This window comes from Geotrypetes seraphini, chromosome 16 (genome assembly GCF_902459505.1).
Source record: "Geotrypetes seraphini chromosome 16, aGeoSer1.1, whole genome shotgun sequence".
In the NCBI taxonomy this organism is placed as follows: Eukaryota; Metazoa; Chordata; class Amphibia; order Gymnophiona; family Dermophiidae; genus Geotrypetes; species Geotrypetes seraphini.
The window spans coordinates 21,309,347-21,797,693 of NC_047099.1; the positions used below are offsets into that span (position 1 = coordinate 21,309,347).

At 43.7% G+C, this 488,347-nt stretch overlaps 2 protein-coding genes across 3 annotated transcripts; both read left to right on the top strand.

Moving 5' to 3' along the window:
• Positions 1-75,194: 75,194 nt before the first annotated feature.
• Positions 75,195-321,536, top strand: LOC117349552 (NXPE family member 3-like). Of its 2 annotated transcripts, XM_033923110.1 has the most exons (5): positions 235,240-235,455; positions 247,637-248,361; positions 271,166-271,236; positions 305,432-305,644; positions 320,910-321,536. In XM_033923110.1, the coding sequence occupies exons 1-5, from the start codon at positions 235,387-235,389 to the stop codon at positions 321,443-321,445; spliced, it is 1,614 nt and encodes a 537-aa protein (XP_033779001.1). In that variant the 5' UTR covers positions 235,240-235,386; the 3' UTR covers positions 321,446-321,536. The 2 variants fall into 2 exon arrangements, with proteins under 2 accessions (XP_033779002.1, XP_033779001.1); XM_033923111.1 differs by lacking the exons at positions 235,240-235,455; positions 247,637-248,361; positions 271,166-271,236; positions 305,432-305,644 and adding exons at positions 75,195-75,911; positions 123,272-123,342; positions 149,798-150,010.
• A 108,925-nt stretch (positions 321,537-430,461) lies between these two features.
• LOC117349764 (NXPE family member 3-like) lies at positions 430,462-472,912 on the top strand. Its single transcript, XM_033923355.1, is given in 6 exon segments — positions 430,462-430,664; positions 450,833-451,360; positions 451,362-451,457; positions 455,899-455,969; positions 468,313-468,525; positions 472,383-472,912. Coding segments are annotated over 6 exon segments (1,641 nt in total).
• Positions 472,913-488,347: the final 15,435 nt, after the last annotated feature.

Here is a 488,347-nt window from a genome sequence, read left to right on the forward strand (position 1 = left end):
TATCATTCCCAAAGCTCAAAGCACTTCAGCAAGAACTGTTTTGGCGTTCAAACAAGCAGCCTTTCTCTAGCTGTTGCCGTGCCAACCACTCCTCAGCTGGTTCAGCCCAAACGTAATGCAGTGCAATCACAGGAAAAAATATACCTCATCCTCATCATGTTTGTCTGTCTTGCCTGTTTAGATTGTAAGCTCTTTCGAGCAGGGACTGTTTTCTTACACTTTGTGACTCTGTGCAGCCCTGCGTGCGTCTGGTAGCGCTATAGAAATAATTAATAGTAGTAATAGGGTTTTTTTCTTGTGCCGTTTAAACAGCCTCCAAGTTCCAGTACTTGTTTTAACTTAGGGCTCCTTTTACGAAGGTGCGTTAGGGTCTTAACGCGCGGAATAGCGTGTGCTAAATTGCCCCATGCGCTAGCCGCTACAGCCTCCTTTTAAGCAGGCGGTAGATTTTCGGCTAGCGTGTGCTGTAGCGCACCTTCGTAAAAGGAGCCCTTAGTCACTCTCCTAAAAGGCAATTTTCCCTAGCAGCCAATTTCAAACACAGAAATTCAAAACCCAAATTAGCACAAACACTGGCAGTTTCAAAATCCCCATAACTCACATTTGCAGCAACTTATGTCCATGGCTTCTGCATAAGTTCCTGACTGGAGTATTCACAAACTCCATTTTCTCAGGCTGTTTCCTTCACTGGAAAGGAAGGGATTTCCTGCTTGCCTCTTTCCTCACTCACGGTCTGCTCTTTATGGAGCTCATAGCCTCACCCCCCATAGCCTTGATGAGGGGGGGGGGGTCTCTATCTCCTCAGCAGTGTGTGTTCTCTGTCTCTGCCTTACTATCAGCAATTACATTGGTTACCTCAGGGGTAGGGAACTCCGGTCCTCGAGAACCGTATTCCAGTCGGGTTTTCAGGATTTCCCCAATGAATATGCATTGAAAGCAGTGCATGCAAATAGATCTCATGCATATTCATTGGGGAAATCCTGAAAACCCAACTGGATTGCAGCCCTCAAGGAGGGACTTTGAGACCACTGCTGGAATACGGCTCTCGAGGACCGGAGTTCCCTACCCCTGGGTTACCTATAGACCAGGGTTTTCAGGATTTCCCCAATGAATATGCATTAAAAGCAGTGCATACACATAGATCTCATGCATAATCATTGGGGAAATCCTGAAAACCCAACTGGAATACGGCTCTCGAGGACCGGAGTTCCCTACCCCTGGGTTACCTATAGACCAGGGATCTCAAAGTCCCTCCTTGAGGGCCGCAATCCAGTCGGGTTTTCAGGATTTCCCCAACAAATATGCATCGAAAGCAGCGCATGCACATAGATCTCATGCATATTCATTGGGGAAATCCTGAAAACCCAACTGGATTGCAGCCCTCAAGGAGGGACTTTGAGACCCCTGCTGTAGACGCAAGAATACTATTTAAATTTGCCTGTATCTGCTTTAAATTGGCATTTGGACTGTCTCCAATTTACCTTTCCTCTGATTTTGAATTGCACAGATCTGCAAAGGCTACTCAGAATTTTCTGTTATTTGCTTAACCTAATTAAAAAAATTGTCACTATAAAACATTCTTTGATAGAACACTTGCCTTTCAGGCAGGTAAATCGCAATCTTGGTTAGGCAAAATTATTTCTCAAGCCTCATCCTATTGCTCATTTAGGAAATTAAGTAAGACCTATCTGTTTGCCAATTTTATTACCTGATTTATGACTATATTGCTGTATCTGTGTATTTTTTATACAATTGTTACTTTTCATTGATTGTCCAGTCCTTTTTTATGTTTACTGCCTAGAACTGCTGGTGTTGGGGGTATAAAAGAATAAAGTTATTATTATTATCTGGGTTCTAACCCTTTAACAGGTTTAGCAAAGGCCTTCCTGCATGTCACTTACTGCTCTGGTGGTAGTCAGCGATACCAGGTTCTAGCTTGCTGATCTGGTCAGCTCTTCTGCACAGGGGCAAGATGTTCCTATACAGTCTGGATTTTATGCAAGTAAAATCGGTAACCCTAGGTTAGGGGCCAGCATTCTGAATACTGTTAAGGTAGGAGAGCTGGCAAGCAGACAGTGCAGGTAAGCAGTAACCTTATTTATCCTGAAGTTCCTTGTTGTGCTCAGTCACTGCGCAAAGGACGTGCAACTCTGGGAGGGACGTTGGAGGTGGAGTGCACCTCCCACACCAGCCTGACACTCTGCTCCTCCTGTGGCCTGATGATCTGTCTTAAGGGCAGCTCCTGGTGACAATGGAGCTGCCCTTTAACTTTTTTCAAAGTGGCGCCGCTATGGGAAGGATGTCGGGGGGATGGAGTGCACCTCCTATGCCGGCCTGATACTCTGCTCCTTCTGCGACCCAATGATTTCTCGGGGCAGCTCCCAGTGGAAGTGGAGCTAACCTTTAACTTTTTCAAAATGGCCTCAACACAAGGCCACGTGGTGTTCCACTCTGGTCGGGAGAGGAGGGATGTTCTGCCAGCTCCCTTCCTTCTCTCCCTGCTGGGGCTTGAGATCACATTCTTTGCCTGAAGTTCATGAGGCAAATTTCACTGTGAGGCATTGTATTGCTTTAAATCAGCAGGTTTGAGAAAACAGACCTATTTTTTTTTAATTATTATTTTTAAATTCTTTATTGATTTTCCATACTTCAATAGTGCAATACATGAATATATAACACATAATACATCAATATAAGCACATTCAACTTACAATTATATATAACCAATTATTTTATAACCCCCCCACTCTATGATTATTCAATAAAATACAGCGACATAGATTTTCCCAATAACCTTACCCTATTCAGATTAATAATATCCTCCCACCCTTCCTCCCAGCTCGTGTAAATACTCTAGGCTCAAATTAGGACAGAAATATTCCCCCCCCACCCTACCTTGGATGTGTATGAAAATACACAAAAACTGACTTATAATCAGAGACCTGCTATAGTGAAATAATATAAGATGCCAACGGGCCCCAAACCAATTTAAAAAGATTACTGTGCCCCAAACTTTCTGCTTTCATTTTCCCATATCTATAGCTGGAGCATAGATTGGCCCACCAGAAAGGGAAATTTAGATGATCATAAATTTTCCAGTTTCGGGTTATCATCTGTATGGCTATCCCAGTCATTATAATGAAAAGACGGCATTTATATTGATTTACGGGGGGGGAGGGGGGAACATGTAATAATGTTCTGCATAAGACCGCTTCATAGGTCAGTGGAATTGATGATTGTAATATGTTGTTAATTTTACCCCATATTGATCTCCAAAAGTTTTTGGCCATAAGCCTAAAGGAAATAGGGCGTTGTGTAGGAAAATGAGTCTCTTGGCTAGAAAATGTATACTTCAATATTGGACGATCCCTGATCCTCCGAGGTTTTGGCATTGACGGAATCAATATCAGTTGGCCATTTGGGAAGCTATAGATGCTGGAATTAAAAGAAAGCGAAAGATGTTATTTATACAAATCTGGGATTCATATTTGCAGGATTTACATCCTAAAGGCTGTAGTGTCATTTTAAGTTGGATCTCTTAATTGGGGTTTATATTTAGTTAAATGAAGAGAGTATCATTGGGTAGAAAGTACTATTGGGTGGGGAGGGGTGGGTGTGGAGAGGGATGGTGCGGGTTTAAACACATATAGATAAAATGGGGGTTTATTGAAATTGGAATTAGATTTTATTATAAAATTATAAAATTATAAAATTGATGTATTATTGATGAGCTTTGATGTTGTATTGTATTTGATAATGTTTGCATTAATAAAACTGTTTGAATCTAAAAGTATCAAAGGACAATAGAACAACAGATGATCCTGTGTCCCAATGCCAACATCTATTAGATTTAGAACTGTCTAACCCAAGAGTGACCAACCTTTTGGCTTCCCTGGGCCGCACTGGACGAAAAAACTTTTTCTGGGGCCGCACTATGCTGCAGCAAGACAGAGGAGGGAGCCAGCAAAACGGTAAATACCTGGGGGCAGCAAAAGAAAGCACTGCATCGCCCTCGACCGGGGCCGCACAAAATACTTCACGGGGCCGCAGGTTGGACAGCCCTGGTCTAACCTGTGTAACCTGACCGGGGTCCAAAAACATCTATGTAACAGAAAAAAACTTGTTTGTCTCATAGATGCTGACGCTGTACATCTCATCCTCCAAGTCCAAATTCAGACCAGGCCTGTGAGATCAAAACCTTCCAAGTAATTGAGAAACAAATGACTGTACTTTGCACTTATGTGTAAATTTATTTGGAGACTTGGGCCCAGATTCACTAAAGATAGCGACTCAATCGGTTGATTCTCTGGTCAATTTTTAAACAGCAATTGATTCACTATCTTGTTTGCATGCAAATGAGTTGCATGGAGGTGCAAATCATTTGCATGCAAACTCCCCAACTCAATCGCTCAGTGAGCGATTGAGTCGATGTAGAGCCCTGACAGGACTGACAGGAGAAGCAGCCTCCTGTCACTTTTGTCAGGGCTTCTGTTGGGAGGCTTTTTTTTTTTTATGGCACAAATATTTTGCGTGTATTACACATGCAAAATATCTGTCCAATAAAAAAAAAAAAAAAAAAAGTCTCCCAACAACGCCCCCCCTCTTCCCCCAATCCAAAAAAAAAAAATGGCAGGAGGGATGCCCACTCCCTTCTGCCACCAGACATTCCCTACCACTCTTAAATATGGCAGGAGAGATACCCACTCCCTCCTGCCATCTGCTCATCACACCCCCCCTGCCTGTCAGCCGAACTTATGGCAGGAGGAATGCCAGCTCCCTCCTGCTGTTGGGCTCTCTGCGGTCGGGTCATTCCCTCCTCTTCCTCCTGCCCCCCCACCGCCGCAGCCATTGTTCCCCCTCCTCCCCCTGTACCTTTAAGTTGGGAGCAGGATGGGTGCTCAGTCCCTCCTGCTCCTTTGGCCTCCTCCAGCACAATGCGGGCCTTAGGCCTCACCCTGGTGCATCATGTGATGCATGGGGAGGAGCCTAAGGCTCTGATTGGCTCAGGTGCCTCAGGCTCCTCCCTTGGAAAAGGCCTGAGACACCTGAGCCAATCAGGGACTTCCTTATGGAGGAGCCTAAGGAATTCCCTGATTGGCCAAGTAAGGAGACCGAGGTGCCTGAGCCAATCAGGGCCTAAGGCCCTTCCCCATGCCTCACGGGAGAGGGGGAGAGGGCATCTATTGGCAGGAGGAAGTGAGTATCCTTCCTGCCATTTGTGGGTACCATTTGTGGTGTGTTGGGGGAGGGTGGTTTTTTGACAGGTCTGCCTGGTTTTTTTTCTTTTTTTTTTATGGGGCAAATATTTTGTGTGTGTAATACAGCAGTCAGGTTTTAGGATCATAAAACCCGATGCAAAATAGCCAACCAAATGTTAATGAATCAATCACTTGGCTATTTTGCATGAGGTTTTCCTCATTTGCATGGGTTGGATTGTATTGTATCGGAAAATACGCAGTGGGCTGTTTAGTGAATCGGGTGGATAGCAGCGATTGTCGCTAAACCTGTGAAAACAGGTTTAACGACAGTCGCTGACCTTAGTGAATTGGGGCCTTGATGCAGAGAGTTGGTAGGCCTTAGTTTGTTTTTTTAAATTCTTTATTTATATTTTCAACAATTTACAAGAAAATAAACTTCTTGTCAGAGAAATACAGCATAAACATTTGTTATACATTCAAAAGAAAAAAAAACCCAGTAGTATATTTAGTTATCCTTCCTTAGACCACCACAGAAGGGGAGATAAGCTCAAATTTATAAGAGGCTTATTTAAATAAGAACAAAAATAATTATAAGGAAAGGCTATAACGCAGGGGTCCCCAAAGTCCCTCCTTGAGGGCCGAATCCAGTCCAGGATTTCCCCAATGAATATGCATGAGATCTATGTGCATGCACTGCTTTCAATGCATATTCATTGAGGAAATCTTGAAAACCCGACTGGATTTGGCCCTCAAGGAGGGACTTTGGGGACCCCTGCTATAACGCAACTTAACTTGCCATTCTAAATATACTGGGTCAGAACTTCAACCATCTTTTTCAGCTCCAGGAAGGACTTTTTTTAGCTGGTCAGGAAATAAAAATACATATTTAACTTGTGCATACTTTACAACACACTTGCAGGGGTATGCCAACAGGAAAGAGGCTCCCAAAGCAATTGTTTCCTGTCTTAAAGATAAGAACTGCTTCCGTCTTTCCTGTGTGATCTTTGAAACATCCATATATGTCCATATTTTTTGTCATAAAACAGATTTTGAAAACCTAAAATACTGCTTCATAAATGAGTCCGTCCAAGTCCTGTTGAAAAACAAAGGAAATCAGTAATGTAGCTCTCTCCGCCACCTCAGAAATAGATTCTTCCAAAAAAGCAGATATATTTCCCATATCAATTTGTGGAGCCTGTTTATTTTCCCCCTTTCCTTCCTTGAGTTCCTGGGAAGTTTTAATGGACGGTGGAAGATAATAAATTTTGTTCAATGGGGGTATATGCTGAGAGGAATATTTCAAAATTTCCAACAGATATTTTTTTGAACATTTCATATGAGGAAATCCCAGGAGTTATCGGAAAGTTTAGAATTCTTACATTTAACCGGCGATTAAAGTTCTCTATATTTTCTATTTTTCGCGACGGTAGGCCTTAGTTTTAACAGAATTAGAATCTTAAAAATAGTTATGTAGTTAAATAAAATCTCAACTTACAAATAGCAGTTGTGCACTTTGTAGACAGTTCCTGGTTCTGATATGCTTCGATGATCCAATTAAATCAGGTTGCTTTAGGTTTTCTTTTCTTGTCCAGGGGGTGGGTTGAATGTAAATATAGACCCCGCTCCGATTACAGGACGTGAAGAGTGTTGCTTGTAATATGAAGGAAATTTAAAAGTTTCCTTTCTCCAGACAAATAAATGAAAGAAGTTTGAAGTTTGAGGATTGTTTCCTCAACACAGACTGAACAGAAACCTGTAAAAAACTTAAGTTGTAGTTAAGCAAAAAGTATACTGTATTATTTAAAGTTGCAGGCACGTGTTTGAACACAGCCTGCCAATTTGAGGAAAAGGATGAGCTCATTTGAGTAAAGATATCTCCAGTGTTGCGCCCAGTGGCGTACTTAGCATATGTGATACCCGGGGCCCATCATTTTTTGACACCCCCCCATCTATATGAAAAATATGATTTTTAGTAACAATCTACATATCGCACAACAAGAGTGTACCTAGGAAAAGGCAGCATCTTAAACACTACAGTGAGCACTAGAACACCAACACATACATTGTAAAACTAAACAAACCAGATCCTGCACAGTCAATTGATCCAGTACAGTCGATGCTATCAGAAAGCCATGTCCCTTTCATACACACAGACAGATACACCTTTGCCCAATATGGAATAATCACAAACTAAAAATAGAAATATGTAGACAAAAGCTAAACTGAACTGCCAAGAAACCAGACTCTGCATACAATGCAACACCACAACACCACAAAAACAGTAATACATGTCCTCTAATACTGTGCAAAATATAAAGACAGTAGATGTAAATTTGAAAAACTGATACATAACAATCACCACTTTACAAATTAACAAATAAAAATAAAACAAATAATGAGAAATATGAAAATACCATTTTATTGGACTAATCCCCGTAAGCTCGGTCCTCATCCCCACAAACCACCTGATTCCATCCACACAAGCCTTGAATTGTTTTATATTGAACTTATTATATTAAAGTATAAAAAGAAACAATATTCTGTACAATTGTCAATTTATAAATCAGCATCTTCTCCCCACTCTCTCTTCCCCATTTCCCTTCAGCGTCCTCAGCCCACTCTCTCTCCACTTTCCTTCAGTGCACACACATAAAAACAAGCAAGTAATTTTATATCATTTTCATTCTATTCATTCATAGAAATTAAAGTCTAAATAATGCCAGTCACATAACAACCATATCCACTCAAAATTCACTCTTATAATATACTTGAAGAAAAACGATATCAAAAATCTCAGAGTCTCACAAAACCAAAAGAGTTTGATATAAGAGGACCGAAAGGGGTATCAGACAACCCTGCACACAACGATTGAGTGCTGGGAGAAATTCCTCATTTACCCCACGGAACCTCCACCACCTCTTAGTGTGTTGCTTATTTCAATTTATAGCAGCTTTGTTTTAAAGTTACTCATGTTTGTTACTCTATATTGAATTTTGCTTTATATTGCATTTCTAGTAAGTGTAGAGAAGTTACTTAGCTTTCAGCTTTCAGTTTAAAAATCAATCCCCTGAACGCCAACGCGTTTTGATATCCTTTGTCAAGGCGACATGGGGAGATTTAACATTTAACATGCTCAGTATACCACCCACCGGCTGCAAACGCAAAATTCAATATAGAGTAACAAACATGAGTAACTTTAAAACAAAGCTGCTATAAATTGAAATAAGCAACACACTAAGAGGTGGTGGAGGTTCCGTGGGGTAAATGAGGAATTTCTCCCAGCACTCAATCGTTGTGTGCAGGGTTGTCTGATACCCCTTTCGGTCCTCTTATATCAAACTCTTTTGGTTTTGTGAGACTCTGAGATTTTTGATATCGTTTTTCAGTCACATAACAAAACATGATTTTACAAAAATAATTCCCTGCAGTCAAGCCTGCAAGGATTACTAGATGTCTTTCAGCAGTTCCCCTCCCTCCCTCCCCGTTACCTTCGTGGCCAAGTCAAAATGATTTACCAACAATAAAATTTAAAAAACACAAAGCACATTGTACGCAGAGAAAATGTTAATTATCATTTATATTCCGCGGGTTTTCAAAGAGATCAAGGCAGATGACTTTATGCAATGTCACCTCAGTAACAACTATACAATAATAGACAAATATACCCCCTCCCTTTTTATTAAACAGCGATAGCGTTTTTTAGCACAGGGAGCTGCGCTGAATGCCCCACGCTGCTCTAGACGCTCCCTGCGCTAAAAACTGCTATTGCAGTTTAGTAAAAGGGGTCCATAGTGCAAAATATAGACAGCATATATAAATTCTCAAAACTGACACATTTTGATCACTAAATTGAAAATAAAATCATTTTTCCTATCTTTGTTTGATAATTTCATCAGTCTCTGGTTGCACTTTATTCTTCTGACTGTGCATCCAATATTTCTTCCCTTCTTTTAGCCTCCTGTATGCTTCCTCTCCTCCAAACCTCATTCCCTCCCCTAACTTTTTCTTTGTTTCATTCTGTCCCCTTCTTTCTTTCTCTCTCCATGCCCCCTTTCTTTCTGTATGTCTGTCTTTCTCTCTCTCTCTCTCCGTGCCCCATTTCTTTCTTTCACCCTGCCCCCTTCTTTCTTCTCTCTACATGCCCCCTTTCTTTCTCTGTCTGTCTTTCTCTCTCTTTCCCCATGCCCCATTTTTTTTTTCTTTCACCCTGTCTGTCTTTCTCTCTCTCTCCGTGCCCCATTTCTTTCTTTCACCCTGCCCCCTTCTTCTTCTCTCTACATGCCCCCTTTCTTTCTCTGTCTGTCTTTCTCTGTCTGTCTTTCTCTCTCTTTCCCCATGCCCCATTTTTTTTTTTCTTTCACCCTGCCCCCTTGCTTTCTTTCTGGCTCCCCCCCTTTCTTTCTTTCTCCCTTCCCTCCCCCATGCCACTGCCGCTACCACCACCATGCTGCCACCACTGCCGGGGAAAGGCTGCCACTGGCCATCAGAAACAGGCCGGCGCCAAATTCGTCCTCCTTCTTTTCCCGCGGGCCGACCAACTCTGGCTGCCTGACATCAATTCTAACGTCGGAGAGGACGTTCCGGGCCAGCCAGGCAGTGATTGGCTGGCCCAGAATGTTCTCTCCGACGTCAGAATTGACATCGGATGGCTAGAGTTGCTCGGCTCGGGGAAGAGAAGCAGGGAGGGAGAATTCGGCGCCGGCTTCTTTCTGATGATGGCAATGGCAGCCTTTCCCCGGTGGCAGCCTATTCCCTGGTAAGTGGCCAGCTGTACATCCCCTCGGGCCTTGCACCTGGGGCGGACCTCCCCCCCCCCTTGGTACGCCACTGGTTGTGCCTCAATGTTCAGTTCTTGGACCTGCTCTTTTAACATTTTTGTAAGTGATATTACTGAAAGGCTGTTTGATAAGGCTTGCCTCTTTGTGGATTTATTTATTCAGTTTTCTATACCATTCTCCCAGGGGAGCTCAGAATGGTTTACATTAATTTATTCAGGTACTGAAGCATTTTTCCCTGTCTGTCCTGATTAGCTCACAATGGGCTAGATTCACTAAGCAAACCGATCGTATACGAATCGGTTTGCGAGCCCTTTGCGACCAGATTTCCCTCCGACCCGATTCACTAACCTCTCCTCCGATCTGATTCTGAGCTGTGCATCCAAATGAGGGGAAACAGCATGCAAAGCAGAAAGAATGCGATTCACTAATTTTTATCTGACACACTGACTGGCTGGCCGATCCAAAAACAAGCGACTGATGAGGACCAGTCGCTTGTGCAAAACCCTGCTCTCAGCCCTGATCTCCTGCTCTCTGCCCCATCTCCTGCTCTCTACCCTGACTCTCCTGTCCTTCCCCGTGGAGCAGGAAGGATGCTCAATCCTTCCTGCTCCAATGCCTCCCGACTCCCCACCCACCCACCAACCAAAAAACAAATGGCAGGAGGGATGCCAACTCCCTCCTGCCACCCACCGGATACCCCCTCCCCGTTCCCGGTTTCCTCCCCATGCCTTTAATGCAGCAGTATGCTGTGTATATCCTCTTCGATAAATTTATTTATTTATTTATTCAATTTTTTAGCCCATCCTCCCAAAAGAGCCCAGAACGGGTTACAAAGAATATATTGGTGCATTAAAATTATAAGTAAGATAGGTACTTAGAAATTCCCTTACTGTCCCGAAGGCTCACAATCTAACTAAAGTACCAGGAAAAATGACAATTAGAAGAGTAATAAAGAAAGAAAATAGAGATAGAGGAGAAAAATAAGAAAATAAACATACTAATAAGATTACAATGATCTAAAGGAATTTGAAAGGTTAAAAAGAGGGGAGATAAGAATAGATGCAGACAAAAAAAACATGTTCAGTCTGTTGGTGATTGCCTTGTCCTCCTTTATCGCTCCCTTTATGTCTTGGTCATCCAACGGTCCCACCGCGTCCTTTGCGGGTCGTTTCTCCTTAATATATTGAAAGAACGTCTTGAAGTTTTTTATCTCCTTGGCTATTATTTCCTCGTAGTCTCTTTTGGCCCCTTTTACTGCCTTATGGCACCTGCGTTGATGTTGTTTGTGCTTATTTCAGTTTTTGTCTGTTTTTTATCTTTTCCATTCCTTAAACAAGGTTTTTTTTTGTCTCTGATCGCTTCCTTAACCTCTACAGTGAGCCACGTCGGTTCTTTATTCTTTTTCCTCTTTGATCCCTTGTTGATACTTGGTATATATAGGTTTTGTGCCTCGGTGACTGTATCCTTAAAAAGAGACCAAGCTTGCTCAAGCTTGCAGCTGATGCAAACTCTTTATGGTTAGACCAGTGTACAAGGCATTGCAGTAGTCTAGTTGTGATATTATCATGGCATGGACCACTGTGGTCAGACTGTCTTTTCATTATATGGAGAGAGATTTTGTAGCTTCCAAATATGATAGTGACAAATTTTAAAGGCTGTTTGAAACTACAGGATCAAAGAGTGAAGAGTTTAACAGTATCCTGACCTGTGATTATAGGAGGATCTCTATTGAGAGTTGTTTCTGGATCCAGCAGCAATCACTGTCCACTTTTATTGTATGCTTTATCTATTTATTCAATTTTCTACATACCATTCTCCCAGGGGAGCTCAGAATGGTTTACATGAATTTATTCAGGCACTCAAGTATTTTTCCCTCTCTGTCCTTGCAGGGATTAAGTGACTTGCCCAGGGTCACAAGGATCCCCATGGGTTTGAGCCCACAACCTTTGGGTGCTGAGGCTGTAGCTTTAACCAGTACACCAGTCTAGAAATCAAAATGTAGTAAAAGTGAGCCAAGTATAGGACAATCAAGCCATTGTGACATCACTGATGAGGTTGGCTCTTAGACATTGGTTGAATGATGCATTATGACATCACAATACCAGCTGTACTTATTGGAGGCTGAAATGTCACACTATTTATTTATTCAATTTTCTATATACCATTCTCCCAGGGGAGCTCAGAATGGTTTACATGAATTTATTCAGGTACTCAAATATTTTTCCCTGTCTGTTTTGATTGACTTACAGTCTATCTAATGTACCTGGGGCAATGGGGGGATTAAGGGCTAGATTCACTAAGCAAACCAATCATGTACCGATCGGTTTGCAAGCCCTTTGCGACCCGATTTCCCTCTGACCCAATTCACTAACCTGTGTACCGATCCGATCCTGATTCACACATGCAAATGAGGGGGAACGGCATTCATATATAGGCAGGCAGCAATTCACTAAACAAAATGAGGGACACTGACTAGGCTGACTTATCCAAAAATAAGCAACTGCTGAGGACTAGTCATTCAAATCCTTTCCAACTGCCCTGCCTTCTTCTGCCTTGCTTCTCTGCTCTCTGCCCTGATCGCCTGCTCTCAGCCCCCGACTTTCCAGCTCTGTCTCACCGCCCTGCTCAGTTCCAATCTCTTGCTCTCAGCTCCTGACTTTCCAGCTCTGTCTCATCGCCCTGCACAGCCCCGATCTCCTGCTCACAGCCCCCGACTTTCCAGCTGTCTCGCCGCCCTGCTCAGCCCCGATCTCCTGCCCTGTTCAGCCCCGACTCACCTGCCCTTCCCTGCAGTGCGAGCCCGTAGTTTTAACCTGCGGGTTAAAACCACGGGCTCATGAAGTAGAAAAAACAGTCAGCTAAATAAAAAGTTAAAAAAACAGTCAGCTAGTAAAAAAAAGTAAAAAAGCTCTGCCTGGCACGAAGGGCCAGCGCATGCTCAGACCATCTACAGTTAAGGAAGATGGTCTGCGCATGCTCAAGGATCGCTCTCCAGCGATCCGTGCAGTTGGTAGGGGTCGTGCCAACGATCATCCCCATTTGCAGGCAGGCCTTTAGTGAATCTAGCACGGTGTCAGGTCAAAACCGCAGAAGACAAAGGCGCGCGCGGACAACTGAGCGCAGTGCGGAGGCGCGCGCCAAAGAAAATAACTGTTTTTAGGGGCTCCGACGGGGGTGTTTGGGGGGAACCCCCCCACTTTACTTTATACAGATCACACCGCGTTGTGGGGGGTTTGGGGGGTTGTAACCCCCCACATTTTACTGAAAACTTCACTTTTTCCCTAAAAACAGGGAAAAAGTTAAGTTTACAGTATAATGAGGGGGTTACAACCCCCCAAACCACCCACAACGCCGCCGCGATCTGTATTAAGTAAAGTGTGGGGGGGCTCCCCAACAAAACCCCCGTCGGAGCCCCTAAAAACTGTCATTTTCTTTGGCGTGCGCCTCCATCTTGCGCTCAGTTGTCAGCGCGCGCCTTTGTCTTCCGCAGTTTTGTCTATAAACCATCTAGCACGAATTGGGCACGGAGAGGCAGGTTAGTGAATCTAGCCTTTAGTGACTTGCCCAGGATCACAAGATGTGGCATGGGTTTGACCCCACAACCTCAGGGTGCTAAGGCTGTAACTTTAAACACTGCACCACATACCTAGGCTACCTTTTCCTTTTTCAGAAATGTGTATCATAAAAGCAGAGAAAAAAAAATCCATTTATCTTTTCATTGTGATGCATCAGCTTATCTAATATAATAAAACGCTAGGCCGCGCATGCGCACTTCCTATGCGTGCGCCGGTTTTCCGTGAGCTGTAGCGACCCATAGGAAGTGCGCATGCGCGGCTTACGGTCTGGCCTGCTCCCTGTTGAAAGACGCAGCGGTGGCTACTCTCACCATCCCCGCCTGCGTTCCCTCCCTTCCTGTAAGTTGGCCGTCCCCGCCGCCGTCGTTCCCTTGCGCACCGTACTCTCTCCGCTCTCTCTCTTCCTCCCCCCCGAGCTGGATGTCGACTGCGGCGGCCCGAGTCGGATGTCGGCCGCGGCGGCCCGAGTTGGATGTCGGCCGTGGCGGCTGCTGGCTGCGGCGGCTGTCAGCGGTTGCAAGCCGTGGCAGCCAAACCTGGAAAGCATTTTAACATGGAGTTCAGGAGGAAGGTATGGGGGGGAGGAAAATACTGCACAGGGAAGTGGGGTGGGAGGGAAATGCTGCAACACACGGATATAGAGGGGCAGAAAAGGGGTTGATGGACAGGGGAAGAGGTGCTGATGAACAGGGAGGGGGGGGTCAGAAAAATGAAGACAGGCCTACTGCTGGACAGGGGGAGCAGGAAGGAGGTGATGATGGACAGGGGGAGGTAAAACAAAGGGAGAAGGGCGTCTGCTGGATAAGGTGAGCAGTGATGGGGTGGTGGAGGACACAGGGGAGGTAAAAGAAAGGGAGAATGGACAGGGGGAGCAGGCAAGGGGTGGTAGTGGACAGCCAAGGGAAAAAAAAAAAAAAAGAAAGACAGACAGAAATACAGAAAGCGGCTAAGGAGAGAGAGAAAAAAATAAAGACAGACACACACACATATATTCTAGCACCCGTTAATGTAACGGGCTATAAGACTAGTCAATCATATATTACTGTATTTTTATCAGTGATTTTGAAGCTCCCACAGCAACTAGCCTAAACTTTGATAAGCAGTCGCATGTCTTTCTTTAAAAAAAAAAAAAAAATTTTTTATTAATTTTCACATCACATTCAAAAGTGCATTAAATTATACACAACAAATTATCATAGACAGCACTTATATTCAATCAATATCAATACAAAACATATTCCCCCCACCCTTTTTCATTATAGCCAATCAAGAAGAATACCCAATGTATTCCCCCTTCCCAGGGCCGCCATCAGGGCAGTACCACCAGTCCTGCATTCAGGGGCCCGGAGCTGACAGGGGGCCCGGGCTCCCCAGGGTTCTAGGCCACAGTCTAGGGGGATGGGCGGTCTGCCCCACGTGGACAGGAGAGAGCTGGAAGGGGGACCCGCGGAGTTCAATACATCTCGAGCCGCGAGGCTCGTCTTCTGTTCCTGCCTGCCCTGCCGCTCACATATAGCCGATCGCAAGTGTTCCCCGATATCAGCGCTGATGTCGGAGGGAGGGCTTAAGCAAAGTTTGCCCTCCGACGTCAGCGCTGACGTCTGAGAATACTTCCGGTCGGCTATTTGTGCTCGGTAGGGCAGGCAGGAAACAGAAGACAAGCCTCGCGGCTTGAGCTTCGTTTTGCTGAGAAAGTTGCAAAGATGGGCTGGGAGGCAAACGCGGAACACAAAAGGGGGGAGGGAGTGCGTTTTGGACACAAGGCATGAACTTGGGAGAGAGGAAGGGAGGGAAAGAGATGCTGAGGTGGGGGAGGGAATGGGTTTTTGGACACAGAAGGCATGGACTTGGGAGAGAGGAAGGGAGGGAAAGAGATGCTGAGGTGGGGGAGGGAATGGGTTTTTGGACACAGAAGGCATGGACTTGAGAGAGAGGAAGGGAGGGAAAGAGATGCTGAGGTGGGGGAGAGAATGGGTTTTTGGACACAGAAGGCATGGACTTGGGAGAGAGGAAGGGAGGGAAAGAGATGCTGAGGTGGGGGAGGGAATGAGTTTTTGGACACAAGGCATGGACTTGGGAGAGAGGAAGGGAGGGAAAGAGATGGTTGTGTACACGGGGAATAGAAGAAAGGAGAATTTTTGGTCATAGAGAGGGAGTGAGGTACAGATAGTGGCATACCAGGGTGGGGGGGGGGCGGTCCGCCCCGCCACAGGTTTACGTCCCAAGGGGGTGCACAGCTGGCCACCCTCCAGTGTTCTTCCTAGGCCGACAAACTGCGGCTCTTTAGCCACTTGAGTGCCACCGCCGCCATCGGGAACAGGCCGGCACCAAGTTTTCCCTGTGGGGCTGGCCAACTCTCGCCACTCTCGTCAATTCTGACATCGGAGAGGATGTTCTGGGCCAGCCAATCGCTGCCTGGCTGGCCTAGAACGTCCTCTCCGAAGTTAAAATTGACGTCGGGTGGCGAGAGTTGGTCGGCCCCGCGGGGAAGAGAAGCAGGGCGAACTCGGCGCCGACCTGTTCCTGATGGCGGCAGTGGCAGCCTATTCCCCAGTGGCGATGGCAGCATTTTCCCAATGGTGGTGGCATAGGGGAGGGCAGGGAGAAAGAAAGAAAGGAGGGACAGGAAGCCAGAAAGAAAGAAAGGGGGCAGGGTGAAACAAAGAAAAATGGGGCTCGGAAAGAGAGAGAGAGAAAGACAGACATACAGAACAAAGAGGGTGTGGAGAGAGAAAGAAGGGGGCAGGATGAGAGAGAGAAAAACAGACATACAGAAAGAAAGGAGGTATGGAGAGCGAGAAAAAGAAGGGGCAGGGTGAAACAAAGAAAAAGTTTGGGGAGGGAATGAGGTCTGGAGGAGAGGAAGCATACAGGAGGCTGAAAGAAGGGAAGAAATATAAGAAATATTGGATGCACAGTCAGAAGAATAAAGTGCAACCAGAGACTGATGAAATTACCAAAGGTAGAAAAAATGGTTTTATTTTCAATTTAGTGATCAAAATGTGTCTGCTTTGAGAATTTATATATGCTGTCTATATTTTGCACTATGGCCCCCTTTTACTAAACTGCAATAGCGTTTTTTAACGCAGGGAGCCTATGAGCATTGAGAGCAGCGTGGGGCATTCAGCGCAGCTCCCTGCGCTAAAAACCGCTATCGCGTTTTAGTAAAAAGGGAGGGGGAATATTTGTCTATTTTTGTATAGTTGTTACTGAGGTGACATTGCATAAAGTCATCTGCCTTGTCCTCTTTGAAAACCCGCGGAATATAAATGATAATTAACATTTTCTCTGCGTACAGCGTGCTTTGTGTTTTTAAAATTTTATTGTTGGTAGATCATTTTGACTTGGCCACAAAGGTAAGGGGGAGGGAGGGAGGGGAACTGCTGAAAGACATCTAGTAATCCTTGAAGGCTTGACTGTGCAGGGAATTATTTTTGTAAAATCATGTTTTGTTATGTGACTGGCATTATTTAGACTTTAATTTCTTTGAATGAATAGAATGAAAATGATACAAATTACTTGCTTGTTTTTATGTGCGTGTGCTGAAGGAAAGTGGAGAGAGAGTGGGCTGAGGACGCTGAAGGAAAATGGGGAAGAGAGAATGGGGAGAAGACGCTGATTTATAAATTGACAATTGTACAGAATATTGTTTCTTTTTTATATTCATCCATAGCTGCATGTTAATGATGTGCTCATATGCACTTATTTATCATCATAACATATACATCATCATTAACATGCAGCTGTGGATGTGTAAGGACAGGCTGAGGAGGATGGATGGGAAGGAAGGAAGGTGCACATATCAACATATCATACATTTTTAACATGCATGATGCAGCTATAGGCAAGCAGAGGAGGATGGGATCATACAGATGTGTATGTTCAGATATGCGCTCAGATGTGTAGTTTTTTCTGATATATTTATTAAGCTTACAGTATTTATAAAAACACATTTAATACTTGTTACAAAAAATATTGTGCAATTGTGATCTACTTCTGGCCTACAAAGGTCAAAAGAAATCCTTAACTGAGATTTTACATTCAAAAGTGAATTATAGCTACTAGCACTATTATTTATTAGTTATTTATTATGCAGATGTTTGTTAGTTTGTTATTAGTTCAGTATTAGACATATGTTAGTTTAGAATATATAGGTATAGATTAGTTTAGTTTAGGTTAGGTTAGGGCCCTGCTGAAAGAGTCTACCTTGACGTGGTTGCAGGCTTACAAATCTTTTGGTCAAAGAGTGCGGCAACAGAGAAAAGTATGTGTGTATTCGGCCCATGGAAGAAGGGGGGGATCGGGGGGGGGGGGGGGAAGGGGTGCGTGGGGGGCTCAATAGGATTGCTCAGTAAGGGGCCCAGTAATTTCTGATGGCGGCCCTGCCCTTTCCCTTCCTCCCTCCCTCCTACCCTCCCTGGATGTGTGTGCAAATCAGGAAAACAATAAAAAGAATACACAACTACTCGGAGTTAACAAGATTCATTAATGGGCCCCAAACTAATTAAAAAAAATTATAATGACCTAATATAACAATTCATTTTTTCAAATTTTATAACATAAACATAAAGACTCCCACCAAAAGGAAAAGTTAAGCCTGTCCCAAGTTTTGGTAATCATCTGCATGGCAATTCCTGTCATAATAATTAGGAGCCTGCTTTTATATTTGTCTAATGAAGGAGTAGTTTTCAATAATGTCTCACAGACGACGGAATCGAAGATTCCTTTTTTTTCCCCTTTATTTTTATACACTTGTTATAATTTAAATAACAAACAAAAAGGAATATCCATTACATTATCAGCATAGAAATGCTGCAAAAAAATAACAGTAGAAAGAAATTTAAACCAGTGATCTAGTCCTCATTATTTGGCCAGCTAGTTCTGCCGCTAGAGAAAAAGTAACTAAAACAAATATATAACATGTTGCAGACAGAAAAACATGTGGCATACTTTACAATGTTAACTAATCTTCCTCCCAGACTTGTAAAAGTAAATTAAGAAATTCCTTGTATTGGTTTATCTTTTAGAAAATCTTCCAGCTGGACTGGGTCTAGAAACACATTTCTATCACTTGCATCTGATATAAGGCATTGTCAAGGAAATTTTAGAAAAAAGGTTGCACCCACCGCTAAAACCCTAGGCTTAAGCAGCAGGAATTGCGTCCTTTTTAACTGGGTCTGCTTTGATACCTCAGGAAAACTAGAAACTCGTTGACCCCAAGACAGAACTTGTTTCTTCATAAAATACATCTTTAAAATAGCTTGCTTTTCTAGTTCTGATTTAAACACTACTAACAAAGTAGGACGTTTTGTTATTGTGCCCTTAGATGACTCAAGGAACTGAGCTAGATCCAAACTATCTGGGGAAGATTCCAATATCCAATCAATTTGTTCCCATATTAAGAACATAAGAACATAAGAAGTTGCCTCCGCTGAGGTAGACCAGAGGTCCATCCCGACCAGCGGTCCGCTCTCGCGGTGGCCCATCAGGCCTAATTGCCTGAACAGTGTCCCTGACTAATTTTGTAACTGCCTCTAATCCTCTAATCCTATCCTTATTTCCTACCTCTACTCCTATCTGTACCCCTCAATCCCTTTGTCCTCCAGGTACCTGTCCACAGGGCCGCCATCAGAAATTTCTGGGCCCCTTACTGAGCAATCCTATTGGGCCCCCCCACGCACCCCTTCCCCCCCTTTTGTCCGGGGGGGGGGGTGCTATCAGGAAATCGGCAAGGGACAAAAAAAAAGTATGACAGCAGTGTTTATTGTTTATTGTTGTGCACAGCAGAAGCATAATACAGGAATTTGTGCTATGGTGGCCTAGGACCAATGTTTCCTCTAAGGATTGATGAGGTGTGTGCAAAAAAAAATATGCATGAGCGACAAGTTACATACTCCACAAATTTATGAGCATTTTTAAACAAATGTAGTTTATCCTTGTACTCCTTATGTATTTTTAATCATCTATGGATATGTTTGTATGTTTATTGTTCAAATGGTTTTATTTATTTCCCCAAATTTATTTTTGTTATACGCATTGAAAATATTTGATATTGCGTTTAAATCAAAATCTCAATAAACTTGAAACTTGAAACGAGTGCCCGTGAGATTGTGGGAGGGTTAAATACTCAAAACTTAGAAGAATAACAATTTTCTTAAAGTTTTTGCTACGCCAACTTTCTGGTATCTTTACATACAGTGGCGTACCTAGCATATGTAACACCCAGGGCCCATCATTTTTTTGGCACCCCCCCCCCTTCTGTAAGAAAAACATGATTTTTAGTAACAAACCACATGTCACACATGAGTACCTAGGAAAAGGCAGCATCTTATATATTGCAGTGAGCAGTACATCAATACACCCATTGTAAAACTAAACAAGCCAGACCAGCACAGATCAATCCTACATCGTCAATCCTAACAGAAAACCATGTCTTTCAAACACACAGAACACAGAAAACACCTTCGCCTAGTATGGAATATGTCATCACAAACGAACCCCTCCCCCTTTTACAAAACTGTAGTGTGGATTTTAGCCACGGTGGTAACAGCCCTGACCCTCATAGAATTCTGAGCATCAGAGCTGCTAAAAAAAATGCTCCACAGTTTTGTAAAAGGGGGGATAAAATAGAAATACAGAGCTGCAACACTCTAGCTCAGGGGTGCCCAAACATTTTGAGCTTGTGAGCCACTTTAAAATGACCAAGTCAAAATGATCTACCAACAATAAAATTAAAAAACACAAAGCACACTATACGCTGAGAAAATGTTAATTATCATTCCTATTCTGGGTTTTTTTCAAAGAGGTCAAGGCAGATGACTCTATGCATTGTCACCTCAGTAACAACCATACAAAAATAGACAAATATACCCCCTTCCCTTTTTACTAAACCACAATAGCAGTTTTTAGCGCAGGGAGCTGCACTGAATGCCCAGGGCTGCTCTCGACGCTCATAGGCCCCCTGCACTAAAAAACACTATTGCGATTTAGTAAAAGGGGGCCATAGTGCAAAATATAGACAGCATATATAAATTCAGACACATTTTGATCACTAAATTGAAAATAAAATCATTTTCCTACCTTTGTTTGGTAATTTTATTTGGTTGCACTTTATTCTTCTGACTGTGCATCCAATATTTCTTCCCTTCTTTCAGCCTCCTATATGCTTCCTCTCCTCCAGACCTAATTCCCTCCCCCAACTTTTTCTTTCTTTCTCTATGTCTGTCTTTCTCTGATTCTGTGCCCCATTTTTTTGCTTTGTTTCTGGTTCCCTGTCCCCCCCCCTTCTTTCTTCCTTCCTCCGTGCCCCATTTTTTGCTTTTTTTTCTGGCTCCCTGTCCTCCCCACACACACACCTCTTTTCTTTCTTTCTTCCTTCCTGCCTCCCCCATGCCACCACAGCCGCGGAATAGGCTGCTGCCGCTGCCGCAATCGGGAAAAGGCCGAAATCTCCCTGCTTCTCTTCTGCACGGAGCCGATCAACTCTCGCCGCCCGACGTCAATTCTAACGTCGGAAAGGACGTTCCGGGCAGCCAGGCAGTGATTGGCTAGCCAGAACGTCCTCTCGACACCTGGCCGCCGCGAGAGTTGGTCGGCCCAGCAGGGAAGAGAAGCAGGGGGATCAAAGACACGGTGCTGGCCTGATCCCCGATGGCAACAGTGAGAAGGGAAGGGAAGCAGGTTGGCCACCACTGCTCTAGACGAGCCGCGAGCCGCACGCTAAGGAGAACAGTTGACCGCCCCCCCCCCTTGGTACGCCACTGGAGCAGCAGCGTGTCTGGCCGGCTCGTTTGTTCAAAGCCGCGGGTGGCGGCTCCTTGCGAGATCCGTGCCTGCGTCTGAAGCCTCTCTGATGTTGTGACATCAGAGAGGCTTCCGATGCAGGAGTGGATAGCGCAAGGAGCCGCCAACCCGCGGCTTTGAACGAACGAGCCGGCTGCTGCTCCAAAAGGAAGAGAATGATGCCTCCAGACTGCGGGCCGCAAATAAAACCTGGAGAGCCACACGCGGGCCGCGTATTTGAGACCGCTGCCTTAGAGGGAACACTGCCTAGAACCCTGGGGGAGCCCGGGCCCCCTGTCACCTCCGGGCCCCTGAATGCAGGACTGGAAGTACTGCCCCGATGGCGGCCCTGCCTGTCCAGACCTTCTTTGAAGCTCTGTAGCGTGCTCCTGCTTATCACATCCTCCGGTAGCGCGTTCCATGTATCCACCACCCTCTGAGTGAAAAAGAACTTCCTGGCGTTTGTTCTAAACCTTCCCCCTTTCAATTTCTCTGAGTGTCCCCTTGTACTTGTGGTTCCCCGTAATTTGAAAAATCTGTCCCTGTCTACTCATGATCTTGAAGGTTTCTATCATATCTCCTCTAAGTCTCCGCTTTTCCAGGGAGAAAAGCCCCAGCTTCTTCAGTCTGTCAGTATATGAGAGGTCTTCCATACCCTTTATTAGCTTAGTTGCTCTTCTCTGGACTCTCTCAAGTACCACCATGTCCTTCTTGAGGTACCAGTATTGATCTCCAAAAGTTGAGTATCAAGGGCCAATGGAACAACAAATGATCCAGTGTCCCTATTTCAAGATGACAGTGCCAGCATCTATTAGACTTTGAACTATCTAACTTTTGCAAACGAACTGGGTTTCAAAAAATTCTATGTTACAAAAAAGAACCAAGTGTGTCTCCTCTATGACATAGATGCTGACGCTGTACATCTCATCCTCCAAGTCCAAATCTGTGGCCATTGAGTAGCAGATTTACTTCTTTTGACAGTCTGTGACAGGCTGTCACTCTTGTAAAGTTTTGTCATTGTAATTAGAAAAACTCTTTCGGCAAAGGGATTGAGACTTGTATGCCACCTTTTTGTAGTTATATAACCATATTCAATCACTTCAAGCATTTCCCCTATCTGTCCCAGTGGGCTCACAATCTATTTAATGTACCTGGGGCAGTGGAGGATTAAGTGAGTTGCCTAGGGAGCAGTGCAGGTTTTGAACCCACAACCTCAGAGTGCTGAGGCTATAACTCTAACCACCACACCACACCACACCACACTCTCCTCCTGCTGTTCTTTTTGGTTGTTTTGTTGTTCAAGACCTGTTTCTTGTATTGCACAAAGTGCTTCATTTAACAGAACACAAAGTAGATCACCAGTTGACCCAGTTTCAAGAGAGGGATTTTAGGTCCCTCTTGGTTGTTGCCTAAGGAAACCGTATAATGTGAATGAATCCCATAACAAAGGAGAAACAAGAGAAAGCTCCAGATCAAATCTGGGTTTCATGTGACAGCACTGGCTCAGTTTTATTAAAACATTTGTTGTGTAAAAAGACAACTTGATCATGTGTCTAAATGAGGCCTGTAAGAAAGACTTGTAATGTTAATTTATAATTTTTGTGTACAGGTACATAATAATTCCTTATGTCGATTTATTCAACATCTGGACAGATTATGAATTATCTTTTCAGCTACAGTGGCAAAATAACACTCAGAAACACTGAAGACCCATCTCTTCAATTGAACAGTGCTAATAGACTACCTCCTCCTAGCTCCCCTTCCTTTCTCCTTTCTCCTCTCTCCTCCCTCTCCTGTCCCCTGCTCCCCTTCCTCTAACTCCTTGCTACCCTACTGCTCCCCCATCTCTGCCCTCCTCTTCCCTCGCTCTCCCTCCCCTTCTCTCTCTACGTCCCTCTCACCTGCCTCTTCTTCGAATGCCTATACACTTCCCCCTCCCCATTCGCGGTTCCTGCACTCGCGGTTTCATATAATCGCGATTTTTTTCTGGGGAAGGGGAAAATTTAAAAAACAGTCTTTTTTCCTCCCTGCCGCCTTCCCGGCCTTACCTGGTGGTCTAGAGGGTTTTCGGGGCAGGAGCGATCTTCCTACGCTCCTGCCCCGTGCAGATCGCCATGAGGAAATGGCTGCTGGGAGTTCACGTAGTCTCTCGAGACTACGTCGGGAACTCCCTACAGCCATTTCCTGATGGCGATCTGCACGGGGCAGGAGCGTAGGAAGATCACTCCTGCCCCGAAAACCCTCTAGACCACCAGGTAAGGTTGGGAAGACGGCAGGGAGGTGGGGGTGGGTCAGAGCCGGATAATCGTGGTTTTTCAGCATTCGCAGTCCGGCTCTGCCCGTATCCCCCGCAAATGACGAGGGAGAAGTGTAATTTTTTTGTCCTGTAACTGTACTGTGAATGTCAATTATAAACCATTCTGAGTTCCCAGGAGTACGGGATAGAAATCTAAATAAAGAAAGAAAGAATTTAGGAAGTTGGTTGGTTGGGCTGAGAACTTTTCAGCAGCCCCTCATATGTTCTAAAAGTGAGCCAAGTATAGGACAATCAAGCCATTGTGACATAACTGATGAGGTTAACTCTTATTGGTGGAATGAGGTATTAAGACGTCACAATCTCAGCTCTGGTTACTAGTCGTCACACTACGAGGGGGTGCTGAAAAGTTCTCAGCCCAACCAAGAAGAGAATGACATAGTGACATACATAGTAACATAGTAGATGACGGCAGATAAAGACCCGAATGGTCCATCCAGTCTGCCCAACCTGATTCAATTTAAATTTTTTTTTAAATTTTTTCTTCTTAGCTATTTCTTGAAACAATGTCAAAACATAGAATTTCATTGGCACTTAAGGAAATAAAATAACACTCTTCAGCTACTGTGGCAAAATAATGCTCAGAATTCTGATATGAAAAAGTGAATAAATAATCTCTCAGAATATTATAGAAAAAAGATATAGCTTTTCCTTTTGATAGAGACCATAAAGACCAATGGTAGATAGTGTTTTTGGAAGACATGAAGTCATACCGTATATGCACAGAAGACAGCACTTCAATAAGTGAGATCCACTGTGAATAGGCAGAGGAAGGCAACAGGTATGTGGAGCAGAGTATATCAAAAGGAATTGACGTAGTGAGAGTAGACAATTGATGAGCAAACCATATACCTGCTCACTGCCACCGTTTCCATGAAAGGGATTTGCCATGGTTTTGGATTTTGGGATTATTCCAAAGAGACATGAGTGGGCTTACACTAATTGAGATCTCAGCTATATTATCTAAATCAGGGGTGCCCAACGCGTCGATCGCGATCGACCAGTAGCTCAGGAAGGAAACTCGAGTCGATCGCACTCGTGTTGCCGTCCTGATCTACGATTTTAGCCCCTAGCGAACTTATGCTCCGGGCTCTAACGTGTGCGTGCAGGCTTCTCTTCTCTTCCCTCCGAAACCGGAAGTTATGCCCGGGGAGGGGGAGGGGGGGAGAAGGGAAGCCTGCACGCACATGTTGAGAGCCCTGAAGCAAGCGTTCGCTACGGGCTAATGCGGGAGACATGTTAGTGAAGCATTTCCTCTTCTTGCTGCCGGGTCCTGCCTACTTTCTGTTTCCGCGAAGGCAGGACCCGGCAGCATTTCCCCCAACAGTTCCTCGCGATGCTGGTCGGCCGAAGCAGGGAGAGGTTGGGGCGGCGTCGGCTTTTGGGCGTGTTATTGGCTTCGGCTTTCGGGCCTGTTATTGGTGGCGGTTTGGGTCCTGGTCCCCGATGGCAGTTTGGGTCCCCGATGGCAGTGGCAGTGTCTTGGGGGAGGGCAGGGAGAAAGAAAGAAAGAAAAAGGGCAGGCAGGGAGACAGAAGGAAAGAAGAGAAACAGAAAAAAAGGAAAGGGAGGCAGAGAGAAAGAAAGGGCAGGGAGAGAGGAAGGAAAAGTTGGGGGAGGGAATGAGGTGTGGAGGAGAGGAAGCATACAGGCTGAAAGAAGGGAAGAAAGACTGGATGCACAGTCAGAAGAAGAAAGTGCAACCAGAGACTCATGAAATCACCAGACAAGGTAGGAAAAATGATTTTATTTTAAATTTAGTGATCGAAATGTGTCTCAATTTATATCTGCTGTCTATATTTTACACTAAGATCCCTTTTACTAAACCACAATAGAGTTTTTTAGCGCAGGGAGCCTATGAGTGTCGAGAGCAGCGCTGGGCATTCAGCGCAGCTCCCTGCGCTCTAAAAACTGCTATCGTGGTTTAGTAAAAAGGGAGGGGGGTATATTTGTCTATTTTTGTATGGTTGTTACTGAGGTGATAGTGCATAGAGTCATCTGCTTTGACCTCTTTGAAAAACCCTGGAATAGGAATGATAATTAACATTTTCTATGCGTACAGTGTGCATTGTGTTTTTTTTTAAATTTTATTGTTGGTAGATCATTTTGACTTGGTCATTTTAAAAGTAGCTCGCAAGCCCAAAAAGTGTGGGCACCCCTGATCTAAATGATGGAGAGCATGCTGCGTTGAATTCAACAGAGAATACTTTCTCAAATGTCTAGGTATTGATATCGTTAGTAAGCAGGAGATGTGTAGAGGTTTGCATAGAAAACATTCCATTTCAAACCAAGTAGGAGGGTCTTGAGAAAAGGAGTCATTAACCCAGTAGGCTCCATATTTAGCTAATGAAGCAATATAATAATGATAGAAATCCGGGAAGTTAAGACCACCGTTAATTTTAGAGGCCTTCAGCTTGGCTAGAGCAATTCGAGGTTTTTTCTTGTTCCATATAAATTCAGATAGCTTCCTATTTAGCCAATGGAAAAATGATTTCTGGCATAAAAGAGGAAGCATAGAGAGAAAGTAATTAATTTGAGGTGCTAGGGTCATTTTGATGGATGCTATTCTACCCCACCAAGACAAATAAAGTGGAGACCACTGAGATGTAGTGTTAAGAATTAAATTTTTGATTTTAGATGTATTAAGATCTTGAGCGAGGACCGGATCCTTGTGTATTAAAATCCCCAAGTATTTCACAGCTTCATTAGACCATGTGAATGGAAAATTAGCCAAATCTGATTGAAGAATGTTATTATTCAGAGGAAAGATTTCTGATTTCTCCCAATTGACAGAATATCCGGAAAGTCGGGAGTATTGTTTGAGGAAGAGAAGATTGAGGGTTCCTAAGAAAAATTAAGACATCATCAGCATAGGCTGCTAATTTAAAGTTTCAATCAGAGGAGGGAATACCATTAATTAAGGGATTTTGTCGAATAGCAGAGAGAAGAGGCTCCAACACTAAATTGAACAGTAGTGGTGAGAGAGGACATCCCTGTCTAGTGCCTCTGTGAAGGGGAAATTTATTGGATAGAGAATTGTTAATTAGAATACGAGCGGTGGGACAGTGATATAATGTTTCTATCCATTTCGTGAAAAATGAGCCAAAGTTATACCATTTCAAGACACAGAAAAGAAAAGGCCACTCCACTCGATCAAAGGCTTTTTCAGCGTCTATAGCTAGGCCTATTATTGGGTCTGTCAAAGTTTTAGTGTGAGCATTAATATGGTGAAAGAGGCGCAGGTTATCTCCTATATATCTTTGTTTGATAAACCCTGTTTGATCCTTATGTATAAGATGTGGAATCACTTTGGTAAGTCTTAATGCAAGTAATTTTGCCATTATTTTGTAATCTAAATTAAGGAGAGAGATAGGACGGAAGTTTTTGACCAAAGTGGCGTCTCTGTCAGGCTTAGGAATTACTACAATGGTGGCTTCAGTGAAATTAAATTGTTTATCTGGAGTGGAATGGAGGAAATCATAGTATGTAAGGAGATGAGGAGCTAAAATGTTTCGGAATTGTTTAAAAAATTTGTTAGTGAAACCGTCCGGACCAGGGGCTTTCCCAGTCTGTAGGGAAGATATGGCAGCTTCTATTTCTGTTATGGTTATCGGAGAATCTAGTTCCAATTTAAGAGAGTCCGATATGGTCGGATGAGATAAGGAGGAAAGAAAGGAGTCTATATTTGATTCAGAAGCCGCAAATTCAGATTGGTATAATGAAGCATAAAAATTTTCAAATTGAGAAGAAATTAAAGATCTGGTTTTGACTAATTGTCCTAATGAATTTTGGATAGATGTGATATGTAGTCTTTTGGATTTAATTTTAAGGTATCTGGCCAAGGGGCGACCCATAAGATTATCTCCCATATAATGGCCAGATTTGGAGATGAAGATATCCCGTCTGGCTGTGCATGAAACTAAGGTATTATATTCATATTTAAGTTTTTGGATATTTTGGAGAATATTTGGGTCATGTAAGTGATTAGACATATGTTGTATTTCTAATGTTTTAATAGAGTTTTCTAATTCTTTTTCCTTTATCATGGACTGTTTTTTTTTCCAAGAGGCAATTTTTATCAATTCACCTCTAAGGGTTGCTTTGTAAGCTTCCCAGACTATGGAAGGACAAACTTCAGGGTCTTTAGAGTTATTTTCACAAAATTCTACTGTGAACGAATTAATTTTTTCAACAGTTTCTTCATCTAAAAGAAGGGCGTTGTTCAGTCTCCAAGAAGGAGATTCTTTACGTGGAGCCGAGACAGAAATATATAAAGAAATGGCAGCATGATCCGTAATAGAGATTGGATATATAATAGCATTGGTAAGATCCTGGATGAGAGAAGATTGTCTTTGATCAGCCAGTCTTTGATTAATTCTGCCTTTGGGCTGATGGATCTGATGTTCATATATGCGCAAGCTATTGCAGTGAATTTTGTGGTGGGGGTAGAGGTTGTGTTGATGATAGTTCTTGGTGAAGTTTGGTGTTTTTGTGTGCTTGAGTTAGGCTTTGGTGGGGGTCTTTTTCCCCAGATAGTGGGAATGCTGGCTTGGCTGGATAGTGGACATGGAATTAGCGTTCTTGTGGTATGCAGTTTTCTGGTGTGTTGAACAGGTCTGTGCGTTGTTGTTAGGATAGGGATGGTGTGTGTTTGATAGCCGGTAGTTTTCCATTTTGCTATAAATGTGGCAATTAGTATGAGGATAAGGATGAGGTTGAGTGTACGCAGTGCCATTTTTTTTTTTTTTAATTATTTTTTAAGTCTGCGGTTTAGTAAGCTATTTGAGTTGATTGTTAGAGTGGATGTATGGGTTGAGCTTAGAGTTCTGGCTGCTTCCAGTTCAAGGTAGGGGGTTCAGAATTGCTTTACTCACCACTTTGTTGACTTTGTTGTTGGTGAAGTTCGGTCAGGGTCTTTGGTGCCTGAGCTGTGAGCGTTTTTGGTTGTTCTGTGGCTTCCTGCAGGCGCTTCTCAAAGGTGCGTTCTAAGGCACATGCGCCTTTGTCGGTGCGCCGAACGGTTTGCGCCGTTGGCGCTGTGTTTGTGTGTTAGGTCCGCTGCTGGAAGGGGAGAGGGGCGGAGCAGGGCTCCCACGCGACCTCTCCGCTGGACTCCTGCTGGTGCTGGAGGGAGGCCCGAAAGTGGTCTTGCGCCGTTGGCGCTGTGTTTGTGTGCTGGGTCCGCTGTTGGTCGGGGAGAGGGGCGGAGCAGGGCTCCCACGCGACCTCTCCGCTGGAACTCCTGCTGGTGCTGGAGGGGGGCCCGAAAGTGGTCTTGCGCCGTTGGCGCTGTGTTTGTGTGCTGGGTCCGCCGCTGGTCGGGGAGAGGGGCGGAGCAGGGCTCCCACGCGACCTCTCCGCTGGAACTCCTGCTGGTGCTGGAGGGGGGCCCGAAAGTGGTCTTGCCAGATCCACATTCAACAATTCAAGAACCAACATAGAAGAAATATGAATCAATCCCACAAAAGATGAAGCAATCCCAGCAGACAGGATCTGGACAAACTTCCCAAAGATACAATGGTCAGACTTGGACAGGCTTTATAAAAAATACAGCAAATCCTCATGTGACTTGAACAATTGTCCCTCATACTTACTAGCTACAGCTTCCACCAAATTTAAAGCTAGCCTCACACTATGGCTTCAAACTACACTAAGTGAAGGTCATTTCCCACCGGAATTAGGAGAAATCATAATTACACCTATCCTGAAAGATCCCAAAGGTCCTATAGACAATCCTGCAAACTATAGACCAATCGCTTCAATCCCACTATACATCAAACTAACAGAAGGTCTTGTCGCACAACACCTCTCCAACTACCTTGAAGACCATCACATACTACATCCATCACAATCTGGATTCAGATCTAACCATAGCACAGAAACTCTACTGGTATCACTATTAGACACTGTCAGACAACACCTCAGCAAAGGAAACAAGCTGCTTCTCATTCAACTCGATCTTTCTGCGGCATTTGACCTAGTTGACCATCACACACTACTCCAGATATTAGACGCAATAGGAATCTCAGGTAATGTTCACAACTGGTTCCAAAGCTTCCTAAAAACTCGAACATACAGAGTCAAGTCAAAAGAACACATATCCGATCCATGGTCAAACCCATGTGGAGTACCACAAGGATCACCATTATCACCCATATTATTCAACCTCTTCATAGCATCCCTCGGCATAACCCTAGACGCCCTAAACACAGTATCATTCAGCTACGCGGATGATATAACTATCCTCCTCCCCTTTAACATTCAAGACCCCTTATCCACAAACCACTTGAAAATAATAATGGAAACGGTAGAAAAATGGATGTCAAGTCATAAACTAAAACTGAACTCGGAAAAAACTAAATTCCTACTACTAGAGAAGGAAAAAAAAACATCTTTCACAGAACTAGAATTAAATACAATCAAGTACCCAATGCAAAGCACACTCAAGATCCTGGGAATACAACTAGACAGAAACTGCACAATGCAGACTCAAATCCACAAAATCATCCAAAGAGCATTCTTCACAATGTGTAACCTAAGAAAAATAAGAAAATTATTCAACAAAGATCAATACAAGTTATTAGTACAATCCCTAGTACTAAGTATTGTAGATTACTGCAACAGCCTCTACCTATCATGCCCAAACTACATAATAAAACAACTACAGTCTGTTCAGAACACGACCCTCAGACTCATCTACTCCCTTGGCAAATATGACCACATCACCAATGCATATCTAGACTCACACTGGTTACCAATAAAAGCAAGATCCCAGTTCAAATTCTACTGTCTACTATACAAAGTAACACACGGAACAGCACCCAGCTACCTAAACAACAGACTACACCGTAACCTCTCACACAGATTAAAGAGAACTCAGAGCCTATTCATTTACCCCCCTCTTAATGCAACAAGACGAAAGAAAATATACGACAGCCTTTTAACGACACAGGCAGCAAAGATTGATGCCACCATCTCCAATCTACTGATCAATTCAACAGACATTAAAGTATTCCGAAAAGAAATCAAAACTCATCTCTTCAAAAAACACTTCCCATCATCATAACCGCACAACAGCACTAGAAAATACTCTCATGACCACCACCATCACCACCATAGCAATACTTCAGAATCCTGACTTTACTATTTCTATTCATCACAACAACCTATCACTATCTACTATTTGCTTTCAATTTCTTCTGGAAATGCCCAGACTAACAATTGTAACTTGACACTTTCCTGATTCTATATACTGCAACGCTACTGGAAATGTCCAGTCTTCTAATTTGTAATCCGCTTAGAACCGCAAGGCACAAGCGGAATAGAAATCACTAATGTAATGTAATTAAAATTTATTATAATCAGCAACGCTTTGTGAACTACTCTAGGGACGCCTTGCAAGGAGTATTACTGATCAATTAGGCTCCACTTCTCAGATGGTTTTCAAAATCATATGGCCCTAGCTATGATTCTAGCTGAAAAATTCTTCCCAGTATTTTAAGCTGTTGTACTTTTCTTTCTGACAATACAGGTCCTACTATGGCCATTCAGAAATTAGCAGACCTCTTTGCTGAGCTCAAATGTAACTCTGATTTATCTAATTCTTGGGATCAGCACTTTAGTTGAATGCAGGGCTGGGTAAAAGACCTTTTTATTGTTATAATCTCTATTATTATCTGCACTCTTGTTTTTGACTGCTCATGTACTGTGTTATTTGTATTACAGCTCCTAAAAAACCCCTCCTCGAGAGACATATCTAGAGTATCACTCCCTTCCAGCTCATGCTGTGTATTTATGATGTCATTTTCATGACGTAAGAGGGGATTGAAGGGACACGTATCAAGTCCTTAGGCCATGTTTTCCAGCTGTAAGAAAGCCAGACCCTGTTTGTCTTTCCCTTTTTGAAAATACTACAAGGACAAACTTGAACAGAGATGTTGTGAAGTGAATTCAATTGTTTTGTTAAGCCGTATTTACAGACAGATTTAGATTAGAAGCTCTGTTGGTTAAGGCTTTTTCTGACCTTTTGGACTCCAGCCAGAGATAGAGGAAAATGCTGATGTCTTTAAAGTTTCATGTGACCTGTGTCCATATATGGTTTGTGTTTACGTCACATGCTGACACATGCTGACAACACTGATTTATGTAAAAGATATAAAAGGAATGTGAAGCTGATATTAAAGCGGACATGTTTGGAGATCATTTCTTGCCTCTACAATATGTCCCCAGATGCATCTGACTTTCAAATGACAGAGACTCAGAAAGTATGGGGCAGGAATTGGGACCTAATCCTTTTCACCATCCAGTTGCAGCACATCTATGAGATAGCTCAGCCAGCTAAAAACTACCAAAACCTCTCCTCCTGCATACCTTTAAAGGGCCAATCATCACTGGCAGCAAGCAACATGACTGATGCATGCTGCTGAACCAGCCACACAGCTTTCCTTCTGATGCAACTTCCTGTTACTACAGAGGTGGAGTACATCAGAAAGAAGGCTGGGGGCCAATGCGAATAGCATGTATCAGTCATGTTGCTTGCTGCTGACAGTTCTATGAAAGGTAGACAGCGTCAGAGGGGGGAATGGGGGAGAGGGATTGGAATGGATCAAATCAGATGAGAACACCTCACCTGGGTGGGAGAGGGGATCTTCTGCCCACCCAACTAGGTGTCTGCCCATCCAAAATTAGGTGTCTGGTTATGCCCTTCATCCAGATAGAGGCAATTCAGACAGGCTCGTCTAATTGAAGGGGTTACATGGAACATTGCTTCACTACCACAGTGTGTCACACCCGCGCACTGGCGCTGTGTTGCAAGCCCCAGGATCGTGACAAAATACTCTGGCCCGGCGTGTCCCTTACTACCAAGGGACCCTTCAGGACTTTGCTTGGCTTATGAACAGCCTAATAAGGGCATGCAAGGCAAGAGACTGAGGCAGAATATAAACAATCAAAGGTTTTATTATGGTCACCAGTTGCAATGAACAAAAGAAATATGCTTCAGCTCAGCAGACTTCAAAAACAAGCACTCAATACTATGAGGCAAAACACAAGCTGTTCAAACAGGGCAAAACTTCCAAAATCCAGTGTCCAGGTTTTTGGGTGTCCCACTTTAACATACAGTTCCACTGCCTCTGGACTTTGTTAGCAAATCTCTAAACCAGGGGTGCCCACACTTTTTTGACTCGCGAGCTACTTTTAAAATGACCAAGTCAAAATGATCTACCAACAATAAAATTAAAAAAAAAACACAACGCACACTGTACGCATAGAATTGTTAATTATCATTCCTATTCCGGGGTTTTTTCAAAGAGGTCAAAGCAGATGACTCTATGCACTGTCACCTCAGTAACAACCATACAAAAATAGACAAATACCCACCCCCTCCCTTTTTATTAAACCACAATAGCAGTTTTTAGCGCAGGGAGCTGCGCTGAATGCCCAGCACTGCTCTTGACGCTCATAGGCTCCTTGCGCTAAAAACCACTATTGCGGTTTAGTAAAAGGGGACCATATTGTAAAATATAGACAGCAGATATAAATTCAGACACATTTTGATCACTAAATTTAAAATAAAATTATTTTTCCTACCTTGTCTGGTGATTTCATGAGTCTCTGGTTGCACTTTCTTCTTCTGACTGTGCATCCAATCTTTTTTTCAGCCTGTATGCTTCCTCTTCTCCAAATCTCATTCCCCCCCAACTTTTTCTTCCTCTCTCCCTGCCCTTTCTTTCTTTCTCTCTTCATGCCCCCTTTCTTATTTTCCTGTTTCTCTTCTTTCCTTCTGTCTCCCTGCCTGCGCCCCTTTCTTTCTTTCTCCCTGCCCTTCCCCAAGCCACTGCCACTGACCCAAATGCTACCAATGAATAATGCCGCCACCGCCCAATGCTCTCTCTGCTTCGGGCCGATCAACTTTCCTCTCCCCAACATCAATTCTGCTGTCGGAGAGGAAGTTTCGCCCAGCCAGGCAGCGATTGGCTGGCCCGAACTTCCTCTCCGACGGCAGAATTGACGTCGGGGAGAGGAAGATTGATCGGTCCGATAGATCGCCGAGGCAAAGGGAGTCCTGGATGATCGACTCACTTTGCCTTGGCGAGCTACCGGTCGATCGCGATCGACCTATTGGGCACCCCTGCTCTAAACAGTCCTCTTCACCAGGGCAGTTGGGTTTAGTAACTTTCACTGAGCTGCTTCAGCTCCAGCAGCTGTGTCATTTCAAAAGTATGAAAAACCAGAACAGAAAACAAACTTTAACAAAACTGTGCAACAAGAAACCTGGCCAGCATGTCACCTGGTTTCCACAGCCTAACTTGGCTTCTCACATACTGCAGTTCTGTAAAACATATTTTTTTCTTTAGCACAGAATTCAAAAGGTACACTCAGCTCTGGGAATGTGCAGGCTCTCAGCACAGCTCCCTGCTGTGCCGTTCAAGTAATCAATTATGCACAGCTGTGAGGAAGAATGCTCTGGGCTCAGCTTGGCTGCTAGCAGAGAAAAAAAAATGCCAAAATGTTTGCTAGCTTTACAACTAAGTCACAAAAAATATTATTTTTGGACAACAGTAATTTTTTGCAAAAATGGAATGCTATTTTAAACAAATGTTCATATGACTTGATGCTTCTCATTGAAACTACGAAGGTGTAAATAGATCAATATAAAATTGATTTGCAATCCTACACTGACTTCTTAAAGACTACCGTACAACCAGTAGTTTATGACACACAATTTCAGGATTTGCAAAAGAAACTTGGTGAATTGAGGGCAGATTTGAAGGTTTCAAAAATCAAGAAACTGCGACGTGACGAACTAGATTATCAAAGAGGCTTCATGTACAGTTGGATGGATAAATCCTGGCGAAGACCAGCGAAGCGTCAAACATACGCACAAACATCCAGTGACACTTCTGAAGAAGACTCTCATTCAACTTCCAAAAGTGTTTCTCTAGCCACGGGTTCCACTGGAGCAGTGCCCAAGAAGCCTTTTTTGTCCACAAATCCGAAAGCAGTTAATTCAAGATCGACAAGGCAAAAAAATCCCAGACAATAGCCGTCCAATCCAGTGTGTTTAATTTATCAAGTAAAATCCTTACAACTTCTGAATTAGATCTTTTAAATAAAGGTTTATCTTATGTACCAACTGTTAAGTATAACTCACTGGATACCCGAATAGGACTATACAAATTCATGCGTAAATTAAAATTGAAACACTTTTTTAACAGCAAACATGAGGAACATGTTGAACATGACAGTGAGGATAGTGAGGAATGCCAAAAGTTAACAACTCAAAGATTTAGGTCAAAATGGTGTCCTCCTGGGCCTGTCGACCCTCACATCAAAGTTTTTGAACAGTTGGTGGAACGAGATGTTGCTGCTTTAGAAATGCAACCAACTTTAGTAAAGGATAATTTAACTTCTGCACAGAGAATGGCATTACGTGCCTTGACATCTGATAGCAACATAATAATTCGGCCTGCAGACAAAGGCGGGGGCATAGTAGTTATGGATGCCAGTGCATATACACGTGAAGCATGGAAACAGTTGTTAGATGTAACTTATTACCAACCAATTGATTATGATCCTATAGAAGAGCTACAGGAGGTTATTTCTTACATATTAGTACAAGCTTTAGAGACAGGGATCCTCACAGAGGGTAAATATAAGTTTCTTAAATGTCAAAATCCTATTACACCAGTCATATATTTTGTGCCAAAAGTTCACAAATCCCTGACAGACCCTCCGGGACGTCCTATAGTAGCGGGCATTGGTTCCATTTTGGAACCGTTATCAGAGTTTTTGGACCTACAGCTTTAAGACCAAGTCCCTCTAAGCGTCTCCTATGTAAAAGACACTGGCTCCATGATAAAAGTGTTGAATACTTATCAAAATATTCTGGACCATGCAATTTTAATAACTCTTGATACTGCTGCTCTATATACAAACATCCCACAAGAGGCAGCCGTTCTGATCATACAACAACATCTGGCACTTAAGGGGCTTTCTTCTAAACGTATTGATTTTCTAGTTACAATTGCCCGTATAGCATTAAGCAAAAATTATTTTGAATTTGATGGACGTTTCTTTTTTCAAATCCGCGGTACTGCGATGGGAGCCAAGATGGCACCAACGATTGCATGTCTTTATGTGGCAGCATTTGAAAATGAACATCTATATCCTTCACAGTATTTTTCAAAATTTCTTTTGTGGAAAAGATATATAGATGACGTGTTTGCTGTTTGGTTGGGCACAGAAATAGAACTAGAAAGTTTTTTAGCGTGGCTCAACCAACAAGACTCTACTCTACAATTCACCACCCAATCTAATATCCAGTCCTTGCCACTTCTAGACATCAACATTTCTATAGAAAATGGGAGATTTAACACCTCTATATACAGGAAACCAACAGATCGCAATAATCTTCTAAGGTACGAAAGTTATCATCCAAGACATCTACGTAAAAACATCCCTATGGGCCAATTTTTAAGGCTAAGGAGGTTATGTTCGTCCAGAAATGAATTTGAACACAAAGCGGAAGAAATGAAGGAGCGGTTTAGAGAAAGGGGTTATCCTACCTCTGTCATCAAGAGAGCCTATAAAAGAGCTTTTTGGTCAAATAGAGAAGTTTTGCTGTCCTCAGCCGCTAAGCACAGTGAAGCTGATATAGTTTGTGTCCTTCCATACTCCCAGCATGCGTTCAAGATTAAGCACATCATACAACAGCATTGGAGTATCCTACAATACCATGAGGTTTTTGATACTTTTCCTAAATTTGCTTACTCACGGGGGGTGGAATTTGAAACAACATCTCACTAAAGCACTTTACCGCTCTGAGATAGTAAGCCATAGTGAGATAGGAGTTCACTCACCATGTTCTGTGTGCACTATGTGTCAGTATAGTGCAAGGCTAAATGATTTAAAAGTCCCTGAATGGGTAACTAAACGAAAATCTTTGAAGTCAACCAATTATAACACCAAAAGTGTGGTATATGTCATCCAATGCCCTTGTCAGATGCTGTATGTAGGGCACACTGTTAGAAGCATACGTGTGAGAATTGGAGAACACGTCAGCAGGATAGTGAAGGAAGTTTTAGAAGCTCCTCTTAAACCTCATTGGCTTATGGCCAAACATCCTGTGTCCTCTTTACGTTTTTCTATCTTGGATGTTCCCACGCTCCCTAGGGGAGGAGATATGAAAGCCAAACTGTATGCTCTAGAGCAAAAATGGATTTACAATCTAGGCACCTTGTCCCCTCAAGGGCTAAATAGCGAGGTAGAGTGGAGGGCCTTTTTGTGACAATTTTGAGCTTTTCTGTTCGTTCAGCTCTATTCTTTCCCCTTTATGTTTCTCATTTCCTTTTTTGAATGTATGGGTTCATGATGCAGTGTGTATGGTCACATGCAATGAAGACAACAATGAAATCAGCGTTGTCTTCTTTATATCTGTTAGTTGTAATGTATGCTTGTGAGTAAGTGAAGTTCATTACCTGTATTTGACACTTCATATTATAGTAGGTTTATTTAAATAACGTAATATGATGACGCAAGTCCAGTCAATTAATGGGACGGGACAGTGACGTCCTACGTCCTGACGTAAGAGTCTCACCGGTACATTATTAGCTTTAAATAGCGTCTGTACTGTGCTTGCCTGGTTCGAGACATTTAAGAAGAAATATATGCTAAATGAACCAGCGTTTTCAATCTTATGGTGAGTGTGCTCATCCAGACTATAGCCATAAGTAGTTTATTCAGTATTTTATTGAACTTTTAGAAGTTTGTAAAATAAACTTTGTGGATTTTAATATTAATATATATTATCTCTTGCTTTCAGTGACTTCACCTCCAGCTTTAAGTCTAGCTGTTTTGTTTTCCCTGATGCAGCAACGAAACGTGGCACGTCGGAACCAGTCACTATTTTCAAGTTAAGTTATTTCTTAAAGATACTAAACTCATTGAAGAAATGACAGTGTTAGCATAGCTGTTCGGGCTAGCACTTTATTTATTGAAAGCTTATATCCTCAGAGTCAATTCAATTCCTGACCACTGCAATGATTGGGTGGTGAGGCGGAGTAATCAGCCTTCATGTCTCTGAGCAGAGTTCTAAGAAAAGAATTGTAAATAAGTTATTTTTGAATTTACATTGTTTGATGGTGCTGCAGTGACTTTTTCAAGTCTCAGCTTTACAACTAAAGCTTTCAAGCAGCAACTTAAAGGGAGAGACATACAACTCCCCTTCAAAATATCACTGGCATAACTAGTAGCTTAACTACTGTGGACACAGGTAATACACAAATCCCCTTACTGCTCATCAATGTCCATGGGCACAACCTTCGGTCCTACCAGACTCTCCTGGGTTTCCATGGGTTCTCCTGGGGTTCCTTCCTCACTCAACAAGTGTATGAAGATGAAAGTGAGGTCAATCAACTCTTAACAAATCCAAAACTTCACCTCACTCTTGAGTGAGGTGAAGTTTTGGATTTGTTAAGAGTTCCTTCCTCACTCCCTGGGTCAGCAGTAAGCTCCTCTGTGTCTAACACTGGCCAGTCTCCAGACTCCTTGGGGTGTGGAGAGAGTGGATGATTCTCTCCTGTTTGCCTCCAGGCTGCTTCCCCCCCCTGTGTTCTCAACTGTCCCGTTTTAAGCTGGGAAGGGACACTCCCACTCAGCCTAGGTGGGGGAGGGGCCTTCCACACACAGGCTTGTTCCATCTGCCTAAGTATAGGAACCTTTCCAGCCTTAACCCTTGCCTGGACAGGCTGCTGGAAAGGAAGTAATCCCCTAGCAGACTTGGGCACAGGTCTAACCTGTATGTAGCTTTTCTGTTTAAGCCTTTCCTACTCTGACTCGTCTGACTCTACTTCTACTGAGCAGTAGTCAGCTAAGTCCAAAGTCAGGGACACTACCTGATCAGCCCTTTTACAAAGGGGTATATTGTATTTCTTCCTAATCCCTGTGGCAAAACCGGGACCGGACTTGGGTTTGTCATAGAAAAATCCCGAAACGGACTTCGGTTTGTCACAAGTGACATATTGATGTCATCACTGTTGTCATTGGTAATACAGCAATTATTTTGTGGGGTATTTTTGACACGTGGTGACATTTATCAGTGAACAGTGAAACCATCTGTAGACACTGATTTCCCAGATGTTTATCTTAGCAATTTTTGCAACACTAGGGTAACCAGATTTTACGTCAGTAAAATCCATACCCTAGACCTGCCCCCAGGCTCGCCCAATTCTACCCATCCCCTCCCCATTATACCCGAGCTCCGCCCTCAGCCCCGTCCCAGCCCCACCCCCGTTACCTGTTCATTGGGCAGGAAGGCATACGCAAAGATTTCTTTTCAAAACCTGGACAAAGTGCTAGGTTTTGAAAAGCTGTCCAGACCCCCGGACGTCTTCAAAAGGAGGACATGTCTGGAAAACTCTGGACATCTTGTAACCCTGTGAAACACACTATATGTCAAGCCTGTCTTGCCAGGACCTGCTTTAGAGCCTCCCGTGGGGTTAGTGATAGCCAGTGGTTCTGGCTAGTGCAAGAAGGGTGGGGATAGCCAAACTGAGAGGAGTATAAAAGCTACTATTGTTGAAGAGGGCTAGCCAGTAACCAGTGGCTTAGCGAGTGTAGGCGGTGCCCCCCGTGCCCTCCTCTGCAGTCCCACACTCCTTCCATGCCATACTCAAGCTGGCCCCGCAACGCCCTGTACCTCTTTACAATCTTCGCCTGCTGCTCACACTGGCTTTCTCTCTGATGTCACTTCCTGGTCCCGCAACCCAGAAGTTATTTCATAGGGAGCCAGGTCAGCCTGAACAGCTGCAACGTTTCGTGAGACTTTCTTAGACTAACACTGTGTGCTCACAAATTGACTGCAGTAGATTTTATTTATGCAAATGACATACCTCCGATTGGAATATTTAAAGTAGCTGTGGTATATTTACCTCCCACCATTGCCCCCCTCCCCCTTGGAAACACCAGGAAGACTTTAGCTTTGTGATCTAGCAGGTTGGTTTATGAGCAGCATACCTGAACAACTTGCTCGGTGCCTCTTCTCTGGGAGCGGTTGGTTTATGAGCAGCATACCGGAACAACTGTCCTGTTCTCTGGGAACGGTTGGTTTGGTGAGCTGTGAAGAGGTATCAGCACGTTGCAAGAGAAACCCTGACCCCAAGTCCTAGAGAATCCAGAGGAGATACTAACCATCGGCCATGGGGCTGACTTCCAAGAAACAATGCCTGGGTTTCACTTTGCTTCTCACCTTCTGTCTTCTGGCTGGGGTGAGTCCAGTGTTTCTTTTCTCTCAGGTTTGATCCCATCCTCTCAGCTCCTGTCGTACAGACCTTGCACACCGAGCTTTCTATTCCAGACGAGGTTGTTTTGAAAATGTTAGAAGTCTGAAGGCTCTTGAGAGAAAGTTTCTATTAGAAACATAATATTTATAAATATTTACAAAACATTTTTTTTGCCCATAAAGTGTTTGTTTTTTTCAACATTCACCAATATGTTTCCTGCAACAGGCATATGAGAGATTAATATTTTTATCAGATGGAATTTATTTATATCGCCTTCTTCAGAATTGAAGAAGGTTACCTTTGAAAGCTAATCAAAAATGCATTGTTAGTCCAATAAAAAAGGTATAACTTTCTTTCCTTTATGTTTTGTTTCATTTCTATACAAATCTTAACAGTAACTTGGGGCTTTTGACAAATTAGCTGTCAGAACACAATTTGATCTTGAATAATCTTGGATATCACACAGAGATAGTCTTATCTAATCTAATCTTCCATTTGTGAGTCGCAACATACCTATACAGGCTCAAAGATAGGTCTTTATCTGTTCCTTCATCTGTTGGCAATCTTCAAATTCCTCTCAGTGAAGAAATTCTAACTTTAGGTTTTCAGTGTGACTATGCTTTAAAGTTTGATCAACCATTAAATCATATTGTCAAAACTTATTTCCAACTGCGATTAATACGGCAGCTGAGGCCCCTTCTGACTAATGAAAATTTGATTAAGTTGGTACATGCTTTGGTAACAAGTCGTATCATCTATTGTAATTCTTTATACATAAGAACATAAGAATTGCCGCTGCTGGGTCCATCATGCTCAGCAGTCCACTCATGTGGCGGCCCTCTGGTCAAAGACCAGCACCCTAACTGAGACTAGCCCTTACCAGCATACATTCTTGTTCAGCAGGAACTTGTCTGACTTTGTCTTGAATCCCTGGAGTGTGTTTTCCCCTATAGCTTTTGACGTTGTCCACCACGACATTCTAATTTTCCAACTCTCCGAGATAGGCATTAGCTCCATAGTTCTTGATTGGTTCTCCAAATTCTTGCGCTCCCGTTCTTACATGGTTAACATGAGCGGCACCTCATCCTCCCCCTGGACCCCGACTTGTGGTGTCCCATAAGGCTCACCCCTCTCCCCAATCCTCTTTAACATTTACATGTCCTCCCTGAAACTACTCCAACTATCCCCCCTTGAAACTCTTTACACTTACGCTGATGACATCCTCGTCCTCCTTGAGACCGACTCGAACCTCACTAACCTCTCCATGAACATATCCTCATGCATAAAGAACCTCCAATCCTGGGCATTCACAATGCATATGAAACTAAACGAGTCCAAAACAAAACTCCTTTGGCTCGGCCAAAAATTAGACCATCTACCTTCCTCCATCCCATTGTCCACCGGCCCCCCATTACAGCTCGAGTTCTCAAGCAAAGTTCTGGGTGTCACCTTAGACTCTTCTCTATCCTTCAACGAACATCTCCAATCCCTGGTGAAGAAATGCTTCTTCAGCCTTCACATGCTAAGGAAAGTCAGACCCTATTTTTACCAAAAACACTTCGCAGTCCTAGTACAATCCATCATCCTCTCCAGATTGGATTATTGCAATTCTATCTACCTCAGCCTAACCAAGAAAAGCCTCCACAGACTTCAGCGGATTCAGAACACCGCAGCTAAGCTTGTTTTCGCAAAAAGCAAATTTGATCACGTCTCACCACTCCTGTCTAAGCTCCATTGGCTCCCAGTAATCCCCAGGATCCACTTCAAATGTGCGTGTCTGGCCTACAAGATCCTACATGGCATCCTTCCTGCCGTTATCCCTCTATCCTGGAACTCCCCAACCCCTACTTCCTCCAGATCCTCCCAAATTTTTAAACTATCCTTCCCTTCCATAAAAGGTATTTCCCATGTAGGCAAACTTGGGTCATCCCTCCCCTTTAGAATCACTGAGATCTGGAATAACCTCACTTCCCCTCTCCGAACCTCAAGCTCCTTCCAACTCTTCCGCAAACACCTAAAAACCTGGCTATTCTCAAAACTGTAACACTTCCCCCCTCTTAGGCCTCTCACCTTCCCCCTTTACACCTAACTCTTTAATCTCTCCACTGTAGTTCCTCTCTCATCTTTCTTCCTGTAAACCGTGCCGAGCTCCGCATTCGTGGAGATGGTGCGGTATATAAACTCAAGGTTTAGTTTAGTTTAGTTTAGTTTAGTTTATAACAGCCTCCGGAAGAGCGTTCCAGTTTTCTTCCACTCTCTGGGTGAAGAACTTCCTTACGTTTGTAGGGAATCTATCCCCTTTTAACTTTACAGAGTGCCCTCTCATTCCCCCTACATTGGAGAGGGTGAACAACCTGTCCTTAGCTACTAAGTCTATCCCTTTCAGTACCTTGAATGTTTTGATCATGTCCCCTCTCAATCTCCTCTGTTCTTCTCTAGACCCTTTCGAGTACTACCGTGTCGAAAGGGTCCAGAAAAGAGCGACTAAGATGGCCTTATAATTAACAGTCTGAACAGATTTCAGATTGCATAGAACAGGGCAGCACATCCATATTGTTCATGGGAAGAAATTAGATCATGTTACTCCCATATTGAAAGAGTTACATTGCCAGTTTCTGCTTGTATTACCTTTAAAGTTTTATATCTGATCTTGAAGAATTTCCATTTAAAAGTGCCTGAATATCTTTCAAATATACCCTGCCACTCAGGTGGAACGTCAAACAAGAGATTTTCTCTGCACAGCAACTCTCTGGGTCTCAGAGACACCACTGTTGCAGATTTTTGTTCCACCGTGCCACTCAGGTGGAGTGTCGGGTGGGAATCGTCGGAGGTGGAGAAATAGAAATATTATTCAACTAGATTGTAAGCTCTTTTGAGCCTGGACTGTTTTCTTATTCTTTGTGACTCTGGGCACTGCTATAGAAATTATTAATAGTAGTAATAATAATAGTAGCAGTTGTCAAACCAGATCAATAATGTTCTCTCAGGGTTTCTGCAGCTGGCGTCATGCTTGTTGCAGGTTTACAGGATTCTTTGTGTCTTGTCTGGAAGAACCCACTTTTCAGCCATCATGCTGTGGTTGTGATGTCTGCAGTTTGTTTTTATACAGTAGGTCCTCAAACCCGATTGGTTGGGGCTTGTAATGAATGAGCAGGAAAATCTGTTGGTCACCAATATGAATTTTGGTGGAAAAATCAGTTGATCTTTTCCCATAGAATGAAAACGTCTCTGGTGAGTTTAAAGATGTTTTCCCAGTGAAGCTGGGTTATATGTAATCTCAAGATTTCCACAGCTTCCATTATGCTTGCTGAGGTTTCCAGGTCTCACTGCATCTTGTCGGGCAGAACTTATGTTTCAGCCATCATGCTCAGACCAACTGATTTCACCACCAAAATTCAAATTTGTGACCAACAGACTTTCCTGCCTCATTCACTTCAAGTCCCAACCAATCAGGTTTGAGTACCTACTATATTAAGACAAACTGCAGACCTCACAGCATACCCTGAAGAAAGCCACAGCATGATGGCTGAAATGTTGGTTCTATCTGACAAGACACAGCGAGACTTGGAAACCTACAACAAGCATAATGCCAGCTGTGGAAACCCTGAAAGAACATATAAACCTTCTCCTGTATTTCCTCCAAAGTAAACATAATGAGATCTGTCCCCATATCCTATGATGAAGACCATGCACCATTTTAGTAGCCTTTCCCTGGATCAACTCCATCCTTTTTATATTTTTTTGAAGGTACGGTCTCCAGAATTATACAACTATTCAAAATGAGGTCTCACCAGAGTCTTATTCAAGGGCATCAATACCTCCTTTTTACTACTAGTCATGCCTCTCCCTATGTATCCTAGCATCCTTCTATCTTTCACCGTCACCTTTTCAACCTATTTGGCCACCTTAAGATCATCACACTCAATGATACAAATAAATAAAATATTTCTTCACTAAATGTGAAATTAAAATCTGGAATTCATTGCTGGAGAATGTGGTGATTGCAGTTAGCTTAGCAGAGTTTTAAAAAGGTTTGGATAACATCCTAAAAAAGAAGTCCATAAGCCATTATTATCGATGTGTGGAAACCTGCTGCTTATTTCTAGAATAAGCAATATAAAATGGGTTTTTACTCTTTGGGATCTTGCCAGGTACTTGCGACCTAGGTTAATCATTGTTGGAAACAAGATACTGGGCTTGATTGACCTTCGGTCTGTCCCAGTATGGCAGTTCTTATGTCAACCGGTGTGAACCGGGTGTGGGAAGTTTGTCGGCTCTTGAACTTGAGCTAAGTACCACATGGTTATAGCATAACTATAAGAATAACAACTTGAGTAAACACAAATTTATTATAATTCAAACTACAGTGTTAACTTTATACAACAAACAAAAAGAGAAAATAAGACATTATTCGATGATAGCCCTGTCATCGGTTCAACAGCCATGATTTGCTCTGGCTGCTGACCTTGGGCACTTGAGAAATTAAGTCTTCATCTCTGTTTGTGAGCCGTTTTTACTACTTAGTTCCATTGTTGGCCTAGAGCAGGAGTTTGAGTACGGTTACTATTTTTTCATTGAGAGTTCTTATGTGAGCCAAGTATAGGATAATCAAGCCATTGTGACATCATTGATGAGGTTGGCTCTTAGGCATTGGTGGAATGAGACATTATGACATCACAATCTGAGCTCTGGAATGTTGCCACTCTTTGGGCTTCTGCCAGGTACTTGTGACCTGAATTGGTCATTGTTGGAAACAGGATGTTGGGCTTGATGGACCTGCGCTCTGTCCCAGTATGGCAGCTCTGGATGGACCATTCGGGTCTTTATCTGCCGTCATCTACTATGTTACTATCTACTATAAACCACATCTAACTTTAGGCCCTGTTTATAGAATAGGGCTTAGGCATTTTTTTTTTTTTGCACCAATATTTTAGGGGCAATATATAGATTTCAATCTTATATGTCCTTAAAAGGTTTATTAATTCCTACAAAGAAAAACGGAATGCTTCCACTCATCTACAAATGTTCATGACAGAAAATGGACTCAACAAGGCTGTGTTTCGGTGGTGATGCCTCCGTCAGGGATCACTCGTTCTAAAAAGAAGATATTTACCTTTTAAATACTTTTGCACAAATAAATAGATAAACATTTTCACTGAGTTTTGCTAAATGATGATAGAAGTTTCTACCGCAGACTGGTGAGGTAAATGCTCCGACGCTCATAGAATTCCTATGAGCGTCGGAGCATTTACCTCACTGACCCATGGTAGAAACCTCGACCGTTGCTTAGTAAAAGGAGCACTTAAATAGTAAAAATACGTACGGCCCCGTTTATCAAGCTGCGCTAGAGGTTTCTAGTGCGGGGCTAGCAATGTAAATGCTATGATGCTCATAAAATTTCTCTGAGTGTCATAGAAACATAGAAACACGATGGCAGATAAAGGCCAAATGGCCCATCCAGTCTGCCCATCCTCAGTAACCATTATCTCTTTCCCCTCTAGGATTATTGCAAACTGTGCGCCGTGGCACACCAGTATGCCTCCTGAGATTTCAGGTGTGCCGTGACACACTGGCGAGGAGGAGAGTCGTCCACATGGCGAGAGCCACATCTTGTAGGAAGTCAGTTGGCACATATGACTCTGCTCCTGGCGGCGTCTATCCTCCTCTACTCGCACCTCCTGGATCCCTCCACCAGGGCGGGTCATGGCGAGATGGGTCTCCGCCCATGTGCAGACGTCGATGCACTTTCAGATGGGGCACTAAATTTAGTGTGCCGCCGGCTGGAAAGTTTGCAAGACACTCCTCTTAACTTCATCCTATGCCCTCTCATTCAAATGAAAGAGACTCGACTCGTGCACATTTTATGCCACGTAGGTATTCAAATATCTATATCATATCTCCCCTCTCCCGTCTTTCCTCCAAAAGTATAGATATTGAGATCTTTAAGTCTGTCCCCATACGTCTTATGATGAAGACCACACCATTTTAGTAGCCTTCCTCTGGACCGACTCCATCCTTTTTATATCTTTTTGAAGGTGTGGTCTCCAGAATTGTACACAATATTCTAAATGAGGTCTCACCAAAGTCTTATACAGGGGTATCAATACTCCTTTTTCCTACTGCCTATACCTCTCCCTATGCAACCTAGCATCCATCTAGCTTTCGCTGTCACATTTTCAACCTGTTTGGCCACCTTAAGATCATCACATACAATCACACCCAAGTCCCGCTCTTCCGTCGTGCACATAAGTTCTTCACCCCCTAAACTGTATCATTCTCTCGGGTTTTTGCAGCCCAAATACATGACCTTGCATTTCTTAGCATTAAATTTTAGATGCCAAATTTCAGGCCATTTTTCAAGCTTCACCAGGTTTTTCTTCATGTTATTCACACTTGGGTGTCTACTCTATTGCATAAGAACATAAGAAACGCCTTCACCGGATCAGACCTTGGTCCATCTGTTGGAGACTGGATTTCCTGTATTCCTCGATATGATTTGCACGGAGGTGTGCATCCAACTTGCGCTTAAAACCCAAAACAGTAGTCTCTGTCACAACCTCCTCTGGAAGAGCATTCCAAGCGTCCACCACTCTCTGTGCGAAACAGAACTTCCTGACATTTGTCCTGAACCTGCTGCCACTCAGTTTCAGGCTATGACCTCTTGTCTGTGTCACATCTGAAAAAGTCAGTAGTTCTGCTTCCTGGCCTATTTTGTCAAATCCTTTTAATATTTTAATATTTAATGGCTTGGACACGCATGAGGAAGGTCGGCTAACAGAAGAGCTCCGTGAAAAAAGTCCTTGAAAGAAAAAAAAAAAGTTACTAAAAGTGGAGATTTAAGAATTATTTAATGATAAATAAAGAAAAAAACGCGATGGCTTCAGGAAAACAAAATAAAAATGATTTTGCGATCTCGGGAAGCAGCAAGAGAGCAAAGCCTGAACAAGAAATAGGATCAAAAACAGGAGATCCAGAAGTAATGAAAAAATTGAAAGAAATCAAAGAAATGCTTTTACTTCTTACTAAAAAAGTTAACAATTTAACTGAAGATGTATCCACGTTAAATAAAAAAATGGATTTAATGGAGTTAAAGTGCAATGACATGGAAGAAAGATTAATAACAGCTGAAAAAGAAATTTCTAACAACATAAATGAAAAAAAGAAAATTGATTTGCTTACTAAAGAGTTGGAGGATCAATCGAATCGTGAAAGAAGGAGTAATATTCGTCTGATTGGTCTCCCGGAAGGAGCAGAGAAAGGAAATCCGGTGGCATTTATAGAAAATTTACTACCTAAATTTACTACTTCCTCTAAAAACCAAGTACCCCATAGAGATTGAAAGAGCACATAGAGTGCCTACAAAAAGATCAGGAAGGTATCAAGGACCGAGGCCACTGATCTTTAAACTGTTGCGCCACCAGCAGGTTATAGAAATTTTTCAACTTGCAAAACAAAATAAAGGATTACAATTTCAAGATGCCCGCATTCATTTTGTTCCAGACTTTGCAAAAAGTACGGCGATCAAAAGAAAAAAGCTCCTGGACTTGAGACCACAACTAAGAGAAATGGGAGCAAAGTTTGGTATAGTACACAGTTCTTCAACCGCCGGTCCGCGGACCGGTGCCGGTCCGCAAAAAAATCTTGCCGGTCCGCGAAGGACTCGGGTCCCCGCCGCAACGAAAAGTGCCGACGTCAGCTGACTTGCAACTTCCTGTTGCCGTCGCTGTGCCGGGACTTCTGCCTTCGCCGGGACTCCTGCAGCGTATGCTTCCTGCCTTGTCTTCGCACCTCCCGACCAGCAGCAGCAGCTCTGTATGCTTTTAACTTCGGTACAGAGCTGCCCCTAAGCAGTAGTTTAGCGCGGTTTCATGAGGCAGCCTCGGGGCCTTTGCTAGGCCGGCCCGCTTCGATGATGCGATGTGGGCCGGCCTAGCAGAGGCCCCGAGGCTGCCTCATGAAACCGCGCTAAACTACTGCTTAGGGGCAGCTCTGTGCCGAAGTTAAAAGCACACAGAGCTGCCGCTTGCCTAAAGACTCTTGGGCTGCTGAAGGAGGGCAAAGAGCAGCTGTCCTGGAGGTTTCCCTTCCTCTCACCTTTGGAGGTCCCTTTTTTTTTTTTTTTCTTCAAACGGCAACGGGCCCCAGCATGACATCAAGTAAGTTCCACTGTTCCTTGCAAGCAGTTATGCTCGGCCAAAGCTTCCCCTCTGACATGAACCACCCTCAGGGGAAAGAAAGTGACCCGCAAAGGTGAGGGGAAGGGGGGGCAGATGATGGAAGTTGGGGGGGGGGGAAGAGAGAGAAGGGGCAGATGATGGAATGGAGGAGATGAGAGAGAGAAGGAGACAGATGATGGAAGTGAGAAGAAGGGAGAGAGAGCAGAAGGCAGATGGATGTCAGTTGAGAGGGGAGAGCAGATGTTGAATTGGAAGTGGGGAAAGAACACATACTGGATGGAAGGAGGAGCTAAATAAAGGGGGAAGAAAATAGTAAGATAATGGAGGGGTGAGGGAAAGGGGTGACAAGCTGTGGGTAGACACAGTGAAAAGAGAGAAACGGAACTAAATAGTAAAAAAGAATTTAATTTAGATGGAGGCAGAAAATAGAGAAGGAAGACCAGAGAAGAAAAGGGAAGAGAGAACAGAGAACAATATCAGATCTGAGTGGAGGAAATGAGAAGAGAGAGATGCTAAAAACCACAGGGGGGAGGGAAGGACAGAAATGCCAGACCATGAGGGGAACAGAAGGAAGATGATGTATGCCAGACCAAATTGGGGGGGGGGAAGAGAAATGGCAGGGAAAGACAGACAGTGAATGGAAGGGGCAGATGCTGGACTGAAGAGACAGAGAAGGTTATCATGACGCTGTACGCCCTCACCTGGAGTACTGCGTCCAGCACTGGTCACCGTACATGAAGGAGGACATGGTACTACTACTCGAAAGGGTCCAGAGAAGAGCGACTAAGATGGTTAAGGTGTTGGAGGAGCTGCCATACAGCGAAAGATTAGAGAAATTTGGCTTATTCAGTTTTCTTGATAGTAGAGGGGATATATGTGAAGGGGAGGGGAGACAGGGGGTTTGTTGATCCTTGCTCTGTATTATTTGTATTTATAAAATGACAATTGTATAGAATATTGTTTCTTTTTATACTTTAATAAAATATGTACAATATAAAATCATAACTATTTGAGGCTTGTGCGGATGGGATCAGATGGTTTGTGGGACCGGGCTCGCGGGGACGGGGCGGCGATGGTTTTTAAAAAAAAATTTCAGTCTTAGTAGTTTGCCGGTCCACAAAATAATTATTTTATTTCCGCCGGTCCACAGGTGTAAAAAGGTTGAAGAACACTGGTATAGTATACCCGGCTAATATGAAAGTAACTATTGCAGATAAAACTTTAACTTTTGACAATGCAGAAGAGCTACAAAAATTTATACAAAGCCAAGAATTACCAATGTCACCTTAATTTCTCTTTATTATAGTTATATTATTTTAACTGGAAAAACTTTTATATTATTTTATGATATACACTTATTAAAATAATATTGTTTACCCATAGTAACGATTTAGAATGTTTTTAACCTTATTCAAAATTACACTTCAACGATCTTTATGCTAATGATATGGTCTGGCTAAGTATTCCATAATGGAATGAAACAGTTAAGGTATCAGCTGAATTCTATTGATCTCAATTATAATTTTTAATATTAGGAAAAACTGTATGCAAATTGATTGTAGGATGGAGCTTCCTTCCTTTAAAATAGCAGTAAGACTATTTGAACTATATGCATGTGACTAATTTAACCCCTCAAGCAAATTGAAAAGATAATCAGTATTTCAACATCTTTACTATTCTTTAATACTACAAATACTACAAATCCCAGACATCAATGCGAAAGAATCTGCGAATAAGAAGACTTCACGAAACCGGAAAGAGGAATTATAAATAGGAGGTGTTATTTCTCGAATGGATATTAAAGAATTACTTCGGTGTATAATAAATTATTAAAATAAAATATGAATGGAACAGAAACAAAGACCAACTTATATCTTAAAATTGAACGACGATGAAAAACAGAAATCACCTGGAATACAACAAAATGTGATAAGAATATTGAAATGGATATAAAAATACAAAGAGGCGGTGAAAGAAGAAGGAATGATTTTCTACGAAGAAGGAAGTACTGAACATTAAATATTAGTAAATAAAGAGCACGATATAAGAATAAAAGAGACTTCTGCGTTTGAAGGGGGGGAGCTCTGGAATATAATTTTTTTTTTGTCGCATACTTAACCTATACCTTTATATCTTTTAATCTTTTCATGTTTTTAAAGATTAATATTATAGAAAACAGTATATGAATGGGTTTGACATAATGAAAGATTATTTCATTTTAATATATATAAGTATAATATGATTATACAATGTGATATTTTTAAATTTATAAAATTAAATATATTTACATAAGACTTAAATTAAGGTCAAAAATAGTAATGGAACATATAATTTGATATACAGGAACCATAGAAGGGAACTTAAAATATAATCTATACTATATGATTTATTAGATTTAGATTAAAATAAGGGTGTATTGAATAATAGGATAATAAATTAATTTAAAGTCTATATTAACATAAAATCTCAACCGGATTTATAGAAATATGAAATGTCAAGGAAGATATTAATTATCTTTAAAACTACTATAATATATATGACTTATTTGTGAATCTTAACAGATTTGGACTTTCAGGGAGTGTTTTTTGATACCGATCTAATATGTGTGTTGCCAAGTGTGCACTGCTATTAATTAGGGGGGAGGGAGGGTGGGATGGGAGGAGAGGGGAAATGGGAATGGGAAATTATATTGTTACAATGTATGGATATCTGATCGTAAAACTTATATTACATTCAAATCAAAATAGTTCTAAAATTTTAAATGGATATTAAAATATATACAATTAATGTCAATGGTTTAAATCATCCTATCAAAAGAAACAAATTATTAGGATTTCTCCATAAGCAAAACGCCGATATATACTTTATACAAGAGACTCATCTCTCAGATAATGAATCTAGGAAGTTAACAAGGGGTTGGATATCAAAATGTTTCTATTCACCTGCTTTAGGAAAAAAGGCTGGGGTAGCGATCCTGATAAATAAGAAATGCACTGCAAACTTTAAATTAATAAATTTTGATCCTTCAGGAAGATGGGTACATATTAAAATGGATTTGGGAAGTACAACCCTTGATTTATTTAATCTTTATGCTCCTAATTCAAATCAAAAGGAGTTTTTCAATCAAATTCAACAATTATTATTACCACTGGCTGCTTCTAATTTAGTAGTAGCTGGAGATTTCAATGCTGTAATGGATCCAATTATAGACAAAAAACCAAGTAAAATCATAAAATCTTTAGGACTAGATAATTTAATACAATCTTGTAATTTAATAGATATATGGCGTATCCTTCATTTTAATGATCGGGAATATTCTTTTTGTTCTCAAGTCCATAAATCTTTTTCAAGAATTGATTATATATTTGTAAATAATAACATAGCGCAGCATGTATCAAAAGCAGTAATTGATCCCATTATAATTTCAGACCTTGCTGGTGTGTGGATTAACCTTCAGAATTACAATAATGATCAATTTAATTCAATATGGAGATTTAATAATGATTTATTAGCAGATTCGAAATTCTTAGAAGATCTTAAAGCAAAAATGCAAGAATTCTTTCAACTTAATACTTCTGATGACATTAATATAGAAATTTTATGGGATGCTTTTAAAGCAACAATGAGAGGAAATATAATTTCATATTCAGCTTTTATTAAAAAACAACTTAAAAAACAATATGAAGATATGGAAAAACAAATAAAAATTTTAGAAAATAAATTAATTACAAAATGGGAAAACAATACATTACAAGAGTTGTTAAAAGTAAAAGTTAAATATAATGAGATTTCTTCTCAAATTGTGAGGAAAGATATTTTCAATAAACAAGTACAATATTATGGCAATTCAAATAAAGCAGGAAAATTATTAGCAAATTTTCTTAAAGCAAAGAAAAGAAAATCTAAGATTATTGCAATTAAAGATATACAAGGTAACACACATACCAACACAAAAGATATTATAACACAATTTCTTGATTTTTACAAGGAATTATACACTTCTAATTCTTATAAAAATAAAGAACAAGACGGATTAACTTTCTTAAATTCTTTTATTGGACCGAATATTCCGGATCATATAAAAGGAAGTTTAGAAGAACCTATATCTTTAAAAGAAATAGAAACAGCATTGAAGTCTCTTAGAGTTGGATCCGCTCCAGGTGGAGATGGTTATACTGTTGAATTTTATAAATCATTCCAAAATATCATATTACCATATCTGTTAAATTTGTTTCAATATCAAATAAAGAATGAAAATATATCTGGTACTATGGCAGAATCGATAATTATAGTCTTACCAAAACCAAACAAAGATCCTACTCTGGTTTCAAATTACAGGCCTATTTCATTATTAAATGTGGATAATAAATTAATGGCTAAAGTATTAGCATTAAGATTGGCAAAAGCTCTTCCTTTCATTATTGATGTACATCAAACAGGATTTATTGCTAAAAGACATTCATCAGACAATACTAGACTTGCATTCCACTCATTAAATTTAGCAAAAAATATAAATGATCCAGCTTTTTTAATTTCTTTAGATGCAGAAAAAGCTTTTGATGGAGTGGAATGGAATTTTATATATCAAGCTTTACATTGGTTTGGTATAGGATCCGGTTTTATTAAAATGATTCAGACATTGTATAGCTCTCCTGGAGCAAGATTATATATTAACAATAATTTATCAACTAGATTCAACTTGCATAGGGGAGTTAGACAAGGATGCCCTTTGTCTCCATTACTTTTTGATGTTGTCCTAGAACCTTTATTAATTGCAATAAACAAAACTAGGGAAATAAAGGGAATCTCATTTACCAGTTTTGAATTTAAATTATCTGCATATGCAGATGATATATTATTATATTTAAGAGAACCGGAAATTACTATTCCATGTATGCTTAATTTAATAGAAAAATACGGTACATTTTCTGGATATAAAATTAATTGGAATAAATCTGAAATCCTCCCAATTAATGTTCATTGTACCAAAGGATTATTTGATCCATATTCATTTATTTGGAAAGAGGATGGAATAAAATACTTAGGAATTATGATCAAAAATACAATTGAAGACACAGTCAAAGAGAATGAAAAACTTTTATTGAAAAAAATAACAGAAATGTGTGAGCAATGGAATCCATTACATCTTTCTTGGTGGGGAAGAATTCAAACAATTAAAATGATGATATTGCCTGTGGTTTGTTACCAAATGAGTATGATTCCAATATTTTTTCAGGGGTCATTTTATAAAAAACTTAACAATATTCTTACAAAATTTGTTTGGTGTGGGAAAAGACCAAGAATCGCTTTAGTATCATTACAAAGACCAATTATGGAAGGGGGGGGTAAATTTTCCAAATTTTTATAGATATCATCAAGCCTATATTTTAAGACAGGGTATGTATTGGATCCTCCCAGATCTCTTAGAAAATGTACCAGATTGGCTGTATTTAGAATGGCGGCTCCTGTTCCCTTTAAATCCAGAACATTTAATTTCTATATCAATGCCTATAAGATACAAAGAACACAGAATCTTATTAGATACTTGGAAAACATTAAGATACATAAATAATCTGACACCAGAACCAATTGCTAAATCCCTAAATCAATCAATATGGGTAAACTCCAGGATCAGAATTGGCGGATTTAAAATCGTCTGGAAACAATGGATAAATGCAGGAATAAGAACATTGAATGATGTCATATCAGAAGGTTCCTTGCTTAGTTTTTCACAATTGCAAAATAAATTTAGACTAAATAAAACACAATTTTTTAAATGGATGCAATTGAAGCAAGCCATTCAGGTAGGGTTCCCTGAATGGAAAGTTCTCAATACTCAATATAGTTTGCAAGTTTTATGTTTCCAGACGGATTTCTTGGGTCACCAAGCCGCAAAATGGTATAAATTAATAAATGGATTTCTAAATAAAAAAAAGAAAACTGGACTTAGGGATATTTGGAGCATTGAGATTGGACAGACAATTTCTGCATCTCAATGGCCAAAATTCTGGTCCTGGAGATTAAGATTAACAAAGTCAGCATCTATGAGTCAAACATGGTTATTTTTATTACATAGAGTGTTATGAACCCCGACGCGCTTGCAAAAGATAGATAATACTAGATCTAATAGATGTTGGCATTGTAAAATAGAAGTAGGGACATTAGATCACTTAATTTTTTTTTGTCCCTGTATAAAAGCTTTTTGGAATTTAATTTGGCCCCAAATAAATATATTACTAGAAAATCACGTAGGACTCTCATATGATACCATATTATTCGGTACTGCAATGAGAACACAGAGTCCAATATCAGCAAATAATAATAAATTACTTTTAATATTGACAGGAGTTGCCATGCAGCAAATCACACAAAATTGGAAAGATTTTACCAAACTAAATTATACATTCTGGTGGAACTCGGTATGCCACATTTACAAAATGGAGAAAATTTTGGCTTTACAACAAGGAAATATTAAAAATTTTAAGAAAATATGGGATCCATTGACTAATTATTCTAGAGATCAGATATCTTAACACATTGATAATAGTAATATAGGGTTAGGGTGGGAAATATAGATATTAATATGAAAGAAAAATGGAAAAACAATTAATAGGGGAAAGGGATGAATATTTATGATATGAATTTGTACATACATATATATTTTATTATACATTTTATAATATGTGATTCATGTATTGAAAGAATGAAAATTCTATAAATAAAAATTAAAAAAAAAAAAAAAAAAAAAAATTTCAATCATATCCCCTTGCAGTCTTCTCTTTTCGAGAGTGAACAGTCCCAGTTTTCCGAGGCGTTCTTTGTAGCTCAAATTCTCCATACCTTTGACTAGTTTCATGGCTCGCCTCTGCACCCTCTCCAGTAGGGTTATATCTTTCTTGAGGTATGGAGACCAGTGTTGGACACAGTATTCTAGGTGTGGTCTGACCATTGTTTTGTAAAGTGGCGTTATGACGTCCTCCGATCTACTTGTGATCCCCTTCTTAATCATGCCCAACATCCTGTTTGCTTTCTTAGCTGCCGCCGCACATTGAGCCAATGGCTTTAGGGTCCTGTCTATCAGTACCCCCAAGTCCCTTTCTTGTTCGCATTTTCCTAATGTCACACCCAATATCCTATATTCATGTTCCTTGTTTTTCTTGCAATTGTCTATGTTAAAGTTCATCTGCCATTTTTTCGCCCACTTCTCCAGCTGGTTCAGATCCCTCTGAAGATCCTCGCAGTCCCTTTGAAAGCCAACCGCCTGACATAGTTTTGTATCATCTGCAAATTTGATTATATTGCTTGTTGTTTGCTCTTCCATGTCATTTATAAAAACATTGAACAAGATGGGCCCATGAACTGAACCCTGGGGCACGCCGCTAGTCACTTTCTCCCAGTCCGAGAATTTCCCATTTATGCTCACCCTCTGTATTCTGTTGTCAAACCAATTGCCGATCCATCTGTGTACATCACCTCCTATTCCATGACTTAGTAGTTTCCTCATAAGTCTTGTGTGCGGGACCTTGTCAAACGCTTTCTGAAAGTCCAAGTAAATTATGTCCACAAGTAAATTTGTTTATTCACCTTTTGGTATCTTCTGCAAAGAGGCAAATCTTACCCAACAGCCTTACAGCAATATCGTTTATAAACATGTTAAAAAGGACAGACCTAAGAACAGATCATTGAGGTGTATCATTGGTAACATGCTTTTTCTCAAAGTGATCTCCATTGACTACTACCCTCTCTTGTCTTCCACTACCCTCTGTTGTCTTCCACTTAACCAGTGGATTAAAAACTGGTTGGATCATAGGAAACGGAGCGTAGGGGGTATATGGACAATACTCGGACTGGAATAGAGTCACCAGTGGGGTGCCACAGGGCTCGGTGCTTGGACTCGTGTTCTTCAACATCTTTATAAATGATCTGGACATTGGTACAATGAGTGAGGTGATTAAATTTGCGGACGATATGAAGTTGTTCAGAGTAGTGAAGACACACGGGGATGCGAAGATCTACAACGTGACATGATCAAGCTCGAGAAATGGGAATCGACATAGCAAATGAGGATCAACGTGGATATGTGTACAGTGATGCATGTCGGTAACAAAAATCTCATGCACGAATACAGGATGTCCGGGGCGGTACTTGGAGAGACCTCTCAGGAAAGAGACTTGGGAGTTCTGATTGACAAATCGATGAAGCAGTCTGCGCAATGCACGGTGGCAGTGAAAAGGGCAAACAGAATGCTAGGAATGATAAAGGGGATCACGAACAGATCGTAGAAGGTTATCATACCACTGAATCAGGCCATGGTGCGCCCTCACCTGGAGTACTGCATCCAGCACTGAAGAAGGACATGGTACTACTCGAAAGGGTCCAAAGAAGAGCGACTAAAATGGTTATATGGCTGGAGGAGTGGCCGTACAGTGAGAGATTGGAGAAACTGGTCCTCTTCTCCCTTGAAAAGAGGAGACTGAGAGGGGACATGATCGAAACATTCAAAATACGGAAGGGAATAGACTTAGTAGATTAAGACAGGTATTCACCCTCTCCAAGGTAGGGGGAACGAGAGGGCACTCTCTAAAGTTAAAAGGGGATAGATTCTGTACAAATGTAAGGAAGTTCTTTTTCACCCAGAGAGTGGTGGAAAACTGAAACGCTCTTCCGAAGGCTGTCGTAGGGGAAAACACCCTCCAGGGATTCAAGACAAAGTTAGACAAGTTCCTGCTAGACCAGAACGTATGCAGGAAAGGCTAGACACATTTAGGGCTCAGGTCCTTGATATAGGGGCTGCCGCAGGAGCGGACTGCTGGGCACGATGGACCACTGGTCTGACCCAGCAGCAGCAATTCTTATATTCTTAAGGGGACAGACTTAAAGATCTCAATATGTATACATTGGAGGAAAGGCAGGAGAGGGGATATATGTTAAAGAAGTTTAAATCAAATAAGTGCAAAAAATGCTGATCTCTACATACACACCACTGTCTTCCAAAGTCCATATTAAATGGGCCGCATTTACAGAGTATTTGAATTCTATGTAATTCATTACTCACACTACATTTTTCATCTCTCTATTACTTACTTATCAGTGTTTCCTCTCTTTTTCTTTCTCTCTCTCTTGGCCTCTGAGGGGTTCTTTCTTTCTTATTCCTTCCTATATTCCCCTCTCTTTCCTTTGATTGTTTTCCTTTTCCTTTCTATTGACGTTATATTGCTCCTTACCTTTTTTCTTTTCTTCCCTCCCCTTTATTTCTGTCCTCCTTTTTTCGCCCATACATACATTTTGATTGAACAGTAATGTGTATTATATATTGTACCTTTCCCTCATCTTCAGTGTTGTAATCTCCATTTGTCACCAATCACTCTGAATGCTCTTTATTGGCTATTGTATTACTTGTGTACCACATTCCCTTTTGTATTTTGTATTAAGCAAAATCTTAATAAATTTTCAAGATTAAAAAAAATAATAAAAGGGGATAGATTCCGTACAAACGTAAGGAAGTTCTTCTTCACCCAGAGAATGGTAGAAAACTGGAACGCTCTTCCAGAGTCTGTTTTAGGGGAAAACACCCTCCAGGGATTCAAGGCAAAGTTGAACAAGTCCCTGCTAAAATGGAACGTGTGCAGGTGAGGCTGGACTCATTTATAGCACTGGTCTTTGACCAAAGGGCCGCTGCGTGAGCGGACTGCTGGTCATGATGGACCACTGATCTGACCCAGCAGCGGCAATTCTTATGTTCTTATGTTCCAAGGTAGGAAGAACAAGAGGGCAGTCTCTAAAGCTGATAGGGGATAGATTCTGTACAAACATAAGGAAGTTCTTCTTCACCCAGAGTGGTAGAAAACTGGAATGCTCTTCCAGAGTCTGTTTTAGGGTAAAACACCCTCCAGGGATTCAAGGCAAGTTGAACAAGTCCCTGCTAAACTGGAATGTACGCAGGTGAGGCTGGAGTCATTTAGAGCACTGGTCTTTGACCTAAGGGCTGCGGTGTGAGCGGACTGCTGGTCATGATGGACCACTGATCTGACCCAGCAGCGGCAATTCTTATGTTCTTATGACCCAGTCCGTCACTTTGGGACCCATCCCAAGAGCACTCAGTTTATTTATAAGATGTCAGAGCCAACGCACGCTAAAAACCTCTAGCACAAGTTGATAAAATAGAGAGTTAGAGGTTCTAACCTAAAAGCTACAATGAGAAAAGCCCCATATCATTTAAATAGACAATATAAACTTTAAAAAGGTAAGAGAAACCTGAACATTAAAAGACTGTTATTACTATTTCATAAGAAAGGAAAACTTTACCAAAATAATAGTGATACAAAATAAATTGAACAAATAATAATAATAATAGGTAAAATGAGCAGACACCTTCTTAATACATAAAACATAAACATATTAAGTGCAAACCTAGCTCCTAAGGAGAACATACAATCATCACATTTTCCGCCAAGGACTCTCTGCCACGTCATCAGTAACTAACCCAATATTAGTTCTTCGGTATATGGTGATTGGGAGAAAAGGTTCCACATCAGATCTACTCATATAACAATGGAAATAAAATTTTTAAAGTTTTTCTAAAGTTTTTTTTTTAAGACCTCAGTGTGGAGTTTTACGCTTGTACATGCAACGCTGAACTGTCTCGTTCCGCTGCCCAGTTCATTGTTTCCTATACAGCCGTAAAACTCTCTTTGTCTTTTTTCAAGTTATTTTTGAGAAATTTATGTTTGCAGCGTGACAAAGGGTTCAATAGAACCGAGGCTGCTTCTCAAATTCAGGTGGATGAACATATTGAAGATAGCAAAAAAGCTGTAAAAGTGGCGGCGTCTGCCGTCTTTTCAGCACAAGATAAGTCCTTACATTGCCTTAATTATTTACAGGGCTGTACAGTGAGATTGGGTTTCATTTTCATTTATATTTAATTTTTAATGTGTTTGCACTTATTCACTTTATGAAGATCCTATGATGGTGTGCTGCACTGAGATTTATGCTCATGCACGGGTTGAAGTATTGAATGCTTGGTGTTTATCTGACTTAGGCAATCCACACTGAGGTTTTCTAAAATTAAAAAATTTAATTTAGATTGTTATATGAGTAAATTTGAGTTGTGGCAGGGTCTTCCACTTTTGCTATTGGGCTGGGTGAGCCTTTATAATATGCTTGTTGTTCCACGTGGGTTATACGTATTCCAGGTTCTTCCTCTTTTTCTGTATCCAAAGGATGAAAAGAGGCTTGAACGACTGGTGCAATGGTTTCTTTGGGTGGGCAAACGTGCCCGTATACCGTATCGGCGAGCGGCTTCCCCGTGGTATAAAGGGGGTTTAGGATTGTTAAATCTCTGTTTCCTGACGATTGGCTGTGGAATGCGTCATATTAATGACCTTTTTTGTGGTACCTCTACTTCTACTAATACCTCCTTAGAACTTTCCTGTTTCACTACTACTCACTTTAGTGCTTTTCTCCATTCTGCTCTATTCTCTAAATGGGGGCCTCTCTCTAGTGACCTATTATATGGCCCCCTGCAACGGGTCTGGCACTGGGTCTGTAAATTTCATTTGCTAAGTCCTACTATTTCTCCTTTTTGCCTTTCCACCTTAATGAGAACTTTCAGCCTGGGGTGGATGGGGCCAGCTTTGTGCGGTGAGAAGCAGGGGGGATTCACTACCTGTTTCATTTAGTGGATGATGAGGGATGGATTAAATCCTTTGCCCAATTGCGCGAAGAATATTCTCTGCCTCCTACGGATGGTTTTGCTTATATGTAGATCCATCACTATATTTCCTCTTTACCCCGTTGCAACCTGTAAGGAGCTGTTGTCTACTGCTTTTACCTTTGGCTCACAGTTGACTGTGCCTTTGAAATTTCACCATAGGCACTTAAAAGATGAGTCCCCCCTGCTTGACTCTGTCTGCTTACATGATGCTTGGGCCTGTGACCTTAATGTGGCTCTGCCTGATGATGTAATATTGAAAGCGATTAAACAGCTGCCTGTGTTTGGTAAATACACTGTATTGTGGGAACAACACTATAAATTGGTACTCCGCCTGTATATCTCTCCCAAGAGAGCCCATCTGGCAGGGCTTCGTCCCTCTGCTTCTTGTCTCATTGCAACGCTCCTAAAGCTACATTGGGACAAATGTTCTGGACTTGTCTTTCTATTCAATCTTTTTGGGACTCTATTTTTCATTTCGTTGATTGTACCTGGAACATTACTGTGCAGCGTTCTCCCCTCCTGCTGTTTGGTGTATCTCCTCATTTTCACCCTTGTCGACCAGGAGCAGCAGCTTTGATCTGCTGGACTGGACTGATGGCTATTAAGTGCATCTTGCTTAAGTGGATGGACGTGGAGGCCCCCGATTACTCCCTCTAGCGTTGTAGGCTGATCACGCTCATGACGTGGGAACGCAGAGGAGTACTGGATATTTCTTCTTTGATTGTAAAACATGGTCTAAGTCACAAAAACCCACCTAAAGTGACCAGATAAGAGCTGCAAACACATAAAACATATCCCTACACACTACCCCAGTGATCACCAACCCCTCCATAAAAATTTTAATCATAACTTTAAAATTCTGCCTCCAGACCATCATCACATGGCCGCCTGGCATAGGAAAGCCTTGTCGTCTTGGGGGTGGGTTAGGGACCCATAGAGAGGAGGACCTATGCCCATAAGCTCCTGTAATCACTGCATTGATACTGAAACATGTGCACTGCCCTATACACCCCAAAAACCCTTTTTTACTGGCATATAATTGGCTCCACCTATATGCCAGTAAAAAAGGGCTATTGGGGTGGTAGATAAGTGGCTATTGGGGTGATAGATAGGGCTATTGGGGTGGTAGATAAGTGGGTCTGAATGTGTTTTGGGGGGCTCACCGTGACCTATAAGGGAGCTGTAGGGAGGAGAAGACATGGCACCCTTTTTGGAAGTTCACAGCAGTGCCATGTAAGGTACCCCACTATTTAGGTGGCATGTCTGGGTTGCAGTCTATCACTTTGAAGACCCCTCCCACGTCCAACAGGGTTTGTTCTAGGCATTTTGGACTTGGACGGAAAGTTGGACGGAAATGTGGTATAAAGATGGACGATTTAGTGACTTGTATGATCAGATCGGCAGGACATATAATTAGACGATTTTTGAAACGAAAAAAAAATTGGATGTATCTTTCGAAAATGTGTCTTAAGCTGTTTTTTACTTTGGACGACTTGTGAGATGGATGTAAATGGACTTAGACGTCCCTTTCGATTATGCCCCTCCACTTTTCTAAATTGGATTGTAAAGGTCATATTAGAGAATGACATGGGGAAAAAATCTGTCCCATCACTGCCCCATCCCCACCATCCCCTTCACAGCCCCGTCCCCACCGTCCCCTTCACTGCTCCGTCCCTGCCATCTCCTTCACCACCCCGTCCCCGCAACATTCACCCTTCCCTCTTGCCACCTCACCACCCTTCAGCGGCCCGAAAATTTCCCTCCCCCTTACCTTCACAGCGTAAAGAAACTTAAGGGAGGGAAGGCACTCTGTCATCGATCGCACGCGCGGCCCCTTCCGTCCCTCTGACAAAATCTATCTATCTCCCTCCCTCCCCCTTACCTATGCGGCGCTTTAGAAAAGAAAATGATGCTCGCAAAGCATGCCTGTGCCGCCCTGCAGTCGCGTGTGTATGGGCAGAAGTTTCTCCTATGACAATTGTCATTTTATAAACACAAATAAAACAAGAGCAAGGTTCAACAAAACCCAAATCCCCTCCCTTTCACAAATATCCCCTTCACTATTGTGAAAACTGAACAAATCAAATTACTACATAATGCTACATAGAAAAATCAAGCTAAGAGAATACTTTAGTCACACATGGCAAGAATAATGTTAGGGGAGTGCAACTAGAGCAACTGCCCCCTGGTCAGGGAGAGAGCCCTAAGCCAGCTGGAAGCTAAAGCCTAGACTTTGCGGTCCCCAGTTATGTCTAATAACAGCTCTAGCAGGATACATATTTCAAATCTGAAATATTCTAATCACAAAATATAAAATAAATTTATTTTTTTCCTTTTGTTGTCTGGTAATTTTATTCTTCAAATCACATTGGTCTCAGGCTTTGGTTTAAGGTTCCTTCTGTCTTCATCATGGCATGGCTGGCTCCTGAAGGTAAAATAGGCACAAGAGGAGCTGGGGAGAAGATGTCAAGTCTGACACGGACGTCATTTTTTTTTACCACAGGAGTAAGACTTTTCACCGCTCCCACGGGGCGGTAAAAGGTCTTGTCCCCATTCCCACGGGATGGTGAAAGGTCTTTTCCCCATTCCTGTGGTAAACCAGTTGCAAATGTCTCCATTCCTGCGGATTTACTGATTCAAACAGCAGTGGAAGCCATTGAAAAGTTAGAGGTAGGCACTGTAAGAGTATATTCTTTATAAGTTTATTTTGCTATGCAAGAAATCACACAAAAACATTGTCTCTTTTTGCTACCTGTAACTATGAATACTCCCTCCCCCCTCCCTGTTTACATGAGTGAGAAATGAAACTTATCTTTCCTTATAAGCTACACCCATTATTAGCTTGTGACTGAGCATGTGCAAAGGGGGGACTATAAATATGTGTTGTTGTTCTAAATAAACGGTCACATCTGTTTGCCTATTTGCATGTGTGTGTGTGTGTGTGTGTGTGTGTGTGTGTGTGTTTTCTTTCTAAAGAGGTGTCCCCAGATGCATCTGTAGTCAGGCCAGCAGAACAAGGCTACTACACATTGGGACCTGGTCATTTCAGCTGGAGGCTCTGTCCGGGATGGAGATGGTGCCGTGACTCTAAGTGAGTATCTGTTTTCTATTGCTCACTGGTCTCTGCCCTCTTCCAAGCCCTTAATTGATTATTGAGGCTTTTGGCAAGTCTCTTGAGGTTTTTGACCATAGTGGTGGTTTTGGCCACCCAACAGATATCTTATCCTTTTGGGAAGGACTGATTTAACTAATTACCCATCCTTTTGGGAAGGACTGATCAAACTAATTCAAATCTGTACAGACTCGCCTGTTCTGCTGTTCTGGGAAAATTTTCTTGCATGTTCTTTTTCTTTCTATTGCATTGTATATTACGGTGTCTTGTGTATAAGGTAAGTAAGATTTGTGTATTGTCACGCTGTGTTTTGTACTAGACAGTGTACATTTGTATATATACTGTATATATATATATATATAAGGGGAAAAATAGGGTTGAGTCAAGCTCTGAATTGAGTTTTTTCTGTGAGACGTGCAAGGGCATGAAGCGAGAGGGAGTCCTTATTTGTGTTTCCATTGTCCTGTGAAGGGCATGGCCAGAGACGGACAAAACAACAGATTTCTGTTGAATGCAAGCTAGAAATGTTTCCTCTAACAAAAAAAACCAAACAAACAACGAAAGGGAATTGGAAAGAGATAAAAAAAATCTGCCCATGAGACCCCTTAAACTATTTATCTCTTCCCTGTAAATCCCTCGGGGGAGAGGGGGCGTTAGGAGAAAATATTTTGAGACAGTACCTTACATAGAGTTGAACCGAGCTGAACCAGTCAGGGGGAGAGAAAACATTTCTTCATGACTAGAGTTGAAACTTGAATTCAATCATTTTTACCAGTGCTTAGGAGATTGTCAATTTTGTTTGTTTGTGTTGTGCCTAGCAAAAAGATATTCCTTCACATATATTCCTTGTAAGTAAGTTTTTCTATTCCTGCTTGTGCTGAAAACAGAAACAGTTTTCATTCTACTAAGAAAAAACTACAAGGTCATTTTCTCTTTGTGTTATGTTCTAGCTGAGCGATTCTGCTTCTCATTTAGATAAGAAACTTTTGCTAAGAAAGAAACATTTGCTCAGACTTTAGACAGAAGGACAGTATTATATGCCCCACTTATGCTATTAGTTTTCTGATCTACATAAACAATTTATGAATTAATAGTTTCAGGATATCTTTTGGCTTTAGGAGACATTAGAATTCTTTTATAAAGCTCTGGGTGTGTAACTTTTGCTAGCACCACTTTAAGGTGGCAGAAATACTGTGCACCGTAATGTATGTTTTTATTTAGATTAGATTTTGATGTGACAGGAAAAACAAACACTATCGCCTGAATATATATATATATATATATAAACCACCACAGTCAAAGGCTTAGTATTTGGAATTTAATCGAGTTTTTAACTTGGAAACTTTTACAAGACAAGAAACAGTGAAAGAGAAATTGGTGCTGTTGAGAACCAGGGGAGATGGTGGAGATGGAAAAGGAAAAAAAAATAATTTGGGTTAGAGGTTTGCTTTGTGGCTAATGTAGATTTGGTGATGTTGCAGACAGGATAGAGTACATTGATAAACAGGGATGTGTCATGTGTTTGAAAGTATGTGCATGTATTTTGTCCTTCTTATAAGGGACATTCTAGTTGGAATAGGCAGATGTGAGTAAAGTTCCAAGTTATTTTTGTTTAGGTAAGCTCTTTGGGGTAGGAACTGTATAAAGCAATTATGAATTGACACAAACTCATATGTTCTGGTGGAAAGTGCAATTTACTACTTTAATCTGTTAAGCATTGTAGTGTTTTACAGGTCTGGGAGATGCAGCTTGTTGGCAACTGATTTACCACCGGTATCTGGCAAGGGCGTTGCCCCTATAACTTTTCTTTTTTCTTAACAGTGGATATGTGTTTCCTTATGATGATGATGTGAAGTGTTTCTTCTTCTTTCTCTTAGCAGGCAGTTGGAATACATATCTTGGATCAGTTTTGGCACAAATCTTTTGCTGAACTGAAACAAAAGACACAGGAAGAACAAGTTGTGCTTCAAGTAACCTTGAAATGACCTTGCACTTTAAGATTTAAAATGTTTCTTTTTCCTCTTAGCATTGACACTACAATACTTCATACTACCTCTGTACCTAACCCTGGACACTGTATCTTGCTTTACCTAGTAAGATCTGCCTATTTCTGTAGATTGAAGCCAGTTCTCTTATCTCTTATGACTGTGTTCTCAGGAAATTTACTTTGCTCATGTGTGCACACAAATATGCCTGGTTCTATGATGCTGTTTTTCTTCTTCCTTTTGTATAATTGTGTTTATTTGCAGATTTAAGTTCAGCCCTGACTCCTTGACGGATGAAAGCAAGTTTAAGGCCTACTGGAGCTCTATGTTTGTTTGTGCCATATAATCTCTGTGTTGTCTGTCTGTTTGGTTTATGGGGTACCCCGGGAGACATATAATTGGCCATTTTTGGAGTTTTTTATCCCCTTTTTTGCATTTTTGTTTTTTCCTATCTCCATTGCACAATATCTTTTTTAGTTCTTGTTTTCATGGCCTGAGCGTTGCTTAGTTAGGGGTTATCTTATTAAGACAAAGGTTCTATATAGTGTTTATTCCATGGTGCCCACTGGATCTGCTCAATTCACACATTTCTTGCATAATGGGTTTTTTTGTGCCCTACACTGAGTATATCCTTGTGGTCTCTCTTGAATTGTTTACTAGTTGTGCGCAACCCACACCAACTTATCACCCTGTCCTCTTATGAACATTGTGTATCTGCCTATTGTCTCTCATTTCCATACTTATACCAAGTAAATGTCCTCCTTTGACTCACCTCCCTGGACTTCAGCTGCTGGATGATACCTGGATACATATTCCTTTGAATTTATCCTTTTTTGTCTAAGCCCTTATAATATGATACCTGAATTCCTTTCAAGCTGGTGTGTCCCTCCCTGTCTGTGCAGACACCTTTCTCTCCGAGTATGCACCTTACCAGTTTCAAGAGACTGATACCCCTGCAACACCACATCCTAACCTTTTAATTTCTTGGACAGGAATTGTTTACAAGTGTTTGAGTGTAACTGGCAGCTTGTGGTCTATCGCAACCCCCACCTAGTGCCTTTAGCAGGTGCTGAGGGCCCCCTCATTACCCTCCTCGCCCAGTGCCTTTGTATTTTGATGCATGCATGTTATGTGATGATGCTTACGGTCATGGTACTGCCCCTCATACTGTTCCTCGATTGGCAGCATTATTATCTCAAATGTGTTCTATAGCTTAATGCCTTGCAAGCAATGTCCCTATGAAGACACCTTCACTCTTGGAGGTGCCTGTCCTGTTATGTTTCACCGATTTTTCTGCACATATGAAAGTAGATTTTGTTTTTCCTATCACAACTAGGACAGTTTGCTGACTCTATAGACCAGACTCTTAATGTCAGCAATTGTTTTGTCTGTGGTGGGACCGGTATAGGAGAATAGTGGCCATGAACACAGCTGGATATGCTAGCCCTGCCTTCACAGAACCTCTCTTTCACGTCAGCCCACGACTTCCACTGTGGGCCTTGTGGACTTCCATTATTACATCTTCACTTTACCAGGACCTCCTTTTCAGCTCCTGCTCCATGGACGCCTGATGGCCAGCTCCTGATGGTTGATATTGGCTCTGTGGCCTGTTTGCTTACCCTTGGCTGCCTGCTCACCGGACTGGTACATGTGTACTTGGATCCGTCCCAGCTCCTTCCTGCTACTGCTGGCCAACGGCGAATGCCTGGGAGCCCCTGTGTTCGACACTAGGGTCGCCAAAAGCAGTTAGCACTCTCCACCCCATACAGATTGGAAAAATGGGGTGACAACTGGCTTGCTGAACGGATCATTGCTGCTTATGGACCTGCTACGTGGGCCAATGATGCCTCCTGGGGTTGTCGGCCCCCAATCTACATGCTCAACTGCATACTTCGTACTACCATGTACCAGAATCGCCTATCTTTAGATTACTTGCTGGCTGCGGAAGACGGTGTCTGTGGCAAGTTCCACCTCTCTAAATGCTGCCTTGCCCTTGATGTTGACCGCATCATCAAACTGGCTCATGTTCCTCTCCGAACCTGGCGTGGCCTCCTTGCTGACTGACTCTTTCACTCTTGGTTGCCTGCCTTGCCTGGTTTCTGTGATTAAATAGTACAGTCAACTCTGCTGTTCATCGCTCTACTGCAGCCCTCCCACAGACCCCTACTGTACCCTCCCATAGACCCCCCAACCTTCCTGGCAACTCTGCCCCCATGTTTATATTGCTGCTCTTGGTGGTTTGCATGATATGTGAAGGAATTATTTATTATTTATATTTCTTTTCCAATGTTTTATCCTATATAATAAAACGCTAGCCGCGCATGTGCACGCCTGCCTGCGTGCTTCCGTGATCCGTAGGTCCGTGGCAGGCAGGAGAGCGGATGGCAGTTAGGGCCCACACTGGAGCGCCGTGGCCGACCCAGGATCGTGGGAGGATGCACCGCGCAAAGTGCTGCACACGTACTGGAGGGGGAGGGACATACCAGTTCTGCACATACTGGCACAAACCTCCCTCCAGCGTTGGCAGCCGCAGCACGCTAAACAGGCTGCTTCGGGCTTTCTCCTGCAGTTGAGTCCCTCTGTTGCGTCACTGATGACATCATCAATGATGCAACAGAGAGACTCAACGGCAGAAGAAAGCCGAAGCAGCCTGTTTATCGTGCTGCGGCTGCCAACGCTGGAGGGAGGTTTGATATTAAAGTCATCTTGCTGGAAGGGTCGCAGAGTCAGCGGGGGTTGGGCTGGGAGGGGAGAGAAGCGTCTGCCTCGGGTGCTTCAGGCAGCAGCAGCGTTTACAATTCGCTGCTGTTGCTGGCTTCAGGCCTTCCTCTCTGGCCGGTCCTGCCTACTTCCTGTTTTCATGAAGACAGGACCGGCCAGAGAGAAAGACCTGAAGCCAGCAACAGCAATGAATTGTGAATACTGGTGCTGCCCAATGAAGTAGTTAAATGAGGAAAGGGAGCAGAGGGGGAGAGAATGGCTTGGAGGGAAGGAGGAAAGTATGCCAGACCAAGGGAAAAGGAAGGAGGAGATGGAGAGAGGCCATATGGAACAGAGAGAGAGAGGGCGGACACTGGATGGAAAGAGAAGAGAGGGGCAAGACAGAGGGTGAACAGTAGATGGATAGATGGAAGGGGTAGAGAGAGGGAGACACACCGAATGGAAGTGTGGAGGACAGGGGGAGTAGACATTGGAAGGAAGTGGGGAGGAGAAAGAAAAAAGGCCACATGCAGGATTGAGGGAAGAGGATAGAGTTAGAAATAAAGATAGACAGACAGGGGGCCAGAGAAAGACACAGACAGAAAGAATGACAGCGTCCAAGGAGAGAGAGACAAATTAAAAAAAACAAAACAGACAGACAGACATCTACTCTAGCACCCGTTAATGTAACGGGCTAAAACACTAGTATATATATATGATTGCAAACACCTTAGCGGAGTACCTTTCCCTCCACCCTCCTACTGTTCGCTTATGACATCATCTTCATGACGTAATTGGGGATTGTAAGGGTATATTCTTTATAAGTTTATTTTGCTATGCAAGAAATCACACAAAAACATTCTCTTTTTGTTATCTGTAACTATGACTACTGGCTGTAGAATTTCCCTCCCCCCTCCCTGTTTACATGAGTGAGAAATGAAACTTATCTTTCCTTATAAGCTACACCCATTATTAGCTTGTGACTGGGCATGTACAAAGGGGGGACTATAAATATGTATTGTTGTTCTAAATAAACGGTCACATCTGTTTGCCTATTTACATGTGCGTTTGTGTGTGTGTGTGTGTGTTTTCTTTCTAAAGAGGTGTCCCCAGATGCATCTGTAGTCAGGCCAGCAGAACGAGGTTACTACACATTGGGACCTGGTCGTTTCAGGCACGGATGTTGAGAATATGTTTAACAATGCAATGCAAGGAAAAAGGTGCAGCAAGCTGGGCTTTATGTCTGTGTAATTAGGATAAATGTGATTACAGTCACCTTCACTGTCCATATGTTTAAATAATATGCCTTTTTTTAGTTGAAAATTAAGCCCATAATGCATATTTCCGGTGCTTTTTGTAATTTATGTGGGGGTTTCCATGTATCTTTACAAATGCTATCTGCTCTACTTTCCTGCCTATTATCGATGGGGGATGCAGTAGCCTAGTAAGGGTGAGCAGGGCCCGGGGCAGTGGTACCCCCCTCCCCCACCCTCTTCCCTATCTCCCCCACCGCACACACCTTTTTAACTTCTCCAGCGTTCTCAGGGCACACCTAGCTGTCAGTTTGAAAGTGGCCCCCACAATATTAGGTGGTAGGGGTTAAGTGAAAGGTGTACTGACAAACGGCAGGTCCCAGGTTCAGTTCCCTCACAGATGACTCACCAGGAAGTAGAATAATAGACACAACCAGAGGTGATTGCATAAAGAATATATTATAGAAATAGGCTTACAGAAAAGTAATATTCATAAGCATTACAATTAAGCATTACAATTAAATAGAGAGCAGAGCAGTTTCCCTGCCATACAGTGTCCAGAAGGAAGCGTGAAGTTTAAGGGAAAGGCAGAGAGGGAGAGACAAGGGGGATGGTCTAAGCTTCGTTGTTCCATAGATAAAGAGAAGGATAGACAGAGGGAGAGCCAAGACCCCTCTCCTGATAGCTTGATAGAAAAAGAGAGCGATAGCTTGATAGAAAAAGAGAGCTAACTTGATAGAGCAGAGAGCAGGCTTTTATACCTTGGAATCTTATTCTGAATAGAGAAAATATTGTATCTCCCAGTATCTTTCTGTTTAGAATTTGTAAACTGTTTGAGACAATGGTTAATTTAATTAACAAAGGAGGGTGAGAAACCTGATGGGATTAAGTCTCTGGCTTGATCTGTGCACCCTTGTCCTAAGCACCCTCTTAATCAGGCATTAACACCTTTTAGCTAGCCATGATTCAAGCAGGGCTACTTGAAACTTAAAATATATCAATCAGGGCTACTTAAAACAGTTTCCCTGCACTAAGGGTCTATCTGCCTTCCCATGCCAGGGTCAGATTGATATAATCTCCCAGAGGCCTCTAGGCTGACACTAGCCAGTCAGGTTTTCAGGATTACCCCCAATGAATATGCATCCGATTGATTGACCTATGATGGAGCTCCAACACATGCAAATCTCATGTAAATTCATTGGGGTAATCCTAAAAACATCACTGGCTAGGTGTACCTCAAGGACTGGGCATAACTGGCTAGATATACTCATATGCACTTAAGCAGGAATGCTTACACTGCCATAGAGTGCTCACACTTAAAATGCAGATGAAATGCACTTATAGTTTTCTATATATTTCATGCATAAATGTGTGCTCACCAATGCTCTGCCCAGATTTTGCCCTTGCGTATGTTTACCTTGCAATGACACACTATTAGAGATATACATGCAGTTATAGAAAAGGACTAAAGTGGAATGTTAGCATGTATGCACATATTGATTGATTTATTCATTAGATTCTTTCTATACCGCCTTTATGTGGTACAATCAAAGCCCTTTGATGTATTATATTCCATGCTGGTATTCTATGAGCTATAAAGCAAGAGCAACAGCCAAAAAAAAGGGGGAAGGTCCAACTCTATCTGCAGTGGGAAAACCAACCAGGAACAAACAAACAGAACTGCAGACGTGTACAACAACGTAGGCAAAATTTATTGTGACAAACAAAAAAATATATTTAAAACCTTTTTAACAAACAACCTGCATGCAATATTGATGAATTGCATGCACCAGAAAGACCAAACAAGTAACGATATTGGGTTAAGATAGACTAACTATGGCGGTATAGAAGAATAAAGTTATTATTATTATTATTATTATATAGAAACCTAAGTGCTCTATAGAAGTGAGAGAGGGATATAAGATAATAGTGATAGAATCAGATATTGGCATGATGGGAACTGGGGAAGCGGAAAAAAGATGGAGAATATAAACAAAGAAAAAGCATACAGGATACATACCATGGTAGAAAGGGAAAAAAACAAATGTCACAAAAAATAGCAATGGACAAAATTCAGTAGAAAAAAACTATCAAGGAACATAAAAAAGGAGAATTAATATATGAACCCAAAGATATGTACAAGTTGAAATGAAATTTTATACATAATTTTGATTAAAGTAGATTTAAAAATAGATAAGTAATATATATATATATAAAACATATATCATGAACATATGAAACAATCACATCTAAAAGACATTAACATATCATATAAAAATATATACCTTGTATTACCCGATATAATTTATAAGCCTGGGCTATAATTGTAATCGTGAAATTAAAAATTAGCGATAAAAATATAGTGTATCTAAAAAATTTTGTCATAAAACATAATCAATCAACTCATAAGTAAAAAATAATTAATATGACATAAATAGGTATATATAAAAAAACTTTTGTATTATCTAGTGCAGGGGTGCCCACACTTTTTGGGCTTGCGAGCTACTTTTAAAATGACCAAGTCAAAATGATCTACCAACAATAAAATTTTTAAAAAACACAACGCACACTGTACGCATAGAATTGTTAATTATCATCCCTATTCCAGGATTTTTCAAAGAGGTCAAAGCAGATGACTCTATGCACTATCACCTCAGTAACAACCATACAAAAATAGACAAATATACCCCCCTCCCTTTTTACTAAACCACGATAACAGTTTTTAGAGCGCAGGGAGCTGCGCTGAATGCCCAGCGCTGCTCTCGACGCTTATAGGCTCCCTGCGCTAAAAAACTCTATTGCGGTTTAGTAAAAGGGGACCTTAGTGTAAAATATAGACAGCAGATATAAATTCAGACACATTTTGATCACTAAATTTAAAATAAAATCATTTTTCCTACCTTGTCTGGTGATTTCATGAGTCTCTGGTTGCACTTTCTTCTTCTGACTGTGCATCCAATCTTTCTTCCCTTTTAGCCTGTATGCTTCCTCTCCTCCACACCTCATTCCCTCCCCCAACTTTTCCTTCCTCTCTTCCTGCCCTTTCTTTCTCTCTGCCTCCCTTTCCTTTTTTTTCTGTTTCTCTTCTTTCCTTCTGTCTCCCTGCCTGCCCTTTTTCTTTCTTTCTTTCTCCCTCCCCTCCCCCAAGACACTGCCACTGCCATCGGGGACCAGGACCCAAACTGCCATCGGGGACCAGGACCCAAATCGCCACCAATAACAGGCCCAAAAGCCGACGCCAATAACACGCCGAAAAGCCGCCGCCGCCCCAACCTCTCCCTGCTTCGGCCGACCAGCATCGCGAGGAGCTGTTGGGGGAAATGCTGCCGGGTCCGGATTCGCGGAAACAGAAAGTAGGCAGGACTCGGCAGCAAGAAGAGGAAATGCTTCACTAACATGTCTCCCGCCTTAGCCCGTAGCGAACGCTTGCTTCAGGGCTCTCAACATGTGAGTGCCGGCTTCCCTTCTCCCCCTCCCCCCCCCCCGGACATAACTTCCGGTTTCGGAGGGAAGAGAAGGGAAGCCGGCACGCACACGTTAGAGCCACGGAGCATAAGTTTGCTACGGGCTGAAATCTCCAAGCCGTTTTTTTTTTGTGTTTTTTTAATGTTCAGCAGCGGTGGCAGCAGCAGATGACAGCTGGGCGGACTGCCCAGCTAAAAGGCCCTAGAGAGAACACTGGAGAGGAAGGCTGATCGGCCCGGTAGATCAGGACGGCAACACGAGTCTATCACGGAGCCCGGAGCCCGGAGCTACTGGTCGATCGCGATTGACGTGTTGGGCACCCCTGATCTAGTGTGATGATAAGAGCAAAAAGCAAAAAATTAATGTCATAAAAGGACTTGCCATAAGGAATAAATAAACAGACAGATCACCTTATATCTAAGGACACCATGCACAATCAGAAGTAAAAAATGACCAAAGTATGGCTCAAAAACATAACAATATAAGACAATAAAGCATGTAGCCAAGGGAAATATTTGGTCTTAACTCTAAAGTGAGAATAATAACGCTGCCTTTTTCTTAAAGAGAAAAAAAAATGATATTGGCATTACTACTGACTATGTATACCCATGAATGGCCTATGAAAGAGCTCACTAATTAACCTTACAGTCAAAATATAATCACTTACAAAGTGTGATATTAGTGGGTCACTGATGAAAAAAAAAAAAAAATAATAAACGTTTGTTATCTAATTGGATGTTGGGAGAATCTTTGAAAAAATATATATAAAGACATATACAAATCAGACCCAGGTATTGTGCGCCACAATAGTTATAATAACTTAAAAAACAGGTCTGCTGGATCAAAATATGTAATTAAACTGAAAGCCAAAAATACAGATACAATCAAACTGGCGTGGTTAAATGGGAGTTAAAAATAAAAAATTAAATTAAAAACTCAAACCCGCTCTCTTCTAGACCCTCCCAAAAACTGAAACTATCTTTCCCATCTATAAAAGGTATATCCCGCGCAGGAAAACTTGGAACATCCCTCCCCTTTAGAACCACAGAACTCTGGAACAACCTCTCATCCCCGCTCAGAAATTCTAGCTCCTTCCAATCCTTCCGCAAACCCTTGAAAACTTGGCTCTTCTCAAAAATCTAATCACCTCCCGTTCTCTAGTACTCTGTCCCTCTCTATCTTCTCAGTCCCTCTCCTATATCCCTTCTTTGTAGTTCCTTTCCTCTCAACCTCTGTAAACCGTGCCGAGCTCTGCACATGCGGAGATGGTGCGGTATACAAACCTAAGGTTTAGTTTAGTTTAGTTTAGTTTAAATCGAAATGCAGGCTAAGCTGAAAATGGTGAAACACAGAGAGATGCAGGTAAATATATTTAAAAAACGCCGGAGAAACAAGAATCAATAGAATCGGATGCAAGAGTGACAAGAAATCAAAACTTACCGGACTGTATGTGTCGCCGAACGTCGTAAATAATCGTGAAATCTCACTAAAGTAAAGTTGCTGAAGAGATGCCAAGGAATATGAATGATTCAGAAACGTAAAGAGACCTTTTGAAAATCGTAAAGCAGTAGTGGCAAAATGGCGAAAAAGATCCAAGGGGAAACAAACTGTGATTGAAGGACAACTGATCCAATCAACGGAGGGGTGGGCGTGTCCCTACAGCGTCGGTAAAAATAAAATGAGTTATGATGTTAAAAAACAAAAGATGATAAATAATATCAAAAAGAAAAATTGTGACCCAAACCGAACCTCATGTAAAGGATCTGAAAACATAGTATGTATCTGTTAATAAATATGACCTGATCTTGATGGGGGAACATAACTAATGACTGCATGAAAGGTAAATCCTTATATGAACAAATATCATAATAATGAGCCATATACATATATGCACGATATAAATAGCCATAAATGATATAAGTCATAAAAATTTAAGAGATATTAAACAATATGTATGCAAAAGATAAAATAATATATCATAAAAATTTTAAGAGATATTAAACAATATGTATGCAAGGGATAAAATAATGATAAGTAAGATTTTACAAGGTCTTGTTAAAGGCTAAATCATAAGTAGACATTGAGGATTGATAATAATAACAGTGAACAATACTTAATAAAACTTAATATGTATAAAATTTCATTTCAACTTGTACATATCTTTGGGTTCATATATTAATTCTCCTTTTTTATCTAATCTAATCTAATCTAAACCTTAGGTTTGTATACCGCATCATTTCTACATTCGTAAAGCTCGACACGGTTAACAAGAGTTAGGGTAGAAAGGAACTCCAGTGGAGGGAAGAGGCAAAATGAAGAGAAAATTTAGAGGACTAGAATAACCAGAGAGGGAGGAGGAGTTACATTTTTGAGAATAACCAGGTTTTCAGATGTTTACGGAAGAGTTGGAGGGAGCTCAGATATTATTAGATCATAACAATTTAATTTTAAGGTCACATAAGATCATCTCGTCTTTTTATTCCACCATTATTGTTTTATTATATTTTTATATTTTTATTATTGTTTCTTATATGATTTTAATATTTGTATCTTGTGTTACATTTTGTACTTAAATAGGACCCCTGATGATGGTTGTCCGAAACACGGACCGTGTTGGGTCCCTTGTTTCTTAAAAAGGTTTTAAATATATTTTTTTGTTTGTCACAATAAATTTTGCCTACTTTGTTGTACATGTCTGCAGTTCTGTTTGTTTATTCTATGAGCTATACCATATTTGACACTAAAGTACAAGCAATTTCTAAAGAATTGCCCTCAAAATGCATGGGCTAGAATAAGAGCATGTGGGGCTTTTCCCTTCCAACCTTAACCTGTATTTTCATTGTGTTCCTTCTAGATCATTTTTCAAAAAAGTGGGAATATTTTTAGTCCTTGTAGAAAAAGTATCGTAGAAAGTATCTTTTCCACCACTCAGCTCCCATCCACAACAACTGTTTGGCAGGACTCTGAGGAAGTGAAGATGCTGAAGAAGCTGATAGCATGGCCAGAACCCCGAGGGACACCAAGTTTTAGCTCATCCACAAGTCCTCAGATGTGTGAATATCAGATCCTGAATCCCAGGGTCAACTATTCAGTTGGAGAGACCCTGGAGCTGCTGTTAATTGCGAGAGATCACCTGAATAGACCAAAGAGTTATGGAGGAGATTTCTTCCAGGCCAAACTTCATTCTCCCAAATTGAAAGCTGGTGTGACAGGGTCTGTGAAGGACCACCAGAACGGGACATACACTATCACCTTCCTGCTGCTGTGGTCTGGGGATGTGGAGGTCTCTATTCGGCTCATACATTCCAGTGAGGCTGTCCAGATCCTCAAGAGACTCAGGGAAACCAGGCCAGACAAAGTCTACTTTTTGGGATTTTTCCAGAACAAGGGGAAGCAAGAGATCACAGAATGTAACATGTATAAGTTGAATGGGTCAGTGTGTGAGTTCACAGATCCTGGTACTGGTGAAAAGTGGTACTGCATAAAACCCAAAGAACTTGCTTGCAGCCACCTGGTCTACCAGGATCCGGCAAATCCGAGAACAGTCACAAGCAAAGAGGAAAATGTTTTTTTTGACAGGTAAATTATTAAAAATATCATGTATGTATGTGCGGAGAGGGGAGTGTTTAAGGGGAGATCTTGGTTGTTAAACTTGCAACAGTGTTAGGATTCTTTTAACTTGTGGTTGATCTGTTAGTAAAACAACAAAAAGATTGTGGCACAAAATTACAAACTGGTACATTTGATAAGCATGCAAATAACTTAAAACAATCTTAAAAACAATCCACAAAGGGTGTATACAATTACAAGTGACCCACAGGATAGAAACCAAATATTGTATACAGCCGAGGACCCTATAAGACCCCTGAGGAAGGCATTTTTATTTTGCTGAAACACTACCCGTGTTGGGCCATTTTTATTGTATACATTATTTGTTTTCTATTCTATGGGTCACTTGAGTTTGTATACACCCTTTGTGGGTTAATTTTAAGATTATTGTTTTTAAGTTATTACACGCTTATTAAACTATGAACTGGTACATCCGATCTGTTCCACAATCATTTTGTTGTTTTGCTGCTTCATTTCCTTTGTGGAACCTTTTGGTGCTATTTGGATTTTGTTGTGTTGATCTGTTAGTGTTATGGACTGTATCTGAAATCGCTGAAAATAGTGAGTGACCAAATCAGGACCAATGCAAGGATATTAGGCAATTTACGTCAACTTTTGCCACTGTCGCTCACTTTTTCCCCTCACTGTCAGGTCTATAGATTCAAACAAAAACAAAAAAATAAAACAAAAACCAAAATGAAAATGCCTTTAAACCTCAAAGGTGCTCAGAACCAATGTATGGTAAGAAAGTGACCAAACCGGGGCAATAACCCCTGTAAGGGCTTTCAAAGAGTCTATCATTGCACCATCCACAAACGGTAGAAAGGTATTTAAATTTTGATAAATATCTTTTTTACTTTTTTTCTTCAAGTGTTCATTTAAAGTGTCCAATACTTAAGTGAAAGCTATTATCATCAGAATGGGTAAAACTTAACTGTGAGTATGTAGGAAGCAGACTTGTAAATATTCAGTGTACAAACACCCACCACTCCACCTCCCAATTTAATCCAGTAGGGGTCACTGTTTGCCAGTGAAATATCCATGACTGCTCTCTCTTTCATAGCCAAGCCTGCTATGGCTATGCTGTTTTTTGTAGACACATAAAGGGTTTGATCAATTTCCTATGTTTGCTTACTCCAGGGGGAAGAACCTGAGAGATTGGATAACCTCCTCTCAATTTTTGAGTGTGGTCCCTAGCCCTTCAGTGTCTCCCAGTGGCCACTTCAAGTGTATGTTCTCATGCCATGAAGACGCAGCAAGTTTCTCACCCTCATCTGTCAAAGACACATATTTTGAAACAGCATACAGATTGTGAGACTCAAGGGGTCGTGTATATGATCTCTTGTCCATGTAATTTATTATATATTGGACACACAATCAGGAGCGTTCGAGTAAGGATTACAGAACATCTCAGTAAGATTCGCAGGGGAGACATTGGGACTCCACTGGTTCAACACTGGCAGACTAAATCTCACAGGTTGGAAGATCTTAAATTTATGATTTTGGCAGTTCCAAGTCTAAAGAGAGGTGGGAACAAGCAGGCTTGGCTATGGAAGAGAGAGCAGTCATGGATATTTCACTGGCAGACAGTGACCCCTACTGGATTAAATCAGGAGGTGAGTGGTGGGCGTTTCTACACTGATGATTGACACCCAGGCATAGTATTTAAACCGGAGGATCAGCTGCTTCTGATGTGAATAGGAAATACAAACGGTTTAGAAGTGAAGATTGAGGTATCCAGCCAGCAGTGTCGTGAGTTTGTGAGAGTGAGTTGGGTTTGAATATTTACAATGGTTTGTCTCTATCTTTTTTCGCTAGGAAGTTGTTGAACTTGATGTTTCATCCAGCATGGGGGTTCTCTGAAGAAGCATGTTGGCGAAACACGTTAGGACCTACCTGTACCTACTGTAGCAAGTTTGCTTCCTAAATACTCACAGTTAAGTTTTACCCATTCTGATGATAATAGCTTTCACTTAAGTATTGGACACTTTAAATGGATACTTGAAGAAAAAAAGTAAAAAAGATATTTATCAAAATTTAAATACCTTTCTATCGTTTGTGGATGGTGCAATGATAGACTCTTTGAAAGCCCTTATAGGGGTTATTGCCCCAGTTTGGTCACTTTCTTACCTTACATTGGTTCTGAGTACTTTCGAGGTTTAAAGGCATTTTCATTTTGTTTTTTGTTTCCTTTTTTGTTTTTGTTTGTTCATAGCCCTTTGGGAACTTCTTTTGTTTGAATTTTACCCAGTTGTTATATTGGAGATCCATAGATTCACCATTTTTGGAATCAGTTCCATGCTTGCTTCTCTGGACCTCAGTTCACGGTATAAACTCAGACTGATTCTTCAAATCTAGTCTTGAGATCTGTGGCATCTTTGCAGTTGGCAACCAGAAAAATCCTGAATAGGAAAAATGGACCATTCTCTTTTACAGGTTGGAACCAAACTAGTGGGGTTGTCAAGAGTTGGAATAGTTGAGGGAGGAAGTGATGTCAGCTTGAAAGATAGCTGCTTGAGCTCTGAGCTCTGTAGGGGCTCGTTATAAAATTGTATCGGCAGAACTATCTCGGGGAGAGTTGGATCCTCTGCACGAGCTCAGAGCTGAGGGAGTGCATGACGAGCAGGAAGAATCTCAAGAAGTTTCAGTTTCCTGGGACAGTGAGTGTAAAAACTCACTCTCAACAAAGTGGATTGCCGACACGATCGGTCAAAATGGCGCAGCAGTCTGAAAAGGCTGCGGAGGGTTCCCCTGCTGGTTTCCAACAGACCGTGGAGCACCTGGGCTCGGAAACAGTGGATTGGATGTTCCTCGAACTTAAAGAGGAAATGCTGGGAGTGTGGGCCGATGTAAAGGCAGCGATGTTGGAACTCCATGCTGAAGTGGGGGAGTTGGGAATACGTGTGGCGGCCTCTGAAGAGAGGATGGGTCATGTGGAGGCCGCAGTGATTGAAACTAAAACACTGGCAGAGGCTGCACATTCCCAAATGGAGGACTTGCGGAACCAGATTGAGGACCTTGAAAATCGGTCCCGTCACTCCAATCTAAGATTTAAAGGGGTCCCTGAAACCGAGCGCTATAAAGACTCCAGGCAGGTTGTGCAGCAATTCTGTAGTCAATTGTTGGGGGAAGAAGATCCGGTGGAAGCTTCAAATATTATTCTACATAGAGCACATCGCAGCTTGGAGCCAGCGTGAGCAGTGGGTAACCGGGATATCGTTGCGTGCTTTGGTGATTACCTACTGAAGGAAAGGATCTTACAAGTGGCGAGACGGACTCCCTCTTTTACCTGGCAGGGATTATCTATCGGAGTGTATCAAGACCTGGCATTCTTGACCCTTCAGAAAAGTAGAGCATTTAGGGAGGTTACCCAGGTGCTCCGTTCAGCAAGGCACCGATACAGATGGCTGTTCCCCTTTGGTCTGTTGCTCACGATAAATGGAAAGACCCGAAGAGTAAATAAAGTGGAGGAAGCTTGGAAGGTGATAAAGGACCTTGGCTGTGGATCGGGGATGGATCAGAAACTGCGCAGATCACCGATTCGGGGCACAGAAGTAATCGATTTGGGGTCCCAAGATCCCTGTGAGAAGACCTGCCTACCATCTGCAAGTGCTGTGACAGGCTGACCAGTGACTGTTGACATTGGTTTAATATTGGGTCTTTGGACCTTTTGCTTGGGAACTCATGACTGAGTTCATCAGGGGTAATTCAGTATGGATCTGTGGGATTCTGGATTGTTAGGTCTGTTGGGAGTTGGTGTGGTGTTGTGTGCTTGAGTTTAGTGGGCTGGGGAGTGTGTGGCAGAGGGGGTGAGGTATGTGGGTTTTGAGGGGTTGTTAATGAGTTAATTGGCAAAGTGTGAGTTTGTTGTTGGGGGAGTAGGTATGAAGTGATTTATCATAACCTAGACTCTTAGAAAATTATATAACAGTTTATTTATCTATTATTTATTTAGTATTATTTTTATATTTCTTTTTCTTTTTCCCCCAGATGTTGACTTGAGAGTTGTCTTAAAGGGCGTTGGTTGTCCCCTTTTCTGGTTATTAGAATTGTTTTGAGGTGTGTTTGCATTTAGAAGTATGTGTTGAGCTGTGAGTGTGAGGCTTGGGGAAGTTGTGAGATGGGAGGATGGTATGGATGGAATGTGAGAGGGGAAGGCAAATTTGATTTGGTTGAGCCTCTTCGACTTGGCTTCATTTTCCTACTCTGGCTGATTCAAAATTTTCGGGTTCAGCTTCTTAGAGGGGGTGGGGGGAGGAGGACAGGGATCTCTTGAGTAGGCAGCGGAGAAATGGGTTGGGGGGAACGAAGGTTGAGGCACCAGAGGTGATCATTGGATCTTGGAATGTTAATGGGCTCAATAGTCCTGGCAAGAGGAGCATAGTTTTTCGAGAATTACAGCATATGCAATGGGATATTTGTCTCCTACAAGAGACCCATTTGGGACCCAGGGATGTGGGTTTGCTTCAAAAACCACGGTTTGATTTAATACGGACGCATCAGAGTGCAGGTACCACAAAACGGGCCGGAGAGTTGGCGATATTAGTTCACAAAGGGTTGGATTTGGAAATTGAGCAGGAGTACCGAGATACAATGGGTAGATGTCTCGCTATTCATGGTACTCTACAGGGTCGACCTATCTCCATTCTTAATATTTATAGACCCAATACAGCTCAAAGGATCTTCTATCAGGGCCTTAAGGAGGACTTATGTCCTTTTGTACAGGGTGCAGTCTATCTGGGGGTGGGGGGGGTGATTTTAATGTTCTCCCTGATCCTTCTCTGGATCATTCTGGAGGGGGGAGGAAGGCTATCCAGAGTCATAGCAAGGCCTTGAGAGATCTAATGTCTACATTGGGATTGATATATAGCTGGCAGTTGCTCCATGGTTCTCAGAGGAACTATACATTTTACTCTCATTCTCAACAAACTTATACTAGATTGGATGGGATCTGGGTACATCGGAATCAGGGGGGTGGGATGAAAAGAGCGGAAATTGAGGCAATGCATATATCAGATCATGCTCCAGTATGGGTAGCTTGTCAGGGACTGCTTGACCGGGGGGGGAGAAGATATTGGAGGCTTAACAAATCGCTTTTGAATGCTCCTCCGGTGGTGGAAGTGGTGGAAAAAACTATACAGGAATATTTGGTTTGGAATGATAATGGGGAAGTCTCAGATGCCACCTTATGGGATGCTTTGAAAATAGTAGTGCGGGGGGAACTCATTAAGTGGGGGGCTAGATATAAGTGCCAGAGAACCCAATGCCATCTTTAGTTGTGTGAAGAATTGTTGAAACTGGAGATGACTCATAAATCCAGCCCGGACCCCAGGCTTTTGGTCAGATAGATTACAGAGAGTGAGAGATAAGCTATATCAACTTCAAGTGGAGGAGACAGATCGGATCAGAGCTCGTTTTAATTTACAGGTTTATGAACATAGCAATAAAGCTGGTTCTTATTTGGCTAGCTATATTAGGATTAAGCAGGCACGGGCTACTATTGCTAGGGTGCGCAATGACAAAGGTGGGGTGCAGGTAACAGATTTGACTATTCGACAGGCTTTTTTGAGTTTTTATACCAAGTTATATGGTGCCCCAGCTCTGGTTGATTTGGTGGAACAAACCCGGTTTTTAGATAAATTACCTATTCCGGTATTGTCTGATAGTGATAACGCGTATTTACAAGAACCAATTAAGCTCTCTGAGGTACTAGGAGTGATTAAGTTGTTGAAAAATGGAAAATCCCCAGGTTTGGATGGATATACTAGTCGGTATTACAAACAATTTTCTGATCAATTGGGGCCTTTGTTGGTAAGGGTGGCTAATGGCGTACATTGCTGGTTTCCATGGGAGAGGCTGGACTGGCGATTCATTTGAAACCGGGGAGAGATTCTTTGAATTGTGGGTCTTATCGACCAATTTCTCTATTGAATCTGGATGCTAAGATCTTGGCTAAAGTTTTGGCACTTCGGCTGGGAAGAGCGCTTCCTTCTTTGGTCCATCTGGACCAGTCTGGATTTATTCAGAGAAGGCAAGTGAGTGATAATATTAGACGTACCTTACACTTACTGTGGGAGGCACAGAAGCGCCCTGATAAGGCTGTTTTGATGGCGGTTGATGCTGAGAAAGCTTTCGACTGGGTTTTATGGGGTTTTCTTTGAGATGTTATGGAGCGCATGGGTCTGGGGGGTTCATTTAGTAGGTGGGTGCAGGCCCTATATGAATTGCCACGAACATGTCTTCGAGTCAATCAATCTTATACCGATTTTTTTTCTTATCTATTGAGGGATGCGACAGGGATGTCCCCTTTCCCCATTACATTACATTACATTACAGATTTCTATTCCGCTTGTGCCTTGCGGTTCTAAGTGGATTACAAATTAAGAGACTGGACAATTTCAGGAATAAATTATTGTTTGCAGTTTCGGTTGAGCCTTTAGCAATTTGTATTCGTACACATCCTGAATTGTTAGGGATTTCAGGGAATGGGATTGAACATTGTATAGCGTTATTCACAGATGATATCTTATTGTATGTAGGGGAGCCTGTGAATACTATTTCGAGGCTTTTACAGATTTTTGAGGAATATGGGAGGGTGTCCGGTTTTCAAATCAATCTAGATAAAACAGAACTTATGAACTTGACATTGAGTGACTCGGAGGTGATGGGGCTTGAGAGGAGTTTTCCTTTTCATTGGGCATCGCAGGGGATTAAATACTTGGGTATTTATATTCCTAGAGATTTATCTCAGATTTATGCTAAGAACTATCCTCTATTATATCGGAATATTAGCCGTGATTTACAGAGATGGCATGGATTATGGGTTTCTTGGTGGGATAGGCTCTCTATAGTCAAGATGAATATATTTCCTCAGTTGCTTTTCTTGTTTCAAACCTTGCCAGTACCTGTGCCCCCTTTCAAATTAGCGAGATTGAGTGTGGAATTGAGGTTTATATGGCAGCACAGGCCGCCCCGATTGTCTCAAAAACAAATGTGGGCAGCTAGAGAGGTGGGAGGTAGAGGTGTGCCGAATCTATGGTGGTACTATCAGTCTGCCCAGATTAGACTGATATTGGACTGGGACATAGGAGAATTTAAAAGTGCGGTACAGCTGGAGCAGGAGAGTGGGGGTCTGGGGCTGTTAAAACAATGGCTTTGGGCTTCTGGTGCACAAAGAACTAGGATTCAGGGTATTGCTAATCCTTTTCTTCAGCATCTGGGGCAATTGTGGCTTAGAGTTAGGGCTAAATTGGGGAATGGGGCGGTGGTTTCTACCATGGCGGGAATACAAGTGGAGCCACTTTTTCCAGCGGGACAGGATAATCCTGTTTTCCGTCGTTGGGCTCGGATAGGGTTGGTCACATTCCGGGATTTACTAGGGCCAACAGGGATATTATCGTTTGAAATGCTCCAGAGGAAATATGAGTTGCCAGAGGTGGACTATTTGGCCTATTACCAGGTCCGACATTTTATGCAAGCTCAAGGATGGGGATCTAGTTCACCAGTAGGGCATGAGTATTTAGAGAACATGTGGTTATTATTACGAAGGGTTCCTTGACCGCTTTCAGTATTGTATCAATGTTGGAGAGAATCAATCTAATATCTCTTTTCCTTTTAAAACACAATGGGAAAGTGATCTGGGAATGCGGTTTACCACTAAGGACTGGGAGAATATGTGTGGGGAGGTATATCAGGCATCCTCCTGTGCATTGGTTCAGGAGAATGCTTATAAGGTACTTACACGCTGGTATTACACCCCAGAACGATTGCATAGAATATTTCCTCAAGTGTCTGATCAATGTTGGAGGTGTGGTATGGGATGGGGTCCTTCTTGCATATCTGGTGAGATTGTCCAGCACTTCGCCTCTTTTGGAAGAGAGTGGTTCAAGCCTTGACCGCCTTCACGGGAGGACCAGTGGGAGTTACACCTCAGGGATGTTTGTTGGGCATTGATAACCATAGGGAACATAATTGGCAAACTAAACTTCTTCGCATGGGGTTTGCGGCTGCAAAATGTTTGATAGCAAACCATTGGAAAAGTAATTTCGCTCCCACTTATGATGAATGGCTCACTCGTCTGTTGTCCCTGGGTAAGATGGAGAGGGCCGTGACTCGGCGACGTGCTCCTAGTGGGTCTCAGGATATTACTTGGAAAAAACTGGGGGATATATTGGCTGATATCTCATTGTTATAAGTTGTTATTCGGTTGGGCTCCCTGACCCAGGTAGGGGGTGATGGGGGAGGGGGAAGGTGGTCGCTGGGACCTATGGGACTTGACTCTGCTGTCTGGGGGGGAGGGGGTTTTGGGCAGTGGATTATCTGCATGTTATTATTTAGATTGTTTTTTCTGACAAATGCTGTAGAATGTTTGTGTTTTCGTGTAGTTCAATGTCAGTAGTTGTGTTGCTGTATGTTTTTCATTGACAATTAATAAAAATTTAAATATAAAAAAAAAAAGAGTCAGAATACTCCCTCTGCTTCCTTACAGTAAATAGTCCTCAATGTCTCAGGAACCAAAGACAAATATACTAGAGAGCCTCAAGCACAATTGCTAAAAATCATTCATATTAATGAGGATCTAGTTTTTCCATAATCTTCCCCAGTAGATCATTTTCTGGTATCATCTTGAAAATTTTATTACACTCTCTTCACAGAGCTTCTTCTGTCTAGATCCTGAATGGCTAATAGCTCTTCCAGTCTTACAAAAAAAAAAAACAACCCAGGATGATCTATGGGCTCATATCAATAGTAAGGATCCAGCATCAGCCTATTCAGTTATTTCTTTGATTCAGTCAAACCTAGTTCTCTTCCATGATTTCCATCAGTAAGATTATCTCCTCTTCTGTCAATCCAGTGTCCACCTCTCTCTTCACTTGACTTTATTAACTCTTGCTTATAAGGCCCTCCTGCCTGCAGTCAGAGAGCTTCCTCCAAGACTTCTTCCAGTCTCTTTGCAACTGGTTCCCAGTCTTCTGCTTGTAAGCAATTATTTCCAGCAAAAGCTACAGTAGTCATATGAATATGTGGAGGGGCATAATCATAAAAAACATTTAAATCCCCTTTTGGCCTAAGGCCCTAGGTGTCCAAAGTAGACAGCAGGGAAATGTCCATTCTCGAAAAAAACATCCAAAATGTGGTTTTTTTTGTGAATGGCCTACCTGTACGTTCAGGAGTTTAATCGCCCAGACCGCCACTACGCATTTAAGCCCTATTCTTAAAAAAAAAAATCACCCAAGTCCCAAACGCCCAAAACAAGATCTTTTAGACATGGGAAGGACCACTTTTTCACTTAAAACCATGATTCTCTAACCCGCGTCTGTCATTAGTGCCAGTTAGAGAATCGCGGAACCATTCCCCAACAACCCTCGCAACGATTGTGGCAGGAGGGATGCCCAGTCCCTCCTCCCCAACACTCACCATGACCCCCCAGCAACGATCGCGGCAGGAGAGATAGCACAGTTACTTACCGTAACAGGTGTTATCCAGGGACAGCAGGCAGATATTCTCACGTATGGATGATGTCACCAACAGAGCCCCGGTATGGGCCACTTCAAAAGTGCATTTTCACTTTAAGTCTATAGAAAGTTTGCGATAGCCCATACTGCCTTCCCGCCCGATGTAGGTGCGCGATCCCTCAGTTAAGATAAGCCAGCTAAGAAGCCAACTTGGGGAGGTGGGTGAGTTGTGAGAATATCTCTCTGCTGTTATGGTAAGTAACTATGCTTTATCTCAGGAGAAGAAGGCTGCATATTCTCACATATGGGTTTCCCTTCTTTTGATATATTAAAGGGAAACAACCCGCGAAGGAAGTGGTGGGACCGTTGGATGACCTAGGAATAAAGGGAGCGCTAAAGGAGGACAAAGCAATCGCTGACAGATTGAACATGTTTTTTGCATCTGTATTTACCGGAGAGGATATACACAGCATACTAGAACCCATCAGGCTATATGCTGGAAGTGAAAACGGGAAACTGACAGGGTTAACGTTCAGTCTAGAAGAGGTATGCAGGCAGATTGACAGGCTTAAGAGCGATAAATCCCCGGGACCACATGGCATCCATCTGAGGGTCATCAAGGAACTGAAAGGGATCATAGCTGAATTGCTTCAACTAATAGCCAATCTGTTGATTAAAACGGGAAAGCTTCCAGAGGACTGGAAGGAGGGGAATGTTTTACTGATCTTTAAAAAAGGTTCAAGGGGAGACTCGGGAAACTACAAACCAGTGAGTCTGATCTTGGTACCGGGAAAGATGGTAGAGGCGCTGATAATGGACCACATCATTGATCACCTTGATGGACACGGTCTGATGAGGACCAGGCAGCACGGTTTCAACAAAGGGAGATCTTGTTTAAAAAACCTGCTGAACTTCTTCGAGGGAGTAAACAGGCAGATAGACAAGGGCGACCCAGTCAACATTGTATATCTTGACTTTCAGAAGATGTTCGGCAAGGTTCCACATGAACGACTACTTTGGAAAATTGCAAGCCATGGAATCGAGGGTGAAATACTCATGTGGATTAAAAACTGGCTGGAGCATAGGAAACAGAAAGTGGGGGTAAATGGACAATACTTGGACTGGAAGAGCGTCATTAGTGGGGTGCCACAGGGTTTGGTGCTTGGTCCCGTGCTCTTCAACATCTTTATAAATGATCTGGACATAGGTACGACGAGCAAGGTGATAAAATTTGCGGACAATATGAAGTTATTCAGAGTAGTGAAGACGCAGGGGGATTGCGAAGATCTGCAACGTGACATAATCAGGCTCGAGGAATGGGCATCAACATGGCAGATGAGGTTCAACATGGACAAGTGTAAAGTGATGCATGTCGGTAATAAAAATCTCATGCACGAATACAGGATGTCTGGGGCGGTACTTGGAGAGACCTCCGAGGAAAGGGACTTGGGAGTTCTGATCGACAAGTCGATGAAGCTGTCCGCGCAATGTGCGGCGGCGAAAAGGGCGAATAGAATGCTAGGAATGATAAAGAAGGGGATCATGAACAGATCGGAGAAGGTTATCATACCACTGTACTGGGCCATGGTGCGCCCTCACCTGGAAATCTACGTACAGCACTGGTCGCCATATATGAAGAAGGACACGGTACTACTCAAAAGGGTCCAGAGAAGAGCGACTAAAATGGTTAAGGGGTTGGAGGAGCTGTCGTACAGCAAAAGATTAGAGAAACTGGGCCTCTTCTCCCTCGAACAGAGGAGATTGAGAGGGGACATGATCGAAACATTCAAGGTACTGAAGGGGATAGACTTAGTAGATAAGGACCCTCTCCAAGGTAGGGAGAACGAGAGGGCACTCTCTAAAGTTGAAAGGGGATAGATTCTGTACAAATGTAAGGAAGTTCTTCTTCACCCGGAGAGTAGTAGAAAACTGGAATGCTCTTCTGGAGTCTGTCATAGGGGAAAACACCCTCCAGAGGTTCAAGACAAAGTTAGACAAGTTCTTGCTGAACAAGGACGTACGCTGGTAGGGCTAGTCTCAGTTAGGGTGCTGGTCTTTGACCAGAGGGCCGCTGCGTGAGCGGACTGCTGGGCATGATGGACCACTGGTCTGACCCAGCAGCTGCAATTCTTATGTTCTCTAAGCTAACAAGAATGGGATGGTGGGAGTGTTGGCCTTAGGAAAATAAATTTTGTGATACAGATTGGCCAAAGTGCCCATCTCAACTGGAGAAGGACTCCAGACAATAGTGAGAAGTGGGAGACTCGATCCTGAGGCATGTGGACAGCCACATAGCAGGAGGGAGAGAGGATCAACTAGTTATCTGCCTCCCAGGAGTAAGAACCAAGGACTTCGTGGACAAAATTGGAAAGATCCTGGAAGGAGCGGAGACGGATGAGACCACAGTAATGATCCACATCGGGATGAATGATGTCAGCAGGAGAGACTACAGAAGAAGCACGCTGATAGAAGAGTTCAAGATTCTGGGAAGGAAGCTGAAGATGAGGACTCAGAATTTAGCATTCTCAGAGATCCTACGAGTACCGAGGGCAGATGTGTAAAGGCAGGAGGAACTACAATCAATAAATGCGTGGATGAGGAGATGGTGTGAGGAAGAAGGGTTCCACTTTGTGAGGAACTGGACAATGTTCTGGGGGCAAGAGCAAGCTCTACAGGAGAGATGGACTGCACTTGAGCACGGAGGGAACTAGACTTCTAGAAAACAACGTCAGGAGAGGAATAGAACAGGCTTTAAACTAAGAAGAAGGGGAAAGCCGACAGTCGACCAAGCGTCAATGATTCAGAAGAAGGTATCCTGTGAAGATACTAAGGGGAAAAAAGGGTGGTAAGAAACAATGGGCAAATTACAGGAGTTGACTAATCTAAAAGAGGAGGTTAGAAGGATTGTAGCACAAGAGAAGAAGCTAAAGACCAAAGCACAGGAAAAGGAAATGAAGGCAAGAATGCAAGGAGCCTAAGAACAAAATGGGGGAATTAGAAGCCATAGCCAATGCAGAGGACATAGACATCATTGGAGTCTCTGAAGCATGGTGGAATGAAGATAACAAATGGGATACAGCACTGTCGGGGTACAAGCTCTTTCACCAGGACAGGTCAGGATAGAAAGGAGGTGGAATAGCCCTATACATAAAAGACAGCATACAATCGACAAGAATGGACACAACAGAGACGACCAACAAGCTGGAATCGTTATGGGTTAAAATACCGGGAAGGAAAGGGCCTGAAATAAAGATGGGCCTATACTATCGTCCACCCGGGCAAACCAGAGATATCGATGAAGAAATGGAAGCTGAGATGAAGCGAGAATGCAAAAGCGGTAACACGGTTATTATGGGAGACTTCAACTATCCCGGGATAGACTGGAGTCTTGGAAGCTCAAAATGTGATAGGGAGACAGAATTCCTGGAGGCTACACAATATTGCTTCATGGAGCAGCTTGTTAGAGAACCGAGAGGCTGCAAATTACAGTCTCGCATCCATAGTGAGTAAACTAATGGACACACTAATTAAACGTAAACTAGATACGGTCCTGGACGAGGAGAATCTACGTGATCCCCACCAACATGGATTAACCAAGGGTAGGTCCTGCCAATCCAATCTAATTAGCTTCTTTGACTGGGTAACAAGGAAGCTGGATGTGGGGGAGTCCCTAGACGTCGTGTACTTGGACTTCAGTAAAGCTTTTGATAGTGTCCCACACCGCAGGTTATTGAGCAAGATGAAATCAATGGGACTGGGAGAAACTTTAACTGCATGGGTCAATGATTGGCTAAGCGGTAGACTTCAGAGGGTAGTGGTAAACGGTACCCTCTCCAAACGTCGGAGGTGACCAGTGGAGTGACACAGGGCTCGGTATTAGGTCCGATCCTATTCAACATATTTGTAAGTGACCTGACTCAGGGGCTTAAAGGTAAAATAACATTGTTCGCCGATGACACCAAACTCTGCAACATAGTAGGTAAAAGCACATTGCCCGACAGTATGAAGCAAGACCTACTTCTATTGGAACATTGGTCCTTAACTTGGCAGCTTGGCTTCAATGCAAAAAAATGTAAATTCATGCACCTTGGCAGCAGAAATCCGTGCAGAACTTACACACTAAATGGTGAGACCTTAGCCAAGACTGTAGCAGAACAGGATTTAGGAGTGATAATCAGTGAAGACAAGAAAACTGCCAATCAGGTGGAGAAGGCTTCATCCAAGACTAGACAAATGATGGTTGTATCCGCAGAAGCTTTGTCAGCCAGAAGCTCGAAGTCATCATGCTGTTGTATAGATCAATGGTGAGACCTCACCTGGAATATTGTGTACAATTCTGGAGGCCACATTACCAAAAAGATGTTCTGAGAGTCGAGTCGGTTCAAAGAATGGCCACCAGGATGGTCTCGGGGCTTAGGGATCTCCCATATGAGGAAAGGCTGAATAAATTGCAGCTGTACTCACTCGAGGAACATAGAGAGAGAGGAGATATGATTGAGACATTTAAATATGTCACAGGCCGTATCGAGGTGGAAGATGATATCTTCTTTCTTTAAGGACCGTCGGCCACAATAGGGCATCCGCTAAAAATCAGAGGAGGGAAATTTCATGGCGACACCAGGAAGTATTTCTTCACCGAAAGGGTGGTTGATCATTGGAACGAACTTCCACTGGAGGTGATTGTGGTCAGCAGCGTGCCAGATTTTAAAAGTAAATGGGATACACATGTGGGATCTCTAGGGGGGTAAAGTCGAGGGGGTAGGTCATTAGAGTGGGTAGACTTGATGGGCTATGGCCCTTTTCTGCCGTCATTTTCTATGTTTCTATGTTTCTATGAAATGCCACTCTGGATCTAATCCTAAATGGGTTAAGGGGACCTGCAAAGGAAGTGGAAGTAGTGGGACAGTTGGGAAACAGCAATCCTAATATGATCAAGTTCAAGGTTGAAGTAGGAATACCGAAAGGAAAGAGAACCATAGCGACAACTTTCAACTTCAGGAAAGGAAACTACGAAGCAATGAGGGAAATGATAAGGAAGAAACTTAGGAACACTTCCAAGAAATGGCAAGCAGTAGAACATGCCTGGTCTTTTTTCAAGGACACGGTGAGCAAGGCACAAAATCTGAATATCCCCAGATTCAGAAAGGGGTGCAAAAAGAGTCGAACAAAAGACCCGGCGTGGATAACTAAAATAGTGAAAAAAGCGATAGGAAATAAGAAAAATTCATTCAGGAAATGGAAAAAGGACAAAACTGAGGGGAAATGGAAAGAGCACAGGAAGTATCAAAAAGAATGTCACTGTGTGGTTCGAAAAGCCAGAGAGTATGAAGAGAGGCTAGCCAGGGAAGCATGAAATTTCAAACCGTTCTTTAAATATGTTAAAGGGAAGCAGCCGGCTAGGGAGGAGGTGGGACTGCTGGACGACGGAGACAGGAAGGGAGTGGTGAAGGAGGAGAAAGAAGTAGCAGAAAGACTTAACGTGTTCTTTTTGTCTGTATTTACAAATGAAGACAAAGACACACCCAACATACCGGAAGCTGAGCAAATCTTCGATGAAATGGAAGTGAGCCTTGAAGACATACGTAGGCAGCTAGAAAAATTAAAAACTGACAAATCCCCGGGTCCGGATGGAATCCATCCAAGGGTTCTGAAGGAACTAAAGGAGGAGATAGCGGAACTACTGCAGCAAATTTGCAATCTATCCCTGAAAACAGGCGTGATCCCGGAGGATTGGAAGATAGCTAATGTTACGCCCATCTTTAAAAAGGGATCAAGAGGTGACCCGGGAAACTACAGACCTCGGTCCGGGGAAAATGGCGGAAGCACTGATAAAAGACAACATTGATGAACATTTTGAAAGAAACAAACTTCTGATAACCAGCCAACATGGTTTCTGCAAGGGGAGATCGTGCCTAACAAACTTATTGCACTTCTTTGAAGAAATTAACAAACGGATGGACAGAGGAGACCCCATAAGAACATAAGAACATAAGAAGTTGCCTCCACCGGGATCAGACCAGAGGTCCATTGCACCCAGCGGTCCGCACCCGCGGCGGCCCATCAGGTCCATGACCTGTCAAGTGTTCCCTGCCCTAAAAAAACCTATCCTTACTTCTATCTGTATCCCTCAATCCCCTTTTCCTTCAAGAATTTATCCAAACCTTCTTTGAATCCCTGTAGTGTCTTCTGCCCCACCACTACCTCCGGGAGTGCGTTCCATGTGTCCACCACTCTCTGGGTGAAGAAGAACTTCCTGGCATTGGTTCTAAACCTATCCCCTTTCAGTTTCTCCGAGTGCCCCCTTGTACTTGTTGTTCCCCACAGTCTGAAGAATCTGTCCCTGTCTACCTTATCTATGCCTTTCAGGATCTTGAAAGTTTGTATCATGTCTCCTCTAAGTCTCCTCTTTTCCAGGGAGAACAGCCCCAGCTGTTCTAGCCTGTCGGAATATGAAAGGTTTTCCATACCTCTTACCATTTTCGTCGCTCTTCTCTGGACCCCCTCAAGCAATGCTATGTCCTTCTTGAGGTACGGCGACCAATACTGGACACAGTACTCCAAATGCGGGCGCACCATTGCACGGTACAGTGGCATGATGACTTCCTTTGTCCTGGTCGTGATACCCTTCTTGATGATACCCAGCATTCTGTTTGCTTTCTTTGAGGCTGTCGCGCATTGTGCTGATGCTTTCATTGTTGTATCCACCAGCACACCCAGGTCTCTTTCAAGGGTACTCACATCTAGCAATGTTCCCCCCATTGTATAGCTGAACATCGGGTTCTTTTTCCCAACATGCATGACCTTGCATTTCTCTATATTAAAACGCATCTGCCACTTTTTGGCCCACTCTTCCAGCTTCGTTAGGTCCCTTTGCAGGTTTTCACAGTCTTCCATGGTTCTAACCCTGCTGCAGAGTTTGGTGTCATCTGCAAATTTGATAACCTCACATTTCGTCCCTGTCTCCAGATCGTCTATAAATATATTGAACAGGAGCGGTCCCAACACCGACCCCTGCGGAACTCCGCTCGTGACCCGTTGCCAGTCTGAGTATTGGCCCTTCACTCCAACCCTCTGTTTTCTGCCCGCCAACCAGTGTTTAATCCATCGGTATACATCCCCCTCCACTCCGTGGTTCCACAGCTTCCTAAGCAGCCGTTCGTGGGGTACCTTGTCGAAAGCTTTTTGGAAGTCGAGGTAAATTATGTCTATGGGTTCCCCTTTGTCTATCTGGCTGTTTATTCCCTCAAAGAAATGTAGTAAGTTTGTGAGGCAAGACCTTCCCTTGCAGAAGCCATGTTGGCTCTCCCTCAGCTGCCCATTTTTTTCCATGTGCTCGCAGATGCTGTCCTTAATAAGTGCTTCCATCATCTTACCCGGAACCGAAGTCAAGCTCACCGGCCTGTAGTTTCCCGGGTCTCCTCTTGATCCTTTCTTAAAGATAGGCGTGACATTTGCTATTTTCCAGTCCTCCGGGATCTCCCCAGTTTTCAATGATAGATTACATATTTGCTGGAGTGTTTCCGCTATTTCCTTTCTCAGTTCTTTTAGTACCCTTGGGTGGATTCCATCCGGGCCCGGTGATTTGTCGCTTTTTAATCTATCTATCTGTTGTAGGACGTCCTCATGGCTTACTTCTATTTGCTCCAGCTTTTCATCTAGATCCCCACTTATAATCATATATCTAGATTTCCAAAAAGCCTTTGACAAGGTGCCCCATGAACGTTTACTCCAGAAACTGAAGAACCATGGGGTGGAAGGAGACGCACATAGATGGATCAGAAACTGGTTGGCGGGTAGGAAACAGAGGGTAGGAGTGAAGGGCCACTACTCGGACTGGAGGAGAGTCACGAGTGGTGTCCCTCAGGGCTTGGTGCTCGGGCCGCTGCTATTTAATATATTTATAAATGATCTAGAAACAGGGATGAAGTGTGAGATAATAAAATTTGCGGACGACACCAAACTATTTAGTGGAGCTCGGATTAAAGAGGACTGCAAAGAATTGCAAAGGGACCTGAACAAACTAGGGGAATGGGCAACGAGATGGTAGATGAAGTTCAACGTTGAGAAATGTAAAGTACTACATGTGGGAAGCAGAAACCCGAGGTACAGCTATACGATGGGAGGGATGTTATTGAAGGAGAGTACCCAAGAAAGGGACTTGGGGGTAATGGTGGACATGACAATGAAGCCGACGGCACAGTGCGCAGTGGCCACTAAGAGAGCGAATAGAATGCTAGGTATAATCAAGAAGGGTATTACTACCAGAACGAAAGAAGTTATCCTGCCGTTGTATTGGGCGATGGTGCGTCCGCATCTGGAGTACTGCATCCAATATTGGTTGCCGTACCTTAAGAAGGATATGGCGTTACTTGAGAGGGTACAAAGGAGAGCAACACGTCTGATAAAAGGTATGGAAAACCTTTCATATGCTGAGAGATTGGAGAAACTGGGACTCTTTTCCCTGGAGAAGAGGAGACTTAGAGGGGATATGATAGAGACTTATAAGATCATGAAGGGCATAGAGAGAGTGGAGAGGGACAGATTCTTCAAACTTTCAAAAAATAAAAGAACAAAAGGGCATTCGGAAAAGTTGAAAGGGGACAGATTCAAAATGAATGCTAGGAGGTTCTTCGTTACCCAACGTGTGGTGGACACCTGGAATGAGCTTCCAGAGGACGTAATAAGGCATAGTACGGTACTGGGGTTCAAGAAAGGATTGGACAATTTCCTGCTGGAAAAGGGGATAGAGGGGTATAGATAGAGAATTACTACATAGGTCCTGGACCTGTTGGGCTGCCGCGTGAGTGGACTGCAGGGCACGATGGACCTCAGGTCTTACCCAGCGGAGGCATTGCTTATATTCTTATGTTCTTATGAATGTATGAACTGAGGACCAGGTGGCAGCTTTACAGATTTCCTCAATAGGAGTAGATCTGAGGAAAACAACAGAAGCTGCCATAGCTCTAATTTTGTGGGCTGTGACACGACTCTCTAGTGCCAGTCCAGTCTGAGCATAACAGAACGAGATACAGGCAGCAAGCCAGTTGGAAATCGTTCTCTTGGAAACAAGATGCCCCAGTTTGTTTGGATCAAAACAGATGAACAGTTGGGGAAAAGTATGATGAGGCTTTGTCCTGTCGATGTAATAGGTCAAAGCACGTTTACAGTCCAAAGTGTAAATAAGTGAAAATAAGGCTTAGGAAAAACACTGGTAGAACAATTGACTGATTGAGATGAAATTCAGTGACAACTTTCGTAAGAAACTTTGGATGCGTGCGCAGAACCACTTTGTCATGATGAAAAACTGTGAAGGGTAGATCTGTCACCAATGCTTGTAACTCACTGACCCTCCTGGCAGAGGTGAGAGCAATAAAGAAGACAACTTTTCAGGTGAGAAACTTGAGATGAGCTGTGGCCAGTGGTTCAAATGGTGGCTTCATCAACCTGGAAAGTATCACATTAAGGTCCCAGATGACAGGCAGAGGCTTGAGAGATGGTTTAACATTGAAAACCCATTCATGAATCTGGAGACCAGAGGATGAGCAGTAAGAGGTTTTCCTTCGACTGGCCTGTGAAAAGCTGTAATAGCACTGAGATGGACTCTGCTAGATGTGGACTTGAGACCAGAGTCAGACAGATGGAGTAGATAATCCAACACCAATTCCACTGCCAAGGAAGTTGGATCGTGATAATGAAGAAGATACCAGGAAGAGAACCTAGTCCACTTTTGTTGATAACATTGCTGAGTGGCTGGTTTCCTGGAGGCATCAATAATATGTCGAACAGGCTGAGAGAGATGTAACTCAGATGGATTCAGCCCGAAAGAAACCAAGCTGTCAGGTGCAATGATTGCAGGTTGGAATGTAGAAGTTACTCCTGTCGCTGCATAAGTAGAGTAGGGAAAACTGGAAGAGGTATTGGTTCCCTGGAGCTGAGCTGAAGTAGAAGGGAGAACCAATGTTGTCTGGGCCACCGGGGAGCAATGAGAATCATGGTGGCTGCCTCTCATTTGAATTTGAACAGAGTTCTCACCATGAGAGGGATTGGAGGGAATGCATAGAGAAACATGTACGTCCAGTCCAGGAGAAAGGCATCGGCTTCCAGACGGAGAGGAGAGTAAAGTCTGGAGCAAAACTGGGGCAATTGGTGATTGCGAGGAGCCACAAACAAGTCCACTCTGGAGTGCCCCAGAGAGCAAAGATGGACTGGAGAGTTGGAGAGTTGAGGGTCCATTCGTGAGGCTGAAGAATTCTGCTGAGGTCGTCTGCTAGGGAATTCTTCTCCCCTTGAATGTAGACAGCCTTTAAGAAGAGATTGTGAGCTGTCACCCAAATCCAGATTTTTCTGGGCCTCCTGGCACAATAGAAGAGAGCCTGTGCCTCCTTACTTGTTTATGTAGTACATTTCTACTTGATTGTCCGTGTGAAGGAGGAGGACTTGAGGGCAGAGAAGATGATGTAAGGTCTTGAAGACATTATACATTGCTCTGACCTCCAGGAAATTGATGTGAAATTTCCTCTCTGTGGCGGTCCAAAGACCTTGAGTCTGAAAATCGTCCATATGTGCCCCCCAAGCATAAGTAGAGGCATCCGTCGTGATGACCATGTGATGAGGGGGTAAGTGAAAAAGGAGATAGATTGGAGGAGGTCAACTACCATTGAAGTAACTGCAGAAGAGATGATGTTACAGATATATGCTGTGAGAAACGATCCATCACTTGAGACCACTGAGATGCAAGGGTCCACTGAGGGGTGCGAAGATGTAGTCTTGCCAGTGGTGTCACATGCACAGTGGAAGCCATGTGGTCTAGAAGAGCCATCATGTGTCTTGCAGAGATGGATTGAAGAGGAATCAGTTGCTGACAAAGACGGATGAGCATCTGAAGATGATTCTGAGGAAAGAAGGCTCCCATGAGATTGGTGTCTAGGATTTCCCCAATGAACTGCAGACGTTGAGTCAGAATAAGATGTGATTTGGGGAAGTTGACTTTGAATCCTAGAACCTGAAGAAAAGAAATGGTCAGAGATGTTGCTTGGACCACTTCTTGAAAGGATACAGCTTTGATCAACCAGTCGTCCAGGTAAGGAAAACTTGGAAGCCATGTGATCGGAGAAAAGCGGCCACTATAATCAGGCACTTTTTGAAGACTCTGGGAGAAGATGCCAGGCCGAAGGGAAGAACCTTATACTGGTAAAAAGCACAAAAAAATAAACCCTTCTCTTTCCTCTGTTAAAACTTATTTTCTCTTCCTTTTCATAGGAATAAAGGTAAGACTTTATTAACTCTAATTAAATCCTGGTGCCTGTGGCACAGGGTGACTAAAGTAGAGAAAATCCTGATTTGGTATAGAGCCTGCATTTTTGTTTAAAATACTGTGTTTTAGGGTAGACACTGATTTGGTATAGAGCTTGCATTTCTGTTTAAAATCCTATGTTTTAGGGTGGTATAGACCCTTTCTGTTTAAAATCCTGTGTTTTAGGGTAGTATAGAGCCTGCATTTTTGTTTAAAACCCTGTGTTTTAGGGTGGTATAGAGCCTGTATTTCTGACCTACTAGTTTTCAACCACTGTGTCTGCTGATTAGGTGGAGAAGGGAGGGGCTCTGATTTACTACTAAGGTTAACTGCATTATCTTTGGGACAGTGCTGTGAACAAGGCTGCCCTATGAACTTCTGAAAGCTAAGTTATTCAGCATTTCATATTCTGCTCTTTTCACTGGTTTTCAGCATTATATCTGCTTAATTTCTCTTCTCCTCCCTGTTTCTTACTTAAAAAAACAAAAAAATAAACCCTTGTCTTTCCTTTGTTAAATCGTATATCCTCTTTTCCTTCATAGGAATAAGGGTAAGACTTATAGTCCCACCAACCCCAGTGACCTCTTTTCATATATAGAGACCCAAATAATCTGGACTACTCAAATCAAGTCACTTCACAACCAATCAAGATGACCTTTATTCTATGCAATCACTTTGGTGCTTTAATTCCAAGACACACTATTTGGAGGCTTAAGGCTTGCCCCATCTGTCTTCAACTTGCTAGTATTAAGGAGGAGCTCTGCAAACTTAAACAGGAATTGAATACAATTAAAGCAGCTTCCATCACTCCACAAAATCATACCACCTTACAACCTCTATCTCAAAGAATAAAACAGCCCAGGAATAAATGGGTCACAGTAGGCTCAGGAAGACTGCGACATGTAACACAGAAACATCCACCTTCACTAATATTACCTCTACAGAATTCCTTCGCTCCACTAGTGCACTGCGACACTCAAGAAAACAGAAGGGAGGTGGGACTGGAACCAATGAAGGTAACTCAAGAGAACAAGTGCACCCTAAGCACAATTAAAAAAGCCCAAAACAGAAAACTATTACTGTTGGGGGATTCCATCATCAGAGGAAAACAAGGCGAGGAGACCAAAATAGTGAAATGTCTTCCAGGATCCTCAGCTACCAGGAGTTCCAGGCAAATACTGACTATAATTAGAGAAGAAACTAAGGATTTTAACATTGATATTGTTATTCATCTGGGAACAAATGACCTGGCCAACAACTCCACGCTTGCAGCACAGAAAGCTTTTCGAGAGCTTGGTGAGGGCTTGAAACCTTTTGTAAAGACTTTAGCTTTTTCTGAAATACTGCCTGCATATGGATAGGGAGAGCAAAGAGTGAAAAACACAGAGGACTTAATAGATGGCTCAAAGCCTGGTGTCATCAAGAAGGCTTCAGGTACATAGGAGGATGGGGAAATACACGGAAGGACAAGAAGCTATATTGCACTGATGGGCTACATATTACTACAGAAGGAAAAAGAAACCTTGCAGAGAAATTTAGACAATATATTTCTAGGCATTTCAACTAGAATGTGGGGGTGGTGTATGTATGAAGGACAATTATAGAGACCACCCCTGGCAAAAGAAAAGATGTGATAGTATTAAAGATTGCAACATAAACAATCTCAGCAACTCATTTCTTAGTATTGCAACAGAAAGTGAAACAAAACAAAAATCCATACGAAAAAGATTATCGCTAAAAAATAGCTGTAAAGCAATGACCACAAATGCTCGCAGTCTAAGCAACAAAGTTCATGATCTGCAAGCCCTGATGTTAGAGGCAGATCTAGATATTGTTGCTATCACAGAGACATGGTTCAGTGAATCACATGGATGGGATGCAAACATACCGGGATATAATCTTTTTAGGAAGGATAGAGATGGTCAAAAAGGTGGAGAAGTAGCTCTTTATGTAAAGATCAATATCCAAGCGACCGAAATGCACGGGACCTGGGGAGATGAAGAAGCGATATGGATCGCTCTGAAAAGAGAAGATGGAACTTCTATCTACGTGGGTGTAGTCTACAGACCTTTGACTCAATTGCAGCAAATTGATAAGGATCTGATTGTGGATATCCAAAAGTTTGGAAGGAAAGAGGAGGTTCTGCTGTTGGGAGATTTCAACCTGCTGGATGCGGACTGGAATGTTCCGTCTGCGGAATCGGAAAGAAGTAGGGAGATTGTGGATGCCTTTCAAGAGGCTCTGCTCAGATAAATAGTGATGGAATCCACAAGGGAAAAAGCGATATTGGATCTGGTCCTCACAAATGGAGAGAGTATCTCTAATGTTCGAGTGGGTGCTCACCTGGGAAGTAGCGATCATCAAACGGTTTGGTTTGATATAACAGCTAAAGTGGAGAGCGGCCGCACGATACTTAAAGTCCTAGATTTCAAACGTACGGACTTTAATGCAATGGGAGAATACCTGAAGAAAGAGCTGTTAGGATCGGAGGACATAAGAGAAGTGGAAAGATAGTGGTCTAAGCTTAAAGGAGCGATAAAAATGGCTACGGACCTTTATGTGAAGAAAATCAATAAAAACAAGAGAAAAAGGAAGCCGATATAGTTCTCCAAACTAGTGGCGTTCCAAAGAGTTGGCGTTCGTTAAATATAAAAAAAAACAAGAAGAGGAGTGCAGAAAGGACTACAGGGTGAAACTGAAAGAAGCCAAGAGAGAGATACGTCTGGCGAAAGCACAGGCGGAAGAACAAATGGCTAAAAATGTAAAAAAGGGAGAGAAAATTTTTTTCAGATATATTAGTGAAAGAATAAAGATGAAAAATGGAATTCCTAGGCTAAAAGATGCTGGGAACCAATATGTGGAGAGTGATGAGGAGAAAGCAAATGTGCTAAACAAATACTTCTGCTCTGTGTTCACAGAAGAAAATCCTGGAGAAGGACTGAGATTGTCTGGCAAAGTTACACAAGAAAATGGAGTAGATTCTGCGCTGTTCACGGAGGAGAGTGTTTATGAGCAACTTGAAAAACTGAAGGTGGATAAAGCGATGGGACTAGACGGGATCCATCCCAGGATACTAAGGGAGTTCAGAGAGGTTCTGGCGAGTCCTATTAAAGACTTGTTCAACAAATCTCTGGAGACGGGAGTGATTCCTGGGGATTGGAGGAGAGCGGATGTAGTCCCTATTCATAAAAGTGGTCACAGGGATGAAGCAGGAAACTACAGGCCGGTGAGCCTCACTTCAGTTGTTGGAAAAATAATGGAAGTGTTGCTGAAAGAAAGGACAGTGTACTTCCTTGAATCTAATGGGTTACAGGATTCGAGGCAACATGGCTTTACAAAAGGTAAATCGTGCCAAACGAACCTGATTGAATTTTTTGATTGGGTGACCAGAGAGCTGGATCGAGGACATATGCTAGATGTAATTTACTTAGATTTCAGCAAAGCCTTTGATATAGTTCCTCATAGGAGGCTGTTGAGCAAACTTGAAGGGCTGAAGTTAGGACCCAAAGTGGTGAACTGGGTTAGAAACTGGCTGTTGGACAGATGCCAGAGGGTGGTGGTTAATGGAAGTCGCTCGAAGGAAGGAAAGGTGAGTAGTGGAGTCCCTCAGGGTTCGGTGCTGGGGCCAATCCTGTTCAATATGTTTGTGAGTGACATTGCTGAAGGGTTAGAAGGAAAAGTGTGCCTTTTTGCAGATGATACCAAGATTAGTAACAGAGTAGACACCGAAGAGGGAGTGGAAAATATGAAAAAGGATCTGCAAAAGTTAGAGGAATGGTCTAATGCCTGGCAACTAAAATTCAATGCAAAGAAATGCAGAGTAATGCATTTGGGGATTAATAATCGGAAGGAACCATATATGCTGGGAGGAGAGAAGCTGATATGCACGGATGGGGAGAGGGACCTTGGGGTGATAGTGTCTGAAGATCTAAAGGCGAAAAAAACAGCGCAGGGAGCCTATGAGCGTCGAGAACAGCGCTGGGCATTCAGCGCAGCTCCCTGCGCTCTAAAAACTGCTATCGTGGTTTAGTAAAAAGGGAGGGGGGTATATTTGTCTATTTTTGTATGGTTGTTACTGAGGTGATAGTGCATAGAGTCATCTGCCTTGACCTCTTTGAAAAACCCTGGAATAGGAATGATAATTAACATTTTCTATGCGTACAGTGTTTTTTTAAAATTTTATTGTTGGTAGATCATTTTGACTTGGTCATTTTAAAAGTAGCTCACAAGCCCAAAAAATGTGGGCACCCCTGCCTTAGAGAAAAGAAAAGACAGGGGAGATATGATTCAGACGTTCAGATACTTGAAGGGTATTAACGTAGAACAAAATCTTTTCTAGAGAAAGTTAAATGGTAAAACCAGAGGACATAATTTGAGGTTGAGGGGTGATAGATTCAAGGGCAATGTTAGAAAATTCTACTTTACGGAGAGGGTGGTGGATGCCTGGAATGCGCTCCCGAGAGAGGTGGTGGAGAGTAAAACTGTGACTGAGTTCAAAGAAGCGTGGGATGAACAGAGAGGATTTAGAATCAGAAAATAATATTAAATATTGAACTAAGGCCAGTACTGGGCAGACTTGCACAGTCTGTGTCTGTATATGGCCGTTTGGTGGAGGATGAGCTGGGGAGGACTTCAATGGCTGGGAGGGTGTAGATGGGCTGGAGTAAGTCTTAACAGATTTCGGCAGTTGGAACCCAAGCACAGTACCGGGTAAAGCTTTGGATTCTTGCCCAGAAATAGCTAAGAAGAAAAAATTTAAAAATGTAAATTGAATCAGGTTGGGCAGACTGGATGGACCATTTGGGTCTTTATCTGCCGTCATCTACTATGTTACTATATTACTATGGTAGTGACGTTGATTTATCTGAAAATGGAGATATTTCCTGGAAGCTGGATGAATTGGGATATGTGTGTAGGCTTCCTTGAGATCCAGAGAGCATAGCCAGTTGTTCTGATTGAGGAGAGGATAAAGCAGGGCGAGAGTTAGCATCCAGAATTTCTCCTTGACCAAAAATTTGATGAGAGCTTTGAGATCTAGAATGGGTCTCAGTCCTCCCATCTTCTTTGGAACTAAGAAGTAATGGGAATAGAATCCCTGGTTCTGCTGAGAGAGAGGAACTTCATCAATGGCATTCAGCAGGAGAAGGGATTGAAGCTCCTTGAGAAGAAGAGAGGACTGTGCAGGGTCCAAAGCAGACTCTCTTGGAGGATGGTTTGGAGGCAGGATGTGAAAATGGAGGTCTGATGTGATGAGCTCCCAGCGAGTGATGAAAAACTGGAGACGTCCTCCGATGGGCTGTGGCGTAGACGTTGTAACAGTTCAGACCTTGCAGTCAGCCCTGACACCCAGGAAAGGAGAGAACATAAGAACATAAGAATTGCCGCTGCTGGGTCAGACCAGTGGTCCATCATGCCCAGCAGTCCGCTCCCGCGGCGGCCTTCTGGTCAAAGACCAGCGCCCTAACTGAGACTAACCATATCTGAGTACGTTCCAGTTCAGCAGAAACTTGTCTAACTTTGCCTTGAATCCCTGGAGGGTGCTTCCACGCAGTAAGGAAAAACAGTCATACATTAGAAAGCAGTTCAATACACCCAGAGTTGTCTATCCCCAGCTTAAGCTTAGGCAGAGCCCTTCTATGAGTGAACAGGAAATTCTCATTGGTGACCACCGGGGAGCTGAAGCCTGCTTCCCTCTCAGCCAGGTTAGGATGTGGCCCTGCTAAACTTAAGCCTAGTTTACAGAAGCTGAGCAGTACAGTGCAGGAGCAGTGACTGCAGAAAGTTCTCCAAGCCAAGCAGCAGTCAGAGGAAGAAGACCGGATGGAATGGCAGGGTCCTGAGGAACCACACATCCCAGAACCATGCTTAGACATTGAAAGCATGGAAGTTGCTGAGCCGGAGCCAGAGCCTGTGCATTCAGAGGAAATGGAAGTTAACCTCTCTGTGGTTGGCAAGTAACCATTTTAGTATTTTTTTCTCTTTTGAATTTGAGAAAGACTGAGGCCTGTTTTTTTGCATTGTGAAAACCTTTACAGTTTAAAGACCTGGGCTGCTGGCAGAGTTTCAACCAGTTGTTAGCAATGGATTGCTGGGACAGTTTCTTTTGGGTTTTTGCCTTTTGTTTCTAAAAGCTTAAAGTCTCTTTGGTCAGCCACAAAACTTAGAGACTTGAAGAAAGCACAGGTGTTTTATTCAGCATATGCGGACTCCTAAGCCCCAAGCTGGCAGCTTCAGAAGTGCCAAAACCAGGAAATTACAGTGATATTTATGCATTTTCTGGCTAAACAAATGGATGCTAGATATAACTTCTCATTTGTTAGTTTTGCTACATTTTCTTAACAATCATTGGTCCTAAGCTTGCACTTATTATTGGTTCAGGGGCTAACCTTATAGTCCTATAGGGAGTAGGTCACTTATCTAAGCCCTGCAGTCTTTCTGTTACATGTCCAGGAAGGCGAAATACAATGTGGTTATCTCAGTATACACAGTAAGAAGCTAACACCCAAGCTACAACACCCAGTGTAGGCAGGCTAGAACATGAGATAAGTCAAGTTTGGAATTAAACTTAATTCAGCATTTTTATTAAGGAGAAAACTTAGTTCAAGACTCAGGAAAACCAGTCCCAGACTCCTTCAAAAGTATATGGCATTGCTGGGGATTATAAGAAGTTGTGGGGTGTATGCTGTGACATCTGGGTGGGAAATTATTTTTTGAGGGATAATTTTTATGCCATCAAAGAAAAAGTAATTTAAAGCAAACACAGCAACTTTAGGCCATGCAATTAGCTCTGTGGAGCAAGCAACTGCCAATGCTGATGAGAGGCAGGTAAAGAACTGAGTTATGTGACTAACCCTGATAAAAGATAGACTTGTATTGCATGCAAGGGTCGGGTGAAGAGGACTTTGGAAGGACTGCTGAAGTCCGGGTACCTTGCTGGGCTGAGGCCTGTTGCCAGCCCCAAAGTACTGTTGTAGTATTTTACTTTCCTTGGAGAAATGTTTGTTTTTTTTCATGGGCCTGCTTGGAGTACAGCAGCCCAGCAGGAGTTGGACTCTTGGGTAAGGTGACCATACGTCCCATTTTCAATGGGACAGTCCTGTTATTAGACCCACCATCCAGTTGTCCCAAGCCATCACTTCGGGACGCCTAAATGTCCCATTTTCTGCCACTGCTATCATTCGCGATCCTGCTGCCCTGATCCTGGTTCATAAGAACATAAGAAATGCCCTCACCGGATCAGACCGAGGTCCATCTAGTCCGGTGCTCCGCACACGCGGCGGCCAAATTAAGTACTCCTTTGTGGAGACCTGACTTTACCGTATCCCTCAATATGATATGCAAGAAGGTGTGCATCCAACTTGCGCTTGAATCCCAGTATCGTAGTCTCCGCCACAACATCCTCCGGAAGTGCATTCCAAGCACCCACCACTTTCAGAGTGAAACAGAACTTCCTGAGATTTGTCCTAAACTTGCTACCACTCAGTTTCAGGCTATGACCTCTTGTCCGTGTCACATCTGAAAATGTTAGCATTTCTGCTTCTTGGTCTATCTTATCAAATCCTTTTAATATTTTAAAAGTCTCTATCAAATCCCCTCTCAGTCTTCTCTTCTCGAGGGTAAACAGTCCCAGTTTCCCGAGTCGTTCTTTGTAGCTCAAATGCTCCATTCCTTTGACGAGTTTCGTGGCTCGCCTCTGCACTTTCTCCAACAGAATTATATCCCTCTTGAGGTATGGACACCAGTGTTGGACAGAATATTCCAAGTGCGGTCTGACCATTGATTTATAAAGTGGCATTATGACATCTTCCGATCTACTCGTGATCCCCTTCCTAATTATGCCTAACATCCTGTTTGCTTTCTTCACCGCCGCCGCACATTGTACCGATGGCTTTAGGGTATTGTCAATCAGTACCCCTAAATCTCTTTCTTGTTCGCATTTTGCTAATGTCACACCCAATATCCTATATTCATGTTCCTTGTTTTTCTTACCCAGATGCATCACCTTGCAATTGTCTATGTTAAAGTTCATCTGCCATTTTTTCGCCCACTTCTCCAGCTGGTTCAGATCCCTCTGAAGATCCTCGCAGTCCCTTTGAGAGCCAACCGCCCAACATAGTTTTGTATCATCTGCAAATTTGATTATATTGCTTGTTGTTTGCTCTTCCATGTCATTTATAAAAACATTGAACAAGATGGGCCCATGAACTGAACCCTGGGGCACGCCGCTAGTCACTTTCTCCCAGTCCGAGAATTTCCCATTTATGCTCACCCTCTGTATTCTGTTGTCAAGCCAATTGCCGATCCATCTGTGTACGTCACCTCCTATTCCATGACTTAGTAGTTTCCTCATAAGTCTTGTGTGCGGGACCTTGTCAAACGCTTTCTGAAAGTCCAAGTAAATTATGTCCACTGGATCTCCATTGTCAATTTGTTTATTCACCTTTTGGTATCTTCTGCAAAGAGGCAAATCTTACCCAACAGCCCTGCAGCAATATCGTTTATAAACATGTTAAAAAGGACAGACCCAAGAACAGAACATTGAGGTGTATCATTGGTAACATGCTTTTTCTCAAAGTGATCTCCATTGACTACTACCCTCTGTTGTCTTCCACTACCCTCTGTTGTCTTCCACTTAACCAGTGGATTAAAAACTGGTTGGATCATAGGAAACAGAGCGTGGGGGGTATATGGACAATACTCGGACTGGAATAGAGTCACCAGTGGGGTGCCACAGGGCTCGGTGCTTGGACTCGTGCTCTTCAACATCTTTATAAATGATCTGGACATTGGTACAATGAGTGAGGTGATTAAATTTGTGGACGATATGAAGTTGTTCAGAGTAGTGAAGACACACGGGGATGCGAAGATCTACAATGTGACATGATCAAGCTCGAGAAATGGGCATCGACATAGCAAATGAGGATCAACGTGGATATGTGTACAGTGATGCATGTCGGTAACAAAAATCTCATGCACGAATACAGGATGTCCGGGGCGGTACTTGGAGAGACCTCTCAGGAAAGAGACTTGGGAGTTCTGGTGTGGTGTGAGTGGACTGCTGGGCAAGATGGGCCACTGGCCTGACCCAGCAGCGGCAATTCTTATGTTCTTATGTTCCAAGGTAGGGAGAACAAGAGGGCACTCTCTAAAGCTGATAAGGGATAGATTTTGTACAAACGTAAGGAAGTTCTTCTTCACCCAGAGAGTGGTAGAAAACTGGAATGTTCTTCCAGAGTCTGTAGAAAGTTTCCCTTAAGATGTCATGAAGGGGAAGCTTGAGGAGTTCCTTAGGCGGTTGATCATAATCTAAGGCCTCTAGGAATTGCTTAGATCTTTTAGAGACAGCTTCAAGAGGGATGGACAAAGTTTTGGACATCTCTCAGAGAAATTTGGAGAGATTTGGAGAAAGAAGATTTTGTAGAGAAAACAGGAGCCTTTTGAGAAGAATGATGAGGGGAGTCATCTGAAGAGCCCCCATCTTCAGAAAGGATAGGATCCTGTTCAGAGTCCCCCCATAGGTCCAAATCCTAAACCGAATAGGGACGGTGCTGAGCACTCGGTGTCGAATACTCAAGATGTTTTAACTTCTGCAGTGCCTTTCCAGACCGTACCAGTGTCGACTCAGGTGACATCTGTGTTGAGGACGATCGATGCCGAGTCTTAGGTGCCGATTCCTTGACAAGAAGCGTCCACACCAATGGAGACTCCACTGCGGGTGCAACCGGTGTCGAAGGCTCAGACCAGACTGGCACTGGGGGAATCAGTGTCGACATGGGTAGAAGCTGGATCGGCACCAGCATTTGAAAATGCTCACCTAGTTCCTCTCTTAGCAAATTGTCTCTTTTTTTGTTTGAGAGTAAGCACCGGTACCACTGGCTTTTTTGCCGGTACCTTCGATGTGGCTCTACGCTCCGGCATTGAGGAGGCCGATGTTGAAGCACTCACTGAGATCGGAGCGCTTTTTGAGCCTCTTCGAGATCAGCAGGTCTTGGCTCACTGATACTTTGACCTGAGGCCCAGACTGGGTGGGGGAAGGCTTCTTAGCCAGTTTACCCACAGAAGGAAGCAACACTGAAGATGTTTCAGTCAGTGTTGAAAGTTGCGGTGCTGATTTAGGTGGCGCCATCGACGTCAGCAGTGGTGTTGAGTCTCCTTCCATTGTGGCACCGAAAAAGAGACGCTGCTGAATGAGGCGGTTCTTGAGTTCTTTTTTGCAAAGAACAGCGGGTACAGGTCTCGGGACGGTGCTCAGGCCCCAAACACTGGAGAAACCAGTGATGCGGGTCAGTCATGGATATGGGGCGAGCACAACATCCACACTTTTTAAAACCCGTCTGCAGGTGGGACATCAATGGGAAAACGGCCCCGGTTAAATCAAAAGCCAAGGTGGTCGAATAGGCCCCGCCAGGCCGAACCCGCGAGAGGGAAAAAACAAAAATTTTAACGCTGACATGTTGGGGGCGTAATAAGATATTCAAATTAGTTTGGGGGTCCATTGACATCTTTTGTGGCTTCTTTATAATTTATTTTCCATTGTTTTAACATGCATCTAGGAGAGGGTGGGAGGAAAGGGGATATCACTTTTATATTTTCTGTTTGAAAATATTTGATGGGGGGGCTTATTCGTTCTGTATTATAATTGATTGATTATAAGTGCTGATTGTGATTATTACTATTGAAGAAACCCCCTGTTTGGGGTCTTCAAGAAACTGACCTCACGACACTCATTATGCTGGTATAAGTAATATAATTTTATTAATAAATCAGTAACAGCTTACAAGAACAAATCTTACAGCATATAGAGTAACAGAACATATACTGATACACCAGGCCTGGAAACAGCGGATCTGTTCTGAAATCTTAGCCCAAGGAGCTATCTTTTATATGCTTCTGATAACTCAAGGCCACGTTGGTGCATATTACATTTTGCATTTTTATTGTTTAATCACATTCGTCATTACACTTATTAATTCATTGATTGGATAGTATTTTGAGTGATACTGTGCGTCACGCCCTTTTCACTAGAACTACTCTGTTTTCCCGTAAATGTCCTGTTAATATATCAAGATCCTCAATTCTGAACACCTGGCCCAATTGTGGTTAGTCTTCTAAGTTTCATATCCCTATTCTTATGAAACTTCTAACAGCTGGCCATGTTGACTTGGATGGAGGGCTGTTTTTCACAAGAATTGTTATTTTCAGAATTGCTTTCTGCATGACTTGCTCTTCTCGGAAAAGCAGAAGTATGCTTTTCTTAGGAACACAGAAATCTAATCTAATCTAATCTAAACCTTAAATTTATATACCGTATCATCTCCATGAGAATGGAGCTCAACACAGATTGTGTATAAAGCTGACAGCTTTAGTCAAAATGTATCTTCAGCCATTTCAGGCTTTTCAGCAGCCATTTTAGGCCTTTAACTGCATTGGCCTGTTTTCTGCTATGTTGGGGGTTCTAGGGGGTCTGCCTTCACCTCTAGTGTCATAGAGGATTTCTCTTCACCTGCACATTCCTGCACAGGTCTTCCTCTTCTCCCTTTCCTCTCTCATTATATGTATATTGTTTGCACTTATGTTAGTTTGAAAACTTAATAAAGATTTTAAAAAATATTTTTTTTTCCTGAATTCAACTAAATAAAGAAAACAAAAAAGAAAATGACTAAAAAGTCAAAAGTCCGTGAGAGCAGGAAGGCAGCGGAAGAAAAAAGTTCAACGGCCATTGAATAAAAATGCATCTTAGCTTCGCATAAACTATGAAACGGAGGGACCGCGCCTATGTCAGGTGGGAAGGCACTCATGCATGTGCAGTGTGGGCTATCATGAACTTTCTAAAGACTTAAAGTGGGGATGCACATAAGCTGAGAATTTCACTTCAGCCGCACCACACTGAGCACTCTTAATGTGAACGTTGTTCCTTATGACAGTGGTTCCCAACCCTGTCCTGGAGGAACACCAGGCCAATTGGGTTTTCAGGCTAGCCCTAATGAATATGCATGAAGCAAATTTGCATGCCTATCACTTCCATCATATGCAAATCTCTCTCATGCATAATCATTAGGGCTAGCCTGAAAACCCGATTGGCCTGGTGTTCCTCCAGGACAGGGTTGGGAATCACTGCCTTATGGAATGGAGAAGCAGTTCCAGTGCAAGGTTGAAAAGAAGTGGTAATAGCGGACAGCCTTGCCTTGTACCATGTGTGGGATGAAATGAAGTAGATGTGCCATTAATCCTGACATTAGTAGTGGGAGATGTGTATAAAACTTTAATTAGAACCATAGAGGAGTCATCAAACCCAAACCAATTTAGAGCTTTGAATAGATAGTGCCATTCTACATGATCAAACACTTTTTCAGCGTCTAGAGCCAACGCCAGCAGAGGAGAGTTGATATTGTTTGCATGTTGAATTATGTTTGTAAAGATTCATAGTAACATAGTAGATGACGACAGATAAAGACCCAAATGGTCCATCCAGTCTGCCCAACCTGATTCAATTTAAATTTTTTAATTTTTTCTTCATAGCTATTTCTGGGCAAGAATCCAATTATCACTAGATAAGCGTCCCACCATGAATCTATCTGCTCCATACCAATCAATTTAGGAAGAATAAACTGAAGTTGGTTGGCAACAATTTTTGCGTAAATTTTTGCATCCACATTGAAAAGTGATAAGGGTCTATAACTGGAAATGAAAAGCAGATCCTTGCCCGGTTTAGGTAAAACTATGATACTAGCTTCTGTGAAGGTACCACTAATGAGGCTGGAATGAATGAAATGATTGTAAAGGGCCATAAGACGTGGGATCAGTAGATCTTGAAAAGTGTAATAAAATTCAGAGGTGAATCCATCCGGTCCTGGTATTTTCCTCTTGGCCATCTTCTGAAATACTTTCGGAATGTCAACAATTTCAATTTCTGCTGACAGTATTTCATTATCTTCTTTAGAAAGTCTTGGATGTGGCACATCTGAGAGAAATGCCGATGAATCCAAATTAGTTACTTCCGACATATATAGTTGTTCATAAAACTGTTGGAAAGACTGGGACATTTTTTGAGGGTATAAAGTTGTTTGACCATCAGATGTCTTAATCGAGGATATTGCAAGTCTTCCTTCCTGAATCTTCAGGTATCTCGCCAAAGCACTGCCCGCTTTATTGTTGTCACAATAATAGTTAGCCTCTTGCATAAAAATAGTGTTACCTGCTTTTCTGCTGACAACAAATTGTAATCCAATCGTGCCTAGTGTAATTTCATTAATGTCAGCATGCCAGCTGGATTTGATTGATGGCAGGTCTCCAATTCTTTTATTATTTCTTCCCCTTCTAACAGCAACTTGTTTAATTCTTTCTTTTTACGAGATTGATAGGAGATGATCACACCTCTAAGGAAAGCCTTGAAAGCATCCCACAAGGTCGGCCAACCAGTATCTTCAATTTTATTAAACTCGAAATATTCATTAATCGCTGTACGCAGGGTAGCTACAAAAGTTGTATCTTGTAGTAGTGAGTTGTTGAACCTCCATGTCGTGCCTTTTTTAGTCAGCATGGACCCTTCTAAGATGAGCTCAATAGAGGCGTGATCCGACACTGATATTTCATTTATTGTAGAATGCGATAAACTATTAATGAGGTTGTTACTCACTAAGAAAAAGTCTATTCTAGAATAGGAGTTGTGTGGAGCAGAATAGAAGGAGCATTTTTTATCATTATTATTATTATGTTCTTGTATACCGCCATACCCAATGAGTTCTAGGCGGTTCACATCAATTAATTAAGATCCGATCTGAACACGGATTTACAACATTTTATCCGAGTTAAAGCAACGAGGAAGGATATGTTGGAACATTTTTGCCGAAATGCATCAGAGTTACATGCAGCGACAAGGTTGGGTGGGAAGGAAAGAGGGCGGGGAAGCTAAGGGAGGGGAGGGGGGGGGGAGGGGATTATTGCGGGGGAAAGGGGGTTAGGGGTCCTGTTCGCGAAATAGGTATGTTTTAAGAAGTTTTCTGAAGTCGAGGTAGGTCGGGGCCTCGAGCATCATTGGGGCTAGCCAAGGGTTCAACTTTGCCGCCTGGAAGGCGAAGGTTTTGTCGAGGAATCTTTTGAGTTGACATAGTTTTAGGGAGGGGAAGGCGAACAGCTGGATTCTGCGGGATTTCTTATTGGTGCAATTCCTAGTGAAGTGGGGAGAGAGGTATCTTGGTGATAGAGCAAATACTTGAAGAAGACTCTAGATTCGAAAGGCAGCCAATGCATTAGTCTCCAAACATTGACCAATTTTAGTTGAGCGATCATATTGTGTAGACTCCTCCAAGCCTTAGAGGGTTTGTGTGCCACCTGTTATTTTCTATCAATGACTGGATCCAGCACTAGGTTAAAGTCTCCCACCAGAATATGAGCTTGTGATTTATCTAATTCTCAGCTTATGTGGACGACATGCTTATATATACAACTCCTGATTCATTACCTGCATTGATGTCCACTATAGAGGCCTATTCCTCCATTTTAGGATACAAACTTAATAATACTAAGACCGAACTTATGCCCTTGAATCCATGGGTTCACCATATTGAACTCAAACAATATAACTTTCAATGGGCTAGTACTAAGCTTAAATATTTACATGTTAACTTTGGTAATAATATTGACTCAACTATAGAGCATTGTTCGAATCACATTATGAAGTTAATCAAAGACCAGGTTGATCGCTGGACTCCATTAAGACTGTCGTGGTGGGGTCGGCTTGAATCAATTAAGATGGTTCTTTCTCCTAAGATTACTTATGCATTCAGTATGTTACCTGTATTATTACATCCATCAGTCTATAAAAATATTGACACAGCCTTGATGCCGTACCTTTGGAATAACAGCACACCCAGGATTGCACTTAAAAAACTGAAATGCTGTAAAAAAGATGGGGGTGTTAACTTTCCTGACTACTTTGATTACAACTGCGCCTTCATTATGAGACACTGTTCTCGTTGGCTTCTTGAGGATCCTCCTTCTCTGTCCAGCAACATTTGGATACCTTTCGAACAAAATCGCTATTATCCTTACTCTTTGCAATATCTACCATATATGAACCCACCTAGTAATAGTCCTGACAAGGATCATATTTTGCTATCTATGAAAATGGTACTCAAATAATTGGAAAATTCACTTGTGTGTCTCTGGCTGAACATGTTTCATTCACCAATATGGAAAAATGAGAGGATAAAAATTAAAAATCAAATGGTTGATTGGAAACACTGGCAAAAAGCTGGTATCTGGCAAATAAAACAGCTGCATGATGGTGATGGATGGATTGCATTCAATAGTTTATGTAACAGCACGGGCCTGTCATCAACAAGTCATTATCAATGGTTGCAACTTAAACATGTCATTCACGACCTGATCCTTTCCAAATTGACAACCAATAAAACACCAGATATTCTTACACTATGCCATGCCATCACTTTCAATCGGAAAGAAGCATCACAATGTTATAAGATTTTGAGGGGAAAAAATCAATTAGATCACAAGAGACAGAAATGAGATGGAATGTTGAATTACAAAAAAATTTGATGGAAGATGAATGGCAAATGCTATGGGTTCGCATATCCTCAGCATGCAAAGCTGCAGTCTTCCTTCAAACATCCTTTTTCCTACTCCATAGAGCATATTGTACTCCTAGTAGACTAGCTAAACTTAATTCCAACAAAAGTGACAGTTGCTGGTCTTGTGACTCATCACCTGGCACCCTGCGACACATGCTTTTTGATTGCCCGCTACTACAGGTATTCAGGAAAAAGGTGTGGGACGATATATGTTGTTTACTGAAAACATCTATTCCGTTATCTTACTCCACCATTATTACAGGAAGTTCAGCATCCTCTATACAGCTATCAAAAGATTCTGATAATCTACTACACTTATTGACTATCATAGCGATTAAATTAATCCTTACAAATTGGAAAAACTTAGAAGCAGTGGATTACAATACATGGTGGAACATGGTATGCCTGACCGTTAAATTTGAGCGCATTGCTGCAGAACGGTCTCACTCCCTAACTAAGTTTGAAAAAATTGTGGGTACCGCTGTTATTATTCGCTAAATCACCTTACTCTGATTACAACTGAACATTTCTAATTATAGGTTTCTCCTATTCAAATTATTTGATACTATTCAATTTCTGCTTGGACAAGAGTAATCTTGTCGACTAATATGTGATCCTTAACAGGTAGCGATAACACGAGGTTACCAGTATTCTTTCTTGATAATACACTCAGTTCTTCAAATTAATTCAAATGTAATTCAAAGTAATTCAAATGTAATTCAAATGTTTTTATTTCTTCCTATAATTACTGTCTTTTCCTTTATGTATCATTTCTGTTGTTATTATTTCCTCTAATAGTGAGGCATTGTGATGAACATTATTTGTACCTTCATTTATATTGTTAAATTGATGCCTAGGTGATTTCATGGTCTGTTTTTGAAACTTAATAAAAATTTTTCATGAACTTAAAAAAAAAAAAAGTGGCGATGCACTTTTGAAGTGATTAGTACCGGGGCTCCATCGGTGAAGTCACCCATACGTGAGAGTTTGCTGCCTGCTTGCCCTGGGATAAGCCCAATCTCTTCTGTCGACACCCATGAACCCCTCTCCCAAAAGTTCACCAGCAGGATGGATGCCCAGTCCCTCCTGATGATACCCCCCACCCCCCTGAAAGTTCACACCCACCCTTAAGATTCCGATTGGCCAGATCTTAGGCCACTCCCAGTGCATCCTAGAATGCACTGGGAGATGAGCCTAAGATTCCAGTTGGCCCAGGTGCCTAAGGCCCCTCCTACAGGAGAGGCCTTAAGCACCTGGGCCAATCAGGCCCTTAAGCCCCTCCCTGGTGCATCTCCGGTGCAACCCAAGAAGGGGCAGGCCTGCCAGCTGGATGCAGACAGGAGCTGTCCTTCCGGCCAACTAAACCAGGTTAGGGGGGTCTTTGTTCTGTTCTTCTGGCACATGGCTAGTGTACCTGGATGGTAGAACAGACACTACCTATATACCTGCCCACTTGAATGGTACGTTTCCTTTATGGTTTTGCTTAGACAGCACATTACATAAATTACTTGGAGAAGGGTTTTATCTAAGACAGGGGTAGGGAACTCTGGTCCTCGAGAGCCGTATTCCAATCAGGTTTTCAGGATTTCCCCAATGAATATACATGAGATCTATTTACATGCCCTGCTTTCAATGCATATTCGTTAGCCAGAAGCCCGAAGTCATAATGCTGTTGTACAGATCCATGGTGAGACCTCATCTGGAATATTGTGTACAATTCTGGAGGCCACACTGAGTTGAGTCGGTTCAGCAAATGGCCACCAGGATGGTCTCGGGACTCAAGGATCTCCCGTATGAGGAATGGCTGGGTAAGTTGCAGCTATACTCACTCGAGGAGCGCAGAGGGGGAACATGGTTAAGACGTTCAAATATGTCACGGGCCGTATCGAGGTGGAAGAAGATATCTTTTTTCTTAAGGGACTAATGGCAACAAGAGGGCATCCACTGAAAATCAAGGGTGGGAATCTTCATGGCGATACCAGGAAGTATTTCTTCACCGAAAGAGTAGTTGATCATTGGAATAATCTTCCACTGCAGGTAATCGAGGCCAGCAGCGTGCAAGATTTTAAGAAAAAGTGAGATAGGCATGTGGGATCTCTTCATGGCGGGGATTAGGGAGGTGGGTCATTATAGTGGGCAGACTTGATGGGCCGTGGCCCTTTTCTGCCATCATTTTCTATATTTCTATGTTACTATGACACAGCAGGCGCAGAGGACAACCACAGCAGACACAGAAGGCATCCACAGCAGACTGGCAAGCAGAAAGCAATGGAAGCAGCAGACTGGCAAGATGTTGAGCTACCCAGTTTTCTGTACCATCTGTCATATGTATGACTACCTCCCCTCTGGGAGGCGGTCTTACGTATGCGCTCGATGCGGAGAACTGGAGAACCTGAAGAGACAAGTCAGACTCCTGGAGGGTTGAATACTGGAACTTCAAGCAGCGGAGGAGAGAGACAGAGATGCAGAAAATGTCAAGATAGGGGAAGCAGGGGAAGGGGAAGCAGAGAACTTAGCCTAATGTAGTTCTTGCTTTTTACCTTTTGCTCTTGTTTGTCTTTGTTTTTAAAAGTTTTTATAGTTATAGTTTGGTGACGTATTGTCACCTCAAACTTGTATTTTAGTTAAAGTTTGTTCTCAGTTTTTACAAATTTGTACACCGCCTAGAAGGCTGAATGGGCGGTATAAGAAATTTTAAATAAACTTGAAGAAGTCCAAGAGCTGGAGTTCACAGAGAAGGCATACAGGGAGGCCGTGGAAAATCACCAGCAACAGTGGAACTGCCGAAAGACACCTACAGAGAGTATGGACTACCCAACGGACAACCACCATAAAGAAATGGATGACACAGCAGCGAGAATGAAGGATACGAACCTGCGGCAAGAGAGATGGACATACACCAGGGACAGGAACCTGCAGCTGAAGAATCAAGAGAAGATAGAGAGGACAGCAATCATTCTTGGGGACTCCATCATCAGATAAGTCAACAGCCACATAGCGGGAGGAAGACTGGATCATCTGGTGACCTGCCTACCAGTTGCCAAGGTAGAAGACATAGTGAGCCTCATCGACAGAATCGTCAACAGTGTGAAAGAAGAAGATACGGCAGTGGTGATCCATGTGGGGACGAACAACGTGAGCAACAGGAACTACAACAGGGAAGTACTGAAGGACCAGTTCCGGATTCTAGGAAGGAAGCTGAAGACTAGAACGCAGAGGATAGCATTCTCGGAAATCCTGCCGGTACTCAGGGCAGACAAGAAGAGACCGATGGAGCTGCAAGCAGTCAATGTGTGGATGCGGTGCTGGTGTGAGGAAGAAGGATTCCATTTCATGTGCAACTGGACGACGTTCTGGGGGAAGAGCAAGCTATACAGGAAAGACAGACTCCACCTCAGCAGAGACGGAACAAGGTTTCTTGCAAGCAACATCAAGAGAGAAGTTGAGAAGTTTTTAAACTAGGAAGAAGGGGAAAGCCGATGGTCAACCAACAGAGTCAATGGTTCGGGAACCGGTATATCCGGAAGATACCGTGCAAGAAGATAGAGGGAAAGACTCACCGGATTACAGGCAAGACAGATCGAAAAGGACACAAGAGGGAAAGAAATGCAAGAAAGGAACAGGCCGCAAACTCAAGTGTATGTACACAAAACGCAAGGAGCTTTAGAAATAAGATGGGTGAATTTGAAGCTATGGCACAAAAAGATAACGTTGACATATAGGCATCACGGAAACATGGTGGACTGAGGAAAACGTCTGGGACACTGTGCTACCAGGATACAAATTATACCGCAGAGACAGGATGAATCAAAAAGGTGGGGGCATTGCCATAAACGTCAAAGAGGGAATTGAATCTACTGGAGAGAACACGCCACAACTGACGGATAAGTTAGAGTCTCTATGGGTAAAAATTCCAGGAACAAATGGCCTGGAAACAAAGAACAGCATCTACTACCGACCCCCTAGGCAGTCCGAAGAAACTGACGGAGAAATGACGGACGAGATTAAACGCAACTTCAAGGGAGGCAACTATCCGGGAATAGACTGGAACCTAGGCACCTCCGGCTGCATTAGAGAGACCAAGTTCTTGAATGCTGTAGGCAATTGCTTTCTGGAACAACTTGTCAAGGAAAACACTAGAGGAAATGCAATTCTGTACTTAATTTTAAATGGCCCACGAGGACCAGCACAAGATGTAGAAGATTAAGGGATGCTGGGAAACAGTGATCACAATATGATCCGCTTCGATCTAGATGCAGGGGAGAAACATTAGTCCAAAATGACAGCCACAGCATTGAACTTCCAAAAAGGGAATTCCGAAAGGATGAGAGTCATGGTAGGGAAGAAGATTAAGAAGAGGATAAGCACTGTAAAAATGCTAGAGCAAGCTTGGTCCATTTTTAAGGACACCGTCACCGAGGCGCAAAATCTATATATACTGCGTATCAACAAGGGATCAAAGAGTAAACAAAGAACCGGTGTGGCTCACTGTTAGAGGTGAAGAAAGTGATAAGAGACAAGAAAACTTCGTTTAAGGAATGGAAAAGTTCAAAAATGGATGAAAACTAGAACAAGCACAAACAACATCAACACAAATGCCATAAGGCGGTAAAAGGGGCCAAAAGAGACTATGAGGAAAAAATAGCCAAGGAGGCGAAGAACTTCATGCTGTTCTTTCGATATATTAAGGGGAAACGACCCGCGGAGGAAGCTGTGGGACCGTTGGATGACCATGGAATAAAGGGAGTGCTAAAGGAGCACAAAGCAATAGCTGACAAACTGAACACATTTTTTGCGTCTGTATTTACCAATGAAGATTTACACAGCATACCGGAACCCTTCAGGCTATATGCTGGAAATGAAGATGAAAAGCTGACAGTATTGACGGTCAGTCTAGAGGAGGCATTTAGGCAGATTGATAGGCTTAAGAGCGATAAATCCCTGGGACTGGATGGCATCCATCCGAGGATCATCAAGGAACTGAAAGGGACCAAAGCTGAACTGCTTCAACTAATAGCCAACCTGTCGATCAAATCGGGAAAGATTCCAGAAGACTGGAAGGTGGCAAATGTTACGCCGATCTTCAAGAAAGGTTCGAGGGGAAGATCCAGGAAACTACAGAACAGTGAGTCTGACCTTGGTACCGGGAAAGATAGTAGAGTCACTGATAAAGGACCGCATCATTGATCACCTTGACGGGACACGGGCTGATGAGGACCAGTCAGCACAGTTTTAGCAAAGGCCGATCGTGTTTGACGAACTCGCTGCACTTCTTTGGGGGAGTAAACAGACAGACAAGGGCAACATGGTCGACGTTGTATATCTGGATTTTCAGAAGGCGTTTGACAAGGTACCACATGAACAACTACTTCGGAAAATTGCGAGCCATGGAATCAAGGGTGAACTCACATGGATTAAAAATTGGCTGGATCATAGGAAACAGAGAGTGGGGGTAAATGGACAATACTCGGACTGGAAGAGCGTCACCAGTGGGGTGCAGCAGGGCTCAGTGCTTGGACCTGTACTCTTCAACATCTTTATAAATGATCTAGACATTGGTACGATGAGTGAGGTGATTAAATTTGCGGACGATACGAAGTTATTCACAGTAGTGAAGACACAGGGGGATTGCGAAGATCTGCAACGTGACATAATCAGGCTCAAGGAATGGGCATCAATATGGCAGATGAAGTTCAACGTGGGTAAGTATAAAGTGATGCATATAGGTAACAAAAATCTCATGCACTAATACAGGATGCCCGGGTCGGTACTTGGAAAAACCTCCCAGGAGAGAGACTTGGGAGTTATGATCGACAAGTTGATGAAGCCGTCCATGCAATGTGCAAACAGAATGCTAGGAATGATAAAGAAGGGGATCACAAACAGATCAGAGAAGGTTATCATGCCGCTGTACCGGGCCATGGTGCGCCCTCACCTGGAGTACTGCGTCCAGCACTGGTCGCCTTACATGAAGAAGGACACAGTACTACTCGAAAGGGTCCAGAGAAGAGAGACTAAGATGGTTAAGGGGCTGGAGGAGTTGCCATACAGTGAAAGATTAGAGAAATTCCCTCAAACAGAGGAGATTGAGAGGGGACATGATCGAAACATTCAAGGTACTGAAGGGAATAGACTTAGTAGATAAAGACAGGTTGTTCACCCTCTCCAAGATAGGGAGAATGAGAGAGCACTCTCTAAAATTGAAAGGGGATAGATTCTGTACGAACGTAAGGAAGTTCTTCTGCACTCAGAGAATGGTAGAAAACTGGAACGCTCTTCTGGAGGCTGTCATAGGGGAAAACACCCTCCAGGGATTCAAGACAAAGTTAGACAAGTTCCTGCTGAACCAGAACGTATGCAGGTAGGGCTAGTCTCAGGGCGCTGGTCTTTGACCAAGGGCCGCCGCGTAGAGCAGACTGCTGGGCATGATGGACCACTGGTCTGACCCAACAGCAGCAATTCTTATGTTCTTATAATTAACAAAAGACCAGGAAATCGATGTGTAGCGTAAGAAAAAGGGAATTTTATATTTATGTGAATTGCTAGGTGAAACAAATCTTAAGGGAAATCAGGTAATGCATAACAGACTTCTAGAGATATTAATGACTCCATTTTGTATTAATCTTCCTCCATGTTGATTTCTGTCTTTCTTTATTTTCTTCTTGGTGTAAAACATACTGCAGTTTTTCCCGCTTATAAAAGGCCTGTGATTCTAGTGTTGTGTAGACGGCTATGCCTAGGGGGAATAGGAGAGACCTCATGGCTTAAGTATTAACAGATGGTCCTGGCATTCCAATGCTGGGTATAGAAGAAAATCTTTCTCGAATAGGTTTTGAAAGCAGTATTGATTAAGAATGAAAAATGAGTGTTGCATGTGGCATGTATGAATGATGGGATCCCATATGTATGTGTGATTGGATGGATGAGAATTGTATGAATATTTAAATATGAAAATGGTTTTGCACACTTTATTTAAACCTGAAGAAAATCTGGAAATGTACCACATCTGTAGTCTGACCTGTCTGACCTTTCAGCTAGCCTACCATAGAAACATGTGAAGGGAGGGGGTCTTATGGCCCACTTAGGAATGTGGTTCAGTGAAACTTGAAGCTGTTAGTTTTCCAAGCATGGGTTCTGCAAACACAGAAAAGCTGTTTGATTTAAACTTTTTGAGAATGACAAAGTGTTCATTGGGTATATTATAATGTGTTGTGCATTCAGAAATTGATGTAAACAAAAATATGATTTTTAGACTTGTCTTTGAGTTTGTAACTATGTAAAAGGAATTTCTTTGTTCAAACATAAGGACAGCCTCTGTTGGCTGATTGGTTGACCAGAGTGATGTCATACTGGTCAGTGTGAAGGTATAAAGGAATGCACCAGTATATACTTCTTTGAGATCATATTTGCCAGGAGAGATATATTTTGACATGCCTGACTTTATATGATGTCCTGTACACATTACCTATCGAAAATTGTTTATGCCAAAACGAATACAAAATTAACTGATTGGAAAAGATGTGTGCACTTGTCATTGTTCCCGGGCAACTAAGGGCAGGGTTTGGTAAGTTACCCTGATCAATAAGAACATAAGAATTCCCACTGCTTGGTCAGACCAGTGGTCCATCATGCCCAGCAATCCACTCCTGCGGCGGTCCTTAGGTCAAAGACTAGTGCCCTAACTGAGACTAGCCTTACCTGCATATGTTCTGGTTCAGCAGGAACTTGTCTAACTTTGTCTTGAATCCCTGGAGGGTGTTTTCCCCTATAACAGCCTCCAGAAGAGTGTTACAGTTTTCCACCACTCTCTGGGTGAAGAAGAATTTCCTTATGTTTATACGGAATCTATCCCCTTTTAACTTTAGAGAGTGCCCTCTCGTTCTCTCTATCTTGGAGAGGGTGAACAACCTGTCTTTATCTACTAAGTCTATTCCCTTCATTATTTTGAATGTTTTGATCATGTCCCCTCTGTCTCCTCTTTTCAAGGGAGGAGAGGCCCAGTTTCTCGAATCTCTTACTGTACAGCAACTCCTCCAGCACCTTAACCATGTTAGTCGCTCTTCTCTGGACCCTTTCGAGTAGTACCGTGTCCTTCTTCATGTACGGCGACCAGTGCTGGACGCAGTATTCCAGGTGGGGGTGTACCATGGCCCAGTACAGTGGCATGATAACCTTCTCCGATCTGTTCGTGATCCCCTTCATAATCATTTCTTGCATTCTCTTTGCCCTTTTTGCCAACGCCGCACATTGCGCAGATGGCTTCATCTACTTGTTGACCAGAACTCCCAAGTCTCTTTCCTGGGAGGTCTTTCCGAGTACTGCACCGGACATCCTGTATTCATGTATAAGATTTTTCTTACCAACAGGCATCACTTATCCACGTTAAACCTCTTTTGCCATGTCGCAGGCCATTTCTTGAGCATGTTTATGTTACGTTGCAGGTCTTCGCAATCCTTCTGTGTCTTCACTACTATGATTAATTTCATATCATCTGCAAATTTAATCACATCGCTCATCGTACCAATTTCCAGGTCATTTATAAATATGTTGAAGAGCACGGGTCCAAGCACTGAACCCTGTGGCATTCCACTTGTGATGCTTTTCCAGTCTGAGTATTGTCCATTTACCCCCACTCTCTGTTTCCTATCCGCCAGCCAGTTTTTAATCCATGTGAGTATTTCACCCTTGATTCCATGGCTCACAATTTTTCAAAGTAGTCGTTCATGGAGGACTTTGTCGAACACCTTCTGAAAATCCAGATATACAATGTCGACCGGGTCACCCTTGTCTATCTGCTTGTTTACTCCCTCGAAAAAGTGCAGCAAGTTCGTTAATCATGATCTTCCTTTGCTGAAACCGTGTTGGCTGGATACAAATAAATAAATTATAAACATAAAAATTGCCATACTGGGACAGACTGAAGGTCCATCAAGGCCAGTGGCCAACCCAGGTCCCAAGTACCTGGCAGAAACCCAAAGAGTAGCAACATTCTAGAGCTGAGACTGTGATGTCATAATGCTTCATTTTAGCCTAAGAGCCAACCTGATCAGTGATGTCACAACGTAAGAATTAAATAACTAACTAGAAGGAGTCTTTCACCTTAAGACATTTAATAGTTGTTCAGGTTAACAGACCTCAGAAGTACCATACTGTATGTCTATAAGCTTTTAAGATCATACAGACTCAATTGGCACCCATGGTCGTCATAGGCCTCTATAATACTTTTTTCCAATGTTTATATATATGAATATAAATACTTTAAATATCAAAATATACTCATCTTCATCTATGCGGGTGGGGGTAGGCACTCCGACATAGACTATGTTTCGCCCCGAACTGGCTGTATCAAGGAAAATCCCCCTGCAATAGTAGAATAGTATTATAATTTATCACCCTTAAGTCGGTTATAATCGGTATAGACAGATAAATATATAAGAAACTTTCAGCAGTACCTTACATCCAACGGCTCATGCTTCCCGCGTTAGACTTTCAATCCAGGAAACATGGCCGCGGCGTTCAAGGTTATAAATAGCCAAAACTTTTTTTTGAAAAGCGGGATGACATCAGACTCCACGTGAGACACCCCCCCCTACCTGATTGGCCTGCCAAGAGCCCATTTAAATTAAAGTGGACCACTCGATTTCAGCGTTCAAACCCAGAGGTGTAACAGTATTCAACATATATATCCATTTTTGTTCCTTAAAATCTAGCTTTTCTTTAATATCTCCACCCTCCCACCCACCCATAACCTGATCTATAACCCGCCATCTCAGATCATTAATTTTGTGCTTTTTCTCCCTCCAGTGTTGAACAAGGGGAGCCTCTAAATTCCCCGTATTAATTCTAGATTTGTGTTCAGTTAGGCGAACATTGATCTTTCTACTTGTCCGCCCTATATAAAGCAATTGGCAAGGGCACTGGATCATGTAGATGACTGAAGAACTCTGACAGGACGTGTTCGAGAATGTGAGTTTAAACAGTTCTGTTCCCACCAATAAATGCACCAGCCGGGCCTCTCTTACTCTCATTGACTAACAAAATTATGACATGGTGACATCACTCCTTATTGAGCTGCTCCATGAGGATTTTGCTCTTTGAAATATGCTCACAGATCTAAGAAGGATTCTGAAATTTCACCCTTTCATAAATAACTGCCAATAATTCCCCAGATATTAGTCAAAATATTCTCATGGATGTATTTGCACAAGTTAACAATTCTGTGGTATTAATATTTAAATGTGTCATTAAAAGGAATAGTAAAAAAAAATTGTAAATAATTACCCTAAATATTTATCAAATAAACCAAAAGATGAAACAATGTGATTGTGCTCAGGTTTAAAACCCCATCCAAAGGTAAATAAAACAGGTGATGGGAAGGATTGGGACTGGTATATGAGTACAGCCTTTTTGTAGTTATACAACCATACTAAAAGTAGTTTACATATATGCAAATACTTATTTTGTACCTGGGGCAAAGGAGGATTGGGTGACTTGTGCAGGGTAACAAGGAGCAGCCCTGGGATTTAATCCTACAACCTCTGGGTGCAGAGGCATCAGTCCTACCACTAGGCCACAGCACAGTCAATACATACCTGTTGGCATTATGCTCAGATAAGAATGTTGAAAGGATCTTGAAAATCAGCATCATGATTATCTTGTGCTGCTATTGCTGTTATAATCCAAATGCTGATAAAGTCCAGAAGGTTGACCAGAAATCTCTAGTTCAGTAATGTGAATCAAAAAGATAATGGTAAAACAAAAACATTTATCAAAAGTCAATCTGCTGCCCTCAACACAAATCTGCGTTTCACTCCTTGCTTTTTTAGGAGGGAGTCAAAATGCAGATTGGAGACTATTTGGGGTTGATTGCAATCTGCATTTCGACTCCTTCCTGAAGTAGCAAGGAGTGAAACTAACTGAGGAGATCCCAGAGGACAACAGCATTGTAACCCTTTGAGTCATCTCTCTCTCTCTCTCTCTTTTCTATATTAGGAAAGTAACAGCTCAAGTACTCACAGGTGGAATTTCAGCAATTCATGTCCTCACTGGCAACAGCAGCAAAGGTAAGAATCTCAAAAATCCATAGGCCTGTTCCAACCCTATGCTATACCCTTATCCCCTATTGACAAATATTGAGTCAAATCACCTGGACTAGATGGTATATATCCCAGGGTACTGAAACAATTGTCGATCTGCCGTTAGTGATCTGTAACTTGTCACTAAAATTGTCCATAGTACCTGAAGATTGGAGTGTGGCCAGTGTTATACTGATTTTTTAAAAAGGTTCCAGGGGTGATCTGGGAAATTACAGACTGGTGAATCAGACTTCGGTGCCAAGCAAAATGGTGGAAGCTATTATAAAAGAATAAAATTACAGAACACATAGACAAATGTGGTTTACTGGGACAGAGTCAGCATGGGTTCAGCCAGAGGAGGTCTTGACTCAGACTAGATGGGCCATTTGGCCTTTATCTGCCACCATGTTTCTAATTTGCTTCATTTCTTTAGAGGTGTGAATAAACATGTGGGTAATGGTCAGCCAGTTGATATAGTATAACTAACGTGACATTTATTTTTTTTCATCAAAAAGGGATATCTATTAATTATCAATCCCGCCCCCAATTTCTTCCATTCATTTTTCATGTACACATAATATCTTATTAATTCATAATGGTAACCATAAACATTTAAAAAACTTCAAAGCACACTAAACACAGAGAAATGTTAATTATCATTTATATTTGGGGGGGGTTCAAAGATGTCAAGGCAGATGACTAAAATATGCAATGTCACATCAGTAACTATAGAAAAATAGACAAATATAGTGCAAAATATAGACAGAAGATATAAATTCTCAAAACTGACGCATTTTGATCACTAAATTGAAAATAAAATCATTTTTCCTACCTTTGCTGTCTGGTGATTTCATGAGTATCTGGTTGCGTTTCCTTCTGACTGTGTATCCTTTCTTTCATTTCTTTCTTTCTGCACTCAGGCCCAACAATTGTCCCTTTCTATTCCCTCCCTCCTTCCTTCCTATGTCCTTAGTGCCCCCAGTGCCGCCTTCCTATGTCCTTAATGCCCCTTCCTGTGTCCTTAGTGCCCCAGTGCCTCCTTCCCATGTCCTTAGTGTCCCCGTACCTCCTTCTTATGTCCTTAGTGCCCTTTCCTGTGTCGTTAGTGCCCCCAGTGCCTCCTTCCTATGTCCTTGCAGTGTTCCCGCTAAGCTGCGCTGGCCTGCGCTCGCGCACAAAATATTACATCGCAGCGCACAAGTTTCTCTTCACAGCGCACACACGCGTCGCAAAGGTAAGGGGAGGTAAGGTAAGGGGACGCATTGGGGGGATTGCACTTCCCCACAATTGCCATGCTTCGGTTCCTCTTCTTCCTTCCTTCCCCCCCCCCCCCGCGGGACCCTGCGGCACCATCAACTCTTACTCCCTCTAATGTCGGCCCTGCAGCTCCAGACTTCCTCGCACCTTCTCCCCTCCCCCTTTGGATCGCTATTATTTTAAATGTTATAGCCGCGGAGCTGTATCCATCAGTGGAGATGTCTAACCTCGGCCTGCCCCGGAACTCTTACTGCAACAGTGACTTCCTGTTCCTGCCTAGACGGGCGGCTGCTGCAGTAAGAGTTCCGGGGCAGGCCGAGGTTAGACATCTCCACTGATGGATACAGCTCCGCGGCTATAACAGCTCCTGCAGCTCTGCACTTCCCCACAATTGCCATGCTTCGGTTCCTCTTCTTCCTTCCTTCCTCCCCCCCCCCCCCGCGGGACCCTGCGGCACCATCAACTCTTACTCCCTCTAATGTCGGCCCTGCAGCTCCAGACTTCCTCGCACCTTCGCCCCTCCCCCTTTGGATCGCTATTATTTTAAATGTTATAGCCGCGGAGCTGTATCCATCAGTGGAGATGTCTAACCTCGGCCTGCCCCGGAACTCTTACTGCAGCAGCCGCCCGTCTAGGCAGGAACAGGAAGTCACTGTTGCAGTAAGAGTTCCGGGGCAGGCCGAGGTTAGACATCTCCACTGATGGATACAGCTCCGCGGCTATAACATTTAAAATAATAGCGAGCCAAAGGGGGAGGGGAGAAGGTGCGAGGAAGTCTGGAGCTGCAGGGCCGACATTAGAGGGAGTAAGAGTTGATGGTGCCGCAGGGTCCCGCGGGGGGGGGGGGGAGGAAGGAAGGAAGAAGAGGAACCGAAGCATGGCAATTGTGGGGAAGTGCAGAGCTGCAGGGAAGAGTGTTGCGGTACCCAGCTGGAGGGAGAAGGAAGATGAGGGAGGGAATTAAAGGAGATGCCAGGGCTTGGAGCGTAGGAGGAAGGTATGCCAGTCTAAGGGAAAAGGAAGGGGGAGATGTGAGAGCATGGAGGGGGAGCGAAAGATGGAAGAAAAGGAAAGGAGAGAGATGCCAGAGAATCAGGGAAGGGGAGATACAAGACTATGAGGAGAGGTGTGGGAGAGGGAAGGCGAGGAGAGAGATGCCAGACCAATGGGGTGAAAGGAGAGATGGAAGGGGGAGGCATACAGTTTCTGGAAGGGGCATAGAAGGAGAGAAGATGCCATATAGGGGAAGAGAGACGGCAGACAGTGGATGGAAGGAAGAGAGTTACAAGAAGATGAGGAAAGGAGAAACCACAGAAGACAAAGGTAGAAAAAAATTTCTATTTATTTATTGCTTTAGGAGACATGTGTCACTGTTTCTGTGAAGCATTGTATGCAGAGTCCAGCTTCTTGCTGGTTCAATTTAACCTTTGTCTATGTATTTTTATTTTATCCCCCCTTTTACAAAACTGTGAAGCGTTTTTAGCACCAGCCTTGGTGGTAGCAGCTCTGATGCTCAGAATTTTATGAGCATCAGAGCTGTTACCTCCGTAGCTAAAATCCACACTACAGTTTTGTAAAAGAGGGAGGGGTTAGTTTGTGATTACATATTCCTTACTAGGCGAAGGTGTTTTCTGTGTTCTGTGTGTTTTCTGTTAGGATTGACGGTGTAGGATTGATCTGTGCTGGTCTGGCTTGTTTAGTTTTACAATGGGTGTATTGATGTACTGCTCACTGCAATATGTAAGATGCTGCCTTTTCCTAGGTACTCATGTGTGACGTGTGGTTTGTTACTAAAAATCATGTTTTTCTTACAGATGGGGGGGGGTGCCAAAAAATGATGGGCCCCGGATGTTACATATGCTAGGTACGCCACTGTATGTAAAGATACCAGAAAGCTGGCGTAGCAAAAACTTCTAAGTTTTGAGTATTTAACCCTCCCACAATCTCACGGGCACTCGTTTCAAGTTTATTGAGATTTTGATTTAAACGCAATATCAAATATTTTCAATGCGTATAACAAAAATAAATTTGGGGAAATAAATAAAACCATTTGAACCAGTGTTCCCGCTAAGCTGCGCTGGCGCACAAAATATTACATCGCAGCGCACACGTTTCTCGTCACAGCGCACAATCGGAAGAGGCGTACGGCAGATGGCAGGGCGGCGAGAGGAGAATCGGGCGAGTTGGCTCATAACTTGCTGGCGCCCGATATTTTTGGCTCACGGTGAAAAAAGTTTGCTCACAACACCCGCCCGCTTAGAGGGAACACTGGTCCTTAGTGCCCCTTCCTGTGTTCTTAGTGCCCCCAGTGCCTCCTTCCCATGTCCTTAGTGCCCCTGTACCTCCTTCTTATGTCCTTAGTGCCCTTTCCTGTGTCGTTAGTGCCCCAGTGCCTCCTTCCCATGTCCTTAGTGCCCCCGTACCTCCTTCTTATGTCCTTAGTGCCCTTTCCTGTGTCGTTAGTGCCCCCAGTGCCTCCTTCCTATGTCCTTAGTGCCCCTTCCTGTATTCTTAGTGCCCCCAGTGCCTCCTTCCCATGTCCTTAGTGCCCCATACCTCCTTCGTATGTCCTTAGTGCCCCCAGTGCCTCCTTCCTATGTCCTTAGTGCCCCTGTACCTCCTTCTTATGTCCTTAGTGCCCCCAGTGCCTCCTTCCTATGTCTTTAGTGCCCCTTCTATTGTTCTTAGTGCCCCCAGTGCCTCCTTCCCATGTCCTTAGTGCCCCCGTACCTCCTTCTTATGTCCTTTGTGACCTTTCCTGTGTCCTTAGTGCCTCCAGTGCCTCCTTCTTATGTCCTTAGTGCCCCTTCCTGTGTCCTTAGTGCCCTCAGTGCCTCCTTCCCATGTCCTTAATGCACCCAGTGCCTCTTTCCCATGTCCTTAGTGCCCCCAGTGCCTCCTTCCTATGTCCTTAGTGCCCCTTCCTGCGTCCTTAGTGCCCCCAGTGCCTCCTTCCCATGTCCCCCTTACTGCCTTCCAGACTTTGTCCCACCCATACTCCCGAAGCCAGCCTGCCTGCCTGCCTCCCTCCCTCCCTCCCTCTTGCGCCAAAGCCAGCCTGCCTGCCTACCTCCTTCCCTCCCTGCTGCACAAAATAAAAAGCCTCCTTCCTTCCTCCTCCACCCCTGGTTCGCCGCCGCTGCTGTTCTCCTTACCTCCCTGCTGCTAATCACCACCCAGAAGCCTTCTTCCCGACATCAATTCACTGCCTGGCTTGCCCGGAACATCCTCTCTGACGTCAGAATTGATGTCGGGAAGAAGGCTTCTGGGCAGTGATTAGCAGCAAGGAGGTAAGGAGAGCAGCAGTGGCTGTGGCCCGGGAAGGGGGAGTTTAAATCAGGTGCTAGAGGGAGGCTGATTTTTCTTTTTTTTGCGCGGTAGGGAGGGACAGGAAGCGATCACCTGTCCCCGCACACAGCTTTGGGATGCTGTCCCTGAAAATGGGACATTTTGCCTGAAAATTCTAAAGAGTCATGGGATAGGAAACAATGTTCTGCTGTAAATTAAGGAATTGGTTATTGGGCTACAAAATACAGGTGGTCTGCAGAGACAAAAACCAAGGATGAGGTCTAGCTATCATAGCCAAAAACACCTTGAACATAAGCATACTAAACAAAACATGCAGCTCCCAGTTGCTTCACTTCCTTACCGACTCTCCTGCCCTTTAAAACCATGGGCTGGCAATGCGCTTTTGCAGAATATATAAAAAAGGAATTCTTCCTTTTTTATATGTTCTACAAAAACCGCATTGCCAGCCCTTGGTTTTAACCCGCGCCGATGCCCACCACCGTCTGATGCCCACCGCTGCCTATGGCAGGAGGAGTGTCGACTCCCTCCTGCCACCCAAGGGATTCACCCTCCCCGTTCCCATTCCCCTCCCTACCCATTTCCCTGTACCTTTAACAGAGCAGGAGGGGTGCTCAATCCCTCCTGCTCCAATGCCTCCAGACTCCCTCTCCTCCACCTACCAACCAAAAAACAAACAGCAGAAAGGATGCCAACTCCCTCCTGCCACCCACTGGACGCCCCCCTCCCCATTCCCGGTGCCCTTCCCACCTCCCCGTACCTTTAACGGAGCAGGAGGGCTGCTCAATTCCTCTACTACTACTACTACTATTTATTATTTCTATAGCACTGAAAGGTGTATGCAGTGCTGTACATTCTAACACACAATAGACAGTCCCTGCTTAGAAGAGCTTACAATCTAATTTACACAGGACATTTCAGGGTTGGAGAGATGATAGTGGGTATAGGTATCTGACAGCAGCAAGGCTGCAGAGATTATAGTGGGTGTAGGTATCTGATAGCAGTGAGTGGGAATTAAGAATTGAAAGCAGTTTCAAAAAAGTGGGTCTTTAGCTTGGATTTGAACACTGCCAGGGACGGAGCATGACGTATTGATTCAGGAAGCCTGTTCCATGCATACGGTGCCGCAAAAAGAAGGGACGGAGTCTGGAGTTTGCAGTGGAAGAGAAGGGCACAGATAAGAGGGGCTTGCCCAATGAGTGGAGATCACAGGGGAGGGAGCATAGGGGGAGATAAGCGAGGAGAGATATCAGGGGGCTTCAAAGCGAATGCACTTGTAAGTCAGCAAGAGGACTTTAAACTGTATTCGGAAATGGACGGGGAGCCAATGAAGTGACTTGAGAAGAGGAGTAATGTGAGAATAGCAGCTCTCACAGAATATGAGTCGCACAGCAGCATTTTGAATGGATTGAAGAGGCGAGAGACAGGTGCGTGGGAGGCCCGAGAGAAGTACTTTGCGGTAGTCTTAAGCGTGAGGTGGCAACAGTGTGGACAAGGGTTTTGGTAGTGTGTTCAGAGAGAAGAGGACGGATTTTGGTAATATTATAGAGGAGGAAGCGACAGGATTTGGTGGTCTGTTGGATCTGAGCAGAGAAGGAGAGAGAGGAGTCAAAAATCACTCCAAGGTTGCGAGCCGATGAGACAGGGAGGAGGATAGCATTATCCACAGAAATAGAGAACGGTGAGGGGGGGGGGGGAGGCGGGTATAGGCAGAAAGATAAGGAGTTCAGTTTTAGCCATATTCAGTTTGAGATGGCGGCAAGGCATCCAAGCGGTAATGTCAGACAGGCAGGCTGAAATTCAGGCCTGAACTCCCGCAGAGATATCTGGCATGGAGAGGTATATCTGGGAGTCTTCAGCATAGAGGTGATATTGAAAACCATGAGAGAATATCAATGTACCAAGAGAGTGGGTATATAGGGAAAAGAGGAGAGGGCCCAGTACAGAGCCTTGGGGTATGCCAATAGACAGTGGGAGGGCTGCAGAGGATGATCCACCGTAACATATGCTGAAGGTACGATGAAAGAGAATGGAAGAAAGCTGAGAGAGAGCAGAACCCCGGAATCCCAGTGAGGACGACGTGTCTAGAAGGAGGCGGTGATCAAGAGTGTCAAAGGCAGCAGACAGATCGGGAAGAATGAGGATAGAGTAGAGTCCATTGGTTTTGGTTAGGAATAGGTCATTAGAGACTTTAGCAAGGCAAGTTTCCATAGAGTGGAGAGGGCGAAAGCCCGATTGAAGCAGGTCAAGAGTATTATGAGAAGAAAGGAAGTCCAGGCAATGGCGGTGAACAGTACGCTCGAGTAGTTTGGATAAGAAGGGGAGGAGGGAGATAGGGCGGTAGTTGAAGGGGGATATAGAAACATAGAAAGATGATGGCAGAAAAGGGCTATAGCCCATCAAGTCTTCCCACTCTACTGACCCACCCATTAAGTCTGAATGCTAATGTCCTAGTCCTAGTCTGAGTGCTAATGTCCTAGTTCCTTATCTCGACCCTCGTAAGGATCCCACATGGATGTCCCATTTATTCTTAAAGTCAAGCACGCTGGTGGCCTTGATCACCTGCACTGGAAGCTTGTTCCAGTGATCTACTACTCTTTCTGTGAATAAATACTTCCTGGTGTCACCATTAAATTTCCCTCCTCTGAGTTTGAGCGGGTGTCCCCTTGTGACCGAGGGTCCTTTGAGAAAGAAGATTTCGTCTTCCCCCTCGACACGTCCTGTGATGTATTTAAATGTCTCAATCATGTCCCCCCTTTCCCTGCATTCCTCTAGAGTATAGAGCTGCAATTTGTTTAGTCTTTCTTCATACGAGAAACCCTTGAGCCCAGAGATCATCCTAGTGGCCATCCGCTGAACCGACTCAACTCTAAGCACGTCTTTACAGTAATGTGGTCTCCAGAATTGCACACAGTATTCAAGATGAGGTCTCACCATGGTTCTGTACAGTGGCATTATGACTTCAGGTTTGCGGCTGACGAAGCTTCTATTGATACATCCTATCATTTGCCTTGCCTTGGATGAGGCCTTCTCTACTTGTTTGGTAGCCTTCATGTCTGCACTGATGATTACTCCCAAGTCTCATTCTTCTGAAGTCATAGCTAGTGTTTCTCCATTCAAGGTGTATGTTCTGCATGGATTTCTGCTGCCGAGATGCATCACCTTACACTTCTTTGCGTTGAAGCCCAGCTGCCATGTTGAGGACCAGTTTTCCAACTTGATCAGATCCTGCACCATACCATCCGTGAGATCGCTTTCACCTACTATATTACACAGTTTGGCGTCGTCGGCAAACAGCGCTACTTTTCCCTGAAGCCCTCGGGTCAAGTCCCTTATGAATATGTTAAAAAGGGATGGTCCCAGGACTGAGCCTTGTGGCACTCCGCTAGTCACCTCCGATGTCTTAGAGAGTGTGCCATTGACCACCACCCTCTGAAGTCTTCCACTCAGCCAATCATTGACCCATGCCGTTAGTTTCTCACCTAACCCCATCGATTTCATCTTGTTTAATAGTCTACGGTGTGAGACATTGTCAAACGCTTTACTGAAATCCAAGTACACTATGTCCAGAGACTCTCCCGAGTCTAGCTTTCCTGTTACCCAATCAAAGAAGCTGATAAGGTTGGATTGGCATGACCTACCCTTAGTGAATCCATGTTGACTGGGATCCCTTAGAGTCCCCTCATCCAAAATCGTGTCTAATTTACCTTTAAGTAGTGTTTCAAGTTTTAAAGTTTTACAGTATTTGGATTTTATATACCGCCTATCAAGGTTATCTAAGCGGTTTTTACAATCAGGTACTCAAGCATTTTCCCTATCTGTCCCGGTGGGCTCACAATCTATCTAACGTACCTGGGGCTATGGAGGATTAAGTGACTTGCCCAGGGTCACAAGGAGCAGCGTGGGGTTTGAACCCACAACCCCAGGGTGCTGAGGCTGTAGCTTCAACCACTACGCCACACACTATTGATATGAGACTCACTGGTCTGTAATTCGCAGCCTCTGCTCTGCAACCCTTTTTGTGCAGAGGAACGACGTTAGCTGTTTTCCAATCCAGGGGGACTCTCCCCATACTTAGGGAGAGATTGAAGAGCACGGCTAATGGTTCCGCCAGGTCATTGCACAGCTCTCTGAGCACTCTTGGGTGCAATTTGTCTGGTCCCATGGCTTTGCTCACCTTGAGTCTTGACAGTTCGCTGTAAATATCCGCTGGTGTGAACTCAAAATTCTGAAATGGGTCTTCCTTGCTTGGCTTTGCTTCCAGCTATGGCCCGTGCCCTGGTGCCTCGCAGGTAAAGACTGAGCAGAAGTAATCATTCAGTAGTTTGGCTTTATCGGAATCTGTTTCCACATAATTCCCGTCTGGTGTTCTAAGGCGTACTATCCCGTTTGTGTTCTTTTTCCTGTCACTAATATACCTGAAGAAGGATTTGTCCCCTTTCTTAATGTTCTTTGCTAGAGTTTCTTCCACTCGAAGTTTGGCCTCCCTGACTGCTGTTTTGACCGCTGCAGACCTTGTCCTGTATTCAATGTTAGCTTCTTTTTCCCCGGTGCGTTTGAATGAAAGAAATGCTCTTTTCTTTTCCTTGACTAGGTATGAGACCTCATCAGTGAACCATTGGGGTTTCTTTTTTCTTTGTTGCTTATTTACTGATTTTATGTAGCGGATAGTTGCCTCGTGTAGGGTCGATTTCAGGGTTGTCCACATAGCTTCTGCATTATCAGAACCTGCAGCGTCTGATGGACGAAATTTCCCATGCATGTGAAGTCAGTGCCCCGGAAATTGAGTACCCTCGTTTTTGTTTGTGATCTAGGGAAGCCCTGCTTAAGGTTGAACCATACCATGTTATGGTCACTGGTGGCTAGCGTTTCTCCCACTGAGACCTCCGAGACGCTTTCCCTGTTCGTAAGTACCAGGTCCAGGATGGCCTGGGCCCTAGTGGGCTCTAGTACCATTTGTTTGAGTCGTACTCCCTTCATGGACGTTAATATCCTCCTGCTACCACAAGTTGTCACTGAGAGTGTGTTCCAGTCTACATCAGGCATGTTGAAGTCCCCTAGCAGTACAACGTCCCCCCGTAAGGTGATATTCTCAATGTCTTCAATTAATTCTGCGTCCTTGTCCTCCGATTGTCTTGGAGGTCTGAATACCACATCAAGGTACAGGCATTTTTCTCTGCCTCTGGCCAGATTTACCCAGATGGATTCCCCAGTGTACTTGACATCTGTGATCCTGGTTGTCTTGATGTTCTCTTTGATCTAGCGAGAGCTATTTAAGGAGGGACGTAACTACAGCATGTTTGAAGACCTCAGGAACCGTAGCAGTGGAGAGCGAAAGGTTGAGGATGTGACAGATGGGAGGGATTACAGCGGGCAGGCAGGCAGGTAGGAATCAGATCAGAGGAACAGGTGATGGGTTTGGAGGAGGAGAGAAGGTGAGCAGTTTCCTCTTCCGTAACTTCAGAAAAGGAAGAAAGGGTTGTAAGGGTTGTCGAAGGAAGGTCAACAGAACAGACAGTTGGAAGGGGAGGTGGGGGAGGCAACATTGTTGAGAATTCAAGGTGGATCTTGTGAATCTTTGTTGGGGAAGAACTCTGCCATCGTCTAGGGGGAGAGCAAAGAAAAGATGGCACTTTGAGTAGAGAGCTGAGCATGGCAAAGAGACGGCGAAGTCTGGCTCTAAGAGCCAGGTACCTCGGGCTCCTCCCTTGGGAGAGGCCTGAGGCGCCTAAGCCAATCAGGGACTTCCTTAGTGAATACCTAAGGAAGTCCCTGATTAGACAATCAGGGACTTCCTTTGTGAGACAGGGAGGAGTCCGAGGCACCTGAGCCAATCAAGGCCTTAGGTTCCTCTCCGTGCATCACATGAGGCCTCAGAAGCGTCGCGGGAGGCATTGGAGCAGGAGGGATTGAGCACACCTCCTGCTCCGTTAAAGGTATGGGGAGGTGGGGAGGGGACTGGAAATGGGGAGGTGGTGGCCAGTGGGTAGCAGGAGAAAGTTGGCATCCCTCCTGTCGTTTGTTTCTGGGGGGCAGAAGTCAGGAGTGTGATTGATGGTAGGAGGGAGTGGAAACCCTCCTGATATAATTTTATACGGCAGCAGCGGAGGCACTTGTTGGGAGAGGGTGAGGTATTTTCAAAAAAATTTTTTTTAATCGGGCTGATATTTTGCATATGTAAAACACGCACAATATCTGCCCAATTAAAAAAAAATTTAAAAAGCCGGTGAAGCCCTGACAGCAGTGACAGGAGGCTGCTTCTCCTGTCACTACTGTCAGGGCTCTGCCCCGACTCAGTCGGTTTTGAGTCAGAGTTTGCATGCAAATGATTTGTACCTCCATGCAAATCATTTGCATGCAAATAAGATAGTGAATCGCCTGCCTGGCCATGGATCGGATCAGATCACCCACGGATCGAATCGGATCCATGAGGTTAGCGAATCTAGGCCTAACTCTTCAGAGTCTTGCTTTGGTAGATCATACAAACCAGGATAAAAAAATAAAGCAAAGCCAAAAACTTCCTGGCAAAATGTAAGAATCAAAAACAAAACTCAAAACTCTCCTTAGCTTGTGTCCATGTCTTCCATTCTCATTTCAGGAACAAATGGCTCACAGTATCCATTGCTTCAAAACTTCAAGCTTCCTCTCAGCTGTAGTGGAAGGCACCTCTGAAGCGTACAACATTTCCCATTCTCTCTCCTCATCAGAGTTCAGCTGGGGAGCCAAGCATTGCATCCTCTGAGGCTCTCCCTGCAGCTCTCTTTGCCCCTCCTCCCCTGTGGCTCTCACTCATCTCACTTTAACTTGATCTAAGCCACACCTCCCCAACCTGGAGAGGGGGAAGGGATAAAGCTCTCTCTGTAGCTGTGAATATTCTAATCTTAGCTTCCTGCTGTGTCCCTGCCTTAAAGGTACATACAGCCTTTTAGATTCCAATGTTTTGGCAGGAATGCAAACAGGCTTAGAATACTGTGTTACATCTTGTCTGTTTTCTATATGGCAGTCTTTCTCTGGTTCATCTTCACTAGTGCAAGGGAGGTCATCGCTAATCTGGTCAGCTCTCCTGCAAAGGGGTTTTCACTTCCTATTACTAAATCATGGGACTAAGCCTGGGCAAGCACTGGATTTGTCACACCCTGCGATGTGCCCCGAGGATCCCCACTATCCCCAACACTCTTTAATCTATATATTGCCTCACTAGGCACCTGCATAGGCCAACTAAACATAAAATCATACAGCTATGCAGACGACATCACATTCCTCCTTTCCTTTGACCAACCAACCCCCACAGCAATAAACGCTCTACACAAAACACTAGAAAGAACATAAGAATAGCCTTACTGGGTCAGACCAATGGTCCATCAAGCCCAGTAGCCCATTCTCACGGTAGCCAGTCCAGGTCACTAGTACCTGGTCAAAACCCAAGGAGTATATTCCATGCTACCGATCCAGGACAAGCAGTGGCTTCCACCATGTCTTTCTCAATAATAGACTATAGACTTTTCCTCCAGGAACTTGTCCAAACCTTTCTTAAAACCAGCAATGCTATCTCCTCTTACCACATCCTCTGGTAATGTGTTCCAGAACTTAACTATTCTCTGAGTGAAAAAAAAATTTCCTCCTACTATTGGTTTTAAAAGTATTTCCCTGTAACTTCGACTGTCCCATAATATATGTAATCTTTGACAGAGTAAAAAATTGATCCACTTGTACCCATTATACTCCACTCAGGATTTTGTAGACTTCAATCATATCTCCCCTCAGCTGTCTCTTTTCCAAGCTAAAGAGCCCTCACAGTTTTAGTCTTTCCTCATACGAAAGGAGTTCCATCCCCTGTACCATCTTGGTTGCTCTTCTTTGAACCTTTTCTAGTACCACTATATCTTTCTTGAGATAAGGAGACCAGAATTGAACGCAATAATCCAGATGAGATCGCACCATGGAGCGACATAGGGGCATTATAACATTCTTATTCTTGTTAATCATCCCTTTCGTAGCATTCTATTTTCTTTTTTGGCCTTCGCTGCACATTGGGCGGAAGGTTTCATCATATTGTCTATGATGACACCAAGATCCTTTTCTTGGGTGCTATTCCCCAAAGTGGATTCTAGCATCCCGTAACTGTGATTCAGGTTATTTTTCCCAATATGCATCACTTTGCATTGGTCTACATTAAATTTCATCTGCCATTTGGACGCCCAGTCTTCCAATTTCCTAAGGTCTGCCTGCAATTTTTCACAATCTGCATGCGTTTTAACAACTTTAAACAGTTTAGTGTCATTTGCAAATTTAATCACCTCACTCGTCATTCCAGTTTCTAGATCATTAAGATCATTTATAAATAAGTTAAATAGCACCGATCCAAGTACAGACCCCTGCGGCACTCCACTGTTTACTCTCCTCCATTGAGAAAAATGACCAACCCTACCCTCTGTTTTCTATCTGATAACCAATTCCTAATCCACAACTGAACTTTGCCACCTATCCCATGACACTTTAATTTTCTCAGGAGCCTCTCATGAGGAACTTTATCAAAAGCTTTCTAAAAATCTAGATACATTATATCAACCGGCTCACCTTTATCCACATGTTTATTTACACCTTCAAAAAAGTCAAGCAAATTGGTGAGGCAAGATCTCCCTCGGCTGAACCCATGCTGAATCTATCTCATTAAATTATGTTTGTCTACAAGTTCCACAATTTTATTTTTATTATTGTTTCTACCATTTTGCCCGGCACTGAAATGAGGCTTACCGGTCTGTAATTTCCCGGATCTTCCTTGGAGCCCTTTTTAAAAATCGGCGTAACATTGACCACCCAATTTTCAGGTACTACAGATGATTTTAGTGACAGGTTACAGATCACTAACAACAGGTCAGCAATTTCATGTTTGAGTTCTTTTAGTACCCTGGGATTTATACCATCCGGTCCTTTTTAACTTGTCGATTTGGTTTAGTATATCTTTCAGATTCACAGAGATTTCTTTCAGTTCCTCCACATCATCACCCTTGAAAACCATTTCCAGTTCAGGTAGATCTCTTACATTTTCTTCTGTAAAGACCAAAGCAAAGAATGCATTCAGTCTTTCCGGTATGGCCTTATCCTCTCTGAGTGCCCCTTTTGCTCCTTGATCATCCAACGGTCCTACAGATTCCCTCACAGGTTTTCTGCTTCTGATGTACCTAAAATAATTGCTATGAGTTTTTGCCTCTTTTGCAAGTTTCTCTTCATGTTCTTTCTTAGCTGTCTTTATCAATGCTTTGCATCTAACTTGCCAGGGCTTGTGTTTCTTCTTATTTTCTTCATTCGGATCCTTTCCCCATTCTTTAAAGGATGTTTTTTTGGCTCTAATGGCCTCTTTCACTTCACCTTTTAACCACGCCAGCTCTCGTTTCCTCTTCTTTCCACCTTTGCTGATACATGGAATCAGTGGCGTACGTAACATATGTGACACCTGGGGCCCATCATTTTTTGACACCCCCCCATCTATATGAAAAATATGATTTTTAGTAACAATCCACATGTTACACAACAAGAGTGTATCTAGGAAAAGGCAGCATCTTAAACACTGCAGTGAGCACTAGAACACCAACACATACATTGTAAAACTAAACAAGCCAGATCCCGCACAGTCAATTGATCCTGCAGTCAATGCCAACTGAAAACTATGTTCTTTTCATACACACAGAACAGAGGTACACCGTCGCCCAATATAGAATAATCACAAACTAAAAATAGAAATATGTAGACAAAAGTTAAACTGAACCGCCAAGAAATCAGACTCTGCATACAATGCAACACCACAAAAACAGTAACACATATCCTCTAATACTGTGCAAAATATAAAAACAGTAGATGTAAATGTGAAAAAACTTATACATAACAATTACCACTTTACAAATTAACAAATAAAAATAAAAGAAATAATGAGAAATAAGAAAATACCATTTTATTGGACTAATCCATTTTTCAATTAGCTTTCAGAGGCCAAATCTTTCTTCAGAACAATAGAAACATAGAAACATAGAAAGACAAAGGCAGAAAAGGGCCAAGGCCCATCAAGTCTGCCCACTCTATAGACCCTCCCCTTAAGATTAGCCAATGTTTTGCCCTGACTCACGTAGGGATCCCACATGGGCGTCCCATTTATTCTTAAAATCTGGCACGCTGCTGGCCTCGATTACCTGTACTGGAAACTTGTTCCATTGATCAATCACTCGCTCCGTGAAGAAATACTTCCTGGTGTCGCCGTGAAATTTCCCGCCTTTGAGTTTGAGCGGGTGTCCCCTTGTGGTTGAGGGGCCTCTGAGAAGGAAAATGTTATCTTCCACTTCTATACGTCCGGTGACGTATTTAAACGTCTCAATCATGTCTCCCCTCTCCCTGCGTTCCTCGAGAGTGTAGAGCTGCAAATTGTTTAGTCTTGCTTCATACGAGAGACCTTTAAGCCCTGTTATGGTATCCTGTCCTGACCTGAGGAAAAGAGGGTTTAGTCCAAAAAATTGCCTTATTTCCATTTCCTATTTATAAAATTTTATCAATACAGTTATAATACTACTTGATTCTAAGTAAAGCAACAAAAAAATCTTTCTACCTTTTGTTGTTTCTGCTTTAATCAACTTCTCTTTGCTCTTTTCTATCTATACAGCGTTTGTCCTCTCTCCCTTCCACGTTACAACCCCCACCTATCCCCCGACGTCAATTCTAACGTCAGAGAAAACATTCCGGGCCAGCCAGGCCGCGATTAGCTGGCCCAGAACGTCCTCTCTGATGTCAGAATTGACGTCGGGTGGCGAGAGTTTGTTGGCCTCACGGGGAAGAGAAGCAAGGAGATCCGGCCTGTTCCCTGATGGCGTTGGTGGCTTGGGGGAGGGCAGTGAGAAGGGAAGCAGGTTGGGCACCCCTGATGTACACGAGCCGCGAGCCACACTCAAGTGGCTAAAGAGCCGCATGCAGCTCGCGAGCCCGACCACTGCCCTAGGGAGAACACTGGAGGGTGGCCAGCTGTACACTCCCTTGGGGCTTGCACCCGGGGCGGACTGCCCTCCCCTGCCCCCCCCCCCCCCTTGGTATGCCACTGCGTGGAATACATCTTTCTTTTTTCAATCACTGCACATAACATGACTTTTCATTAGATAGGTTTTTGGTAAATTTTTTATTAAATCTGTCATAAATGTTTTTAGAGAAAAAAAACGTATCTGTCCTGGAGCAAACAAAACTTTAGCGGGTCTTGACATGTTTCGCATCCAGCTGCTTCAGAAAGCCTGGTATGTGCAGTGATTGAAAAATGAGAGATTTTCTGCTGCTGGAGCTTTGCTCTAAGTCTGGTCTCTCAAAAAACCTTTTTTCTGAGCACTTAAGAACATGTATTTTTGACAACCATTGAGGACTATTATTGTCTGTTATATTGTATCATGTTGTCCTTGGTGAAACATTTCATCATTAAGTAGATATGATTGAATGTTTATTAATGAAGAGAATAAGTAGCGGCAGCGGCAAATAAGGCAAATAGAATGTTGGGCATGATAAAGAAAGGAATCTCGAGTAGATCGGAGAAAGTTATAATGCCGCTTTATAGGGCAATGGTCAGACCCCACTTGGAATACTGCGTCCAACATTGGTCTCCCTACCTAAAGAAGGATATAAAACTGCTGGAGAGGGTGCAGAGACGAGCAACTAAACTAGTGAAGGGTATGGAGAAACTGGAATATGAGGATCGACTTAAAACACTGGGATTGTTCTCCCTTGAGAAAAGGAGAATGCGTGGGGATATGATCGAGACCTTCAAAATACTGAAAGGAATTGACAAAATAGAGCAGAGAAGATTATTTACATTGTCCAATTTGACACGGACAAGAGGACATGAAATGAAGCTAAGGGGGGGCAAGTTCAGGACTAATATCAGGAAGTTCTGCTTCACACAGAGAGTGGTTGACATCTGGAATACTCTCCCAGAGGAGATTATTGCGGAACCGACAGTCCTAGGCTTCAGAAGCAAACTAGATGCATATCTCCTTGAGAGAGGCATATAAAGATATGGTTGGCCATTGGATCTTTCCCCTGATGTAGCCTTTTAGGCGAAACAGAAGGACTTTTCTGTCGGGACGGGACAAAGGACTGAGAATCGTTTGAGACACTCCGGTTTTTTTCAGATGAGTGGTTATTTGTTCTCATTCTTGTGCTCCAATTTTCCATGCCTCACCAAATTGCATACACCTGTTTAGCTGAGCTGTAGCCCTCGTGCTGTTAATGATTAGTTTGGGATCTGGTTCATGCCATGAATAGGTCTTTATATATCACCCTGAAACACTTTTGAAAATATTCTTTGAAAACTCTTAAAAAATTATTGAGTGTGTATGAAGAAGTATTGATTTAAATGTACACGGAGTTTTTTTATAAACCAGTGATGATGTGAATAGACTCGGGTACTTGTGTAGTCCCGGCCTCTCACACTTGAGGTTTATTTTTCTCCGTTGTCTTATAATTTTGTATATTGATGGTGTGATGTTAATGAATGTTTGGTGTTAACGTGGTATGAATGGTCCTAGGCTATCATAGCAGTATCCTCAATGCGTTTTTACATTTAGTCTGACTTACACGATTGAATTTCCACATATATTTGGTTATATTAACTTTCTCTGGAAAATTTACGATGGCACAGCTCTGGGATAGTGGCTTTGGCTTCTCAGATGGTCAAAGGACTGAGATTTTGCAAGCACCAGCTTTATCCACCAATTTAGAAACACATGACACTGATTTAGCTTGGTTAGACATTGAGAAAATAATGAAACAACTGATCCAGATGGAGTTGCAAAGTGCAAGTCTAGTAGAATACTGTAAACATGAGTTTATTCCTAGGGGCCTTAGAATGAGAACAGCCCCACAAATGTTTATGGACAATAATGATTTTATTACCACATGGAATCAAATTCTGAATCGTTGTTCTCTAGACTTGATGTTACTATTGATTAAAACATTACAAACTAAGATTCTAGAGACTAAAGTAAAACACGAAGAACTTCTAACTGAAGCACGTAAAAGTGCAGATTTTGAAAATAAACTAGCAGATTCCAAGTTAAAAATGGATAGGCTCCGTAGAGAAATAAGAACTAGTAAGTTGAAAAAATTTCAAAGGGACGAGAAAGACTACCAATCCGGATATGTATATAGATGGATGAACAGTAATTATAAACAAAAAACAGTTAGATTTAATACCTCAGGAGATTCCTCGGAGAATTCTGTTAGTGACGGCATGTCCACATCAGAAGACCCGGATGGGGATTCAGGCCAAAACAAGCAAATTACAGGTCCAATGAGAGGAGGAAGAAACATTCGAAACAGGGGTACTCACAGAGGACGAACACGAGGCAGGTCACAGAAGAGACGGAATTGATTGTCATTAACATTTCTGATAAAATATTGACTACTGAAGAGACATCTTTACTTTCCAAAGGTTTGACCTTTGTTCCTATGGTAGCTCATAATTCCTTTCAAGCTCAAATAGATTTGGAAAAATTTTTAAGGAGATTGAACCTTTGTGCCTTCTTTTATGAACATCCCAGTTCTGAACAAGATACATCTTGTGTTCAACCGAAATCTAGATGGAATCCTCCAGGACCAATAAACCCTATAATACAAGCCTTTAAAAATCTAATGACTCAAGAACTTCAACACATTGAGGAAAATAATAAGACTCAGAGAAAATCATATAACTTGTCGTCAACAGAATGGACTGCCTTACAACAGCTTAGTAGAGATCCCACTATTGTTATCAGAAGAGCGGACAAAGGGGGTGCCGTGGTGGTTTGGGGTATAGATTTATATATTGCAGAAGCTAATGCTCAATTGTTAAATGAAGAAACATATTTGAAATTACAAAATGATCCATCTTTAAGAATTTTTTCTTTAATTGCCGAAATTAGCTCTAAAGCAATGCAACGAAAGTATATAACAAAAAAAGAGTTTAACTTTTTGACCCCGCAACATTTCAAAATTCCCATATTTTATTTGCTCCCGAAGGTGCATAAGAACATCCAACGGCCCCCGGGTCGACCTATTGTATCTGCTCGAGACTCATTGCTAGAAAAAACTAGCAAATATATTGATAAAAAGTTACAAGGTTTTTTGAAAGATATTAGATCTTATATACAAGACACTACTCAGTTTTTGAAACTGCTAAATGATCTTGAATGTGGTTCTCTTAAAGACTACTTACTAGTGACATTTGATGTCTGTGCATTATATACAAGCATTCCACAGGAGGAAGCTCTCTCAGTATTAGAGTCTTTATGGAATTCTCAACCAGATATAGACAGTGACTATACATATTTCCTAAAAGAACTAAGCTCTATAGCTCTGAAAAACAACTATTTCATCTTTAATGGGGAATTCTATCAACAACTCTCGGGGATAGCAATGGGTGCATCTTTTGCACCCACAATTGCTAACCTTTATATGTCATGGTTCGAAGAATCATTTATCTATACATTATCTGAGTTTCAACATGTCATTAAATGGTGGCGTTTTATCGACGATATCTTTGTGATATGGTCGGGTACTTTGCAACAGCTGCAGGACTTTGAAATATTGATAAATCAATGTCATCGAACCATCAAATTTACAATGTCATATAGCATGGAGAAGATCAGTTTTTTAGACGTTTTAGTTCTGAAGAATAAAGATGGTTTTGAAACATCTATTTTTCGCAAAGTTACTGATAGAAATACTTTGTTGAAATTTGACAGTATGCATCCTGTCCATTTAAAAACGAGCATCCCATTTGCGCAGTTCCTAAGATATCGGCGAATATGTAACACTACAGACAGATTCATTCAAGAATCTAGAATTTTAGAACAGAGGTTATTATCTAGGGATTATCCATATGCAGTAGTCAAAAAAGCAAAGAAACGTGCCTTACACAATCCGAGAGAAAACTTATTGGAATACAGAAGGACACCAGAAGAAGAGGATTTGATTCCATGTGTAATAAAACAAATTCGCATGTCACAGTCCATTATTAATAGATATAAAAGACATCTTCCATTACTCAGAACACTTCCCTGTTTTTCAAATAAGAAATTTATTTTCTCTCAATCTAGAAATAAGAACTTGAGTGACTGGTTATGTCACACATCTAAAGAAAACTTTAATTTAGAGAATATGGATAATATAAGGGGACATGGCCCTTGTGGCCATTGCTCCAATTGTAACATCATGATGACAACCTTGAGCTTTAGCAATCCAAGTGATGGTAAGAATTATATCTTACGTCATACTTCCACTTGTCAATCCACGAACATTATATATGTTCTAGTTTGTCCTTGTGCCTTGCTTTATGTAGGCCAAACTTCACGTACTCTAACAGTAAGAATGACAGAACATAAGAGTTGTTTAAATACTCGTAAATTAACGGCCCCGATTGTAGCACATTGTGTTCAACAAGATCATAAGTTTGAGAACTTAAAATGCTGTGTGATTGAGAAGTTGCCCATATCTTTAAGGAGAGGAGACATTAGGAGAGTGCTCTGGCAGAAGGAGCAGTTATGGATAGATCGTTTGCAAACTTTGGAGCCTAAGGGTCTGAATACTTGTCATGAATGGCAACCTTTCTTCTGAACGTGAGATTGTCTTCAGAACTCTAGGATCGCTAATTTTAGACCTATCTGTAATACAGAGAGTTTGTTTGGTGTATGAATGGCTGGGGCTTAGCCTATCACGCATCACGTTTGTGTGATGACGTCAAGACGCCCGGTTCGTAAGTTGTTTTATTCGAACCGGGCGCGTCTCGCAGTCCCAACACTATTTCGAGAGAAGCCAGCTGCAAGTTTGTTTGGCGTTGAAGGAAGCAGGAGTTTTTTTTGGACATTGGATCTTTCCCCTGATGTAGCCTTTTAGGCGAAACAGAAGGACTTTTCTGTCGGGACGGGACAAAGGACTGAGAATCGTTTGAGACACTCCGGTTTTTTTTCAGATGAGTGGTTATTTGTTCTCATTCTTGTGCTCCAATTTTCCATGCCTCACCAAATTGCATACACCTGTTTAGCTGAGCTGTAGCCCTCGTGCTGTTAATGATTAGTTTGGGATCTGGTTCATGCCATGAATAGGTCTTTATATATCACCCTGAAACACTTTTGAAAATATTCTTTGAAAACTCTTAAAAAATTATTGAGTGTGTATGAAGAAGTATTGATTTAAATGTACACGGAGTTTTTTTTATAAACCAGTGATGATGTGAATAGACTCGGGTACTTGTGTAGTCCCGGCCTCTCACACTTGAGGTTTATTTTTCTCCGTTGTCTTATAATTTTGTATATTGATGGTGTGATGTTAATGAATGTTTGGTGTTAACGTGGTATGAATGGTCCTAGGCTATCATAGCAGTATCCTCAATGCGTTTTTACATTTAGTCTGACTTACACGATTGAATTTCCACATATATTTGGCTATAAAATAAGCCAGGTGTATACCTAGCAGGGCCTCCGCGTGTGCGGATCGCCGGACTTGATGGACCGAAGGTCTGATCCGGAGATGGCGCTTCTTATGTTCTTATGTTCTTAGCTTCTTTACCTTAGCTATCAATTTAACATTGAGATCTTTTGTCACATTTTTTTAAATAATTTCCAATAAACACTAAAAGCATCAACAAAGATTTGGAATTTAAAATCCCCAGATTCCAACATCTTTCCTAAAGGAACCAAATACAGATTGAAAAGAGTTGGTGATAATAATGACCCCTGAGGTACTCCAGATGTAACACAACCTTTTGTTGACAGCTCATTCTACCAGTTAACTGAGCATACATGATTTGAAAAGTAAGAACTAAAACATTGCAACACTGTAGATTTTAAACCCATTTCGTTTCAAATGAGAAACTGTACCAAAGGCTGCTGTTAAATCTAATTGAATCCAAAATGTATCTAAACCAGACTCTGCTTTACTCAAAATTTCATCTAACTGTGACTCCTATAGCCTGATTTGGTTTTTTATATAACCTTGGTTTACGAGCATAATTCGTTCCAGAAGCATGCTCGGAAACCGAAATACTTGTATATCAAAGCGAGTTTCCCCATAGGAACTAAGGGAAACTCGCTTGTTGCGTTCTGACCCACCCCCACCCCCCGAGGCCAGCGGTGCTGCTCCACTTCCCCCCAAGAACCAGCATCGCTCCCCCCTCCCTGCTCAAACTGGCATCCCCCGCGCGAACAACTTCAAACTTACCCCCCGTCTGGACCGGCACGCAGCCCACAGGACGTGCCGGTGCCGCTTGAAGAAATTCCTGCCTCTTGCTGGGCCTTGAGCATGCATCTGCGCATGCTCAAGGCCATCTAGTTCTCCCTCTTGCCGAGATTCTCGGATTCTCGGAATCTCGGCGAGAGGGAGAACTAGATGGCCTTGAGCATGCTCAAGGCCCAGCAAGAGGTAGGAACTTCTTCAAGCGGCACCAGCACGTCCTGTGGGCTGCGTGCCAGTGCCAGACGGGGGGGGGGGGGGGTAAGTTTGAAGTTGTTCACGCGGGGGGTGCCGGGTAGCACGGGGGGCTTTTGTTAGCGGGGCGGGGAGCAATGCCGGTTCTCAGGGGGGGTGCTCGCAAATCGAGTCAACACTCGGTTTGTGAGACAAGATTTGCGAGAATGCAAAGATTAGCGGTTTGCAAAACACTCGCAAACCGAGGTTTGACTGCATATCTTTATTAGATTTTCAAACTACAATTGTGCAACAAGTAATTCATATACATAAAATATCATAAGACAAGCACAATAAACTTTCAGACATTAACATACAATTTAAATTTTTCCCCACCCTCCCACCCAATACTCAAATAAAATAAAACCCACAAGAAACTATTCATATATACCCTGGTTAAAAAATGCTTTTCGTTACTTTGGAAACTCAGAACCATCAGAAAATACTTTGATGCAGTATCTTTCCGCCTACTGGTTCAATCTCCCATCTTAAGCATATTCAATTATTGCAACATAATTTACTTGGGAGCCTTCAAAAAAACCATTCTAAGACTCAGAGTCATTCAAAATACTGCAGTTCGACTGATCTTTGGGCTGAAGAAATGGGACCGCATAAGCCCCTATTACCAAAAACTCCATTGGCTTCCCCTGGAGGTGCGAATTCTGTTCAAGTTCTCTTGTCTGTGTTATAAATCAGTACTTGGTCTGGCCCCCACTTACCTAGTTTCCCAGTTTAATTTGGCAAGTTCTATTAGGCCCACTTGAAGAATACATCTGTTCACCTACCCAACAATAAAGGCCTGCCACTATAAAAGATTCCTGCCCAGAACCCTCGCCTTCCAGGCAGGCAAATGGAACAATTGGCTGAGTAATGTTATCTCACACTCCTCAACCTACCTCAATTTTAGAAAATTGATAAAAACGAGTTTGTTCAAGCGATTTTTAAACTAAGAATTCCATAGCACTGCAAATTCAACCATTAACCTTAAGAATTTTATAGCTTTCTACTTCTTCCATTATATAAGATTGTATAGATCTCTTTGAATTGTTGACCTCTTCACTGATTGTCCAGCGCTTCTTGCTGTAAACCGCCTCAAACTTTTCATGGCTTTGGTGGTATATATTGACTACAAATTAGAGAGATAAATTTTTTTGTAATCTGTGATGATAATTGCTATATAATCATATGATCACAGCTTTGAACCAATTAAAAACTTAACCATTTGTAATTGTGCAAAATCCATTAATTAATTAATTACCTAGTGAAGGCTTTGATTGTTCCTGAACTCAGCGAGCCTTCACTAGGTAATAATAGAATTTAAGAAGTTTATAAGAACTTGAATATAGGGCTTTTTAGGAATTGATTAGTGTTTAGATTTTAAAGTCACCATTATTTAATTTGTTAAGTTAAGCTGATATACACTATCTGTTTGATTTTTTCTTAGTGTCCCTCCCTGATGAAGAGACGAAATCCGGGTCGGGGGGACGGGAATCTATACAGAAAAGAAAAAACTTTCAGGACTTTATTGAAGCACTTGCACTTTAATTTTAACAAGTCACCAATGAGAGTCAACATCTTCAATTGCTCCCTAATATAGATAAGTATCACAAGTCGGATAGACCTACTAGTTAGGTTTTAGGTTTTAGTATATAGGGAGGGTAGGGGACTTGTGAAGGCGATGATGGTCCCCTAGTAAACCTCATTGTAGTGACATCACTACTATATGGGTTTCTTGGTCTGAGCACTTCACAAATATATTTTAATTAATGGATTTTGCACAATTACAAATGGTTAAGTTTTTAATTGGTTCAAAGCTGTGATCATATGATTATATTTGGTGGTATATAAAAATAAAATTATTATTATTTATTATTATTATTGAATCAAGTTCCAATGCAACTCCCTTCCACCCTGGTTGAGTATGTTTACAAGCCTATAAAATAAAATCAATTATTCTTCCTTACAAAATTTCACCAATGGCTCCCAAACATCCATAAACTTTCTGTAATGCCCTTGCTGTATAGCCATGAAATGTTGCATTTTTAAGATGTAACAAAGCGATTCCCACCAAAAATTATAACTTAATCGATCCCAATTCTTCCAATTCCTTAAAATGAGCTGTATGGCAACCCCTGTCATTATAAATAGAAGTTTGTTATTTCGATTAGATATTTGGCTTTTAGCTCTCATCAATGTACCAAATAAAATGGTGTCATATGTTAATGCCACTGGATTTTCCAATATGTTTTTCACTTGATCCCATACGGACCTCCAAAATTTAAGTATCAAGGGACAATAGTATAATAAATGATCCATAGTCCCAGCTTCAAGATGACAGTGCCAGCATCTATTAGACTTTGAACTATCTAATTTCTGTAAACGAACTGGAATCATAAATGGAGTCATTACCCTCCTAATGGACGAAAGAAGATGAATAGAGATAATATCTAATTGTATGTCTGAAGAATTAATCGATCCAACTATCTGTTCCACTTCCTGAATAGACACTGGTTTAAAACTGTCCTAGGTTTCATGATTGTCCAGAGCTTCTTGAAAACTAACCTTTACTTCTGTTTCTGTGGAACAAACTTCCATTTGATGTTTTAGATTGTTTATATATATATATATCCCGCCTATCAAGGTTATCTAAGTGGTTTTACAATCAGGTACTCAAGCATTTTCCCTATCTGTCCCAGTGGGCTCACAATCTATCTAACGCAGCTGGGGCTATGGAGGACTGAGTGACTTGCCCAGGGTCACAAGGAGCAGCACGGGGTTTGAACCCACAACCCCAGGGTGCTGCGGCTGTAGCTCCAGTCACTGCACCGGGAAATGACCTTAACTCCAAAATAATATAAGAAGCCAGAGGCTGTCAAAGTGTCTCCTAAATTAATCAATTTGTTCTTAGAAGTACTGGCTAAGTTACAAACAACTTTGAACAAATGATGAAGATTATTTCCAACTTCCTCTTACTTCTTATTAATATACGGTACTCTCATTTACATCTCAAAATTTCACTGTAATAGAATCTACTATGCTGTTTACATTTTGGCACAATTCCTCAGATTGATTTTTATGCCATTTACTCTCTAATGTTCAGATTGTATAAACGACACTGAGTGGTGTAGAAGAGAATGATGTGGAGCCATGAAACTTTCAAGTTATTCCTCACTTTTCTTCAAGTTTCAAGTTTATTCAGAAATTTTATAAACCGCCCAATCGACCTTCTAGGCGGTGAACATTATGTTAAAAACATATATGGGGTGACTATATATCCTTTAAAAACAACAGTCATAATTCAAAACATTAAAAACAATTCAAAAAACAAACAGAAACAAGAGGGAAGAAGGATAGAACTACAATTTATCAAGTAAGAAAGAGAACATATAGGGAAAGGACAAAAAGGAGGGTGTCAATTGATTAAAACTACGTAGCCCTAAAAAGGGCATTTAGTTCTCGAAAGCATCAAGAAAAAGAAATGTTTTTAGTTTCATTTTAAAATGATTAAGATTTGACTCTTCCCGTAAATGGACAGGAGTATTATTCCAAAGAGATGGCGCAGTGACAGAAAAAATGGTTGACCTCATTGTATTGATAAACTTCAAAAATGGGACAGATAGCAAATTTTTAGACACAGGACTTAAAGACTTAAATGAACTATAGGGAATAAGCAGGTTATTGATAAATTCTGGTTGACTATTTTGTCTAGTATTATAAGTCAGTAAAAGAATTTTGTATGTGATTCTATGTTCAACCGGAAGCCAATGTGCTTTATAAAGGAGGGGAGTAACATGATCAAATTTCTTTGCATTGAATATGATCTTCACTGCAGTGTTCTGTATAATTTGGAGTCTTCTTATTTCTTTTTTAGTTATGCCCTTATAGAGCGCATTACAGTAATCAATGCAGGAAATCACAAGGGAATGGATAAAGATATTTAGAGAAGTAGGCTCTAACACTTTGGATATAGATCTAATCATTCGTAGCTGGTGAAAACAGTGCTGAACAACTGTGCTGATATAGAGATGATAATTGAGTTTACTGTTGAAAATGATGCCAAGTAATTTTAAGGATGACACAACTTGAAGAGATTGAGTTTTGAATGTAATTGGAGATAATAGGGAAATTCCATCTTTGTTGGGAAAGATCATTAATTTAGACTTTTCAATGTTTAAAGAGAACATATGTAGGTCTAACCTTTCGTTTCATATCATTGAAATGAAAAGTGTGGAATAACTAGAAAGTTTCATGGCTCCACATTATTCTCTTCATGGTTGGGCTAAGAACCTTTCAGTGTCCCCTCATATATCTTAGTAACTGTGTATGCTGTGTATATGTGTGTGTGTGTGGGGGGGAAGGGGGGTTATTACTAAAAATGATCCCCTGAAGTTTTTTCATTGAGTTTTGCAATTCTCAGGTGAGCCACTGCTACCCCTTTGCACACCGGGACTGCTGATCCCAAATCCTTCTGGATTCTATTATGACGACAAGTGGACATCCCGGGTCTGTTCCACCAAGAAGTTCCCCACACCACCCAATGTCACCAAGTGCCTTAGTGGGAAAGTGGTGTATATGTTCGGAGATTCGACCCTGCGTCAGTGGTGGCACTACCTTGATGACTTTGTTCCCTGTAAGCTACTGATTGCATATCACTTCTCTCAGTAATAATACAGACCTCCTGTGTGTCTAGATCAGTGGTCTCAAACCCATGGCCCAAGGGCCACATACGGCCCACCAGGTACTGTTTTGAGGCCCTCGGTATGTTTATCATAATCACAAAAGTAAAATAAAACAGTTTCTTCATCATATGTCTCTTTAGCTATAAATTACAATATTATTATTATTATGACTTAGCCATAAGGAAAGATTTATAAACTATAAAGAGTTTTACCTCATGAAAAACTGTCATTTCTTTAATAAGACATTAACTATTTTTTCTGAGGCCCTCCAAGTACCTATAAATCCAAAATGTGGCCCTGCAAAGGGTTTGAGTTTGAGGCCACTGGTCTAGATGGAAAAACGAGATCCTAAAAGTCATACTTGTGAGTGAATTTTCTATGAGTCTCTGTTCAGTTTCCTAGTTAGACACCACATAATTTATATACTCATCTACTATGCAAAGTAAATGAAATACAGACGACTCCACTTAAGTGCAAGCCCTTCGGACCGTTTGCCACGTGCGCTTAAATGGAGCAGGTGCTTAATTGCAGTACCATGTGAGCACCGTCATTTTTCTGCGGGATCAGCAGCTCGGGGGCAGGATTTCATGCTTGCATTGATCACTGCCATCATATATCTTAGGACGAGTGACCAGTAATGACATTTGAAGTTTGCGATTATCCCTTTGCTTTTTGTTGCTTTCACATTCAATAGGCAGGCACCTTGAAACCAACAGCTTCGCTACGTTTGAAAGCGGTGTAGAGGTCTCTATCGCTTTAATTGGGAAACCCTACGTGAGCAACTGCAGAAGGACTTGGAGTACACCACTCTTAGGGGACAGGCCCTAAGCGGCATCTGACATCAGCATGGTGGACACGTTCAGCCAAAGACGAGCGATCACAATGTGATCAACTTTAAGCTTGACATCGGGAATAGAAAACGTGCCAAAACCTTAACCACAACCTTAAACTTTAAAAAGGGCAAATACGATCGCATGAGAGCCATGGTGAAACAACGACTCAAGAAAAAGGTGGACAAACTTGAAACGGTAGACCAGGCATGGTCCCTACTGAAAAATACTATCACAGAAGCACAAAATCTCCACATTCCGAGGATTTCCAAAGAAGGGAGAACAAAAGGTAAGGGAGAACCGGCATGGCTTACCAGACAGGTGAGGGAAGCCATAAAAGAAAAGAAGGACTCTTTCAAAAAATGGAAACACATGAAAACAACCGAAGCATGGAAAAAACATAAAGATGATCAGAAGAAATGTCACAAGGCGGTGAGGGATGCCAAAAAGGACTATGAGGAAAAAATAGTGCAAGAGGCCAAAAACTTCAAGCCCTTCTTTAGATACGTGAAAGGGAAAAACCCCGCAAAAGAGGCGGTGGGACCCCTGGACGACCAGGGAAGAAAAGGGTACATCAAGGAAGATAAACAAATTGCAGACAAACTAAATTCCTTCTTTGCGTCCGTCTTTACGGAGAAGGATACCGCAAAAATACCAGAAGCAGTGAAAGTGTTTAGTGGAGTAATAGAAGACAGCCTCACCACAGTTGAAGTGGAGTTGGACCAGATATACTACCAGATCGACAAACTTAAAAGTGACAAATCCCCTGGACCGGATGGAATTCACCCGAGAGTCTTAAAGGAATTGAAGGTTGAAATCAGAGAGTTATTGCAAAAACTTGCCAATCTGACAATCAGAACTGGACAGATACCAGACGACTGGAAGATAGCGAACGTCACGCCAATTTTCAAAAAAGGATCGAGAGGAGAACCGGGCAACTACAGACCTGTGAGCCTTACGTCTTTCCCTGGAAAAATGGTTGAAGCACTGATCAAGGATAGCATAGTCCGGCACTTAGATACACACGACTTGCTGAAACCCAGTCAACATGGGTTCAGGAAAGGGAAATCATGTTTAACGAATTTACTTCAATTTTTTGAGACCGTGAACAAGCAAATTGATAGTGGAATGCCGGTGGACATAATATATTTCGACTTCCAGAAAGCGTTCGACAAAGTTCCACATGAAAGACTTCTCAGGAAACTACAAAGCCATGGAATAGAGGGAGATATACAAAAGTGGATAGGCAAATGGCTGGAAAACGGAAAGCAGAGAGTGGGCATAAATGGGAAGTTCTCCGACTGGGAGAAAGTGACTAGTGGTGTGCCCCAGGGCTCGGTACTTGGGCCGATTCTATTTAATATTTATATCAATGACCTGGAAGACGGAATATCCAGTGAGATCATTAAGTTTGCAGACGACACAAAGCTATGCCAAGCAATCAGAGCGCAGGAGGATAGCGAGGAACTCCAGAGCGACTTGTATCAGTTAGAGAAATGAGCAGAGCAATGGCAGATGAAGTTCAACGTGGAGAAATGCAAAGTAATGCATTTAGGTAGTAAGAATAAGGAACCCGAGTATAGAATGTCAGGCGCAACTCTGGATAAGAGCGAACAAGAAAAGGACCTGGGTGTACTGATAGATAGGACCCTGAAGCCATCAGCACAATGCGCGGCAGCGGCAAAGAAAGCAAACAGAATGTTAGGCATGATAAAGAAAGAAATCACGAGTAGATCGAAGAAAGTCATAATGCCGCTTTATAGAGCAATGGTCAGACCACACTTGGAATACTGTGTCCAACATTGGTCTCCCAACCTAAAGAAGGATATAAAACTGCTGGAGAGGGTGCAGAGACGAGCAACGAAGCTAATAAGAGGTATGGAGAACTTGGAATATGAGGAACGACTCAAGAAACTGGGACTGTTCTCCCTTGAGAAGAGGAGGCTGCGAGGGGACATGATCGAGACGTTCAAAATACTGAAAGGCATCGATAAAATAGAGCAGGAAAATAAATTATTTACATTGTCCAATGTGACACGGACAAGAGGACATGGTTTGAAGCTAAGGGGGGACAAGTCCAGGACAAATGTCAGGAAGTTCTGCTTCATGCAACGAGTTGTAGACGCCTGGAATACTCTCCCAAAGGAGGTTATTAAGGAATCCACTGTGCTAGGATTCAAAGGCAAATTAGATGCACATCTCCTTACGAGAGGCATAGATGACTAAAACTAAATCAGGTATATACCTGACTAGGCCTCCGCGTGTGCGGATCACCGGACTCGATGGACCATGGATCTGATCCGGAGATGGCAGTTCTTATGTTCTTTTAACTGGAGTGAACGTTACATAAAAGAATAAAGGTGGTACCTACGACATCAGTGCGCATAAGCGGATTGTGTGCTTATCAGAATTGCAAATATCCAGAGTTTACGTCCATTGACTATAATGTAAAAAAACCGGGACCATGCTGGTCGGGTACGGATAACCGAAGCGTGCGCTTAACCGATGTGCACTTAGGTGTACAAAGGTCAGGATGTGTTCCTTCTATTCAGTGGCATAGTAAGGGGGGGTGGTCTACCCCAGGCATCATCTTGATGGGGGTGCCAGCTCCTGTCCTCCTCTCCACCCTCCCCACTCATATCCCCCCCATTACAGCATGCAAGTACCCCTCCCCTTCCCCCATACCTCTTTAACGTTCCGGGCATGAGCAGCAACCACAACCTGCTGCTCGTGCCAGTGCCGGCTCTTACTCTGACATCACTTCCTGGACACGCGCCTAGGAAGTGACATTCGAGGAAGATTGGGTGCTGCTCGTGCCTGGAACATAAAAGAAATACGGGGGAAAGGGCGTATGCGGCAGGATTGAGCGGGGAAGGTAGGGTGGAGAGTAGGGCAGGATGGGCGCAAGCTGCCCCGGGCACCTCTCACCCTCACTATGCCACTGCTTCTATCCCATCAGATTATAAAGACTTTTGATGTAGCACCTATCCGAAATATTCACGCATCACTGACTCTGCATTCAGTTTGATTATATTGGTTATAGTGAAATGTGAAACAAACACACAAATACATGCTTGTGCACTCACACACATACACACACACAAATATGAATATTCTTTCTAAAATAACTTTGTTATTGGGACAATTCTATAAATCTCCGTGGCATAAATTGACAGGAGGTCGGTCTCTTACAAGTGAAAGGGAGCTCTGGAACAAGAGGGCATAAGATGAAGTTGAAGAGGGTGTGATAGATTGGGGCAGCTTGCTCAGGAGAAGGGTTGCATAGCCGGACAGACAGACCACACTCTGGGCATTCAAGGAAAAAAACTATTTTATTCAACAGTAGTGCAGAACCTGTTTCCTCACAGGCTCCTATAAGTTTGTGTTCTTCAAATGAAATAGGCTTTTCCCCAGTCTTTCTCAAACACAAGTCCCCTTCTCCATAGGGCGTGCCACTAGAACAAATACAGGGTTGGTAAATGCAGTAGAGTCTTACTTCCTACAAACTTTGTCAGTGCCAGGCCCTTTAACCAGCTTCTCCAGCTCCTAGGTTCCCTCTAGTACACACCACTCCTCCTGGGTCTGGTTCGGCCTTTTAAGTTCCCCTGAGTCACTTTCTGGTTTCCTACTTTTCTCCCCTCCTCCCTCCCTGGGAGAAACTCTTTTTCAGTGCTGCTGTGGTTGTGAGACAATTTAGCCAGGAGAGGGAGTGAAGGGATTTCCTGAGGTTTATTCTGAGTCCGAGCCACAGTGTCAAGCAGGGGAAGTGGTAGGGTTTCATACGCTCTGTCGCAGGGGGATAGCCTCAAAAGTAATCTAAGGAAATACTTCTTTATGGAAAGGATGGATAGGTGCATCATTACTACTATGATTATGCACTGAGGCATGGATGTCCATCCACATGCATTTCGTTGTCACTGTCATGGATACTGTCATTCATGCCCATGATTGTATGTATATTCTTAAATGCTAATAAAGATGATTGAACTTAAAAAAAAAAGAACAAGCCTATGAACAGAATCTTGAGGCATACCACAGGTAACTCCTTATCCTCAGAGCGATCTCCATTTATCACTACCCTCTGTTGTCTTCCACTCAACCAGTTCTTGATCCAGCCCGTCACTTTAGAACCCATCCTGAGTGCACTCAGTTTATTTATTAGATGTCTGTGTGGAACACTATCAAAGGCTTTGCTAAAACCTAAACACAATACATTTAGCACATTCCCTCTATCCAGTTCTCTGGTCAACCAGTCAAAGAAATTGATCACATTTGTCTGGCAAGACCTACCTCTAGTGAATCCATGTTGCCTCTATCCTGTAATCCACTGGATTCCAGAAACCTGACCATTCTCTGTTTTATAAACGTTTGTAATAATTTGCTTACCACAGAAGTCGAACTTACCGGCCTGTAATTCCCTACTTCTTCCTTACTTCCATTTTTGTGGAGAGGGACCACATCCGCCCTTTTCCAGTCCTCCAGTACCACTCCCGACTCTAGAGAAAAGGGCAGTCAGCGGAGCCACCAGAACTTCCCTAAGTTCCTTCAGCACCCTGGGATGTACACCGTGCAGCTCCATCACTTTGTCTACCTTTATTTTAGCTAGCTCCTCACGAATACAACCTTTGAAAATCTATCAGAGTATACCACTCCTTCATCCCTATTCTTGTTTGTCTTCTGTGGTGCAACTCCCGGCGCTTCAGCTATGAACACAGAAATATTTGTTAAGCAATTCAGCTTTTTCTTTATCAGCTTCTACATATTTTTCTCCTTCACCTTTGAGTCTCACAATGCCACTTTTGCACTTCTTCCTATTATAGTTTATTCAAAGTATTTGATTAAACACTTATCCAGCAGTACAAAGCGTTGAACAAAGTATTTAAAAATTATAGGAAGACAAACATGTCTGCATTGTAAACATATATGTATTAAATTATTGGACAAACCAGGACTAAACAGACAAACTCAAGCCATTAAAACATTAGAAGGGGGCAGAAATACAATTTTATATAGAAAGAATACATAAAAGGAAAATACAATAAGAAATATATCTAAAAAAAAGTCTTGTCTCTCCATTTTACCATGTCAGCTATTTTTCTTTCAGTTGCATATTTGCTTTCCTGACTACATGACCAGCTTCTCTAAACTTTTCCAGATATTTTTGTCTGTCATCCTCTTTTTGCAATCTTTTGTAGTACACTTCTCCCTCCGTATCCACAGGGGTTAGGGGCAGAGCCGGCCTGCGAATATGAAAAAAACGTGAATAATATTCAGGCCGGTTCTGACCCACCCCCCACTTCCCCCCAGCATCCCTTAAGCCTTACCTGGTGGTCTAGTGGGTTTCAGGGCAGGAGCAATCTTCCTACACTCCTGCCCCGTGCAGATCGCTCATAAAAAATGGCTACCGTGAGCTCCCATCGTAACATTCGCCACCTTCCAATCCTCAGGAATCTTTCCCAATTTGATCGATGGGTTGGCTACTAGTTTAAGCAGTTCGGCTATAGTCCCTTTCAGTTCCTTGGTGACCCTCAGATGGATGCCATCTGGTCCTGAGGATTTATCGCTCTTAAGCTTGTCAATCTGCCTGCATACCTCTTCTAGACTGGCTGTGAACCCTGTCAGTTTCCCGTCTTCGTTTCCAGCATATAGCCTGATGGGTTCCGGTATGCTGTGTATATCCTCTTCAGTAAATATAGACACAAAAATGTGTTCAGTTTGTCGGAATTGCTTTGTCCTCCTTTAGCACTCCCTTCATTCCACGGTCATCCAATGGTCCCACCACTTCCTTTGTGGATCGTTTCCCTTTAATATATCGAAAGAACGGCTTGAAGTTCTTCGCCTCCTGGCTATTTTTTTCCTCATAGTCTCTTTTGGCCCCTTTTACCACCTTATGGCACCTGCGTTGATGTTTGTGCTTATTCCAGTTTTCACCCATTTTAGACCTTTTCCATTCCTTAAACGAGGTTTTTTTGTCTCTGATCGCTTTCTTAACCTGTACAGTAAGCCACACCAGTTCTTTGTTCTTTTTCCTCTTGGATCCCTTGTTGATACGCGGTATCCAACTACAGACCAGTAGCATCCATTCCATTTATTGTAAAAATTATGGAGGGATTGGTACACACCCAACTGATGGATTATCTGGATCAGTTCTCTCTCCTACATGAAACTCAATCTGGTTTTAGACCGTTATTCAGTACTGAGACAGTAATTGCGGCTATTTTAGACAATCTGTGCCTACTGTTTAGTAAGGGCCTTAATGCCCTGGTTATGCAATTCGATATGAGTTCTGCCTTTGATCTAGTAGACCACGGGAAACTGCTGCAATGCCTAAACGCCACTGGTATCAGGGACGAGGTGCTGAATTGGTTCCGTGGCTTCCTTATGTCCCGCACTTATCAAGTACGTTTTAATTATGAACTTTCAGATACCTGGAGCAATCCATCCGGTGTGCCATAAGGGTCTCCGCTATCTCCATTGCTCTTCAACGTCTACATGTCCTCACTAGGCACGCAGCTAACCCAGTTAGGGCTAAAACTATTTAGTTATGCAGATGATTTTACGATCATCATCCCATTCGTTAATTCTATCTCTGACACTATTCCTAAAGCTTCAGAAGCCATAAATGTGATGGAGCACTGGATGACAACCTTTAGGCTCAAACTTAATTCAGAAAAGACAACTTCGCCACATCCGCTTGACACCAAATCACCACTATGTATCAATAATCTTAATTACCCTATCCAACCTACCATAAAGATACTAGGTATAACTTTGGATCAGTGCCTACCATTAGAGACCAGGTGGACTCCTTGATCAGAAAGGGATTTTTCACTCTCTGGAAACTCAGATCCATTAAAGCTTATTTCGATACAGCGGCATTCAGAACCCTAGTCCAATCCCTCATACTGAGTCTACTTGACTACTGTAACATCGCCTATTTAGCAATTTCCCAAAAGAAAATGCAGCGTTTACAATTGATGCAAAATGCAGCGGTCAAACTGATCTTTGGGCTGAGGAAGTTTGACCACGTGACACCCTACTACCGGCAGCTGCATTGGCTGCCAATGGAGGCACGCGTAAAGTTTAAATTTGCCTGCTTCTGCTTCAAAGAACTACACGGACTTGCCCCTAAATATATAACTGACCTTTTTGTCTTCTCAGCCAACAGACACAAGAGAAGCTCACATTCCAACTTCGTTTCCCCCCAGTGAGAGGTTGTAAACTGAAAAAACACCATGAACATCTTCTCTCGCACCAAGCAGCATCATGGGGTAAAGACCTAGAAAAATTGCTTTCGCCCACTACTTATGAGGAATTTAGGAAACATCTGAAAACACACCTGTTCCTAAAATATCTAGACAACTGATCCTCTCTTCTCTCTCCCCTCTATAGCGATTAACTTGTTCTATTGATCACTCTCTCCTCAAAAATGGATTTCCTGTCCTATTAACCCTCTTTCTTCCTCCCCTCTTAAAGTCATTTTGTACCTTTGCTTAATCTTTGTAAACCACATAGAACTTCACGGTATTACGGTATATAAGCTGTTATTATTATTATTATATATAGATTTTGTGCTTCGGTGACCATGTCCTTAAAAATGGACCAAACTTGCTCTAGCGTTTTTACAATGCTTATCCTCTTCTTAATCTTCTTCCCCACCATGCGTCTCATCTCTTCGTAATTCCCTTTTTGAAAGTTCAGTGCCGTGGCTGTCATTTTGGACTGATGTTTCGACTCTGCATCTAGGTCGAAGCGGATCATATTGTGATCGCTGTTTCCCAGTGTCCCTTCTACTTCTATACCTTATGCCGGTCCTCGCAGTCCATTTAGAATTAAGTCCAGAATTGAATTTCCTCTTGTATTTTCCTTGACAAGTTGTTCCAGGAAGCAATCTACATCATCCAGGAACTTGGCCTCCCTAGTGCAGCCGGAGGTACCTAGGTTCCAGTCTATCCCCAGATAGTTGAAGTCGCCCATGATAACTGCTTTGCCTCCCTTCAAGTTTCGTTTAATCTCATCCATCATTTCTTCATCAATTTCTTTGGACTGCCCTGGGGGTCGGTAGTAGATGCCAATCTTCATTTCCAGTCCATTTGTTCCTGGAATTTTGACCCATAGAGATTCTTAACTTATCCATCGGTTGTGGTGTGTTCTCTTCAGTATATTCAATTCCCTCTTTGACGTATATGGCAATGCCCCCACCTTTTTGAGCCACTCTGTCTCTGCAGTATAGTTTGTATCCTGGTAGCATAGTGTCCCAGACATTTTCCTCAATCCACCATGTTTCCGTGATGCCGATGATGTCAACGTTATCTTTTTGTGCCACAGCTTCTAATTCACCCATCTTATTGCTAAGGCTCCTTGCGTTCGTGTACATACACTTGAGTTTGCGGCCTGTTCCTTTCTTGCATTTCCTTTTCTCTTGTGTCCCTTTTGGTCTTTCTTGCCTGTGATCCGGTGAGTCTTCCCCTCTATCTTCCTGCACAGTATCCTCCGGGTATACCAGTTCCCAAACCATCAACTCTCTCTCTCGGATGACTGTCGGCTTTCCCCTTCTTCATAGTTTAAAAACATCTCAACTTCTCTCTTGATGTTGCTTGCAAGTAGCCTCATTCCATCTCTGCTGAGGTGGAGTCCATCCTTCCTGAATAGCTTGTTCTTCCCCCAGAATGTCGTCCAGTTGCGCATGAAGTGGAATCCTTCTTCCTCACACCAGCGCCGCATCCACGCGTTGACTGCTTGCAGCTCCATCTACCTCTTCTTATCTGCCCTGGGTACAGGCAGGATCTCTGAGAATGCTATCCTCTACGTTCTGGGCTTCAGCTCCTTCCTAGCATCCGGAACTGGTCCTTCAGTACTTCTCTGTTGTAGTTCCTGTTGCTCATGATGTTCGTCCCCACATGGATCACCGTATCTTCTTCTTCCACACTGTCGATGATCCTGTTGATGCGGCTCACTATGTCTTCTATCTTGGCTCCCAGTAGGCAGGTCACCAGCCGATCCAGTCTTCCTCCCACAATGTGGCTGTCTACATGTCTGATGATGGAGTCCCCCACGACGATTTCTGTCCTCTCTATCTTCTCTTGATTCTCCAGCTGCAGGTCCGTGTCCCTGGTGTACTTCCATCTCTCCAGCCATAGGTCCGTGTCCTTCGTTCTCGCTGCTGTGTCACCTATTCCTTTGTGGTGGTTGTCCGTCGGTTGGTCCACACTCTCTGCAGGTGAGTCTCGGCAGTTCCACTGTTGCTGGTGATTTTCCATGGCCTCCCTGTACTTCTCCAGCTATCGGACTTCTTCTTCAATGGTGTTCTCTGTCTCTTTATTCTCTGCATCTCTATCTTTCTCCTCCACTACTTTGAGTTTTCTGCATCTCTGCGTCTCCACATCTCTGTCTTCCTCCTCCATTGCTTGAAGTGCCTTCAGTTCCACTGTGACAGAACACTGTCAAAGGCTTTGCTAAAATCTAAATACTTCACATCTAGCACACATCCTCTATCCAATTCTCTGGTCACCCAGTCAAAGAAATTGATCAGATTTGTCTGACAAGGTCTACCTCTAGTGAAACCATGTTGCCTCTAGTCCTGTAATCCAGAGGATTCCAGAAACCTGACCATTCTCTTTTTCATTAATTTGCTTACCACAGAAGTCAGACTTACCAGCCTGTAATTCCCTACTTCTTCCTTACTTCCACTTTTGTGGAGAGGGACCACATCCGCCCTTCTCCAGTCCTCTGCTACCACTCCAAATTCTAGAGACTCATTGAAAATTGCTTTTCTGTACATACATGTGTATCTTTGATAGTATGTATTTGCAGGAGGTTGAGGGACCACATAAAGGAGTGGAGTTATGAATTTTAGAGATGGACATTTGTAAGTGATCGTGTGTTCTAGTGGTTATGTTTATGTTTATTGAACATTTGATATACCGCTCCCCCATTTTACTGACCTAAGCGGTTTACAATGAAACAATTCAATATTGAAAGGAACTCCATAGAACATATTCAGATAGGAAAGATAAAAAATAGAGATAGAGACAAGATATGTACAATCCAACAAGGATAAAAACAAGGATAAAATGATAAATAAAAAAAAAGATTAAATATTAAGTACTATATTTAAATTAAATTGAATTAATAAATTCTAGTCAGACATTAATATAAGCAGTCTGAATAGTTGACAAGCCAAAGGAGAGAAAGGATTCAGGAATCAATTCCGTAGTGACAGTTTGTCCGCTTGAACAGCTGACAGCTGCAATGAAATCGGCCCATCGCTGGAATGAATCATATATGAAGGCGCTTTTCCATCACCAACCGGACAACCGCCACCACCAACCTCGCAGGTCCTTGCCAGCACATCGGACACCCCCGCAGGCTTATACGTAGCGTCGCGCCACCTCGGCTGCACCTCTCACTCAATCTGCTGCCAAAATTTCTACAGGCCACCTCCTCCTCCTATGTGAAATGTCTCACTACTCTCGGCGGACCGATCACTGCCAACACATCAGACGTCTCATCAAGCCACCTCCCTTGACACCAGGAATCAGCTGAACAGCAGGTTGGGGCTCTCTCTCATCTTGGAAAAAAGATGTTCAAAGGGAATAATTTGCGTTTAATTAACTTTCCAAAAATTTCATCAATTTCTCCACGAGAAATGATAAAGCGCTACTTTCTGGAGATATTAACAATACCTGAGGATTCTTTACCACTTCTTACAAGGGTATATTATTTGCCCACAAGAAATCGGGATCCTCAAAAGAAAGAAGATGAAGGAATGTCGCAGGAAGCACCCTTGGACGTTTCCACTTTATTGGAACAATCAGATAGAGAATTGGCTATCTCAGCCACTCTCTTACTGACTGTAGCTTTGGCTCCAGATAAGGACTGGATGCTTAAACTTTTCTTTAAAAATAGGTCTAAGGACTTCCTGGGTCTCCGTATTCAAATATTTCCTGATGTCTCAAGGGAGACTCAGAAGAGAAGAAGGGAATTCCTAATGTTGAAGCCAGGTGTGACCCAGATTGGAGCTTTTTTCTTTCTTAGATATCCATGTAAATGTGTCATCAGATACCGTTCTTTTAAATATGTTTTTGTAGAACCGGCTCATTTGATTGCTTTTCTTTCTCTGAAACGTCTTGAGTGTGGAATACCAACTGTACCTAGTGATAATTAGCTCTGCATCAGACCAGATTCAGTAATTTTCTTTGTAAATTATTCTTTAATTTAATTACTCTTTTCGTTAATCTTGGATCCAAAATTGAGGACTAGTGTGTGATTAAGATAAGAAATGTTTTCTTTTTTCCTTTATACTTTGATCCATTATTAGGATTGGAAGTTAACCTAAATATTATATTTTCTTGATTATACTTTCTGTACAAGTTAAGCTTGATAATAATGTAAAATCTTATAAACAAATAAATAAAAAATAAAAAAAAAAGATGTTCAAGGGGATGATTGAGGTCTTCAAAATCCCAAATGATGGAAATACTTAGCAGGTAGGAGGCCCTTTAACAGTTGGACCTGTACCAACAGTCAAATCGGAGCGATCAGTGACTTAATTCAGTGATGTAAGAACAAGAATGGAGGCCGCAGAACAAAGTCAACATAACCCAATAAACAGAAGATTGGATAAACAAAATATAAAGAAAAGAAAAACAAAAATAAAAGTGGGGTGGTTAGATTTTACCCCTCTATTGCCCCAGGTACCACAATTAAATTGTTAGTCTTCCAGGATAGATAGGGAAAATACTTGAGTACCTGATTACTGTTAAGTGAATTTCTTCATGAAAAAGGCAGTTAATATATCCCAATAAATGTTTTGGTCATTAAATAAGCCGGTGCTTAACTTTAGATATAAAATGTGGGAATATACAGGGTGGGCCAAAAGTAGGAATACAGTATTTATTCATTATTTCTTTTTATTGTACAAGTATTGAATAGGTATAGTACAGTACTGAATGATAATAAATCTTCACATAAATGTTATTCATGATCCCATAATAAAAACAAATAATGAATAAATAGTGTATACCTACATTTGGCCCACCCTGTATTATCAAATACTAAGATGTGTGTATTATATAATCCAATAACAAAACAGACCATCCTTTATTTCTTCAATCAATGTTAAGAAAAATATCCACATCAATCATATTAAAAACTAGCACGGGGCCGTGTTTCGGCTAACAAAGCCTTTCTCAAAGGTCCGGTCATTAAATAATATGCAGGTACTGTGGAATTAGTTTCAAAATCACTAAAGCCATGAGTAGAAAGAAGCCGGGCTGGCTGCTAGTACACTCCCTCCTCGCTGTCTACTCTGTTACAAATCTTGGTATCATCCGCGAACAGGCAAAGTTTTCCTTCTAACCTTTCGGCAATGTCACTCACAAACATATTGAACAGGATTGGCCCCAGCACCGATCCCTGAGGGACTCCACTACTCACCTTTCCCTCCTCCGAGCGAATTCCATTAACCACCACTCTCTGGCATCTGTCTGTCAACCAGTTTCTAATCCAGTTCATCACTTTGGGTCCTAACTTCAGCACATTAAGTTTGTTCAAGAGCCTTCTATGAGGAACCGTGTCAAAGTCTATGCTGAAATCTAAGTAAATTATATCTAGTTTATGCCCTTGATCCAATTCTGCAATCACCCAATCAAAAAATTAAATCAGATTTGTTTGGCACGATTTACCTTTAGTAAAATCATGTTGCCTCGGATCCTACAACCCATTTGATTCTAGGAATTTCACTATCCTTTCTTTCAGCAATGCTTCCATTATTTTTCTAATAACCAAAGTGAGGCTTGTATTTTCCCGCTTCATCTCTACAACCACTCCAGGAATCACTCCCATTTCCAAAGATTTCGTGAATAAATCTTTAATAGGACCCGCCAGAACCTCTCTGAGCTCATTCAATAGTCTGTTCCCATCGCTTTGTCCACCTTCAATTTTTCAAGTTGTTCATAAACACTTTCTTCCGTGAATGACACGGTATCTACTCCATTCTCGTGTATAACTTTTCCAGACAATCTTGGTCATTCTCCAGGATCTTCTTCCGTGAACACAGAACAGAATATTTGTTTAACATGTTTCCTTTTTCCTCATTGCTCTCCACATATCGATGCATATCATCTTTTTCCTTTCACTAATATATCTGAAAAAAATTTTGTCTCCCTTTTTTACATTCCTAGCCATTTGCTCTTCCGTTTGCGCTTTCACCAGATGTATCTATTTCTTGGCTTCTTTTAGTTTCACCCGGTAGTCCTTTCTGTACTCCTCTTCTTGGAAATTTTTATATTTCACGAACGCCAGCTCTTTTGCCTTTATTTTCTCCGCCACAAGTTTAGAGAACCATTTTGGTTTCCTTTTTCTCTTGTTTTTATTTATTTTCCTCACAGTAGCTATTTTTACTGCTCCTTTCAGCTTAGACCACTGTTTTTCCACTTCCCTTATGTCTTTCCATCCTAACAGCTCTTTCTTCAGATATGCTCCCATTTTACTAAAGTCCGTACGTTTGAAATCTAGGACTTTGAGTTTTGTGTGGCAGCCCTCAACTATACTGTATAACTTAACTTATAACTTAACACAGATGCTGATAGAGGGAGCCAAGGTACCTATTTAAAAAGAGGGGTCACATGATCAAAATTCTGTGGAGAGTGTAAAAGCTTTTAGGAGTGTATACCCCAAACAGTTTCTTTAGAAATATCACAGTTTATCACAAGTACTGACTTGTGGGGTTCATCCCTGCTCCCATAGCCCCTACTGGAACACCAGGAATTTTAGGTAGGCCCGGGAGTCAGCCTAGGCTGAATGGAATTGGGTGGGATGGGTTATAGTATTGGGAGGGGGCTTGAAGGTGCAGATCTTGAGTCATCTGAGGGAGGTAGTGAGGGAGGGAGGAAGATATATGGGTGATGTGCTTTTGGGGGAATCAGAGGGAAGAAGGAGGATCAGACAGGTGATGTGCTTTGGGGAGGAAGGTGGGAGGAGAATCCGAAGGGAGTGTGCTTCAGAAGGGTGAGAGGGAGAAATCAACACTAAACTAAACTAAACCTTAGGTTTATATACCGCATCCTCTCTACAATCGTAGAGCTCGGCACGGTTTACAAGAGTTGAGAGAGAAAGAAACTCCAATGAAGGTTAAAGGGTATAGTGAGAAGGATATTTGGGGGGGCTTAGGATGCCAAAGATGGGGTAAGTATTACATTGGGACCCAAATATTATGAGGGTGCAGGCAAGAAGAATTTAGGACTGTGTATGAGCTGGACTAAAATTGTCTGGTTAGCTATGTAGGTGTTCTAACTGCTGGTTCCTCCCTAACTTTGCCACCTGTACTGCCTCTGATCTGTCCACTTTAGACATGGGTGGTCAAAACTGATACTCAGTGAGACAACCCAATGAAAAGCTGCTGAATATTAGTGGTTGGGCGGCCTCAAGCGATTTAAGAGCTTCTCCTGCCTGCTTAAATCACTTTGAATATTGGGCAGAATGTTTTCTGCTCCTGTTTTTCCAAAACAAACTTCTTCTTTTTTGGTTTGAAACATCTTTATTGAGAAGTAAACATATAGAGAAAGCCAATACAACCAGTCAATATCCAAGAAACAGAACATAGTCCAACTCACAGGTCAGGAAAATATATGTGCAGCTTGCATGAAGGAGTCTCAGAATTAACCTTTGACCCATTATCAGGCCTCAGCCTTCTTATAACCTTGTTCTAACACTGCTATTGACAGTAATACTGGGTAACTTTGTCTTTTACAGCTCTAAAGAGGATTGATTTACATGTAGCACCTTACATAGGCCCTTTATTGGCCATAGACCCAGAAAACAACTACCTGGTTCAGTGGAGAGTACATGGAAGACCGTTGAGGACACATGGCAAACCTTTAGTGGCAGACGTTCACTACATGGCAAATGACATTGATGGGATCGGCGGGGGACCTCAAGTGGTGATCGTTTTCACCATCTGGGCCCATTTCACCTACTTGCCTGTGGACATATACATCCGACGGGTACAGAATATCCGTAGGGCGGTGGTAGATCTCTTGCACAGGAGCCCTCGGACCACTGTTATCATCAAGTCGGCCAACACGGGGTTCAAGGGCTTAGATTTCAATGATTGGCAGTCCCTGCAGTTGGACATCATCTTAAGAAGAGTGTTCTCGGGGATCCAAGTGGCCATCATTGACACATGGCAGATGACATCATGCCATTACTTGCCTGAAGACCTCCACCCTGCTAGAATAATTATTCAGAATGAAATAGACATTTTTCTGTCTCTGATCTGTCCCCGTTAATTCAGGCTTATAGTAACATAGTAGATGACGGCAGCTAAAGACCCGAGTGGTCCATCCAGTTTGCCCAACCTGATTCAATCTAAAAATTTGTTGGAGTTTTTTTTTCTTCTTCTTAGCTATTTCTGGGCAAGAATCCAAAGCTCTGCCTGGTGCTGTTCTTAGGTTCCAATTACTGAAGTCTCTGTCTAAGCTCCCTCCAGTCCATCTGTTCCTGAAGTATTTAGGTAACTGGCCTATACAATCTTAGTCCACAACAACTGATCTCTAGAGTTGTTAATTGTTAGTTGTTAACAATTGTTAGTTGTTAACCCTTAACTTTGTTAATTCTACTCAATCTGTAGCATCTTTTAATCATTGTACACTGCATAGAACTTCATGGTCCTGCGGTATATAAACTGTTATTATTATTATCTACACCAGTGGTCTCAAACACATGGCTTAGGGGCCACATGCGGCCCTCCAGGTACTATTTTGCGGCCCACAGTCTGTACTAGTGCTGCCCAATCTTTTCAGTGTCCTCCGGCTTCCACCCTGGCCTCCCGCTCTTAAGTTCAGATAATTACCGAAGCCTGCAGAAAGGATTGCCGGTGCTGTAGCGATCCTTGCAGGCTGCCATCGTCCTCAGCAGCTCGTTCCCTCTGCTGCGATCCTGCCCTTGACATCAGAGGCAGAGGGACGTGCTGCGGCTGATGGCAGCCTGCAAGGAATGCTACAGCACTGATAATCCTCTCTGCAGGCTGCGGTAATTAGCTGAAACTAAGACCGGGAAGCCAGGGGGAAACTTCTATTTGTGGGTTTAAACAGAATTAAGTATAAATTTTCCTGTCACGCATGTAAATTATTCACTTTCTCCATGATGTGGGCTTGATGTTTATTTTAATTTCTTGTTATTACTACTGTATGATGGAGGTATTTTCTGTTTTTCTTGTAATTTCTCAAATATTGTAATATATGCAGAAATCTTAGGGATCCTTTTATGAAGGCGTGGTAGGGGTTTTACGCGCGGAATACCGCGCATTAAACAGCCTGCTGCGCTAGTCTCTAACGCCTCCATTGATAAGGCGTTAGGTTTTTTGCTTGCTGCGGGGGTTAGCGTGTGATTAAATGTCTGACAAGCTAACCCCGGTAGCGCGACTTAATAAAAGGACCCCTTAATAAATAAAAATAAAAAAATTATTGCACATATCAGATGTGTTGATGTTTTCTTTTACTTATTTGTTTCATCAAGGTATTACATTTTAAATGTTAATCTGTTACTTCCCTAAGGAAATATAATTAAACCCTTGGCTAACATGACTCGTTTGTTGAAAATTACACCTTGGGGAGCCACATGTTCATTCCCAGCCAAGGGCTTGTATTTAGTGAATCAACAGTCAGGACAGAATTCACAACTGGTACAAATTTTTTTTAAACCTTAATCTATCTGTGCTTGCAAGCCAAAATTTGAAAGTTACTCAAACATAAACCCCCTCTTTTACTAAGGTGTGCTAACCGATTATCATGCACTAATCAAATTAGCATATGCTAATCGGTTAGTGCTCCTTAGTAACATAGTAGATGATGGCAGATAAAGACCTGAATGGTCCATCTAGTCTGCCCAACCTGATTCAATCTAAAAATTTGTTGGGTTGGTTTTTGTTTTTTTTTTTCTTCTCCTTAGCTATTTCTGGGCAAGGATCTAAAGCTCTGCCCGGTACTGTTCTTAGGTTCCAACTACTGAAGTCTCCGTTAAAGCTCACTCTGCTCCTTCTACATCCTCCCAGCCATTGAAGCCCTCCCCAGCCCATCCTTTCCCAAAAGGCCATATACAGACACAGACCGTGCAAGTCTGCCCAGTACTGGCCTTAGTTCTTCAATATTTACTATTATTTTCTGATTCTAGATCCTCTGTGTTCATCCCATGCTTTTTTTAACTCTGTCACCTTTTTCCTCTCCACCACCTCTCTTGGGAGCGCATTCCAGGCATCCACCACCCTCTCCGTAAGGAAGAATTTCCTTACATTGCTCTTGAGTCTCCCACCCCTCAACCTCAAGTTATGTCCTCTGGTTTTACCATTTTCCTTTCTTTGGAAAAGATTTTGTTCTACATTAATACTTTCAAGTATTTGAACGTCTGAATCATATCTCCCCTATCCCTCCTTTCCTCTAAGGTATACATGCTCAGGGCTTCCAGTCTCTCCTCATATGTATTTTGTCACAAACCTCCTATTATTTTCGTCACCCTCCTCTGGACTGCTTCAAGCCTTTTTGTGTCCTTCGCCAGATACGGTCTCCAAAACTGAACACAATACTCCAAGTGGGGCCTCACTAACGACCTATACATGGGCATCAACACTTTGTTCTCCTACTGGTTACACCTCTCTTTATACAGCCCAGCATCCTTCTGGCAGCAGCCACCACCTTGTCATACTGTTTTTTCATCTTTAGATCTTCAGCCACTATCACCACAAGGTCCCTCTCACTACCGTGTATATCAGCCTCTCCCCTCCCAGCATATATGGCTTCTTCCGATTATTAATCCCCAAATGCATTTCTCTGCATTTCTTTGCATTGAATTTTAGTTGCCAGATTTTAGACCATTCCTCTAACTTTTGTAGATCCTTTTTCATGTTTTCCACTCCCTCCTCGGTATCTACTCTGTTACAAATCTTGGTATCACCCACAAAAAGGCAAACTTTTCCTTCTAACCCTTCAGCAATGTCACTCACAAACATATTGAACAGGATCGGCCCCAGCACCGAACCCTGAGGGACTCCACTTATCACTACTCACCTTTCCTTCCTCCGAGTGACTTCCATTAACCACCAGACTTTGGCGTATGTCCATCAACTAGTTTCTAATCCAGTTCTCCACTTTGGGTCCTAAGTTCAGCCCTTCAAGTTTGTTCAAGAGCTTCCTATGAGGAACCGTGTCAAAGGCTTTGCTGAAATCTAAGTAAATTACATCTAGCATATGTCCTCAATTCAGTTCTCTGGTCACCCAATCAAAAAATTCAATCAGATTTGTTTGGCACAATTTACCTTTAGTAAAGTCATGTTGCTTCAGATCCTATAACCCATTAGATTCTAGGAAGTTCACTATTCTTTCTTTCAGCAACACTATCATTATTTTTCCAACTGAAGTGAGGCTTACCGGCCTATAGTTTCCCGCTTCATCCCTGTGACCACTTTTATGAATAGGACCACATCCGCTCTTCTCCAGTCCCCAGGAACCACTTCCATCTCCAGAGATTTATTGAATAAGTCTTTAATAGGAACTGCCAGAACCTCTCTGAGCTCTGTCAGTATCCTGGGATGGATCCCATCCGATCCCATCACTTTGTTCACCTTCAGTTTTTCAAGTTGTTCATAAACACTTTCCTCCGTGAACGGTGCAGAATCTACTCCATTTTCTAGAGTAACCTTACCAGACAATCTCGGTCCTTCTCCAGGTTTTTCTTCCCTGAACACAGAGCAGAAGTATTTGTTTAACACTTTTGCTTTTTCTTCATCACTCTCCACATATCGGTTGCAAGGGAACCCTGACCCCAAATCCTAGAGAATCCAGAGGAGATACTAATCATCGGCCATGGGGCTGACTGCCATGAAACAATGCCAGGGTTCAGTGGCGTACCTAGCATATGTGACACCCAGGGCCCATCATTTTTTGGCACCCCCCCATCTGTCTGAAAAACATGATTTTTAGTAACAAGCCACACGACACACATGAGTACCTAGGAAAAGGCAGCATCTTACATATTGCAGTGAGCAGTACATCAATACACCCATTGTAAAACTAAACAAGCCAGACTAGTACAGATCAATCCTACACTGTCAATCCTAACAGAAAACCATGTCTTTCGAACACACAGAACACAGAAAACACCTTCACCTAGTATGGAATATATCATCACAAATTAACCCCTCCCCCTTTTACAAAACTGTAGTGTGGATTTTAGCCACGGTGGTAACAGCTCTGATGCTCATAGAATTTTGAGCATCAGAGCTGCTACCACCACGGCTGGCGCTAAAAAACACTCCACAGTTTTGTAAAAGGGGGGATACAATAGAAATACATAGACAATGCTGGACTCTGCATAAAATGCAATACCACAGAAACAGTGACATATGTCTCCTAAAGGAATAAATAAATAGAAAAATTTTTCTACCTTTGTCTTCTCTGATTTCTGCTTTCCTCATCTTGTTACTCTCTTCCTTCTGTCCACTGTCTGCTGTCTCTCTGCCCCTCCCTATATGGCATCTTCTCTCCTTTATATGCCCCTTCTAGAAACTGTATGCCTCCCCCTTCCATCTCTCCTTTCACCCCCATTGGTCTGGCATCTCTCTCCTCTCCTTCCCTCTCCCACACCTCTCTTCTGCTGTTCCTTTTTTCCCTCATTTTCCTTTTCAATTTATTTTCTGCATCCATCTAGATTACGTTCTTACTACCCTCTCATCAATTTCCTTTTTTACTGTCTACCTACAGCTCGCCACCTCTTTCCCTCACCCCCTCCCTATCCCCGTCACTGCACCGCCCCATCACCGCCCCATCACCGCCATCCCATTCACCACCCCATCACCATCCCCACAGCATCCATACAAGCCTCAGTACTGCAATATTTAGCTTATTCCTTCCTTATAAATCAAAGTTCTGGCTGCTGAACTGGAGAAAGAGATGTTCAGCTGGCAGGGCTTTGTTTATATATTTTTATCAACACAACTAATATACTACTTTATCTTTTATAATTTTTTTTCTACCTTTGTTGTCTGGTTTCTGCTTTCCTCATATTCTCATTCAATTCCTTCCATCCACTATCTCTCTTCTCTCTGCGTCTTGCTCTGTTACTGTGCCTCTCCCTTTCTCCCCCCTTCCAAATTAGTCTTGCACCCATCTTCTTCCCTCCGCTGCCCCCATAGTCTGGCATCTCTGTCTTCTTCCCTGCCAGCATCTTCTCCCCACTCTCTCTTCCCCATTTCCTTTCAGTGTCTTCTCCCCACTCTCTCTTCCCCATTTCCCTTCAGCGTCTTCTCCCCACTCTCTCTTCCCCATTTCCCTTTAGCATCTTCTCCCCACTCTCTCTTCCCCATTTCTTTTCAGTGTCCTTCTCCCCCTGTCTTACCCATGTCCTGTCAGCGTCCTTCTCCCCCCTCTGTCTTCCCCATGTGCTTTCAGCGTCCTTCTCCCCCCTCTGTCTTCCCCATGTGCTTAAAGGTAATTTAGACTTGCGGCCACAGGGCAGGGAGGTTTGTTGGACCGGGCCTGTTGTCGGTCGGGCGGTCGGGGGAAGCGCCACGAAGGCTGTCAGAGTTTTCCTCTGACTTTATTTTGTTTCCAGTTGGGACATTGGTTGATTACTTTGAACTGTATGCCATTCTTGACTTTTATTTTGAACAAGTAAAAGTTTTCACTTTTGTCATTCTATCCACCGTGTTTGGATCATTGATTAAGATTTGGAGAAAACCTGCAGGGTGACTCTAGCCTGGGTCACACGCTGTTGGACTTTTGTTGGTAACCTCGGAGGGCGCTGCTGAGCCCCGGCCTAGGGCTGCAGTGTGGTTACAAAGCACAGTGGCATAAAGGCTCTTGATAGAAAGTATCTATTAGAAACATAATATTTATTTATAGTTCAAAGATTTTATTGTTATAAAATATATAACTACAAAAGAGAAATGTTAACAAGGCAAGATACAGACATGTACAAGCAAACAAACCAAAGAATAGGAATTCGTATAAATTGTCCATATAATACAACAAGCTGATCTAAACCAGATATATAATGTCGACACAACATGCAGCCACAGCTAATGTAGGGATGGAGATCTGATAAGTTCTGATTCAGGGCGACAGAACACAGGCAGGGTCAGCACACAGGTGGTTCTGAACGCAGGCCAGGTCGGCACACTGACCTAGGCCCTGTGTGCGGATCTAGGCCTTGTGAGGCCCTGTGTAGAAGTATGAATCCTTTCTCTTTCCCTCTTGACTAAGCAAGGAAAAAGGTTTGCACCTTGAGACAGAATGCTGCCCTTCCTGTCACATATTAACCTGACACACATTTACCCTTATTCCTTATCTTGTTTAAGCATCCCTTATAAAGGCAACAATCAGACTTTGCCTAAGCAAGGCTAATCAAGAGAGCTTAAGAAGCATGCATTATAACCTTTGGACTGTCACATGCCATAGTAAGATTTGACTAAGTCCATACAAAGGCACTAAATTGTAAACCAACATTCAATATTTATGTATATATCTATAACATTAATAGACTCAAATTACAGAATCTATCCCCACTGAATGCTTTTGATCCTCAGATGCACCACTCTACGTTCAAACTGTATCACAACATTAAGCTTGATGTGCAAAATCTTCCCTGGATCAATCTTTTAAACTTATTTTAAATTTTTAAATTCTAATAGCATCCTTGTTTGATAAGATACTTAAATTTACTTAAATATTTAGGAATAAATAGTTTTGATCCCTAACTATAGGAACGCCATCCAAATTGACCCTGCCTTGAAAAAGCGATTTTTCTCGAAACATGTCAGCATCAGAAGTCCCTACACTGACCACAAACTGAAAGATAAGTTTATTCAAATAATACTTTCGAAAATACAGTTTGAACGTGGAGTGGTGCATCTGAGGATCAAAAGCATTTGAGTCTATTAATGATTTGAGATATATCAGAAATGTACACATTGGGAATCACTTTATTGTAACTGTTATTATGTATTCATATGTCACGTGAGATAGTAGCTTTGAGAAGCACATGATATAGATAAACAATGTATTGCCTTGGTCTAATCCTCACTGTAAATGCATTATGAAATTATAACCTTGTAGAGCATTAACTAAGTAATTAATGGAGATATGATTCTCAATAAAAAGAGGGAGAGACCATTCATTTGGAGCGCCTCCTCCTGATTCTGAGTGTATGTGTCATTCCTTCAAGTGACGCCCGAACACAGGGACCTTCGCCAACCCTCGCCCTGCTTGCTCTGACGATTAGACTTGGTGCACCTCATCCTCCGGGATCCCTTTGAGTAAGTATGGGCAATTCCCTGTCACATTTACAGTGTGCTCAAGTGACAGAATTGAAGAATATTCTGAGACATACAGATAGAGAGGTCTCTGATTCACAGTTAAACTGTTTAGTACAAGAGATAGGAGAGCACTGCTCCCAGTATCCAGACAAGGGATTAACATTAGAAGATTGGCTTAGAGTCGGGAAAGTTTTGTATGCTGAGCCTCTGGCCTCGGCAGCCATATGGGTATGGCCTCAGTGTGAGCGTGCCTTGGAAATTGTAGGGACAGAGACGCATTCCAGGGTGACAATGGTTTCATTAACCATTCCCCCACCTGACTATTCAAGTCAGAACACATATCCAAAAATCATACCTCCAGCACAGATATCCCCAGCTCCTTTACAGGAAAAAAAGGCAGAAACAGCGCAATATATCTCAGAGACAGGTTTAGGAAGTAATTTCATAGCTGGGTTCTTTGAATCCATGGCTGGAGCGCATACTTTCATACCAGACATTATGCGCATGGTATTGTCTACGGGTCAGTATGTTATGTGGGATAGTGAAAATAATAAGGAGGCTCAACGGAAAGCTTTACAGTCTGGAGGGCTTTATACCTCAGATCAGTTAGCCTCAGGAACACCAGTAAAATGTTATTCAAGCATCAAACAGGGAGCTAAACTTATAAACAGGTTAGGGCGACTGCCTGATACTTGTTATAGGTGCAGGAATTAGTTTAATAGAACCGAGAAATATTAAAATACAGAGTGGATATAGAGACTGCTTCTGTGTGTGAAAAGAGTTTGCTTCTGTGAGTGAGAAAAATAGGACTGTCTGCCAGTAAGAAGGTGTGTTTTTCTTGTCTGTCTGCCTGCCTGAGAGCTTTTTTTGTGTTACTGATAAGATGGGTCTAAGGAGAAATTAGAAAGGAGGTGTTGGTCAAAAGCTCTAGAGAGAGAATGGGGACTTTAACCTCTTATCTTTATAACCTTGTTATACCTCAGCATATTACTGACATGTTCAGCATATTACTTACTGACATGTTCAGAATATTACTGATATGTCTCCTCAAGTCTGCTTATCTGACCTCCGTATCATGAGCGTTACCTTGATCTCAAAGGGGCAGTAAAGTTTGCTCATTTGAGAACCTGACTTCCTTTGCAGGCAAGCTGCTCAAATAACATCAGTAAAGACTACATCAAAAGGAAGGGGACAGTGACAAGTATCTGCTAACTTGACCTTTTTGACCTAGGAGTTGCCCAAACAGCATCAAAGGGACAGTGAACATCCTAACCTCCTTGATCTTCAAAGGGACAGTGAAACCAGTCTCATGGGAATACAATCTCTGCAAACACCTCATTCATAACCTCAAAAGGACAGTAACGCCAGATGGGACCTGAATGTTGACAAAACCACATCAAAGGGAGAGTGAAACCAGATGGAAAGCCGGTTTTCTGCAAACACCTCCTTCTGACATCCTGACCTGGGTGTTGTCAAAACACAGAACAAAAGAGCAGGACTAATCGTAACAGCAGGACTAGCTGTTTATGCTTTTACTATGAACTCCGCAGTGTGCATCCTATATAAGACCGGGATTCTGACCCTGACATGAGAATCCAAGACGTCTCCAAGAACAGAATCCAAAAGAGGTCTAAAGGGGCAGTCTCCCGTGTCCTACTCGCCTATCCATTGAGGGATTCCGAATGGTGAAGGGAGGGTTTACGTGAGATACGGTGATGCTATTTTATTCTTGTATATATATATAAGTATAATAAAGTGTTATTGTTTATGTTTGATATTGTCAGTGTGCTTTTCTGAGTGTCACTGATCATCCCACTTGTCAGAAATTAGTGGCGGAACAAACCTCTTATATTTGTAAAGTTGAGACTTGGTTCAGAAGATATCAACAATAAATTATATTTTTGTAAATCAGTTGAAATACTGGTGATTAAGATGTGGGGTGTTAATTATCCCTCATAAATTGGAGTCACTGTTCAATTTCTAAATTCACTCTGACATTATGACTAGAGTCATTTCTTCCCCAAACTACATGACCTTTGCATCTCTTATCAAGTTTGTTGACAGACTACAGCCCAGGTCCTTTTGTTTGCAACTCTTCAGTACTGATACATAAGAACATAAGAAGTTGCCTCCGCTGAGGCAGACCATAGGTCTATCTCGCCCAGCGGTCCACTCCCGTGGTGGCCCATCAGACCCATTGCCTGAGCAGTGATCCTTGACTATTTCTATAACCTATCTCTACTCCTATCCCTATAACCTACGTCAACTCTTATCTGTACCCCTCAATCCCTTTGTCCTCTAGGAACCTATCCAAACCTTCTTTGAAGCCCTGTAACATGCTCCTGCTTATCACAACCTCCGGAAGCGCGTTTGATGTTATCTCGGTTTGTCCAAAATTAGATATGCAGGATGTGTCCTTCCATAGCATTTGCCCACTCTGGGTAAGCCAGTCATTAACTGGATGGCAGGACTCACTCAGAGGTGAATTTAAACTTTTTTGACAGGTACTCTCTATAAGATGGAACCTGCTATGGTAGTAGTAATGTTTATATATTAATCAACTTGCAATCTAAGTTTATTACAGAAAAAAGTGGGTAAGTGATTGCGTCACTGAATGAATTGTGCCCTGATATGGAACGCCTTCCCAGTTAATTGCAATTAAGGTAAGCTATTTCTGAGTCATGTTATTACAAGAATTAATAGCCTCCTCATTGAGTGAGCGAAAATTAAAATTTGGATATTAATTGTACTTTAGTAATCTGATGGAAGAACGAATTACTGATTCATAAAGAAAAATGCTGGCTTCTGGAACTCTCCAGTGTTTGTAATAAAGAAAAAATCAGGTAAATGGAGATTGCTGCATGATCTTAGGAAAATTAATCAGTGTATTCAACCAATGGGCCCTTTACAGTGTGGCACTCCAAATCCTAACATAATTCCGATAAATTGGGAGGTTTTGGTAATAGATCTTAAAGACTGTTTCTTTACCATTCCTCTGCATCCAGATAATAGAGAAAAATTTGCATTTACGGTGCCTGTTCTTAGTCATAGTCAGCCGACCCAGAAGTATCAATGGACAGTATTGCCACAAGGAATGTTAAACAGTCCCACTCTGTGTCAAATATATGTTTCTCCAGCACTGCAAAGTTTCAGAGCAAATACACCTGAAGCATTAATACATTATTACATGGATGATATCTTAATAGCAGCACCAAAGATAAAAACTGAATGGAGTTCTGAATTGACCACACATTTAATACATTACGGATTGTGCATTGCACCTGAAAAAGTTCAAAAGCGGTATCCTTATAATTATTTGGGTCACAAATTACTGCAATCATATGCAGCTCCTATCATTATTACTTTAAAACTTAATTAAGGCAAACAACCTTCAGATTTGATCTCTATACCACCAGACATTCAAAAGATGTTAGCGATTATTAACCAGCTATTATTAATGCAATGGGTTAATAGGATTCAAGATTATATGGCACTTTCTTTATTAATCTTTCCACAGAAACGCCAACCTAGTGTGGTTTTAGGCCAGCTCACCCCAGATAATTGTTTACATATAGTGGAATGGATATATTTAACACATACACCCCCTAAGAATATCAGTTCTCCTCAATACATGTATAGTTCACTGATTTGTAAGGCATGAAATAGAGCATTAAACATTATGGGATTGGATTTGATGTCTATCACTGTTCCCATTTCACAAGAGCAATGGGAATTTCTTTTTAAATATAATGAGGAATTGCAAATTGCATTAACAAATTACATTGGCCATATTTGTCCTCCTTATCCTTAAGATAAACACTTAATTCTAGTGGCAGCAGGCGTTTTGGATTTTCATTCTGTACTAAGCTTAATACCTCTCACTGATGCTCTCACTGTCTATACAGATGGAAGCAAGACACGCGGAGTCGTACACTGGACCCAAGAAAATGCTTCTCGGGTCTTATTCACTCCCCCGCAACAATCCGCTCAGCGCTCAGATGTAGCCACTGTTATTCTTGCGCTGCAAACCTCTTCCCACTGTCCATTGAACCTGATTAATAATAATAATAATAATAACAGTTTATATACCGCAGGACCGTGAAGTTCTATGCGGTTTACAATGATTAGAAATGTTACAGATTGAGTGAATAAAGAAAGGTACAGACAATCTGTACGTTCGTAATTTAGTTTACCAGCTTCCTGGTGCCTACGTCACCCCGTCAATTGATGACAACTTACTATCATTGTTTCTTGAAGTATGCCTGTTATTGTCACCACGTAAACACTCTCTTAGCGTGTTTCACATTCGTAGCCATCAAAATCTTCCTGGAGTCATTTCTACAGGAGATAATATTGAAGATGCTGCACACTTTACCCCTTCCATAGATAGGCATGCATTCTTTCACCAAAATGCCAAAGCCCTGGTGAAAATGTTTAAAATTCCTTTAAATCAAGTTACAATAGTTCAATCCTGCCCACAATGCTCTCAGCTGCATTCTGCTGCTGAGTACAGGGTAAACCCCAGGGGACTTGCAGTAAATCAAGTGTGGCACCTGGCTGTCACACAATATCCCCCTTTTCGGGAAATGGAAATATCTGCACGTTACTATTTGCACCTATTCTGGTTATCTTTGGGTAACATCACAAACAGGAGAAACAACGAATCATGTAATTGCTCATATGTTACAATGCATTGCTGTTATGGGAAAGCCAAAAACTTTATAAAACAGACAATGGCTCTGCATATTCTTCCGATGCTTTTCTGAGTTTTGCGTACAGTGGTATATCCAATTGATTCACGGTTTGCCTTATGATTCTACAGGACAAGCCATATTTAGCACAGCAAACCATATATTAACATCTTATTTATTAAAACAGAAACCAATGAAATATGCCATTCCTACTTTGAGACAGGTTCAAATATCTTTATCCATTGTTTTGTTATCTATTAACCATTTGAACTATTTTTCAGAGTACTGTCTCCTAATCCTGTTTGGCATGCACCTGCTCCCTTCCTAACCTGGAGAAGTGGTTATGCCGCTGTCTCAACTCCTAAAGGTTCGGTTTGGGTGCCGAACAGACACGTGCGACCGGCACACGCAGCCATGGACCCGCAACCTGTTCCAGTCTTGGAAACTACAGAAGCAGAAAGGAATGTCCTGGCATCAACAATTGCAGAATCCTATTCCTGAATTCGATTCCGTCTTACAGAGACTACAAGTTCCCATACCACGGCAAGACTACCGGAAAAGAAAGCGTTATGCTAAGACTGATCCTGAGACTTGGGCACACATTAAAAGTTTCCATTCTCGGAAAAGACAGCATTATTTTAAGACTGATCCTGTGACTTGAGGACATCTTAAAAGCTTGAGTAACCAAGCCATTCTCACCTTGAAAAAAAAGACTGATAATTTTCACATTAGGTGTGTCACTATTGTGCTTTTTCTTTTTTTACTTTACTAAACCTGTCCTATGGTTTAATACCTTTCTGCCAAAAAATATACACCTATACCATGCAAGCTATTTATAGTAGCACTGCAGATCTTCAGAATCTAATAGGCCCATTATGATATTTTGTTAGCTGTTGTATTTTCTTTATTATTGTCTCATGCATTGTTCTCGGAAAAGAACTATTTGTTTATCCCATAATTTTATGTACTGTAACACTGTCGCAGGTAATAGGCCTGTCCCACAGGTGGCAGTGATTTACATTTTTGATTATTTGCTGACACATCACAAGTTCTTTTAACAATTTAAATTTAATTTGAGAACTTGGCCCTTGCACCACACTCAATGAAGACAAAATCTGCCTTGTGTGTATTCATTGTTTGTATCACCTTCACATGAGTTAACTGTACCTATTATGCATATATTTGGGCTTTTTAGGGTTTGCCCTGGGCATTTCTTCTCCATCTTAATGCATTTAATTCTAGGTTACTATGCCCGGCACTTCTGGGTATAGGGAAAGTAATCTTGAGGTTCTCTTATTGTAGGGACATTTAGGGATTTTTTGATATGCATCACATATCTACTAGGGAACACTAATTAATGCCAGACCCCTCCGCCTGGCTTAGGAAGTTATTGGGACTCACAATTTAGATTATAACATATGCACCTTATTAGTAATTATTGAATATGTGACAGATATGCATATGACGTGTTTGGGGCCTCAGACTGTGTGTGTTTGATTAGGTGTGTGAATTGTGGATGTGTCGTTATATTTGAAATGTGCATATAAAAATAAAACACTACTACCAACACATTAGATTTTGCAGCTTCCAGAGGCACTATATGGAAATGATTAAGTTAGCACCAAGGGGAATAACAAAGATTTCCCTACTAACCAATTTTATGCCTGAAGCTGAAGTATCATGTACCAGGTTTACATCATGGGGAAACGTAGCCAGAAAATTACCCTGGGATGCCATATTTATTCCCCCATGGTAGCAAATCACAAAAATCTGTCATGTGCTAGGGTAAGAATTGTAGTTATGGAACTGTTCGCATTTTGTAAATATATTAAACTAAACTAAACTAAACCTTAAATTTGTATACCGCATCATCTCCACAGAAGTAGAGCTCAGCATGGTTTACAGGAGTTGGTATAGAAAGAAACTACAATGAAAAGTAGAAGGACTTAGAAAGAGAAGTTTAGAGGGACTTCGTATATCGATGAGGGAGGGGTCATTGCATTTTAGAGAAAAGCCAAGTTTTCAAATGTTTTTGGAAGAGTTGGAGGGAGGTCAGGCTCCGAAGTGGGGTAGTAAAGCTGTTCCAGAGTTCGGTGATCCTGAAGAAGAGGGAAGTCCCTAATTTTCCTGCATGGGATATGCCTTTTAAAGAGGGGAAGGATAGTTTGAATTTTTGAGTGGATCTGGTGGTGTTGGGATTAGAGGAGTTCCAAGATAGTGGAAAAAGGGGAGGCAGGATACCGTGTAGAGACTTGAAGGTTAGGCAGGCACATTTGTAGTGAACCCTAAGAATTACTGGGAGCCAGTGAAGCTTAGACAGAAGCGGGGAGACGTGGTCAAATTTGCTTTTTGCGAAGATTAGTTTAGCTACAGTATTCTGGATCCGATGGAGTCTATGAAGACTTTTCTTTGTCAGGCTTATGTAGATGGAGTTACAGTAATCCAGTCTGGAAAGAATGATGGATTGTACGAGGACAGCAAAGTGATGATGATGGAAGCAGGATCTCACTTTCCTTAACATGTGAAGATTTAAAAAGCATTTTTTTTACTAAGGAATTAAGATGGTCATTGAAGGACAGTGTGGAATCAATGATGATGCCCAGAACTTTGCATGAGTGTTCAAGCTGCAATGTGGTGCCAGAGGACAGTGAGATGAGGGTGGGTAGCTGATCTAATTTTGGGCCGAGCCAAAGTAGTTTTGTTTTGGTCTCGTTTAATTTCATTTGTACCCAGGAGGGCCCAGGATTGGAAGGCCCAGGATTGGAGGTTCAATATACATGAAGAGATGTTCTCAGAGAGATTGGTGAGGTTATAGTTGGTCTCGAGGAGGACAAGGATGTCATTGGCGTAAGTGTAAAGTGTTTCCAAGGGGGACAGTTGGAGGAGTTTCAGGGAGGACATATAAACATTGAAAAGAATCGGGGATAGAGGTGAGCCCTGAGGAACTCCACAAATTGGTTTCCATGGGAGGGATGAGGAGCCATTCATGTTAATGAAGTAGGAGCGGGAACGTAAGAATTTTGAGAACCAATCTAACACTGTTGAGTTTATGCCAATTTCAGAAAGTTGGAGAATTAGTATATCATGATGGACCATGTCGAAAGCTGCAGAAAGGTCAAATTGAAGAAGAACAGCGAACTTATTGCAAGAGTGAAGATGTTGGACCTTTGAGATTAATGAGGCCAATAGGGATTCGGTGCAAAGTTGGGTCTGAAGCCATGTTGGTAAGGTAGGAGAATGGAGAATCTTTCATGATAGGATGAAAGTTGGGTAGATATGATGGACTCCAGCAACTTGGTCAGGAGAGGAATATTTGCTATGTTTTGTTTCATTTCTATACAAAACTTAATAGTAACTTGGGGCTTTAGACAAATTAGCTGTCAGAATAAAATTTGATCTTGGATATCATGCAAAGATATCTCCAAAGCAACCTCATCTACTCCGTATCTCCTCTAGAAATTACCAGATCTTTTCTTCATGTAATACCTTTTTTGTAATTCTTTTGTAATCCGCCTTAAACCGCAAGGCAATGGCGGAATAGAAATCTCTAATGTAATGTAATAGGTCTTTATCTGTTCCTTCATCTGTTGGCAATCTTCAAATTCTTCTCAGTGAAGAAATTCTAACTTTATGTTTTTTACTGTGACAATGCTTTAAAGTTCGATCAACAATTAAATCCAACTGCAAATAATACGGCAGCTGAGGCCCCTTCTGACTCGTGAAAATTTGATTAAGTTGGTACATGCTTTGGTACAAGTGGTATCATCTATTGTAATCCTTTATACACTGGCTTTATAATTAACAGTCTGAAGAGACTTCAGCTTGCCTAGAACATGGCAGCACATCTGTTTTGTTCATGGATATAAATTAGATCATGTTACTCCCATATTGAAAGAGTTACATTGCCAGTTTCTGCTTTTATTACTTTTAAAGTTTTATATCTGATCTTGAAGAATTTCCATTTAAAAGTGCCTGAATATCTTTCATATATTCCCTGCCACTCAGGTGGAATGTCAAACAAGAGATTTTCTCTCCACAGCAAATCTCTGGGTCGCGGGGACACCACTGTCACAGATTTCTGCTCCACCTTGCCACTCAGGTGGAATGTCAGGCGGGAATCGTCGGAGGTGGAGAAATAGAAATATTATTCAAATAGACTGTAAGCTCTTAAGAGCCTGGACTGTTTTTTTATTCTTTGTGACTCTGTGCACCGCTATAGAAATAATTAATAGTAGTAGTAGTAGTAGTAGCAGTAGTCAAACCAGATCAACAATGTTCTCTCAGGGTTTCTGCAGCTGGCATCATGCTTGTTGCAGGTTTACAGGATTCTTTGTGTCTTGTCTAGAAGAACCGGCTTTTCAGCCATCATGCTGTGGCTTTCTTCAGGGTATGTTGTGAAGTCTGCAGTTTGTTTTTATACAGTAGGCCCTCAAACCCGATTGGTTGGGGCTTGAGGAGAATGAGGCAGGAAAGTCTGTTGGTCACCAATATAAATTTTGGTGGAAAAATCAGTTGATCTCTTTTTCCCATAGAGTGAAAACATCTCTGGTGAGTTTAAAGATGTTTTCCCAGTGAAGCTGGGTTATATGTAATCTCAGGATTTTCCGCAGCTGCCATTATGCTTGTTGTAGGTTTCCAGGTCTCACTGCATCTTGTCAGGTAGAACTTATGTTTCAGCCATCATGCTGAGACCAACTGATTTTACCACCAAAATTCAAATTTGTGACCAGTGGACTTTCATGCCTCATTCACTTCAAGTCCCAACCAATCAGGTTTGAGTACTTACTATATAAAGACAAACTGTAGACCTCACAGCATACCCTGAAGAAAGCCATAGCATGATGGCTGAAATGTTGGTTCTACCTGACAAGATGCAGCGAGACCTGGAAACCTACAACAAGCATAATGCCAGCTGTGGAAACCCTGAGAGAACATAGGTATTTATATAACTCTATCATATCTCCCCTCTTCCGCATTTCCTCCAAAGTAAACATATTGAGGTCTTTAAGTCTGTCCCCATATCCTTATGATGAAGATCACACACCATTTTAGTAGCATTCCTCTGGACCGACTCCATCCTTTTTATATCTTTTTGAAGGTGTGGTCTCCAGAATTGTACACAATATTCAAAATGAGGTCTCACCAGAGTCTTATACAAGGGCATCAATACCTCCGTTTTACTACTGGCCATACCTCTCCCTATGTACCCTAGCATCCTTCTATCTTTCGCCGTCACCTTTTCAACCTGTTTGGCCACCTTAACATCATCACACACAATGATACAAATAAATAAAATTTTTCTTCACTAAACGTGTAATTAATTCATTGCTGGAGAATGTGGTGATAGTGAAGGGACACGTCTTGTAGTTTTCCATAGAATGTGTTTTGAAGCTGTAAGAAAACCAGGCCCTGTTTGTTTTTCCTTCTCTGTAATAATGTAAGGACATCTATGTTTGAAAAGATGTGTGTTCTTCTGCTATGTTTAATCCAGACATTGTTTGCCTTCTCTTGCCGAAATATTATAAGGCTATTCTATTATGTAGTTTTCCTTAAGTTGTGTTTGAAGTTGTAAATCCAGATTGTTTGCCTTCTCCTGCTGATATACTACAAGGCCATTGTATATTTGAGAGATGTGTTTTCTTATTCTGTTGTAAAGTGAATCTAATTGTTTTCTTAGCTGTATTTGTAAGAAAATTTAGATAAGATTCTGCTGGTCAAAGCACCTCTAGACTTTGGTCTTAGATAAGTAAAGGATTTTGTTATTTCTTTTAAAGTTGCATGTGATCTGTGTCCACATATGGTTTGCATTTACGTCATATGCTGACGACCCTTACCCATGTAAAATGTATAAAAGGAGGTACAGAATATTCAATAAAGCAGACATGTTTGAGAGATAATAGGTGTCTGTTTTCTCTTAGATATTGTCCCCGGATGCATCTGCTTGTCAAATGACAGAGTGTGTACGGCCATAATCGGGCCTTATCAGATAGCAGTTAGCTTAACACGTTTGGATAACTTCCTAAAAATGAAGTCCATAAGCCATTATTATGGATGTGTTGAAACCCGTTGCTTATGTCTAGGTTTTTTACTCTTTCGGATCTTGCCAGGTACTTGTGATCTGGGTTGATCATTGTTGGAAACAGGATACTGTGCTTGATTGACCTTCGGTCTGTCCCAGTATGGCAGTTCTTATGTGAGCCAAGTATAGGACAGTCAAGCCATTGTGACATCATTAATGAGGCTGGCTCTTAGGCATTGGTGGAATGAGGCATTATGACATCACAATCTGAGCTCTGGAATGTTGCCACTCTTTGGGTTTCTGCCAGGTACTTCTGACCTGAATTGGCCATTGTTGGAAACAGGATGTTTCCAAGAATGATATGATTCGATATGATCTCAGCCTTCCTCAAACTACACTGGCTATATGAATACTCTTCAAAATATAATGCATCCTATACCACATAATCCACGGAAACTCAGCCACCCCTCTCACCCAACTATTCTCAACGGTCTGGTCTACCTCTAGGAGACTCAGAAACAGAATACAGTTAAATCTACCTTCCACAAAAAATCTCCATTACAGGCATTTGTTTTACTCCATTCATAGGAGTAAAAACCTGGAATAACCTGCCAGAAATGATCAGAAAAGAAACTAAACATACAACATTCCGGAAAAAACTGAAAACCTTCCTCTTTGACAGCTGAACCTACTTGACTTCTCAGAAATGAATCTCTCCACCTCTTTTGCTAGATGAGCTCATAGACAACAATGATTTCTAGCCCCCTTCTTACCTCCCCCTTTCAAGGCCCCGTTTTTATTCCCTCCTCCTGATACCCTTTCAACCCCTCTCTGAATGTCACCTAGAGCCTGAATAGGTATGTGCGACACACAAATAGATTAGATTAGATTGATGGACCTGCACTCTGTCCCAGTATGGCAGCTCTTATGTTCTTATAAACCATACCTAACTTTAGGCACTGTTTATAGAATAGGGCTTAGGCATTTTTTTTGGCACCAATATTTTAGGGGCAATATATAGAATTCAATCCTTTAAGCCCTTAATTCCCACAAAGAAAAATGGAATGCTTCCACTCATCTCCAGATGTTCATGACTTAAAGGGTTGGACTCAGAAAATGGACTCAACACAGCTATGTATCGGTGGTGATGCCTCCGTCAGGAGTCACTCAGTCTAAAAAGAAGTTATTTACCTTTTAAATACTTTTACACAAATAAATAGATAAACAAAAAACATTTTCAATGGGTTTTGCTAAATGGCGGTAGAGATTTCTACCGCAGACCGGTGAGGTAAATGCTCCAATGCTCATAGAAATCCTATGAGCATCAATACCTCTTTTTTCCTACTGCCCATCCTTCTAGCTTTTCACCTTTTCACCTTTTCACATACATCACACCCAAGTCCTATTCTTCCGTTCGTGCACATAAGTTCTTCACCCCCTAAACTGTACCGTTCCCTCTGTTTTTTGCAGCCCAAATGCATGACCTTGCATTTCTTAGCATTAAATTTTAGCTGCCAAATTTCAGGCCATTCTTCAAGCTTCGCCAGGTTTTTCTTCATTTTATTCACACCATCCTGGGTGTCTACTCTATTGCAGATTTTGGTATTATCTACCATTGCAAATCTTACCCAACAGCCCTGCAGCAATATCACATATAAAAATGTTAAAAAGGACAGGCCCAAGAACAGAACATTGAGGTATATCACTGGTAACATCCTTTTCCTCAGAGTGATCTCCATTGACTATTACCCTCTGTTGTCTTCCACTCAACCAGTTCTTGACTCAGTCCGTCACTTTGGGACCCATCCCGAGAGCACTCATTTTATTTATTAGATGTCAGAGCATTTACTTCGCCGATGCACACTAAAAACCTCTAGCATAAGTTGATAAAAGAGAGAGTTAGAGGTCCTAACCTAAAAGCTACAATGAGAAAAGCCTCATATCGAAACAGATCATTTAAATAAACTATATGAACTTTAAAAAGATAAGAGAAACCTGAACATTAAGAGTATTATTACTATTTTATAAGAAAGGCAAACTTTACCAAGACGGTAGTGATACAAAAGAAATTGAAGAAATAATAAAAATAGGTAAAATGAGCAGACACACTTCTCAATACATAAAACATAAACATATTAATTACGTGCAAAACTAGCTCCTAAGGAGAACATACAATTATCACATTTTACTCTCTGCTATTTTGGACAGTATGAGGTTCATAATCGCAACGGAAATAAGTCTAAAAACCCACCTAAACCCTCGATAACAAAGGCGCGCGTATAGTGTCTGTGGATGAGAGGAAGAGCCGCCGCTGAGCAGTACCTCACCGCGATACAGTGTGACCAACCAACCCGCCACCGACATTGTCTTGTATTTTTCCACATCGGCAGCAACTCAAGATTTTACACTGACCACATGTTGAGTTTTTTTGTGGCTTATTTTTGGCAGCAACCATACTTCTGCTGCATTCTTCCTTTGGTGGTAACTAGTATTGACAAAATCACTGTATATCACGCTGAGCCAGTTGGAAGGCTCAGTGGGAGCATTTTAAATGTAATTTAATTTTACCTGTTTTAACTTTTACTTTGGCCCTGCCAACTTTCCTCAATCTTGAGCAACAGCCTCATCCAAACTACATCAACTAGACATAGGAAAAGCCACACTCCATTCACGCACCCTCCAATCAAAGAAGTCAAATGGAAAAAAACTATATGATGGCCTCCTAGCCACACAAGCAACAAAACTTGACAACCAAATCTCCAATCTTCTAATTATGACCCCAGACTACAAAACATTCAGAAAAGAAAAAAATACTCTACTTTTCAAGAAATTCCTGCAAACAACTTAATATCGCTAGCTCCTTCCCACATCCCAATACCTTCCCAATTCTCCAAAGTAACCTCATCTACTCTTTATCTCCTCTAGAAATTAACAGATATCTTCTTCTTGTAATACGTTTTTTGTAATTGTTTTATAATCTGCCTTGAACCACAAGGCAATGGCGGAATAGAAATCTCTAATGTAATGTAATGTGATCAGTAACTAACCCAATATTAGTTCTTAGGTATATGATTATTGGGAGAAAAGGTTCCACATCAAATCTACTCATATAAAAACATAAACTACAGTTTGTTTTTTTAGACCTCAGTGTGGAGTTTTACAGCTGTACATGCAACGCTGAACTGTCCCGTTCCGCTGCCCAGTTCAGTGTTTCATGTACAGCCGTAAAACTCTCTTTGTCTTTTTTCAAGTTATTTTTGAGAAATTTATGTTTGCAGCGTGACGAAGGGTTCATTCCAAAACTGAAGTTCAATAGAACCGAGGCTGCTTCTCAAATACGGGTTGTGGTATGCGAGGTGTGCCTGCTAGGACTGGCCCTAGCATAAGGTCTATGCCTGGAGCAGTTAGTTCTCAAATTGCTCAAGCTAAACACCGGTTTACCCTTTTTCCTGCTATTCCTACTGTGTCCAGTAGAGGGAGCTTAAGGGCTGAGCTGCAGTCTTCCCCTCCCCCACACCTTCCCAAGTCTTGTGACCGGAAATGCTTTGCACCTGGGAGTGTTGGGCGGGGCTGCAGGTTCCTTAAACTCAGGCAGAGGGAGAACTGGAGAGAGGGAGAACAGTCTCAGGAGAAGTACTGGCAGCCTAGCTCAGGACTGGGAGCTCTGCAGGGCCAACAAACGCCTGAATGCATGGAGTTTTCTGAAGCTGGTACTGAGTTAACTCCTGACCCCTATGAAGTTCCACAAGCCATGGAGTTGGAGCTGGAACCGAGTGCAGAGGTCCAGCTGGAAAGTCAACCCATGGAAGTGTGTTTCTCCAAGTCAAGTAAGGAAACTGCCTAAAGGGGATTTCCAAGACTAATGTTTTGTGTGAACTATTTTGTTTCTTTTTTGAAGCTGTGCTTTAATCCACCCTGTTGAGGTTTAAGCAGGGAAGCACAGGAATTTGGGACTGAAAGAACATATGCTTTATTGTTTGCTGAGTTTCTCCCTGTTCTGGAGAAAGTGGACTTTACCCTGCCAGTGTGGTGGGGGAATTTAGCCCCACGTTATTGAGGTGGGATAGTGGGCTCATTTGTGTAGCATTAATCCAACACGTGGAGCACACATAAGAACATAAGAAATGCCTCTGCTGGGTCAGACCCGAGGTCCATCGTGCCCAGCAGTCCGCTCACGCGGCGGCCCAACAGGTCCAGGACCTGTGCAGTAATCTTCTATCTATACCCCTCTATCCCCATTTCCAGTAGGAATTTGTCCAATCCTTTCTTGAACCCCAGTACCGTACTCTGCCTTATAACGTCCTCTGGAAGCGCATTCCAGGTGTCCACCACACGTTGGGTAAAGAAGAACTTCCTAGCATTTGTTTTGAATCTGTCCCCTTTCAACTTTTCCGAATGCCCTCTTGTTCTCTTATTTTTCGAAAGTTCAAAGAATCTGTCCCTCTCTACTCTCTCTATGCCCTTCATGATCTTGTAAGTCTCTATTATATCCCCTCTAAGTCTCCTCTTCTCAGGGGAAAAGAGACCCAGCCTCTCCAATCTCTCAGAATATGACAGGTTTTCCATACCTATTATCAGACGTGTTGCTCTCCTTTGAACCCTCTCGACTAATGCCATATCCTTCTTAAGATACGGCGACCAATATTGGACGCAGTACTCCAAATGCGGGCGCACCATCGCCCGATACAACGGCAGGATAACTTCTTTCGTTCTGGCTGTAATACCCTTTTTGATTATACCAAGTATTCTATTCGCTCTCTTAGCGGCCGCTGCACACTGTGCCGACGGCTTCATTGTCATGTCCACCATTACCCCCAAGTCCCTTTCCTGGGTACTCTTATTCAATAACATCCCTCCCATTGTATAGTTGTACCTTGAGTTTCTGCTCCCCACATGTAATACTTTACATTTTTCAATGTTGAACTTCATCTGCCATTTCGCCGCCCATTCTTCTAATTTGTTCAAGTCCCTTTGCAACTTTTCGCAGTCCTCTGTAGTCCGAGCTCCATTAAATAGTTTGGTGTCGTCCGCAAATTTTATTATCTCGCACTTCGTTCCTGTTTCTAGATCATTTATGAAGATATTAAATAGCAGCGGCCCGAGCACCGAGCCCTGCGGGACACCACTCGTGACCCTCCTCCAGTCGGAGTAGTGACCCTTCACTCCTACCCTTTGTTTTCTACCCTCCAACCAGTTTCTGATCCATCTATGTACGTCTCATTCCACCCCATGGTTCTTCAGTTTCCGGAGTAGACGTTCATGGGGCACCTTGTCAAAGGCTTTTTGGAAATCTAGATATATGATGTCTATGGGGTCTCCTTTGTCCATCCGTTTGTTGATCCCTTCGAAGAAGTGCAATAAGTTCGTTAGGCACGATCTTCCCTTGCAGAAACCATGCTGGCTGGTTATCAGAAGTTCATTTTTTTCAAAATGTTGATCGATGTTTTCTTTTATCAGTGCTTCTGCCATTTTCCCTGGAACCGAAGTCAGGCTCACCGGCCTGTAGTTTCCCGGGTCAACTCTTGATCCCTTTTTAAAGATGGGCGTAACGTTGGCTATCTTCCAATCTTCCGGGATCTCACCTGTTTTCAGGGATAAGTTGCAAATTTGCTGCAGTAGTTCCGCTATCTCCTCCTTTAATTCCTTCAGAACCCTTGGATGTATGCCATCCGGACTCGGGGATTTGTCAGTTTTTAGTTTTTCTATCTGCCTACGAACGTCCTCAAGGCTCACTTCTATGGATGTTAATTTTTCTGCCTGACTTCCGTTGAAGAATTGCTCAGGTTCCGGTATGTTGGATGTGTTTTCGTTTGTAAATACAGACGAGAAGAACATGTTAAGCCTTTCTGCCACTACCTTCTCCTCCTTCACCACTCCCTTCCTGTCTCCGTCGTCCAGCGGTCCCACTTCCTCTCTAGCCGGCTGCTTCCCTTTAACATATCTGAAGAATGGTTTGAAATTTCTTGCTTCCCTGGCTAGCCTCTCTTCATACTCTCTTTTGGCTTTCCGAACCTCACGGTGACATTCTTTTTGATTCTTCTTGTGCTCTTTCCAGTTCCCCTCAGTTTTGTCCTTTTTCCATTTCTTGAATGATTTTTTCTTATTGCCTATCGCTTCCTTCATTGTTTTGGTTATCCACGCCGGGTCTTTTGTTCGATTCTTTTTACACCCCTTCCTGAATCTGGGGATATACAGATTTTGCCCCTCGCTCACCATGTCCCTGAAGAAGGACCAGGCATGATTTACCGTTAGCCATGTTTTGGAAGTGTTCCTAAGTTTCTTCCTTACCAATTCCCTCATTGCTTCGTAGTTTCCTTTCCTGAAGTTAAAAGTTGTCGCAATGGATCTCTTGCCTTTTGACACTCCTACCTCAACCTTGAACTTGATCATATTATGATCGCTGTTTCCCAACGGTCCCACTACTTCTACTTCCTTTGCAGGTCCCCTTAACCCATTTAGGATTAGATCCAGAGTGGCATTTCCTCTCGTCGGTTCTCTAACAAGCTGTTCCATGAAACAATCCTGTGTAGCTTCCAGGAATTTTGTCTCCCTAGTGCATTTCGAGCTTCCAAGCCTCCAGTCTATCCCAGGGTAGTTGAAGTCTCCCATAATAACCGTGTTGCCGCTTTTGCATTCACGCTTCATCTCGGCTTCCATTTCCTCATCGATATCTCTGGTTTGCCCCGGTGGGCGATAAAATAGGCCCATCTTTATTTCAGGCCCTTTCCTTCCCGGTATTTTAACCCATAGAGATTCCGGCTTGCTGGCCATCTCTGCTGTGTCCATTTGTGTGGATTGTATGCCTTCTTTTATGTATAGGGCTATTCCACCTCCTTTTTGTCCTGTTCTGTCCTGGCGATAGAGCTTGTATCCCGGTAGTGCTGTATCCCATTTGCTTTCCTCATTCCACCATGTTTCAGAGATTCCATTGATGTAGATGTCTTCTGCGTTGGCCAAGGCTTCTAGTTCCCCCATTTTGTTTCTTAGGCTCCTTGCATTAGCATATATGCACTTTAGATCCTGGTATTTTGCTGTCCTCCTTTCTTTTCCCTGTGCTTCGGTCCATATTTTCTTCTCTTTTGCTGCAGACATTGTAACCACTTCTTCTGGGTTAGTCGACTCCTGCAGTTTGTCCCTTATTCCTTCCCAGCCATTTTTCCCCTCGGTATCTTCACAGGATACCGTCTTCCGAATCGTCGACCCTTTGTCAACTGTCGGCTTTCCCCTTCTTCTTAGTTTAAAGCCTGTTCTATTCCTCTCTTGACGTTGTTTGCTAGGAGTCTAGTTCCTGCTGCGCTCAGGTGCAGTCCATCTTTCCTGTATAGCTTGCTCTTGCCCCAGAACGCCGTCCAGTTCCTCACGAAGTGGAATCCTTCTTCCTCATACCATCTCCTCATCCACGTATTTATTGATTGTAGTTCCTCCTGCCTTTTCACATCTGCCCTCGGTACTGGTAGGATCTCTGAGAACACTATCTTCTGGGCCCTCATCTTCAGCTTCCTTCCCAGAATCTTGAATTGTTCTAACAGCGTGCTTCTTTTGTAGTCTCTCCTGCTGACATCGTTCGTCCCGATGTGGATCACTACAGCGGTCTCTTCTGTCTCCGCCCCTTCCAGGATCATTTCAATTTTGTCCACGATGTCCTTGGTTCTTGCTCCCGGAAGGCAGGTCACCAGTCAGTCCTCTCTCCCTCCTGCTATGTGGCTGTCCACATGCCTAAGGATCGAGTCTCCCACTAGGATCGCTGACTTTCCTCTCTTCAATTTTCGCTTCGGTCTCAGGTCAATGTCCTCAATGTACTTCACTCTTTCTTCTTTTGGGCCTCGACTAGCCAAAATCTCCCCCTCTTGCGATAGCCCTCTGTGGGTGTCATCCTTGAGGTAATCTTCTTCTTGCTCTCCCTTGCATGTTGGTATCCGTGTAGCTTCTTCTTTCATCTGAAGTTCGTTCTCTTCCACCTTCGTCCTGTATGCCTCTTCAATGAATCTCTCGAGTTCCCTGACTTCCTCCTCAATGTGTCTCTCCGTGGCGTGAAATCCTTCTAGCTCCTGAATCTTGTCCTCTAGTCGCTTGACCTCCTTCTTCAAGCTTTTCAGTTCCTGACACCGACTGCATACATACGACTGTCTCCCCGAGGGGAGATAGTCGTACATATGACAGTCTGTGCAGAACACTGGAAAGCTCATCTTCTGGCTTCCTTCTGCTTCCATTGTTGTTCCATTGTTGTTCCATTGTTGTTCCTTCTTGTGACTTGTGCCCGCTTTGTGTCCTTTCTCTCTCTCTACCAGCCGCTGGTGTCCTCTCTCTCACTCTCTCCCTCTGCCTGCTTGTTATACTTGTGTGAACGGCTTGGCCCTTTGTGTCTGTCTCTTTCTTACCTTCTGTGCTTTCCTTCTGTACTTGTCGCTTCTTTACCTTCTGTCTTACTCCGTTGCCTTGTCCCTTCTCAAAGGCCCTTCGCAAAGGCGCTCTCGCTAAGGCGAGCGCCTTTGCCGCTTACCTTCGCCGCGCGCCGAATGGCTGCGCGCTGTTGGCTCCGCCCCCTTTCAAGGGGGAGTCCGACGCTGCCTCTGACGCGGTGGGGGTGGGCGGAGCGTACTCTCTCCGCTTCCCCGAGTCCTGTGCTTCTTCCTGCCTCCTTCCCCTGCGCAGAACTCTGTGTCTCCGACTCTCCCTCTCTCAGTCCGGCTACCAGAGCACGCTGCCTTCTTCTCCTTTGCTCTGGCAACCCGATTCAGCGCTCGCCGCGTTGGCTCCGCCCCCTTTCAAGGGGGAGTCCGACGCTGCCTCTGACGCGGTGGGGGTGGGCGGAGGGTACTCTCGCCGCTTCCCCGAGTCCTGTGCTTCTTCCTGCCTCCTTCCCCTGCGCAGAACTCTGTGTCTCCGACTCTCCCTCTCTCAGTCCGGCTACCAGAGCACGCTGCCTTCTTCTCCTTTGCTCTGGCAACCCGATTCAGCGCTCGCCGCGTTGGCTCCGCCCCCTTTCAAGGGGGAGTCCGACGCTGCCACATCACCTGGTTAGCATTTTCAATTGCTGAAGGAGTGCAGTGCTGTGTCACTGACAGTAGTCCAAGTTTACTATCAAAGGGAAGAGACTGTTTTCTTTTTGTTAGTTTTTCTTTTTGAAAGAACTTTGAAGCTGAGGCTCATTGATAAATACAGAGCCCTTTTGCTATTTGAATTTGAAACTTTATTGTGTGTGATATTGAAGCTCAAGGTTTTGAAGACTGGATTGTTTGATTGAAAATCCTGACAAAAGTTTGTTTTTCATTTTGGTTTTACTGCTATGCAACAAAATAAATCCAGTCCTGGTTTTCAGAAAGACTTACCTAACTTGTGGGTGAATCCTTGTTCTAAACCTTTTTATTTTTCCTTTCCTTGTGGCGCCTTCCGTGGCCCACAAGAGCAATTCCTTGTCCCCGCGGCCCTGGACCCATTGCCCTGAGGTTGTGGGTGATAGAGTGGATAAACAAATTGAAGATAGCAAGAAAGCGTTAAAAGTGGCTGTGTCTGCCGTCTTTTCAGCACAAGATAAGTTCTTACATTGCCTTAATTATTTACAGGGCTGTGCAGTGAAATTGGGTTTCATTTTCATTTATATTTAATTTTTAATGTGTTTGCACTTATTCACTTTATGAAGATCCTATGATGGTGTGCTGCACTGAGCTTTATGTTCATGCACGGGTTGAAGTATTGAATGCTTGGTGTTTATCTGACTTAGGCAATCCACACTGAGGTTTTCTAAAATTAAAAAAATTAATTTAGATTGTTATACGAGTAGATTTGATGTGGAACCTTTTCTCCCAATCACCAAATACCTAAGAACTAATATTGGGTTAGTTTTTGAGGTGTTCCTTTCTCAGGTTCTGTGGCTTGACATCATCAGTGACACGACAGAGGGAAGGCCCCGGCAGCCACAATAAACCTGATTAGAGCATTCTCTCATTGTCGGCAGCCTTAGCTCGCTGCTCTGCTAGCATCGGACCTTCCTCCTGCTTCTGCAAAGGCAGGACCTGACAGAGAGGAAGGATCGATGCTAGGGTTACCAGATTTTATGACCGTAAAATCCAGACCCATGGCCCCACCCCCAGGCAAGATCAGTTCCACCCAGCCGTGCCCTGTTCTGGCCCAGCCCTGACCCACCATCCTCTTCTTTGTTTTGAGCCGTGTCAAGGTATGCTGCTGTGACACAATGACATCACCCGCTGTATGCATATGTGTGACATCACTGCATTGCATCCACATATGCTCAGATGCCCTCCTGAAGCGGTACCAAGTTGGAAGCTTTTTAAAACTCAAAGTGCTGGGTTTTAAAAAGCCATCCATACAGTCCTCTAAAAAATATATATATACAGGTAACTCAGGACATCTCGTAACCCTACCCAGTGCTGGAAGAGCACTTGATTTTGCGGCCTGTTCCTTTTTTGCATTTCCTTCCCTCTTGTGTCCTTTTCGATCTGTCTTGCCTGTGATCCGGTAAGTCTTTCCCTCTATCTTCTTGCACGGTATCCTCTGGTTATACCGGTTCCCGAACCATCGACTCTCTCTCTCAGTTGACTGTCAGCTTTCCCCTTCTTCCTAGTTTGAAAACTTATCAACTTCTCTCTTGATGTTGCTTGCAAGTAGCCTCATTCCGTCTCTGCTGAGGTGGAATCCGTCTTTCCTGTATAGCTTGCTCTTCCCCCAGAACATCGTCCAGTTGCGCACAAAGTGGAATCCTTCTTCCTCACACCAGCGCCGCATCCACACGTTGACTGCTTGCAGCGCCATCGGCCTCTTCTCATCAGCCCTGGGTACCGGCAGGATCTCCGAGAATGCTATCCTCTGTGCTCTGGTCTTCAGCTTCCTTCCCAGCATCCGGAACTGGTCCTTCAGTAGTTCCCTGTTGTAGTTCCTGTTGCTCACGTTGTTCATCCCCACATGGATCACCACCACCGTCCGTCCATCCACTACAGCCGTCCGTCTCATCTATGGTCTCAAAAAATCCAATCATGTAAGCCCGTATTACAGAAAACTACACTGGCTGCCGATGGAGGCAAGAGTCATCTTCAAGTTTGCCTGCCTCTGCATCAAAATCTTAACTGATTTATCCCCAATCTACCTCTCGCATCACTTTGAATTTGCAGGCACCACTTGCACACGTAATGCCTATCTGTTCGCCTTCCCCTCCCCGAAAGGCTGTATATACAAGAGATTCCTTGATAAATTACTGTCATTTCAAGCAGGCAAATGGAATAAATGTCTAACCACCCTCATTTCCAACTCATCCTCCTACCAATCCTTCAGGAAATCAATTAAAACCTATCTCTTTGACAAATTCCTCTGACTCCTTCCTGCCTTGTAACTTCTCTGAAACACTTCCGGATAGACCTAGCTACTCCCGGCTCACCAATGTAACTAGAAACTTTTCTCTGTAACATCGCTGTCTGTGTACAGTCTCTTCATCTGTAAACCTCTCTGAACTGCTCGTAGTATTGCAGTATACAAAAATAAAGTTATTATTATTATCTTCTTCTTCCACACTGTCGACGATCCTGTCGATGCGGCACACTATGTCTTCTACCTTGGCACCCGGTAGGCAGGTCACCAGCCGATCCAGTCTTCTTCCCGCTATGTGGCTGTCAACTTGTCTGATGATGGAGTCCCCCACGATTGCTGTCCTCTATATCTTCTCTTGATTCTCCAGCCGCAGGTCCGTGTCCCTAGTGTATGTCCATCTCTCTTGCCGCAGGTCCATATCCATCGTTCTCGCTGCTGTGTCACCCATTTCTTTGTGGTGGTTGTCCGTCAGGTGGTCCACACTCTCTGTAGGTGTCTTTCGGCAGTTCCACTGTTGCTAGTGATTTTCCACGGTCTCCCTGTATGCCTCCTCTATGAACTGCTCCAGCTCTCGGACTTCTTCCTCGATGGTTTCCTCTGTCTTGTTCTCTGCTTCCCTTGTCTTGGCATTCTCTGCATCTCTGTCTCCCTCTTCCGCTGCTTGAAGTGCCTCCAGTTCCAGTATTCTACCATCCAGGATTCTGACTTGTCTCTTCAGGCTCTCCAGTTCTCCGCATCGAGCGCATACGTAAGACCGCCTCCCAGAGGGGAGGTAGTCATTGCACATGGTGCAGAAAACTGGGTAGCTCAACATCTTGCTTCCGTCTGCTGCTTCCATTGCTGCCTGCTTGCTGGTCTGCTGTGGATGCGTTCTGTGTCTGCTGCAGTGGTGTACCAAGGGGGGGGGGGGCGGTCTGCCCCGGGGACACGCCCCAAGGGGGTGCACAGCTGGCCACCCACCGGGGAATAGGCTGCCGCCGGGGAAAGGCTTCCACTGCCGTCATCGGGAACAAGCCTGGCCGTGTTCTCCCTTCTTTTCTTCCCTGGAGGGCCGACCAATTCTCGCCGCCCGATGTCAATTCTAACGTCGGAGAGGACGTTCTAAGCCAGCCAATCACTGCCTGGCTGGCCAGGAACGTCCTCTCCGACTTTAGAATTGATGTCGGGCAGCAAAGAGTTGGTTAGCCCCGCGGGGAAGAGAAGCAGGGCGAATTCGGAGCCAGCCTGTTCCCGATGGTGGCAGTGGCAGCCTATTCCCCAGTGGCGGTGGCAGCATTTTCCCAATGGCGGTGGCAGCATTTTCCCAATGGCGGTGGCATAGGGGAGGAGAGGAGGACAGGGAGCCAGAAAGAAAGGGGGCAGGGTAAAACAAAGAAAAAGAAAAAATGGGGCACGGAGAGAGAGAGAAAGACAGACATACAGAAAGAAAGGGGGCATGGATAGAGAAAGAAAGAAGGGGGCAGGATGAAAGAAAGAAAAAGTTGGGGGAGGGAATGAGGTCTGGAGGGGAGGAAGTATACAGGAGGCTGAAAGAAGGGAAGAAATATTGGATGCATAGTCAGAAGAATAAAGTGCAACCAGATACTGATGAAATTACCAAACAAAGGTAGGAAAAATGATTTTATTTTCAATTTAGTGATCAAAATGTGTCCGTTTTGAGAATTTATATATGCTGTCAATATTTTGCACCATGGCCCCCTTTTACTAAACTGCAAAAGCGTTTTTTTAGCGCAGGGAGCCTATGAGCGTTGAGAGCAGCGTGGGGCATTCATCGCAGCTCCCTGCGCTAAAAACTGCTATCGCAGTTTAGTAAAAAGGGAGGGGGTATATTTGTCTATTTTTGTATAGTTGTTACTGAGGTGACATTGCATAAAGTCATCTGCCTTGACCTCTTTGAAAACCCGCAGAATGTAAATGATAATTAACATTTTCTCTGCGTACAGTGTGCTTTGTGTTTTTAAAATTTTATTTTTGGTAGATCATTTTGACTTGGCCTCGAAGGTAAGGGGAGGGAGGAATGGAGGGGAGCTGCTGAAAGACATTTAGTAATCCTTGCAGGCTTGACTTGCAGGGAATTATTTTTGTAAAATCATGTTTTGGTATGTGACTGGCATTATTTAGACTTTAATTTCTATGAATGAATAGAATGAATATGATATAAAATTACTTGCTTGTTTTTATGTGCGTGCACTGAAGGAAAGTGGAGAGAGAGTGGGCTGAGGACGCTGAAGGGAAATGGGGAAGAGAGAGTGGGGAGAAGATGCTGATTTATAAATTGACAATTGTACAGAATATTGTTTCTTTTTATCTATATATATAAAATCGGATGTATGTATGTATGTGCCGCGATCACGCAAAAACGGCTTGACCGATTTGAACGAAACTTGGTATGCAGATCCCTCACTACCCGGGATGATATGTTCTGGGGGTCTCGCGGCCCACCTGCACACGTGGGCGGAGCTACAAACAGATAATCGGATTTCACCCATTCATGTCAATGGAAAAAATGTAAAGAGCTGCCAACGCAAAAACGGCTTGCCCGATTTGAACGAAACTTGGTATGCAGATCCCTCACTACCTGGGGTGATATGTTCTGGGGGTATCGTGGCCAACCTGCACACCTGGGCGGAGCTACAAACAGAAAATCAGATTTCACCCATTCATGTCAATGGAAAAAATGTAAAAACTGCCTCCGCAAAACCGGCTTGCCCGATTTGAACGAAACTTGGTATGCGGATCCCTCACTACCCGGGATGATATGTTCTGGGGGTCTCGTGGCCCAACTGCACACGTGGGCGGAGCTACAAACATAACTTCAGATTTCACCCATTCAAGTCAATGGGAAAAATGTAAAAAGCTGTGGGACCGATTTGAACTAAACTTGGTATGCTGATCCCTCACTTCCTGGGGTGATATGTTCTGGGGGTCTCGCGGCCCACCTGCACACATGGGCGGAGCTACAAACAGAAAATCACATTTCACCCATTCATGTCAATGGAAAAAATGTAAAAAGCTGCCATTCTCACAGTAATTCAAAAACGTCTTGACCAATTTGAACGAAACTTGGTATGCAGATCCCTCACTACCTGGGGTGATATGTTCTTGGGGTCTCACGACCCCCCTGCACACGTGGGCGGAGCTACAAACAGAAAACCGGATTTCACCCATTCATGTCAATGGAAAAAATGTAAAAAGCTGCCATTCTCACTGTGACCAATTTGGACGAAACTTGGTATGCAGATCCCTCACTACCTGGGGTGATATGTTCTGGGGGTCTCGCGGCCCACAACTCTATGTTGCTTGCTCAAGGGTGGGTTCACCCAAGAATTTATATGTTCTTGCTCCAGGAGGTGAAACTAAAAATGTTGTTTATAATCACGTTTTGCGTTAGTTGTATTGTATTCATTTTGTCAAATATTTCACATTATAATTTGAATATTGTACTTTTTATTAAGCTGTAAAAAAATAATTTCATTCACCACTATAAAATATCTTTATTTGAATCCATTTACAGTGTTATTGCTATAATTAAATACTCGTGCAACGCCGGGGCATCAGCTAGTACTTTAATATAATAAGTTCAATATAAAACAATTCAAGGCTTGTGTGGATGGAATCAGGTGGTTTGCGGGGATGGGAACCGAGCTTACGGGGATTAGTCCAATAAAATGGTATTTTCTTATTTCTCATTATTTGTTTTATTTTTATTTGTTAATTTGTAAAGTGGTGATTGTTATGTATCAGGTTTTTCAAATTTACATCTACTGTTTATATTTTGCACAGTATTACCAATGCCCCTGTACAGGTCATTGGTAAGGCCCCACTTGGAGTATTGTGTTCAGATTTGGAGACCGTATCTGGCGAAGGACGTAAGAAGACTTGAGGAGGTCCAGAGGAGGGCGATGAAAATGATAGGAGGCTTGCGCCAGAAGACGTATGAGGAGAGACTGGAAGCCCTGAATATGTATACCCTAGAGCAGTGATGGCTAACCTTTTTGAGCCCAAGTGCCCAAACTGCCGCACAAAACCAAAGAATTTCCTCAAAGTGCCAGCACGTCAATTAAACCTTAATAACAAGATTTTAGTATCTAAAAACTCTTTATAAAGTTGCCTGAACTATGTAACATCATTTTTAAAAGTTGGAATCTTTGTATTGTCAGAGAATCAATTTGATTCACAATCCTTTGGTTTTCATTTCAATTTATTGGCAATTTATAATGTTTTAATGATTTCATTCATGGGCCGAATACACACATACTTTTCTCTGTCGCCGCACTCTTTGACCAAAAGATTTGTAAGCCTGCAACCACGTCAAGGTAGATTCTTTCAGCAGCTCCCCTCCCTCCCCCTTACCTTTGTGGCCAAGTCAAAATGATCTACCAACAATAAAATTTTAAAAACACAAAGCACGCTGTACGCAGAGAAAATGTTAATTATCATTTATATTCCGCGGGTTTTCAAAGAGGTCAAGGCAGATGACTTTATGCAATGTCACCTCAGTAACAACTATACAAAAATAGACAAATATTCCCCCTCCCTTTTTACTAAACCGCGATAGCAGTTTTTAGCGCAGGGACCTGCGCTGAATGCCCCATGCTGCTCTTGAAGCTCATAGGCTCCCTGCGCTAAAAAACGCTATTGCGGTTTAGTAAAAGGGGGCCATAGTGCAAAATATAGACAGCATATATAAATTCTCAAAACGGACACATTTTGATCACTAAATTGAAAATAAAATCATTTTCCTACCTTTGGTAATTTCATCAGTCTCTGGTTGCACTTTATTCTTCTGAATGTGCATCCAATATTTCTTCCCTTTTTTCAGCCTCCTGTAGGCTTCCTCTCCTCCAGACCTCATTCCCTCCCCAAACTTTTTCTTTGTTTCACCCTGCCCCCTTCTTTCTTTTTCTCTCTCTCCATACCCCCTTTCATTCTGTATGTCTGTCTTTCTCTCTCTCTCCATGCCCCATTTTTCTTTGTTTCACCCAGCCCTCTTTCTTTTTTTTTTTCTGGCTCCCTGTCCCCCCCTTTCTTTCTTTCTCCTTGCCCTCCCCTATGCCACCACCATTGGGAAAATGCTGCCACCGTCACTGGGGAATAGGCTGCCACTGCCGCTATCGGGAACAGGCCGGCGCCGAGTTCGCCCTGCTTCTCTTCCCCGCGGGGCCGACCAACTCTCGCCACTCGACGTCAATTCTAACATTGGAGAGGACGTTCTGAGCCAGCCAGGCAGCGATTGGCTGGCCCAGAACGTCCTCTCCGACATCAGAATTGGCACGGGTGGCGAGAGTTGGTTGGCCCCACAGGGAAAAGCAGGGAGAACCTGGCACCGGCCTGTTCCCAATGGCGGCGGTGGCACTCAAGTGGCTAAAGAGACGCAGTTTGCCAGCCTAGGGAGAACACTGGAGGGTGGCCAGCTGTGCACCCCCTTGGGGCGTAAAACCGGGGCAGACCGCCCCCACCCCCACCTTGGTATGCCACTGTCTGTACCTCACTCCCTCCCTATGACCAAAAATTCTCCTTTCTTCTATTCCCCATGTACACAACCAGTTCTGCACGGACTGTCATATGTATGACTACCTCCCCTCGGGGAGACAGTCATACATATGCAGTCGGTGTCAGGAGCTGAAAAGCTTGAGGAAAGAAGTCAAGCGACTTGAGGACAAGATACAGGAGCTAGAAGGAATGTACACCACAGAGGACCCTACCAGGGTATTTGAAGACTTCAAGAGTGAGAGACACATCGAGAAGGAAGTCAGGGAACTCGAGGAATTCATTGAGGAAGCATACAGGAGGAGGGTGGAAGAGAACGAACTCCAGAGGAGAGATGAAGTTACACCAACACCAACTTGGAAGGGGGAGCAATAAGCAGGTGACCTCATAGAAGACACCCACAGAAGAATACCGCACGAGGGGGAAGAATTGGCTAGTCGATGCCCAGAAGAAGAGAGAGTGAAGCACGCTGAGGACATTGACCTGAGACCGAAACGAAAATTGAAGAAGGGAAAGTCAACGATCCTGGTGAGAGACTCGATACTGAGGCATGTGGACAGCCACATAGCAGGAGGGAGAGAGGATCGACTGGTGACCTGCCTCCCAGGAGCGAGAACCAAGGACATCGTGGACAAAATGATGATCCTGGATGGAGCGGAGACGGAAGAGACCGCAGTAATGATCCACATTGGGACGAATGATGTCAGCAGGAGAGACTACAGAAGAGGCACGCTGATAGAACAGTTCAAGATTCTGGGAAGGAAGCTGAAGATGAGGGCCCAGAAGATAGTATTCTCAGAGATCCTACCGGTACCGAGGGCAGATGTGAAAAGGCAGGAAGAACTACAATCAATAAATGCGTGGATGAGGAGATGGTGTGAGGAAGAAGGATTCCTCTTCGTGAGAAACTGGACAACGTTCTGGGGCAAGAGCAAGCTCTACAGGAGAGATGGACTGCACCTGAGCGCGGCGGGAACAAGACTTCTAGCAAACAACGTCAAGAGAGGAATAGAACAGGCTTTAAACTAAGAGAAAGGGGAAAGCCGACAGTCGACCTAGCGTCGATGATTCGGAAGAAGGTATCCCGTGAAGATACTGAGGGGAAAAAAGGCAGGGAAGAAACAAGAGACAAATTACAGGAGTCAACTAACCCAGAAGAGGAGGTTAGAAAGATTGTAGCAAAAGAGAAGACACCAAAGACCGAAGCACAGGGAAAAGAAATGAAGACAACAAAATGCCAGGATCTAAACTGCATATATACTAATGCAAGGAGTTTAAGAAACAAAATGGGGAAGCTAGAAGCCATGGCCAATGCAGAGGACATAGACATCATTGGAATCTCTGAAACGTGGTGGAATGAGGAAAACAAATGGGATACAGCACTGCCGGGGTACAAGCTCTATCGCCGGGATAGGTCAGGTCAGAAAGGAGGAGGAATAGCCCTATACGTAAAAGAAAGCATACAATCGACAAGAATGGACACAGCGGAGATGATCAACAAACTGGAATCGCTATGGGTTAAAATACCGGGTAGGAAAGGGCATGAAATAAAGATGGGCCTATACTATCGTCCACCCGGGCAAACCGGAGATAGCGATAAAGAAATGGATGCCGAGATGAAGCGAGAATGCAAAAGCGGTTACACAGTTGTTATGGGAGACTTCAACTATCCTGGGATAGACTGGAGTCTTGGAAGCTCAAGATGCGCTAGGGAGACAGAATTCCTGGAGGCTATACAAGATTGCTTCATGGAGCAGCTTGTTAGAGAACCGACGAGAGGAAATGCCACTCTGGATTTAATCCTAAATGGACTAAGGGGACCTGCAAAGGAAGTGGAAGTAGTGGGACCGTTGGGAAACAGTGATCATAATATGATCAAGTTCAAGGTTGAAGTAGGCATACCGAACGGAAAGAGAACCATAGCGTCATCTTTCAACTTCAGGAAAGGAAACTATGAAGCAATGAGGGAAATGGTAAGGAAGAAACTTAGGAACACTTCCAAAAAATGGAGGATGGTAGAACATGCCTGGTCTTTTTTCAAAGACACAGTGAGCGAGGCACAAAATCTGCACATCCCCAGATTCAGAAAGGGGTGCAAAAAGGGTCGAACAAAAGACCCAGTATGGATGACTAAAATAGTGAAGGAAGCGATAGGCAATAAGAAAAATTCATTCAGGAAATGGAAAAAGGACAAAACTGAAGGGAACCAGAAGGAGCACAGGAAGTATCAATAAGAATGTCACCGTGTGGTTCGAAAAGCCAAAAGAGAGTATGAAGAGAGGCTAGCCAGGGAGGCACGAAATTTCAAACCGTTCTTCAGATATGTTAAAGGGAAACAGCCAGCTAGGGAGGAGGTAGGACCGCTGGACGAAGGAGACAGGAAGGGAGCGGTGAAGGAGGAGAAAGAAGTCGCAGAAAGACTCAACATGTTCTTCTCGTCTGTATTTACAAACGAAGACACAACCAACATACCGGAACCTGAACAAATCTTCAATGGAAATCAAGCAGAAAAATTAACATCCATGGAACTGAGCCTTGATGATGTACACAGGCAGATAGAAAAACTTAAAACTGACAAATCCCCGGGTCCGGCGGAATCCATCCCAGGGTTCTGAAGGAATTAAAGGAGGAGATAGCGGAACTACTGCAGCAAATTTGCAACCTATCCTTGAAAACAGGCATGATCCCGGAGGATTGGAAGATAGCCAATGTCACGCCCATCTTTAAAAAGGGATCAAGAGGTGACCCAGGAAACTACTGACCAGTGAGTTTGACCTCGGTTCCGGGGAAACTGGCGGAAGCACTGATTAAAGAACACATCGATGAACATCTGGAAAGAAACGAACTTTTGAAAACAACCCAACATGGTTTCTGCAGGGGGAGATCGTGCCTAACGAACTTATTGCACTTCTTCGAAGGAATTAACAAACGGATGGACAGAGGAGACCCCATAGACATCATATACCTTGATTTCCAAAAAGCCTTTGACAAGGTGCATCACGAACGTCTACTCCGGAAACTGAAGAACCATGGAGTGGACGGAGACGTACATAGATGGATCAGAAACTGGTTGGCGGGTAGGAAACAGAGGGTAGGGGTGAAGGGCCACTACTCGGACTGGATGGGGGTCACGAGTGGTGTTCCGCAGGGCTCAGTGCTCGGGCCGCTGCTATTTAATATATTCATAAATGATCTAGAAACAGGCACGAAGTGTGAGATAATAAAATTTGCGGACGATACAAAACTATTTAGTGGAGCTGGGACTAAAGAGGAATGCGAAGAATTGCAAAGGGGCTTGAACAAATTTGGGGAATGGGCGGCAAGATGGCAGATGAAGTTCAACGTTGAGAAATGTAAAGTATTGCATGTTGGAAACAGAAACCCGAGGTACAACTATACGATGGGAGGGATATTATTGAATGAGAGCAACCAAGAAAGGGACTTGGGGGTAATGGTGGACATGACAATGAAGCCGACGGCACAGTGCGCAACAGCCGCTAAGAAAGCAAATAGAATGCTAGGCATAATCAAGAAGGGTATTACAACAAGGACAAAAGAAGTTATCCTGCCATTGTATCGGGCGATGGTGCGCCCGCATCTGGAATACTGCGTCCAATATTGGTCTCCGTACCTTAGGAAGGATATGGCGTTACTCGAGAGGGTTCAGAGGAGAGCGACACGCTTGATAAAAGGGATGGAAAACCTCTCATACGCTGAGAGATTGGAGAAACTGGGTCTCTTTTCCCTGGAGAAGAGGAGACTTAGAGGGGATATGATAGAGACTTATAAGATCATGAAGGGCATAGAGAGAGTAGAGAAGGACAGATTCTTCAAACTTTCGAAAAATAAAAGAACAAGAGGACACTTGGAAAAGTTGAAAGGGGACAGATTTAAAACGAATGCTAGGAAGTTCTTCTTTACCCAACGAGTGGTGGACACCTGGAATGCGCTTCCAGAGGGCGTAATAGGGCAGAGTACAGTACAGGGGTTTAAGAAAGGATTGGACAATTTCCTGCTGGAAAAGGGGATAGAGGGGTATAAATAGAGGATTACTGCACAGGTCCTGGACCTGTTGGGCCGCCGCGTGAGCAGACTGCTGGGCATGATGGACCTCAGGTCTGACCCAGCAGAGGCATTGCTTATGTTCTTATGTTCTTATATTGTTTTGCCGAAGCCAAATAAAGATCCTATGTTGGTTTAAAATTACAGGCCTATTTCTTTGATAAATGTAGATGGTAAACTTTTGGGTGTTATTGGCTTTACGCTTAGCTAAGGCTCTTCCTTATATCCTTGGAATGCACCAAACAGGGTTCGTTGCTCAAAGACATCTATCTAATAACACTAGATTGGCATTATATATGTTAAATTTATCAAAAGATATGCAGGTTCCGGCCTTCTCTGTATCTTTGGATGGAGAGAAGGCCTTTGATCATGTAGAATGGATCTTTATGTATCAAGCTATGGATTGGTTTGGTATTGGTTCTGGATTTATACAAATGATTAAAGTCTTGTATAGCTCCCCTTTTGCCAGATTGTATATTAATAATACTTTTTCAGAACGTTTTTGCCTGGAGAGGGGAGTTAGGCAAGGATGTCCATTATCTCCTCTGCTGTTTAATATTATTTTGGAATCCTTGTTATTGGCTATTCAACAGGCAGAGGAAATTCAAGGTATTCCTTATGCAGGTCGGGAATATAAAGTCTCTGCTTATGCAGATGATATATTGCTTCATTTGAGGAATCCGGAAACATCCATTCCACATTTACTTGAGCTGATTGATAGATTTGGGAAATTCTCAGGTTATAAGATAAATTGGAGTAGTCAGAGGTTCTTCCTTTAAATGTGTACTGTTCCAAAGGTTTATTTCACACATTCCCTTTCCTGTGGAAAGAAGGAGGTATAAAATACTTAGGTATTTGGATTCAGAAGACATTGGAAGAGACGATGCAAGTAAATGAAAAGTCCATATTACTAAAGGTATCAGAAATGTGTGAGCATTGGAACCCATTACATTTGTCTTGGTGGGGGAGAGTGCAAACAGTAAAAATGATGATTTTGCCTGTAGTTTTTACCAAATGGTTATGTTACCGGTCTATTTTCAGGGGTCTTTCTATAAGAAACTGAATAGTATTCTTATTAAATTTATTTGGCTAGGTAAAAAAGCTAGAATTGCTTTAGTATCTTTGCAAAAACCGATTGCAGAGGGTGGGGTAAGTTTTCCCAATTTTTATAGGTATCATCAGGCCTATATAATGCGCCAGACTGGTTATGCCTAGAATGGAAAATGATGTCGCCTATGCGATTATCCCATGTATTAAGTATCAGACTACCTAGATATGCTAAGGACAACATAATTTTATTGGATACATGGAAAACAATTAAATGTATTGATAAACTAACAGATGTTCCTATAATGAAATCTACTTTGCAGTCCTTATGGTTAAACTCCAAGATTCAAGTAGGCGGTGCTGGGATCGCCTGGAAGAATTGGTTGCAGGCAGGTATTCGGACATTAGATGATATCTAATGAGAAGCTGCTTGAATTTTCACAGCTGCAACAATCATTTGGCATTTTAAAATCTCAAAATTATAGGTCATTGCAGTTGAAGCAGGCCATTCAGAGGGGGTTCACTGAATGGAAAAATTTAAAAACTTATAGCTTGCAGATCCTTTGCTATCAGACAGATCTAGTAGGATATCAGGTCGCTCAGTGGTAGAAATTAATTTCGGAATTTTTGAATAAGAAGCCAAAAATAATCTTAGAGACATTTGGAGCATCGAGATAAAACAGTATATTTCTGCATCTCGATGGCCACGAATTTGGTCTTGGAGATGTGCAGCGTCAGCATCTATGAGACAAACGTGGTTATTTTTGTTGCATAGGATTTTTTGGACCCCAGTTCGATTACAAAAACTTGATAATTCAAAATCTAATAGATGCCGGCATTGTCATATTAATATAGGGACATTGGATCATCTGTTATATTTCTGTCCAATGATACTTAATTTTTGGAGGTCAGTTTGGGGACAAATCAATCGTATATTAGAATCATCTATTCCTTTATCATATGAAGCCATAATTTGTGGTACGTTGTTACAGGTAAAGCCTGTGTTGGATAAATACAAAAGTCATCTTTTATTGATCCTGATAGCAATAGCTGTCCAAATGATCACGAGAAACTGGAAATCTCATGACAGACTTAATTACACATTCTAGTGGACAAGTGTATGTAACACATATAAATACGAAAGAATGAATGCGAAATATTTGGGTTTTAGTAATGCATTTAATAAAATATGGAGCTCATTGACTGCATTTGCTAATACACAGTAATGATAAGGTGCTTAGATTACCTTACACATCCAGGGTGGGGGGAGGGGAGGGAAAAGGATTTTGAGGAGTTAAAAATTTGAGTATAAGTTTATATAAATAATATGATTTAAGGTATTCATAATTGAGAGGTGGGTGGGGGAAATGGTTGTTTTCTTTTCTATCTGTGTATTATGGTGCATTTTATGTAATCTTTTAATGTCATATTATTTATAATGAAACATAGAAACATAGAAGATGACGGCAGATAAGGGCCATAGCCCATCAGGTCTGCCCACTCTACTGACCCACCCCCAAGTCTACTATCCTAGGAATCCCACTCCTGGTGACAGGTTCCCTTGGCTTAACCCTCTAAGGGATCCCACATGGGCATCCCATTTGCTCTTAAATTCTTCAAGGTTCAAGGTTTATTAAATATTTGATGAATCGCTATATCTTTATACAAAGCGATGTACATAATAATAAAATACAATTGAGTTAAAATACATACAGTATATATAAACAATAGAAATCCAACATGACCAACAACAATTGGGAGGGAAGGGGGGTTAAAGTTACATCTATTATGTTGAGAAATACATTTAAGGGAAAAAACATTGGGGAATAAGGGGATTTTAAAAGCGAAATTAATAAAATAAAATAAATTTTAGATATTAAAAGCCTGTTTAAAAAGAAATGTTTTCAGGGATTTCTTGAAAGATAAAATGTCTTTTTCAATTTTTATGTATTGGGGCAATGAATTCCACCATTGGGGGCCAACTACAGAGAACATATCTAATCTTCGAGTGCCTATTATTTTTAAGGAGGGAACAACTAATAGGTTTTGGGAAGATGATCTAAGTGTACGTGTGGAACTATAGGGAATTAACATTTTAGAAATGCATTGGGGTTGATTGAATATCAAATTTTTAAATATAAGTAACAAGACCTTAAATTCTATGCGCTGGCAAATAGGGAGCCAATGTGATTCGATGAAAAGAGGAGTTACATGATCAAATTTTTTGGCATCATGGATTAATTTAATAGCAGTATTTTGAACAATTTGCAGTTGTCGTTTTTCTTTTTGAGTAATATTAAGTAACAAAGAGTTACAATAGTCTAATTTTGCTATTACAAGAGAATGAATTAAGATATTGCGGGATTTGGATTCAAGGAATTTGGATATAGATCTAATCAAACGTAATTTATAGAAACAGATTTTAACTATGTTGTTGATATGATCTTTAAATTCTAATTTTTCATCAATTATAACTCCTAAGATTTTTAATTTAGGGACAATTTCAATTGGCGTATTATTAATTAGAAAAGGCGAATTTAATATGATATCTCTTTTCCAATTAAAAATCATAGCTTTTGTTTTATTTATATTTAATGCTAATTTATTGTTATTAAGCCAATTTTGAACGAGATCGAGTTTTGAATTTAAAGATTTAATGTCTTCTTGATTTTCTGGATTGATAGGGTGTATTAATTGAATGTCGTCTGCGTATGAAAAAGCAGTAAAGCCAACAGACTGGCATAGATTTAATAATGGTGCAAGATAGATATTAAATAAAAGGGGTGACAAAATAGAGCCTTGAGGAATTCCAAAAGTCGTTGTGTATGCATCAGAATATTCTTTATTAAATTTTATTAAATTCTTGCACGCTGTTTGCCTCGATCACCTGCTCGTTCCAAGGATCAACCACTCTCTCAGTGAAGAAATATTTCCTGGTGTCACCATGAAATTTCCCACCCCTGAGTTTGAGCGGATGCCCTCTTGTGGCTGAGGATCCTTTGAGAAAGAGAATCTCTTCTTCCATCTCGATACGACTGATAATATACTTAAACGTCTCGATCATGTCGCCTCTCTCCCTACGTTCCTTGAGTGAGTATAGCCGCAAATTTTTCAGCCTTTCCTCGTACGATAGATCCTTGAGCCCCGAGACCATCCTGGTTGCCATCCGTTGCACCGACTCTACTCTCAGCACATCTTTTCGGTAGTTTGGCCTCCAGAATTGCACACAGTATTCCAAATGAGGCCTCACCATGGTTCTGTATAATGGCATTATGACTTCAGGCTTCCGGCTGATGAAACTCCTGCGGATGCAACCTAACAACTGTCTTGCCTTAGATAAAGCCTTCTCCACATAATCAGCAGTTTTCATGTCTGCGCTGATGATCACTCCCAAGTCTCGTTCTGTTGAAGTTCTAGCTAAGGTCTCACCATTCAAGATGTAAGTTCTGCACGGATTTCTGCTGCCGAGGTGCATGATCTTGCATTTCTTAGCGTTGAAGCCCAGCTGCCAAGTCGAGGACCAAAGCTCCAACAAATGTAGGTCCTGTGTCATACTATCGGGTGAATTGCCGTCTCTCACTATATTGCATAGTTTGGCGTCGTCAGTGAATAACGCTACCTTACCTTGAAGCCCCTGAGTTAGGTCCCCTATGAATATGTTGAAAAGGAGCCGGCCCAAGACTGAGCCCTGCGTTACTCCACTGGTCACCTCCGATGTTTTAGAGAGGGTACCGTTAACTACCACCCTCTGAAGTCTGCCACTCAGCCAGTCATTGACCCATGTAGTTAGTGTTTCTCCCAGCCCCATTGATTTCATCTTGCTCAACAGCCTGCGATGCGGGACACTATCGAAAGCTTTACTGAAGTCTAGGTATACGACGTCCACGGATTCTCCCAAGTCTAGCTGTTTTGTTACCCAGTCAAAGAAGCTGATGAGATTGGATTGGCAGGACCTACCCTTGGTGAATCCATGTTGACTGGGATCCCGTAGATTCTCCTCATCCAAGATTGCGTCTAATTTACGTTTGATTAGTGTTTTCATGAGTTTGCATACTATTGATGTGAGACTCACTGGTCTGTAGTTTGCAGCCTCTGCCCTGCAACCCTTTTTGTGCAGTGGAACGACGTTAGCTGTTTTCCAGTCTATGGGGACTCTCCCCGAACTTAGGGAGAGATTGAAGAGTCCTGATAGTGGTTCTGCCAGGACATCACGCAGCTCACTTAGCACCCTGGGGTGTAGATTGTCCGGTCCCATGGCTTTGTTCACCTTGAGTCTTGCCAGTTCGTAGTAGACGTCGCCAGTTGTGAATTCGAAATTCTGGGCCTTGCCTGCAACTGCGGACCGTGCCCCGGTGCTTCGCAGGTGAAGACCGAGCAGAAGTATTCATTCAGTACTTCTGCTTTATCGGAATCTGATTCTGCGCAGTTCCCATCTGGTTTTCTAAGGCGTACTATCCCGTCTGTGTTCTTTTTCCTATCACTAATATACCTGAAGAAGGATTTGTCCCCTTTCTTCATGTTCTTTGCCAGAATCTCTTCCACTCGAAGTTTGGCCTCCCTGACTGCTGTTTTGATCACTGCAGACCTCGCCCTATGTTCTAGTTTAGCTTCCCTAGTCTCCGTTCGTATGTAGGAAATAAATGCTTTTTTCTTCTCCTTGACGAGGTGCGAAATTTCTGCGGAGTACCATTGGGGTTTGTTGTTTCTCTGCCGTTTGTGTACTGATTTAATGTAGAGGCTTGTCGCTTCATGTATGGTAGATTTCAGGGATGACCACATAGATTCCACATCATCAGTCGTAGCTTGGTTCTGCAGTGTCCGGTGGACGAAATCTCCCATGCGTTTGAAGTCAGTGCCTCGGAAGTTGAGTACTTTTGTTTTCATGTTTGATCTAGGGAAACCTTTCCTGAGGTAGAACCACACCATGTTGTGGTCGCTGGAGGCTAGCGTGTCTCCTACCGAGACCTTCGAGACGCTATCCCCGTTGGTGAGTACCAGGTCCAGGATCGCCTGGGCCCTAGTGGGTTCCAATACCTTTTGTTTGAGTCGTGCTCCCTTTATGGATGTTAACAGTCTCCTGCTGCCGCTGGTTGTTGCTGAGTATGAGTTCCAATCTGCGTCGGGCATGTTGATGTCCCCTAGCAGAACAGCGTCTCCCCGTAGAGTGATATTCTCTATGTCTTCAATTAATTCGGAGTCTTTGTCTTCCAGTTGTCTTGGAGGTCTATATACTACACCAAGATAAAGGCATTTTTCCCTGCCTCTGGCCAGGTTCACCCAGAGGGATTCCCCGGTGTACTTGACATCTGTGATTCTGGTAGTTTTGATGTCTCCTTTAATGTATAGTGCCACCCCTCCCCCTGACTTTCCCTCTCTGTCCTGACGAAATAAGTTGTATCCCGGTATAACCATATCCCACCCATGAGAGTCTGTGAACCATGTTTCAGATATTGCTACCACGTCAAGGTCGGCATTCATTATTTCGGTCTCTAATTCTAGAATCTTATTGCCTAAACTGTGAGCATTAACATACATAGCCCTCCATATCCCATGATTGCTAAGTCCCTGTGGGGAGTTTCCCACCTGGGGTAGTGTGACTCCTAGAGAATTGTTTGCAATGGGGGCACTTACTTTGGACTTAGAATCGGAGTTTCGACTCACCTCGTCAGGATCGTTCCTTACTGCACTTGTATCTGAGTGGGTACCCTCCCCCGACTTACCTAGTTTAAAGCCCTATGAAGCAGGTGGGCTAGTCGATGTCCAAAGACATGCTTACCCCTGCTGGTCAGATGGAGTCCGTCTGGTCCCTGAAGTCCTTGCAACGCCTCTCCATGGTTCAGGAATCCGAAGTTCATTTCCCGGCACCATCCTTGAAGCCACTCGTTAGTCCTCAGTATGCACACTGCTAAAGTCTGGAAAATTAATACAGAATTACAAAAAAAAAAAAAAAAGTTTTCAAACTAACATAAGTTCAAACAGTATACATATAATGAGAGAGGAAGGGGAGAAGAGGAAGATCTGTGCAGGTATATGCAGGTGAAGAGAAATCCTCTATGACACTAGAGGTGAAGACAGACCTCCCTAGAACCCCCAACATAGCAGAAAACAGGCCAACGCAGTTAAATGCCTAAAATGGCTGTTGAAAAGCCTGAAATGGCTGAAGATACATTTTGACTAAAGCTGTCAGCTTTTTACACAATCTATTTCTGTGCTCCTGAGAAAAGCATACTTCTGCTTTTCTGAGAAGAGCAAGTCATGCAGAAAGCAATGCTGAAAATAACAATTCTTGTGAAAAACAGCCCTCCACCCAAGTCAAAATGGCCAGCTGTTAGAAGTTTCATAAGAATAGGGATATGAAACTTAGAAGACTAACCACAGTTGGGCCCAGGTGTTCAGAATTGAGGATCTTGGTATATTAACAGGACATTTACGGGAAAGCAGAGTAGTTCTAGTGAAAAGGGCGTGATGCACAGTATCACTCAAAATACTAACCAATCAATGAATTAATAAGTGTAATGACGAATGTGATTAACCAATAAAAATGTAAAATGTAATATGCACCAACGTGGCCTTGGGCTATCAGAAGCATATAAAAGATAGCTCCTTGGGCTAATGTTTCAGAACAGATCCGCTGTTCCAAGGCCTGGTGTATCGGTATATGTTCTGTTACTCTATATGCTGTAAGATTTGTTCTTGTAAGTTGTTACTAGTTTCAAGTTTTATTATTTTTAATATACCGACCATCGACAAATATCTAGCTGGTTTATAATGCTAAAATAAAATAAAAGATTAAAATAATACTTATAGACAGGGGAAAGTGAACATTAAAAGACATTTTACGAAGACAAACATGAACGTGGGGGAAAGGAAAAAGGGGGGTTGATAGTTACATCGTTTAAAAAAAAAAAATTAAGAGTTGAAAAGAAAAGGGAGGGGGTGGGGATGTAACATTAGGGATGGTGTCGCTTCTTAAAAGCGGGTGGCAAACTTTTGAGAATGAGAAGTTTAGAAGCTGTGGAATGCATCTTGAAATAAGAACGTTTTTAGTTTAGTCTTGAATTTGTCGAGAAGATTTTTGTGGCGGCGATGAGATGGCAAGGCATTCCATAAAGTTGGAGCAACTACGGAGAAGTTAGTTTTCCTAGTGAAATAGAATTCTTTGATGGAGGGAACAGACAAAAAGTTCTGATCTGCAGATCTGAGAGTCCGGGAAGGGCAGAGAGGGATGATGAGTTTATCCAGGAAGGGTGGAAGACATGAGAGTTTGATTTTAAAGACTAGCATTAGTATTTTATAAGTGACTAGTTGTTTAGCCCGTTACATTAACGGGTGCTAGTAGCCCTTCTCCCTTACTTTTACCTCCTCCCTGTCCAGCAGCACCCCCACCCATTCCCTGCTCCCCCTATATAGCAGTAGCCCTTCTCCTTTTATCTCCCCCTGTTCAGCATCACCCCCCCCATTTCCCGCTCCCCATATCCAGCAGTAGCTCTTCTCCTTTACTTCCTGCTCCCCCCCCCTGTCCAGCAGTAACCCTTCTCCCTTACTTGTATGTTCCCCACTGTCCATTTTTTCCCTCTTGCGGGTTCGGCCTGGCGGGGCCTGTTCGACCACCTTGGCCTACGTTTTTGTTTTAGCCTGGGCCGTTTTCCCATTGATGTCCTGCCCACAGATGGGTTTTAAAAAATGTGGACGTTGTGCTCACCCCATATCCGTGACTGACCCGCATCACTGGTGTCTCCAGTGTTTGGGACCTGAGCACCATCCCGAGACCTGTACCTGCTGTTCTTTGCAAAAAAATCTCAAGAGCCGCCTCATTCAGCAAGGTCTCTTTTTCGGTGCCACAATGGAAGAAGACTCGACACCACTGCTGACATCGATGGCGCCATCCAAATCGGTACTGCAACTTTTAACACCGACTGAAACATCTTCAGTGTTGCTTCCTTCTGTGGTTAAGCCAACTAAGAAGCCTTCCCCCACCCCGTCTGGGCCTCAGGTCAAAGTAGCAGTGAGCCAAATCCTGCTGATCTCAAAGAGGCCCAAAAAGTGCTCCGATCTCAGTGAGTGCCTCAACATCGGCCTCATCAATGCCGGAGCGTAGAGCCACACCGAAGGTACCGGCAAAAAAGCCAGTGGTACAGGTGTTTACTCTCAAGCAAAAAATAGACAGTTTTTTAAGAGAGGTGAGCATTTTCAAATTCTGGTGCCGATACAGTTCTACCCATGTCGACACCGACTCCCCCAGTGCCAGTCCGGTCTGAGCCTTCGACACCGGTTGCACCCACAGTGGAGTCTCCATTGGTGCGGACGCTTCTTGTCAAGGAATCGGCACCTATGACTCGGCATCGATCGTCCTCAACACAGATGTCACCTGAGTCGATGCCGGTGCGGTCTACTAAGGCACTGCAGAAGTTAAAATTATCAGAAGGCTTCCTGCGACATTTGATTTATGATTGTACCTATTTTTATTATTTGTTCAATTTATTTTGTATCACTGTTGTCTTGGTAAAGGTTGCTTTTCTTATGAAATAGTAATAACAGTCTTTTAATGTTCAGGTTTCGATATGGGGCTTTTCTCATTGTAAGCTTTTAGGTTAGGACCTCTAACTCTCTTTTATCAACTTGTGCTAGAGGTTATTAGTGTGTGTCGCCAAAGTAAATACTCTGATGTTTAATAAATAAACTGAGTGCTCTCGGGATGGGTCCCAAAGTGACGGACTGGGTCAAGAACTAGTTGAGTGGAAGACAACAGAGGGTAGTAGTCAATGGAGATCACTCTGAAGAAATGTTCTGTTCTTGGGCCTGTTCTGTTTAACATTTTTATAAACGATATTTCTGCAGGGCTATCGGGTAAGATTTGCCTGTTTGCAGATGATACCAAAATCTGCAATAGAGCAGACACCCAGGATGGTGTGAATAACATGAAGAAAGACCTGGTGAAGCTTGAAGAATGGCCTGAAATTTGGCAGCTAAAATTTAATGCTAAGAAATGCAAGGTCATGCATTTGGGCTGCAAAAACCCAAGAGATTGGTACAATTTAGGGGCTGAAGAACTTATGTGCATGACAGAAGAGCAGGACTCAGGTGTGATTGTATGTGATGATCTTAAGGTGGCCAAACAGACTGAAAAGGTGACGGCGAAAGTTAGAAGGATGGGGAGGGGTATGAGCCAGTAGGAAAAAGGAGGTATTAATGCCCCTGTATAAGACTCTGGTGAGATCTCTTGTAGAATATTGTGTACAATTCTAGAGGCCGCAACTTCAAAAAGATATAAAAATGATGGAGTTGGTCCACAGGAAAGCTACTAAAATGGTGCATGGTCTTCATCATAAGGATAGGGGGACAGACTTAAAGATCTCAATATGTCCTTTAGTTCCCTTATGTTGGAATCCCTTCAGATCTTGCCATTTGAGGAATACACAGAGATATAAACTATCATTCCCTTCTTTTAAGGGTATTAAATCTATAGGAAAGCTTAGTCAGTCTTTTGCCTTCAAGCTGGTAGAGAAGTGGAATGGACTTCCTGACTCCATTAGACTGCTAGACCAGCTACAACAATTTCATAAAGCCCTGAAAACTCTGCTGTTTAAACAAAACTTAAATAGCTTACCTATCAAAGAACTGACAATAATCCAGCTTTTATTTTTTTCTCTATACTATCTTTCTTATGTACTCTAGTCTTAATTACATGTGAACTGAGACGAGCTCCGTTGGGAGATGACCCGGTATATAATTTGAAGACTAGATTAGATTAGATGTTTACTTTGGAGGTAATGCACATGGGGGAGATATGATAGAGACATTTAAATACCTACAAGGCTTATATGTTCTCTCAGGGTTTCCACAACTGGCATTATGTTTGTTGAAGGTTTCCAGGTAGAACCAACATTTCAGCCATCATGCTGTGAGGTCTGCAGTTTGTCTTTATATAGTAGGTACTCAAACCTGATTGGTTATGACTTGAAGTGAATCTTCGTATTATTGGTTTAAAGGAAGGAAAAGAGGGAAATGATATCAATGCTTTCTTACAGAAATGGCTGCCTGAAGTACTTCAAATGGACCCTGCATGCACTATTGATATTGAACGGTCTCACCAGGTGCCCTCCCGCCTGAAACAAAATCAGCCTTTTCCTCGTCTGATTGTACTCAAGCTCCTGTGTTTTCCTCAGGCACTTCAACTACTTACTGCTGCAAGATCACATCCTGGTCTCATCGTTGATGGAAAGAAAATTTTTATAGTTCCAGATTTGGCTCCAACAACCTCCAGGAAGAGAAAGTCTTTCCTTGCACTGAGACCGAAGCTCAAATCAATGGGAGCCCGCTACGGTCTTCAGTACCCAGCCCGTATGATAGTTACTATTAATAACACCACTAAAGTGTTCGACTCGCCAGATCTGCTTCAAGAGTACCTGGACCAGATTCAAATGAAGAACCCGGGAACCTGATCTACTTGTCCTGCTTCTGACTCTCTGATATTACCCGATGCTGGACTTTCGTTTCAGTTCTCATGTTCTGCCTTCCAGTTTACATTTTTTTGAACTTTGAACTGTTCTCTCGAGTTCCTGCTTCGAGTTGTGGACTTCTCACTGTTTTTACTATTACAAAGTGTTTACCCTTTCTCATAAAATTGTTTATTTCTAGTTCACATGTATTTTCCTGCCTCCATTTTGAGCCGTCTCTTTCTCTCCCCTGTCTTCTATGTCTTTTCCCGTGCTTGCCCTGACTCCATTTTCTGCCCAATACTTTTCTGCACTACATGTTTTAAATGCATAATACTTTTCTTTCATGATCTATACACTTTAATCCAATTTTTTCTTGTCTCTAGTTACCTCTTTATTATCCTTTCGTGTATCTCCTTTCTCCTTTCCCTTGCTGCCGAGTCTTGCTTTTTCCCTTCATGCTGTTGTGTACTGTTGGTCTGTGCCTGCCCTGAAACTGGTAATCGATAAATCTGTTTACTGATTGCTTTTCTCCTCACCAGCCTATACTTCCTCCTGATTATATCTGTTCTTCCGTTTGTTCTTTTCTCTTTATATCTTGCACTGCTTATTATTTTTATTTCCGGAGTGCTTACTTTTTGCTGCTCCTGAAATGTTTGCTTTTTTTCTTATAAGGATCGCTGGCTTATAATAAATTCCTCTTGTTTTTGCTCCATTTTTTCCTGAAATACTTTTCTCTTACACATGTTGGATTCTGCAATTTTCTTATTCATATTTTATGTCTTTGCGCTGTTACCTCGATGTCTTCCCTCTTTTGGTTCCTACTTAGTTTATTATCGCTCTCTTTTTTTGTCATGTTCTGATTTCCTTTTAAATCTGCCATTGTGCAAGCTTTTTATAATAGTAACCTTATTTTATCATTCCTTCTGTATGAATTTTGCCTGCTAATCTAATTTATGCACTGGTTGACCATTTTACCCTTTTTACTGCATAGAGATGATTTAATATTGCTTGCTGCCATGATTTTGAATGTTTTTAACTCTGCTGCTTAGAATGCTTTTTACAATTACCGTATTTTCACCCATATACCGCGCACCTGTGTAAAACGCGCACACGGGTATAGTGCGCGGTGAACACAAATTTATGTAAAAAAAATTTAATATAGCACGCACACGTGTATACCACGCATGCTAAAACCTCCTCCCGCTTACTCCAAACCGACATCCTCCCCCCCCCGCTCGCTTACCTGAGAGAGCATTTTTTTTTTTCATTCGAATCCGGCATTCCCCCTGCGAACCGGCATCCTCCCCCCCGCTCGCTTACCCGAGAGAGCATTTTTTTTTCATTTAAATCCGGCATTCCCCCATGCGAACCGGCATCCTCCCCCCCCCCCCGCTCGCGTCCCCCCCTCCCCCACGATCCTACATCCCCCCCAGAACCGCAAAACATCTCTTACCCAATTGGGCACCGGCACCGGCACCAGCACCAATGCACAGGATGTGCCAGTGCCAGTGCCCGAAGATCCTCCCTCGTTGGGTTGGGCTGGGCTGGGCTGGGCGGTGCGGTGCGAGAGAGATCCTCCTTCTTCCTGCGCCGGGCTGGACTAGGCTTTGAGCATTTGCGCATGCTCGAAGCCTTCTGGTCTCGCTCTCTCCGAGATTATAGAGTTGGGCAGTAGAGCAGAGCAGGGCGGCCAGAGATTCGGGGCAAGAGAGCAGAGTCGAGCAGGAGAGGGGAGTAGGGCGGTGAGACGAGAGTTGGGGCAGGAGAGCAGAGTCAGGCAGGAAATGAGATCAGGGCGGCTAGACGAGAGTCAGGGCAGGAGAGTAGAGTTGGGCAGTAGACAGAGCAGGGTGGCCAGAGATTCGGGGCAGGAGAGCAGAGTCGAGCAGGAGAGGGAAGTAGGGTGGTGAGACGAGAGTTAGGGCAGTAGAGTAGAGTCGGCAGGAGAGCGGAGCAGGGTTGCCAGAGGAGAGTCGAGGCAGGAGAGCAGACAGGAGAATCCAGGTCGAGAGCGCAAGATGCAGTTGGAAAGCAGTTAGCAACTGGTCCCCAGCAGTCGCTTCTTTTGTTGATCGGCCAGCTCAGTCGGTTTTCAAAATTTGTTTTGTGAATCCCCACCTGCCTACATTTTAATGCAGATCCCCCTCATTTGCATGCGCAGATCGGATTGGATCGGAGGATGATTGGGAGAGAGGTTAGTGAATCAGGCGGGAGGAAAATCGGGTTGCAAAGTGGTCGCAAACCAATCGGTACACAATCGGTTTGCTTAGTGAATCTAGCCCTGAGTGTGCAAAATTCATAGCATGCCACTGTAAGGGGGTGAAAACCTGGGAGGGACATGGATGGGTTGGGGGGAGATATCTAGTACATACATGCACAAGGTATAGGATAAGGTCATTTGCATGAGTCATTTAATTCAATAATTGGCTGTTAATTGGAGTTAATAGCCAATTACTGGACTTAATTGGTGCTAAAAGCATAGTTAGCAGTTATGAACGTAACTGCCCTTAGGGGTACATGAATCATGGAGAGGCATGGGTAGGTTGTAGGGTGGGGGTGTAAATACTAGCATTTACACACCTAATCGCCTATAGTTAGGTGCATGCATTTTACACCAGTCATTGAGCTGGCATATGGAATCATACCTAAAATTAGGCGTGTAAATGCAGACTTACACTAGTATTCTATAACGGTAATTGCACATACAACTATCGCTATAGAATTTGTGATTGGCCAGGTCTTCCCGGCACCTAAATTTCAGTGACCTTGTGAGAATTCACTTCCCTGGGTGTGGATTCACTTGACTTCTTATGTTCTTATCTTCTTTACTACACATTCAAGAAAAGCCATAATCCAGAGCAGTGGCATATCCATGGGTGGGCCCAGGCCTGCCAACTTTCAGCTCTGGCCCATCCAGTGGCAGCACATCTATGAGATAGCTCAGCCAGCTAAAAACTACCAAAACCTCTCCTGCATACCTTTAAAGGGCCAATCATCACTGGCAGCAAGCAACATGACTGATGCATGCTGCTGAACCAGCCACACAGCCTTCCTTCTGATGCAACTTCCTGTTACTACAGAGGTGGAGTACATCAGAAAGAAGGCTGGGGGCCAGTGCGAATAGCATGTATCAGTCACGTTGCTTGCTGCTGACAGCTCTATGAAAGGTAGACAGCGTCAGAGGGGGGAATGGGGGAGAGGGATTGGAATGGATCAAATCAGATGAGAACACCTCACCTGGGTGGGAGAGGGGATCTTCTGCCCACCCAACTAGGTGTCTGCCCATCCAAAATTAGATGTTTGGTTATGTCCTTCATCCAGATAGAGGCAATTCAGACAGGCTCGTCTAATTGAAGGGGTTACATAGAACATTGCTTCACTACCACAGTGTGTCACACCTGTGCACTGGCGCGTTGTGAGCCCCGGGACCGGGACACAATACTCTGGCCCGGCGTGTCCCTTACTACCAAGGGACCCTTCAGGACTTTGCTTGGCTTATGAACAGCCTAATAAGAGCATGCAAGGCAAGAGACTGAGGCAGAATATAAACAAAGGTTTTATTATGGTCACCAGTTGCATTGAACAAAAGAAATATGCTTCAGCTCAGCAGACTTCAAAAACAAGCAGGCAAAACACAAGCTATTCAAACAGGGCAAAACTTCCAAAATCCAGTTTCCAGGTTTTTGGGTGTGTCCCACTTTAACATACAGTTCCACTGCCTCTGGACTTTGTTAGCAAATCTCTAAACAGTCCTCTTCACCAGGGCAGTTGGGTTTAGTAACTTTCACTGAGCTGCTTCAGCTCCAGCAGCTGTGTCATTTCAAAGGTATGAAAAACCAGAACAGAAAACAAACTTTAACAAAACTGTGCAACAAGAAACCTGGCCAGCATGTCACCTGGTTTCCACAGCCTAACTTGGCTTCTCACATACTGCAGTTCTATAAAACAAATTTTTTTCTTTAGCACAGAATTCAAAAGGTACACTCAGCTCTGGGAATGTGCAGGTTCTCAGCACAGCTCCCTGCTGTGCCATTCAAGTAATCAATTATGCACAGCTGTGAGGAAGAACGCTCTGGGCTCAGCTTGGCTGCTAGCAGAGAAAAAAAATGCCAAAATGTTTGCTAGCTTTACAACTAAAGCTTTCAAGCAGCAACTTAAAGTTCATTACCAGAAGGGAGAGACATACAACTCCCCTTCAAAATATCACTGGCATAACTGGTAGCTTCACTACGGTGGACACAGGCAATACACAAATCCCTTTACTGCTCATCAATGTCCATGGGCACAACCTCCAGTCCTACTAGACTCTCCTGGGTTTCCATGGGTTTTCCTGGGGTTCCTTCCTCACTCCCTGGGTTAGCAGTAAGCTCCTCTGTATCCAACACTGGCCAGTCTCCAGACTCCTCGGGGTGTGGAGAGAGTGGATGATTCTCTCCTGTTTGTCTCCAGGCTGCTTCCCCCCCTGTGTTCTCAACTGTCCCATTTTAAGCTAGGAAGGGACACTCCTGTCAGCATAGCTATTGCTAGCAATCAGCATTTTGGTTACCCTAACCAATGTCAGCAAAGGCCTATAGGACATTATATCAATCTGACTCTGGGATGTTGATGCAGTTATACCCTAAATGCTCCTGCACAGAATTCACAAACATTGAGCATCCAGCCAGACTGGATTGTTTATCAAGAAGATAGGCTACTTGAATGGGACAAAGAAGCCAGAGACTAATCCCATCTACCACACCTTCTTTATCAATTAAATTAACCATTGTTTCAAACAGTTTACAAATTATAAACAGAAAGATACTGGGAAATACAATAGTTTCTATATTCAGAATAAGATTCTAAGCTATAAAAGCCTCCTCTCTGCAACACATTTTAATCTCTTTCTCTGTCTATCTCTCTATCTATCCTTCTCTTTATCTATGGAACCCGAAGCTTAGACCATCACCCCATCCCCCTTTCTCAATCTCTCTCTGGATCTCCCTGGAACTTCAGGCTTCTATGTCTCTCTTTTCTTCTGAACTCTGTAAGGTACGGAAACTGCTTTGCTCTCTCCCTAATTGTAATGCTTAATTGTAATGCTTATGAATATTGCTTTTCTGTAAGACTATTTCTATAATATATTCTTTATGCCATCACCTCTGCCTGTGCTTCTTATTTGATTCTACTCCTGGTGAATCTACGGTGAGGGAATTGAACCTAGGACCTGGCGTTTCTAAGGGTGCCTAACATAACCCCACCAACCATACATTGCGGGGGCCACACTATAATCCTTACAACTCCCACTCAGCCTAGGTGGGGGAGGGGCCTTCCATAGGAACTTTTCCAGCCTTAACCCTTGCCTGGACAGGCTGCTGGAAAGGAAGTAATCCCCTAGCAGACTTGGGCACAGGTCTAACCTGTATGTAGCGTTTCTGTTTAAGCTCTGACTCGTCTGACTCCACTTCCAGGTCTGAACAGTAGTCAGCTAAGTCCAAAGTCGGGGACACTACCTGATCAGCCCTTTTACAAAGGGGTATATTGTATTTCTTCCTAATCCCTGTGGCAAAACCCGGACCGGACTTGAGTTTGTCATAGAAAAAACCCAAAATGGGCTTGGGTTTGTCACATTCCCCCACACTTAAAAGCTGACTAGTGCTAGTAGAATGAGTACCCCCCATGTTCTCTGGGATCCTAGACAAGATGTCCACATTGGTGTTCAACTTCCCCGGCCGATGCACCACCGTGAATTTAAATGTTTGTAGTGCTAAGTACCAGCGAGTAAGCCTTGCATTATTATTTCGCATGGTATTTAACCATTTTAATGCAGCATGGTCAGTGACCAATGTGAACTCCCTATCCTGGAGGTAATGTTCCAGCATTTGCACCGCCCATTTTACTGCCAAACATTCTTCTTCCACGGTGGCATACCTCCGTTCATTCGGGTGAAGTTTTCTACTGCGGCACACGCGGCAGAGGAGAGCAGAGGAGAGGAGAAGACCAGCGCCAGGGTTCCCTTGTTCCGGCTGAGGAGAGGAGCAGCGTCGGGCCAAACACAGCAGGGGAAGCGGCGAGAAAGGAAGGAAGCAGAAGACTCGGGGAAGCGGCGAGAGTTTACTCTGCCCATCCCCACCGCGTCAGAGGCTGCGCCGGACTCCCCCTTGAAAGGGGAGGAGCCAGCGCGGCACACACGGCAGAGTACAGAAGAGGAGAGGCGAAGACCAGCGCCAGGGTTCCCTTGTACGGCTGAGGAGAGGAGCAGCGTCGGGCCGAACACAGCAGGGGAAGCGGTGAGAAAGGAAGGAAGCAGAAGACTCGGGGAAGCGGCGAGAGTACGCTCCGCCCACCCCCACCGCGTCAGAGGCTGCGCCGGACTCCCCCTTGAAAGGGGAGGAGCCAACGGCGCCCAGCCGTTCGGCGCGCGGCGAAGGCAAGCGGCAAAGGCACTTGCCTTAGCGAAAGCGCCTTTGCAAAGGGCCTCAAGAAGGGCCAAGTTACTACACCAAGAACATCAAGAAAGGACTGAAAGGTAAGGAAGAAGTGGGCGCAGAAGGAACAAACACACACAAGCAACAGTAAGGAAAGCTAGAGCAAAGGCAGCACACACAAGACAAAGGTAGCTCACACAAGAAGACGGTATTACAAAGGCAGCACACAACAAAAAGAAGGCAGCACACATAAGAAGAATAGGCAGCACACACAAGAAGAAGGCAGGAAGCAGGTGCTGAGGGAAGCAGGCACAGAAGGAACAAACACATAAGCATAAGTAAGGTAAGGTATAGCAAAGGCAGCACACACAGGAAGAAGGCAGGAAGCAGGCGCAGAAGATACACATAATCTTAACTGTTATCTTAAAGCAGGAACGACAATGGAAGCAGAGGGGAACCAAAAGATGAGCTTTCCAGTGTTCTGCATGGACTGTCATATGTATGACTACCTCCCCTCGGGGAAACAGTCATATGTAAGCGGTCGGTGCCAGGAGCTGAAAAGTTTGAAGAAGGAAGTCAAGCGACTAGAGGACAAGATACAGGAGCTAGAAGAACTCTACACCATGGAGGACCCAGTCAAGACAGCTGAAGACTTCATGAGTGAGAGACACATCGAAGAGGAAGTCAGAGAACTCAAGAATTTCATTTAGGAAACATACGGGAATAGGGTGGAAGAGGATAAACTTCAGATGAAAGATGAAGATATACCAACACCAACACGGAAGGGAGAACAAGAAGCAGATGACCCCAAAGAAGACTCCCACAGAGTAACACCACAAGAGGGGGAGAAATTGGCTAGTCGATGCCCAGAAGAAGAAAGAGCGAAGCACACTGAGGACATTGACCTGAGACCGAAGCGAAAATTGAAGAAGGGAAAGTCAGCAGTCCTAGTGGGAGACTCGAACCTAAGGCATGTGGACAGCCACATAGCAGGGGGGAGAGAGGATCGACTGGTGACCTGCCTCCCAGGAGCAAGAACCAAGGACATCGTGGACAAAATTGGGAAGATCCTGGAATGAGCGGAGACGGAAGAGACCGCAGTAATGATCCACATCGGGACGAATGATGTCAGCAGGAGAGACTACAGAAGAAGCACGCTGATAGAACAGTTCAAGATTCTGGGAAGGAAGCTGAAGATGAGGACCCAAAAGATAGCGTTCTCAGAGATCCTACCGGTACCGAGGGCAGATGTGAAAAGGCAGGAGGAACTACAATCAATAAATGTGTGGATGAGGAAATGGTGTGAGGAAGAAGGATTCCACTTCGTGAGGAACTGGACAACATTCTGGGGCAAGAGCAAGCTCTACAGGAGAGATGGACTGCACCTGAGCGTGGCGGGAACAAGACTTCTATCAAACAACATCAAGAGAGGAATAGAACAGGTTTTAAACTAAGAGAAAGGGGAAAGCCGACAGTCGACCTAGCGTCGATGATTCGGAAGAAGGTATCCCATGATGATACTAAGGGGATGCAAGGCTGGGAAGAAACAACGGACAAATTACAGGAGTCGACTAACCCAGAAGAAGAGGTTAGAAGGATTGTACCAAAAGAGAAGACACTAAAGACCGAAACACAGGGAAAGGAAATGAAGACACTTAAATGCCAGGATCTAAACTGCATATATACTAATGCAAGGAGCCTAGGAAACAAAATGGGGGAACTAGAAGCCGTGGCCATTGCAGAAGACTTATACATCATTGGAATCTCTGAAACATGGTGGAATGAGGAAAGCAAATGGGATACAGCACTGCCGGGATATAAGCTCTATCGCCAGGACAGGTCAGGACAGAAAGGAGGTGGAATAGCCCTATACATAAAAGAAACCATACAATCGACAAGAATAGACACAGCAGAGACGACCAAAAAGCTGGAATCGCTATGGGTTAAAATACCGGGTAGAAAGGGACATGAAATAAAAATGGGCCTATACTATCGTCCACCCGGGCTAACCGGAGATATCGATAAAGAAATGGAAGCCGAGATGAAACAAGAATGCAAAAGCGGTTACACAGTTATTATGGGAGACTTCAACTACCCCGGGATAGACTGGAGTCTTGGAAACTCAAAATGCGCTAGGGAAACAGAATTCCTGGAGGCTACAAAAGATTGCTTCATGGAGCAGCTTGTTAGAGAACCGACGAGAGGAAATGCCACTTTGCATCTAATCCTAAATGGGTTAATGGGACCTGCAAAGGAAGTGAAAGTAGTGGGACCTTTGGGAAACAGTGACCATAACATGATCAAGTTCAAGGTTGAAGCAGGAATACCAAAAGGAAAGAGAACCATGGCGACAACTTTCAACTTCAGGAAAGGAAACTATGAAGCAATGAGAAAAATAGTAAGGAAGAAACTTAGGAACACTTCCAAGAAATGGAGGATGGTAGAACATGCCTGGTCTTTTTTGAAAAACACGGTGAGCGAGGCGCAAAATCTGTACATCCCCAGATTCAGAAAGAGGAACAAAAAGAGTCAAATAAAGGTCCCAATATGGATGACTAAAATAGTGAAGGAAGCAATAAATAATAAGAAAAATTCATTCAGGAGATGGAAAAAGGACAAAACTGAAGGGAACTGGAAAGAGCACAGGAAGTATCAAAAAGAATGTTACCTTGTGGTTCGTAAAGCCAAAAGAGAGTATGAAGAGAGGTTAGCCAGGGAGGCTCGAAATTTCAAACCGTTCTTCAGATATGTTAAAGGGAAACAGCCGGCTAGGGAGGAGGTGAGACCGCTGGACGATGGAGACAGAAAGGGAGTTGTGAAGGAGAAGAAATAAATCGCTGAAAAACTTAACATGTTCTTTTCGTCTGTATTTACGAACGAAGACACAACCAACATACCGGAACCTGAGCAATTCTTCAATGGAAATCAAGCAGAAAAATTAACATTCATGGAAGTGAGCCTTGAAGATGTGCGCAGGCAGATAGATAAACTAAAAATTGACAAATCTCCAGGTCCGGACGGAATTCATCCAAGGGTTCTGAAGGAACTAAAGGAGGAGATAGCAGAACTACTGCAGCAAATATGCAACCTATCCCTGAAAACAGGCGTGATCCCAGAGGATTAGAAGACGGCCAACGTCACGCCCATCTTTAAAAAGGGATCAAGAGATGACCCGGGAAACTACAGACCGGTGAGTCTGACCTCGGTTCCGGGAAAAATGGCAGAAGCACTGATAAAAGAAAGCATCGATGATCACTTGGAAAGAAACGAACTTCTGAGACAGCCAACATGGTTTCTGCAGGGGGAGATCGTGCCTAACTAACTTACTACACTTCTTTGAAGGAATTAACAAACAGATGGACAGAGGTGACCCCATAGACATCATATACCTTGATTTCCAAAAAGCATTTGACAAGGTGCCTCATGAATGACTACTCCGGAAACTGAAGAACCATGGGGTGGACGGAGACGTACATAGATGGATCAGAAACTGGTTGGTGGGTAGGAAACAGAGGGTAGAGTTGAAGGGCCACTACTCGGACTGGAGGAGGGTTACGAGTGGTGTTCCGCAGGGCTCGGTGCTCGGGCCGCTGTTATTTAATATATTCATAAATGATCTAGAAACAGGCACGAAGTGTGAGATAATAAAATTTGCAGATGATACCAAACTATTTAGGGGAGCTCGGACTAAAGAGGACTGTGAGGAATTGCAAAGAGACTTGAACAAACTAGGAGAATGGGCGACAAAATGGCAAATGAAGTTCAACGTTGAGAAATGTAAAGTATTGCATGTGGTTAAGCAGAAACCCGAGGTACAACTATACGATGGGAGGGATGTTATTGAATGAGAGTACCCAAGAGAGGGACTTGGGGGTAATGATGGACAGGTCAATGAAGCCGACGGCACAGTGCGCAGCGGCTGCTATGAGAGCGAATAGAATGCTAGGTATAATCAAGAAGGGTATTACAACCAGGACGAAAGAAGTTATCCTGCCGCTGTATCGGGCGATGGTGCGCCCACACCTGGAATACTGCGTCCAGTTATGGTCACCATACCTTAAGAAGGATATGGTGTTACTCGAGAGAGTTCAGAGAAGAGCGACACGTCTGATAAAAGGGATGGAAAATCTTTCATACGCTGAGAGATTGGAGAAACTGGGTCTCTTTTCCCTGGAGAAGAGGAGACTTAGAGGGAATATGATAGAGACTTATAAGATCATGAGGGGCATAGAGAGAGTAGAGAGGGACAGATTCTTCAAACTTTAAAAAAATAAAAGAACAAGAGGGCATTCGGAAAAGTTGAAAGGGGACAGATTCAATACAAATGCCAGGAAGTTCTTCTTTACCCAACGTGTGGTGGACACTTGGAATGCGCTTCCAGAGGACGTTATAGGGCAGAATACAGTACTGGGATTTAAGAGAGGATTGGATAATTTCCTGCTGGAAAAGGGAATAGAAGGGTATAAATAGAGGATTATTGCTCAGGTCCTGGACCTGTTGGGCCGCTGCGTGAGTGGATTGCTGGACAAGATGGACCTCAGGTCTGACCCAGCAGAGGCATTGCTTATGTTCTTATGTACAACACCGGGTGTTCCACCCCCTGACTTTCCTGACTAAGGACTGCTCCCAGTCCTGTACCTGATGGATCTGTTTGTAAGACCAAAGATTGAGTAAAATCTTTGGCCTTCAGGACCGATCAGGTGCACAGGCTTTCTCTCAGGGCTTCGAAGGCCTGACTCTCAGTTTCCCCCCAACACAGCGTTTCTGGACTTCCCTTTCTCAACATGTCCGTGAGGGGCCCTGCCCGAGCTGAGAAATGCACAATGAACTGCCTATAATACCCAATTAACCCCAGGAAAGCTCTAAGCTGCTTTTTATTGCCAGGACGGGGATATGTCCGAATACATTCGACCTTATCCACCATAGGCCTTATATGTCCCCTTCCTACAATATATCCTAGGTACTTGACCTCCCGTTGGACTAAGAAGCACTTTTTCTGGTTCACTGTTAATCCTGCCTTCCTCACTGCCCTCAGTACCAGCGCTAGGTATCCTAGATGTTGTTCCCATGTAGTAGAGTGAATGACTATGTCATCAATGTATGCATCTGCGTACTCGTGGTGGTCCCTGAGCACCTCGTGGACTAAATGCTGACAAGTTCCAGCTGCCCCATGAAACCCAAAAGGCATCCGCTTGAATTGGAACAACCCCCGCGGGGTGCTGAATGCTGTCTTAGGCCGTGCGGCCTCCGTAAGAGGGATTTGCCAGTACCCTTTTGTGAGATCTGAGATCGTCAAAAAATGGGCCTGGCCTAGCCTATCCAACAATTTATCCACCCTTGGCATCGGGAATGCGTCGAATTGGGACACCTCATTTAATTGCCTAAAGTCAATGCAAAAACGAGGCGCACCATCTGCTTTGGGGACGATCACAATAGGACTGCACCAGGGGCTCTGCAAAGGTTCTATCACCCCTAAGGTGAGCATCTCCTGGACTAATTCCTCCACTAGCTTCTTCTTTTCCTCCGATCACCAATATCGTGGGCCACTACTTCCGTTCTGCCAGGCAGTGGGGATAAAACATCTCCAAACTGACTGACCACTTCCTGGACTTGACGGAACTGCCTTTGGGAGAGCTCTGTTCCTATATTCATGTCTTCCTGTGTGCCCAATTCTGCTACCTGTGGACCCAGGTCATCCTCCTGTTCCTTCTGTGCAAGCATAGTGAGGGCCACCCTATCTCTCCAGGGCTTTAGCAAGTTAATATGATACGTTTGTACTCGTTCTCTCTCACCCTTCACTTTATAGTCCACGTCCCCTATTTTCTCTGTGACCGTCCCCGGTCCCTTCCAAAGGGCCAAGAATTTGTGGGAGTCAGATGGCACCAACATTAACACCCGATCTCTCACCTGTAGCTGCCGTGACCTGGATTTCCTATCATAGTAGGCCTTCTGACGTTGTTGACTCCATTCTAGTTTTTTCTTGCCCCGGACCAGAGCACGTCTCAACCCCTCCTTAAGTCACACTAAATACGAAATAATATCATTCTCTGTTTCATCCGGAAAGTTCCATTTGTCCCTTGACATGTCTAGCACCCCCCTAGGGGACCGCCCAAACATTAATTCATAGGGACTTATTCCTAGTGAGTCTTGGACCTTCTCCCGAGCAGCAAAAAGGGCAAAGGGTACCAGCAGGTCCCAATCCCTAGGTTCCTCTCCTACCCACTTTTTGAGCATCTGTTTAAGGGTTTGGTTAAACCTTTCTACCAGACCATTAGCCTGGAGGTGGTAAGCTGAGGTTTTAATGTGTCTGATACCAAACCCCTCCCAAAACAACTTCATCTCCGTTGAGAGGAAATTGCTGCCCTGGTCGGTCAATACATTACATTACATTAGTGATTTCTATTCCGCTTGTGCCTTGCGGTTCTAAGCGGATTACAAGTTAGAAGACTGGACATATCCAGTAGCCTTGCAGTACATATAATCAAGAATGCGTTAAGTTACAATTGTTATTCTGGACTTTTCCAGGATAAATTGGTAGTAGATAGTAGATAGTGATAGGTTGTTTAGACGAATAGAGATAATATTGTCCGGATTCTGTTGTTTAGACGAATGGAGATAATACTGTTCGGATTCGAGGTGTTGCTGGTGATGGTGTTAGGGTAGTCATGAGAGCATTTTCTAGTACTTTTGTGAGGTTATGATGATGGGAAGTGTTTTTTGAAGAGATGAGTTTTGATTTCTTTTCGGAATGCTTTAATGTCTATTGATTTGGTCAGTAGATTGGTGATGGTAGTATCGATCTTTGCTGCCTGTGTTGCTAAAAGGCTGTCATATAGTTTCTTTCGTCGTGTTCCTTTGAGAGGGGGGTGAGTGAATAGGCTCTGAGTTCTCCTTAATCTGTGTGAGAGGTTACGGTGTAGTCTGTTGTTTAGGTAGCTGGGTGCTGTTCCATGTATTACTTTGTATAGTAGAATTTGAACTGGGATCTTGCTTTTATTGGTAGCCAGTGTGAGTCTAGGTATGCTTTGGTGATGTGGTCATATTTGCCTAGTGAGTAGATGATTCTGAGGGCTGTGTTCTGAACTGTCTGTAATTGTTTTATCATGTAATTTGGGCATGATAGGTATAGGCTGTTACAGTAATCTGCAATACTCAGTACTAGGGATTGTACTAATATCTTATATTGATCTTTGTTGAAGAATTTTCTTATTTTTCTTAGGTTACGTATTGTGAAGAATGCTCTTTGGATGATTTTGTGGATTTGAGACTGCATTGTGCAGTTTCTGTCTAGTAGAATTCCCAGGATCTTGAGTGTGCTTTGCATTGGGTACTTGATTGTATTTACTTCTAGTTCTGTGAGAGATGGTTTTTTTTCCCTTTCCAGTAGTAGGAATTTAGTTTTTTCCGAGTTCAGTTTTAGTTTATGACTTGACATCCATTTTTCTACCGTTTCCATTATCATTTTCAGGAAATCCTACCAAACAAAATAATCCCAATAACTCCTTCATAATGACTGCAAACGTCGTTTTCCTGAGCGGGAATGCCCAAGCAAACCGGGTGGCTACGTCCATCACTACTAGAATGAAATTATTACCCCTAGGGATTTTTTCTAGCGGCCCTACTATAGCCATTGCCAGGCGCCCTACTGGTTCTTCCACTACTGGAACGGGTATGAGCGGTGCTCTCGCTGGCCTTGCCAAGGACAGCTTCTGGCAGGAAGGACAGGACTGACAGTATTCCATCACTTCATGCCTAAACCCTGGCCAGAAGAATCGCCGAGCCACCTGCATAAAGGTGGCCTCCGTCCCCTTATGTCCCGATAAAGGGTGGTTGTGCGCTACTCTCAGCACCAGTTTCCTAAACCTTTGAAGGACCACCAGCTGCTGTTCCTTACTACCTGGTACCTCCCCAGGAACTTCCCTGTACAACAGCCCTTGCCGTAGTATCCACCGGGTTGCTCCTTCTTGCCGTTCTCCTGCCTTCTGCCATCCTTCCCTAAGGATAGGATCATCCTTCTGTTCTGCTCTAAAGGTAGGGAAGGTTTCCGTTACCTCTGGGTAGCCACAGGACCTCCTTGGTTTTACCAACCTGTCTCATAGCCCTACCCCTCTTTTGCTGCTGCCTCCTTTTCTGTGCGCGTGACTTACGCTCCCCTTTCTGCCGTGCTTTCTGAAATGCTGCTCCTGTAAAGGGGAAAATCTCTCCTAAGTGCACCTTCTCCCCATATTTAGTGGGTGCCTGTGACCATGTATTGACCAAACAGTGCTTCCCTTTAAAATCTCAGGGAACCCCTGCCAATCATGTCCTAGAATGACTTCAAAGGGAGCCTCGGGTACGATGGCCAGAGAGGTTCTATACACCCTGTCTTTGTACCTTATAAGCGTGGACCTTACTGGGTATTGTTTGACATCCACATGCACGCACTTTATTCTCACTTTTCCTTTGTCCTTCATTCCTCCTTCTCTGGGGAACACCTCCCGCCAGAACCGATGGGCTATCATAGACTGGTTAGCCCCTGAGTCCACCAATGCACTGACCTCTCTTCCACCCACCGAAACTGGTAGAAAATACCCCTCTCTCCTTTGGGTATCCACTTCCGCTACCCTGCATGCTACCATAGAATTCCCCCTTTCCTCACACTCCCTCTGACGATGTCCTTCTCCCCCACACTTAAAACACCGCACCGTGGTAGCTGGTGCAAACTTTATCTGGGCATTACCCGCGGCTCTGGAAAATTTATTCCAGCTAGGTAACTTAACCTCAGGTGTGTGTGTAGGGACTGGTGTGAGTGGGTGTATCCTGTACATGGGTCTTACAATTTCTACCATCCTTTGGGCGTCCAGGTAAGCCTCCACTATTGTCAGGGTTTGTGCAGTCTTGGCATCCCTGTCTGCGCACCCAACACTGTATCTCGTGGGGCATCGTTTCCAGGAATTGCTCTAGCACAATTTCTGCAAACAGGGCTCTGGGGTCTGTCAGTACTGGTTGCAGCCACCTTTCCGCCATTTTCGTGAGGTGTTGCAACAGTACTCTAGGTCTTTCCTTCTCCTGCCACTGCATGCCTCGGAAAGCCTGCCTATAATGTTCCCTAGAAAAACCCAGGAAGTCTAGGATGTGGGTCTTAATGGCTTGGTAATTATTAGCCTGCCCTGGAGCCAAAGTTTGAAAGGCTGCCAGGGAATCTCCTGCAAGGCAGGGTAATAATCTCATCACCCATTGGTCTGCAGGCCAACCTGCTGCTGTTGCAATCCTTTCGAAAGAGCTCAGGAAATCATCTGGGGCGTCTTTTGAAGTGATTTTACCAAGGTTCAGCATATTTAAAGAGTTCTGCCCCACCATAGGCTGTACAGGCAAGACCCCCGGTACCGTATTACAGGCTGGAGTGCTTGATGTGGCTTGTAACAGCTGTCCCATCACCTGTGACTGGGCTTCCATCACCCGGACAAAGTCTTTGTGATGTCGCCCTGCCGCCTCCTGGCTAGCTTGCCAGAGACCTTGGTTAGCGTCCATTATTTTCCTGAGGTCCTTGTACTATCGGTGACGCTCCGCTGCCACTGCTGCCAACGTGGATGACTCCATTCTGGCCCTGAAATAAATGGAAAACAAGACACCCAATCCAAGTACAGTATCCTTACTGTTTAATGACCCCCAGTGCCACCCTCCTAGACCCTCTGTCTAGTGCGCTTACCACGGCGCAGGTGAGTCTTCACCTTTGTGCTCCTTACAGGGTGCACCGCCCTTCTTCCGAGGCTTCTGGAACTCTGGATGACGTCCGGCTACTGGCTTCTCCCCTGGATGAGTCGCGCTGCTGTGCTCTCCTCCACTGTAGACCCAGCTGCTCCTTTGCAGGATCCGGATGTGCTGTCCTGAAGACTGAACAATCCCCAGCTCACACTTGCTTCAAGCAAACACGCTTTCCTCCAATAGCAAAAATTCCACCAAAGCGAATTACTCAAAAAAAAATTTTCACCTTGCTTTGCCCTACTTCACCTGAAGGGGGCGCCAGATCCCACTTCTGACACCATTTATGTCATACCTGCGCTCTGGCACTGCGTTGCGAGCCCCGGGATCGTGACACAATACTCTGGCCCAGCGTGTCCCTTACTACCAAGGGAACCCTTCAGGACTTTGCTTGGCTTATAAACAGCCTAATAAGGGCATGCAAGGCAAGAGGCTGAGGCAGAATATAAACAATCAAAGGTTTTATTATGGTCACCAGTTGCATTGAACAAAAGAAATATGATTCAGCTCAGCAGACTTCAAAAACAAGCACTCAATACTATGAGGCAAAGCACAAGCTGTTCAAACAGGGCACAACTTCCAAAATCCAGTGTCCAGGTTTTTGGGTGTGTCCCACTTTAACATAGAGTTCCACTGCCTCTGGACTTTGTTAGCAAATCTCTAAACAGTCCTCTTCACCAGGGCAGTTGGGTTTAGTAACTTTCACTGAGCTGCTTCAGCTCCAGCAGCTGTGTCATTTCAAAGGTATGAAAAACCAGAACAGAAAACAAACTTTAACAAAACTGTGCAACAAGAAACCTGGCCAGCATGTCACCTGGTTTCCACAGCCTAACTTGGCTTCTCACATACTGCAGTTCTGTAAAACAAATTTTTTTCTTTAGCACAGAATTCAAAAGGTACACTCAGCTCTGGGAATGTGCAGGCTCTCAGCACAGTTCCCTGCTGTGCCGTTCAAGTAATCAATTATGCACAGCTGTGAGGAAGAACACTCGGCTCAGCTTGGCTGCTAGCAGAGAAAAAAAATGCCATAATGTTTGCTTGCTTTACAACTAAAGCTTTCAAGCAGCAACTTAAAGTTCATTACCAGAAGGGAAAGACATACAACTCCCCTTCAAAATATCACTGGCATAACTGGTAGCTTCACTACTGTGGACACAGGCAATACACAAATCCCCTTACTGCTCATCAATGTCCATGGGCACAACCTCCGGTCCTACCAGACTCTTCTGGGTTTCCACGGGTTCTCCTGGGGTTCCTTCCTCACTCCCTGGGTCAGCAGTAAGCTCCTCTGTGTCCAACACTGGCCAGTCTCCAGACTCCTCGGTGTGTGAAGAGAGTGGATGATTCTCTCCTGTTTGCCTCCAGGCTGCTTCCCCCCTGTGTTCTCAATTGTCCCGTTTTAAGCTGGGAAGGGACACTCCCACTCAGCCTAGGTGAGGTGGGGCCTTCCACACACAGGCTTGTTCCATCTGCCTAAGTGTAGGAACCTTTCCAGCCTTAACCCTTGCCTGGACAGACTGCTGGAAAGGAAGTAATCCCCTAGCAGACTTGGGCACAGGTCTAACCTGTATGTAGCTTTTCTGTTTAAGCCTTTCCTACTCTGACTCGTCTGACTCTACTTCCAGGTCTGAGCAGTAGTCAGCTAAGTCCAAAGTCGGGGACACTACCTGATCAGCCCTTTTACAAAGGGGCATATTGTATTTCTTCCTAATCCCTTTGGCAAAACCAGGACCGGACTTGGGTTTGTCATAGAAAAAACCCGAAACGGGCTTGGGTTTGTCACAAGTGACATATTGATGTCATCACTGTTGTCATTGGTAAAACAGCAGCTTTTCTGTGGGGTATTTTTGACATGTGGTGACATTTATCAGTGAACAGTGAAACCATCTGTAGACACTGATTTCCCAGATGTTTATCTTGGCAATTTTTGCAACACTAGGGTAACCAGATGTTATGTCGGTAAAATCCATACCCTAGACCTGCGCCCAGGCTCGCCCAATTCTACCCATCCCCTCCCCATTATACCCGAGCTCCACCCTCAGCCCCGTCCCAGCCCCACCCCCGTTACCTGTTCATTGGGCAGGAAGGCATCCGCGAAGATTTCTTTTCAAAACCCGGACAAAGTGCTGGGTTTTGAAAAGCTGTCCAGACCCCCGGACATCTTCAAAAGGAGGACATGTCCGGAGAAATCTGGACGTCTGGTAACCCTGTGAAACACACCATATGTCAAGCCTGCCTTGCCAGGACCTGCTTTAGAGCCTCCTGTGGGGTTAGTGATAGCCAGTGGTTCTGGCTAGTGCAAGAAGGGTGGGGATAGCCAAACTGAGAGGAGTATAAAAGCTACTACTGTTGAAGAGGGCTAGCCAGGAACCAGTGGCTTAGTGAGGGTAGGCGGTGCCCCCCGTGCCCTCCTCTGTAGTCCCACACTCCTTCCATGCCATACTCAAGCTGGCCCCGCACCCTCTTTAAAATCTTCACCTGCTGCTCACACTGCTGCTCTCTGATGTCACTTCCTGGTCCCGCAACCCAGAAGTGATTTCATAGGGAGCCAGGTCAGCCTGAACAGCTGCAACGTTTCCAGAGACTTTCTTAGACTAACACTGTGTGCTCACAAATTGACTGCAGTAGACTTTATTTATGCAAATGACACACCTCAGATTGGAGTATTTAAAGTAGCTGTAGGTGTGTATTGTGGTATATTTACCTCCCACCATTGCCCCCTCCCCCTTGGAAACACCAGGAAGACTTTAGCTTTGTGATCTAGCAGGTTGGTTTATGAGCAGCATACCTGAACAACTGGCATCGGTGCCTGTTCTCTGGGAGTGGTTGGTTTATGAACAGCATACCTGAACAACTTGCATCGGTGCCTTTTCTCTGGGAGCGGTTGGTTTGGTGAGCTGTGAAGAGGTATCAGCAGGTTGCAAGGGAAACCCTGACCCCAAGTCCTAGAGAATCCAGAGGAGATACTAACCATCGGCCATGGGGCTGACTTCCAAGAAACAATGCCTGGGTTTCACTTTGCTTCTCACCTTCTGTCTTCTGGCTGGGGTGAGTCTAGTGTTTCTTTTCTCTCAGGTTTGATCCCATCATCTCAGCTCCTGTCGTACAGACCTTGCACACTGAGCTTTCTATTCCAGACGAGGTTGTTTTGAAAATGTTAGAAGTCTGAAGCGCAGTGGCATAAAGGCTCTTGAGAGAAAGTTTCTATTAGAAACATAATATTTATAAATATTTACAAAACATTTTTTTTTGCCAATAAAATGTTTGTTTTTTCCGACATTCACCAATATTTTTCCTGCAATATGAGAACTTAATATTTTTATCAGATGGAATTTGTTTATTTATATCGCCTTCTTCAGAATTGAAGAAGGTTACCTTTGAAAGCTAATAAAAAATGCATTGTTAGTCCGATAAAAAAGGTATAACTTTCTTTCCTTTATGTTTTGTTTCATTTCTATACAAATCTTAACAGTAACTTGGGGCTTTTGACAAATTAGCTGTCAGAACACAATTTGATCTTGAATAGTTTTCAAGTTTCAAGTTTAATGTTTCTTTTGATTAATCGCTTAATCATAGTTCTAAGCAATGAACAATTTAAAATACATTTGATGGGAAACAATACAATACAAACTTTAAACAATACAATGGGGTTAAAAATTAGCTCATCATATTCATAACATAAGGTAGAAAAGGGAATGTGAAATACAATTTAATATAGAAAAGCAGAACAAAAAAGGAAAGGTACACTAGGGAAAAATAAAAGCATATTAGCTGGGGGCTGTATTATCGCCCACCTGGTGCGTCAGAAACAATAGGACACGACTTGGAGAAACCTGAACATTAAAAGACTGTTATTACTATTTCATAAGAAAGGCAAACTTTACCAAAACAATAGTGATACAAAATAAATTGAACAAATAATAATAATAATAGGTAAAATGAGCAGACACCTTCTTAATACATAAAACATAAACATATTAAGTGCAAACCTAGAACATACAATCATCACATTTTCCGCCAAGGACTCTCTGCCACGTCATCAGTAACTAACCCAATATTAGTTCTTCGGTATATGGTGATTGGGAGAAAAGGTTCCACATCAGATCTACTCATATAACAATGTAAATTAAATTTTTAAAGTTTTTCTAAAGTTTTTTTTTTTAAGACCTCAGTGTGGAGTTTTACGCTTGTACATGCAACGCTGAACTGTCCCATTCCGCTGCCCAGTTCATTGTTTCCTATATAGCCGTAAAACTCTGTCTTTTTTCAAGTTATTTTTGAGAAATTTATGTTTGCAGCGGTTCAATAGAACCGAGGCTGCTTCTCAAATTCAGGTGGATGAACATATTGAAGATAGCAAAAAAGCTGTAAAAGTGGCGGCGTCTGCCGTCTTTTCAGCACAAGATAAGTCCTTACATTGCCTTAATTATTTACAGGGCTGTACAGTGAGATTGGGTTTCATTTTCATTTATATTTAATTTTTAGTGTGTTTGCACTTATTCACATTATGTTGCACGTGGAAGATCCTATGATGGTGTGCTGCACTGAGATTTATGCTCATGCACGGGTTGAAGTATTGAATGCTTGGTGTTTATCTGACTTAGGCAATCCACACTGAGGTTTTCTAAAATTAAAAAATTTAATTTAGATTGTTATATGAGTAAATTTGAGTTGTGGCAGGGTCTTCCACTTTTGCTATTGGGCTGGGTGAGTCTTTATAATATGCTTGTTGTTCCACGTGGGTTATACGTATTCCAGGTTCTTCCTCTTTTTCTGTATCCAAAGGATGAAAAGAGGCTTGAACGACTGGTGCAATGGTTTCTTTGGGTGGGCAAACGTGCCCGTACACCGTATCGGCGAGCGGCTTCCCCGTGGTATAAAGGGGGTTTAGGATTGTTAAATCTCTGTTTCCTGACGATTGGCTGTAGAATGCGTCATATTAATGACCTTTTTTGTGGTACCTCTACTTCTACTAATACCTCCTTAGAACTTTCCTGTTTCACTACTACTCACTTTAGTGCTTTTCTCCATTCTGCTCTATTCTCTAAATGGGGGCCTCTCTCTAGTGACCTGTTATATGGCCCCCTGCAACGGGTCTGGCACTGGGTCTGTAAATTTCATTTGCTAAGTCCTACTATTTCTCCTTTTTGCCTTTCCACCTTAATGAGAACTTTCAGCCTGGGGTAGATGGGGCCAGCTTTGTGGGGGATTCACTACCTGTTTCATTTAGTGGATGATGAGGGACGGATTAAGTCCTTTGCCCAATTGCGCGAAGAATATTCTCTGCCTCCTACGGATGGTTTTGCTTATATGCAGATCCATCACTATATTTCCTCTTTACCCCGTTGCAACCTGTAAGGAGCTGTTGTCTACTGCTTTTACCTTTGGCTCACAGTTGACTGTGCCTTTGAAATTTCACCATAGGCACTTAAAAGATGAGTCCCCCCTGCTTGACTCTGTCTGCTTACATGATGCTTGGGCCTGTGACCTTAATGTGGCTCTGCCTGATGATGTGATATTGAAAGCGATTAAACAGCTGCCTGTATTTGGTAAATACACTGTATTTTGGGAACAACACTATAAATTGGTACTCCACCTGTATATCTCTCCCAAGAGAGCCCATCTGGCAGGGCTTCGTCCCTCTGCTTCTTGTCTCGTTGCAACGCTCCTGAAGCTACATTGGGACAAATGTTCTGGACTTGTCTTTCTGTTCAATCTTTTTGGGACTCTATTTTTCATTTCGTTGATTGTACCTGGAACATTACTGTGCAGCGTTCTCCCCTCCTGCTGTTTGGTGTATCTCCTCATTTTCACCCTTGTCGATCAGGAGCAGCAGCTTTGCTCCGCTGGACTGGACTGATGGCTATTAAGTGCATCTTGCTTAAGTGGATGGACGTTGTGACAGGGATCCGGCTAGGCCTAATAAAGCCAAGGGAAAAGCTCCTGTAAGTATCACTAAAGTTCCAGTGACTAAGTGGAAGAAACATCCTGCGTATAGTGGAAATCCTGTGCACAATGTCAAGAGTGAGCCTGCCCCTTTAAAAGTTCACAGAGCTCAAGCAGGAACTAGAAGGACAGGGCTCTTTAAGAATTTAGTTGACTCTGCTGTTAGGGGGCGTGGTTGCTGGCCGAATCTCCCTTTTTCTGAGCTTCCCTTGTCAGAAGGAGAGGAGAGGCAGCTGGGACTGGAAGCTGAGGAAAAGCTGAGAAGGAAGTCAGCTGGAGCAGCTAACTTATGGCCAGCACAGAAAGGTTCTCACAAGGATTGGGAAATGGAAAATCCTGAAGTACAGTCTGAGGTTTGTGATATGGACTGGCTGGAGAACAATGTTATGTCTCATGTGAAAGAGCACCCCATGGAATGGGAGTAGGTTTGGGAAAGCCTGAATTTTCTTTTCCTTTGTGAAGGGTTTTTCCTTTTTGGAGTTTTGTGTTTTGAAAGTATTTTTGTACACTGTTTTGAACCTGTGCTGGGAGCTACAGAATTTACCTTGATCTTATATGATTGGAAAGAGTGGCAACACCTGTAGGAGAACCGGCCTCTCTGCTCCTACTAAGGGGAATTGCTGTTCAAGGTTACCACAAACATAATTAGTGCCAATACTGTTAAAAGCCTTATATCCTAAACTATTACCAGAGGCATGAACTGTTCTATCTTACCTTGAAGGTGGCATATAGGATGAAATGTATTTGTGTTATTATTGTTTTGAACTTATCTCTGAAAGCACAGCCGGTGCTGGGATTAGAATTGGCGTGTATGAGGAAAGAAGCAGCAGAGAAAACTGGAACGTTTGGTTTTTGTATTGATGCCAAATTTTGACCTTTTTGTTTGGAACTTTCATTGATGTTCAATAAAAGTATAATATTTGGACAAACCAGGCCATTTTGGTGTGCAATTTATGGGAGACACCAGGCAAGCTGTGTTCCACCACCTTTATGCTCGCGCCAAGACTAGGATTCTGCGGAGCTACTAGGCCTCGCCAGGATCCTTGTTCCACAATGTGGAGGCCCCCGATTACTCCCTCGGGCGTTGTAGGCTGATCACGCTCATGACGTGGGAACGCAGAGGAGTACTGGATATTTCTTCTTTGATTGTAAAACATGGTCTAAGTCACAAAAACCCACCTAAAGTGACCAGATAAGAACTGCAAACACATAAAACAGATCCCCACACACTACCTCAGTGATCACCAACACCCCCACACCCCCATAAAAATTTTAATCATAACTTTAAAATTCTGCCTCCAGACCATCATCACCTGGCCGCCTGGCATAGGAAAACCTAGCCGTCCAGCACAGAGGCAGCTTAAGTTGTCTTGGGGGTGGGTTAGGGACCCATAGAGAGGAGGACCCATGCCCATAAGCCCCTGTAATCACTGCATTGATACTGAAACGTGCACTGCCCTATACACCCCCAAAACCCTTTTTTACTGGCATATAAGTGGCTCCACTTATATGCCAGTTAAAAAGGGCTATTGGGGTGGTAGATAAGTGGGTCTAGGGGATTCTGAATGTGGTTTGGGGGGCTCACCGTAACTTATGAGGGAGCTGTAGGGAGGAGAAGACATGGCACCCTTTTTGTGAAGTTCACAGCAGTGCCCTGTAAGGTACCCCACTATTTAGGTGGCATGTCTGGGTTGCAGTCCATCACTTTGCAGACCCCTCCCATGTCCAACAGAGCTTGTTCTAGGCGTTTTGGACTTGGACGGAAAGTTGGACGGAAATGTGGTATAAAGATGGACGATTTAGTGACTTGTATGATCAGATCGGCAGGACATATAATTAGACGATTTTTGAAATGAAAAAAAAGTTGGACTGTATCTTTCGAAAATGTGTCTTAAGCTGTTTTTTACTTTGGACGACTTGTAAGATGGACGTAAATGGACTTAGACGTCCCTTTCGATTATGCCCCTCCACTTTTCTAAATTGGATTGTAAAGGTCATATTAGAGAATGACATGGGGAAAAAATCTGTCCCCGTCACTGCCCCGTCCCCACCATCCCCTTCACAGCCCCGTCCCTGCCATCCCCTTCACCGCCCTGTCCCCACAACATTCACCCTTCGCTCTTGCCACCTAACCGCCCTTCAGCGGCCCGAGAATTTCCCTCCCCCTTACCTTCGCAGTGTAGAGAAACTTAAGGGAGGGAAGGCACACAGTCATCGATCGCACGCGCGGCCCCTTCCCTCCCTCTGGCAAAATCTATCTATCTCTCTCCCTCCCTCCCCCTTACCTACGCGGCACTTTAGAAAAGAAACTGATGCTCGCAAAGCATGCCTGTGCTGCCCTGCAGTCGTATGTGTGTGAGCAGAAGTTTCTCCTATGACAATTGTCATTTTATAAACACAAATAAAACAGAGCAAAGCTCAACAAAACCCAAATCCCCTCCCTTTCACAAATATCCCCTTCACTATTGTGAAAACTGAACAAATCAAATTACTACAGAATGCTACATAGAAAAATCAAACTAACAGAATACTTTAGTCACACATGGCAAGAATAATGTTAGGGGAGTGCAACTAGAGCAACTGCCCCCTGGTCAGAGAATGAGCTCTAAGCCAGCTGGACGCTAAAGAAGCACAGCCTGGACTTTGCGGTCCCCAGTTATGTCTAATAACAGCTCTAGCAGAATACATATTTCAAATCTGAAATATTTAATCACAAAATATAAAATAAATTTATTTTTTTCCTTTTGTTGTCTGGTAATTTTATTCTTCAAATCACATTGGTCTCAGGCTTTGGTTTTAGGTTCCTTCTGTCTTCATCATGGCATGGCTGGCTCCTGAAGGTAAAATAGGCACAAGAGGAGCTGGGGAGAGGATGTCGAGTCTGACACGGACGCAATTTTTTTTTTTACCACAGGGCGGTAAAAGGTCTTGTCCCCATTCCCGCAGGGTGGTGAAAGGTCTTTTCCCCATTCCTGTGTTAAACCAGTTGCAAATGTCTCCATTCCTGTGGATTTACTGATTCAAACAGCAGTGGAAACCATTGAAAAGTTAGAGGTAGGCACTGTAAGGGTATATTCTTTATAAGTTTATTTTGCTATGCAAGAAATCACACAAAAACATTCTCTTTTTGTTATCTGTAACTATGACTACTGGCTGTAGAATTTCCCTCCCCCCTCCCTGTTTACATGAGTGAGAAATGAAACTTATCTTTCCTTATAAGCTACACCCATTATTAGCTTGTGACTGGGCATGTACAAAGGGGGGACTATAAATATGTATTGTTGTTCTAAATAAACGGTCACATCTGTTTGCCTATTTGCATGTGCATTTGTGTGTCTGTGTGTGTTTTCTTTCTAAAGAGGTGTCCCCAGATGCATCTGTAGTCAGGCCAGCAGAACAAGGCTACTACACATCGGGACCTGGTCATTTCAGCTGGGGGCTCTGTCCGAGATGGAGATGGTGCCGTGACTCTAAGTGAGTATCTGTTTTCTAGTGCTCACTGGTCTCTGCCCTCTTCCAAGCCCTTATTTGATTATTGAGGCTTTTGGCAAGTCTCTTGAGGTTTTTGACCATAGTGGTGGTTTTGGCAACCCCACAGATATCTTATCCTTTTGGGAAGGACTGATTTAACTAATTACCTGTCCTTTTGGGAAGGACTGATCAAACTAATTTAAATCTGTACAGACTCACCTATTCTGCTGTTCTGGGATAATTTTCTTGCATGTTCTTTTTCTTTCTATTGCATTGTATATTACGGTGTCTTGTGTATAAGGTAAAGTAAGTAAGATTTGTGTATTGCCACGCTGTGTTTTGCACTAGACAGTGTACATTTGTATATATACTGTATATATATATATATAAGAGGAAAAAATAGGGTTGAGTCAAGCTCTGGATTGAGTTTCTTCTGTGAGACGTGCCAGGGCACGAAGCGAGAGGGAGTCCTTATTTGTGTTTCCATTGTCCTGTGAAGGGCATGGCCAGAGATAAATGAAGCAACAGATTTCTGTTGAATGCAAGCTAGAAATGTTTCCTCTAACAAAAAAAACCAACAAACAACCAAAGGGAATTGCAAAGAGATAAAAAAAATCTGCCCATGAGACCCCTTAAACTATTTATCTCCTCCCTGTAAATCCCTCGGGGGAGAGGGGATGTTAGGAGAAAATAATTTGAGACGGTGCCTTACATAGAGTTGAACCGAGCTGAACCAGTCAGGGGGAGAGAAAACATTTCCTCGTGACTAGAGTTGAAACTTGAATTCAATCATTTTTACCAGTGCTTAGGAGATTGTCAATTTTTTTGTTTGTTTGTGTTGTGCCTAGCAAAAAGATATTCCTTCACATATATTCCTTGTAAGTAAGTTTTTCTATTCCTGCTTGTGCTTGTGCTGAAAACAGAAACAGTTTTCAATCTGCTAAGAAAAAACTACAAGGTCATTTTCTCTTTGTGTTCTGTTCTAGCTGAGCGATTCTGCTTCTCATTTAGATAAGAAACTTTTGCTAAGAAAGAAACATTTGCTCAGACTTTAGACAGAAGGACAGTATTATATGCCCCCCTTATGCTATTAGTTTTCTGATCTACATAAACAATTTATGAATTAATAGTTTCAGGATATCTTTTGGCTGTAGGAGACATTAGAATTCTTTTATAAAGCTGTGGGTGTGTGACTTTTGCTAGCACCACTTTAAGGTGGCAGAAATACTGTGCACCATAATGTATGTTTTTATTTAGATTAGATTTTGATGTGACAGGAAAAATGAACACTATTGCCTTAATATATATATATAAAAAACACCACAGTCAAAGGCTTAGTATTTGGAATTTAATCGAATTTTTAACTTGGAAACTTTTACAAGACAAGAAACAGTGAAAGAGAAATTGGTGCTGTTGAGAACCAGGGGAGATGGTGGAGATGGAAAAAGGAAAAAAAAAAAATTTGGGTTAGAGGTTTGCTTTGTGGCTAATGTGGATTTGGTGATGTTGCAGACAGGATAATGTACATTGATAAACAGGGATGTGTCATGTGTTTGAAAGTATGTGCATGTATTTTGTCCTTCTTATAAGGGACATTCTAGTTGGAATAGGCAGGTGTTAGTAAAGTTCCAAGTTATTTTTGTTTAGATAAACTCTTTTGGGTAGGAACTGTATAAAGCAATTATGAATTGACACTAACTCATATGTTCTGGTGGAAAGTGCAATTTACTACTTTAATCTGTTAAGCATTGTAGTGTTTTACAGGTCTGGGAGATGCAGCTTGTTGGCAACTGATTTACCGCTGGTATCTGGCAAGGGGCGTTTCCCCTATCACTTTTCTTTTTTCTTAACAGTGGGTATGTGTTTCCTTATGATGATGATGTGAAGTGTTTCTTCTTCTTTCTCTTAGCAGGCAGTTGGTATACATATCTTGGATCAGTTTTGGCACAAATCTTTTGCTGAACTGAAACTAAAGACAGGAAGAACAAGTTGTGCTTCAAGTAACCTTGAAATTACGTTGCACTTTAAGATTTAAAATGTTTCTTTTTCCTCTTAGCATTGACACTGCAATACTTCATACTATCTCTGTACCTAACCCTGGACACTGTAATCTTGCTTTACCTAGTAAGATCTGCCTATTTCTGTAGATTGAAGCCAGTTGTGTCCCTGATTGCATTATCTCTTATGACTGTGTTCTCAGGAAATTTACTTTGCTCATGTGTGCACACAAATATGCCTGGTTCTATGATGCTGTTTTTCTTCTTCTTTTGTATAATTGTGTTTATTTGCAAATTTAAGTTCAGCCCTGACTCCTTGACGGATGAAAGCAAGTTTAAGGCCTACTGGAGCTCTATGTTTTTTTGTGCCATATAATCTCTGTGTTGTCTGTCTGTTTGGTTTGTGGGGTACCCCGGAAGATATACCATTGGCCATTTTTGGAGGGTTTTTTAATCCCTATTTTTGCATTTTTGTTTTTTCCTATCTCCTTTGCACAATATCTTTTTTAGTTCTTGTTTTCATGGCCTGAGTGCTGCTTAGTTAGGGGTTATCTTATTAAGACAAAGGTTCTATATAGTGTTTATTCCATGGTGCCCACTGGATCTGTTCAATTCACACATTTCTTGCATAATGGGTTTTTTGTGCCCTACACTGAGTATATCCTTGTGGTCTCTCTTGAATTGTTTACTAGTTCTGCGCAACCATTACCAACTTATCACCCTGTCCTCTTATGAACATTGTGTATCTACCTATTGTCTCTCATTTCCGTACTTATACCAAGTAAATGTCCTCCTTTGACTCACCTCCCTGGACTTCAGCTGCTGGATACATATTCCTTTGAATTTATCCTTTTTTGTCTAAGCCCTTATAATATGATACCTGAATTCCTTTCAAGCTGGTGTGTCCCTCCCTGTCTGTGCAGACACCTTTCTCTCCGAGTATGCACCTTACCAGTTTCAAGAGACTGATACCCCTGCAACACCACATCCTAACCTTTTAATTTCTTGGACAGGAATTGTTTACAAGTATTTGAGTGTAAATGGCAGCTTGAGGTCTATTGCAACCCCCACCTAGTGCCTTTAGCAGGTGCTGAGGGCCCCCTCATTACCCTCCTCGCCCAGTGCCTTTGTATTTTGATGCATGCATGTCATGTGATGATGCTTACGGTCATGGTACTGCCCCTCATACTGTTCCTCGATTGGCAGCATTATTATCTCAAATGTGTTCTATAGCTTAATGCCTTGCAAGCAATGTCCCTATGAAGACACCTTCACTCTTGGAGGTGCCTGTCCTGTTATGTTTCCCCCGTTTTTCTGCACATATGAAAGTAGATTTTGTTTTTTCTATCACAACTAGGACAGTTTGCTGACTCTATAGACCAGACTCTTAATGTCAGCAATTGTTTTGTCTGCGGTGAGACCGGTATAGGAGAATAGTGGCCATGAACACAGCTGGATATGCTAGCCCTGCCTTCACAGAACCTCTCTTTCACGTCAGCCCCACGACTTCTACTGTGGGCCTTGCGGACTTCCATTATTACATCTTCACTTTACCAGGACCTCCTTTTCAGCTCCTGCTCCATAGACGCCTGATGGCCAGCTCCTGATGGTTGATATTGGCTCTGTGGCCTGTTTGCTTACCCTTGGCTGCCTGCTCACCGGACTGGTACATGTATACTTGGATCCGTCCCAGCTCCTTCCTGCTACTGCTGGCCAACGTCGAATGCCTGGGAGCCCCTGTGTTCGACACTAGGATCGCCAAAAGCGGTTAGCACTCTCCACCCCATACAGATTGGAAAAATGGGGTGACAACTGGCTTGCTGAATGGATCATTGCTGCTTATGGACCTGCTACGTGGGCCAATGATGGCTTCTGGGGTTGTCGGCCCCCAATCTACATGCTCACCTGCATACTTTGCTTGCAGCCTGTTCTTGACTTTCTTACACTCTGACAATGCATACTGCCATGTCCCAGAATCGCCTGTCTCTAGATTACTTGCTGGCTGCGGAAGATGGCATCTGTGGCAAGTTCCACCTCTCTAAATACTGCCTTGCCCTTGATGTTGACCACATCACCAAACTGGCTCATGTTCCTCTCCGAACCTGGCGTGGCCTCCCTGCTGACTGACTCTTTCACTCTTGGTTGCCTGCCTTGCCTGGTTTCTGTGATTAAATGGTACAGTCAACTCTGCTGTTCATCGCTCTACTGCAGCCCTCCCACAGACCCCCACTGTACCCTCCCACAGACCCCCCAACCTTCCCGGCAGCTCTGCCCCCATGTTTATATTGCTGCTCTTGGTGGTTTGCATATGTGAAGGAATTATTTATTATTTATATTTCTTTTCCAATGTTTTATATATATATATGATCTCAGATACCTTAGCAGAGTACCTTTCCCTCCACGCTCCTACCGTTCGCTTATGACATCATCTTCATGACGTAAGGGGGGATTGTAAGGGTATATTCTTTATAAGTTTATTTTGCTATGCAAGAAATCACACAAAAACATTCTCTTTTTGTTATCTGTAACTATGACTACTGGCTGTAGAATTTCCCTCCCCCCTCCCTGTTTACATGAGTGAGAAATGAAACTTATCTTTCCTTATAAGCTACACCCATTATTAGCTTGTGACTGGGCATGTACAAAGGGGGGACTATAAATATGTATTGTTGTTCTAAATAAACGGTCACATCTGTTTGCCTATTTGCATGTGCATTTGTGTGTGTGTTTTCTTTCTAAAGAGGTGTCCCCAGATGCATCTGTAGTCAGGCCAGCAGAACGAGGTTACTACACATTGGGACCTGGTCGTTTCAGGCACGGATGTTGAGAATATGTTTAACAATGCAATGCAAGGAAAAAGGTGCAGCAAGCTGGGCTTTATGTCTGTGTAATTAGGATAAATGTGATTACAGTCACCTTCACTGTCCATATGTTTAAATAATATGCCTTTTTTTAGTTGAAAATTAAGCCCATAATGCATATTTCCGGTGCTTTTTGTAATTTATGTGGGGGTTTCCATGTATCTTTACAAATGCTATCTGCTCTACTTTCCTGCCTATTATCGATGGTGGATGCAGTAGCCTAGTAAGGGTGAACAGGGCCCGGGGCAGTGGTACCCCCCTCCCCCACCCTCTTCCCTATCTCCCCCACCGCACACACCTTTTTAACTTCTCCAGCGTTCTCAGGGCACACCTAGCCAGTCAGGTTTTCAGGATTACCCCCAATGAATATGCATCCGATTGATTGACCTATGATGGAGCTCCAACACATGCAAATCTCATGTAAATTCATTGGGGTAATCCTAAAAACATCACTGGCTAGGTGTACCTCAAGGACTGGGCATAACTGGCTAGATATACTCATATGCACTTAAGCAGGAATGCTTACACCGCCATAGAGTGCTCACACTTAAAATGCAGATGAAATGCACTTATAGTTTTCTATATATTTCATGCATAAATGTGTGCTCACCAATGCTCTGCCCAGATTTTGCCCTTGCGTATGTTTACCTTGCAATGACACACTATTAGAGATATACATGCAGTTATAGAAAAGGACTAAAGTGGAATGTTAGCATGTATGCACATATTGATTGATTTATTCATTAGATTCTTTCTATACCGCCTTTATGTGGTACAATCAAAGCCCTTTGATGTATTATATTCCATGCTGGTATTCTATGAGCTATACCATATTTGACACTAAAGTACAAGCAATTTCTAAAGAATTGCCCTCAAAATGCATGGGCTAGAATAAGAGCACGTGGGGCTTTTCCCTTCCAACCTTAACCTGTATTTTCATTGTGTTCCTTCTAGATCATTTTTCAAAGAAGTGGGAAAATTTTTAGTCCTCCTAGAAAAATTATCGTAGAAAGTATCTTTTCCACCACTCAGCTCCCATCCACAACAACTGTTTGGCAGGACTCTGAGGAAGTGAAGATGCTGAAGGAGCTGATAGCATGGCCAGAACCCCGAGGGATACCAAGTTTTAACTCATCCACAAGTCCTCAGACGTGTGAATATCAGATCCTGAATCCCAGGGTCAACTATTCAGTTGGAGAGACCTTGGAGCTGCTGTTAATTGCGAGAGATCACCTGAATAGACCAAAGAGTTACGGAGGAGATTTCTTCCAGGCCAAACTTCATTCTCCCAAATTGAAAGCTGGTGTGACGGGGTCTGTGAAGGACCACCAGAACGGGACATACACTATCACCTTCCTGCTGCTGTGGTCTGGAGATGTGGAGGTCTCTATTCGGCTCATACATTCCAGTGAGGCTGTCCAGATCCTCAAGAGACTCAGGGAAACCAGGCCAGACAAAGTCTACTTTTTGGGATTTTTCCAGAACAAGGGGAAGCAAGAGATCACAGAATGTAACATGTATATGTTGAATGGGGCAGTGTGTGAGTTCACAGATCCTGGTACTGGCGAAAAGTGGTACTGCATAAAACCCAAAGAACTTGCTTGCAGCCACCTGGTCTACCAGGATCCGGCATATCTGAGAACAGTCACAAGCAAAGAGGAAGATGTTTTTTTTGACAGGTAAATTATTAAAAATATCATGTATGTATGTGCGGAGAGGGGAGTGTTTAAGGGGAGATCTTGGTTTTTAAACTTGCAACAGTGTTAGGATTCTTTTAACTTGTGGTTGATCTGTTAGCAAAACAACAAAAAAATTGTGGCACAAAATTACAAACTGATACATTTGATAAGCATGCAAATAACTTAAAACAATCTTAAAAACAATCCACAAAGGGTATATACAATTACAAGTGACCCACAGGATAGAAACCAAATATTGTATACAGCCGAGGACCCTATAAGACCCCTGAGGAAGGCATTTTTATTTTGCTGAAACACCACCCGTGTTGGGTCATTTTTATTGTATACATTATTTGTTTTCTATTCTGTGGGTCACTTGTGTTTGTATACACCCTTTGTGGATTAATTTTAAGATTATTGTTTTTAAGTTATTTGCACGTTTATTAAACTATGAACTTGTATATCCGATCTTCTGTTCCACAATCATTTGTTGTTTTGCTGCTTCATTTCCTTTGTGGAACCTTTTGGTGCTATTTGGATTTTGTTGTGTTGATCTGTTAGTGTCATGGACTGTAGCTGAAATCGCTGAAAATAGTAACCAAATCAGGACCAATGAAAGGCTATTAGGCAATTTAAGTCAACTTTCGCCACTGTTGCTTACTTTTCCTCCTCACTCTATACTGTCAGGTCAATAGATTCACCATTTCTGGAATCAGGTAACAGTTCCATGCTTGCTTCTCTGGATCTCAGTTCACGGTATAAACTCAGACTCTGATTCTTCAGATCTAGTCTTGAGATCTGTGACATCTTTGCAGTTGGCATCCAAAAATATCATGAATAGGAAAAATGGACCATTCTCTTTTACAGGTTGGAATCAAACTAGTGGGATTGTCAAGAGTTGGAATAGTCCTTCTGCTTCCATACAGTATATAGTCCTCAAAGTCTCAGGAACCAAAGACAAATATAATAGAAAGCCTCAAGCACAATTGCTAAAAATCAGTCATATTAATGAGGATCTAATTTTTTCATAACTTTCCCCAGTAGATCATTTTCTGGTACCATCCAGAAAATATTATTCCACTCTCTTCACAGAGCTTCTGTCTAGATCCTGGATGGCTAATAGCTCTTCCAGTCTTACAAAAAAAAAAAAAAAAAACAACAACTCAGGATGGTCCATGGGTATCAATAGTGAGGATCCTGCATCTGCTTATTCAGTTATTTCTTTGATTCAGTCAAACCTAGTTCTCTTCCATGATTTCCATCAGTAAGGTTATCTCCTCTTCCATCAACCCAGTGTCCAACTCTCTCTTCACTTGACTTTATTAACTCTTGTTTATAAGGCCCTCCTGCCTGCAATCAGAGAGCTTCATCCAAGACTTTTTCCAGTCTGTTTGAAACCAGTCTTCTGCTTGTAAGCAATTATTTCCAGCAAAAGCTACAGCAGTCATATGAGCATGTGGAGGGGCATAATCATAAAAAACATCTAAGTCCCCTTTTGATCTAAGGCCCTAGGCACCCAAAGTAAGTAGCAGGGAAATGTCCATTCTTGAAAAAAACACCCAAAATGTGTTTTTTTTTTTGTGAATGGCCTACCTGTACGTTCAGGAGTTTAATGGCCCAGACCGCCACTACGTTTACCTTTAAGCGCTATTCTCAAAAAAAAAAAACCAAACACCTAAGTTCCAAATGCCCAAAACAAGATTTTTTAGACGTGGGAGGGACCACTTTTTCACTTAAAACCATGATTCTCTAACCAGTGCCTGTCATAAATGCCAGTTAGAGAATCGTGTAACTATTCCCCACCCAACCCCAACCCCCCGCAACGATTATGGCAGGAGGGATCCCATTCCCTCCTGCCCAACACTTGCTGTGACCCCCCAGCAACTATCAGGGCAGGAAAGATACCACAGGAATTTACTGTAACAGGTGTTATCCAGGGGCAGCAGGCAGATATTCTCACTTATGGGCGATGTCACCGACGGAGCCCCAGTACAGGCCACTTCAAAAGTGCATTGGCACTTTAAGTCTTTAGAAAGTTTGCGATAGCCCGCCCAACACATGTGTGAGTGCCTTCCCGCCCAACGTAGGTGCGCGGTCCCTCAATTAAGATAAGCCAGCTAAGAAGCCAACCCGGGGAGGTGGGTGAGTTGTGAGAATATCTGCCCGCTGTTACAGTAAGTAACTGCTTTATCCCAGGACAAGCAGGCTGCATATTCTCACATATGGGTTTCCCTTCTTTCGATATATTAAAGGGAAATGACCCGCAGAGAAAATGGTGGGACTGTTGGATGACCAAGGAATAAAGGAAGCGCTAAAGGAGGACAAAGCAATCGCTGACAGACTGAAAATGTTTTTTGCATCTGTATTTACTAAAGAGGATATACATAGCATACCGTAACCCATCAGGCTATATGCTGGAAGCAAAAACAGAAAACTGACAGGGTCTATGGTCAGTCTAGAAGAGGTATACAGGCAGATCGATAGGCTTAAGAGTTATAAATCCCCGGAACCAGATGGCATCCATTCAAGGATCATCAAGGAACCGAAAAGGACCATAGCTGAACTGCTTCAACTAATAGCCAATCTGTCAATTAAAACGGGAAAGATTCCGGAGGACTGGAAGGTGGCGAATGTTTCGCCGATCTTCAAAAAAGGTTCGAGGAGAGACCCAGGAAACTACAGACTGGTAAGTCTGACCTCGGTATCGGGAAAGATGGTAGAGGCGCTAATAATGGACCGCATCATTGATCGCCTTGATGGACATGGTCTGCTGAGGACCAGCTAGCACGGTTTCAGCAAAGGAAGATCTTGTTTAACAAACCTGCTGCACTTCTTTGAGGGAATAAACAGGCAGATAGACAAGGGCAACCCGGTTGACATTGTATATCTTGACTTTCAGAAGGCGTTCGACAAGGTTCCGCATGAACGACTACTTTGGAAAATTGCGAGCCATGGAATCGAGGGTGAAGTACTCACGTGGATTAAAAACTGGCTGGAGTATAGGAAACAGAAAGTGGGGGTAAATGGACAATACTCGGACTGGAAGAGCGTCACCAGTGCGGTGCTGCAGGGCTTGGTGCTTGGACCCGTGATCTTCAACATCTTTATAAATGATCTGGACATAGGTCGACGAGCGAAGTGATAAAATTTGCAGACAATATGAAGTCATTCAGAGTAGTGAAGACGTAGGAGGATTGTGAAGATCTGCAAAGTGACATAAGCAGGCTCGAGGAATGGGCATCTACATGGCAGATGAGGTTCAATGTGAACAAGTGTAAAGTGATGCGTGTCAGTAACAAAAATCTCATGCACAAAAACAGGATGTCCAGGGCGGTACTTGGAGAGACCTCCCAGGAAAGGGACTTGGGAGTTCTGATCAACAAGTCGATGAAGCTATCCGTGCAATGTGAAGCAGTGATGAAAAGGGCAAACAAAATGCTAGGAATGATAAAGAAGGGGATCACAAACAGATCGGAGAAGGTTATCATGCCGCTGTAGCGGGCCATGGTGCACCCTCACCTGGAATACTGCGTACAGCACTGGTCGCCAAACATGAAGAAAGACACGGTACTACTCGAAAGGGTCCAGAGAAGAGCGACTAAGATGGTTAAGGGGTTAGAGGAGCTGCCGTACAGTGAAAGATTAGAGAAACTGGGCCTCTTCTCCCTCGAACAGAGGAGATTGAGAGGGGACATGATCGAAACATTCAAGGTACTGAAGGGAATAGACTTAGTAGATAAGGACAGGTTGTTCACCCTCTCCAAAGTAGGGAGAACGAGAGGGCACTCTCTAAAATTGAAAGGGGATAGATTCCATACAAAGGTAAGGAAGTTCTTCTTCACTCAGAGAGTGGTAGAAAACTGGAACGCTCTTCTGGAGGCTGTCATAGGGGAAAACACCCTCCAGGGATTCAAGACAAAGTTAGACAAGTTCCTGCTGAACCAGAACGTATGCAGGTAGGGCTAGTCTCAGTTAGGGCGCTGGTCTTTGGCCAAGGGCCGCCGCATAGAGCAGACTGCTGGGCACGATGGACCCCCCTGGTCTGACCCAACAGCGGCAATTCTTATGTTCTTATAATTAACAAAAGACCAGGAAATCGATGTGTAGCATAGGAAAATGGGAATTTTATATTTATGTGAATTGCTAGGTGAAACAAATTCTAAGGGAAATCAGGTAATGTGTAACAAACTTCTAGAGGTATTAATGACTCTATTTTGTATTAATCTTCCTCCATGTCTTTCTTTATGTTTCTTCTTGGTGTAACACACAAGACTTACTTGAACTTATGGCTAAAGTACAAGTTCATATATCCATAGAGAACTACAACCGATCTCAAGTGCTCACAGGCTAAAAGTCCGATGTATATTTCGGACTAATAACCCAATCGTGAGCTATCATTGATCTTATTTGTTCTCTTTTTCTAAGTTCTTTCCTCAGGTTTTTTTATGTTTAGATTTTTAAATATATTAAATTCTTATCAGTCAGTTTAACTTTTTATTTCTTATTTCTTATAAACCAGTTTCAAGCGCTGGTCTTCGGTCTTCCTTTAAGTAATAACCAATGTATCCCTTTCAAGACTAAACTTTATGAAGAACATTAACTTCATGAAAATAGGGTACTTAGCTTCATAGCATAGCTTCACAAACTACGACGGAAGATCTCCGTTTCGCTCTTATATAGTTCTCTAAGAGCTTCGTCAGGAAACCACCAGCATTCATACTAAAAGAAGACAAAAAATACTATTTAAAACCTAAAAAAATTTTTAAGCTTGCACTCAAATACGAACGCACTATGGCGAAGCTACGGGCCCTAAAATTTAAGACCAGAAATTTATTAGGAAACAATTCACATTAGACCTACCATATCTTGGCACAAAAATTAGTACAAGACAAAAAGCTGCTCTTTAACTCCTATATTGCAGCATGCCGCAAGAAACACAGTATCTTAGATCTAAAACCATTAATAAGGCATAGAAGCACTTAGTAAGTTACCTCTAGGTGCTGATGGAATCATGAGGACACACACACCAGGAACAACCTGGACCTCTGAATGCGAAATGCAAAAAGACCTCTAGGGATATTGCCTCTCGATTTTATCGCCGGCTTAAATGTCCGCCCAAGCTCAATTCAAAATATATGAGAGCGTCTGACATCATATCCGGTATCGCCAGAGCTCAGCGGGGCAATTTATTCTATAAACAACGGAGCCCATTTAAACAGAGAGTAACCTAAAACAAATCTACTGAATTTGACACATTCAGAAAAGCAAAGCCATATATACAGTGGTGCCTCGCATAACGAACGCCTCGCACAACGAACTCTGCACACAACGAACTTCATGTCTTGATTCACACAACGAACTTCGTTTCACACAACGAACTTCGTTTCACACAACGAACTTCGTTTCACACAACGAACTTCGTTTCACACAACGAAGTCGCCCGAGCTGCCGATGTATTGCATCCTTCCGCGCAGGCACTGCAGGCAGTCGTTAGTCACTGTGCTTAACTGCCCTCTCTCACTGTATACAGTCGTCCTTTTAAGATAAACTCAATATTTTTTATATATCATGGCTTCTAAAAAAAGCAGGAAGGTGATTTCTGTTGAAATGAAACGGGAAATAATTAGAAGGAGTGAATTTGGGGTAAAACAGTGTGACCTTGTCAAAGAGTTTGGCCTCAGCAAGACCACCATTTTCACCATTTTGACAAATTTATCTTTTTTTATGTCATCTTAGCATATTTTATGCTGTAGAACGAATAATTTTTTTTAACATGTATTGTTATGGGAAAACGAACTTTTCGCATAACAAATTTGCTCCTGGAACGAATTAAGTTCGTTGTGTGAGGCACCACTGTACTTATACAGCTCAATCAATCATATCCCGCAACAGACATACCAACCGACCCAACATTCTATAAAAAAGGAAAACCAAATCCTACTTCATCAAAAAAACACTTGCCAGTTTATGGCAACATTCAGACCATATGGTTGTTTACAGTGCAAACGATCAATCCATTTCTGCTCAGATCGCAGCAACTTTTCCCCCCTATCCCCTCCCCTTATTGATGCCTCTATTCTGTCTATAATCATACATCGTAAATCCACAAAAGAGTGATTAAATTCTAAACAATGAGCTACCAGCGGAGCTTCTTTTCTCTTAAGTTTTAAACACGATTTATGCTCCACCATGCGAATATTGAATTGTCTAGTAGTTTTACCAATATAAATTTTATGGCATGGACATTCAATCAGATAAACCACAAAGTCTGACTTACATGTGGTAACATGCCGTAAATCATATTGTCGATGATTAAAGGGATTTACAAACACAGCCCCGGATATAGTGAGGGGGCAGATTTGACATTTACCACAACTCGAGTGAAATCCTTTCTTTTTACTGTTATCTAGTAGAGAAAGTTCAGGTTTTATACTCAGATATTCTTTTAAATTACGAGATCTAGAGTACGTCAATCGCAATTTTGAATTTTCAAAACAAATATTATTTTGAACAATTCTCCAGTGATTACGAATAATCTTTGAAATCTGTTCTGATTGTACATTATATTTTAGTACAAAAGTCTGGAAGTCTTCAATTTGCTCTGAGTCCCCACCAAAATTTTCTATATGTGTATTATAGGGACTATCCCCACCCGCGGAGCCTAACAACCATTCCTGGTGGTTATATTTAGCCCTACGGTAAGATTGCTTCAGAGTCTTTTTTTGATACCCTTTATGCCTCAGATTACTAGCGAACTTATTTGCTGAAGATTTGAAATCAGCAGTGTGGGAACAAATACGCCTAAAGCGTAAAAACTGAGCTAGCGGTAGGCTGTTTTTAAGCGGAATAGGGTGACAACTGTCATAGTGTAGCAAACTGCAGGTGTCAGTAGGCTTAATATATAGTTTAGATTCAAGATGGTTCCCATTAATGCTGACCCACGTATCTAAAAAATTAATACCTGTGAGAGATTGGTTACTGGTAAACTGAATACAATTATCATTCGTAGCCAACCATTTTATAAACTCACTTAGTTGATCATTGGAGCCTTGCCATATCATAAAGATATCGTCTATATATCTTTTCCACCCCACAATATATTGACTCCATTGATGAGTTGTCAAATATGTTTCCTCGTACTGTTTCATATACAGGCACGCAATTGATGGAGCACATGTGGCACCCATAGCTACCCCCTTAATTTGTAGGCATAGCCTTTTACCATCTGTAAAAAAAATTTTTTGTCAATGTAAGATCTAATAGTGCCATAATAAATGCCGTGGGACTTTGGTGAGGACGGCATCTAGATTGTAATGCCTCGTGAACAATACTTAAGCATTTATCTTGAGGAAGTGAAGTATAAACAGACACTATGTCTAATGTCACCAACAGTGTTGGTTTATCTCCTAGCTCTATCGTTTGTAACCACAACAGAAACTGACTGGTATCCTTAACATATGAACTACTTTCACATACTAAAGGTTTTAGGAAGTAGTCAATATAGGTGGAAAGAGGCTCAAGAATGGAATCTATTGAAGAGATGATAGGTCTTCCAGGAGGTTTAACTAATCTTTTATGTACTTTTGGAAGAAGATATATCCATGGAATGGTACTATGAGATTTATTTAAAAACTGGAATTCACGTTTTGTGACATATCCGTCATCGAAACCTTCCTGCGTTAACCTCAAAATCTGAGCTTTCAGCTGTAAAGTGGGGTCCATATCCAGAATAGTATAAGTTGTATTATCAGACAGTTGTTTATTTAATTCTTCCTGATAATCAGTCATATTCCAAATGACTGTGCCTCCGCCTTTATCAGCTCTACTGATTACAATTGATTGATCTTGTTGTAAATTAAGTAGGGCATTGTGTTCTTCTTTAGAAAGATTATAATTTTCAATTTTTTTATAGCGTAATTTCGCAACATCTTGCAACACCAGTTGTTTGAAGGAATAAATAAGAGGATCCAAGGGACCAGGAGGGTTCCAATTAGATTTCTGTTTCACTATTGATCTATCATACTGGGATTCTTTATCCCAAAAAAACTTTTTCAAAGATAAAGATCTTATAAATCTTTCTAAATCCACTTGAAATTGAAAGTAATCAAGGGGGGGCCGAAGGAACAAATGATAACCCTCTAGACAGAACGTTTCCTTCTTCTTGAGTTAATCTTCGTTTAGAAATATTAATGACAGTTGATGTTAACTTTTCTGAGATATTCATTAATAATTGTTGCGCATGTTCCTGCGTCCTCTGCTTCTGCCTCTGGGTCTTCCTTTTCCCCTGCCTCTTTGGTAGTTTTTTTGTTGTTGTTGATCCGAATAATTAGTAGCTGAACCAGAGCTACTGGAAGTACTTGATAGAGTGTCTGAAGTATGATCTGAAGATCTGTCATCAGTTTTCTGTGGAATAGCATACATCCATTTGTATACCCTGTTGGAACTATAGTCATTGGCATCTCGATGCGCTTTTTTCTGTTTTTGTTTTTTAATATTATCTCGATATGAATTGATGCTTTCCTGAATATCTGTCATTTTCTGTTCAAACTGCTCTGCCGTCAAAGAGGTACGCTTACTTTGTAGTAATTCCTCTAAAAGACCTTTTTGATGAATAAGTTCTTTTTTGGTACGCTCAATGATAAGGAGCATTAGGTCACAGGAACATCTGTTTAAGATCTTATTCCAAGTATCAATAAAAGTCTCGTCTGTTTTAAACACTTGGGGAGCCGTCATCATCCGCAAGCCTCTGGGGATACGCTTCATTTTGCAATATTCAAACAATGCTGATCCATTTAGCTCAAGTCTGGTAATGTATTTCATACTGGTCACAATAGTTGAAAAATCTTGCTGTATAGTACTATCCACTGAGGAGTCCGAGATGGCATGACCTCCAAACACTGCCGTATCTTGCAATAATTCATTGGTAGTTAGTGAGGTGAAACCAAAAGCTGAACGCCATAGACTTGTGTGTGTCACAGAATTTTTTGGGTGTATTTGATCTTCTTGGTGTAAAACATACTACCGTTTTTCCCGCCTATAAAAGGCCTGTGATTCTAATGTTCTTTGTGTGGATGGCTATGCGTAGGGGGAATAGGAGAGACCTCATGGCTTAAGTATTAACAGATGGTCCTGGCATTCCAATGCTGGGTATAGAAGAAAATCTTTCTTGAATCGGTTTTGAAAGCAGTATTGATTAGGAATGAAAAATGAGTGTTGCGTGTGGCGTGTATGAATGATGGGATCCTATATGTGTGTGTGATTGAATGGATGAGAATTGTATGAGTATTTAACATAGTAATATAGTAGATGACGGCAGATAAAATCTGAATGTTCCATCCAGTCTGCCCAACCTGATTCAGTTTAAATTTTTTAATTTTTTCTTCTTAGCTATTTCTGGGCAAGAATCCAAATTTTTACCCTGTACTGTGCTTGGGTTCCAACTGCCGAAATCCAGCCCATCTAAACCCTCCCAGCCACTGAAGCCCTCCCCAGCCCATCCTCCACCAAACGGCCATATACAGACACAGACCATGCAAGTCTGCCCAGTACTGGCCTTAGTTCAATATTTAATATTATTTTGTGATTCTAAATCTTCTGTGTTCATTCCACGCTTCTTTGAACTCAGTCACAGTTTTACTCTCCACCACCTCTCTCGGGAGCGCATTCCAGGCATCAGCTACCCTCTCCGTAAAGTAGAATTTCCTAAGATTGACCCTGAATCTACCACCCCTCAACCTCAAATTATGTCCTCTGGTTTTACCATTTTCCTTTCTCTGGAAAAGATTTTGTTCTACGTTAATACCCTTCAAGTATTTGAACGTCTGAATCATATCTCCCCTGTCTCTCCTTTCCTCTAGGGTATACATATTCAGGGCTTCCAGTCTCTCCTCATACGTCTTCTGGCGCAAGCCTCCTATCATTTTCGTAGCCCTCCTCTGGACCGCCTCAAGTCTTCTTACGTCCTTCGCCAGATACGGTTTCCAAAACTAAACACAATACTCCAAGTGGGGCCTTACCAATGACCTGTACAGGGGCATCAACACCTTCTTCCTTCTACTGACTACGCCTCTCTTTATACAGCCCAGCATTCTTCTGGCAGCAGCCACTGCCTTATCACACTGTTTTTTTGCCTTTAGATCTTCGGACACTATCACCCCAAGGTCCCTCTCCCCGTCCGTGCATATCAGCTTCTCTCCTCCCAGCATATACGGTTCCTTCCTATTATTAATCCCTAAATGCATTACTCTGCATTTCTTTGCATTGAATTTTAGTTGCCAGGCATTAGACCATTCCTCTAACTTTTGTAGATCCTTTTTCATATTTTCCACTCCCTCTTCGGTGTCTACTCTGTTACAAATCTTGGTATCATCTGCAAAAAGGCACACTTTTCCTTCTAACCCTTCAGCAATGTCACTCACAAACATATTGAACAGGATTGGCCCCAGCACTGAACCCTGAGGGACTCCATTACTCACCTTTCCTTCCTTCGAGCGACTTCCATTAACCATCACCCTCTGGCGTCTGTCCGACAGCCAGTTTCTGACCCAGTTCACCACTTTGAGTCCTAACTTCAGCCCTTCAAGTTTGTTCAACAGCCTCCTATGAATAACTGTATCAAAGGCTTTGCTGAAATCCAAGTAAATTACATCTAGCATATGTCCTTGATCCAGCTCTCTGGTCACCCAATCAAAAAATTCAATCAGGTTCGTCTGGCACGATTTACCTTTTGTAAAGCCATGTTGCCTCGGATCCTGTAACCCATTAGATTCAAGGAAGTACACTATCCTTTCTTTCAGCAACACTTCCATTATTTTTCCAACAACTGAAGTGAGGCTCACCGGCCTGTAGTTTCCTGCTTCATCCCTGTGACCACTTTTATGAATAGGGACCACATCCGCTCTCCTCCAATCCCCAGGAATCACTCCCGTCTCCAGAGATATGTTGAACAAGTCTTTAATAGGACTCGCCAGAACCTCTCTGAGCTCCCTTAGTATCCTGGGATTGATCCCGTCTGGTCCCATCGCTTTGTCCACCTTCAGTTTTTCAAGTTGCTCATAAACACCCTCCTCCGTGAACGGCGCAGAATCTACTCCATTTTCTCGTGTAACTTTGCCAGACAATCTCGGTCCTTCTCCAGGATTTTCTTCTGTGAACACAGAACAGAAGTATTTGTTTAATACATTTGCTTTCTCCTCATCACTCTCCACATATTGGTTCCCAGCATCTTTTAGCCTAGCAATTCCATTTTTCATTATCCTCCTTTCATTAATATATCTGAAAAAATTTTTGTCTCCCTTTTTTACAATTTAAGCCATTTGTTCTTCTGCCTGTGCTTTCGCCAAACGTATCTCTCTCTTGGCTTCTTTCAGTTTCACCCTGTAGTCCTTTCTGCTCTCCTCTTCTTGGTTTTTTTTATATTTCATGAATGCCAACTCTTTCGCCTTTATTTTCTCAGCCACTAGGTTGGAGAACCATATCGGCTTCCTTTTTCTCTTGTTTTTATTGATTTTCTTCACAAAAAGGTCTGTAGCCATTTTTATCGCTCCTTTCAGCTTAGACCACTGTCTTTCCACTTCTCTTATGTCCTCCCATCCTAACAGCTCTTTCTTCAGGTACTCTCCCGTTGCATTAAAGTCCGTACGTTTGAAATCTAGGACTTTAAGTATCGTGCGGCCGCTCTCCACTTTAGCTGTTATATCAAACCAAACCATTTGATGATCACAGGTGAGCACCCACTCGAACATTAGAGATACTCTCTCCATTTGTGAGGACCAGATCCAATATCGCTTTTTCCCTTGTGGGTTCCGTCACCATTTGTCTGAGCAGAGCCTCTTGAAAGGCATCCACAATCTCCCTACTTTTTTCCGATTCCGCAGACGGAACATTACAGTCCGCATCCGGCAGGTTGAAATCTCCCAACAGCAGAACCTCCTCTTTCCTTTCAAACTTTTGGATATCCACAATCAGATCCTTATCAATTTGCTGCGATTGATAGAAGATAGTAGATAGAAGTTCCATCTTCTCTTTTCAGAGCAATCCATATCGCTTCTTCCTCTCCCCAGGTCCCTTGCATTTCGGTCGCTTGGATATTGATCTTTACATAGAGAGCTACTCCTCCACCTTTTTGACCATCTCTGTCCTTCCTAAAAAGATTATATTCCAGTATGTTTGCATCCCATCCATGTGATTCACTGAACCATGTCTCTGTGATAGCGACAATATCTAGATCTGCCTCTAACATCAGGGCTTGCAGATCATGAACTTTGTTGCTTAGACTGCGAGCATTTGTGGTCATCGCTTTCCAGCTATTTTTCAGCGATAATCTCCTTTTTCGTATGGATTTTTGTTTTGTTTCACTTTCCGTTGCAATACTAAGAAATGAGTTGCTGATATTGTTTATGTTGCAGTCTTTACTACTATCACATATTTTCTTTTGCTGGGGGTGGTCTCTATAATTATCCTTCGTACATACACCACCCCCACCTTCTAGTTTAAATGCCTAGAAAAATATTGTCTAAATTTCTCTGCAAGGTTTCTTTTTTCTGCTGTAGTAATATGTAGCCCATCAGTGCAATATAGCTTCTTGTCCTTCCATGTATTTCCCCATCCTCCTATGTACCTGAAGCCTTCTTGATGACACTAGGCTTTGAGCCATCTATTAAAGTCCTCTGTGTTTTTCACTCTTTCCATATGCAGGCAGTATTTCAGAAAAAACTAAAGTCTTTACAAAAGGTTTCACGCCCTCACCAAGCTCCCAAAAAGCTTTCTGTGCTGCAAGTGTGGAGTTGTTGGCCAGGTCATTTGTTCCCAGATGGATAACAACATCAGTGTTAAAATCCTTAGTTTCTTCCTTAATTATAGTCTGTATTTGCCTGGAACTCCTGGTAGCTGAGGATCCTGGAAGACATTTCACTATTTTGGTCTCCTCGCCCTGTGTTCCAAAGTTAATGCCTCTGATGATGGAATCCCCCAACAGTAATAGTTTTCTGATTTTGGCTTTTTTATTTGTGCTTAGGGTGCGCTTGTTCTCTTGAGTTACCTTCATTGGTTCCAGTCCCACCTCCCTTCTGTTTTCTTGAGTATCGCAGTGAACTAGTGGAGCGAAGGAATTCTGTAGAGGTAATATTAGTGAAGGTGGATGTTTCTGTGTTACATGTCGCAGTCTTCCTGAGCCTACTGTGACCCATTTATTCCTGGGCTGTTTTATTCTTTGAGGTAGAGGTGGTAAGGTGGTATGATTTTGTGGAGTGATGGAAACTGCTTTAATTGTATTCAATTCCTGTTTAAGTTTGCAGAGCTCCTCCTTAATACTAGCAAGTTGAAGAGAGATGGGGCAAGCTTTAAGCCTCCAAATAGTATGTCTTGGAATTAAAGCACCACAGTGATTACATAGAATAAAGGTCATCTTGATTGGTTGTGAAGTGACTTGATTTGAGTAATCCTGATTATTTGGGTCTCTGTATATGAAAAGTGGTCCCTGTGGTTAGTCGGACTACAAATCTTACCCTTATTCCTATGAAGGGAAAGAGGAAATAAGATTTAACAGAGGAAAGAGAAGGGTTTATTTTTTTGTGCTTTTTTGTTTTTTTTAAGTAAGAAACAGGGAGGAGAAGAGAAATTAAGCAGATATAATGCTGAAAACCAGTGAAAAGAGCAGAATATGAAATGCTGAGCAACTTAGCTTTTTGAAGTTCACAGGAAAGCCCTGTTCACAGCACTCTCCCAAAGATAATGCAGTTAACCTTAGAAGTAAATCAGAGCCCCTCCCTCCTCCACCTAATCAGCAGACACAATGGCTAAAAACTAGTAAGTCAGAAATACAGTCTCTATACCACCTAAAACACAGTATTTTAAACAAAAATTCAGGTTCTATAACAAATCAGTGGCTACCCTAAAACACAGGATTTATAACAGGATTTTTCCTACTTAAGTCACCCTGAGCCACAGGCACCAGTATTTAATTAGTTAATAAAGTCTTACCCTTATTCCTATGAAGAGGAAGAGGAAATACGATTTAACAGAGGAAAGAGAAGGGTTTATTTTTTTTATGCTTTTTTGTTTTTTTTTTAAGTAAGAAACAGGGAGGAGAAGAGAAATTAAGCAGATATAATGCTGAAAACCAGTGAAAAGAGCAGAATATGACATGCTGAGCACTTAGCTTTTTGAAGTTCACAGGGCAGCCTTGTTCACAGCACTGAAATATGAAAATAGTTTTCCAAGCATGGGTTCTGCAAACACAGAAAGGCTGTTTGATTTAAACTTTTTGAGAATGACAAAGTGTTCATTGGGTATGTTATAATGTGATGTGCATTCAGAAATTGATGTAAACAAAAATATGATTTTTAAAGACTTGTCTTTGAATTTGTAACTATGTAAAATGAATTTCTTTGTTCAAACCTAAGGACAGCCTCTGTTGGCTGATTGGTCATACTGGTCAGTGTGAAGGTATAAAGGAACATGCCAGTATATACTTCTTTGAGATCATATTTGCCAGGAGAGATGTATTTTGACATGCCTGACACATACAGGACAAACTGCTTTAATTGTATTCAATTCCTGTTTAAGTTTGCAGAGCTCCTTCTTAATACTAGCAAGTTGAAGACAGATGGGGCAAGCTTTAAGCCTCCAAATAGTATGTCTTGGAATTAAAGCACCACAGTGATTACATAGAATAAAGGTCATCTTGATTGGTTGTGAAGTGACTTGATTTGAGTAATCCTGATTATTTGGGTCTCTGTATATGAAAAGTGGTCCCTGGGGTTAGTGGGATGTCCTGTACACATTACCTATCGAAAGTTGTTTATACCAAGGGGGTGAACAGCCAGTTGGACAAAGGGGAACCTGTAGACATCATTTACCTTGACTTCCAAAAGGCCTTTGACAAGGTACCCCATGAGCGGCTACTTAGGAAGCTGTGGAACCACGGGGTGGAAGGGGACGTACACAAATGGGTCAAACACTGGTTGGCAGGCAGGAGACAGAGGGTTGGAGTGAAGGGTCACTACTCGGGCTGGAGGAAAGTCACGAGCGGAGTTCCGCAGGGGTCTGTACTTGGACCGCTGCTGTTCAATGTATTTATAATTGACCTGGAAACAGGGACAAAATGTGAAATTATAAAATTTGCGGATGACACTAAACTCTGTAGAAGGGTTAGAACTACGGAAGAGTGTGAGGACCTACAAAGGGACCTAAACAAACTGGAGGAGTGGGCGAATAAATGGCAGATGAAATTCAATGTAGAGAAATGCAAGGTCATGCATATAGGGAGAAAGAACCCGATGTTCAGCTACCAAATGGGGGGATTAGTATTAGAGAGAAGTAACCTTGAAAGAGATTTGGGTGTACTGGTGGATACAACAATGAAGTCAACGGCACAATGCGCAGCAGCTGCGAAGAAGGCAAACAGAATGTTGGGTATTATTAAGAATGGTATTACGACTAGAACAAAAGAAGTCATCCTGCCGTTGTATCGGGCAATGGTGCGCCCGTACCTAGAGTACTGTGTTCAGTTTTGGTCACCGTACCTTAAGAAGGATATGGCAATACTTGAGATGGTCCAGAGGAGAGCGACACGAATGATTAAGGGCATGGAAAACCTTTCATACACTGAAAGATTGGAGAGGCTGGAGCTCTTCTCCCTGGAAAAGCGGAGACTCAGAGGAGACATGATAGAGACCTACAAGATCATGAAGGGCATAGAGAAAGTAGAGAGAGATAGATTCTTCAAATTTTCAAAACATATAAGAACAAGAGGGCATTCGGAAAAATTGGAAGGGGATAGATTCAAAACAAATGCTAGGAAGTTTTTCTTTACTCAGCGTGTGGTGGACACCTGGAATGCGCTTCCAGAGGACGTAATAGGACAGAGTACGGTACTGGAGTTCAAGAAAGGATTGGACAATTTCCTGCTGAAGAAAGGGATAGAGGGGTATAGGGGGCTACTGCGCAGGTCCTGGACCTGTTGGGCCGCCGCGTGAGCGGACTGCTGGGCACGATGGACCTCGGGTCTGACTCAGTGGAGGCATTGCTTATGTTCTTATGAATAAAATATTAACCGATTGGAAAAGATGTGTGCACTTGTAAGTTACCCTGCTCAATAAAAACATAAGAATTGCCACTGCTGGGTCAAACCAGTGGTCCATCGTGCCCAGCAGTCCACTCCCGCGGCGGCCCTCTGGTCAAAGACCTGTGCCCTAACGGAGACTAGCCTTACCTGCATACATTCTGGTTCAGCAGGAACTTGTCTAACTTTGTCTTTAATCCCTGGAGGGTGTTTTCCCCTATAACAGCCTCTGGAAGAGCATTCCAGTTTTCCACCACTCTCTGGGTGAAGAAGAACTTCCTTACATTTGTACGGAATCTATCCCCTTTTAACTTTAGAGTCAGGTCAGAACAGATAAAAACAAAAGCAGAAAGATTCAATCCTTGCAATAGGTCAAATGCTCAAAGAAATGCATCAACAAAGAAATGCGTTTTCAGCAATTTCCTGAATGAACTCCTTTCCCCACATTTCCGAATTTGACCAACAAGGCCATTTCACAGTTTTTCTCCTGCACATGAAAAGGTCATGGCATTCGTTTCCACATACTTGGGATTGGCCTTTGTTTTCAACAGTGCTGAGTTTTCAGAATGCAATGATCTTGATGGTTGGTAACCAGACAGCAAACTCTTACAAAATTCTAGAACTGTGCCATATAAAAATCGATGACATAACATAATTGCTTTGTATTGGATTCTAAATACACTGGTAGCCAATGCAGTTGTCAGAGATATGGGGTAATATGCTCATATCTTGGCATTCTGGCTCACCTGCAATGCCCTGCACCTGGTTTTAGTTACTCCCAGGTACAGGACATTGCAGTAGTCCAGCCACGACAAAATCATTGCTTGTAGAACAGCATGAAAGTCAACTGGTGACAGCACTGGTTTTAAACAATAAATGTATCTGTGCAAAGCATACTTGCACTGTCTTTACCACTTGGCAACTCATTGTAAGTCCTGGGTCCAATTTACTCCCAGGACTGTCACCAGCAATACCTCATCTATCACTTTTAATGTTTTTCCCTACTACTCCCCAAGTGTCCAGCATGTTCTCTTCCTTTCCTTACCCCACCCCACAATAGGAATCAATAATCTTCCTTTCTGTAACTTCCCCAGATGTCCAGCATCTTCTCTTCTCTCCCCATTCGGGTGTGCAGCATCTCCGCTTGTCTTCACCCCTCCAAGTATCCAGCATCTCTTTCTTTCCTTCTCTTTCCAGTAAGTTGTCCATAATCACACCAGGTCCGTATATGATAACTTTGAAAGGAAACTCATTAAAGCAGCATTTCTTCAAGTACTGTATGCCCACTCGTGTCCTGCCAGTCCTCCTACCCTCTCTGATGCAAACTTCCTGTTGAAAGAGCTAGGACCCAGCAAGCCTTAAGTATCCATATGTGGGCATTCAGAGGACTGCCACCACATGAATAGTGGTTTGATGCTCTGCTACTCTCTTTCTAACTATGCTGGTTCTGCACTGCCACTACTCAAAGTTGGCCACCCTAGGCCAATACTTAGTTGGCCTAGTTGTAGGTCTGAACCTGTGACTCCATTCCTTTCTTTTTCTAAAGGGCCACTCTGAATGTTTGTTAAAGTGAAATGATCTTGGAACCAGTTGAAATTTTCTTTCTTATGGGAGGCCCATCTTAGCACCCATCTACCTTAATTCCTGTAACTGGTGGAATCTGCACTTGTCTCTGGCTCAGCAGCAGCTCCAGCAGAGGTTCTGCTCGGGATCATATTTACTTCTCTCCTTAAATCCCCAAAACACCTCAGACAAGGCATTTACTTTAGCATACAGCAGACGTAGGAAATCGATGGTAACTTCTTTTTGGAAACCTCTTCCTTCTTCTCATTTTCCCATTATTACTTTCTTCCTTGACTCCTTGTTTTTAGACTGAAATATACCAGCCGCATTGTAGTACAAAGACTGTCAGTGCAGGAAAAGTCCATCCTTCTACAAGGCTTAACACTCCCCACTGAAAAGAAATTCCACATTTTTCATTTTGTTACAAAGGCCAGGAAATCCTCGGAGCATGTGAGGTTAAGCAGTTCTGTTCCCACCAATAAAGGCACCAGCCGGGCCCTCTTACTCTCATTGACTAACACAATTTTGACCTGGTGACATCGCTCCTTATTGATCTGCTCCGTGGGGATTTTGCTCTTTGAAATATGCTCACAGATCTAAGAAGGATTCTGAAATTTCACCCTTTCATAAATCACTGCCAATAATTCCCCAGATATTAGTCAAAATATTCTCATGGATGTATTTGCACAAGTTAACAATTCTATGGTTTTAATATTTATATGTGTCATTAAAAGGGATAGTAAGGAAAAATTGTAAATAATTACCCTAAATATTTATCAAATAAACCAAAAGATTATCATGAAATAATGTGATTGTGCTCAGGTTTAAAACCCCTTCCAAAGGTAAATAAAACAGGTGATGGGAAGGATTGGGACTGATATATGAGTACAGCCTTTTTGTAGTTATACAACCATACTAAAAGTGGTTTACATATATGCAAATACTTATTTTGTACCTGGGGCAAAGGAGGATTGGGTGACTTGTGTAGGGTAACAAGGAGCAGCCCTGGGATTTAATCCTACAACCTCTGGGTGAAGAGGCATCAGTCCTACCACTAGGCCACAGCACAGTCAATACATACCTGTTGGCATTATGCTCAGATAAGAATGTTGAAAGGATCTTGAAAATCAGCATCATGATTATCTTGTGCTGCTATTGCTGTTATAATCCAAATGCTGATAAAGTCCAGAAGGTTGACCAGAAATCTCCAGTTCAGTAATGTGAATCAAAAAGATAAAGGTATCAGTGTTCGTTCAAGCATCTACATACCATGCGAAAAATAATAAGACCGGCCACTTGCTAGCGAATCTCTTAAAAAAATCTTCCAACCAAACTTCTCGACCTCCTCGGCAGATTCCTTCCTAGCCATGCCTCATCCGACGGTTTCTTCATCTGACTTACCTCTTCTTGACAAGGCATTCACAGCACAGGAGCTCTTGGAAGCAATTACTTCTCTAGCTCCCAAGAAATCCCCGGGACCAGACGGACTGACCACGGAATTCTATAAAGCTTTCCTACAGACATTATTACCACACATGCTAGCCTTCTTTCATCATCTTTGTGCCCATGGAACTGCTACCGGCTCTTTTACCGAAGCTACACTGATTGTTTTCCCTAAACTGGGAAAGGACCCTCAGGACGTTAAAAACTACCATCCTATTTCCCTCATTAACGTTGATGCCAAGATTTTCACTAAAATCCTGGCCTCTTGAATGCAATCTGTTCTTTCCTATTTGATTAGCCCTGACCAATCTGGATTCCTTCATGACCGCTACTCATCGAATAATACTCGCCTATTTTCCCACATTCTTCATCATACTGACACCAACCCCGATAGGCTCCTTATTATGGCATTAGATGCCGAAAAGGCCTTCGACCGTGTTGAATGGCCCTTCCACTTTCACACGCTATCTTGGTTCGGCTTTCCCGAACCATTCATTCGAATGGTCAGAACCCTCTACTCCCACCCCCTTACCGAAATCATGATTAATGGACATTTAACTTCATCTTTTTCCCCTTCGCGGGGTACCCGACAGGGATGTCCTCTTTCTCCTCTTCTCTTTAATCTTGCACTTGAACCTGTTTTTTTAGCCATTCGGAAAGACTCTTCTATTCAGGGATTCCAACACGACTCTTTCTCTGCTAAACTTTCTGCTTATGCAGATGATATTCTACTTTATGTCACCCCGGAATCTTTACCCTCGGTTCTGTCCCAGATTCGCCGCTACTCAGCTATCTCCGGCTATAAGCTAAATATTACTAAGTCTGAAATTATGCCATTAAACTGTATAGATGTGCAGATGGAGGTCACTGGACAGGGATTTCTTTGGTCCCCCCCAAAATAAAATATCTCGGAATCTTCTTTGGTCCCTCTCTGGATTCCACTTTACAACTTAACACCGAACATCTTATCTCTTCCATTATTACATGTACGCGCAAATGGTCTCCGCTCAACCTCACTTGGTTTGGCCGTCTCTCTACCATTAGGATGATGATCGTCCCTAAACTAAACTATGTTCTCAGCATGCTTCCCATACTCCTTCCTCACAATGTTTACGCCCGCATGGAGAAACTCCTTGTGGATTTTCTTTGGCAGGGAAAACAACCCAGAATTGCGCTTAAAAAATTGAAATCCCCTCGTGACTGTGGGGGTGTTAATTTTCCTTGCTTCAGAAGCTACCACATGGCCTTCTTAATATCACAGGGCTCTCTTTGGCAGGAATCTAATCCGATGTCCGTCAATCCCAACTAGCTACAACTCGAACTCATCTTGACGGATCCATTTTCTCTTAAACATGTCCCTTGTATGCCTCTAACTTCTTATATAAAAGCTAATCCCATCCTCCTGAGTACATGGTCGGCGATTTGCTACATTGATTTTATTTCCCCTCATAAATGGGCAGAATCTTCGTCAGCCCGGTCTGGAACAATCCTCGGATCACAATTAATAAGGAGATGGTGGCGTGGAAGAGATGGCAACAGCAGGGAATCTGGTATATTCATCATCTTCTCCAGAATGACCAATGGCTCTCTTTTTCCGATCTCATGGTCAAATACCACATCCCTCAATCTCAATATTTCCTCTGGATTCAGCTTCATCATAGCCTCAAATCTGCCTTTCTGTCTCCCACCTCTCTTGCTGATCCTCCTGACTTACCTAATCTTTTTCTTACCTATTCCACTATGAAAGGTCAGACATCTAAGTGGTATAAGTACAGTGGTACCTCGGTTTACGAGTGCACCGGTTTGCGAGTGTTTTGCAAGACGAGCAAACATTCGCAAAATCAGCGCCTCGGAAACCGAGCGCGCTTTGATTTGCGAGCACCCCCACTGCGAACCGGCACCCTCCCCCCTGCGATCCGGCACCCCCCTGCCGCCATCGGACACCCTCCCGCCGCGATCTGAGGTCCCCCCAACCCACCCGAACCCTCTTCTTACTTTTCTGTAGCCTTCGCAGCGGCACCGGCACTAGCATGTCCTGTGTGTGGTGCCGGTGCCTGAAGATATGCTTCCTGTGCTGGGTCTTGAGAGTTCACGTTCGAAGGTGAGAGTTCACGTTCGACGTGAACTCTCAGGCCTGCACAGGAAGCATATCTTCAGGCACTGGCACCACGCACAGGACATGCTAGTGCCGGAGCCACTGCCGCTGCGGAGGCTACATAAAAGTAAGAAGAGGGTTTGGGTGGGTTGGGGGGACCTCAGGTCATGGCGGGGGGGTGCCCGATGGCGGCGGGGGGTTGCGGATCGCGGGGGGGAGGGTGCCGGTTTGCGGGGGGGGCCTTCGGGGGCAGCAATGCCGGTTCGCGTGGGGGGGGGGAGCAGCACTGCTGGCCTCGGGGGGGGGGGGAACCTATCAAAGCGAGTTTCCATTATTTCCTATGGGGAAACTCGCTTTGATAAACGAGCATTTTGGATTACGAGCATGCTCCTGGAACGGATTATACTCGTAATCCAAGGTACCACTGTATATCCAATCTCACACCACTACACCTCCCCATGATACCATAGCCAAATGGGATGCCTCATTGCATACATCATTCACCGAACAATCGTGGCTAATCATGTGGCCTAAATTATTGAAGTCACTTCGATCAGCCTCACATGTACCATAGGGCTTTTTGGACTCCTGCTAAATCAGCCAAAATAAACCGGTCATACGATGGTTGTTGCTGGACCTGTAAATCATCTGATGGCTCCTTACTTCATACGCTCTACTCCTGTACATATGTCTCATCTTTCTGGTTGAATGTATGGTCCACAATTGCCCGTATCTTGCAAATTACTGATGCGTTTTCCTTTGACTTATTGTTTAATGGCTCTTCGATACTCTCTTCCCCTTTATCCATTACTCATGAACGGTTGTTAATTATACTTTTATTTACTGCTCTCTCCACTATTCTCCACAATTGGAAAGATTCCACTAAATTACATGTCAATCAATGGTGGAACTCAATATGTCTCCTCGTGAAATATGAATGTCATTTTGCTGAACGTAATAATTCCATGTCCTCTTATGCAAAAATTTGGTCCCCCTTGCTTGAATATTGTAAATCAGACCCTTGACTTCTGTACTCATTAGTATTATATGTATCTTGCCTCACCCTTAGTCTTTTAATTTCAGGCACCTCTCCGGTTTACCATGCTTCATTTAATATTGTTTATGTCAATTTATTTATTTTATGCTTGGATCATTTAAACTGATTACTCTGGTACACTGTTAGAACTTAGCACCTAATATGTCTTATTTCCTTTTCCTGAACTGATGTCTTTTCAACTTCTATTTATTTCTGATGCATTCAATCATTTATGACTATTATTCCACTGTGGATGCACTTCACATTTGTTAATGACATTGTTATAATGTGCTCCTTGTTGGAGCACGCATATTGTTGGCTTTGTATTTCATCTTTTATAAAATCAATAAAACTTCTTGAACTAAAAAAAAAAAAAAAAGATAAAGGTAAAATAAAAACATTTATCAAAAGTCAATCTGCTGCCCTCAACGCAAATCTGCGTTTCACTCCTTGCTTTTTTAGGAGGGAGTCAAAATGCAGATTGGAGACTATTTGGCATTTTGACTCCCTCCTGAAGTAGCAAGGAGTGAAACTAACTGAGGAGATCCCAGAGGACAACAGCATTGTAACCCTTTGAGTCATCTCTCTCTCTTTTCTATATTAGGAAAGTAACAGGTCAATGGCTCACAGGGAGAATTTCAGCAATTCATGTCCTCACTGTCAACAGCAGCAAAGGTAAGAATCTCAAAAATCCATAGGCCTGTTCCAACCCTCTGCTATACCCATATCCCCTACTGACAGATACTGAGTCAATCACTTGGACTAGTATATATCCTAGGGTACTGAAAGAACTCAAGCATGAAATTGCTGATCTGCTGTTAGTGATCTGTAACTTGTCACTAAAATTGTCCGTAGTACCTGAAGATTGGAGTGTGGCCAGTGTTACACTGATTTTTAAAAAAGGTTCCAGGGGTGATCTGGAAATTACAGACTGGTGAATCAGACTTTGGTGCCGAGCAAAATGGTGGAAGCTATTATAAAAGAATAAAATTACAGAACACATAGACAAATGTGGTTTAATGGGACAGAGTCAGCATGGGTTTAGCCAGAGGAGGTCTTGACTTAGACTAGATGGGCCATTCTGAAGGTTCTGGGCGTAAGCTGGACCAGGGCCTAACCATGAAAGACCAGGTAGACTCTTTGGTCAAAAGAGTTTTTTTTTACTCTCTGGAAGCTTCGGTCCATTAGAGCATATTTTGACGCACCATCATTTACAATTCTGGTACAATCTCTCATACTGAGCCAACTGGATTACTGCAACATCGCCTATCTGGCAATTTCCCAGAAGAATATGCGGTGATTGTAACTGGTGCAGAATGCAGCAGTCAGGCTGATTTCGGGTTGAAGTAGTTCGATCACATAACTCCCTCCTACGGACTCCTGCATTGGTTGCCAATGGAAACGCGTGTGAGGTTTAAGTTTGGCTGCTTTTGCTTCAAGGTTCTATTCGGTCTAGCCCCCACATACATAACTGACCTATTCTCCTTTTCAACCAATAGACATAAAAGAAGCTCAAACTTGAATTTAGTTCCCCCCAAAACTCATCACCAACATCTTCTCTCTTATCAAGCAACATTATGGGGCAACGATCTGAAACAACTACTTACGCTTGCCAATACATATAGGGAATTTAGGAGACAACTGAAAACATGGGGGTAATAATAAAAAAAAACCAAACGTCTAAAAAGTGTCCTAAGTGGCTACTTGGACGATCAAAAAGCCTGATCGTCCAAGTACACATAACCAAAGCTGATTGGCCCAGGCGCCTTAGGCCCCACCAGTAGGCGGGGCTTTGGTTAGGCTGGGCCTATCCGGCCCCATTCGTCAGAGGACTGCCTGCCGGACGGACGGGTTTGGCACCCGTCTGTCCGGCCAACTTACCTAAAGGTACGGGGAAGGGGGGTGAGGGTTGGGGGGGTCGTGGGGTCGTCAGGGGGGTCACGGGTCAGCTGGGAGGGGGACCGATTGGGGGTTCTGGGGGGGCGGATGTTGGGGGAGGGGGGTTCGTCGAGGGCAGGAGGGCCTGGGATCCCTCCTGCCTGTAATGTAGTGGGGGGTGGGGGTAGGGGATCGGCATGATTGGCGGGGCAAAAGGGTTTGGGCTCACTCTTGCCCCGATGGAGTCGGGGAGTCGGGGGGGGCAAGAGGGCTTGAGCTCCCTCTTGCCCCGATGTTGTCGGGAGGGGGGGGTCACGGTTTAACATGGCAGGAGGGCTTGGGCACCCTCCTGCCTGGATCGTTGTGGGGGGGGGGATTCTGTAACCGGTATTGTTTTTGACAGACACCGGTTACAGAATCCAGCTTTTAGGCGAAGGACTGGGGTTTCAAAGATGTCAAGGCAGATGACTAAAATATGCAATGTCACATCAGTAACTATAGAAAAATAGACAAATATAGTGCAAAATATAGACAGAAGATATAAATTCTCAAAACTGACACATTTTGATCACTAAATTGAAAATAAAATCATTTTTCCTACCTTTGCTGTCTGGTGATTTCATGAGTATCTGGTTGTGTTTCCTTCTGACTGTGTATCCTTTCTTTCATTTCTTTCTTTCTGCACTCAGGCCCAACAATTGTCCCTTTCTATTCCCTCCCTCCTTCCTTCCTATGTCCTTAGTGCCCCCAGTGCCGCTTTCCTATGTCCTTAGTGCCCCTTCCTGTGTTCTTAGTGCCCCCAGTGCCTCCTTCCCATGTCCTTAGTGCCCCCGTACCTCCTTCTTATGTCCTTAGTGCCCTTTCCTGTGTCCTTAGTGACCCCCAGTGCCTCCTTCCTATGTCCTTTGTGCCCCTGTACCTCCTTCTTATGTCCTTAGTGCCCCCAGTGCCTCCTTCCTATGTCCTTAGTGCCCTTTCCTGTGTCCTTAGTGCCCCCAGTGCCGCCTTCCTATGTCCTTAGTGCCACTTACCAAGTCCTTAGTGCCCCATACCTCCTTCGTATGTCCTTAGTGCCATTTCCTGTGTCTTTAGTGCCCCCAGTGCCTCCTCCCTATGTCCTTAGTGCCCCTTCCTGTGTCCTTATTGCCTCCAGTGTCTCCTATGTCCATAGTGCCTCTTCCTGTGTTCTTAGTGCCCCCAGTGCCTCCTTCCTATATCCTTAGTGCCCCTTCTTATACATGCTGTCTGGATGCTGAACGGATTGGGATCTTGTATGTCTATTAGCTTCAGCTGCAGGGCAACTAAAACATCCCTCCCCTTTGGGCTACCTGCCCGATAGCTTCCTGTCTTCCTCCAATTTGTTCCTGCAGCTTGGTTTCACAGTTAATTCTGCTCATGGTTTGTTTTCACCTTTTAGTCTTATTTTGATTTTTTCGTGGGTTTGCTCACGTGCTGCGGATCAGCTCCGTGCGAGTGATCCTTCGGCGGGAGATCGCAGATATGTTAAAGTTTGTCTGCTTCTGGAGGGTGCTCTATAAGCTTGAAACTGCAGTAAGCCCTTTGGACAGCCTGCAGATTGAATCAGGTCTTCGGGTTCGGGAGCCATCTCTCCGCAAAGGGGTAGAGCGTAGGCTGCTGCGGTTCCAAGGAAGTATGCCGCGCCGTGTGTCTTCCCTGATTTCCCTGAGGGGTCCTGGTGGTCATGATCTGAGGTGGCAGGGAAGTTGAGGCGGCCAGAAGATCTGAAATTCCAGTTTAATCAGCTCCTGAGGTATGAGCTCCCTATGCTTGCACTGTGTAAAGCTGGCTGCCATTGAAATGCATTGAAGCACATGTATCTGTGGGGTCTGTGAGTCACAGAGTTTGCCGATTTTGGGGGGGATCCTCAAATCGGGGTTTTGGGGCGTTTCCCTGCATGCCCTGGTCCCCCCACCTGTAAAATCCTAAAATGGCAGTTTTTAGCATTTTCAAGTCAAAATAGGCGCCCGCAGTGGCCATCTTGGATTTTCTTTAAAGTTTTTAAAACTATATTTTTTGGACTTAGAAGCTTCGTTTTTGCTCCAAACTTCACAGATGGCCCCCTCGGGACAGGATGTCATGGATTCATGCCGTAAATCAGGCGGATGGCTTGCAGTTGTGCAGCCGCGTATTCTGTGCACTGCGGCCCGTTAGGGGCGTATCTGGTGTGTGGATTCCGCACTTTCCTCCTCCGGAGAGGTCCTGGTTTTCTCCGTTGCCACCAGAGTTGCATTTCCAACATCCAGGATACCGCAATTGTGCAAGGAGGGTGTTTTCGCATAAACGCAGGCGCAGTTCCAGGGAAAGTCTCATCGATCTTCAGACAATTTCAAATCTGAGTCCCGCTGATCGGCTCAGGCCGCCGAGGACTATTTTCCGCCAGAAATTGTGGATATGTTGTCTCAGGACTTCATGAGAAAGCGGGCTATGCCTTTGTCTCCCTTTCAGACTGCAGTGCGGCAATCTGTACAACCTTTGGATTCCAGCATGTCAATCTAATCCTTACTGGTATGCCTGAACGTCAGCAACAACTTCCAGTTATTGTTGTAGTAACTGCACTACTTTCTAAGCTGTTGCTGTTGAACGCCGATTTGGTGACTAACCTAGCGGATCTCGGGGATTCCCAGAACGCTGATTCTCACGATATGGGAAAGTATCAGGTGGTGCGCAGGCTAAGCCAAGTTGCCTTTCTGCAGTGGCGTACCTAGCATATGTGACACCCGGGGCCCATCATTTTTTGACCCCCCCCCCCCCATCTGTATGAAAACATGATTTTTAGTAACAATCCACACGTCACACATGAGAACCTAGGAAAAGGCAGCATCTTACATACTGCAATGAGCAGTACAACATCAATACACCCATTGTAAAACTAAACAAGCCAGACTAGTACAGATCAATCCTGCAGTCAATCCTAACAAAAAACCATGTCTTTCGAACACACAGAACACAGAAAACACCTTCGCCTAGTATGGAATATGTAATCACAAACTAACTCCTCCCTCTTTTACAAAACTGTAGTGTGGATTTTAGCCACGGAGGTAACAGCTCAGACGCTCATAGAATTCTGAGCATCAGAGCTGCTACCACCACGGCTGGCGCTAAAAAACGCTCTACAGTTTTGTAAAAGGGGGGATAAAATAGAAATATATAGACAAAGGTTAAATTGAACCAGCAAGAAGCTGGACTCTGCATACAATGCAACACCAGAGAAACAGTGACACGTCTCCTAAAGCAATAAATAAATAGAAATTTTTGTTCTACCTTTGTCTTCTGTGGTTTCTGCTTTCCTCATCTTTTTGTAACTCTCTTCCTTCCATCCACTGTCTTCCATCTCTCTTCCCCTATATGGCATCTTCTCTCCTATGCCCCTTCCAGAAACTGTATGCCTCCCCCTTCCATCTCTCCTTTCACCCCCATTGGTCTGGCATCTCTCTACTCTCCTTCCCTCTCCCACACCTCTCCTCTGCAATCCCTTTCCCTTTTATCTCTCATTTTCCTTTTCAATTTATTTTCGGCATCTGTCTAGATTACGTTCTTACTACCCTCTCATCAATTTCCTTTTTTACTGTCTACCTAAAGCTTGCCACCTCTTTCCCTCACCCCCTCCAGTGTTTCCCTAACTCAATCCTTTTACCCCATCATGTGCCCTCCTTTTATTTATCCCCTCCTTCCATCATGTACCCTCTTTCTCTAACCCTCCATCTAGTACCTTCTCCTCTCTCTGTTTACTTCCATCTAGCATCTGCTCCCCTCTTTCTCTCCTCCCATTTCCTTCCTGCATTTGCTCCCTTATCTCTCCCATCTGCACTTCCATCCAGCATAGGCTCCTCACTACCATCCAATGTCTGCCCTTTCTCTCTCCATCCACTCCTCTTCAATCACCATCTGCCCCCTTTCTTTCCCTCCAATATCCTTCCCCCTTATGTCTCTCCCCTTTCTCTGTACATCAATTCCATCAGCACCACCCTTCCATACCACCCTGCCCCCTTTCTTTCCCTCCACCACTCTTCAATTCCAGCAGTCCTGCTCCTTTCTCTCCCTTCATGCAGCAAGGTCCCGCGATGAGTGTAGCTGCTGGCAGCCAGTCCACCCCACTTCAACGTACTTGCTCTGGAGTGGACTCGGCAGCCGCATGCTGGAAGGTCTCTCGATGACTCGTCTGCTGGCTCTGCTCCAGAAGAAGTAAGTTATGTCAGAGGGGGTGGACCCTGCAGACGCAGGGAGTTGCGGCAAAGTCCCACAATGACTGCGTCTGCTGGGTCCACCCCATTCAACGTAACTTACTTCTTCCAGAGCAGAGCCGGCAGACAACTAATCGCAGGACCTTCATGCACCTCAGTGCGGCTGCCGACTCTGCTGCAGAGAAAGTAAGTCAGAGGTAACATGACCATTTATTTTTTTCATCAAAAGGGGACATCTATTAATTGACTGTGTATCCTTTCTTTCATTTCTTTCTTTCTGCACTCAGGCCCAACAATTGTCCCTTTCTATTCACTCCTTCCTTCCTTCCCGTGTCCTTAGTGCCCCCAGTGCCTCAGTCCTGTGTCCATAGTGCCCCAGTGTCTCCTTCCTGTGTTCTTAGTGCCTCCAGTGCCTCCTTCCCGTGTCCTTAGTGCCCCCAATGCCTCTGTCCTGTGTCCATAGTGCACCCAGTGCCTCCGTCGTGTGTCCATAGTGCCCTCAGTGCCTCCTTCCCGTGTCCTTAGTGCCTCCAGTGCCTCCTTTTTATGTCCCCCCACTGCCTTCCAGAATTTGTCCACCCCCCAAAGCCAGCCTGCCTGCCTACCTATCTCCCTCCCTCCCTGCCGCACTAAAGCCAGCCAGCTTTCCTGCCTACATCCTTCCCTCCCTGCCGCAGAAAATGCCTCCCTCCTTCATTTCCCCCAGTCCGCGCCGCTGCAGTCTATCCTCCCCACTGCTGCTGTTAACCGCCGACAAGAAGTCTTCTTTCTGACGTCAGAATTGACGTCGGAAAGAAGACTTCTTGTCGGCAATTAGCAGCAGCAGCGGGGAGGTAAGACTGCAATGGTGCGAACCAGGGGAAAGGAAAGAGAGAGGCTTTTTTTTTCCACGGCAGAGAGGGACAGAAAGCGATCGCTTGTCCCATTGTCCCACGCACAGCTTCGGGACGCTGTCCATGAAAACAGGACATTTCGGCGTCCCGAAGCTGTGTGTGGGGACAATGGGACATTGGTCTGAAAATGGAACGTATGGTACCTTAGTCAGAGGGGATGCAGGACCTGGACCTGGCCAGCTGTGCACACCCCCCCAAGGTGTGCACCCGGGACAGACTGCCCCCTCGCCACCCCCCCTTGGTACGCCACTATTACTGGGTCAGACCAATGGTCCATCTAGCCCAGTAGCCTGTGTTCATGGTAGCTAATCCATGTCACCAGTATCTGGCAAAAAATTCAAAATGCTATAGTGAGAAACAAATGTGCAAAACCGAAGGAAGAGGTAGTAAAGCAGAGGTAGTAAAGCAGAGTACAATTTTGGGTTTCAAAATGGGACTGGACAAATTTCTGAAGGAAAAGGGGATTGAAGGGTACAATTAGAGGGGTACTATACAGTACAAATGCTTTAGAGTAATAGATCACTTACAGGTCATCGACCTGGGGTGCCTCCGCGGGAGCGGAATGCTGGGCATGATGGACCTATGGTCTGACTCAGCGGAGGCGATGCTTATGTTCTTATGAAAACAAGTATTAGCTTAAATATGTGCCTTTCAAAAATTCAAGTGCAAACAGTTTTGCATATATTTACAGGCGCAGAACAACGAAGGTGTGCTTGCAGATCTGTTTTATTGTCTGGACATGTACGCTTACCGCAGAAACCTTTGCAATAAATGTAGCAGGCATGTTCCTTTCCTACCGTTTGCTAGCGAGCATATCATTTGCACATAATTTCTTCTCAACATTGCTTTGCTAAGTTTCTGCTTTCTGCACTTTAGTGCCCGGTTTTGAGCATCTGCAGACTGACCAAATATTTCCCTCTGGGAACTGGATAACATATTAGCTCTGCTCTCTGTTGTGTTCACTGCCCTTCCTATCTCCCACTTGTCTTGCTTCCTCCCTATCCCAACTCTTTCTTCTCTCTGCCAATGACCTTCCTTCCCTAATTTGAGGTATTCCCTCCTCTTATTCCCCTTTCCACTATACACATTCCAGTCTTTCTCCTCCTCTATATCTCTCTTCCCTGTTGTTCGCACCCTTATTTTTGCTCTCTCTGTCTTTTTCCTCTGCTGTTGCAGCCTTTACCCTTTCTCACACCACCACTTTCGATTCCACACTCTCTCAGGTCCCCCTTCCCCTTCTCTGAAACTTGAGTCCCACCTCCCGCACTTGATTAGTTCCAGTGAGCAGCTTGCAGCTGCAGCCTGAGAAACAGAGGTGGGAATTTGATTTGGGCTGCCCTGTCCCCTTTCTCAGTAGTTGTTGCCCATTTTTATCCCTTTTCAGCGGCCGCTCACGGGCAGATTTTCAAGCATCAGACTTTCCTTTTGTGCCTTTACAGTATACTGCGAATAGTGGTGCTATGTGCTTGTTTGCTGATATTTTTCAGGTTTAATAAGTGAATGCAATGCATTGCTTTCTTGCTATTAGTGGGAGCGATCTATTTGTTATTTGCTGTTTCTTATTAGACTTGTTTATAAGGTTAATATGGGGGGTTTTTAAGTTAAGACCTGGCCGGCTGTGCACCCCCCCAAGGCGTGCACCCGGGACGGACCTCCCCCACTCCACCCCCCTTTGGTACACCACTGCCTTCCTGATTTTATCTCTGAATCCCTGCGGACTTTGGGACTTGATTTCGACTCTGCCATTCAGGCGGAGTGTTCGATCATGTGTTCCATGTGCCCGTTCTCCTATAAGATCATGAAGGGCATAGAGAAAGTGGAGAGGGACAGATTCTTCAAACTTTTGAAAACTACAAGAACGAGAGGGCATTCAGAAAAGTTGAAAGGGGACAGATTCAAAACCAATGCTAGGAAGTTCTTCAACACCCATTGGGTGGTGGACATCTGGAATGCGCTTCCAGAGGGCGTGATAGGACAAAGTACAGTATTGGGGTTCAAGAAGGGATTGGACAATTTTCTGAAGGAAAAGGGGATACAGGGGTATAGATAAAGGATTGCTACACAGGTCCTGGACCTGTTGGGCCGCCGTGTGAGCGGACTGCTGGGCACGATGGACCTCTTGGTCTGACCCAGCAGAGACACTGCTTATGTTCTTATGACCTTATGGTAAGTGCAGGTCCATTAGCCTCAGGTGCTTCCTGGTCCTGGTTCTCATCCTCCCAGGGGGCCGGGTCGGCTGAATTTTCATCATTTCAGGAGTACCTCGCAGTACGCCGGACCCTCTGTGGCAGGACGGCATTTCGGAGCTTTCTACAGGCCTCGCTTGGAGGTATAGTGCACCCGCAGTCTCCCAACTCTCGACCTTCGGTACCTTCCAAAAGAGAATTATGACGCCAAGGCACTGGTGAGGCCTCCCCGAATCGGGGGGCGGCTGTCAGCCTTCCTTCTGGAATAGCTGAAGATAACATCGGACCAGTGGGTTCTAGAGGTACTCAGGGAAGGTCTTCGATTGCAATTCTTCCGGCTGGCGGCGGACTTCTTCATGTCCTCTCCCAAGGGCATTCCGGACAGGGCCGGCAAGGTGCGCCCTAGGGTATGCCTATTGCTGGATTTGGCGGCTGTAGAGCTGGTTCCATAGGACGACTTGGGCTCTGGAGGTACTCGATTTACTTCATCGTGCCAAAGAAGGACTCCATCAATTGCAGACCAATTCTGGACCTCATGGAGGTGCATGCATTCTTGCGAGTTCCACGTTTCCGGATGGTATCAGTGCGTGCTGTGTTTACAGCGGTGGCTTCCTTGGATCTCACGGAAGTGTATCCTACACATCCCGAATTTCCCAGAACATCGGAGGTTCCTGCGGTTTCGTGTTCTAACGAGGCATTTCCAATTGGCTGTGCTCCCTTTTGGTTTGGCATCGGCGCCCTGAACCTTTACCTAGTTCATGGTGGTGGTGGCTGCCCTTCTGCTGTCTCTGTGTGTGTTAGTGCATCCGTACCTCACCGACTGGATGATCAGATCTCCCTCGTGGGAGCAGGGCCGCTTGGCGGTTCGCCTAGTGGTGTTTTGGCTGGAATGTCTCAGATGGGTGATCTATCTGAAGAAGGTCGCCTCGTGCCGACCCAGGTATTGGAGTACCTGGATATCCGGTTCAACACGGGGCTGAACCGGGCATTTCTTTCAGAATCCCAAATTCTGAACCTCTGGAGTGCGATTCTGGACATGTTGGCAGTCCCGGCTCCGCCGGCCTGTCAATACCTGCAGGTGTTGTGTCTCATGGTGGCAATCATGGACGTCATCCGTGGATGAGAACTCACCTGTGTCCTCTTCAGTTTTCTCTTCTGTAAAGGTGGCATCCCCTGAGAGCTGAGCTGGGGATGCTGATGCCTGGGTTGGCAGCAGTATGCTGTGGTGGTTCCTCTGCGGGTCTTAGATTGGGTGACCCTGACTAAGGTCAAGAGTCTCTCCAGTTGGGGAGCAATTTGCATGTCCGTTCCAGTACAGGGCCACTGGATGGGTAGGGGTCTGTGTCAGAGAGAGGCGATGGTTGATCGATCGGCTGGAGCTACGAGCGATCGGTTAGCTCCGCTAAGGTTCCAAGTGTATCTCCACAGGATGGCTGTCTGTGTGTTCTCCGCCATTTGACGGCTGTGACCTATGTCTGCCGTCAGGGGGCATGAAGAGTCCCCGGCTGGGATTGGAGGCTCGGATGCTCTTTCCATAGGCGGCGCGTCATCTCTTGGCTTTATCCACGGCTCATGTGGCCGGCATCGACAGTGTTCGGGAAGACTTCCTCAGTTGTCAGTCTCTGGACCAGGGAGCATGGTCCCTATCCAGGCTGGCTTTCGCTCCTTTGATCTGATGGCGTTCTAGTGAACAGGAAGGCGGACAGATTCTTCAGCTGTCGGTGAGAGGTCAGCAGCGTCGGACTCGATGCTCTGGTTCAACCTTGACCCACAGGGGATCTTCTGTGCGTTCTTCTTACGTAAGAACATAAGAACATAAGAACATAAGAAATGCCATCTCCGGATCAGACCTTCGGTCCATCAAGTCCGGCGATCCGCACACGCGGAGGCCCTGCCAGGTGTACACCTGTCGTAATTTATAGTCCACCATATCCTTACATGCCTCTCTTAAGGAGATATGCATCTAGTTTGCTCTTGAAGCCTAGGACGGTCGATTCCGCAATAATCTCATCTGGGAGGGCATTCCAGGTGTCAACCACTCTTTGAGTGAAGCAGAACTTCCTGACATTAGTCCTGAACCTGTCCCCCCTTAGCTTCATTTCATGTCCTCTAGTCCGTGTCAAATTGGACAATGTAAATAATCTTCTCTGCTCTATTTTGTCGATTCCTTTCAGTATTTTGAAGGTCTCGATCATATCCCCACGCAGTCTCCTTTTCTCAAGGGAGAACAATCCTAGTGTTATAAGTCTGTCCTCGTATTCCAGTTTCTCCATACCCTTCACCAGTTTTGTTGCTCGTCTCTGCACCCTCTCCAGCAGTTTTATATCCTTCTTTAGGTAGGGAGACCAATGTTGGACGCAGTATTCCAAGTGGGGTCTGACCATTGCCCTATAAAGCGGCATTATAACTTTCTCCGATCTACTCGAGATTCCTTTCTTTATCATGCCCAACATTCTATTTGCCTTCTTTGCCGCTGCCGCGCATTGTGCCGACGGCTTCAGGGTCCTATCTATCAGTACACCCAGGTCCTTTTCTTGTTCACTCTTCCCCAGAGTTGCACCTGACATTGTATACTCGTATTCCTTATTCTTATTGCCTAAATGCATTACCTTGCATTTCTCCACATTGAACTTCATCTGCCATTTCTCCGCCCATGTTTCTAACCGACACAAGTCGCTCTGGAGTTTCTCTCTATCCTCCTGTGATCTGATCGCCCGGCATAGTTTTGTATTGTCTGCAAACTTGATGATCTCACTGGATGTTCCTTCCTCCAGGTCATTGATATAAATATTAAAAAGGATCGGCCCAAGTACCGAGCCCTGGGGTACACCACTAGTCACTTTCTCCCAGTCGGAGAACTTCCCATTTATGCCCACTCTCTGCTTTCGGTTTTCCAGCCATTTGCCTATCCATCTTTGTATATCCCCCTCTATGCCATGGCTTTGTAGTTTCCTGAGAAGTCTTTCGTGTGGAACTTTGTCGAACGCTTTCTGGAAGTCCAAGTATATTATGTCCACCGGCTTCCCACTATCAATTTGCTCGTTCACGGTCTCAAAAAATTGGAGTAAATTCGTCAAACATGATTTCCCTTTCCTGAATCCATGTTGACTGGGTTTCATCAAGTCGTGTGCGTCCAAGTGCCGGACCATGCTATCCTTGATCAGTGCTTCAACCATCTTGCCGGGGACAGACGTAAGACTCACAGGTCTATAGTTGCCCGGTTCCCCTCTCGATCATTTTTTGAAAATTGGGGTGACGTTCGCTATCCTCCAGTCGTCCGGTATCTGTCCAGTTCTGATTGTCAGGTTTGCAAGTTTTTGCAATAACTCTCCGATTTCAACCTTCAATTCCTTTAAGACTCTCGGGTGAATTCCATCCGGTCCAGGGGATTTGTCACTTTTAAGTTTGTCGATCTGATAGTATATCTGGTCTAAGTCCACTTCAACTGTGGTGAGGCTGTCTTCTATTTCTCCTGCAAACACTTTCTCCGCTTCAGGTATTGTTGAGGTGTCCTCCTTCGTAAAGACGGATGCAAAGAAGGAATTTAGTTCGTCTGCGATTTGTTTATCTTCCTTGATGTACCCTTTTCTTCCCTGGTCGTCCAAGGGTCCGACTGCCTCTTTTGCAGGTTTTTTCCTTTTCACGTATCTAAAGAAGGGCTTGAAGTTTTTGGCCTCCTGGGCTATTTTTTCCTCATATTCCTGTTTTGCATCCCTCACCGCCTTGTGACATTTCTTCTGATCATCTTTATGTTTGCTCCAGGCTTCGGTTGTCTTTATGTATTTCCATTTTTTGAAAGAGTCCTTCTTTTCTTTTATGGCTTCCTTCACCTGTTTGGTAAGCCATGCCGGTTCTCTTTTGCTCTTTGATCTCCGATCTTTGGAAATCCTCGGAATGTAGAAATCTTGTGCTTCTGTGATAGTATTTTTCAGTAGGGACCATGCCTGATCTACCGTTTCAAGTTTGTCCACCTTCTTTTCGAGTCGTTTTTCTACCATGGCTCTCATGCGATCGTATTTACCCTTTTTAAAATTCAAGGTGTTGGTTAAGGTTTTGGCATGTTTCCCTTTCCCGATGTCAAGTTTAAAGTTAATTACATTGTGATCACTCGTTCCCAGTGGAACCATGACTTCCACTTCTGTTATCGGTCCCGTGGGGCCATTTAGGACCAAGTCCAAGGTGGCGTTGCCTCTTGTCGGCTCTTTTACCATTTGTTCCAGGAAGCAATCCCCTAGCACCTCCAGGAACTTGGCCTCCTTGCCGCAGTTGGAGGTTGCTAGTTTCCAGTCTATCCCTGGGAAATTGAAGTCTCCCAATATAATTATATTGCCTGTCTTGCATTCTTGTTTGATTTCCTCCATCATTTCTGAGTCAGTTTCCTCCGCCTGTCCTGGGGGACGATAGTAAAGGCCAATTTTCGTATCTGCGCCATATTGACCAGGAATCTTGATCCAGAGTGACTCAAGCTTCTCTTTCATTTCTGTTGTAACCATTTCAACAGAATCTATTCCCTCCTTAACATATAGAGCAATACCTCCACCTTTCTGCCCTACTCGATCTCTTCTATACAGCTTGTATCCCTGTAGTACTGTGTCCCATTTGTTTTCTTCATTCCACCATGTTTCTGTTATGCCAATGATATCCAATATGTCATGTCTTGCTATTGTCTCTAGTTCCCCCATTTTGTTACCTAGACTTCTAGCATTCGTATACATACATCTAAGTTCCCTTCGTGTTACCTTTTTGGACCTTCTACTCTTGGCCGTCCCTGTAGTTTCAATTACGGTATCCTTTACTGCTCCTGTGTTATCACCCTTGTTTGCTGTGTGGTCGTCCCCTCCTGTGTCTGAATTGTCCCTTCCTGCTTTTTCTCCCTTATTTGCCGTGAGGTCATCTTCTCTTGTGTAGGAGTAGTTTTCCTTGGCTTCTTCGTCGGGGCATCCTGCTATCCGTGCCATCGACCGGTGGTCGACTGTCGGCTTTCCCCTATCTTTCAGTTTAAAGCCTTCTCGATTGCCCTTATCATGTTGCCTGCCAAAACTCTTGCTCCTTCTTTGTTGAGGTGTAGTCCGTCCCTTCTGTAGTACTTGCTTTTTCCCCAGAACGCCGTCCAGTTGCGCACGAAGTCGAAGCCTTCTTCTTCGCACCATCGTCTCATACAGGCGTTGATTACTTGCAATTCCCCTTGTCTCTTTCCATCCGCTCTTGGTACTGGGAGGATCTCAGAGAAGGCCACCTTCACCTCCCTGATCTTCAGTTTTCTTCCGAGTGAGCGGAGCTGGCCCTTCAGCTCTTCCCTGTCATACTTCCGCCCGCTCACATCATTTGTTCCCACGTGGATAAGCACAGCGGTGTCCTCTCCCCGTGCGCCATCTATGATCCTGGAGATCCTGTTGGTCACATCCTTCACTCTTGCTCCAGGCAGACAGGTGACGACTCTGTCCTCTCTTCCTCCTGCGGTGTGGCTGTCCACATGTCGTATAATGGAGTCGCCTACGATGATCCCCATCTTCTTTATTCGGGGATTCCTTGGGGGGCGTAGGTCCACGTCCTTGGAGTAGGGCCAGTCTTCTTCCTCCAATGATACTTTTGAAATTGTTTCCTGTTCTTTGGGTGGGGCGATGTCTTCCTGTGCTCTCACTATTCCAACTGATGTGCGGTTGTCTCCTACCTCGTCTTCGGTTTCTTCTGTGTTTGCATGGGTGTCTTCTCTCCTCACATCGGTTTCCTGAGTACAGTTTTCCAGCCCTGGGATCTCTACGTGGTGCTGATGAGCTTCCTCTATGAACATTTCTAGTTCCTTGACCTCGTCGTTTGGGCTGTACTCCACTAGCATCTTCTCCTGTGCTTGGATTCTGTCTTCGAGTTCCATCACTGTTCCTTCCAATAGTCTTACCTGACATTTCAAGCTATCCATCTCCATGCATCGATTGCAAATGTATGCCTGGATCCCCGAAGGGAGGTAGTCATACATATTGCAGCCGATACAGAAGACCGGAAAGCTCACCTTCTGACTTCCTTGGGCTTCCATTTCTTGCTTCCCTTGTGTTTGCTTGTGTCCCTTTCCTGCTGCTTCCTTATGTTGCTTGCCTTGCTGTCTCTTTTGTGTGTGCTGTCTCCGCTCTACCTCACCTTGATTGTATGTGTGGGTTTGTTCCCTTGGCGTCTGTCTCTTCCTTACCTTTTGTGTTTGTCGCTTTCTTACCGTTCAGTCCTCCTTGGTGTTCTTGATAGTAGGTACTCGTCCCTTGCAAGGCCCTTCGCAAACGCGGTGGGGGTGGGCGGAGCGAACTCTCGCCGCTTCCCCGAGCCTACTGCTTCGTTTCTCGCCGCTTCCCCTGCTGTGCCTGGCCCGACGCTGCTCCTCTCTTTGGCCGGGACAACGGGAACCCTGGCGCTGGTCTCTTCCTCTCCTCTGCTCTCCTCTGCCGCGTGTGCCGCGCTGGCTCCTCCCCTATCAAGGGGGAGTCCGGCGCAGCCTCTGACGCGGTGGGGGTGGGCGGAGCGAACTCTCGCCGCTTCCCCGAGCCTACTGCTTCGTTTCTCGCCGCTTCCCCTGCTGTGCCTGGCCCGACGCTGCTCCTCTCTTTGGCCGGGACAACGGGAACCCTGGCGCTGGTCTCTTCCTCTCCTCTGCTCTCCTCTGCCGCATGTGCCGCGCTGGCTCCTCCCCTATCAAGGGGGAGTCCGGCGCAGCCTCTGACGCGGTGGGGGTGGGCGGAGCGAACTCTCGCCGCTTCCCCGAGCCTACTGCTTCGTTTCTCGCCGCTTCCCCTGCTGTGCCTGGCCCGACGCTGCTCCTCTCTTTGGCCGGGACAACGGGAACCCTGGCGCTGGTCTCTTCCTCTCCTCTGCTCTCCTCTGCTGCGTGTGCCGCGTGATCCATGATAGGGCGCGTTTTGCACTGGGTGTCCTCGCACAGGGGCCCGGTGATCCTTGTGGCTTCGGACTGGCTCAGACAACATTGGTACGCAGACCTTGTGAGGTTGAGCTCCGGGAGTGGTCTGCGTCTTCCTCGCCATCGGCGGCTCCTCACACAGGGTCAAGTTCCACTTCAAAATCTGGACCGCTTTGGTCCTGCAGCTTGGCACTTGAGCGAGCAGCATTGACGGCCAGGGGTTATTCCTCTGCGGTTATCGCCATGCTCCTGCAATGCAAGCGGAAATCGCCGGTCTCTGCCTACGCGAACGCCTGGGGGTGTTTTCGGCTTGGTGTGCGGAGCTCCAGGTGGACCCTTTGATTCCGTCAATGGCGCCAGTTCTGGACTTCCTGCAGGCTGGCCTCAGGAAGGGTTTGGCAGTCTCCTCTCTACAGGTTCAGTTTGCGGGCCTCTCTTGTTTGGGTCCCTCTTTGTTCAGGAGTTCTCTAGCTTCTCACCTGGCTGTTGTCCGGTTCTTGCGGGGGGCAGGGAGGCTGGGGCCTCCCTTACGACGGCCTTGCCCTTCGTGGAACCTGAATTTGGTCCTATGCTCCCTGACTCGTCCGCCCTATGAACCCCTGAATAAGATCTCTCTGAAAGATCTTACCATTAAGACCGTCTTCCTGGTGGCGGTCACTTCTGCACAGTGAGTGTCAGAGCTTCCAACTTTGTTGTGCAGAGATCCTTTTTTCCACATCACAGAGTCGGTGGTGATTTTGAGGACTGCGCCTTCTTTTCTTCCGAAAGTGGTTTCTTCTTTTCACATAAACCAGGGAGTTCGGTTGCCAGCCTTTGTTCCTTCGGGTTCCACTCTGGATCTAATCCTAAATGGGCTAAGAGGACCTGCAAAGGAAGTGGAAGTACTGGGACCGTTGGGAAACAGTGATCACAATATGATCAAGTTCAAAGCTGAAGTAGGAATAACGAAGAGAAAGACAACCACAGCGACAACTTTTAACTTCAAGAAAGGAAACTACAAAGCGATGAGAGTAATGGTAAGGAAGAAACTTAGGGACAGCTTGAAGAAATTGCAAACTATAGAGCAAGCCTGGTCCTTATTCAAGGACACGGTGAGCGAGGCGCAAAATCTGTATATCCCCAGATTTAGAAAAGGAAGCAAAAAGAGCCGAACAAAAGACTCAGCGCGGATAACTAAAGAAGTGAAAAAAGCAATAGGCGATAAGAAAAATTAATTCCGGAAATGGAAAAAGGACAAAACCGGGGAGAACTGGAAAGAGCACAGGAAGCATCAAAAAGAATGTTACCTCGTGGTTAGAAGAGCAAAAAGAGAATATGAAGAGGCTAACCAGGGAAGCATGAAATTTCAAACCGTTCTTCAGATATGTTAAAGGGAAGCAGCCGGCTAGGGAGGAGGTGGGACCGCTGGATGACGGAGATAGGAAAGGAGTGGTGAAGGAGGAAAAAGAAGTGGCGGATAGACTAAACATGTTCTTTTCATCAATATTTACAAAGGAGGACACATCCAACTTGCCGGAACCTGAAAAAATATTCAAAGGAGATCAAGCAGAAAAATTAACATCCATGGAGGTAAGCCTTGAAGACGTACACAAGCAGATAGATAGATTAAAAACTGACAAATCTCCGGGCCTGGATGGAATCCATCCTAGGGTATTGAAAGAACTAAAGGAGGAAATAGCGAAACTACTACAGCAGGTTTGTAATCTATCCCTGAAAACAGGCGTGATCCTGGAGGATTGGAAAATAGCTAATGTTGCGCCCATCTTTAAAAAAGGATCGAGAGGTGACCCGGGGAACTACAGACTGGTAAGTTTCACTTCGGTAACAGGGAAGATGGCGGAAGCGCTGATAAAAGACAGCATCGATGAGCATCTAGAAAGGAATAAACTGATGAAAACTAGCCAACATGGCTTCTGCAAGGGAAGATCGTGCCTAACAAACTTATTGCACTTCTTCGAAGGAATAAACAAACGAATGGACAAAGGGGACCCATAGACATCGTATACTTAGACTTCCAAAAAGCCTTTGACAAGGTACCCAATGAACACCTACCATAGAAACTGAAGAACCATGGGGTGGAAGGAGATGTACATAGATGGATCAAAAATTGGTTGGTGGGTAGGAAGCAAAGGGTAGGAGTGAAGGACCACTACTCTGACTGGAGGAGGGTCATGAGTGGTGTTCCGCAGGGGTCGGTACTCGGACTGCTGCTGTTCAATGTATTAATAAATGATCTAGAAACAGGGACGAAGTGAGAAGTAATAAAATTCACAGATGACACCAATCTATTTAGTGGAGTTAGGACTAAAGAGGACTGTGAAGATTTACAAAGGGACCTGAACAAACTAGGGGAGTGGGCGACGAGATGGCAGATGAAGTTTATTGTAGAGAAATGTAAAGTCTTGCATGTATGAAACAGAAACCCGAAGTACAGCTATACGATCGGAGGGCTGGTAATGGGTGAAAGTACCCTAGAAAAGGACCTGGGGGTAATAGTGGACAAGACAATGAAGCCATCGGCACAGTGCGCGGCGGCCTCTAAGAAGGCGAATAGAATGCTAGGTATAATCAAGAAAGGTATTACAACCAGAACAAAAGAAGTTAACCTGCCGCTGTATCGGGCGATGGTGCGCCCGCATCTGGAGTACTGCGTCCAGTATTGGTCACCGTACCTTAAGAAGGATATGGCGATACTCGAGAGGGTTCAGAAAAGAGCAACGCGATTGATAAAAGGTATGGAAAACCTTTCATATGCTGAAAGATTAGAGAAACTGGGGCTCTTTTCCCTGGAAAAGCAGAGACTTAGAGGGGACATGCTAGAGACTTACAAGATCATGAAGGGCATAGAGAAAGTGGAGAAGGACAGATTCTTCAAACTTTCGAAAATTACAAGTACGAGAGGGCATTCGGAAATATTAAGAGGGGACAGATTCAGAACCAATGCTAGGAAGTTCTTCTTTACCCATAGGGTGGTGGACACCTGGAATGTGCTTCCAAAGGGTGTGATAGGACAGAGTACGGTATTGGGGTTCAAGAAGGGATTGGATAATTTCCTAAAGGAAAAGGGGATAGAAGGGTATAGATAGCGGATTAATATACAGGTCCTGGACCTGATGGGCCGCCGTGTGAGCGGACTGCTGGGCATGATGGACCTCTGTTCTGACCCAGCAGAGGCACTGCTTATGTTCTTATGTCTCAGGTCCGTGTTCTGCAGTCTCTGGCTATCTGGCGTTGTCTTGTGAGATCCACTTGAATTGAAGAAAACAAAAAATTTGTTCAAACAATTGACGATTGCATAAGCAAGAGAACAAATTGACATCAAGTTTGATTGAATCACCAGACCTTAAATACCCAAGACACTACTTAAATAATCTTTCGTGTCTTTACTGGGGTGGTAGAGTTCATCACTGGTCTTGGTAAAGTGACATGTGCTCTAAATTAATTTTGTAAACTTGATTTGATAGCATACAATAAATATAAAGTGCTTTTAGTGTTTAAGGTGCTAAAGAAAGGAAGGCACTTATCTTGTAGGCCCGACGTCTGCCTAACCGTTTCACACTCAGTTTCATCAGGGGCTATGCGTCCTTCTATGCATGCACCAAAAAGTGAAAGAAACAAAACTTGATCATTATTAAAAAAAAGTGTCAATCCTAGCTAAGAATATTAAAAAGGGGGATAAATTCTTCTTCAGGTATGTTAGCGACAGAAAAAGGAACACAGACGGGATAGTGCGCCTAAGGAAACCCGACAGTAATTATGTAGAATCGGACTCTGATAAAGCCGAACTACTCAATGAATACTTCTGCTCAGTCTTTACCTGTGAGGCGCTGGGATCCGGTCCACAGCTGCAGACAAGGGAGATCTCAGAAGACCCATTCCGGAATTTTGAATTTACCACCAACAGCATCTACCAAGAACTAACAAGGCTCAAAGTGAACAAAGCCATGGGACTGGATAAATTGCATCCCGGAGTGCTTAGGGAATTGAGAGATGTCCTGGTGGAGCCGTTAGCTGCTCTTTTCAATCTTTCCCTAAGCATGGGAAAAGTCCCATTGGACTGGAAAACAGCTAACGTCATTCCGCTCCACAAAAAGGGATGCAGGTCGGAGACCTCAAATTACAGACCGGTAAGTCTCACATCTATAGTGTGTAAACTTATGGAAACATTGATTAAACACAAATTAGATACGATTCTGAACGACGAGAGGCTGAGGGATCCCCACCAGCATGGATTTACAAAGGGAAGGTCCTGCCAATCCAATCTGACTGGGTAACGAAAAAGCTAGATATGGGAGAGTCCTTGGATGTCATGTATTTGGACTTCAGTAAGGCTTTTGATAGTGTCCCACACTGTAGGTTATTGAACAAGATGAGTTTGTTGGGACTAGGAGAAACATTGACTGCATGGGCCTTGTTAGACTGGCTCAGTGGCAGACTTCAAAGAGTGGTGGTAAATGGTACTCCCTCCGAAACGTCAGAAGTGATCAGTGGAGTGCCGCAGGGCTCGGTCTTGGGTCCAATCCTATTTAATATCTTTGTACGGGACCTGCCTCAGGGACTTCGAGGTTAAATTGCATTATTTGCCGATGACGCTAAACTGTGCAATGTAGTGGGCAAAGGCATCGTGCCGACACTATGGTGCAGGACCTACTTTTACTGCAACAATGGTCCACAATTTGGCAACTGAGTTTTAATGCCAAAAAGTATAAAGTTATGCACCTTGGAATTGGAAACCCATGCAGAACTTACACCCTGAATGGTGAGACCTTAACAAGAACTGTGGCAGAACAGACCTAGGAGTAATCATTAGTGAAGATATGAAGACTGCCAATCAAGTGGAGAAAGCTTCAACCAAGGCTAGACAAATGCTGGGTTGCATCCGAAGAAGTTTTGTCAGCTGAAAGCCTGAAGTTGTAATGCCGTTGTACAGGTCCATGGTGAGACCTCATCTGGAATATTGTGTTCAATTTTGGAGGCCACATTATCAAAAGGATGTGCTGAGAATGGAATCGGTTCAGTGAATGGCCACCAGGATGGCCTCAGGACTCATGGATCTCACATATGAAGAACGTCTAGGTAAGTTGCAGCTATACTCTCTCGAGGAATGCAGAGAGAGGGGAGACATGATAGAGACGTTCAAATATGTTACTGGCCGTATTGAGGTGGAAGAAGACATCTATTTCCTTACAGGACCTACGGCAACGAGAGGGCATCCGTTGAAAATCAAAGGTTGGAGATTACATGGTGGCATTAGGAAGTATTTCTTCATCGAAAGGGTGGTTGATCGCTGGAATGATCTTCCACTTCAGTTAGTTGAAGCCAGCAACGTGCTCGATTTTAAGAAAAAATGGGATACACATGTGGGTTCACTTCGAGGAAGTGTTTAGGTGGGGAGAGTTCTTCGAGTGGGTAGACTTGGGCCGATGGCCCTTTTCTGCCATCATATTCTATGTTGGATGGTATGTGGGATGGATGATAGCGGCTATGGTAAGGAATATTATAGTAGAGTTAGACAGTGGAAGTTGTACTATAGTGATCGAAAGATATTTAAGAGATTTTAATTACTATGGTATGATTTTTTATAGTGTGGATCCCTGATGAAGCAGAAGCGAAACATGTCGCTAAACCACTTAGTCACCAATTAAGATAAGTACAACACATTAAATGATAAAAAGTTAAATAAAAATAAAAAAGTGTTTAAAATTAGTAACAGAGAAAATTGAGCCTGGACCAGTGAGGATTTAACACATGATCCTCCCCGAAAAATTTTACCTATAACAGGATGGAGGAGGGGTGTTTCTGAGGTCTTTGGCATTACTTATGTATATTGGAAACGTGGATGATGGTGAAAGAAGATTAATACTAAACACCTTGTAATTAGCTTGGAAGATTTGGATTGAAGTTCCAAGGTATTAATATATGCCATAGTTTGATGCTAGAATAGGTCTATATTTAATTATGCATATTGGATACTATGTTCAAATCTTACATTTATTATAAAAAAGCCTAAGTTCTAACACACTATTGACTAATTCATAAGAAATTAATTAGAAATCTTATTGATTAATTGAATAAATAACTAATAACAAATTGATGGAAAAAAGTAATGGAAAAATTAGTGAAAAATAATTGAAATTGATTGAGATTAATCAGAAAATTATTTGAAAGCTCAAAATAGTGATAACGCAAATTGATATGAGTCATACAGAGCAACATATTCAACACACCCATTCGCTGAATTTCATTTAATCAAGAAGCTCACAAAACAATTTATGAACTGGTTTGAATAATTATTAGCATTTAATTAGTTGATATGAAAGACACATTTATTGTAGAGAGGGTCACGTTAACATTAATGATAAACTTTAAATTCATTGATGCGAACACATCCTAGAACTATTTATCTACCCAATATTGAATACATTTATCGTATTTCAACTTAGCAAATCGCGTGATGAATTATCTTAACTAAAAAACTTCATAAATTTTTCATAAATTGTTCATAAAGGGAGGGATCTTTTAGTTATCCTGCAGCTGAAGCTAATAGAGATACAAGATCCCCATCCATTCAGCATCCAGAGAAGCTATACAAGAAGGAAGATTAGCAGAGGTAAGAAACCTAATCTCTCATTCCTGTGTCCTTAGTGCCCTCAGTGCCTCCTTCCCATGTCCTTAGTGCCCCCAGTGCCTCCTTCCTATGTCCTTAGTGCCCCTTCCTGTGTCCTTAGTACCCCCAGTGCCTCCTTCCCATATCCCCCTCACTGCCTTCCAGACTTTGTCCCACCCACACTCCCGAAGCCAGCCTGCCTGCCTGCTTACCTTCCTCCCTCCCTGCCATGCCAAAGCCTGCCTGTCTATCTCCTTCCCTCCCCGCTGCGTAAAAAAAAAATCCTCCCTTCTTCCTTTGCCCCCCCCGGTCTGCCGCTGCTGCTGCTCTACTTACCTCCCTGCTGCTAATCACTGCCCAGAAGCCTTCTTCTCGACATCAATTCTGACATCGGAGAGATGTTCCTGGCCAGCCAATCACTGCCTGGCTGGCCTGGAACGTCCTCTCTGAAGTCAGAATTGACGTCGAGAAGAAGGCTTCTGGGTATTGATTAGCAGTAGCGAGTTAAGGAGAGCAGCAATGGCGGCGGCCTGGGGGGGGGGGTGTTTAAATCGGGCACTGGAGGAAGGCTTTTTTTTTTTTTGCATGGCAGGGAGAGACAGGAAGCGATCGCCTGTCCCGTTGTCCCCGCGCACAGCTTCAGGACGCTGTCCCTGAAAACGGGATATTTCAGCATCCCAAAGCTGTGTGTGGGGACAACGGGACAGGGAATCCAAAAACGGGATGGTCCCGTTCAAAATGGGATGTATGGTCACCTTAAGTATAACGGATTTTCACAAAACTTTTCACAAAGTTCCTTATGAGTAAGGTGACCATACGTCCTGTTTTGAACGGGACAGACCCGTTTTCGGATCCCCTGTCCCATTTTCCCCACACACAGCTTCGGGACACCAAAATGTCCCATTTTCAGGGACAGAGTCCCGAAGCTGTGCGCAGGGACAACAGGACAGGTGATCGCTTCCCTCCCCTGCCGCACCAAAAAAAAAAGCCTCCCTCCTGGCCCGATTTAGGTCCACCGCTGCTGCTCCTCTGCTGCCACTACTCGCACTTGGCAGCCTTCTTCCCAAAGTCAATTCTGACGTCGGAGAGGATGTTCTGGGCCAGCCAATTGCTGCTTGGCTGGCCCGGAACGTCCTCTCCGATGTCAGAATTGACGTCGGGAAGAAGGCTTCCGGGTGCGAGTAGTGGCAGCAGAGGAGCAGCGGCAGTGGACCAGGGCGGAAGTTTAACTCGGGCCTAGTGGGAGGCTTTTGTTTTCCGAGGTAGGGGGGGAGGAGGTAGGCAGGCTGGCTGGCTCTGGGGGAGGGAGGTAGGTAGGCAAGCTTTGGGAGAGGTAGGCAGGCAGTTTTTTGGGGAGGCAGGCAGGCTTTGGGGGAGGCAGGCAGGCAGGCTCTGGGGGAGGTAGGCAGGCAGGCAGGCTCTGGGTGAGGTAGGCAGGCAGGCTGGCTCTGGGGGAGGCAGGCTCTGGGTGAGATAGGCAGGCAGGCTCTGGGGGAGGTAGACAGGCAGGCTGGCTCTGGGGTAGGTAGACAGGAAGACTGGCTGACTTTGGGGGAGACAGGCAGGCTGGCTTCGGGGGAGGCAGGAAGGCTGGCTCTGGGGGGAGGTTGGCAGGCAGGCTGGCTCTGGGGGAGGTAAGCAGGTAGACTCTGGGGAAGGTAGGCAGGCAGGCTCTGGGGGAGGTAGGCAGGCAGGCAGGCTCTGGGGGAGGTAGGCAGGCTGGCTGACTTTGGGGGAGACAGGCAGGCTGGCTCTGGGGGAGGCAGGCTCTGGGTGAGGTAGGCAGGCAGGCTCTGGGGTAGGTAGGTAGGCAGGCAGGCTGGCTCTGGGGTAGGTAGACAGGCAGACTGGCTGACTTTGGGGGAGACAGGAAGGCTGGCTAGGAAGGAAGGAGGGAGGGAATAGAAAGAGACAATTGTTGGGCCTGAGTGCAGAAAGAAATGAAAGATAGGATGCACAGTCAGAAGGAAACGCAACCAGAGACTCATGAAATCACAAGTTTATCAAGTTTATTATGCAATTTGATCAATCGCCTATTCTACATTCTAGGCGATATACAAACAATAATGAATAAATAAAAACTTGGGGTAATTATTACATAGACAAATAATATTACTTAATTACAAAAACTCACAATCATGAAACACTAGAAAGCAAAGGTAGGAAAAATGATTTTATTTTCAATTTAGTGATAAAAATGTGTCAGTTTTGAGAATTTATATCTGCTGTCTATATTTTGCACTATATTTGTCTATTTTTCTATAATTACTGAGGTGACATCGTTGAAAACCCCCCAAATATAAATAATTAACATTTTCTCTGCGTATAGGGTGCTATGTGGTTTTAAAAAAAATTTTATGGTTACCATTATGAAATAAGATATTGTGTGTACATGAAAAATGAATGGAAAAAATTGGGGGCGAGGCTAGGGAGGGATTGGGGGCGGGACTAGGGAGGGATTGGGGTGGGGCTAGGGTGGGATTGGGGGCAGGACTGAATATTAATAGATGTCCCGTTTTGATGAAAAAAAATAAATGGTCACGTTACTTATGAGAGACTCCTGAAAATTCTAAAGAGTCATGGGATAGGAAACAATGTTCTGTTGTGAATTAGGAATTGGTTATTGGGCTACAAAATACAGGTGGTCTGCAGACACAAAAAACGAGGAGGAGGTCTAGCTATCATAGCCAAAAACACCTTGAACATAAGCATACTAGACAAAACATCCAGCTCCCAGTCACTTCACTTCCTTACCGACTCTCCTGCCCTCTTCTGCTCTTTAAAACCATGGGTTGGCAAAATATATTCTGCAAAAACCGCATTGCCAACCCTTGATTTTAACCCGCGCCGCTGCCCGCTACCATCTGATGCCCGCCGCTGCCTATGGCAGAAGGGGTGCCGACTCCCTCCTGCCACCCAAGGGATTCCCCCTCCCCGTTCCCGTTCCCCTCCCTACCCATTTCCCTGTACCTTTAATGGAGCAGGAGGGGTGCTCAATCCATCCTGCTCCAATGCCTCCCGACTCCCTCTCCCCCACCTACCAACCAAAAAACAAATGGCAGAAAGGAAGCCGACTCCCTCCCACCCACCGGACACCCTCTCCCCATTGCCGGTGCATTACCCCCCTCCCGTACCTTTAACGGAGCAGGAGGGCTCTACTACTACTATTTATTATTTCTGTAGCACTGAAAGGCGTATGCAGCGCTGTACATTCTAACACACAATAGACAGTCCTTGCATAGAAGAGCTTACAATCTCATTTAGGCAGGACATTTCAGAGTTGGAGAGATGATAATGGATATAGGTATCTGACAGCAGCAGGGTTGGGGAGATTATAGTGGGTATAGGTATCTGATAGCAGTGAGTAGGAATTAAGAGTTGAAAGCAGTTTCAAAAAAGTGGGCCTTTAGCTTGGATTTGAACACTGCCAGGGACAGAGCACGACGTATTGATTCAGGCAGCCTGTTCCAGGCATACGGCGCCGCAAAAAAGAAGGGACGGAGTCTGGAGTTGGCAGTGGAAGAGTAGGGTACAGATAAGAGGGGCTTGCCCGATGAGTGGAGATCATGGGGGGGGGGAGGCGGGAGAGGGATTATAGGGGGAGATAAGCAAGGAGAGATATCGGGGGGCTTCAGAGCGAATGCACTTGTAAGTCAGCAAGAGGAGTTTAAACTGTTTTCGGAAATGGATGGGGAGCCAATGAAGTGACTTGAGGAAAGGGGTAATGTGAGAATAGCAGCTCTCATGGAATATGAGTCGCACAGCAGCATTTTGAAGGGATTGAAGAGGCGAGAGACAGGTGCATGGGAGGCCAGAGATAAGTACTTTGCGGTAGTCTAAGCGTGAGATGACAACAGTGTGGACAAGGGTTTTGGTAGTGTGTTCAGAAAGAAGGATGGATTTTGGTAATATTACAGAGGAGGAAGCGACAGGATTTGGCAGTCTGTTGGATCTGAGCAGAGAAGGTGAGAGAGGAGTCAAAGATCACTCCAAGATTGCGAGCCAATGAGACAGGGAGGAGGATAGCATCATCTGCAGAAATAGAGAATGGCGAGATGGGGGAGGCGGGTATAGGCGGAAAGATAAGAAGTTTAGTTTTAGCCATATTCAGTGTGAGATGGCGAGACATCGAAGCGGTAATGTCGGACAGGCAGGCTGAAATTTGGGCCTAAACTCCCGCGGAGATATCTGGCATGGAGAGGTATATCTGGGAGTCTTCAACATAGAGATGATATTGAAAACCATGAGAGGATATCAGTGTACCAAGAGAGCACGTATATAGGGAAAAGAGGAGAGGGCCCAAGACAGAGCCTTGGGGTATGCCAATAGACAGCGGGATGGCGGCGGAGGAGGATCCACCGTAACATATGTTGAAGGTACGACTAAAGAGATAGGAAGAAAGCCAAGAGAGAGCAGAACCCTTGAATCCCAGCGAGGACAACGTGTCTAGAAGGAGGCGGTGATCAAGAGTGTCAAAGGCAGCAGACAGATCGGGAAGAATGAGGATAGAGTAGAGTCCATTGGATTTGGCTAGGAACAGGTCATTAGAGACTTTAGCAAGGGCAGTTTCTATAGAGTGGAGAGGCGAAAGCCCGATTGAAGCGGGTCAAGAGTATTATGAGAAGAAAGGAAGTCCAGGCAATGGCGGTGAACAGCACGCTCAAGTAGTTTGGATAGGAAGGGGAGGAGGGAGATAGGGCGATAGTTGAAGGGGGATGTAGGGTCTAGCGAGAGCTATTTAAGGAGGGGCGTAACTACAGCATGTTTGAAGACATCAGGAACCATAGCAGTGGAGAGCGAAAGGTTGAGGATGTAACAGATGGGAGGGATTATAGTGGGCAGGCAGGCAGGTAGGACTCAGATCAGAGGAACAGGTGGTAGGTTTGGAGGAGGAAAGAAGGCGAGCAGTTTCCTCTTCCGTAACTTCAGAAAAGGAAGAAAGGGTTGTAAGGGTTGTCGAAGGGAGGTCGACAGAGCGGACAGTCAGAAGGGGCGGCAGAGGCAACATTGTTGAGAATTCAAGGTGGATCTTGTGAATCTTGTCGGGGAAGAACTCTGCCATCGTCTGGGGGGAGAGCAAAGAAAGGATGGGAGGCAACAGCACTTTGAGTAGAGAGCTGAGCATGGCAAAGAGACGGCAAGGGCAGGCACTAAGAGCCAGGCGCCTCGGGCTCCTCTCTTGGAAAAAGCCTGAGGCGCCACAGCCAATCAGGGACTTCCTTAGCGAATATCTAAGGAGTCCCTGATTGGCTGAGGCACCTTAGGCCCCTTAGCTTGTGTCCATGGCTTCCATTCTCAATTCTGGAACAAACGACTTACAGTATCCATTGCTTCAAAACCTTCAAGCTGCCTCTCAGCTGTAGTGGAAGGCACCTCTGAAGTGTACATTTCCCATTCTCTCTCCTAATCAGAGTTCAGCTGGAGAGCCAAGCACTGCTTCCTCTGAGCCTCTCCCTGCAGCTCTCTTTGCACTTCCTCCCCTGTGGCTCTCACTCATCTCACTTTAACTTGATCTAAGCCACACCTCCCCAACCTGGAGAGGGGGAAGGGAAAAAGCTCTCTCTGTAGCTGTGAATACTCTAATCTTAGCTTCCTGCTGTGTCCCTGCCTTAAAGGTACATACAGTCTTTTAGATTCCAATGTTTTGGCAGGAATGCAAACAGGCTTAGAATACTGTATTACAGCTTGTCTGTGTTCTATATGGCAGTCTTTCTCTGGTTCATCTTCACTAGTGCAAGGGAGGTCAGTGCTAACCTGGTCAGCTCTCCTGCACAGGGGTTTTCACTTCCTATTACTAAATCCTGGGACAAAGCCTGGGCGGGCACTGGATTTGTTACACCCTGCGGTGTGCCCCGAGGATCCCCACTATCTCCAACACTCTTCAATCTAGGCACCTGCATAGGCCAACTAAACATAACATCATACAGCTATACAGACGACATCACATTCCTCCTTCCCTTTGACCAACCAACCCCCACAGCAATAAATGCACTACACAAAACACTAGAAAGAACATAAGAATAGCCTTACTGGGTCAGACCAATGGTCCATCAAGCCCAGTAGTCCATTCTTATGGTGGCCAATCCAGGTCACTAGCACCTGACCAAAACCCAAGGAGTATCAATATTCCATGCTACCGATCCAGGGCAAGCAGTGGCTTCCCCCATGGGGCTTTTCTCCCTGGAAAAGCTGAGACTTAGAGGAGACATGATAGAAACCTTCAAGATCATGAAGGGCATAGAAAGAGTAGACAGGGACAGATTTTTCAAATTATGGGGAACCACAAGCACAAGGGGGCACTCAGAGAAATTGAAAGGGGGAAGGTTTAGAACAAACACCAGGAAGTAATTTTTCACCCAGAGGGTGGTGGATACATGGAACGCGCTACCGGAGGAAGTGGTAAGCAGGAGCACGCTACAAGGCTTCAAAGAAGGTTTGGATAGGTACCTGGAAGACAAAGGGATTGAGGGGCACAGATAGGAGTAGAGGTAGGTTATAGGGATAGGATTAGAGGATTAGAAGCAGTTACAAAATTAGACAGGGACACTGTTCAGGAAATTAGGCCTGATGGGCCGCCGCGGGAGCGGACCGCTGGGCAAGATGGACCTCTGGTCTGCCTCAGCGGAGGCAACTTCTTATGTTCTTATGTTTATCAATAACAGGCTATAGACTTTTCCTCCAGGAACTTGTCCAAACCTTTTTTAAAACTAGCTATGCTATCTGCTCTTACCACATCCTCTGGCAATGCGTTCCAGAGCTTAACTATTACCTATGTGAAAAAAAATTTCCTCCTATTGGTTTTAAAAGTATTTCTCTGTAACTTCGACTGTCCCATAATCTATGTAATCTTTGACAGAGTAAAAAATCGATCCACTTGTACCCATTATACTCCACTCAGGATTTTGTAGACTTCAATCATATCTCCCCTTAGCTGTCTCTTTTCCAAGCTAAAGAGCCCTAACCACTTTAATCTTTCCTCATACAAAAGGAGTTCCATCCCCTGTACCATCTTGGTCGCTCTTCTTTGAACCTTTTCTAGTGCCACTATATCTTTCTTGAGATAAGGAGACCAGAATTGAATGCAATACTCCAAATGAGGTCGCACCATGGAGCGATACAGGGGCATTATAACATTCTTATTCTTGTTAACCATCCCTTTTTTAATAATTCCTAACATTCTATTTTCTTTTTTGGCCGTCGCAAAAGGTTTCATCGTATTGTTTACGAAGACACCCAGATCCTTTTCTTGAGCGCTATTCCCCAAGGTGGACCCTAGCATCTTGTAACTGTGATTCAGGTTATTCTTCCCAATGTGCATCACTTTGCATTTGTCCACATTAAATTTCGTCTGCCATTTGGATGCCAAGTCTTCCAATTTCCTAAGGTCCGCCTGCAATTTTTCACAATCCGCATGCGCTTTAACTTTGAACAGTTTAGTGTCATCTGCAAATTTAATCACCTCACTCGTTGTTCCAATTTCCAGATCATTAAGATCATTTATAAATAAGTTAAATAGCACCGATCCAAGTACAGACCCCTGTGGCACTCCACTGTTTACTCTCCTCCATTGAGAAAAATGAACAACCCTACCCTCTGTTTTCTATCTGATAATCAATTCCTAATCCACAACTGAACTTTGCCACCTATCCCATGACACTTTAATTTTCTCAGGAGCCTCTCGTGAGGAACTTTATCAAAAGCTTTCTGAAAATCTAGATACACTGGCTCACCTTTATCCACATGTTTATTCACACCTTCAAAGAAGTCAAGCAAATTGGTGAGGTAAGATCTCCTTCGGCTGAACCCATGCTGACTCCATCTCATTAAATCATGTTTGTCTACGTGTTCCACAATTTTATTTTTTATAATTGTTTCTACCATTTTGCCCGGCACTGAAATGATGCTTACCAGTCTGTAATTTCCCGGATCTTCCCTGGAGCACTTTTTAAAAGTGGGCGTAACATTGGCCACCCTCTAATTTTCAGGTACTACAGACGATTTTAATGACAGGTTACAGATCACTAACAACAATTTAGCAATTTCATGTTTGAGTTCTTTTAGTACCCTGGGATTTATACCATCCGGTCCTGGCGATTTATTACTTTTCAACTTGTCGATTTGGCTTAGTATATCTTCCAGATTCATTGAGATTTCTTTCAGTTCCTCCGCATCATCACCCTTGAAAACCATTTCTGGTTCAGGTAGATCTCTTACATCTTCTTCCATAAAAACCAAAGCAAAGAATGCATTCAGTCTTTCCGGTATGGCCTTGTCCTCCCTGAGTGCTCCTTTTGCTCCTTGATCATCCAACGGTCCTACAGATTCCCTCACTGGTTTTCTGCTTCTGATGTACCTAAAATAATTGCTATGAGTTTTTGCCTCTTTTGCAAGTTTATTTTCATGTTCTTTTTTAGCTGTCTTTATCAGTGCTTTGCATCTAACTTGCCAGTGTTTCTGTTTCTTCTCACTTTTTTCATTCAGATCCTTTTCCTATTCTTTAAAGGATGTTTTTTTGCCTCTAATAGCCTCTTTCATTTCACCTTTTAACCACGCCAGCTCTCGTTTCCTCTTCTTTCCACCTTTGCTGATACGTGAAATACATCCCTTTTTTTTCAATCACTGCATATAACATGACTTTTTATTAGATAGGTTTTTGGTACATTTTTTTTTATTAAATCTGTCGTAAATGATTTTAGAGAAAAAACCAAACTTATCTGTCCTGGAGCAAAGCAAAACTTTAGCGGGTCTTGACACGTTTTGCATCCAGCTGCTTCAGAAAACTTGTTATGTGCAGTAATTGAAAAATTAGAGATTTTCTGCTGTTGGAGCTTTGCTCTAAGTCTGGTCTCTCAAAAACCTTTTTTCTGAGCACTTAAGAACATGCTATATTGTATTTGAGTTGACAACCATTGAGGACTGTTATTGTCTGTTATATTGTATCACGTTGTCCTTGGTGATACATTTCATCATTAAGTAGATATGATTGAAGTATATAAAATCCCGAGTGGAGTAGTGCAGGTATAAGTGGATCGATTTTTCAATCCGTCCAAAATTACAAAGACTAGGGGACACTTGATGAAGCTACAGGGAAATACTTTTAAAACCAATAGGAGGAAAATTTTTTCACACAGAGAATAGTTATGCTCTGGAATGCATTGCCAGAGGTTGTGGTAAGAGTGGATAGCGTAGCTGGTTTTAAGAAAAGTTTGGACAAGTTCCTGGAGGAAAAGTCTCTAGTCTGTTATTGAAAAAGACATGGGGGAAGCCACTGCTTGCCCTGGATCAGTAGCATGAAATATTGATACTCCTTGGGTTTTGGCCAGGTGCTAGTGACCTGGATTGGCCACTGTGAGAATGGGTTACTGGGCTTGATGGACCATTGGTCCGACCCAGTACGGTTATTCTTATGTTCTTATCCCCTGTGTGTTGGATTCTATAATATATTCAAAAACAGCAAGGGAATTTATTTATCCAAGGTGATGATATAAATAACTCTTTTACTAATCACCTTTCTTCTTCACTTCAAACACAAATTTAAACACACAGCTGATGTGGTTAAGTGAACACTCAGACCCACAGCTTAGGTCCGGTGAAAAATATCACGGAGCAGCTGTTAAAGAAGACCATCATGGTTGTTCACAGTCTCCTCCACCAGACAAAGACTAAATAACTTCAAATCAAACTTAAATAAAATAAAGTCATAAATTAAACAACAACTTAACTTTGAATGGTGTGGATGGTAAACGTAACTGCTCCGGGCTCCTCCGTTATTCTCATTACCGACCTCCCAACCTAGGTTTCACCCGCTGGCTTCTTCAGGAGGGGTACTAAAATTGCAAGATGACTCAAATCAACACTGAACCACACAGCTTACCTTCTCAATGAACTAAACATTTTGAAATACTCAAGACATACACTCTTTCTACGACTTACACTCCATGCTGCACACAAACACGCTACTGACGAAGAGCATTTCCCAGCAGGCCACGTTTTTTACGTCATGATGTAAAATTATAATTGAAACCATTCAATATCATTGTTTAATCCTGCGGGGGCCAAGGTATGCCACCGGAATATGAACTTCTGCTCCAAATAAAGGAGATGTTGGGTAATGTTTCCAGTTTTTTTATAAGCACGCATGAGCACAGTGTATTGTATTTCTTCTATATGATGAAAGTTTATTAATGAAGAGAATAAGTAGCTTCTTTACCTTAGCATTTCAATTTGACATTGAGATCTTTTGTCACTTTTTCTGCTTTACTCAAAATTTTATCTGTCTAACTGTGACTCCGTATTATGATGACTCCTATAGCCTGATTTTATTAGATTTTGAAACTACAATTGTGCAACAAGTAATTCATATACATAAAATATCGCAATACAAGCACAATAAACTTTCAGACATTAACATACAATTACATTTTTCCCCACTCTCCCACCCAATACTCAAATAAAATAAAACCCACAAGAAACTATCCATATATACCCTGAATCAAGTTCCAATGCAACTCCCTTCCCCTCCCCCAACCCACCCTGGATGTGTATGTTTACAAGCCTATAAAATAAAATCAATTATTCTTCCTTACAAAATTTCACCAATGGCTCCCAAACATCCATAAACTTTCTGTAATGCCCTTGCTGTATAGCCATGAAATGTTGCATTTTTAAGATGTAACAAAGCTATTCCCACCAAAAATTATAACTTAATCGATCCCAATTCTTCCAATTCCTTAAAATGAGCTGTATGGCAACCCCTGTCATTATAAATAGAAGTTTGTTATTTTGATTAGATATTTGGCTTTTAGCTTTCATCAATGTGCCAAATAAAATGGTGTCATATGTTAATGCCACTGGATTTTCCAATATGTTGTTCACTTGATCCCATACGGACCTCCAAAATTTAAGAATCAAGGGACAATAGTATAATAAATGATCCATAGTCCCAGCTTCAAGATGACAGTGCCAGCATCTATTAGACTTTGAACTATCTAATTTCTGTAAACGAACTGGAGTCATAAATGGAGTCATTACCCTCCTAATGGACAAAAGAAGATGAATAGAGATAATATCTAATTGTATGTCTGAAGAATTAATCGATCCAACTATCTGTTCCACTTCCTGAATAGACACTGGTTTAAAACTGTCCTAGGTTTCATGATTGTCCAGAGCTTCTTGAAAACTAACCTTTCTTCTGTTTCTGTGGAACAAACTTCCATTTGATGTTTTAGGTTGTTTATATATATCGCCTAGCAAGGTTATCTAAGTAGTTTTATAATCAGGTACTCAAGCATTTTCCCTATCTGTCCCGGTGGGCTCACTATCTATCTAACTAGCTGGGGCTATGGAAGACTGAGTGACTTGCCCAGAGTCATAAGGAGCAGCACGGGGTTTGAACCCACAACCCCAGGGTGCTGAGGCTGTAGCTCCAATCACTGCACCGGGAAGTGACCTTAACTCCAAAATAATATAAGAAGCCAGAGGCTGTCAAAGTGTCTCCTAAAGTAATCAATTTATTCTTAGAAGTACTGGCTAAGATATAAACAACTTTGAACAAACGATGAGGATTATTTCCAACTTCCTCTAACTTCTTATTAATATACGGTACTCTCATTTACATCTCAAAATTTCACTGTAATAGAATGTACTATGTTGTTTACATTTTGGCACAATTCTTCAGATTGATTTTTACGCCATTTACGCTCTAATGGCCAGATTCTATAAACAACACTGAGTGGTGTAGAAGAGAATGATGTGGAGCCATGAAACTTACAAGTTATTCCACACTTTTCATGACACTTGTCCTTTCGTTTCATATCATTGAAATGAAAAGTGTGGAATAACTTATAAGTTTCATGGCTGCACATCATTCTCTTCTTGGTTGGGCCCCTTGTATTGTGATGTCATAATGCCTCATTCCACCAATGCCTAAGAGCCAGCCTCATTGGTGATGTCACAAGGGCCTGGTTTCCCTATACTTGTGCCCATTTGCTAGATGCATTTGCCTCACTGAAACGGAAAGTGTGGGATAACTTACAAGTTTCATGTCTCCACATTATTCTCTTCATGGTTGGGCTCAGAACTTTTCATTGTCCCCTCATATATCTTAGTAACTGTGTATGCAGTGTGTGTGTGGGGGGGGGGGATGGGGGTGGGTGTTACTAAAAATGATCACCTGAAGTTTTTAAATTGAGTTTTGCAATTCTCAGGTGAGCCGCTGCTACCCCTTTGCACACCGGGGCTGCTGATCCCAAATCCTTCTGGATTCTATTATGACGACAAGTGGACATCCCGGGTCTGCTCCACCAAGAAGTTCCCCACGCCACCCAACGTCACCAAGTGCCTTAGAGGGAAAGTGGTGTATATGTTTGGAGATTCGACCCTGCGGCAGTGGTGGCTGTACCTTGATGGATTTGTTCCCTGTAAGCTACTGATTGCATATCACTTCTCTCAGTAATAATACAGACCTCCTGTGTGTCTAGATCAGTGGTCTCAAACCCACGGCCTAGGGGCCACATGCGGCCCGCCAGGCCCTCGGTATGTTTATCATAATCACAAAAGTAAAATAAAACAGTTTCTTGATCATATGTCTATAAATTACAATATTATTATTATGACTTAGCCATAAGGAAAGATTTATAAAGTATAAAGAGTTTTACCTCATGCAAAACTGTCATTTTTTAAAATAAGACATTAACTATTTTTTCTGAGGCCCTCCAAATCCAAAATGTGGCCCTGCAAAGGGTTTGAGTTTGAGGCCACTGGTCTAGATGGAAAAACGAGTTCCTAAAAGTCATACTTGTGAGTGAATTTTCTATGAGTCTCTGTTCAGTTTCCTAGTTAGACACCACATAATTTATATACTCATCTACTTTGCAAAGTAAATGAAATACAGACGACTTCACTTAAGTGCAAGCCCTTCGGACCGTTTGCCACGTGCACTTAAACGGAGCAGGTGCTTAATTGCTGTACCATGTGAGCACCGTCATTTTTCTCGCGGGATCAGCAGCTCAGGGACAGAATTCCATGCTTGCATTGATCACAGCCATTACATATCTTAGGACGAGTGACCAGAAATTGGGTTTTGTTGCTTTCATATTCAACAGGCAGGCACCTTGAAGCCAACAGCTTCGCTACGTTTGAAAGCGGTGTAGAGGTCTCTATCGCTTTAATTGGGAGACCCTACGTGAGCAACGGCAGAAGGACTTGGAGTACACCACTCTTAGGGGACAGGCCCTTCCAAATTTATGTACAAGTACTGTAATAACAACGCCTAAGCGACATCTGACATCAGTATGGTGGACACATTCAGCCAAAGACAATGATTTTTGTCCACGCAACGCCACGGTGCAGTTCCGAATGTTCGAACACATGGCCAGATCTAGACTGCTGTTCTGAAACACGCGGCTCATCTTTGTGATTGCTTTTAACTGGAATGAACGTTACATAAAAAAATAAAGGTTGGACCTACAACATCAGTGCACATAAGCGGATTGTGTGCTTATCAGAATTGCAAATATCCGGAGTTTACGTCCATTGACTTTAATGGAAAAAAAACGGGACCATGGTGGTCGGGTACGGATAACCGAAGCGTGCGCTTAACCGACGTGCACTTAGGTGGAGTCGACTGTACAAAGGTCAGGATGTGTTCCTTCTATTCAATGGCATAGTAAGGAGGGGTGGTCTACCCCAGGCATCATCTTGATGGGGTGCCAGCTCCTGTCCTCCTCTCCACCCTCCCCACTCCTATCCCCCCCATTACAGCATGTAAGTACCCCTCCCCTTCCCCCATACCTCTTTAACGTTCCGGGCATGAGCAGCAACCACAACCTGCTGCTCGTGCCAGTGCCGGCTCTTACTCTGACATCACTTCCTGGACACGCGCCTAGGAAGTGACGTTTGAGGAAGATTGGGTGCTGCTCGTGCCTGGAACATAAAAGAAATACAGGGGAAAAGGCGTATGCAGCAGGATTGAGCGGGGAAGGAGCGGATGGGGGTAGGGCAGAGAAGAGGGCAGGATGTGCGCAAGCCGCCCCCGGGCACCTCTCACCCTCACTATGCCACAGCTTCTATCCCATCAGATTATAAAGACTTTTGATGTAGCACCTATCCGAAATCTTCACGCATCACTGACTCTGCATTCAGTTTGATTATATTGGTTATAGTGAAATGTGAAGAAAACACAAACACACAAATGCATGCTTCTGCACTCACACACACAGGAATATTCTCCTCAACGTGGTCTTCAGTTCTTAGTTTTCCGTGGAGCCAGAAAACCCTGTCTCTCTTCTCTGCAATCCTAAGTGCCTTTCTTGCACCACGGCTTTGTTTCTTTGTTTTTCCAGTCAGAAGTCATGCGCTGCGTTTCTTGTTTTCATGTCCTTTCCAAACCATTAAAAAAAAAAAAAAATATTCATTTTTTCCTCCGTCGACCTGCAACCGGGGACTCCCAGTTCTTCGGTGGCCGCTCAGTCTCGCGTGGTCGCGGCTTGTTCTTTCTGCCCTATGTCCCGGTCGGGTTATTTCCATCACAGACCCACACCGTTGGCTTATCCTTTGCCTGGGGGTTGATCACCCTATGGACTCTTGCTCTCGATGTGCCACCCTTCAACCTCGGGCTCTCCATCGACGTTGGGCCAAGATTCTGGACCTCTTCGCCATGGAAGTGGGTCCCACCTCGACCCCGGTCTCGGCCTCGGTCACGACGTCGGCCTCGAAGACCTCGGTCCCGAGAAAGTCCCCCTCGACTTTGAAGCACTCGGGGGCTTCGGCTTCGAAGACCTCGACCTTGGGTAAGTCTCCTCTTCCTCCTTCAGGTTCAGATCACCTACCGAAGAAGCCATCCTCTGAGTCTCTGGCCTCCCAGGCAGTGAGTTTAGTCCTGCCGGCCTCGACAAGACCTCCTCCCAAACATGCCTCCACTTTACGGGAATACTCTACCTCGAGGTCGCCCTCGTTGGAGTGCATGTCCGTATGTCCGAATCCCTTGGTCTCGATGCCAATGTTCGAGGATATGCTAAAGGCTATTCTAACTACGCAGATCTCCTCGGCTTTGACCCAGCTTGCCCTGGCCTCGACCTCGCCCGTTGTGGACCAGCCTGAGCGTCGCGCCGAGGGCCCTCGAGGCAAGCTTCATCGGTCTCGACGTCTATCCTCGAGTGATTTCTCGCCTGTTCCCTTGAGGCGTACTTCTCCCGCCGTCCGTCCTCATGTGAAGCACCGGTTGAGGCGTCTCTCTCACTCGAGGCAGTGGTCTGCGAAGCGGCCCCGGGATTCTTCCCTGAAGCGGGGCAGATCACCGGGCCCTCGCACTACGGGGTCCGTTCTGCCATCAGACCTCATGCTCCTCCGCTCTTCTGTGCCGTCATGGTCCCCTTACCGTGGAGCACCGAGATCGAGGACCCTCACCTCCCTTCCATGTCGGCGGGTTTCTTCTTCCCTGGGCTCACTGGGGCGGGCTCTTCGGATCTCTGTCCCTTGGACTCCCGGGTCCTCACCTGCCCAGTTTGCTAAACGCAAGCTGTCATCGATTCCCCCTCGTTCTTTTAGTGGGGCCTCCTCGACGTTCGTGCTTGTGGACACTGATGTGCCGGCGCAGTATTCGAGGGAGGCTTTCCCCTCGTTTTCGGCTGCCCCGAAGTCTCGCTTGGCTTCCCCCCTGGAAGGCCCTCCTCCTTCACCAGGTTTGTGGTGGACAGGGGCAAGGCGCTGCAATTGGACCTCCAATCTGATTCCAGGCACACCCAGGAATATTTGGAGGAGATGGAGCTTCCTTATCCGCCGAAGGAATCCCTTCGTCTCCCTTTGAATCCGGTTTTACAGCAGACTTTCTTCCGGAATTTGGAGACTCCTTATGCTATCCCGGCCATTCCGTCCAAAATGGAATCCCGGTACCGGACCGTCCCCTGTAAGGGGTTTGAAAAGGCTCAACTCTCCCACCAGTCTCTGGTGGTGGAATCTACTCTAAAGAAGTCTAATCCTTCCCGTGTCTACGCGGCTGTAACCAAAAAAAAAAAAAAACTGTTGTAACTTCACTGGAAATGTCCAGTTAGCTCTTTTGTAATCCGCCTTGAACTGCAAGCTATAGGCGGAATAGAAGTCCCTAATGTAATGTAAGTTTGGCAGGCGCCTATATCAGAACTCGATTATGGTGAACAGGGTCCTGAACTACAATTTTATGTTCACTTCCTATCTTAAAAAGTGCATTAAGACTCTGCCCTCCTTCCTGGATGATTTGCCGGTCCATCTAGAAACAGGCATGAAGTGTGAGATAATAAAATTTGCGGACGATACAAAACTATTTAGTGGAGCTGGGACTAAAGAGGAATGCGAAGAATTGCAAAGGGACTTGAACAAACTGGGGGAATGGGCGGCGAGATGGCAGATGAAGTTCAACGTTGAGAAATGTAAAGTATTGCATGTGGGAAGCGGAAACCCGAGGTACAACTATACGATGGGAGGGATATTATTGAATGAGAGTAGCCAAGAAAGGGACTTGGGGGTAATGGTGGACATGACAATGAAGCCGACGGCATAGTGCGCAGCAGCCGCTAAGAAAGCAAATAGAATGCTAGGCATAATCAAGAAGGGTATTACAACAAGGACGAAAGAAGTTATCCTGCCATTGTATCGGGCGATGGTGCGCCCGCATCTGGAATATTGCGTCCAGTATTGGTCGCTGTACCTTAAGAAGGATATGGCGTTACTCGAGAGGGCTCAGAGGAGAGCGACACGTTTGATAAAAGGGATGGAAAACCTCTCATACGCTGAGAGATTGGAGAAACTGGGTCTCTTTTCCCTGGAGAAGTGGAGACTTAGAGGGGATATGATAGAGACTTATAAGATCATGACGGGCATAGAGAGAGTAGAGAGGGACAGATTCTTCAAACTTTCAGAAAATAAAAAAACAAGAGGACATTCGGAAAAGTTGAAAGGGGACAGATTCAAAACTAATGCTAGGAAGTTCTTCTTTACCCAACGTGTGGTGGACACCTGGAATGCACTTCCAGAGGACGTTATAGGGCAGAGTACAGTACTTGGGTTTAAGAAAGGATTGGACAATTTCCTGCTGAAAAAGGGGATAGAAGGGTATAGATAGAGGTTTACTGCACAGTTCCTGGACCTGTTGGGCCGCCGCGTGAGCGGACTGCTGGGCATGATGGACCTCAGGTCTGACCCAGCGGAGGCATTGCTTATGTTCTTATGTTCTTATCGCCAGGCAGAGTTTTGCCGGCTCCTGGATATGCTGTCGCAGATTCGGCTTTATATGTTTCAGGCGACATATGATGCCTTTGAACTCTCCTCCAGGGTCTCCGCCTTTGCAGTAGCCATGCACCGCCTGGCTTGGCTCCGCATAGTTGATATGGACTTGAATTTGCAGGATCGGCTGGCAAATCTCCCTTGCTTGGGCAACGAACTCTTTGATGACTATCGAGGAGGCTACTAAACGCTTCTCTGAGCATGAGCGCTCCTTTGCCTCCTTGGTCCGACCCAAGACGAAGTCCACTCCTCCCAAGTCCTACAAGTTGCCTCCCCGGCGCTATCCCCAGAAATCAACGCTGGTGTTTTCGGGACCGCCTCCTTCGCGTCAGCAGCAGCAGCGGGCCCCTCAAAAGCCTCAGGTCCCTGCGGCAGCTAAGCCTGCACCGTCCTTTTGACTGTCTGGGTTGGAGCGGGCCGCCCCCTCCGTCCTCGATCTGTGCTCTATCCTAGACCTCCGAGAGCTGAACAAGTTCCTGGTCAAGGAGAAGTTCCGTATGCTCTCACTTTCCACATTGTACCCCCTGCTGGACGAGGGGGACTGGCTTTGTTCCCTGGACCTGAAGGAGGCCTATACTTACATCCTGATCCACCTGGCCTTTCACAGATTCGTTTGCTTTCAGGTGGGGGACCTTCACCTGCAGTATCGGGTCCTTCCATTCGGGCTCGCTTCGTCCCCCTGAGTTTTTACCAAATGCCTCGTGATGGTGGTGGCAGCCCTGTGGTCCCAGGGTCTTCGACGATTGGCTTATCAAAGCACCGTCGCGGAGGGGGGTTATCTCAGCGACCCAATGGACTATTATCTTCCTTCAGCGCCTGGGCTTCGAGGTCAACTTTCCTAAGTCCCAGTTGTGTCTCTCTCAATCTCTGCAGTTCATTGGGGCGGTGCTGGACATGGTTCGCCTCCGCTCGTTTCTGCTTCAACCTCGGCAGGCCGCCCTCATCCACCTCTACCGGCAGGTCTCCCTTCAGTCCACGGCCTCCGCCAAGCAGATGATGATACTGTTGGGACACATGGCCTCCACCGTTCTTGTGACTCCTTTTGCCAGACTTCACCTCCGAATACCTCAGTGGATTCTGCCGTCCCAGTGGAGGCAGGACCGGGATCCCGCCTAGCAACGCATTGCAGTGACTCCCTCCTTGAGGCGTTCGCTCCGTTGGTGGACACTCTCTTCAAATCTTTTGAGAGGTTTTCTCTTTCTCACGCCCCCCGCCGCGGAAGGTCCGGACAAAGGACTCCTCCGCGTATGCCTGGGGGGCTCACCTCGACGGCCTCCGAACCCAGGATCTTTGGTCAAGCGCCGACCGTCGCTGCCACATCAATTTGCTGGAACTTCGGGCCATTTACAATGCGCTGGTCGCATTTCGGCATGTGCTTCGGGATCAGATGGTCCTGGTGCGCACGGACAACCAGGTGGCGATGTATTATGTAAACAAACAGGGGGGTACGGGTTCCCTGTCTCTTTGCCAGGAGGCTCTTCAACTCTGGGAGTGGGCGATACGTCACAATATCTTCCTTCGAGCGGTCTACATGCAGGGAGAGCACAACTGCCTTGCGGACAGGCTGAGTCATCTTCTCCAGCCACACGAATGGTCGCTTCATGCCTCGATTCTGCGTCAGGTGTTTGCTCGCTGGGGGACACCACAAGTAGATCTATTCGCCTCACCCCTCAATCACAAATTGCCTCTCTTCTGTTCCAGGATTTACTCCCCACACCTATGTTCAGATCATTTATAAAGATGTTGAAGAGCACGGGTCCAAGCACCGAGCCCTGTGGCACCCCACTGGTGACGCTCTTCCAGTCTGAGTATTGTTTCCTATGCTCCAGCCAGTTTTTTTTTAATTATTTATTTATCATTTTAATACATCCTATATACAAAGATGTTTAAAGGCAAATACAGAAATATAATACTCTCTTAGTCATAACACAAACTAAGAACTAAAGATTAAACATCCATAATAAGTCATCTAATACAGTCCACAACCTGAAGAGAGGAGACAAGATGAAATAAAGCCCCTCGGGAAAGGGGACATATACAAAAGAAAATGAAAATATTAAAAATAGAGCAGCTAGATATTATCCTATCCAAAAAATTAAATACCGCATAAATAACCTGTATCATTCGGACTGTATAAAGATTCCTTTACTTTCAAGGAAAAAGCCTAATTGGGCAGGTTCAAAGAAAATATATTTACTCCCCTGATAGGAGACAAAACATTTACAAGGAAATCTCAACTGAAACCTGCCCCCAAAGCAATCACCTTTGATCTATAAGAAAAAAATTCTTTCCACCTCGAAACATCAGGAAATATATATACCCTTTCCCCCAAATAGGTAATCAGCTTTAAATTGAAATATAATTTCAGCAACATCTCTTTATCTTGAAGAAATACCAACGAGACCAACAGTGTTGCCCTTCCCTGAATTTCAATACCAGAGGACTGCAGAATAGCAGAAACATCTAATTGAACATTTTCATCCACTAAAGCTTTTTCTTTCTGCACTTGTTTTAAATAATAAATTTTTTGTATCGGGGGAAGACTTGCTTCTGGTATATTTAAAACATTCAACATAAAGTTCTTAAACAGTTCTTGAGGTGGCATGAACTTGGCAACCGGAAAATTGAGAATATTCAAATTCAAACTTTTCTGCTGGTTTTCCAGGTTTTCAATCTTCCTTAAAATCATAATTTTATCTGTTGTTTGTTTAGTAATTAAATTCTTAGTCTCAGTTGTCACTTTGTCTAAATTTTTAAGTCCACTTGGTGTTGCTGGGTAATAGTCTCTAAAGAACTTATCCTGGAAGTAGAATTTTGAGTTATAGAAACAAAGTTAGTGCATACCAGGTGAAGGTTCTCAATTGCAGACCAAATGGAATCCAGGGTAACAGCCTGTGGTCTCACCAACGGTCCAAGGAGGGAGATATCAGCCGACTTTGGTTTTAGTATGGCTTCTGCACCAAGAGAAGAACTCTGGGCTCCTGCAACCTCACCACCGCTGGCTACCAACGGCTCCTCTCCCCCTGAACGCTGCGTCTCCAACATCGGAGTTAGCGTGGCTGCTTTCACTTCCGGGTTCACCTCGGGTAGAGAACGAGCCTCCCCCCACACACCGGGGGAGCCCTCTTGCCAGTTCTGCTGCGCTGACGTTTCTCCAAGTTTGGGAGGGGTATGCGGTCCTCGTGGGCTCAACGAGAGAGACATCTCGCTGTCCAAGCTGTGGAGTTCCCACTCCACAGCAGCAGAAACGCCCAATATGGAAGGAGGAACTGTAAACGCTGTAATTACAGTCTGCCTCGGCATCGAGGAGCCCGAGGTAAGTGGAGGGATACCCCTCGGTTTCCCTCTTCTCTTAGGCATGGAAAAAGCCGTTTTTTTAAAAAAAAGGTTGAAAAGGAAAATTTCTCCTGCGAGAGGGGAGTGCTCCTCTCAGCATCCTGCTCAAGACGCCATCTTTGCCAGTTTTTAACCCACGTGAGTATTTCACCCTCAATTCCATGGCTTGCAATTTACCAAAGTAGTCAGTCACGTGGAACCTTGTCGAACACCTTCTGAAAATCCAGATATACAATGTCAACCACTTTGCTCTTGTCTATCTGCCTGTTTACTCCCTCGAAGAAGTGCAGCAAGTTCGTCAAACAAGATCTGCCTTTGCTGAAACCGTGCTGGCTGGTCCTCATCAGCCCGTGTCCGTAAAAGTGATCAATGATGTGGTCCTTTATCAGCGCCTCTACCATCTTTCCCGGTACTGAGGTCAGACTCACCGGTCTGTAGTTTCCCGGGTCCTCCCTCAAACCTTTTTTGAAGATCGGCGTAACATTCGCCACCTTCCAGTCCTCAGGAATTTTTCCCGATTTGATCGACAGGTTAGCTACTAGTTGAAGCAGTTCAGCTATAGTCCCTTTCAGTTCCTTGATGACCCTCGGATGGATGCCATCCGATCCCGGGGATTTATCACTCTTAAGCCTATCAATCTGCCTGCATACCTCTTCTAGACTGACCGTCAACCCTGTCAGTTTCCCATCTTCGTTTCCAGCATATAACCTGATGGGTTCTGGTATGCTGTGTATATCCTCTGCGGTAAATACAGACACAAAAAATTTGTTCAGTTTGTTGGCGATTGCTTTGTATTTCATTAGCACTCCCTTCATTCCACGGTCATCCAATGGTCCCACCGCTTCCTTTGCGGGTCGTTTCCCCTTTATATATTGAAAGAACGGCTTGAAGTTTTTTGCCTCCTTGGCTATTTTTTCCTCGTAGTCTCTTTAGGCCCCTTTTAGCACCTTATGACACCTGCGTTGATGTTGTTTGTGCTTATTCCAGTTTTTGCCCATTTTTGACCTTTTCCATTCCTTAAACGAGGTTTTCTTGTCACTGATCGCTTCCTTCACCGCTACAGTGAGCCACGCCGGTTCCTTGTTCTTTTTCCTCTTGGATCCCTTGTTACTACACGGTATATATAGATTTTACGCCTCGGTGACCATGTCCTTAAAAAGGGACCAAGCTTGCTCTAGCGTTTTTACAGTGCTTATCCTCTTCTTAATCTTCTTCTCCACCATGCGTCTCATCTCTTCGTAATTCCCTTTTCGGAAGTTCAGTGCTGTGGCCGTCGTTCTGGACCGATGTTTCGCCTTTGTGTCTAGATCGAAGTGGATCATATTGTGATCGCTGTTTCCCAGCATCCCTTCTACTTCTACACCTTGTGCAGGTCCTCGCAGTCCATTTAGAATTAAGTCCAGAATTGAATTTCCTCTTGTATTTTCCTTGACAAGTTGTTACAGGAAGCAATCGTCTACAACATCCAGGAACTTGGCCTCCCTAGTGCAGCCGGAGGTGCCTAGGTTCCAGTCTATCCCTGGATAGTTGAAGTCACCCATGATAACTGCGTTGCTTCCCTTGCAGTTTCGTTTAATTTCATCCGTCATTTCTCTGTCAATTTCATCGGACTGCCCTGGGGTCAGTAGTAGATGCCGATCTTCATTTCTAGTCCATTTATTCCTGGAATCTTTACCCATAGAGACCAACTTATCTGTCGGTTGTGGCGTATTCTCCCCAGTAGATTCAATTCCCTCTTTGATGTATATGGTAATGCCCCCACCTTTTTGAGCCACTCTGTCTCTGCAGTATAGTTTGTATCCCGGTAGCACAGTGTCCCAGACGTTTTCCTCAGTCCACAATGTTTCTGTGATGCCGATGATGTCAACGTTATCTTTTTGTGCCACAGCTTCTAATTCACCCATCTTATTTCTAAGGCTCCTTGCGTTCGTGTACATACACTTGAGTTTGCGGCCTGTTCCTTTCTCGCATTTCCTTCCTTCTTGTGTCCCTTTTGGTCTGTCTTGCCTGTGATCCGGTGAGTTTTCCCTCTATCTTCCTGCACGGTATCCTCCAGGTATACCGGTTCCCGAACCATCGACTCTCTCTCTCGATTGACTGTCGGCTTTCCCCCTCTTGATGTTGCTTGCAAGTAGCCTCGTTCTGTCTCTGCTGAGGTGGAGTCCATCTTTTCTGAATAGCTTGATCTTCCCCCAGAATGTCATCCAGTTGCGCATGAAGTGGAATCCTTCTTCCTCACACCAGTGCGGCATCCACACATTGACTGCTTGCAGCTCCATTTGCCTCTTCTCTTCTGCCCTGGGTACCGGCAGGATCTCTGAGAATGATATCCTCTCAGTTCTGGTCTTCAGCTTCCTTCCCAACATCCAGAATTGGTCCTTCAGTACTTCTCTGTTATAGTTCCTGTTGCTCACGTTGTTCGTCCTCACATGTATCACCACCGCCGTATCTTCTTCTTCCACACTTTCAATGATCCTGTCATTGTGACTCACTATGTTTTCTACCTTGGCTGGTAGGCAGATCAACATCCAATCCAGTCTTCCTCCCGCTATGTGGCTGTCTACTTGTCAGATGATAGAGTCTCCTACGACGATTGCTATATCTTCTCTTGATTCTCCAGCTGCAGGTCCATGTCCTTCGTTCTCACTGCTGTGTAACTTATTCCTTCGTGGTGATCGTCTATCAGGTGGTCCACACTCTCTGCAGGTGAGTCTTGGCAGTTCCACTGTTGATGGTGATTTTCCACGGCCTCCCTGTACACCTCCTCTGTGAACTTCTCCAGCTATCGGACTTCTTCCTCCATGGTGTTCTCTGTCTCGATGTTCTCTGCATCTCTATCTTCCTCCTCCACTACTTGAAGTGCCTTCAGTTCCACTGTGACAGAACACTGTCAAAGGCTTTGCTAAAATCTAAATACTTCACATCTAGCACACACCCTCTATCCAATTCTCTGGTCACCCAGTCAAAGAAATTGATCAGATTTGTCTGACAAGGTCTACCTCTAGTGAAACCATGTTGCCTCTGGTCCTGTAATCCAGAGGATTCCAGAAACTTGACCATTCTCTTTTTCATTAATTTGCTTACCACAGAAGTCAGACTTACCAGCCTGTAATTCCCTACTTCTTCCTTACTTCCACTTTTGTGGAGAGGGACCACATCCGCCCTTCTCCAGTCCTCTGCTACCACTCCAAACTCTAGAGACTCATTGAAAATTGCTTTTCTGTACATACATATGTATCTTTTTTTTTTTTAAGTTCAATAAATTTTTATTAAGGTTTTACAATAGAACAGAAAATAATACTGATATTCAACATCAAAACATTGCATCAGTACATAAAGCGATACATAACAGATCCATAAAGCAATGCCCCATAACCTGGGATCGATAATACAAAAGATTAGTAGCTCCAGGAAGGGGGAAAAGTAAAAGGGAGAAATAACAGATCAGGATATCTTATACTTAAACTATGATGTTAAGTCTGTAACCATTCTTATGATAAACACCTACCACTATAATGCACCAAAAACATTGAGTAAATGAGATATAAGGGAATTATAAATGTCGATGGGTAACATCAAGTATAGTCAAAGGGCGTGTTAATATAAATTTAGCATGAATTACAAGGGCTAAGTTGAAGAGCTAAATGGTGAATCAGCGTATTGCAATAGAGGACCCCATAGCTTGCTGAACTTATGCATCAAGCCTAATCTTTCCGCAGCTATTTTCTCGTATTTAACTGTCAAGCAAGTGGTATTCCACCAGGCGTCATAACTGACTCGATCCAGATTCTTCCAATTGAAAATTGCTTTTCTGTACATACATATGTATCTTTGATAGTATGTATTTGCAGGAGGTTGGGGGACCACACAAAGGAGTGGAGTTATGGATTTTAGAGATGGACATTTGTAAGTGATTGTGTGTTCTAGTAGTTATGTTTATGTTTATTGAACATTTGATATACCGCTCCCCCATTTTACTGACCTAAGCGGTTTACAATGAAACAATTCAATATTGAAAGGAACTCCACAGAACATATTCAGATAGGAAAGATAAAAAATAGAGATAAAGACAAGATATATACAATACAACAAGAATAAAAACAAGGATAAAATGATAAATAATAAAAAAGATTAAATATTAAGTACTGTATTTAAATTAAATTGAATTAATAAATTCCAGTCAGATATTAATATAAGCAGACTGCATAGTTGACAAGCCAAAGGAGAGAAAGGATTCAGGAATCAATTCCGTAGTGACAGTTTGTCCGCTTGAACAGCTGACAGCCGCAATGAAATCGGCCCATCGCTGGAATGAATCATATATGAAGGCGTATTTCCATCACCAACCGGACAACCGCCACCACCAACCTCGCAGGTCCTTGCCAGCACATCGGACACCCCCGCAGGCCGATACGTAGCGTTGCGCCACCTCGGCTGCACCTCTCACTCGATCTGCTGCCAAAATTTCTACAGGCCACCTCCTCCTCCTATGGGAAGTGTCTCACTACTCTCAGCGGACCGATCACTGCCAACACATCAGACGTCTCATCAAGCCACCTCCCTTGACACCAGGAATCAGCTGAACAGCAGGTTGGGGCTCTCTCTCATCTTGGAAAAAAGATGTTCAAGGGGATGATTGAGGTCTTCAAAATCCCAAATGATGGAAATACTTAGCAGGTAGGAGGCACTTTAACAGTTGAACCTGTACCAACAGTCAAATTGGAGTGATCAGTGACTTAATTCAGTGATGTAAGAACAAGAATGGAGGCCGCAGAACAAAGTCAACATAACCCAATAAACAGAAGATTGGATAAACAAAATATAAAGAAAAGAAAAACAAAAATAAAAGTGGGGTGGTTAGATTTTACCCCTCTATTGCCCCAGGTACCACAATTAAATTGTTAGTCTTCCAGGATAGATAGGGAAAATACTTAAGAGTACCTGATTACCGTACTGTTAAATGAATTTCTTCATGAAAAAGGCAGTTAATATATCCCAATAAATGTTTTGGTCATTAAATAAGCCGGTGCTTAACTTTAGGTACACAATGTGGGAATATACAGGGTGGGCCAAAAGTAGGAATACAGTATTTATTCATTATTTCTTTTTATTGTACAGGTATTGAATAGGTATAGTACAGTACTGAATGATAATAAATCTTCACATAAATGTTATTCATGATCCCCAAATAAAAACAAATAATGAATATGTACTGTATACCTACATTTGGCCCACCCTGTATTATAAAATACTAAGATGTGTGTATGATATAATCCAACAACAAAACAATCAATGTTAAGAAAAATATCCATTACTTTTCTAATAACCGAAGTGAAGCTTGTAGTTTCCTGTTTCATCTCTACAACCACTTATGTGAATAGGGACCACATCCGCTCTTCTCTAATCTCCAGGAATCACTCCCATTTCCAAAGATTTGGTGAATAAATAGGACCCGCCAGAACCTCTCTGATCTCACTCAATATTCTGGAATGTATCCCATCTGTTCCCATCACTTTGTCCACCTTCAATTTTTCAAGTTGTTCATAAACACTTTCTTCCTTGAACGACACGGTATCTACTCCATTCTTGTGTATAACTTTTCCAATCTTGGTCATTCTCCAGGATATTCTTCCGTGAACACAGAACAGAATATTTTTTTAACATGTTTCCTTTTTCCTCATCACTCTCCACATATCGAGGCATATCATCTTTTAGTTTCGCAATTCCGTTTTTCATCTTTTTCCATACACTAATATATCTGAAAAATTTTTTGTCTCCTTTTATTACATTCCTAGCCATTTGCTCTTCCGCTTGCGCTTTCACCAGACGTATCTCTCTCTTGGCTTCATTCAGTTTCACCCGGTAGTCCTTTCTGTATTCCTCTTCTTGGGAATTTTTATATTTCACGAACGCCAGCCCTTATGCCTTTATTTTCTCTGCCACAAGTTTATAGAACCATTTCTCTTGTTTTTAATTATTTTCCTCACATAAAGGTCAGTAGCCATTTTTATTGCTCCTATAAGCTTAGACCACAGTTTTTCCACTTCCCTTATGTCCTCCCATCCTAACAGCTCTTTCTTCAGATACGCTCCCATTTTACTAAAGTCTGTACGTTTGAAATCTAGGACTTTGAGTTTTGTGTGGCCGCCCTCAACTATACTGTATAACTTAACTTATAACTTAACACAGATGCTGATAGAGGGAGCCAAGGTACCTGTTTAAAAAGAGAGGTTACATGATCAAAATTCTGTGCAGAGTGTAAAAGCTTTTAGGAGTGTATACCCCAAACTGTTTCTTTAGAAATATCACAATTTATCACAAGTACTGACTTGTGGGGTTCATTCCTGCTCCCATAGCCCCCACTGGACAACCAGGGACTTTAGGTAGGTCCGAGAGTGGGCCTAGGCTGAATGGAGTTGGATGGGATGGGTTATAGTATTGAGAGGGGCTTGAAGGTGCAGATCTTGAGTCATCTGAGGGGGTAGTGAGGGAGGAAGGAGGATATTTGGGTGATGTGCTTTTGGGGGAGTTAGAGGGAAGCAGGAGGATCAGACAAGTGATGTGCTTTGGGGAGGAAGGTGGGAGGAGAATCCGAAGGATGTGTGCTTCAGAAGGGTGAGAGATCAACACAGTTAAGTTGGGACCCAAATATTATGTGGGTGCAGGCCAGATGAATTTAGGACTGTGTATGAGCTGGGCTAAATTTGTCCGGTTAGCTATGTAGGTGTTGTAACTGCTGGTTCCTCCTTAACTTTGCCCCCTATACTGCCTCTGACCTGTCCACTTTGGACATGGTTGGTCAAAACTGATACTCAGTGAGACAATCCAATGAAAAGCTGCTGAACATTAGTGGTTGGGCGGCCTCAAGCGATTTAAGCAGGGAAGAGCTTCTCCTACCTGCTTAAATCATTTTGAATATTGGGCAGAATGTTTTCTGCTCCTGTTTTTCCAAAACAAACTTCTTTTTATATGTGCAGCTTGCATGAATGAGTCTCAGAATTAACCTTTGACCCATTGTCAGGCCTCATCCTACATATAACCTTGTTGTAACACTGCTATTGACAGTAATACTGGGTAATTTTTCTTTTACAGCTCTAAAGAGGATTGATTTACATGTACCACCTCTGATAGGACCTTTACTGGCCATAGACCCAGAAAACAACTACCTAGTTCAGTGGAGAGTACATGGAAGACCGTTGAGGACATATGGCAAACCTTTAGTGGCAGACGTTCACTACATGGCAAATGACATTGATGGGATCGGAGGGGGACCTCAAATGGTGATCGTTTTCACCATCTGGGCTCATTTCGCCCACTTGCCTGTGGACATGTACATCCGGCGGGTACAGATTATCCGTAGGGCGGTGGTAGATCTCTTGCAAAGGAGCCCTCAGACCACTGTTATCATCAAGTCGGCCAACACGGGGTTCAAGGGCTTAGATTTCAATGAATGGCAGTCCCTGCAGTTGGACATCATCTTAAGAAGGATGTTCTCGGGGATCCAAGTGGCCATCATTGACACATGGCAGATGACATCATGTCATTACGTGCCTGAAGACCTCCACCCTGCTAGAATAATTATTCAGAATGAAATAGACATTCTTCTGTCTCTTATCTGTCCCCGTTAATTCAGGTGCATAGTAACATAGTAGATGATGGAAAATAAAGACCCGAGTGGTCCATCCAGTCTGCCCAACCTGATACAATCTAAAAATTTGTTGGGGTTTTTTTTTTCTTCTTCTTCTTAGATATTTATGGGCAAGAATCCAAAGCTCTGCCTGGTACTGTTCTTAGGTTCCAACTACTGAAATCTCTGTCTAAGCTCACTCCAGTCCATCTGTTCCTGAAGTATTTAGGTAACTGACATATACAATCTTAGTCCACAACAACTGATCTCTAGAGCTGTTAATCACTAACCCTTAACTTTATTAATTCTACTCAATCTGCAGCATATTTTAATCATTGTACACAGCATAGAACTTCAAGGTCCAGCGGTATATAAACTGTTATTTTTATTATTATTATCTACACCAGTGGTCTCAACACACGGCCTAGGGGCCACATGTGGCCCTCCAGGTACTATTTTGAGGCCCACAGTCTGTACTAGTGCTTCCCACTCTTTGCAGCGTCCTCTGGCTCCCCCCCCCCCCGGCCTCCCGCTCCTACCTTCAGATAATTACCGAAGCCTACAGAGAGGATTGCCGGTGCTGTAGTGATTCTTGCAGGCTGCCGTCATCCTCAGCAGCACGTTCCCTCTGCCGTGATCCTGCCTCTGAAATCAGAGGTGGGGTGGGACCGTGACAGAGGGACGTGCTTGCGGAGGCTGATGGCAGCCTGTAAGGAATGCTACAGCACTGGTGCTCTTCTCTGCAGGCTGTGGTAATTAGCTGAAACTAAGACCGGGAGGCCAGGGGGAAACTTTTATTTGTGGGTTTTAAAGGGATTAAGTATAAATTTTCCTGTCACGCATGTGAATTATTCACTTTCTCCATGATGTGGGCTTGATGTTTATTTTAATTTCTTTTTATTACTACTGTATGATGGAGGTATTTTCTGTTTTTCTTGTGATTTCTCAAATATTGTAATAAATGCAAAAATCTTAATAAATAAAAAATAAATTATTGCACTTATCAGATGTGTTGATGTTTTTTTCTTTTACTTATTTGTTTCATCCAGATATTAAATTTTAAATGTTAATCTGTTACTTCCCTAAGGAAACATAACACAAGTCTGCGACTAAAAAGCTGTTAGTAGTATAATGGGTACACCTCATGTCAAAATGATTGACAGCTGTCAGAGATAAGGATCGACCAATCAGCGTTAACTTCTGGGTTAAGCCCCACCCACACCACGCCCCTGCCCTCCCATTGCCCCTCCCCCTCTCCACCCATGCTCTTTCCCCTCCCATAGGAATGAATGGTGGTAGCCCCACCCATTCCCCACCCTGCCCATGGCCCCGCCCCTCATGCCCCACCCCTCCCACAGGAATGAATGTGGTAGCCCCGCCCATACCCCACCCCGCCCATGCCCCCGCCCCTCATGCCATGCTCCTCCCATAGGAATGAATGGTGATAGCCCCGCCCATGCCCCCTGCCCATGGCCACGCCCCTCATGCCCCGTCTCTGCCCATGGTCACGCCCCCTCATGTCCCGCCCCGGAAATGCACTTTCTAATGACATCACTGGAAATGGGGGCGTGGTTGACCCCGGAAATATGCTTTCTGATGACATCACTGGAAATGGGAGTGCCTGCCCTATGGGAAATGCACATTCTGATGACGTAGGCGGAAATAGGGTAAATGAAGCAACGGAAATGCGCTTTTCTGACCACGTAGGTGGAAATAGGGGAAACAGACTTAGTCAAAAGCCTCCTGGAAATGATGTGGCCTGAAAAAGAAGTGTCTTTATTTTAACAGTTTTTAGTTAAAAGACACGGTTTAAGAGCTCATGGATAGAGCAGATCACAAAACAAAAGACATTCACAAAATCTTTCCTGTTTTTAAAACAGACCAGGGGCAGAAACAATTGAGAAAAAGTTGCATTTATTTATTTTTTTTTCTTTTCTGGTTTTAACACCCTTTTTTAGTAGGAATTCTGAGCTAATGGTTAATGGGCCAGCTCCCCTATTGTCATGGTAACAGCTGATAAGCCCCTTGCAGCACCCCCTCCCCTGATAAAGCCAAGGGGGAGAGGTGGAGGTGTGTTTAAACATGTCTGACCTTGTCCAGGCCCCCTACTGTTGTCTTAACAATCTGAAAAAAACAAAAAACAGCTGTCACCTAACAGGGGTCTGTTACAAAGGCAGAGTTTTAAGACCTATTTTTTATTTTTTTATTTAGAGCTATGAAAGAATCTTTATTGAAGCAAATTTATTATGATACATACACGGCAGGAAGCTATGGAGGCATTAACCCTCTACTTCAAGCGGCTAAAAAGAGCGATATTACAGTCCGGAGAAAAGACGTAGTGGACTGGGCCACCGGTCAAAACGCATACAATTTACACAGACCGGCTATAATCCATTTTAAAAGAAATAAAACAATGGTGTCGGAAGTTGGCAGACAGTGGCAAAGTGACTTAGTCGACATGTCAGCCTTTGCCCGTTATAACAATGGTTACAAATACATCTTAACGGTAATAGATAGCCTGTCAAAATATGCATGGGTCATGAGTTTAAAAACAAAAACCAGTCACGAAGTTACCAAAGCCTTTGAAATAATATTTAATTTAGGGCGTACACCTGAAAAACTTCAAACAGATAAGGGTAAAGAATTTTTAAATAAGTCTCTGAAGAATTTATTAAAACAAAAAGGTGTTAGCCATTTTGTGACCCATAATGATATTAAAGCAGCTGTAGTGGAAAGATTTAACAGGACTTTAAAATCCAAAATGTGGAGATATTTTACAGCCCATAATACCTTTACTTATCAAGGCTATAGTGCACAGCTATAATTATAGTTTTCACAGAACGATACAGGCGAGACCTGTAGATGTGACACCCTCAAACTCTTTGCAGATTTGGAAAACAGTCTACGGCAGTAACATCAAATGTGATCCCACCAAGGATCTCTTAATGAAAGGAGACCATGTAAGGCTATCAAAACTTAAAGGAAAATTTGAGAAAGGTTACGAACAGACATGGATGGATGAGATATTTATAATAAAAGATGTTTTAAACAGGGGTCATAGAACAATATACAAGATACAGGATTACGATAGCGAAGCTATACAAGGTTCTTTTTATCCTGAAGAATTACTAAAAGTCAAGCCTCTAGAGGACAGAATATACCGTATCGAAAAGGTTCTAAAGGTAAAAGGAGGGGGTAAGAACAAAATTTGTCTCGTGAAATGGAAGGGGTGGCCTGATAAATTTAACAGTTGGGTGAAGGCCTCAGAGATTCAAGACATCTGATTTTGTCTTTTGAAGCAACACAGAGAAGAAAAAAAATGAATGACGGTGGCTTTTATATAACATTGCCTAGCAATGCTTCGGCAGCTATGTTTTCCCATAATACCAGCTCTAATTTTAACATACAAATAGCTAGGCCTTTGGACTTACAGGGGCCGTGGGAAGCGGGGCTGGTGGAAATACAATAACCACATACTTGGGAAAATATTAAGGAAGACATAAAGTACGTTGTCACCTCTGGAGAAGGAAATGTACACCAATTTACAATCCAGAGAGGATATTATGCGACCATGGGGAGGTTATTGGAAACCATGAATCACGACATTAGAAGCGTCTATGAGTCTGAGAGACCGCCGAGAATCATATATGACCCCCAATACGTGAAGAATTCATGTAAAATCAGAGGATAAGTCTGTTATTTCTGCATGGGGTGATTTGGCAACCATTTTGGGGGTAAAGGCTATCGTTAATACAAGGCATTCTCATTTCCCAGCAAATATCGAGGCCGGATTTAATACCCTCTACGTGTACACTGATATTGTAGAGCACCAGTTAGTAGGTGACCATTTTGTACAACTGTTGCGCTGTGTTCCAGCTCTAGGGTCAGCGGATAAGTTTATCACCCTCACGTACGATAAACAGCACTATGTACTGTCAGTTTGAAAGTGGCCCCCACAATATTAGGTGGTAGGGGTTAAGTGAAAGGCGTACTGACAAACGCCAGGTCCCAGGTTCAGTTCCCTCACAGATGACTCACCAGGAAGTAGAATAATAGACACGACCAGAGGTGATTGCATAAAGAATATATTATAGAAATAGTCTTACAGAAAAGTAATATTTATAAGCATTACAATTAAGCAGAGAGCATTACACTTAAGCAGAGAGCAAGCAGTCTCACTGCCTTACAGAGGTCAGAGGCAGAGAGGGACATAGAAGCTTGTAGTTCTAGGAAGCTTCGTGTTAGATAAATAAAGGGAAGGATAGACAGAGAGAGGGAGAGTGAAGACCGAACCAGAGTGCCGAGCAAAGAGCCAAGAGGTAGTTAGATAGAAAGAGAGAGAGGTGTATTGCAGAGAGCAGGCTTTTATACCTTGGAATCTTATTCTGAATAGAGAAAATATTGTATCTCCCAGTATCTTTCTGTTTAGAACTTGCAAACTGTTTGAGACAATGGTCAATTTAATAGACAAAGGAGGGTGAGAAACCTGATGGGATTAAGTCTCTGGCTTGATCTGTGCACCATTATCCTAAGCACCCTCTTAATCAGGCATTAACACCTTTTAGCTAGCCATGATTCAATCAGGGCAATCAGGGTTACTTAAAACAGTTTCCCTGCACACAGAGTCTATCTGCATTCCCATGCCAGAGTTAGATCGATATAATCTCCCAGAGGCCTCTAGGCTGACATCTCCCATACTTTTTTTTTTTTTTTTTTTAATGAAGGCAAGCTTGTGGTACCCTTCTTTAAACAGTCAATCTGCACTTAGCAGATGCTTCTTTTACCTCCAACATTATAGTCGCACGTCCCCTTTGCTGCAGAATCTCCAAGCTATGAAGATAGGTTGTTCCCATTATGAGTTCAAACCTCTGTCTTAGGTTGTATAGGCCATAATCTGGGCGGGGATCCCAGTATGCCTATATCTTACCCGTCGTTGAGCGAGTGAACGTTACATAAGGGATGCAGGAAGCTTTTTCAGGAGGTTCAGGTATAAAGGTACCAAGATGTCATAAGAGAGAGTATCTAAGTATGGGATATGGGATAATATTATATCTGACCCTGGTAATGGTAATGCAATAGGCCATGCCAAATTAAAACCAAATTAGGACCAAATTAGCAAGTGTCAGAAAAGATACTGGAAATACATGTATAACTGCCTTAAAAGTTAGAGGGAAGCTTGTATGATAAGCGTTGTAAAGAAATGTACATGTGTTTCACTTTACAGCAAAGAAAAATCATAATAATACATAACAAAATTTGTACAATAATTAAGATAATGATAGGGTGAATTAAAACATTAAATACGTGGTTTGCAGTGGGCGAATACCCAAAGAAAAGTTCCCAAACTGAGACATGAGCGTCTTGTATTAAATTTTGTGCAATCGGTCCATTTTAAAAAGTGATAGTATGAATCACTTCTTTGGAAGTTTTCTTAAGTTGTTCAATGTAAATATGGAGTTCAGTAAAGTTCAGCAGCTTGTGGAATGTCTCATTCCCCATTCCAAGAGGTAGTGGATGTACAGCATAAGAAATAAAGTCTGGAATGTCCATAGAATAGGTTAAATAGGAGGAATTGTACAGCAAAGCGTTCTTAGGAAGGTGGCTATATCCGATGAACAGGAAACATTGTGTACAGCATGTGTGGAAAAGTCTTTGCAGTCAGGGTGCATGAAGATGAATTAGTCCAGCAGGAACCGGCAGTCTCTTTAAACTGATGAGGTTCACACTTGAAATGAAAGGATGTTTGCACAGGATCTGATGTTTGCACAGGATCAGTCAAGTCACAGGAAACTGGTGGTGTTCGCCCTTGAGATGAAATGATGTCTGTGCATACAGGGAGGGATTTGAAAAGAGTCCTGATATCATTCAGCAGCTGTACTCCAGTGTGATCCAAATAAGATAGAAAATGGAGGAGAAACCATTTTGCCTGTACTGAATGCAGAGAGAGAGAAACCAGGTTGCCTGTACTGAATGCATAGAGAGAGAGAGAGAGAGAGCGAGAGAGAGAGAGACTAGTTGCCTGTACTGAATGTGGCAACATGTAGTTAGGGCAAAAGACAGACAATAATCAGGTACTTAAGGTTCTTAATCAGACATTCCAAAAATATATGTTTTTATGTGCTGCATATAACTATTATGGCACTTCAGAGAGACCATAATTCTGTACTGAATGTATATATAAAAAATTTGTCAGAAATGTGTACTGAATCTAATGAGAAGCATAGAATAAACACGGTATAAAGTGAAACCTTTACTTAAAAATATAACCCCTAACTAAGCTAAATTTAGGATATAAAAAGAACATTGTGCAATTGGGCTAGTTAAAAAAAAATTGGGGAAAAGAGCTCTAGAAATGGCCAATGTTATGTATCCTGGGGTACCCCCTAAACTAAAACAAATAGACAAAAGACAGACCACATAGCACAGACAACATAAAACACAAATTTTGAGGCGTCGGCATTGTTCTTCCATCTGTCACGTGTTCAGGGCTGAATTTAACTATGCAAATAAACACATTGTTATAGAAAAACACAGCAAAGATAATGCATATCATAACCATCTCATATTCAGAAAAGGCATAAAGCTAATATCTTCTTTGGAACATCTTTATCTCTGCAGTGATAAAGAGGAACCTTGGAAAACACTAGAAATATCTTTGTGCCAAAATTGGTCTGGGATGGCTATATCCGAACTGCTGCTAGGAAAAAGAAAAAAACATTTTAAATTAGCAGCAACCTCAAGGTCACTTAGAGCAAACTTTGTCCATGTTCCATTCAGGCCGACCTGGACCACATGTCTGCCACCTGGGTCCCACTGCACTCGGAGGAGTGGGCACTGCGGTGCAGAAGTCAGGTGCAGGCTAGATTTGTCTTCTTTTGTCTGCACTGTCGTGTCCTGGCATTCAGAGGCAAGGGGCAAATTCCGAAAATCATTAGTCATGTCTAGGACAGAGAAAAATGCACATTTAGGATTAAATTTCACAGTAATGTCAGAGCAAGAGGAAGCCACTGGCACTACAGGCTTTGAAATCTTAGTTAGGGCCTGAGAGTGTATAGTGAGCCTAACAGAGCCCTCTGATTTAGCAAATGACCAAGCTGGAGAGCCACATGCTAAAGAGATAGGTCCACTCAGACCTCTCTCCTCCATCTTAGGCACCAGTTCTGTTGCTGGAGGAAGTACTGGTTGCTGTGTTTGTGGTTCAGGATCTTTGCCCTCAAACAAAATTTCTGTGTACATTTTCCCACAGTCTTGTGCCCAAAGTGAAACAGCTGCAACCTCTGAGTGAGTTATACTACGATCATGCTTCTGCATTAGCATACTACACTGTGTGGCTAACTGCACAGGAATAACCTCATGAACCAAAGGTTTAGAAGCATTTAGAATTCCTGTACCCAATGCAAGACCAGCCACTTCAACTATTTCTTTGCCTGTATTCTCACTCATGCTGGCAGTAGTTTCTACAATGTCTTTCATTTGTTCCTTTTGTGGGATAGACACACATTTTGAAGCTTTGTCAATTAGACCCTGAATCTCAAAAATTTCCATATTTTTCTGATCTCCAGTAAGAGGCGCTCTATCTGTGAAACTGATTCTAGCCCCTGTATCAATCAAAGTTAATTTATCCTGACCCTCTATGGTAGTATTAACCTTGGGGCTATCGGAAGTGTCCAATATCAAGCTGAATTCTGAGTCTGACTTCTTTCCCTTATCCTGCGTCTCCAAAAGTGAGTCCACAGGTAAGTGAAAGGAGTCTGGCTGGGCTGTGAAGGCCTGAGTCACCTTGGCATTCGGACACAGAGAGTCAGGACATCCCTATGCACTAACAGTGTTTTTCCTGGCTGTCAAATCACTTTTTACCCTGTCCAATTCTATCTGCATTGTGTGACGATCCTGTTCCCATTTCCTTTTCTCTTTTTCTAATGCTTCTGTCTGTGCTCTGAGCTCATGGAAAGGAATGTAAGTGGAGGAATTTCTGTAACTACCTCTGCCATGCCCTCTATTTTCTGTGTGTGGTGTGTTCTTGTATTGGGGTGCACCCTCAGCACGCCACCTTCTAGCTTCTGAGACTGAAATAATTTGAGCTGGTTGGGTCTTCCACACAGACCCAATCCTGAGCAGTAAAGTGTCAAAAGGTGTAGTTTTAGGGTCCTCCGAGAACAACAGAAGGTGTTTAGTAATCTCGGGAGATAATAATTCTAATAGGAATTCTTTATGTTCTCTCTGACCATAATCTGAGGAAGTGGGCCAATGTTCATGTTCGTTAAGTACCGCGTTGATTACCCACACTCTATATGCAAACTGCTCTAGTGTATCGGTTGGCAGGGGTGAAAGAGTTCTAAGTACTTGCAAAGAGGTGCAGCGAAATAGTTGTTCGATGCCCATCTTTACAAATTGGTATGGATGAACAAGAGATCCAAATTTATAATAATGTGGACCCAGGGCTAGGTGCATAAGCTTATCAAAATCTGCATTGTTCCTTTTGTATTTCCCTAGACCCCAGTGAATCAGTATGTCAGTAGCCCATTTGCACCATTCATTTATGTTAAAAGGCATAGGGCCCACTTTCTCCACTATTCTTTCAATGTCACTATCTTTCATATGTCCCTGCAGCACTACAGTTACTGGAGCTGTATCACTTATAGGGGTACTATTGGTATTGCTCTGGCCTGGTAATGAATTTTCCTCACTTTCGTTTGTCGGTTCTTCTTCCTGTTCTACATCTGTAGCTAGTTTACCTTTTCGCTGGCCTGCTACAAAAACAGTGTTTTGTTTTTCAATAAACTGACTACATGGATTATAGGGTGAATGATAGGGTGAATGTTGCACTGGTGCAGACGGCAGAATCTGTGAGGAGACAGCATTAACCTGTCCCGGTGAGGCACATTTTGACTTTAAATACTTTAATTCTGCCTTGGCCTCTTCTAATTGTTCATTTACAGTTAAAAAGGAATTTGTGGCCTGAACAATTTGGGTTCTTAGCATGGATATATTAATTTGTGCCTCATCTAAGTCTTTGGACAGCTGATGGCACTGAGTGTTCAAGTCAGTATTATCTTGTCTTAGGCTAATAAGTCCTCTACATAAGCCCTGAATGAAAAGGCATTTGCGTTTATCTGTTTTCTTTCTAAACTCCTGAGAATGAGAAACCATTTGTTTCTGAATATCGTGCCATGTGTTTTCTGGAAAATTACCCTCATATGGACCCCCTTTCTTGTCAAAATATTTGTGTACAATATCTGTGAGTTCTTGAAAATCAAAAGGGTTCATATTTGAGGCTGCAGAAGTCTGCCTTGGTTCGTGGGCCTTGCTCATATATTTCATGAGAGAGAATGGGCTTCTAAATGTCCCTGTCTGTGTGTAGCCTTTGAGATTGAAATGCTCCCACTTATGAAGGAGGGAGACTTTAGTTAATAGGTAGAAAAGCAAGGTAAAGCGTGTTAGGCAAGAGTCATTGGCATAAATAATACACTTATGCCCACACTTGCCCACACTGGTTACTACCTGAAATTTACAGGCAGAAGTTTAGCAGGATAAAATATAGAAGAGCAGAGGTGTCAGCTGCCAGTTCCAGTCCAGTGTGCACTGGGCCTTTCACCCGGGCAGAGACTGACAAGAAATAGAATTAAAAGCACAAGGTAAAAAAGTTAAAGTTAGTACAGATGTGGCGTGTCTTAATTGAGTGACTGTTTTCACTTTGAACCCTGCTTTTCTTCAGAGCAGCTCAAATATTCTTACATGCAACACCCTAGCAAGCATATCAAATCATACAATGCAAACTGGCACAGGTAAACTACAAAGACTTTTGATAGTAAAATCTCACCAAATATAAAACCCAAAATATTACTGAAACTTTTCACAATTGTGTCATCCAGTCTAAAACAATTTAAGGGTTCCAAAAGGACTTTTGATTTCTATCTCACTCTGTCTATCAATCAAAAATTGAAATAAAATCTCACCAAGTATAAAACCCCACAATATTACTGGAACTTTTCAACAGTGTGTCATCCAGTCTAACGTACAATCAATCTAAGGGTTTTCCAAGGACTTTTGATTTCTATCTCACTCTGTAATCCTATTGCACAGTGCATAAAAAAAAAACTTAAATTCTACTTACCCAGATGAAATCATCAGGAAGGACCGAGACAGAGCCCCCAAAATGTCAGTTTGAAAGTGGCCCCCACAATATTAGGTGGTAGGGGTTAAGTGAAAGGCGTACTGACAAACGCCAGGTCCCAGGTTCAGTTCCCTCACAGATGACTCACCAGGAAGTAGAATAATAGACACGACCAGAGGTGATTGCATAAAGAATATATTATAGAAATAGTCTTACAGAAAAGTAATATTTATAAGCATTACAATTAAGCAGAGAGCATTACACTTAAGCAGAGAGCAAGCAGTCTCACTGCCTTACAGAGGTCAGAGGCAGAGAGGGACATAGAAGCTTGTAGTTCTAGGAAGCTTCGTGTTAGATAAATAAAGGGAAGGATAGACAGAGAGAGGGAGAGTGAAGACCGAACCAGAGTGCCGAGCAAAGAGCCAAGAGGTAGTTAGATAGAAAGAGAGAGAGGTGTATTGCAGAGAGCAGGCTTTTATACCTTGGAATCTTATTCTGAATAGAGAAAATATTGTATCTCCCAGTATCTTTCTGTTTAGAACTTGCAAACTGTTTGAGACAATGGTCAATTTAATAGACAAAGGAGGGTGAGAAACCTGATGGGATTAAGTCTCTGGCTTGATCTGTGCACCATTATCCTAAGCACCCTCTTAATCAGGCATTAACACCTTTTAGCTAGCCATGATTCAATCAGGGCAATCAGGGTTACTTAAAACAGTTTCCCTGCACACAGAGTCTATCTGCATTCCCATGCCAGAGTTAGATCGATATAATCTCCCAGAGGCCTCTAGGCTGACATCTACCTGTGAACAAGCAGCACATCGATACCATCACATTTGAAATAAAGACGGATCAGAACAGAAACGTCTCATTTCGTTACGGAAAAGTGATCCTTAAGCTTCACCTGCGACCCAGGAAGACTGTTGTATTTTAAAATGTTGGTGTCTAAAGATTACGGAGACCCCAAAGCATACAAAAATTATTACACAGCACAAGCCGGTTATGGACTTTCAGGATATCACGGGGCCCCTGTCATGTACGGTGCCGGTGTAGGTGGCGTATTTCGTAGTCTCTTTAGAAAAGCAATACCGCTTTTGAGAAGGGGTTTTGAAATTATTAAACCACATGTGAAAGGAGCCACAAAAAACATAGCTAAAGATGACATGGGCCATGTCGCAACAACCGTTCTAAATAAAATAAACCATTCCGCAGAGCAGGCGGGGTCAGGACTGGCTGTGGTTAGACGGGCTGTTAAAAGAAAGAGGACCCATCCTCAAGAGATTCTGCAAGGACCTCCAAAACCTTTTAAAAGACAGAAACCCCAAGGTAACAAATCACAGAAGCTATCCAGCGGATCCAAGAAGAGAAGGACCCGTTCTACGAAACGTGATATATTATAAAAAACCATGGCTTTTGTACACAACGGCTCTGAAGAATGTGTTAAATCAGAACTAGATCTGTTTGAGCTATTCCCAACCCAAACCAGTATCGAAAAAAGCATCTATGTGGAAATACCACCATTATCAGCTTTATCGGAAACAGCACCTTTGGACTTCTACATAGCGGGGCATGGTGAAGACTACATTGATTTAAACAACACTCTCCTGCATCTGTAAAATTGTGAAAGAAGACGGTTCAGAGATTGATGCAGCCGCCAAAGTAGCCCTGGTAAACTACCCGATTGCATCTATTTTTAGCCAATTGGATGTTACCCTGGGAGACCAGCTGATTAGTCAGAGTAATAACTGTTACCCCTATAGAGCCCTCATAGAGCTGATCCTCAATTACGGTGAAGGAGCTCTCAAATCACAGTTCACAAGCGAACTGTTTTATAAGGATACAGCCGAACATCACGACGTTAGAGATATAGGTGCATGTAATGTGGGTTTTACCGAAAGGGCACACTTTACAGCATCTAGTCACAAGGTGGAACTGTTGGGACATTTACACAGCGATCTATTTTTTCAAGAAAAGCTGCTCATCAACGGCGTAGATCTTAAAATAAAACTGTCTCGTAACAAAAACTCTTTCTGTTTAATGAGCGGTGATGCTGACCAAAATTATAAACTCCTTATCCTAAATGCTGCCCTCTTTGTAAAGAGAGTTAAAGTGGCCCCTGGAGTGTGCTTGGGACATGCTGAAGCTCTGCAGAAAGCTAACGCCAAGTATGCGATAGACTGTGTGGGGTTGAAGGTGTTTAGCATACCGGCCGGCGCCCATGTGACTAATCAGGAAAATCTCTTTTTGGGGCAGTTACCAAAGCTCATCATGTTGGGCTTTGTGGATAACGACGCTTTCAGTGGTAATTATGCTAAAAACCCTTTCAATTTTAAACATTACGATATTAATTTTGCAGCTCTGTATGTAGATGGTGAACAAGTACCCGGAAAACCTCTACAACCCGACTTTGAAAATGGAAATTGTGTGAGAGAATATATGCAGCTTATTCAAGCGACCGGTAAACATCTGAAAGACAACGCCCTCCTGGTTGATTGTCAGGAGTTTTACAAAGGTTATATGCTGCTAGCCTTTGACCTATCGCCAGACCAGGAATGCGCTGATCACTACTCGCTGATCAAAACCGGTAACCTGCGGGCTGAAATACGTTTTGCCAGAGCTTTACCTCACACTGTGAACATGATTGTGTATGGGGTTTTCGACAACATGATAGAAGTTAATCATAGAAGGAATGTTCTTTTAGACCATTAAGAACATAAGAACATAAGCAGTGCCTCCGCCGGGTCAGACCATAGGTCCATCCTGCCCAGCAGTCTGCTCCCGCGGCGGCCCAAACAGGTCACGACCTGTCTGAATCACCAGAAGGGGCCCCCTTGCCACCTTGGTTTCCCATTGAGTCCTATCTTCCCATCGAAGTCCTAACCCTCCGGTCTTGCACATGCACAACCTGGTTGGGTTTCTATACTTATTACCTGGTTAGCTTTCTATACCTGTGTTACATCCCAGCACTTCTCTCAGTATCCCACGATCCCTTTATCCCTCAGGAATCCGTCCAATTCCTGTTTGAATCCCTGTACCGTACTCTGCCTGATCACTTCCTCTGGTAGCGCATTCCAGGTGTCCACGACCCTTTGGGTGAAAAAAAACTTCCTTGCATTTGTTTTGAACCTATCTCCCTTCAGTTTCTCCGAATGCCCCCTCGTACCTGTTGTCCCCTTCAGCCTGAAGAATCTGTCCCTATCCACCCTCTCTATGCCCCTCATGATCCTGAAGGTCTCTATCATATCTCCCCTGAGCCTCCTTTTTTCCAGAGAGAAGAGCCCCAGCCTATCCAACCTCTCGGCGTATAGGCAGTGTTCCAGCCCTCTTACCAGTATCGTTGAACATGAACACCGTACAGATCTTCCGTGTTTTAAAGAAGGACTCCTGTGTTGCAGAATCTTTTTTAGATATACTGCCCATTGACTGGTTAACAGGATTAGAAATACCAAGGAAATCCGTGGAAATTGTCGTGAACACACAGCCACACAACCTACCAGGTGAACACTGGTTAGCCCTCTATGTGACCGGGGATGGGACAAGAGAATTTTTTGATTCTTACGGACAACCACCAGATAGTTTATTCTTTCCTAACAACATTATGAACTTTTTCAATAAACACTGTAAGGCCGTATTATATCATAACAGACAGTTACAGCACCCGCTGTCTGAGGCCTGTGGCTATCACTATGTGTTTTTTTTAAATCATGGCTGTAATGGGCAACCTTTTGAAAATATTTTAGAAATGTATTCTGAAGATTTAATGCAAAATGATGAAATGGTACTGAAATTTGTAAAAAATAAAAAACAAGTCTTGTGTAGACCTTTTCAAAACCCATTTCATACACCTCAGGGCTGTGTTTCCTACCATGAATGTCATGCTGTTTCTAAATTTAAAAAAAAAAAAAAAGTAAACCTTAAAATCAAAATGTCTGCAGTCTTTTATTTTCATTTTTAAAAAGCATTATTTTATTGAAGATATGTTTTTATACACTCAGCCACCGGTAACTGGGTAATAATTTACGTCTTTTATAAGGAAGGAGTTCTTTGGTCTTGGCAGGTTTTGTATATAATTCAGGAACCGTCATAGCTGGGTTCTCCTTGAGGCGTAACAGTACATCTCTGTTGGCTGTGTTACCCACAACCAAGGAAGGCATATTTAATTCAGCTAAGGTTTGCATGAACTCCCCCCAGCCTAGGGGCCTTCTTTGCTCTGAAAGAGCATGGGTCTCGTAACACTGCGAACGAGGTTGAGCAGGTTAGAACCACTGATAGGTTTTCCTTGGTATACAAATGTACCATCTCCCTCCCAGGATGCAACACTTTTGTTTTTTGACAGTTTGTTAAGCAGGACTTCGGCATTTTTCCTATAGCGCGTATTGATGCTGTTTAACACTTTTTGAACCACAGAGTCGGGAGGTATACTATTTTCTGGAGAGGGGTTTGTTGAAGCAACAACTGGTCCCTATAGATACACATTTAGCTTTTCTTTTTCCATATCCCTTTGTCTGTTCAACACGAAATAATGTTGTAACACTTCTGAGTAACGTTTAACTTTTTCATGGTCAGACATACCAGGGCTCTGCAGTATGTTTTTCATTTCCTCGTCTAACCTAAGTATGGTTGAGGCTCTAATATTTTCTTCCCGATCTATGGGGTTTCTCAAGCACTCGAGTTGTTGACTAGGGACCAGGTACATTTTTTCAGCGTGATGCATCAGCGGTTTGTCAGAAGACCCGTTATCAACGGTATAGCAAAACTTAACAAGGGCCCTATAAATCCGCCCGATTGTTTCACCAACTGCTGCTTTTTTTTCTTAAGGGTTAATCTTTTATCACACAGTCTTTTTATAGCGTGACGCTTCCCTTTTAAAACCTTTATCTGGTTTTGTGAAAGCGGGATGTTACCTTTTAGGGTGTTGAGAGCGATTTCAGCTATAGCAGCCACCAAATCATCAGAAGCTGTATTCAGGATGGCTTTCCTGTGCAACGGCGAGGCTTTGACTAAAAGTTTTAAAAGGGGCAGGTTTCTCTTTACACGGCTAGACATGTTACCTGAGACACGCCTCAGTGTATATGAAGGGATCTGGTTATATATTCACAGCCTTTTATGGGTTGATTGTGGTTTTACACAATATACCGTTGTCCAGTCTGGCGGGAAAATATCCGTTCTCAATCTGTAAGCCTCAGGCGTTGTGGTATTTAAGTCCACACAGAGATAGCCATACAGCTTTCTGGTGGCATCCTCGAAGGCCTCTAAAAAGAATTGTGATTTTCCAGGGTACATCTGCCTAGCCAGAATGGATATCTGTAACTTATCTATAGGATTCTTAAAGAGAACCATGCATTTGGTGTTTAAAGTTATAGTCCGGCTTGTTTTACCCTGGCAGAAAACATTCTGAACTATATATATGATGCTCAGGTTTCTGTGATGCAGTGGCGTACTAAGGGGGGGGCAGGAGGGGCGGTCCACCCCGGGTGCCAGCCATGAGGGGGTGTTCCCGACCTTGCCGTTCATTCCCCCCCCACCACCCCCGAAGGACCGCTCGCCCCACTGACCTTCCTGCACCACCTGTGAAGCAGCCCGCAGCAGGATCGCGACTTCAGCGATACCTGAGCTGCTTGGGCGCTGCTTCCTGCGCCGCGGTCCCGCCCCTCCTCTGACGTCAGAGGAGGGGCGGGAACGCGGCGCAGGAAGCAGCGCCTAAGCAGCGCAGAGATCGCTGACGTCTGGATCCTGCTGCGGCTGCTTCATAGGTGGTGCAGGAAGGTCAGTGGGGCGAGCGGTCCTTCGGGGGTGGTGGTGGGGGGACTGAACGGCAAGGCCGGGAGCATAGGTAGTGCTGCTTCATAGTGGTGCGGGGAGGCCAGGGGGCGAGCGGTCCTTCGGGGTGGGGCGGGCGGGCAGGCAGGCAGGCAGGCTTTCAAGGAAGAGGGGGGTGACAGACAGGCAGGAAGGCCTTCAAGGGGGGACAGGCCTTCAAGGGGGGGAACAGGCAGGCCTTCAAGGGGGGGACAGGCCTTTGGGGGTGTGTGCAGACCTTCAAGGGTGGGGACAGGTCTACAAGGGGGTGGGACAGGCCTACAAGGGGGTGGGATAGGCCTTCAAGGGGGGAACAGGCCTTCGGGGGGGGTGCAGGCCTTCAAGGGGGGTGCAGGCCTTCAAGGGGGGGACAGGCCTACAAGGGGATGGGACAGGCCTTCAAGGGGGGTGCAGGCCTTCGGGGGGGTGCAGACCTTCAAGGGGGTGCAGGCCTTCAAGGGGGGACAGGCCTTCAGGGGGGGTGCAGGCCTTCGGGGGGGTGCAGACCTTCAAGGGGGGGGGACAGGCCTTCAAGGGGGGGACAGGCAGGCAGGCCTTCAAGGGGGGGACAGGCCTACAAGGGGGGGACAGGCCTTCAAGGGGGGTGCAGGCCTTCAAGGGGGGACAGGCAGACCTTTAAGGGGGGACAGGCCTTTGGGGGGGACCCTGGTTTAGAAGTACACGGAGGGAAGGGGGTGTTCAAAGAGACATGCATATGCCAAACTTTGGGGGGGAGGAAGAAATAATGGGTCTGAAAATAGAGGAGAGGGAGAGAGATGATGGACCATGGGATTTAGGGAGGGAAGGAACAGAAAGGGAGAGAAATTGGACACAAGGGATGGTGTGGAGGAGGGATAGAGATACTGGATAGGAGGGTAATTGGGAAAAGAAAGGGAGAGATTGTGGACTCGGGTGGTGGGGAAGGAGGGAGAGATGCCGGATGAAAGGGTAGTTAAGAAAAGGTGGATCTGTGGAGGGAGATGAAAAAAAGGAAAGATACCAGACTTCCTGGGGAGGGAAGGGAAATGGAAAGGGAGGACAGAGTTGACAGATGGATGGTTAGCATGCAGAAAGAAGAAAGAAGGAGACCCCAAGTTATCAGAAGAAAACCAGAGCCTTGGACCAACAAGATTTGAAATATAACCAGACAACAAAAGGTAGAAAAATTAATTTTATTTTCTGTTTTGTGATTATAATATGTCAGATTTGAAATTGTGTATCCTGCCAGAGCTGGTGTTGGACTGCAAACGTGAGCTAGGATTTAACAGAGAGAGGAAAAGTCCTTTTTGTTTCTTTATTTTATTTACACCACAGCGCCAGTGTGATTAGGAGAAGCCAAAGGGGGTGAAAAAGCTATAAAACCCCAGGAGTTTTGAAAAAAAATCACCCAACTGGGCAGGAAAATCGAATTGAAAAACCAATTCAATAGGCTGAATCGAATCAAAATTTTTTTTCCTGAATCTGGCAGCATTAGTTTGCGCTACTGTCTTAGACTTTAGGACCTGGGATTAGGGAGAGATGGCATCCTCAGTACTTTATAATGCAAGTGAAACGAGGATTTGGTCAGACTTTTGAAGGGTCTGCAGAAAAAAAATATTGTATAGGCCGGGGACATGAGACAGCAGGAAATGGGAACTTTTCTTCCTTCTATTTTTGTGAATGGAAAGGCTGAGGATGTCAGAGAGTTAAGTTAAAATATGTGCTTTATAAGAAAATATAATAATGTGTTTTATAAAGTTTATAGCATAGCTGGCCTACCCAGTGAGGTGTTCCTAGTGGTGGTGGTAGCAGCGTGTCAATGTGTTGAGAGGAAGAGGTGGTCTGGGAAATTCTGCTGAGCAAACTCCGGGCCCATTTCCACCCTCCAGTTAGTCCACTCCACTCAACTGGATCACACACTGAGTGGGTCTTTGGGTGTTGTTTTGGGATCTCTTCCAGTGGTTTATCAGTATCTCCTTCTGGTCCAAGGAAGGAAACTTTGTTATCCTTAGCATTGACCTACAGAATATGTTTGAAACAGCGCTGCTTGTGTGGCATTAGGCTATGTAGTGATCGAAAGAAAAAAAACAGACCTTTGCACATTTTTGCACTATATGGTGGGTGTATGAGGAGATTCACATTTCCTCACAGCTAAGTCCATGTGAAGTTACCTTGTGCTGTATTTGACATCTAGCAAGGTCTCTGTTTGAAAGGAAAGATCTAAACTTAAAAATGAAGTGGCCAGAAGTTATGGTAAAAGCAGATAGTGTAGCTGGTTTTAAGAAAGATTTGGACAAATTCCTGGAGGAAAAGTCCATAATCTGTTATTAAGACATGGGGGAAGTGTCTGCTTGCCCTGGATCGGTAGCATGGAATGTTGCTACTCTTTGGGTTTTGACCAGATATTAGTGTCCTGGATTGGCTACCATGAGAATGGGCTACTGGGCATGATGGACCATTGGTCTGACCCAGTTAGGCTATTCTTATGTTATGTTCTCATCTGTAGGGGCCTTTGTTTTCACTTCTTATTTTAATGTATTTTTTTTCTGGGAACTTATCAGTGTTTTTTTATAATGGGAACAAAAATGGAAGAGAATTAATGTGTGTGGGATGAGGGGGTAACTAATTTCTTCAGCTAAATAATTCAATCCACCTCAACCAGACATAGGAGAACTCACACACCATTCACACACCCTCCAACCAAAAACGTCAAAAGAAAAAAACTGTTCGACAACCTCCTAGCCATTCGAGCTGCAACACTCGACCCCCAACTCTACAACCAATTGACATCGACCACAGACTGCAAAACCTTCAAAAAGAAATAAAAACCCTTCTATTCAAAAAACACATAAAACCGAACTAACACAATCAGAACTGTCCCAAGCATCACCTGCAACTACTCCATATGTACTTCTGATGTCATGACAATTCAGACATAATTTATGTTATGTTATGTTTGGAATATAAGAAAATTTTCACTGCCTGTTTCTATTCTGACCATTTATTCAGTTTCATGGTCATTACAAAAAAATATTTTTTTACATTGGGGGGGGGTGTCAAAAAATGATGGGCCCCGGGTGCCACATACCCTAGGTACGCCACTGCTGTGATGTACGTACTTAGTAAAGGCATTCTCTATTTCACCGCTTTTACAGGCAGAATCCATTAGATCATCTATAATAACCAAGTTTACTTTATAATAATAATAATAATAACTTTATTCTTATATACCGCCAACAATCTTGCGACTTCTAGGCGGTTTACAATAAAGAGAAGTGGTTTACAATAAAGAGAAACTGTAAATACAATAAAGAGAAACTGTACATACAGCGAATTAAAGGGTATAGCATTGTACATCTGGTAATTCCAACATTAATAATATTAACAACAGTTTGTGTGCTGCAAGACCAGGAAGTGCCATGCTGCTAACACAAATTTAGAAATATTCCATGAATTGAATGGAGTGTTCATGGTTAGTGATTAGGGTTGGGGTTTACAATTTACAGGATTGGGTATGTGGTGGTATTATGAGGGGGGCTGATGTTCTGGTTCGTTACCTAGGTATTTCAAGAACAGGTAGGTTTTTAGGTGTTTCCTAAATTCGCCATAGTTGTTTGTGTGTGCAATTAGTTTTTCTAAGTCTTTACCCCATGTGGCTGCCTGGTACGATAGCAGTTGTTGATGGTATCTCTTATATTTACACCCTCTAGCCGGAGGGGAGACAAATTTCAGGTGTGTTTTTCTTTCATGTCTGTTGGTTGGGATTAAGAAGAGGTCTGTAATATATTTAGGGGCTAGACCGTTTAATACCTTGAAGCAGAGACATCCTAGCTTGAACTTCGTGCGTGCCTTCATCGGCAGCCAGTGTAGGAGTCTGTAGGAAGGGGTTATGTGGTCGGACTTCTTCAACCCGAAAATCATCCTGAATGCTGCGTTTTGTATCAGTTGTAGTCTTTGCATTTGCTTCTGGGGGATTGTCAGATGGGTGATGTTGCAATAATCTAGGTGGCTTAGTATTAGGGATTGTACTAGAATTCTGAAGGCTGAAGTGTGGAAGTACGCCTTAATGGACCTAAGTTTCCAGAGAGTGAAAAACCCTCTTTTGATTAGGGAGTCTATATGGTCTTTCATGGTTAGTCTTTGGTCTAGTATTACTCCTAGAATCTTCATCGTTGGTTGAATAGGGTAGTTAAGATTGTTAATGTGTAGTGATTTTGTCGTGTTATGTACGTGTGGTGAGGCTATAAAGAATTTAGTTTTCTCTGAATTGAGCTTTAGTTTGAAATCTGTGGTCCATTGTTCCATCATGTTTAGCGCTTCAGTTGCTGTGGGGGTGACTTCGGAGGGCGAGGTAGTAAACGGGATAATGATTGTGAAGTCGTCTGCATAACTAAATACTTTTACGCCTCGCTGTGTCAGCTGCGTACCCAGTGAAGCTATGTAGACGTTGAAGAGGAGTGAGGATAGTGGGGACCCCTGTGGTACGCCTGATGGGTTTCTCCATATTTTGGAGAGGTTACAATTGAAGCGCACTTGATAGGTGCGGGTCGTAAGGAATCCTCGAAACCAGTCCAGCACCTCGCCTCCGATGCCGATTGCGTCTAAGCATTGTAGTAATTTTTTGTGATCCACCAAGTCGAAGGCCGAGCTCATGTCGAATTGCATGACTAAAGCTTTGTGGCCCTTGCTGAATAAGTTGCGTATGTAATCTAGGATCGCTGCAATCACCGTCTCCGTACTAAACAGCGGTCTGAAGCCTGACTGGGTTTCATGTAGCAGCGAGAACTGATCTAGGTAGTTCATCAATTGGGTTTGTACCAAACCTTCCATTATTTTTACGAAAAATGGGATGGATGCTACTGGTCTATAGTTAGTTGCTGATGTTAGGGGTAGTTTACGGTTTTTTGGAATTGGGGTGATTATGATGTGACCATTTTTTGATAGGAATTTTCCGTTTTTGAAATTATTAGACATGTGAGTCCATAGTGTTATTTTAAAGTCTAAAGGGGCTGCTTTCATTATGTTGGAAGGACAGGGGTCTAGGATGCAGTTTGATTTAGTGTATTTGTTATAGAGTTTTATGAAGTTATTCCATTCTAGGTCCTGAAAGGAGTTCCAAAACATGTCAACTGGTGTTTCATTTTCATGTATGTTGGCTATTTGCTGTTCATCTGTGTTGTTTGTTGGGCAGTTGTTCCTTAGGTTCACAATTTTTGAGTCGAAGTGTTGTGCTAGATCGTCTGCTGTTGGAAGTTTTTTGTCGTGCGAGGATTGACTGTGGCGTGTGGTGTCGAATAAATTTTTTACTAGATTGAACAATTCAGGAGTGTTAGTTCCTTTTGGACTTGTATTGGATATGTGTATTATGGATGAGTAGAATGTTTTCCTTTTTTCTTTTATCAGTTGTTTGTATTCCTTTATGTTTGATCTCCAATTGTCAGATATATCGTCTGATTTGTTCCAGATCCTTTCTAGTCGTCGTATTGATTGTTTCATTTTTAGTAATTCGGAGTCGAACCAGTTATTATATTTATTTGAGCGGTTTGTTCTGTTTCGTTTAGGAGCTATTTTGTCTAAGATGGATGTGCTTGTTTTTGACCACTGTTCCCAGAATTCACCCTCTTCGTTTGTTTCCTCGAGCGCTTCGTAGTGGGCCCAGTATTCCTCTGGGTTAATGTGGCCCCTTGTGAGATGTTCTTTTCTTATCTTTGGGTGAGTTTTTTCTTTTGGTTGGTTCCAGATTAAATTGAAGTAATAGGTGAAATGGTCGGACCAGATGTCGTGGTTCCAGATGCCATTCGATATGGAAATAGCGGGGTTTAGGATTTCTTTAGAGGACATAGTTACCAAATCTAGCTGGTGACCTTTTTCATGGGTTTGTGTGGATGAAGGGAGAATGAAGTTGAGTGAGGATAGGAAGTTTTTAAACTCTTTTGCGTCAGGATTGTCCTCATTCTCTAAGTGTAGGTTTACGTCTCCTGCTATAATATTGTAAGACGGAGTGATTGAGTTATGTAGGATGAATTCATAGAGGTCTTCTCTGGCCTTTGACCAGCATTTTGGCGGTACATAAAATAGAATACAGGAGAGGTATTCTTCTAGGTCTTTGTTGCTAATTTTGCATGCTAGTGTTTCCAGTTGGTTGGTTATCTTGGAGTCTACTAATTTAAGTTCGAGTTCTTCCTTGAGAATGACTGCTAGTCCTCCCCCTCTACGGTCTTTATGGGTTGGAAACATTCGGTCATCGTTAAATATCAGGCAAAATGTCCGTAAAAGTAATAAAAGGATATTTATTTAACATTTATTTATACAAAGGTTGCCAACAACTATAACACCAAACAATATTGTCAGGTATGACAGACAATACACGGCCAGCGTGTTCTAACAGTTTTTTAACAAAGAAGCTCTTGCCTGAATTGGACGGTCCTGCTAATATACAAGAGAAAGGGTGCGACCAGCGAGCATCCACCGTGCTAGTATCCGTAGGGTAGTGTGCTGAATCCATCCTCCTCCTTCACTCTTTTGTCATACACAACTTGCTGTGTTTTTTTAATCACACCGGTCTCTATAGCCCACCTCTTTTTGTTTCTTATAATACCGGTTTGTTGCACCCCTATCTTTTTCTGGGGTAAACTCTCTGCACCCGGTTTGTAGTCAAAAACTAGATCTTTTAAACTAGTAAAATTAATTTTCTGGCTGTTTTCTACATTTAACGTTATCCCTTTCACTTTCATACAGGTCTTTCCACTTGTCAGTTTGTAACCATATGTTTTAGGACTCGCTGATACATACTCAGTTATAAGTTCATCGGCAGGTATCTCACTGGTGAGCTCCCCTAAATAATCGCCCAGAGGGGGGTTCCAGTCATCCTCGCGGCTCACAATATCACAGAATCTGTATCGTGGTACAGACATTCTTGTAGATTGTTTAGAACAGTGGTCTCAAACTCAAACCCTTTTCAGGGCCACATTTTGGATTTGTAGGTACTTGGAGGGCCTCAGAAAAAAACAATTAATGTCTTATTAAAGAAATGACAATTTTGCATGAGATAAAACTCTTTATAGTATAAATCTTTCCTTTTGGCTAAGTCTTAATAATAATAGCTTAAAGAGACATATGATCAAGAAACTGTTTTATTTTACTTTTGTGATTATGATAAACATACCGAGGGCCTCAAAATAGTAGCTGGCAGGCCGCATGTGGCCCCGGGCCGCGAGTTTGAGACCACTGGTCTAGAAGTTTGTACAACTCTAAATGCGCATAGGCTGTTGTAAAACAGGCTATGAAAACATTAGTGTTACTGGTTAAAGTAGTGCGGTCTTTTGAGTGCTTCCAAGACACGCAGGCCGTTTCATCATCGATAAAGTCACACGATGAAACCTCAAATTCAGGGGAAAACAGATATTTAAAGAGATCATCAGGCTCTCTGACAATGCTAACGGTAGGCAGGTTTGTCCTTTGACCAAATTTCCCCCACAGAGAATTTAAGAAAAGTTTTGCTATTTGGCGTTTAGCAGGGTTTAGCTGAATATGGTCTGCCCGCAAAAGTACACCTTCTTTTCTATAGAAATCAGAGATGTACATGTTTTGTTTTACTGTATCATTGCACCACCAGGGGTAGTCAGAAGCCTCTTGTTTTTGACGGAGGTGTATTTTGATGTATTCAGAAAAGAGACTATCGGATTTTTGCTCAAAATGCCAGATTTCATAGATTTCAACAACCACATAACCTTTTGCAATGTCAACATCCATCTCCACCGTGCACCAAGTCCCCACGAAAGCTCTCTTCTCATCCGTATGGGCACACGTTTCCTGTTGCCATGTGTCAGTGCACGTACGGCACAAAGGAAACATAAGCTTACCGCCCACCCTGACAGGTAACACCGGGAAAAAGAGCTTTCTTGTGAGGTCGGCCAGCTGTCTAGGCCTACCCCGAGATAGAGACCTCACACTCTATATACTGGTATCAATCAATAAGTATATTTATTAACAAATCAGTAACAGCTTACAAGAATAAATCATTCAGCATATAGAGTAACAGAATGTGATCTTCAGGCCTGAGGATCCTCTGATGTCTGTTCTGCTTTCACAATCACAAAGGCTGTCTCTTATACAATTCTTGACAGCTTGAGGCCACATTGGCACATATCATATTGTTAGTTTTTATTGGTCACTTACAAACGTCATTACATTCATCAGTTTATTAATTAGTTCTTAATATCTGTGTCACACCATATGCATGTCCTGTTTACCAGAAAATCTATCTTTTCCCGCATATGCCCCTTTAATCTACCACATCAGCAACTTCAAGCCATCGTCCAGTAAAAGCTTGCCCATCACAGGATATTCTTGCAAAATAATGTATTTTTATATTCTTGGTTAAGACATATTCTCATCCTTCTCAGATCCACTTCCCTGGCATTACAGCAGATGTGACACCAGTTGCCATGTAGAAGAATAAGTTTCATTTCACTCGCTCATTTTTCGCTTGGCTTGCTGATTTCAGCAAGCATAGATTGTGCAAAGGCTTGACAGTTTTAGTCAGAGCATTCTCAGCCATCTTAGGCCTTTAGTTGTGTTTATTGGCCTAATACGTTAGGGGATTTCAGGGTAGACTCTTCACCTGTTACCTGTACAGGACTCTCGCGCTCTCTCTCTCTCTCCTCCCTTCTCACTTAGAGGATATACTTTTGCTTTTATAAAACCAAAGTAATTTGTGGGTGGACCAAAGTTGTCATAAATGATTTGCGGATGGCCTGTTGGATATTCCTTTGTTTTATTGACAAAAGGGTATAGGCTGGTAAAATCGTAGTAGTGTATTTTTTCCCCAGGTTTTGTTTTGTAGTATAGAGAAACAGCATTTGTTCTACCCCCAAAAAGGGCATCTCGTGGGACCAAGGGTTGCGGTAATGCAGCGCTAGCCAGGAAGTCTGCACAGCCCCTATCATTTTCTTTGACCATCCGTTTCCACTCATGCTCCCACAGACTTACGACCTTGAAGCCCAGGCTTTCCAGGTAGGCTGTCTTTAGCTGCTTTTTGTAATAAAGAAAGCCATAGGTCGTGGCTGCTACAGGATTCTGGTCTTTATCATTATAACAGACCGGACAGCCGTGATAAAAGCAACCATTAAATTCAAAAACTGTTTCTACCCCATCAATAACAGCGTAACCGTCAAGAAAATAAGACCCCACTTTTCTTTCACCCCCATTTAGAGCATGCATGATCTGTATATTTTGTGTAGCCTCTTGATACAGCAACCATTGAATAGAGGGGGATGAATATCTCTTTTTGTGTCTGTGGTCTGTGATAGTTATCCGGGGGGGGGGGGGGGTTGAGCGCCACTGTCTTGGGTTCTAAAAACATAAATCTGAACATGGCCATACATACAGAGGCTAGAGTTATATATTGGAAAGGGTCTAAACAATTCATTAGAATTTCTGAAGTACCCTCACATTCTACAACCACATCTTTCTGTGTCATTTTCATGATTTCTACTCTGTAGAGAACATATGCCTGTCGCAAAATAGCCACATCCTGTTGACAGTAATAAGCCAGCTCTTTTTGCAAATCAAGCGTCTTGTGCTGGTTGTCCTTGTACCATTTTAAAAATTCCTCTTTTTCTTCAGGCATCATATTTCCACACCATAATGCTCCATATCCGGCATACGCCCCACATAGTTTTGATTTTCCTGAGTATTAAAAAAATGTGGGAAATAACCCTTACAGCCTGGAAAACCTAAGGCCTTTGGAAGTTTGCTAAGTTTCATAGGTAGGAAATTTAGAGAGTCTATGAAACGAATAGCTAAAGGTTCTACTGTGATTTGTAAAAGCTTACTACCTTGAACCAACAGATCAGTGTCCATCTTTTCCTTTAACAGTTGACTAAGAACAAAATACCCATCATAGCCTTCGGCATTATGGGCTATGAAGGTATAGTCTTTAAATTTTTTGTCACAAAAAATCTGTATAAAGGCAAAAATACACTCAAGACCCTTGAATTCCCATTTTCTTGTTTTGTACAAGTCCTCGGCATATATATAATTAGGAATGTGCCAGCCCGTTTCCTGCATACATTCGCAATCGTAAATTATATACTTTTCAGATGTTTTGAGTTTATCGATGGGTGTCATAAAGCATAAGTGTATGTCATCACCGCTTAAGGGTTCACGGCATAGCTTACACATCCTACCCTTACATTTATGTTTTTCGTTCACATAGGACTCACATTTCAGACACAGTGTTTTAGATAAATACTCCACTTCTTTTTTCTGTGCCAACTGCATATGTCTATCTAAACAGTCTTTAGAGCGACAACACATCTTGCAATTAGGACACCTCTGCTGTATACCGTCATTGTTCAAACACGTCTGTGTTGAACAAAGATGACACCATAACATACAGGAGTGGTCGTAACTATAGGGCTTCTGGCAAAAAGTACAGAAATTACGCTCCCCATAAATTTTTTGACATCGGTTATGCCGTAGAAATGATCGTCATGTAGCAATAAGAAAACTGTTTTTGGATAAAAGGGCTGATCTGATGTTTTAAAGCAACACCACGAGTTTGTATAAAACACAACTCTTATATTTATCTTTAAATGTTGTTCTATGGTTGCTACATCATCGAGCATGATTTTTTTATGTACCGACCACCCCAAATCATTATGTAGCTTTTCAGCACCTATTAACAGTTCAGCATCTGTGAGTTTTACGGGAGACATAAGTGCTATAAAGCTACCGGCAAAACACATCAAATCTATTAAATACATCCTTTTTTCTGCAAAATCTGGCTAAACAGTATAGATTTTAGTACCTTACGATCCCCACCACCCTTGTTTCTTATTACAAGTACAACAACACAGAATAAATCACAGACCTGTATTTCTCTGTGACTTTGAAGGAGTTTAGCAACCTGGTCTAAGAAATCATCAGCATCTAGCGATTCGGGATTTAATTTACCAGAAAACAAGGAGTTGTGAAAAAGCGACGAATGTAGATGCACTTGTACGTAGTCACCGGGCGATACTCTGTTGCTAACATCGCCCAGGATATGTTGAATGCCTTGGCGTATAGCATTTTGAGCATCACGTAATGATGTTATCCTGTCTAAATTAATGAAATGAAATTCTTCTGAATAAAATACACCATGAAACTTGTCCAGTTTACGATCCCATCTTTTCACAAACTGGACATAGCCAATTGGTTCTGAATCTTCAGAAGGACCTAATGCACCCTTATTTGCTGCTATCAGAATAATTATCAACTTCATAACATTCTCCTTCTTCTGTGCTGTCCGGCTGTGCTTCTGTGCTGTTAAACTTTTCTGTCGGCTTCACAGTATCTGCTTGTGACTTTCTAACATTTTCTTGATCTATAATTTATAACATAGCATGACCGTTAATACTTTTTCCCCTTTGAGGATCTGACTGTGCTTAACATTTTCTTCATCAAGCATTATAAAAGTAATGACATTTTCTTTTACACTAGTCTCCTTACAAAATCAGAATACTTACTATTTCTTTATATTTTGGTTTCCTGTAAGCACCTTTGGGCTCTGGTTCCCCGTCTAAGAAGCTTTCACTATGTGATCTTTTCCTGTTATACTTTTCCGTCAGGTTCCTGGTATCTGCTTGCAACTTTCTAACATTTTTGCGATCTACAATTTATAACATAGCATAACCGTTAATACTTTTTCCCCACCCTTGAGGATCTGACTGCTTAATATTTTCTTGATCAACCATTATAAAAGTAATGACATTTTCTTTTAACCCTAGTCTCCTTACAAAACCAGGATCCTACTATTTCGTTTATCTTTTGGCTTCCGGTAAGGAGCCAGTTGTTGGTTAGAACTTGTCGATGTAGAAGGTGTCGGCTCTCCAGCCGTTTCTTGGTCTAATCATAACGTTAAAAAAAAGAATGTTTTGTAGATGCTATTTTTAAAAACCAACATATGTGCCAGATAATACATTTGTCACTTACTGTTTAATATCTGTTGTCTTTTTCTAGTAAGAGATAGTTTATTTCTACCATCAGATCCCCGTTCCTGTTTTTTAAATGCAATGATAGATTCAGAGAAAGAAAAAAATGATATCCCTAAAACCAAAAATAAAAGCCCCTTTTCTACTCACCATGTTAGCGGTTGATGTATCCGGGGTCCGGTGTAACATCACGAAGTTAGTCTTGAAGATAGGAGGCGAGGTAAAAAGAACAGTTCCAAACGGTGCAAAGTCCTCACTCAACAGGATACAACCATCAAAAAAGAAGAACACACCAACTTGTATAATTCTTCATCTTTCTTTATTCAAAAGTATTTTCTCTTGCTCCCAAGCTCAAATGCCCGACGGGACCCGTTTCACCAAACTGGCTTTTTCAAGGGTTCCAGCAAGGAGCACTCATTTTGGCTTCCTCTTACTTTCAGGGCAGGAGCAGTGTATAAAGAAAGATGAAGAATTATACAAGTTGGTGTGTTCTTCTTTTTTGATGGTTGTATCCTGTTGAGTGAGGACTTTGCACCGTTTGGTCCGGTGTAACATCCACAAAAACCAGAACGCTTGATGGTCTTCTCACAGCTTATTTTATACACTTACAACCCTCTATAGAGGTTATTCATTCACAAAGGCTTTATTGTATGTCTAAGGCCTCTGCTAGAGCTTGTTTGTCTTGGTTAATCATTTTAGATATCAAAATGACCCCTACGTGTCTAGAGCCTAGTTCCTTATAACCTGTCACACCTTCTATTGTTTTAGTTTGGGCTGATAATACATGTGGCTAGCCATTCCTAAAACACACCACACATTTTGTAATTTATAAAAATATCTTTATTTTACAACAATAAAATGTTTAAACTTTTATACAAACAAACATGCTGTTACACACTGTATTTACCACAATCCCGAGAATAAAAAACATGTTTTAAAAATGATTTTGAAGAATGATTTATAATCGGTGTCACGGATTAAATCATTTACAATCTCTACATATTCACCATCTCTCATGAAATTGACCAATCTATTGAGTCGTCGTGGCCCGTTTATAGAGGTCTTAATATCTCTGATTAAATCAATGATTATATTAATGCTTTCATTACAAAGCATCAGTATTTTCATTTTATAGACTACAAAAGTGACTACATTTACCACACGTCCTAAGCACAGCATGTTACAAGTTTTTCTGAGTTTCTCCCGTATTTCCTTTTGTCCCCATATCAAGCAATCATGATGTTTTTGCCCCCAGCACGTATTAAGCAGGCTCCACAATCTTCATCCTTCACGCCTTGCAGACATTTATTTAGAATGCAGTATACAGCTACCTTTATAACTGATTTAAGTTCTGTTGGTGTTTTGGAAAGGCCTTTGCCGGTCCACAGACCATAATCACAAGAATCTTCAGGTTTACGTTCATTCACCGCTGGTTCTCTTGGAAACGAGCAGAAAAAACACAAACATGATAGATTTATCATCGGTATGTACACCTTGTCCACAGGTTTCTGTGATCGTGAAGATCCGCCACTTCCCTATAAAAAAACATACAGAAATAAATTTTCCTTTTTAAAACACACGAACACATTCAGCTTCATAAACCCTTCAACGACCCCTGGTAATAAAAAGTGCGTGTGTGTCTCTCTCTCTTACCGTGGAAGATCCTGGCTTTTCCAACATGTCTGTTGCTTCGGCGTCAGTGGCAGCTTCATAAAATTCAATATATGAATTATTATCCTCTGGTAGTTCATAGCCTACATCTTCATTTTCTGTGTCCGAATCATATAGCTTTTGAGCATCTGGAAACTCTTATATTTCAAAATCTGTTAATTCGTGCGTATGCTCCCCGGTATCTGCCGTCGCGTCAATCGGTTTTTCAGCCAGTGGGTAACCCTCTTTCTCCGCATTACAGTCTTTAAGAAAGTTACGAGACCTCTTGGTAGGCCTTTTTTCAGTTACCTGTGTGTTAAAGGGGTCCATGTTTTCTTTGTCTGATTCGTACAGTTTTTCTGTCATCAGGTAACCCTCTTTTTCTACATCAAGATCTTTAAGAAAGTAACTCAATCTACGAGCCTTCGTGACAGTCATTTTGTTTGACAGCATGAGAACCTTTATTTCTGTTGCTAACAGCTGTGAGAACTTTTATTTCTGATGTTAACAGCTGTTAAAGATCAAAGACATACGTCATTATGACAACACCAGGGGGGCCGGGACAGGTTTAAACACACCTCCCCCCTCTCCCCTTGACTTTATCAGGGGGGCCGTAAGAAGGATGAACCATTGAGCTGTAAAGTCCTGTTAAATCTTTCCACTACAGCTGCTTTAACATCATTATGGGTCACAAAATGGCTAACACCTTTTTGTTTTAATAAATTCTTCAGAGACTTATTTAAAAATTCTTTACCCTTGTCTGTTTGATGTTTTTCAGGTGTACGCCCTAAATTAAATATTGTTTCAAAGGCTTTGGTAACTTCGTGACCGGTTTTTGTTTTTAAACTCACGACCCATGCATATTTTGACAGGATATCTATTACCGTTAAGATGTATTTGTAACCGTTGTTATAACGGGCAAAGGCTGACATGTCGACTAAGTCACTTTGCCACTGTCTGTCAACTTCTGACACCATTGTTTTATTTCTTTTAAAATGGATTCTAGCCGGTCTGTGTAAATTGTATGCGTTTTGACCGGTGACCCAGTCCACTACGTCTTTTCTCCAGACTGTAATATCGCTCTTTTTAGCCGCTTGAAGTAGAGGATTAATGCCTCCATAGCTTCCTGCCGCATATGGATCATAATAAATTTGCTTCAATAAAGATCCTTTCATAGTTCTAAATAAAATTTTTAAAAAATAGGTCTTAAAACTTTGCCTTTTTAACAGACCCCTATTAGGTGACAGCTGGTTTTTTTTTTTTTTTCAGATTGTTAAGACAACAGTAGGGGGCCTGGACAAGTTCAGACATGTTTTTTTTTTTTTTAAATTATTTATTTATGCAATTTTAAATAAACATACAACATAAAAATGCATTAAGAAATAGAAAGCATATTGCTAATTACAAAAACAAACCACTAGATAATATTTCCCATTTGAAATTCAAGAAGCAAATATATTCATAGCAACTTTCTCTGTAAGTCCTCAATTAAAGATAGGAAGAGGATAAGGAAAAAGAGGCACATCTCAGAGAAAAGAAAAAAAACTTAATTAAATTAATAATGACAACGTCTCGCCGCCTAAACTACTACAATTTTCCACTTACTAATAATTATTATAATAATTATACTCTTTCACCCTGACCCGATACCTGTACCTGTATTTTACGCTTATTCTCAAGAAAAGCCTCCAGTTGTTTGGGATCAAAGAAAAGATATCTATTTGACTCATACAATATCAAACATTTACAAGGAAAACGCAAAAAGAAATGAGCACCCAGGGCTATCACCTGAGGGCGTAAAGCCAAAAATTGCTTCCTTTTCTCCTGAGTGTCTACACAGACATCAGGGAAAACCCAAATTTTACCTCCCAAAAACAATTTATCAGAGTTACGAAAAAACATTCTCATCACCCAGTCCTTGTCAGATTCAAAAACAAATGTAACTAGGAGTGTGGCTCTTATACACTCTTCTTCCAAAGATGTTTCTAATAATTGTGTTACATTTATACTGTCCATCGATAGTTCTCCTTGGGAAGAAGTTTGTCGTTTCTTCCCCGGCATAGAATAGACTCGAGAAAATGGAGGCACAGTTTCCTTTGGAACCCCCAGAACTTCCATCAGATATTTCTTAAGCAGTTCAATGGGGGCTACAGTCCTGGAATGAGGAAAATTGATAAAACGCAGATTCAACCTACGGGTATAATTCTCCATTTTCTCCATTTTATTCCTCAGTCCAGTCATACCTTGTCCATAAATCAAGGTATTAGATTTTAAATCTTTAAGACTTTGTTGAACTTCCTCTACTTTTTTCTCAAGCTCAAAATTCTTTGCCTCCTGGATGACAATACGTGTTTTACAGTCTTGCAAGGAATTATCCACCAAAAACTTATTTCCAATGAAAATCTTCTCCAAGCGAGCTACAGCGTCCCAGATAGAGTCTAAAGTAACATGGGGAGGTTTAACCAGAGGTGTAATTTGCTGCTCACCAATATCCTGCCACTGATCAAATTTCTCAGACCTGGAACTCTCTCCGTGCCTCTCCTCTGTACCTCCTACAGCACCTTCAGTAACCAGGTGGAGCTCAGAACTTGCTCCCATATTGTCTCCCAGCAAACTGGTTTCTCCTCTCATGCTCCGGATACCACCCTCCTCCGTTGAATAATCCGCAGCGCCAATCACAGCCTGCGTGCTCAACGCTTGTTCCGGCAGCATCACCATGCCTGGGTCAGAGGGTGGAAGTCGCTCCTCCGGGCTCAGCGTGACATTGAGCTCGAGTAAGGCCGCCCCTTTGCCAGCACCCGCTCGGGGATGTTTGCTGTTCGGACTACGAATCTCTCCATGGTGGAAAGGGGAAGGGGAGAGGACTTGGAGGGGTAAGTCCTTACTTTCCCCTTTCTCTTACCCCTGTTAAAGGAATTCAGAACGCTAAACAGTGGAAGTAAAATAAGTTCCGATAGTAGCCTTCCTCAGCGTGGTTACCGGCGAGACGCCATCTTAACTCCTCCTCGATCCCAGTTCAGACATGTTTAAACACACCTCCACCTCTCCCCCTTGGCTTTATCAGGGGAGGGGGTGCTGCAAGGGGCTTATCAGCTGTTACCATGACAATAGGGGAGCTGGCCCATTAACCATTAGCTCAGAATTCCTACTGAAAGTGTGTTAAAACCAGAAAAGAAAAAAAATAAATAAATGCAATCTTTTCTCAATTGTTTCTGCCCCTGGTCTGTTTTAAAAACAGGAAAGATTTTGTGAATGTCTTTTGTTTTGTGATCTGCTCCATCCATGAGCTCTTAAACCCTGTCTTTTAACTAAAAACTGTTAAAATAAGGACACTTCTTTTTCAGGCCACATCATTTCCGGGAGGGTTATGACTAAGTCTGTTTCCCCTATTTCCGCCTACGTGGTCAAAAAATCGCATTTTCGTCGCTTCATTTACCCTATTTCCACCTACGTCATCAGAATGTGCACTTCCGGTAGGGCAGGCACTCCCATTTCCGGTGATGTCATCAGAAAGTGCATTTCCGGGGCGGGATATGAGGGGGCGGGGCCATGGGCAGAGACGGGGCATGAGGGATGGGGCCATGGGCGAGGGCGTGGGGCATGGACGGGGCTACCACCATTCATTCCTATGGGAGGGGCGGGGCATGAGGGGCAGGGCCATGGGTGGGGGCATGGGCGGGGCTACCATCATTCATTCCTATGGGAGGAGCGGGGCATGGGCAGAGAGTGGGTCGGGGCAATGGGCTGGTGGGGCCGTGGTGTGGGTGGGGCTTAACCCAGAAGTGAACGCTGATTGGTCGATCCTTATCTCTGACAGCTGTCAATCATTTTGACATGAGGTGTACCCATTATACTACTGCTGTTTGATTATTTTCATCTAATTTCTATGTATTTAGGTGTGCTGAAAACAAATAAAATATTGAAAAAACTCCTAGACATCATGATTTGCCACAAAATGCAAAATTGTCTTCAAATTTATCAATTTTTTTTATATTATGGGTTTTAACCAAAGTCCAAATTAATTAATTTACATTAATTATTAATTAATTTACATATATTTTTAATCATTTCCTTTACATCTCTAAGCTTTGACACGAAGCCCTATGTTCTAAACAAACTTCCCTCTATAGCTCTATACCTTAAGGCTCTGCTTTTATCTTCCATACATCAGAGGTTCAAATCTTAACCTATTGTTCTTTCCCTTTTTTGTTGCGCTATCTCTTTCACGATTGTAGTTCTTCCCTTTTTTCCTATTGTTTGAAGTTAGTCCATATGTCTTATTATGTGTTTCACTAATTAGTTTGGTATTGTTTAGTATCCCTAATTTTAACCTATTTTTATGTTAATTTTATATTGTACACTGCATAGAAACCTGATTAAGCAGTTTAAAATTTTTTTTTAATAAACTTGAAACCATCACAGCTGTTCACTGTCTCATTCCACCGCACACAGACATCTCTTTCAAATGCTAATAAAGTAGTCTGTACTTATCTGAAGCGGTGGAGTTGCTGGGATCCGTCCCCCAACTGCTCCGGTCTTGTAAACTTATATAAGTAAAACTACTGCTGTCTCAAACTTCCCTCGACCCCCCAACTCGAGTTTCACAAATTGGAGCTTCTTCAAGAGGGGACACTGCAACAAACAAATACTCCAATAAAATAAACTACCACTTAAACATAAAACCCTCTAGTGAACTAACCATCCCACTGTTTTAAAAACCAGATTTTACTAATCTTATCTTCATTCATAATGTTAATTTAATATTTAATCAGCTCATCCATTCGTGGGACTCCCACCCGAACAAACTGACAGCATTAACAACTAGCTCCGTGTTTATTCACTAGAGTTTGGTTGTTGGGTTTGAGCTATTCACACACATATTAATCTTATTATTATGTATTTAAATCTTTAAAGGAGAAGTTTTATTAAGACTTATGAAGTGATAATTATTTTGTGTATCAAGATTATGATCACTTGGGAGTTCACGTGATACACTCAGCCAGATCGGACGTCTCTAGCCTCCTCTCCCGACCCTGGAGCTGTATTATCTGCTTTAACTTGCCTAATCCAGCCCTAGAGCCCTGAAATTGCTTTTGTCGGCTAGGTAGAGTTGCAGGCTATCTGCTCTTCCTGATTTCTGCTGGGGCGACCCGTTATGCTGACTCGAATCTCGAAGGCTGCTAAAATTCTTCGAGGCCCATCGACAACTGCCAAGATGGCGGCAGCACCCTCCAACGCGCAAGTACAACTCAGCCCGACGATTACACTGCCTTCCGATGCCTTCGAGGAGCTGAAGAAGCACCTAATGGCTTTTTTGGATGATAAACTTACCCGGCTGCAATCTACAGTTGATGGCATAAAAGATACGGTGGAGAGGCAAGCCACCCATCTTCAGCACGTGGAAGACCGGGTGTCGATGCAAGAAGACCGCACCGTGGCTTTGGAGGCGGGGGCCCAGTCGCTTGAGGAGAGGAGAGTCGCAAGAGAACAAGTGCACCCTAAGTACAAATAAAAAAGCCAAAAACAGAAAACTATTACTGTTGGGGGATTCCATCATCAGAGGCATTAACCTTGGAACACAGGGCAAGGAGACCAAAATAGTGAAATGTCTTCCAGGATCCTCAGCTACCAGGCAAATACCAGGCAAATACTGACTATAATTAAGGAAGAAACTAAGGATTTTAACACTGATGTTGTTATCCATCTGGGAACAAATGACCTGGCCAACAACTCCACACTTGCAGCACAGAAAGCTTTTTGGGAGCTTGGTGAGGGCGTGAAACCTTTTGTAAAGACTTTAGCTTTTTCTGAAATACTGCCTGCATATGGAAAGAGTGAAAAACACAGAGGACTTTAATAGATGGCTCAAAGCCTAGTGTCAACAAGAAGGCTTCAAGTACATAGGAGGATGGGGAAATACATGGAAGGACAAGAAGCTATACTGCACTGATGGGCTACATATTACTACAGCAGGAAAAAGAAACCTTGCAGAGAAATTTAGACAATATTTTTCTAGGCATTTAAACTAGAAGGTGGGGGTGGTGTATGTACGAAGGATAATTATAGAGACCACCCCCGGCAAAAGAAAAGATGTGATAGTAGTAAAGACTGCAACATAAGCAATATCAGCAACTCATTTCTTAGTATTGCAACGGAAAGTGAAACGACACAAAAATCCATACGAAAAAGGAGATTATTGCTGAAAAATAGCTGGAAAGCGATGACCACAAATGCTCGCAGTCTAAGCAACAAAGTTCATGATCTGCAAGCCCTGATGTTAGAGGCAGATCTAGATATTGTTGCTATCACAGAGACATGGTTCAGTGAATCACATGGATGGGATGCAAACATATCGGGATATAATTTTTTTAGGAAGGACAGAGATGGTCATAAAGGTGGAGGAGTAGCTCTCTATATAAAGATCAATATTCAAGCGACCGAAATGCAAGGGACCTGGGGAGAGGAAGAAGCGATATGGATTGCTCTGAAAAGAGAAGATGGAACTTCTATCTACTATCTTCTATCAATCGCAGCAAATTGATAAGGATCTGATTGTGGATATCCAAAAGTTTGGAAGGAAAGAGGAGGTTCTGCTGTTGGGAGATTTCAACCTGCCGGATGCGGACTGGAATGTTCCGTCTGCGGAATCGGAAAGAAGTAGGGAGATTGTGGATGCCTTTCAAGAGGCTCTGCTCAGACAAATGGTGACGGAACCCACAAGGGAAAAAGCGATATTGGATCGGGTCCTCACAAATGGAGAGAGTATCTCTAATGTTCGAGTGGGTGCTCACCTAGGAAGTAGCGATCATCAAACGGTTTGGTTTGATATAACAAAATAGGTTTGGTTTGCTGACAAGGATCGGATGACATCTGGAGAAGTTTGGCAGCCAAAGCAGTGAAGTCATTTCAAGCTGGACTTCAGTCTTGACTGTTTTTGTTTTTTATTTTTCACTTTCTTTTTAGTTTGATATATTTTAAATCTCATTCATTGTTTTGCCACTTGTTTTTGTTTTTATTTTATTATTTAAATTTCATTTAAATTTCCCCAGAATTCTATAGTTTCAACGGTTCTCCCTTCTGCTTCTATTTCCTATCTCCCCTCTTTTCAACCTTTCAAAGTCCTTTAGATCATTGTAGTCTTATTAGAATGTTTATTTTCTTATTTTTCTCATCTATCTCTATTTTTATTTCTTCATTACTCTACTAATTGTCATTTTCCCAGGTACTTTAGTTAGATTGTGAGCCTTCGGGACAGTAAGGGAATTTCTAAGTACCTATCTTACTTATAATTTTAATGCACCCTATTGTCTATTTTCTGTAAACCGCTTAGAATCCTAACGGAATTTAGCGGTATATAAGAAATAAATTACATTACATTACATAACGGCTAAAGTGGAGAGCGGCCGCACGATACTTAAAGTCCTAGATTTCAAACGTACGGACTTTAATGCAATGGGAAAGTACCTGAAGAAAGAGCTGTTAGGATGGGAGGACATAAGAGAAGTGGAAAGACAGTGGTCTAAGCAATAAAAATGGCTACGGACCTTTATGTGAAGAAAATCAATAAAAACAAGAGAAAAAGGAAGTCGATATGGTTCTCCAACATAATGGCTGAGAAAATAAAGGCGAAAGAGTTGGCGTTCATGAAATATAAAAAAACCCAAGAAGAGGAGAGCAGAAAGGACTACAGGGTGAAACTGAAAGAAGCCAATAGCGAGATACGTTTGGCGAAGGCACAGGTGGAAGGACAAAAGGCTAAAAATGTAAAAAAGGGAGATAAAAATTTTTTCAGATATATTAGTGAAAGGAGGAAGATAAAAAATGGAATTGCTAGGCTAAAAGATGCTGGGAACAAATATGTGGAGAGTGATGAGGAGAAAGCAAATGTGCTAAACAAATACTTCTGTTCTGTGTTCACAGAAGAAAATCCTGGAGAAGGATCGAGATTGTCTGGCAAAGTTACACAAGAAAATGGAGTAGATTCTGCGCCGTTCACGGAGGAGGGTGTTTATGAGCAACTTGAAAAACTGAAGGTGTACAAAGCGATGGGACTAGAAGGGATCCATCCCAGGATACTAAGGGAGCTCAGAGAGGTTCTGGCGAGTCCTATTAAAGACTTGTTCAACAAATCTCTGGAGACGGGAGTGATTCCTGGGGATTGGAGGAGAGCGGATGTGGTCCCTATTCATAAAAGTGGTCACAGGGATGAAGCAGGAAACTACAGGCTGGTGAGCCTCACTTCAGTTGTTGGAAAAATAATGGAAGTGTTACTGAAAGAAAGGATAGTGTACTTCCTTGAATCTAATGGGTTACAGGATCCGAGGCAACATGGCTTTACAAAAGGTAAATCGTGCCAAACGAACCTGATTGAATTTTTTGATTGGGTGACCAGAGAGCTGGATCGAGGACATATGCTAGATGTAATTTACTTGGATTTCAGCAAAGCCTTTGATACAGTTCCTCATAGGAGGCTGTTGAACAAACCTGAAGGGCTGAAGTTAGGACCCAAAGTGGTGAACATGGTCAAAACTGGCTGTCGGACAGACGCCAGAGGGTGGTGGTTAATGGAAGTCGCTCGAAGGAAGGAAAGGTGACTAGTGGAGTCCCTCAGGGTTCGGTGCTGGGGCCGATCCTGTTCAATATGTTTGTGAGTGACATTGCTGAAGGGTTAGAAGGAAAAGTGTGCCTTTTTGCAGATGATACCAAGATTTGTAACAGAGTAGACACCGAAGAGGGAATGGAAAATATGAAAAAGGATCTGCAAAAGTTAGAGGAATGGTCTAATGCCTGGCAACTAAAATTCAATGCAAAGAAATGCAGAGTAATGCATTTAGGGATTAATAATAGGAAGGAACCGTATATGCTGGGAGGAGAGAAGCTGATATGCACGGACGGGGAGAGGGACCTTGGGGTTATAGTGTCCGAAGATCTAAAGGCAAAAAAACAGTGTGACAAGGCAGTGGCTGCTGCCAGAAGGATGCTGGGCTGTATAAAGAGAGGCGTAGTCAGTAGAAGGAAGAAGGTGTTAATGTCCCTGTACAGGTCATTGGTAAGGCCCCACTTGGAGTATTGTGTTCAGTTTTGGAGACCGTATCTGGCGAAAGACGTAAGAAGTCTCGAGGCGGTCCAGAGGAGGGCGACGAAAATGATAGGAGGCTTGCGCCAGAAGACGTATGAGGAGAGACTGGAAGCCCTGAATATGTATACCCTAAAGGAAAGGAGAGACAGAGGAGATATGATTCAGACATTCAAATACTTGAAGGGTATTAACGTAGAACAAAATCTTTTCCAGAGAAAGGAGAATGGTAAAACCAGAGGACATAATTTGAGGTTGAGGGGTGGTAGATTCAGGGTCAATCTTAGGAAATTCTACTTTACGGAGAGGGTAGTGGAAGCCTGGAATGCGCTCCCGAGAGAGGTGGTGGAGAGTAAAACTGTGACTGAGTTCAAAGAAGCTTGGGATGAACACAGAAGATTTAGAATCAGAAAATAATATTAAATATTGAACTAGGCCAGTTACTGGGCAGACTTGCACGGTCTGTGTCTGTGTATTGCCGTTTGGTGGAGGATGGGCAGGGGAGGACTTCAATGGCTAGGAGGGTGTAGATGGGCTTGGGTAAGTCTTAACAGAGATTTCAGCAGTTGGAACCCAAGCACAGTACCGGGTAAAGCTTTGGATTCTTGCCCAGAAATAGCTAAGAAGAAAAAATTTAAAAAATAAAAATTTAAATTGAATCAGGTTGGGCAGACTGGATGGACCATTCGGGTCTTTATCTGCCGTCATCTACTACTACTAAGTGCCGTCGGCCGGAGGAACGAGCAGAAGAACTGGAGAACCGGAGTCGTTGGAACAACATTAGGCTTATAGGCCTGCCGGAGTCTCTCGCCCCTGCGGATCTGCCTCGTTTGGTCTTCACATGGCTGCCTACGGAACTGGGCATGGACACCAGAGGCCTCCCGTTACTGATTGAGAGGGCGCATAGGCTGGGGATCCGCCGGGAGGGAGAATAAAAACCGTACCCGGTGATTGCCCACCTTCTTAACTTTGCCGATAAGCAACAGCTCATGGCAAGCTATAAATCGAAGGGCTCGGTCTCCTACGAGGGACATAGACTACTTCTGTTCCAGGACTATTCTCCGCGAGTATCAGAACAGAAAAGAGCGATGGCCTCGTATTGCACCCAACTCCACCAGCGCCAGCTCCGCTTTGCTCTGCAATAACCTGCTAAGCTACGAGTGCACCACAACAACCAGGCACTCTATTTCTCCACCCCAGCAGAGATATGCTCATTCCTGAAGGGCTTGCCGGGCTGACTGCCTTACGCCTGCAGTGCCTGGGACATCCATGGATTGTCACCCCCACACTGGACCCGAGAGTGACTGACTTGCCACCTTCTAGTGACTGTTAAGTACTCTGCTTGCTAAAACTTGGACTAGAGGCTTTTATTTCTCTTTGTTCTTTCTCTACTCTCCCTTTTCCCACAACCCCAGCATACTGACCTATCGCTTACGGTACCTGGGGGGGCCTGCTTGGCCTTTGTACTTTGCAGTCTATTCCCTTTTTTCTTTTCTTTCCCTGCAGCCCTGAAGTAGGCTTGCTAAGAGAGGGCTTCATGCTTGCTACCCTGTGGGAGGGGCCTCATGCCATTCCACCGAAAGAGTCATGTAGGGCGCCTATTGTCCGCCGCATTTCTGGCCCTGAACTCGATCGGGGGACCTCCCAGTGAGTGGGATCCTGACCTGGCATGTATTATGGCGGCACCTTGGTGGTTGGTTTACCTCCCTTATCTTTCTTCCTTGGCCTCTGTTTTATTTCCTTTGCTGTCTCGCTCTCTCCTTTTCTTTTTGCTTCCTCTCTCTAGCCTTCTGGCGCACTGCCCTGTACGTGGGCCATGTTCGCTTTGCTCTCTGCTCTTTATTGTTTCCCTCGTTCTGGGGGTATTCTCTCCTCTTCATACCGATCCGCAGCACATGGAGCGAGCTATTCCTTTCAGCTGCGGCCGCACCGTGAACTTTTCTGATCCGGCACTCCAGATTTATTCTCAACTATCCCCTTCTCTTCTCCCCTTTCTCTACACTAACTACAGATCTTTGAGGGGGGATGGGTGTGTGTGTGTGGGTTGGTGTGAGACTCGGGCGAGCTCCTCATTCTAGCCCTAGCTGGTTTCCCCTAGTTGATATGGGGTCAGTTTGTTCTGGTTAACTACGTGTACCATAGATCTCTATTGTTCTGTTGGTCATTTGCCCTGTTATATGGCAACCCTGGATATTTTCTCCACAGGTTTCTGCATCTGCCCAGGTCTCACTGTATCACCCCCTATTGGGTTTGTAGGGGAGAAGGAGGGGCCTGGTTCATAATCCTGGGGGGTTTCATTAGGGTAGTCTTGGTGGGAGGGAGGTTTCCAGATCAGATGCGGGGATGGTAGGGTCAAGGTGGGTGTTGGGGGAGGGGGACGGCGGGTGACTTGGGGAGTTGGGGGGGAGGGGATTAGTTGGGGTTTGGTGCATGGCTGCCGGTTATTGAGGGCTTCCTTGGGGTTGTGGTCACATTCTATCTATGATCCGGTAGTTTTTGATTTGACTTGGTGCTGGGTGGTGAGGGCACTAGGGTTCAGTGGGATCTTTTGTTTTCACATTTCCTTGACCCGGGTTTGGGAGAGAGGCTAGGGGGCTGAGTGTTTGCAATCCTTCTTGGGAACAGGGATTTGGAAGGTTCGGAGAGGGCTTTCCAGGATGGGATGGAGGGGGGTAGGTTTGGGAGTATGTGTGTAGTGTGGCTGTGGATAAATGTGGGGGGGTTTGTTCAACATCAGGGTGGGGGGAGGGATTTAGTAGACGGGGACCAGGGGGGCTGTCAGAGTGCTACTCTTTCCGGGAGACGGGCCTAGTTGGGGAGCCTGGTCTCTGGTTTGTTTTTTCTTTTTCATTTTTTGGATGCAATGGTGGCTGTTTTTGCTTAGCAGCTATGGTTAAATTAACTGCACTCACTCTCAATGTTATTCACTCTCCAATCAAGCACATGAAAATCCTCACTTAGCTTAGGAAACATCAGGTTGACATAGCCTTCCTACAGGAAACCCACCTGACTAATGCTGAACATGAGAAGCTATGCAGAGAATGGGTAGGAGACGTCAGCTACTCCTCTTACAATGGTCGACAGCGAGGAGTGGCCATTTTAATACATAAACAGATCCCACTTCACATCCATAAGACCATTCAGGTCAAGGAAGGTCGTTTCATTGTAATTTTGGGAGAGCTTTGCAACCTATATGCCCCAAATGTGTACAATCACAGATTCTACTCTGGGCTGTTTGGCATTGTAGCACAATATCCTACGTATCAATTGACTGTAGGGGGGACTTTAATATCACAGCTGACCCTACTATTGACTGCTCTCCTGCCAAGCCGCCACCCCGGAACTCTGCTCGTCTGGGGGCTAATTTCTTGTGTGACCATCTAGCAGTGGTAGATGCGTGGCGGACTCTACACCCATTTGAACGGAAATACACGTTCTACTCTAACCCTCATTCTTTGTATTCCAGACTGGACTATGTTTCGGTATCCTCCAAGATCTTTATGTGGGTAGACAAAGTTACTATCGAAGAAACACCCCTTTCGGATCATTCCGCGGTGATGCTGGTTATGAGAGTTACGGATCAGGGGGGGGAGATAAGACTTGGCGGTTTCCCACGGCTCTATATTCTGACAAGGATTTCCAGGTGTATTTACGGGCCCGCTGGCTGGAGTATGCATTGTACAATGACACTCCTGATGTAGACCCTGCTGTATTTTGGGACGCTTCTAAAGCGGTGTTGCGGGGTTACATCATCCAGTATGTTGCCACTAAACAGAAACATCGAGGGGAAAAAACTTTTGGCTCTCTCCGAGCAGCTGGCAGCCTTGCATCGGCGTCCTAGGGTGGGTCTTGTGAGGATGGTCAGCAAATTAAAACTCTTCGGCTTCAGATTGATGAGATCTTGGATCTCCGTGCCTGCCAGGATATTTTCTATCAGAAATTTCGTCTCTATTGGTAGGGGGGTAAGGCGAGAAAACTTCTTGCTAATTTGGTACGTCCTTTTTGGAAAAAACAACTCATTAAATTGGTGAAGAATACTAGGGGTGAGTGCTTCACCCAGGAGGCCCAAATACGGGATCAATTTGTAGAGTTTTATAGTGCTCTCTATGCGCAGAGGGATTTCACAGAGGCAGACGGGGATCACTTTTTTCTGGATATTTCTGTACCGCGACTCTCCGAGGCACAGGTGGCTCAGCTGAATGGTCCTATATCTCTGGAGGAAATTCATCAGGGGATCAAAAAGCTGAAGCTCACGAAGTCTCCGGGACTGGATGGGTTTGGCCCTGAATACTATAAACTTTTGCCTGATCTTTTTGCTCAGCCTCTGGGGAATTATTTTAATTTCCTCTCCGCATCCGACTCGGGTATTAGCAAAGCCAGGGAAGGATGCCACACAAGTGGGCTCCTATCGCCCGATATCGTTACTCAATCAAGATGTTAAGTTGCTGGCTTCTATCTTGGCAGCACGGCTGAATCAGTTTTTTCCCCAGCTCATTGAGGGCGATCAGGTGGGTTTTGTTCCTCAACGATATGCTTCTATGAATCTTCTTAAGGCGCTGACGGCACTTCATGAACATCGGGGCAGAGGGGGCACTTCGGCGATAGTTGGGTTTGACATGGAGAAAGCTTTTGATAGTATTTTGTGGCAGTACCTTTTTTGGGTGCTGAGGGAGTTTGGATTGGATGGGAACTTTCTTACTTGGATACAGGGCCTTTATACTTTGCTGCGGGCAAGACTCATTATCAATGGTGGCCTCTCGCCTTCCTTTCCGCTATGTCGGGGAATGCAACAGGGGTGTCCCCTCTCCCTCTTGTTATTTGTCTTAGCTATTGAACCGCTCGCCATTAAGATTCGATCTAATCCTGTGTTGTGAGGTATTCCCATAGGGAGTGCAGAATGTTGTATCACTCTGTTTGCAGATGATATCTTGCTCTTTCTAGACCAGGCGCCCCTTCACTTGCCGGTGGTGATGCGTTTTGTGGCTGAGTTTGCACTATCTCGGGCCTTAGGGTGAATTTCGAGAAGTCTGAATTATTGCCCTTGTCAGGATTGGGCTGGGAACCTTGGCATGCTGGGTTGCAGATTCCTCCGGTGAGTAAGCCGATGCGATACCTTTGCATATACCTGCATGCGGATCCTTGGGTAATGTATCAGCTGTGACAAATCTAGCTCTCTTCCTAGTTTTGGCACAGATTTAGAGAAGAAGAGCAGGAGACCCTGAGGTAGGAGAGTTGTCCAGGTTGGCTCCACGGTTTACTGAAAGCGCTGACTTCACTCGGGCTAGCTCAGGGGGTTAAGAAACTACAACTTCCAGAAGGCCAGCCTCAGCACAGGAAGTTGTCACATGAGGCAAGCTCAGCTGCAGAAAGTTTTCTCTCCCTTCCCCCCTCTTCAGAGCAGGGAGGGGCGAGTTGATTGGGGTTAAAAGCGAGCAGCTGAGACAGAGTGGGAAGCCCTGGAGCCCAGGAGGGCACACTGCTCCTCCACGGAGGTGTGGGGAACTTAGCCCTAATTGTGAAGATGTCTGAGGTGCTGGAGATTGAAGCAGAGGAACAAGTCCAAAGCTATGAACCCATGGACATTGGAGTATCTAGTCTGCCTGATGAATGCTTGGAGGCAATGGACACAAACTGAGAAAAGGTGGGAAGTGAATGGCTTTGTTGTTTTTTTTGCTTAAAGGTTTGAGTGAAAAGTGCTTGTATGCCAAAAGCTGGGGAGCTTAGCAAAGCTTATCTTCAGAAGCACTGATATAACTGAACTGTGGAATTTCACTGTAGCACTGAGTTTGTTGGTTCCCTCTCAGCCCAGCTGGAGGTTAATTAAGGAAGATAAAGCTTCGCTGGAACGCAAGCACAAGGGAGCTTCTTTTAAGGAGGGGTCCTTATCTGCAGGCACTCCGTGGCAGTGCTGCAACGTTAGCTGTTTTCTTTTTGACTTTTTTATTTGTAAAAGCTTTATTTTGCCTGGACTGCAGGAGTATAGTTTTGTTTTTCCTTCTGCCTTTGCATGGAGAAGGAATTTTGCTGAGGCCATCCTTGACACACAAAAAGGCTGGTGAAGAGGACTATGTTACTGAAGGTGCCTTTTAGGATAAGGCCCTCCGTCAGTAGTGCAGAGACTTGAGCCAGAGACTGAAGAGATGTAAAACGGCTTTTATTAAACAAGCATATATGCTGGACTTCTGGGCAGAACTGGCTGCATAAACAGAAGACCCTGAGGATCTCGGACACAAAGGTTATATAGGATCCTAACCAGTCCAAACCAGTCTAACCAGCTCTGGCCAAAAGGTAAGAGCAGAGAGAAAAACAAAACCATAAATCCATCCTATAGTCTATACATCAAAGCTAGCTAACAGCTCGCTGCCGTGAACAGGAGCTTGTGGGGTGTGACACAGCGCAATGTTTTGGCTGCTATAGACAACATTCAGGCCCTCTGTTCTGCTTGCCGTGATCTCCCATTGTTCCTATTGGGAAGGGCAGCGTTGATTAAAATGGTCCTTCTACCTAAGCTATTATATCCCTTACAAACAGTTCCCTTTAGGGTGCTCCACCGTGACATTCGGAAAATTCATTCACTTTTCTCTGCCTTTTTATGGCGACGTCGGGTAGTGCGAATTGCCTATGTAAAGTTGTCTCTTTCTAAACGGGAGGGGGGCCTGGGTCTCCTTGATGTCCGAGCATATAATGTGACAGCTCTTATGCGCTTTGTTCATGAATGGGTGACGGGGGTTGCAAGATTTTCCTCTTCCGGGTGGATGGCGGGTTGGTGTGCACCTTTTACTTTCTTGAATCAATTGCATATGACCAGAGGCACCGGGGGAGCCCTACCTTCTAAATTACGGTTCCTCCGCTCTTTCTGCTTGGCATGGCGGTGGTGGCGCCAGGCACAGGCTTCTTCCCCCAAGGCTTCTCCCTTCCTGCATCTCCAGGGTAATCCTAGTTTCACCCCGGGCTTGAGCCATTCGCCTTTTGCTACTTGGGCCTCTAGGGGAGCCTCCACTCTTTCTCAGCTGGTAGAAGAGGCCACAGGGGCTTTTGTTCCTTTCACTCACCTTAGGGACCGGTGGGCCATTCCCAACCAATACTTCTTCGCATATTTACAGGCCCAGCATTATTATCAGAGTCTTTGCCAGTGGTTTGGGGAGGACTGGACAAGTGGACCTATTAATGTGTATTTATTCAGCATATCTGCCTCCCAGGGATCCCTTTCGACATGGTACCAGGTGGTCCGGTTCTCAGCTTCTAGCGGGCACTTGGCCTCTCTGTGAGACGGGTGGATCCGGGATCTTGCTACATAATATAGTCCAGAGTCCTTCCTGGAGCTGTTTCATACACCACACACTTTTGTGAAATCCGTGGCTTGGCAGGAGACCCAATTCAAAATCCTACACAGGGCATACATCACTAGAGCACAGGATGCCCGCATGGGCCTGTGGCGGGAATCTTCGTGTATCAAATGTCGTGGGGCTCCCGGGACCCTTTTGCACTCCTTAAATGTTCTAAACTGTCCATTTGGAATTCCTCTTTAGCACAGTTTCGATTGGTTTTGCAGCGCGGCATTGAGTGGGACTATAGAACATTGCTTCTCGGGGATCAGGCTCTGTTGGAGGAACAGGGCTTCACGATGCCTCAGTGGCGATTTATTTATTTGACTTTACTGATGGTCAAAAGAGTTATCTTACATTATTGGACTCAGGTGGACTCTGTTCCTTTACCATACTGGACTACCTAGATGATTGAAATGGCCCACTTTGAACTTTGCTACCATGCTCACTCAGCTAATCCTGAGGTACTGGCCTACATGGCCTTATGGAAGGTGTTCCTGGGGTTGCCTCTGGTCTCCCAGAGTCAGGGGGGGGGGTAGGGGTAGGGAGGGGCGGGTGTGAATGTGATGAGTAACTGGAGTGTGAATGTTTGTTTGTATGGGTTAGGTTGTATGGTGAGCTTGTTCTCCCTCCTGTTGCTGTTAGGGGGGGGCATGCTATGTTATAACACTGAAAAAGTAGGGAGCCGATGTGAGAAAGAGGCTGTTTCTGTTTTTCATTTTAGAACAGCCTTGTGGTTTCATGATGTATTTTATTATCTCGTTGATACCTGATGTTTTCTTCTTCTGGCTGCCGTTGTTTGACTGTATTCACACTGTATTTGCTTGCTTCTCTTGTTGACTCCTTAATAAAAATGATTTTCAAAAAAAAAAGATTATGATCATTCAATTATAATAGAGTTTTTCATATGTTTTTAGCAACAATACGTATATTTGAGAAAAAATCCGGACTTTCTGAAGACTGTATATCAGCCATTTTAGCAGGCACATGATTGTTTGATGACATCAGCAAAGATCCAGTATGTTCATGGGATTACATCAAGTCTATAAATAAAGCTATGATATTGGCACAACTCCATTCAGCCACATTAGTGAAGTATTGCAATGCCCATCGTGTGCCCCGGGGGTTGCGGATCCGTAAGGAACCTAGGTTTTTGGACAATAATTTATATGTACAAAATTGGAATGAAACCCTGACATGTTGTTCCATAGATTTAATGCTCTTAACAGTAGATGCTTTGACTCCTATTACAGAAGAACAAAAGAAAGAGATAGATGAAAAACTGCAAGCATTAAAGGAGTCACATACTGAGCATTCGTACCAACAGGTGTTGCAGAAGATTGAATCTCAAATGCAGAAATATCTCATCGAACAGAGAGCGCTTAAAGTAAAGAAGTATCATCGGGATCACTTGGATTATACAAAAGGGTATGTTTACCCACTCCTCAAACATGCCCAAAACATTCATTCTCCCTACCCACCAAGATCTCAAATACTCCAAAACAACAAACTCTCCCATTAACAAGCAAGGAAAAGAGTACCATCAAAACCAAAGGCACAAGCGCTTCAACCAATACAATCCACAAACATACATCTCCCACACATACGAGCCCCCAGACTCACAATAGCCCATAAACACTCGCAGAACCTTAACCAACAAGTGATCAAGAGACTAAGTCTCAAGCTACTTAAAATGTCACACCACCAGCAATAGTACTGGCCACCAGGCTCAGGTGAAAGAGTCTCAATAATGCAACTACGACCAGCCACAGGTCCAGGAAAATCAGGGGGCTGACGAAGGACCAGACTCCCCAGGTAGTGCGTCCAAATAGGCCTGTGCGGCCTCAACTGTGTTGTAGCTTTTCTACCCGGCGCTCATCCAGATCTTCAAGTGCACGGGATATAGCAACATGAAGCGCTGTTTACGATCATAGAGTGTAGAGCACACTTGAAAAATGCCGCCGACGCTCTTGCAGTGCAGGGGAGTAGTCCTGAAAAAGGCGAATCGGAGCACTGTCATAACAGAGATTGTTGCGTTTCTGCTTGTAGTGCCTCATTAACTCAGCCTTGTGGGCTGAATTGTGGACCTTCAGGATGGTGACTCAGGCGCAGGTGTGATCATTCAGTCGTCTGCCAAGCTGGCAGGTCCGGTCAAGTCGTAGAGGCCTCATGCCAGCCGGCAGCGGTAGTTCCATTTGGAGCCAGGACTCTAGAGTAAACGGGAGTCAGAGACCGCCTGAGGCAAACCTACCACATGAAGCTTGTCCCTCCTTGAGTGGTTCTCAAAGTCCTCGAGTTTGTTGGCTTGGCGTTGAAGCTGTTCTTAAGGGAGACAAGATCCGCCGCGGATGCAGTATGCATGCCTTCAACCAGCGCCACTCACATCTCCAGCTCGCTGGTGCGCTGGGTTGTTTCAGTCAGTAGAGTCTCCATGGAGGTTAATTGGCCTGACAGTTGTTCGAACCGGGCATCCAACACTCGCACCACCAATGTGGAAAGCGCCTCTATGTGGGCTTCAGATAGAGGAAGCCCACATAGTCGTGTCCACCGCCGCCATCTTAGGGTTGGATTTTGGAGCCCTCGCCTCCCTTTCTTTGGTATTCCATGTCGTTTTGCCACTCATTGCTGGGCTGCAAGGCTGTACGAACCTGTCCATGCACCTCTTCAAGCTCAATCCCGGTGGTGCAAACTCCGAGTGAGGCTAAGCAGGGTAAGAAAGGACCCGGGGCCTCAGAGCTCGAGCAGTACACGTCCCACTTAGCTCAGCACATCATGTGACTCTCCTATCTCCCTCCTTATAAAATCCTGCTTAAACTTCCTCTAGCAATCTATATAATTTCCAGTCCTCTCTCCATTGTTTGCTGATTCCTGTAAACCACCTTGAACCAAAAGGCTTTCATGGTACATAAATAAAAATTTATGTTGTTATGTTATAGCCTTAGGAGTCTTTCAGTTCTTGGAATGGGATGTCACTATCAGGACACTTTCAGAAGAAGCCGCACTGTTCCTCAATGTTAAACGCTGGATGTTTGTATAATCTTTCATATCTTGGCTTGCGTTTAAGTTAAAAAAAATTATAGCTGTTGCAAATCCTGTCCTAACCGTGGGTACAGTAAACAGAAAGTCTTGAATGTGAATGAAGGTACATCTTTAATCCAGAGATGAGACGCCAGACGTCTACTCAACAATTTCTGTATCAAGTGAATCATGCCAAGCAGTAAAAGGAGTATAAGATTACTTTTAAGAAATTTGCTCTTCAAAATTTGATTATCAAAATACCAGCATATATCTTATAATGTTCAATAGTGTAATAAATATAAAATTAAAAAATATTTTTAAATATAATGGGAAAAGTGTTCAGTGCCCTTTGTCTCCTGCACAGACAGTGCTGCTAAGACAACAAGTTTGGGACCATCATGACACTCTTCCATCCCAGTACAGGCAAGTTACTACAACGGCTGCTTATAAAAATGGAAAAGGTAGAACTTATCTTATATTAGAAGTAACTGATCTTGTTCTTTCATCATGACCAAATGGCCAGGCAGCAGAGGGCGGGGAGGGGGGGCAGCAGGGGGCGGCCCAGCTGCAGGGGAGGTGCTAAGATATTACAGGGTGGGGATGGGTGGGCCTGGAGGCGGTTTTTAGGGGATTAGAAAATCTGGCAACCCTATATATGCACAAATAAGATAGGGAAATGGTCAAGTTAAGGTATAAAGTTATGTGTGCAAATAACCTGCTGATCTGTAGGATAGTGTATAACATATAGAGTATAGAGTGCAAAAGGTATAGTACCGTGTTGCAAAACACTAAAGTAATAAGTACATAATACACCTAATATAATAAAATAGATAGAGGAAGTTAGAGACAGGAAACTAGAGCTGTGTTAGGCCAATAACTATCTTTGCTGCTCTGAATCATTCTGGATGTGTTTACAAGATCTGGGTGTGTATAGTGTCGCCGTACCCAAGCGGGTATGGTCGAGAGAGCCTAAAGCACACGGTGCTGACTGAGCGGCTAATCAATTCCCAATTGGAGTGGTGGATCAAGTAATAAAAACACCTGGATTGTTTCAAACTTAAAGTACTTTATTCCTTCAGGAACTCCAATTTTCAGAAAAAACCAAAATAACATACATGGTTCAAAAGGAAAACATAGCTTTCAAAAATATATTCCAAAATGGCCTCCCTCCTGGTCCACTCAAACTTCTTACACCAGGGAATGCTTGCAACCCCATTTCTATTTTAATCCCTATAAATAATTTTACCACTGAGGATCTGTGCTCTGCTGATTAACATATGGTGAATTTGGTAAAATAATTTACTGAGGAAAAAATCTATCTTAAAAATTTGGCAGTTGCTTTGTGGGAACCTGGTTTTAAAGGTTATACACTAAGGAGTAGATTCTCTATACTGCGTCTAAACTTAGGCGTGGTTTAGACGTCCCGCAACGCAACTGTCAATCATTTGTACTTAGGAGTTACTTAGACGTGGACTAGATGGCTGTAGGACGCTGAGCGCGAGGTAGACGCGGCTGTCTCAAACGTCATCTAGACTTCTCTACATGGCCTTTCTTAGATGCCAGATAGACGTCCCTATGATGTTTTTTATATATATATATATATATATATATAAATAAAAAGGTAGTCTTTACTGATTTATTATCATTATTTTAGCATTGTAAGCTTTCAAATAATTAACCCAAAGTATAGGCTCATTAAAAGGATAATAAAAACACAGTATACCATTTTTTAAACTATATTTTTTATAATATATTAGTTTAAGTGGGAGTTGATCTGGGAATATCACTGAGTATATTGAAAAAGATGACATGCTAACCTTCAATCTAATCCGCTGTGCTAGACAACGAACCTTGCAATAATAGCAATTCTTGCTCTAAATAACACTGGCCAAACTTAAAAACAGAATAAAAACACAGAACAGACCTGAATGTGGCTTCTAGTTTATACCAAAAGGAAGTAGCCAGCAGCACAATGCTGACCTCATTGTCACATCATCTAGGTGCACCTGGAAGGTAGCTATGCCACAAGTAAAAGATAAGCCAGGAGTTGAACTCCCAAACTCCAGAAGATCAGTGCAGCGCTGTTCCTCATTGAGCTACAGCACCTTCTACTCCAGTGTATCGGGCTCCCCTGTCATATCATACCTTAGTGATCTGCTAAGGTAAAAGGTGCTTAGCTATCATCTCACAACTAGCTGAGATAAAAGCTCAAGGGTTTAAAGCACTGCTTTGGCTGACCCCCAACCCATATTTTCAAGTATGGTTCAATAAATGTGACAGGGAGTCCAATAGTGCTGTTTTTATCAAATGCAAGCTCAACTTTTGTAATGTATTGTGTCTGGTATTGCTAATGTGCTGTTTAAGATGAAAATTAGATGTGATTGGTTTGTATCTTGTAATTTTTATTAAAACGAGTATCTTGTCAGCTGAAAGACATGAGGGAGTCAAACCCGGACCGTGCTCACACCCTAACCTTCATTCTAACCACTCTGCTACTGAATGAGGAATAAAAATGTAGCTATTGTTCGAGTATACCTTATGGTTTAGGCGTCATATGCAAAATATCGGCACCCTTTCTAGTGTAACAATGACATTGCCCAACATCTTAGTGGAGGGATTGCGGGTTATTTTGCTCTTTTCAACAAGGAGCCGTTTTGCCAAATCCGCCAACCTTCTGCCACTGTACTTGGAAGAGAAGTGCTGCACATTGCAGTGTGTTATATTTTGTTTTGGTGATTTACAATGAAGACTTTTGAGAGACTGAATTGAATGCTATGCCATTACTCTCATGATAAACTAAGACTTTCCTGGGACATAAGATAAGGGTTTTGAGAATATAACCAGACCAGGCTGGTCTGTGCAGCATTATTTTGTTTCTGCCATTATTATTACTGTTGGACTTTTGTTTTCATGCATTTTTGTTTGGACTTGTTTGGATGAACAATAAATTTGAGTTCTTTCTTTTGAAACCTACCTGTGTGAAGCCAGATTGTTTTTGAACACAGGATTAGTATTTCCACAACAGGGTCTTCCTCCCTCTTGGGGAAGCATGCTGAAGGAATTTTGTAAGCGTGTGCCGGGTACCGCTAGTCTTGAGGGCCGGCCATGCTACACGTGGTATCAGGAGTGGTTACAGCGCCCCCTGTTGTTGGAAAAATTGTTTTTTGGGGAAAAAAAATAATTGTTTTTTTTGGGGGGGGCTTACCTTTGGATTTTGTTGGAGCTGCTTGTTAAGAACTGTGGACTTATACTGGTGGACTAGTATCTTACAGACACCGGAAGACAAGCCACAGGAGGACCGGAAGTCAGCTGTGCTAGGACCTTGAAAACCAGTGTTCCAGTCCTTTGGAGAGGCTCGGAGTCCGACGCAGGACCCATCCTGGGAGAACAGCGGTATCTGGACCAGAGTCGGAGTGTTCCCGAGTACCAGAGTGATACAAGGCGCAGACTCATCAGTACCGGGGGTAAGAGTACCCAATTCAACGGGCTGTTGAGGATAAGAGTATCACTCAGGGAGGCTGGTCGGCTACGCTGTGGGAGGAGGGTCAGGCAAAAGTTAAAAGGAGCCACACTTGGTTGTTTTTTCTGTTTGGTTCCATTCCAGGTGGCGGAGATGGAGCAGCAGCAGGTGTTGGTCCTGATCGCTGGAGAACGCCAGAAGCAGATTCAGGTGATGCAGGAAGTCTTTCAGACAAGCCAAGACCGCTGGAACCAGGCGCAGGACCGTGCGATGACACAACACCAGGAACTCATGGCAGCTATGGGGGAGCAATCCAGACTGTTTGCGCAGTTTCTTCAAGCCCCACAACAACCAATCTTGGGTGCCCCTCTACCAAACTCTGTACCCCAACAGCTGGTAGGAGCCAATCCTTTGGCTTGGATGCACTTGCATAAGATTACGCCGGATGATGAACCTGATGACTTTTTATCAGCCTTTGAAAGGACGGCCAATGCTGCTGGTTGGCCGCAGGAACAGTGGGCAGCACGATTGCTACCATGTTTAGCGGGCGAGACTTTGGCTGCCTTCCAAACCTTGAACCCTGATTTAGCCAGCAATTGCCAAAATGTTAAGGCGCACATTTTAGATTACTTAGGCTTCACCCACGAACATTATAGGCAAAAATTTAGATCTGCTATAATGGGTGAATACGAAAGACTCAAGACCCTTGTCCAACGCCTAACTAAAATGGCTGAGCGCTGGTTACAACCTTGCCTAGCTGACCCTAGAGCACTCTTTGCTGAGATTATTAAAGAGCAGTGCCTTGAATCAATGCCCAAGGAGCTCAGAGGCTGGGTGCAAAAGCAAGGTTGTAAGAGCCTGATGCAAGTATTAGAAGTGTCTGAGGCTTATTTGGATGCCAAGAGTTCTGCAGGGGAAGTTAGGGTAGTACCTTCTTCCCGAGGTGAGGCAGGGAAAGAGACTACACCTACCAGTAGGCACACTATGTCCCAAAAGCCACCCTTTAGGCAAATGAAAACTCATGAGCCCAGAGATCCTGCATGTAGGGAAGGACCCAAATGTTTCCGCTGTGGTAAAGTGGGCCATATACAGCTGAATTGCCAGGTAAGAAGAGATTTTGTAATAGGCCGGGGAGGCTGTGATATAATTTCGGGGGAATATAGAGTACAGGTGGCCATAGCAGGACGAAAAGTGAATGCTCTGGTGGACACGGGGGCCGAACAGTTGGTAGTGTCTCAATCCTTCTGGCACCAGCTGCTCAGAAGGGAACAAAGTAAAAAGATTAATAAAAAGGTGCCCATAGTCTGTATACATGGGGTTATCAGGAAGTACCCATTACACCCTGTTGTAATCGACTATGGGGGGGTAAGAAGACATCTATCCGTGGCTGTCTTAGATGCCTCTCCTTATCCATTGATTCTAGGCAGGGATTGGCTTACCCAGACCCCAGTAAAGGACCTAGCGGGAGTGGGAAAACACGAACAAAAAGATTCCCTTACAGGGGTAGCCAAGCAGGTGCTAGGTGCCCACATCCCGGAGGAAAGTGGTCAGTTTAGGCGTCCCTCCTGGCGCAGGTCCCAGGGATGGGGGCCTCATCGGAAAAGGTGGACCCCTGTAATTCGGTGGGCGCCTCTTTCTGATAATGCTCACGCCCCTACACAGGCTTATTCACGGGCGGCGGGCTTTGATTTGTATGCTGCTGAGGAATTGATAATTCCCTTTAAGGGTAGAGCCCTGGTACATACAGACCTACAGCTGTATATGCCGCCCGGGTCCTATCTTAGGATAGCCCCACGATCAGGTTTGGCCCTAGAACATGCCATAGATGTAGCTGCAGGAGTAGTGGATCCTGATTTTCAGGGTAACTTAGGGGTTGTATTAGTCAACCAAGGGAACGCGGATTATACCGTTAAACATGGCCAACGTATTGCCAGGTGTGGAAACAGGAACATACTTCCCTATAAACCACAAAGATGCTCACGGCTGCACAGGTCTCAGCAAGAACTACAGTTGGCTGTCCAGGACACCTGAAAACGGAAAAGAGGAGAAGCCGGTTTACACATTGGAGATGTTCCTAAGGTTGACCATATATATATAGCTTCAGAAACAGGAGGTTCAACCCCAAGGTCAAAATATGTCATCCCTTCCCTGAAGCAATGTGTTAACCTCCTTTATGTTGAGCTGCTTAGCTTACATCAATAGTATGGGGTGGCACATTAGTTAGATCTCACCGTGATGTAGTAGTTAGAGCAACAGCCTTAACGAGCTGATGGTGTGGCTTCAAATCACTTGTAAGCCTCCACTGCTCCAGGTCTATTACATAAAGTTGTGATAAATGTTTCTGCACCTGTTTAGAGCTCATTTGAGCGAATAGACTAAATTAAATAAATATGACTGCATAACAGCAGGAATGCATGGCATGTGTCCTATGAACCCAAAACTATCACCAATTTACTATTGTCTCTGAAATTCATCAAGGACACCCGTGTGAAGAGAAAAATAAAAGTGTGAAACATTTGTTTCATTCATCAGAAGAGCTAGTCAGGTGCACTTCAGGTATAGTCAAGTGAAGGATACTAGAGTAAGCAAACAAGGTTTACCATATATCATTCTCACCTATAACTCTTTGCCCATGTGCAAGCTGGTGTGCTGAGCTGCTCTTCTGGCCTCTGGCAAACAAATTGGGGTGATGAGCATAGTCAACCTGAAATGAAGAGTAGAGAGGAACATGTTAGAAAGACCTATGTATCCAAAATGAAACACTGAAGTTGTGGAAGAATGTCACATCACAGTCTCCAAATAACACCTAGACTTAACAGAAGCAGGAATATACTTTTAGACTCCTTATTAGAAAAGGCAGCTGCAGCTAACCCCTTTTTATAATAAGGATGCCTAACCCATTAGGCACTACTTAGGAATTTTCCACTTGAACCATGTCCACTGAATGGAAGTGTTTCCCTCCCCCCCCCCAACACACCTGAGCTATTGTTATCAATGAGTTATTACACAGAACCATTCCTCAACTGATTTTATCCTGCCTGTAATTTGATTCTACAAAGAATTAGATTTAGCTCTATGAGGAAAACCTCTCAGGTGTGTGAACACATTCATTTTACTTACATATCCATTTTGCTGGCACCAAAATTTCTAACAGCATGGTTGCTGTTGCTAAAAACACACCTGGACTGAATTTCTTATCACTCATTTTGTCAGCCCTGTGGAATGGAGAGTGGGAGATATCAGGAGTACCAAAAAGTGCAAGGAGAACCATTATAAGCAATAACACACAATGAAAGTCCATAAAAAGAAGTCAGTTCTCCCTGTTTTTATTTTTTTTTTTGGGGGGGGGGGGTTTGTCATAAGGACACCTAAGTAGCTTGAAATATATCATTCTCATCTGGACTTGCTAGCAAGCTGGTGCTGTGAAGCCACTTCTAGAAAACATAAGAACATAAGAAGTTGCCTCCGCTGAGGCAGACCAGAGGTCCATCTCACCCAGCGGTCCGCTCCCGCGGCGACCCTCAGGGCCATTGCCTGAGCAGTGGTCCCTGACTATTTCTATAACCTACCTCTACTCCTATCCCTATAACCTACCTCTACTCCTATCTATACCCCTCAATCCCTTTGTCCTGTAGGAACCTGTCCAAACCTTCTTTGAAGCTCTGCAACGTGCTCCTGCTTACCACAGCTTCCGGAAGCGCGTTCCATGTATCCACCACCCTCTGGGTGAAAAAGAACTTCCTAGCGTTTTTTCTTTTTTTTTTTTTTTTTATTTATTTATCACATTTTCCATAAAAAATATCAAGTATCCACTTGTACAGAAAGATAGAGTTATCTAAAGAATAAAAAATACAAAAACTTTGTTATAATTAACACTATCAAAAAGAAAAATAGCTTAACTCCAGCTCAAGTCCACAAATCATAGATCCAAGAAGTAATAACAGCGAGCATTAATATAAAGAAAGAAAAAACAGGAAATTCAGGAAATCCAGTCAGCTGAAAAGTATCCAGGTTAATTCAATGAGCTCTCATAATGTCCCTGCTTTCAGGCGCTCAGCCGACAAGAAGGTAGTCAGTTGTGTAGGATCAAAGAAAACATATTTTTGCTTTTGATATATTATCACACATTTAGATGGGTGTCTTAAAAAGAAAGAAGCTCCAAGCGCGATAACTCCCGGTTTTAGAATCAGAAATTCTCGACGCCGTTTTTGGGTTTCTCGTGCCAGGTCAGGAAACATTTGTATTTTATGTCCCAAGAATTCTTTTAACTTTAACTTATTTTTAAAGTATAGTCTTAGTAACCATTGTTTGTCTGGTGCCAAGGCAACTGTAAGAAGTAAAGTTGCTGGTGTCACGGTTTCCCTGTCCGACTGTTCCAAAATTTTTGAAATGTCTAATGACTTTTGGTCCATTGGTCATTCCTGTAATTTTGAATGTTGTCCTTCTTCCCTTCGTATAGGCAAATAGTAGACCTGGGTAAACGGTGGCAGCAGTTCTTCTGAAATTCCCAATATCTCTAGCATATATCGTTTCAGCATATCTCGCGGAGGTATTGTTGCCACTCTAGGAAAGTTAATTGATCTAAGATTATTATTGCGAGAAATATTATCCAATGCTTCCAATCTCCTTCTCAAATTTATATTATCTCGCATTAATGTTTCTGTTAGCTGTTTTGTGACCGTATTTGAGTTTTTTAATTCTTGCATATCAGTCTGTATATTTGTTATATGTATTTCATGGGTTTTTAGTTTTTGTTCAACTTGGCACAATTGAGGCTTAATAGAATTAGCCAGATCTGCCACTAGATCCCAAATTGCTTCAAGGGTTATTTCTTGGGGCTTAACTATTGTGGTATATTTTTTAGGCACAGTTTTAGACAATTCAACTGACCTCACTTCTTGTAGGTGTCCCTCCTGAGTGCTGTTGTTAGAAATAACCTCAGACACCACAGGGCTCTCCAAACGGGAGTCCTGCTCTAAATCCAAGCTCCCCTCTCTGATTTTCGAAGCCTCACCGCCTTCCAATAACTCCTCCTCTTGTGGGGAGCTGGCTGTCCGAGGTAGTGGGGGAGGTGCTCTGGCGTCGGGGCTAAGGGAGATCTCTAGTCCCGGGGAGATCACTTGCAACCCGCCTCCAAGTGTCTCCATCGGGTGAGCCGACGCCGCCACTGATACCGCTTGCATCCGGCGAAGAAGTTCGTCGATATTGCTGACTCTGATGGGGTCTGGGCGCCGCGAGGCTGCAGCGGCGCTTCGGCCCCTTCGTTTTGGCATTTTAAAACGAAGAAAAAGTTTTTTGGAGGAGCAGGTAAATCGTTTAATCGCCCAAAAGTCTCAGCCAGGACGCTCAGCAAACCGTCCCTGCGGCCATCTTGGATCTATCACCTGTCCCCTAGCGTTTTTTCTAAACCTATCCCCTTTCAATTTCTACGAGTGCCCCCTTGTACTTGTGGTTTCCCATAATTTGAAAAATCTGTCCCTGTCTACTTTTTCTATGCCCTTCAGGATCTTGAAGGTTTCTATCATGTTTCCTCTAAGTCTCCGCTTCTTCAGGGAGAACAGTCCTAGCTGTTTCAATCTGTCAGTATATGAGAGATTTTCCATACCCTTTATCAGCTTAGTTGCTCTTCTCTGGACTCCCTCAAGCACTGCCATGTCCTTCTTGAGGTGCGGCGACCAGCACTGGACACAGTACTCCAGATGCGGGCGCACCATTGCACAATACAGTGGCAGGATAACCTCCTTCGTCCTGGCCGTGATACCCTTTTTAATGATACCCAACATTTTGTTTGCTTTCCTTGAGGCTGTGGCGCACTGTGCCGACGCATTCAATGTTCAACTCTTTCAAGGTTACTAACCCCTAGTAGTGATCCCCCCATTTTGTAAGTGAACATCGGGTTCTTTTTCCCTACATGCATGACCTTGCATTTCCCTATGTTGAAGCTCATTTGCCACTTTTAGGCCCACTCCTCCAGTATCATTAGATCCTTTTGGAGATCTTCGCAGTCTTCTGTGGTTTTAACCCTGCTGTATAGTTTGGTGTCATCCGCAAATTTAATGACCTCACAATTTGTTCCCGCCTCCAGGTCATTAATGAATATATTGAACAGGAGCGGTCCCAGCACAGAGCCCTGCGGAACTCCGCTCATGACCCATTGCCAGTCTGAGTAATGACCCTTTACTCCAACCCTCTGTTTCCTGTCTGCCAGCCAGTTTTTGATCCATCTGTGGACCTCCCCTTGCACCCGTGGTTCCATAGCTTCTTAAGCAGTCTTTCATGTGGTACCTTGTTGAAGGCTTTTTGGAAGTCAAGGTAAATGATGTCTATGGATTCCCCTTTATCCACCTGGCTGTTTACCCCCTCAAAGAAGTACAATAAGTTTGTGAGGCATGACCTTCCCTTGCAGAAGCCATGCTGACTCGGCTTTAGCTGTCCATTGTTTTCGATGTATTCACAGATGTTGTCCTTAATCAGCGCTTCCATCATCTTTCCCGGGACCGAGGTCAAGCTCACCGGCCTGTAGTTTCCTGGGTTACCCCTTGAACCCTTCTTGAAGATGGGCATGACATTTGCTATTTTCCAGTCCTCCGGGATCTTTCCAGTTTTTAAGGATAGGTTGTATATTTGTCGAAGTGGCTCTGCTATTTCATTCCTTAGTTCCTTGAGTACCCTTGGGTGAATGCCGTCTGGACCTGGCGATTTGTCACTCTTTAGCCTGTCTATCTGCCTGAGGACATCCTCTTGGCTCACCTCTAGTTGGACCAGCTTATCTTCTTGATCTCCATATACGATCTCTTCAGGCTACGGAATGTTGGTTGTGTCTTCCCTCATGAAGACTGACGTGAAGAACTCATTTAACTTGTCAGCTATCTCTTTTTCCTCTTTTACCACTCCCTTTCTGCCTCCATCATCCAAGGGTCCCACTTCCTCCCTTGCTGGTTGCTTCCCCTTAACGTACCTGAAGAATGATTTGAAGTTTGTTGCTTCCCCCGCCAGTCTCTCTTCGTATTCTCTTTTTGCTTTCCTAACCACTCGGTGACACTCCCTTTGGTGTTCTTTGTGCTCCTTTTGGTTGTCCTTTGTTTGGTCCTTTTTCCATTTTTTGAACGATGCTTTCTTGTCACTTATCGCCTTTTTCACTGCATTTGTTATCCACACTGGGTTTTTTGTTCTATTTTTTTTGCACCCTTTCCTGAACTTGGGGATGCACAGGTTCTGTGCTTCGTGCACAGTGCCCTTGAGTAGGGTCCAGGCTTTTTCTACGGACTCCATCTTCCTTGTGTTGCCGTTGAGTTTCTTTCCCACCATTTTCCTCATGGCATCGTAATTCCCTTTTTTGTAGTTGAGTGCCGTCGTTGTGGTGCTTTTCACCTTTGATGATCCAATTTCTAGCCTGCACTGGATTGTGTTATGATCGCTGTTTCCAAGTGGGGCTAATACCGCCACTTCCTTTGCGGGTCCCCCTAGTCCGTTGAAGATTAGGTCAAGAGTGGCATCTCCCCGTGTTGGTTCCGTGACCAGCTGTTCCATGAAACAGTCCCTCGTGATCTCCAGGAATTTGGTCTCCCTCGTGCAATTTGAGTGCCCGATATTCCAGTCTATCCCAGGGTAGTTGAAGTCCCCCATCGCCACCACACTTCCGCTTTTGCATACCTGCCTCAGTTCAGCTTCCAGGTCCTGGTCGATTTCTTCCGGTTGTCCAGGTGGGCGATAGTACAGACCCAATTTTATGTCTGCTCCATTTCCTCCCGGTAGCTTAACCCATAGTGATTCCAAGCCATCCGCCATTACTGTTGTTTCCATCCTGGTTAGAATGACATCTATTACAAATTACTATGGCTGCTAATGGCTCTGTGGAATTGAGAGAGTTGGAGGGGGGGGGCATATATAGGAAAGGAAAGAAAAGGTTAAAAGACTATAAGAAAGAATAAGGTCTCAAAAGTCCGCATAAGCAATAGGACAGAATAGAAAGTAAAAGCCCTACTCACCTGGACTTTCTTATACCCATGAGCGCCTATGTAGCGTCTGACGTCACCCACGCTCAGGTTTTGGCAGGAAGCGTTAACAACGCCTATTTGGTGCCTTTGGGGGTGCAGTTTATTCCGCCTACTAAACACCTCATTGGGTGTCCTATGGGAGTGTGTGTGAACGTGTTATATAAGTAGCTTGAAAAGCTGGCTGCACCTTGCAACATGGCTCCAAAACGGAAATCAAATTTTTTTGTCTGGAGAGTTGCAGATCCTTGTGGCCTAAGTCGGGGGCCAACTATGATGCCCTCTTTGAGAGGGAAGCTGTTAGGATTGGGACAGAAGGCCAGCAGGCTATCTGGAGGAGGATCTGCAGTGACAGAGACTCAGTTCACCATCAGGGCCGTGATATAGAGGCTCTGAAAAAATGGTGGCGTGCCCTGTGGAGAGATGTCCGGCGGAAGCAAGATCTGATCGATGCGCAGGGTCCTTGCGGCGACCTCCAACTGACTGTCCTGGAGAGTGAGGTGATGGACATAGTAGGTCCTGGAATAGCACCTGTTGTGGGAGCCATTGATACTTCCCTGGGGCGCCAAGGTAAAAACACTTTACATAGAAGCCATTGCCTTGTTTGTTTTAACTCATTCTTTATTAATTTTCTATACTACATCAGTGCTATACAACCAATGCAATTCATAGTAATACAATAAAAGCCATTGTCTGTTTTGATACTCTTGGCAGCCTAACATGTGGAATAAGTTGCCAATGTTCCATATGTTAGCCTGCATGATACCTTGTAAATAACCAGATACAAAGATTTACAGTATTGTGACCTGTGATGTAATTCAAATGATGTTCTCAGATGTTACCCCTTTCAACTGATACCAATGTGTATTTTCTTGTCTTTTTGCAGAGGCGTCCCATCCTCCTTCTGCTGCTGATAGGGATGAAGGGGAAGAGGACGAAGAGGAGGAGGAAGAGGCCAGGCCATCAAGCGCCACCCCTTCTCCTCAAAACACAGAAATTGAACCAGAACCAGCACCCTCCATTCATTCCCACGATGACAACAGGGCAGCAGAGGAGGGGTAAGGGTTGGAGGGGGTTGAAGAGGTGGGTGAATTCGGAGCCCTGTGGGAGGAGGATTTTCATCAGGGTGATGAGCTAGAGGCCCCCCCCTGATGAGCACCGCCGTCTAATGGTGGAGGTTGGGAACAACATCCACCATAGACAGGGCTTGCTCATTAGGGAGGTGGCTGAGATTAAAGAATCCACACGTGTCCTCGCCAGGGAGGCCCAAATCACAAACCAGCACTTGGCCTCCCTGGTAGCAGAGCAAGCTGGCACACGCCATGCTCTGGAGACACGTATGGCATTCTCAGAGACCTTCTCCCCCAGCTCATCACCCAGACTTACTCCCCTGGGGATCCTGGAGCTCAAGCTACCTTCCTTCAGCCTTCCTCCAGCCAGGCCCCCACCAGGCAGGGTTCCCCCCCGGCCACATCTGCCACCCATGCTAGGGGTCGGGGACGTGGCCGTGGCCAGGGAAAGTGAAAGGGACTCCATTAGGACCCACTATGACCTTTTAACACTCCCAGGCCAGTCATGCCGCATGGACCCTGTGGCTCCGCTGGACCTCCTCCGCATGTACACGCCACAGCCTCTATATCACAGTTCAGTCACTGCAGATCTTTCATCCAGATAGCCTCCTGGCCTGAGTGCCAATCCTCATCAGCTTCAACTCCCATCGACGGCATCATAGTTCGATAATAACTATTACCACCTTCCAAGGATCCACAGCTCTCCAGGAGCCATGTTGCCACCTTCAACCATCACTCCAATTGCAAGCCGTGGAAACTCTGGCATCTATTTGCACCCTGGACATTTGCCTCACTTCACAGAGGTGGAAACTCTAGCATCTATTTGCACCATGTATTATGCATTTGTCCATCTATTATGTACAATGGCAAGCCAAAGGATTTTTTTTTTTAAATAAAATCAATCAAATAAATTAAACATATAGCTGGCAGTGTGTTTGTGTTTCTGCATATATTTTATTCATTAGGTGCTACATTGCTGTTTCATATGCTTTACAGAACTCTGTCCCAACCTTGTCATGGACGAGCACCAGGACAGTTAGGTTTTGAGGATAGCCCTAATAGATATGCATGGGGGTAGATTTGATACCTGACACCTCCATTAGATGCTAGTCTCTCATGCATACTCATTAGGGCTATCCCTTACAATCTTCTTATCCCAGCTTTCAGAACCTAGCTCCCCCATTCTTATCCCACCTTTCACAACCTAGCTCCCCCATGCATCAACATCTGTCCCTCTCCTTTCTGTTCTTCTCCTTGATGCACACCAATGAGATGGGGGGGGGGGGGAGGAACCTACATGGCATCTTTCCTTTCCACCTCAAAACCTAGCGTTTCTCCCTAACCTCCTTCCATCCACAGTGTCAGCTTTTCACCATTTCTGTTCCCAAATGCCCTCCCATCCCAAATCTCTCCTTGCCTCCATTACATCCACCGTCTCTCCCTTTTATCTTTTCTCATTCCAGACCACTGTCCAGCATATCTCTCTCTCTTTCTTTCTCTCCCCTAACCTCTGTTTCTGGTCCCCTGTCACTCCCCCCCTCCCCCAAGTCTGGCCATTTCTAGACACCTCTCCTGCATTCAACTGAAGAAAATCATTAATATCTATCCCATTTGTTGCAGTAGCTGCCTTGGTCCGTAACATTTTTCCCATGTGTAAACACAACTTCATATCCATTCCACTTGGAGTTAATTGAAAGCTGTGGGCCCCCTCTGCTCTTTCTTTTTGGTGTACTCTGCTGACATGGAAAGTGGAGGTGGAGATATTGGGGGGCAGTCCATGACATTATGAAAGCAGGGAGAGTGATGGGCGGGGGCATCTGTGCCTAACCTGGGCTGGCCCCTTCTTTTCCCTAACAATTGATTCCCCTCCACACTGAACACAAAAGCAAAGTTCTCAACAATTCCTCACACCAACACCCGGAAAAATCCATACACAAAACAAATAGAGATAATGGGGGTGGGGAGGAGTGGCAAAGGTAGAAGGGAGTACAAAGGACAACAGAAGTCATAGCACAAAGTTTCATCATAGAGGAAACGGAACACCACAAGCACTAACTCACTTGGGGGTCTTTTTTCTTTTTTTATTTATAATTTTGAATACTTTACAATATCCAACAATTCAAAAGAAAAAAGGAATATCACATAAAATAATACATAATCAAATCATACATACAAAGCTCCTTTCAAGCCCACATTAATGGGGAATATATCTTGCTGTTTCTAATAAAATAAAGTTCAGGAAATATAAAAAATGGTAATTCTTGGTTCATAGTTGTGAACCTTGAGTCATTCCTTAATCTAGGATACTATTATATTAATTCTCCTCATATTTCTCAGTAAGGTGAAACAAATCTCATTTCTATTTCTTTTCTCTTGCAATTAAGAATTGTTGTAATTGTATTGGATCCCAAAAAGAATATTCAATATCTAGTAGTTTGATCATACATTTACAGGGAAATTTCAGGTAGAAGGATGCATCCAGTGCCAACACTCTGTCCTTCAATTTCAAAAATTCTTTCCTCCTCAACTGTGTGGTTCTGGATACATCCGGGAAAATCCTGACTAAATCCCCACAAAATTTTGTTAACCTATTTTTGAAATAAAGTCTCATTATCAACATTTTGTCCATCTCGCTCATGCATGTTATTACCAGGGTGGACCGAGTCTGAATCACATCCTGTGTGTCTTCTAGAAATTCAGTCAAATTTACCTCTGGTGTGGTCAGATGGTCCTCCCCCTGGGCAGATTCAAGTTTTTTGAAAGGAATATAATAATAATTATTTATTGGAAAATTCTCTGCATTGGCCAATCCCAGTACTTCTTTAAAGAACTTCCTTAATAAAATCTCAGGTGACAATAAGTGAGTTACTGGAAAATTGACCAAGCGTAGATTTTTCACTCTATTCATATTCTCCATAGATTCAATTTTAGAATGTATTACTGTTGAATCTTTAACAGCTGATACAGAGACAGCTTGCAAATTATTACATTGATTTTCCACCACATTTAGTTGTTTATCCAAACAACCTAAGTTAGCATCCACATTTTCTAATTTAGAAGAAACTGACTGGGAATAATCTCCCAATTGCTTCATCGTTGTCCTGAGAAATCCTTCAACCCTAGATATACCTAACCATAGGTCTTTTAAGGTAATATCCTGTGTTTCTTCTGTTCGTGTGCATTCATCCACTCCACCAGAAAATATCAAAGGTTTAGGTATTTCAGCATATACTAATTTACTTAAATGGGTGGATGAAATAACTTGAGCATCAGATATAGTGGGGGTTATGTTCCCACTATCACTGGGTACCGGATGAAGGGGAGGAGTACGATTGAGAGGACTCATTGAGGCTCCTGACAAAGAAGAATCTACATCTGGTGGTACCACTGGTGGATTATCTGAAAGTAATAATAAATGTCTGTCCATTGGACCCGATACCACTGGTGTAGAGCTTTTAGGTTTTATCTTTCTTTTTCCCATATTCTTAAAGTCATATAAAAGTATATAGAAAGATTTTATATATTACCAGACCAGCTTCCAGCTCCCGGGCTCCTCGTGGCTCCTCGTGGCTCCCAAGGGGCCTGGTGTGCCCCTTAGGGCACGCCCCTTTGGCCACGCCCTGCGGCCACAACCGCGGCGGCGGCTTGATTTTAAAGCTGTAGAGACGGACCCGGTGACATCAAGGGGTCCGTCTCTGTAAATGCCTGCACGCTGAAGGAAAATAGCAGCAAACCGCTGCTGCAGGTGGCCAGGAACCAAGCGAGAATCCCCTCAGGCAGTATCCACACTAGCAAGGCTCCCGAATTCAGCCGCGGCGGCGGCTTGATTTTAAAGCTGTAGAGACGGACCCGGTGACATCAAGGGGTCCGTCTCTGTAAGTGCCTGCACACTGAAGGAAAATAGCAGCAAACCACTACTGCAGGTGGCCAGGAACTAAGAGAGAATCCCCTCAGGCAGTATCCACACTAGCAAGGCTCCCGAATTCAGCCGCGGCGGCGGCTTGATTTTAAAGCTGTAGAGACGGACCCGGTGACATCAAGGGGTCCGTCTCTGTAAGTGCCTGCACGCTGAAGGAAAATAGCAGCAAACCGCTTCTGCAGGTGGCCAGGAACCAAGCGAGAATCCCCTCAGGCAGTATCCACACTAGCAAGCCTCCCCCACATGGGAGCGTCTGACATCATAGGCACCGTTAGAACTTCCCGCCAAAATCATTCAAATCTGATTGGATGTCGTTTTGCCAAATCTGATTTGGATGTCGTTTTGCCAAATACACCTGTAGGGACTTTTTAATCATTTCTTTTACATCTCTAAGCTTTGACACGAAGCTCTATGTTCTAAACAAACTTCCCTCTATAGCTCTATACCTTAAGGCTCTGCTTTTATCTTCCATACATCAGGGGTTCAAATCTTAACCTATTGTTCTTTCCCTTTTTTCTTGTGCTATCTCTTTCACGATTGTAGTTCTTCCCTTTTTTCCTATTGTTTGAAGTTAGTCCATATGTCTTATTATGTGTTTCACTAATTAGTTTGGTATTGTTTAGTATCCCTAATTTTAACCTATTTTTATGTTAATTTTATATTGTACACCGCTAGAAACCTGATTAAGCGGTTTAAAAATTTTTTTTAATAAACTTGAAACCATCACAGCTGTTCACTGTCTCATTCCACCGCACACAGACATCTCTTTCAAATGCTAATAAAGTAGTATGTACTTATCTGAAGCGGTGGAGTTGCTGGGATCCGTCCCCCAACTGCTCCGGTCTTGTAAACTTATATAAGTAAAACTACTGCTGTCTCAAACTTCCCTCGACCCCCCAACTCGAGTTTCACAGATTGGAGCTTCTTCAAGAGGGGACACTGCAACAAACAAATACTCCAATAAAATAAACTACCACTTAAACATAAAACCCTCTAGTGAACTAACCATCCCACTGTTTTAAAAACCAGATTTTACTAATCTTATTTTCATTCATAATGTTAATTTAATATTTAATCAGCTCATCCATTCGTGGGACTCCCACCCAAACAAACTGACAGCATTAACTAGCTCCGTGTTTATTCACTAGAGTTTGGTTGTTAGGTTTGAGCTATTCACATACATATTAATATTATTATTATGTATTTAAATTTTTAAAGGAGAAGTTTTATTAAGACTTATGAAGTGATAATTATTTTGTATATCAAGATTATTATCACTTGGGAGTTCACGTGATACACTCAGCCATGATCGGACGTCTCTAGCCTCCTCTCCCGACCCTGGAGCTGTATTATCTGCTTTATCTTGCCTAATCCAGCCCTAGAGCCCTGAAATTGTTTTTGTCGGCTAGGTAGAGTTGTAGGCTATCTGCTCTTCCTGATTTCTGCTGGGTTGACCCGTTATGCCGACTCGAATCTCGAAGGCTGCTAAAATTTTTCAAGGCCAATCGACTCCTGCCAAGATGGCAGCAGCACCGTCCACCGCGCGAGTACAACTCGGCCCGACGATTATACTGCCTTCCGATGCCTTCGAGGAGCTGAAGAAGCACCTAACGGCTTTTTTGGATGATAAACTTACCCAGCTGCAATCTACAGTCGATGGCATAAAAGATACGGTGGAGAGGCAAGCCACCTGTCTTCAGCACGTGGAAGTCCGGCTGTCGACGCAAGAAGACCGCACCATGGCTTTGGAGGCGGGGGCCCAGTCGCTTGAGGAGAAGTGCCGTCGGCTGGAGGAACGAGCAGAAGAACTGGAGAACCAGAGTCGTCGGAACAACATTAGGCTTATAGGCCTGCCGGAGTCTCTCGCCCCTGCGGATCTGCCTCGTTTGGTCTCCACATGGCTGCCTACGGAACTGGGCATGGACACTAGAGGCCTCCCGTTACTGATTGAGAGGGCGCATAGGCTGGGGATCCGCCAGGAGGGAGACTAAAAACCGCACCCTGTGATTGCCCGCCTTCTTAACTTTGCCGATAAGCAACAGCTCATGGCCAACTACAAATCAAAGGGCTAGGTCTCCTACGAGGGACATAGACTACTTTTTTTTGGCTCCACTATTGACACTATGCCAATCCATTGGATTTCATGTTTTTGCCTATGCCGATGATATACAATTATTGCACCCATTAGTTAATAACAACATAAATGAAATTTCAACTATTAATGAGAAATTAGATCAAGTGCATCATTGGCTGGACAAAAACAGACTAGCTCTTAATATTAAAAAAACTAATGTCATGCTTTTTCCCTGGAAGGATAGTTTTTCTCTTGTTACTCCTATTTCAATTTCTAACGTTCCTCTTCAATTAGTTAAAAATATAAAAATTTTAGGAGTAATCTTTGATAATAAACTCAACTTTCATGATCATATCAGTACCATTGTGAAAACTACCTTTTACAGATTGCGGAAAATTCGTTCTATTTCTAAATTTCTCTGTTCTAAAGCACTAAATATACTTATTCATTCTCTGGTGATATCTAAAATCGATTATTGTAATTCCCTATTTAAAGGAATTGCTTTACAAGAAATAAAACGACTACAAATTATTCAGAATGCATCAATTAAATTAATAACTAAATCCAAGAAGTTTGATCATGTAACACCACTCCTTAAAAAGGCTCACTGGCTTCCTGTTATGCATAGAATTACTCATAAATTATGTACAATTATTTTTAAAACTTTATATAATAAGACCCCAGCATTTTTATTTAGATTACTTATCCCTTATTCTGCAAAGAGAATCTTGAGATCTAGTGAACAAAATCTTTTATCCATTCCCTCTCTAAAAATTATCAATACAAGGAGACAATTTATCTTCTCCTGTACGGCACCGCAGACATGGAACGCCCTCCCTATGTTTTTAAGGGAGGAGAAAGAGTTTGTAAAATTTAAAAATGAGTTAAAAACTTTCCTTTTTAGAGATGCATTTGCAAGTTAATCTTTTATCTTATTGTTTTGTTTATTTTATTCCCCTTAAATGTCTTATTACCCTTTTGTATTTTCCTTTGATGTCTCTTCTTTACTTTACAAATTGTATTTCATCCCTCCTTACCTTGTGTTTAACAATGTTAATTTTTAGCATAATAAGTTTATTTATTAATTGTATGGACTGTTTTGTTACCCAATCTATGTATCTTTTTAAATGTACACCGCTTAGAAACTTTGTTTAAGGCGGTTAATCAAGCCATCTAATAAACTTGAAACTTGAAACTTGACTATTCTCCGCGAGTATCAGAACAGAGAAAAGCGATGGCCTCGTATTGCACCCAACTCCACCAGCACCAGCTCCGCTTTGCTCTGCAATACCCTGCTAAGCTACGAGTGCACCACAACAACCACTCTATTTCTCCACCCCAGCAGAGATACGCTCATTCCTGGAGGGCTTGCCGGGCTGACTGCTTTACGCCTGCAGCACCTGGGATATCCGCGGACTGTCACCCCCACACTGGACCCGAGAGTGTCTTGACCTGCCACCTTCTAGTGACTGTTGAGTACTCTGCTTGCTGGGACTTGAACTAGAGGCTTTTATTTCTCTTTGTTCTTTCTCTACTCTCCCTTCTCCCATAAACCCCAGCATACTGACCTATCGCTTAGGGTACCTGGCTTGGCCTTTGTACTTTGCAGTCTATTCCCTTTTTTCTTTTCTTTCCTCTCTGCAGCCCTGAAGTAGGCTCTCTAAGAGAGGGCTTCATGCTTGCTACCCTGTGGGAGGGGCCTCATGCCATTCCAACGAAAGAGCCATGTAGGGCGCCTACCGTCCGCCGCATTTCTGGCCCTTAACTCAATCGGGGAACCTCCCAATGAGTGGGAATCCTAACCTGGCATGCATTCTGGCGGCACATTACTCGGTTGGTATACCTCCCTTATCTTTCTTCCTTGCCTGCTAACATACATAGTAACATAGTAGATGACGGCAGATAAAGACCCGAATGGTCCATCCAGTCTGCCCAACCTGATTCAATTTAAATTTTTTTTTTTTTTTTCTTCTTAGCTATTTCTGGGCGAGAATCCAAAGCTTTACCCGGTACTATGCTTGGGTTCCAACTGCTGAAATCTCTGTTAAGACTTACTCCAGCCCATCTACACCCTCCCAGCCATTGAAGCCCTCCCCTGCCCATCCTCCTCCAAACGGCCATGCACAGACACAGACCGTACAAGTCTGCCCAGTAACTGGCCTAGTTCAATCTTTAATATTATTTTCTGATTCTAAATCTTCTGTGTTCATCCCAAGCTTCTTTGAACTCAGTCACAGTTTTACTCTCCACCACCTCTCTCGGGAGCGCATTCCAGGCTTCCACTACCCTCTCCGTAAAGTAGAATTTCCTAAGATTGCCCCTGAATCTACCACCGCTCAACCTCAAATTATGTCCTCTGGTTTTACCATTCTCCTTTCTCTGGAAAAGATTTTGTTCTACGTTAATACCCTTCAAGTATTTGAACGTCTGAATCATATCTCCCCTGTCTCTCCTTTCCTCTAGGGTATACATATTCAGGGCTTCCAGTCTCTCCTCATACGTCTTCTGGCGCAAGCCTCCTATCATTTTCGTCGCCCTCCTCTGGACCGCCTCAAGTCTTCTTACGTCTTTCGCCAAATACGGTCTCCAAAACTGAACACAATACTCCAAGTGGGGCTTCACCAATTACCTGTACAGGGGCATCAACACCTTCTTCCTTCTACTGACTACGCCTCTCTTTATACAGCCCAGAATCCTTCTGGCAGCAGCCACTGCCTTGTCACACTGTTTTTTCGCCTTTAGATCTTCGGACACTATCACCCCAAGGTCCCTCTCCCCGTCCGTGCATATCAGCTTCTCTCCTCCCAGCATATACGGTTCCTTCCTATTATTAATCCCTAAATGCATTACTCTGCATTTCTTTGCATTGAATTTTAGTTGCCAGGCATTAGACCATTCCTCTAACTTTTGCAGATCCTTTTTCATATTCTCCACTCCCTCTTCGGTGTCTACTCTGTTACAAATCTTGGTATCATCTGCAAAAAGGTACACTTTTCCTTCTAACCCTTCAGCAATGTCACTTACATACATATTGAACAGGATTGGCCCCAGCACCGAACCCTGAGGGACTCCACTAGTCACCTTTCCTTCCTTCGAGCGCCTTCCATTAACCACCACCCTCTGGCGTTTGCTGTTTTATTTCCTTTGCTGTCTCACTCTCTCCTTTTCTTTTGCTTCCTCTCTATAGGCTTCTGGCGCACTGCCCTGTACGTGGGCCATGTTTGCTCTGCTCTCTGCTCTTTATTGTCTCCCTCGTTCTGGGGGTATTCTCTCCTCTTCATACCGATCCGCAGCACATGGAGCGAGCTATTCCTTTCAGCTGCGGCCGCACCCGGGACTTTTCTGATCTGGAACTCTGGATTTATTCTCAACTATCCCCTTCTTTTCTCCCCTTTCTCTACACTAGCTACAGATCTTTGAGGGGGGATGGGTGTGTGGGGGGGGGGTTGGTGTGAGACTCGGGCGAGTTCCTCATTCTAGCCCTGACTGGTTTCCCCTAGTTGTTGTGGGGTCAGTTTGTTCTGGTTAACTACGTGTACCATAGATCTCTATTGTTCCGTTGGTCATTTGCCCTGTTATATGGCAACCCTGGATATTTTCTCCGCAGGTTTCTGCATCTGCCCAGGTCTCACTGTATCGCCCCCTATTGGGTTTGTAGGGGAGAAGGTAGGGCCTGGTTCATAATCCTGGGGGTTTTCATTAGGGTAGTCTTGGTGGGAGGGAGGTTTCCAGATCAGGTGCTGCGGTGGTAGGGCCAAGGTGGGTGTGGAGGGGGGACGGCGGGTGACTTGGGGAGCTGGGGGGGAGGGGATTAGTTGGGGTTTGGTGCATGGCTACAGGTTATTGAGGGCTTCCTTGGGGTTGTGGTCACATTCTATCTATGATCCGGTAGTTTTTGATTTGACTTGGTGCTGGGTGGTGAGGGCACTAGGGTTTAGTGGGATCCCTTGTTTTCACATTTCCTTGACCCGGGTTTGGGAGAGAGGCTAGGGGGCTGAGTGTTTGCAATCCTTCTTGGGAACGGGGATTTGGAAGGTTCAGGGAGGGCTTTCCAGGATGGGAGGGAGAGAGGTAGGTTTGGGAGTATGTTTGTAGTGTGGCTGTGGATGAATGTGGGGGGGTTTGTTCAATAGCAGGGTGGGGGGGGGAGGGATTTAGTAGACGGGGGACCAGGGGGGCTGACAGAGTACTACTGTTTCCTGGAGACGGGCCTAGCTGGGGGGCTTGGTCTCTGGTTTGTTTTTCCTTTTTCATTTTATGGGCGCAGTGGTGGCTGTTTTTGCTTAGCAGCTATGGTTAAATTAACTGCACTCGCTCTCAATGTTGATGGTATTCACTCTCCAATCAAGCACAAGAAAATCCTCATAGCCTTCCTACAGGAAAACCACCTGACTAATGCTGAACATGAGAAGCTGCGCAGAGAATGGGTAGGAGACGTTAGCTTCTCCTTTTACAATGGTCGATAGCGAGGAGTGGCCATTTTAATACATAAACAGATCCCACTTCACATCCATAAGACCATTCAGGACAAGGAAGGTCATTTCATTATAATTTTGGGTGAGCTTTGTAACCTATATGCCCCAAATGGGTACAATCACAGATTCTACTCTGGGCTGTTGGGCATTGTAGCGCAATATCCTATGTATCAATTGATTGTAGGGGGGACTTTAATATCACAGCTGACCCTACTATTGACTGCTCTCCTGCCAAGCCACCGCCCCGGAACTCTGCTCGTCTGGGGGTTAATTTCTTTTGTGACCATCTAGCAGTGGTAGATGCGTGGCGACTCTACACCCATTTGAATGGAAATACACGTTCTACTCTAACCCTCATTCTTTGTATTCCAGACTGGACTATGTTTTGGTATCCTTCAAGATCTTTAGGCAGGTAGACAAAGTTACTATCGAAGAAACACCCCTTTCGGATCATTCCGCGGTGATACTGGTTATGAGAGTTACAGATCAGGGGGGAGATAAGACTTGGCGGTTTCCCACGGCTCCATATTCTGACAAGGATTTCCAGGTGTATGTACGGTCCTGCTGGCTGGAGTATGCCTTGTACAATGACACTCCTGATGTAGACTCTGCTGTATTTTGGGACGCTTCTAAAGCAGTGTTGCGGGGTTACATCATCCAGTATGTTGCCACTAAACGGAAACATCAGGGGGAAAAACTTTTGGCTCTCTCCGAGCAGCATAGGGTGGGTCTTAAGAGGGAGGATGGTCAGCAAATTAAAACTCTTCGGCTTCAGATTGATGAGATTTTGGATCTCCGTGCCCGCCAGCATATTTTCTATCAGAAATTTTGTCTCTATCGGTGGGGGTGGGGGGGTGGGGGGGGGGTAAGGCGGGCAAACTTCTTGCTAATTTGGTAAGTCCTTTTTGGAAAAAACAACTCATTAAATTGGTGAAGATTACTAGGGGTGAGTGCTTCACCCAGAAGGCCCAAATACGGGATCAATTTGTAGAGTTTTATAGTGCTCTCTATGCACAGAGGGATTTCACAGAGGCAGACAGAGATCACTTTTTTCAGGATATTTCTGTACCGCGACTCTCCGAGGCACAGGTGGCTCAGCTGAATGGTCCTATATCTCTGGAGGACATTCAAGTTTCAAGTTTTATTAGGATTTTATATACCGCCTATCAAGGTTATCTAAGCAGTTTTTACAATCAGGTACTCAAGCATTTTCCCTCTCTGTCCCGGTGGGCTCACAATCTATTTAATGTACCTGGGGCTATGGAGGATTAAGTGACTTTCCCAGGAGCAGCGCGGGGATCAAAAAGCTGAAGCTCACGAAGTCTCCGGGACCGGATGGGTTTGGCCCTGAATACTATAAACTTTTGCCTGATCTTTTTGCTCAGCCTCTGGGGAATTATTTTAATTTCCTCTCCGCATCCGACTCGAGTATTAGCAAAGCCAGGGAAGGATGCCACACAAGTGGGCTCCTATCGCCCAATCTCATTACTCAATCAAGATGTTAAGTTGCTGGCTTCTATCTTGGCAGCACGGCTGAATCAGTTTTTACACCAGCTCATTGAGGGCGATCAGGTGGGTTTTGTTCCCCAACGATATGCTTCTATGAATCTTCTTAAGGCGCTGACGGCACTTCATGAACATCGGGGTAGAGGGGGCATTTCGGCGATAGTTGGGCTTGACATGGAGAAAGCTTTTGATAGTATTTTATGGCAGTACCTTTTTTGGGTGCTGAGGGAGTTTGGATTGGATGAGAACTTTCTTACTTGGATATAGGGCCGGCCTGGCGTTGAAGCTGTTCCTTAAGGGAGACAAGATCCGTCGCGGATGCAGTATGCGTGTCCTCAACCAGCGCCACTCACATCTCCAGCTCGCCGGTGCGCCAGGTTGTTTCAGTCAGTAGAATCTCCGAGGAGGTTAATTGGCCTGACAGTTGTTCGAACCGGGCATCCAACACTCGCAGCACCAACGTGGAAAGTGCCTCTATGTGGGCTTCAGATAGAGGAAGCGCGGAAGCCGCGTCCACCGCCACCATCGTAGGGTCAGATTTTGGAGCCCTCGCCTCCCTTTCTTTGGTATTCCGTGTCGTTTTGCCACTCATTGCTGGGCTGCAAGGCTGTACGAACCTGTCCATGCACCTCTTCAAGCTCGATCCCGGTGGTGCAAACTCCGAGTGAGGCTAGGCAGGGTAAGAAAGGACCCGGGGCCCCAGAGCTCGAGCAGTACACGTTCCGCTCAGCTCAGCACATCATGTGACTCACCTATCTCCCTCCTTATAAAACCCTGCTTAAACTCCCTCTATGCAATCTATATAATTTCCAGTCCTCTCTCCATTGCTTGCTGATTCCTGTAAACCACCTTGAACCAAAAGGCTTTCATGGTATGTAAATAAAAATTATGTTGTTATGTTATAGCCTTAGGAGTCTTTCAGTTCTTGGAATGGGATGTCACTATCAGGACACTTTCAGAAGAAGCCGCACTGTTCCTCAATGTTAAACGCTGGATGTTTGTATAATCTTTCATATCTTGGCTTGCGTTTAAGTTAAACAAAATTATAGCTGTTGCAAATCCTGTCCTAACCGTGGGTACAGTAAACAGAAAGTCTTGAATGTGAATGAAGGCACATCTTTAATCCAGAGATGAGACGCCAGACGTCTACTCAACAATTCCTGTATCAAGTGAATCATGCCAAGCAGTAAAAGGAGTATAAGATTACTTTTAAGAAATTTGCTCTTCAAAATTTAATTATCAAAATACCAGCATATATCTTATAATGTTCAATAGTGTCCATAAATATAAAATTAAAAAATATTTTTAAATATAATGGGAAAAGTGTTCAGTGCCCTTTGTCTCCTGCACAGACGGTGCTGTTAAGACAACAAGTTTGGGACCATCATGACACTCTTCCGTCCCAGTACAGGCAAGTTACTACAACGGCTACTTATAAAAATGGAAAAGGTAGAACTTAACTTATATTAGGAGTAACTGATCTTGTTCTTTCATCATGACCAAATGGCCAGGCAGCAGAGGGCGGGGAGGGGGGGGCAGCAGGGGGCGGCCCAGCTGCAGGGGAGGTGCTAAGATATTACAGGGTGGGGATGGGTGGGCCTGGAGGCAGTTTTTAGGGGATTAGAAAATCTGGCAACCCTATATATGCACAAATAAGATAGAGAAATGGTCAAGGATAAGGTATAAAGTTATGTGTGCAACTAAGCTGCTGAACTGTAGGATAGTGTATAAAATATAGAGAATAGGGTGCAAAAGGTATAGTACCATGTTGCAAAACACTAAAGTAATAAGTACATAACACACCTAGTATAATAAAATAGATAGAGGAAGTTAGAGACAGGAAACTAGAGCTGTGTTAGGCCAATAACTATCTTTGCAGCTCTGAAGCATTCTGGATATGTTTACAAGAACTGGGTGTGTATAGTGTCGCCGTACCCAAGCGGGTATGGTCGAGAGTTTACAGAATTATATGGCGCAGGACCTGCTTACATTGGAAAGTTGGTCCTCAACCTGGCAGCTAGGCTTCAATGCTAAGAAATGTAAGGTCATGCACCTCGGAAGTGGAAATCCATGCAGGACGTACTTCTTGAACGGAGAAACTTTAACTAGGACTTCAGCAGAACGAGATTTAGGAGTAATCATCAGTGCAGACATGAAAACTGCCAATCAAGTGGAGAAGGCTTCATCTAAGGCAAGGCAGATATTGGGTTGTATCAATAGAAGTTTCATCAGCCGAAAGCCTGAAGTCATAATGCCGTTGTACAGGGCCATGGTGAGACCTCATCTGGAGTACTGTGTGCAATTCTGGAGGCCACATTACAGTAAAGATGTGCGTAAAATTGAATCGGTTCAATGGACGGCCACCAGGATGATCTCGGGGCTCAAGGGTCTCTCGTACGAAGAGAGACTGAACAAATTGCAGCTCTACACTCTTGAGGAACGTAGGGAGAGGGGAGACATGATCGAAACATTTAAGTACCTCACGGGACGTGTCGAAGTGGAAGATGATATTTTCTTTCTCAAGGGACCCTCGGCCACAAGAGGGCACCCGCTCAAACTCAGGGGCGGAAAATTTCATGGCGACACCAGAAAGTATTTCTTCACAGAGAGAGTGGTTGATCATTGGAACAAGCTTCCAGTGCAGGTGATCGAGGCAGACAGCGTGCCAGACTTTAAGAATAAATGGGATACCCATGTGGGATCCCTATGAGGGTCAAGATAAGGAAATTGGGTCATTAGAGCATAGACAGAGGGTGGGTAAGCAGAGTGGGCAGACTTGATGGGCTGTAGCCCTTTTCTGCCGTCATCTTCTATGTTTCTATGTTTCTATGAGAGAGCCTAAAGCACACGGTGCTGACTGAGCGGCTAATCAATTCCCATTTGGAGTGGTGGATCAAGTAATAAAAACACCTGGATTGTTTCAAACTTAAAGTACTTTATTCCTTCAGGAACTCCAAATTTCAGAAAAAAACCAAAATAACATACATGGTTCATAGCTTTCAAAAATATATTCCAAAATGGCCTCCTTTGAACCTGTGTCCCTCCTGGTCCACTCAAACTTCTTACACCAGGGAATGCTTGCAACCCCATTTCTATTTTAATTCCTATAAATAATTTTACCACTGAGGATCTGTGCTCTGCTGATTAACATATGGTGAATTTGGTAAAATAATTTACTGAGGAAAAAATCTATCTTAGAGAGAAATTTGGCAGTTGCTTTGTGGGAACCTGGTTTTAAAGGTTATACACTAAGGAGTAGATTCTCTAGACTGCGTCTAAACTTAGGCGTGGTTTAGATGTCCCGCAACGCAACTGTCAATCATTTGTACTTAGGCGTTACTTAGATGTGGACTAGACGGCTGTAGGACGCTGAGCGCGAGGTAGAAGCGGCTGTCTCAAACGTCATCTAGATGTCTCTACATGGCCATTCTTAGACGCCAGATAGACGTCCCTACGATGTTTTATATATATATATATATATATATATATATATATATAAATATATATATATATATATATATATATATATAAAAAGGTAGTCTTTACTGATTTATTATCATTATTTCAGCATTGTAAGCTTTCAAATAATTAACCCAAAATATAAGCTCATTAAAAGGATAATAAAAACACAATATACCATTTTTTAAACTATATTTTTTATAATATATTAGTTTAAGTGGGAGTTGATCTGGGAATATCACTGAGTATATTGAAAAAGATGACATGCTAACCTTCAATCTAATCCGCTGTGCTAGACAACAAACCAAGCAATAGTAGCAATTCTTGCTCTAAATAACACTGGCCAAACTTAAAAATAGAATAAAAACACAGAACAGACCTGAATGTGGCTTCTAGTTCATACCAAAAGGAAGTAGCCAGCAGCACAATGCTGACCTCATTGTCACATCATCTAGGTGCATCTGGAAGGTAGATATGCCACAAGTAAAAGATAAGCCAAGAGTTGAACCCCCAAACTCCCGAAGATCAGTGCAGTGCTGTTACTCATAGAGCTACAGCACCTTCTACTCCAGTGTCACTGGCTCCCCTTTCATAGCATACCTTAGTGATCTGCTAAGGTATAATCTGCTTAGCTAGTATCTCACAGTTAGTTGACACAAAAGACTGGTAGCTCAATGGTTTAAACTGCTGCTGTCACTGACACAAAACCCATATTTTCAAGTATGGTTCCATAAATGTAACATGGAGTAAAATTATGCTGTTTTTTTATCAAGCTCAACTTTTTTATGTATTGTGTGTAGTATTGCTAATATGTTTGAGATGAAAATTAGATGTGATTAGTCTGTATCTTGTAATTGGCGTTATTAGCGCTTTTGCAATCAGCGTTACATTAACGGGTGCTAGAATATATGTCTGTGTCTTTTTATTTCTGTCTCTCTCTCCCTCCCGCTGTCTGTCTCTCTCCCTGCCTCCAATGCAGCAGCATTTCTCTCCCACCACTTCCCTGTGCAGCAGTAGCTTTTCCCCTACCCCCCTTTCCCTCATCCTCCCATCTGTCTCTCTCTCGTCACCTCCTGCCTCTGTGGAGCTCTCGCAGCTCCTTCTCGTCCTCCTCCAGCCAGGCTTCAGCCATCTGCCACCGCGGCCTGCCGCCGCCGACAGCCTTAGCGGCTGACATCCGCCTCGAGGGATTCTCTCCGATACTGCCTGCACCGACGACAGCCACCTCACGTCGCCCTGGTACTGGCCCGCTCCCGGCATTGCTGGCACTACCGCCATCCATGCTGGGCGGGAAGGTGGGCTCCATGAGAATAACAACTAGAATGAACAGAAGCAAAAATAAAACAATTCTCAACACCTGTTCTCTGTCATCCTAGACCCCCTCCCCCACCCCCAACAAATTCTCCTGCAGCATAAAACCCTAACCCTAACCCTAGCCCTAAACCTAACTCTAATGATGAAAACAGCAAAATCCACCATCTAATATAATAAAACCCTAAGCCGCGCATGCGCACTCCCATCTGCGTGCGACCGTTTTCCGTAAGCTGTAGGGCACAGCAGGAAGGAGTGTGCATGCGCGCGAATCTCTCTCTCTGGCCAGCAGAGAATCTTTACACGGGACTCCCTGCTCTTCAGCTCCTCCAGGCAGTGGCAGACCAAACAGGATCCGATCGCCGAACCCAAGGTAATGTTCTGACTAAAGTTAGTTTTAAGTTCTAAGCCGCCGCCGCGGCTACTCTCACGAGCCACATCTGCTTCGGAGAAGGCTTCCATTGCAGGAAGGGATCGTGAGAGAAGCCGCTGCCGCAGCTTACAACTTAAAACTAAGTTCGGTCAGAACTAAAGGTCGGCGGCGGCGTCTTCGCTCCTCTCCCCAGCACACCCGAACCCCCGTTCAGCCTCCCATCCGACCCTACCTTCGGCTCCCTTAGTCCCTTGCCGCCGCTCCTCTTCTCTTCCCGCCCCGTGGTCCCAACAAACGTCCTGACTCCAGAAGGGGCTGCAGCACTCTAAACATGCTGCTTTGCGGCCTGCTACTGCTCTTATTTGCTCTGCCTGACACGGCAGAGCAAATCAGTAGAAGGCCGCAAAGCAGCGTGTTTAGAATACTGCGGCCCCTGCTGCAGTCAGGACGTTTGTCGGGACCGCAGGAAGGAGGGGCAAGGGACTAAGGGAGCCGGCCACACTGCGGGATGGGAAGGAAAAGGGGCTGCTTTCGGGGAGGGGTGTGCCGTGAGGCACACAGCTTTGCTTGGGGGGAAGACAGAAAGGGGACCACGGAGACACAGTCAGGGAGGAACTGTAGGGGGAGAGGGAAAGGGGGATGCTTTGGGGGAGGGATATGCTGCGAGGCAGACAGCTTTGCTTGGGGGGAAGACAGAAGGGGGCCACGGAGACACAGGGAGGAACTGGAGGGGGAGAGGGAATGGGGGCTGCTTTGGGGGAAGAGTATGCTGCGAGGCAGACAGCTTTGCTTAGAAACATAAAAACATAGAAAAAAGCGGCAGAAAAGGGCTATAGCCCACCAAGTCTGCCCATTCCAAGTATCCCCCCCCTGAATTTACTCCCTTAAAGATCCCACGTGAGTATCCCATTTTTTCTTAAAATCCGTCACGCTGCTGGCCTTTATCACCTGGGGTGGGAGTCTGTTCCAATGATCCACCACTCTTTCGTTGAAGAAGTACTTTCTGGGGTCGTCATGAAACTTCCCTCCCCTGATTTTCAGCGGATGCCCTCTGGTGGTCGAGGGTCCCATGAGCCAGAAGATATCATCTTCTGACTCGATGTGTCCCGTGATGTACTTATACGTTTCAATCATATCTCCCCGTTCTCTTCTTTCCTCAAGTGAGTACAGCCGCAATTTCTTTAGTCTTTCTTCATACGTGAGATTCTTGAGCCCCATGACCATCCATGAAGGGGGGCCACGGAGAGACAGTCAGGGAGGAACTGGAGGGGGAGAGGGAAAGGAGGCTGCTTTGGGGGAGGGGTGTGCTGGGAGGCAGACAGCTTTGCTTGGGGGGCGAGAAGACAGAAGGGGGGCCATGGAGAGACAGTCAGGGAGGAACTGGAGGGGGAGAGGGAAAGGGGGCTGCTTTGGGGGAGGGGTGTGCTGGGTGACACAGCTTTGCTTGGGGGGAAGACAGAAGGGGGGCCACGGAGACACAGTCAGGGAGGAATTGGAGGGGGAGAGGGAAAGGAGGCTGCTTTGGGGGGAGGGGTGTATTGGGAGACAGACAGCTTTGCTTGGGGGAGGGGAGACAGAAGGGGACCACAGAGAGACTGTCAGGGAGGAACTGGAGGTGGCGAGGGAAAGGGGGCTGCTTTCTAGCACCCGTTAATGTAATGGGCTTTAACACTAGTATATATATATATACTCCTTTGAGAGCTAATAGGAAGCTGTGAAAAAAAAAGGGGCGGTGAGGGTAGGAGTTGAACCGGTGAGCTTGCAATGTTGGATCCGGCGCATTAACCTGGTGAACCAGAAATGCTTTCTTGAGCTGTTTGTGACATGATCGCTAATGAGATGATACATAGGCAGGTCAGTCAATTATGATATGAAAGGGCAGTGAGATCCACCTCAGTAGAACCTGCTATAGCTCTATGGGTTAAAATCCTGTGCTTTTTTTCATACAAAGGTTGTGAGTTCTACACCCAGCACATCTTTTAATTGTGGCATACGGCTTGATGATCTCACAATGAGGTCTGCTAGGAGACAAAACACTGCTGTTTTATATATTTTTTCTTCATGATTTCAGAATTGTATACTAACATAATATGCTATGTTTATAAGGAGATATACAAGATGAGTTGAACTCAAATTATCAGCATGGAAGTTTATTTTTATGCTACACAGAAAGTTGTACAGTAATGTTATAATCAACTCCTATAAGAAGTGGAAAGCATCATCAAGGTGCACCTGGAAGGTAGATATGCCACAAGTAAAAGACAAGCCAGGAGTTGAACCCACAACTTCCAGAAGATCAGTACATTGCATTTATTCATTAAGCTACAGCACCTTTTACTCCAGTGTTTCTGGCTCCCCTGTCATATCATACCTTAGTGAACTGCTATGGTAATATATGCTTAGCTATCATCTCACAGTTAGCTGACACAAAAGAGTGGTAGCTCAATGGTTTAAAGCACTGCTTTCATTAACCCCAAACCCCTACTCTTAAGTGTGGTTGAATACATGTGAAGTGGAGTCCAAAAGTGCTGTTTTGATCAAATGCAAGCTCAACTTTTCTAATGTTTTGTATCTGGTATTGCTAATAATAATAATAATAATAACAGCTTATATACCGCAATACTGTGAAGTTCTATGCGGTTTACAGAAGATTAAGCAAAGGTAACAAATTGAATTGACTTTAAGAGGGGAGGAAGAAAGAGAATTAATAGGACAGGAAATTCATTGTTGAGAGAGAGATCAAAAGGACAAGTTAATCGCTATAGAGGGGAGAGAGAAGAGAGGATCAGTTGTCTAGATGCTTTAGGAACAAGTGTGTTTTTAGACGTTTCCTAAATTCCCCATAAGTAGTGGGCGAAAGCAATTGTTCTAGGTCTTTACCCCATGATGCTGCTTGGTGTGAGAGAAGGTGTTCATGGTGTTTTTTCAGTATACAACCTCGAACTGGGGGGGAAACGAAATTGGAATGTGAGCTTCTCTTGTGTCTGTTGGCTGAGAAGAAGAAAAGGTCAGTTATGTATTTAGGGGCAAGTCCGTGTAGTGCTTTAAAGCAGAAGCAGGCAAATTTAAACTTTATGCGCGCCACCATTGGCAGCCACGTGTCACATGGTCAAACTTCCTCAGCCCAAAGATCAGTCTGACTGCTGCATTTTGCATCAATTGTAAACGTTGCATATTCTTTTGGGAAATTGCTAAATAAGTGATGTTACAGTAGTCAAGTAGACTTAGTACGAGGGATTGGACTAGGGTTCTAAATGCCGATGTATCGAAATAAGCTTTAATGGATCTGAGTTTCCAGAGAGTAAAGAATCCCTTTCTGATTAAGGAGTCTACCTGGTCTTTCATGGTTAGGCATTGATCCAAAGTTACACCTAGTATCTTAATGGTGGGCTGGATAGGGTAACTAAGTTTATTGATACATAGTGGTGATTTGGTGTCAAGCGGATGTGGCGAAGCAATGAAGAAAGTTGTTTTTTTCTGAATTAAGTTTGAGCCTAAAGTTTGTCATCCAGTGCTCCATCACATTTATGGCTTGTGAAGCTTTGGGAATAGTTTCAGAGACAGAATTAGCGAATGGGATGATAATCGTAAAGTCATCTGCATGACTAGTTTTATTCCCAGATGGGTTAACTGCGTACCCAGTGAGGACATATAGACGTTGAAGAGCAATGGAGATAGTGGAGATCCTTGTGGCACACCGGATGGATTGCTCCAGGTGTTTGAAAACCTCATAATTAAAACGTACCTGATAAGTACGGGATATAAGGAATGCTAATGTGCTGTTTGAGATGAAAATGAGATGTGATTGGTCTGTATCTTGTAATTTGTATTCAAATGAGTATTGTGTCAGCTGAAGGAGTTGAGGGAGTCAAACTGGACCATACTCACACACTATGCTACTGAATGAATCTATGCTGTTTAGGCGTTGTATGCGGAAAAGAGGCGTTCTTTGCGCTTAACGATCGGCGTCATTTATGCTGCAATAACGGCATTACTGCGGATCTATAAGCACGTCTAGGGTTTGTTTTTTCAGCCAAGACTTATTATCATCTCAGACCTGCTAATGACCCTGGGGAATGGAGAAAAAGTTAATGGATAATCACCAAAAGAAGAAATCAGTTTTGCCTGAGCTTTTCTCTAACAAAGACACCTAAATAGCTACCCAAATATAATTCTCACCTAGATTTGTTCCTACAAAGATGAAAAAGGTTAGACAAACCTCAAAATTGTACATTACTATAGCTGTTAACGGACCTATGAAATGGAGAGCAGTGGCAGATATAGGAATGAAAAGGTTAAAAGATAATCAAGAAAAGTAAAGACTCAGAAATCAGTATAAGCAATAACACACAATAGAAGCCCTAAAAGAGAAAACACTGCTCTGATGGACCTCTTTATACTAAGCATGCCTAAGTAGCATCTGATGTCATAGGCACCGTTTGGACTTCCCACCAGAAAACATTAAAATCTGATTGGCCAACACACCTGTCCTGATTTATAATCAATTCCTTCCCTTCTCAGAAGCTAGTTGTCATTTGCTTAGTCTGTAGAAGCTCTGTTACCAACTTCTAAATGAAGTTCCCTCTCTAGCTCTATGCTTTAAAGCACTGTATTTGTCTTCCGTATGTCAGGGGTTCAAGTCTTGAGTGTGGTTAGTGCATATTTGATATTCATTTTTCTACCAGAAAACCTTCAAACTCGTTAGCCATTCCTTTGCTTTAATCATATTTGAGTAGATCTTTAAAATGATCTGCAGCACTTCTCAGCAGCCTGTTCTCTGTTATCCTAAACCCCCTCCCCCACTCCAACACACATTCCTGCAGCATAACACCACAACCAGCCAAGCTGAATATACCAACCGGAATGTCTCTAGGATACATCTCAAAAAAATGTACACCTTCCTTCAATACCTGGCCAAGTCCTCTGACGTTTTAGTAAACTCTTCTATCTGTTGCCCTGTGTGGATATTGCATAGCAGGAAATCCATTCCTACCACAATGGCTTGTAGCTGAGAGCAAATGAATGTATCTGATGCACAATGCTGATGAAAAACAACAAAGCTGTGAAAAAGAGGGATGGTGAGGGCAGGAGTTAAACCGGTGAGCTTGTTGGACCAGGCGCATTAACCTAGTAAGCCAGAAATGCTTTCTTTGAGCTGATTGTGACATGATAGGTTTATACTGGTTTATATGTTTCCTGTGTGGTTTTCTCGGATTTATAATCTAACAATGCAGCAGGTGAGGGTAATGTTAAGCAACTGTAGCTAGATGAGGTGAGATGATATGCAATGTATGCAGAAGGCTATGTGTGGAACGGAAGAGAAGTGAAACCCAGGTGTGTAAGAAGGAAAATATTTCCCTACAAACCACAATATGGAACAATACCACCTTGTCCATCCTCCCTAGTAATGCCATCTTCTTAATTATGCTATTTGCAGGCTCTGAGGTCATGTCATTGGACTGGTGAGCAAATGGGAGACATGAAAACTCCTAGTCGTTCCCCCCCTACCTGTTTGCTACCCCACTTCTTACCTTTCCAATCTGGCCCTCAGACAAAGATCAATGTGATAAGAGTGATCCATTTACAGCGGTACCTAAGGAAACATTAATGCCTGTGCACTACTCAATGTATCAGACTGGGCCCTGGCATTCCTTTGGTAAGTAATCACAACATCCATAAATGATTTAAGATTTTTATTGTAGAATATCATGTCATTTCATTGACACTCAAATATACAATCCTTGCACAGTCCAGGAAAGCGGTGTGCAAGTGTAACATCATGCAACTGCAGTTCGATGAGATGGATCACAGCTACACCGGTATACAGAGTAAGTCACTCCTAGGTCCAAATCAACTGCCAGCCTACAGGAGGAAAGGGTAAAATGTCAGTGCCCTTAAAATATTAAGGTTTCCTCATGGTAGGGTAAGGCAGGTTGTAGGAAAAGGAAGATAGATTCAGAGATGTAGGATGTTCTTTGTTGCACTGGAAGAAAGGGAAAGAAGGAGGTGAGAGAATAAAGGCCAGAGGTTTCTGCCATTGAAAGCAAGGAAAATAAATGCCACATATCTTGAGCCGTTCTCGTTACAGAGCCCATAAGAGAGCTAGGAACCTAAACACACTGTTTGAAATGTTGAAGGTTAGTGGAACTGAACACAAATGTCTTGTACCTAACTATGCACAAGTATCAGGAATAGGTCACTGGATCCGCCTGTATCACAGGAACAGCTTCACAATGAGATGCAAGCCACAGGAGGAGGTCAGCTGGCCCCGAACACCTGCAAAGAGGGGAAGCATGTTAATACATTGGAAAAGTCCCCCACCTCAAACTGTCAGAACACCTACAGTTACCCTCTAGCTTCAGTTGAACTTGAATTATCAGCATGGAAATGGGGGGGGGGGAGAGCTTTAGTTTTATGCTACACAGAAACTTCTACAACAATGCCACCATTAACTCCTATAAGAAGTGGAAAGCTGTGTACCATATAGGCTTCCAATAGCCATTGTTTAATATGTTAGCAGTATAGGTAGTCTAAGGCATCCAATCAGCTTTCTCTGAGCTTCCCAAAGACGTTCATTGAGAGTGTGTTTGTACAACTATAGATTTGATTTATACTTAAAACAAAGGGTGTTCAATCAACACATATGCTAAACTAACATGAGCATGTGTTGATTTAGGACTTGTGTTTGCTTTAAACAAAAAAAGAAAAAAGGTCTTAAACTGCTAGCTCTTACCAGGCCGTCAAGAAGTGCATTACAATGCCCTTGTATGGTGACGATGAAAGTCTTGGACATCCAACCTACAACAAGAGTATGAAAGCTGTTAGCTATTTCAAATGTGGTCAATTCATCATAAAGCCTGCTAATGGAATGATTATACAGGAGCAACATAGTGAATCGGCCCAAAAACCAAGATAACTACATTAGATTCTCACCTATTAAGAACATAAGAACATAAGAGTTGCCTCCGCTGGGTCAGACCAGAGGTCCATCGCGCCCAGCGGTCCGCTCTTGCGGCGGCCCATCAGGTCTATGACCTTTGAAGTGGTTTCTTTACCATCTCTATAACCTACCTCTGCTTTTATCTGTACCCCTTTTAATACATGAGCTGCTACCAATAACTTCTTGCTGTGGTGGTCAGGGACATCTGAGTTGTAACTGCTGCCTAGAGAAAGAGGCACGATCACATTTAGTCACATGAGACAGAGACAGAGTCAGAGAGGCTTTTGGGATTCACATAAATATACTCACCATTATCCCAAGAAATGGGCTCTTTGAGGTTTTCTGTGACCACCTGCCCTCTTCTATGCTCCTCTTGCTCAGGTAGCAGCCTCTGTCTAGGTTGGATGTCCTCCTCATCGTCACTGTCTTGGACCGGCTCAGGAGGGCCTGGCATCCTTCTTCTCACCGCTAGGTTATGTAGCATGCAGCACGCAACAAACATCTTGGACACATTGACGGGGCTGTAGAGCAGTTGCCCTCCTGAGCTGTGGAGACATCTAAAGTGGGACTTGAGCAACCCAAATGCACGTTCAACGATGGTGCTCAGAGCCCGGTTATACCGCACCTCCTCCGGCTGTTGGGGACGCACAACTGGGGTCATCAACCACGCCCTCAGGGGATAGGCCCGATCACCTGCAAGAATAAACAATATTAGAAAAGAGGCACTTACCTGTTGTCCATTGTTCTGTATCATCCTCCAAAGTTTGCGGTGACCCTGTGGTAAAATGAGAGAAAGGCGGTTAAGGTAGCAAAGCTTTATTTGCAGTAGTATGTTAACTCACCAACCAGCCATCCACCATGGATTTCTCCCCTCTGGAACCTGCCACCTAGGCCGGAGTGGGCCAGGAGATAAGCGTCGTGGCAGGACCCTGGGAAGCTGGCACATACATCCGTCACCTCCATGGTAGCACTACAGACCACCTGCATATTCATCGAATGATGTGCCCTCCAGTTCCTAAATTGCCTTTCAGTCTCGGCAGGTGGTCTGAGTGCTACATGTGTGCAGTATATAGCTCCCAGGACAGAGGGGAAACGTGCCAGTTGAGCAAAACCCCTCATTGTGCATTGCCGCTCTGCCTCACTTATCGGAAACTATATATACATGGCAATACGCCTTAAAAACACATCCAAAATCTTATTGATTATCCTGGATACAGACGGTTGACTAATGCCAGCCCCAGCTCCCAGGGACTTTTGGAAGGTTCCTGTAGCCAAAAACCCCAGGGCTGTAGTTACTTGTACATAAACTGGAAGGGAATGTCCCCTAAGAGTGGTGCGCTCCAAATCCGCCTGCAGTTGCTCACAGAGATGAACTATGGTCTCACTATTAAATCGAAACATACCAATACATATCAAGGAAGTTCGCCCAGGGCCTATATACCCTGGGGGCTTGGCGTCAGTGTCGGCCTGTGCCTCTGCGTCTGACCTGGCCAAGCCCCAGGGCCGGGGCCGGACCCCTTCCTCTGTGCAGCAATCTATCACGGGCCACCATATATAAAACAAACTCAAAGTGTCAGCCATCTCTCAAACCAACACCAAACCAAAGACACCAACTGACAAGTACAGAACAAACGGGAGAAGATGGGGGAAAGGAGAAACAATAAGATCACAGCACAAAGTCACAATATCACAAATCAAGCACCAGAAGCACGAATACACGGGAGTCTAAAGGAGACAAAATAATCTGTTTTAGAGTTCCTTATATACTATGGCCGCCGAAGTAGCGTCTGACGTCATAGGAGCCGTTAGAACTTTCAAATCTGCTTGGACGTTCATTGGGTGTTGTGTGAAGAAATACACCTGTAGACACTTGCAATTATTGCCCTCACTTGTCAAAGCTTTTACCTAAAGCCATTTCTGGAGACTCTCATTCCCAAATCCCCAACATAGCTCAGTGCTTAAAAGCACTGCATATATTTTTCAAAGGTCAGGGGTTCATGTCCTGACTACAGTTACCAAAGACATAATATTCTTTTTTTGCACCCAAACAAAACTTGCATACTGTTTGGGTTGAGCTTTAATTATCAGCAGTCATTCTCAGATTATTAAAGCAGCCTATTGTGTCACATTTAGAAACCCCTCACCCGTACCCACAATTCTAAAGCCAAGCAGTATGTACCGATAGTAATGTTCATATTCTAGACCAGGGGGTAGGGAATTCCAGTTCTCCAGAGCCAGAGCCAGGTCAGGTTTTCAGGACATCCACAATAAACCTGCATGAGATAGATGTGCATCTCAAGGAGGCAGTGCATGCCAATCCATCTCATGTATGTTTATTGTGGAGATCCTGAAAACCTGACCTGGCTCTGGAATTCCCTACACTTATGAGAGCTGTTAAAATAAATGCAGGTGACACTGGGACTTGTACTGGTGAGGTGGCACACGAAAGTGCCTTAGTTAGCTAAGATAAAATATGTGAACCTCTTGAGATTATGCCTATTATTTCCCATTCTTAATTTATTTCATTTATAACTTGTCATTGTTTAAATGTAGATTGTGTGAACTTAAATACATGGGGGGAGTTGAACTCCCATCAGGTTTACATGGTAAGCTTCTAAGCGTTCTGCTATATTTGTTTTTATAACTGCGATGTTGGTGTGGTACAGTATGTAATGTACAGAGTGTATGTAGCACGGAGTGGACGCTAAAAGCATGCCCAAGCGGCCCCAAAAATATCATCGCGTTTTTTGGGTTGTGACATCATAGAATCGCCAGTTCTTCATATGCAGTTATTTTTCCTAAAATGGCTACCAGGAGACAGCCAAATTTCAGCACTGCTGACACCAGACTCATGGCCAGGCTGTTCTTCCCCCGTGAGCACTACAACTTTGTGGTTCGTGGCCACCGCAAGTCATACCTGCAGTTCAGGCAATCCTGGACCCGCCTGACCCGGCGGTACAATAGAAGAGCTTCATGTCCCAGGGAAGTAAGTATTCCTAGTCAGGCTTTCACAAATAATCACGTAAAACGTAATGATGATGTAAACCTGTCTCAATCAAAGTAGTCATGTTTTGTAAATCTAGATTCATTTTTTAAACTACAATTGTGCATCTTTTACATTGAATACTAAAATTAAAGCACCTCCCAAAGGAGTAGTAGTAGGATTTCCAATGACTAATTCAGGTCCTATAGCACATCTATCCCATTTGCAACATGCACACAAGGAACTTTGCCAAAGGAAGAAAATTATATTAAAGTGCTCCTATGTCATTTCAAGTACCTGCAATTTTCCTTTCCCATATGTATGTATCAATCTGCAGGTCTAGGGAGATATTGGCTTAACGTTTAAAGTGACAGCGTCAGTACCCTGACGTCGGGGGTTTAAAGCCACGCTGCTCCTTCTGACCAAACTATATTATTGCCCCTGCTGCATGATTGTAAGCTCACCAGGACAGGAAATATTGCTTGACTAGATTAATAAAGTCATGCAAACTTTAATGTGGGGCAGTGCTGATAGGCTACAGCCTCAGCACCCTGGGGTTGTGAGTTCAATCCCACACTCCTCCTTGTGATGCTGGCCAAGTCACTTCATTCCCCTCCCCTCCCCCCCTCCATTGTCCCAGGTACAGTAGATAGATATCAAGGCCTCCAGCACAGAAAGGAGAAAATGCTGAAGTACGTGAATACATTGATGTAAAACATGTGGCAGGAGGGGGTGGAGGCAGGCAGCAAAGCCGATAGGTGCTCTTGGAGGCCAGTGTACCTTTCACTCCATTTTGATGTGCTTATAGAGGTCAATACTTAAGTAAACATGTTATGCCACAGTGCTATATGGCACGCATCATATCCCTCCCTCTCCTTTCTTATCCAGGTTGAGGATCTCAGGAAACGGGGTCGGCTGCTGAGGCGGCAGGAGCGGCCCTTCCTTGAGGGGGTGAGGGAGGAAATGCGCGCTGAAGCCGGTGAGTAATTAGTCCAGAGTGTGGCTCTTTGTGATCAGCCTACCAGAATAAGTAGATGAAAATGCTTGGGTATCTGTAAACCATTCTTAATCATAAAATCTGCGGAAAAGCCGCTATTGTGATATCATAACAGCCACCCTCCTTTGGTATGTCACAATGGCTTTATGGTGTTCTACTTGCCTCACTTACTTACACTACATTTTGATGTTTACAGTGGAGTACGTGCTTTGCGTTCTGTTATTAGCATTTGAAGAAAATAAAGTAGTAAAGAATGTCATGTTCAACAGTGTTGTTGACATACCTGACTGTATCCTGTTTCCCTCTTGTCAAGCAGCAGCGCAGGAACCCCCTCAGGAGGTGGCACCAGTGACCCCAACCTGGGCCCCGGAGGTGAGGGAGGGAGCCCCACCCTGGTCCTCTGCAGATGAGGAGGGGGAAGAAGATGAAGAAGAGGGGAAAGAAGATGAAGAGGAGGGGGAAGAGGAGGAGGAGGGGGAAGATTCCCCTTGGCAGCCCTCAGGACCATCCACACTGCCTGCCCCACCACTGCCCCCTGGACCACTGCCACCTGCCCTACTACTACCCCCAGGACCACCACCGCCTGCGCCACCGCTACCCCCAGGACCACCACCGCCTGCTCCACCGCTACCTCAAGGACCACCACCACCTGCTCCACCATTACCCCCAGGACCACCACCGCCTGCTCCACCGCTACCCCCAGGACCACCGCCCCCACTGCCCCCAGAACCTCCACCACCATACCCTGTTGGACTTTCCCCTTCCCCCAGCCATAACCCTTCCCTTCACTTTCCTGCCCTTCCTGCTCCTGATCCCATCCTACCCTCTTTCCTTGCTGTCCCACCCCCAGGAGCAGCCTGACCAGCCTCAGGAGGGGGTGGCCAGGCAGATGGACCCCTTCTCTGCCCTCTTGGAGGTGCAGTTATTGAGAGGGTGCCTGGAGAGGCTGGAACATGCCCTCTTTCAGCTAGTAGCCCAAAGAGGGCATGGTTCCAGCAACCATGAACCCTCTCCATGACTGCACCTCTTCCGCCCCCTCTCCTGAGGTAGCTCAAGCTGCCCTTGGTGGGCACCCACCCTCTCTTGCCCTGCGTTATGTGTTTGTAAACAGTTAAAAAGAAAAAAAATTAATGGTTTTACAAAAAATTAAAAAGTTTATATTTGTTTATAAGTTTCTTGTGTGGTTTTATCTTTGTAGCATCTTCAGTTTAGTGGACAGTGCTAGGTAGATAGGGTTCAGGAGGTAATGCTGAATGGGCCCTTTTCAATATAACAACAAGGTGACATATAGAATGTTTGACAATCTTTATTGGGGTCTGTCATTCTATTACCTGCTAGCCACTCTGATGTAGAATCATTGCAGAATCTAGGAAAGAAGCAAGCGAGTTTAATGGTATGCAACTGTAGGTAGATGATGACATCCCAGCTATGATCTGCAAAGTAAGTCACTCCCTGTTCCAAAGCAAATGGCTACATCAGGAAGAGAAAATAAGTCACTGTGGTAGATTTGTTGTTGAGGAATAGGGCTGCTGCTAGGAAGAGTTGGCTCCACACCAGGAGAATCCAAATGAGACATGTGGGTTTTTCTTCCTTTCACTGAAGGCGATGGAAGTAAAGGCCAGATTTCTCAATCTATCCTCCTGGTTCTTGAGCTGTATGGTAACTACACCCAAAACAAATAAAAGCCTGCACTATTTTGGTAAAGCAGGTGTGGAAACAGGGACATACTTCGCTAAAAACCACAAAGATGCTCACAGCTGCACAGGTCTCAGCAAGACAAAACTGGATCTGACAATACCGCAGGAAGAACTACAGTTGGCTGTCCAGGACACCTGAAAACAGAAAAGATGAGAAGCCGGTTTACACAGGGTTCACAAACAGGGGGTTCAACCCCCAAGGCCCAAATCTGTCCTCCCTTCCCTGAAGCAATGTGTTAATTCATAAAGACCCAAAAGGACCAATGGACCAACCTTCCAACTTCAGACCCATTGCCTCAATACCGCTATACGTCAAAATTACAGAAGGCCTAGTAGCCAAACTCCTCACAAACTACCTAGACAACCATAACTTACTCCACCCCACGCAATCTGGCTTCAGAACCAACTTCAGCACTGAGACACCACTAGGCTCCCTTATGGACACAGCCAGACAACATCTTACACAGGAAAAAAATGCTGCTCATACAACTGGACCTAACTGCAGCATAACATCCTTCTTCAAATCTTGGATGCAATAGGTATCTCAGATAAAGTATACTTCCTAAAATCCAGAACCTACAGAGTAAAATTAAACAAAGAAAAATCTGAGCCTTGGTCAAACCCTTGTGGCGTACCACAGGGTTCCCCACTATCTTCTATTCTCTTCTACCTGGACAATCTAGGCATAACCACCTATAGTTATGCGGATGACATCACCATCCTCATACCATACGATCAGCCAAAGACCACCACGACAAATTTACTACATAGTACACTAGAAACAGTTACGACCTGGATGAAAGAACACAAACTGAAACTCAACCCAGATAAAACTAAATTCATTCTCCTCGAAAATGACAAAGTCCCAACCATAACCAACTTAGAACTCAACTCAATCAACTACCCAATCCAAAACACCATAAAACTACTAGGAATGACAATAGACAGATGTTGTACTATGCAACCGCAAATAAATAAAATAATACAGAAATCCTTCGCAATAATGAGAAATCTGAGAAAGTCCGGAATTTTTTTGAAAGAACACAATTCCAGCTTATAGTGCAATCCCTTAAACTGGGACTGCTAGACTACTGCAACATCCTCTACCTCCCCTGCCCTGCCACTATGACCAAACAACTACAAACAATCCAAAATACAGCTCTGAGACTCATCTACTCATTGCAAAAACATGATCATATCACAGAGGCTTACATAAACTCACACTGACTATCAATCCAAGAAAGAATACTATTTAAATTCTACTGCTTGATATTCAAAACCCTAAACGGAAATAGCCCATCCTACCTAAACAACCGTCTCATCCAAGCAACCTCAACCAGACATAGAAAAACTCACTCCCCATTCACACCACCACCGATCAAAGAAGTGAAAAGGACAAAACAATACGATGGCCTCCTAGCCACTCAAGCCGCAAAACTAGACAACCAAATCTCCAACCTTCTGTTAACCATTCCAGACTACAAGATTTTCAGAAAAGAAATAAAAACTATACATAAGAACATAAGAACATAAGCGTTGCCTCTGCCGGGTCAGACCAGGGGTCCATCGTGCCCGGCAATCCGCTCCCGCGGCGGCCCCCCAGGTCCATGACCTGAAAGTGTTCCCTACCTAACCTAAAATATCCATACCCTATTCGCTCAATGTCCTGTAAGGTAAACCTTTATCTGTACCCTGTTATCCCCTTCGCTTCCAGGAAGTCATCCAGTCCCTTTTTGAACCCCAGAATTGTACTCTGTCCTATCACCTCTCCGGGAAGCGCGTTCCAGGTGTCCACCACCCTCTGAGTGAAGAAGAACCTCCTTGCATTCGTTATGAATCTGTCTCCTCTCAGTTTTTCTGAATGACCTCTTGTTTTAGTTGTCCCTGCTAGTCTAAAGAATCTGTCCCTCTCCACCTTCTCTATGCCTTTCATGATTTTATAAGTTTCTATCATGTCCCCTCTCAGTCTCCGCTTCTCCAGGGTAAAGAGCCCCAGCCTGTCCAACCGTTCGGCATATGAAAGGTTCTCCATACCCTTTATCATCCTCGTTGCCCTCCTCTGGACCCTCTCGAGTATTGCCATGTCCTTCTTGAGGTATGGCGACCAGTATTGGACGCAGTATTCCAGATGTGGGCGCACCATTGCTCGATACAGTGGCAGGATAACTTCTTTTGTTCTGGTAGTGATACCTTTTTTGATAATGCCCAACATTCTGTTCGCTTTTTTTGAGGCCGCTGCACATTGTGCTGCCTGCTTCATTGTGTTATCCACCAATACCCCCAGATCTTTTTCTTGGCTGCCTTCCCCGAGTACCCTCCCTCCCATCGTATAGCTGTACATGGAGTTCCCCTTCCCTATGTGCAAGACCTTACATTTCTCCACATTGAAGCTCATCTGCCATTTTTTTGCCCACTCACTCAGTTTGTTCACGTCGCTCTGCAGTTCTTTGCATTCCTCAACAGTTCTGGCCCTGCTGGAGAGTTTTGTGTCATCCGCGAACTTGATAACTTCGCACTTTGTCCCCGTTTCTAGATCATTAATAAATATATTGAACAGCAATGGTCCCAGCACTGACCCTTGCGGAACACCACTTGTGACCCCTATCCAGTCAGAGTAGTGCCCCTTTACTCCTACCCTCTGTTTCCTGTCCGCCAGACAATTTTTGATCCATCTGTACACGTTCCCTTCCACCCCGTGACTCCACAGTTTCTTCAGTAAGCGTTCATGGGGCACCTTGTCAAAGGCTTTTTGGAAATCTAGATATATAATGTCTACTGGGTCACCTTGGTCCAATTGCTTACTTATCCCCTCAAAGAAATGCAGTAGATTTGTCTGGCATGATCGGCCTTTACAGAAACCATGCTGGCTTGATCTCATCAGATTATTTTTTTCTATATGCTCATTGATACCTTCCCTGATCATTGATTCGACCATCTACTCCGGAACAGAGGTTAAGTTCACCGGTCTGTAGTTTCCCGGGTCGCCTCTCGATCCTTTTTTGAAGATCGGTGTGACATTCGCTATCTTCCAGTCCTCCGGGATTACCCCTGTTCTCAAGGACAGGTTGCAAATATGCTGCAGTAACTCTGCTGTTTCATCTCTGAGCTCTTTCAGTATTCTCGGGTGGATCCCGTCTGGGCCCGGAGCTTTGTCCGTTCTTAATCTATCTATCTGCCTGAGAACGTCTTCGAGGCTTACCTCCATGCATGATAATTTCCCCTCTTGATCTCCCCTGAAGATTTTTTACGGTTCTGGCACACTGGATGTGTCCTCTATTGTAAAGACCGACGAGAAGAACTTGTTTAGCCTACCAGCCACCTCTTTTTCCTCTTTCACCACTCCCTTCCGGTCACCCTCATCCAGGGGCCCCACCTCCTCCCTCGCTGGCTGTTTCCCTTTCACATATCGGAAAAATGGTTTGAAATTTCTTGCTTCCTTGGCTAGTCTCTCCTCATAATCTTTCTTGGCTTTCCTGACTACTCGGTGACATTCTTTTTGTTGCTTCCTGTGCTCTCTCCAGTTTCCTTCAGTTTCGTCCTTTTTCCACTTCCGAAATGATTTTTTCTTGTCTCCTATCACTTTCTTTACTTCACTGGTTATCCATGCAGGGTCCTTTGTCTGATTCTTCTTGGAACCTTTCCTAAATCTTGGTATATATAGGTTTTGTGCCTTGTTTACTGTGTCCTTGAATAGGGACCAGGCTTGCTCCACAGTCCGAGTTTCCTTGGAGCTGTTTCTGAGCTTCTTTCTCACCATTTGTCTCATGGCATCATAGTTCCCTTTCTTGAAGTTAAATGTTGTTGCCTTGGTTCTCTTTCCCATAGGTAGTCCTACTTGCACTTTGAACTGAATCATGTTGTGGTCACTGGTTCCTAGTGGTCCTATGATCTCCACATCCTTCGCGGGGCCTTTCAGCCCATTGAGGATCAGATCCAGAGTCGCTGATCCTCTCGTTGGTGCCTCGACTAGTTGTTCCATGAAGCAGTCCTGGACTGCTTCCAGGAACTCCGTTTCCCTTGCACATTTTGAATTTCCAAGACACCAGTCTATCCCAGGATAGTTGAAATCTCCCATAACTATGGTGTTTGGGTTCTTGCATTCCCTTCTCAGCTCGGCTACCATTTCTGTATCTTCAGCTTCAGTTTGCCCAGGTGGACGGTAGAACAGTCCCATCTTTATTTCGGATCCGTTGCTTCCTGGTACTTTGATCCACAATGACTCCAGTTGGGCATTTGTCTCTGCTGTGTCCACAGTGGTTGAGTGAATGGTATCCCTTATGTATAGTGCTATTCCTCCCCCCTTCTGTTAAGTCCTGTCTTTTCGGTAGAGTTTGTATCCTGGCAGTACTATGTCCCATTTGTTTTCCTCGTTCCACCATGTTTCCGTGATCCCTATGATGTCTAGTTTCTCATTATTGGCCATGACTTCTAGTTCCCCCATTTTGTTCTTTAGGCTCCTTGCATTTGTATACATGCAGTTCAAGTCCTGGCATACTCTTCAAGAAATTCCTGAAACAATCCTAACTTCAATTATTCTTAACAACTCTAGAAATGAAAAATGACCTACTCTTTATAACTCTAGAAATGACAACTGTTCTTCCATTGTAACCCCCATTTAGATATCTTTTGTAATCCGCCTTGAACTGCAAGGTAATGGCGGAATAGAAATCTCTAATGTAATGTAACCTCATTTATGTTGAGCTGCTTAGATGTCACCATGGTGTAGTTGTTAGAGCAACAGCCTTAACTCACTGATGATGTGGGTTAAAATCACTTGTAATCCGCCACTGCTCCAGGTCTATTACATAAAGTTGGGAAAAATATTTCAGCACCTGTTTAGAGTTCATGTGAGGGAATAGACTTACTGAAAACAATATGACTGTGCATATAACAGCAGGAACGTGTGGCATGGTGTTCTATGAGGCCAAAATTATCATCAATTTACTAGTCCCTGAAAGTCATCAAGGACACCTGTATGAAGATAACAATAAAAGTGTGAAACATGTTAGCTTTGTGAAAATTTATTTCACTCATCAGAAGAGTGACTCAGGTGTACCTCAGGTATAATTCTAACAGTCAAGTGAAGAATAGTAGAGTAAGCAAATAAAGATTACCAGATATCATTCTCACCTACAACTGTTTGGCCAGGTGCAAGCTGGTGTGCTGAGCTGCTCTTCTGGCCTCTGGCAAACACACTGGGGTGATGAGCATAGTCAACCTGAAATGAAGAATAGAGAGAAACATGTTACAAAGACCTATGTCTCCAAAATTAAACACTGAAGTTGTGGCAGAATGTCACATCACAGTCTGCAACACATACCTAGAAGTAACAGAAGTGCTAACATACCTTTGGACTCCTTATTAAAAAAGGCAGCTACAGCTGACCCCGTTTTTATAATAAAGATGCCTAACCCATTAGGCACTCATTAGTTTTCCACCTGAACCATGTACACTGATTGGATGTCCACTGCATGGCAGTGTTCCCCCCACAACACACATGAGCTATTGTTATCAATGAGTTATTACACAGAACCACTCCTTAACTGATTTTAACTTGCCTGTAATTTGATTCTACAAAGAATTTACTTTAGCTCTATGAGTAAAACCTCTCAGATGTGTGAACACATACATTTTACTTACATATCCATTTTGCTGCCACCAAAATTTCTAACAGCATGGGTGCTCTTACAACAAACACACCTTGAGTTGAATGTGTTATCACTCATTTTTGTCAGCCCTGTGGAATGGAGGTAGAAGAACTATTATAAACAATAACACACAATGAAAGTCCTTAAAAAGAAGTCAGTTCTTACTGGGTGTTTTTTTTGGGTTCTATCATAAGGACACCTAAGTAGCTTACAAAATATCATTCTCACCTGGACTTACTATCTGAGCTGCTAGCAAGCTGGTGCTGTGAAGCTGCTTCTAGAAAAGATAAAACAACATTTTAGAATGACATATAATACTATAGCTGTTAATGGCTCTGTGGAATAGAGAGAGATGGAGGCAGAGATAGGAAAGAAAAATTAAAAGACTAAGACAGAGTAAAATCTCAAACGTCTGCATAAGCGATAGGACAGAATAGAAAGGAAACACCCTACTCACCTGGACCTTCTTATACCCATGCGCACCTATGTAGCATCTGACGTCAGCAGAGGTTTTGGCGGGAAACAGTACCTACGCCTATTGGGTGCCTATCGGGGCGGAGCCAATTGTTCCGCCTCCTAACCATGCCCAACACACCTCATTGGGTGTCCTATGGGAGTGTGTGTGAACATGTTATATAAGTAGCTTGAAAAGCTGGCTGCACCTTGCAACATGGCTCCAAAACGGAAATCAAATTTTTTTGCCTGGAGAGTTGCAGATCCTTGTGGCCTAAGTCGGGGGCCAACTATGATGCCCTCTTTGGGAGGGAAGCTGATAGGATTGGGACAGAAGGCCAGCAGGCTATCTGGAGGAGGATCTGCAGTGACAGAGACTCAGTTCACCATCAGGGCCGTGATATAGAGGCTCTGAAAAAATGGTGGCATGCCCTGTGGAGAGAGGTCCGGCGGAAGCAAGAACTGATCGATGCGCAGGGTCCTTGCGGCGACCTCCAACTGACTGTCCTGGAGAGTGAGGTGATGGACATAGTGGGTCCTGAAATAGCACCTGTTGTGGGAGCCATTGATACTTCCCTGGGGCGCCAAGGTAAAAACACTTTACATAGAAGCCATTGCCTTGTTTGTTTTAACTCATTCTTTATTAATTTTCTATACTACATCAGTGCTATACAACCAATGCGATTCATAGTAATACAATAAAAGCCATTGCCTGTTTTGATACTCTTGGCAGCCTAACATGTGGAATAAGTTGCCAGTGTTCCATATGTTAGCCTGCATAATACCTTGTAAATGATCAGATGCAAAGATGTACAGTATTGTGACCTGTGATGCAATTCAAATGATGTTCTCAGATGTTACCGCTTTCAACTAATACCAATGTGTATTTTCTTGTCTTTTTGTAGAGGCGTCCCATCCTCCTTCTGCTGCTGATAGGGATGAAGGGGAGGAGGAGGAGGAGGAGGAGGATAAAGAGGCCGGCCTATCGTGCGCCGCCCCTCCTCAAAACACTGAAATGCAACCTGCACCAGCGCCCCCCTTCATTCCCACGATGACAACAGGGCAGCAGAGGAGGGGGAAGAGTTGGAGAGGGAAGAAGAGGTGGGTGAGGTCGGAGCCCTGGGGCAGGAGGATTTCCATCAGGGTGATGAGCTGGAGGCCCCCCTGATGAGCACCGCCGTCTAATGGTGGAGGTTGGGAACAACATCCACCATAGACAGGGCTTGCTCATTAGGGAGGTGGCTGAGATAAAAGAATCCACACGTGTCCTTGCCAGGGAGGCCCAAATCACAAACCAGCACTTGGCCTCCCTGGTAGCAGAGCAGGCTGCGACACGAGCCGAGCAGGCTTTCATACGAGATGAGCAGGCTCTCATACGAGACGAGCAGGCTGGGACGCGCCGTGCTCTGGAGGACATGTGTGGCATTCTTAGACATTCTCCCCCAGCTCATCACCCAGAATGACTCCCCTGGAGATCCTGGAGCTCAAGCCACTTCCCAGACCTCCTCCAGCCAGGCCCCCACCAGGTAGGGGTCCCCCCCGGCCACCCGTGCCCGGGGTCGAGGCCGTGGCTGGGGAAAGGGAAAAGGAAAGGGCCCCCATTAGGACCCACTATGTTCTCTGAACACTCCCAGGCCAGTCATGCCGCATGGACCCTGGGGCTCCGCTGGACCTCCTCTGCATGTACATGTCACAGTCTCTATATCACGGTTCAGTCACTGCAGATCTTTCATTCAGATAGCCTCCTAACCTGAGTGCCAATCCTCATCAGCTTCAACTCCCATCGAGGGCATCATAGTTGGATAATAACTATTACAACCTTCCAAGGATCTGCAGCTCTCCAGGAGCCATGTTGCCACCTTCATTTACCACTCCAATTGCAAGCAGTGCAACCTGTGCCATCTATTTGCATCCTATATTATGCATTTTTCCATCTTTTATGTACAACGGCAAGCCAATGGATTGATGTTTTACAATAAAATCTATCAAATAAATGAAACATATATATCTGACAGTGTGTTTGTGTTTCTATGTTTCTGCATATATTTTATTCGTTAGGTGCTTCACAGAGCTACATTGCTGTATCATATGGTTTACAGAGGTCTGTCCCAACCGTGTCATGAACGACTACTAGGCCAGTTAGGTTTTGAGGATACCCCTAATGGATATGCATGGTGGTAGATTTGATGCCTGATACCTCCATTAGATGCTGGTCTCTCATGCATGCTCATTAGAGCTATCCCTTACAATCTTATTATCCCTCCTTTCACAACCTAGCTCCCTATGCATCAACATCTGTCCCTCTCTTTTCAGTTATTCTCCTTGATGCATACCAATGAGGTGGGGGGGGGGGGGCTGGAACCTACATGGCATCTTTCCTTTCCACCTAAAAACCTAGCGTTTCTCCCTAACCTCCTTCCATCCCCAGTGTCAACCTTTCACCCTTTCTGTTTGCAAATACCCTCCCATCCCTAATCTCTCCTTGCCTCCATGACATCCACCATCTCTTCCTTTTATCTTTTCTCATTCCAGACCACTGTCCAGCATATCTCTCAGTCTCTCTCCCCCCTCCCCCAAGTCTGGCCATTTCTAGACACCTCTCCTGCATTCAACTTAAGAAAATCATTAATATCTATCCCATTTGGTGCAGTAGCTGCCTTGGTTGATGACATTTTTCCCATGTCTAAACACAGGTTCCCATCCATTCCACTTGGAGTTAATTGAAAGCTGTAGGTGAAAAGGATTCAGGTCCCAATTCCTGCCCCATACTTTCTCTGTCTCTGTCATATGTAAGTCAGGTACCTGGGGACACATCTTAAAGACCAGAAACCATCTTTCAAAACATGTCCGTCTTTTACTATGAGTTTCACATCTTTATACGAATCAGGTTTGCCAGCATGTGATGGCATGTGACGTAAATACAAACCATATATGGATACAGGTCACATGAAACTTTAAACACATCAGCATTTTTCCTATCTAGAGATTGAAGTCCAAAAGGTAAGAAAAAGCCTTGACCAGCAGAGCTTCTTAACTAAAGCTGTCTGTAAATACGGCTTAACAAAACAATTGAATTCACTTCACTACAACTCTGTTTAAACATTCATGTCAAAGAAAGAAAGACAAACATAGATGTCCTTATACCATCTTCAAAGAAGGGAAAGATAAACAGGGCCTACCTTTGCATCTTTAAACAACATATGCCTAAGGACACTTACTAAAGTTCTGATACGTGACCGTTCAATTCCCCTCTTACGTCATGTAAATGACGTCACAAATACACAGCATGAGCTGGAAGGGAGTGATACTCTAGGTATGTCTCTCAAGGAGGGGTCTTTTTAGGAGCTGTAATACGAATAACACAGTACATGAGCAGTCAAGATAAGAGTGCAAATAATAAGAGATTATGCATTCAACTAAAGTGCTGATCCCAAGAATTAGATAAATCAGAGTTACATTTGAACTCAGCAAAGAGGTCTGCTAATTTCTGAATGGCCATAGGAGGACCTATATTGTCAGAAAGAAAAGTACAACAGCATAAAATACTGAGGAGAATTTTTCAGAATTCTCAGCTAGAATCATATCTAGGGCCATATGATTTTGAGAACCATCTGAGAAGTGGAGCCTAATTGATCAGTAATACCTTGCAAGGCGTCCCTAGAATAGTTCACAAAGCGTTGCTGATTATAATAATTTTAACTAATCCGATCAACATTCTTATTAATAGTAATAAAGGGAATAAGGAACTCAAACCCAGCCTTAACCTGAGCTCGGGCCTTAAATTCATCTGGGACCCCTCTTGGGACCCCTATAGCATCTATGTATACATGTGATCAGATTTACATCAAGACAAATAAAAGGAAAAACCATGTGAATAGGAAGGATGCCTTTCAGAAAGAATATGCAGAAGCATAGTAACCTTAACTAAAGTGCACTGGCCTATCCACTGGCTGGGTAGCTTAACAGGGAGCCAAAAGTCTCCATAAAGCCAGTAAATATCAAATCTGATGCAGCAACAATAGGGCATACCTATGAGCCAAGACAGAACAATAACCTGGGGGTAAATTACCTACAAAACTACTCTGTGTCAGATTAGAAACATGACATGTGTAATTGCCCTTATAGATGATAACGGCAATATCAAGCTTTTGCTGTCCTGGCAACAAAGGGTATTTAGAACACTGCAGTGCACAAAGAGGATAGGTAAATAACCCAAAAAGGCATGGTTGGATACCAGGAGGGAGGTCCAGATGTACGGTTCCTAGATGGGGTCTAGCTTGAGCACATATGTAACAATTACTCTTATTATGTTGATCAGCAGTGAATTTCATCCATTCTAACCAAAGGTTACGTTCTGAAAACCCTACCTCAACAGCCACAATATCTTCAAAAGTGGGATTGGCAATAGCCATCATGTCAGTAAGTTTATTGAATGTAGGGGCCAGTGGGTTAGTATTTTTTGGGGCCCCCACAAAATGGCAGGAGAGGATGAGTGGAGGTAGATAGATCCCGTAAGAAAACTGATGATAGCTAGACCCACCCTTAAACCACATGTCCATAATGTACATACCTTCATCAGTAGGTCTAGGGTTGTCAATAGTAAGAGAAAGCTTAATAATTTGTGCAGGAACACTTTTCCTATAACAGTGTCCAACCTTATGAAAGGTCATACAAGTAAGCAGTGATTTACCATTTTGGTCCACTGTTTTTCAGGGTATTTTCTAGTTTATAAGCCCAGTCAGTATTAATATTCCACCCTACCACTCCCCAGAATGCACACTTATCCCCCCAACGTAAGTCAGTAACATATATATATATGTCTTTAGTTTTAGGAATTTCTGAGGACCAATGGCACAGCCTTGGGATATCAATTGATGAACAGTCCACAATGTCACAATACTCAAAGGAGAAGGTGGCAACTTGCACACTGCTGGAATTATACCAAAGGGTAGCATACTATCGGTCTTTTCTGGATTCCAATTGAAGGACAGCCTTTGCGAGGGAGTAGTCCAGCTTAACGTCGTGTTCGCAAAGAGGTGTCGGGGGTGCTGTTTACAGCAGGAGTGTCATTTACAGATGGGTATGGGCAGAAAGTGTCGTGAACCCAGAACACATCATCCCTGTAGACCCAGTTAGAAATGATCCATACAGGGAGAAAAACTAGCAGCAGCAGTGCCAGTAAGAGAATGATAAAGTTGGTAGAATGCTGCAATGGGATCATTATGTTGTTCCACTGGAGGAGGTGAAATCTGCGCAGGGAAGACTTGCTTCTGGGGTTTTAGGTTAACCCTCTTCAAGCGACTTGCGTGGATCCAAACAGGAAACTCCTCAGTGGGTGCAGCGGGCCTGGGCACAGCGATCACAGTAGTGGGAAGGCCAAAGGGGAAATCCGTCTGCTTCCGATCCTTGGAAAGCTGCTGGACAATCACCAGGCTGGAAAAAATGGGTAGGAATCTGTGGAGAGAAAGGAGAAGTGCAAGACACGTTTCTTTGAACAAGCCCTAATATTTCAATTAGCTTTTGGACGTATTCCTCCTGTATCAAGGGAAAATCTACCCATGGGGCGGGGAAAGGTCATCCCGTGAGAATCTCAAAGGGAGAGCAGCCAGATGTCTGTGCATACAGAAAGAGATACTTGAAAAGAAATGCTTGAAAAGCATTCCAAATATCATTCAGCAGCTGTACTCCAATGTGATCCAAATAAGAGATAGAAAACAAGAGAAACCATGTTACCTGTACTGAATGTGGCAACATGTAACAATACCAATTCATTCACTTAGCATAGCCATGGCAAAAGAGAGACAATACTCACTTGCTTAAGGTTCTTAATTGAACAATCCAAAAGGATATGTTTTTCGTGCTTCATATAACTATTATGCACTTCAGAGAGACCATATTGATGTACTGAATGTATTCAGAAATGTATATTGAATGGATCATATGTAGGGAACACCACGAAATAAACGCTGCATAAAATAAAACTTTTTCTTATAACCCCTAACTAAACTATATTCAGAATATAAAAGCTAAAAGTAAAAGAACATTGCGCAGTTAGGCTAGTAAGAAGTGGAAAAAGAGCTCTAGAAATGGCCAATATTATGTATCCTGGGGTACCCACTAAACTAAGACAAGTAAACATGACACAGACAAAACATAAAGTTTTAAGCGTGGAGCTATTACTCCATCTGTCAAGTGTGCAGGGCTGAATTTAACTCTGCAAATAAACACATTGATATAAAAAAACCAAAACTACAAATAATGTATATCATAACCATCTCATATTTGGAAAAAGGCATAAAGCTAATGTCTCTTTGGAGCGTCTCTATCTCTGCAGTGATAAAGAGGACCCATGGAAAACATTAGAAATATCTGTGCCAAAACTGATCTGGGATGGCTATGTATAAATCCGGAAAAAACCCTTTTAAATTAGCAACATCCTAATTTCAGCTAAAACAATAGAAAGGAATTGTATTTTCCAATTTATTTTCAATTCACAACCGTGCCAGCTGTAATTATCGAGCTATATATCTCTGTATCAAGGAGCAAAAGGTCAAGAATGAAAATATCACTAGCAAGAAGTTAAAATGTCGAGCGAGCACTACGATAACCAATACCATGATATTGGGCAATGAATAAGGGAGAGCTAGCAGCTGGTATCCAGGGTTTCCCCTCTTTGCACCAAAGTCCGTCCAAAAGGGCGGCTTTGGGCACCTGCCAAACGCCAGGCATCAAATTCAGAGGAGGGGGTGGTAACAAAGGACTGAAACTGTGAAAAAAGAGAGGAAGAGAATCCTGTTCACCCTTGAGACCCAGAAGCCTATTTAAAAGAAGGGCTTGGACATCGTGAAAAGTATGAAGGGTAATGGGGTGACCTAGGATCAGAAAAGTAACCATCTCTACCACCATAGCACAAGCAGCCAGGGAACTTGAGCTAGAAACCAAAGCACATCTTAAATGTCCAACATTTCATAAGTCCATCTGATAAGAGCAGTCATTTCAGAAACCAGGGTCTGTCTCAAAATCTGGTCATAGAAGGAACAAGCAGAGATCCATTGGCGGCAGTGACCAATCATAGCAAGAAAAGTAAGCATGCCTTTCTTGGTAGCTGGGCGGAGCAGAACAGCAGCAATGCAGAAAGTGCAGATTTTCCTCTGACCATGAGACAGGACAAAACCCAGGTATTTCACTTCAGATGTACACCAGTGCAGTTTATTTCATGACACCTTGTGACCACACACAGACAACCATTATAAAAGGTACAAACTATCAGCCTGACAGGTCTCCTGAATTATGGAACACAAAAGTTGTACAAAATGAGAATAGGACCATGAGGGGCAGTGCATGACTTTGTAGAATAGCCCGAAGGACATTCCACACTAGGTATACTGTTGCTTAAGGGTGAAGGCAGCCTCACCAAAGGGACTAAAAATAAAACATTCTTTAGGACAATGATAGAAAAAAATCATTGGCTGCCGGTGGAATGGTGGAAGAAACATAAGGGCAATGAGAATTACCAAAACATTAACAGCCCTAAATCTAGGACGAAACAGGGAATGCCATCAGCTTTGGCAACAAGAGCGATGGGCATATTATAAGAAGAGATGGTGGTTTTGATAATGCCGGAGAAAAGTCAAGAGACAAGCAGTGGAATCTCACCTTACTGCTTTATAAAACCAAGAATGAGTAACTTCAAAGAAGCACTATAGGGGGTCAGTGGAAGCCCAAACAGAGAAGTCTGGGGGAAGGGACAAAAACATTCATGCACAGACCCTGATAATGAAAGCAAAGAACAGATTAGCTTTGCTCTGCACAAGAAAGAAAACCTCTAAAACGGAATTTTTTCTTTTTCTTGTTTCTTTTTTTAACTACAAGGGAAAGATCTTAGACTGATTCAAACAGCGCATTCAATTCATTCCACATAACAGCATGTCCTACCTCAGTATTAAACATTGGTGACACAGAAAGATGGGAGCTGAAGGAAAAATGTCATACACACACACAGCCGTACAAGTCTCATTTGTCTAGGAGTAAGTGCCTTTATGACTCATTACAAAAGCAATATAACAATGCAAAAATATTCGCTTATCTTACCTTATAAGCGAGGTACAGTAATAAGAGACAATAAAATCTTATACTCTATAAAAGTGTTAACCTTACAAATGACAGAGTGGGCAGGGGGGTTCTATAAATAATTTCATTCTTTCCGAAAGAATGGCAGCTGCGTATATATTCATGAGGGGCGCTTACCGAAAGTACCCCGAGATTTTTCCCAAAAAAACTCCATAATAGAACCCAAAGCTTGAACTTAAAATAAAGGGTTGGGTACAGGTCACCACTACCCAGTGAGTATTAAAGAACAGAAAAAATTCAGAAATACTCACAAAATACCGGTGATATCATCTGCCCATCGCGGACAAGCCCCCAACTGGAAAGGATTCAGGTCCCAATTCCTGCCCCATACTTTCTCTGTCTCTGTCATATGTAAGTCAGGTACCTGGGGACACATCTTAAAGACCAGAAACCATCTTTCAAAACATGTCCGTCTTTTACTATGAGTTTCACATCTTTATACGAATCAGGTTTGCCAGCATGTGATGGCATGTGACGTAAATACAAACCATATATGGATACAGGTCACATGAAACTTTAAACACATCAGCATTTTTCCTATCTAGAGATTGAAGTCCAAAAGGTAAGAAAAAGCCTTGACCAGCAGAGCTTCTTAACTAAAGCTGTCTGTAAATACGGCTTAACAAAACAATTGAATTCACTTCACTACAACTCTGTTTAAACATTCATGTCAAAGAAAGAAAGACAAACATAGATGTCCTTATACCATCTTCAAAGAAGGGAAAGATAAACAGGGCCTACCTTTGCATCTTTAAACAACATATGCCTAAGGACACTTACTAAAGTTCTGATACGTGTCCGTTCAGTAGGCCCCCTCTGATCTTTCTTTTTAGTGTACTCTGCTGACATGGAAAATGGAGGTGGGGGGCAGGCCATGACATTATGAAAGCAGGGAGAGTGGTGGGCGTGGGCATCTGTGTCTAACCTGGCCTGGCCCCTTCTTTTCCAAAAAAATTGATTCCCCTCCACACTTAACACAAAACCTAAGTCCTCAACAATCCCTCACACCAACACCCAGAAAAATCCATAGACAAAAGAAATACAGATAATGGAGGTGGGGAGGAGTGGCAAAGGCAGAAGGGAGTACAAAGGACAACAGCGAAGTCATAGCACAAAATTTCATCATAGAGGAAACGGAATACCACAAGCACCAACTCACATGGGGGGTCTTAAAAGGGAAAAATGGCTGTGCCAAAGCTTTCTATATACTAAGCACGCATAATTAGCGTCTGACGGCTTCCCGCCAAAATGATTCAAATGTGATTGGATGTGCGTTGGATGTCGTTTTGCCAAATACAGCTGTAGTGACGTTTTAATCATTTCCTTCACATCTCTAAGCTTTGACACGAAGCTCTATGTTCTAAACAAAGTTTCTTCTATAGCTCTATGCATTAAGGCACTGCTTTTATCTTCCATACATCAGGGATTCAAGTCTTGAGTAAGGTTAGCAAATAATTTATATTCATTTTTCAGTCAGGAAACCTGGTAACTCTTTAGCCATGCCTTTACTTAAAAATATTTTGCTTCAGCTTTTATTATCTGCAGCCATTGTCTAATTTTTAATGCAACCTGTTCTCTCTCATGCTGAACACCCTCCCCCTCCCTAACATCCCCCCCCCAAACTGTCAAAAGCCAAACTGCATTTACCAATACTAATGTGTGTAGGATCCATCTCACCACATGTATCATCCTTCAACACCTGTCCAAACCCTCTGAGGTTTGATTTAACTCTTATAGCTGTTGGCCAATGCCTATATTGCATCAAAAGAAACACATTCCTACTAGAATGCCTTGTAGTTGGGAGCAAATGAAAGTATCTCATGCACCTGTGCCTGCAGAATGCTGATGAGAAACAGCAAATTCCACCACTTATGAGAGCTGTTAGGATGCTATGAAAAAATAGGGAAGGTGAGGATGGGATTTGAACCAGGGTGCTTGAGAAGACAGACAAGGCGCATTAACCTGATAAGCCACTAATGGCTTCTTTCAGACTCCTGTTACAGCTTAGGTTAGCCATGGCAGGATAATTGCAGACTGATGTTGGAAACAGCAAAGTGGAGCACATATATATATATATGCTCCTATGAAAGCTAATAGGAAGCTTAGGGTGAGTCTTGACCCAGGGTGCTTGAAAAGACAGACAAGGTGCGTTAACCTGGTGCGCCACAAATGGCATCTTCCTGGCAAAGGAGAAGTTTCCTCTCATGACAGCTTAGAATGTCCTAGCCATGGGACGGAGAAAATATATTTGTGGCTGGAAAAGGAAATGCACTCATAAAAATGCCATAGTCCCCCATCTAGACCCTCTTATAACAGCTAATAGGAAACTGTTACAAATGAGTGAAGGTGGGATTTGAACCGGGGTGCTTGAGAAGGCGCATTAACTTGGTACCTTGGATTACGAGCATAATCCGTTCCAGGAGCATGCTCGTAATCCAAAATGCTCGTTTATCAAAGCGAGTTTCCCCATAGAAAATAATGGAAACTCGCTTTGATATGTTCCCACCTGCCCGATAACCGGCATCGCTCCCCCCCCGCTCCAACCGGCACCCCCCCCATGCAAACCGCCCCCCCCCCCCGCCCGAACAACTTAAACGTACCCCCTCCCCCCCATCTAGCGCAGGCACAAATCGTGTGCCTAGAAGATCTTCCGGCTTCTGCCTGCCTGCCTTGAGCATGCATCTGCGCATGCTCAAGGACTTCTAATTCTCCCTCTCGCCGAGAATCCCGATTTGATCGACAGATTGGCTATTAGTTGAAGTAGTTCAGCTATTGTTCCTTTCAGTTCCTTAATGACCCTCGGATGGATGCCATCCGGTCCCGGGGATTTGTCGCTCTTAAGCCTATCAATCTGCCTGCATATGTCTTCTAGACTGACCGTCAACCTTGTCAGTTTCCCGTCTTCAGCTCCAGCATATAGTCTGTCGGGTTCCGGTATGTTGTGTATATCCTCATTGGTAAACACAGATGCAAAAAATGTGTTCAGTTTATCGGCGATGGCTTTGTCCTCCTTTAGCACTCCCTTTATTCCATCATCATCCAACGGTCCCACCGCTTCCTTTGCGGGTCGTTTCCACTTAATATATCGAAAGAATGGCATGAAGTTTTTTGCCTCCTTGGCTATTTTTTGGCCCCTTTTATCGCTTTATGGCACCTGCGTTGATGCTGTTTGTGCTTTTTCCAGTTTTCGTCCATTTTTGACCTTTTCCATTCCTTAAATGAAGTCTTCTTGTCTCTGATCGCTTCCTTCACCACAACAGTGAGCCATGCCGGTTCTTTGTTCCTTTTCCTCTTGGATCCCTTATTGATATGCGGTATATATCGATTTTGCGCCTTGGTGATTGTGCCTCTTGTGACCAGCCAGGTATTCTCCCTGCCAAGGTCCCAGTTAGGGCAGGGGAAAATGTAAAAAGGAAAGCCCGGGGTGGAATCAGGAAGGAGTATATGGTTCCTGAGAATGCTAATTTACCCTGTGACCACCAGAGGGAGCCTGAGGTGTTTGAGGAAGAGGTAGGTGATCTATCCCCGAGTCACCACCGGGGGAGCCCAAGAGGTCCCAGGAACACTGCTGACTCGATTAGAGTAGGGCATGGCCCCAGAGTACTTAAACCAGCAGTGGAGAGCAGACAGGGAGGCCAGCAGGAGCAACCAACCTACACCCATGGAGCTGTTAGAGGCTGGACAAGCTGAGGAGCTACTGATTCCAGAAGAAGAATGTGAAGAAAGTCTGACCGAGGGTGCTCCTGTTTTTCCTGAAGCCATGCAGGTGGACTGGGCCTCAGCCTGCAAACAGTGAGTTGATTTTGTACTTTACTGTTTGAGACTATTTTTGTTTTTTGTTTTTAGCTAGGAGTGTGAATTGTTTGGGAGAGGTTTTGCTAACACCCTGGGAGGGAATTTTTGAAAGCCTGTCTAGAGGCTTTATTTTGCAAAACCTGACACTCTCCTGTCCTGGCAGTGAATTAACTGGCCAGAGGCTTTAACGAACTTTGAGCACTAGTGCTACTGAATAAGTGCCATGAACTGTTGTTTTTTTTGTGTTTTTGAAACTGCCTGCCGGGGAGCAGTCAGAACTGGCTCTGAGGAGAGCTGAATTCTCAGACACAGTTGAGACTAAATCCTTGCTGAGAGCAAGCCAATAACTTTATTGTAGGCTGTTTGTTTGCTTGCTTGTTTTGATATTTTTGTTTGCTACTGTTTGGGAACATTCTGACCAGTTTGGCAACTATATTGAAAGACTACTTACCTTGGTGAAGGAAAGAATAAAAGCTGAATTATTTTCCTTTGAATTACAATTCTGGTGACTTTGTTTTTGTTGATTCCGGTTTGGAATCCGGTCCTGCAGGGTGGCTCCATTTCGGGCCACACGTCAGAGTGCTTTATTGTGGTTACCACTGTGAGTGATATTGAGCCCTCTCCTGGGCTACAGTGGTGGTTACATTCTAAAAAGGGACCATGCCTGCTCTAGCGTTTATCCTCTTCTTGATCTTCTTCCCCACCATGAGTCTCATGCCTTCGTAATTCCCTTTTCGGAAGTTAAGTGCCGTGGCCGTTGCTCTGCATCGATGTTTTGTCCCTGCATTCATGTTGAAGCGGATCATATTGTGATCACTGGTTCCCAGCATCCCCTCTTGCATCTTGCGCCTGTCCTCGTAGTCCATTTAGAATCAAGTCCAGAATTGCATTCCCTCTTGTATTTTCCTTGACAAGTTGTTCCAGGAAACAATCGCCTACAGCATCCAGGAACTTGGTCTCCCTACCACAGCCGTAGATACCTAGGTTCCAGTCTATTCCCGGATAGTTGAAATCCCCCATGATAACTGCGTTGTCTCCCTTGCAGTTGCGTTTGATCTCTAAACTAAACTAAACTAAACCTTAGGTTTGTATACCGTGCCATCTCCGCAAGCGCAGAGCTCGGTACGGTTTACAGAGTTAAGAGGAAAGGAACTACAATAAGGGATAAAGGAAAGGGACTAAGAGGAAAGAGAGGGACAGAATACTGGAGAATGGGAGGTGATTAGATTTTTGCAAAGAGCCAAGTTTTCGAGGGTTTGCGGAAGGATTGGAGGGAGCTTGAGTTTCTGAGTGGGGATGAGAGGTTGTTCCAGAGTTCTATGGTTCTAAAGGGGAGAAATGTTCCAAGTTTTCCTGCGCGGGATATACCGTTTGCAGAGGGGAATGATAGTTTCAGTTTTTGGGAGGGTCTGGTGGAGTGTGGTTTTGAGGAATTCCAAAAGAGTGGGATAAAGGGAGGAAGGACGCCATGTAGGATCTTGAAGGCTAAGCAGGCACATTTAAAGAGGACTCTTGAGTATACTGGGAGCCAGTGAAGCTTGGAGAGGAGTGGGGAGACATGATCGAACTTGCCTTTTGCGAAAATAAGCTTAGCCGCGGCGTTCTGAATTAGCTGAAGTCTATGGAGGTTTTTCTTAGTTAGGCTTATAAAGATGGAATTGCAGTAATCCAGTCTAGAGAGGATAGTAGATTGAACGAGGACGGTAAAGTGAGAATGATGAAAGCAGGATCTCACCTTCCTTCATCTATCATTTCTCCATCAATTTCTTCAGACTGCCCTGGGGGTCGATAGTAGATGCCGATCTTCATTTCCAATCCATTGGCTCCCGGAATTTTGACCCATAGAGACTCTAACCTATCCGTCATTTCAGGCGTGTTTTCTCCAGTAGATTTGATTCCTTCTTTGACATATAGGGCAACACTCCCACCTTTTTGACCCACTCTGTCTCTGCGGTATAGTTTGTATCCCGGTAACACAGTGTCCCAGACGTTTTCTTCAGTCCACCATGTTTCTGTGATGCCGATGATGTCAATGTTATCATTTTGTGCCACAACTTCTAATTCACCCATCTTGTTTCTTAGGCTCCTTGCGTTCGTGTACATACACTTGAGTTTGTGGCCTGTTCCTTTCTTGCATTTCCTTTCCTCTTGTGTCTCTTTAGATCTGTCTTGCCTGAGATCCGGTGGATTTTTTACTTATACAATGCTGCTTCTTCTAGAGTGCTGAACAAATCTTCCTCTTGAAAAAGCTGAAGGGGAAACGCGTATCGTGTCAAACGATTACCGGGCTACACATACTGTGTCGAGGAAGCTGAAGGATAAACAGGACATCATATGGATTTTTACTAGATTGACTAAATGGATTGTGTTGTGGACTTTATTTTTCTATTTTTTGTTTTTGCTTTTTGCGTTTGTGCTTGAAATTTTGAAGTGATTAATTAGGGAGCACTGAGTAGTTTTTGGACTTGAAGCAGAAGCCCGGGACTTTATGACAACTCCAGCAGAGAAAAGTACCCCCCTTTTTATGTTCATTTTGAGCTTTAGTTGTTATATTGGAAGGAAGGGAGGAGTGCTATGATGTACTTAAGCATGAACTGGTAGAGTCCCATGCTCTTACGCCTTGAAGTTCATATTGGCTTTTACTGAGCACTACTAATTAATTGACTATGTAGTTAAGAATATTTTTAGTATATCTGATTTTCTCTTTTTGAAGAAGGTGATTATTGCAATAGAGAATTCATATTTACATAAGAACATAAGAAGTTGCCTCCGCTGAGGCAGACCATAGGTCCATCCTGCTCAGCGGTCCGCACCCGCGGCGGCCCATCAGTCCCATTGTCTGAGCAATGGTCTATACCTATCTATACCCCCCAATCCCTTTTTCTTCTAGGAATCTATCCAAACCTTCTTTGAAACCATTTAATGCTTTCTTGTTTACAACAGCCTCTGGAAGCGCGTTCCATGTATCCACCACCCTCTGAGTGAAAAAGAACTTCCTAGCGTTTGTTCTAAACCTGTCCCCTTTCAATTTCTCCGAATGCCCCCTTGTACTTGTGGCGCCCCTTAATTTGAAAAATCTGCCCCTGTCTATTTTTTCTATGCCCTTCAGGATCTTGAAGGTTTCTATCATGTCTCCTCTAAGTCTTCGCTTCTCCAGGGAGAAAAGTCCCAACTGCTTCAATCTGTCGGTATATGGGAGATTTTCCATTCCCTTTATCAGTTTGGTTGCTCTTCTTTGTACTCCCTCAAGTACCGCCATGTCTTTCTTGAGGTACGGCGACCAGTACTGCACACAGTACTCCAGATGCGGCCGTACCATTGCACGATACAGCGGCATGATGACTTCCTTCGTCCTGGTCGTAATACCCTTCTTAATGATACCCAGCATTCTGTTTGCTTTCCTAGAGGCTGTGGCGCATTGCGCCGATGCCTTCAGTGTTGCGTCTACCATCACTCCCAGGTCTCTCTCCAGGTTACTAACCCCTAGTGGTGTTCCCCCCATTTTGTATGTGAACATCGGGTTCTTTTTCCCCACGTGCATGACCTTGCATTTCCCCACGTTGAAGCTCATCTGCCACTTTTCGGCCCACTTTTCCAGCTGCGTTAGATTCTTTTGGAGATCCTCGCAGTCTTCCTTGGTTTGAGCCCTGCTGTATAGTTTGGTGTCATCTGCAAATTTAATGACTTCACACTTAGTTCCCGCCTCTAGATCATTTATGTAGATATTGAACAAGAGCGGTCCCAGCACCGACCCTTGCGGAACTCCGCTCGTGACCCCTTTCCAGTCTGAGTAGTGTCCCTTTACGCCAACCCTCTGCTTCCTGTTTGCCAGCCAGTTTTTGATCCATCGGTGGACCTCCCCTTGTACCCCGTGGTTCCATATCTTTTTAAGCAGTCTCTCGTGTGGCACCTTGTCGAAGGCTTTTTGGAAGTCAAGGTAAATGATGTCTATAGATTCCCCTTTATCCACCTGGCTGTTCACTCCCTCAAAGAAGTACAATAAGTTTGTGAGGCATGACCTACCCTTACAGAAGCCATGTTGACTCGGTTTTAGCTGCCCATTTTTTTCGATGTGTTCACAGATGCTGTCTTTAATCAGTGCCTCCATCATCTTTCCCGGGACTGAGGTCAGGCTCACCGGCCTGTAGTTTCCCGGGTCCCCCCCTTGCGCCCTTCTTGAAGATGGGCGTGACATTTGCTATTTTCCAATCCTCCGGGATCTCTCCGGTTTTTAAGGATAGGTTGCATATCTGTCGAAGTGGCTCCGCTATTATGTCTTTTAGTTCCTTGAGTACCCTTGGGTGAATGCCATCCAGACCCGGCGATTTGTCGCTCTTTAGTCTGTCAATCTGCTTGAGTACATCCTCTTGGCTTACCTCTAAATAGACCAGCTTATCGTCTTGGTCTCCTATTACGATCTCCTCGGGTTCTGGAATGGTGGTTATATTCTCCATCGTGAAGACTGACGTGAAGAACTCATTTAACCTGTCAGCTATCTCTTTCTCTTCTTTTACAACTCCCTTTCTGTCTCCATCGTCCAATGGTCCCACTTCTTCTCTCGCCGGTTGCTTCCCCTTGACATATCTGAAGAACGACTTGAAGTTTGTTGCTTCCTTTGCCAGTCTCTCTTCGTATTCTCTTTTTGCTTTTCTAATCACTCGGTGACACTCTTTCTGGTGTTCTTTGTGCCCTTTTTGGTTCTCCTCTGTTTGGTCTTTTTTCCATTTTCTGAACGATGCTTTCTTGTCGCTTATCGCCTTCTTCACTGCACTTGTTATCCACACTGGGTTTTTTGTTCTATTTTTTTTGCACCCTTTTCTAAACTTGGGGATGCATATGCTTTGTGCTTCGTGCACAGTCTCCTTGAATAAGGTCCAGGCTTTTTCTACGGATTCCTTCTTCCCTATATTGCCTTTGAGCTTCTTTCCCACCATTTTTCTCATGGCATCATAATTTCCTTTTTTGAAGTTGAGTGCCGTCGTTGTGGTTCTTTTCCCCTTTGATGATCCAATTTCAAGCCTGCACTGGATCATGTTGTGATCGCTGTTACCTAGTGGGGGTAATACCGCCACCTCCTTTGCTGTCCCCCCTAGTCCATTGAAGATTAGGTCAAGAGTGGCATCGCCCCTTGTTGGTTCCGTGACCAGCTGCTCCATGAAACAGTCCCTCGTGACTTCTATGAATTTTGTCTCTTTTGCGCAGTTTGAGTGCCCAATACTCCAGTCTATCCCAGGATGGTTGAAGTCCCCCATCATCACCACATTTGAGAAATACGTTTGGCGAAGGCACAGGCGGAAGAACAAATGGCTAAAAATGTAAAAAAGGGAGATAAAAATTTTTTCAGATATATTAGTGAAAGGAGGAAGATAAAAAATGGAATTGCTAGGCTAAAAGATGCTGGGAACAAATATGTGGAGAGTGATGAGGAGAAAGCAAATGTGCTAAACAAATACTTCTGTTCTGTGTTCACAGAAGAAAATCCTGGAGAAGGACCGAGATTGTCCGGCAAAGTTACACGAGAAAATGGAGTAGATTCTGCGCCGTTCACGGAGGAGGGGGTTTATGAGCAACTTGAAAAACTGAAGGTGGACAAAGCGATGGGACCAGACGGGATCCATCCCAGGATACTAAGGGAACTCAGAGAGGTTCTGGCGAGTCCTATTAAAGACTTGTTCAACAAATCTCTGGAGACGGGAGTGATTCCTGGGGATTGGAGGAGAGCGGATGTGGTCCCTATTCATAAAAGTGGTCACAGGGATGAAGCAGGAAACTACAGGCCGGTGAGCCTCACTTCAGTTGTTGGAAAAATAATGGAAGTGTTGCTGAAAGAAAGGATAGTGTATTTCCTTGAATCTAATGGGTTACAGGATCCGAGGCAACATGGCTTTACAAAAGGTAAATCGAGCCAAACGAACCTGATTGAATTTTTTGATTGGGTGACCAGAGAGCTGGATCGAGGACATATGCTAGATGTAATTTACTTGGATTTCAGCAAAGCCTTTGATACAGTTCCTCATAGGAGGCTGTTGAACAAACTTGAAGGGCTGAAGTTAGGACCCAAAGTGGTGAACTGGGTCAGAAACTGGCTGTCGGACAGACGCCAGAGGGTGGTGGTTAATGGAAGTCGCTCGAAGGAAGGAAAGGTGACTAGTGGAGTCCCTCAGGGTTCGGTGCTGGGGCCAATCCTGTTCAATATGTATGTAAGTGACATTGCTGAAGGGTTAGAAGGAAAAGTGTGCCTTTTTGCAGATGATACCAAGATTTGTAACAGAGTAGACACCGAAAAGGGAGTGGAAAATATGAAAAAGGATCTGCAAAAGTTAGAGGAATGGTCTAATGCCTGGCAACTAAAATTCAATGCAAAGAAATGCAGAGTAATGCATTTGGGGATTAATAATAGGAAGGAACCATATATGCTGGGAGGAGAGAAGCTGATATGCACGGACGGGGAGAGGGACCTTGGGGTGATAGTGTCCGAAGATCTAAAGGCGAAAAAACAGTGTGTGACAAGGCAGTGGCTGCTGCCAGAAGGATTCTGGGCTGTATAAAGAGAGGCGTAGTCAGTAGAAGGAAGAAGGTATTGATGCCCCTGTACAGGTCATTGGTGAGGCCCCACTTGGAGTATTGTGTTCAGTTTTGGAGACCGTATCTGGCGAAAGACGTAAGAAGACTTGAGGCGGTCCAGAGTAGGGCGACGAAAATGATAGGAGGCTTGCGCCAGAAGACGTATGAGGAGAGACTGGAAGCCCTGAATATGTATACCCTAGAGGAAAGGAGAGACAGGGGAGATATGATTCAGGCGTTCAAATACTTAAAGGGTATTAACGTAGAACAAAATATTTTCCAGAGAAAGGAAAATGGTAAAACCAGAGGACATAATTTGAGGTTGAGGGGTGGTAGATTCAGGGGCAATGTTAGGAAATTCTACTTTACGGAGAGGGTGGTGGATGCCTGGAATGCGCTCCCGAGAGAGGTGGTGGAGAGTAAAACTGTGACTGAATTCAAAGAAGCGTGGGATGAACACAGAAGATTTAGAATCAGAAAATAATATTAAAGATTGAACTAGGCCAGTTACTGGGCAGACTTGTACGGTCTGTGTATGGCCTGAATATGTATACCCTAGAGGAAAGGAGAGACAGGGGAGATATGATTCAGGCGTTCAAATACTTAAAGGGTATTAACGTAGAACAAAATATTTTCCAGAGAAAGGAAAATGGTAAAACCAGAGGACATAATTTGAGGTTGAGGGGTGGTAGATTCAGGGGCAATGTTAGGAAATTCTACTTTACGGAGAGGGTGGTGGATGCCTGGAATGCGCTCCCGAGAGAGGTGGTGGAGAGTAAAACTGTGACTGAATTCAAAGAAGCGTGGGATGAACACAGAAGATTTAGAATCAGAAAATAATATTAAAGATTGAACTAGGCCAGTTACTGGGCAGACTTGTACGGTCTGTGTATGGCCGTTTGGAGGAGGATGGGCAGGGGAGGGCTTCAATGGCTAGGAGGGTGTAGATGGGCTGGAGTAAGTCTTAACAGAGATTTCGGCAGTTGGAACCCAAGCACAGTACCGGGTAAAGCTTTGGATTCTCGCCCAGAAATAACTAAGAAGAAAAAAAAAATTAAATTGAATCAGGTTGGGCAGACTGGATGGACCATTCGGGTCTTTAGCTGCCGTCATCTACTATGTTACTATGTAACGGGCTTAAAGACTAGTGTTTCTATAATACGATGCTAGGGAAATATAAATCTGTGAGGATAAATAATCATAAACTTCAATGCTCACAGCTCTATACTTTTTAAACTTATATTATAAATGTAAAGTGCTCAGACCCAAAACCATAAACAATTATGATAAACACAAACTATGGTTGCCACGCTATGATTTTGGGTCTGAGCACTTTACATGTATAATTAGATATAAGTTTAAAAAGTATAGAGCTGTGAGCATTGAAGTCTATGTTTTTATAACCATAAACATAGAAACATGATAGCAGATGAAGGCCAAATGGCCTATCCAGTCTACCCATACATAATAACCATTATCTTTTCCTGGATTGGCAACCGTGAGAATGGGCTACTGGGCTTGATGAACCATCGGCTATTCTTTTGTTATCTCTAAGAGATCCCACATGCCTATCCCAGGCTTTTTTGAATTCAGACACAGTCTCTGCCTCCACCACCTCTTCCGGGAGACTGTTCCATGCATGTACCACCCTTTCTGTAAAAAAGTATTTCCTTAGATTACTCCTCTTAACTTCATCTTACGCCCTTTCATTCCAGAGCTCCCTTTCAAATGAAAGAGACTCAACTCATGTGCATTTACATCACATAGGTATTTAAACGTATTTAAGCATATAGATTGAGATCTTTAAGTCTGTCCCCTTATGCCTTATGTAGTAGCCTTCCTCTGGACCGACTTCATCCTTTTTATATCTTTTTGAAGGTGCGGCCTCCAGAATTGTACACAATATTCTAAATGAGGTCTCACCAGAATCTTATACCGGGGCATCAATACCTCCTTTTTCCTACAGGTCATACACGTCCCTATGCACCCTAGCATCCTTCTAGCTTTCGCTGTCACCTTTTCAACTTGTTTGGCCACCTTAAAATCATACCAATTTCAATTGGAGTATTACATTTATAACTATGAATCCTCTAAAAAAAAATTTATTATTCTTCAAAAACAGGAATTCTCCTATTCAAAAAATATATTTTATAGATATTATAAATTAATTAATTAATAAATAGTGCTCAGTGATTGCCAATACGAACTCCAAAGCATAAGGGCATTAAGTTGTCATAAAGTCACGGGCCAATGCTGCTGCTAAACCACAAAGTGCTTAGTGCTCCAAATCCAAAAAGTGCTTTGTGCTCCCTTCCAAAAAATACAAAAAGAAAACTAAAAACTTAAATGAAATATAAAATCCACATATCGTCCAAGTCAATCCTTCTTCGCAAAATCCATCTGCAATGTCCTGCTTATCCTCCAAAGCTTCCTCGACAGAGGATGTGTAATCCGATATCCCTCAACACAATACGTGATTCCCCTTCAGCTTTCTCAAGAGGAAGATCTGCTTTGTGCTTCTAGGAAAAGCAGCATCTTGTAAATAAACAAGTCAAAAACACACATACATCTTATAAATGATCTGTAAAACTTTTGTAAAAACTCACTTCTTGTTCACATTGAAACAGTTTCAAATTGATTCTGGAACTTGGAGACGTGGTCAATGGCTGGTTAGCTGTTGAGCTCCTTCCTCTGGGTAGTATTTACGGTTCATAGACAATTGCGCGCAAGACAATCGCACGTGGACAAAGTGGCGCGGACAACTGAGCGCGAGACAACTGAGCGCAAGACAATTGAGCGTGAAGACAATTGAGCGCAAATTATTTTCCATTATGTGCATGAGCGGGACAACTGAATGCCGGCAGGTGAGCGCAAGACAACTGAGCGCCGGCAGGTGAGCGCAAGACAACTGAGCGAAAGAAAATTGAGCGTGAAGACAAGTGAGTGCGAAGACAATCTAGCGTCAGACATTTGAGCGCAAGACAATTGAGCGCAAATTATTTTCCGTTATGTGCATGAGCGGGACAACTGAGTGCCGGCAGGTGAGCGCAAGACAACTGAGCGCCGGCAGGTGAGCGCAAGACAACTGAGCGAAAAACAATTGAGCGCATGACAACTGGGCGCCGGCAGGTGAGTGTGAGAAGGTTCATAGACAAAACCGCCGAAGGTAAAGGCGCACGCCGACAACTGAGCGCAAGACGGAAGCGCGTGCTGAAGAAAAAGAGTGTTTTTAGGGGCTCCGACAGGGGTTTTATTTCGGGAACCCCCAGTTTACTTAATACAGATCGCGGCGGCGTGGGGGGGGGTTTGGGGGGTTGTAACTTCTCTCATTATACTGGAAACTTAACTGTTTCCTTGTTTTTTAGGGGAAAAGTGAAGTTTTCAGTAAAATGTGGGGGGTTACAACCCCTCAAACCCCCACAACGCCCCCACAACGCGGCGCAATCTGTATAAAGTAAAGTGGGGGATTCCCCCCCCCCCCACATCCCCCGTCGGAGCCCTTTAAAACAGTCATTTTCTTCGGCGCGCGCCTCCACACTGCACTCAGTTGTCTGCGCGCGGCCTTTGTCCTGGCGTGCTCTTTACCTGACACCGTTAAAGCAGAGCTGATAGGAATGGGACAGGGACAAGGACAGCAACATAACTCACAGGGACAGGATGGTGAAATGTAGTTCCTGTGTCCCTGTGTCATTCTCATATTGGAAAAAGAGTTTAATAAATCAAAGTAACAGGGTGGCCAGGTTACCCAGTTCCAGGCTGCAGATTTTGGGATAGTTCTCAATTTTTGACCCAGGTGTTTTTGTCCCGTTACCAGACATATTCATTGGGGACTGTGAGACCTGTAATGGTGGAAGGTAAATGGGCATAGTGGGTGTTTGCAATGGGGGGTCATAATGAAATGCCCATAGTCTGATGCCTGCAGTGTCTATTCATCCGATCCATCTGTCAAATGCTAAGTTTCATTATTTGTGTTTGTCTTGCATGATATGTTTGTTGTATGAATTCTCAAAATTTTGTAAAGCTGAATTCGCTTAATGATCTTTACATGACAGAATATATGTTTAAAGTGTTTATGAAGATCATTATCTCGTTTTCTTTGTTTGTTTAAATCGTTATTCATGTTCAAACTTACAAGTGTCTTCACGCTCTGTCGTCTTCACGCTCAGTTGTCTTCAGGCCCAACAGATTTCAAAGATTAAAGACAAGCTTCACTGCCCCCCCTCCGAATAAAAACCAAACAAAACTGTCCACAATTTGTTTGCAGCCTTCTAGTTATTGATTTTATGAAATGCCTTAATATGTTAAAAGATAATAATAACCAATTTATTAAATGGCAACCTTAGTCATTATAAGTCATTATAAGTTCACAATGTCATTGGAGTTTGTGAGGGTAAAATAAATTCTGGACTCAATAGTTGTATTATAATGTTTTTATTTCTGGGTAACTGTGTTATTGAAGAAAGCATAATACAGTGAACAAATAGAACGGATAACATAGGTCCCCCAGGGCAAAGTTAAATGCAAAGTAAGTATTATTGAACACAAGTAAACATGATGTGAACAGCAAATAATAACATTGAATGATAAAGATCATTATAAGGAGTTTGAAATTGAAAAGACAATTACATGGTCAAAAAATAGGATGATGATGAGGGCGAAAGCCTAAATTCACAGAAAGAGAAGTATTCTGTATGCTTGAGCTTCAGTGTTTGAACTGGAGGATGTAAAAGATTATATACATGCATAAGTATAGTACATATACACATATAGAGTACTTCTCTGTCAATGAGAAAGTATTCTTCCTCATCAAGGACAAGCACAGGAATATTGGAGAATTGAACATTAAAAGCAGTTGTAAATTGAAAAGACAATTATTGTTCCACATCCTCACTCTCATCTGAAAAAATAAATGCATGTTGTGTCAGAAGTATATGAAGATCTGTTAATGCTTAAAAAAATTCTTAGTCAACAGAGATATTATGACTGCAAGGGTAAGCACAGGAACATTGTAGAAATTGACAGGGAGTGGATGAAACTCTAGTACAAAAGCCTAAATTCACAGAAAGGGAAGTATCCTGTATGCTTTAGTTATAAAATACCGTATTTTCACGCAAATAACGCGCACCCGTATAAAACGCGCACACGGGTATAGCGCGCAGAAATCACGATGATATGCACAAAAACTTTGGTATACCGCGCTCACGGGTATACCGCGCATGCTGCCCGACGCTCCTTTCGCCCGCCCTGACTTTCCGTGCGCTGTCCCGACTCTCCGTTCACCCCCCCTGACTTCCGTGCACTGTCCCCCCTTGAAGGTCTGTCCCCATCCTGAAAGCCTGATGCCCCCCCCCGACGTCCGATACATCCCTCCCCCCGAAGGACCGCCGACTCCCCAACAATATCGGGCCAGGAGGGAGCCCAAATCCTCCTGGCCACGGCGACCCCCTAACCCCACCCCGCACTACATTACGGGCAGGAGGGATCCCAGGCCCTCCTGCCCTCGACGCAACCCCCCCTCCCCCCAACGACCGCCCCCCCCAAGAACCTCCGACCGCCCCACCAGCCGACCCGCGACCCCCCTGGCGACCCCCACGACCCCCCCACCCCCCTTCCCCGTACCTTTGGTAGTTGGGCCAGAAGGGAGCCCAAACCCCCCTGGCCACGGCGACCCCCTAACCCCACCCCGCACTACATTACGGGCAGGAGGGATCCCAGGCCCTCCTGCCCTCGACGCAAACCCCCCTCCCCCCCAACGACCGCCCCCCCCAAGAACCTCCGACCGCCCCCCCAGCCGACCCGCGACCCCCCTGGCGACCCCCACGACCCCCCCACCCCCCTTCCCCGTACCTTTGGTAGTTGGCCGGACAGACGGGAGCCAAACCCGCCTGTCCGGCAGGCAGCCAACGAAGGAATGAGGCCGGATTGGCCCATCCATCCTAAAGCTCCGCCTACTGGTGGGGCCTAAGGCGCGTGGGCCAATCAGAATAGGCCCTGGAGCCTTAGGTCCCACCTGGGGGCGCGGCCTGAGGCACATGGGCCCAACCCGACCATGTGCCTCAGGCCACGCCCCCAGGTGGGACCTAAGGCTCCAGGGCCTATTCTGATTGGCCCACGCGCCTTAGGCCCCACCAGTAGGCGGAGCTTTAGGATGGATGGGCCAATCCGGCCTCATTCCTTCGTTGGCTGCCTGCCGGACAGGCGGGTTTGGCTCCCGTCTGTCCGGCCAACTACCAAAGGTACGGGGAAGGGGGGTGGGAGGGTCGAGGGGGTCGCCAGGGGGATCGCGGGTAGGCTGGATGGCGGTCGGAGGTTCTTGGGGGGGGCGGTCGTTGGGGGGGAGGGGGGTTTGCGTCGAGGGCAGGGGGGCCTGGGATCCCTCCTGCCCGTAATGTAGTGCGGGGTGGGGTTAGGGGGTCGCCGTGGCCAGGAGGGTTTGGGCTCCCTTCTGGCCCAACTACCAAAGGTACGGGGAAGGGGGTGGGGGGGTCGTGGGGGTCGCCAGGGGGGTCGCGGGTCGGCTGGGGGGGCGGTCGGGGGTTCTTGGGGGGGGGGCGGGCGTTGGAGGGGGGGGGGTTTGCGTCGAGGGCAGGAGGGCCTGGGATCCCTCCTGCCCGTAATGTAGTGCGGGGTGGGGTTAGGGGGTCGCCGTGGCCAGGAGGGTTTGGGCTCCCTTCTGGCCCGATATTGTCGGGAAGTCGGCGGTCCTTCGGGGTGGGGGTGCGAGTGGTCCTGCCGGGGGGGGGGGGATGTATCGGACGTCGGGGAGTCGGCCGGGCAAGAGGGCTTGGGCTCCCTCTTGCTCCGATCGTGGATGCGGGTGCGGGTGGGAGCGCGTGCGAGCCGTCGTTCGGGGTGGGGGTGCGAGCGGTCCTGCTGGGGGGGTGAATCGGGCGTCGGGCGGGGTGGGAACTATGTTTTAAAACTTTTGTATACCGCGCTCACGCATATAACGCGCGAGGGGTATGCGCGGTAGGTAAAAACGCGTATAACGCGCGCGTTATATGCGTGAAAATACGGTAGTTAAGCCTTGAGCTTCAGTGTTTGAACTGGAGGATGTAAAAGATTATATACATGCATAAGTATAGTACATATACACATATAGAGTACTTCTCTGTCAATGAGAAAGTATTCTTCCTCATCAAGGACAAGCACAGGAATATTGGAGAATTGAACATTAAAAGCAGTTGTAAATTGAAAAGACAATTATTGTTCCACATCCTCACTCTCATCTGAAGAAATAAATGCATGTTGTGTCAGAAGTATATGAAGATCTGTTAATGCTTAAAAAAATTCTTAGTCAACAGAGATATTATGACTGCAAGGGTAAGCACAGGAACATTGTAGAAATTGACAGGGAGTGGATGAAACTCCAGTGCGAAAGCCTAAATTCACAGAAAGATAAGTATTCTGTATGCTTTAGGTATAAAATAGTTAAGTCTTGAGCTTCAGTGTTTGAACTGGAGGATGTAAAAGACTATGAAACGTAAAAGATTATTTACATAAATCTAGTCCATATATACATATTGTTCTTGTTCAATGCTAAAGTATTGTTCCCCATCAAGCACAGGAACATTGGAGAAATGGACAGAGTGTGGAGAAAACTGACTTTTTGGCTCTCATTCAGTCAGTGTGTGTGTGTGTGTGTGTGTGCAGTGGGAGCCACAGTGTGAGCCACAATAGTGGTCGCTGAAACAGGGGTGGTTGGTGGTGAGGTACTTAGATAAACTGAGTACAGTGGTACCTCGGTTTACGAGTGCACCGGTTTGCGAGTGTTTTGCAAGACGAGCAAAACATTTGCAAAATCGGTGCCTCGGAAACCGAGCATGGCTCGATTTACGAGCACACCCCCCCCCCCGTAATCCGGCACCCCCCCTGCGATCCAGCACTCCCCCCCTGGCCATGATCCGACCCCCCCGCCACAATTGGGCACCCCCCCCGCCACGATACGACCCCCTCGACATGATCGGACACCCCCCCCCCGACACAATTGGGCACCCCCCCGCCGCTTCTTACCCTCATCTGGGCACTCTTGAAAATCGGCCTTCTCCTCTGCTGGGCCTTGAGCATCTGAGCATGCTCAAGGCCTGCAAGTTCACGTTCTGAACATAGTCAAATGCGCGCAAGACAATTGCACGAAGACAAGTGAGCGCGAAGAAATCTGAGCGCAAGACAACTGAGCGCGAAGACATCTAATCAGTGCGTACGATTGTGTTGTTATCATTTCCTGCACATGCGCGCAATTGTCCTGGGCTAAGTTGTCTTGCGCTCAATTGTGGTTGCGCTGAATTGTCGTTGCGCCGAATTGTCGTTGCGTTCAATTGTAGTGCTGAATTGTCATTGCACTCACTTGTCTTCGCACAATTGTCTGCGGGCTTTTGTCTTGCGCGCATTTGACTTGCCACCATTCTGATGTGCATTTGAATAATAAAAAATATATTGGGAAAAAAAACCCCTCCCCCCATGAATCGGTACCACGAACTGACCCCCTCCCCCACCTGCAGCAGTGAAAACTGCAGGAGGAATGCCCCCCCACCCCGCGAAAGAAAATTGGCAGGAGGAAACTTCTGACCATGACAGGTGTGGCTTTGCAAATAATTACTAAAGAACTGGAAACAATGGGATAGACTGAATATGCCGTTTTGTTGAGAGACCCCCCCCCCAAGTCCGTATTACAAATTTGAGAAAATGCGTGCAGAAAAAAATAAATGAATCGCCAAGATTTATAAGAGTTTGGGGTCCATTAGATTCTTACGTTAAACAACTTTAATAGTAATGTATACCTACCATATTAAATATTTCATATTCTACATACAAATCCGGGAAGGGGAGGGGATTGTTTTTTTTTGGTATTCATGTATAGCACATAAGTGCTTTTCAAGAATGTTATTACACTTTTTGTAAGATTTTTTTTTAATAAAACCAATAAAAAATGTAAACATAAAAAGATAAAATAAAAGGACTTCTAATAGTTTTGTAAGAATCTACCTGAAACGTAGCAAATGTAGTAGCTACCTCTAGCACTTAAAAAGGAACTTCCTATAGTCGTGCTCCTCAAGCTCAGTTTTGAACGTCATGTTACCAGTTTTTCTCCATACAGATTCATGTTGGGTAAGATGGAATTTTAGGTCTGATCCCTCTAGTATCTTAGAAGTCTTCCACGTTGAGCAGAAGATTTCCACTTTCAACTCCCGCTGGTGTAAATGACAGCAAATGAATGGTCCATCCAGTCAGTTCAATAACATAACATAACTTTATTCTTCCATACCGCCACAATCGAACGATTTCTTGGCGGTTTACATTGAAGAGAGCTGGACAATCGGCGAAGTACAAAATACAAATAGCAAAAGTACAATATATTTCTTCAGGATAATCAGAGTAGAATTATTGCAATTAGTGTAACTTCTATTTAGGAAATGAATCTAACAAATAGTACCGTCTTAATTTCTTTCCGAAATGCGCCATAGGTACATGCATTACAAATACTATGTTTGGCATTAGTGGCGTAGCAAGCGTGAGAGGCGCCCCGTCCCAGCGCTTTTCTTTGCCCCCCCATCACTACATGATCCTTCCCTGCCCCCCCGCCACATGCGTGAGCCACTTCCCTTCCCCCGTACCTCTGTTACATTCGTGACGTGAGCAGAAACCCCCAACCTGCTTTTGCGCTTAGGTCCAGGAAGTGACATCGGAAGAAGAGCCAATGCAGGTGTGACAGCAGGTTGGGGGTTACTGCTCACGCCATGAACGTTACAGAGGTACGGTGGAAGGGAAGCAGTGCGTGTGGCAGTGGGTGGGGGTAGAAGGAGCAGGAGGGCAGAGAGGAGGATGGGTGCCGCACCCCTATCAAGCCAGTGCCCAGGGCGGATGCCCCCCTCCCGTTTATTACACCACTCTTTGCATCAAATGCGTCAAAACCGCGCAAGACAATAACGCGCAGGCAAAGCTGGGCCGACAATCGCGTGCAGGACATCAGCGCGCCGGATTTAAACTCAATTTGAAAGCGCTCCAAGGGGGTGTGACTTAGTAGTGTTGGCGCTGCCATTGGGAGTGGGGGGAACCCCCACACACATACATTAAAGAGGAAACTGAACTTTTTCCTTAAAAAATAAGGAAAAGGCCTGTTTCCTCTATAACGGGGGTTCCCCCCCTATCCCCCTCAGAGCGCATTCAAATTGAGTTCAAATCTGGCGCGCTGATGTCCTGCGCGCGATTGTTGGCCCGGCTTTGTCTGCGTACGATTTTAGCTGTGTATCGCATATATAATACAATGTCTGCCACACTATGTTTTACCATGCTTTGTTATGTATGTAAACTTGTAACCTATTCTGAGCTCTGGGAGGACGAGATATAAAACCAACCGACTAAATGATTTAATTAATTAAGTAAATTCATTTGTCTTTGTTGATTGATATTTCTGGGTTATAGACCGTGGAAGTCTACCCAGTAATGTGCTTAGCTTCCAACTACTGGAAAGTTATTTTTTATTATAGAGACTTACACCAAAAAGCATTATAATTCAACACATTGGAGTTGCCGTCGAAGCTCACTCCAGCCTATCTAGACCACCCCAAATTACTGGAGTTCCTATCAAAGCCCATTCTAAGCCATAGAGCCATATACAGGACACAAACCGTTGAAGTCTGCCCAGTATCGGCCTTGGTTCTTCCAAATCTACCCTTCATTTCCTGATTAGAAATCCTCTGTGTTCGTCCCACGCTCTTTTGAATTCTGTCACCGTTTTCTTCTCCCTCAAGTGAGCTGTCATCTCCCGCCGAGCATCTTTCTCTTCCAGTGGGCAGCAGGAGAGGGAAGGGGTAAAATGCAGACCTCACGGACCTGACGGACCTCGCGGATCTAAACCCGCACGGCCTTAAAAATCTGAGGTCCGTGTCCGTGCCACTTGTAGTTTCAGCCTCTGACAAACCTCTATGAGATTTTAGTGCTGACGGGTCCGTCTCAGCATAGGGAGGGAAAAGTATTAGGATCCGTTAGCGCTAAAATCTCATTGAGGTCTGTCAGAGCCAGAGACTAGTGCTGGAGCGGCAGAGCAGAAGCCAAAAGAGCGGGGACATAAGTTTGGGACGTGCGTTATGGAAAAGAAGTCTCCAAACGTTGCTGGGTGCTGCCAGGGTTCAGTCTGAGGATCGTAGGCATGAGGCAGAACCTTGGCTGCTTTCCTTCCTCTGAATTGCTCGATGTACCCATCTGCTCTGCCTTTCTTGGGGAAGGGGTAAAACGCGGGCCTCAGTCTCTGACAGACCTCTATGAGATTTTAGCGCTGATGGATCCTAATACTTTTCCCTCCCTATGCTGAGACGGACCCGTCAGTGCTAAAATCTCATAGAGGTCTGTCAGAGACTGAAACTAGAAGTGGCACGAATACGGACCTCAGATTTTTAAGGCCGTGCGGGTTTAGATCCGCGAGGACCGTCAGGTCCGCGTTTTACCCCTTCCCAGCAGGAGATGCCTTAATAAGATGTCATCTGCTGCCATGGGACCAGTCTCCAATAAGAGCTGTGCGACTGGACCCACAGCAGAAGGAGTCGACATTTTCTTAAGATACTTCCTGCTGCTGCTGGAAGGGGAGGCGACTGCTGAGTCATTGGGGGGCAGAGTTGTGGGTGAGGTTGAGCAGAGCTATGGGCGGACTGTAGACATTTCCTAATTCTCTCGCTGAAAAAGTCGGCTCCCTTGGCAGCTCAGCACCAAGGTACAGAACACTGTGTAGTCAAACTGAGACCAGTAGGGCTCCACAACTTTGGAACTCCTTACCAGTTTATTTAAGGGAGGAAACAGTACTAGATAGATTTAAAGGAACCCTTTAGAGACACTTTTGAAACTTAAGAATTCAGCTTCGGATAATGTAGAATGCTTTTTCCTAAATGCCTGATCAATACTTAATCCCAGCTTTTAGCTTTAGTTTTAACTAATCCTCCCCCCTTAACTGTTTTTCCCTTATAGGTTCTTCTGTCCTAAAATTTAATGTAGTTCCTTCCCTTTTTCCCAAGCGTGAAGTCAATCTAGCATTCGTTTGCTTATATTTGTCTATGTATGTTATAATTTCCTCCATTTTTAGTATTGTACATCACTTAGAAAATTGATAAGCGTTTCCATCAAGTGCTAAATAAATGTGAAACTTGAAAGTGACCCTCATGAAAATATGAGTGAATCGTCCCGATCTATTTAAGTCTAAACTAAACTTTTTCAAAATAGGTGGTTTACTTGCAATTCTAACGAGAGAAGAATCTAAAATGATACCACGTACTTTGGTTGGCTTCTCAACTGTTAAACTGAACGGCCTAGAATACCCCATCAACCCCACCATAAAAATACTCAGAGTCATCCTAGATAGAAGCTTGACCTTCGAAGCCCACACCAGTGCCCAGGTCAAAAAATGCTTCTGTTCCCTCTGGAAACTTTGCACCATTAAACACCACTTTGACCACCTCTCCTTCCGTTTACTGGTCCAATCACTAATCCTAAGCATACTGGACTACTGTAATATAATATACCTGGGAGCCTATAAAAACTCCATTAAACGTCTTAGAATTGTACAAAATGCCGCTGTCCGCCTCATTTTCGGCCTTAAAAAATATGACCACGTCAGCCCCTATTACACCAAACTTCACTGGCTGCCGGTGGAAGCAAGAACCTTCTTTAAATTCGCCTGCCTCTGCTTCAAAACCTTAGCAGGCTCTTCTCCAACTTACCTATCTGATCACCTTGAAATTGCAGGCCCCTCTCGTACTCGAAATACCTACCTGTTTTCTTTTCCCTCCCCGAAGGGCTGCCTCTACAAAAAATTCCTCGACCGAACCCTAGCATTCCAAGCAGGCAAATGGAGCAAATGCCTCTCCACTCTCATCTCCAATTCCCCCCCCTATCAAACTTTCAGGAAGTTAACCAAAACCTACCTTTTTGACAAATTCCTCTGAATGTTCCCCAGCCCCCCTCCTCCTCCTCTGACCTCGACCCTCCCCAGACTCCTTACCGCTGTATGTAACTCTTCTATTTATAACCCTGCTGTAGTAACTCATAGCAAACATAACTACTCCGAATATATTACCTACCTGCAAAAATTAATTTCTCCGCAAACGTTTCGTCTAAAATGTAAATGTAAATTTAACTTGATTGAAAAATACATTGTCTAAAATGTTAATGTAACATTAACGAAATTGTATCTTCGCTGCAATTGTACAGTCTCTTCTTCTGTTAACCGCATAGAACTTCCATAGTAATGCGAATAAAGTTATTATTATTATTATTACCTCGTTTCATCCTTTCCCTTCCAGGTCCTTATCTTGTTTTGGAACAAGGAACTTCAACCTAAGTTATTTTCCTGTTTTCCACTCAGTATGAACAGTTTGGAGAAAGTAGCATCCACTCTGTAGCCCCCTACAATGACACGATCCTGGCGTGATAGGAACTCAAGTTTCAAGTTTCAAGTTTCAAGTTTATTATGGGACTTGATAAATCGCTTAATCAAATATTCTAAGCGATGTACATTTAAAATTTACAATATAAATCTAAAATACAGTAACAATACATTACATTACAATGCAGACAATATATTTAAGTAATAACTAAAAAACAATAAATTTAAGCATAGTTAAACAAAGGGACGCTGAGGAAGTGAAGATGCTGAAGGAGCTGATAGCATGGCCAGAATGCCAGGGAACGCCAAGTTTTAACTCATCTATGAGTCCTCAGAACTGTGACTATCGGATCCTGAATCCCAGGGCCAACTATTCAGTCGGAGAGACCCTGGAACTGGTGCTAACTGCAAGAGACCACCAGAAGAGGCCAAAGAATTACGGGGGAGATTACTTCCAGGCCAAACTCCATTCCCCAAGACTGAAAGCTGGTGCGACAGGATCTGTGAAGGATCACCGGAATGGGACATATACTGTCACCTTCCTGCTGCTGTGGCCCGGAGAAGCGGAGGTATCTATCCGGCTCATACACTCTAGTGAGGCTGTCCAGATCTTCAAAAGACTTAGAGACACCAAGGTCTACTTCTATGAGTATTTCCAAAGAAACGGAACTGCAGAAAGAACAGAATGCAACTTTGAAATCCCACAGAGGCCAGTGTGTGAATACATTGACCCTGGGATTGGCGAGAAGTGGGTCTGTCAGGCCAAAACGGCTTCCCTGCAGCAGCTTGGTGTACCATTCCGCAGGAGGCATCAGGAAAATCACAACCACAGAAGATGATATCTTTCTAAATGGGTAATTTGGTAGGGTGGTGCATGCACACACAAATACCCCTCCCCCCCCCATGCAGGGAGGTGGTTAAGAATTCCATGAGCTATGCTGCGCATGCTTTTCCCACTTGTTATTTCATTGATTTCCCCAGCACCGTGTTTATTAAGGGAGGAGCTAGTTTAGATTTCCTCGCCAGATCTGGGTAGGAACAGCAGTGACAGAAGTCACTTGCCCACACAGAGTCGCACTGAATAGTATGTGTGGAAAAGCTTTCACAAGAACAGTTTCAGCCTCCCTGAGAGACATAAAGCCTTACACCAGCCCATTAAGAAATTCTGTTGTATATTTTAGATTTAAACATTTTTATCGATGACAGTCAAAAAGTGCAAAGTGTTGAGCAACCATCATCTGCTTGTACAACAGAAACTCCAAATCTCCCTCCCCCCAATTAGTCCGTACAACTCAGCCTCTCTTCTCCCCTGCCTCAACCAGATCTAGCAAGACTCCTTGAAAGATTAAATTTCTCCACCTCCTTCAGCCATTGAGTTATTTGTTGGGGATGGGTAGGGTTATCAGATGTCCAGATTTAGCCAGACATGTCCTCTTAGAGCAGTGGTCTGAAACTCGCGACCTGGGGGCCACATGCGGCCCGCCAGGTTCTATTTTGAGGCCCTCGGTATGTTTATCATAATCACAAAAGTAAAATAAAACCGTTTTTTTGATCATATGTCTCTTTAGCTATAAATGACAATATTATTATTAAAACTTAGCCAAAAGGAAAGATTTATAAACTATAAAGAGTTTTAAGGTTTTATTTGGTCTAGCACCATCATATCTTTCGTCCTAGTTTAGATTTCTTACTATTAAGAAAAACATTCGTAGATCTGGTTGGTTTTATTTTCCTTCAGTAAAAGCATGTCGTTATAAAAAAATTTTGGATAGGACCTTGGCATTCCAAGCAGGAGTAATGAATTCATGTTTGATTGCTCTCATTTCCCCATCCCTTACTTATTATCAATTTTGGAAAGATCTTAAAACTTATTTATTTAAACAATACAAAACACATTATTGATTTTATTTTTAAATTTGTTATTGAAGTCAGTTTCTACTATCTTATGATAATTCGTTTAAACAATTCTACAGACTATTTTTTATTTATTTTAGTATAATCAATTTGTATTGTGTAATTACTATCTTTTGCTTTTGTGATTATAATAAACATACCGAGGGCCTCCAAACAGGACCTGGCCGGCCACATGTGGCCCCCAGGCTGCAAGTTTGAGACCACTTAGAATGAATGTGGAGTTCTATCCTGTTTTATTAATGGTCTGTTTTATAAATTGTTTATACTGTAAACCATCTTGAATTGTGTAGCAGCTAAGGTGGTATATCAAGTTTAATAAATGATAAACAATACTCGTTTGGTATCCGGGGCAAGTGACTTGCGCAGAGTCCCAACATCCCTTCTTGCAAATAACCTCTGGGTTTTGCAAATCTCCATGCAGGAGTCGGGTTTTCAGCTTCCCCGCAAAATGTGGTAAAGTGATTGAAAACACCCAGGCAGAGAAGGAAGGCTAATTTAGGGCAGAGGTGTCAAAGTCCCTCCTGGAGGGCCGCAATCCAGTCAGGTTTTCCCTAATGAATATGCATGAGATCTATTAGCATACAATGAAAGCAGTGCATGCAAATAGATCTCATGCAGATTCACTGGGGAAATCCTAAAAACCCGACTGAATTGCGGCCCTGCAGGAGGGACTTTGACACCCCTGATTTAGGGGGAGAGTGTGGCACAGGGGTCGAAGATACAGCCTCAGCACTCTTTGGTTGTGGGTTCAAACCCATGCTGCTCCTTGTGACCCTGGGTGAGTTGCTCAATTCCTCCATTGCCCCAGGTCAGGGGTAGGCAATTCCGGTCCTCGAGAGCCGGATCCAGGTCAGGTTTTCAGGATATCCACAAAAAATATGCATGAGATAGATTTGCATCTCAAGGAGGCAGTGCATGCAAATCCATCTCGTACATATTCATGGTGGAGATCCTGAAAACCTGACCTGGCTCCGGCTCTCTAGGACCGGAATTGCCTACCCCTGCCCCAGGTGCATTAGATAGAGCAGTGTATCACAAAATGTGTGCCTCCTGAGATTTCAGGTGTGCTGCATCACGCTGGCAAGGAGGAGAGTTGTCCACACCAGCTGATTGCCTGCAGGACATGCTTCTCACAGCAAGAAGCTATCCTGTAGGAAGTCAGCCAGCACAGATGACTCATCTCTCCTCCTCTTCCCCACACCTCCCAGGTCACAGCCAGATGAAGACATCAACACAATGACACCATACATCCACAGGCTTCCAGGTGCCTTCCTGCCAAGGCACTGGATTTAGTGTGCCACCAACCAGAAAGTTTGCAAGACACTGAGACAGAGTGTAAGCTTGCTGGGACAGACAGGGAAAATTGCTTGAGTACCTGAATAAATTCATGTACACTGTTCCAAGCTCCCTTGGGAGAATGTTCTAGAAAATTGAATACCTAATTTCTGCTTCCCTGACTTGTCAGTCCCCTTCTTATGGGAAGTCTGACTCAGGCTCTTGTTGAAATACTCTGTTAAAATTTGACAGTATGCATCCTGCTCATTTAAAAACTTTTGTATACCACGTTCAGGCATATAACGCGCGAGGGGTATGCGCGGTAGGTAAAAACGCGTATAACGCACGCGTTATATCCGCGAAAATACGGTATTCCTTTTGCTCAGTTTCTTAGATATCGTCGGATATGTAACACTAAAGAGATATTTATTCAAGAAGCTAAAATCTTGGAACAAAGATTAATTTCCAGGGACTACCCATGTACCGTGGTCAAAAAAGCAAAAAAAAGAGCTTTGCACAATCCGAGAGAAGTGCTACTTGAATATAGAAGACCTCAAACAGAAGAAAAATTGATTCTATGCGTTATAAAACAAACTCGCATGTCTCAACAGATTATCAGAAAATATAAGAAACATTTGCCATTATTGAAAACTCTTCCATGTTTTGCTGAAAAGAAATTTATCTTCTCTCAATCAAGAAATAGAAATTTAAGCGATTGGCTATGTCATACATCTAAAGAAAATTTTGACCAAGAGAATATGGATATAGTACCTGGACATGGTCCTTGCGGCCATTGTTCCAATTGTAATATAATGGTTACAACTTCTATTTTTACTAATCCGAGAAATGGTAAGAGTTACAATTTACGTCATAGCTCCACTTGTCAATCAACAAATATTATATATATTCTTCAGTGCCCATGTGACCTGTTATACGTGGGTCAAACTTCAAGGACGTTAACAGTAAGAATGACGGAACATAAAAGTTGCCTGAACACTAGAAAATTAACAGCTCCTATAGTCACTCACTGTGTTCAACAAGATCATAGGTTTGAGAACCTGAAATGTTACGTGATAGAGAAGTTAATGACATCTTTAAGGAGAGGCGATATAAGAAGAGTACTGTGGCAGAAAGAGCAACAGTGGATCGATCGGTTGCAAACGCTAGAGCCTGAAGGTTTAAATACTGTACATGAATGGCAACCGTTTCTATGAAGTGTTTCAGTTCCGGGTCTGCCTATTCTGTCTTTGTGATGTTCTTTTAAGCTTGGAGAACATAATATGAGATGATTAATTGATAGCTGGTGTTTAGCTTATCACGCATCACGTTTTCGTGATGACGTCATGACGCCCGGTTCGTTTGGCTTTTTATTCGAGCCGGGCGCGTCTCACAGTCCCAGAACCATTTGGAGAGGAGCCAGCTTTATATGGATTATGTTGGTAGAAGTGAAAATTTTTGGACAATGCAATACTCCCCTGAAGTAGCCTTGTAGGAGAAACAGAAAGACTTTTCTGTTGGGACACGAACTGAGGAATCTTTGGAACCATCTTGTTTTTCCAGATGAGTGAATGTTTTTTTCTCTTATTGTTGGCATTATTTTCAGGCTTCTACTACTACTACTTACACCTGTGAAGTTGAGCTGTTGCCCTCGTTAAATTTTTGGTTAGCTTGGTTCCGGTTCACACTGAAAAACAGATCATTAATACTGCTGACTGGGCTCACACGGAAAAAGTTTGAAAAAGAAAAGAGTTTTTGATAAAACGTATGAATGAGAATCATTTAAATGTACACGGAGTTTTTTTATGAACCCGTGATGATGTGAGTTGGCTCAGGCACTTGTGTAGTCCTGGCCTCTCACAATTGAGGTTCATTTTTCTCCGTTGTCTTATATTTATATTATTTTTCATATGTTGTTTTACTGAGAGTGTGTAGCCTTAAGGTCTTTGTTCAATGTGGTGTGAATGATGTCCAGCTACTAAAATTTGATTTCAACAAGTTCTTGTATACATTTTGATTTACTCAATTGAATCCCCTGTTATATTCAGGCTCTTGTTGAACAGGGTGAGAAAGTGTTTTATTTTTTTTTTCTCCTTTGCCTTCTGACAGAACATTGACCCATCCGATAATTGAGGGGCGCCTCCCAGCTCTTCATGTCCTGGATAGGAACGGCAGCAGGGGTAAGAGGCTTTTACAGACCTAAAAATATGGATGCTGATCGATAAAAATTGCTGTATCTACCCATCCTAGTCACTTCTTCCTGCCTGCCAAGTTGGCTGAACTCTTGTACACCCCACCTCGCATTTGATCTTCTCTGGTCTCATTCTCCTTTTCCTGTTTGTCTCTCTTTCTTGAGTGTTATTAATTTTGTTCTCAGTCTCTCTCCAGTTCTTTACTACCGCAATTCGCAATGATCACTTTATTCTTATTTATTTCTTTTTGCTTTCCTTCTTTCTCTGTGTCTTTACTGCATGTATTGGTTTCCTCATCCCCTTTTTCCTCTCATTGTTTCTCTGCTGTTTTACTGAACTACTGTGGTCTTTTCTTTCTCTTTTTCTCTACCTGTTTCACTGAACTGTAGTGGTCGCAGTGTTCCCTCTAAGGTGAGCGCATGAGCGATCGCTCACTATTTTCAGTGGCGTCGCTCATATGTTTTCCCCTATCGCTCACTCGAGGGAGGTGAGAGGAAGAGGAAGCGGCGGCAGCGGCCTGTATTTTCCAAAGTTGAAAGATGCAGCGGCAGCTCCTCTCAAGATCCCCGACTGCATCGGACTTCGTGAGAGGAGCCGCTGCCACGTCTTCAGTGGCTACCAAGGTGGGGGGGGGGGGGGACGGTCCGCTCCAGCTGTGCACATCCCCTAAGGCTGTAGTCGGAGAGGAAGGTCGGGCCAGCCAATCGCTGCCTTGCTGGGCGGAACTTCCTCTCCGACGGCAGAATTGACGTCGGGGGAAGCAGAGAGAGCTTGGGGAAGCCGCGGCGGTGGCTTTGGGGCCTGTTTCCCCCTGATGGTTGCGGTGGTGGTTTTGGGGCCTGTTTCCCCCGATGGTTGCGGCGGTGGCTTTGGGGTCTGTTTCCCCCGATGGTTGCGGTGGTGGTTTTGGGGCCTCTTTCCCCCCGATGGTTGCGGCGGTGGCTTTGGGGCCTGTTTCCCCCGATGGTGGCAGCAGTGGCTTTGTGGAGGGTAGGGAGCAAGAAAGGGGGCAGGCAGGGAGACAGAAGGGAAACAGAAAAAAAGAAAGGGGGCATCAAGAGGAAAAAAAAGAAAGAAAGGGCAAGGAGAGAGGAAGAAAAAATTGGTGGAGGGAATGAGGTCTGGAGGAGAGAAAGCATACAAGCTGAAAGAAGGGAAGAAAGATTGGATGCACAGTCAGAAGATGAAAGTGCAACCAGAGACTCATGAAATCACCAAACAAGGTAGGAAAAATGATTTTATTTTAAATTTAGTGATCAAAATGTGGATGAATTTATATATGCTGTCTATATTTTGCACTATGGCCCCCTTTTACTAAACCGCAATAGTGGTTTTTAGCGCAGGGAGCCTATGAGCGTCGAGAGCAGCGCTGGGCATTCAGCGCAGCTCCCTGCGTTAAAAACTGCTATTGTGGTTTAATAAAGAGGAAGGGGGGTATATTTGTCTATTTTTGTATGGTTGTTACTGAGGTGACAATGCATAGAGTCATCTGCTTTGACCTCTTTGAAAAAAAAACCAGAATAGGAATGATAATTACCATTTTCTCAGCGTATAGTGTGCTTTGTGTTTTTTAATTTTATTGTTGGTAGATCATTTTGACTTGGTCATTTTAAAGTAACTCGCAAGCCCAAAAAGTTTGGGCACCCCTGAGCTAGAGCGTTGAAGCTGTGTATTTCTATTTTATCCCCCCTTTCACAAAATTGTGGAGCGTTTTTTAGCGTCAGCCATGGTGGTAGCAGCGCTGATGCTCAGAATTCTATGAGCGTCAGCGCTGTTACCTCCGTAGCTAAAATTCACACTATAGTTTTGTAAAAGGGGGAGGGGTTAGTTTGTGATGACATATTACATACTAGGCGAAGGTGTTCTCTGTGTTCTGTGTGTTCGAAAGACATGGTTTTCTGTTAGGATTGACGGTGTAGGATTGATCTGTGCTGGTCTGGCTTGTTTAGTTTTACAATGGGTGTATTGATGTACTGCTCACTGCAATATGTAAGATGCTGCCTTTTCCTAGGTACTCATGTGTAACGTGGCTTGTTACTAAAAATCATGTTTTTCGTACAGATGGGGGGGGGGTGCCAAAAAATGATGGGCCCCGGGTGTTACAGATGCTAGGTATGCCACTGTATGTAAAGATACCAGAAAGCTGGCGAAGCAAAAACTTTAAGTAAATTGTTATTCTTCTAAGTTTTGAGTATTTAACCCTCCCACAATCTCACGGGCACTTGTTTCAAGTTTATTGAGATTTTGATTTAAACGCAATATCAAATATTTTCAATGCGTATAACAAAAATAAATTTGGGGAAATAAATAAAACCATTTGAACAATAAACATACAAACATATCCATAGATGATTAAAAATACATAAGGAGTACAAGGATAAACTACATTTGTTTAAAAATGCGTCCTCCGCACCTGCTCATAAATTTGTGGAGTATGTAATTTGTCGCTCATGCATATTTTTTTTTTGCACACACCTCATCAATCCTTAGAGGGAACATTGGTCTCGACCCCTCACTTGGTGATTTGTTACTGTTTTAATCTCTCTTTTCATTATTATGCATAGTTCGCCTGTAGCTCTTAGATCCTGCTTCTAACAAGGTTTCCTTAACTATTAATATTCTTAAATATGGCTCTTCTGATAATTTTGGACACTTATTCTAGTATAGCTTAGTTCTATGATGGGTTGTATATATGATGGGTGCTAAAAAGTTTTCAGTCCAACCAACCAACTTCTTAGATTCTGAGCGTGATTTTGCCACTGTAGCTCAAAAAGAGTGTTATTTTATTTCGTTACGTGCCAGTCTGCAGAAACAAAATTCTGTTTTGACATTGGTTCAGATCACTGATTGAACCGTATCCACGTCATTCTCTTCTTGGTTGGGCTTTTCAGCACCCCCTCGAAGTGTGAAGACTTTCAGTCTCTGGTAACCAGAGCTGAGACTGTGATGTCATGATGCCTCATTCCACCAATAAGAACCAACTCATCAGTGATGTCACAATGGCTTAATTGTCCTATACTTGATTCACTTTTATTACATACGAGGGGGTGCTGAAAAATTCTCAGCCCAACCAGCCAACTTCCTAAATTCTGAGCGTCATGTTGCCACTGTAGTGCCAATTTACAGAAACAAAATTCTATGTTTTGACATTGTTTCAGATCATTGATTGAACCATATCCACCGTCATTCTCTTCTTGGTTGGGCTGAGAACTTTTCAACACCCCTTCGTATGAGACCATGTCCTATGGTTATCATTGGAGCCCAGGTTGTCATCTAACATTTCTTTGGTTTGTTAGTGTGTCTTAAAAGATTTGGTACATGCTAAATCAAGACAGTGAGTGCTAACCTACAAAATAAGAAGAGAATGACGTGGACATGGGTCAATCAATGATCTGAAACAGTCAATACATAGAATTTTGTTTCTTCAAATTGTTGTAAGGTTTTAGATGGAGTGATATTGCAGCAGACAAGCCCCCAATGATATAAGGTGGCGGCTTTACAATCTGCCAGATCCTGGGTTCAATACCTGCATAGAAGGTTCAGTAGGAAGTAAAATTAATGACAATGACAGCCAAGAGTGATTGCAGAAATTGTGCAGAAATAGGCTTAATATTACAGAAAGACAATTTAGAAAGATACTAGTATGTAGCTGCTTCTGTGCTCTTGTGAAAGAGAGAGAACAGACAGCTTTCTGAACAGGTACTGTGAGAGCAAAGACAGAGAGAGAGGACAAACAAGGGTCTGGAGAGAGAGAGAGAGAGAGAGAGAAGGGTGTTGCAGAGAAGAGGCTTTTATAGGTTGGAATCTTATTGTAAAAATAGAATCTATTGTATTTCCTCGTATCTTTCTGTTTATAATTTGCAAACTGTTTGAAACAATGGTTAGCTTAATTGATAAGGAAAATGTGACACTTACAGGAATGGTAGATGAGATTAGTCTCTGGCTTCTTTGTCCCATTCAAGTAGCCTATCTTCTTGATAAACAATCCAGTCTGGCTGGATGCTTTACGTATGTGAATTTTGTGCAGGAGCATTTTTAGGGCTAGATTCACTAATCAAACCAATCGTGTACCGATTGGTTTGCGACCCGATTTCCCTCTGGCCCGATTCACTAACCTCTGTCCCGATCATCCTCCAATCCGCGCATGCAAATGAGGGGGAACGGCATTTAAATGTAGGCAGGCAGCGATTCACTAAAAAAAAAAAATGAGGGACACCGACTGGGCTGACCGATCCAAAAATAAGCAACTGCTGAGGACCAGTCGCTCAGGTCCTTTCCGACTGCCCTGCTGAAAGGTCACTTGGACACACTAAGTCAGAGGCGTGAAGAAAGTACAAGAGATTTATTCACAGCATGCATGCTGGACCCCTGAGCTCCAAGCTGGCTCAGAAGTGCCGAAACCAGGAAGTTACAGAGATATTTATTCATTTTTCTGGCTATACAATTGAATTCTAGAAAAAGCTTTTCACGTGTTACTTTTCTTAACACTCATTGGTTCTAAGCTCACACTAGCAGGACACTTATCTAACTCTTACAGTTAAATGTACAGAAGGGCAGGGTACATCATGGCTCAAACTCTTATCTATTCAGCTTACAATGTGGTAAGGTAGGGACATACATTTTAAGCAGATGAAGTCAATAGATTGTACACTTTCTTCAGCTATGTAGGCCAGAGCAATATTTTAAACAACAGTTAACCATTTCATGACCCTACATTCCCCCCTTTCAGGCTGGCGTACCTAAGGAGCCAAGCCTGACAAAATAAAGTTAGGGGTCAGGAAAGTCGGGGTCCCCAGTGGGTAAAGGACGATACTGGGAGAGGGCAAGGGCCAATGCAGCAGTGGAACGTTTGACAGCAGAGTCCATAGTTCAGTGGAGCAGTTTTATGGCTATGGGGACCACACAGGGCAGGCAGCAAAGGAACAGAGAAGACAGGGCGGCAACCAGCAAGATGATATTCAGTGCTGAACCAGAGGGCAACCAGGAGCCGAAGGTACCAGAGATCCAGTCTGCAGTAAGGTCACGTCAGGTCTGGTCAGGAACATGAGCCAGTTTGGTGATACGATCCACATCGTCCTCAATCATTTTACTCAAGTTCAAGGCAGCAGTTGAAGAGGTTACCTCAGACACCACCTTCTGTCTAGAGCTAGGCAGTTCTGATAGATAGCAGTGCATTTTAGCATTCGCTCTGACAATGGTACTCAAAGCTCAGGTGGTCTCATTAGTTATCAGTTCGAATATAGCTTGTAGACAAATAATGCAGTTCAGCATATAGATTGGGGTCCGATAGCCCCAGGTGTCATCCTCGGTCCATGTGGCAGGTCCATAAGCAGCAATGATCCATTTTGCAGGACAGTCATTACCCCATTCCCCTATTTTAAGGGAATTGGTGGAAGTAGACCGCTTTTGGCGACCCCTGCTGTTGAATACAGGGGCTCCCAGGTGTTCACCATCGGCTAGCGGTAACAGGAAGAAGCTGGGATGGATCATGCAAAGTACACATGTACCAGTCTAGTTAGCAGGCAACCAAGAGTAGGCAAACAGATCACAGAGCCAGTATCAACTATCAGGAGCTGACCATCATTCATAGGAAGTTTCATTAAGCAGTGTCTGAAGGATGCTGAAGACAGTGGGAAGCAACAATGGAGGTTCGCAAGGCCCATCGTGAAGGTCATGGACCTGACGTAAAAGTGAGGGTCTGTGAAGTCAGGTTTAAACATGTCCAGCTGCTTTGCCTCCCATAGCCACTGTTCTCCCATACCAGTTCCTCCTCATACAAAACAATTGCTAACATTAAGAGTCTGGCCTATAGTTTCAGCAAACTGTATAAACAGATTTCTAGTGATTACAGGATATCAGTATCTACTTTCATAAAACTGGGGAAATACCACAGAGTGATGGACAGGAGCACATGAGCGGGATACAATACGGACATATACATCAGTACCTGGGTCTCATCTTTTACCATCAATATACAATGCCATGCGGTCTCTGGCCTTCTGGACTTGGACATTGGCATTCCAGTTATGTGGGTCAGTGATAGTGAAAACCATGGGATTACAGTAGCCTGTAGTACATAAGGGGCCAGAGCTAGGACCTATAGTAAGGGAGGCAGACGGGGTATTAGGGGGATATTTGTGTGGGTTATTGTAGGTAGCCCACGAGACACTTTCTCATAAAGGACAGGCTCCACCATTAGTGAAGGTTTCCTCATAGGGGCTTTTCTTAAAGGCATCAGGTTATACAGACCTATATACTTAGCACATTTGGTATAATAACGCTGTCAATCTAGGGAGCCACACAAAACTGTATTAGGGGCAAAACCATGACCTTGAGAAACATCAAATAACACACATGTATCACAATACAAAGACACCGGGCGAGTGGGGTCCACAATTAGAGTCTAGTGCAGATTATCAATGCAGATTTCCGCCCACTTTTTTAAACTTCATCACCAGTAGGTTGGAAACAGAAAATACCCTCTGATGTTTGACACTTTCTGTACTTAACTCCTTCATGCAAACAAACATCAGGCAAAAGGGCTAGGGGCACTTGTTAAGTACAATAGGAAAGAAATACAAAAGAAAGAAACATAAGGCAGTGAGGGCAACACAAATATCAGATATATATATATACTAACAGAGGAAACTCATTTTTTTTCAGGCACAACTTTGAAAACTTCAAACAGTTATACTCAAGACACTTGCTAAAGGCAGTGGTGAACCACAGGCAGTCAATTAAACGCAAACACTTATAAAGAATTATATTCAGAACACCTGCTAAGTACAGTGGTAAATATTCAGAATTTTTGAGGTCTTAGAAAACTTCAGCTGAAGATCCGTGTTGTAGTGGAACCAAGTTTCGTGTCCGGATACCTTGACAACTGTAAGAGAAGAAATTAGGACAGTAAAAGGACCTATCCACCTAGGTTTCAGGGGGTCTGACTTCCAAGTTTTAGCCATACTGTTTTTACAGGGACATACCCATGGACTTGTGTAGCTATCAGTAATGGGGCCCTTTCCAGGACCCATTTGTGGAGCTCTTGAAGGGCCTTAGCTAAAGATTGGACCTAACTCTGGAGGATATCTGATCCCAGAGTAGCAAAGGAACCAGGGTCTGAGTTCATAATGGGTGGTGGCCGGCCGAACATGAGCTCAAATGGGGATTTAGATGGGGTGCATCTAATCTTAAAAAGAACAGAAGGCAGCAGGACAGGCCAGGACAGATTAGTTTCTTCAATTCATTTCATGAGAAGGGTCTTAAGAGTTCTGTTCATTCTTTCGATCTGACCAGAGCTCTCAGGATGGTAAGCAGCATATAATTTCTATTCAATTTGGAGAGCCTGAGCAGTTTGTTGGACAACATCGGCAATGAAAGCAGGTCGTTGTCACTGCCTATAGAAACAGGGTAACCAAAGCACGGAATTATTCAGGAGGTGACTGGTTACATCTCTGGCGCGTTCAGTGCAAGTAAGGAAGGCTTTAACCCATCTAGTCAGGGTGTCTGTGAAGACTAGGAAGTGACTGAAGGAATGGGAAATAGGCATGTGGGTAAAATCTACAGACAGAACCTGCATCGGATATGTTCCAATAGGTTGGTGTCCAAGAGGTGGCAGTCATCTGATTGGGGATTTTATTCTAGAACTGACAACACACTGTCGGACCATATTCCGGACTAGTTGATCAAGGTGATTGATAAAGAAATGTCTTTTGAGAGTCAATTTTATAGCGGGTTCTCCAGAGTGTGCCAGATCATGGCATCTTTTGACAATTGTGAGGGCCAGGTATTGAGGAATGAATATGAGGGTACCCGCTGTGCTTGCGTTTGAAGTATCAGTGTGTGGGTCCAGACTGGCACTTGAATTGGCGCATTGGCACATTTTGTATCCACCCCCCTTTCAGGACAGACTGGCCCGAAAGAGTGCGTGCCCAAGTCTGTTCCTGAGAAGTGTATTGGGGGTGTAAGGGAGTCCAGAAAAGGAATGATGGTATACAGAGGAGCCGAAGGAGGGGGCAGAGACTGGCAGCTCGGGCTGTGCAGTCGGCAAGGGCATTGCCACAAGAGACAAGGTCCGTCACACATCTGTAAGCATGGCAGTGCATAACAGAAACACGTGAGGGTAGTTGTACGGCCTCAAGAAGGTCAAGAATGAGGGGAGCATGATGGATCAGGCGGCCGGAGGCTGTAATGAAACCTCGATATTTCCAGATGGCCCTATGGGAATGCAAGGTAAAGAAAGCATATTTGGAGTCAGTGTAGATGTTGCAAAACTGAGAGGCAGAGTGGCGCAGGGCAGAAGTGAGGACATACAGCTCAGCTTCTTGGGCAGAAGGGCCAGAAGGCAGGGGTCTGAGTCAGAAGTTTTGGAGGCATCATACAGAGGGTGGGCAATAGTAGAGAAATCAGGGATCCAGATGGGACAGTATCCTGCAATACTGAGAAAGGTGCTCAGAGCCTTGCAGTTATCAGGGACAGGGAGACTACAGACAGCCTGGACACAGGTGTAGGAAGGGACCTGGTACCCTGGGAGATTTGAAAGCCAAGGTAGGTGACACGAGGAAGGCATACTTGGTTTGGAATCAGTGGAAATATGGCCACAGGAAAATTTAAAAGGCAGACCCACTATCTGTATCCTACCCCAAAGAGCTGACTTGTAAAATGCAGTTCTGGATCCACCCACTAAGCAGGGTAGTCTGACACAAGCGCTCTCTAAAGCAGCAGTCCCTTCACTATCAGCTGACTGGCAAAAATATTTACTTCAATACAAAAGCATTCCTAAAAATTACATTCTTACCGAAACTTACATGATTTATAAACAGAAATACAAAACAAAGATTGGAATATACAGTAAAACTTTGGATTGCAAATAACTTGGTTTGCAAGTGTTCTATAAGACAAGCAATGATTAAATTTTAACTTGCTATACCAGCAATACACATACATACAGTATAGAAGCATCACATTTTCACAACTGGGCCAATGGTTCCTCTCTATATGATGCTGCAGAAATGCAGTGACTGTTCCAAACGAGCAAGGGCTTGCAATACAAGTATGTATATTTTTGTACACGAGTGCCCTGGACTACAAGCATGCTTCTGGAACAAATGCTCCCAAACCAAGGTTTTACTGTACTCACAAGTTTAAACATTGTTCATTTTTTTTTTTTTTTTTTTACAATCAACATGGGTCTCAGTAGAGACTTACTCCCCCTTCCTACAGAATTTCACAAAGGAGAGAGAGAAGTGCTTAAAGATCAAAGAGATCAAATTACAGTTGTAGTCCTTTTCAGAATTTTTTTAATTTAGACAAATAACTACTAAATTTGGACAAAGAACTTCTTTTTAGCATTGAATATAAGTTCCAGAAATCATATTTTTCCTTTACATGCATTTCTAAATATATATAAACATTTTATAACATAGCCAAAAACTTTAAATCTAAAACTACTTATCTGTTTCAGGAGAAACTGCATTTGAAGTGCTAAACACTTCATGGCCCTTATCAGCACAAAAGGAAAAGTACTCTCTTCTCATGCTGTGAACAACTGACAGTTTAAACTTCACTGATACATTTGGACAGACAGAACTCATAAAGAACCTGGGATACTGCAGGACTTGGGAATCAGATGAAGGGAAGAATTTGGCAAGGTCTGAAGCAAGGGCAGTGCTGAATAGAGTGGGGCTATTTTTAAAGCCCTGGGGTAGACGAGTCCAGGTTACTTGGGAGGTTTGTCCAGTGGAAGGGTTTTCCCATTGGAATGCAAAAATTGGCTGACTGGAAGAGGAACCGACAGCAAAAGAATGCATATAAACCTGACGAGTTATGTCCTCTTCCAGGGAGCTAGAGGGGGCCAGCCCACACCAAATATCAGCCATTCTAACTGGCACAGACGAATAAGGGTTGATTTGTTAAGTGTAATCAAAGACAAATCCCTTATTAAAATTAGCTAACACATCAAGGGATCCCCACAGGTAGACAGACATCCTCTCATTGTGCAATGGAGGACAAAAACACTTCCCTGAATTCCTGGCCCTGCCCGTCTCCGGACTAGGGAAATGCAGTACTAACAGGTCCACACTCGCTTTGTCCTCAAGGACGTCTCAGACACTCTCAAACACACAAAACACAACAGATTTCAGTTCAGTTACTCAACCAGAAAATAACAGTTCCTAGAATCCTTCCCCACAACTTCAGCGACAGATCAAGTGGCTTACTAGGCAGGAGATGAGAGACAGGATAGGGATGATCAATCCCCACTTACCAGATGGTGGCCACTCCAGGACAGAATTAAACTGATACAGATTCTTGTACTTTAAACTGAGACTAGATAAGTCAGTTGAAGCGGTCCAACGTCCTGAGGTCTGCCAACCCCCCAAAAGGAAGGCAGCCGGCTAAGCAGACACATCAGCCGTAGGACCAGAAACAAGTGACCAATCGAGAAACCAGTGGTCAAGAGACCTTCAAGTCCCTGTTCGGAAGCCAAATGAAAGGTCACTTGGACACACAAAGTCAGAGGCGTGAAGAAAGTACAAGAGATTTATTCACAGCATGTATGCTGGACCCCTGAGCTCAAAGCTGGCTCAGAAGTGCCGAAACAAGGAAGTTAGAGATATTTATTCATTTTTCTGGCTATACAACTGAATTCTAGAAAAAGCTTTTCACGTGTTACTTTTCTTAACACTCATTGGTTCTAAGCTCACACTAGCAGGTCACTAGCAGGACACTTATCTAACTCTTACAGTTAAATGTACAGAAAGGCAGGGTACATCATGCCTCAAACTCTTATCTATTCAGCTTACAATGTGGTAAGGTAGGGACATACATTTTAAGCAGATGAAGTCAATAGATTGTACACTTTCTTCAGCTATGTAGATCAGAGCAATATTTTAAACAACAGTTAACCATTTCATGACCCTACACTGCCTTCTGCCTCCCTGCAGCCCTGAAATAAACTTTTTCTCTCTGCCGCGACCTGTGACCTGCTCTCTGCCTCCCCGACTCTCTCTGCTGGCTCTCTGCCTCCCCGACTCTGGGCTCTCCTGCTCTCTGCCGCGACCCAAGGTGAAACTGCACTGGAAACTGGGATGGGTCAGGGAGGCAGCCAGCTGGTACGCTTGACAATTCCAGTAGCTTGTAAAATTTCCCCCAGAAGTCCAGGCTTCCTCAGAGCTGGGATCCATCAAGGTCTGTTACTGTCTTGCTGGGCACAAAACAGCTGCTGAAAGCCTCAGTGGTGCAACTCCCGTTCTGTATCTGGCACCAATCAGACCCTCCTCTTGCCGCTCCATTTCGCCAACCTGCTTTTGCCCCGAATCTCTCCTGCCGCCCCGAATCTCCTCCTCTCGCCGCCCCGACTCTCCTGCCCTTCCCCGTACTATGAGCCTGTGATTTAACCCGCGGGTCAAAACCACAGGCTCGTGAAGAAGAAGAGATTTTAAAAAGGGCTAGATTCAAGTAAAAACAAAAGTAGAGTAAAAAAATGAAAATGTCGCTGTTCTTAAGCATGCGCAGATCATCTACAGATGCGCATGCGTCGGGATCACTACAGAGTGATCCAAGCGGTCGGTTTGGGGCTTGATTCCGATCGCCCTCATTTGCATGAGGGCAATTTGTGAATCAGCCCCTTGGACACGCATCGAATCCGATGCGTGCCCTTAGTGAATCTAGCCCTTAGGGTCTATGCATCAACATTCCAGAGTCAGATTGATATAATGTCCCATAGGCTTCTGCTGACATCGGTTAGGCCAATGTACGGCTATAAAATTACATATACCATTACTATTATTGCTACCAGTGGCATAACAAGGGAGGTGGCACTCACGGCGGTGGCGTCTGGCATTGCCACACCAAGTGCCCCCTCTTCCCTGCCACTTGATCACCCCCACCTCCATGTACCTCTTGAAATGTTTGCCGGCGCGAACAGCATCTCCAACCTGTGACCAGAAAGTGACATTAGAAGGAAGCTGAGGTTGGCGCGAGCAGCAAGTGGAAGCTGCTACTTACGTTGGCGAACATTTAAAGAGGTATGTGGGGGGCAGAAAGGAGGAGAAGTGCTGGCATTGGCACCCCTTCCAAAGATGGTGCCTGAGGCGGTCCATTCCCCCCCCCCCCCCAACACACACAGCTAGCAATGCTAGGCTGACAATTATCACAATGAAATATGATAACACTCTTTTCAGCTACAGTGGCAAAATAACTCAGAATTTAGGAAGTTGGTTGGGCTGAGAACTTTTCAGCATCCCATGGTATAGACAGGACAGAAATCTTCTGTAAGGAAATTAAGCCATGCCGATATGAGTGTATCTATCCTCTATGTATTTGCCTTCCTCAGGTGAACCACGGCCTCCTGTCTGCACCCCGGGGCCGACGATTCCAAATCCATCCGGATTCTATTTCAATGATGTCTGGACATCTCGGGTCTGTTCCATCAAGAGGTTCCCCAAACCGTCTGATAAGAGCCACTGCCTGAGGGGGAAACTCGTGTACATGTTTGGGGATTCAACCCTAAGGCAGTGGTGGGAGTATCTCGTGTCTTCCATTTCCAGTAAGAGACACGTTATTTCTTAGCGTACACATTTCCTGGAGAATCTGAATGTTGACTCTTCTCCCTTCCTCTCCTTTCTCTACCCATTTCCTTTGCTTGCCTCTCATTTTTCGGTGATGGGACAAAAGCGCGTGAGACATCAGCGCGCCGACATTGCAGCGCAGACAATTCGGCGCATGACACCAGCACGTCGGTGAAAAAGTAAGTTTTAAAGAGCTCCGATGGGGGTTGTGGGGGGGACCCCCCCCCCCCACTTTACTTCATACTCTTCGCACTGCCGTTGGGGTGGGGGATGCAAACCCCACATTATAGAGAAAACTTATCTTTTTCCTAAAAAATCGGGAAAAAGTTAAGTTTACTCTATAATAGAGGGTTCCAACCCCCTAAATCTCCCCCAACGGCAGCGCGAAGAGTATGAAGTAAAGTGGGGGGGGTTCCCCCCCACAACTCCCATCGGAGCTCTTTAAAAGTTACTTTTTCGCCGGCACGCTAGTGTCTTGCGCCGAACTGTCTGCGCTGCAATGTCGGCACGCTGATGTCTCCCGTGCAAATGACTATGAACCCATTTTTCTGTGTTCAGTTTCTCTGTTTTCCTCATTCTCTTTTTCTAATTTATTTTCTACTTCTCGCTGCCTTCAGCACACACTTCCTTTGTTCTTCCTTTTCTCTGGGATGGATTGTCTATTGTTTGATTTCAGGGGTCTTTGATTAGAGTTACCAGACGTCCGGGAAAACCCAGACATGTCCTCTTTCTAGAGGACTGTCCGGGTGCCCAGACAAATTTCCCAAACTCAGCAGTTTGTCCAGGTTTTGGATAACCTGAGCCTGGGGATGAATCTGAAGGGGGGGAGGGGGACCTCTGAGCATGCACAAATGTGATGTAATGACATCGCATGCACGCGTGCGACATCATAGGGTCACAGAGGCGTGAACTTGAGGCCCTCTAGATGTGGCCCAAAGCTCAGGGAAGACAACAAAGTTTTGTCTGTGGGAGTGACTGGGGGCAGGATGGGGCAGAACAGGTTGTGAGTGGGAGCCAGTGGCTTAGTAAGGGAGGGGGTTCGGGGGGCAGTCCGCTCTGGACTTGGCAGGTGCACCAGCACTCATCCTGCTCTCTGCCCCCGCTCTTTTCTGATCCTCCCCTGCCACACACATGTGCCCCTTCTCTTCCCTCATACCACTTTAATTTCCCTGGCTCCTCTCTGATGCCACTTCCGGGTCATGCACCTAGGAAATGGCATCACAGGGATAGCTGACATGACGTGGGCAGCAAGTTCATGAGGTTGCTCGTGCCTGGAAAATTAAAAGGTATGGGGGGGGGGAGAAAGGAAAGAGGAGGTCGGGAAGGAGCGGGGAGGGTAGAGAAGAAGGTGGGGGAGGTGCGCTCCATCGCTGGGAGCAGAACAGGTTAGGGCCATGTGTCCCCTTTTTTAACTTTAAAAATCTGCTAACCCCTATGTTTGATGGGAGAGTAGATAGGTTTGGTTTGTAATAGGTTTTCTTTCCTTGTTGTCCTTCTAGACTAGTCCAGACAAGTTGCTATATGCTGTCTTGCCAGCAGATGGTGACTTAAAATTACTGGTTCAATGCTTTTTACCTTTGAAGGGCAATGTACAGTTCACACCAGTCAGTAGTTCTCAGTCTAGAAAATGGAGGGTATCTTCGGGGAGGAGACTATGGGCTAGAGTCACTAAGCAAACCGATCGTGTACTGATCAGTTTGCGACTCCTTTGCAATCCAATTTTACTCTGGTCCGATTCTGATCCATGCATGCAAGTGAGGGGAACGGCTTTAAAAGTAGGCAGGGACGCAATTCATTACAGAAAACTTGCAAACCGACTAGGCTGGCCCATCAACACAAGAAGTGACTGCTGAGGACCAGTCGCTGAGGTCCTCTCTGACTGCCCTGCCTTCTGCCGCCCTGCTCTCTGCCCCGATCTGTTGCCCTGTCTCAGCCCCGATCTCGTGCTCTGCTCCGAATCTCTCCTGCCTGCCGCCCCAACTCGCTGCCCTGCTCTTGCCCCTAATCTCTCCTGCCCTTCCCCGCACTGCAAGTCTGTGGTTTTAACCCGCAGGTTTAAAGCAGGTTAAACCCACGGGCTGGCTGGGCTGGTAAACGTTAAAAAAAAATGTTGCAGCTCTAGACGGCTCTTAGACGCATGCGCATGCATCAGGATTGCACACTAGCAATCCGTGCGGTCGGAGGGGGCGTTCTTCCAATCGCCCTCATTTAAATTTTTTGTTTTGAAAATTCGTCGTGCCTGCACAGGTCGGCCACAGATCGGGAACCCTAATGGAGGTTAGTAAATCTAGCCCTATATTCCTTCGTATCTGGACTGATTTGGAGCGACTCAATGAAAGAAATTTAGCACGTAAGACCTAATATATCCTTTTTATTCTATTATATATTTTTATGATTGAATCATTATATTCTGTACAGTGCTAGAGACCTTGATTGGGTACTGAATGGGTTAATTTCATTTCTGGTAGAACTGGAATTTGTAGATATTGATTGTGACATCTGTGGGTTAAAATTCTGACTAAGGGCTATATTCACTAAGCAAACCGATTGTGTACTAATCGGTTTGCGACCACTTAACTATCAAATTTCCCTCCGGCCTGATTCACTTACCTCTCCTGCGATCCGCTTGAAATCCTTGCATGCAAATGAGGTGACACGCATGCATATTGGATAGCGACCCGATTCACTGCACCAAATTTCCGATCCGACTGGGCTGGCCGATCACCTGAAGAAGTGACTGCTGGGGACCAGTTGAAAACGTCTTTCCAACTGGAAGCCCTGCTCTCTGCCCTGCAATCTCTCCTGCCTGCTCGCCCCGAATGCTGCCCTGCTCTGTCCTGCTATCTCTGCTGCTCGCCCTCATGCCGTCCTGCTCTGCCTCGTTCTTCCCCTGCCACATCGTCTTTCTCCTGCTCTTCTCCGAAGCTCTCCTGCCCTTCCCTGTCCAGCGAGCCTGTGGTTTTAATCTGCGGGTTTAAAGCGGGTTAAAACCACGGGCTCCATTTATCTTTTTATGAAGGCGGCAGCTGGCAAAAGTGGCACCAGCTTTTAGGAGCCACGCGAGTTGGGGGTCAGTGGAGGTGGCGGCGTTTCCCTGAAGTCAAAAGTTAAAAAAAAAGATCGCTGCTCCTATGTTCTGCGCATGTGCGATCCGTGCAGGCAGATGGAGGTGTTCCTCCGATCCCCCTCATCTACATGTTTAAGTTTACTGAATCAGTCGGACCTGCCGGGATCGGGACCCGATCGGGAAGGTTAGTGAATCCAGCCCTAATTATTCTCTTTCTCCGGCAAATTCTCCGCCTAGTCCCAAGAATTTGCTTCAGGCATTCAGACGTGCTCCCATAATTTCTATTGCTTTTCTCAAACAACTTGAAAACCTGATGGAACCGTGACAGCGCTGTGCACTGCACTGTCTGGGCTACATTCCCTGCTCAGGTTTCCTACTCTCTGGATTGGCTGGGGTGGGATATGCGTATGCTGGAAAGGAATGGTGCAACAGTGACATCTTGTGGCTAGATTTAGGATCCTGGGTTATCTGGCTCCTGACCAAGCACTGTTATGAGGTTGGCCAGGAGCTTGGCGGGAGAAATTCCCGGGTAGGTTTCTACAAAGGCTCCAGGCACTAGATTCTAGTCCTGATTACAACTGAGCTGGAGGCCCAGAGAAAGAGAAGGAAATAGCTGGATCAATGTCACTTATTTCTTATACAGGAAATAAAAGTAAAGCTGCTCAATGAAACTGCTCTTGGTCTGTGGAGTGAAGCTTTGTTTAGGGACTGGGCAGGGGGAGGAGTGAGAATCCAAGTGGTGACAATCTCCGCCTCTTTACTTTACAGCTCTGATACAGATTGATTTGCATGTTGAGCATAATTCGGGGCCCCTCCTGGCCATGGATGCCGAGGGAGGTTATTTACTACAGTACCGGGCCCATGGGAACCCGCTGAGGATGCTGAAGTATTGGATGGCAGACCGTCACTACGTGGCGAATGACATTGATGCCATTGGCGGCGGGCCAGACCTGGTGATCGTTCTCAATCTCTGGGCTCACTTTGTCATGTACCCTGTGGACTTGTACATCCGCCGGCTTCAGAACATCCGCCGGGCGGTGACAGACCTCCTGCAGAGGAGCCCTCAGACCACCGTCATCATCAAGTCAGCCAACACAGGGTTCTTTTACCATGGCAGTGACTGGCTGTTCCTCCAGCTGGACATCATTATGAGGAGGATGTTTTCGGGCCTCCCGGTGGCCATCATTGACACATGGCAGATGACGTCCTGTTACTATCTGAAACAGGACCTTCACCCTAGCAGAGTCATTGTTCAGAATGATATAGACTTGTTTCTCTCATATATCTGTCCTCGCTGAGCTTTCCCCTATATTTGTGTGACTTTTTGCACTCTCCTCTCTGTGGTGGTCTCTCCTGCAGACTGCAGTGTGTGACTGCCATCTTGGAGCAGTCTGCAGGGGCTGCGGTGTGATGACTCACTTCTGGAAGTATCTGTCTATATCAGTGTCCCGCAAACTATGTCAAGCCTCAGCACACTACACGTAGTGGCCACGGCTCAAGGCATCCAGAAGTGCATGGACGTTGACGCAGTGATGTCACTCACGTGCGTGATATCATCACGTCGAGGTCACGCTCATCACGGTCTCTCCTCCTCTACCTTCCCCAATCATCTCTACACCTCTTAGAAACTTGCACCACACACCAGATTCCAGGCAAAGGTAGATCCTCCATTGCACACAATAACACAATGACACCCGGTTTAACAAAAATCATACTCGTCCATCTACTACTCTTCCTATTCCTAACCAACAGGAAAACAGCAGGGTACCATAAATCCTCAATCCCAATCTTAACAGAATCCTACAGGCATCCTCAACCATCCAGGAAACTCTACTCTCCCAGAAATCTGATAGACTGCTCTTCATTCAACCATAACAGCATACCTACCAGCTGGGGAAAAAGACCATCCCCAAAACTAAGATCATCAGTCCACAACACTCACCCTCTTATATAAAACTTCCTCCACCCAAAATGCAGCTCTCTCCACACACAAATTATACCTCACTAGCCTGTGCACATATGAATATCAGATCGATAAGCGCAAAGGCAGACCTAATAATAGACTGGATAGTTAAAGAACAGTTAAGTTGCTTATTCCTAGTCGAAATCTGGCTAACCTCCGACTCAGACCCCTGCATCATAGAACTCTGCCCGAAGGGATACAAAATAGAATTGGTCTGCCGAGAAAAAAAGCCAGGAGGAGGTCTAGTCATCATACTCAACAACAACATCAACATAAAGACTCTAGACAAACATTCCACCCCCCATTTGGATCTTCTATTCTGCCAATTATCCGATGATTCACTCTGACCTGCATTCTTTGTTACATAACACCAGGAAAATGGAATGCTAACAAACAAGCTCTCGAAGAATTCATTTACCAGAACTCTCTAACATCACCTCATAACCTACTTCTTGGAGACATAAACCTCCACCTAGAAGACCACACCTCCAAACAAGTAGAAAATATACTCTCATACCTCAAAGCACTGAACTATCAGATCCTCAACTCCCAACCCACACACGAAAAAGGCCACCAACTAGATGTCGCTGCAAACATGTCCCAACACCCTCACAACCCTGAAATCCACATCTCAAACGGGGCCTGGCATCCCTCCCTCTGGTCAGACCACTACAAATACACCTTTAACATCAACTGGGCTCAACGCAATAACAAACAACCCCCCCCCCCAAACTCCCCTTCAAAACACGCCAAAAAATGGAACCCTCCACATTCTGGGACAAAGCAGACACCGCAATCACTACTATAGACCCCAACGAATTCATATCCCAATGGTGAACCTTAAGCGAAACCATCCTGAATGAGCTCGCTCCAGAAATATCAAAATTCAGAATCTGCAGACCGTCAGACAAATGGTTCGACACTGAACTTCTCCAATTAAAAAAGCTCTGCAGACAACTAGAAAGAGAATGGAAAAAAAAGAACCTAGAACACACCAAAATAGCCTGGAGAAGTCAAATCAAACAATACAAGAACAAACTCAAGATAAAACGGAAAGCCTACTACTCCAAAATAGTAGGCACGGTAACTCCAGACACAAAAAATCTATTTAATCTAGTAAAGAACCTCACTGATACCAAACCTTTCCTAGCTACACAAGAAAGCCATCCACCGACAGCCATACAACTTGCAGACCATTTCAAAAACAAGCATGAAGCTTGGCTGTATTTCTTGTAGAGTCAATTCATATCAGACCAATGTAATACTGGGAAGTTGGTCCAGCTTCTGTCTGCAGCAATGGCTTCTCCTATTGAAGGGTTTGTAGTTATCTCATCGAGGTGGGTGTGAGTATTGTTGAATGAGGTTCTGATCTTGATGATAAGAGCATAAGAACATAAGAAGTTGCCCCCGCTGAGTCAGACCAGAGGTCCATCTTGCTCAGCGGTCCGCTCCTGCAGCGGCCCATCAGGCCTAGTACCTGAACAGTGGTCCTAGGTAAGTTACAAAATTAATCAGGGACCACTGTTCAGGTACTAGGCCTGATGGGCCGCCGCAGGAGCGGACCGCTGAGCAAGATGGACCTCTGGTCTGACTCAGCGGGGGCAACTTCTTATGTTCTTATGTTCTTATGACCAAGATCAGAACCTCATTCAACAATACTCACACCCACCTCGATGAGATAACTACAAACCCTTCAATAGGAGAAGCCATTGCTGCAGACAGAAGCTGGACCAACTTCCCAGTATTACATTGGTCTGATATGAATTGACTCTACAAGAAATACAGCCAAGCTTCATGCGACCTAAATAACTGCCCCACCTACCTGTTGTCAAATGCCTCCACCACTTTCAGAGCCAGCCTCATGCTATGGATACAGACCACATTTACGGAAGGTCAATTCCCACAGGACCTTGGAGAGATCATAATCACCCCAATTATGAAAGATCACAAAGGCCTAATAGATAACCCCTCCAACTACAGATATATCGCTTCAATACCAATATACGTTAAAATAATAGAAGGTCTAGTTGCACAATACCTCACCAACTACCTGGAAGATCATAACCTACTTCACTCCTCACAATCAGGATTTCGAACCAATCACAGCACAGAAACACTATTAGTAACCCTATTAGACACAGCTCGACAGCAAAAAGATGCTGATAATCCAACTTGATCTCTCTGTAGCATTTGACCTGGTCGACCACTCCATACTGCTACAGATACTTGACACCATTGGGATCTCAGGCAAGGTCTACAATTGGTTCCAAGGATTCCTCAAATCAAGAACCTACAGAGTAAAGTCCAATGATATCAAATCAGAACCATGTTCCAACCCCTGCGGAGATCCACAAGGATCACCTCTATCACCTATACTTTTCAACCTCTTTATCTCCTCCCTTGGAACCACTTTAGAAAACTTAAATGTTACATCCTTCAGCTACGCAGATGACATCACCATTCTCCTCCCCTTTGACCCACCAGAGCTCACCTCAACAGTAAAGCTGGAAAAAACCCTAGATGCAGTTGAAAAATGGATGGTAGACCACAAACTGAAACTAAACTCAGATAAAACAAAATTCCTTCTGCTCGAAAAGGCAAAACCCCCACCATTACAGAACTGGAAATTAAGAACACCAAATACCCAATACAGCCCGAACTCAAACTCCTAGGAGTAACAATAGACAGATGCTGCACAATGCAGTCCCAAATCAATAAGACATCCCAGAAAGCTTTTTTAATTATGAGAAATCTACATAAAATAAGAAAATTCTTCGACCCAGAGCAATTCAGACTAATTGTCCAATCCCTAGTCTTAGGTCTACTGGACTATTGCAATTCCCTCTATCTACCTTGTCCTGCCAACATGATAAAACAACTTCAGACTATACAAAACACCGCTCTCAGACTGATCTACTCTCTGAGAAAATATGATCACATCACCACTGCCTTCCTAGTCTCTCACTGGCTACCAATACAAGCACGAATTCAATTCAAATTCTACTGTCTATTATTCAAAGCATTAAACCTAAACAACCACCTAAATCAGATCCTCACCACAAGACAAAGAAGAACCCTGACCCCTTTTGCCTTCCCTCCGCTCAAGGGCACTCTGCGCAAGAAGATGTTTGACAACCTTCTTGCGACGCAAGCAACAAAACTTAACCACTCCATCTCCAATCTGATGATGGCAACAGGCAACCTCAAAACATTTTGAAAAGAATTCAAAACCCTGCTTTTCAAAAAATTTATCCAGATATCTTAACCCTCCCCCTCTTCCCCTCCTCCCAGGTTAATTCCCCTCCCAAACCTCCACTTAGGTAATCTCCTCCTCCTCAAAATACCAACCAAGAATACAGATCCCTGAAATGTGATGTAATCTTATTTGTAACCTATTTGTAATATTACCTAGAAATGTCCAGTCAATTGCAAGTTCTTCTTGAAATTATCCAGCTATCTTACCTCTTTTGTAACAACAAAAAAAAACCAAAACCTCCCCAAAAAACTATTGTAACATCACTGGAAATGTCCAGTCAGCTCTTTTGTAATCCGCCTTGAACTGCAAGGTATAGGCGGAATAGAAATCACTAATGTAATGTAATATAATGTAATGTCCACGCATGCGCTAAGGCCCTCCAGAAGGGCCATGAGCTACCAGTGGGGGATGCAGGTAGGGAAGTTACACAGAGAGGAGAGCTGCTGGCACCGGTTGATTGCCGACAGGACATGCCTCTCCTCCTTCCCGGCATCTCGCTGCATACCTAAAATCTCAGGAGGCACACAGTTTGTAATGTACTGGTCTACATCATCAGCAATATGACTGCTCTCCTTTAGCAGCCTCTGCTGCTCTGTACTTCCTGAAGTGTATCTCCTGCACCTTCTGTAATGCGACTGCTGTCCTGGAGCAGTGCCCGCTTGAATTACCTGCAGCATGACTGCTCTCTTATGGCAGTCTCTGTCTCTATCTCATAGAATGCCTGCCTGCATTTAATTGCCGTGTGACTACCTCAATGCCATTCAAACTTATTAAAAATAAATTGCAAACAAATGAAAAGTCCAATATAAAATGCTATCAAATACCAAGCTCTCTACATATACATTGTTTTTGAAAAACGTTTTTTTTGGGGGGGGGGGAACTTCAGATATGACATCCATGCCTAATAAAGCATTTTCCAAAACCAATAATCTTATGTAATATCTTAATCCTTTTGTTTTCATCTTTCATATGCATTATAATATATTGAAGAAAAAAAAACAAACCTTTTCCTGGATGAAGAAAGACCTCAAGACCCATAAATTGCAGACTGGAATTTATTGCTTGCTAACCTCACCTTGTCCAGCAGAGGGCAGTAAAAGAATAGTGAAAGCGACTTTTGCACTGTTTATCTGTGTAAGAATACATAAAGAAGTGGTATCCTGTATGTCTAGTGAATTAAAAAATAATTTTTTTTATTAATCTTTATTAATTTTCAAATCAGTAAAAAGTGCAGAACACTATACATCCATTAACCATTACAGTAAGCACTTATTTTCAATCAATAAAATTACATAAAGAATACCCCCCTACTATTATATATATATATATATATATATATACTAGTGTTTAATCCTGTTACATTAATGGGTGCTAGAATAGATGTGTAGACTTTTAGCACAATGGGGCGCTGAGGCGTTTCTTTCTTTCTGTCTGTCTTTCTTTCTCCATGCCTCCTTTCTTTCTGTCTGTCTCTCTCCCTGGCCCCCTGTCTGTCTGTCTTTCTTTCTGTTTCTTCTCCCTTCCATTTACCTCCCATGTCCAGCAGTAACCCCTCTCCCTTCCTTTTACCTACCCATATTCAGGCTTCCATTTCCCCTTTTACCTTCCCTATTTCCACCTTTTTCTCCCCATCCAGCATCATTCAATCTTCTCTCTCTCTCTCTCTCTGCTATCCCATCCAGCATGTTGCTGCAGGGCCGCCATCAGGACAGTACTACCAGTCCTGCATTCAGGGGCCTGGAGCTGACAGGGGGCCCGGGCTCCCCCAGGGTTGCAAGCATAGTCTCCTCTCCTTCTCCTTACCTGCCCTGCCGCAGCACACAGCCGACCGGAAGTCTTCCTGATGTCAGCGCTGACGTCGGAGGGAGAGCTTAAGCAAAGCCCTCCCTTCCTCCGACGTCAGCGCTGACATCGGGAAGACTTCCGGTTGGCTGCTTGCGGCAGGGCAGGTAGGGAAAAGGCAGTCGTGTTGCGAAGGGGGGGCGGTCTGCCCCTGGTGCAGCCATGGGGGTTGTGTGCACAGCTGGTCAGGTCTCCTTAGCCTTGTGGCGCTTCCCCCAACCGACCGACAAACCTCCCTGCCCTATGTCAGTTTGTTAGTGGCCCCCCAATGTATGGTGGTAGGGGTTAAGTGAAAGGCGTACTGACAAACGCTGGTCCCAGATTCAGTTACCTCACTGAAGTTTCACCAGGAAGTAGAATAATAGGCACAGCCAGAGGTGATTGCATAAAGAATATATTATAGAAATAGGCTTACAGAAAAGCAATAATTATAAGCATTACAATTAAGCATTACAATTAAGCAGAGAGCAAAGCAGTTTCCCTGCTTTACAGAGTTCAGAAGAAAGTGTGAAGTTTCAGGGAAAGGCAGAGAGAGAGAGAAAGAGAGCCAAGACCCCTCTCCTCCACAGATTGATAGATAGATTGATAGCTAGATTGATAGATCCGAGAGCAGGCTTTTATACCTTGGCTGGATATAGAAACCTGTATGCCCCAGTATCTTTCTGTTTAGAACTTGCAGACTGTTTGAAACAATGGTTAATTTAATTGCTAAGGAGGATGTGATACTTGCAAGCATGGTGATGGGATTAAGTCTCTGGCTTCTTTGTTTCTTGATCTATGCACTTGGACCCATTGTCCTAAGCACCCCCTAAATCAGACATTAACACCTTTTAGCTAGTCATGATTCAATCAGGGCTACTTAAAACATATCAGTCAGGGTTACTTGAAACCATCTTCCAGCCCTCAGAGTCTATCTGCATTCCCATGCCAGAGTCAGATTGATATAATTTCCCATAGGCCTCGCTGACATAAGTAATGCCAACTAAAAATACTGAATGGTAGCGACAGCTAGGCTGACACCCTGTAGCAGCGAATCTAAATTATCTTCTTACAGCAGCTTCAATACGCCATCTACTGTAAGAAGGTAATTTAGATTTGCGGTTACAGGGCAGGGAGGTTTGTCCGACCGGGCCTGTTCTGTTGTTGGTCGGGTGGGGAAGCGCCACAAAGGTAAGGGGTAGGAAGGGAGAAAGGGAAGAAAGGTGGAGTGAAGAAGAAAAGACGCTTAAGGGAAATGGGTAAAACTGAGGGGGGAGAAGGCCGCTGAAAGCATTGGGGAAGACAAAGGGGTGGAGAAGGACGCTGAAGGGGTGGAGAAGGACGCTGAAAGCACATGGGGAAGACAGAGGGGGAGAAGGACACTGAAAGCAAATGGGGAAGACAGAGGGGGGAGAAGGATGCTGACAGGACATGGGGAAGATGGGGGGGGAGAAGGACACTGAAAGGAAATGGGGCAGAGAGAGTGGGGAGAAGACACTGGCAGGGAAGAAGACAGAGATGCCAGACTATGGGGGGAGTGGAGGGGAGAAGATGGGTGCCAGACCAATTTGGGAGGGGGGAGAAAGGGAGAGGCACAGTAACAGAACAAATGGAAGATGCAGAAAGAAGAGACAGTGGATGGAAGGAATTAAATGAGAACATGAGGAAAGCAGAAACCAGGCAACAAAGGTAGGAAAAATATTCTATTTTTTTGCTTCAGGATAAAGTAGTATATTAGTTGTGTTAATAAAAATTTTTAAACATTAGAGGCTCTGGTAGAAACCCGTTTACAAAGTATGTATTCTTCCCAATTAATATTTCCAAATTAATAAAGTCTTTTTGCTTATTTTTAAATGGGTTTCTACCAGAGCCTTTAATTCAGTAGCATAATTAAATGAAATAACTATTTCTGTAGTTTATAGGGACGGGCGGGGATGGAGGGGATTCCTCGTGGGGAAGGCGGGGACGGAGGGGATTCCTCGCGGGGACGGGTGGGAGTCCTCACGGGGACAGGTGGGACTTTGGCGGGGACGGGTGGGATTTCTGGTACCCCTTCTCCCTTTCCTCCTCCTCTTATCCAACAGTAACTCTCGTCCCTTCCCTTTCCCTTCTCCCCTGTCAGCAGAATCCCCTTCCCCTCCCTTGTCCAGGAGTACCCCTTCTCCCTTTCCTCCTCCCCTTATCCAACAGTAATTATTGTCCCTTCCCTTTCCCTTCTACCCTGTCAGCAGTAGCCCCTTCCCCTCCCTTGTCCAGGAGTACTCTTCTCCCTTTCCTCCTCCTCTTATCCAACAGTAATTCTCATCCCTTCCCTTTCCCTTCTCCCCTGTCAGCAGTAGCCCCTTCCCCTCCCTTGTCCAGGAGTACCCCTTCTCCCTTTCCTCCTCCCCTTATCCAACAGTAACTCTCGTCCCTTCCCTTTCTCTTCTCCCCTGTCAGCAGTATCCCCTTCCCCTCCCTTGTCCAGGAGTATCCCTTCCCCTTTCCTCCTCCTCTTATCCAACAGTAACTCTCGTCCCTTCCCTTTCCCTTCTCCCCTCTCAGCAGGATCCCCTTCCCCTCCCTTGTCCAGGAATACCCCTTCTCCCTTTCCTCCTCCCCTTATCCAACAGTAATTATTGTCCCTACCCTTCTCCCCTGTCAGCAGTAGCCCCTTCCCCTCCCTTGTCCAGGAGTACCCCTTCTCCCTTTCCTCCTCCTCTTATCCAACAGTAATTCTCGTCCTTTCCCTTTCCCTTCTCCCCTGTCAGCAGTAGCCCCTTCCCCTCCCTTGTCCAGGAGTACCCCTTCTCCCTTTCCTCCTCCTCTTATCCAACAGTAACTCTCGTCTCTTCCCTTTCCCTTCTCCCCTGTCAACAGTACCCCCTTCCCCTCCCTTGTCCAGGAGTACCCCTTCTCCCTTTCCTCCTCCTCTTATCCAACAGTAATTCTCGTCCCTTCCCTTTCCCTTCTCCCCTGTCAGCAGTAGCCCCCTCCCTTGTCCAGGAGTACCCCTTCTCCCTTTCCTCCTCCCCTTATCCAACAGTAATTCTCATCCCTTCCCTTTCCCTTCTCCCCTGTCAGCAGTACCCCCTTCACCTCCCTTGTCCAGGATTACCCCTTCTCCCTTTCCTCCTCCCCTTATCCAACAGTAATTCTCATCCCTTCCCTTTCCCTTCTCCCCTGTCAGCAGTACCCCCTTCACCTCCCTTGTCCAGGATTACCCCTTCTCCCTTTCCTCCTCCTCTTATCCAACAGTAACTCTCGTCTCTTCCCTTTCCCTTCTCCCCTGTCAGCAGTACCCCCTTCCCCTCCCTTGTCCAGGAGTACCCCTTCTCCCTTTCCTCCTCCCCTTATCCAACAGTAATTCTCGTCCCTTCCCTTTCTCTCTCCCCTGTCAGCAGTAGCCCCTTCCCCTCCCTTGTCCAGGAGCACCCCTTCTCCCTTCCTTCCTTCCTTCATCAGCAAATGTTTCCTCTATGTAGGCTAGCGGCAGCTCTTTATGCTTTTAACTTCAGCACACAGCTGCCCCTAAGCAGTATTTTAGCTGTGGTTTCATGAGGCAGCCTTGGGGCCTTTGGTAGGCCGGCCCGCTTCGATGATGTGATGTGGGCCGGCCCACCAAAGGCCCCGAGGCTGCCTCATGAAACTGCGCTAAAATACTGCTTAAGGGCAGCTGTGTGCCGAAGTTAAAAGCTGCCGCTGCTTGTCTGGGGGTGTGGAGACATACGCGGCAGGAGTCGGTGGTGGAAGGCAGGAGTGCCAGCATAGCGACGGCAACAGGAAGTTGCACGTCAGCTGACGCCGGCACCTTTTGCTGTGGCGGGGACTCAAATTTTTCGTGGACCGGCAATATTTTTTTGCAGACCGGCACCGGTCCACGGACCGGCGGTTGAAGAACTTTGCATTAGACCATAAGAATAGCCTTACTGGGTCAGAGCAATGGTCCATCAAGCCCAGTAGCCCGTTCTCACGATGACCAATCCAGGTCACTAGTACCTGCCCAAAACCCAGTGTATCACGTAAAGATGGAACTGTAAACTGTAACTTTGTAGCTTTGTGCATCACAGATGTTATTCATGGGGTCAATATTCAAAGCGGTCTATCCGCTGATATCCAGCAGCATGTAACCAGTTAGTGCCTTTAAATATCACCACAGACCACTAAATTTAAAGTCAGCTATTTTGGAAGTTATGCTATAGTAATCTGGCATATTCAGCTTTGCAACTCAGGCTCAAAATCGTAACATTTAAACGTCCAAAAAACAGCCCAAGGTGGCACTTGGACGTCCTAATAGGCAGGACGTTCGATAATTGAAACAGACTTTCTGGACATCCAGCAGCACTTCTAGGCCGCTGCATGTCCAGAACTCAAAGGGGCATGTTGGGAGGTTATGTTATGGGCAGACATCGGGTGGGCTTAGACCTGGATATCCTGCAGCGGTAACACTGCGCAACAAATTTTAATTTTTTTTCCTGAGGCAAGAAGAAAATGAGGCTTACTTTATAGAATTTGACCTCCTGCGTATGAAAATAGCCTCAGTTTTCTCCTATCACGTATAGCAGGGGTCTCAAAGTCCCTCCTTGAGGGCCGCAATCCAGTCGGGTTTTCAGGATTTCCCCAATGAATATGCATTGAAAGCAGTGCATGCACATAGATCTCATGCATATTCATTGGGGAAATCCTGAAAACCTGACTGGATTGCAGCCCTCAAGGAGGGACTTTGAGACCCCTGACGTACAGTTTTTGAACAAATTGCAAATATTTATTGCATGAGAAGTCATAATGTAATGCATTGCGCCGACTTAAGAGAATTAAAAGATTTACCCTCATTTAAAAAAACCTTAAAAACATATCATTTTAAAGATACTTATGATTCCTAGCTTTCTAATTAACAATTTTTAATTAAGTAGCCAAAATTATCCCCCCTTTTTGTTCATTCCTTTTTTTTTTTTTAATTATTATTTATTTATTGAAATTTTACATAATTCACAAGAATATTACTCTTGTACAAGTAAAACAGAAAAGAAACAAATTAAATAAACTCACAATTACTACTATAAGGAAATTTTCATTCTTACTTAAACCACTAACTCTGGAGGGAGAGGAGATGAATATATTGAAGAGATAACAAACATAAATAATAACTATAATCTTGAAAGGCTTAACCGTCTTTAACCCCCTTCTTTTCTTCCTACTCGTAAACATTCCGGGTAGCAAGATTCTTTAAATCTAAAAAGTTCTGGTGCATAGTAGACATATTTAACACCTTGATATTTCATTAAACATTTGCATGGATATGCTAATAAGAATGTCGCTCCAAGGGTCAAAGTCTCTACTCTCATTGCTAAGAATAATTTTCTTCGCTCCTGCGTTGTTCTCGTGACGTCTGGAAAAATCCATACTTTCTTTCCAAGAAACATTTGTTGAGGATTTCGGAAATATAAACGCATAATTGCATTCATATCTTGTTCGAAAACAAAAGATATGAACATTGTGGCTCTCTCTTTGGATTCGGAAAGAGTAGTTTCTAATAGTTCAGTAACATTTAAAGTGTCTATTGTCAAACGTTCCCCTGCACCTGGGTCGGTTCCTTCAATTTTCTTTTTCGGCAAATAATAAATTCTATTAAGTGGAGGTATATGTTCAGGGGAGAACTTTAATACTTCAATTAAATACCATTTCCACATATCTATAGGTGTAACCCCCAAGGCCTTTGGAAAGTTCAACAGACGCAAATTCAATCTTCGGTTGTAATTTTCTATTTGTTCAATTTTTTTACTCAAAATTATTCTTTCCTTTATCAAATTATTTGTTACAGCTTGAATATTTACCACATTGTCCTTAATCTCTTTTATCTCCGTTGAAAATTCATCTTTAGTTTTCTCCAAGGATTTCCCCAAAGCGTCCACAGTAGAGAGTTGCGCGGGGACAGAAATCCCACCCGTCCCCACCCATCCCCGCCAAAGTCCCACCCGTCCCCACCCGTCCCCGCGAGGAATCCCACCCGTCCCCACCCGTCCCCGTGAGGAATCCCTCCGTCCCCACCCGTCCCCGCGAGGAATCCCCTCCGTCCCCGCGAGGAATCCCCTCCGTCCCCGCCCATCCCTATAAACTTCAGAAATAGTTATTTCATTTAATTATGCTACTGAATTAAAGGCTCTGGTAGAAACCCATTTACAAATAAGCAAAAAGACTTTATTAATTTGAAAATATTAATTGGGAAGAATACATACTTTGTAAACGGGTTTCTACCAGAGCCTCTAATGTTTATAAATTTTTATCAACACAACTAATATACTACTTTATCCTGAAGCAAAAAAAAAAAAAAAAAAAGAAATAGAATTCTTTTCCTACCTTTGTTGCCTGGTTTCTGCTTTCCTCATGTTCTCATTCAATTCCTTCCATCCACTGTCTCTCTTCCTTCTGCATCTTCCATTTGCTCTGTTACTGTGCCTCTCCCTTTCTTCCCCCTTCCAAATTGGTCTGGCACCCATCTTCTTCTCTCCGCTCCCCCAATAGTCTGGCATCTGTCTTCTTCCCTGCTAGCGTCTTCTCCCTACTCTCTCTTCCTCATTTCCTTTCAGTGTCCTTCTCCCCCCCATCTTCCCCATGTCCTTTCAGCGTCCTTCTCCCTCTCTGTCTTCCCCATGGCCTTTCAGCGTCCTTCTCCACCCCTTTGTCTTCCCCATGTGCTGCTGTAAGAAGGTAATTTAGATTCGCGGCTACAGGACAGGGAGGATTGTCGGACCCGGGCTGTTATCGGTCGGTCGGGGAAGTGCCACAAAAGTAAGGGGACCTGGCCGGCTGTGCTGCAACTGGGGCGGGGCGGGGCAGGGCGGACCGCCCCCTTCCCTTGGTAGCCACTCGAACCGTGAGGCTACTCTCCTTCTCCTAACCTGCCCTGCCTGCAGTACAGAGCCGAACGGAAATCTTCCCGACGTCAGCGCTGACGTCGGGAAGACTTCCGTTCGGCTCTGTGCTGCAAGCAGAGAAGGTAGGGAGAAGAAGAGCCGCGCGACTGAGTACATCCAGCCCCGCAGGAGCCCCGTGACCCTCGGAGGCGTCCCCATGGGATCCCCGCGACCCTAGGGGGCGTCCCCACGGGATCCCCGTGACCCTAGGGGCGTCCCCACGGGATCCCCGTGACCCGAAGGGGGAACCCGCGGGATGCCCGCGGGTCCCGCGGGATTCCCGTCGTCCCCGTTCCCGTGCAGCTCTCTAGTCCACAGTACTTACAAGAGTTGTCAGGTCACATGAAGATCTGGTTACCTGGTTGTTTAGCCTCTCAAGAGAGTCCCAAATCTTCTCGAGGGTAATCGCCTCCGATTTAGGTGTTTCAGAGCCAGTAACAATACTGGCTCTCACTTCCCCCTGCTCTCCTCCTACTCTCGCGATTCCGAGCCCCTGAAATGGGGTCTCCCCAGCGTTCACTTCCGCATAGGAAGCCTCCATTCGGGCCGCGAGTTGAGCAGGGTACGGGGGCGGAGCAGGCTCCGGAGGGGAGAGAGAAACCTCCTGCCCGAAATCCCCAGCTGCTCTTCTGGCTGGAGAGAGCCCGAGACTACCTCCTGGAGTTTCGGGGCCAAAAGAAGCTGCAGCAAAGTCCAGGATAGAACGCTGAACGGGGGTAGATGTCCGGGCCACAGAGGGCTCGGCTCGGACGCTACCCTTCCGTTTAGGGAGAGGCATCACGAAGTAAGTAAAGAAACTGTCTCGGACCGCTGGTGAAATCGCAAGCTTCACACTGCCGCCATCTTAACTCCTCCCCACCTCCACTATCTTTTGTTCATTCCTTTTATGTTCTTCTTTCTCTCCTATTTAAAGATTATAACTTTATTTTCCCATACAATTCTTGTAAGTTTTATAAACAATATAAAAGTCATTTTGTACGTCAGCACCAATATTTTATCTGCACATTCATATTATGTTGTACATCACTTAGCAATCTAAATAAGCGATTCATTAAGAACGAATAAACTTGAACTTGAACTTCCTATAAATATTATTTTCTAGAATCGTTTATTCTGTTGAAGTGCATTTATAAACGAGATTAGGAGCATTTCTAATCAATGTCCAACAATAGTCAGCCAGCATTGATGAAGTCCATCTGCCCTAATATCGTTTCTCCATTGTAGCAATGTCCTGGTGAAACCTTTCCCCGTGCTCATCACTAACACTACCAAAAATTCCGATGCGAGTGGAGAAAATTAATTTTTAGTGACATGTTGCACTTGAGATCACTTCCTATTCCCCAGAAAATTCTCAATTACATTCTTCAAAGGTATCATTAAAATTAATACTTTAGACATCTGATAAAGACTTAGCATTACCAGCAACCTTGATTCTAACTGTGGCGCTTCCGTTAGATAAAACATGGTTATTAAGACTTTACTTAAAAAGTAGACAAAAAATTTTTCTTGGTTGTAAAGTACAGATGTTTCCTGATCTTATAAGGGAGACACAGAAGCGTCGCCGTGAATTTCTTCTTTTGAAACCTGGGGTCACATCTCTGGGGGCTACCTTTTATTTGAGACATCCATGTAAATGTATAGTGTGTTACCGTTCTGTTAAATATGTATTCTTTGAGCCATCTCAATTGACAACTTTTGTAGCAATGTCTCGTCTGGATGGAGGAATATCTTGAACCCTAAATATAATCATGAGATCTCATTTTCAGTGCTTCAGCTTTTAGCATCTTGCTAAAAATTTCTGTTATCTTTAATTTTTCGCTAATTCTAAAACTTGGATCTAGTATGAGGACTTGAGCATAGATAGTTAAATAATGTTTTCTTTATTGGATGTTAAATTATTTTATGATTTTTTGTTATTATGACTATTGCTTTCTGTACAAGTGGTAAGCTTGATTTAAATTGAAAATTAATAAAGAAATAATTAACATAAAATTAATACTTTAGCTTAAAAATCTAATTTCAGGCAAACTTTTAACCATATTTAACAACCCTATATAACATCTATATTTCATAACATTTACTCCAAGCATTAGAGTATAGCGAAAATGTTAATTTTTGCATTAGAATGCTCTTTCGCAAAAAATCAGATGGTTATACTGAAAAATTAAGGTCAGTTTTGAATTCAGCAACCCCAAATCATTATAGCACACCCACTACAATTTATGCCCCAAAACCTCTTTTGCACAGTGTAATCAAAGCTTTCCCAGAAAATCTTGGACGGAACTTAGATGCCGGCAGTTAGACCTGTTTTAGTTGTGTTTAAGTGCCCCAAAGCTGCCCAAACTAACCAGATGACCACAGGAGGGATTAAGGCATGATCTTCCTTACTCACAAGTGGTCACCGACCTCCTCCCACCACCCAAAGGTGTGGGAAAAACAGAAACAATAAGGGCTTGCCATCAGCTGATTGTGGCAGATGAATTCCAATCACCTATGCTGGTTTCGGGGTTCCCTGATGGCTCAGCTGATGGAGATTCCCCCTGCCAGGATCAGTTGAACTGGCAGGGAGATTCCTCTCCCTCCCTCCCTTCGTCACAAGCACCAGTCCCATCCAGTACACCTCCAAACTAACCAAATAAAAAAAGAACTGCTGAGCTCTACACCCCTCCCCCCCACAACATCCCCCCAACATCCCTGGACACCCCCCGACATCCACAGACTCCCCTGACATCCATGGACCCGCCCTCAACATTCCTGGACCACCCCATATCCCATATCCCCTGACACCCCCGTATCATTG

Bases quoted from the DNA above. Each gene is read 5' to 3' on its own strand.
- LOC117349552 (XM_033923110.1), top strand. From the start codon at position 235,387: ATGGGGCTGACTTCCAAGAAACAATGCCTGGGTTTCACTTTGCTTCTC. The intron at 248,362-271,165 runs GTAAATTATTAA...TTTCTATATTAG, and splicing joins GAAGATGTTTTTTTTGACAG to GAAAGTAACAGGTCAATGGC. The intron at 305,645-320,909 runs GTAAGCTACTGA...TTTCTTTTACAG, and splicing joins CCTTGATGGATTTGTTCCCT to CTCTAAAGAGGATTGATTTA.